At 32.6% G+C, this 576716-nt stretch overlaps 8 protein-coding genes and 3 long non-coding RNA genes across 26 annotated transcripts; 5 read left to right on the plus strand and 6 right to left on the minus strand.

Annotated features, from left to right (window-relative positions):
* Positions 1 to 555: 555 nt before the first annotated feature.
* LOC127715708 (von Willebrand factor A domain-containing protein 7-like) lies at positions 556 to 34875 on the minus strand. Of its 5 annotated transcripts, none has more exons than XM_052221865.1 (20): positions 33477 to 34283; positions 33022 to 33144; positions 30746 to 30907; positions 29958 to 30030; positions 29325 to 29407; positions 28502 to 28687; positions 27617 to 27835; positions 23884 to 24003; positions 23246 to 23410; positions 21661 to 21782; positions 20796 to 20955; positions 19293 to 19369; positions 18357 to 18510; positions 17857 to 18026; positions 10689 to 10800; positions 10062 to 10257; positions 6722 to 6791; positions 4044 to 4273; positions 2936 to 3086; positions 556 to 987 (listed from the first exon to the last, which is right to left on the minus strand). In XM_052221865.1, the coding sequence occupies exons 1-20, from the start codon at positions 33682 to 33684 to the stop codon at positions 751 to 753; spliced, it is 3018 nt and encodes a 1005-aa protein (XP_052077825.1). In that variant the 5' UTR covers positions 33685 to 34283; the 3' UTR covers positions 556 to 750. The 5 variants fall into 5 exon arrangements, with proteins under 5 accessions (XP_052077825.1, XP_052077826.1, XP_052077827.1 ...); XM_052221866.1 differs by having other exon boundaries at positions 30746 to 30882; positions 33477 to 34279; XM_052221867.1 differs by having other exon boundaries at positions 29958 to 30035; positions 30746 to 30882; positions 33477 to 34279.
* Positions 34876 to 35362: 487 nt separating this feature from the next.
* LOC127715711 (uncharacterized) lies at positions 35363 to 38531 on the minus strand. Of its 2 annotated transcripts, XM_052221872.1 has the most exons (2): positions 38202 to 38531; positions 35363 to 38165 (listed from the first exon to the last, which is right to left on the minus strand). In XM_052221872.1, the coding sequence occupies exons 1-2, from the start codon at positions 38491 to 38493 to the stop codon at positions 37072 to 37074; spliced, it is 1386 nt and encodes a 461-aa protein (XP_052077832.1). In that variant the 5' UTR covers positions 38494 to 38531; the 3' UTR covers positions 35363 to 37071. The 2 variants fall into 2 exon arrangements, with proteins under 2 accessions (XP_052077832.1, XP_052077831.1); XM_052221871.1 differs by having other exon boundaries at positions 35363 to 38531.
* A 22207-nt stretch (positions 38532 to 60738) lies between these two features.
* On the plus strand, positions 60739 to 100506 carry LOC127715712 (cingulin-like protein 1). 3 transcript variants are annotated; one of them, XM_052221874.1, is made up of 12 exons: positions 60739 to 60767; positions 75545 to 75646; positions 76614 to 76699; positions 78941 to 79156; positions 79496 to 79597; positions 80977 to 81081; positions 83666 to 83770; positions 85935 to 86039; positions 88129 to 88266; positions 89078 to 89173; positions 90886 to 90948; positions 98914 to 100506. In XM_052221874.1, the coding sequence occupies exons 3-12, from the start codon at positions 76692 to 76694 to the stop codon at positions 98957 to 98959; spliced, it is 984 nt and encodes a 327-aa protein (XP_052077834.1). In that variant the 5' UTR covers positions 60739 to 60767; positions 75545 to 75646; positions 76614 to 76691; the 3' UTR covers positions 98960 to 100506. The 3 variants fall into 3 exon arrangements, with proteins under 3 accessions (XP_052077834.1, XP_052077833.1, XP_052077835.1); XM_052221873.1 differs by lacking the exon at positions 60739 to 60767 and adding an exon at positions 62866 to 63003; XM_052221875.1 differs by lacking the exons at positions 60739 to 60767; positions 98914 to 100506 and adding exons at positions 62894 to 63003; positions 92417 to 92526.
* On the minus strand, positions 92585 to 94225 carry LOC127715716 (uncharacterized). The gene is made up of 2 exons (XR_007988566.1): positions 94084 to 94225; positions 92585 to 92912 (listed from the first exon to the last, which is right to left on the minus strand). It is a non-coding gene; the product is annotated as an uncharacterized LOC127715716 (long non-coding RNA).
* Positions 100507 to 161103: 60597 nt separating the features above from the next.
* On the minus strand, positions 161104 to 396346 carry LOC127715706 (uncharacterized). Of its 8 annotated transcripts, none has more exons than XM_052221862.1 (20): positions 395939 to 396345; positions 393790 to 393912; positions 388346 to 388507; positions 386226 to 386298; positions 380006 to 380088; positions 379209 to 379394; positions 376759 to 376977; positions 376090 to 376209; positions 374632 to 374796; positions 369343 to 369458; positions 368674 to 368833; positions 366398 to 366474; positions 360949 to 361108; positions 360417 to 360586; positions 359000 to 359111; positions 357456 to 357651; positions 165223 to 165292; positions 164006 to 164235; positions 162384 to 162534; positions 161104 to 161529 (listed from the first exon to the last, which is right to left on the minus strand). In XM_052221862.1, the coding sequence occupies exons 1-20, from the start codon at positions 396144 to 396146 to the stop codon at positions 161290 to 161292; spliced, it is 3021 nt and encodes a 1006-aa protein (XP_052077822.1). In that variant the 5' UTR covers positions 396147 to 396345; the 3' UTR covers positions 161104 to 161289. The 8 variants fall into 8 exon arrangements, with proteins under 8 accessions (XP_052077822.1, XP_052077823.1, XP_052077821.1 ...); XM_052221863.1 differs by lacking the exon at positions 165223 to 165292 and adding an exon at positions 280597 to 280666; XM_052221861.1 differs by lacking the exons at positions 164006 to 164235; positions 165223 to 165292 and adding exons at positions 279368 to 279597; positions 280597 to 280666.
* On the plus strand, positions 209437 to 212643 carry LOC127715715 (uncharacterized). The gene is made up of 2 exons (XR_007988565.1): positions 209437 to 209497; positions 212079 to 212643. It is a non-coding gene; the product is annotated as an uncharacterized LOC127715715 (long non-coding RNA).
* On the plus strand, positions 217904 to 218996 carry LOC127715713 (uncharacterized). Its single transcript, XM_052221876.1, has one exon. The coding sequence runs from the start codon at positions 218063 to 218065 to the stop codon at positions 218822 to 218824; it is 762 nt and encodes a 253-aa protein (XP_052077836.1). The 5' UTR covers positions 217904 to 218062; the 3' UTR covers positions 218825 to 218996.
* Positions 396347 to 406965: 10619 nt separating the features above from the next.
* LOC127715710 (uncharacterized) lies at positions 406966 to 411805 on the minus strand. The gene has a single exon (XM_052221870.1). It carries the CDS (start codon positions 411403 to 411405, stop codon positions 409828 to 409830), a length of 1578 nt encoding a protein of 525 aa, XP_052077830.1. The 5' UTR covers positions 411406 to 411805; the 3' UTR covers positions 406966 to 409827.
* Positions 411806 to 432280: 20475 nt separating this feature from the next.
* On the plus strand, positions 432281 to 453611 carry LOC127716277 (vesicle-associated membrane protein 7-like). The gene is made up of 9 exons (XM_052222436.1): positions 432281 to 432376; positions 439597 to 439966; positions 441258 to 441315; positions 442095 to 442144; positions 445256 to 445343; positions 445747 to 445837; positions 447494 to 447561; positions 448887 to 448979; positions 450097 to 453611. The coding sequence occupies exons 2-9, from the start codon at positions 439821 to 439823 to the stop codon at positions 450163 to 450165; spliced, it is 663 nt and encodes a 220-aa protein (XP_052078396.1). The 5' UTR covers positions 432281 to 432376; positions 439597 to 439820; the 3' UTR covers positions 450166 to 453611.
* A 20858-nt stretch (positions 453612 to 474469) lies between these two features.
* On the minus strand, positions 474470 to 547831 carry LOC127716276 (phe13-bombesin receptor-like). The gene is made up of 2 exons (XM_052222435.1): positions 547763 to 547831; positions 474470 to 476401 (listed from the first exon to the last, which is right to left on the minus strand). The coding sequence occupies exon 2, from the start codon at positions 476399 to 476401 to the stop codon at positions 475085 to 475087; it is 1317 nt and encodes a 438-aa protein (XP_052078395.1). The 5' UTR covers positions 547763 to 547831; the 3' UTR covers positions 474470 to 475084.
* Positions 514511 to 530905, plus strand: LOC127716278 (uncharacterized). 2 transcript variants are annotated; one of them, XR_007988841.1, is made up of 4 exons: positions 514511 to 514808; positions 524316 to 524404; positions 529317 to 529728; positions 530713 to 530905. It is a non-coding gene; the product is annotated as an uncharacterized LOC127716278 (long non-coding RNA). The 2 variants fall into 2 exon arrangements; XR_007988840.1 differs by having other exon boundaries at positions 524329 to 524404.
* Positions 547832 to 576716: the final 28885 nt, after the last annotated feature.

The following is a 576716-nucleotide window of genomic DNA, read 5'->3' on the forward strand; positions in this document are numbered from 1 at the left end:
TGCTATCCATCATTTGAAATTAAATTATTTTAAGATGCATGTAGGGTCCGGTCTTTTAGACTCGGATGTTCAGTATTCCTACAATTCGGCTTTCTCCAAGAATGATAAATGGATTCCATGATGTAGCAAAGGGCGATGAAAGTGGCGTTAAAACAACCATCAATTAATTATACTGCATGTGAATCTTAATCTCCTGATTTTAAGTTCATCAGTGTTTACTTTCAGGACCTTTATGAAATATATATCTTCAGTAGATGTTTGATACATTATGACGATTTACAGATCGCGTTTGTGTTTCGATAAACGATTCGTCGTTTTTTTTTTTTGGGGGGGGGAGGGGGAATCGCTGAATTTTCGCAATAAAGCTCCATGCAGGGAACAATTGTGTCATGCAGACACACCTAGTTTTTTTCATTCGTTAAGGCATATAAGGAAATGACAAAGATGTTTAATCATATCTTCAAAATCAGCAACACATGCAATATCATGTTAATGAGCAATTACTGCATGATAGCTGTAAGTGTGATAAAAATTAAATCAAGATCGCACACCAAAAACGTTCATGACTATTTATTCAGAAATTATACACATATGATGAAAAGTCAATATGCACACAGTCACCGCAGATCCATACATCTACATACAAAACAAAAATATGATTGTTGCAAAAGAAATACAAAGTAATAATAGAGTCTGATATTTTGAACTTTTCAAGAAGAAAACACTTAGATAATAGTTTTGCAATTTGTTTCAAAGGTTTTCCTTCTCGTCACTAACCTCTGTTAATTTGACTGGATGGTATTCTACACTACTTGTTGGTTGATTTTTGTCTATTCCTCCTCCAATGTTTTGGTTTACATTATAACTTACATTATATGATGCCTGTTTATATTTTCTGTAAGCAATGAAACCTAGAATCGACAAAACAACAACAACAATGATGGCACTCACTACTATCGGTATGACAATTTCTGTATGACTACCATCCTAAAAAATATGAAATACAGTTTCCGAAGTTCAATTAGAAATTAGTTTAATACTACAAATCATATGATGTAATATAAAAAAATGAGGAAAAGTGATTGCAGAGACATTACGCGCAGTGTTTGTACTTCCTAAATGTTTTTGAAATTAGTATTAATACTAAATTCAAATTCTGCATAGTTAATATACATAGAAGAGAGGCGAAAGATAGCAAAGGGACATTCAAACTCATAAGTCGAAAATAAACTGGCAAAGCCATTGATAAAAAAACACCAAAAGACAATCAACAGTACACAAAACACAACATAGAAAACTGAAGACTGAGCAATGTCTCCGATATTGACATTTCGTTAATTTCAATTAGTGTACAAGTTAACATTTTTTTCTCTAAAAGTTCCAACTGCTGCTTTAGTTTTTAGTAGTAATCATTGACAATATGCTGCCTAATCCCTCGCGCAAGTCTAACCTTTATTGACGCCATAATATATTGGTTTAGTTGTGAAGTCAGACAACATATTTCACCGTAATGAAAATAGTCAAAGTTTACATATATTGTCACATCTGGTTGATGGATTGATGTTTGGTTTACCTTCACGTGTATGTATTTCACGCATGTGCAGGTAAATGGGGAAATATGGTTTCAATCCGTAATGGTGAAAGCCATAATAGAACCAAGGGTGCAAAAGTGAATATCTTAGAAGTCACCGTATGGTCATCCCATATAGGAAAATATCAATAATTTAATGACAGTTAACTGTGATAACGACAAAACATACATTCATTATATGCACTGTAGTGCTATAGAAAAGAAAAAAACAACGACAATACGTGTATGATTTTTGTACTTTACGCTTGTGTAGCATTTGTTTCTCGATCATGATGGATGAATGAAATGTGTCAACGACATTAACATTTTTTCAAAGATATAAAGTTTGTTCATTTCTTTTTTTAATTAACTTCTGTTTAAAAGACATTGGATGTTGGATGTGTACGGATTGATAATTTAGTCTTAGATGCATGATTTTTTTTATTAGTTGTTGGTGGCTTTGAACTAGCTGTCAGTAACTGCGAGTACTCTCAGATCTGTACTTAGTGTCTTTTTGTTGTTTGGATGTACAAGTACCAGGCCACGTCCTCTTGTATTCGTAGTATTTGTATTTTTATCTATCTGATGAGTTAAGCCTCTTTCAACTGATTTTTAAAGTTCGTTCTTATGTTGTATTGTTACACCACTGTCCCAGGTTAGGGGGAGGATTGGGATCCCGCTAACACTTTTTAACCCCACCACATTCTGTATGTATGTGCCTGTCCCAAGTCAGGAGCCTGTAATTCAGTGGTTGTCGTTTGTTTATGTGTTGCATATTTGTTTTTCGTTCATTTTTTGTACATAAATTAGGCCGTTAGTTTTCTCATTTGAATTGTTTTACATTGTCATTTCGGGGTCTTTTATAGCTGACTGTGCGGTATGGGTTTTGCTCATTGTTTAAGGCCGTAATGTGACCTATAGTTGCTAATTTCTGTGTTATTTGGTCTCTTGTGGAGAGTTGTCTCATTGGCAATCATACCACATCTTCTTTTTTATATTGAACACTTATCAAATTGAATAGTAAACGCCTTTTCACCTATTCTTATATTACTAATCGTTGTTTTAAACATATGTAATAACGCGTAATATTTGTTGATTTTTGTTTGAATAATCCTTTAGCTTTTTGCCTGTGCTTTTTGAAATTATTTTGTTTTTGTTGTTGCACGTTTTGTAACTGATAGTATAGATGAGAGAATCTCCAATGTATGTCTTCATGGATTCAATGTTTCAAACAAATCCTACCTGATATAGTTATACTTCCATGATCTATTTGACTATCTTAATACAAATATATTTTTTTCCATTTCAGTTTGGAAGGATCAATACCCTAATACATTTACAAATATACCATAATTATTATGTTACCGATTTGTCTGTGTTCACTTGGGTATCATCGATGTCATAAAATTTCATTGGTGTTACAATCTGTCCTCCTGAAAATTCTATTTTACACTGCGCTATATAACCATCAGTGTCCACAGCAGCAAGAATAACTGAAGGTGTACAGCAACTCCCTCTGTGTTGAGATGAAGCAATATATTAATACTATATGAAATGCATATATCTATCAGTTATGGCTGTACGGAGACCAGTGTGTTTCTTGAAGCGCATAATATACATGCACGTAAATCTTTTATTTGATACAAATATAATATATATCGATTTCATATCTTTTAACTTAAATGCAAATAAACTCATCATAGATACCAGGATTAAAATTGTGTACGTTAGACGCGCGTTTCGTCTACATAAGACTCATCACTGATAAAAACCGACCGTGCAGGACTCTCGTGGGTAGTCAAGGTCGTTAAACCCCCCCCTCCTTCCCTCGTTGTCGACTGATAAATTTTACATATTAAAATGCCTTACGATGGTGCCAAGGGAAAGTCACCACATAAAAACGGATAATTGACAATAGAAAATTAGAACTCATCTTTTTTTTTTATCGTAAATGATAGTATTGAGCTTTCCGTTCGGGATATAGATATCAAGATCATGGAAAGGACCGTGTTCATTGTAAGTATAAGCTTTTGTAAAGTAATTTCAACAGGATACATCTCTTTTGTGTACATACTAAAATCGTCATTATTGAGAGCCAAAATATCATTTGAATATCTACAAGTGTTATTACATTTTTGTATCAGATGTTGTTTCTATGGGTCTTTGCTATGCACAGTTAGTACCCATTGGAATTCCGATAACTTGGCGACAAAGCTTACTTGATACTGATGTTCGCAAGAACGTGCCATTGACTAGATAAATACTCATATTCCAATTATATAATACATAGCTTACTTGATACTGATTTTATGTAATACAAAGATTACTTGATATACTGATATTCACAGGACCATGTCATGGACTAGGTAAAGACCATTAAGATAATACAAAGTTTACTCAACACTGATATTCACAGAACCATGCTCTTGGCTATATAGAAAATCGTATTCCACTTTAATACTACAATGCTTACTTGATACTGATATTCACAGGACCATGCCTCAGACCAGAAATATCATCATAAACCAATTCGGTTGCTGATCCAACGGATGAAGTAAAATTTTCCAACTCAGTTCCTTTGAATGTTATCTCAGCATTTACGAACCAGTGATATTTATGGCATTGTGCGGTATTCAAGGAAGAATTATTACAAGTTCCATTCAAAACTACAACTGTACAATCCGGTCTTTCAATATCAGTTACCTTCAAAGATCAATTTCAACATCAGCGTAAAAGTAATTCCATCGAAGCAGGATAACATTTAAGTTAATTATCTATTCCTATTCTACATTTGGGAATGGAAAAACAAGATAGATGAAAATAAATACGACTGTCATAGTAAATAGTTGGCACTTATATAAGAAAGACTTCCTTAACAAAATTAATTGATATTTTGGAAAGTAAAACTCAATATTTTCATTCAAATACAACGTAATTAATTTTGGTTAGAGACGTCCTTTGATGCTTAGTTGCTTTACAATAAGCATGTACAATTTTCAATATTGTCTTTAACAGCATTATGCAGCGTTAAAAAATATTTCTACTTGATTGAAATGTGTTAGCAATGTTGATAATTTGAGGGAGAATATCATAGCAACTCTGTGAATAAAACAAATACAGGGAAAATTGGTTCAACCTCTTTCCTTATTCAAATTCACGTTAATACTATTTTAGTCAAGAAAATAACTTATCAAACAGTTGTTTCTAGTTGTTCTCGTACATTTTTGTATGTGCAGCTAAAATCTAAATCGCCGGAAGTCTTATACATGAGTTTAAATTTAATTTAACTAAAACCAACTAACTCATGTCATCAACAAACGTGTTTACGGACACCACAACTAAGACATCACTAAAGATAAGTTAAATCAAATACCTTATTACTTTATAAGATGTGCAAACATATTTGTTTGAAAAACGCGCTGACGGACATTGCAATATAGCCTAACTCTCAGTATAGGTTAATATTTTCAATCTTTAAATTCGAGTTTAAGAGACAAAATCTGTAAGATATGAAAATTTATGTCTGTTAGTCATTCCTCATATCACACAGTTGCTGATGAACTTTCGCATTTAAGGCAAACCTGAAAATACTAAAAAAACAGCCTACTTTTGTGAAATTCATTAACATTTATTTAATTTGTGAGCAATAGTCTTGCACAAAAATATATTTTGTTACAAATGCCTTACACAAAAATGTTTATATGAATAAAACATCTCTTTTCTAAGGAAATTGGTTCATAATTAATGCGGCGTTCATACATTGCCGATTATGGCTCCCGTTTGAGATTAGACAGCGATAAGACACGAAAAGTGAAAAAGTCGGATTACTATCCTCAATGATCTGGAATGTCCTATCATTGTCTGAACGCAGTCGTATACGTTTGTAGCAGTTTCCTACGGATCGGGAATGGTCCGGAGAGGTCGGCCAAGCACCGCGACAGTTAGGTGCGTCCCGTAACTTTCGGGGGGACTCAGTCGATTTTGTCTAGTCGGATTACAATCGTGACTATATCGTGACAGATTCTGCTGTATCGGATCAAAATCGTAATAATGTTCTGTGTTTTCTAAACGTTGTCCTGTGGAACGGGCATGATCTGGAGAAATTTGTCATTGCTGTTTTTTTGCCAATTGAGTCCAGATTGCAACCAGATGATGCCGAATGCGAAACGTCTTTGCCGAAACCGTTCCGGAAAAGTCCCGTTATTAATATGAAATTCGACAATTATGCCCACGTCAGAGTCTCGACAATTACAGAACACAATACGACTGAGTCCAGACCAAGCCGTTTGCAATGCGATACATCAGACTGTGATAGGATTGAGTTCCAACAGTACCTGATCATCCCGAATATGGCGACAGTTTTCTAACAGATATCTTCCGTCGTCGTCGGTTCACTGTCTGGTCACTGTCTGATATCTGTCGGATCACTGACTTTTATGCATCCTAATCATTTCAAAAGAATAAACACAATTTGGAAAAGAATGAAGATTGTTTTGGGGGAAATTTTAGGGCTCAAGTACGGCTTGTATTATTCGTATCATATTCTTTTTAAGTAAACTGGTGTCTGATTTATTTCAACTTTGTTTTTATTTTTGCATATTGTTTAGCTGCATGTTCTTGTCTTAAGTCAATCTACCAATTTGCACTACTGTGCTCTACTGTGCAATCATTATTTTGTTGAACCCCTAATGATTGTAGAACTGAGAAAAAGTTATCACATTTGCAAATCTACAAATTTTGTTTTTTTCCAGAGAATTATTGAATAACTGAAAAAAAACACGTTGGCGCTTTCCAGGATTTACCTTCTCCGGAACGCTCAAACCCAAACATGAGGGAGCAAATGAAAGTAAGAATATATGAACACATGATTAGCTATGTGACCAAAAGGGATTTAAAACAACCAAAACCATCCAAGATCAAGTTTCTTAATAATTACCAAAATTGATTAACGTAGAATTTAAAGAAAGTATTCTACAAATAATGTCAGTACTTAAACAATGACTACACATTTAATGAAACCAACGGAGACTAACATTCCACTAGCACCGGTATCAACCAGTTGCTATGAAAATAAAAATAACACTCAAATACATTTGATGTGCCAAAAGGATGTACATATACTTGATAAGCAAAATCGGTATCTTTACTTACGAGAACCGTTTTTGTAATTCTTTGAGTTATTTCGGATGTGGATCCTAGATACACTGTTATGGCATATTTCCTACAAGTTATAAGTAGATTAGTTTACCGTTGATATTTCATATATATATATATATATATATAAACAAGTCTAAATTGAAAACAACGTTCAAACCTATGATTGCGTTGGATAAAAACCGCAATTTTTATACGTGTGCATGCAAAACAAATTTCTTGGAAGAAGGGTCTAAATACAGCACAAACAACATTTTCCAAAAGACCAAAAAAGTGAAAGATATATATATATAAAGATCCATTTCGTTACATCTTGTGATCCGTTTATTTGGCAATCGCCAATGGCAGTCAGCAGGATTTAAGAACATCTGTTGTTCGACCTGTTAGTCAAATGCGTTTTGTTTAAATATACTTTTTCACTTTTTTGGTCTTTTGGAAAATGTTGTTTGTGCTGTATTTAGACCTCTCTACCAAGAAATTTGTTTTGCATGCACACGTATAAAAATTGCGGTTTTTATCCAACGCAATCGCAGGTTTGAACGTTGTTTTCAATTTAGTCTTATTTATATATATATATAAATATATTCTTTAATATTTTTCCTAATGAACGCAAAAGTAGTTCAAAAGAATTAATCAATATCTATCTTTATAGAAATGAGCCAGATTCGACCGTAATGTTTTTTTTTTGTCTTAATGAAAACATTTTACACTTCAACTAATGCATATATATTGATAGTCTATATAGTGTAAGAATGAATTTCAAACATTGCAATGGTGAATTTCAGACATATTCTAACCCAGTTATCTAGCAAATATCCTGTACAGAGTTGAAATCTAATGGAGACAATATGTCGTAGAGTTGTAAAAAAAATAAATATATGACGAATGAAAAACTAAATTGTGTGTGCTTTAATGACAGCTGCAAATACATATTACTAGTATATATAAGATTTTTACATGACAGGTACTGTGCTAGTAGTATCATTATTAAATTAGAATAATTATTTATCATTTTGTTTATCATTATGATTGTAATTATAGTTAGTTATACATACAAATAACAGCTTTCAATATAAAATTCAAATCCTGATACTTTAGGCTATTCCGAATGAATTGCTGTGAAGTATATTTCAATTATTGTTCTCTTTTATTTGTTGTATCATAGTACTCATTTAACGATTAATAATCAGAGCTCTCTCCAAAAACCAATAACTAGAGGCACTCATGAGCCTGTGTCGCTCACCTTGGTCTATATGCATATTCAACAAAGGACACTCTCCAACATTGTAGACGAGAATAGAATTAATCACAATAATCTCTGGGCTTTTATTTGTATCTTATATTGCTGATCATTGAAGTCTGTTCAGTTTCTCTCTATCTTCATGATCTTATTTAGCTTTTGCTCCAAACACAAAAGAGGGTAAAAAAACTCCTATAAAGAGTAACAATCTACAAATTATATCAGCAAAATTTGACATGTTAGTAAGTCTTGTCTTGCTTATCATTTTTGATTATTCAAGTTTCTATCAATCTATTATAATTTTATCATAAAAGGCAAAATCCCCCAAAAAATGGTAAAAATCGTAACTAAAGGGCAATAACTCTCATAAGGCGTCGTCGGACAATTTCTGCCATTTGTTTTAATTGTAGATCTTGTCTTGTTGATCATTTTTGTATATTTAAGTTTCTTTCTATCTATTATAAGTTTTTTAAAGATATAAGACAAAAACGCAAAAACAATTGTACAAATCGGCATCAAAGGGCAATAACTCTAATAAGAAGTCAACTGATGATTTCAACATTAAAACTTCTTTGAAGAACTTGTCCTTCTGATCATTTTTGCAGTTTAATGTTTCTCTCTATCTTTTATAGTTTTCAAGATATTAGACAAAATCGAAAAAAGTGGTAAAATTTGTCATTTAAGGGCAATTACTCCTACAGGAAATCGTCTAACAGTTTTGACGTATATGGATAATTGGAAGAACTCAACATTTTGAACAATTTTACCCCTTTCAGATTTCATCTCTTTATAACGGTTATCAGAATAATAGACAAAACTTGCATTTGACCCCATATTTTCAATTTATGCCATGTCGACCATCTTTGTTGGCGGGCAGGGTCATCGGACACATTTTATAAACTAAATACCCTAATGATGATTTTGGCCAAGTTTGATTCTATTTGGCCTAGAAGTTTCAGAGGAGAAGATTTTTGTAAAAGATTACAAAAATTTACGAAAAATTGTTAAAAATTGACTATAAAGGGCGAAACTCCTTAAGGGGTCAATTGACAATTATGGTCATGTTAACTTATTTGTAGATCTTACTTTGCTAAACATTATTGCTGTTTACAGTTTATCTCTATCTATAATAATATTCAAGATAATTTCCAAAAAACTGCAAAATTTCCTTAAAATAACTAATTCAGGGTTAGCAACCCAACAACGGGTTGTCTGATTCGTCTGAAAATATCAGGGCAGATATAACTTTACTTGATGAACATTTTTATCAGTTTTCAGATTTGCTCTCAATGCTTTAGTTTCAGAGATATAAGACATAAACTGCATTTTACCCCTATGTTCTATTTTTAGCCTAGTCGGCCATTTTGATCGGCGGGCGGGATCATCGGACAAATTTTTTAAACTAAATACCCTAATGATGATTGTGGCAAAGTTTGATTCTATTTGGCCCAGTAGTTTCAGAGGAGAAGATTTTTGTGAAAGATTACAAAAATTATGAAAAATTGTTAAAAATTGACTATAAAGGGCAATAACTCCTTAAGAGATCAATTGACCATTTTGTTCATGTTGACTTATTTGTAGATCTTACTTTGTTGTACATTATTGCTGTTTACAGTTTATCTATATCTATAATAATATTGAAGATAAAAAGCAAAAACTGCAAAATTTTCTTGAAATTACCAATTCAGGGACAGCAACCCAACAACGGGTTGTCTAATTTGTCTGAAAATTTCAGAGCAGATAGATCTTGACCTGATGAACAATTTTATCAAATTTGCTCCAAATGCTTTAGTTTCAGAGATATAAGCCAAAATCTACATTTTACCCCTATGTTCTATTTTTAGCCATGGTGGCCATCTTGGTTAGCGGGCCGGGTCGTCGGACATAATTTTTAAACTAGATATCCCAATGATGATTGTGGCTAAGTTTGGTTACCTTTGGGCCAGTAGTTTTAGAGAAGAAGATTCTTGTAAAAGTTAACGGACGACGGACGACGACGGACGACGACGGACGACAGACGCAAAGTGATGAGAAAAGCTCACTTGGCCCTTTGGGCAAGGTGAGCTAAAAAGGTAACTAAAAAGTAAAGAAACGTACAAGATATTAGATACTGAGGTAGGCTTCAATGTAAACGATCCATTACTTGTTTCTCCCGCTAAAATTGTATGCTGTCTTCTAATTGGTAATACTGAAGCAGAATGGTCGTCTGATATCGCTACTTCAGAAGTTTCATTAATTGTTCCTGTATTTTCCACCTCATAATATACTAACACTTCTTTTCCAATAACTGCACCTAGGTTTATAAATGAATTAGATGATGTAAATTGAAGGTTTCTAAAGGTAAGATTAATCCGACAAATATTTTTATTCATTATAGTAACATGCTAGATTAAAACCGATTGCATTACTAGAAAGATCAGAATAGAATATTGCGATTAGAGAAAGGGAAACATTAGATATGATTTCATTCTTAAATTAATTGACCAAAAACTATTTGTAATATGATCAATCTCTGAAGAATCATACTTTCATAACCAGCGAATTAGGAAAACAACTGTTCAAAACTGAGTCTGAAAGATGCAGATGCTAAGGCTGATATATAGTTATAAAAAATGGTGAGTTAACACATTAAAATATGCAGAATTAGTTGGTATCAGCTTTGTTTACCGTTTTGATTTTAAAGTCATTTCTATGTTTCTTTAAATATTCGTTTTACATACTCACTATCAGGAGGAATTATTCTTAGCTTCATATTTGTAGGTTTAAAAACTAGTGAATTTTTCCTGGAAAATTCAAATCCGTTCGTGTCTGTTCCGTTTAATTTCAGTTGAAAAAACTACAACGACAATTTCATATGAACACGCACAGTTGAATATGAAATAAGCTACGAACAAGTAAACATTTTCATCTCTTTTTAAGGCAAATAAAAATGACTATGTCATTACGGTACTGAATTGTGACAACATGCTTCAAACGACATGATATACGATGAAAAAAATAAGTCTGCAAGAATCGACTTTAAATGATCAGTATATATCCAAAACTTAATCCTAATGTCCAATATAAGCTTGTAAAATCTGTACAGTCGACATATTAATGACAAATAAATAATGTCTTAATGACCGACTGGTACTAAATACATCACTTGCAGTAAGTACGCTATTGAAGCTTCGTCAAAATATTTTTACTAGTCTAACATTTTCACAAGCAAATTAGTTCAATTAAATAAATGAACTGATTTTTTTTATATAAAGGCTTATGCAAATCTATGTATACATTAAGAAAGGCTACCTCTGATAATATCTAACGATGTAGGCTAAAAAAAAAAATTCCAATTTTTTTATTCTTTTTTAAATTTTGAAAATTTCACCAAATAATTAAAATTTAAATTTATAAACTTCGTTTTAAAATTTAATAGTTTAGATATTTAAGCAAACTTTAAAAATACTAAACTGAACGAAATGAAATTTACCAAAACAAATCAAAACGAAAACAATATTTTCTGAAAAAAATAAATATAATGAAAATTATAAAACAAGAGGCTAACTTGTGACTTACCGAATTACATATTACCGGGTTTGTAATAAAATGAGCAAGACGAGTTTTTGGTGGGGTTCGTGTTGGTCAGTCTTTAGTTTTCTATGTTGTGTTTTGTGTACTATTGTTTGTCTATTCGCCCCTCTTTTATTTGATCCACAGGGTGCAAAGGAAAAATATGTTTCTTTAATTCTACAAAATAATTAGTAAGACGTGATTTTGACACACTTTGATTCTCTAACTAAAAGAACAATATGCAGAAATTACTTGTCGACTTTGTGATTACTGCTTTTTTTAAATAGCGAATAAAAGGAAACGGAATATTCGATTTTCGAAATAAGGGATAGTTCCGTATTTGTTATTTGCACTTTTGTAAGTTATCGTGCGACAATCAAATTTGAGCAAAATACAAGTACACAGCCACGTCTAGTCAGAATGGAGTGTGCCGAAAGAGTACCACTCTCTCTGCACGTTACGAACCGTAACAACAACTTTTTGAGTGGTTCGTTGATTGCAAAGTTTCTGTCCATATCAAATATACCTTCATTTTCCAGTGACGATCTAGATTTGTTGACCTTCATCCTGAACGGACTCTATTACAGGACCTACCTATTGTATTTATTGTTAATTTGTTATCGTCTTGGGTATGCATGCACTGGCAACAGACAATCAATCATTTAAAATAGGCCGTGTATATATAAATTAAAAAGAAACTCAGGTTTCAACTCCCTCGGAATAAGTTTCCCTTAGCTGGATTTTGCTACTTTTAATGTCCCTTTTGGCAATACACCTTTTCAATTGTTTTCTTATTCCTAGTTTTAAAACTCATGAGTTCGCCTCTGTAATATGTATCAATCATTTTATTATTGACTGTAAATACAAAGTTAGCATGAGATTGAATTGAAAAGACTATGAATCCCCTGTACTCGGTTCTAAGGACCGTTTTAAAAAGCACCCAGAGATTTCTTATATATCGTAATACTGTAAGGTTATTGTAAAATATTTTCAGTACAGAAAATTAACATTAAATCAAAAAGGTTAAATTTGATCAATATTGAAATATATTTTGTGACTTCATGGGAATATATATTATTATTCTTCGCTAAAGATAATAGTTGAAATCTAGAAAAAAAAGTTATTAATGCAAAGAATGCCTTCTTTCGTATTCACATGTTTTCTTTAAAAAAAACAGTGCATTTGTTAAAAAAACTAGGACGTTTTAAAATTTGCTCTCTAAAAACCAGGGCAATGTAAAACGCTGAATTTTAAGTGGAATTCAAGGACATAGTTTTTGCCTTAAATATGTATAGTATTTAGAATAAGATGGACAGTCATGAATTGATCCATTATACTTGCTAAATAGCAGGGGGAAAAAAGAATTTTTTTTGCCCGAAAACAAAAGCAAACGAAACGAAACAAAACGAAATGAATATGTTTAAATACCAATCAAGGTAAAAAAAAAAAAAATCAAGAGACAGACTGGCATCAAAGCGGAGAAAATTGAATAAAACAAATAAATATTTCTAAAGAGTGGAGACTTAATTTAAAAAAAGAAAGAAGAAACACTTTGATTATGGTAATTCTTATGTAGGAATAAAAAGAACAAAAAAAGTTGAATCATTTTTAATTGCAAAAACAATATTTAAGGTAGAGGCTTTATTTCTTTAAACAAATCGGACATCACATGATATATCAGTATCCTGAAATTTTTAAGGTAATATTAAAAAAAAACAATTCCCGAACCTATTTCAAACTCCATCAAACATGTTAACTTTACCTACAATAAAAAATCTCCAACAGAAGCTAAGCATTTCAGATAATTTATTTATAACTATTTGGTTATCACAATCAATCAAAAGATAACAGCGAATTTCGAATTTATTGGTCGTAATGGACAAAAGGAATTCTAGATTGGAAAGTCTACTCCAATTTAACAATTGTGTTTGTTCTACACTTTTACTCAAACGTCACTTGCTTGATAAAGCGCCCATCAATTCATGAGAACAGTGAAAACTGACCAACTCGCAGTTAGTCGAATAATGTGGTAAGATTGAGTATGTAAATATGTATGTTAAGCAATAATGATTCAACCAAAATGGTTTAATGAAGGTGAATTCCCTAAAATTTGAAGTCAGATTTTTTATTTTGCTTTTCGGCTTCTTACTATCTGCATCCATGTCGGCTGATAGAATCATTGAACGTACATTTTGAACGATCATCTTTAGTCTTTTATCCATTTCATGACGATCATATATTGCCTTTTATTATTGATTTCAAGTCCAAGTATTGGTACGGTAACTGAAATACCGAATCAGTGGTGTCGTAATGAACGTCGCCTCAAATGTGGGAGGTTGTGGATTGGATTTTATTTTGTATACAAGTATCTGCTTTACCCTGTTTATCCCCTATACATGCTGTCTAAACCAATCATTAGAAGCTTGTAGCCAGGATAATGGTAAGAGGTAGACCATTTATATCAACTCAGCGTGATACTTTCTGAAAGTTAAATGAATTCATACCACATAAACATATCACAGAAACATTTCAGTCTGAATATCCATGTAATAGTCGCCGCTGTACATAAAGCGTCATTCTATCCATATGAGCTGTTTGCATTTTGATTAATGTGTGCCCTCAGTTTTAATTACATGAGCAACACCATGCAATGTTAATGATAAGGAAATATTTGTTTGTGTTGTCATAAGTTTGTGTATATGATGTTTTATCTCTCTTGGAGAGGCTTGCAGATACTTAGCCTTTTGTCCAGTCCAATTTAATATATTTTGAAAAAGAAAAACACATTGTTAAACAAAACCGCAATTTAAATATTATGTTTTATAAGTTCACATCACCGATACACATTTTAGAAAGTTGAAGTGACCAATTTTAGTGGTAAATAATTTTGGTTGATTTTTGTCTTTATTGATTAAGCATTATTTTGGTCGTTGGTAGTCTTATTTTATTATGTCATGTAAAACTATAGGTAAAACATCCGGCTGAGATATTGTATTTTCGAGTGATATTAAATGCAATCAGATCGATTAACTGCTATTTCGCAAGTATTTATAGATTATCGTTGATCATCTCAACGAGATTGATTTTCTCGCTTGAGCCGGTACGGCGAAAGTGAGAAAAGCAATCGAATTGAGATGACCAATGATAATCTGTTTATCGCTATTTTACCTATGACGACGTTGTTAATTTCATTGACAATGGGCACGTGCGTCCTTAGTTTCTAGCGATAATTTTTCATATCATTCGACTCCGCTGAGAAAGAAAATTATCAGTCAGCAAGATCAAAGGTAAATTTCGTAAAATAGCGATAAAATAATTTATTCATGACTGTTCATCTTATTCTGAATGCTATAAATATTTAAGGCAAAAACTATTTCCTTGAATTTAACTTAATACTCAGCGTTTTAAATTGCCCTGGTTTTTCGAGGACAAATTTCAAAACGTCCTAGGTTTTTAAAAAATGGGCCGGGTTTTGTTTTAAAAGAAAAAATGTGAATACGAAAAAAGGGATTTTTTGCATTAAAAACTATTTTTTCTAGATTTCAACTGTTATCTATAGTTAATTTTCAGTACTGAAAATATTTTACAATAATCTTGCAGTATTACGATATATAAGAAATCTTTGGGTGCTTTTTAAAACTGCCTTTAGCACCGAGTACAGGGGATTCATAGTCTTTGCGTTTCAATCCCATGCTAACTTTGTATTTACAGTTAATAATAGAATGATTGATACATATTACAGAGGCGAACTCATGAGTTCTAGAAATAGGGATAAGAAAACTTAGGAATAGCAGTGAAATGTCAGAAAAAATTATATAAAACCAAATTTTCTACTAAAAGAGAACTCCCCGCAATAAATTAGATTACAGTAACAAAAACCTTAATCCGCCCATGTACTATTTGCCATTGACAATACCATTTGAAGTGAATGGAATATCCAATAAGAATTTAAACAAAACTTGACAGCATACGTTCGAAGCGCTTTTCTGTATTAACCTACATCCGGAACGCTCAAAGCTGAATATTTGGAAGCCAAGTAAATATAAGAACCGAAACAATTGAAAAGGTGAATGGCCAAAAGGGACATTAAAAATAGCAAAATCCACCTAAGGGAAACTTTGCCCGAGGGATTTGAAACCTGAGTTTCTTTATAATTTATATATAAACGACCTATTTTAAATGATTGATTGTTGGTGGCCAGTGGCAGATATTTCATGCATGTTCAGGACGATAACAAATTAACAATAGATAAAATAGGTAGGTCCTGTAATAGAGTCAGTTCAGGATGAAGGTCGGCAAATTTAGATAGCCACTGGAAAATGAGAGTATATTGGATAGGGACAGAAACTTTGCAATCAACGAACCACTCTAAGAACTGTTGCAACGGTTTGTAACATGCAGAGAGCGTGGCACTCTCTCTTCACGCCCCATTCTGACTGGACGTGGCTGCGTACTTGTATTTTACTCAAAGTTGATTTTCGCACGATAACTTACAAAAGTGCAAATAACAAATACGGATCTATCCCTTATTTAATAAATCGAATATCCCGTTTTCTTTTATTTGCTATTTAAAAATAGCAGTAATCACAAAGTCGACAAGTAATTTCTGCATATTGTTCATTTAGTTAGAGAATCAAAGTGTGTCAAAATCAGGTCTTACTAATTATTTTTAAGACTTAAAGAAACATATTTCTCTTTTTTCACCCTGTAGATCAAACAAAAGAGGGGCGAAAGATAACAGAGGGACATTCACTCATATGTCGAAAATAAACAGACAACGCCATGGCTAAAAAAGAAAAAGACCAATAGACACAGTACACAAAACGCAACATAGAAAACTAAAGACTGAGCGACACGAACCCCATAAAAAAATGGGGGTGATCTCAGGTGCTCCGGAAGAGTAAGCAGATACTGCTCCACATGTGGCACCTGTCGTGTTGCTCATGTTATTACAAACCCGGTAATAAGTAATTCGGTAGGTCACAAGTTAGCCTCTTGTTTTATCATTTTAATTATATTTAGTTTTTTTTTCAGAAAATATTGTTTTCGTTTTGATTTGTTTTGGTAAATTTCATTTCGTTTCCTTCCATTCTTATTCCGTTTCGCACTTGTAACAGGTATCCACTTTTTAGTCCTTTCCCCTTTTTCTATATTTTAATCAAAGATCTAAAAATTCAAACTTTCAAAAAGCGAAATGATCAAAACTGTACGTTCAGTTTAGTATTTTTAACGTTTGCTTAAATATCTAAACTATCAAATTTTAAAACGAAATTTTGAAATTTTAATCATTTGGTGAAATTTTCAAAATTTAAAAAAAAATAAAAAATTTGGAATTTTGATATTTTAAAACTTTGATCAAAAATCAAAAAAACTTAAATTTGAAAACTTTTTGAAATTTTGAATTGATAAGTGTTACACGGACCGTAATAGACAACAATAACCTAGGCACAATTAAAGTGAGAAAGGGGAAAATATAATATAATAGATAAGACGGCGTACTTCGGAGAGGAAAGCGGAATTTTAAGAAATTTTCAATAATCGAATTGATATAAATATAAAGTATACCAAACGCAGTGATTACAAAACAACTGTATAATAAAAATGTACTAGACTAATTACAAACGTCTGTGCTTGAATAATGATATAACCGTGAACAAATATATAAAATGCCAATTTCTATGAACCTTTTGCGATATAGTCATATAAATTAGTATGTACATTTTGTTGTAGAACTTTAGTCTATGACATTATAATAATATTCATAATAGAAAAGAGTTCCAATGTCCCCAGCGTTGCACATATTTGAACTGTCCAACGGCAATAACTAAAGAACAAAAAAAATATTTCAACTAATTTACACATATTTTACAAGAAACAAAGGAATGAGATAATGCACAAATAAAGCAATTGAAAATTCATGCTTTGGCAAGGGAAACCCAAAACTGATCGGACACAAAAACAAAAAAGGAGGTTCACAATAGCACCCCGAGAATGTTTCAATAAATTGTAATAACGGTTTAGGAGGAGTGTCAGGTACAAAATGGGTACCATATCAATAATCACTATGATATTCAGATGGTCCATGTCATCACAAAGTATATCCAAAATCTTTCAGATGAAGAAAAGAAATAGAATAGCAAAGGAGATTATGTAATTAAGATTCTATGAAAATGCCACATAATTCTGTTCATCAGGTCAGGAGCAGTTGTCGATACAAAAATGACACACAAGGACAAACAAACTCCCACTTAGAATGTTGGGGTATAATAATTCAATCCCTTTCATTTTAAGATTATTTCATTACAAAATGGTAACTATCTATTTACTAGGGTTATCATACCTGGTTTGGAGTAGTGAATATGGCGGCACATCTTACTGCCATAAGTGTTGTCGTCTGAATAATAGGAATATTAAACAATGCATTCCCCAATATATCAGTGAGGATAAGGTCATTACATGTCCCATTTTCTCCAAGGTTATAAATGTTTACATAAAATGTATAGTTCTTTCCTACAATTTAAAGAAAAATGTTAAGTATATTGAAAAGTACATTTTTATCATTTTTGTTACCATTACATGTATGAAAAACCATGAATCAATAACCATTTCCCAAACAAAGGCACATGTATTTTCAAAATTTATTACCAAATACGAAGTTACAGATTCACCAGTTCAATTAAAGGGAGGAAGAAAAGAATAAATGGTTTTAAAAAGAAAAACGTAATCAAAACCAAAAAAGTATGCATGCAGTTAGATTACGGATTTCAAACTATTTTTTATATAAGGCCTTTTTCAATTAGATAAACAGAATTGTGGTTGTAAAATGTTTTATTACTTTACCCGCAATAGGACTTCCTTTCAGGATAGGTAAGGCACCACTTTCAGTGTATTCAAGTATCTCTGTTTCTAGTTTAACTGGACTTTGTGCTGTTATATTAACTGACCATTTATAAGATGAACTCCTCTCTAAATTATATCTGCCTGAAGGTGGATGCTGAATTTTGAAGAAATTAAACGGCTATAATTGTATTCATGTAAACCTCTTACACAATACGATATGACATTATTTATCTCTATCATTATCTTTATATTTGAAGATGTTTAGCAATGAAAACGCTTTTTATTTAGATGTCATATATCAGAAGCATGCAGATATCTTTTCCTGCAAATAGAACAAACACAACCTCATTATTGCCATTTTTATCATGCATATATCTGACATCAGACTCGGACTTCTCTGAACTGAATTTTAATGTGCGTATTGTTATGCGTTTACTTTTCTACATTGGCTAGAGGTATAGGGGGAGGGTTGAGATCTCATAAACATGTTTAATCCCGCCGCATTTTTGCACCTGTCCCACGTCAGGAGCCTCTAGCCTTTGTTAGTCTTGTATTATTTTTAATTTTAGTTTCTTGTGTACAATTTGGAGTTTAGTATGGCGTTCATTATCACTGAACTAGTATATATATATTTGTTTAGGGGCCAGCTGAAGGACGCCTCCGGGTGCGGGAATTTCTCGCTGCATTGAAGACCTGTTGGTGACCTTCTGCTGTTGTCTGTTCTATGGTCGGGTTGTTGTCTCTTTGACACATTCCCCATTTCCATTCTCAATTTTATATATAGTTAGTTTTGAAATACACAGTCTTTATTTTAATCATTTGCATTATAAATAGGTAACACATGTAATAATATCAGTAGCTATCGCCATTAGAATCGTTTTCCTCGAGTTTAATGAATATTTTAATCATAAAAAATGAAATAGGAAAAATAAGAACCTGCAGGGATATTATTACTTCTTTCCTATTAGTGACCAGTTTTCGTGATAATCTACTTGCAAACGTTTCTTTTGTTCCTGGGAAAACATAAAATAAAAAAATGCAGAAGAGCAAATTTACCAATAATTTAAGAAAAAAAAATTGGGTAAATACCAATTAGATGGCAACTAAGCAGCTACTATGAAAACAAAAATGACGGCTCGAGTTACAAAAATGCTTTTATTCAGCAGAAATATACGGGAAAAATGACACAACTATCCACCAAAGGCCAAATGACTTAAAATGTTAGCAAGAATATGTCGCCGTACGGCCTTGAATGAACGAAACCCATGCCGCATAGTAAGCTATAAAAAACCCCGACATAACAAAATGTAAATCAATGCATTTGAGAAAAATCCTCAAAGGTCTGATTTATGTACAAAAATAAAACAAAAAACAGTTGTTTAGATATTAAAACATGTTCACACTTACATCGTCATCCAAGTTAAACTTTTTTACAATATATTAATGAAATGTATGCATGCTTTTGGCAAAATCTTTTCGAATTTTGTGTCCTCAATGTTCTTCAACTTTGTATTTTATTTGGCCTTTTGAACTTATTTGATTCGAGCATCACTGATGAGTCTTTGGTAGACGAAACCTGCGTCTAGCGTACAAAATTTTAATTTTGGAATCTATGATGAGTTTTAGTCTTAGATACATGATTTATTTATTAGTTGTTATTGGCATTGAATAAGCTGTCAGTAACTGCGAATACTCTCAGATCTGTACTTAGTGTCTTATTTGTTGTGGGGTATGTATAAATTCCCTGCCAAATCCAGTCTGTGTTATTGTTAGTTGTTTGTCTGCTTTGTATCGATATGAAGAGTTACAACCTTTTCAACTGATTTTTTTTAGTTTGTTCTTATGTTGTATTGTTACACTACTGTCCCAGGTTAAAGGGAGGGTTTGATGCCTGTAAACATTTTTATGTGCCTGACCCAAGTCAGGACCCTGTAGTTCAATGGTTGGCGTTGGTTCATGTCTGTCATATAAGTTTTTTGTAAATTGTTGTTATTAATCAAGCCGTTAGTTTTCTCAATTGAATTGTTTCACATTTTTCATGTCGGGGCCTTTTATAGCCGACTATACGGTATGGGTTTTTCTCATTTTTCTCATTGTTGAAGCCAAGTCATGACCCTGTAGTTCAGTGGTTGTCGTTAGTTCATGTCTGCCATATGAGTTTTTCGCAAATTGTTTTGTTATTAATTAGGCCGTTAGTTTTCTCAATTGAATTGTTTCACATTTTTCATGTCGGGGCCTTTTATAGCCGACTATACGGTATGGGTTTTTTCTCATTGTTGAAGCCATTATTGAAATAAAATAATACTTCTGTTCTAATTTTGAGTATAATTGTCTAAAAACCTTACATAAAACGACTGTTGGTACGAATAAGTAAGTACATATAATTCAGGATGAACATGTGTGCTATTAAAATCGCATTGTTTAATTCAATAAATTTACCATTTGGGTAAAACAGTTCTACTCCGCTGTCTTCTCCTGGACAGCACACAGCAACCTTAAGGACTGTAACTGTACTATCAACAACAAATATTGTGTTGTCATCGCATGTCAGTGACCATTCAAATGAATCCACTATTACTTCAGCAACAGGAAATGTTTTCTGGAAAGAAAGAAGATAATATTTATGTTAAAACTAGTCGAAATACATGGAGAGTCCATGGGACACAGATGACGCCCCCGCTTGCATATAAAGTTATCAAGGGGCATAATTCGAGAACGTTAAAAGTGACGCCATCCAAATTCGAACTTTATTTGTGTTTTGTGGTAATAAGCATTGTGTACAAGTTTTTAAACATTTGGTTGAGGTGAAATAAAGTTAAAGAACGGACGGATGGACGGATAAGGGTAACACTAAATGCCACCTTCGGTGACGGCAGGGCCATAATTAGAAAAGTAAAATGACAAGAGTGAAACTAACTATAGTTATTACACACTGAAAGAAAACCTAATTCAACATGCAAGGTCAGAATTCTAGAACACAGATAAAGGTTGCAGAATGAACTACATAAATTTTAACAAGAGACCAGAAAAAGACAAAAATATTAAGAAGGCTGCTGTTCCGGAAAGATTTGATGATGAATGTGGATACTTTATTAACGATAATTATATGAAAAAATAAAACATATGGCTGGTCATTCAATTGCATGATCTATGGTTAAGTATAGAGCGCCAAACTAGAAACAGTGCAAAATCTAATCTTAAACTGTACAACATATAATGCAATACACATACGATTAAAAAAACGAAACGATAAATGAAATATATAGCTGTCAAAACGTTTTCGTGTTTAATTTACTATTTTTACCTCAATAATAGCATCCAATACAACGTTTATTTCTTCTTTACTTGTATGATAAATCGTTCCTCCTGTTGCCTGAGCAAGACGCTGAAAGAATGATGTAGTATCCCTTCGCTTTACATGTATATCTGACAATAGCAAAAGAGAGTTACAAAAGTTAATGTACCATGGATCAAGACAGTTTAATAAAATATGACAGAAATGGAAATGAATATTCTGCCCCATACAATTCAGGAAACAGTTGTGTACAAAAGTGACAATAAGCTAGCAACAGGCGTAAATAAATATTATGTTTCCAAAACATCATACTCCCCCTCCCCTCCCCTCTCCTCCGTGAAAATTGATTTTTTTCACTAAATGTGTAAGGTATCCTTTAAACCCGTGCTTGCATTAATTACTTTCTAGAAATTCATAACGAAAACTTATTTTAGGTATGATAAATTAAGACATTTAACAATATTTACGTTCAAAACTAATATAACAAATGTAGGAGAACTGATCATATTGGGAAATATGAGGTTCTAAATTCTCTTAATTTATCTAAGACTGCATTGGCGAAAACATTTTTTGACTTAAACGAACACTTGCATCAATTATAAATTTTAATAGGATCCCGTGGAAAACCTAGCTAATGTGTATAGTTTTTACCTTTGAACTGGACATACCCCGCCCAAATTCTGATTTTTTTCTACATTGATAATTCGGTAATTTCAATGTATTTGTAATTATGAGAGAGAGAGAGAGAGAGAGAGAGAGAGAGAGAGAGAATATGCAAATGGAGCAATAAAAATCATATCAGCAAAACAGAAAACGCCATGCCCCAAAAAGCAAAACGTTAACTGTGTGGTAAACGATTGTGATTGTAAAAATTAGGTTTCATCTTTATCAAATGTTTTAAAAATGTAAGAATTCCACAAATATACGATACCGACTGATAAAGCCAGCAGTCACTGTGTATCAAAGACTCTCGTTTTTTCCAAGTCTACAAATGCCGTTCTAGCTAAACCAGCTGTTGCCTTAGTAACTGTCTCATTGAGTTATACCCAATATGTCTTCTTGTTCATATCGCAGTACATGTAATATAGGACGGGATGATATATTTTATAAACGCAAAAAAATAAGATATTTTCAGTAAGTCATATGACTCTCCAAAATATCTTAAAATTATAGATATCTTTTTTCTTACTTACTGTGGGACCTCTGTGGCCGAGTGGTCTAAGTAGTCGAACTAGTGTATCACAAGCCTGTCAACACTGAGGTTGTGAGTTGGAATCCCGCACCTGGCAGGTGAGCTCGACTCCAATCTTAGTGTGACGTCCATATTCACTGAACTAGTACACAATTTTATTTAGGGGTCAGCTGAGGACCACCTCCGGGTGCGGGATTTTCTCGCTGCGTTGAAGACCCATTGGTGGCCTTCTGCTGTTGTCTGCTCTTTAGTCGGGTTGTTGTCTCTTTGACATATTCCCCATTTCCATTCTCAATTTTAGGCTACCGAAGGCCGGTGGTTCTCTCCGGGCACACCAACTTCCTCCACCAAATAGGGCTGAAAGTGGCATTAAACACCAATCAATCAATCATGTGTACTTACTGTGCATTGATCTCCGTCTCCTAGAACAGGTGCCGGTCGTTACTGTGGTTATGGGAATAGTTTTAGCCCTTGCAGCATTTGCTGCCTCTTGCTGTCTATCTGCATCTTTAGCGTCAGCGTCAGTAAACACATATAATGTAGAACCGCTTCGAGATAAATTGATAGCTACAAATAATACTACTTTACAAATCATCATATACACATATCTTTTTTAAACTGCAGAAAAATTCCTTTAAGCAAATAGCACAACGGCAGAAATCGAATGATACAGTTTAAGTTAGTTTTAATTGATTCTCCAAAAAGTAGTTTTTTGGAATTAAAAAAAGACGACTTAAATGGTGTTTTTTTTTCTTAGTTTCTAATTTGATTGACCTATTAGTAAGCTGTGATTCCTTGACTTGGTTTGAATATATATTATTTATCATTATGGATTATACAAAATGTATCAGCCTGTTCAAATTTAGCGTTAGTCTTTGGAGTTTCTTATATTTTGGACCTCTATCATCACTGAAGAGACATTAATGGTAGAAATGCGTATCTGGTGCAGTAAAATGTTATTATTCGATTTTAATGGTAGATAGATACAATATATGGTGTTACGTATTATATAATGTAAAACTAATTCACTTGATGTTTACCTTTCAAAATACCATCGGCTGCAAATTCAGGGCAGTCACCACCTCCAGCTACTTTGATACCGTCGATTTTCTTAATCATTTCATACCCGTCCCTAAACACAAATGCTTCATTCATTGTGACTAAGAAAGTAAATAAACTGAATCAAAAATTGCCGTGAATAATATTAATTCAGTAATGTATAGATTTATTGCTCAGTCTTTAGCTTTTATATAACATATGTTATGTTTAATTTGTAGACTTGTTTTTTCTTTTTTTTTTGCCATAGACTTATAGGTTTGAAATATCCCTTTGTTAACTTTTACCGCTCTTTTACACATATTGAATAACACTATGACAATAAAGCAATATGGACACTTGACTTACACTTGTATCTGTGGCCTTCCCAGTTTATTTAAGGAATGACTGTAATATTTTTTCTGTCTATGAAGAAATAACATCAAAAATGTGGTGCTACTATTGTGACAGATATTTGACATACATTTTGGATATAGATGACGTTACAATTATTCCTTCGATTTTATGTTTATCACGTTTTATACCATTTGTTCTCCGGTCAAGTAAAGTTTATTTATCATCACCATTGTTAAAGTGACCTCTCTCTCTATTATATACGAGACATTAATTTTACTTAAACAACATGTCGATCCTATTTCGGACAATAACCACATTTGATAATTTCTAATTTTATGCTGACAAAGAAAGTGATGTTGGCATACCATCAAATAAATGATTGCTATATAAGTAAACATTCTGTTCGGAGACGTCAAAGGTTTGAATTTTGAAACTTATAGGTGTCAGTCGATCCCGGCCTGCCTCTACATCGACAACAACGCCCGGTCTGCCTCTACATCGGCAACAAAGGGCCTGCCTTTACATCGGCAGCAATGCCATGCATCATCCTAGGAATTGTCCACAGCTAGTTCCCCCATCATGTAAAAATTAAGTACCAACTCTCACAGAAACATTCTTCTGTTGAGAGTATGGGTCCAGAAGGAATAACCCATCAGCACACCAACCTTCTACATAACATCTACAATACGGATATCAACGTCGTCCATAATTTTCTTATTACAATATATGGCGGAGGACCTTTCAAAGCTGACACCAACATCATTTATTACAATAAATTGGTGGACGACATTTAAAAGCTGACACCAAACATCGACATCCAGACCTTACAGCATGTTAGAATAAGACAGTGTTTCGACAATTCGAACCGGAATATTTACATTTGAACATTATTTTTGTACCGTTCGGACTATTTAATTTTATATGTATTTCCAGTAAATGATTTATTTGTGAATTTATCAGAATACACCATTGAACAACGACACCAGCTGAATATCAAAGAACATATATATAATGCATTATTTTCAAAGAAGAACTTTTATCAACACCAGTGACATTAATAACTTTAAAGTTATATTGTTGTGTATTTTTATTGTAAACATATGTTTTCATGAAACTGTGAGTATATCAAATGCTTATTTAAAATCTATTTTACAATCTAAGTTTAAATCTAAAATTTTCAGCTATGAAACAAAATGTTCATACTCATTTCACAAATCGTATTGCGATTCATGCCTTAAAATTTAAAAAAAAGACTTTACTAAAATACTGTTAAAATAAGTTATAAAATTATTTTTTGATAAAATGTTGTAAAATTTATTCATTTAAATCATTGTTTTATTGAATAACTTTCAGAATGATATTAATTTGATCTTTGTTTGTATTTCAAATGCTTGTCAATATTATCATTTGCAATCAGTCATCTTTAAGATTAGGTTCAACTTTCATTTAGGGTTGCATAAAGTGAATTTCCTTGTTTGTAAGTTACCTATTAGGAACAAGTTTGACAAATCCTTGTTGCCGTTAACTGTTGGATAATCTTATACGAAAGTTAAAATAACTTAATATATATATATATATATATATAGGCACACATATTGCATAGGCTGCCTCAGGAACAGGGACGCCACAAGCATTAGCATAAATGCTAATGGGTTACCTCAGGAGCAGGAACGCCATAAAACATATACGCATGGGCTACCTCAGGAGCAGGAACGCCACAAAACGAATAAAACAGTAACTTAGAGACTGAAGTAAGCAAAATCAAATTCTGTTTAAGATTTATTCATGTGTATTCATCCTTCATGTATTTTTTCAACATTTTGTTTAAACACTTTGCATATATTTCTAATTAAATTTCATCAACTGTCAAGATAAACGTTCAATTGAAAGCATGCGGGTAACAAACTTTCAAGAACAACGATTTAAAATTAATACTTAATAGTATTTTAAAATCATTCACATCAATTAATTTATAAAGATTTAGAATAAAACCACCAACTAAATAGTATGATTAACATGAAGTCTCAAAAAATGAAAAAAAAAGAGAAAAATTTGAAAAAAAATAAGTTCAAGTTTTTTTTTATCGGTTAAAATCAAAAACAAAATACTATACTTAATTTTTTTTTTTGCATCGCAATCTTCTCAATTGCTTGTCTTCTATATTGTTTTGATGTTAAGATATGGATATTGATTATTTACTTACATTAATAATTAAAAGTTATAAATCCTTCAGATTGATATAGTAAACATAAAATTGTATGCAATTTCTTTAAAATGTTTAATTTATTAATTTTGGAGTCCAAAATTTCTAAGGAGAGTGATATATTGTGAAAAATATTTGACATAAATTTTGGATATAGATGACGTTACAATTATTCCTTCGATTTTATGTTTATCACGTTTTATACCATTTGTTCTCCGGTAAAGTAAAGTTTATTTATCATCACCATTGTTAAAGTGACCTCTCTCTCTATTATATACGGGACATTAATTTTACTTATAAAACATGTCGATCCTATTTCGGACAATAACCATATTTGATAATTTCTAATTTTATGCTGACAAAGAAAGTGATGTTGGCATACCATCAAATAAATGATTGCTATATAAGTAAACATTCTGTTTTGAGACATCAAAGGTTTGAATTTTGAAACTTATAGGTGTCAGTCGATCCCGGCTTACCTCTACATCGACAACAACGCCCGGCCTGCCTCTACATCGGCAGCAATTCCATAGATCATCCAAGGAATTGTCCACAGCTAGTTCCCCAATCATGTAAAAATCAAGTACCAACTCTCACAGAGACATTCTTCTGTTGAGAGTATGGGTCCAGAAGGAATAACCCATCAGCACATCAACCTACTACATAACATCTACAATACGGATATCAACGTCGTCCATAATTTTCTTATTACAATACTACGCAAGTTATTCAAAAGTGTGCACCACATTTTTTAGGTTATTTCGAATAGACAGAAAATTTTTACAGTCATTCCTTATGATTTAATTCTAAACAGGAGTAAATCATGATAAAAAAGTTGATGACGTCACGGTCACATGACAAAATAATGTCTATGAGCTTATAGACAAAACACGTTCAGCCAATCAGAAGACGTGTTACATCCAAAATTAAATTTTTCAGATATGTTTTTTCTTAATTGAGACTTACGTGTTTTAAGAAAATAAGATATTTAAAAATAAGAAGATGTGATATGAGTACCAATGAGACAACTCTCCATTTGCACGTTTAATTTTAGCAGATTTATGATAAATATACTGTTCTCTTGTTTCTAGTTTAAACGAATTTTAGGCTGCGAATCGGAATACTATGTTATTTTTCAAGATGTCTTATTTGAATCAATAACCTTTACATTTTCGAACCTGGATCATTAAACAGCGATAATACATAATCAGCTGGTTCATTGTCAGAACCGATTGTAGCAGTCACGTGTTGAATTGTTCTTTCTTTAACAGCAACAATTTCTTCCCCCATGGAACTTGAATAGTCTATGACAAACGCTAGTGACAAATCTTTTCTCGTTTTGATGTGGAATATTTCGTCGAACGTTTTACTTCCAAGCAAACTAAGAATACCAGTGTCTTAAATATAAAACGTTAAATATCAAAAAAAGGTTCGCTATATATATAGCTATGATATCAGAAATCGTTGGGTCCCTTAGCTACACTATTGTAATTTAAATTTCTAACTTTTTAGTGCTATTTTATTTCAGTTAACCTTTATCTAATCAGTTTGCACGATTTTAATATAATCATAGTAACACTTAAGACATGACTCCGCAGTTTCAAAAGCGCAAGACAATCCTTTAAGTTCCTTATTGTTGCAACATGTGTTGAGTAGATATGTTTCAACTTTGAACGTTTTAAATTTTGAAGGTGGTGCGTCAACAAGGTAAACACCTCTTTCTTCAAATGCTGACCATTCAATTTTCATGGGATTACAAATACGTTATAAGTTATTTAGAAAAATAATGTTGACACCAGTACGTATTTGTAACTATACCAGCAACATCACAATATGAAAATAATTGATCATTACGAGTAAAAAAGAGATAACACTTTGTTTATTATATGTGTTCGAAGCGCTTTTCTGGTCAAATCCATCTGAGGTCAAATTTGCCTGTAAAAGTCATCAAAATTTTGTCAATATATAATTCCTGTAATCTAAACTTTACGCAGTTGAATTTTAAGTATTGAGTCATTCACAAGACTAAATACATTGTAACTATCCAAATGAATCTCAAATACCTTCCATTATTAGAAAGTCTTTAGTTGCGGCTACAGCAGATAGATATGCCTGATAATGAAGATAATAATGTGGAGATAAATGTTCTTTAAATGTTTCCTTGTTTATTCCACATTTTGCTACCATTTTACGACTTTCGTCGTACGGCCCGCCATGACTACATTTTCCAGTGGTTGCACCTGGTGGTCCTATAAAATTAGTTTATTAAACATGCAATTGTTTTTATGTAGAGAATAAAAGCCGTGGAAATTAATAATTTTAAGTATAATGAATCATAACGTCTACCAAATTATTTCATCATTGAAAATAACTTATAATGTGATCTATATGGGTAAAAAGGTGGGACGGTTTCGTGCGCATCTAAAACGGGTTTAACCCTACTACATTTTGTATCTGTACCATGTTAATCATCTAGACCGTTTTTTTTTATCGTTGTTGGTTGTCTTTCTTTGTATGTCTATTATTTTTGTTGGTGGAGTCGGGTGCTTTCCAATATTCATTGTGATTTCTGTTACCCTTTTTTATATCATTATGTGACTTCATTGGTTGGTTGGCATACACATTTTAAAATGTGTATTCACTTTTTGATTTAATGAAGTGCAAAGACTTCTGAAACAGGAAAACAATGTCGAACGTGTTGCCTCTATTGCAAATTTATTGGCTGGTATTTTTATACAAATAATCTCATAATATATTAATTTACATTCTACGGTAGAAAATCATGATGTCGATCGCAACCATAGAAATTGTTTTTATTTTGCATCGCTACTTAATTCTCCTTTGATAACTTTTTGCGCTACAATGACATATATGAACTAATCGTACTTGTAGGTTTTGTGTTTCCCCTTCCATGATGGTAACCACTGGTTAACTTGTCTTTTACTATAATATTTTGTTCACAATTTAAACTACAAATACACATTGAAAATGTCAGTCCAAATTATTTGTACAGAATAATACCAAAACATGTTTACGAACAATATGAAAGAGTCTGGATAAATTACGACAATTCTAAAATTAAATCAAAACTCTCAAAAGACATCTATATCAAAGTCTTTAATAAAAATTAAGCAGAAAAGCTGATTTATATTACAATGATAGTAACCCAACTTTAGTTAAATATAAACGATTTTCAGTAAATTATGTTTTACAAAAGTAGTTCTTACGTTACTGATGTAATAAACAATTTATGTATTCATACGCAATGGACCTTTGTATAATAATTATCCTATATAGTTATTGGTCTTTAATCAAGTGCATCATTTATCATATATTTTGCTAGCAATGAATTAAATTATGTTATCGAAATGCGGCAATCAACTTATTTCTTTTGTCTTTTATGATTGAAGATTGTGGGATATTTGTACACGAGACAACGGGTTACTCCCTGTGAAAATGTGATGTTTTCTTTTTATAACATTTAATTGTCATATTATGTAAAGAGCATACACGACTTACTCTGTATTTTTGACATCTTTACATGTATCTTCCTCTGGTAGAGCTACTGCCATAAGTCTCTTCCCTTTAATACCTACACTTTCGTGAATTCATATTCAGAAATTAATGATTTTTATTTTTGTATGCAGCTTTCATACACAAAATATTCTAGATGATATTGAGTACAAAGGACAATATACGCATGACAGAGATCATATGTAGACAAGTATATGCAATGAACATAAATAGCAATTTCTCTAAATTACATTCTTAACATATTTAAAAATTTCCCAACGTATTGATCATTATTTTTTAAATCAACGTGTGGTTCGTTTGATCTCAACTTTGTTCATTGGTCAAAAGGTTATTATGACGTCATATTTTCTTGCTTTCTTCTGATATTGTGATTGTGACGTCAAGGCAAAAGGATAAAAGATAAAATTATCATTGTCTTACCTACATTTTCACAATTATGGAAATTTCTTGTTGAAGTTAAATTCTATGTCATCTGCAGAAATTCAATGTGTTGTGGTATTTTACATCATTTATCGGAATAAATGATATTTCGAAAGTATTTGTATGGTTAAAGTGGTCAGCATTTTTTGTTTTGCGCAAATTCCCACGCGTGAAAGTGTGTGTCTTCTTTCAAAGAACACACATTCAAAGTAAACCATTAATACATGTATTATTGATTTGTGTAGTTGAGTGTTATTTGAATAAGGTTCACCTTTATCTCAAGTTTTCACCTACTTTTAATTTTATTTTTATCGTGTGGATTTGTTTATCTTAAATGTTGTTTCCTCACTTACCAAAATCTTCATAAGGCACTGCACCGTACATTTCGACCCAGTTTGTGTTGCTGTAAAACGACTGCACAGTATAAAGACATTCTCCCAACTGCTTTCGCAGCTCCACTGCATCGTTTTTCAATTGGCTGAGTTTATCCCTACACGATATCACATGTCGATGAGCTGTAAAATTAGCTGAGTATGTATGATCTACTTATTGTATACATTACGTTTTCTAATTTTACTGATTTAAAGGGTGACTGTTTCATTGACGGTCTTTATTTATTCAAATGGTACGTAAGTTATGTATAATATCCTGTAATGAAAATGCCTGCACCAGGGCTGGAACATGACAGTTGTTTTCCATCGCTTGATATATTCGAGCTTTTGATTTTGCCATTTGATAAGGGACTTTCCGTTTGGAATTTTCCTTGGAGTTCGGTATTTTTGTTATTTTACTTTTTATCTAACGGTATTGCTGCTGAGATTCTAAAATTCCTTGGAAGAATGTATTATCATTGGCAACGATTTAACAAAAAAAGGCAAGCTGATATTTCTTTTTCATTTAAAAAAAATATATGTGTAGGAACTTACAAACCTGTCTCGTTTTAAGACAGACATTTTTGGTTTCGAGGTTAAAAACGTTTCATTACTCTATACAAATATAAAATGAGGTAAAGTATAAATGCTAATCTCTGGCAAAATAACAATAATAATGGAAGACGCTTAAGATTTCTTAAGAAAATATTGTTTCAATCTTATCAAATACGCTTACGTTTCCATCCAATATTTTTGTTTGTTACAAGGCCGAATAAGTTCTTTTATCTTACCGCCTATACACTTCTAGGTATATGGTTGGTTAAAAGCAACCGCGTGGAGACCGTGTTTATTCCATATCAGGTTAGTAGGCGGGGCTTATTTCAATATACGGTTAGTGGTGGTGTTACGTCCCTTTATAAAAACAACACGGTGTTGAGGAAAAATCTTAAAGGTTTCAACAGACGAAGAAATTGATGATGAACGACTGAAATAAATTCATAAAACACATTTAAAACTAAAAAGTTGTTATTGTTGGCATTTTTTTTTGTATGGACCAATGGAAGTAGGTTCTTAAAATTACGGTATTGAAGACTTAATCACTTTGATAGGCCACTAGTCTAAATACCACATGTTAAGATAGTCGGTAATATAAAATCGTTACGTAGTGTGCTAGTGACCGAATACGATATATATGGGGTCAATAAATTCCATGTGGGGCGAGAGCAAATTTACTGACCCCATACATATCGTGTTAGGTCAATAGCACACTATGTAACTAATACCGGTATTATGCGTAGTGATACCCGCTGTATTCCGGGTGGGAATTTAAATCATTCGACAGTTTGCATTCAACAAGTCGACAAGTTTAATTTACTTTGCTATTCAGGTCCGTTTTACTTTATTCTAAAAAAAATCAGCACTGTCTTTCACATGAACACATCATGTTTTGTTGAATTGTAAAAATATAATTGATGAACATCTACAACATACACAGCTCAGTATACAGTTTTAGTTGAAAATTTATGATAATATTTTTTTAATTCATTGTAAAGTTTTGTAAATTGTGTAGGCTGTTAGACGTACTTCTAGTTAATATAACGAGATAAGGACACTGTTTGGTAGATGTTTGATTTTAATTTACATAACATATGTGATGTTTGAATTTTTTACATATCAAAAACATATCAAAATATTTACTGATATGTATATTATATTGATCTATGACCAAATTTCAAACCACAGAAATGAATACAGAGTATTCTTGTATTTACGCCAATCAATGTCTCAGCTAACTGAGTTAGATGAACATACAGATTTGGTTGATCATGAACGCTTGCCTCCCCTTGATATATGTTTAATTAAGTGTTTGGCAGTGAAACGTTCAGCCACAGAATAATGTAAATATATATACTGCTTTATACTAGACTGATACGTTAAGTTTAACATGCTAGTTTACGAACTTAAGTCTCCAGGAAGACATATGTTAACCTATCCATTTAGACATTTTGACATTTAATTACATATGACATTATGACTACGAGTCGAGCAGTTTGTTTGTTCTTTCTGCTAAACTGTACGTGATTATTAGAGAAGCAACAAATGCCAGTTTAATACCTGTACAGCCATCGGTATAACCATGATTGCGATTAAACCACCCACAGCAAGTTAGGTATAGTATCAAGATCACATCCATATAACATAGCGCGAGACATCCACCGAGGAAGTATGTTTTGGATATACATTTAATATTTTGTTACCTAGTAATATTTGATCAGCATGACAATGCACGTAGGCGGTATCCTGCTTTTCCACTTGTGTATCAGCAATTGCCTGTACAATGGCATTTATTGATTTCCGCATTTCTATTTTACTGGTAGCATCTAAAATTTAAATGTCAAGAAAAAATTTGAAAACTTTTAAAGTTTTGTAGTTATTTTGACCCTTATATTTAACCAAGGTCCTATGTCAAAGGGTCAATAATGCGACAATTCAAATTAAAAAAAAGTAATTTGATTAAGGCGTACGTAAGTAGTACTGTTACGACAAAGCATTCTTTATCTCAATGATATCGTGTGCAACAATTTTTATGTCTTTTAAAATAATGCGCAAATGTCCTATCAAAAAGCGCAAACGTCTCTAACCGTTCCAGACTATCTTGTACATATACATAGACATATACATAGTTAATACTAGCTTTAAGAAGGCAACTGACCTTTTTCGTAAAAGACTTCTACAGCTGATATTTCAGAGCCAATCTGTTTCAATTTGTTTTTCCAAATATAACTTGACAGTGCCTGCAATGTTCCTATTTCAGTCATGGATTCATGAGTTTTAGTCCTTCTATCTGGCGACTGACGCGTGTAAAATGCGGAAGTAAGAATTGGTATTGTAATCAATATCGAAACAACAATTCCTTTCATTTTTATAACGCTATCATTGCTATGAATCACGTTAATGTCTTCGCTTATATAAGTTGGCAATATGTCACAAAAACTGTGACTTGTTGTTTAGTTAATTTAAAAACAGTCTTTTTAGAGATAAGATCTTTTGCGGAGTCAATAAAAATGTTATAAACCATCCAGTATTTATATCTTTAAATAGATAACAATATCCTTAAAATGTGAAGGTCTTCTGTAATTTTACCTGGTTTTAAACAAGTCGAAGATTTACCTTGATGATGACTACATTCAATACATGCATGTACAATGTGTATTTGTTATCATAGAATTATAAACGTGCATTTCAACTAAAATCGGACAGTTATTTGATATCAATTATTTACCAAAATGACATCCGGCTCTATTATACCATATACAGTGTGTTCGTTTTGAGTGTTTTTTTGAGAATTCTCGCTTTATTAAACCTTACGACATTTGTTCTTTCCGTGGGATAAAATTGTGTTTTGTGCAAAGAGTATAAGTTACCCTGCTCGTGTGAAAATTATTTTCATTCGATTCTTTATGCGTAAACATGATTTTCTTAATGAAAAGACTTAGTCGTTTTTTTTTTTAATTACTAAGCTCTTTCGTGCAGGCGCAAACATTTCACTCACATTGAAGACAAGGATTGCGATTGCACATCTCATGACTGACAAATGGCAGTTATGTTTTGTAATTAATTCAACGTATCATAGCGCACCTGAGATTGCACAACAAGCTCAATGTGAACAAACAGTAGTTTGCACTGGTAAATCTTGTTTTATAATGTGTGAAATCCTATCCCTTGATATCGTATCATTTTTCTTCTTTGTCTTTCTTTTTAAAAATATAATGTGGAAAAGAGTTTAGGTCAAGGAACAGTAAATGGGCTATGTCACAGATTTTGGAAAAATAATGCTTGTATGAAGAATATAATAGAATTATATTTTATTACAGAATTCATTCATGCATGTTTAAACCCGCGAATTCTGCATGTGCCTAATGTATATCATATTTGTTTTTCGTTTAATGTTTTTTATGTTAAATGGCAGTTAGCCTTTTCGTTTGAATTGTTTTACTTTTGTCATTTCGGGACCTTTAAAAGCTTGCTATATGGTATGGGTTTTGCTCATGGTCGAAGGCCGTACGGTGATCTATATTTGCTGACTTCTACGTTGTTGTTTTTTTTAATTTTTTTTTAGGGGGGGGGGGTGTTGTCTCATTGGCAATCATACCACATTTTCTCGTTTTATATTGTTGTGTATTTCATAAACAAGACACCTATACGATGTGTAAGGAATGGCCAATAGTTGAGAACACCAAACAGACATCCCAGGAATTACCTTTCAACATTATTAACAAAAATTGTGATCGCTTCTTAAGTGTCGAATGTTTACAATTAAACTAGTTTATGTAATAAAACAGTCTAGTGAAGAAAAAAATGAAAAAAAATAAAATAAAATGGGATACATAATGATATATCAAATTATTATTGCAGGTGTTTTATCTAAATCTTGGAAATTGTAAAGGTTTCTGTCTGATGAAACCTGAAGTTGAACATTATCTATCATAAATCTTTTGATTCACTAAGATAGTTGGTATTATACCGATTACATCTACTTATATTAAACTTTATTATGAATACTAGTGATAGGTCAGAGTGTTGTTTGAATTGAAAGAATAAAGAATGACATGTTTAATTCCATAAATGTAACAAATAAAATATATATGATCAACGATGTATTATGTGTAAAACTATAACAAAAGGTTAGAGAACTACACCATGCAGACTATATGACATTGCCACAACACACGTATTAGATGCACCTATTATTGTCAATTCAGAATGATAGTTTTCAATAATTAAGGAGGGGGTCTTTCGGCAATTTGACCATATGTTACTGAAAAGCATAATAAATGCAGGGTACCAAATTTCATTTAACGACGTCTTGGTGTAAATGAAAATAAAAGGGGATAGGAAAACTTTATTTTATAATTGAGTTGTTAAGTACAAATTTATATATATTAAAATCATATCTTAATAAACAGATACGGTTTAGAGATTTCTACTGAGAGTAGTGATCTAAACGATTAGCAAATGATCTATTAAACATAATACTGTGGATTCATTTATATTCGTGGGTACCAATTTTCGTGGATTGGGGAAAAATTGTATTTTTGTGGATATTTGATTTCGTGGTTTGCCAAAGTCTGCATACAATCCTATAGATAATTGGTACTTCGTTGAACATCTTAATTCGTGGTTTACCTTAACCCACGAAATCAACGAAAATTGGTATCCCACGAATATTAATGAGTCCACAGTAATGGAAAATAATTCTGATATTTAAAAAAGAATCGGTAAATATCACGACATAAAATATTATTTAAAAAGATAAAAATGAAAATGATAGAAACTATAGTTTAAAGAGAAACATATGTTAACTATTAATTACGTAAGATGAAGGTTAATTTATCTGGGGGACGATAGAAATCAATGTTTGATTGATCAATGAAATATATGTTTTCTAACAGTGTTCTAATCATAATAAAAACGCCTAGGCTTTCGATTGATTCCAAAACATCAAATTTCCGTTCGATATGACACAAAGCACATAATTTATCTAAAACATCCAGTTATTTACTATCATACAAATAATTAATTCAATTATTTTCATATGCTTTACTAAGTATTACAAAAGTTATTAACAAGTTCTTTTATTTTAGTTAAAAGTTATCCTACAAGATGCTGACATTTGACTGTTATATAACCGTTAAAAGAATGACTTTTACATTCAAAGCATGCCGTAAAATGTGGCAGTGACATGTTTGATTACTTTTTGACTCTCTATGGAGCGGACGGTCATGACTGTAAAAAAATCATAATGTCATTCTTTCGTGTTGTATTTATGTCATACCACTACATCATTATTGACTGCTTTGACGGCCAATACAAACTGTATGTCCGTTAAATTATTTTAGTTATATATATATATATATATATATATATCCATAGATTGGCGTATTTTTGATAGCATATATAACGTAACAATTTAGATGTGCAAAGATGAATTTCCAATCATAACAAAACTTCTAATTCAAGAACAAACAAACAGATATTCTAAAATTTGTACTTAGAGTAGTAGTCAGAGATGCATTAATGCAAGGTGATATATACAATAGACAATGATAAAAAAATATTGTATTTTGTTTATGTTGCCCAGATGATTTTTTTTTAATAAATCATCTTCGTCTCTTTCTGTCAAGCTTATAATAACCTATACAAATTGGTTTCTTATATTTTGGTTGACATGGGATTTTGATTCACATAGTTTACTCAATATTCTACCTTCTGTCTTTTATCTAGTTCCATTTATGTAAGTCATCTGATCATTCCTTCTTTAGTTTCAGTTTACACCACCGAGCAAAATGACTTGAGTCATTTGAAAAGAAAACAAACAGTTGTTCCCCTATTCTCTTGTGTGCTCTATTTACGACAACATCCGGGTCATATGTGTCGTATTTTGGAGGTCCGTATTCCAACATAGTAAATGTGCCATCAAAATGTATTTTCAGTTCTTCTTTAATAATTGTCCTATATGAAAAGAGTCCACAAAACGCATAATGAGCAATGTAGCATTTAAGATAGGATTTATTATCATCTTCTATGCTTAAGACAACAGCTTCGTGCCACAAGTGCCAATAACTGTACCTAATTATGTCCCCTTTCTGTACATCTTCAGCTTTCTTTATAGGTCGTAATTTTACGTCTAATAACGTTTTGTTAATATTGAAACATTGTTCGCAGATGATCCCATTTTCGAATTCTTTTTCATTTCGTTTCATTTCATTACTTATCCCTTGAAAGCCACTTTTAAAAAAAAGACGAGAGGTTAATCTTAATTTCGTTACCTGGATACTAAATTGTTTTCCTGTGACGCAGAATGTTGCAAAATGTTCGCAATTGTTATCGAGAAGGTTATACTTATATGTTGTTCCCTTTGCCGTTTCATCACAATAATTCCTAGCACATTCAGCTGTAGCTTTTTTGGAATGTTTCCTGAAATTGTAGACCACAACATGAAGATTGTCTGTTGCAAAATTAAAGGATTTGACTGATGACTTAATGAGAGCTTTTCTGCAAAGGAACACACCTGTAGCAACCCCAATACCTGTATTTGTAGCCTCTACTATTTCAAACGTTTCGTCCTGTAGCTTTTTAACAACTATCGCATGATGATCATATATCATGCCTGCAAAAACAATGTGATCACCTTCATCAATTTCCTCAGAGTTGAAAACAGGTATTGCTTTAACACATTCAATACAGCCAACGTAATAGCTGGCGGCACTAGTTTCACTTTTTCCTATTTTCTTGCCTTCGAAATAAGAATTTTGTTCAGAAATAAAAGAATCATTTAAACTTGCATCAACTACTGTATCGTTGCCTAATTTCTGTATAGTATCTAATTCCTGTATAGTATCTAATTCCTGTATAGTAACTAATTCCTGTATAGTACCTAATTCCTGTATAGTATCTAATTCCTTTATGGTACCTACCGACGTTTTGTTTATAATCAATCCGTCAATAACTATTGGTCGACGAATGTTTTGTTTGATAGAAAAGATAGAACGAGTTCGTTGCAAATTATCATTGTCTAGTTGTTTTTCTTCATCTCCCAGCGTTGATAGGTTTTCAGATTTACCAATACAAGTCGTGTGGTCATCTTTTATTTCAGATGACGGTTTATGATCCAATAGGACATCAACGGAAGAACGTTTTAGAACGACCTTATTACTTTGAGAAGTCATTTCAAAGATGATAACAGTTCTAGGAGTAAAAGAGACCAAAATACATTACAAGTTAGGTAATGGCTTTAAAAAATTTAACTTTACAAGCACATTCAAATATTTATATTTATCTTTGCATTTAAATATGAGACACGTCAAGTTTTCAAATGAAACAAGGCTAAAGATTTTTTAGATTTAGTTATGAGATAAAGGTTTTTAAAACATGTTTCATCTAAAATCCTCAGTTGTTTGTAAGATATGTTTCATAGGAATGTAATGATTTGAACAAAGCAATAAACGAAGTCTTATTGTCTTGAATCAAAGTTGTAGGTTTTTACTGAATTTACATTAATAACAGGATTTGCTATATTTTTATAATATTTTATTGCACTAGAGTAACATTGCGCGGAAATGCATCTGCCTTGTTCCTGTTTATAAAATAAGTAAAATTTGCAAATGTCCGTTATTTTGTTTTATATATTATTATTTATGGATATATCACACTTGTTACAGCGCTATGTAACAAATGTAAACCAAACTCTCGATACAGAAGGAACATATAACCTATCGATATCATGCCTAGACAACAAGCAACTCTATGGTCAAAAAAGAAAACTACGAAAAGACATATTACAATAGCAAAATGCTACATAGGAAAATAAGGATTAAGCAAATATGAATCATAGTGATGTATTCTAAACGCTTTGTGTATAAAGAGTAGAATGAAATTAAAGGAGACATTTAACTACTGAGCAGATGATAACCTCGTGGACAGTCCATCAACAACCGTATCAACCCACTGCTAGTAAATGAGATAAACACTGAAAAGATTGTGTGTGTCCGAATCGTTTGAATCGTTTTTCTCTTTTTAGCCCACCTGGCCCAAAGGGCCATTGCTATCTTTTGCTATCGCTGTCCATCGTCTGTCGTCGTCAATCGTCTTCGTTGTTTGTAGTCCGTAAACTTTTACAAAGATCATCTCCTCTGAAACTACTGAGCCAAATTTTACCACAATCATCATTAGGGTATTTAGTTTTGAAAATGTGTCCGATGACCCCACTTGCCAACCAACATGGCCGACATGGCTTTAAATAGAACATAGGGGTGAGATGCAAGTTTTGTCTATTATTTTGAAAACCACTATGGACAGAGAAAATCTGACTGGGGTAAAAATGTTAAGAACAATGGGATCTACTCTCTGTCTATTAAAGTCAAAACTGTCAGATGACTTCTTGTAGGTGTTATTGCCCTTACATGACGAATGGTGCCTAATTTCTGTTTTGTCTATTATCTTGAAAACTATGATAGATAAATAGAAACTATAAAAAACTAAAATAACCAGCAAGAAAAGATCTGTCAATAGGTCAGCTAACATGCAAATGAATTTTCCAGTTGTCTTTAGATAGGAGTGATCTAAAGACGATTTTAACTCTTGTTTGTGTTTTAGAAAAACAACTATAGAAGATAGAGAAACTTACAGAAAAATTGATCAGCAATACAGGTGCAACACAAAATGAATAATATTCACGTCTAAAATGTTGGCGAGTTTCCATGATGAAGATGCACATAGACTTAAGGGAGCAACACAGGTTCTTTCGATCTTTGAGTTTGGATATACCTGCAATAGGAACACTCAAACTTTACTATGAAAGCCAGGGATGCGTACAAGCGATGGAACGTTATGAGCTATATGACCTAAATGGACCTAAACAATATAGACAAATTTGACTTTTCCTGCAGGAATTTGAACATAAGTTACTTAATTTGAATTATTTAGAAACTAAGGTTTCATCTCACTGAAGCAAACTTAATCTAAAATGAATATAATTTCCCTTCTGGTCCCTTTTCTGCATATTACTTCTCACGTATTTCGGTACTTATACATTCTTGGCTTTCGCATATTTAGATTTGAGAAAAGCGCGTCGGACACATACATTTTAAAGTATCATTGTTATTTCTTTTATCTTACTTTATTGTGTCAGAGTTTATATAATATAAAAATGTGTAAAAACTTACCTTTTAGATCTATACTAATAAAGAATTATTTTAAATGCCAAGCTAAATTACATGTTTGACCTGACAAAATGGCGTAACATTAGCTTCTCATTCATGTGATAATTTTAGAACAAGTTGAAAAACACTCTATTGGAATTATATAGATGCCAATTTCGGGAGCTTTAAGAAATAATATTTTTATATGTTTGTTTTGGATAAATTTTCTACTGGCGATTTTAGATTTTGTTTCTTATAATTTTGAAATTCTTATTATATTAATTATTGCCACATGTTTCTTTGAACATGATTACACAAAAGCATTTACCTATTTTAAAGTGTATAATTGTTTACTTCTGTTGAAACAAAGGTAATTACTGAGGTATTTCATGACGATTTGCAATTCAGTGTAGTTATAGTTATATTGAGTTAAAGGAGTAAACTATTTAGATAAATGACTTAAAATTGAGAATGGAAATGAGGAATATGTCAAAGAGACAACAACCCGACCAAAGAGCAGACAACAGCCGAAGGCCACCAATGGGTCTTCAATGCAGCGAGAAAATTCCGCACTCGGAGGTGGTCTACAGCTGGCCCCTAACTAAAATTGTGTGCTAGTTCAGTGAAAATGGACGTCACACTAACTCCAAAACATATAAATGAACTAAAATTAAAAAAACATACTGACTAACAAAGGCCAGAGGCTCCTGACTTGGGACAGGCGCAAAAATGCGGCGGGGTTAAACATGTTTTGTGAGATCTCAACCCTTCCCCTATACCTCTAGCCAATGTAGAATAAAGAAACACATAGCAACACGCACAGTAAAACTCAGTTTAAACAGAAGTCCGAGTCCGATGTCAGAATAGGTAACATAAGAAACTAAGCAAAATGACAATGATACATAAATGAACAAAGCACTACTAGCAGTTACTAACATGCCAGCTCCAGACCTCAGTTAAACTGATTGAAAGACTATGTCTTCATCATATGAAAATCAAGTACAATCCCTCCAGTTAGGGGTTTAGTATCATACCATCATAAAATATATGAGAAGAACATAACCCGCATCATGCCAACAACTGGTTTTAGAATAAATGTGTTTATTTTCGATGCAAAGACCGTATGAGTGAATCAATATTAATACCAAAATATGCAATCCTTAATGACTTGACAACAGTATCGTAACTATATCCTTTCCGAATAAGTCTGTTTTAAGGTTTGGTTAGCTTTTGAGGTGAATGCCGACATTTTTGTGCTTTGTAAAGAATATTACCATAAAATATTGGATGTGAAATACCTGAACGTATAAGATGTTTGCATGTTGATTTATATTTACGAATGATGTCCTTGTACCGATTATAAAATTTAATAAATGTTTTGACTAGTTTGTGATATCGAAAACCCTGGTGTAATAATTTTTCAGTAATACAGAGATTTCTTTCGTTGAAATCAAATACGTTGTTACATACACGAGCGAATCGAACAAGTTGAGATATATAAACACCATATGATGGCGACAAGGGAACGTCACCATCTAAAAATGGATAATTAACAATAGGAAATGAAAAATCATCTCTTTTATCATAAATTTTGGTATTAAGCTTCCCGTCAAGTACTTTCAACGAATTTTTGACACTCCAAAAGTAATTAATTCCACTATTTTCAAAGGCCTTACTTGAACAATTTATTACTAGGTTTTTTATTGTACCAAGTGTACTAGTAAGTAGAATAGATAGTTTAGTAGTGGAACAATGGCTTGAAGACGAAATAAATCTATATTTGTATGGAGTTTTATGCAGCTTCGGAAGCCAGTTCATAGTTGGAACTTTCATTGTATTTGGTTCTGCTTGAAAAGAGGTAGCTAAAAGTTTATGTTTGTTACAGGTGTCATTTTCCGAAAATGGAGTCCGTTAGAATGTTGGTGAATTCGTGACTTCCTTTTGTAGAACATCAATGTAAAATTTACGTCAAACAATAATGATATTGTTAGCAGCCTTATCAGCCGGGACATAAATATATTCCTTGGCGAGTTCTTTTAGCTTGTGTTTGATACTAGAAATTGGGCTATTATGGTTGTTGTTAGGAGTAAAATGGTCTTTAAAATGTTGAATACGTATATCAACTATGTTTATTACCGAATTAAAAAAAGAATCTAATGATTTCTAGTCAGCTTTTACTCGTTTTATTCATTTAGAGCAGTAAGTACGGAGTGAGTCGTGAATGACTCATTCCAATTAAGAATTGACGGGGGACGATATCTAGGTCCTTTACTGAGAAATGATTTCAACTCTCGGTCACAAAGGTTGTTAAGGTCTCCTGTTATAACATGGGAACTGGGGCCATAAATGTATTCGGATTTACTGCAATTTCATGAGGTAGGTGTATTGTCACTGATATTAACATCTTTACACACTTTGCTGTAATTAAACACATATTTCCGGATAGATTTTTTGTAAACATAACAAATAAGAGGGAGTTCAGTATTATCAAAATAGCCAGGAATGTGTTCTTTAATAGCATGATCATTAAAAATACCGACAATATTTACAAAATCAAAACCTTTATTGACATATTTAATTTTAATAAAAAAATTTGGTGATCTTCAGGGCGATCAATTTTGGGAAACAATTTAGAATAACAATATGCAATTATAATTTGGACGGTTTCATGCTTAGGACTGCAATATGGAATTGTGTTGCATTCCTCCAAAATTTGATGTAATTTATTAACAGGCAAAGAACAGAGCTTGGTTAATAGATAGTGTCTACTTGTTTTTTGAAATAGAAATTAGGTCCGAAATATTTGTATTGTTATTACGAAATTTTCTTTGATTGCGATTTATTCTACGCACATGAGAACGGTTTTTACGTACTGTTTTAGAAACTATATCCAAAATGTTAACAGAATCTGTTCTAGATATATTACCAATTCCCATGATATTGTCGTTAAGACCAAGGATAGACTGTCTGTAATATTTTAATCCAATTTAATTCAATTATTTTTCGTGATCGTACAAATTTTGAATGATATTCCCCAGGCTGCTTATTAACTACTTCTAAAGTTGGACTGTTAAATGTTTAAAAGGATGATTGTGCTTCTTAAGGTATTGATAAATGATACTTTTGAATTTATTGGGTCTTTTAAAACGATAAATGTGTTCTTGCGTGCGTTTTGATAAATATCGTCCAGTTTCACCTACGTACTGAATACTGCATCCCGGTTTGTTTCATGTGAGTAAATATATAATACTGTTAGTTTTTCAAGTTTCAGTTTCAGTTTCAAAATTTAGGGAAAATGTGCGACCATTAAACGTGGACCTTACCGTATTGTTGGTGGAAAGACGGGGACATGTAAGTCATTTTTTGGCATGACACTTATAGATAGAAGGGTAACCACGATTTTTGTTATTAAAAATGTTAGCGATTGTAGTATTTTTAGATAATCGATTTTGAAGATTGAGACGTGTAGATACCCTTTGAACGAGTTTAGTATTAAGTATTTTTCCATTTCGAAGTTTCATGATTTGTTTTTATTATCTGTTTTACCAATTGAAAGGAGCAAAGAATGGCGTCCAGAATATGAACCAGCAAACGGGAATATAAAAAAGTAATACTTGAATGTTTTGGATTCTAGTTTAATCCAAAAACGTGTATGGTGTATTTCATATAGAGTGTACATATATAAATAAGAAAATGTGGTATGATTGCCAACGAGACAACTCTCCACCAGACACCAAATTAACACCTATAGGTCACCATTCGACCCTAAAAAATGAGCAAAACCCATACCACATAGTCAGCTATAAAAGGCCCCGAATGACAAATGTAAAACAAGAAAACAAGAAATCTAACGGCCTGATTGAAGTACAAAACAATGAACGAAAAACAACTATGATATACAGCAACAAACGACAACCACTGAATTACATCCTCCTGACTTGGGACAGGCACATACAGAATGTGGCTGAGTTAAACTAGTTTGCTGGCGCCAAACCCTCTCCCTAACCTGGGACAGTTGTGTAACGGTACAACATAAGAACAACCTATAAAAATCACTAAAAAACTCGTCGGATCGATATAAAGCAGAAACATCTAACAAAAATACAGACCGGACGTGGCAGTGTATACATACATCCCCACAACAGAACAAGACGCTAAGTACAGATCTGAGAGTATTCGTAATTACTGACATTACCAAATCTTTGATATTGTACAAAACTAGCAGGATGCCTAATCTCTCTGATCACTCCTTATTACAGTCATATGTTATGGTTCATTATCCCATGGAAGTATTATATTGACCATGTCAATATAATACTTCCATGATTGTCTATAGGATGTGAAAAATTACAATCCGACTTATCTTAAGATTAATAACTGTATGAAACATTTGTCCCTAGTTTTGACCACAGGAAACAATGAGTTGGAAAAGTTTCTAAACATGTGTATTTCAACTTTCTAAAGTGTTAAAATCATTTTGATGTGATTTCTTGGGATAGATGTCGGACTGTAAAAGGTGTGTACATTCTAAAATCATTGGTAAATAGGTAAAATTATTTCATGAAATTATTACAAAGATATCGAGTAAGAAAAAGAAGATTTAATGTTCCAATCTAGAGTCTTTGTGGGGCAACATGACATTCACACACACAAAACAAAACACTGGAATTTCGTAAAACATTTTCACATTAAAATGAAATATTGAATGTTCATATAGTTATCAACCTACATATGTATTTCTTTATCTCAAATAAAATATGTACATATTTATTCCAGGAAGGTCAAGAATAATAACATCAGTAATATTTGTAATGTGTTATTTTCAGTTGTACTTCCTAGCGTGGGATTGAAATAAAAAAATAACTATAAGATAAGAAAATTTAAATCCAAGAAACATTTATAAAACATCAAAATGTTAATAAAGGCATAACAAGAATTGGGACATGTTTCTTCTTCTTTTTCTATACATTTTTTTTTCATTCACAAATAATTCTGTGTCAGACAGTAAATTTTTTTCATAATATAGAGTAAAAATCATTATTGAAATATATATAAACAAATTTGGCTAATCGGCCTGTAAAAGCTTTACTTTTTAAGGATTAGCAGTTTCAAAATCAGGCACAATCTGTATAGGTATGACTTCACTCTGTACATGAAGGTTCAATTTAATTTGCAATATATATATTTTTTTCATTTAAATGCTTATTTTGTCACTTTTTCATCTTGCGGGTGTCAGATTTTCATATTCGAAAGAAAAAATCAAGAAGAGAAATTCTATGTTATACTCAGAGTTTTCTCAAAGAAAAATAAAACGTAAAAATGTTTACTAAAATAAGTTGCATCAGCTTCAAAGCAAAGAATATGGAAGGCCTTGATGAAACATCAAGGCAATATAATATTTACAAAATATCACTAACTAATGACTGTAAGCCAGACAAAATAAATTATCTTTATCAAATTAATTAGTTCAAGCTACTTATATAAAATAACGGAACTATAGTGTAGAGTGTCTTATAAAAAATCAGTTAAAAAATCGAAGTAAATGAGTACTGCAATCAAGGAAAATCTCTTTCTGTTGTACTCTGTTACAGATAGTGTCAATGTCCACATAATTCTCATAGCTATATTTCAAGTCAGTGCCTGCAACTATGTAGCTTGCAGTCATCATCTTCTCCATGCCGGGATAGGGATTTTTGTTGGAGGGGTCAAACTTTTGAGGGGGGCGGTCATTTTGTGGTTCATATGAATAACGAGGGGGGGGGGGGGGCAAAAATACTTTTTAATGTGTAACTTTTGATCCTACCCCCTCAGCTGATAAATAATGACCGTTCCCTTAAATTTCACTATTCAGATATATTGATGATGTTCTTTCCATTAACAATCCAAACTTTTCGAATTGGGTTCCATTAATATATCCTCCAGAACTAGAATTTAAAGAAACAATAGACATGGCTTCCTCCGCCTCATTTTTAAACTTATACCTCGAATTTGACATAAGCGGTCATCTTAGTACCAAAATCTATGACAAACGAGACGATTTTAATTTTGAAAATATAAATTTCTACCACCTAAGCAACAATATACCAAATTCACCTGCATATGGGATATACATTTCCCAACTCATTCGGTATTCAAGAGCTTGCAGCTGCTACTCAGACTTTATAAAACGTCACCAGTGTCTGAGCAGAAAGTTGATGAACCAGGGTTATATAAAGGAACTTCTCGTGCTTTTTCTAAAAAAAATTCATCGGAAGATACCAAGACCTTGTTGATAAATATTAATTGTCAACTTCATAAATAATACATGATGGTCTTGAAGTATAGATTCTAGGTATCATCTTAATTACGTGTTATAGTGTTCTTTTTATTTGTCGTTGTATATATTTAACCTTTACTGTTTAGTCCATGTTTGGTAATATCCTTTTGCTTGGCTCGGTATTTATACATCCCGCCATTGTGTTATTGTGCTATGGTAATTTTTTTTTAATTCTTGTCTTTCATTTTTGCTTATGTGCTTTGTCTATAGAGTGTCTACATGCCATTTTGTTTTTTCTTTGTTGACATAGTTGTTTGTTTTTATAGTGATTAAGATAATAACACAATGTTGACTGCTGTACCCCAATTGTAAACATTTTTACCTATTATGTCTGTTTGTTTTGCTCACACATTGTTGTCAATATAATGGAATTTTACGCGACTGTCATAAAAGTGAGAGGTTTAGTTATTTATAAAATCAGGTTTAATCCAACATTTTCTACATTAGGAATTCCTGTACCAAGTCAGGAATATGACAGTTGTTTTCTATGCGTTTGATGCGTTTTGAGCTTTTGATTTTGCCATTTGTTAAGGGACTTTCCGTTTTGAATTTTCCTTTGAGTTTTTTTATTTTACTTTTTTTCACATCAAAATTCGAATAATTCTCAAAAATTTGTTTCAATGTGTTTCAAAATTAATGTCGTTAATAAAATCACTGCAGTTAATTATAAATGAATAAACAAAATAAATTATACCTTCAAATCCAATTACAGTGCTTCAAAGTTGACTTCCTTCACCTTCCTTGGGTGCACAAAAGGCCAACATAAAGCCAAGAAAAGGTCATACTACTTTTTTCTCCTTTCTGCAACATCAAGACATAAAGAATTCTTATAATACTATCAATGCAATGCCGCGTCATTGTGAAACTATTTGCTGTAAGGAATACTGGTCTGTCCCCATGACTTATAGAAACATTGATCAATTTATATCCCTACCCCTACATGCTAGTTTACCTCTTTCTGTACTGCCTTAAGATAAGGCATGGTAAACTACCTGTATCCAATCACATCTCATCGTATTTTAAAAGGATAGTAAACAGTATCATTTAAACAGATAAAACCACTGTTCCATTCAATATGTATTCATTCTATCCCAAATTTACAACATTAGCACACAATCTAGATTTTTTATACTAATCTCAATTCCATATACATACTCTTTCTATGTTGTGATGTTACACTATTGTTTCTGATAAGGGTGAAGGTTTGGTACCATTATAACGTTTAAACACGCTGCAATTGTTTGCACCTGTCCTAAGTCAGGAATCTGATGTTCAGTAGTTGTCGTTTGTTGATGTGGTTCATAAGTGTTTCTCGTTTCTCGTTTTTTATATAGATTAGACTGTTGGTTTTCCCGTTTGAATGGTTTTACACTAGTAATTTTTGGGGCCCTTTATAGCTTGCTGTTTGGTGTGAGCCAAGGCTCCGTGTTGAAGACCGTACTTTGACCTATAATGGTTTACTTTTATAAATTTTGACTTGGATGGAGAGTCTCATTGGCACTCCTACCACATCTTCTTATATCTATTTAGTATATGCCATATTTTGGTTCAAATTTCAGAGCTAGTTATAAAATCAATTATACTGTGTTGAGATTAGGAAAACAAAAATGTTGGACACTTAAAACATTAAATAGCAAAAGCCACAGCTGTAAAGTTGCCTATGTTGCCTGTATTCATCTATAAAAAAGTTAAATTACGTCCCTTGGGAGTATTCATTTCTAAAAAGAAGTCCTATAAAAAAAATGAAATATTAGATACATTTAACATATTTAAAGATAGACACTATAAAATAAAGCACTATTGAAATATTTGCTGCATGAACTTGCCAGAATGTGAGCAATTCTTTCGAACTTTTTTTGATCTGAGCGTCACTGATGGGTCTTATGTAGACGAAACGCGCGTCTGGCGTATTAAATTATAGGCCTGTTACCTTTTGATAGCTATTATTTGTGTGTGTCTCTGTTCTTTATGTTCTCCCATTTATTTGTATTGTAGTCCTGTCATGTAATCTTGTCATTTTAATGTTATATCTAACATTGCCATAAAATCGGGAGGTTTGGCTAGCCACAAAACCAGGTTCAACCCACCGTTTTTTCTTAAAATGTCCTGTACCAAGTCAGGAAAATTGCCATTGTTATATTATAGTTCGTTTCTGTGTGTGTTGCATTTTAGTGTTGTGTTTCTGTTGTGTCGTTGTTCTCCTCTTATATTTGATGTGTTTCCCTCAGTTTTAGTCTGTAACCCGGATTTGTTTTTTTTCTCAATCGATTTATGAATTTCGAATAGCGGTATACTACTGTTGCCTTTACTTTACACAGGAGAGTATAAATTCTATCTCTTTTTTCCTTAATTGGACATCTTTAACACTGAAAATGCTTCTAGTTTGCCCAAATATTGACTTATTCCATAATCAGTACAAACTAAAACAGACAGTATCCAATTTTGATAGATTTTGTCTTAGGAAATACCCAAGTGATACATTTAGGGCATTATCCAGCCAAAAAGGGAAATATTTCAGAAAAAAATAGTTTTGCGACTTGAAATCTGGTGTTTCCAATTGAATCAATTATAACGAAAGGTTAAATCAAATTCAAAAGAACTAGAGTTTGGTGCTTTTTATACAATATAGCTAATATTAAATTTATTCCTAGAATAATTTTTTATATCTGTACCCATCATTTTGACTTATCGTGATGACTCAGCATTTTTTTCAACACAGTGTTGGTCTAGGTGAATAATTTGTATTTTGCTGATAAAAATCAAATGTAACAATTAAAACTTTAAAACAGTGCAATATAATTGAAATCTGATTTTGATATCCCTTGCTATCTATGGTATAGGGAAAACGGTAGTATTTTTTCCTCCATGGACGACATTTACTAACATTTTCTAAATTTACAACTTTTTATAATAAAAACCTGTCAAAAACAGTTATGTATGATATTAGTACTGTATTATACTGTTTTAGAAATCGATGACAAATGATAGCATGACCATCTTCGAACGGAGCTTGTTTAAAGTATCCATTGCCACCGTCATCATGCATCAATTTTCTGAAAATTTAGAAGCCTTTTCGAATAATTCTCAAGAAAATATTTCAAAGTGTTTCAAAACTTATATATTGTAAATATTAAAACTGCAGTTATTCATATAAAAATAAAAAAAATATATACCCTTATATTCAATCACAGCGCTTCAAAGTTTACTTCCGTTACCTGCCTTGGGTACACAAAAGGCCAACCTAAAGACCGGAAAAGGTAATACTACTTTTTAAGACAGACACCTAGATACCATAAACATACTACGTATACACAGGCCAGAGTCTGAGCTTGTTTTGCTATATGATATAAAAACTAAATTGACGAAAAAAGGTCATTTATTCAAAATCATAAAATGCAAAAAATTCATTTTGCAAATAAAACATTTGACATAAAAGTTCATATTTAGTATGAAATTATAATACATAATTAATACGAAATTACATCAACTAAAATCATATCAATTGAATAAATGACAAAGAATAGCAAAGGTGGGGAGAAAAATCTGCCCCACTAATAAACATATATACATATCTAATTATAAAGATAACATTAAGGGAGGTATGTGGGTGGGAATTTTCCACAAATTGTTTGATGAGAATTACAAGTGAACACGTCAAAGGCTGATGATAAAAGGAAGTGACCACAACGCACTTACACGTGAACTCGTGCTGACCCCGCAAGATCATTGACCAATAAGAAAGATGTAATCCAATCATGCACTGGTCATAAGTGAAATTTCTCTGCACGTGTAAACATGTTATCTAATTTCAACAATTTATCGTTTAATTAAGTAGGACAACTCTGACCCATTGACCAGACTAGAGACATCATAAATTTACAGTATAAATAGCTCACTCTTTATTTAAGTCTAAGTAATAAACAATTAATACAGACTTATCTTCTCTGCTGTCTTAAATGATTTTATTCAGCTTAATTTTCAATAAGCAAATAAAATTGGTTTTCCATGTAGTTGAAGAGTTATTGTCGTCGATTGGCGATTAAACGGTCGGAAATGAAGTTACGCCTCGCCAGTAAAACGGGAATTTCAAAAAGAAATAATACGTTAGAACTTAAATGGGTATAATTTGAAATAAAATAAAATTCTGCGTAACTTTATAAACGATTTTGCACATAAACGTCGTATTTATTGATTTTTTGTGTGATCATATGAACATTTTATAATTGATTCTGTTCGTACTCATTACCCTATATTGTTCTCAGTGTCTAATGACAAAAACCTACAATCATACACTATTTTGTTCACAATATACATCTCCTTTAATATCTTAACTGAACGTATACTTGTCAAAATATATATGAAATCTGAAAGCTCTGTTATGGACAGCAAAATTGATCACGGAAAATTGATGTACCAATATGATGCACACTAACATATTAATGATCAGGAAGTACCTAAACAATATTCAAAAGAGTACTGTGCTTTACTTTTTACAATTGGGAAACATCGTCAAAACTTACAGACCTTGCATCCGCTTTTATGCACTAATCCAACCTTTGTGTTAAGTACAGTAAAGTCACGTGTAGTCTTTCTCCATTCATTAGAACTTATGTCAACATTATTCGCAGATATTTGAAACAGGAATACTATACGTACGTTTTTATACTTTAAAATAAATGAATTTGATGTTTATTCAAACGTAGGATTCTAGAAATACAAAAACCATCAGACTTATCTTAACGATTATTTAAAAAAATTGGTTACCATAATTTACATAAAACATCCAACAGAACTTGTAATTTTACTTTTGGGGAATTTAAATTTTTTGGGTGATTTGATGAGACTGCGCAAGCCAGAGAATTCACACTCAACCAAAATGTCATATTCGGAAATCAGGAATAGGACACATTGGGTAAATTCACGGATCATATGACTATTCTCATATCTTTTATCTAAGTGGCTTGTCAGTTGAAACACAGGTACATCGTATCAGTCACCCAAATGGTGACGGAAAAGTAAATATTTTGTAGTATCGGTATAACTTGTTTGCCTGTTGGGGTCAGATGATATATTGAAGAGGGACGAAAGATACCAGAGGGAAAGTCAAACTCATAGATCGAAAACAAACTGACAACGCCATGGCCAAAAATAAAAAGACAAACAGACAAATAATAGTACAGATGACACAACATAGAAAACCAAAGACTAAGCAACACGAACCCCACCAAAAACTGGGGGTGATCTCAGGTGCTCCGGAAGGGTAAGCAGATCCTGCTCCACATGTGGCACCCGTCTTTGAAGATGACGTTGCCTAACGACAGACAGAGATTGGACGCACAGTAATACACAACAAGTCCTTGAAATCAGAAGCGCTTTTCTAAATATTTCATCATCAGGAACGCTCAATCCCAAACATTACCCGAGGGAGTTTGAGCCTTTGTTTTTTGGTAATTTTTCAATGGGGAATTTAGAATAATATATTTTAAATCATGTCAGTTTCGAAGCAGTGATTGCTGAGTTGAAGATACACTTGGGGTAAGACGGTTCCCCAGTAGTGGTATCACTCAAATGCCTTTAAATGAAAACAAGGTCTAATTAATTTCGTGCGTCTTAATCTTTACTTGATTTACTTTCATCAGGAAAGAATCGTTGTATAAAATTTTCAAATTGTAACAACATATATGAAAGAAGAGAGTACAATTTAGACATAATACACTCTAAAATCAAACTTTCGATAAAGACGCACCAACATTCATATAAAAAGACTCCACAGAGAAATAAACTATTCATTTCTTTTGACTACAAAGATGATTATAAAAAAATGTCCTGTGAAGACATTTACTTAATTGAAGCAATCGGAAAGGACAGTAGCTTACTTTTACACAAATCCCACTCATCTTATTTTGGAGAGGAGGGTCAATTTGATTTTTAAGGGGGAGAACCGTTTTTTCAACTTCAAATTAAAAGTAATGTATATACCATAATTTTCAATTCGCATGCTCAGAGTTAAACAAAATATATTCCTCGACTTCATCATTTGACTTTTTATGGTCTTTACAAAGTTGTAAAAATCAGGTTTTGTCTATTGTTATGCACTGTACCTGTGCATTCATTCACTTGGAATCAATAACGAAGTATCCAATAATAGTAAAACTTCATGAGCTCTTTAAACTAGTAAACTATTGTGTGGCAAAAGAAAGCAATTGTGAGTAAATTTTACGGATATTTGACAATGATAATTTTCCATACATTACGAGATAAATAAAATGTTCAAGGAGGATCTTGAATGCAAGTACAAATGCTCATTTTTTGGGGGCTTTTTGTGTCGTTTTATTGCTGTCTCGCGAACGAAGGACTGAACAATCTTTGTGTATTAAAACATAATATTAGTGGCTATGGTTCAAGTATTTCAAACACTTTTTTCTTAAGACTGAAACAATTGTTCGTTATTTTGAGCATAGAACTGACGCTTTATATCATGATCTGTAAATATTATCACAAAAGGAAAACATCTAAGATGAAATCTTTTTCCTGCAATCTGTGAAAAATTGCATTGTTTGTAATGTAAAAAAAAATGTTCTCGGCAAATTGTAAACACGTTGTAGTCCATCATGCATTGCAAGTCAATCAGCTGAATGGCCCCGGTAAAAACATCAGTATTGTTTAAACAAACAATTATATTGACGGGAACATTAGTTTGCTGAATTATTCATACCCGTATAAGGTATTGCAGCCGATCTGATCAATATATGATTGTTTTTCACCAAGATTGCAAACAAAATATAACAAATAAATAACATTATATATTTGGTAAATTCTTCTTTCAGGGTAAAGAAAATATCGTTGATCCTTTATTGCACATAATGATGTTATCAGAAAAAATTAAAGTCATTTTTTTTAAATGTCGTGCACTATGCTTGGATGAAACTACTAAAAACTTAACATTGTTGTTAGAATTTGTGAATGTAGACCCGCTTATGATTTTGAAAATTGCTTGATTTGTCATTCAAGAGTTATAGGACTTATAACGGTCATATTTGACACAATCTTTACACGACTAATGGTTTCTTATGCATATTTTTCAACAGATTCATTTTATTTGCTTCTGATTAAATGCTTTCTAAATGTCCAATTTTATTTTTGGTAAGTCACATATGAATAGCTGCGTTCAATGTCTAATTTCAAATTTAATTCCTGCAAACTGAGATCCCTCTCAGCTACAACATCATTCTACAATTATTGTTACCTTTTGAATTATCTGTCATATTGTCGACACCTTGAATATCTTAGATCTATGATTTAATAAACATTTGATAGGTGATAATGTATGACAAGGAATTGATCGTATCTAACGTCATGTATGGTAAAAAAAGTCTGAAACTTTACGTTTACTTTTTAAAATATTTTGAAGATACTCATTACTCCTGGTATGAAATGGAATGATAACAAAATCTCGAATTATTTAAAGTGAAAGTTATTTTTCAATTTTCACTCGGGTCAATTGTTCACCACATGTATAAGTGTACTGTCAAAATTTGGGATCAAACAAAATTGTAACTTAAAATAGATTTTTTTTCTTTAAACTGTTTTGAGAATCATAAAAGTACCGTACACATTGATTGATAAGATTGATTGGTGTTAACAGCCACTTTTGTGCTATTTAGTGGCGGTCAGTTTTTATTGGTTTTTATATACCGTACACAATTTTCATGTTAATTCTAATATCTTAAATAAAAAATAAGTTTCAAAATTGTCCCCTGTACCTTATTTACTCAGAGGATGCACGAGTAAAATTGGGAATATTAATGGAATTTGTATTCCGGTTATCCCATATTAAAGACGAATATATATATAAACATGTATAAAAAAATTAAGCTTTGCCAGGGTTATTTGTGCAAAAACAAAAGGTGTATTATAAATAAGACAGCAACCAAATTAACAAAGACTTTAAAAAATATGCAATCAACGCAAAATCCCTTAAATAGCCAATTCAAAATACACAAATTTAGGAGACTTTAAGGCAATGAACAGGAACAAACTCCGTTTGCTAACATCGTAGAAAACAATAATCACAGCTTCATGTACATGTTTGTATTATAATGTTTTGACAACAGATGGTATATAGTTAAACTTTGATCGATGTATTTGCCATGGTCCAGAAAATAAGACAGTCATATATGTATAACAAAAAAATAAGATGTGGTTTGATTACTAATGAGATAGATATCCACCAGAGACAAAATGTCGTAGATGTTATAAATATACGTCAGCCTACGACATTCAACAATGAGAAAAACTCATACTGCATTGCAACCTATACAAGGATCCGACATGACAAATGTAAAAAATGTCAAACAACAAAACCAACGGCATGTCAGTGATTTATGTACAAAACAATTAAAAAAAGCAAATATAATACACTACAACAAACGACAACCAATGAATGAAATCTATGCTTATGATTTTGCCACCGTCACACTTCCTACATTGCGGGGTTAAATAAAAATAAGAAGATGTGTAATGATTGCCAATGAGACAACTCTCCACAAGAGACCAAATGACACAGAAATTTAGAACTATAGGTCACTGTACCGCCTTCAACAATGCGCAAAGCCAATTTCGCATAGTCAGCTATAAAAGACCCCGAAATGACAAATGTGAAACAATTCAAACGAGAAAACTAATGGCCTAATTTATGAACAAAATAATGAACGGAAAACAAATATGTTACAGAGCAACAAACAACAACAACTGAATTACGTGCTCCTGACTTGGGACAGGCACTTACAGAATGTTGCACATACATAACCATGTTTGCGGGTGCCCAATCTGAGACTTTGGTGTTGAGGTGGAACACACATCGATATATAAAAGCGCTGCTCCTTTGTTGTTGTTTTTTTTATGTTTTTTATGACTGTGCATGAACTGACTTTGTGTCATGGATGGATATCCCTTATCCTTTCTTTTCTATTATATAAGAACTTATTGTAAAAATCAGTTGAAAAGGGGTTGATTCATCAGATTGATACAGAGCTAAAATAAATGAATAAGAAAACCTATATAACCGGCTTTAAACCGATTGATCATTCACTCTATAAACATCATTTGCAGGAACAATGTACCCTTAGAAACTAATGGAACATGCTCAAGTAGGATATAGGGACAATTAGTGCCGTTATAATACAGATTTAGTGGACTCTTAACCGTTTTTGGTTGATTTATCTCACGGGACAATTAATGAAAGATATTTATCACACTTTTCTTTATCAAACATGTCAACCACAAACAAATAAACAGAGAGTAAATAAATGACATGTCTTTTAAAAAAAATAGTAATAGAAAATTTACCGAAATCAGTACAGGCAAAAATGCAAGTGATGTAGAAATTAGGCTCTTTCCACGGGTAAAAATTGCCACGCACAAAAAGAAAATTGTAACTCTTAAAAAAACATATTGGTCTTTCCAATGTTCTACTTATTTTTACCCCAATACAATTTATATGCAGAGTAATATTTTGAATGGATGATACTACAAATTAGAAATCATTTTACAACATAATAAGCTAAAAAAAACGGCAAGCTTTTTTGAAAAGCTATTACTTGTAACTATAGCTTTCAACTTTTATCGTCAACTTTGTAGAATTTACCTATTCATCACCTAATTTTCGAAATGTTAGAACTATAAGTGCACATCCTTAGGGACTTTGGTAAATATAGATACAACCGAAAGGAAAAGATTCTACCCTACACAATAATATATTTGAATCAGAGTTAGGAGTAATTGTAAGCCAGTTCATCAGATATAAAGAATTAAACGTGAAAATAAGGAAGGTGTTTATATAATATTTTGGAGACCTGCTCTGTTCACATTTGGGATTATATTTGTCGACAACGAAAATTAAAATTCAACTATTGTGGTCCTTGACAATATTATTATCAACTGTTTCGTCCGTTTGTGTGTCCATTAAGTTTAAGTTTTGCTGTATGGTCGAAAACTAGACGACTAAAGTCAAAGGGAAATAATATTTCGTCAGTGGATACATTTTGAAAAGTGAAGAAATCATGTCACCTTGACCGTCATTTGATGAGTGAATAATTCTGGTTACAATGTAAGTTATGCATGAAATCTTGTTATACATGTACTTTGAAATAAATATAAAATTAATGTTCTAAACCATCCTGTACATGTTGTTGGCATAAACAAGCTTAATTGCCAAAGTTGGACTATATATTTTTCATATTTATTCTGTAACAGGTCAGCGTCGCTGGATCGACACATGCATATAAAAAACACGTCTTGCGTCATTATTGTCCATGTGAATCTTTAGTTATCTCCAACTACTTTAAACGACTTGAAAAAAATCAACCTGCATTTGTGTAACTTGCGTTACAGAACAGAACAGGACAATTTACATCCGATTATTTTGTTTGGAACTGAGTGATTTAGGAATTTTAAAAATATTTTAATACCTAATCATGCTAATCTATCAATTTTTGTCTAAATGAACATTCTGAAGTATGCTTTGAAAAAACACATTTCATCATGCCGACATTTCATGTTGAGATGCTATAGGGACATCTTGATAATAAGGATACATTCAAAAGTGTACAAGATGTTTAAAGATTCCATGTACACTTCTTGATTTCGTCGAGTTGCAAACCAACAGACGACATGACAAAACTATGTCAACAAATCGTTTTACAGTCATTACCTGTTAAAGAAGCCTAGCCGCACCTTATCTTACCATGTCAGATACAAATTACTCGACAACTGGATTACCTTATGCACTTCCATATAACCACATCTCCTTATACAATTTTTTGATAAATAAGATGATTTTAATGTTAGATATAACTTCGTTGCAGATCTTCTTGCTATTGGAGAAAATTCGTTAAACATGTGAAGTTTTGACACGATTTAATTATGATTCCATCACTGGTCTTAATTTATACACCAAATTACCAAATCAGTCAACTTTTCTGCGGTGAAACGGAATAGATGGCCCAATATTCACGAAATTGAAGTATGATAATTTATTTACCATGATATAGTTAACAGTTTAAGTCCGTTCAATTGACTAAATACAAGAAAAAATCAGGTAAACTGTCTAATCACCGAATTTTGTCCAACCAATGTTAAAATATTAAACTTTAAATACAGAAGTAATTACAAATTTAGTCCCAAACCATTTTCTTAGGACACCAATATTACTTAACTACATTACTTTTCAAGTCGCAAACTTCATCGCTTCATGACTTAAAATTAGGTTTCAATTCTAATAGGAAAGATTTATTAGTTAATGATATTTTACCTTTGGTTAACTCTTATTATAAATAGAAGTAGTAACACAATTTTAAAACGAAGTTTTAAGCATGAACTCTAGGCAAACACAATTTTGCTTACTAATTTGTTGCGATCGACAACGTCAAAACACGTCACGTTGCCCGTTATGGAAATCGTTTCGCAGAATCACTAGCCTGAAAACAAAGTAAAACAACAATTAACAAATTATCATCAAAGTTTTTATTTTAACATACAGTAAACAAATATTGTGTTCTTCAAAATAGTGTATTACGTTTGAATCATAAAAGGTCAGGGTATTAATATTTTTAAAACGAAAGTTCAAGCAGGAAATGTGAAGATGAAGATTAGCGGTCTTTTCTACAAGAATAGGAAATTCATTTACTAAACTAATTCGATCACTATAATAAAATTTTCAACCAAACACCACAGTTCTCTTCGTTTCTTTCGAGGTATTAATCAAATGGAAGTTGTAAATGAATAAATTAAGCCTGTATTCTCTATTAACTCGAACACTCAATGCAATTTTACAATAGGCTTACCTGAAGAAATCAAATTAAAACATCCCTAGGCATCAACAGCCCAGTATTCAGCACTCCTACCCTGACATGAAATATCATTAGTATGGTCATGTTTTGTAAATTAGTAGTTTATTAATGTTGAATTATTCTAGACTTTAGGGTTATCTACGCCCAAGGCATATATATGGCATAACTCGTATTTTGAACAACCTTTTGGAATTTTTGGTTTTTAATGCACTTGAAAATGAATGGAAAAAAAATCGCTTTTTAAATTTGGTGCGCCAGAAGCGTTTTTCTAGATTTACCTTCACCAGGAACACTCGAACCATAAAGGTTGAAATACATAATGTATTAATACCCAAATATCGTGAGGGGCTCTTTTGATCTTAATCTTTGAGAAGCTTTATTGAAATTTATATTTGAGAGCTATAAAACCAGGTTTAATTACCCATTTTCTACTTAAGGAAATGCCTGTACCAAGTCAGGAATATGACAGTTGTTTTCCCGTTGTTTTCCATTCTTTTGATGTGTATGAGCTTTTGATTTTGCCATTTGATAAAGGACTTTCCGTTTTGAATTTTCCTTAGAGTTCGGTATTTTTGTTATTTTACTTTATAATCGTATTTGAGTTGCTTCCTTATTTTTCATTCGAGTACCGTTGATGAGTCTTGTCTAGACGAAACACGCGACTGGCATAATAAATTAAAAGCCCTGTATCTTCGTCCCTATATCAGAGGATATCACCAATCCCAGTCGTCAGCACCCGTGTGCTGACACGAAATAACATTTAAAAGTCACTCAAGTGTTTTCAAACCAGGTCATATTTGGCTGTTTCAATTTTAGACTTTCATTGCTATACAGTTCGGTATTGATTTTGTTTCGAACTGTTTTAGTTTGAGCGCCATTGATGAATCTTGCGAAGACGAAACGAGCGACCATCGTGTTAAATTATAAGCCTGGTGTCTTTGATGAGTTATGATATGATTATTCTTTCAGACAATCTAATGTCACTCTCGTTTTTTATGGAAAATTTGCGTTGTTCTTACATGTATGGCTCCTTGACGTACAATTTTCCAGTTAGCACTAATTAGTTATGAGGTTCACCCCTAGTTTCTTGTGGTACGTGTTGCTTAGTCTTTAGTTGTCTATTTAGTGTATTGTGAACTTGTTTGTCTTTTCTTGTTCATTCGATATTTGCCATGGCGTTGTCGGTTTCTCTCTGCTTGAATGTCCCATGGTGTCTTTTTCTATGGAGTGGTTGTTCAGATGATGTCACTGGCTACTTTGAAATATCAGTTTGTTTTTAACTTGCTGTTTCAGGTACAGTTGCGTAAATGATTGATTGTTGTTGATTTACACCATGTTACAAACATTTCATGTATATTCAGGACGACTACATGTAGCTGAATACAGGTCATTCAGAAAGACATCAAAGAAGCAATAATAAAAAGCCCTGTTTCCGTGTGTGAAGTGACGATCTTTAGTTTGTTTTTGTTGTATCTAGTATATAAACCAGTGGCATTTATCCATTTTTAATAACTTCTTATAAATCAAACATTTAAAGGGATTATTGTTCTTTTAGTCCTTGATATAAGACATAACCACGTTTTTCTTCAAATGCTAACAGAAAAATCAGAAAATCTCAATTTTAAAGTCTTATCTTACTCTAAACTATCGTATGATGATAACAAAATGAATACCAAAAATAAATTGCCGTATTAAAGAAAGTTTGCAGTTAAGTTAGCAAGTTCAAAGTACTTAAATTTCTGATATGAAATCATGTTGCTCGTTCCGTAATCGAATCCACGTCCGTTTGCTCATAAGACTGTAAAATTGCAAGTTCATGCGATACTACTAAACAACTTTATATAATCTAAAGATGTTTTATACTATGCAAATAGACTTCTTCATTCCGTGTACAACATTAAAAGGCAATCTAAGTAAGCATTGTTCAGTTACCATAAACCGTAATGATATTAAGATTTGATTTATGTACTTTTATGTGTATATAACGTTTTGTTATTTTTTTGTAGGAATTTAAAGAATGGCATTGAGTAGGTTTTAACATTAGATCTATTTGTGTGACCTAATAAATGATTGTGTAATATAAATATCTATTTATAGTTTATTGACATAGTTTGGAATGCTTTAAATGGTAATAGAAGGTAAGACGTTCAGCTCTCAAGAAAGCCCTGCACTTTTAAATTTGTAATTGACATCATTATTCCTAATAAAATAAAATGTTATTAAGATCATTGCTAGCTTGAAAGTTTGTAAATGGACATACGATTTCTTTGAGTTAGAATAACGATTCAAACCTCGGAGTCCATCACTTCATTTCATACCCAAAAAGACAGTTCAGTTACCCCATACACTATTTTCTATATTTAATTTTGTAGTTTTCAATTCCTTTGTTTTTAAAATGATGTTTGTTCTTGACAGTTACCATTCTTTTATGATGAAAGATAAGTCTGAGGATCGGTTTGCGAAATGTGAAACACTCGAGGTATAAAATTAAGATTTAATATTGTTTATAGCAGCCTAAATCTAAATCCGTTAGATTTATACTGATTTGTACTGATTGGCATTTTTACATTGGACATATTCTCAGTTGGCATGGGCCTTGAACTAGCTGTCAGGAACTGCGAGTGCTCGTAGATTTATAATCTGTGCTATTTGACATGTGTTTTTTGTTCTTTGTGCCGGTTTGATGCGTCGAGCCTTTTCGAACTATTTTTTTACAGTTTGTTCTTATATTGTTTTGTAACAACTGTCCCAGTTAAGGGGGAATTGAGCTTAAAAAAAAAAATAACCCCGGCACGTACATTCTTTAGTTTTCTTGACTAAGTCAGAAACCTGTGATTCGGTGGTTGTCGTTTGTTGCTAATTGCCATATTTGTTTTTCATTTTTGGGTTTTAGCATACTTTGGTTGTCTCTTTTGAATTGTTTAACATGTTTTCTCAGGGCATTAAATGGCATAGTAAATGATATGAACAAGATCTTAGAATTGTATGAATGCACAAAACGCAAAGTGAATTGTGAAAACTAAGCTTTCCACTACAGATTTTCTATTCGGTAAATTTAAAATGTCCATATAAGCTTGAAAATCGTTTGATTTGGATTATAGGTCACATGAAACTTTTGATATGACCTATTTATGACGATTAAAAGAATATATGCGATCACAATAATTATATTAGTAGTCATCAACAAATGACAATAAATAAGGAACATTTATGGAAAGATAATTTAGATATCAACCCACATTCAAGAAAATTTCTGTGTTTCCTTTTATTTTTTTTATATAAATAAATATGAGTGGAAGATTTATAGTGCATTTTAAATAAGATGAACCATGTAATTACTTTCCATCAAGAAATCCTTTATTATCAGTGCAGTTGAAATGCAACTATTGTTTGCGATTTGCAAAACCTGATGATACATTGTTTATCATCTAGGTTATTTTCTTAGAAACATTATTGTATATATGATGAAGAGAATAGCAAAATAAATTTAAGTCTAAAAAATGTCATTTCACAACCCACTTCTCCTACTGGAATCATCTCACAATATTTCCTTTCCTTTTACTTGATTTATATGTCACAATTTTGTTGTCAATTGTCTGTTTCTGTTTAAGAGCATAAAATAGTTCCTGAATATGTAGGTCCAGGTTATCCATGAAGTTAATCTTGGGTTTCCGTCCCAATAATTAGGAACAAGATTTTCCAGTATTAGAACATTCCGTATATTATTATATGATTATTTCAATTGAAAGGAATATTAGAGTCAGGCATAATAGATATATTTTCAAATATGAAAATGTAATGTACACTTTCATTTGTATGTAGAATGAACTGTTATTTATTTGAATGAAAGCCAAAACAAAAACAAAAAAAAAACATAAAAAACAGGTGAAACGATATCTTTTTTTCATTTTACGCATTCACAACATTATAATACAAGAACAGCTTATACTTGTTAAAGGGCAGCTACCTTGAAAATGTTTTATCCGTGTCTATCAATATTGTAGTTTCACCATCAAATTTGTGCATGTACATTTGTAAAATAATATACATTACATAATACAGTTCCCCCTTTCAATATAATTTTTGAAATTTAATACAGGTATTGATATAATATGTGGTTTCAATTACTTCAAATAGACAATATTCAAAAGACCAAAGTGAATTGAAATTTTCCAGCCAATTGAACATACAAACAATTGTTGTTCTATATTCTGACATTTGAGTTAGAACCAAAACTTTAAAGGGTAAAAATAAAGTCAATTCAGTCAATACATGTAGACACGGAATGGACACACTTAGGGTAATTCCCTACCTTTACAGTGGTTCATAACATTCCTGGCTATATTTGTGGTGTGGAATGTATAACAAGACAAGGTAAATATTTTAAAAGCTATGAACAATGTAGATATGTGACCATTGTTGTCAATATAATGTAAATGGACTATGCAAAAGCTTGCCATATCAATAAGGATTTGTAATTGTTGTTTAAGCTTTTGTAAACTGTATATTTTGTTGTTGTTGTGGAGGGATATACTGCAGTTTAAAACTAAGTATTTTGCCAAATTTTGTAATTATGAATTTGAATAAATAACTAATGTTTCGCATGTTTTGATTAATTATTTTCGTTGTTGTTCAAATTGGAAAATCACTTATAAAATTGATTGAAGGAGAAGGAAACCAAATTATACTTGTATTATTCACAGAATCAATTATTTAACAAAATAGTTATTAAACATTTCATATGTATGTTATGGTAAAAAGAATATCAGAAGTCTGTTTATTTGGTATTTTTAAGTAAATTGTATATGAATTTCCCATCCCGCCTGAACTTGTGACGTCACTACTAAAATTCAGTTTCCTTTTGGCATCAGTATAAACACAACTCGAATCCCAAAATATTAACAAAAACACTTGGTCGAGTATTGAAAATGAGAGAATCAGATAAATTTATGATAAGTTCTAAATGCGAACCAAAATACTAGGCGGTGGAAGTTAAGACGCAGTTCCGTAGCCAAGTCAGTATTCGTCTGCTGATCAAGTCCTAATTTAACTTACAAAGGATGTTGCGATTATGGAAATTGGTAGGACATGCCAACTATCAAGGAGTGATTTCTTTACATGCAAATTCGTCCATCAAATTTATACGGGCATACATTCTCGTGTATATAACAACGTATTTGATTTTAACGAAAGAAATATCTATAGTACCAAGGATTTGTATAGTAAGAAGGATTGGAATATCGTGGTTTATCGTTTTATCTTACTCGGCGAGACTTCGCGCTACTCATCACTGCTACTTGCCACTTACGATAACGAAACAAATATTCGGTCATTTTTTGTATACATGTATCGAGTTATTTTCTTGTTTTTGTTACGTATAGACAGTGTTGTGATGGTAAGCGACATTATATTTGTTTTAAATTAAATAAAGTATTCAGTTTTCAATCAATCGCAAATGTAATTATTATTGATTCCCACTTACTTTTGATGAGAAAACGTAATTAAAGTGTTAACTTTTGATAAAAAAGCGTAATTAAAGTGTCTAACCAATTATCATGTGTAAGAACCGTGTTTTTGTAAGTTAACTTCTGTAAACTTTTAATTTCAATCAATTGTCAAAACATTAAAAAAAGATCCTTTTCTTGTAAATGATGACATTATTGCAATATGAAAATTTGCTTCTTCCGAAACTATCAGGTCAACTTCGGGAAGTAGGTGCAAAACCTTTTTTGTGACAAGCTCAACTTATCTTACCACAGCAAGTGATTGTGAGCTGCTATTTCGCCAATTACATAGTTTGAGAACTGACCACACGTTTCAAGAAGAAGTTACTGTATTGTGTCTAGCAATTACTCCAACTATTGTCAATTTGTTTATCCAACTATTTTTCTATTTTTCGAGGACATAATTGGTGAGCTTTTTGTGCTACAAATTAAGGTCGTCAAGCATGAATCTGACACACAACAGTCAAATCTATGTACAAATGACCAGTCCATCTTGTATTATATAGCCGGTTTCATTATAAAGGCATTGAAGAAACCTTACTCAGTGTTTTCAGTAATAAATTATCCACTGCAAGCAACTTTTTGAACTAATAACATTACATTTGTAAATGCATATGGGAAATGAGTTTAACATAAAGGACAGAAGGGGTCATCAGAACCTAAGTGATACATTTTTCGTTCTTGTCAGAGAACTTGAAACAATTGTGCGTAAATTAATAGGTCAACCTTAAAGTGCCAGCTCTCTGTCATAGCAGCCTCTCAAAGAGTCAATCATGAAATTATTCATGGTTACGTATTATACAGACATTATCTTGAAAAGAGAAACTTGTGATACCGTGTCATCTATCACAGAAGACATCGTTCATCTTTTTCTGACTGTACGTGGGTACGCTTTCACACGTATTGAAGGAAATAAGATAAGTAACAGCATGTAGTAAAGCTTCATCTGGTTTGCGTCAAGTATTAAGGGAAAAAGTTTCTAATTAGTCTGACTTTTTAGTGTGTTGTAACATTCATGTATGCTAGGTGTAACTATTATGAATATTGTCTTGGTAAACATGATAACTTTTGTGTTTATTATCTAACAGTATATACTTTTTGAACGTTTTTAGCTTGTATTGACCTTATAGCATACATGTACATGTAAAACACTATGACTTCTGTCTAACGTGATATGAAAAAATTATGTTTTTACTTAAGAGTTTGTCTAAAAACTGATTTTCGCACATTGATTTTTTATGTATTGGGCTGTTGGTTTTCTCGTTTGAATTGTTTTACATTTTGTCATGTGAGAGATTTTAATAACTTGCTATGATGTATGGGTTTGCTCATAGTTGATTACTGTACGATGACATACATGTAGACTACTAGTTGCTAAAATCTTAATTTGATATTAGGTGGATAGTTGTCTCATTTTCTATCATACCACGTCACCTTATTTTGCTACATGTACTCATAGACATTATTAATCACACTTATTAATATGAAAAACTGGACTAAGGCAATGGCGGGAGAGAGACATAATTAATATACACTCACCACCAAGGAGTTATAGCAGATTCACAAAATATTATATGAATCTGGCATGTTAAGGAATTTGATAAATGATGTTCAATAATATATTTTTACATTAAAATATAGACATCCGATTCAACTGGTATCACATCTATCAAGTCACTATCAAAGTTCACTAAACACATAGAGTCGCTCTCAAGTTCTGATAAAAGAGATTGAATGTAATTAATCCAATGTAATAAGAGCAAAGTTCTGTTCAATAGTCACATTCAGGTTTACCGATAGAGTGCCTGTAGATTGGTACAACTAGATTATTTGAAGGTAGTCACAGTTTTGCTTAAGTGTATATGTTTGTACACTAGTTGTTAAATCTTCAAAAGGCATTGATTGTCAAACTAACTAGGTTAGAATAAACGTTCTTTTAGAGTTGAACATCTTCTACATCTGGCTGTGTGCATATTGATTCAATTTCTACGATCACTGCAGAATTTTTTCAATTTCATATCTTTTTGAAGGCATGCTGTCAGTAAGTCCACATGATTGGTGTATGAATGGTCAACTGCTGTTGGCACACAACTGCTTAGGGTGTTTTGGGGACTTTCTTTGTGATGGACATTTCTTCTTTTCTTCAGTTTTGGCATTTTGGAAAATACTGAGGAAAAAAAATTGTGTAATATTTAGTTGGCAATAAAAAGACAATATCATATGGCTTTAAAGTTTTCAATATCACAACTGTATCAACAAGAGACACCAATATAACAACAAGAGCTCTGCTCGAATGCTTATATTGGATGTACACAATGCAGGATTTATGTAAGTGTTCTATAGGTTTACGATTAAGCTACTGCAAATTCAGGAATTTTAGCAATGTTTTTATTATTGTTAAAATTTCTACAGGATAAGTGTAGATGTCGCAAACATAAAAATTCACATTTTTGATTTAATGGTGCTTATATAATAATTACAAAACTACACTATACATACATTTACATATCATAATAGGGAATGCAGGACCTAAATATATTAACTTGTATATAATGTCTTATTAATGCACGTATTTTATTAATAGAATTCTGTCTAAGTCATGTGTAAGTGTGCAAGATTACCCAATATCAATTGTTAGTTTTTTTATTCAATTCACATTTGAACATCAGTCATATTTTGCTTTTTTTATAGCACGAAGGGAAGATGCGTATGATGAAGAAAATACATAGTGAAGCTAGACTATAAATTTGAAAGCTCTTTTTCTTACTCTAAATCTGAATCAATGTCAACAATTTACATACATACAATTATATACAAAACTGAAGAGATGGATAGCTTTTGATTTTTAAATATTTTTTTTAACTCTTTTGAAAGCAATTTTAATTCCAAAACAAGCATATATAAGTGTTTCTCGTTTCTCGTTTTTTAATATAGATTAGACCGTTGGCTTTCCCGTTTGAATGGTTTTACACTAGTAATTTTTGGGGCCCTTTATAGCTTACTGTTCGGTGTGAGCCAAGGCTTCGTGTTGAAGACCGTACTGTGACCTATAATGGTTTACTTTTATAAATTTTGACTTGGATGGAGAGTTGTCTCATTGGCACTCATACCACATCTTCTTGTATCTATATAATTTTCTTTGTCAGAAATTGTTCAGTTCCAAAATCAAGAATGTCACGTCATAACATGTGTGTCTTCAAACGACACTTTAAAAAAACAACAGAAAAAATGATATTTTCATATCTTCATGAGTAATCAAATCAAACAAAACAGGATTGAATAAATATGAAATAAATAACTTCTGAAATTGTTGTAGTGTAATGTATCTTTGTAACACACCTTTCATTGCATATACATGTATCTAAACATGCGGGGTAATTTTAACTGTTGGACTGGTACCAGTATAGGTATTCATATAGATAAAAAATTATTTTTCATAAACTATCATAACATGTATATACAAAGTACCCAAACGTCCAGTTATTTTGTCAGTTTAGTTTGTTCATTTTTTTAACATAAAGTTAAATGAAGAGACTTACCAGACCAACCAAATAACCGTCCAGCATATATAGCATATATGCATAGACCAATCTCAATTGTTTTTTTTAAGAAAGAGTTACGTCCGTCGACCCTAGGTCAATGATGTTAATGATGTTATTGAATAATCTTCTCTTACTGTTATGTTATAACATAAGCATTATGACGTACATGTACGAGATGTATGGGATATTGAGCACATGTGCATTTGAAATGTTTTTGCTTTGAATAGCACTTAACCAAAAATGTCTTATATGTTTTTGTCTGGGTCTATCTTGATGTGGACATACATTTCGCAAACTGGACTTGATTAAATTATTGGCTAGCAGGGTTGCGGGATTAGAGAAGAGAGTTATACATGTGATGTTGTATAAACAGATAGAGTAGCTATAGATGAGAGTTCATAAAGGGAGGCAAGGATTTATATAAGGAGGTAAAGCAAAAATAGCTGACCCTATTATTGAAGAATAACGAAATGTGTTAGGGTAGTAATATCAGTAAAAGAATATAGGGTTCACTTGTATTTTCACAATTAAAGTTCGGGTTAGCTGCGGAACCGTAGCACATGATCATGGTCAGAAAATTGTCAAAAAATATCATAAAGACCTATGAGCTACAGTTCCGCAGCTAAGTTCCGGTCAGCTGGTAAACATTTGGATGTACGTTGGAAAAGAGTACCAACCATGCTTTGTCCCCTTCCACGTCGACAAAGACAAATCTAGGGTTTCTTCTATGACCCATGCCTTGATAAAATTGATGTAAAACTCTTTCAAAGCACATAGTTTATTGTCAATATCGATTTCTGAAACAGGAAGGAAGTATCAGATTAAAATGAAATCCCTCCCTATTTGTGCTTGGTACGTTACGATTTATTTCAGGACCACATTGATTTTTTTTAAGCAAGGAAAGTATCACTATGCCCTAATATAGGGTTCTGAGCTTTCTTCAAAACATTTAATAGGCTATGTTTGACGTATGTAAACATTTGTTAACATTTTTCTCGGACGATTATAGAACTTTAATGACTTTTCCTAGGCCACCCCCATTTTTGTTACTACGCACCCCTTTTTGTGGTGATTAACTCGGGGAAACGGAAAAATAAAGAAAACTAATGCATTCAACAATGAAAATTATATTCAAAACATGAACTAATCATAAATCTATCAGAAAATATACCTTTTATTACTAATCTCCGTTTTTTAAGGGAGTTGGATGAAATCAAAAATGATGTGTGGACCGCCCATTAGGCGGGATAAGTTGAGGTCATTCGGGTAAAAATGCAAATTCATTCTAGGAACCGTGTTTTCGTACTGCAGTCGTAAAAGTTTATAATTTGTACCAGAACCATTTTAAACTTTTTATTTCATGCGTAACATTTGATAAATATGGACTGTAATACCTACATACATGCAACGTTTATCTAGATGTTTAGGCGATGGAAATATCCGCCATTAATCAAGTTGTGCTGAGCATCATCGACATGCACGATGGGTAATTACACAAAATCTCGCGCCGCACAACACATTATAATACAATCTATGCAAAAGTCCACGAGATTCCAATTCTTCTAACTATACAAATCCTTGGTACTACTGAAAAATTATTATACCAGGGTTTTCGATATGACACTCTTGTCAAAACTTTTACTAAATTTTATCATCGGTACAAGGACATCATTCGTAACTATAAATCAACGTGCAAACATCTTATACTTTCAGGTATTTCACATCTCATCTGTTATTGTAATATTCTATACAAAGCACAAACATGTTGTCAGTCACCTCAAAATTTAACCAAATCCTTTAAACAGACTTATTCATGAGAAGGGATATAGTTACGATACTGTTGTCAAATCATTAAAGATGGCATTTTTGACATTAATATTGATTCACTCATAAGGTCTTTGCATCGGAAATAAACACATTAATTATAAAGTCAGATTTATCGTAAGATTTATGATGGCATGCCTAACGGGAGGAATTGTGCTTGATTTTCATACGATGAATACATAATCTTTCAATCATTCTTATTGAGCTCTGGAGCTAGCATGTCAGTAACTGTTGGTAGTCCTTTGTTAATTTGTGTTGATCATTGTCATTTTGCTTAGTTTCTTCTAATACCTATTCTAACATCGGACTCGGACTTCTTTTAAATTGAGATTGTGCGTATTACTGTGTATTTGTTAATTCCAGCTAGAGGTAGAGAAGGGGGGGGGGGGGGGGGGGAGTTGAGATCTCACAAAATGTTTAACCCCGCCGCATTTATGCGCCTGTCAAAAGTAGGGAAATTTTAGCCTTTGTTAGTATAGTGTGTGTGTTTTTTTTTAATTTTGGTTCATTGTAATGTTTCGGAGTTTAGTGTGGCGTCCATTTCGCTGAATATACATTATTGTTTAGGGGCCAGCTGGACCTCAACTCCGGGTGCAGAGTTTTCGCGCTGCCTTGAGGACTCATTGGTGGCCATTTGCAGTTTTCTGTTCTTGGTCGGGTTATTGTCTCTTTGACACATTCCCCGTTTCCATTTTCAATTCTATACATGCATTGTATTGACAAAAATCTTAAAGTTATATCAAGTGGAATCTACATGAGTTCACCGAAATGAAAAAAGGATGGTGGCTGTGATACTTATACTGGTAACATTCCCAAGTTATGTTTCTATGAGATGAATCTTTGAGATCATATCTGGGAACCAGTACGTAAACAAAACAAAATATATATGAATATTATATATCTTCACAAAAGAGGCGTGGTTTGTGAAACAACTGTATTTACAAAGTGCAACCCATAGGTGTAAATTAAGTTTTGTCAATTTAATGTCGGTATTGAAAGAATGATATTGAGGTGGTTTAAACATTATATCAATTTGCTTGACTTTAGATATGTATATAGTTTATTGACACGGAAAGCTTTAAATGGCAATAGGAGGTACGATTTTCTGCTCTCTAGAAAGCCTTGAACTTTTAAAATGAAAACTATAGAAATTGACATCATTATTCCTAATAAGAAATATTTCATTAAGTTTGTTGCTAGCTTGTTAATTTGTAGATCATGTAAATGGTCATACAATTTCTTTGATTAAGAATTACCATTTAAACATCCATTACTTCATTTTAAACCTAAAAAGACACTAGAAAAAAAAATCATCTTAAATTGAAAAGGAATATGCAAATCAGACGTAATAAATAAATTTTCAAATAAGAAAATGTAAGAAACCATTTAATTTTTGTATGGAATTTACCGTAATTGATTTGAATAAATGCCATAAGCAGGTGTAACGATATCATTTTCAAACATTATCCATTTCATTTTACGAATTCAAAACATTAAAAAACAATGACAACTTTGTTAAATTAAAGAGCAGTTACCTTGAAATCGTTTTATTATGGTCTATCAATATTTGTTAGTTTCGCATACACCGTAAACATGACATAATGCAGTTCCCCATTTCAGTATAATTTTTGACAGTAATTGTGTTGATATATTTATGTGATTTAACTGACTTTAAATAAACAATGTTTAGACGGGCAAAGTGAATATAAATTTTCTAGTAAATTGAACATATATTAACACGAACATTTGTTTGTTCTATTTTCTGCTATCCTGAGACAGAAAAGTATAATATTACAAATCCAACGGTAACTAAACTTTACAATGAAAAATAAATTAAAACACGGGTATGGATATGCAAAGGGGAATTCCCCACCTTTACAATGGTTTATAACGTTCGTGCGCCTCTACGTGGTGTGGGTCTACGACAAGGTAAATGACTACAGTTATTGAATATCAGAGGCTCTGAACAATAGTGATATATGACCATTGTCAATATAATGCAGATGGGCAATGCAAAAGTTAAAAGCATACAATTTTGTATCTCGTGTCATGATGGGGGAGGGCTTCAACTGCAGTTTGAAATTTGATATATTTAGGTAATATTGTTTTTACATTTTGACGTCACTAATACCATTCAGTTTAATTTCTGCATCAGTATAAACACGATTTGAATATTCAAGAACAACATTTGGTCAAGTTTTGATAAAAAGAGAATCTGAAAAATAAGAGTTGTAACTTCGAACCAAATTAATTGGAGGTGGAAGTTAAGTTGCAGTTCCGTAGACAAGTCAGTATCCGTCTGCTGATAAAATCCTAACTTACAAAGGATGTTGCGATTATGGAAATTGTCAACACCTGCCGACCATCAATGAGTGATATTTTAACATACAAATTCGTCCACTGAATTTAGACGGAATTTAAATAGACAAAATTTTTAAAATCTTAGACTATATACGATGTTATGGATACCAAATAAATTGGAATGGTGGCTGTGACGTAGAAAAGTACACATTTTGTGCTTTGAAATGTAAAAGAGTACCACAAAATGTTGCAAACTACAAAAGTGCAAAAAGTCAAAATTGAATAATGCATTTCGTGTTTACGATTGACTTGTGCATTTAGCTTAAATCATGTATTTAAAACCAGTTATTTTATGAATTTTTGTTAATGGTTATTTATTCTTGATTCGACGGTTAAGGTTAATTGAGAGGAAATAAATATAATACAGTAACAATCTGTTACACAAAAACAACTTGATATTAAACTAGAGTGAATTATCTTGGCTCATCTTAAAATACAAACGGGAAGTTTAACTAGCTATTAAGCAGATTTAACCCATCATTTTCTTTAGAAAGTGTCTGTATCAGGTCAGGGACATGACAGTTGTTTTCAAATCGTTCCATTGATAGTTATAGTTGACCGTTTGGCCTTGTCAGCTTTTATGTTTTTTGTCACTTTTTACCTTCCAGTATAGTATTTTGCTAATACATTTTTTGATTGGCTACCTTGGCAGGTTATATAACAATATTCATTTCGCCTGACGCATGATGATATATAGAACAATGACAGAGTATATGAATTTATATTCCCGGCAAAGATCCCGAATAACATATAATTAACCAATTTTAAACCAGAAATAAAGAATCTCTAAATTCATATTATTTAAGTGCCGGAACCTATATTTTTATAAATAGAAATGTCAATCATTACTATCTAACTTATAGTAGCAAACTCAATCTGCCGGTATAACAAATTAATGGACGCCGAAGGAGGATAATATAAAACGCATATTTTGACTTAGGTAATTAAAATTGCAATATATATATATATTTGACCTTGTCTTAATGTATTAATGTATTAATGTAGAAACTTAAATTTCCCTTTAAAAATTTCAAGGGAATACGCTTTAATACCACTTGAGCTGAAAAAGCTCAATTGACCTATACAAGTCTGAAATGTTCTTTTACTAGTTCTGAACCTGATTTAAACACCTGGAATTACTGTACAATGTGTTATAATAATTGACACAAAGATCAATATAGCAGTGCACTTAAATGTCGAAATAACAACCAACGGAACGATTAAATTTATCTTAAATGTAACATCTTGAATGTAACATCTTAAATTATGAGATTTTTCATCTTTTTATTTGTTTTATTTTATGTAGCGTATATACCTTTTTTGTTAGTCTAAATTTTGTGTTCTCTAAAATCTCACAAAATAAGCATTTGGTTGACACATTCAACAATACCTACCGTTATCTTGAAGATATTTTTGCCTTACATAATCCAGAGTTCTCTAAATATACTACCGAAATTTACACAAAGGAACTTACTTAAATAAATCTAACATTAACAGCAGTAGTTGTCCTTTTCTAGATTTAGACATTTCATACTAAAATTTACGACAAAAGAGACGATTTGTATTCCTTATTGTTAATTTTCCTTTTTTAGACGGCGATGTTTCTTTGGCTCCATCATACGGTGTTTATATATCCCAACTCGTTCGTTATGTCCGTGTGTGTAGTGATTTCATAAATTTTAACGAACGTAATCAATGCATCACTGGTAAATTATTAAGTCAGGGATTTTGGTACCATAAATTACTTTAAACTTTTACTAAATTCTTTCATAGATACAAAGATTTGGTAAGTAAATTTGGCTGTTCCTGTAGAAAACGTATTAAAAACTGTATTTCACATCCTAAATTTTACGGTAATATTGTACTAAAAGCGCGGAAATCACTTTCTGTCACGTGTAAACTCATCGAACCATTTTACAAACTTATTAGTAAAGGTGATCTTATTAATGTTGTTATAAGATCTTTGAATATTGTTTACATTGGCACAAATATTGATTTTGTCATCAACAAATTAAAAACAAAACTAAATTTGTATTCTTTTCGAATGGTTTTTTGGGATGTACAAATACACATCCACGTTTATTTTCTATATAGAGATTGCTTTATCTATATAGAACATTCTACATATTTATGATAAAGTTAGATACTAAATATCCTTCTGCCTGTCGATAATTTTATTTTGGCATTGCACAAGTCATGTCTTCTTTGACTGTCCATGGTTTTTAAAACATTAAATTTCTGGGATGTGTTTTGATAGATTTTAGTCTCTGATGCATGATTTTTTATTATTAATTGTTTTTTGGCTTTTAACTAGCTTTCAGTAACTGCTAGTACTCTCAAATCGTACTTGCGTGTTGATTTGACCTGTTGACACAATTTGTAATTCATTTTTGTTATTCAATGTTTGCTTGTTTTTTGTGTTATATCTCGTCTCACTTTTTTTATATGTCCCACCTTTGATAAGTGTTTAGTATTACGATAAATTTTCACTTCTGTTTTCGTACTATGAACAACAAAATTATTTTGTAAAAATATTTTCGTACTGCTAACAACAAATTATTTTATTTAAAGTTACCTGTGTACGTTATTTTATTTAACTTCATTTTGTCCCAGGTTATAGTTGTCTTTTTGACATTGTTTTACATTGTATTTATATTGTGTCATGGATCAAATTTATTCGTTCAGTGTATGTTTACTTGTTTTGCTAATATTTCTTTTTGATCGAGTTAAGCCATTTCAATTGATATTTTATAATGTGTCTTTCTATGTTGTAATGTTGTTCTGCTGTTTCAGGTTAGGGTGAAGGTTGGCGCCTATTAAAACGTTTAAACCCGCTGCATTTGATTGCACCTGTCCTAAGTCAGGAACCTGTTGTTCAGTGGTTGTCGTTTTTTGATGTGGTTCATGAGTGTTTCTCGTTTCTCGTTTTTTTATATTGATTAGACCGTTGGTTTTCCTGTTTGAATGGTTTTACACTAGTCATTTTTGGGGTCCTTTATAACTTGCTGTTCGGTGTGAGCCAAGGCTCCGTGTTGAGGACCATACTTTAACCTATAATGGTTTACTTTTTACAAATTGTGACTTGGATAGAGAGTTGTCTCATTGCACTCATACCACATCTTCTTATATCTATGGTTAGACGAGTTCTAAATCCATAGTACATTCTTACAGTATAGTGTGTAAAAAATACATTATAATCTTATAACATAGTTTATGAGTAGACTTAATTTTATGACATAGTTAATGACTAAAAAATTATTTGTACACATTTACTTTTGGCAACTCACAAGATTACTATTAGTTTATATTTTCCTGTGTTTATAATACTTATTTTATAGAATTACATGCCTTTTCATATCTGATGAAAATTGTACGTTATGTACCTTGGTTATCGTTATTGTCGCAACTAAACGGGGGGGATTAGAGTCGTTAAAAGGTATTTAAGCCTTGTCACATGTTCAGTTGCCTTTGCCTGTTGTAATTGAATATTTTTGAGTTTTGTTATATGCTTTTCTTTTTGTGGATTGTGGTGTTATGGTGAATTTCAGGCAATCTTAAGTATAGACTTTAGACGATTTATGTCATGAAATGTTGCATGCATGCTAGTCTGTTGTTAAAGACAGTATGTTTATTTGGATATGTATTTTGTTTGGTTGTTTGTATGTTTGCGCTTTATGATTTCAGCTACCTTAAAAATAGAATGGCAGCCAGTTTTTATTGGTAGGCGATACTGAAGTACCTGATAAAATCACCAACCTTTGCAGGAAATCTGCAAATACTTGTCAAGTAAGATTATATTTCGAACTCACAGCCTCAGACTTGATAGGCTAGTGATAACTGTAGATGAACTACTGAGGCTATTCGACAACGTAGACCCCAAGATGTCTTGCGTTTGAGTTTTGGTGTGTTGCAGTCTCAGTTAAATTTATTGCTTTACTTATCATTATTAATTGCACGTTACGCTCGATCGTTTCAATATTTAAGGTTTATTAAAGAGTCTCAAACATTAACGTTCTCCGTACTCGTTGTTCAAATAAAACTGATATTTTACGATTTCGATTTCTTGTCCAGAATTGGCATTACTTTTGGTCCTTTTTCATCTTTGGTTTTAACAGCTCGTAAACGTTGCATTAGATTTTGCGTGTTCAAACATGTTGGCACTGAAGAGACATTAATTGTCGAAGTGCGCATCTGGTGTAATATTTATACCGTTAATTTTGTTTTTACAATGTAGCTGTTTTGTTGGTGCCCGTTTGTCGTTTTTTGTTCACACAAACTCTCTACGTGGAAGCCTAAAATGTACCTGATAAATACATTTCACGAACCCGTGTCGATAAAAATATGTATTCCTGGTTTTTTGTTCTTTGCAGGAATGTGGGCAGTTTTATGTTCTTCGTTTTTTCTTTCAGTTATGATGACAACACATTAATTATGATTTCAATTGCAACTTTTATGTATATGGTATATTCTGTATCATATATTATCAGACTAATATTGAGTTTCTAATATCAATATGTAAGCAATTTCTTAAATAGATAAAAATAAAACAAGAAATGTCTTTTCCAAACATTGAATCTGAAATCGGAAAATGTGTTCGTTTCATATTAACCATACATTTCTCATGTACAAGAGTGTTAACATATTATTACGCTAAAATTGTTATTTAGAGATTTATAATTTTTGTTCATGACAATCCTACACAAAACTATTAAATGAATAATATATGTTACAAAGTATCAAATTTTTCAAGTAGAAAATGGAGTAAAGGGATTTTACCACTGAACAATTGATAACTCGGGTTATAGCATTGGAAAAGCATAGCGATAGACAGATGGAGAGGTAATTGTTCGGAAGATTCTTTGGGTCTTGAAGGATCTTAAAGTAAATATAGTTGTTCGTTTCATAAAAGCTTTATGGTTAGAAAAATGTGTCTAATGTTTATGCAGTTTATCTGTATCACATTTTCTGTCTCAAAGGTAAAAAAGAAGCCGCAAAACACCATGGCATAAAATCTACTTAAAAATTAAACATAACGTAACATGAACCCAGTCATTGCTGGATCTAAAACAACGTGCTTTCTATCCACAAACAGCGCTTGCTTCAAAAGGGACGCTCGTTGTTAAACTCTTATTAAGACCCACTCATTATTCATAACTCGTGATCTTGGTGATACGACATTAATTAAGGCGACAGTAGTTTACCGATGTTCTAATCTCGTAAATTTGATATGCATTCAACCCTAGCCATGCGAATTCTATACTTGGTCAAAATGGCACACTTGGTTATAGGATAATATCGGTAAAATCACAGATCAGACGACTAAACTTGTACCTAAAGGTATAAGACTGTGAAAACATGTCGTTAGTCAGTTGAGACACCTACACATCGTATCGGTCAACCAAAATTGGTTATGGTGACTGTAAAACTTGTGTTGTGTCAATTTCAGTGGATCTTCTTCCTAACTCTGTTGGAGCCGTTTTTTTGTGTAAGGAGCCATTTCCTGTTAGTGAGGTCAGCATTGTTAGAACATCCACGGTCTTAACGTAATAATTAATTTAAACGCTATACGATTGAGCAAGAATATTTTTCTGCTGACAAATGGGAAGTCGATTATTGGAAAGTTGAAATCATCACGTTATTCATAAATAAGTTTGAAGTCGTCCATCTACGTATGTCAGTATCGAGGAAAAGATGAAGATATTAAACACACCTTCTACTTTCGGTACTATCCTTAATATAGAATCCACCAGGATATACGAGATGTACATATTTACTCATTGAAATGTGGGTTATTGAGTTACCTAACACCATCAATATATCTGAAATTGATATTAAAGAACTTTGCAAGATGCATATGTCTATCCTTCTTGTCTTTGAAAAGTTTCTATAATAAATCTGCTTCATTTAAGTACAAAAATAAAATGACTAGTAGTAGTTCAAAATCATATAAAAATTGAGAATGGAAATTGGGAATGTGTCAAAGAAACAACAACCCGACCAGAGAGCAGAAAACAGCCGAAGGCCACCAATGGGTCTTCAACACAGGAGAAAATCCGCACCCGGAGGTGCATTTTTACTAAGTACCCATTGGAATACTAAATGTTGCTGAAATATCATTCGACCAAACTTCACAAATATGTTGTCGATCAAACAGTCCAGTATTTTGATGATATCATCTTCGGTGTGTTTGTTGTTGGTACCAGACAAAGTGTCGTTTACACAAAGTAACATTTTTCGTGTAAAGCAAGGAATTTATATCTGCATTTCCCGTTTTTGTAGAAAGCGCCCTGAATAACACGATTATCTCTCAATTGAGCATGGTGAAAGAGTGTAAAGCGAAGAAAAATCAAAGATTTAAATACATGTATCACTGCAAAATTATAAAAATTGTGATTTCAATTTTGGATTAGAATTTTTAAGACTCCACATTTTACTTACCCTGCTGACTGAATATACCTCATCACAGTTTTTCTAAAGGCCACCTTATTCCGCAGAATGAAGTCTGGTAAGAGCATTAGAACGATGTTTAGTCGAACATATAGACGACCTAGCTATATATTTTATTTTTAAAGGGATATTTGTGAAGTTATGGTATTCAGTATAAAGCTGGAACATATTTATCGTTTTTTAAGTTAACTTCAAAGGAGAGAAAAACGGATTCGCGATTTCCTAAAACTTTGTCTTCCGTGAATAAAGAAGAAGTATAGATAGGATTCCCATTTTTTTCAAGTTTTTGAGTGAGACATTCCACATAGTTGTTTTTGCACATAAAATCAATATTTTTTTAAGGCTTTGGCAAATCGAAAAGCAACATATTTGTCGTGAATAGAGAATTAAGCATCAAAGCATCGAGAAATTTTGTATTAAAATATAAGCACAACCCCACACCTTAAATTCTACAAACTAGTTTATTGAAAACGTTTGTCGTATGAACCCGAATGAATCGATCATGCAAGCAAATTGAAAACATTGACTTTATAAAATATTTAGGAAATATTTTTTTGAGATCTAAAGTTTTAAATCATACTAAATGTAATGACATCTGTATTGTATAATGTTGATTTCATATATTTATTGCAGATATGTAAAAGAGATAACGGAATACAAAGGAACTGTGATTGAACTGCAAAGGGAAAAAGAACGTTCTGAAAAAAAAAATAACGAACTGAACGAACAAATCAAATATATTAAAAAGTCTTGGGAATCAATAAAAAATCTACATATTTTGGATAGAGAACGACATTACAAATCGTTCCGCGAATCTTCGTATTTATTAGATAATGAAAATCTTCACAGGTATTGGTATATTATGTTATCGTTCTATAGCAACTGTCTACCAATTTCCACATAGGAATATAATGTGTTGCGTATTGTGGTTCAATTAACTTTTATGATGTAACAGCTAAAATATCACATATTTTATACTACGAAAACCATAACTACTTTTAACATGTTTAAATTTAATTATAATCGGACGTGTGTATATAACGTTTAACACTATTCTGAAAAAAAAAAAAAAAATTAATGAAAAAAAAAATTTTGTTCTAAAATTGAATTGAATGTATTAAATAAATTAATTGGCAAAAGTTAATTGTTAAATAATGCCTAACTGAACATGTGCTGTGACGTTTACAGCTTGACAGTGCGTTACGACAATGCTGATGTTTATGCAAGTAAGGAATTTTTAAAGTCTCTCTTATTAAAGCAAACAGAGAATGAAGTGCAACAAGAAAAACAGTAAGTATCCTTGTCATCTTATTTTGATATTTATTTCAGTCAATGTATTGGCATAAAGAGTATTGTATTTCCGTAATCTGGATGAAATTAACTTGATTTTCTCTTGTTTTATTGTTTTCTGATCTTATAGCTTACAAAAATGTTGGCAATCACATCATCTTGTTTTAATGGAAGGCTACTAAAATTTACTCAAAATTATTCCTGCGTTCTGAAATATTCAAATTCATGGTAAACGGGAGGCAACTCATTATATTCATTTCATTATAGACCTATGAAAAAAAAATCTGTTTAAAAGAATAAAACTATCTCATGGGAACGCAATAAAGGAAACGTAAACGGAATTCACCTGTTTTCACAAAATTTTCGCTTAACATTTAACTTACGGTTGAACTTGTTACTGATTTAAATGCATGTCAAATTGAAAGAAGAATGTAAGAATACAAAGCTTAATTCTGTGATATGTATTAATACATTTTCATTGGCTTCATACATTACTCATTTTTATTCTATAAGTTCTTGTCACAAGTGTATGTCCGTACTCAAATACTTTGATAAATCAACAATTGCTGAGAAAGCATGACAATCCGAAATTTGTCAATCACTTTTAGCAAAAAAATCTAAAATATAATTATTGCCGCCAAGAAATAAATGTAAAGGCTATAATATATCAGTTTTTATGTTTCGTTAAATCAGGAGACTGCTTTCAATTACGAATCAACCGTATCTGAAATCATAAATGAGATAGCTAACATAAGGAAATAAAATAAAACTATATTAAATGGTGCGTTTGAAGGGTTATTTTGGATCGCTCGAACTAAAACGATTTTAAAAACAATGTTGGGGAGCTATATGAATAAAAATGACCGCGGGTTGTGAGTCAATGAGGCCGCAGCACAAGTCACAAAATAACAAAAAAAAATCTTGATGAAGATAAAATAAGAAAATTGAGCTGGAAAACTGAAAAAATATGTACAACTGTAATGAAAGAATTTATTGGACATGTCACGTACAAGGCAGCGACTGTGTTTCCTAACCTTTTGTTTCCTTTTTCATGAATCTGGTGTTGATAACTTTATAGTATTTGGATAATTCCATAATTTCGTTTAAAAAAGCCGCTGTAATGCTTCATAGATGAGTTCAAAAATCAAACATTTGTGGTATAGTTTTCCCCCTTGAAAATGAAAATAATATGCAAATTTTACATTTTTAGATTATTAATATTTTAATAATATAGCAGTTAAATTTAAAAATCACTACATATTGGTTCATTTCTCTGGAATCACGTCTTTAAAATATAATAACTGGATATGGCGGGTGACTTTCACCACTCTGTAACAGTAGTCATAGTTTTTAGATTTTTTTAAATGCCTCTTTTTCAGATTGAATGCGGCAAAAGCGAAAGAAAATGAAATGACTAAGGAAATAGAGTTGCTGTATATATCTTTGGAAAACGAACGGAAAGAATTCGACAAAACAAAAACACGGTATGGCAGCCTATATTCTACTAATGGACCTTATGAAACTTTTGTTTTTGGTTGTTCTGATACACCACTGTCACAGATTAGGGGAGGGTTGAGTGCTATTTACATGTTAACCCTGCAACATTCTTTTGTGTGCCTGTCGATAGCTAACGCCAGGGGTTTGTTATTCGGTTGTTTATATGAACCATATTTTGTCTCTCTTCCATTGTATTTAACATAAATCGTGCAATTAGTTTTTTCTTATAAGTTGTTCATATTCATCATGCCAGGGACTATAATCGCATATTATACGGTATGTACGTCACTGTAAGCATATAATTCAGTGGTTGTTGTCGGTTACTGGCTGTCATATTTTTGTTTTGTTCTTTATTTATTCTTAGTATAAATCAGATCGTTGATATTCTTTGTTCAATTGTTTTACTTTTTGTAATGTCGAGACCTTTTAAAGTTTTAAAATCGGCATGTGTTTCGCTTAAATGATGCATGAACAAATATGATTCATCAGTGATTCCTTAATAATCAATAGAATTCGTGGTCCTATTCCAAAAAGGAAATGTAAAGGTCACCGTATGCATGTAAGTATAAGACATACGACACCAAGCATTATGCATCAATTAGCAGACGAACGTTTCTTCGTAATATTAGCGCATACGAACTCTACGTAAACACAAAACTTAACCGGATAGACAAATGAAAATATGAACTCACGAATGAAAGACAAAACGTTATATCCCCTTATCAACTGTCTTTTACGATGAAATATTTCACATATCATACCAATATATAACTTATGACCACGTGAACACTAACTGAAGTACAATTAACTAATATCTATTTCGAGTTGAGATGAAATTATTTCAAGCATACCGATAGAATCAACAATTATTTTGCCCATTCCGTAATTGAGCCCTGTCATTAGAGATCCATTTGGTCAGTTTTTTTCCTTAAAAAATTAAGAGCTATTGGAATGAGCTAATTCATCTGTTCATGATTTGTGTAACCTTTAAGTTTTTAAAATCTTTTAATTACGTTTAATATTTTTTTAAGCTAAAGACATAAATACTTGTTTTTAATTGTAATTGGTTAACTTAATAAAACGAAGGATATATGGTATAACTGCCAATGAGACAACTATTCACCAACGTTCAAATGAAGTGGATGTACAGCAGTACTTACAGTAATTATAGACAACCGTACGGCATTTAACAATGAGAAAAACCCATATCGTATAGTCGGCTATAAAAGATCCCGACATGAAAAATATTAAACAATTCAATCGAGAACACTAACGGCCTAATTTTATAACCGCAAAAAAAAAAAAAAAATACGAAAACCAAATATGACAAATATAAACAAACAAAAACCACTGAACTACTGGCTCCTGGCTTGGGACAGACACACAAAGAATATGGTGGGGTAAAACATGTTTGAACGGGCCAACCCTCCCCTATCATAGAACATTGATGTAACGGCACAACATAAGAACATATGCAAAACAATTAACGAAACAGAAACATGAGAAACAGCAATAAACGGCAAACAGGTTACAGGTTCTGGACTTGAGACAGGCACATATAGAATGTGGCGGGGTTAAGCAAGTTTTAAGGCGCCAATCCTCTCCTAACATTGGACAATGGTGTAAAAATACAACATAAGATCAAACTATGAAAATCAGTTGAGAAGGGTTTAACTCATCATCTAACAAAAACACAGACCGGACGTGGCAGGGTATTTATTCATCCCTTACTACAAAAAAGGCTCAAAGTAAGATTTGAGAGTACTCGCAGTTACTGACAGCTAATTCAAAACAAACAACAACCAATTCAAAAAATCATGTATCTAAGACTTAAATATCAATCAGTACACATCTGTAAAACATGGATTTAGTTTAAAGACGTCATTAACAGTCAGAGAAAAACATGATCTTGTGCATTGTATCGACAGATTGTAGAACCGTGAATGTGCATATGTGTATAACAATAATATTAAGTATGTTTTAAATTTACTGATAACAAAATTAATATTTATACCAATAAAAAAATTTTCAAAGATCTAATTAAAGTGTTGAGTTTGTAATTTATTTAGAATAAGCATATTTTAAGTGTACCCGGATCTAGGTTGGTTCCCTCCGTAAAATATTCACTATGCCTGTGGAATATACAAGTATCAAACTTGTCAAAAACGGCTGGATACCAGTCTTACATGGATCGTATCTAAATTTTCGGACTCCCAAGTACAGCCAAACTTCCAAACAAATTATTTGCATCTACGAAAAAATGTAGTAAGGGTTTTGAGTGATTTGTGGTAACGAAATCCCTGTCTTAATTATTTACTAGTAATAAATAGATTACGCTCATTGAAATACAAAACGTCACTACAGACACGAATATAGCGAACAAGTTGGGAAATAAAAACCGTCAGACGGTGCCAAAGAAACATCACACTTTAAAAAAGAAAATTAACAATAGGGAAACAAATATCATCCCCTTTGTCGAAAATCTTTGTTTAAAGTATCACGCTTATATATCACCTTCAACTAATCATAGTTTAGACGTTTAAATTCTAGACTCGTATCCATTCGTTGCAGCTTAGAAGAAGCAGAAAAACTTGAATGTCAATTGATAACCAAAATACAACTGCTGCAGCAATCCTTTGAAGAAAACAGAAGGGTATTTGACGAAAAGGAAAAACAGTAAATATTTCACATGTTAACTTAATGTTTGTTACTTTAAATAGAAATCTCATGATCAGTTCACGAATAAATATTCAAAATTTATCAAGAACTAAATATAGATATAAAGTAATACACAAAAGAAAAATGAAACCCTAAAAATATTGTTCATATATAGTCCGGTTAGCTTTTTGTTTTTACTTTGATCGTTTGACTAAACTTTGAAATATTAATCCATATTCTCAAACTTGAGCGGGGTATTTTGCTGACTTACTTTATTTTCGGATAGACATTTATGCATTTATTAGCATTTAGTTAGAAAACCAAAAACATGTTGTTTCTTGTATGGTTAAAATGAAAATGTCTGCTTAAAATGTTTATTGTCCGACATGTTTCCTACGTATCAGTAGCTATCGAGATCCAGATATCAGTTTGTTTGTTTGGTTGTTTTTTTTTTGGGAGGGGGGAGGAGGGGGTTGGCGGTTGGAGAGTTTTGTATAATATCATGGAGGGGGGAGGGGGGTTGGCGGTTGGAGAGTTTTGTATAATATCATGTCCTCAAAACAAATTTCGTTAAAAAAACATTCAGCAGGTATGGTCGAGGCAAAAACTTAAAAACAAACGGCTTTTATGTGTTGTTTTTTTTGGGTAAACTTCTGATAAACGAACTTAATCTGCGTGGTTATCGACTAATGATAATTAAACAAGGAAAATTCTAATAACATAGAAACGATATAAGTGGTTTGCACAACCATGACTTTGTATGCCAAAGTGTTAAACTTTCTAGTCTAAAATGTTAATTGGAATTGATTATCGAATATTTATAGTATTAATAACTATGTAGTCCTTATTCTTCATTGCTTACATTAAAACATACCCTAGTTTCTTTAAACATAAACCACTATATGTTATATAAAAGGCCAATGTGTGTCTATTTCGTCATTTAATTTTTTTTTGTAAGTATAACAATTATATCTTATATGTAGATATCAGCTCAGTTCAGATACAAAATACAAATATATGGCCATTACAAACAGCAAGAGCCACACACGAAGTGATATTATTTGGTTCATCAACATATAAAAATAAGAAGATTTGGTATGACTGCCAATTAGACAACTCTCCACAAGAGACCAAATGACACAGAAATTAACAACTATACGTCACCGTACGGCCTTTTTTTTCAACAATGTGTAAAACCCATACCGCATTGTCAGTTATAAAAGGCCAGAAATGACAAATGTAAAACAATTTAAACGAGAAAACTGATCGGCCTGATTTATGTACAAAATAATAAATGAAAAAAAATATGATATGCAGCAACAAACGACAACAACTGAATTGCAGGCTCCTGGCTTGAAACAGACACATACAGAATGAGACGGGATTAAACATGTTAGCGGGTGTCCAACCCTCCCCCTAACCTGGGACAGTGGTGTGACATTAAAAAACGGAACAAACTATAAAAATCTGTTGAAAAGAGCTTGCCTCATCAGATCGATACAAAGCAATAACAAGTAACAAAAACAATAGAGGACGTGACAGGGTACATTCCCACAACAAAAAGACACTAAGTACAGATCTGAGAGTACAAAGTAGGTACTATCAAGAAAGTTCCGCTTTAAATGAATCACTGTTCATGCTATTCATAGCAAAATGCAACAAAAAGAACATCACAAGCCAGTATGAATGTCAGTTGAGCAAAGTTGATATGTTTACTGACTATAAACCTTTTTTTATTTATTGTAACCGTTAATATTTGAATGGTAATGTCAGTTGATCTCCTTAAAAAAAAGCTTATAGTTTACCTGATTTGCAACAACCAGTACTTATTCTGATATATCAAGTCCATCGAGCTACATAACGACATTGTAGAGTGTATGCACTACTCAAGAATTGGAAAATGACGTATTACTGGTCTATATGTCAACAACCTTTATGAAATTATGTGAGCTCTTGCAACGTGTACCAGATATAGCTATGCTAGGCATTTGAACACGATATACAAATTTATGATCTATAAAATAAAGTGTGAATATTGTTAGGCTATTTACCGAACATTATATTTTAATGTGAAAATGCTTTCTTACTCGTCTGCAGCGTCTCTTTTTTAGTTCCTTTATGATTTCAGATATGAGTAATATGATTTCAGATATGTATAACTATATAAAACTTGTCGTTGTAGAATGAAAGGTACAATACAGCAAAAAGATCAAGAAATAAGGAAAGTTCATAGGCTTTTGAAAGAACAACAACATACAATGGGTGAAATAAAGCGGATGTCAAAAATGTTTGTATAAATTACGCTTTTACAATATTGCCCCAGTACTAATACTATAGAGTATATGGCTGAATCTGAAATTATAATTGTGTCTCAATATTTTTGTGTTATTAGTAATTCAAATAAATGATAATAAAATATAAGGAAAAAAAGTTTTAAAGGTGGTACTAACAACATTAACGGTAACAATTGTACTGCACCATATGCTCATTCGACAATTAGTGCATTCTTGATGCTCGAGGTTAACATATTTGAAAATCAACAACCTTCATCAAACGCTTAAGAGCTTATTAAACAAAATTTGGCCTTGAATTTAAAAACAAATGTGACAAAATTAAAGTTATGAGTGTACTTATATCATGAGCACATTAATTGTTTGACAACATATTTGCTACATTTGAAGGAAGTGTTTTTCCACAAACAATCGGCATTCCCATGAAAACCAACTGTGTCCCTATTCTTGTCGACTTGTTTCTTTATGCAAACGAGGCTGACTTCGTACAGGAACCTCTTCGGGAGAGAGAAGAGAAGTTAGCAGTATCCTTTAACTTCATTTTCCGCTAGCGATATAGATGATGTTCTCTCACTAAATAATTCAAAATTTGGTGACTATGCTGAACGCATCTATCCCATCGAACTTGAGATAAAGGATACAACATATATTCAGTCTGCCTCATAACTTGAATTGACTTACATCTAGAAATTGACAATGAGGGTCGGTTGAAAACAAAACATTACAACAAAAGGGATGATTTCAACTTCTCAATTGTTAACTTTCTATTTTTTTGTCGCAACATTCCAGCAGCGTAGCCATAAGGGGTATATATATCTCCCAGTTGATACGATATTCCAGGGCTTGTAATTCCTATCATGTTTTCCTTGATAAAGGATTGCTGCTCACTAAAAAGCTATTAAAACAAGAGTTCCAAATGGGGAAGTTGAAATCATCCTTTCGTAAAATTTTACGGACACCATCCCGAGTTGGTTGACCGTTATGGAATATCACAGATGACGACGGATATGTTCCTATTGCCGTAACTACAATTCCGTCCCCTTTTTCCCAGATTGCGACCTTCCGAATTGGATTTATCATTGGGTTTGTACTTACATGAGCATCGCAATGGGTGCCACATGTGAAGCAGGATCTGCTCACCCTGCCGGAACACCTGAGATTCCCCCAAATTTTTGGTGGGGTTTGTGTTGCTCAGTCTTCAGTGTTTTATGTTGTGTTCTATCTACTGTTTTTTGTCTGTTGGTCATTCTTTATTAGCTATGGCGTTGTTAGATTATTTTCGACTTATGAGTTTGAATGTCCCTTTGGTATCTTTCGTCTTTCTTTTCTGACACTAAGATAATTGAATCTTATATATTACTTATAGTTGATTTTCAACCGACTGAAGCTGCACAATACTAAATGTGTTGTATGATTGAGTTCTTGCTACCATATTGTCTGTGGAATTCTGTAAGAAGGAATTATTTTTAATATATGTGACTATCTGATAATCCTACAAAAAGAAGAGTGTATAATACTATTCATCAATTTGATTTGAACATTCGTTTTATGTTTATATGACACTAATCGTTCAGAAATTTATTATATTCAATTTTTGCTTGGCATCACGATGCGATGCTACTAGCTTCATAGATTTTTGAATGCATTAACATAAAAATTGGGGGTAGTTTTGAAACAACATTCTAAAAACACACACACACACAAACAAACACTGAGGCAAATTTGAAACTGTGACGCATACCATACCTTTTTAGAAAGGTTGAACTTGTTTCGTTTTGATTTCTTTAAAGACTTTACTGAAACGTCTAAATCTATCAAAACCAATTCATTTACAAATCTTCAAATTTATATCAAACATCAACAGTCTTTCCTTAAAATGTTTATGTTAACAGATGATATTCCCGCAGTGTGATTTGTTAATTTGTTGTTGTTTTTTCAAATCAGATTACCAGTGGTAAATGTATCAGAAGCGCGTGAAACTTATGAAACATGTAAAATTACAGAGTGTGGTCCTAATGAAAATTGAATTATTAATATTATTATGGAATAATGAATGAATAATTTGGTAGTCAATTTTAATTTTAGATCATTTATGAAAGTTAATAAAAGTAATACAATCGATGATGTTGAAACTTTAAAGAAGGAATTAGCAGACGTACAAGCGATCCAACAAAGAGTTGAAGAACGCAGAAATTTTCGTCCAAAAAAAGAAATTATGGAAAGGTAAAGACTATAATTATCGGATATATGTTTACCTTATGAAAAAGGCAAAGTTAAACATGAATATAATCACAATTTAGATAATCAAAGACAGAAATTGGTTACAATTCAAGTTTCTATGTTTATGTTTATACTTTAGTAATATGACCAGTTTACGACTTCACATTTCTAATAATTGAAAGGATTACTTCATGATTTATCATTATCTTTACCTTTATATATTGGAGAATGTTAATTACACTTAATAAATTTGGTGCGTTTTGTATATACGTGCGTCTGACGTATAAGACTGGTATCGTTGATAAGTTTTTTCGAAAAGCTTTTTTGGATTATTTATCACCAAGAACGCTCAAACCGAAAAGTTTATAAACTTTTCTACAATTATTTGTATTTTTAAAGTATTTATATGACCGAATATTCATTCTAAAAAGAATAGCCAAATCCACCTCAATGTAAAGTTGGATTGAGGGAGTTGGAACCTTTGTTCCTAATAATAATTCCTAATCTATCAAAGGATTATTTACGAAATGTATGCTATAAATCATGTTAGTATCGAAGTAGTGACTACTGATCATATTAATTTTTCACAATAATCAATTTGATTTACTTTGTCGCCTATTGTATATATCATAGTGATCCTAGGCTTCTTTCATGGTGTAAAGATAATGTGTTTAAAGCTTTAATCGTTCATTTATGGTTAACCATATGTAATGTAGATGTAATTTACACATTTATTGAACAATTATGAAAGTGATTAAAAAGCTATAAAACTGTTCGTTTTACTACAATTAATGTCCCATTTGTGTTATTTAAGATATGGAATAAAAGTGGATGGAAAAATAACCGAAGCTGATAGTGAAGACTCCTCCTTAAGAGACACACCGCCGAGTACTCTGAACTATAATAACAGGTAATCTCGGATTCAGGTAGCAATATTTCGACAACACTCTATTTATTGAATTATGATGTTTTAGGTGAAAAGCATTAACAAAAATACTGAATTCTAGGGTAAATTGAAAATAGCGGGGAAGTCATAAAATCTGACAAAATAAAACGCTCGAATATATTAATCAACGGAAAGAATGCAAACGACTGTCATATTCCTGAATTGGTACAGACATTTGCCGAGAAATAATGGGCTAAACCTCAAAGTTGTATGACAGTTGTTTTTAGTTGACAGACATAATTGGTTAACATAACAATAATCGGGATCCATCGGCTAAAAATGTGTAAACATACATCACAGATATACAATGTATGTGACGTAAGAAATCCAAATAAAAATACAAATTTATCTGATAAAAACGGCAATACAAAAGAGTTTGATAGCGCATACGGTATAGTAAAACAAAATGACATGTACACTTTCCCGATAAAGTACAAATTACAATGTAAGTAAAATATAAGGTAACAGGTACGTACATTGGTAATCTATAGGATTTGTATGAAATATTGCAAGCAACTGGATGTACAGCATCAGGAGCTGCATTAGACTTGCTACAGATTTGATGCCCACCGCTTTAAAAAATTGTATTCTGCCAACTTCTCCGTTCTGTCGGAAATGTTCAATCACATACTCTGTTTTCTTTTTCTCACTTCTACTTTCAACAGTTCCTGCTTGTATATCAAGTCCACTTAGTTTAGAAACAGGATAAAATCCACTCAGCAATATACGCATTTAAATAACCGGCATACCTTTAGCGATTCCTCATAATCACTGAATATTTTTTCAAGGATTCAATATGAAAAAGATATAATCAAAAAATGATATTTTTTTTTTCAAAATTAACATTAACAATGGATTTGTAACACTACCATAAATAAACTATCGACATAATTATCATGAATTATCTCTGGTACTTGTAAAATTAATGTGCGCAAACGTAAAGATCATTAATCCCCAATGCGCGCAAATAGATTAATAAAGCCGTTGATAGTTACATAAATACATGTAATCAGTTATTGGTTTGACTAAAACTACAGAAATTTTATAAAACATATTATCAGATTTTTACCTTTTTGAATTTGCATAAGGACAGTCTATTTGAAGACCTACGGATGACTGCCTTGTTATCATTAATACTGATTTCTTATCACATGTCAATGTCTTCAAACAACAATACAAACGAATAGAGTAAACGATATGGGACAAATTAAATAGTTTAAAATGTATGCAACGGTTAGTAAATGGAAAGGTATATGCTATGAAATGAAGTGCACCGCGTTCTCCCCCAAAATGCATTCAAGAAGAAAACCAAAAAAAAAATAATTATTAAAGAATACCGACTTGCACATGCATATTTTGCAACTGCCGTAATCATATTTATAGATACTCTATTTTATATTTCCTAAATGCAACATTGATTTTAACATGTTTTAAAACTTCTTTTAGCTGTATAACACTATTTACTTTGCGAAAACGCATATAGTGTTTACATATTTTAACCGGAAGAATGAATATTACTGGACACTTTGTTCAGGAGATAACAAAAACGCCTGTTCATAGATTGAGTGATCAATTATTAGCGAAACCGATGAGGCCCCATCCAGTCAATCGAAAAAATCAAGTTATCATATGTCAAACTTGGTAGGAGTATTACTATGAACTGTATTTACATTTAGCGAAGAGAGTTTGTCAACGCATTGGGAAGAACACCGGAAAGAAAAACACCAGACAAGGAAAAAGTAAGTTTCAAGTAACATACTGTTTTTTTTTCTATTGAAGACAATCTTCAGTATTTGTGTATTGTTTTTCTAGTGACAATAACAAATAGTTTTCTACATGCCATATGCTATTTAACATGTAACAAAAAAATTCCGGCATTCCTCAGTTTTAATATTATTAAATCATTAACAAATAAAAACAACATTTCAGAGCGTTAATATTGATATTTTTTTGAAGGCGCTTGTGAAAAAAAACGAAGTTACACAATTTCACAATCGACTTAGAAGAAAAAAAGCCTTTTTGACCAAATTTGTTGGACGTAATCGGCAAACCGTACATTATACATTTTTACTTTTGGTGTGTTCCTAAGATAGAATTTAAATAGCCACTGCACTTTTTAACTGGCATTCGATAAAATTAAATACAAAACCAGAAAGCGTTGCTTCTGTTGCACATAGACTCTTTTCTCCATATGTCCATGATAGACTCTGCCGGGGATAATTTGAGCGGCGTCACTAGTCAAATTATTAAAGACGTCTACTTAGAGTTGCAAAACGTAGCAGCTAGTAAAAAATAATCTTTGTTTTACATTTTTTCTTGCAAACTACACATCTGTTGTTTTTATTTGAATAAAAGGAGGTGTAGGGGTTATACGTCCATGATACAATAACCCCGCTACAAAACAAAGCAAACGACATCGAAAAGGAACCATACAGTTTTTAACCCTTCACGGAACAAAATGTCAACATGAACAACAGTTAAAACTTTTTTTTTAATAAACTATAAGTGAAATTACTATGAAAATTACTTTCAAAGTTCCAAATTTAAATTCAAATTGTATAAATGTATTGCCTTCATACCAAAATTTATGATAAAAGAGATAATTTTTCATTTCCTATTGTTAATTATCCATTTTTAGATGGTGACGTTCCCTTGTCACCGTCTTATGGTGTTTACACTACTGGAACAATGCCCCGTAGATTGGCCGTGAAAATGTCCGTAAAAATGCTGGTGATTTTTACAGTGTTTGTCACGGTTAATTTATGGTGGGCCGTGAAACTTATCCGTGACAATGCCGTGGAATGACTGTCGTGAAAAGGCTGTGAAAAGTTTGTGAAAAGTCCGTGAAGAGGTGCCACCTGAAAACTTGGGTGAAAAGACCGTAGAAACCCTGTGAGAAAAAAAAATGTACACCGTGAAAAAGTCGTGATAATGCATTATGTGCCCATTGTGAAAAGACCGTGAAATGTAGATATAGTACAGTATATGCCTTTATTTGTCGTGAAAAGGCCGTGAAAAGGTGCCAACTGAAAACTAGGGTAAAGAGACCGTAGAAACCCTGTGAAAAACAAAAATCTACACCGTGAAACAGTCGTGATAAATTATGTACCCATTTTGAAAAGACCGTGAAATGTACATGTACTACTGTGATAAACAGCCATTCACTGATTGTGAAAACTCCAGTAAAATGTTAAATGTATTTTTCAGGCCATAATTTAACAAAAAATTTAAATGCTGTTTCAATCAAGTGAAGTGAAATGCCTGAAAACCTAGTGTAAACATCTACAGACAACTTATTTAAGTACAATGCAAGTGAGACTATGAAAATTCATATTAAAATGCTGTATTTTTTTTAGTAATAATTGTGACAAATAATAAAAATATTAATTTTAATAGAACTGTAGTAATTATGTAAAGAAAACATAAAAGCACACAAATGTCAATGTGATTAGGTAGCTAAAGTCAGCTGTAACATGTATTGTAGAAATTTTGTACATCTCTTGGGTCTGATTTTACCACTTCAGCAATATTTGTCTAATGTAATCCTTCACTTCACTGCCCTTTTGAATAACTATTCCAGAAAAACATTTATAGAAGTTCCTGTTAATTCCCAGGAAATACTTTTAACTGAAAAGCTTTTCTTTCCAACTGGATTCCTGAACTATTTTATATAAAGACTGCTATATCCTTTTGCTCTTCATTCCTAGAATAAATAAAGAAACATTACATATATTATACATGTATATAAAAAAAACTATTTATATATTCAAATTATTTTTTGGCATTTATGTATATACATGTACTTAAAACAGCTACAATATTATTCCATGCAATACAGGACTTCACGGTTAGTGACCCCTTATTGAATAGGGGGCAGATTTTCATACTGGAGGTGAAAATGGTATGAAAAATACTAAAAAACATCATTGAAACAGAACAGACACTTGGAAACATGCATAGGTTTTCTCATATTTTCATACCATTTTCCAGAAAATCTGCCCCCTATCCAATATATAGGGCATCATTAGTTAACGAAGTTCTGTATTGTCAACTTATATTATTTTTTTAGATTTTTTTAAAGACTAAAGATACTTTTAAGACAGACTATTAAATTTAAATGTTTCTTTGAAGTAATAATATGTATGGCTAAAGCCAAACTTGTCTAGACTAAGTGGCTGTAATGAGTCACAGCTATTTATTTTACAGGGGGCCAGGGGCGTAGCAACTTTTACCGCAGGCACATTCGCCATACCAATTATTTTTTAAACACCTCATTGCCATACCAATTATTCTTATGATATGGCACAAACCCTTCTAGAAAGGACATTTTGGCGTACAAATATTAAATACTTTCCCTGCTACGCCTCTGATTAATCCCTTTTAAATTCTGTGTCCCAACGGCCAGGTCAGAAAATACTTAAATTATATAATAAATAGCTCCCGACACATTCAAAGGGGGTTAGTCCGGTTACGCCTCTGATTATCAGAGTGAACTCCATTTCAGAGATACTTATTGCTATTATAATCATTTCCAATTATCTATGTCTATGTCTACGTAGTGTACTGTACATAAATGACATTTTTTTTATGTGGCCAGTGTGGGAAAAAAGGACCCCGCCTTTTTTCCCCAAATACATAAACAAAACAAAACCGTAATCGTATTTAAAGGATCCGGTGTGTCTTAGAAAACATTAACCGAAATGATTAAAGGAATCAAGTGCAAGAGACTCAAATATAAGTGAATATATCACATGCATGTTTGCGCGGTTTCTGCAAATTCAGTGAAAATCAGTTCAATGGAAATGCTCACAAACGTCATCAACATTTTGGTGATATGATGCATAAAAGAATAAAATATTAATAACTTAACTTACCTCAAACTTGCTGTCACTCGTCTTGCATCTATAAAGTAAATATTAATCGACCTTCGGCGTCTTTCAAGTTTTGCGGAAATGTTACAATTACTCTAAAAGAAACACGAATCCGGATACGGTCTGATATTCCGGGAAGTTCTCGTTTTTTACATGTTCCGGTTCCAATTAAAATTAATGTTTACATTGTTTATATTAATGTACAGACGAGAAGCAAAATACTTTTCTTTGAATACAAAATATTTATTGGCACAAAGTCATTAATTATAACAATAAATGGTTCCATTTAAAAGTCAGTCCTGTACAGTAGTATTGCATATAATAATATTTAAACAGACATATATTTATAATGAAAAGTTTATAGGATATATATTTAGAAAAATGTGAGTGGAAATAATTAGACCATATTACAATAATCACATGGGATGTTTTAAATCTGAATTAGGATAAGAAAAAATATCATGGCCTTTTCACTGGTTTCAACAACCAGTGAAAAGGCCGTGATATTTTTTATTAAGCATGAAAGGACAAATTATCACGGCCTTTTCACGGGATATTGAAATTTCACGGTCTTTTTCTAACATCAAATATTTTTCACGGCCTTTAGAAATATTTTTTTTACAAAAGTCACGGGGTATTTTCACGGGGTTTTTACGGCCCTGTGATATTTCACAGACATTTCACGGCCTTTTCATGGGCTGTTGTTACAGCAGTGTTATATATCTCAACTTGTTCGATTCGCTCGTGTATGTAACAACGTATTTGATTTTAACGAAAGAAATCTCTATATTACTGAAAAATAATTACACCAGTGTTTTCGATATCACAAACTAGTCAAAACATTTACTAAATTTTATCATCGGTACAAGGACATCATTCGTAAATATCAATCAACATACAGACATCTTATACGTTCAGGTATTTCATATCCAATCTTTTATGGTAATATTCTTTACAAAGCACAAAAATGTCGTCATTCACCTCAAAAGCTAACCAAACCTTTAAACAGACTTATTTAGACGGGATATAGTTACGATACTGTTGTCAGGTCATTAAAGATGGTATATTTTGGTATAAATATTGATTTACTCATAGGGTCTTTGCATCGGAAATAAACACATTTATTCTAAAACCAGTTGTTGGCATGATACGGGTTATGTTCTTTTTATATATTTTATGATGGTATGATACTAAACCCCTAAAGGGAGGTATTGTGCTTGATTTTCATATGATGAAGACATAATCTTTCAATCAGTTTAATTGAGGTCTGGAGCTGGCATGTCAGTAACTGCTAGTAGTCCTTTGTTAATTTATGTATCATTGTCATTTTGCTTAGTTACTTTTGTTACCTATTCTGACATGTTTTCTGCTTTGGACGGGTTGTTGGCTCTTTGACACATTCCCCATTTCCATTCTCATATATATAGTATCACTTAACACGTTTAAGCATTTTTTTTCTTTAATGCAATAAAGTTTCGATAATATCAGAAAAAACTCTGCCGGTCTAGTACTTAGTATGAGAAATTATTAAAAGAGAGGCTAAAGATACCAGAGGGACATTCAAACTCATAAGTCGAAAATAAACTGACGCCATGGCTAAAAAACGAAAAAAAAAAACAACAAACAAACAATAGTACACAAAATACAGAATAGAAAACCAAAGACTGAACAACACGAACCCCATCAAAAACTGGGGGTGATCTCAGGTGCTCCGGAAGGGTAAGTAGATCCTGCTCCACATGTGGCACCCGTCGTTGCTGAAGTTAGTGTAAACCCGGTAATAAGTCTAATTCGGTAGGTCACATTTGGGAAAGGGGGATGGGATTGTAGTTACGACATAGGAACATATCCATAATCATATGTGAAACGGATATTCCATAACGGTTAACCAACTCGTAATGGCGTCCGTAAAACGTACGAAGGGATAATTTCAACTTCGCCACTTGGAACACTTGGTTTAATAGCTTCCTTGTGAGCATTAACCCTTTATCAAGGAAATCATAATAGGAAAAACAAGCCCTGGAATATCGTATCAACTGGGAGATATATACTCCGTATGTAGGCGCTGCTGGAATGTTGCTACATAGAATTGGAAAGTTCACAATTGGGAGGCTGAAATCATCTCTTTTGTCGTAAAGTTTTGTTTTCAACCAACCCTCATTGCCTACATGTGATAGAAAAAATGATTTAAATTCCAAGATAAGCGTGTTATTTTGTTTAGTACAAGTACATTTAAACTGTGAACGACCTTATGTTTGACCCGACTAGACGAGAATTCATAGCAGAGAATAAGATGGATGAAAATGAATGTTCGCAGCAGAATTCCATTCTGATTTAAAAACAAAAGTAACGTTTTGTCTTGGATTCATGATATTTTTACTAGTTGTTATTGGCTTGGAACTTCCAGTATATGCGAGTTCTCACATATCGGTTCTTTGTATCTTTGGTGTTTATGTGACTTGATTATTTTGCTTTGTATCGATCTGATGAGCCAAGTCCTTTTCAACTGATTTTTATAGTTTGTTCGTCTTTGTTTTGCTGTTACACCACTGTCCAGATTAAGGTGTATAGAGGGTTGGGAGCCCCAATCATGTCAAACGCCGCCATATTCTGTATGCGCCTGTCCTAAGTCCAGAGTCTGTAATGCAGTGGCGGTCGTTTGTTCCTGTATGTCATATGTGTTTTTGGCTTATTGTTTTGAACATAAATCAGGCCGTTGGTTTTCTCATTTGAATTGCTTTACATTTAATTTTGTCGGAGCCTTTTATCGCTTGCTAGGAGGTATGGGTTTTGTTAATTATTGAAGGCCGCACGTCGACCTAACATGTACGTCATTTGGTCTCGGTTGGATAGTTGTCTCATTGGAAATCATACCGCATCTTCTTCACATTTATTACTATGTGCTTTCTTAGATCCTTTTGTATTCCAAATAAAACTACTTTAAAAGAAAATTGCTATTGAAATGCATTAATATATTATCCTCGTAATTTCTTTATACATGCGTGTTCTATAATGATAACTACAAATGTATAAAGATAATATCGTAAATTTACTGTAGACGACTTATTTTCTCGAGCGATGTATTTTCGCAAGTAGAAGATCAACGTTAATATGTGAACTTCAGATCTACTCGTATGGGAACAAAACAACAACATTAGGAAATGAAGACAATATATTGCCTCAAAATAGGATAGAATGGGTTAAACGCGAAAAAAAAGTATCGGCGAACAAATTTTTTATTAACAGTATTTCAATAGTTGTTTAATGTCTGTTTATTTTGATCGTTACTCTTCCATCATACACGACAGGAATCACATAACAGAACCATGTCGAACATGAACTAAACTTTGACACTGCTGAACCAAACCATGACACCGAATTTTCAGTAATTTTGAATTGTGTGCAAATGTACCTTTTTTTCGGAATAATTGACGGCAGGTTTATACCATTACGAAATATGTGATGTAACAGACAGTAAACAAATCACCCTTTTTGTGCATAAGAAACGAATAACAACTTTTAAAATTTGACATACGCACGCATTATTCTGTGTCAAATTATTAACTATATGATACAAATTTTAATGTACTAATATATTAGCCATAAACAAAGATACTTACAAGCTTGAATTTATGTTTAGAAGTTCCGTTCGCAAAAAAACCTAATGTTTATATTGTGTCATTGAATGTAATTAAAAACACTTAACACAATCATCTCCAACTTAACCAAACTATGACACAATCACTGTTCTGAACGCTCATCGATATGACGACGTTACTACCCGTGTTATACGTAATTACCGAGAAATACTTATCGAACCCTAAACAATGACTTTTTTACTCTAATTTCATGAGTGAAAAATGACTGAATATCAATCTAGATTATTGACTCAACTGTTCTATGTTTAAAAGGGCAACGTTTCAATACGTGTTTATGTCCACCATTTAACATAGAAGAAATCTTAACAATAGCAGTATCACGATAAAACAAATTTACTGACAACCCAGTTGTTTTAATTTTTCGGTATCCCATAGTGTTCTGTACTTCCATATGTTGCAAAAGGTAAAGTAACAAAAATATGGAACTCCAAGAAAAAGTTATCACGGAGAGTCCCTTAACAAATAGCAAATCAAAGCTCTAACACACCAAACGAGTTGAAAACAACTGTCATATTCCTGACTTGTTACAGGCATTTCCTTATGTAGAAAATGGTTGATTAAACCTGGTTTTATAGCTAGCTTAAGCTCTCACTTGTATGACAGTCGCATAAAATTCCATTATATTGACGACAATGTGTGAGCAAAACAATCAGACATAGAGTTGTCTCATTGGCACTCATACCACTTCCTATATCTTTAATAGGTAAAAATGTCATAAATGGGGGGACAGTAGTCAACATTGTGTTATAATCTTAATCACTATAAAACCAAACAACTATGTCAACAAGGAAACACAAAATTGCATGTAGACACTCTATAGACATAGCACATAAGCATAAATGAAAAACAAGAATACAAAAAATTACCATAGCACAATAACACAATGGCGGGATGTGTAAATACCGAGCCATGTCAAAAGGATATTACCAAAAATGGACTAAACAGATAAGGTTAAAAATATACAAAGACAAATAAAAAGAACAAGTAATTAAGAATCTATACTTCAAGACCATTGTGTATTATTTGTGAAGATGATACGTAATATTTATCAACAAGAGCTTGGTATCTTCCGATGAACCTTTTTAGACAAAGGACGAGACGTCAGTTTATACTTTAAAATCATATTATTTGCAAGCATTAATTGGTTATTTCTTATATATTTATTACGTTACAGTTTACACACAATTATTAATCCAAAGAGTGTTAACATTTATAATTGAGTCGTCATCTAAATGCTATGGAGCAGCACATTTGGAGAAACCAATCGTCATCATATTTTTTACCAAGCAATATCAGAACAATTGATGCAGCAGGTATGCAACATTGAAGAAAAAAGCGTACCATGACTGCGTTCGCACATGTATATATGGAATGGGTAGTGCAATGAACACGAACTATGACAATTTCAAACTTCATCAAACTAATTTATTGGGGTTTGTTTTCCATTCTCTTGGAAAATTTGAATTTTGTTTTGGTTTTGCATGGCTTTTACAATACTGCTTGTATATAACCCTGAATGAATATCTCTTATTTATACTCTATTTAGGTAATCGTAAAAATCACAAGAACTCTTGTAGTTACTAGAGTATATAATCGTCCATACGTTTGTCTGTTAACTTGTTGTACAAAAGCAAGGTAATGCTTTGATAAGGTTTTAGGAAATGTTCATGGTATATTTGAATCTATGGAAGCAAAATGCTTTCCATTTGGAAAAGGTTTATCGTTCAAAAGTTTATAGACTTACCGTCAAATTTAAGGCAATTTTTCACACATTGCTCACTTTCTGAAATATATTTCCATTGATGACTCGAATCTTTACACTGTTCAGGGAAATTGAAAATGTTTGTTACACTGTTGAGGGAATTTGAAAATGTATGCTAACTTTCGCTTAAAATTGGCCCTACTTGCTGTTCGAGAGTTAAGGATTTTAAGGAACTTTAAAAGTTATGATTTTTTTAATGTCATACATTCCGCCGAGTATGATCTGTATAGTTTACTTGAAACGGTACACTATCGTTTTGATTTTTATTTAAAAATAATCTGCATTTAGCGATAAAAAATTCTCCTAATTGTCCGGTTGCATACGAAAAAGGGTCGAAAAAAATATTTCCTTGAATTTGACTGTTGTGCGAAATTAATCCTACATTTCATTGCAGTAGAAAAATTCTGAGTCATAAACATATATCTTGGGTGTTTCAAAGCAACATCCTTTTTTTATTTGATGTTTCTATAGAATAATTTTGAAACTTGAGGTTACATTGTTACTTAAGCTTGTACAAAGGAAAATAAGGGTGAAAATTTGATTGGTTAACTTCCAGTGATGGTGTATTTCTTATATGCAATGAAATGTTATGTGATTTGTTTTTGTAATACTGAACAGGATATAACTTTACTCATGCCAAGTATTTCTTTATTTGAAACAAAGATAAATTCTGCACATTTTTTTGAAAAGTGCAAATTAAACAAAGACTAATAGGGAAAAACAATGGTGGTATAACACCTATTATGGGAAGCTGCACATGCACCATTGATCTTGTATGTACTCTCATTTGTTAAAATTTCATGCTTTTTCAGTGAAATATTGCGAACATGAAATATTCTGATTGGATTGAGTCTCAAAAAAACATTCTAAGAGAAAATTGCTTTGAAATAGGACTCTACCATGCATATTAGTAGACAGAGCAAGCCATACACAGTGTTTTGGGGAGCTTTTTCTGACTTTTTCTCCTTATTTCTTATATTTTGCTATGATAGAAAACTTTTTCCTAAGTAAATGAAATTATTTTGAAGCAGTAACAACAAATTATTCACTAAAATGAAAGCTTTTTATGTCCCTCTCTGAAGCGCGGTGTAAATTAAAACTTTACGTAAGGACTTATTGAAACCTCCATTAATTCAGTAAACTATTATATGGATCGTTCATGCAGCTTGAATACTTCAATTACTCATTTATTATTACATTTCTTGCATAAATGTGTGAAAATTACCTCCAAATTTTGATTTATTGGCCTAAAAAGTTGAAATTTTGAGGAAATGAGAGGTATAAATGGACCAAAAGGGACCTTATAATGAAAACAAAGAGGTCCATTAGTGGTATTTATCATCCTAGAGTCATCTTTTGTATCATATTCAACTGTTTGTATGTAGATGAGATGTTATGTGATTTTAGTTGTAGTACTGGACAGGATAAAACTTTACTCATGCTAGGTATTTCTTTATTTCAAACAAAGATAAATTCTGCACAATTTTTTGAAAAGTGCAAATTTACAAATTTAACAAAGACTAATAGGGAAAAACAGTGGTGGTATTACACCTACAACGAACAGAAGCTTGAAACCTTTAAGAAGAATTTGAAAATTATCTTTTAGACTTGCCTATCATGATTTTTTATTTAATCTCGGAATTCGCAAAATAACCAAGTTTTTTACATTGGTTTCATCTAAACATGCTATTTTTGTCCCTATTCGTTACAGTTTAAACGGCAATTCATTTATGTAATTAGGTCTTTCCACCTTTCCGTGGAAAGACCTATTGGTTTTCTTCTGATTATTTTTTTTTTCTTCCGCCTAATTTTTTTCTTGCGGTGTATTTTTGTTTCAAAAGATGTCGCTTAGTTTTTTGGTATATGATATCATACAGTCTATACGCTTTTGAAACTGACCCTGTTTAACCGAACACTTTTCTTTGTAAGAGTTATCTCCCCAAACACTGTTTTTCTTGTTATGAGATCTCCTCTGCAACCGTAAAAGAAAGCGACAAATTTATTTTTCCAAATTGCTCGTTATATCCTCAGGATGTTAGGTTTTATTTAGACCGAAGCTTTACGAAGACTCCATATGAGAGTTATTTCCCCTTTTGTATTTGATATATGTGAAATGTATTTGTAACTGGAAAACCATAAGTGATAGAGGCCTAGGGTCTTTTGATTTGAAGTACTTGGTCCATAAAAATGAAAATGAGGTCAAGGTCAAAGGTCAAGGTCATGTTAAAAATTTTGATTTTGGCTTGTTATCACTAATTTTCAGAAATCTTATAAGATATCGACAAATTTTTTTACAGAATTGTTAGTTGCGACATGTCGTAACACGTAAATTTGAGTTGAAAAGGTACGGAGACATTAAATGGGAGTTTTCCCCCCTTTTATATCTTATGTTAGTTGTATGGTAATATAACTCATTAACAATATAAAGTAGAGGCTAGAGTCTTTTGATTTGAGGTCCTTGGTTGATGACCTTGAAATTGAGCTCAAGGTCATAGGTTAATTTAACGTTCTAGATTTTGACCTTTACGTTTTCCTCATATGTGTACATGATAAAGCCATGGGACTTTTTGCAAAAGATTGCAAGCAATGTGACCTTGAAAAAGCCAACCGGAAGTGACCTTTTGTAAGCCTGAAGTAGCCTTTTTTTGTACTTAATTAATGTAAAAGTATATAGAACCATATAATTTTGGAATCAGTGTCAAGTAAACTATCAAATAATACCGGGAGTAACATCTTTTAAACCGGAAGTACAAAAATATCTCCCTTATTTATATCTTTTTGTATAGAAATCATTTATTTTTGGAATCAGCGTACAATAAGCTGTCATTTGACGCGGAAATTGACATTTAAAACAAAATTTTAATGATTTCATATCAAAATAGATCCTTACTGGTGGAAAGACCTTCAATTGTTCTCTGAACAATTGGTTTTTAATTCTTTATTGTTTTTGTGTCATATGTTAGTTTGTTAATTGACATGATTATTTTTTATTATGTAAAGCGCTTTCTGTTATTTCTCTTTAAATATTGTATGATAGAATTATAAATAAATAAGTGTATCGATGACGTTTTATAATTTTACAAATGCACGCGATTAAATTATACACTCTTCCTTACTCTCACTTGGTCAATGCCAAATCTGATCGACTGAATATCAGATTGATCATGTTGATAATGAATCGAATTACAATAATGAAATATGAAAAATAGTCTTTTGTTCAAAACTAGGTAGTCTACATGCATTCATTAGCTTAGTAAATGTGTCTTTTTGATGTTAATAATTATTTCTAGTTAAGGTTATTTCTTTACATTATCTGTTATTTATATCGAGCACCACAGACTAGAAATATACAAATATGTTCACGGTTTTATTAGTTTTATCTAGTTATTATTAGTTACTTTTTTATTTTAGCTATTGTTATAAATAGGATGCAGACCTTAACAATGTACAGTACAACCTGTGACTTCCTCTTAGTTATGTCCACCCTCTTGTATGGTCACTATTGAATGGTGGCCATTTATTGGGGTATTCAATCTTGAGATGTTGGCCATTTATTGGGGTCATAAAACATAGGTTGATGTTTTATCTAATTATGTCACCTGTTGAAATCAATCAGGGTTGAAGTTTTCAGCTAGTATGTTTCATTAAAATTTACCTGTACAGGTAACTCAGGTTTCTTCTCAAATTGACATTTCACCTTTTCTTGAAAATGTAGAATAGAATGTTTGTTTTAGTCTTTGTTAATTCATATCATTTGTTGATTTTTCTGTCTTTAAATTTACATATTTTCCTTTTTTTCTAATGTTTTTAATTTTTTAATTTATTATTATTTTTTATTTGTTTTTTTTTTGCTTCTTATTCTTTTAATTTCTTCTTGGAAAGAATCTTGAGTAGAAATGACAAAAATTCAAAGATAAGTTATTGACTAGCATTTGAAAACAAAAGAGAGAATCCTTTTAATAATTATTCTTTCAGTAAAAAAAAAAGTTATTGTACATGATGTACATGGTATTCTATTGTTCGTTTGCATTATTAAATGAATTATTATTAATTATAACTTATAATCATGCAAATGATATGTTCAAAGGAACCATGAAGCAAGTAATTTAACAAGCCAGTTTATTCACAAATTTAAATTATCAATATCATGAATATCAATCTTTTTACAATAAATTTTGTTAACAAAGTTGTAAAATCTATTATCATGATTATTATTCAGGAAAACTACAAATATCATTATATGGTATAGGAATAAACTATTTTTGTTTGTCTTTGATATTTTCAAATCTCAAAAGGAGTTTTGCATGAAGAATCACTAAAAAGACTTACAAAGAAATTATTTAAAGAAAAAATTGTCTTGCTTTTTGAAACAATTGTAAACTTATCAAATATATCTTCAGTTTGGCTAATTTTGTCAGTTAACAGGCAAAATTTGTCTCCAGAAAAATAAAGTACACTTCTATATAGATTGTGACATTTTTATACTAAAAGTAGTCTATTAATTAAATCACTTTTTGTTCTGTGTATTATATTATCTTAGTATACATTTGCAAAGAATATTTCACTCAACTCAGGCCTTTTAGATAAAGTTAATAATTGCAGGGACTTGAATGAATTAGATTCTTTAAAGCCCTTGATTAAAAATGAAATTTAGGAAAAAAAATAAGAATATTTTTGAAAAAAAAATAAAAACTTATGATGAAAACAGTAAACTCAAATGCTTCACTAAGTAAAGAATTAGTGGTCATAATTTAGAAATAGAAAATGGTGAATAAAAATTCCTATAAAGGATAGAATTGTTTGTAAAATTAACAAAACAATTTAGAGATAATCTATTTGAAAATTTTTTACCTTCTCATTCTCATAATAATGTCTCTGACCAGTTTATGAATAAAATCTTGAATCTCATGAATAAAATCTTAACCAATAACAAAAAGTAAAAGAAATGCTAAACCTCTATAACATGGAACATGTTTAAAATATTGGCCCCTTTATAAAAGAAAGTCATTAGAACTGAGGGCAGAAATCTGATAACTTTTTTCCATGTGTTTTGATTTCTTATAGAATTGTTATTTCTTTGCATTATAATGTTTGTTTTGGGTTTTTTTATGTCAGAAACTTGATCAAATTGTAATATGTTTATATGACAATAAAAAAATTATCAAATTTTTCTGTAATGAATATTTTGAATATACATGTATTTATTCAATAGAGTAATAATGAATTGCCTAAATTTTATTTAGAATAAGTCCTAAAGATAATCTTAAACATTTGTTAAACAATGTTAAATGCAGTAAGTAAAACAATTTTGATTTTAGAAAATTAATTTGAGAAACACCTTTTCAATGGAAAAAGGCAGGCGTTTTGAAAGTTTGCATTATATTAGAAGATGATATTCATTTATTATTCACTTGCCAAAAAATACATGTAAAAAATAACTTAAATTGATAGAATTATTTAAAAGTTATAGAATCAAAACAAACATTTGCAAACAGTCATGAGAAAATTTTTACAAAAAAAAAGTTAGGAAGCTATATGTTCAACTAGTTTTATTATTTCAATTATTTTAGAATTTTCTTGTCATTATCACAGTTATTAAATTTGACAAACCAAAAAGTGAAATATTTTTCCTGAGACACTTTACCTGTAAGTTATGTAATTTTAACACTTCAATGCAGTCATGATTTCTCTTTATCCTTGACTAGTTTTTGATTAATACCTTGTGTATTAATTAAGCAGCAGGGGGTATAATGATGGACATTTAGGGCCATCATGGTGACCATATTTTTTATGGCCACCATTAATAAGATAATGTCACAGGTAGTACTGTACCATCTTGACCGTTATACTGCATGACTTATTTGAAAATGTAAATTGTATGCATGTTTTTATTTATTATTTGTACTACAACGGACTATGCCATATTGTAAGGGCGTTTATGAAATAAATTTATCTAAATATTTAATAATTAATATTAAAAAAAGTGCCCAAATGTAAAAAGCACAATATCATGGTTGAGTTCTTTGTCATCAATTATACCTTTTCATGAATGCTGTTTACAATATACAGCTAAACCATCTTCGTTTCTTGTACAAATATTTTTATTTTTACAAAGAATAGAAATTTGTTCAAACCCTTCAATGTTTTTAAGATACATTCTTGTAACCAGGTTTTACAAACAAATAAAGTTCTATTTGCCTATAAGATTTAAAAAGTCATTATCTTCATAAACTGATGTTCGGCTTTTGATATTTCAACATAAACATTTTAATGTCTTAGATTGCTCCCTGGAGATGTCATTTGATTCATACTCTTTACCACTAACACATGTTAGGGTTTTAAAGAAACAGAACTATATCGAACTAGACTTATTACCGGGTTTGTACTAACATGAGAAACACGACGGGTGCCACATGTGGAGTAGGATCTACTTACCCTTCCGGAACACCTGAGATCCCCCTCCCCGATTTTTGGTGGGGTTCGTGTTGCTCAGTCTTTAGTTTTCTATGTTGTGTTTTGAGTACTGATGTTTGTCGGTTGGTCTTTTTCTTTTTTAGCCATGGCGTTGTCAGTTTGAATGTCCCTTTTGTATTTTTCGCCTCTATTCTATTGATAGATGTAAATGACATTGTAACAAACTTCAGTTATTTATTTATGTATATTTATTTCACATAGGATTATATTTTAAGTTAGGGCTTATTTTTGCTAACACCGGACTATATAGTCAAGCAGACCTTTCATGTGTATCACGTGATTAGGCACCCATTGAAATTTCACAGGTGAGTTTCAAATCGGTCGACACATGGCTATTGAGTAAAGCACACTTTTGTGCTGAGTTAAGAGTTGGTAAAAATAGCAGTTGGGTATTAGAATTGTCAGTTCAGGACAAGGATATCCTAAGGCTTATTATTACAACACTCCCGGTTTTTGTGTGCGTATAGCACGTATGAAATAACGTCGACTGGTCGGTGATAATGGTGATAGAGATACAAATGGTGTCATTGGTTATATAGTATCAACTTGATGGTTGCTAATAAAAATTACAATGTTTGGAGTCGGTGAATAATATCCGTTAGAAATATACAAAAAGTCCGTTAAAATATATGTCAAAGGAATCATGCAGTCGGGGAAATATTGTGCAGTTTCAAGTCGTCATGGCTCATTGAAGTTATCATTGCAGTAAAATTATATAATCTAGTGTTCTTTTCATCAATTTAAAATCAACCACAAATGTGTGCAAATAGCTATTTTCTGTCCGTTTAATATTAAAAGAAATCCAAGGGGAACAACCCAAAATTATACTACAGTACGTGCAACGTTCAACATTACTGGGAAGTGTGCAGAGTTGACGGAGGTGTGCAGACTGAAATCGTTTAATTTCATTTTGTTTATTTCATAACATTATATTTAGTTCTGTTTCGTGTGTTTTGTATTTTGTTACATTTGTGTTTATTCATTTCATTGCTTCATTTATGTTGATTTACTTTACTTTAGTTTTGTTTATTAAATCAGTTTTGTATAACATTGGCCACTTGACAATCCAAAGACCGTACATCGTTACAGACACACAGGAAATTACGCACTTGAAAACGTTTTCAGTTGTATTTCAAAAATTAAATACAATTTATTCGGACAAAATACAAATGTGATCATAAAATGAATATGTGAACAGTCCGTGGAGTGCCCATGTACATATAAAACAAATCAAAATAAAAATAAAAAAGTGTTGCAATAAAAAGACGACAAAGTAATTGCTGAATATTAAATATAAATGTTAAGCAACTTTTCAGGTGGAAAAAAAACCAACTTAAGATATTGAATAGGTTTCCAATTTATTTCACAGGTTGTTTTTCTCGTCACTGATCTCGACTGATTTGACTGAATGGTATTCTACATTACTCGTTGGTTGATTTCTGATTATTTTACCTGTTGTGTTTTGGCTTACATTATAATTTATATTACCACGTGAAGACTGTTTGAATTTTCTGTAATAAATGAATCCCAGAATCGACACCACAACAACAACAATGATTGCACTAACTACTACCGCTTTGACGATTCTTGTATAACTAACATCCTACAAACAAGTGTGCATATTTGAAAATACAAAAAAAAGTAAATTTAAATGCTACAAATTAACTTAGGTTATGTAAAAGGTGTTGCAATATAATTTACTATATGTTGGAGACACTAAGGGCAATGTAAAGCTTCGCAAAACGTTTACATATACAGCCCTGATATTCATGAATGTTTTGTTAAAATAGCAGCAGAAAAGTGAATTATATATAAAACACAATTGCATAGTTTTTAATACAAAAGCCTCAAATGTTGACCATTTCGATCAAGTTAGACTGCCACTGTTTTTTTTAAATGTTAAAAGTTCTAAATGCCGTAAGATTTATAACATTAGTTATTGGTGGATATAAATTTAGAACAGTGATGATGCTCTAAAAGTCAAACATACAACAACACAAATAAGTATGATTTTTTGCACTGGGCGTTTGTGTACATTTTTTCTCGACCAGTATGAATGTTGTGATGCGTTCAGGACATTCCCATTTTTACAAGTTTGTTTGTGTGATAATTTTTGAATCAATAAAAACTTAAGGTAAGACATTAAAACATTTATAATGGTTTACCTTTTCACATTTTCTGACAAATCATCGTCTTTCAACAATGTAAAAATCTGTATCAATGCGTAATGTTTGTAGACAATTTCGTCTTAAAACTTTTTGTCTTTCCTTTTTGTTCTTCTAATTTCTATTGTCCCTTTCATCCGTAGAACTATGGATAATAGAATAATTTTATTCACTCCCTTTGAATTCAAGGTTCAAACAAAACCTACCTTTTGTAAATATGGTTACTGTAGTTTTCGATATTTTTGGTCATCTTCTATCATATTTTAGGTTGAAAAGAACAAGATCATACTATTTTCTAGAAATTCAAATCATTATTTTACCGTTTTGTCTTTGTCCTTTATGGAAACATCAGTGTCATAAGATTCCATTGGTGTGACAATTTCTCCACCTGATAATTCTATTTTACACAATGCTATGTAGCCATCAGTGTCAACAGCAGCAAGAATGACTGAGGGTGTACAGCAATTTCCTCTGTATTAAAATGAAGAAATATGTTTAATCAATATGACACACAATAGCTACCAATCATTGCTAACGTCGACAATTTGGTTTCTTGAATTGGATCTTACATTCTAATGTTTAAATACGATTAGAGGTTTTATTTTCTATAATGCTCCCTATTCATGTATATCTACTTCATTGTTATCTGTAAATTGAATTTCATTTAAATTTATTGTAACAATTCGGCGATTATTGATTAATCTTATGCACTTTCATTTGTGACTCTCTTGCGGTTTGCAATACTTTATCTTATAGTTAAATGTATATTTATTTATTTGTTATGGTGTGCAAATAGTAAAATAACAAAAGTACCGAACTCCAAGAGAAATTCAAAACGCAAAGTCCCTTAACTAATGGCAAATTCAAAAACTGTAACACATCAAACGAATGGAAAACAACTAAGAGCAAATTCATCTCAGAATTTGTAAAATATAGTACAATGTTATCAATTATAATAACGCCTGTCGTACTTCTCCTCTATATAAGAGACTAAAATCAATACAATTTTGGACTTAATTATGCATTATACCAATATAATTTTCTTCCACACAAATAAACATAATATCTAACGCTAACAACTAACCCAAACGTTTTATTTAGTTTACTGTTTTTTTAATGTTTTAAACAATAAATCAAACACTTAAGGCATTCTCTGCTTAGATATTTAATGTATATATTATGTGACGCTGTGTGAGTCTTGGTCTAAGTTAAACAAAACATACCTGATACTAATATTCACAGGACCATGCCTCAGACAAGAAATATCATCAAATAACAATTCGGTTGCTGATCCAACAGATGAAGTAACATTTTCTAACTCAGTTCCTTTGAATGTAATATCGGCATCTACGAACCAGTCATATTTATGGCATTGTGCTGTATTCAACGAAGAACGATTACAAGTTCCATTCAATGATACAATTGTACACACTGGTCTTTCAATGTCAGTCATTTTCAAAGATAAATTTACACATATGCGTAAAATAAAGTTATCTCGTCAAAGCATGCTTAGATTTCAGTTAATTGTTTGTCCCCATTCTAACTGCGAAATCGGAATACATGATTAAAAAAATATAATACGACTTATGGTACGTATACACGTACTATACAGGAGAAAGTGTATAATAATAAGGTCTTTCCACTTTTCCGTGGAAAGACCTTCTGAGTTTATGATATTTTTTCCGACACTTTTGTTTTTGAAATGTCGCTTTTGTTTCGCAACATGTTGGTAAGATATTTCGTGTATGATATCAAACAGTTTTTGCGTTTCGGAACTCACCCTTTTTAACGAAAAAAAATTCCATATTGGAGTTATCTTCACGTAAACTGTTTTTATATAGCTTCTCAGAAAGCGTGAAAGTTATCGTTTGAATTTATCTGCAAAATGTTCGTCCCTTTTCTTGGGATGATCTGTTACATTTGAACAGAAGTGGACCGGTTAGATCTAATAAGTGTTATTTCCCTTTTTCGTGTTTGTCATGAGTGGTATTTCGTGTAGCACATAAACCTAGAGGCTTTTGATATGAGGTCCTTGTTCAAAAAGCAGGAAATTTATGTCAAGTTCAAATATCAAGGTCATCTTTTAAATTTTGAATTTTGTTTGTTTTTCGCAACTCCTTATAAACAGTAAAAATTATCTACAAATGTTTTTCGCAAAACTGTAAGTTGCGACATGACGCTACTCCAAATTGGGTCGAAGTGTTCTCGTGACTTTGTATGGTACTTTTCACCCCTTAAATATTCAAGATAAGCTGTTGTGTTGGATACTTTTAACCATATATATTATTTATATGAGGTCTTTTGAGATGAGATCTACCTCCCCAGCAGTGGGACAGGATCTAATGGTTGTAAATAAACTCATCAACAGGATTATAATTTAGTACGCCAGACGAGCATTTCGTCTACAAAAGACTCCTCAGTGAAATTTGTCAACGGCGAATTTCAGGAAAGTATGCTTAAACCTCATACACTGCGTTTTTTATACTTACGAGAACAGTTTTCGAAATGCTTCGAGTTATTTCTGATGTCTTACACAGGTACACTGTAATGCTTAATTTCCTACAATTATTGATAAATTAATTAGTAATTCCTTTATTTATATAATATATATGTATTTCATTCATCCATAAATATCTTTGTTGATTATATCTTCCTAATAAACGCATAAGTATTGTAATAGAAAGATACATTGTAGCAAATGTATTTAATTAACACTGAATTTCATTTCATTCATCAATGATACCTTTGTCGGTTGATTTCATTAATGTTTATCTTTGAAGAAGTGAGCCGGATTTGACCATATTGTATTTCCTCCATTCACACCTTACTAGTGAATCACATTAAATATGACTTTTATGGTTCAAGAATGTTTTTAAAATATTAAAATGGGGAATTAAATACTGAAAGATTCATGATTATAATTTTTTTTGCCAAACGTAGGTTTCGCCTGCATAAGACTCATTAGTGGCTCTAGATTAAAAACAAGTTGAAGTCAAATGCAATCCGAAAAATTTTGGTAAATGTAGGTGAAAGTAGTTTATCGCTGCTCAAACTTCATAAATCAATTATGAAATGACAAATAAAGGTAACAACCAAAAAATAAGAAAATTTTGTAAACTTTAACAAAGGGTTGCCCGGTAGCGTCGACAGGTTCAGCGTCTACTGCTATGAATGCATCACCGCCATACGAATCGACAATTAGCCATCATCAGAAACAGGACACATTCGGTAAAATTACAGATCAGATAACTTTACTGTTATCTAAAGTTCTAAGACCGCGAAAACATGTCGCTAGTGAATTGGGACACCGACATATCGTATCGATCAAACAATTCGTGATGGGGACCGAAAAACATATGAAATGTCGATTTCAGTCATTCTGTGATTCGAGCGCCACTGATAAGTTAAATGAGGACAAAACGGGCGTCTGGCGTACAAATTTATAAGACTGATATCTTTGATGAGGTTTTACATATTTCTCGTTGGAAATAATACCACATCTCCTTATTTTTATATTTGTTATAAATTATATTATTATTGTTATCCCTCTTTATATTATGCTTATTTGTTCAATGGAATTTTAAAATCTTAATCAGTATCTTATTTAACGTTTTTATTGATATTCATGAATACATGTGTAAAAGGAGGGGGAAAGGTTCGTGGGGTATAGGTATTCACATTTTATCTGAAATAAAAATTAAGGTTTAAATATAGTTTCTTCTAAATTCTTTGATTGTCAAACTTAATATCAAAAGTATAAATGCCCAGTTCAAATTCAAATTCGAAACAAATCTACTCCCTGACTGAAGCTATGGGAAAGTTTTTTTTTTCATCTAAAGGAAGGAACAGTTTTTTGTTGTTTATCCAAAACAAATTCATCTTGAAATTGTAAGAGGGAGTTAGTAAGGCATGTACCACGTATAGGGTGTTTAGCCAAACATTATTAACAATATTGCAAAATGAACTTGTCCGTTGATAAATACAGAAATTATTAAGAAGCGAAGGTTAAAACTCCTTCAGGCAAAGATGACCTTAGATAAATTTGGTTATTGTATTTATTCCCGTCAAATAGCTCCTAAACAAATTACCTATTTATAATCCGTAGCGTTCAAATGTTTTGGTCTGAGATCCTGATGAAGGAACATCCAGAAAAGCTGTTCGGGCGAACGAAATTTATAAAGTGTTGTTTTCAGTGACCTACCTCACATTTTATATTAAAACAAAACTCATTGAAATCAAACTTTCGGCAAGATGTTCACGTGTTTATGTTTTGCAAGATGCAAGATTTCTAGTTTGAAATTGTAGGAAATAGAAGGGGTGGCGGGGCAATACAATACAAATTTAGCAAAAACTATTGAAATACAGATAAACGTCTTTTTTTTTGGTCATCATTCAAAAAATCTTATTGCTTTCAATATGCATACTGTTAAGTAGAAATGTGGAATTAAAACTGCACTACCCTTCAGTCTGATTAATATTGAACAGTTCCTGTCTAGTCTAGGTAGTTCTTTTTTCATTTCTTTCCTCTTAGGTTTAATGCGCAGTTATTCCAAGATGTTTACCTAAATGATTGATTGATTGCTTGATTGGTGTTTTACGCCACTTTCAGCACTATTAATCACAAGGAGTATTCCACTCACCATATAAAATTTGAATAATATTCTATACTTTTCTACACAAAAACACATACACACTAAAACAGTTTAGAACTTACCACATGCACCTAAATACATTTTTCAACTACAAAGAGCCCCCAAGGGTGACTGGGGAATAGAAGTATGGTCACCATTGGTCTTCCTCCGACCGGCAGTAAAACCCTTGCTGAAGTGGGGCGTCCGTTTGGCTGTGCGGGATGTACAAATTTGCAGCCACGTCCGGTCAGAATGGGGACGTTAAATCCGATGCCTCGTGTAAAGAGTGTGCCACGCTCTTTGCACGTTAAGAACCCTTGCAACAACTCTTTGAGGGGTCCGTAGGTGACCTGTTGCAAGGCTAAATTTCTGTCCCTATCCAATATTCCCTCATTTCCCGTGACAGTCTAAATTTCGCCAACCTTAAACCCGGACGCCCCTATTACAGAACCTACCTATTGTATTTATTGTTAATTTGTTCTCGTCCTGAATATGCATGAAATATTTGCCACTGGACGTTAAGCAACCAACAATCAATCAATCAACTGCAAAGATAACATTTGGTCTCAACCTTTGCGTGAAAGAAGCTTTTCAATTGAATTTCTATGAAGTATTTTTCCTATTGTTGTACCTGTATTGGTTTTATCATAATATTCATTAAAGGCTAATAATGAGACAATAACTCTTAATAAACCAATGTAAAAAATTGTATATAAAACAGGAGTAAACATACAAGATAACAGATGATGAGGTAGGCTTCAAGGTAAACGATCCATTACTTATATCACCCGCGACAACTGTATGCTGTCTCCTTATTGGTAATACTGTAGCAGTAGAGTCGTCTGTAATCGCTACTTCATATGTTTCATTAATTGTTCCTGTATTTTCCACTTCATAATATACTAACATTTCTTTTCCTATAACTGCACCTATTTTGATATATGAATTAGATAATGTAATGTGAATGTTTCTAAACATTACTATAGTAAGATAATGTAAAATTAAATCCGATGACATGGTATGCATGTTACTGTGATTGGTTGATGTCCACAATGGCATCTATACATCATGATTAAAGGTTATATTTACGTAACGCTAAGTCAATACAATCTCTGATATTACCAATAATGCATACAAACACACAAGCTCCTTTACAATATACATTATATATTTCAATCGACATGATACTATGCAACACATTTAAACAAAATAAGGATATATCAAATAAGTAGGAAATGAAAACTGTCTTTCATCTTACAGACATTCAATTATTTAGTTTTAGGTATAGATAATTGCGTTAAAACAAATGCACTAGATAAGAACGTTTAAAAAAGTAACAGCGTTTCAATCTGTTCATTCTTATCGAGAAACTACTGCAATACGTATATATAGGAAAGGGAATGATGTTTTATACTGATAAATCAAATTTTTGTAACTTTTTATCGAAACTATCCATTGAACTTGGAATCAAGGGTTTCACAAATACGTCTATGTCTGTGTCATACCTTGCCTTTTAGTAAAAATCTACAGTGTAAAACAAAATTTAAGACAAAAAAATATTTTAACCTTCAATATTGATGTAAAAAAAACTCAACCTGCATCTTCGATGGGGTATATAACTTTTACATATTACAATGTTTGATTGATTGAAGATTTCTGGTAAAATTAATGTCACCATTCCCAAACGTTCAGCAGATACCGTAATAACTCGACTGAATTGAACAAAATAACTTCCTCGCCGATTCTTCAAAATACAATGTATATTAATTTTGCCCTTTTTCGAAGCTGAAGACTAATCACGAGTTCTTCAATGAATGTCATATGCATAACAACATATTTGGTTACCTTTCCGGAACACCTGAGTTCACCCACGTTTGTTTGATTTTTTATGTAATGTTTTGCGGAATTTCTTTTTGCGTGTTTGTCAAATTTCTATTTGGTTTCATGCCGTCTCTAATTTCTTTGACTAATAATTAAATATTACTCGGAATCATAAATTGTGCGCACTAAAATGATATCATATGTTTTTCGAGAACCTCCTAAATGGTCATGATGATAATCAACTGCGGCTTTAAGATAAATGATAAGAAACGTGATCATGAAAGAGAGGCGAACGATACCAAAGGGACATTCAAATTCATAAGTCGAAAATAAACTGACAACGCCATGGCAAAAAAAAATCAAAAGACAAACAGTACACAAATTACAATATAGAAAACTATAGATTGAGCAACACGAACCCAACCAGAAAACCGGTGAGGGGTCTCAGGTGCTCCGGAAGGGTAAGCAGATCCTGTTCCACATATGGCACCCGTCGTGTTGCCATGTTAGTACAAATATTACCAAGCCAGGAGTCTGTAATCCAGTGGTTTTCATTAGTTGCTGTCTTTCATAATTATTTCGTGTTTTGTGTTGGCATAATAACTTTCGTTTTGTATCAATCTATCTGCATCAGATGCGCGTTTCGACAATAAATGTAACTTCAGTGATGATCGAGGTCAAACTATTTGGAAATTCAGAAATGAAGAGCTGATAAAATCAAAAATGACAAAACGAGTAGCCAAAGCCGGACAAGAATTCAGAGCTTCTACGAGGGAGGTATATTCCTTAATTTAGAATAATTCCCAAAATGTTGTAACAGCAAAGTTCAATAACACAATATCCTATTTGCATGCCAGTATCGAAGTCCTGACTACTGGGATGGTGACACTTATGGGAACTTACAATCAACCAGCAGAAATATTGTCACAGTAGACGTAATAATATTAACGATACTAATTTTACTACACTTTAGGCGCATTTCGACAATAAATGTCTCTTTAGTGATGTTCGAAGTAAACAAATTTGAAAATCCACAACTAATTCAAAACAGATTACGTCTTTGGTTTTCTCTTTTGAATAGATTCTCTTTTCGCATCTCGGTGGCTTTTTGTATTTAGCTTACTTCACGACTTGTTCACTGGAGAAGATGAGCTTTAGGGATTTTAAGCAACGTTGAACTGATTAGAAAAATAATCATATCCAAGCAAATGATCAAGACTGATAAATCTTTTACACGTTCATGTACGTGAGTTCCTTCTAAATTGTATGGAACAAAAACTATATGATCAATCTAAGAAGAATCATACTAAATAAAACTAATTCTGAAAGGTGTAGTTGCTAGGACGCTAATATAATATACACTAGTTTGTAAACATATTAAAGCATACAGACTTTGCCAGTTTACATCGTTTGTCCGTTTTGCTTTTAAAATCATTTCTATATTTCTATAAAAATAAAAAGATCGTATTACTCACTTTCAAGAGAAACTATTCTAAACTTGACGTTGGTTGGTTTAAATACTACGGAATTTTTTCTGGTAAAGATCAATCCATTGTTATCTGTCCCGTTTAGCTTTAACTGGAAAAACTAAAACGAAAACTAAATACTAACACACGCATTTACTGAATGCCCATGTGAATATGAAATAAGCTTCACAAAAGGGGAAAATGATGTGTGTCATAACAGTCTAAAATTGTAGCAATATGCTACAATTGACATGTTTTCCGGTGAAATAAACATAAGATTTGATTGTGTCTGTCGATACATGCAAAGATCGATTTTCATTTAAAAGATGATTTTCTCATGTCATACTCTATGAAATATCTTTACACCGAGCGCCAGTAACTTATTGCCTGTTTCCAAATGTTATGCCTTTTCATGTCAAAATGAGCATAGCACATGACTTGGCAGAAATATTTCGATTTTGATAGAAGTCAATAGCGCTGAAAGTGGCGTCAAACACCTAAGATCAATCAAATCAATCATTTCACATCGTAGACTTTGAATGCGAATCTGAATGCATGACCAAACAGCTTTAATCAATTCAGATAAAGTGTTCATCTGGCTCTCGCTTTACCCATTTACTGCCATAGTTCTTTACTGCATCCATCAGTAGATTTGCTTTAAGTTTTTGTCTGATACATTCATATTTTTAAATTCTATATTGAAAAAAAAATGCAATCTTTTAATTCACTTCGTAAGGAATGTTCATTGCATATCAGCGGTAAAAAACATTCACGTAACCCTGTACATATAGCGTGAACTGTTCATGCTTACTGCAAGTGTGTGATCGATACTGCTTGTATAAATGTATAAATCAGTAGATATGTATGATTGTCAAGAGACAACTATCCACCAGTGTCTAAATGCATGGATTTAAGCATCAAAAAGTCGTACAATGAACAAAACCCTGCTGTTCAATCGGCTATAAAAGGCGCCCCAGATAACAAAATTCGAAACCATTCAAACCAAAAAACTAACGGCCTGATTTACAAGAAAACAATAAACGAAAAACAAATATGGCAGATAGGAACCAACTTTGAACGTTTATTGAAATCTACACATGACTAAATTAAATCATTTTTCAACCATTTTAAGATCAGTTCATTACAAAATTACAACTATCTATTTATTTGTTTATAACTGGTTTGGAGTAGTGAATATGGCGGCACATCTTACTGTCATAAAGTATGTTGTCTGAATAGTATGAACATTAAACAATGCATTGCCAAACATATCAGTAAGGATAAAATCATTACAAGTCCCGTTTTCTCCAAGGTTATAAATGTTAACATAAAATGTATAGTTCTTTCCTACAAATTGAAGAAAAAATGTTTAGCAAATCAAAAAATAAATTCTGATAATGTGTCTTTACATTATGGAAACAATAATATTATTACCATTTTCCAAACCTAATTGCTTTGAACTTTGTAATAACGATTTACGTATTATATAGATATTTACGAATTGTATAACTATCTTCCTAGTTTTACCTTTCTGCATATATTTTGCTGTTCACCAATGAATGACAGTGAATAGAAGATGTAAACGTTAGTGAAGAAATAGTTATAAAGAAGTTTGTAATCAAAACAAAAAATGTATGCATACATTTATATTACAGAAAAAACAATTATCAAAAAAAAATTAAAATCACAAAAATACTGAACTCCGAGGAAAATTCAATCGGAAAGTCCCTAATAACATGGCAAAATCAAATGACAAAACACATCAAACGAATGGACAACAACTGTCATATTCCTGACTTGGTACAGGCATTTTCAAATGTAGAAAATGGTGGATTGAATCTAGTTTTATAGCGCTAAACCTCTCACTTGTACGACAGTCTCATCAAATTCCGTTATATTTACAACGATGCGTGAACAAAACAGACATAATAAATAAAATAGTCAAAATATGGGTACAGCAGTCATCACTGTGTTACAATATCAAAACAAACAATCATTTACAAAAAAGCACAAACGCATCTATCAAATTAAAAACCACATTCATTGCTTCGCGTGTCTGACGTCAGAAATGTAAACGTCACATAAGAAGAAATTTTGTCGTTCAATGTTTATTCAAAACAATTTTATAATTTCACATGGGGAATGTTGGTATACAGGGTTAAAAAATCAAAAGTTATGTTAGAATTAATTTCAGAAATAGACCAAGATTTTAAATTGTCCAGAAGTTCTTTAGAATTTTTAAGAATCCACATATGGTTAATACCACTACGCGAGTAAAATAAATTTGTCGTTTGTCGTTCAAAGTATTTTCAAATTTATAATAGAACAATTACATAATGACATATAATAGAACAATAACATAATGACGGGATCTTTTAAAGTACAGACCTCTTTGTCCATATTAACAGACATAAAATGTATATTTAATATTGAATTGTGTAACATTTGTCATTTCGGGACCTTTTATAGCTAACTTTGCGGTATGGGCTTTGCTCACTGTTGAAGGCTATACAGTGACCTATAATTGTTAATTTCTGGGTCCTTTGGTCTCTTGTGGAGTGTTGTCTCATACCACATAATCTTTTTTATATATGTTAAGGACGAGAACAAGTTAAAGATAGATACAATAGGTAGGTCTTACAATAGAGGCCGTCCGGGATGAAGGTCGGGGAAATTTGGACTGCCACGGGAAATTGATGATAAATTGGATAGAGATTGAAATTTAGCCTTGTCACAGGCCACCTATTGAACAAAGGGTTGTTGCAAGGGTTCTTAACGTCCCCATTCTGACCGGAAATGGATGCGTACTTGATAAATCCCGCACGGCCCAATGGACGCCCCACTTTGCCTAGGGTTTTAGTGGAGGAAGACCAATGGAGACCAAATTTCTATTCCCCAGTCACCCTTGGGGGTCTTGAAATTTAGATTCTAGGTACTGACATTGTTTATCATCTTAATTACGTGTTATAGTGCTATTTTTAATTGTCTTTGTATATTGTTAACCTTTACTCAATGTTATTAGTTAATTATTTTTTAGTTATATACTTTTGGCGTGGCTACGTATTTATACATACCGCCATTGTGTTATCGTGCTATGGTCAATTTGTACTCTTTCCTTTAATTTTCTAGCTATAAAACCATGTTTAATCAACCATTTTCTACATAAGGAAATGCTTGTACCAAGTCAAGAATATGACAGTTCTTATCAATTCGTTTGATGTGTTTGAGATTTAGATTTTGCCATTTGCTAAAGGACTGTCCGTTTTCAATTTTACTCGGTATTTTTGTTATTTTCTTCTTTTTTTTCGTTATAGGAGCGATATGTATGTCTTGATTGCCACTCATATTTCATCTGAAATAAGCTAACTAAGTTCCTTCCTCTAGCTCACTATGCATGCTGCTGACTATATAATAATACAGAATTGATAGTCTGGTCAATATATTTTCACATAATATTTGTAAAGACTTCCAAGAACAATTTCGATAACTGGAGACGTTTATTTCATTTCAAACATGAATGACAATTGTTAAGAAATAAAATCAGTTACGGATTTCATTATTTCCAGTTACGTATATGATCGAAAATTTATTTACTTCAGTTACCCATATCATCGCGATATTTTCGACGGTTTTTTTCTCCATTCAGCGGTGGAACTATGAAAAAACACTTAGCATTTCAGTTTCAAATTTAGTATTACGTTCAAAAAGACACAAAATACCGAAAAATAATACACATTTATTATAAAATAAACAAAAGAAATATTGATCAGAAACATTGTCCGCCATCATTGGATATACGTAACTGCAGTTATGGATATCACATATACCCTAGTGGTATTGGCAGAACTGCAAATTCATTTTACATTTATAAACAAATTAGGACAAAGGTACGGGAATGCGCGATGTACAATTATTTCATAACTACAAGGAATATTATAAATCAAATATTTATTTTTCAAATCAACTCAAATGCACAGAGCTAGCATACACAGTAGATTGATTTTATAAACACGCTGAAGTCCTCCCTCGGAAATAGTTTAATAATCTTCTAAAATACTAATAAATGTAAATTATTATTCGGAAAGAGTAAGTCGGCTTCACCTTGTACATTTTGGTGTGATTTGGTTGCAGATTTGTCCTGATAACGTATGAAAACAAAAATAAATGATTTAGCATATCGGTAAAGAATCTAGCTATCATTTTCATATTTTCGACGGCCGGCTAAATATTGATTTAAGTGCTGTTATAACGTTAAAGCAAGTGCACGTTTTACTTGTATCTTGTATTGTATTATTGTCGCAATAGTCAATATCATTGTAATATATTCTTTATTCCAAAAGCAATACAGCTTATAGGTATCAAGTACAATTAATATTACATTAAATGTAGTAAGCATCACATAGTACAATATATAGTAATTCAATTCATACAATATAATAAACAAATCTAGGAGCATTATATCAATTAACATATTAATTTATCTTGAAGTATGATATACACATTCAACGACTATGGATTATTTTGGCAATACATAAATACTTCCCAAAATTAGTAAGTTCTTTTATATTACGAACTGCCAACAGATAAAAATTGTATAAGTTTAAATACTGATGGATTTCTCCAATAATAAGGTTTGATATACTTCATACGAATATCTTTATTTTCAATACATTCCAAAATAAAATTATATTTATCCTCAACAGAATTACAGTTGCACATATTACATATTCTAGCGTTTGTGTTTATATTTAAAAACCTTCCAGTTTCAATGTTCAAGTTATGTGCATGTGAACGGTACTTGCTTATTAATGGTTAATATCTCCAATTAACAGGTCTACAAAGATAAAACTGCAAACCATTACTGTCATATATGTATTTGTAAAACTAACATTTCGAAGACTTCTAAAAAAATGACATTGCTTCAGATATAAATCTATCAGTAATATTCACACTATATTGCCTCTTGTAATGATGATTAATCTCCTCGTTACATTGCAGTATAATTAAAGCCGCAGAAAACAATATTCTGCAATACGCCGTACACCGCCCTGCAATTCGCCGTACTAAACACAAAAATGTTGTATCCATATTCTTAAGAAAACATCTTCCTGGTAGAAGATTTCCGGGAATATGAAGTCACATGTCATTATCTTCAAAGTTGAACATCTGGTCAGCAGGGCGACAAAATACGATCGACTTCGAAATTTCAGGTACCAAGTGCATAATTGTAAAGCATAACACACAATCTTTTCTTTATTTTGGTACTTTTTGGCATAAGAAATTAAAAGCATTGTAATATAAGAAAGACATTTCATAAGAGTTAACCTCATCGAAACGATAGAAATGGTTGAAGATAAAAGAAATTCTTACCGTGTTTTTTTGTCACTTTCTTTCCGCTTCGGTGGTACCCAATTTCCGGTGGCGATGATACACAGTTTGTACATATTTACAATTTAATTATAGATATAGTGTTCCTGCTCGAGAGATTCTGTCGTACCTTACAGACTTTCCGTGGTGGACTGGGAATACAATTTTTGGTGTAAATACGTCGGCCACGTGTGCCAAAAGGTTACATAAAATTAGTATGATGACCAATGGTAGCTTGCCTAAAATAAAGTGCAAGCATAAGTCTTGTACCGCCGAACGAAGCGATGCGAAAAAATATTTGGACCTTTTATGCAGAAAATGATCATTTTTCGGTCATTTTTCAGGTATGTCATGCTTATGAAATTCATATTACTCCTTATTAACATGTTTATTTTCAAATATAAAATAAATTTTATAAAACGAGAAGATCAGTCGACAAGTCAACCGAAGCGTTTATCAATAGAAAGGCAATCAATGGACACATGACCAACCCGGGAACAGATAAGACACAAAAGAACAAACAAAAACATTCAATATTGAAAACTAAATACAGATAAAAAACACGAACTCTGAAAAAAAAAATATGGCGACCTCCAGTGCTCCAGAAGGGTAAGCAGGTCCTGCTTCTTGCAAGACACCCGACCGTAGCGTTTCTCACTAAGGTCATTTTCGAATCAAAGGAGAGATTTCTATGACAACAGTATTGAGCCTGTATTATCAAATATTAATACTGCATGTAAGGCTTAAAGTATAGTTAATATCCAAAGTCCATATATCTATTTTTTGCCAAGGCAAATGATCGCAAAACTCTCTCGGTGTCGATATCCATTTTTCTGTGAACATGTATGAGCGCCAACGAAGATAGCCAGTCCTGTACCATGGCTGAACGGAGATAAGTTTTCAGTCATAAGTTTTCAGTCGTCGTAATGCACTAAATGACCGTTCAGTAATTGATGTAGTTACTGGCATTGTAACTTGGATTGACGAGATTGCAAATATTGAAGGATATAGTTCCTTATTTGTCACTGCTACATCAGAGATTTGGGCTTCTCTATAACTTCTGGACCCGATCAGCGTCTCTGCCATCTCTTTACCTCAGAATTGAAGGTTCCTTGATTGTCCGTCAAGTCGTGTCTAAATGTTTCGTATAGTTTGTCTATACACTCTGCTGTCAAAGATTCCAAACGTGCAGGTATAAGATTCTGGCCTTGAAAACGGTCAGAGTTGTCCAGTAAACGTCCTAGGCCTGTGAGTTCTTCAATGAAATAGTCAAGAAAGGAGAAAAACAAGGCTCGCTTCCAATACTGACTTGGAGTATCAGCTGGATAGTTAGCCAAAAAGTTCTGAATTTCCAAATCCAAATTGTTAATGAAACATTAGAATACACTTTCGTTTAAGTACCGAAATACAATTACCACGGGCTTCCCCCAACACGAAACCCCCGCGAGCCGACCGTGTAATGTCAATGCCTGTATTTGCATACACGGTCGTTTATCATATCCCTAGTATAAAAGTATCTGAATAACTTTACTTTTTCTTGTGTTTTTTTTTTAAACAAACGAATATTTGGGCCCACAAATGTTACTTTAGATTTTCAAATCTCGTAAATTTTGTAGAGTTATGAAAAACGGAGTGAAGAGGAAGGTACAGAATGTATGGTTCAAGGAACACCAATGGCTGAGATATTCGGTATCTGAAGATTCTCTATATTGTGCTCCTTGTGTTTTATTTGGAAGGCATGATTCTAAGGAAAAAACTTTTATCAAACCTGTCACCGATTAGAGCAATATTTCAGGATATTTTAAACGTCATGAAAGTAGCGATTCTGGTAATTTTAGGTTTGTCGAAATGGCGCACAATTTCCTTAGGGTAATACGCAATGAAAAACCATTAATCAGTGATACCCTCACTTCCAGTAGAGATCTTCAGATAGGAAAAAATAGACATATTATGAGAAGAATAATTGAGAACCTTATCTTGTGTGGCAGGAAAAATATAGCTGTTAGAGGTCACACAGAGGAACGTAGTAAGTTTATGGCCATATTAAATTATGCTGCCTCAGAAGATGAGGTTCTGTCAAAACATCTTACCAATGCAAAGGCAAAATACACATCTCCTGATATCCAAAATGAAATACTCAAAGTCATTGGTAGACAAATAAGAGAAAATATCGTGCGCGATTGTAATAAAAGTGATTACTTCGCCATTCTTGCAGACAAAGCAACAAACACTTCCACAAAGGAACAAGTTTCTCTTTGCTTACGTTTCCTGGATCGTACAGACAATGGGTTGGAAGTCCGTGAACTCATCATTTGTCAGGTTAGACATATCAGGATAAGGGGGGTCAAACAATTTTATTTTATTTGCAGTTACGTCTTGTAAACTCGACGTACATAGCTCATTTACATCTATGCTGGGCGGACTAGATACGTTTTGGCTTTCGTCATCCGCTGCCCTCTTGTTAAAATAAAAATCTAGCTTCTTATCTTTATTTTGATTTTCAACCGGAGTTAAACTTTGTGACGTAATTGTAGTTGCAAGTACAAACACCGCCCGACACGATAATCCGTAAAGACTTATGACTATCCGGAGATCAATTTCAGAATATTTTTTTTTTTGTTAAAAAAAAAAAAATCTTTTTTCGTGAAAAAAATGTGCAAGCAAATGATTTTTTGCGTAAAGGCAGCTACGCGCCTGAACTGTCCATTAAACATGTTAAAGGATTTACCTCCGTCTGACTGTGTCGGTTCGGGTTCCATTTAATACGTAGACTATTTATTCATAAATCATAAATAATAAATTGAGTTACTTACCCTTGGTTTGCAATAAATATATATTTAACAAATTAAATCAATACGAATTAAAGATTCTTAATACAATTTGTCAAGAAAAATTATGTTTTCTTTTTGTAGAGTAAACTAGTAGTTTTTGAAAGGTTTATTGTTGTATAAATTGAAAATGTTTTATATAAACGATACCATATCTTACTTTAAAGATAATGCATTCATGAGCAGATTTGTTTTCTAAAGATATTTAGTAAATTAAAACAAACTAAATGATTTTTCTGTTACGAGTGTCATAATTTGACACTCATTCCTACAAATAATTATCACTTCTTACAAGTACAAGGCAGATATGAATAAAAATGAATGGTAGACATATTATGTATTTGTGAGAAGAGAAAGAAAACTAGTTCGTGAAGTTAATTAGGCTGGATGGACTCCCCATATCCTTTATTTTATACTGATATATCCAGTTAATCAATAGAGTTAAACAAAAGAACTGTAACTCTTTAATAAAGTCAAGTTGGTATTTTTTAATTGTTTCCATCTGTTTCTATGGCCTTTGAAAGTTTACCGTAGGTGCATAATTTAGGCATCTTAGCATCTAATATACTTGTCTTTACTCCAATTATAGTATAGGGCTTCGAGATTTTTGTAAGCTTTTAAATCAAAGACAAATGTTTACAATATACATGTAGTAGATTATGGTGGATGCAAATGCATCAGCATGAATTACATCGAAGGAAAGATAAATGATTTTTGTATAGCATTATTTCGCATCTCTGACCCCGGCGACAGTTTTTTGGGAAACATCCTAAAAATGGGCAATATTTTTATCGAAAAGGGAAAGTCCGGTACACCGTGTTACGTCCAGGCTTGTTTGAGTTGACTGTTTTATCTTAAAAACGTATAGAGCAAAACTATTTGATACATCAAATCGCTTCAGATGTAAGCTACATTATATATAACATGAAAAAATTAGAGGACAAAACAAGAAATATGTGGGTCAAGTGAAATACCTTTCTAATGATTCATAACAAAATATGACAGTAGTTAAATTGTGTTTGAATATCATTTTTTTACTAAACGCACTTGATGAAAGTTTTAACTTGTAGATCTTTCTGTGAATAAGTTCCAAAAAAATTGTATTCAGCCTCTGAAAATTCCTAGTCTGCCCTTCTACAAAATATGAGATTAGAAATCTTTTAATGATTTTTCAAATTTTAATAAAATCCCTTCTAAAAAATATTAAAGTAGAATTTTTTTAATGGTTTTTCAAATTTTAAATCCCCCCTGACAACAATCAGGCAATAGGCATAACAGTACATCAAATTAGGCTTTGTAGCTTGTAGATACATGTGTCCTTTTGAATTTCAAATGTTATATAGGATCGTCATAATCCGTTTCAATTTTGGGTAAATTTGTCGATTTTCAGGAGTTTAGAAAGCAACCATTTACCTTCTAGGGGGTTATATGGTTTTAGTCTGAGTCAGAACCTTTTTTTTTTTGTTTTTCGATGCTATCAATCAAAAAAATGTTTTCAAAATTCAACACTATAAAGTATGGGGAAATTATGGATTGAGAATAATAGGAGGTAATAATTTAGGAAATAACCATAATTTCCCTTCCCTTGAAGTTAAATGGTCGTTCCAAAAACAGACAGCGCGTCATCTCTAAAGGTTGCTCTAATTCTCAGGATGGAAAAAAATTAAGTGGCTTAATGGGGAGATAATTTTGAAGAAGTCGAATCCTGATGAGGTTATATAAATAAAATTGAGAATGGAAATGGGGAATGTGCCAAAGAGACAACAACCCGACCATAGAGCAGACAACAGCCGAAGGCCACTAATGGGTCTTCAATGCAGCGAGAAACTCCCGCACCCGGAGGCGTCCTTCAGCTGGCCCCTAAACAAATATGTATACTAGTTCAGTGATAATGGACGTCATACTAAACTCCAAATTATACACAAGAAACTAAAATTAAAAATGATACAAGACTAACAAAGGCCAGAGGCTCCTGACTTGGGACAGGCGCAAAAATGCGGCGGGGTTAAACATGTTTTTTGAGATCTCAACCCTCCCCCTATACCTCTAGCCAATGTAGAAAAAGCAAACGTACAACAGTACGCACAGTAAAACTCAGTTTAAGAGAAGTCCGAGTCCGATGTCAGAATAGGAAACAAAAGAAAAATAAACAAAATGACAATGATATATAAATAACAACAGACTACTAGCAGTTACTGGCATGCCAGCTCCAGACCTCAATTAAACTGATTGAAAGATTATGTCTTCATCATATGAGTATCAGGCACAATCACTCCTGTTAGGGGTTTAGTATTATACCATCATAAAATATATGAGAAGAACATAACCCGTGTCATGCTAACAACTGGTTTTAGAATAAATATGTTTAATTTCGATGCAAAGACCCTATAAGTGAATTAATATTAAAGCCAAAATATGCAATCTTTAATGACCTGACAACAGTATCGTAACTATATCCCTTCTTAATAAGTCTGTTTAAAGGTTTTGTTAGCTTTTGAGGTGAATACTGACATGTTTGTGCTTTGTAAAGAATATTACCATAAAAGATTGGATGTGAAATACCCGAACGTATAAGATGTCTGCATGTTGAGTTATATTTACGAATTATGTCCTTATACCGATGATAAAATTTAGTAAATGTTTTGACTAGTTTATGATATCGAAAACCCTGGTGTAATAATTTTTCAGTAATACATAAATTTCTCTCGCTAAAATCTAATACGTTGTTACATACACGAGCGAATCGTATAAATTGAGATATATAAACACCATAAGATGGTGACAAGGGAACGTTACCATCTAAAAATGGATAATTAACGATAGGAAATGAAAAATCATCTCTTTTATCATAAATTTTTGTATTAAGCTTCCCGTTAATGATATAGATATCAAGATCGAGGAAAGGACAGTGGTCATTGTTAGTATAGCTTTATTTAAAGTAAGTTCAACAGGATAAATTTCTTTAGTATACATACTGAAGTCGTCATTATTGAGAGCCAATATATCATCCAAATATCTAAAAGTATTGTTAAATTTTTGTATCAGATGTTGTTTCGATGGGTCTTTGCTGATTTTAGTCATAAATTGTAACTCATAACAATACAAAAACAGGTCCGCAATAAGTGGTGCACCGTTAGTCCCCATTGGAATTCCGATAACTTGACGATATAAGGAATCACCAAAGCGAAGTACAAATTCAAGGGCAGATATAGTATCAAAGCATGTCCAATTGACATAGTTCTTTTGTTTGTTGCTACTAAAAAATGACCTAAAAGAGTTTGAACATATGTATTCGCATTCCGACTTTTTAAATGCCCATTTAATTAGGTGTGTGAATTTTTTCTTAATAAGAATATGAGGCAAAGTGGTATATAGGGTAGAAAAATCAAAACTTTGAACAGATTCAAAAGCACATAAGTTGTTTCATAAATACTTCAGCTGTAAATATCAAACTGTACATATATTGTCCTACATCCTGTCGATACTGATTATGTTGACATTGCACAAAGATTTTTTACAAGACGGTTTGTGACGTTTTTAACTTAATCCATCGGATGTGTACCGATTGAACTAGCATTGCGTAACTTTTTTTTGTGTCGATCTGAAGACTCCAAGTCTTTTTCAACTGATTATGAATTGTTCTTTTTTTGTTGCTGTAACACTACTGATACGTGTTAGGAAGGTGGTTGAACGCTTGCAAAGATTTCAACCCCGGCAATATTCTGTATGTGCCAGTCCCAAGTTAAAAGGAGCCTGTTTTAAGTGGGTGTCTTTGTTCACTGACTACCAAATTCGTTTTTCGTTTAATAATTAGTTTTGTTTATAAATTGTTTTACACTTTGTAATTTTGGGACCATTTTTCAAGTTACTGGCTATGCGGTATGAATTTGTTCATTGTTGAAGGCCGTATGATGTTTTATACTTGTAAATAGTTAACAAAGGTACCAGGCTTATAATTTAATACGCCAGACTCGCGTTTCGTCTACATAAGACTCATCTGTGACGTACATGTAACATGTACTTCATTTGGTTTCCGGTAAATAGTTGTTTCGTTTGCAATTATAGCACATCTTCTTATTTTAATATTATCACTTGACCGATGACGGACGATATCACTGCTACAGTGAAATTCATTATACAAGATATAAAGAAATGTTTGAATGACGAAATCAGAAGCCTGTTTATTAAAGTTCAGACGAAGTTATAACGTTTCTAATCCAACTATACTAACTGTTCAAACTATGTAACGTAACAATGCCCCAGGTACACCCTTTAGCAAACAAAATGAATAGTCAGCATGGACTTTTGTCAAAATGTTCTAAATGTTTGTAGAAATAAAACAAAACAATAGTTTTTCGATTTTTAAGGATGTAGATTTATGAATGGATTGAATTTGGGCGTTCCACATTACTGTTTCATGGGTCGTTTGAAAGACAGTTCAAACGGCTCCATTTTCATATGATTCCTTATTAATTCAAAATTTAATCTGTTGAAACATAAAGTAAGGATACATCTACAAAATAAACACAGAATAGAAACTTTTGTCTGGATCCTTAATAAAAGTAGGTGGAAGGTAATGAAAGACGGTCAAAATAATTGTAATTTGAGTACCCTCATATTAGCGAGAGATAAGACAGTTATGTCCTCAGAGGAAAAAAAATATATTTAAAAATATTAAGAGTAACAAAACTTGGAAACTTTCCCTTGGTTTTCAATTTCCGTATGTTTAATAAACGGAACTTTATACAACTGTCATAAAAGTGAGAGGTATAGCTAGCTATTAAACCAGGTTTAAGCCACCATTTTTCTTTTAGAAAACATATGATCTGACCATATGTATATACCATTTACAACCTCGTTATCATATGCAACAACCATAAGCAGGATTGAAATGTTCGTGTTATTTCAACAGCATACTAAGTTTTACATTTTTTACTTTTTTTCTTAAAAAAAACTTTGAAATAAAAGTGAGCAGACTTTGAACCTTTAAGAAGTACTTAACAAAAGAAAATTGTGATAATGAGAATAATACTTTATAAATTTCGCGGTTTAAATTCATTCATCAGGAATATTCAAACCTAAACATTTGAAAGCTAGGGATGTATATATAGAAACGTTCTACGAGCTATATGACCAAAAGGAATTTAAAAAGAATAGCCAAATTATGTAGCTGAAGGTCAACTCTGACTATGGAGTTTGGAACTTTGGTTTTTTAGTGATTGGTCGTCCTGAAAAGGCATGAAATGTTTGCCACTGGGCGTTAAGCAACCAAAAATCAATCATTTAATCTTAACTAAATGATTGTTAGGAAACCGCGGCATCAATTCAACGCGAAATAGAAACCTTCTTTAAAGAAAATGTTACACTCTAAAATGTATCAGCATTTTAAAATTTATGTGTATTCCGACCTCACACAGCCTAATAGCACACTTCCGTGGATATATATTTTCCCTTCTGACGCTCTATTGTCAGCTGCGCAGCAAGTTTTGGCCGAGTTTCTATGGCCTTCCGTAATGGATTTCCCCAGCATATACTATTAAATCGTTGCTCTACATGTTTGCACTAAAGTTTGAATTCGTATGTAATAAGTACTAGATGGTTTTTAGAAACAAAAAAAAGCAATTCCTTTGATGGGTAGATATGAATATACATTATGACACTTGTCTAGCGATTTGTCAGTTATTCTATATATATATTTCTTATTATTTATACGGCAGAGGATATCGAACTAGACTCCAGGTCCAACGTCCGACTCACCAGATAACTGCTTGCATAATGATAATTCAACTGTTATGTTGGATTTTTATCGTTATAAAGATCTTTTGACTTTCTCATGCTTAAACATACAAAGTCTTCTCCCTAAAAAATCAATAGTTGAAGCTGAGCTGGGGACAGGGACTAATCTTACTTACCGAAACATGGCTTAAGTTCGATATTGCTGATAGCCAATTAAAATTAAAAAATGTAAAGACTCCATATCGAAAGGATCGGGATGGAGACAGAATCGGTGGTGGGGTCCTAGTATAAAATATTTACTTGTTTGTTGAAAAAGTCAAGTTTAGCTGTTATGATAAAATTTATGCATTGGTTCCTAACATATCGAAATTGCCGCCAAGAATCAGTAGTATTTTTCTTTTTTGCCATGTTATGAAGTCTTTTTCGGCGCCAAATTTATTTTTATATTATCAGTTAGCCATGGCGAGTCTTGAGATCTAACTTTGACAAATTTACAAGGTATATGTTTTTGTCTTCTTAAGTTAACTTGTAAAGCTGTAGGCTTCTGAAGTATGCTGCTCGAGAGTTAAGTAGGCCCCTGGATCAGCTTTGCAATAAATCTATACGTGAAGCTTTTCAGAAAACTGGAAATTAGCAAACGTTAAACCAGTTTTCAAACGTGGTGATAGAGAACTGGTGTCAAACTATAGGCCGATATCACTTTTGTCTATCATTGATAAGAGTTTGCAACGTTGTGTTTTTAAGCATTTCTTTAATTTTTGGACAAAACATAACAAAATAACAAGTGCCCAGTCAGATTTCATGCCTGAAGATTCTTCAATTAACCAACTTTTACACATAACAGATTTATATGGCAAAGCTCTTGCCTCAGGAAAAGAGTTTCGTGTTGTCTTTCTTGATATAAGTCGTGCTTTCGATCGAGTCTGGCATGAAGGTATAATTTATAAACTTAGGAAACCTATTAAAGTGGTTTATGAGCTATTTATCAAATTGGAAACAAGAAGTTGTTATTTCTGGACAATCCTCGGATACTTTTGGTGTAAATGCTGGCGTACCTCAAACATCAATATTAGGCCCCTTACTTTTCTTAGTATATATACATGACATTGTAAGCGACATAGACTGTTATACAAACTATTCGTTTAAATATCAGCCTAACAACGTTAGATCTGTTCCGCAATTTTTTTTTGTTCTTCCCTAGCCGGGTTTCAAAATCATGCTACTGAGTTTATCGTGGCACCAAATCGCCTTGCACTCTGCCCGACGCCCCAGACCACTCGACCACCTAGGCTCTACAATAATAAAGTTTTCGGTGGCCGTGTGTTACCTTTCCTCGTAAGTTTTATTTTAGCGTCGTAACACAGTACATGATATATAAGGAATGAAGATGGAATTTTTACAGATCAGCTGAATTATCTATCATAGAGGATTTTATAAATTAATGTAGGATGCAATCACAGAAATAATTATATTATAAGTACGTCTGAACCAGTGACAACTCTACGACAGATTTTAACCATCGGATCACTGTTGATGGTGGTACAAGACTGAAAACACATTCTGTATATATAATTCGTCTTAATATCAGCCCAACAATGTTTGATCTGTAAATTTGCGGAAGCAAATTGTTTGTTCTACCCTGGCCGGGATTCGAACTCATGCTACTGAGGTATCGTAGCACCTTGAACCAGTGACAACTCTACGACATCGGATCACTGGTGATGGTGATATATAAGGCTGAAAAATAAACTTAATCGGTATATATAGTTCATCTAAATATCAGCCTAACAATGATAGATCTTTAAATTTGCGGGAGCAAATATTTTGTTCTTCCATGGCCGGGATGCTACTGAGATATCGTGACACCAAATCGCCTTGCACTATACCCGACGCGCTATATATATATTTATTTATAGCCATCTATCACCTTCACTGGTTATCCAATGGATGGATCTGTCATAAGGTTGTTTCTAGTTTAGACGTAATTAAAGCCGGGGCGTTTCTATCTTCTGCCCAAAATACACAAAGTCAATAATCCAGGTAGACCAATTGTTTCCAATAACCACCCTAAAGAGCAAATATCAGAATTTATTGACTTTCACATGTAGAAAATTTACCATCCTATATACAAGACACAACACACTATCTTAAGAAAATGGAATGCTTGAACCCTCTCCCACCTGAAACGGTCCTTGTCTCGCATGATGCTACCTCTCTCCATACTAACATCCCCCATGACGATGGTATTGAAGCCTGTAGGGAAGTATGGAACTCTCGCAACACCTTAAATCCACCAACTGAATGTCTAATCCAGCTTCTAACTTTGGTATTGCAATGCAATAACTTCACATTCAATGGTATACACTTTCTCCAAGTTAATGGAACAGCAATGGGAACAAAAATGGTCCCGTCTTGTGCCAATATTTTTATGGGGAAATTAGAACAGCGAATTCTCAATTCTTCTCTTTATCAACCTCTCTCTTGGTTCCGATTCATCGACGATGTTGACATGAAGCGGGATAATACTGAACAAGAATTTGTCCATTCAACATGCCAACGATGCTCATCCCTTAATAAAATTCACTTATGAAATCTCTGACTCTAAGATCACATATCTTGACACTACAACGCAAGTAAGGGATGGAACCCTATTTACAGATCTGTATTACAAGCCCACAGATAAACATCAATATCTTTCTCCTTTGAGTTGACATCCTAAACATTGCACCAAGAGCATTCCCTACAGCCAGGCCATACGAATAAAACGGATTTGCTCCACCAACGATACTGCATAAGACTACAAGAACTACGCGGTCACCTAAAACATCCGGGCTACAAAAGAAAAGACATTGACAAAGGTTTCTCTCGTGCTAACAACATCGATCAGCCAAGATGAACTTTTACAATTTAAAGACAAAAAGGTCAACAAGAGGGTGCCTTTTGTGTTGACTTACCATCCCAAATTTGACAACTTATCACACCTAATTCGCGAAAATTGGAAAGAAATCGAAAAACATTCTAAACTATCCAAGATCTTTCCCGAGCCACCTGTACTGACTTTCCGTAGGCCCAAAAGCCTTAAAGACTTTCTGGTGAGAGCTGATTTATCCTCGAAAGCAGGCTCTTCGTCTGTGGGCTCTTGCAAGGGTTGCGGAAACAAACGATGTCTGACTTGCAAACAAATACTGAATACCCAGACTTTTAACAGTCACTCCACTGGTACAGAATACACCATATTTTGCAATGTTTTTTGCAAGACAACAAACGCTGTGTTTCTTATACAGTGTAAATGTTGTAAACAGTATGTTAGCGAGTCAGAAAAGCCATTTCACAAACGAATGAACGGCCATCGTAGCGACTACGAATGCAAACCATGACCTCCCTCTCAGTTGACATTTGAGATCCCCTTGCCACACTAAGGCAGATCTCAATCGACTGACCATTACAATCATTGACCACAACACTGCTTGGTCTAGGGAAGATAGACTCACTCGGGAAAGAATATGGATAAGAAAATTAAAAACTTTGGCACCAAATGGGATAAATGAAAAGATGTAGTTCGAATTCGCGCAGTGCTTTACATTTGGGTTATTTTACCTATTACTACACAGTCTCTGTTTCTATTTTTCTACCTTACTTAATTCTAAATGTTTTGTAATTATACTAGTTTAAATTGCTTGGTTCTATTCATTTTGGAGGGATGTAAAAGTACGCAGTCACATTTAACTATTTAACCTTGGTCAAATTTATTATTATATTTTTTAAACTGCTATTTATTTGGGATGTTTAAATACGCAGCCTCTGTTGTAATTATTCTACCGTTGTCAAATTTGATATATTTACAAGCTTAGATCGGTCATTGCTGTTTATTGGGAATGTATTTCCACTCAATCGTTGTTGTAACTACTAACTGTCGTCACCTTTTAAATTTTAGAATTGTGCCAGTTCATATCGTACATTACTATTTTATTTGAAGCATATCTTTGCAGTCTCTGTTGTAAATAGCTATGTAACCTATGTCATGTTTAAAATTTTTAGAATTGTACAAGCGTCTAAACTATGATGTTCGGTATTATTAAACTGTTCTATTGTATAAATTTCAAGATTGTTATAGTTTAATCAAAGTAGATTGATATGATTCATTTTACATCATAATCATACTGATGAAGGATATCTGTTATCCGAAATATTAATAAATAATTACATTTAATGTTTCCTGTTTTTTTTTTTGTTATTGGTGTTGTTTTGTACACTTTTTAGGCGTTTATATATGTATATAGTATATATAAATATTGTACACTTCAGAATTTTAACATAATTACAATTGCTTATTTTAGAATTAATTGAACTAAGGATTCTTAGTGAACAAATTATAGTCGTTCCTTTGAAAGTTTTATTGGTGCCATGCATTTGATGAAGATCAATGAAATATGTCGTTTCCTAAAAATAAAAGTTTTTTTTCAATTTAAACCCTCTTAAACCAGGAGCTATCCAGATCTTTTTGCAATACATATATATGTTTAGTTTGCTTGAATGACTTCGTTTAGGGTTTTTCTTACTATATTAATTTCAAAAGTTTTATGTCTGTCATACTATTTTGATGATAATTCATCATAAATTACCCTGCTACAGTGACAGCCTCTTACATACACACATCGCAGTATGCTGCATGATCATGTGACACATGTACTGTATAGTTTTCCCAAGGAGAACATCATTCAACCTCCTTGTAAAAATGAAGAGATGTGGTATGATTTCCAATGAGACAACCATCCACCAAAATCCAAATGAAATGGATGTAAGTAATTATTGGTAACCGCACGGCCTTCAACAATGAAAATGTCGGCTATAAAAGGCCCCGGGGCGACTCAGAAATTTGAGAAAACGAATGGTCTTATTAAAAACAAAAATAATTTACATAAAACAAATACGATAGACATGAACCAACCACAAACACTGAACTACAGACTCCTGACTTGGGACAGGCACAAACAGAATATTGCGGGGTAAAACTGTGTTTGTAAGCGTTCAACCCTCACTCTAACCTGGGACAGTTCTTCTTCTTCTTTCTATACTGTGCAGGTCTCCTCTGGAGCATTATCGCACAATCGGAATATGCACAGTTAGAATCGGAGTCGTGTGAGACGGATTAAAAGCAGGTTAAAAACAAGTTAGTCCTTAAAAGCTGTACGTGATGATTCTCTCCGTGAAGGAGTCAAGAAAATCAGCTGCGACCATGGTCTGTGACAAGGAGTTCCAAAGGACTATACCAGTAGGGAAGGATGAGTCCTGGTAGCTTCTGGTGATGCAAGCTACTTGCCGAAATTTCTGCGTGTGTCCACTGGTTGCTAGCTAGCTGAACCGGCTGTAGCGATTCTGATGGTATTTCAATCAGTTGGTTGAAGACTCGAAATATCATTATGCAGTGGGACTTGTATCTTCGTGACTGTAGCCTCTCTAGATGTTAGAGCATTGATGTTACACTGCTACCTCTCCCGAAATCACTCATGATGAATCTTGCTGCCCGTCTTTGTATAGATTCAATGGCTGTGATATGTTGTTTGGTTGAATGGTCTTAAACAGTAGACGCATATTCAATCTGTGGGCGGACTAGTGTCTTGTAGCCAAAGTATTTCGCCCGGTCTGTTAGTTGTAAAATATGGCCATGAATGGAATAGTCGGCGCCAGTTATTTTCCGCTTGTTGGTTATGCGGATGAATTCACATTTTTCCGGATTGAAACTCATCATCTAGCTATATATAGTCTTTCTCCCACTGTTGCAGTTGGTCAAGATCTTATTGTAATATCTTGGCATCTTCCGAGTTCTCAATAGCTCTATATAGATATAGGAAGATGTGGTATGAGTGCAATGAGACAACTCTCCATCCAAGTTACAATTTATAAAAGTAAATCATTATAGGTCAAGGTACGGTCTTTAACACGGAGCTTCAACTCACACCGAACAGCAAGCTATAAAGGGCCCAAAACAAATACTAGTGTGAAATCATTCAAACGGGAGAACCAACGGTCTAATCTATATAAAAAAACGAAAAACGAGAAACACTTATGAACCACATCAACAAACGACAACTACTGAACATCAGATTCCTGACTTAGGACAGGTGCAAACAATTGCAGCGGGATTAAACATTTTAATGGTACCAAACCTTCTCCCTCATCTGAAAAAATAGTGTAACCTCACATGCAACTATCTCTGTATGTGTGTTTAGTGGTATTTCTGATGCATCAATGTTTGCAGCTCCTCCATGTGATGTTTTGGGCGATCTTTTCTAGCTGCAAGTTTATAGCCTGGTGGTAGCATTTCTGACTCAGTTATGGATAGATCATGTTTCAGTGACAAGGACCACACCTGGTTCACATTGCTCTAATACAGTCCAGAATTCTTATCTGTTAGATTTTATACTCTGAAATTTGATATTAAGTACTTTTAATTCTGTGTTCATGATATTGGTAGTGAGTCCATGTTTTGTTCTTGTGAGTGGAAATGTTAAAACATGGTTACTGAAGGACATGACTGAGGTGTCTAGAGATTTTCTGACACACAGTTGCTTCGATCAATTCCCTAAGATTTTTTTCAAAGCATAAGAGCTAAATGGGTTAATTGAAGGGCAGTGTTCATGCAATATGAGGGATCTGGATGGGGGTTCAATTTCTAATTTAAAAAAATGGGATTTAACTAATGCATAAGGGACATCACAGTGCGTACACCTAATAGTTTTTCCCATTTTGATTTCTCTAAATGCTTCCAGCAAATAGTTAACAAAAGTAGTAAATAACATACGTAAAAGATAATGGGAAAATTTTATATGAAATGTAATTTTCGCTAACCGAGGTCTAGAATGAAGCGGCCAAACCTCTGGAGAAAACACACTGATCGGCTCCACTGCTTACTTTTTCCTTATGCCTGTTAAAAAAACCTCACCATAGATAACAGACATATGTGTTGCTTATGCCATACGTGCGTTTCGTCTACATCAAACTCCTCAGTGGTGCTTACATCACATCATATAGAAACGAAATAAATTCCGAAGATGTATTTCAGAGTTGACTTTGTCTGAAGCAGTTACAACATCACTTTAAGCTTACATTCACTTCAATTAATTGTTGACTGCAGTTGACTCCCTTTGACCGCACGCGTGCTAATGTAAGTCTTTTATTCTTTAGTTTGTAGCGATTTCGTTTGATAATAAACCTTGTGAATACTTAAAAATGTTTGATTGTTTTCTTTTTTTATAACTGTAAAACAAAGCAACAATTTGTCCCGAAGTGTTTTCATATTATCTACATCAGCATTATGAGGTGGAAAGGGAAAATGTATCGGGGATCCTTGTATTTAAAGATGAATAATATCAAGTAATATGAGTTTCACTTAAAGATATTTATAAATTATGGACTTTTGACGAGGTCAATACGTTATATATGGACCTGTTCGGATTAATTTGACCGAGGACGGAGGCCGTGTGTCAATATAATCTAACAGGTCCATATATAACGTATTGACTGAGTGAAAGTCCTTAATTTGTATATTACATATGTAAATAATTATGTATTAGGAAAATGACGTTCAATGTTTTTTCTGTGTATTTTTTAATTGTATTTTGCAAGAATTTTAACATGTTATTGAAAATATCATTTTTTTTTCAAACAACTTCATAGCTTGTTGCATTAGCTTTCTTGTATTCTTATCGTCTGCATTTAACATAAAATTCCTGAAATCTCCTGATAAACTTGCATATTTTTTTTTCTGATGCGGCGCTTCCTCCGTGGTTGTTATATGTGACGTTATGACGTCATAAATCTAAATTTAGCAAGTTTCTTTTTATATTGACCACCAATATACATATAAATAGAAACATAGCGTCAATATGTTGAGTGCATTGGGCCATAGTCATGACTTTTTCCTGACCATGATAAGGACTGAAAAGGAAAACAAATCATGTGCAGGTATAAAACAAAATACTTTGAGTCTTTTTTTTTCACTATTTTTAAAATTGAAAAGCACATAACTTATAAAAATTAAAAATGGGCAAAATGAAATATCCTGAGTTTGTAATTTGTCATAGAAACAAAGTAGGTGAGTTAGAATTACAAAGTATCAGATAAAGGCCGAGTTATATGCAAATTTATTATTTTTTTAATAAACGCCTCTACCCCTTGAGACGCAAAATCTGACACACCAAGCGACACATTATATTTTGATGAAAACATAGTTTTAAAACCAATAATTTTAACTAAAAATCTGGCATTTGGTTAAGTTCCTTGATAGGAATTCATTTCTATATAAATCATACTGGAAAAATCGTTAAAAGTAGTTTTTTATCCTGAAACTTGCAAATGATGCCTCAAAATCTGCAACACCGAAAACTAGGGAGAGGTGTTTGAGAAACCAGAGCACTGTAAACGTCTGCTTCTGCTTGCTGGAAATATAGTATGTTTCTGTTCATTCCGTGCAATGCATTATTTGGTAATAACAATTCTCAAAAAAGAAATTTTGATACTTGAACTTACCTTGATCGTTTTTCTTCGCTTCAAAACCGGAAACCGGATCCTTCCATTTTGACATGACCCATTTCTTATGACTAGTGTAAAACAATTTTAACCAAAAAACCAACGGTCTACTCGATACAAAAAAGAGAAACGAGAAACACTTATGAACCATATCAACAAACGAGAACGACTGAACAACAGGCACCTGGTTTTATAGATTATTAACCTCTCACTTGTTTGGCAGTTGTTTATGTTCTGTTAAATTGCCACAATTAGATGAGCAACCTACAAAGACATTACATGTTAATGAGACATTAGTTGGGATCCAGCAGCGTAACTGTGTACACATACATCATTCTGGACTAAAAAAGTTAAACAATCATACAAATAAATCCAACAAAGATGCCAGCACTTCAATACCACATTACAGTTAAGTTTACGTTACAATATATATGATTCTTTTATGTTTAAAAGTAATTTCACGGTGAAAGGAAGGACAAACAGCTCTCCAGTTCACCGGAGTCAAAACTGTATTATTTGGAAATAATCTAGACCAAAATTAAGAAGTAACTTTAAATAAGAGGTAAACACAAATTATGGCGTATAGATTAATTGCAAGATTTACAAGTCTGTCGGACTAGGTGGATCTAATATTGACCTCATTTTCATTGTCCAATGAACAGAAATGCGTTTCCTATAAATACGGTGTGTCTAGTATTGTTAATAATACGTCAAAGTTATTAAAGTATAAACTAATTGTATGGGATACATTTCCAAAATGGAAGCGTTCATTTGATTGCTCTTTTTTATTAGTTATTGATAAAAGTTAGTTTGAGGACCATCTGTAGTTGCAAATCGATCAAAAGGACTTTCAAAATGAAGGTCCCTTATAACTAGTATATCAGGTGAGATCTTTAAGCTTGGGTTTGTTAAATGGAATTTTAACTTCGAGTGAACCAAGAGGAGGGCCGTGAAATTGCAGACTTGTCTATATTATCAATCGGTCGCAGTGATACATGTAATGTGTCATTAATTTCAATCTATTCGTGGTGTGAACATGTAACCTGTACATTCAAAATCCGTTGAGTGAGATAACAAACATTTAATTTAGCACTTGTACATAGTAAACGACACCACTCTGTAAAATATTGGACAGATCTGAGGCCGCAGGCGGCTAAACATCGATTGATACATTGTTTTAAAATGTCTTTCTTGATATAAGCAATGAATATCATAAGTAATATAATATAACTAACTACAGTAAGCAAACCAATTTTGTTTGAAATATAGGTCACCGCAAGGCCTTCGTCAATGAGCAAAGCTCATACCGCATAGTCAGCTATGTCTGTTTGTTTTGTTCACACATCGTTGTCAATTTAATGAAAATGTATACGACTGTCATACAATTGAAGGGTTTTGCTAGCTATAAAACCAGGTTTAATCCACCATTTTCTACATAAGAAAATGTCTGTGCCAAGTCAGGAATATGACAATATGTAGTCCCCGGATCGATAGCCCAACACAGATGACAATCAAAGAACTGGGGCAAAGATGTAAACCTCTGCAACATGTCACCAACCAAACATAATGCCGATTGTTAAAATATATGGAAATAAATGTCCGGTACATTACAAAAGGATATATAAAATTGCGAATAGACTATTTAAATATTCATAATAAAAAACAGTTATATATCTAAAAAATTAATGTTTGTGATTACTTGTTATCGTTGTGGCGAGAATTCCATTGGCAAAGCAGGACTTAAAATTCGCAAAATAATGACTTTGTTTAAACAACATTTTATAAATGCATAAACACGCAATTTGTGAACATGTTGGATCATATACCAGAGTGCAATTTCCAGAATATGAATTATTTCCACTTTGTCATTTTTCAGATGGTAAAACGGTGAAAGAAAGAATAAACAAAGAAAGACATTTAATTTGTAAATTCAATCAAAGTCAGGTTTTTTTCTCTTCAGAGACTATTTATTGAGCCTAATTTTTTGTCAACACGATTCCAAAACATCGTCTTCGTCTATTATCGTCTTATGTAAGTACCTTTACACAACTTTGTTTTAGACTATATATTTAATTTGTATATAGTCACCAATACAATTAAAAAAATTACTTGGTATCTATATAGAAAATATGTATCAACCCATTTGACTGCAGCCGATTGAAATCCTAAAAATGAAATCCCCTGATCGCATCAAACACTGTGTACATAACCGAAAAGTACTTATTGGGTAAAGATGAACAAGTCATTTCAGGTAGGCGGTAATGAAAGCCTTTTCTTCGCTTCCTCTTTCCATATGGTAAAGTCGGATATGTATGATGTCTCATTTCGAAGCTGAGACATTTTTCACAGATGTGCTTAGATTTTCGGGATAGAGTTTTCACAAATGAACAACCCCGAAAGGCCTCATTTTCTGCCGCTGCAGCAATTGAAAAAGCCCTATTTTTACACAGTTATATTCTCTGAATATTCATTTCTTTACCAAATGTTTAATAACTCCAAATTGTTTTCATCTTTATTGTACAATAATTCTTATATGATTTGCATATCTACAAATACTTAAATCGGATTGGTCCGTTAGAATATTTTGCTTTGGTTTACACTTCGATCAACCATGTTGTCGAAACTACTGTGATCGTTTCACGCGCGATACTCATGCATGGGAACCAAGGGTTTTCTAAACAAATTGAAATAAAAAAAACATATACATAGATGTTTGTTTTTTTTTAAAGCATAACAAAAGGAAAGAAAAAATGTGTTTCAACCTGGAAATTGTATGAAATTAAAACAAAATAACATTCCGACAAATGTCATGGATGATCTTGGTGCGATAACGTCATGGCAAAATATGGCGTCATACGAATTAAAGCTCTCAAGTTAATGCTTATTCCGTTACTTTTACGATTCAAATTAGGATAATATCTCAGTAAAATGAAGTTTTTGAGGTTGTAAATTCAATAGCATTAATCGAGAGTTATGGATGTTACAATGTTAATATGGCGGTTAACTTCTCGGTTATGACATGTCAATTGTGCATTTGATGGTAGATAGTAGCCAATAAACAAAACATTGTTCATTAAAAATTCCGAATTTTTGGCATAAGATTTATAAGGATTAACTATCTTTTTTCCTGAGGTTATTGGTGTGTAAACTGGTTTGCTTACTCACACACTTTACGTAAAAGTCCTTCGTACTGTCTTTGAGTTTGTTAGTTAATCGCACAAGTTAACACACCAATAACCTCTTGAAAAAATGTGTCTAATCCTGCAGTCTTCTGCCCTTCAAAAAGGCACAAATGTTTAAGCTCAGTCGATTACTGAAAATAGCATGATAACAGTTTGAAGATTCCCGTAAACTTTGCTAACTTTCTTGGATTAAACGATTACAGACAGTGTATTCCCTAGGTCTATATGACAATATCATGGGCCATGGGGACATATCTAAAAAACTTCCTCTATTATTACTATGACTATTGCTGATAAAAGCTAAAGACAACGCAATCATAGGTTTCATTGCATAAACCGCAATCAACGAAATAAAAATCGTTCTAATTTTACACTTGATGATTGTTTGCCTATATTTAAAAACAATGGTAGAAATCAATTATTATGCAAACTAGGTCAAATACCAATTAGGGAATTACATAATATTTATAATGACTGTAATACAGTATCGTTTTAGTCCAAAATATAAGTGTACACGTATTATTACAGCCTTTTGTTACCATAGAGTTTTCCCTCAAATTGCAAACCAGGAGCTCATAAAAAGTATTTCATAAAAACTACATTAAAAGAGGTATTGATTTTATTAAAATGTCTAGTACTTTTCATGACTCTACCGTTCAAAACTGTATACCTCCATATTTTGATAACATAGAGACACCTTTACTTTCTTATTCGTATAAAAAAGAAGTAGAAGTTTTATTTTTAATTATACATCAGTTACATCAGACGTCAGTATAGAAAATAATTCTCCTTGACAACTCACTGTGAAACATCAAAGTTTTGATATGATCTCTATGACCATGTAATTACAGAATTCTTAAACGTCGTTCAAGATCGAGAGATTATAAACTTTCTGCAAAAAGGACCAAAATATCGGTCATCGTCGAATATAAATTGGGAATAGTCTAGTCAAAATAGCATTTGACCTAACAAAAATTGCAAAAGAAGTTTTCTTTTCGCCATCCTTTAGGGAAATGCCATAAATAAAATATACCAAAAGTCTACCAAAATCAACCCATGGGAAAGCTGTCATTTTTTGCTTCGCATCACGGTGCGGAGCTATAAGTTTCAGTCAATATACACGCCATCTTTAAATAATTACTTATAGATTCTGATTGGTTGCTTTATGATGCGGCTGAGATACAGCAACAGCTATTGGCTTAAATGAGATAAAAAATTACAGACTTTTCTCGTCTCATGATAAGACATCAAATGCCGGAAAATTAACTATGTGTATTTTAGTTCCGATCAACTGTCATTAATTCATGTTCGTTTTATGATGCATATATTGCACACTGAAATTCAATATTGAAATATCAATTATTATTAATACGTGTTTATTTGCTTTGTTAATCTGCAATATGCACGATTTGTTTTGCTAAACAATGTTCCTATACAATGTTTACAAAAATGCATTATCTGTATTTTATAACTTCTGCCAATCTAGGCACACTTCCAGAGATCTGAGGCACAACGCCATGCAGAGTCGTGTCTATTTGTTAATGTAAATATATATACAAAAATTGATATTCCAAGTCTAAGACATCCATTTTATATCAATCAATATCTAAAAATACCACATTTTCAATACTAAATCAACAACCACATGCACACATATTACCTTAAATTAGGATAGAGCGAAGCAGTCCACAGCTTTTTAGAAAGGTCAAACTTGTTATGATATAAGATCGTGCATTTTTCGTGGATTTTTACGTTACCGATGGGATGCCGTACACGGACGATTTTTCATAGGGAGACAATTTAAGTTCATTCCCGCTATGCATTCAAATATAAGAATAAACAGATAATGATTGATTGACTGTTGGTTGCTTAACGTCAAGTGGCAAATATTTCATGCATATTCAGGACGAAACAGATAATGTAATAATTATGAATTTGGTAAGTAGATATGAATAAAAACTATAATGTATATTTAATTTTTCTATCCTCTGAAGATATAGGAACAAAAAGATCTCTAGTAGTTGTTTCCGAAAAAGTTTTATTTTGTCGTCTGCTATGGGTGGAAAATTTGAGCATCGATTCTTATTTCATTGTTCCGTGATCTTAATAGATACATTTAGTTCACATTACAGTTGAAAAAAGAAACATTTTAGACTGTTACACACACACCATTAAAAATGATAAAAAAACTTTTTATAAATAAAAGGGAAAACTACGTCAGATTTTTTTTCTATGGAACGCCGGTTTAACAAAAGAAATATCAACATTGAGCGTTATTAATTTCAATATGCATATTAGAAGGGATAACAAGTGGTACACTATATTGCATACGAAAAGATTAGATGTAAAGAAATTTTTAAACAAATAAAAGAGGCCTTGGAGAAAAGATAATCATTTCTGAAATAAACGTAAAGCAAAATGTTGTTACATTTCGAAACACAGTTTGGTCAATTTTGCATGAGTTCTATGAACAAACAAACACAAATCATAGTATTGATGAAGAACAAAGGTCCAGTATCTAGGCAGCTGCTAAGATACTTAAATCTGAAATCTTTTTTTCAGCATGATCCGTCAAGGCACAATAGGGGCCTCGGTGGCCGAGAGATCTAAGTAGTTGCTACTGTAATCACTAGCCAGTCAACACTGAGCTTGTGAGTTCGAATCCTGTTTGTGCGGGTGCACTCGACTCCAATCTTAACTGACTAGGATTGTCAGTTTTCCTATCGAAGGTCGGTGGTTTTCTAAGGGCAATCCGGCTTCCTCCACCAATAAAAACTAGCCGCGACGAAATAGCCCAAAAGCGGTGCTTAAAAGTGGCGATTAAACATTAAAAATCAAATTAAGGCACTATATACTTCACCTGATAAACTGTCTGCACAAAATAACATGAAGTATGTGCCCGAGTCCTTACAGATTCTTCTTCAAATTATATTCAGTGGAAAAGATACATGTTTTAAAATCATGTCAATAGTTCAATCCATAGTCCAAGCCGCAGCACCAATAATGTTTATGTTACCTCTACAACTAGCACTAGGAATTCAGTTTCATCACAATTTTTCGTCCAGATTTCTGATTGATACTTTGAATAGCCTAGGATTTTGTTCTTCATATACTGAAATTCAAAAATTTGAAGGCTGTGCAGCTGCAGAAAAAGGAAATGACATTCCTAATTGTGTTGCCGAAAGCGTTTTTCAGTATGTAGCGGACAATGTAGATCACAACTCAGGAACTCTAGTTGGAAACAATACTTCTCATGGAATGGGAATTATGGCAGCAGTTACCCCAGGGTCTTTTGGTACAAAACCTATTACGAGAATAGACGTGACGTCAGAGCAAATAGCACTGCTAGCCTAAATCAACATTTCTAACTACAAACCATCAGAATTAAATCGAATGGCACCATGTGTGTATAGTAATCTAAGAAAAATGAACTATAAAGATGTTGACTGTTCATTTATGGTCAATTTATTGTGGAAGGTGTCATGGCCTTTGCGTTTTCCTATGCCGGGCTGGTCAGGATATATGCAAATGGTTCAGGAAGGAACATATCCTGGTAAATCATCATTCGTATTTCTGCCTATGATCGACTTAAATCCTAGTGATTTATCTTGCATTTATTCCACTTTGAAATTCATTTGCAAAGAGGCTCACAGACACCAAAAATACCTGTTGTCACGTTTGATCAGCCTCTGTTCTGTAAAGCTTTGTGTATAGTCACAAATGAAAAACCCGAGAGTGACCTTAAACAGATCGTCCTTCGTCTAGGTGGTTTCACACGGAAATGATCTTCCTTGGAAGCATTGGTCGTCTAATGGCTGGTTCTGGTCTTCATGAAGTATTAGAAACTTTATATGCATCAAACGCGGTAAATCATATGCTAAGTGGCAAAGCAGTATCTAGAGATGTTTGTGGGTTTATGATGGTGGAAAATGCACTTCATTTACTTACAAAAGGAATCATTTGGCGTCAGTCTGCCGTTTGTACATGAATCTGATATAACGGATGCCGATTCCAGTGAATGCGACAAAATTGATAACCCAGATGTATATAGACATTTTAAAGCAGGACACCATGTACTTAGGGGGACAGACCGTTGTTGGAGTGGTCTTTCTACGGATCTGACTATAGAACAGATATTGATGAGAAGTGTTAAATCTTCTAGAGGTCTAACCTGGGGCAAAGGAATGGGCGAATCCCAATAAGCACAATGGATATTATCTATGCCAGCTTCTGCAGACTACAACAATGCAATGCAAGATCTCACTGGTGTTGGAAACTGTACTAGTGATCAGCATATAGAAGCTACCATTGCAAGCTAGGAGAGAACGAGATAGGGTAGACACTCTTGTGATTCTTGAGTACCTTAGTGAAAGAAATCCTTTTACTAATGATGTTTCACTAAGAAATATTGAAACAGGTGTTGAGGCAGAGCCTGGTGTTAACGTTGATAAAGCGAAAAGTATTGGAAATAAAACGTTAGAATTGATGACAGGCCAAAAAGTTTTGAGTAATAGCTTCAAGAAGTCAAACCAATCAATAACATTGGCAGCAAAACCTAAGTCCAAGTCAGATTCTGACTTTCTAAATACGGACATAGATCCTCAATTGATGTTCCAACGCTTGACCACAGCAGCAAATGGTCTCTTTGAAAACACATCCGAGATAACCATGTAAAATATGGATAAATTCTGACAGTAATTGAAACTGAAATTATGACAATAACTAGCAATGATGACCACACATTACATACAGCCACTTCAATAGTTCCTACTTAAATGTAGTCATTAGAAACAACAAATGGGAATTACCCAACAACATCTGAAATAGCATACTATGTTTATGGTATTTACTTCTAAATTTCCTCACAACAAGATGTCTAAAGTGGTAGCAATAGCAGAATTTATAGGTACATTAACCAACTATTTTTATACCATTTCATCTAAAATTGGAATTACAACTACACAATGAGTTTTGAGAAAAATAAAACACTGACAAAATTTTCCCCAATTCGGACCAGCTTTTACAGAAGGCTATCATAATTCAAATTTGTATATACGTTTTTACTTTATTCTCCAGTCACATACACCAAACATTTTGTTTATAAATACCACTATGAAATAAAGTTTTGATATGTTCAGCAAAATGCTGTGCAAACGTTTGACTAGCAATTGCATGTTGATGCCCAATAAGAAATATGGTCTATGGCAGATGTTTATAGTCCCACATAATAAGACCATGAGAATGCCATGGGCCGTCTGTTTTTATAGCAACAGTTAGTAAGTTATTAACTTCAGCTGGGTTACATATTATATGTGTTGACTCTGGAGTGTATGCTCGCAATACAGTAAGAATTTTATTATTTGCGAACAGTTTAATCGGAGTGTCCCGAAATTAATACTGCCCTATGATGCTCTCATGGCTCCTTTATTTAAAGCATTTTTCAATTGCTAGAGAAACATAAATTGTATAAAAAACATTGAACCAAAAGTATGGACGCCGTTTCTTAACTGTCGAAGTTCATGTCTTGTGTTATCCAAAAGCACTAAAGGCATTACCGATGTCTTTACTGATTATGAAGATCACACATTTGCATGAAGAATTGAAAACACAAATCGGTTTTCTTCGAGAAATCTATGTCATTATATTTCCTTCAAGACCTTGTTTTTCTCATGCAAGGGTAAAGAGCTTGAAATAAAAGTTGTGTATGCAACATACAGAGTTCAGCTTGTCCAAGTATTTGATCGTATGAGGGACTGAGGCACGTAGGAATCATCTTGCTCACCAAGCAGTTTCTGACGATGATCAATACGATGTCTTAACAAATGATGTAAAGTCAGAAATATTGGAAAATTATTTCGTATACATATACTACAGAAGAACTCATGGATAGTGTTTACATCTTTGACTATGCTTAATGTTTAAACCCAGGGAAGAACATTGAGAAGCCCGGTTTTCTGAAAATGTTGTGCACTTTGCATTTAAAGGACCCTTGCAGCAACTCTTTCTGAGGGGTTCATAGTAGGCTGCTGATGTGCATGCACTGAAAAGTAAGTATATATGTAAACAGTAATAAAATAATTAAAAATTCCGTACAGAAACAGTACGGACTAAATCAGTATTATAATGAAACAGTATTGACAAAATCAGTGCTGCAACAGTACTGACAAAATCAGTACCGGTACTGAATTTATAGAAAAAGTAACTGTACAGTTATTGAATAATAATGAACAGTACTGAATTATTAGAAAATATAACATTATAAGTGTTAAGTTTTGCCGAACAGTACTGATATGTAAGAGGGTAGAAATGTACTAAAACGTGGGTAAATTCTTGGTACTCTGTGCAACTTGGGTACTCTGACGTAAATTTTTATTTTATTCGTTGCATCAGAAGATGAAAACAATAAACTAGATTGTTAACAAAACGATTGTAAAAGTCTGTGATCAAATTGTGTAGGTGTAGGTGTATTTGCGGCAACTATGTGCACAGGATTTGTTTGTTTTGCATTGTATGATTTTGGAAGAAGGGCCGACATAGTTAGTTGCACTATTACTAACGCAATTTCTTATTAATATTCTTGTAATTGTTATAAAATACATCAAATAACATAATTAGAAATATTGATTCACTTATAGGGTCTTTGCATCGGAATTAAACATATTTATTCTAAAACCAGTTGTTGGCATGACACGGGTTATGTTCTTCTCATATATTTTATGATGGTATAATACTAAACCCCTAACAGGAGGGATTGTGCCTGATATTCATATGATGAAGACATAATCTTTCAATCAGTTTAATTGAGGTCTGGAGCTGGCATGTCAGTTACTGCTAGTAGTCTGTTGTTATTTATGTATTATTGTCATTTTGTTAATTTTCTTTTGTTTCCTATTCTGACATCGGACTCGGATTTCTCTTAAACTGAGTTTTACTGTGCGTACTGTTGTACGTTTGTTTTTTCTACATTGGCTAGAGGTATAGGGGGAGGGTTGAGATCTAAAAAACATGTTTAACCCCGCCGCATTTTTGCGCCTGTCCCAAGTCAGGGGCCTCTGGCCTTTGTTAGTCTTGTATCATTTTTAATTTTAGTTTCTTGTGTATAATTTGGAGTTTAGTGTGACGTCCATTATCACTGAACTAGTATACATATTTGTTTAGGGGCCAGCTGAAGGACGCCTCCGGGTGCGGAAGTTTCTCGCTGCATTGAAGACCCATTGGTGGCTTTCGGCTGTTGTCTGCTCTATGGTCGGGTTGTTGTCTTTTTGACACATTCCCCATTTCCATTCTCAATTTTAATCTTGATTTATATCCAATTTTTAGAAACTTACCTGTGACGTTACTTTTTGTGGCGTTGATGCATTCGTGTGACAGACACAGAATTCGTAATTCTATTAAGCTGTTTTTGTGTACTGTCCTAAATTAATTTTAGTTATTCGTTGTTATTCTGTGGTTAACATGTCGAAATGTACATGTACTATTATATTATTTATTTATGTATTTCTCTGTCTTGGGTGTTCTTGCATTTATTTGTACCTCATTCCTGTCATGTAATGTTGTTATTTTAGCGGTATATTTAACATTGCCATAAAGCGCGGAGGTTTGGCTAGTCACAAAACCAGGTTCACCCACCATTTTTTCTGAAACTGTCCTGTACCAAGTCAGGAATATGGCAGTTGTTTCTATGCATGTTGCATTGTCGTTTGTTTTTTGTTGCACTTCAGTGTTCTGTTGTTTCGTTGTTTTCCTCTTATAGTTGATGTGTTTCCTTCGGTTTCTGTTTGTAACCCGAATTATGACTTTTGAACAGCGGTATACTACTGTTGTCCTTATTTACTGCAAGCTTCGGTTATATTTAGAAAACAACATTGACATAATTGGTTTTTATTCTGAAGGAGCTTATAATTGTGTAAAATTTATATACCGGTTTATAAGCAATGAAATAAATGATTGTTTACTTGTAGGAGTTAATTGCGTGATTTAACCACAGCAGTCAGTTATGTCAAATGATAATGGTCAACCTTAATGATGTTTGCAAGCTTCAAATGCAAGCACAAGCTAAACATCAGTATGAAGGGACTCGTTTTATGCATCCTTGTCTTCTGTTGAGATATACGAGAAAACAAAATGTACCCATCTTCTCATTACATGGACAACATGAAAAGCCATTATTTAATATATCCTTTTATCAAAATAATAAACTTGTTGTTTATTACCCAAATATCAAAATGTATACAAACAGATATCATTGATGATGTTTGTGTATATCACTACAACAAATAACAAACACTGATTTAGGTTGGCTTATGAATTGTCATGGCAACATTTAATCAAAATGCATTCAAACAACAACAACAACAACAACTGTTACAACAACAGTACACAACCAATTTATTTGTCAGTCAAAATAAAATCTTGATGACGATTGAACTAATAACTGTATAACAGCTGGGCGATCCAAGTCTGGTGTAATGAAGGGCGGTCCAGTCAGCAATATTTCAAAAGTAGCAGCTGGGATATCCATAGTCTTCATAAAATTTACCAAAAAATATCAAGCCATATCAAAGCTATGCGCAATTTAAACAACATATCACGCAATCAGAATAATTAAACATATTGTGTAATCATCATTTTTACAGCAACCAAATTTCACTACCGGCTATGTATTGATGTTTTGTTTTTGTAGTGTCAACATAAATCATGTTGTTTTTTTTTTATAATATAAAACAATGTGGATGCTTTATAAATGTTTCAATCGATGATTGTTTTTGATCAAAAGTAAATATCATTTTCCAATAAATGACAAATGTACTCCGTCGTCAAAATATGAGACTGTGACAGTTGTCAAAATGAGTATACTAACCACATATCCTACATGTGTTAGTATGCAAGCTTCAGACATCACCCCTCTTTCGTTATGCTCCCATGGTATGGTCATCATTGAGTAACGCCAGGAACGCCGAGTAATAATGCTTGACCGTATAAGTGAACATTTTATAAGCATACGAGATAATATGCTTTTAAAGTTCAAGTGATAAAGGAGAGCACCACACGCGGTACCTTTGCAAAATCATTCCCAGCACAATGCAATAAAGCTTGTTTAATTTGCTGCACAAATTGAATAGGTTGTAAATTGTACAAGCAACATTATCCATATCATACCAGACTTGCCTGCCCAGCACAAGAGCAATTGTAAATTGTAAGTGATCTAAATTATTACCTGATTAACTTTTCTTTGAGTGAACAAGAGCATGTCAAAGTATTGAAGAACTAACAATCATGATGAACAGCTGAAAATATAATTCATTTTGTTAGCTCAAATACTTTATATCGCTTTATAAAATATGTTATGCAGATTTCCAAAACGACCGAAGTCAATATGACCATTCATTGCACAATGTGTTGCCTCATCTATTCGAAACGAATGCTTGTTTTGATTACAACCAAATAAGTCTAAAATTAGATAACGTGTTGCATCAGATTCTAAAAATGCCCGTAAAAGGCTCAATTTCTCTCGTGTCTGATCGAAAGATATTTTAATAACATATTATTTGGTAAAATATTTCTTGATTAAACCTTTTACTGGTTATGATGTAAATCAATCTTTTAGATCTATTTTATTTTACGTCAACTGTTGATGTCTGGCTGTCTATTTATATTTTTAATTTCCCGGATTCTCAAAATGCACAAAATGCTAAACGACTGAGAAAACATGGATCTAAATGATGTATTTTCTTCAAGAATTATGTGTATGGATCATCCTGGTTTGTCGATGTTTAGTCGAAACTTTTAAAACCTAGGTACTCCGGGTATGCTACATTATACCAGATACAAAATTATATATTTTCCTTATACCCAACATCACGGTTCCTCATTCTATGTCGTCTCTCTGGTATTCGAATTTCAACTTCAAAGTGCATGAAGTTTTACGGCAAACTCTCGCATGCTCGAATCAGCATATCAATAGAACAAAGGACGACTCGATTTGCCAAGCCTGTCAGTACAATTATTTGCTAATTCAATAAACGAATCTAATTTTTATTTAATTAAATTCTATTATTTTGCTAGTTTCAATTTATTTATTTTTTTTTTTTTGCAATCATGTCTGAAATTGAACCTATTTGAATAAGAGAAATTGTGTTCCCATATCTAAAACAATCTGGAAAGCAACTTTGATCCAAACAATTGCGAGCAAAGAATTATCTGGAAGTTCCCAAACCTTCCAGAGGGGGAATAAAGACTATTTTTTTTATAATGCCCAATTTTAAAAGAAATCTATTCCAGTGCATGGTAAAAAAGGGATTATATATTTTGAAAGATTTTATTAACATTGTTTAATCAATGACCGTTGCATCAAGAACTAACCTGTTATGTCTTGACCAATAGCGATTCCTTCCAAATATTTTGATAAACTATATATATCACCTGACAAAACGGCGTTTTTAAAAGTTGTTTACACTATCTACTTTAACGTATTCTATTTTCAGTACAAATATAAGACCACGACATTTAGCTTACACAGAAGACAAATGATGACCTAACTGAAAAGAAAAAAGAAAACCTTTGTTACATAATAAAATGATGATTTTTTTTCTCAGAGTGTCAGATCTTAAAATTCTGTCACGGTAACAATTGACAAGAGGAGTATAGCTATTTCACTTTACTATACAATTTGATGTGTTTATAGTATTTACTATCTTTTGCACATTTATTCATACATATTCATTCAGTCATTCAGTCATTAATTAATTTATTTATATCTATTCATCCATTTATTGATAGACGGATGGCAAACAAAACTGAAGTCTTCTATTCTGCACCAATGAATAATGCATACAACCCTGCCATATATTTTGATACCATATAAATTGTATACTGTGTATTAATACTAATGCAAATTTTTACACTTCATCAAATACTTTAGATAGGATATATGCGACCTTCAACAATGAGAAAACCCAGCCCGTATAGTCGACTGTGCATGTTTTCTTATCGAATGCACAGTTAAAATTCCAAAAAAAATAATATTAGAATAACAATAAAAATGAATATGTATTGTGTATAACAATAATGTATTTTCAGTGTGAATGAAAGTTGGTTTCCTCCATGATATCGTCTCTGTATCTACGCCATATTTAGAACAACCAAGTGGTCAATTCACCTGTGACAATTCATTATGTCGCTCTTTTTATTAGCACTTATTGTCTCGATATATGAAAATAAGACTACTATCCACAAAAGATCGGAGGACTAGGATGTGAAAAAGTACATGCCATCGATTGGCCTTCAAAAACAGCATAAACTATACAGTATAAGGCATGACCAAAATATGTGATAATTTAACAAAGATTATTAATAATAACATCAATACTATGCAGACTGTTGAAAACTTTAATATGTGCTGAATTGTATACTGTAGTTGTATAGACTTACCCCCAGGCAACAGTTTAATGCAGGACCGAAGACGTATATACTCTTACAGAATGGATTCAATTTTTGCGGTCGTTGATAAAAATCAGAATTAAAAAATTAAATTGGTCCACGAATATCCATGCTACAGTATTATTTAAAAACGAAAATGTTGTAAATCATCTGAGTGTCCTATCTCAATGACAAATATGTTGTTGTCCCTACAGTTATAGCCCCAAACAACATCATGTATGTGAGTAAATCACATTACATAAACTGCTTCATAAATGAATTAGAAATCGACAATTCACTTAGAAACTCAACAATTACCCTTACGACACTGACAAGGGAGGAAATCCTTGATAATCATAGGTCTGTTCTGTGTTCCTTTAGAATTTCCACTAAGATGAGAAAATGGTTCTCCGTCACTATATTGGATACCTAAACTACATAAGTGTGCTTACAAACAACTTTACATTGCTGTGTGTCTTCATGGTGATCACCTCGTTATAAATTATTAACATCAATTTTATCAGCAATCAAAACCAGGCTTCAAGTTATTGTAAAACTAACTATTTTATAGGTAGCATAAATCAGATACGGGTACTAATTTCATCTTGCAATGATATTAAAACGTTTGACTTTTCTTCATTTTACGCAAGTATTCCCCATTCCAAACTAAAAGACAAATTGAAAGAGTTGGTCTTGCATGGTTTCATAAAACATGATGGTCAACGTAGAAACAAGTATCATGTCTTAGGGAGGGATAATTCGCACTTTGTTAAAAAAAAGAATTTTTATGAAACTGACATTATCAAGATGCTTGATTTCTTGATTGACAGCATATTTGTAACGTCTGGAGAACGAATTGTTCAACCAACTATCGGCATTCCCATGGGAACAAACTGTGCTCCTCTTCTTTTTCGTTTCTGTATTTATATGAGGCTGACAGCATACAGGAAATTCAGAGAAAGAAAGAAAAAAAATGTCAGCAGTATCCTTTCAACTTCACCCTCCTCTAAATAAATGCTGTTTTCTCACTAAATACTTCAAAGTTCGGTGACTATGTTGAACGCATATATCCCATCAAACTTTAGAAAAATGATAGAACAGATACAGTTATGTCTGCCTCATATCTTGACTTGCATCTAGAAAGTGACAATGAGGGTTGGTTAAACATAAAGCTTTTGCGACACAAGAGATGATCTCAATTTCCCAATTGTGAACTTTCCATTTCTATGTAGCAACATTCCAGCAGCACGTGCAAACATGGTACCTCTATCCCAGTCAATACAATATTCCAGGGCTTGTATTCTCTATCGTGACTTCATTAATGGTGGTTTGCTGCTCACAAGGCAGCTATTTAACAAAGAAATACAAATGGTGATGTTGAAATCATCACTTCGTAAATTTACGGACGCCATCACGAGTCTTATGATAATTTTGGAATATCTGTTTCACAGATGACAACGAATAGTGTTCCAATTGCGTAACGACAATCCCGTCTCCTTTTCCCCGAATGTGACCTACCGAACTAGGCTCATCACCGGATTTATACTATCATGAACAACACGACGTGTGTCACATTTGGATCTGCTTACCCTTTCGAAGCACCTGCCATCACCTCCGGTTTTTGGTTGGGTTTGTGTTGATCAGTATTTAGTTTTCTATGTTGTGTGTTGTTTTCTATTGTTTTTCTTTTGGTAGTTTATCTTTTTTTGCCATGCATGGTTTCATAAATTTGTCATCAATTTGTGATTTTGAATACCGGTATCCCCTTAATATCTCCCGCCTCTCTCACGCTTCACAAAATTTATGAAATTTGCAGGTTAAATTGTTGAATACATATCAAAAAAATTCCAGAGACATATTGAAATATATTCTTTCCACATGTTTTACTATTATGACTAAATACTCTTGACCATCTGGTTTACATATCCATAGAAATGAAATAGAACAACCCTCGACCTTACTGTTGTTTTCTTTGGTTATTAACCGAGCTTTTTTGGAGACTAAACTCTGACATATAGCAATCTCTAGATTTACTGGCGTCATTAAGAAACGGCTTATAACGCAACTATAATCAACTGTCATAAAAGTGGAAGGTTCGGCTACCTATAAAATAAGGTATAACCCACCATTTTCTTTGAAAACTACCTGTACACAGTCAGATTTATGGCAGTTGTTTTTTCACTTGTTCCGTTGATTAATGTCGTAATGTCGTTTGATTTTGTGAAATGTTAATGGACTTTCCCTTTTTTATTTGTCTTTGAGTACGGTATTTTTGTTATACATTTCTGTTTTTACATTTGGTGAACACGTTTCTCCATAAGTTAGAAGATATAAGTTGGAAAATCGTCATATATTTATTTATTTTCCTCGAATTTATATGGCAAAGTGTATGTTCCGTTTCCGATTTTAATCCTTTATATGATACAAGACGATTTCTACACATTGTTAAAAAAGGCTATATTTTCTTTCCGTTTTGAGTCGCAAAATAACATACTATATGGCTTAAATTAAAATATTGTTTCTTTGCAGTTTACCGACCGACCTTTGAAAATCCGCCCGACTGTGAACATTTTATTGCTTTTAATTTGAAGAAATTATTTTTAATACTTCAATTGACTCGATCCGGAATTTCGGGTCGTTTCCGGAATTGATTTCGAGTCTAGGTCAATTACATGTTTGAAGTTCGGTTTTTCTTCCCTTCCTGTCAAGCGTTCATCGGACCCTTTAATAGTAAAGCACGTGGAGATTGTTTACAGGTATCCACGAAGTCATGGAGGAGTACTTTATTCTGTCGTCTTCTGTCAATTTTAAGACAAATAATACACAGAAAAGTTTCATAGTAAACTGTTTATACTGATTCAGGCAGAATTGTACACGGAATGATGTCTTCGATGATATCATTGACGATGATGCAGCGGATATTCATAAAACCGACACGATAACCGTTTCTGTCTTAAACAAATCGGATACAGAATCTTTTGAGACTGACTTTATGGAACCAATATCAGTGGTTCAACAATTCGACACCAGCCTGAAGTATGCCATATTTTCTTTAAATCGTCGTGAAGACGACAAAGAGGAAATTAACAGACTCCTCCGTGACTTCATGGATAACTGTAAACACGCCTGTACGGTGGAAGGATGCATTTGAAATGTTAAATCAATAAGAAGCCACACAAACTACACAACTTGAGATGTAGAGAAAATGAATGGTTGGCTTGAGAAATAAATATATTCTTTCTGTATCAAATCTATCTTCGATTGCAATGAGTATGCTCCTTTAGGATAAGGGGGGCTGTCCCACTCATTGCAATTATTCTCTCTCTTACAATATTAAATATACCAAAACTGTGTGAATTGAATTGAAATATGTCCTTAGCTAGGAGCTATGCTGCAATTTTTTTATGCAGTCAAAACATTTCAGTACTGACCATTTACTTTTAATGGGGTGCTATGGATTTCACCCCAAAGCTAGACTTAAGATTTTTGTTTGTTTTAATTAAAGCCTGGCATCAACATATCTTTCCTTTATGTCAGATGTCTAATATATTTTTCTTTAAGTTGTCTTTTTTTTCAATTGAGGAAGATTCAATGGTTGATTTTTTTTTAACACACTCCTAAATTGTCTTTTGAATCTTTAATATCTACATTTTTCAGATGCAAATACTCTACTCATGAAAACATTCTAGTAAAGATGCATATATGTCAGTGAATATGTTTTTTTACAACAATTCTAGTCATTCCTTGTTTATAAGTGTTCCAGTATTTCATAATACCATAAATGTATGTCATAAATTGTATAATGACACTATGTTAAGTTTCAGTTTTGGTTAAAAAGGTGTTTACCTGAAAATGCCTGTTCATTTCATGTTGGTTTTCAGTGTTTGTTGTTTTAAAATGTTTTTTCTTCACAAGAAACTTGGTTTGTGTTAAACTACTTGTTTAAACTTTATTCTGGCTGATAAAATAAAATATTTTTGCTACCTACCGACCCTGCAGTCTGAAGGTACAGTCGGAAAACTGCAAACAAACATATTTTTAAGGTTGGCCTATGTTTATGTCGACGACTCTCAGCATAGCTTTTTACAAGCCATTCTTTGTGGTATAGCACGTTTAATTGACAAGCAGGCATAATTTGCCTGCATAACTGATGATAAAAAAATGGCGGATAATACCAAGAAGACATTCATCCATAGGTCAAAATGAAACCAACAACGCCAAGAAAAAACATGAAAGCCACCTGACATTTATTTCAAATGGAATAGCACATCATTTGATCCGTGCTAATTTATCAATGCTGTAGATGAAATTAATCTTAACGGTTATCAATTCAACACTGTAAGTATATCTTTGAATACTGTTTTTATTGGTATAAATATCGATTTTGTTATCATTACATTAAAACCATGCTAAATATTAAGGTTATATATGTCGTGTACATGTTGTTATTTTGTACACGTTATTACCTGTACAAACATTGTGTACAAGTAATTGCTTGTATGATGCCATCATACAAGTTATTACTTGTACAAATACAATTGTACAAGTAATTACTTGTCCAATTTTTATTGAGAAAAAGATAATAACTTGTACAAATCATTATTCTGTCTTGGCCTATTTGTTGTTCACAACAAAACTTTCCTTTTATTTAAACATTTTATTACTAAGTGCAAAAGTATAAATTCACTTCTAACATGTGAGTACCGTTTAATTGATAAATATGTTAACAAATCTGTTCAGTTGTAGTAGGCATAATTAAAGGGTAAAGATGGAAAAAAAATCGTAGAAAAGAAATTTCATGATGAAAGAAATAAATTGTGAGATGACAATAAAATCTTCTCACACGTGAAAGATACAGAGAGGTAATTTAAAAGAAGCCAATTAAAGTTCCAAAAAGAAAGCACTTCAAAAATAATTCTTTAGACGGTATGATGTTTTGAATGTAGCAGGAATTAAAAAAAAACTCATTTGCAAAGGAGACGAAATTATTTATTATTGTATAGTTGATGAATTTTATCATCTGATTAGAACAGCACATTCTGCAGTTGGTCAATTGAATCTTTCCCCCAATTGAGAATATAATAAATCAAAATAATTGGCAGACACTTTGCACCAGTAGTCCGTATCTTAGTGGCAACAAGTTGTTTAGCCCAATTAGCTCAAGGTTTCATGTTAGCTGAGTTATTGATTAAAGAGGCACTAGATGTCGAATTCATGTATACCGATTTGACTCAAATTCTCATATTTGATTTATAACCATGTAAAACATTTGTCCAAATTATAAAAAGTCTAAAATAAACAATTTACAGGGCATGGGCTCGATAATATGTAGCTTCGTTCCGTGTATATTTTAGTCTCTTGACGCCATCTAATTAACTATCGAGTTTACCTCCGAAGACCTCCGATGGTCATATAAGCGATATAAACATAAATATAGATATATATAGAAAGCAAACTCGTGCAATTTGATTTTTCTTTGTCATTCAAATAAATGAATTGCCTTTGTTTCACTTTCAATGTTGACATTTGTTCCTTTAAATAACCGAACACGCACTTTTCATGCGCTATTCATCTCTAGCTAAGAGATTGAATTGAAGTTCACATGAATATGGATTCAATGAGGTCGAATTATTCACTTGCAATTGAATAATTCGTCATCAATGTTTCTCAGCTTAATTTGACAAATTTGAACCATAATGGCTACTAAAAACGAATTATTATTTAACTATTTCACTTTCAATAATGATTGAACAAAAAAAATCATACTTTAGATTTTTTATATATCTCGTAGCTAGTGCCTCTTTAAAAACAGAAGGAAGGAAGAATCAAATATAACTCAAAGAAAGCGATTTGTACAGGTTATTATTTTTTCTCAACAAAAATTGTACAGGTAATTACTTGTACAATTATATTTGTACAAGTAATTACTTGTATGATGGCATCCTACAAGTAATTACTTGTACAAAGTTTTTGTACAGGTAACAACTTGTACAAAATAATAACATGTACACGACATATACATATGCACATTCACGGCTCTACAATCTGGAGATAATTATATTTTTGCATTGCATCAAGTGATGTTTTTCTCTGATAGTTAATGACGACATTACACTAAATCAATTTGATGTTGAATGTGTACTTGTTGATATTTAGTCTGAGATACATGTTTTTTCATCAGTTGATTTTTTGGCTTTGAAGTAGCTGTCAGTAACTGTGAGTACTCTCAATTCTGTACTTTGTGTCATTTTTGTTGTGTGGATGTTTAAATTCCCGGCCACGTCCGCTTTTTGTTGTTCTGTTTTTCTGCTTTGTTTTGGAATGATGAGCCCTTTTTCAATAGATTTTTATAGTTTCTTATGTTGTGCCGTTTCAATACTGCTCCAGCTTATAGGAGGGTTGACGCCTTCAAACATGTTTAACCCCGTTACATTCTTAATGTGCCTGCCCCGAGACAGGAGCTTATAGTAGATAGGTTGTCGTTGGTTCATGTCTGTCCTAATAATAATTTTTCGTAAAATGATTTGTTATAATTAGACCGTTAGTTTTCCGATTTGAATATTGTTCTGTTGCTCAATGTTTAGATTATCTAGTGTGTAGTATACTATTGTATTTGTAGCAGGTCAGTATTTCTTTTGTTCCGTTGTTTTCTTTTTATTGTTGATGTGTTTCCCAAGGTGACCCGGATTTGTTTTAGATAAGTCTATTTATGACTATTGAACAGCGGTTTACTATTGTTGCCTTTATATGATTGATCATTGTTTTATCTTTTGGCATGTGTGTTATATGTCTTCCTTCGAATAACTGGTTTGATTGTTTCCTTTGTATGTTCTCCTTTTTTATCAAATGCTTGCTATACATAATTCTAATGCTACATCGTTTGTAATGTTTATTTTGATAGAATAACGTCACCATTTTGCATAGCATCACTTTAGAATTGATGCCGTGAAAACGTACGCGCAAGCTCACACGACGTATGACAAAATTCAAATGTATGATTTGACATGGTGTTTTGTCACTTTTATAAGAATGGAGATAACAATATTGTACTTTAAGCTCCGACGGCATCAATTGGTGGTTTGATGCCATCGGAGCTTAAACTACAATACAGTCATCTCCTAACTCATACTAATTGAAAAAAAAGAACTTTAGTACACAATTCATGTTGTATAAAATAGGAATAGAGACAGTGTTAAACATAAGTCATTAAACTATAAATTTGATGAAAAGGTCAACTTGTTTAAGTCAGACACAATATCTTCAGATAAGGTATCACATATGAATATGGATTTTGTTTATCTATAGTACCTTCTGACAATTATCGAGATTTAAACTCATTGTTAATACCGTATTTTTTGACGCGAAATTAATGAACACATGCCTTGGGTTACTAATTATATCCTCAGTATCAGTAGCACATTCAACATTTTGTTTCAGATAATTTGATGGTGAAGTTGAAATTTCTTCGTAAATTTTACAGTCTCCATCACGTTTTGATTGACCTTTATGGATCATCTGTTTCAAAGATCATGACGGATAGATTCAAATTGTCTTCACTGCTGTCTCCTTTACCCCGAATGTGCGTACCAAAAAGTACCCATCACCCGGTTTGTATTTACATTATCAAAATGACAGATGCAATATGTGGAGCAGGATCTGCATATCCTTCATGGAGCTTTTGAGACCCCCAAACAACCCACCCACCCCGCCCCTAATGTTTGGTGGGGTTGGTGTTGCTCAGTATTTAGTTTTCTATGTTGTGAATTGTGTAATGTTTTGTATGTTTGTCTGTTGGTCTTTTTCTTTTGTTAGCCGTGGCGTTGTCAGTTTATTTTAGACTTATGAGTTTGAATGTCCCTTTGATATATTTTGCCTCGCCTTTATTGATAGGCGTAAGTGACACAGAAAGCCACTCACTTGCAAACATTTTCAGTTGTATTTTAAAAATTAAACACAATTTATGAAGACGAAATACAAATCTGATCATAAAATGAATATGTGAACAGTCAGCGGAGAGCCAATGTACATATAAAACAAATTCACATTCAAAGTTTCAATTAAAAGAAAGACATAGTAATTGCTGAATCTTAAAAATAAAATGTTAAGCAACTTTCCCATGTAAGTAAAACACACATAGCAACGTTACATATTGAATTGGTTTCCAATTTATTTCACATGTTGTCTTTCTCGTCACTGATCTCGACTGATTTGACTGAATGGTATTCTACATTGCTCGTTGGTTGATTTCTGTCTATTCCACCTGTGGTGTTTTGGCTTACATTATAATTTATATTACCACGTGAAGACTGTTTACATTTTCTGTAATTAATGAATCCCAGAATTGACACAACAACAACAACAATTATTGCACACACTACTACTGCTATGACGATTCTTGTATAACTAGCATCCTACAAAAAATGTTTATATTCAGTTTGAAATATTAAAAAAAAGTAAATGTATCTGCAACAAAGTATCTTGGGTTATGCTTCACTGCAGAACGTTTACACGATACAGCCCTGATATTCATGAATGTTTGGTTCAATTCTGTACTAATAGCAGCCGAATAGGGAATAATATATAAAATATAATTGCATAGTTTTTAATACAAAAGCCTTAAATATTGACTATTTCGATCAAGTAAGACTGCCAAAGGTAACACTGTTTTCTAAATGTAATAAGTTCTAAATGCCGTAATATTTATAGCATTAATTATTGGTGGATATACATTTAACACAGTAATGATGCTCTTTAAGTCAAACATAAATAAAAAAAAGTATAATTTTTGCACTCGGCGTTTGTCTAAATTTTGTTCTCGACCAGTATAAATGACTGTAATGCGTTCAGGACATTCTCATTTTTACAAGTTTGTTTGTGTGATATTCTTTGAATCAATAAAACTTAATGGTAAGACATCAAAACATTTATAATGGTTTACCTTTTCACCTTTTCTGACTTATCATAGTCTCTCAAAAATGTAGAGATCTGTAACAATGCGTAATGTTTTGTAGACAATATTGTGTATCGTCTTTTAACTTTTTGTCTTTCCTTTTTATATTTTTAATTTCTATTGTCCCTTTTATCCGTAGGACTATGGATAAAAGAATCATTTTATTCGCGTGTTTATGAAGTTAATGTTCAAGCAAAACCTACCTTTTGTAAATATAGTTTTTGATATTTTTGGTCATCCATGTTCAATTTTTATATTTTTGGTTGGAAAGAGCAAGATCCTACTATTTTCTAGAAATTAAAATCCCTATTTTACCGTCTTGTCTTTGTCCATTATGGAAACATCTATGTCAAAAGATTCCATTGGTGTGACAATTTCTCCACCTGACAATTCTATTCTGCACAATGCTATGTATCCATCAGTGTCGACAGCAGCAAGAATGACTGAGGGTGTACAGCAACTTCCTCTGTATTAAAATGAAGTAATATGTTTAATCAATCCGACCCACAATATCATCATCATTGCTTAACATCGACAATCGGGTTTTTTGCAGTGGAAGATCTACATGTATCTTACATTCTAAAATTTAAATACGATTATAGGTTTTATTTGCTATAATGTTCCCTATTAATATATGTCAACTTCATTGTTACCTGTAAATTGAATTTCATTTAAACTTATTTTAACAATTAGGCGATTATTGATCTTACACAGGTTTATGTGTGACTGTCTATATTTATTTATTTTTTATGGTGTGCAAATAGTAAAATAACAAAATACCGAACTCCATGGAAAATTCAAAACGAGAAGTCCCTTATCAAATGGCAAAAAAAAAAGTAAAACACATCAAACGAATGGAAAACAACTGTCATATTCCTGACTTGGTACAGGCATTTCCTTATGTAGAAAAACGGTGGATTAAATCTGGTTTTGTAGCTAGCTCAACCTCTTACTTGTATGACAGTCGCATAAAATTCCTTTACATTGACAACAAAGTGTGAACAAAACAAATAGACTTAATAGGTAAAAATGTCAAAAATTGAAATACATATTTTCAGTGTTTACCCTTTTTATATAAGTATTTATTTTTGTTTACTTGATTACAGAGCTATAACCATTTAAAAAAACCTATTTTTTCTATAAAAAGATTTTTAAAGTATATATATATATATATTATATTGTTTAAATTTTCTCGCAGTGTGACATGACATATATTTTCAGCAATCTATTCCTTTAATTTGCATGTTAGTTTGTATAGAGTCTTTGGTGGTAAAGGGTAGGTGCATTTTGAGAGTGAAGACTGTAAACGGTACAGATGTACCTGCAGTGGATAAGACAAACTTTAAACTTAAATATTGAACATGACTGAGTATAGGTTAATTTATATTAAATTGATTATGACTGAAATGGCCTTTCCAGATAAAAATCTCTTACATATGCTTTTCTCATACACGGTTTCTCTAATGTTAATAGTTATTCGACTTTTTCCAGGATATATACATTAACTAAGGCGGATGCAGGTTGTTCTTTTAATGCCTCATTTTTTATTTAAATAAAAATTAAAATGTTTTATCAATAAAAGCAAATTTTTATCATAATTTGTAAAATATAGTACAATGTTATCAATCATAATAACGCCTGCCGTACGTCTCCTCTATATACATGATATAAGAAAAATCATTACACCAAAATCAATACAATTTGGGTCTAAATTATGCATTGTACGAATATAATTTTCTTCTACGCTAATAAATATAATATCTAACGCTAACAATAAACCCAAACGTTTTATTTGGCAACAGGTTTGAAGTAAAACTGGTTTTTGATTACTTATACAGTACAGACAAACACTTAAGTCATTCCCTGCTTAGATATTAAATGTGTATATTATTTGACACACTGTGTGAGTCATTTCTCTAAAATAAAACAAAACATACCTGATACTGATATTCACAGGACCGAGCCTCAGACCTGAAATATCATCATATAACAATTCGGTTGCTGATCCAACAGATGAAGTAATATTTTCTAACTCAGTTCCTTCGAAAGTTATACCAGCATCTACGAACCAGTGATAATTATGGCATTGTGCTGTATTCAACGAAGAACGACTACAAGTTCCATTCAATGATACAATTGTGCACACTGGTCTTACAATGTCAGTCATCTTCAAAGATAAATTCCACATGTGAGAAATAGTTAATTGTTTGTTCCCATTCTAACTGCGAAATAGGAAAAACATGACTGAAAAAATAGAATACCTTTTATGGTACGTATACAAGTACTATACAGGACAAAGCGTATAATAATAAGGTCTTATCGCTTTTCCGTGGAAAGACATTCTGAGTTCTGATTATTATATTTTTTCCGACACTTTTGTTTCTGAAATGTCGCTTTTGTTTCGCAACATTTTGGTAAGATATTTCGTGTATGATATCAAACAGTTTTTGCGTTTCGAAACTCACACTTTTTAACGAAAAAAAAAACATATTGGAGTTAACTTCCCGTAAACTGTTTTTATATAGCTTCTCAGAAAGCGTGAAAGTCATCGTTTTACTTTATCTGCAAAATGTTCGTCCTTTTCTCAGGATGATCTGTTACATTTGGACAAAAGTGGACCGGCTAGATGTAATAAGTGTCATTTCCCTATTTTGTGTTTGTCATGAGTAATATTTAATGTAGCACATAAACCTAGATGCTTTTGATATGAGGCCCTTGTTCAAAAAGCTGGAAGTTCAAATGTCAATGTCATCTTTTAAATTTTGAATTTTGTTTGTTTTTCGCAACTCCTTGTTAACTAATAGAGTTATCTACATATGTTTTTTGGCAAACTGTAAGTTGCAGCATGATGCCACTCCAAATTGGGTAGAATTGTTCTGGTGACTTTGTATGGTACTTTTCATCCCTTAAATAATCAAAAAAGATAATTGTTGTGTTGGATAGTTTTTAATCATATATATAATTGATATGAGGTTTTTTGCTATTAAATCTACCTCCTCCAGCAGTGGCACGGACCCAGTGGTTGCAAATAAACTCATCATAGATACCAGGATTATAATTTAGTACGCCTACAAAAGACTCGTCAGAGACATTTGTCAATGGCAAATTTCAGGAACGTATGCTTAAACCTCATACACAGCGATTTTATACTTACGAGAACAGTTTTAGAAATGCTTTGAGTTATTTCTGATGTCTTACCCATGTACACAGTTATGCTAAATTTCCTACAATTATTGATAAATTAATTAGTAATTCCTTTTTTTGTATAATATATATGTATTTCATTCATCCATAAATATCTTTGTTGATTATATCTTACTAATGAACGCATAAGTATTGAGTAGAAAGATACATTGTAGCAAATGTATTAAACAAAACTTAATTTAATTTCATTCACCAATGATACCTGTGTTTATCTCTGAAGAAGTGAGCCAGATTCGACCATATTATATTTCCCCCATTCACACCGACTTAGTACATCACAAATTAAATATGACTATTATGGTTCAAGAATGTTTTTCAAACATTGAAATGGGGAATTAAAATCATGATTCATGCTTATAATTTGTTATGCCAATCGTGGGTTTCGTCTACATCAGACTCTTTTGTCGCTCTAGGTTAAAATAAGTTAAAGTAAAATCCAATCCGAAAAAAATGTGCTAAATTTAGGCGAAAGTAGTTTATCGCTGCTCAAATCTTATTAATCAATAATTGAATGATAAATCAAGGTTACAACCAAAAAATAAGAAAATTTTGTAAACTTCAACAGAGGATTGCCCGGTAGCGTCGACAGATTCAGCGTCTACTGCTATGAATGCATCACTGCAATATGAATCGACACTTAGCCATCATCGGAAACAGGACACATTCGGTAAAATTACAGATCAGATAACTTTACTGCTATCTAAAGTTCTAAGACCGCGAAAACATGTCGCTAGTGAATTGGGACACCGACACATCGTATCAATCAAACAATTCGTGATGGGGACCGAAAAACATATGAAGTGTCGATTTCAGTCATTCTGTGATTCGAGCGCCACTGATAAGTCAAATGAGGACAAAACGGGCGTCTGGCGTACAAATTTGTAAGACTGATATTGTTGATGAGGTTTTACAGATATCTCGTTGGAAATAATACCACATCTCCTTATTTTTATATTTGTTATAAATTATATTATTATTGTTATCCCTCTTTATATTATGCTTATTTGTTCAATGGAGGTTTAAAATCTTAATCAGTATCTTATTTAACGTTTTTATTGATATTCATGAATACATGTGTAAAAGGAGGGGGAAAGGTTCGTGGGATATAGGTATTCAAATTTTATCTGAAATAAGAATTAAGGTTTAAATATAATTTCTTCTAAATTATTTGATTGTCAAACTTAATATCAAAAATATAAATGCCCAGTTCAAATTCAAATTCGAAACAAATCTACTACCCGACTGAAACCATGGGAAAGTTTTTTTTTTCATCTAAAGGAAGGAACAGTTTTTTGTTGTTTATCCAAAATAAATTCATCTTGAGATTGTAAGAGGGAGTAAGTAAGGCATGTATCATGTATAGGATGTTTAGCCAAACATTATTAACAATATTGCAAAATGAACGTGTCCGTTGATAAATACAGGAATTATTCAGAAGCGAAGGTTAAAACTCCTTCAGGCAAAGATGACCTTAGATAAATTTGGTTATTGTATGTATGCCCGTCAAATAGCTCCTAAACAAACTACTTATTTATAATCCGTAGCATTCAAATGTTTTGGTCTGAGCGATCCTGATGAAGGAACATCCAGAAAAGCTGTTCGGGCGAACGAAATTTATGAAGTGTTGTTTTCGGTGACCTACCTCACATTTTATATAAAAACAAAACTCATTGAAATCAAACTTTCGGCAAGATGTTCATAAGTAGTTTGTGTGTTTATGTTCTGCAAGATGCAAGATTTCTAGTTTGAAATTGTAGGAAATAGAAGGGGTGGCGGGGCAATACAATGCAAATTTAGCAAAAACTATTGAATTACAGATAAACGTTTTTTTTTTTGTCATCATTCAGAAAATCTTATTGCTTTCAATATGCATACTGTAAATGTAGAAATGTGGCAATAAAACTGCACTACCCTGCAGTCTGATTAATATTGAACAGTTCCTGTCTAGTCTAGGTAGTTCATTTTTCATTTCTTTCCTCTAAGGTTTAATGCGCATTTTTTTACTCCAAGATTTAAGCCTAAATGATTGATTGATTGCTTGATTGGTGTTTTACGCCACTTTCAGCACTATTAATCACAAGGAGTATTCCACTCACCATATTGAATTTGAATAATATTCTATACTATTCTACACATAAACACATACACACTAAAACAGTTTAGAATTTACCACACGCACCTAAATACATTATTCAACTACAAAGATAACATTTTGTCTCAACCTTTGCGTGGAAGAAGCTTTCCATATGAATTTCTATGAAGTATTTTTCCTATTGTTGTACCTGTATTGGTTTTATCATAATATTCATTAAAGGCTAATAATGAGACAATAACTCTTAATAAACCAATATAAAAAATTGTATATAAAACAGGAGTAAACATACAAGATAACAGAAGATAAGGTAGGCTTCAAGGTAAACGATCCATTACTTATATCACCCGCGACAACTGTATGCTGTCTCCTTATTGGTAATACTGTAGCAGTAGAGTCGTCTGTAATCGCTACTTCATATGTTTCATTAATTGTTCCTGCATTTTCCACTTCATAATATACTAACATTTTTTTTCCTATAACTGCACCTATTTTGATATATGAATTAGATAATGTAATGTGAATGTTTCTTAACATTACTATAGTAAGATAATGTAAAATTAAATCCGATGACATGGTATGCATGTTACTGTGATTGGTTGATGTCCACAATGGCATCTATACATCATGATTAAAGGTTATATTTACGTAACGCTAAGTCAATACAATCTCTGATATTACCAATAATGCATACAAACACACAAGCTCCTTTACAATATACATTATATATTTCAATCGACATGATACTATGCAACACATTTAAACAAGTTAAGGATATATCAAATAAATAGGAAATGAAAACTGTCTTTCATCTTACAGACATTCAATTATTTGATTGCGTTAAAACAAATGCACTAGATAAGAACGTTTAGAAAAGTAACAGCGTTTCAATCTGTTCATTCTTATCGAGAAACTACTGCAATACGTATATATAGGAAAGGGAATGATGTTTTTATACTGATAAATCAAATTTTTGTAACTTTTTATCAAAACTATCCATTGAACTTTGAATCAAGGGTTTCACAAATACGTCTATGTCTGTGTCATACCTTGCCTTTTAGTAAAAATCTACAGTGTAAAACAAAATTTAAGACAAAAAATTATTTTAACCTTCAATATTGATGTAAAAAAAACTCGACCTGCATCTTCGATGGGGTATATAACTTTTACATATTACAATGTTTGATTGATTGAAGATTTCTGGTAAAATTAATTCCCAAACGTTCAGCAGATACCGTAATAACTCGACTGAATTGAACAAAATAACTTCCTCGCCGATTCTTCAAAATACAATGTATATTAATTTTGCCCTTTTTCGAAGCTGAAGACTAATCACGAGTTCTTCAATGAATGTCATATGCATAACAACATATTTGGTTACCTTTCCGGAACACCTGAGTTCACCCACGTTTGTTTGATTTTTTGTGTAATGTTTTGCGGAATTTCTTTTTGCGTGTTTGTCAAATTTCTATTTGGTTTCATGCCGTCTCTAATTTCTTTGACTAATAATTAAATATTACTCGGAATCATAAATTGTGCGCACTAAAATGATATATGTTTTTCCAGAACCTCCTAAATGGTCATGATGATAATCAACTGCGGCTTTAAGATAAATGATAAGAAACGTGATCATGAAAGAGAGTCGAAAGATACCAAAGGGACATTCAAATTCATAAGTCGAAAATAAACTGACAACGCCATGGCAAAAAAAAAATCAAAAGACAAACAGTACACAAATAACAATATAGAAAACTATAGATTGAGCAACACGAACCCAACCAGAAAACCGGTGAGGGGTCTCAGGTGCTCCGGAAGGGTAAGCAGATCCTGTTCCACATATGGCACCCGTCGTGTTGCCATGTTAGTACAAATATTACCAAGCCAGGAGTCTGTAATCCAGTGGTTTTCATTAGTTGCTGTCTTTCATAATTATTTCGTGCTTTGTGTTGGCATAATAACTTTCGTTTTGTATCAATCTATCTGCATCAGATGCGCGTTTCGACAATAAATGTAACTTCAGTGATGATCGAGGCCAAACTATTTGGAAATTCAGAAATGAAGAGCTGATAAAATCAAAAATGACAAAACGAGTAGCCAAAGCTGGACAAGAATTCAGAGCTTCTACGAGAGAGGTATATTCCTTAATTTAGAATAATTCCCAAAATGTTGTAACAGCAAAGTTCAATAACACAATATCCTATTTGCATGCCAGTATCGAAGTCCTGACTACTGGGATGGTGACATTTATGGGAACTTACAATCAACCAGCAGAAATATTGTCACAGTAGACGTAATAATATTAACGATACTAATTTTACTACACTTTAGGCGCATTTCGACAATAAATGTCTCTTTAGTGATGTTCGAAGTAAACAAATTTGAAAATCCACAACTAATTCAAAACAGATTACGTCTTTGGTTTTCTCTTTTGAATAGATTCTCTTTTCGCATCTCGGTGGCTTTTTGTATTTAGCTTACTTCACGACTTGTTCACTGGAGAAGATGAGCTTTAGGGATTTTAAGCAACGTTGAACTGATTAGAAAAATAATCATATCCAAGCAAATGATCAAGACTGATAAAACTTTTACACGTTCATGTACGTGAGTTCCTTCTAAATTGTATGGAACAAAAACTATATGATCAATCTAAGAGGAATCATACTAAATAAAACTAATTCTGAAAGGTGTAGTTGCTAGGACGCTAAAAAAATATACACTAGTTTGTAAACATATTAAAGCATACAGACTTTGTCAGTTTACATCGTTTGTCCGTTTTGCTTTTGAAATCATTTCTATATTTCTATAAAAAAAAGATCGTATTACTCACTTTCAAGAGAAACTATTCTAAACTTGACGTTGGTTGGTTTAAATACTACGGAATTTTTTCTGGTAAAGATCAATCCATTGTTATCTGTCCCGTTTAGCTTTAACTGGAAAAACAAAAACGAAAACTAAATACTAACACACGCATTTACTGAATGCCCACGTGAATATGAAATAAGCTTCACAAAAGGGGAAAATGATGTGTGTCATAACAGTCTAAAATTGTAGCAATATGCTACAATTGACATGTTTTCCGGTGAAATAAACATAAGATTTGATTGTGTCTGTCGATACATGCAAAGATCGATTTTCATTTAAAAGATAATTTTCTCATGTCATACTCTATGAAATATCTTTACACCGAGCGCCAGTAACTTATTGCCTGTTTCCAAATGTTATGCCTTTTCATGTCAAAATGAGCATCGCACATGACTTGGCAGAAATATTTCGATTTTGATAGAAGTCAATAGCGCTGAAAGTGGCGTCAAACACCTAAGATCAATCAAATCAATCATTTCACATCGTAGACTTTGAATGCGCCACTGAATGCATGACCAAACAGCTTTAATCTATTCAGATAAAATGTTCATCTGGCTCTCGCTTTACCCATTTACTGCCATAGTTCTTTACTGCATCCATCAGTAGATTTGCTTTAGGTTTTTGTCTGATACATTCATATTTTTAAATTCTATATTGAAAAAAAAATGCAATCTTTTAATTCACTTCGTAAGGAATGTTCAATTGCATATCAGCGGTAAAAAACATTCACGTAACCCTGTACATATAGCGTGAACTGTTCATGCTTACTGCAAGTGTGTGATCGATACTGCTTGTATAAATGTATAAATCAGTAGATATGTATGATTGTCAAGAGACAACTATCCACAAGTGTCTAAATGCATGGATTTAAGCATCAAAAAGTCGTACAATGAACAAAACCCTGCTGTTCAATCGGCTATAAAAGGCGCCCCAGATAACAAAATTCGAAACCATTCAAACCAAAAAACTAACGGCCTGATTTACAAGAAAACAATAAACGAAAAACAAATATGGCAGATAGGAACCAACTTTGAACGTTTATTGAAATCTACACATGACTAAATTAAATCATTTTTCAACCATTTTAAGATCAATTCATTACAAAATTACAACTATCTATTTATTTGTTTATAACTGGTTTGGAGTAGTGAATATGGCGGCACATCTTACTGTCATAAAGTTTGTTGTCTGAATAGTATGAACATTAAACAATTCATTGCCAAACATATCAGTAAGGATAAAATCATTACAAGTCCCGTTTTCTCCAAGGTTATAAATGTTAACATAAAATGTATAGTTCTTTCCTACAAATTGAAGAAAAAATGTTTAGCAAATCAAAAAATAAATTCTGATAATGTGTCTTTACATTATGGAAACAATAATATTATTACCATTTTCCAAACCTAATTGCTTTGAACTTTGTAATAACTATTTACGTATTATATAGATATTTACGAATTGTATAACTATCTTCCTAGTTTTACCTTTCTGCATATATTTTGCTGTTCACCAATGAATGACAGTGAATAGAAGATGTAAACGTTAGTGAAGAAATAGTTATAAAGAAGTTTGTAATCAAAACAAAAAATGTATGCATACATTTATATTACAGAAAAAACAATTATCAAAAAAAAATTAAAATCACAAAAATACTGAACTCCGAGGAAAATTCAATCGGAAAGTCCCTTATCACATGGCAAAATCAAATGACAAAACACATCAAACGAATGAACAACAACTGTCATATTCCTGACTTGGTACAGGCATTTTCAAATGTAGAAAATGGTGGATTGAATCTAGTTTTATAGCGCTAAACCTCTCACTTGTACGACAGTCTCATCAAATTCCGTTATATTTACAACGATGCGTGAACAAAACAGACATAATAAATAAAATAGTCAAAATATGGGTACAGCAGTCATCACTGTGTTACAATATCAAAACAAACAATCATTTACAAAATAGCACAAAAGCATCTATCAAATTAAAAACCACATTCATTGCTTCGCGTGTCTGACGTCAGAAATGTAAACGTCACATAAGAAGAAATTTTGTCGTTCAATGTTTATTCAAAACAATTTTATAATTTCACATGGGGAATGTTGGTATACAGGGTTAAAAAATCAAAAGTTATGTTAGAATTAATTTCAGAAATAGACCAAGATTTTAAATTGTCCAGAAGTTCTTTAGAATTTTTAAGAATCCACATATGGTTAATACCACTACGCGAGTGAAATAAATTTGTCGTTTGTCGTTCAAAGTATTTTCAAATTTATAATAGAACAATAACATAATGACATATAATAGAACAATAACATAATGACGGGATCTTTTAAAGTACAGACCTCTTTGTCCATTATAACAGACATAAAATGTATATTTAATATTGAATTGTGTAACATTTGTCATTTCGGGACCTTTTATAGCTAACTTTGCGGTATGGGCTTTGCTCACTGTTGAAGGCTATACAGTGACCTATAATTGTTAATTTCTGGGTCCTTTGGTCTCTTGTGGAGTGTTGTCTCATACCACATAATCTTTTTTATATATGTTCAGGACGAGAACAAGTTAAAGATAGATACAATAGGTAGGTCTTACAATAGAGGCCGTCCGGGATGAAGCTCGGGGAAATTTGGACTGCCACGGGAAATTGATGGTAAATTGGATAGAGACCGAAATTTAGCCTTGTCACAGGCCACCTATTGAACAAAGGGTTGTTGCAAGGGTTCTTAACGTCCCCATTCTGACCGGAAATGGATGCGTACTTGATAAATCCCGCACGGCCCAATGGACGCCCCACTTTGCCTAGGGTTTTAGTGGAGGAAGACCAATGGAGACCAAATTTCTATTCCCCAGTCACCCTTGGGGGTCTTGAAATTTAGATTCTAGGTACTGACATTGTTTATCATCTTAATTACGTGTTATAGTGCTATTTTTAATTGTCTTTGTATATTGTTAACCTTTACTCAATGTTATTAGTTAATTATGTTTTAGTTATATACTTTTGGCGTGGCTACGTATTTATACATACCGCCATTGTGTTATCGTGCTATGGTCAATTTGTACTCTTTCCTTTAATTTTCTAACTATAAAACCATGTTTAATCAACCATTTTCTACATAAGGAAATGCTTGTACCAAGTCAAGAATATGATAGTTCTTATCAATTCGTTTGATGTGTTTGAGATTTAGATTTTGCCATTTGCTAAAGGACTGTCCGTTTTCAATTTTACTCGGTATTTTTGTTATTTTCTTCTTTTTTTTCGTTATAGGAGCGATATGTATGTCTTGATTGCCACTCATATTTCATCTGAAATAAGCTAACTAAGTTCCTTCCTCTAGCTCACTATGCATGCTGCTGACTATATAATAATACAGAATTGATAGTCTGGTCAATATATTTTCACATAATATTTGTAAAGACTTCCAAGAACAATTTCGATAACTGGAGACGTTTATTTCATTTCAAACATGAATGACAATTGTTAAGAAATAAAATCAGTTACGGATTTCATTATTTCCAGTTACGTATATGATCGAAAATTTATTTACTTCAGTTACCCATATCATCGCGATATTTTCGACGGTTTTTTTCTCCATTCAGCGGTGGAACTATGAAAAAACACTTAGCATTTCAGTTTCAAATTTAGTATTACGTTCAAAAAGACACAAAATACCGAAAAATAATACACATTTATTATAAAATAAACAAAAGAAATATTGATCAGAAACATTGTCCGCCATCATTGGATATACGTAACTGCAGTTATGGATATCACATATACCCTAGTGGTATTGGCAGAACTGCAAATTCATTTTACATTTATAAACAAATTAGGACAAAGGTACGGGAATGCGCGATGTACAATTATTTCATAACTACAAGGAATATTATAAATCAAATATTTATTTTTCAAATCAACTCAAATGCACAGAGCTAGCATACACAGTAGATTGGTTTTATAAACACGCTGAAGTCCTCCCTCGGAAATAGTTTAATAATCTTCTAAAATACTAATAAATGTAAATTATTATTCGGAAAGAGTAAGTCGGCTTCACCTTGTACATTTTGGTGTGATTTGGTTGCAGATTTGTCCTGATAACGTATGAAAACAAAAATAAATGATTTAGCATATCGGTAAAGAATCTAGCTATCATTTTCATATTTTCGACGGCCGGCTAAATATTGATTTAAGTGCTGTTATAACGTTAAAGCAAGTGCACGTTTTACTTGTATCTTGTATTGTATTATTGTCGCAATAGTCAATATCATTGTAATATATTCTTTATTCCAAAAGCAATACAGTTTATAGGTATCAAGTACAATTAATATTACATTAAATGTAGTAAGCATCACATAGTACAATATATAGTAATTCAATTCATACAATATAATAAACAAATCTAGGAGCATTATATCAATTAACATATTAATTTATCTTGAAGTATGATATACACATTCAACGACTATGGATTATTTTGGCAATACATAAATACTTCCCAAAATTAGTAAGTTCTTTTATATTACGAACTGCCAACAGATAAAAATTGTATAAGTTTAAATACTGATGGATTTCTCCAATAATAAGGTTTGATATACTTCATACGAATATCTTTATTTCCAATACATTCCAAAATAAAATTATATTTATCCTCAACAGAATTACAGTTGCACATATTACATATTCTAGCGTTTGTGTTTATATTTAAAAACCTTCCAGTTTCAATGTTCAAGTTATGTGCATGTGAACGGTACTTGCTTATTAATGGTTAATATCTCCAATTAACAGGTCTACAAAGATAAAACTGCAAACCATTACTGTCATATATGTATTTGTAAAACTAACATTTCGAAGACTTCTAAAAAAATGACATTGCTTCAGATATAAATCTATCAGTAATATTCACACTATATTGCCTCTTGTAATGATGATTAATCTCCTCGTTACATTGCAGTATAATTAAAGCCGCAGAAAACAATATTCTGCAATACGCCGTACACCGCCCTGCAATTCGCCGTACTAAACACAAAAATGTTGTATCCATATTCTTAAGAAAACATCTTCCTGGTAGAAGATTTCCGGGAATATGAAGTCACATGTCATTATCTTCAAAGTTGAACATCTGGTCAGCAGGGCGACAAAGGACGATCGACTTCGAAATTTCAGGTACCAAGTGCATAATTGTAAAGCATAACACACAATCTTTTCTTTATTTTGGTACTTTTTGGCATAAGAAATTAAAAGCATTGTAATATAAGAAAGACATTTCATAAGAGTTAACCTCATCGAAACGATAGAAATGGTTGAAGATAAAAGAAATTCTTACCGTGTTTTTTTGTCACTTTCTTTCCGCTTCGGTGGTACCCAATTTCCGGTGGCGATGATACACAGTTTGTACATATTTACAATTTAATTATAGATATAGTGTTCCTGCTCGAGAGATTCTGTCGTACCTTACAGACTTTCCGTGGTGGACTGGGAATACAATTTTTGGTGTAAATACGTCGGCCACGTGTGCCAAAAGGTTACATAAAATTAGTATGATGACCAATGGTAGCTTGCCTAAAATAAAGTGCAAGCATAAGTCTTGTACCGCCGAACGAAGCGATGCGAAAAAATATTTGGACCTTTTATGCAGAAAATGATCATTTTTCGGTCATTTTTCAGGTATGTCATGCTTATGAAATTCATATTACTCCTTATTAACATGTTTATTTTCAAATATAAAATAAATTTTATAAAACGGAAAGATCAGTCGACAAGTCAACCGAAGCGTTTATCAATAGAAAGGCAATCAATGGACACATGACCAACCCGGGAACAGATAAGACACAAAAGAACAAACAAAAACATTCAATATTGAAAACTAAATACAGATAAAAAACACGAACTCTGAAAAAAAAATATGGCGACCTCCAGTGCTCCAGAAGGGTAAGCAGGTCCTGCTTCTTGCAAGACACCCGACCGTAGCGTTTCTCACTAAGGTCATTTTCGAATCAAAGGAGAGATTTCTATGACAACAGTATTGAGCCTGTATTATCAAATATTAATACTGCATGTAAGGCTTAAAGTATAGTTAATATCCAAAGTCCATATATCTATTTTTTGCCAAGGCAAATGATCGCAAAACTCTCTCGGTGTCGATATCCATTTTTCTGTGAACATGTATGAGCGCCAACGAAGATAGCCAGTCCTGTACCATGGCTGAACGGAGATAAGTTTTCAGTCATAAGTTTTCAGTCGTCGTAATGCACTAAATGACCGTTCAGTAATTGATGTAGTTACTGGCATTGTAACTTGGATTGACGAGATTGCAAATATTGAAGGATATAGTTCCTTATTTGTCACTGCTACATCAGAGATTTGGGCTTCTCTATAACTTCTGGACCCGATCAGCGTCTCTGCCATCTCTTTACCTCAGAATTGAAGGTTCCTTGATTGTCCGTCAAGTCGTGTCTAAATGTTTCGTATAGTTTGTCTATACACTCAAAGATTCCAAACGTGCAGGTATAAGATTCTGGCCTTGAAAACGGTCAGAGTTGTCCAGTAAACGTCCTAGGCCTGTGAGTTCTTCAATGAAATAGTCAAGAAAGGAGAAAAACAAGGCTCGCTTCCAATACTGACTTGGAGTATCAGCTGGATAGTTAGCCAAAAAGTTCTGAATTTCCAAATCCAAATTGTTAATGAAACATTAGAATACACTTTCGTTTAAGTACCGAAATACAATTACCACGGGCTTCCCCCAACACGAAACCCCCGCGAGCCGACCGTGTAATGTCAATGCCTGTATTTGCATACACGGTCGTTTATCATATCCCTAGTATAAAAGTATCTGAATAACTTTACTTTTTCTTGTGTTTTTTTTTTTAAACAAACGAATATTTGGGCCCACAAATGTTACTTTAGATTTTCAAATCTCGTAAATTTTGTAGAGTTATGAAAAACGGAGTGAAGAGGAAGGTACAGAATGTATGGTTCAAGGAACACCAATGGCTGAGATATTCGGTATCTGAAGATTCTCTATATTGTGCTCCTTGTGTTTTATTTGGAAGGCATGATTCTAAGGAAAAAACTTTTATCAAACCTGTCACCGATTAGAGCAATATTTCGGGATATTTTAAACGTCATGAAAGTAGCGATTCTGGTAATTTTAGGTTTGTCGAAATGGCGCACAATTTCCTTAGGGTAATACGCAATGAAAAACCATTAATCAGTGATACCCTCACTTCCAGTAGAGATCTTCAGATAGGAAAAAATAGACATATTATGAGAAGAATAATTGAGAACCTTATCTTGTGTGGCAGGAAAAATATAGCTGTTAGAGGTCACACAGAGGAACGTAGTAAGTTTATGGCCATATTAAATTATGCTGCCTCAGAAGATGAGGTTCTGTCAAAACATCTTACCAATGCAAAGGCAAAATACACATCTCCTGATATCCAAAATGAAATACTCAAAGTCATTGGTAGACAAATAAGAGAAAATATCGTGCGCGATTGTAATAAAAGTGATTACTTCGCCATTCTTGCAGACAAAGCAACAGACACTTCCACAAAGGAACAAGTTTCTCTTTGCTTACGTTTCCTGGATCGAACAGACAATGGGTTGGAAGTCCGTGAACTCATCATTTGTCAGGTTAGACATATCAGGATAAGGGGGGTCAAACAATTTTATTTTATTTGCAGTTACGTCTTGTAAACTCGACGTACATAGCTCATTTACATCTATGCTGGGCGGACTAGATACGTTTTGGCTTTCGTCATCCGCTGCCCTCTTGTTAAAATAAAAATCTAGCTTCTTATCTTTATTTTGATTTTCAACCGGAGTTAAACTTTGTGACGTAATTGTAGTTGCAAGTACAAACACCGCCCGACACGATAATCCGTAAAGACTTATGACTATCCGTAGATCAATTTCAGAATATTTTTTTTTTTGTTAAAAAAAATCATTTTTGTTAAAAAAAATCTTTTTTCGTGAAAAAAATGTGCAAGCAAATGATTTTTTGCGTAAAGGCAGCTACGCGCCTGAACTGTCCATTAAACATGTTAAAGGATTTACCTCCGTCTGACTGTGTCGGTTCGGGTTCCATTTAATACGTAGACTATTTATTCATAAATCATAAGTAATAAATTGAGTTACTTACCCTTGGTTTGCAATAAATATATATTTAACAAATTAAATCAATACGAATTAAAGATTCTTAATACAATTTGTCAAGAAAAATTATGTTTTCTTTTTGTAGAGTAAACTAGTAGTTTTTGAAAGGTTTATTGTTGTATAAATTGAAAATGTTTTATATAAACGATACCATATCTTACTTTAAAGATAATGCATTCATGAGCAGATTTGTTTTCTAAAGACATTTAGTAAATTAAAACAAACTAAATGATTTTTCTGTTACGAGTGTCATAATTTGACACTCATTCCTACAAATAATTATCACTTCTTACAAGTACAAGGCAGATATGAATAAAAATGAATGGTAGACATATTATGTATTTGTGAGAAGAGAAAGAAAACTAGTTCGTGAAGTTAATTAGGCTGGATGGACTCCCCATATCCTTTATTTTATACTGATATATCCAGTTAATCAATAGAGTTAAACAAAAGAACTGTAACTCTTTAATAAAGTCAAGTTGGTATTTTTTAATTGTTTCCATCTGTTTCTATGGCCTTTGAAAGTTTACCGTAGGTGCATAATTTAGGCATCTTAGCATCTAATATACTTGTCTTTACTCCAATTATAGTATAGGGCTTCGAGATTTTTGTAAGCTTTTAAATCAAAGACAAATGTTTACAATATACAAGTAGTAGATTATGGTGGATGCAAATGCATCAGCATGAATTACATCGAAGGAAAGATAAATGATTTTTGTATAGCATTATTTCGCATCTCTGACCCCGGCGACAGTTTTTTGGGAATCATCCTAAAAATGGGCAATATTTTTATCGAAAAGGGAAAGTCCGGTACACCGTGTTACGTCCAGGCTTGTTTGAGTTGACTGTTTTATCTTAAAAACGTATAGAGCAAAACTATAATTATGTGGGTCAAGTGAAATACCTTTCTAATGATTCATAACAAAATATGACAGTAGTTAAATTGTGTTTGAATATCATTTTTTTACTAAACGCACTTGATGAAAGTTTTAACTTGTAGATCTTTCTGTGAATAAGTTCCAAAAAAATTGTATTCAGCCTCTGAAAATTCCTAGTCTGCCCTTCTACAAAATATGAGATTAGAAATCTTTTAATGATTTTTCAAATTTTAATAAAATCCCTTCTAAGAAATATTAAAGTAGAATTTTTTTAATGGTTTTTCAAATTTTAAATCCCCCCTGACAACAATCAGGCAATAGCCATAACAGTACATCAAATTAGGCTTTGTAGCTTGTAGATACATGTGTCCTTTTGAATTTCAAATGTTATATAGGATCGTCATAATCCGTTTCAATTTTGGGTAAATTTGTCGATTTTCAGGAGTTTAGAAAGCAACCATTTACCTTCTAGGGGGTTATATGGTTTTAGTCTGAGTCAGAACCTTTTTTTTTTTGTTTTTCGATGCTATCAATCAAAAAATTTTTTTTCAAAATTCAACACTATAAAGTATGGGGAAATTATGGATTGAGAATAATAGGAGGTAATAATTTAGGAAATAACCATAATTTCCCTTCCCTTGAAGTTAAATGGTCGTTCCAAAAACAGACAGCGCGTCATCTCTAAAGGTTGCTCTAATTCTCAGGATGGAAAAAAATTAAGTGGCTTAATGGGGAGATAATTTTGAAGAAGTCGAATCCTGATGAGGTTATATAAATAAAATTGAGAATGGAAATGGGGAATGTGCCAAAGAGACAACAACCCGACCATAGAGCAGACAACAGCCGAAGGCCACTAATGGGTCTTCAATGCAGCGAGAAACTCCCGCACCCGGAGGCGTCCTTCAGCTGGCCCCTAAACAAATATGTATACTAGTTCAGTGATAATGGACGTCATACTAAACTCCAAATTATACACAAGAAACTAAAATTAAAAATGATACAAGACTAACAAAGGCCAGAGGCTCCTGACTTGGGACAGGCGCAAAAATGCGGCGGGGTTAAACATGTTTTTTGAGATCTCAACCCTCCCCCTATACCTCTAGCCAATGTAGAAAAAGCAAACGTACAACAGTACGCACAGTAAAACTCAGTTTAAGAGAAGTCCGAGTCCGATGTCAGAATAGGAAACAAAAGAAAATAAACAAAATGACAATGATATATAAATAACAACAGACTACTAGCAGTTACTGGCATGCCAGCTCCAGACCTCAATTAAACTGATTGAAAGATTATGTCTTCATCATATGAGTATCAGGCACAATCTCTCCTGTTAGGGGTTTAGTATTATACCATCATAAAATATATGAGAAGAACATAACCCGTGTCATGCTAACAACTGGATTTAGAATAAATATGTTTAATTCCGATGCAAAGACCCTATAAGTGAATTAATATTAAAGCCAAAATATGCAATCTTTAATGACCTGACAACAGTATCGTAACTATATCCCTTCTTAATAAGTCTGTTTAAAGGTTTTGTTAGCTTTTGAGGTGAATACTGACATGTTTGTGCTTTGTAAAGAATATTACCATAAAAGATTGGATGTGAAATACCCGAACGTATAAGATGTCTGCATGTTGAGTTATATTTACGAATGATGTCCTTATACCGATGATAAAATTTAGTAAATGTTTTGACTAGTTTATGATATCGAAAACCCTGGTGTAATAATTTTTCAGTAATACATAAATTTCTCTCGCTAAAATCTAATACGTTGTTACATACACGAGCGAATCGTATAAATTGAGATATATAAACACCATAAGATGGTGACAAGGGAACGTTACCATCTAAAAATGGATAATTAACGATAGGAAATGAAAAATCATCTCTTTTATCATAAATTTTTGTATTAAGCTTCCCGTTAATGATATAGATATCAAGATCGAGGAAAGGACAGTGGTCATTGTTAGTATAGCTTTATTTAAAGTAAGTTCAACAGGATAAATTTCTTTAGTATACATACTGAAGTCGTCATTATTGAGAGCCAATATATCATCCAAATATCTAAAAGTATTGTTAAATTTTTGTATCAGATGTTGTTTCGATGGGTCTTTGCTGATTTTAGTCATAAATTGTAACTCATAACAATACAAAAACAGGTCCGCAATAAGTGGTGCACCGTTAGTCCCCATTGGAATTCCGATAACTTGACGATATAAGGAATCACCAAAGCGAAGTACAAATTCAAGGGCAGATATAGTATCAAAGCATGTCCAATTGACATAGTTCTTTTGTTTGTTGCTACTAAAAAATGACCTAAAAGAGTTTGAACATATGTATTCGCATTCCGACTTTTTAAATGCCCATTTAATTAGGTGTGTGAATTTTTTCTTAATAAGAATATGAGGCAAAGTGGTATATAGGGTAGAAAAATCAAAACTTTGAACAGATTCAAAAGCACATAAGTTGTTTCATAAATACTTCAGCTGTAAATATCAAACTGTACATATATTGTCCTACATCCTGTCGATACTGATTATGTTGACATTGCACAAAGATTTTTTTACAAGACGGTTTGTGACGTTTTTAACTTAATCCATCGGATGTGTACCGATTGAACTAGCATTGCGTAACTTTTTTTTGTGTCGATCTGAAGACTCCAAGTCTTTTTCAACTGATTATGAATTGTTCTTTTTTTGTTGCTGTAACACTACTGATACGTGTTAGGAAGGTGGTTGAACGCTTGCAAAGATTTCAACCCCGGCAATATTCTGTATGTGCCAGTCCCAAGTTAAAAGGAGCCTGTTTTAAGTGGGTGTCTTTGTTCACTGACTACCAAATTCGTTTTTCGTTTAATAATTAGTTTTGTTTATAAATTGTTTTACACTTTGTAATTTTGGGACCATTTTTCAAGTTACTGGCTATGCGGTATGAATTTGTTCATTGTTGAAGGCCGTATGATGTTTTATACTTGTAAATAGTTATCAAAGGTACCAGGCTTATAATTTAATACGCCAGACTCGCGTTTCGTCTACATAAGACTCATCTGTGACGTACATGTAACATGTACTTCATTTGGTTTCCGGTAAATAGTTGTTTCGTTTGCAATTATAGCACATCTTCATATTTTAATATTATCACTTGACCGATGACGGACGATATCACTGCTACAGTGAAATTCATTATACAAGATATAAAGAAATGTTTGAATGACGAAATCAGAAGCCTGTTTATTAAAGTTCAGACGAAGTTATAACGTTTCTAATCCAACTATACTAACTGTTCAAACTATGTAACGTAACAATGCCCCAGGTACACCCTTTAGCAAACAAAATGAATAGTCAGCATGGACTTTTGTCAAAATGTTCTAAATGTTTGTAGAAATAAAACAAAACAATAGTTTTTCGATTTTTAAGGATGTAGATTTATGAATGGATTGAATTTGGGCGTTCCACATTACTGTTTCATGGGTCGTTTGAAAGACAGTTCAAACGGCTCCATTTTCATATGATTCCTTATTAATTCAAAATTTAATCTGTTGAAACATAAAGTAAGGGTACATCTACAAAATAAACACAGAATAGAAACTTTTGTCTGGATCCTTAATAAAAGTAGGTGGAAGGTAATGAAAGACGGTCAAAATAATTGTAATTTGAGTACCCTCATATTAGCGAGAGATAAGACAGTTATGTCCTCAGAGGAAAACAAATATATTTAAAAATTTAACAAATATTAAGAGTAACAAAACTTGGAAACTTTCCCTTGGTTTTCAATTTCCGTATGTTTAATAAACGGAACTTTATACAACTGTCATAAAAGTGAGAGGTATAGCTAGCTATTAAACCAGGTTTAAGCCACCATTTTTCTTTTAGAAAACATATGATCTGACCATATGTATATACCATTTACAACCTCGTTATCATATGCAACAACCATAAGCAGGATTGAAATGTTCGTGTTATTTCAACAGCATACTAAGTTTTACATTTTTTACTTTTTTTCTTAAAAAAAACTTTGAAATAAAAGTGAGCAGACTTTGAACCTTTAAGAAGTACTTAACAAAAGAAAATTGTGATAATGAGAATAATACTTTATAAATTTCGCGGTTTAAATTCATTCATCAGGAATATTCAAACCTAAACATTTGAAAGCTAGGGATGTATATATAGAAACGTTCTACGAGCTATATGACCAAAAGGAATTTTAAAAGAATAGCCAAATTATGTAGCTGAAGGTCAACTCTGACTATGGAGTTTGGAACCTTGGTTTTTTAGTGATTGGTCGTCCTGAAAAGGCATGAAATGTTTGCCACTGGGCGTTAAGCAACCAAAAATCAATCATTTAATCTTAACTAAATGATTGTTAGGAAACCGCGGCATCAATTCAACGCGAAATAAAAACCTTCTTTAAAGAAAATTTTACACTCTAAAATGTATCAGCATTTTAAAATTTATGTGTATTCCGACCTCACACAGCCTAATAGCACACTTCCGTGGATATATATTTTCCCTTCTGAAGCTCTATTGTCAGCTGCGCAGCAAGTTTTGGCCGAGTTTCTATGGCCTTCCGTAATGGATTTCCCCAGCATATACTATTAAATCGTTGCTCTACATGTTTGCACTAAAGTTTGAATTCGTATGTAATAAGTACTAGATGGTTTTTAGAAACAAAAAAAAGCAATTCCTTTGATGGGTAGATATGAATATACATTATGACACTTGTCTAGCGATTTGTCAGTTATTCTATATATATATTTCTTATTATTTATACGGCAGAGGATATCGAACTAGACTCCAGGTCCAACGTCCGACTCACCAGATAACTGCTTGCATAATGATAATTCAACTGTTATGTTGGATTTTTATCGTTATAAAGATCTTTTGACTTTCTCATGCTTAAACATACAAAGTCTTCTCCCTAAAAAATCAATAGTTGAAGCTGAGCTGGGGACAGGGACTAATCTTACTTACCGAAACATGGCTTAAGTTCGATATTGCTGATAGCCAATTAAAATTAAAAAATGTAAAGACTCCATATCGAAAGGATCGGGATGGAGACAGAATCGGTGGTGGGGTCCTAGTATAAAATATTTACTTGTTTGTTGAAAAAGTCAAGTTTAGCTGTTATGATAAAATTTATGCATTGGTTCCTAACATATCGAAATTGCCGCCAAGAATCAGTAGTATTTTTCTTTTTTGCCATGTTATGAAGTCTTTTTCGGCGCCAAATTTATTTTTATATTATCAGTTAGCCATGGCGAGTCTTGAGATCTAACTTTGACAAATTTACAAGGTATATGTTTTTGTCTTCTTAAGTTAACTTGTAAAGCTGTAGGCTTCTGAAGTATGCTGCTCGAGAGTTAAGTAGGCCCCTGGATCAGCTTTGCAATAAATCTATACGTGAAGCTTTTCAGAAAACTGGAAATTAGCAAACGTTAAACCAGTTTTCAAACGTGGTGATAGAGAACTGGTGTCAAACTATAGGCCGATATCACTTTTGTCTATCATTGATAAGAGTTTGGAACGTTGTGTTTTTAAGCATTTCTTTAATTTTTTGACCAAACATAACAAAATAACAAGTGCCCAGTCAGATTTCATGCCTAAAGATTCTTAAATTAACCAACTTTTACACATAACAGATTTATATGGCAAAGCTCTTGCCTCAGGAAAAGAGTTTCGTGTTGTCTTTCTTGATATAAGTCGTGCTTTCGATCGAGTCTGGCATGAAGGTATAATTTATAAACTTAGGAAACCTATTAAAGTGGTTTATGAGCTATTTATCAAATTGGAAACAAGAAGTTGTTATTTCTGGACAATCCTCGGATACTTTTGGTGTAAATGCTGGCGTACCTCAAACATCAATATTAGGCCCCTTACTTTTCTTAGTATATATACATGACATTGTAAGCGACATAGACTGTTATACAAACTATTCGTTTAAATATCAGCCTAACAACGTTAGATCTGTTCCGCAATTTTTTTTTGTTCTTCCCTAGCCGGGTTTCAAAATCATGCTACTGAGTTTATCGTGGCACCAAATCGCCTTGCACTCTGCCCGACGCCCCAGACCACTCGACCACCTAGGCTCTACAATAATAAAGTTTTCGGTGGCCGTGTGTTACCTTTCCTCGTAAGTTTTATTTTAGCGTCGTAACACAGTACATGATATATAAGGAATGAAGATGGAATTTTTACAGATCAGCTGAATTATCTATCATAGAGGATTTTATAAATTAATGTAGGATGCAATCACAGAAATAATTATATTATAAGTACGTCTGAACCAGTGACAACTCTACGACAGATTTTAACCATCGGATCACTGTTGATGGTGGTACAAGACTGAAAACACATTCTGTATATATAATTCGTCTTAATATCAGCCCAACAATGTTTGATCTGTAAATTTGCGGAAGCAAATTGTTTGTTCTACCCTGGCCGGGATTCGAACTCATGCTACTGAGGTATCGTAGCACCTTGAACCAGTGACAACTCTACGACATCGGATCACTGGTGATGGTGATATATAAGGCTGAAAAATAAACTTAATCGGTATATATAGTTCATCTAAATATCAGCCTAACAATGATAGATCTTTAAATTTGCGGGAGCAAATATTTTGTTCTTCCATGGCCGGGATGCTACTGAGATATCGTGACACCAAATCGCCTTGCACTATACCCGACGCGCTATATATATATTTATTTATAGCCATCTATCACCTTCACTGGTTATCCAATGGATGGATCTGTCATAAGGTTGTTTCTAGTTTAGACGTAATTAAAGCCGGGGCGTTTCTATCTTCTGCCCAAAATACACAAAGTCAATAATCCAGGTAGACCAATTGTTTCCAATAACCACCCTAAAGAGTAAATATCAGAATTTATTGACTTTCACCTGTAGAAAATTTACCATCCTATATACAAGACACAACACACTATCTTAAGAAAATGGAATGCTTGAACCCTCTCCCACCTGAAACGGTCCTTGTCTCGCATGATGCTACCTCTCTCCATACTAACATCCCCCATGACGATGGTATTGAAGCCTGTAGGGAAGTATGGAACTCTCGCAACACCTTAAATCCACCAACTGAATGTCTAATCCAGCTTCTAACTTTGGTATTGCAATGCAATAACTTCACATTCAATGGTATACACTTTCTCCAAGTTAATGGAACAGCAATGGGAACAAAAATGGTCCCGTCTTGTGCCAATATTTTTATGGGGAAATTAGAACAGCGAATTCTCAATTCTTCTCTTTATCAACCTCTCTCTTGGTTCCGATTCATCGACGATGTTGACATGAAGCGGGATAATACTGAACAAGAATTTGTCCATTCAACATGCCAACGATGCTCATCCCTTAATAAAATTCACTTATGAAATCTCTGACTCTAAGATCACATATCTTGACACTACAACGCAAGTAAGGGATGGAACCCTATTTACAGATCTGTATTACAAGCCCACAGATAAACATCAATATCTTTCTCCTTTGAGTTGACATCCTAAACATTGCACCAAGAGCATTCCCTACAGCCAGGCCATACGAATAAAACGGATTTGCTCCACCAACGATACTGCATAAGACTACAAGAACTACGCGGTCACCTAAAACATCCGGGCTACAAAAGAAAAGACATTGACAAAGGTTTCTCTCGTGCTAACAACATCGATCAGCCAAGATGAACTTTTACAATTTAAAGACAAAAAGGTCAACAAGAGGGTGCCTTTTGTGTTGACTTACCATCCCAAATTTGACAACTTATCACACCTAATTCGCGAAAATTGGAAAGAAATCGAAAAACATTCTAAACTATCCAAGATCTTTCCCGAGCCACCTGTACTGACTTTCCGTAGGCCCAAAAGCCTTAAAGACTTTCTGGTGAGAGCTGATTTATCCTCGAAAGCAGGCTCTTCGTCTGTGGGCTCTTGCAAGGGTTGCAGAAACAAACGATGTCTGACTTGCAAACAAATACTGAATACCCAGACTTTTAACAGTCACTCCACTGGTACAGAATACACCATATTTTGCAATGTTTTTTGCAAGACAACAAACGCTGTGTTTCTTATACAGTGTAAATGTTGTAAACAGTATGTTAGCGAGTCAGAAAAGCCATTTCACAAACGAATGAACGGCCATCGTAGCGACTACGAATGCAAACCATGACCTCCCTCTCAGTTGACATTTGAGATCCCTTTGCCACACTAAGGCAGATCTCAATCGACTGACCATTACAATCATTGACCACAACACTGCTTGGTCTAGGGAAGATAGACTCACTCGGGAAAGAATATGGATAAGAAAATTAAAAACTTTGGCACCAAATGGGATAAATGAAAAGATGTAGTTCGAATTCGCGCAGTGCTTTACATTTGGGTTATTTTACCTATTACTACACAGTCTCTGTTTCTATTTTTCTACCTTACTTAATTCTAAATGTTTTGTAATTATACTAGTTTAAATTGCTTGATTCTATTCATTTTGGAGGGATGTAAAAGTACGCAGTCACATTTAACTATTTAACCTTAGTCAAATTTATTATTATATTTTTTAAACTGCTATTTATTTGGGATGTTTAAATACGCAGCCTCTGTTGTAATTATTCTACCGTTGTCAAATTTGATATATTTACAAGCTTAGATCGGTCATTGCTGTTTATTGGGAATGTATTTCCACTCAATCGTTGTTGTAACTACTAACTGTCGTCACCTTTTAAATTTTAGAATTGTGCCAGTTCATATCGTACATTACTATTTCATTTGAAGCATATCTTTGCAGTCTCTGTTGTAAATAGCTATGTAACCTATGTCATGTTTAAAATTTTTAGAATTGTACAAGCGTCTAAACTATGATGTTCGGTATTATTAAACTGTTCTATTGTATAAATTTCAAGATTGTTATAGTTTAATCAAAGTAGATTGATATGATTCATTTTACATCATAATCATACTGATGAAGGATATCTGTTATCCGAAATATTAATAAATAATTACATTTAATGTTTCCTGTTTTTTTTTGTTATTGGTGTTGTTTTGTACACTTTTTAGGCGTTTATATATGTATATAGTATATATAAATATTGTACACTTCAGAATTTTAACATAATTACAATTGCTTATTTTAGAATTAATTGAACTAAGGATTCTTAGTGAACAAATTATAGTCGTTCCTTTGAAAGTTTTATTGGTGCCATGCATTTGATGAAGATCAATGAAATATGTCGTTTCCTAAAAATAAAAGTTTTTTTTCAATTTAAACCCTCTTAAACCAGGAGCTATCCAGATCTTTTTGCAATACATATATATGTTTAGTTTGCTTGAATGACTTCGTTTAGGGTTTTTCTTACTATATTAATTTCAAAAGTTTTATGTCTGTCATACCATTTTGATGATAATTCATCATAAATTACCCTGCTACAGTGACAGCCTCTTACATACACACATCGCAGTATGCTGCATGATCATGTGACACATGTACTGTATAGTTTTCCCAAGGAGAACATCATTCAACCTCCTTGTAAAAATGAAGAGATGTGGTATGATTTCCAATGAGACAACCATCCACCAAAATCCAAATGAAATGGATGTAAGTAATTATTGGTAACCGCACGGCCTTCAACAATGAAAATGTCGGCTATAAAAGGCCCCGGGGCGACTCAGAAATTTGAGAAAACGAATGGTCTTATTTAAAACAAAAATAATTTACAAAAAACAAATACGATAGACATGAACCAACCACAAACACTGAACTACAGACTCCTGACTTGGGACAGGCACAAAAAGAATATTGCGAGGTAAAACGTGTTTGTAGGCGTTCAACCCTCACTCTAACCTGGGACAGTTCTTCTTCTTCTTTCTATACTGTGCAGGGCTCCTGTAGAGCATTATCGCACAATCGGAATATGCACAGTTAGAATCGGAGTCGTGTGAGACGGATTAAAAGCAGGTTAAAAACAAGTTAGTCCTTAAAAGCTGTACGTGATGATTCTCTCCGTGAAGGAGTCAAGAAAATCAGCTGCGACCATGGTCTGTGACAAGGAGTTCCAAAGGACTATACCAGTGGGGAAGGATGAGTCCTGGTAGCTTCTGGTGATGCAAGCTACCTGCCGAAATTTCTGCGTGTGTCCACTGGTTGCTAGCTAGCTGAACCGGCTGTAGCGATAGTGATGGTATTTCAATCAGTTGGTTGAAGACTCGAAATATCATTATGCAGCGGGACTTCTATCTTCGTGACTGTAGCCTCTCTAGATGTTAGAGCATTGATGTTACACTGCTACCTCTCCCGAAATCACTCATGATGAATCTTGCTGCCCGTCTTTGTATAGATTCAATGGCTGTGATATGTTGTTTGGTTGAATGGTCTTAAACAGTAGACGCATATTCAATCTGTGGGCGGACTAGTGTCTTGTAGCCAAAGTATTTCGCCCGGTCTGTTAGTTGTAAAATATGGCCATGAATGGAATAGTCGGCGCCAGTTATTTTCCGTTTGTTGGTTATGCGGATGAATTCACATTTTTCCGGATTGAAACTCATCATCTAGCTATATATAATCTTTCTCCCACTGTTGCAGTTGGTCAAGATCTTATTGTAATATCTTGGCATCTTCCGAGTTCTCAATAGCTCTATATAGATATAGGAAGATGTGGTATGAGTGCAATGAGACAACTCTCCATCCAAGTTACAATTTATTAAAGTAAATCATTATAGGTCAAGGTACGGTCTTCAACACGGAGTTTTGGCTCACACCGAACAGCAAGCTATAAAGGGCCCAAAACAAATACTGGTGTGAAATCATTCAAACGGGAGAACCAACGGTCTAATCTATATAAAAAAACGAGAAACGAGAAACACTTATGAACCACATCAACAAACGACAACTACTGAACATCAGATTCCTGACTTAGGACAGGTGCAAACAATTGCAGCGGGATTAAACGTTTGAATGGTACCAAACCTTCTCCCTCATCTGAAAAAATAGTGTAACCTCACATGCAACTATCTCTGTATGTGTGTTTAGTGGTATTTCTGATGCATCAATGTTTGCAGCTCCTCCATGTGATGTTTTGGGCGATCTTTTCTAGCTGCAAGTTTATAGCCTGGTGGTAGAATTTCTGACTCAGTTATGGATGGATGATGTTTCAGTGACAAGGACCACACCTGGTTCACATTGCTCTAATACAGTCCAGAATTCTTATCTGTTAGATTTTATACTCTGAAATTTTATATTAAGTACTTTTAATTCTGTGTTCATGATATTGGTAGTGAGTCCATGTTTTGTTCTTGTGAGTGGAAATGTTAAAACATGGTTACTGAAGGACATGTCTGAGGTGTCTAGAGATTTTCTGACACACAGTTGCTTCGATCAATTCCCTAAGATTTTTTTCAAAGCATAAGAGCTAAATGGGTTAATTGAAGGGCAGTGTTCATGCAATATGAGGGATCTAGATGGGGGTTCAATTTCTAATTTTAAAAAAAGGGACTTAACTAATGCATAAGGGACATCACAGTGCGTACACCTAATAGTTTTTCCCATTTTGATTTCTCTAAATGCTTCCAGCAAATAGTTAACAAAAGTAGTAAATAACATACGTAAAAGATAATGGGAAAATTTTATATGAAATGTAATTTTCGCTAACCGAGGTCTAGAATGAAGCGGCCAAACCTCTGGAGAAAACACACTGATCGGCTCCACTGCTTACTTTTTCCTTATGCCTGTTAAAAAAACCTCACCATAGATAACAGACATATGTGTTGCTTATGCCATACGTGCGTTTCGTCTACATCAAACTCCTCAGTGGTGCTTACATCACATCATATAGAAACGAAATAAATTCCGAAGATGTATTTCAGAGTTGACTTTGTCTGAAGCAGTTACAACATTATTTTAAGCTTACATTCACTTCAATTAATTGTTGACTGCAGTTGACTCCCTTTGACCGTACGCGTGCTAATGTAAGTCTATATTCTTTAGTTTGTAGCGATTTCGTTTGATAATAAACCTTGTGAATACTTAAAAATGTTTGATTGTTTTCTTTTTTTATAACTGTAAAACAAAGCAACAATTTGTCCCGAAGTGTTTTCATATTATCTACATCAGCATTATGAGGTGGAAAGGGAAAATGTATCGGGGATCCTTGTATTTAAAGATGAATAATATCAAGTAATATGAGTTTCACTTAAAGATATTTATCAATTACTGACTTTTGACGAGGTCAATACGTTATATATGGACCTGTTCAGATTATATTGACCGAGGACGGAGGCCGTGTGTCAATATAATCTAACAGGTCCATATATAACGTATTGACTGAGTGAAAGTCCTTAATTTGTATATTACATATGTAAATAATTATGTATTAGGAAAATGACGTTCAATGTTTTTTCTGTGTATTTTTTTAATTGTATTTTGCAAGAATTTTAACATGTTATTGAAAATATCATTTTTTTTTCTAACAACTTCATAGCTTGTTGCATTAGCTTTCTTGTATTCTTATCGTCTGCATTTAACATAAAATTCCTGAAATCTCCTGATAAACTTGCATATTTTCTTTTCTGATGCGGCGCTTCCTCCGTGGTTGTTATATGTGACGTTATGACGTCATAAATCTAAATTTAGCAAGTTTTTTTTTTATATTGACCACCAATATACATATAAATAGAAACATAGCGTCAATATGTTGAGTGCATTGGGCCATAGTCATGACTTTTTCCTGACCATGATAAGGACTGAAAAGGAAAACAAATCATGTGCAGGTATAAAACAAAATACTTTGAGTCTTTTTTTTTCACTATTTTTAAAATTGAAAAGCACATAACTTATAAAAACTAAAAAACGGGCAAAATGAAATATCCTGAGTTTGTAATTTGTCAAAGAAACAAAGTAGGTGAGTTAGAATTACAAAGTATCAGATAAAGGCCGAGTTATATGCAAATTTATTATTTTTTTAATAAACGCCTCTACCCCTTGAGACGCAAAATCTGACACACCAAGCGACACATTATATTTTGATGAAAACATAGTTTTAAAACCAATAATTTTAACTAAAAATCGGGCATTTGGTTAAGTTCCTTGATAGGAATTTATTTCTATATAAATCATACGGGAAAAAAATCGTTGAAAGTAGTTTTTATCCTGAAACTTGCAAATGATGCCTCAAAATCTGCAACACCGAAAACTAGGGAGAGGTGTTTGAGAAACCAGAGCACTGTAAACGTCTGCAATTCTGCTTGCTGGAAATATATTATGTTTCTGTTCATTCCGTGCAATACATTATTTGGTAATAACAATTCTCAAAAAAGAAATTTTGATACTTGAACTTGCCTTGATCGTTTTTCTTCGCTTCAAAACCGGAAACCGGATCCTTCCAATTTGACATGACCCATTTCTTTCGTTCCATGCACAAAAATACTAGTCTTGCAATCTACGTGTTTATATCGTTCTTTCTGTACCTTTCGTTCCGTACAATGTGCACAATTTAAAGAGAAATTAAAAAAGTTCGAGGCAAGGTCCACTCAATTTACCTTTATGACGTGGCTTTTTACTTATTCCTCCACTAATCTAGAACGGTTGTAGAACATATTACATCTAACAATCGAACATAGTTTAAATGCGTTTATATATTCTTCAATATCATTTAAACAACAAATAAGTTAACAGAAATCCTACTTTTCCCTGTCTGTCTGATATTAAATTCTGTTGATTTCAAACAATCTTAGCCAAAGTAGTTTAGATACAATATCAAAAGACCTAGCAATATTATGTTGTTTGTAATTTAGATATCCCAAACAGTGAAGTAAACAGGTTTAAGGTTTGATTGAAATTCCAAGGAACACAGAACAGACCTATGATTATTTAGTGTTTTCTCTTTGGTAAGTTTCGAGGATGCACATTCTCTGTTTCCCTTATATAGCTAGTGAATTGCAAATAACTAATTCCTATATATAGCCAGTTATGTAATGTGACTTACACATATTAAAACAAATGTGTTTGGAGCTTTATAGAGATTTCCAATAAAACGACATACGTACGTAACTCGACGTACGGACCTAATGGGACGGGTTATTGCCAACCATCGAATTTGATTAAATATGACGCTTAAGTTCAAACAAAGTATTCCTAGACTTATAAGTTCACACACTGGAATTTTCGACCATATAAAAAAAGATTGTCATGAAGAAAAATTATAGAAATATTGCATTTTTATTTATCACGTGGTTTTCCAGATTCCCGCCTTTATTTTACTGACATAAGATCACGTATTAACACACGTATCCCATACCTATCATACGTACGATTCGAGTTATCTTTCATGGTTTTGATTATGACAATTATTTTTCAATATACTTTGCAGATGAACGCCTCATTATACTTTTTTTCTGTCTTTCTTTATAGTTTATCTATCTTTTTATTATATTTGTTGCGGGGAAAATATTAATAAGGATATGTTTCTGACAATTTCAGAAATATCGGATGCAGAATTTGTCAGAATCTGTCTCTTTATAAAGGTTAAAAATTCTAATAAAACTATCGCTTCCATTTAATTTATAACCAAAAGTATTTTTCATTTATTATAAAATGTATTGATAAAGAAATCCCTATATATATGTTGTTATTTTTAGAATTAAGGTGTGTTCGATTAGGGATAGTTCTGTATTAATTTGTTTAACGGGAATGCTATCGGAGTCCAAATACAAAAGATATTTCCAGGGAATATATTTGATATCCCTTGAAGTGAACTATATTAGAGTATTTTATCCATTTTATTGATAAACAACTAAAAGGGGGTCACCGAATTCATTTTAATGCATAAATCATTAACGGAAATGTGTAAGGTAAGTAACATTGAACAACATAATATAATACGATTTTGTTGCCTAATGCGGATCCTAGATGCAATTTAAAATGAACAAGGTAGATACAAATATCTTTTTTAAGTAACAGACAAAGTATAACTCGCAAAAAACTGATCCAAACAAGAGGTCATACCCGTGAAACTGATATGATGCTTGTTTTTTTTTTTTGACAACGAACTTGTTACTTTTGGTGGGCAAAGTTTTCAACAGACACTTGGCATTCCTACATTTTATGTAGTACTCTTCTACCTTGTTTAATATAAGCAAGACTTCATAGTTCACCCAGTTATTAGCATCCATACATGTTGACAAAAGCTAAACGTATAAGTTAAGAGACATAGTGGATCTTAAACTTAGTAACCCCAAATCTGTACAAAAGCATGTTAGAGGAGGTCATACATATAATTCTGTCATTTTTGTTTTTATCAGGAACCTATCTGAATTCTAATACCTAACCGAATACTGAGAATTAAGCCTTTAACCAGAAGTTTCATTGAAATATATTGATTAAATGCGCACTAGAAATATTATTTCATGATAGAATTCCACAAATCTGGATTTTTCACAGACAGTATCTGTTTACCATTGTGTGATCTATCAAGAGTATGATCACCTACACCTATTTTGCGATTCATTTTTTCAATTAACCGTCCACTCCTTACTGGCATTGACGTCTTTAAACCAAGGTGAGACTTTAACTGCCAAGATTCAAATCATTTGCCTCACAAGAAATAAAATTCAAGTTACGCTACTGTCGATTGATTAACAGTTGATTGCTTAACGTCCAGTTGCAAATATTTCATGCATAATTAACATGTAGAAAGCGTGACATTGTTACTAAAAGAGGCATCGGATTTTAAGTCCCTACTCTGAACGGACGGGACTGTGTACTTGTACATCCCTCTCATCTAAACGGACTCTCCACTTTGGCAATGGTTCAACTGAACAAGACCAATAGTGACCATATTTCTATTCCCTTGTTCACCTTTCAGAGGTTACTGTCGAGACGAGCGCGCGACCAAAGAGATAGTTATGGGTCTGCATGGAAGATATATATACATGAACGTTTATTTATCAGAACATTTGCAACAAGAAAGTGTGGCCTTAAGACACCGTGCCCCTTCACATGATAATATTTCCATGTTCAGTGCACCACTTAATCTGGGCCAAACTAGTAGTTGGTATATAATTTTAAAGGTTTTATATTTTGAACAGAACTGAAGAACGGAAGGATGCACAGACCAGTAAATATAATATTCCCATGCTATCATAAGTTGGTCATAAAACTAAAAAAGATCATTTTACTTAACAAAAATTCAATTAAATAGTCCGCACATATCCGTTTTTCATACGTATTTGTATAATAAAACGCCTAATATTTTAGAAAAATCAGTTTGAGAACATTGACGTTAAATTACACCTACGTTTGTACGGGCTCTTCCTAGAATCCTTGCACCATAATAATTAAAGACAAGATATAAACAAATTAACTGATTTAGTAAAGTGTAATCATATTTTTTCCTGCAGATGCGTCCTCATAAATTCCATTTGATAAAATACTACGGAAAGGTGACACAGTACTATCAGAAAGATGCATCAGTGATCTGAAATTCGACAAAAGTATCTTGAAATAAATTATAGAAGTATGCTAAAAAAAAGAAGGAGAGGCAAGTCGTGTACACCTTTTACATTCCGGCGTGTTTGAAACTCTTGTTTTAATCTTATTACTTAAAAATGAGAATATGATCACGCTTCAGATTCCATTATTTTTATTTGTTCAAACTTAATTTAGATTTATGAGCTTAAAGAATTCATCGTTTGAGAGTAAAATATATGGGTCAAGTGAAATGACGAAGTAATGATCGGTGTATTTGATTACCGGTAACTGAACTAATTATTCCCTTTAAGGTTGTTGTCAATGAAATCACCCCAAATTTAATAAGAAAATATGTAAAGAATTAAAATAGTAGTTTGTGCTAATTTTTAAATAACATTTGTTCCAACAAAGTATGTGTATTCAACGAGCCAACAATTCATGCAGACTATGCTCCCCTCCGTCGTCCTTCACTGCAATAGGCCGAGATACGGTGAGATAGGTCGGTCATGTCAAGTAATGTCATTTTATTGGAAATCTCTTATATGCGGTAAGAAAACATATTCATTATAGTGGTGGGATAAGTAACATTTTGGGTTTTAAAGATTTATGTAGCAAGTTAATCAGTTGAGGAAGTTTATATTTATTTTGTGGACTATGATTATGACATTAAAACGTAATAGGCATATTGGCTGTAATGATTTAAACCAAAACAGTTTGCAAAAACGTATAACAAATATATGTAACTCCAAGGTACATTTTAAAAAGGGAAGTTCGTAACAACTGACAGAATCAGATTTGATCAACCAACAGACCGAATGGAAAACAACAGTCAAATCTCTGAATTTAACATATATATTCCGATGGGTTAATAGAAATACGAAGTTGTGGTATGAGTGTGAATGAGACAACTCTTCATCCAAGTCACAATGTGTACAAAGTAAAACAATAGGTCAACGTACTGCCTCCAATAGTTATCAAAGGTTCCAGGCTTATAACTTAATACGCCAGACGCGCGTTTCGTCTACATAAGACTCATCAGTGACGCTCAGATCAAAATAGTTATAAGTACAAAGTTGAAGAGCATTGAGGACCTAAAATTCCAAAACGTTGTGCCTAATACGGCTAAGGTAATCTTTGCCTCACGTAGCCTTTGGCTTCCATCAAACATCAAGCTATACAGGGCCCCAATATGATTAGTGTAAAACAATTTTAACCGGAAAACCAACGGTCCACTCGATATAAAAAAAGAAAAACGAGAAACACTTATGAACCATATCAACAAACGAGAACGACTGAACAACAGGCACCTGTTTTTATAGATTATTAACCTCTCACTTGTTTGGCAGTTGTTTATGTACTGTTAAATTGCCACAATTAGATGAGCAACCTACAAAGACATTACGTGTAATTAATTAGGCATTAGTTGGGATCCAGCAGCGAAACTTTGTAAACATACATCATGCCGGACTAAAAAGGTTAAACAAGCATACAAATAAATCTAACAAAGATGCCAGCACTTCAATACCACGTTACAGTTAAGTTTACGTAACAATATATATGATTCTTTTATGTTTAAAAGTAATTTCATGGTGAAAGGAAGGACAAAAAGCTCTCCAGTTCACCGGAGACAAAACAGTATTATTTGGAAATAATCTAGACCAAAATTAAGTAGTAACTTTAAATAAGAGGTAACCGCAAATTATGGCGTATAGATTAATTGCAAGGTTTACAAGTCTGTCGGACTAGGTAGATCTAATATTGACATAATTGTCATTGTATAATGAACAGAAATAAGTTTCCTATAAATACGGTGTGTCTAGTATTGTTAATAATACGTCAACGTTATTAAAGTATAAACTAATTGTATGCGATACATTTCCAAAATGGCAGCTTTCATTTGATTGCTCTTTTTTATTAGTTATTGATAAAAGTTAGTTTGAGGACCATCTGTAGTTGCAAATTGATCCAAAGGACTTTCAAAATGAAGGTCCCTTATAACCAGTATATCAGGTGAGATCTTTAAGCTTGGGTTTGTTAAATGGAATTCTAACTTCGAGTGAACCAGGAGGAGGGCCGTGAAATTGCACACGGCAAGCAGAATTGTCTATATTATCAATCGGTCGCAGTGAAAATGTGTTATTAATTTCAATCTATTCGTGATGTGAACATACACGTAACCTGTACATTCAAAATCTGTTGAGTGAGATAATAAACACTAGCACTTGTACATAGTAAACGACACCACTCTGTAAAATATTGGACAGATCTGAGACCGCAGGCGGCTAAACATTGATTGATACATTGTTTTAAAATGTCTTTCTTGATATAAGCAATGAATATCATAAGTAATATAATATAAATAACTACAGTAAGCAAACCAATTTTGTTTGAAATAAAAAAAAAACTCCTTAATTTTCATTCAAAAAAATGAAAATGATAATTGTTCCTAATTTAAAAACAAATAGCTAACGTCGATTGTAAATTGCAACATATTAAATTTTTCAAGTAATTTATATCTTAAGCCACGTCAAACTAATACCTTGTTCGTCGGTTTTTTTCTGCATGTTGTGAAAGGTCGACCAGAAAAAAGTACTTTTTTAAAAACCCGCGTCCAGGACGGAGCCGCGCTCGTCCGTCTCTAAATTTATGAAACAAAAAATGTGATCAGTTGTACGTTCGAAAGTTATGCCATACCGACATAAACAAAATGGCATTACAAACGATATAGATCTAACATTCACAACGTTGTTGTTAGAATTTCATCTACGAAATGTAGTATGATAATCATTCTTAAGGTAAGACATGATTGTAATATTTTTAGTTACAGTGGTAACGCAGGCAAACACATCAGTAGAATATGATTCGGGCAATTCTTTTACCAATTTGTTGGAAATGCTACGTGTAAAACAAACATCAAACTACGAATTACTACGATCCAGGAAATGTGACAGCAATTTCATGACCAGCTGCAACTTCACTCCCTTAAAGATCGTCGAACCAAAAACAGATGTATCCTCTTCTGCAAAGGCATACCCGGTCATTCCAGTTTAGCATCTGCTAATGAGGATCTGATAAACTCAACCGAGAAAAAACTTTTAGGACAACCAAAAACATGCATATGTATGGCCAACATTTCCTTAGACTGCGACAAAACCAGACACATTAAAATTCTGCCTCATACAAATACAATTATAAATTGGAACCTACTACCACTGGATATTCAGCAGAAGAACCAGCTAAAAATGTGACTTACCGAATTAGACTATTTACCGGATTTGTAACAACATAAGCAACACGACGGGTGCCACATGTGGAGCAGGATCTGCCTACCCTTCCGGAGCACCTGAGATCACCCCGAGTTTTTGTTGGGGTTCGTGTTGCCTAGTCTTTAGTTTTCTATGTTGTGTCATCTGTACTATTATTTGTTTGTTTGTCTTATTTTTTTGGCCATGGCGTTGTCAGTTTGTTTTCGATCTATGAGTTTGACTGTCCCTCTGGTATCTTTCGTCCCTCTTTTCTAAAACAGTGATATTTCAAGGGGTGTCTCACTAGGTGAATTACTGACTCACGCTTGGTGTAGTAATATCCTTGAATTATTCACTGCATACAACAAAGCAATGATGTCACCGAATTGAAAGGTTTTAATTTTGACAATATAACATGCATAACATGCATAATATTAAAAGAGAACCCAAAAGCTGATGGTACAGTACATGAAATGAAATGGCACCTCAATGGAAACTATTATATTGATTATTATTTTGTTTCTAGAATAAAGGTTTTTCCTTAAAAATTTGAAATTTATTTATATTTGCTAGTATCATTACAAAGTTATATTTAAATAAAATTGAAAATGGAAAGGGGAATATGTCAAAGAGACAACAACCTGAACAAAGAGCAGAAAACAGCCCAATACCACCAATGGGTCTTTAACACAAACTGGAAAATCCAGCACTTATATGTTGGCTACAGCTGACCCCTAAACAATAATGAATACTAGTTAAAAGCATGGAATTTGATAAGAATGTTACTAGTATGTGGTATTGAATTTAACAGATGAATCTGTCTCTACAGTTAACAAAATCTTCTAAAATAAGAATTTGTATGATTATCAATGAGACAACATTCAATCAAAGACCACATTTGTTGAAATTTGCAACTAGTTCACGGTATTGCTTTCAACTCAGAGCAATGTCCACATGCATATAATCACGTATATATATCCGGTATATAAATTTCATTATCATTGAATTCTACAAGAAAGCAATGACTTAAGTGGAATGTATTGAAATAATCCTTTTGTTTATCAAGTATATATCATCTGATGGGTTCATTTAAATAATGAATCGGTGTGGTTTTGTAGGACATTCCTTTATGAACTCTCAGCTTGCTATATGCAGAAATATTTTTGGTTGAAATATGCAAGCGTTAAACATGCATTTATGCTCTGCATACGTTATTTAAAGCAACTTACAATGCATCAACTTTAATTTACATTAAACATGACTGTGTGCTTGTTCAAATCGGTTGCACTTTTTCATGTTCAGCAGGATCATATTTATTTGATTACACATAGTTGTAGGTTTTGCTACAAGTTTACCATTTTATACTTGGAAATGTTTTGAAAAGATTAAACTGGATAATAGAGAAATGAAAAAAAATAGAGAAGCAAATTAAAGTAAGTACTGTATTACTGTCATGTAATGTTGTCATTTTAGTGGTATAAATAACATTGCCATAAAAACGCGAGGTTTGGCTAACCACAAAACCAGGTTCAATCCACCATTTTCTACATAATAAAATGCCTGTACCAAGTCAGGAATATGACAGTTGTTATTCATTCGTTTGATGTCTTTGAGCTTTTGATTTCACCATTTGATTATGGAATTTCCGTTTTGAATTTTCCTCGGAGTTCAGTATTTTTATGATTTTACTTTTTGATGAACCAGGGGTATGTCAAAGAACGTCTCGTCCTTTTCTAAAAAGGTTCATTGGAAGGTACAAATACCTTGTTGATAAATGTTTCGTAGCAACTTCACAAATAATACACGATGGTCTTGAAGTATAGATTCTGGATACTGACGATGTTCACATCTTAATAACTTGTTATAGTATTCTTTTATTTATCTTTATGAATATGTCTTTTACTGTTTAGTCTGTTTTTGGTGATATCCATTTGACTTGGTTCTGTACTTATACATCCCGTCATTGTGTTAGTGTTCTATGGTAAAACATCTTGTATTCGTGTCTTTTATTTTTGCTTATGTGATGTGTCTATTTGCTTTTTTGTGTTTTGTTTGTTATATGACGTGGCTATATATGTACTTATACATCCCGTCATTGTGCTATGGTATATTTTTTTTGTATTCTTGTCTTTCATTCATGGTTATGTGCTTTGTCTATATGCCTTTTATGTTCTTTGTTACATATTTGTTTGTGTTTATAATGATCAAGATTATAACACAATTTTGATATAATTATAATCCTTGTACCTTTGATAACTATTTGACTGCTGTACCCCTATTTTTGACATGTTTACCTATTATGTCTGTTTGTTTTGTTCACACATCGTTGTCAATATAATGGAATTTTATGCAACTGTCATACAAGTGAGAGGTTTAGCTATCTATAAAACCAGGTTTAACCCACCATTTTTTTAAAATGTCCTGTACCAAGTCAGTAAAATGGCAGTTGTTATCTTATAGTTCGTGGCTGTGTGTGTTGCATTGTCGTTTTTTGTTGCACTTCAGTGTTTCTGTTGTTTCGGTGTTTTTGTCTTATAGTGGATGTTTTTCCCTCGGTTTTAGTTAAAAACCCGGAATTGTTTTCTCTCAATCGATTTATGACTTTTGAACAGCGGTATACTACTGTTGCCTTTATTTAGTATAAGAACTAGGACCTGAAAGACGGGCGAAAGATACTAAAGGGACATGCAAACTCATAGATAGAAAATAAACTGACAACGCCATGCTATGAGATATATAACAATTTTATTTTAAATATTTCAAAAAATAATATCGCTCGCTAGTAAAAATTGCATTCGCCTGCCAGAAATCAAATTTCAGGACAAAAAACAAATTGAAAATTTCACTCTCTCACTACCCTTTTTCACAGGAAAGTGTCCGAAGAACTTGAATTGAATTTGGTGTGGCTTTAAAGAAAGTGTTTAAGTTCTAGCCGTTTTAAAATTCAACAGACTTTGTACTTACTTATCAGATGGTAGCAGAAGCAGGGAACATATAGAGTGCCAGCATGTCCTCTTTTTACTCAAAATACAGAACCAAATTAATCAGTACTTTTCATATTTCAAGCTGGTTTGTGTAACAAAAATGTTTGATAGCTCCAACGAAAACTGACCACTTTATTATGAAAATTATATAGATGTATCCGAAATCAGTAAATTTGTTAATTCGGGATAGATTGTATAATACAAATGGCAGTAATATTTGAACACAATGACTACATTATTATGTCTGCATCATTTTAGAGAAACATAATTTTCTCTCGACATTCAAAATATTGAACCAACACCTAAAATCATCAGTTTTCATATTTCGACATGGTTTGTAAAATAAAACTACTTATTCGCACCATCCAACACTGAAAAGATGAATCTGCCAAAATTGACTATCATAAACAAATAGGTTTTTCCTATGCGTTGAAAACCCTTTAATATGCCTTCAAATAGAAAAAAAAACCTTTCCTTGCTTTGATGATACCAGCATGTATTTATGTCAATCCAAAACTGCGACATGTATGGCCATTTTTTTATCTATTATAATGGGATATAAAATAAAAAAAGAAATTTCAATGTGGTGTAGTAGTTTGCTGTACTGGAAAATATAGCAATACGATTATCATTTTCATAACGTAAGATTAGGTCTAATATGAAAAGTCTTAAGCGCGGTAATCTGTCAAAGTGAGCTGCCCTATTATCAGGAACAGTAAAACTTTTACCTTTTTACTTGTCTGTTATAGAGCAGACTACTCCTCATTACTAAAGGCAGACTTGTCCTCAGAACTTGTCAAAACCAGACTTGTTCATAGGTCTGGTCGTATGCACACCTTTCAATAGGTCTGGTCGTTTGCACACTTTTCAATAGGTCTGTAGCAGTACTTAAAATGAAGACATAAGTCTGGTCTACTTACGACGAGGTAATTTGGCTTGTCTTCTAAAGTTAACTTGTAAAGCAGTTAACAAGTTGCTTCAAGTTAACTTTTATACGGGTTAAGACTGCGCACATTTGTATTAACACGTAATTACTGTTGCCTAAAAACTGCCGACGAAAAAAACCAGGCCGTATAGACTACAGAGAAAACTAAAGATTTGGCAACACAAACTTGATGTTTTTCGAAAGATAGGCTTTTATTACATCACCAGCTCTGTGTAGGCCCGACAAAATTAAAAAATACATTTACATTCATCCGTGATACGTTTATTTACATTTTTCATTATAAAAGTTATTCCATTTTTTTTTAAATATGGTTATTGTATATGTCTTTGAAATGGTTATATATAGATAAATGGTAATAAAACATTAAAACCAAAATTGCAAACAAAAAAATGATGAACCCGGTTTTAAAGGTTATAACCTCATTTTTTCTGAAGGTAATAAAACATCATAGACAATTAAAAAAAGGTTATCTCAGACAAAGTCAAAAGTCTCTATGAGGAATATAACATCAAAACACCACTACATTTTCATATTCATAATCGTGGTTCTGAGAACGTCTGCATATTTAGGAGGAAATTTTTCCATTCTTTGTTCTCTTTGACCCCATTTAATTCTTGGATTTTCACCTCGTACCAAGTTGATTATAAGGAAATTTTCGCCACTACCAACAATAAATTTCAGATATTCCTGGCGATCTTGAACATATATATGTAGTTTAAGGTTTTTCAGTCTTTCTTCGCCAACTATATCTACTATTTCATTTCTTAACAATTGCAAAATTCTGTTTGCACCCTCTTCGTTTTTCATCACCATCAAAAATTTGTGAATGGCCTCATCAGGGGTTTTCCCTTCCACAACAATTGGCTTAATCTCTGTGGAATCGGATCCACCCTAAAAAGAAAAAAAAAAGTATAGCATTTAATATCAATACAATGATGAGTGTATCATATAAAAAAAATGTTCAGACAAATGTCCAATTCTTCTAATAACAGTTACATATTTAGAGTCTGTGCGATTGACAAATTTAATAGGACTGTCAAAGATAAATCTTTTTTAAATGTCCTTCAGTTTTCTCTAATCTTAATACTTTTTACTTTATATTGTTCCGCCTTTTACTTTGAAAAGGGTTTTAAGACTTTGACTTCGTCAAAATAAGAACATACATATACGGTAATTAAGAATATGTGGATAACTTTTAACCTTTTTCAATCGTGTGTAATTATATATCAGCTCGCTTTAAAATAGTAAAATGTTGCTTCACTCTTTCTAACCTTCATTTTCCAGTGAAGCTTTTAAAAATATTTCATGCCTGAAAAAACTGCGCATCAATTTATTTGAAACCTTGATATTTCTCATCAGTACATAAATCTCAATAGAACAAGATACACAAAATATGTCCAGATGGAACATGTTTTTGAACACTCAACTATCGCATAACCAGGGACAGTAGTGTTTCAGTACAAATTAAAAAACACTACAAAAATTAGTTTTAAATAGCCAAACTCAATAGATAAGTATACGTACGTACGAATCACAAACAAATAATCAACTGACCAAAAAACAAATCACATAAAATACCTGTTAAATTAAAAGCGATGCGCTTAAAAAAAGTATTTTACACATATTATTTTTAGTTATTTATTAATTTGGTATTTTGATTTTTGATTGTTTAGATTAACGATTTGTTATAAACAGAGTCAAAACAAAGAAATTTCAGGTATTCGGGAAATCTATGTCCGGTGCAATCGTTATCACCTTACACGGGTATTCACACTTTACATCATAGATTATGTAATATACCTGGCGATACTCAACTTTGAAAGTTCAGTAAGGGCCATACTGGACCCAGAATATTAAGTCCTTTGCTTTTAAAATGACAAATATTTAAATTTGACGAAAGGACACGTTAGAAAGTAAAACATTACCATTTGTTAACAACTTTTTTTATGAAGCGTTAAAATTTACAATCCAAAAGGCCTCAGGTAGAGATGTTAATATACATTTGCTTGTGTTTGCTCATGCATACATTTTCCACTATATTGTTATATCTTAAATACAGTTGTTAATATTTGATGTATACCTTGTACATGTAATATGGAGTTTTAATAGGCTGTGTCTGTTGCTTACTCTTTTTCCTATCTTTATAATTACATTACATGAATGTTTCATTACAATACGTTATTTTGATTGGCTGACAGCAATCTCGCGTCGTTCTGAAATTAACATTCATATCAAAATAAATTGTAACCATCATTATGACATGAGGTTCCACAATAAAGTGCACGGGTAAAGAAAAGAAAAACTTGATATAGAAATCATGTTTTCATGATCCGAGATAAACAAATGTAATTATAAGTATTAAATGTTTCTTTTAGTAATTTTATAGGGTTGTAATAGCGTTGACCGTGCGCACATTTATAGAATGAAGCGCTTCCGCGCTTCATACAAAATGTACTTCGGTCAACGATTTTACACCGCAATAAATTTACAAAAAGAAGCATTCAATTCTTAAAGGAATAAGATATGTTTAAAATCAAGTAAAGATTTTGTTGAAATTTGACAAAAACGTAAGGATTTAATTTTCAAGAGTCGGATATGTAAATTTTATAGCTAACAAAACGTTAAAAGATCTTTAATTTCTGTCGACGAATGCGCTCTTTGCGCTAGTGTCAAAGATTATTTAGGTCTCCAAATTCTTAAACATACAATCTTTTGTATCGACTTAAAGTTCCTTCGTTTTGCGTTTTGAGCTCTTACTCAGAAATTATTATCATATTATTATCATAACTATCAAAATATTCCAAATATGCCAAACTGCTTGCAAGCTCTTTTCTTGCCGTAATTGTCATTTTTTTAGAAGAACTTCGTATGAACCGAATGAAATAGACTTGACATTTAATTAGTTTGTACTTTTTATCTGTCCGAAATAATCATGCTATAAATTGAAATTGTATCGTGTTTCTTAGATTTGTAACATACTTGTCATGTTTTATTATACTTATCTATTCAAATTTTGTGAGTTTGTAAACTTAGAATTTATGTTCACCAAGTTTTAATGGTTAAACAGCAATATGTGCAATAAAAAATAAATTAGAGTGTTAAAAAAAAGAATTTATGCTTATATAATAAAATTGTGAAACGGGAATTTATAACTCAAAATTAGGGAGTATTTCTCAGTAACCAATAACAAATAATACAGAATCTAAATTCGCTACATCCTATAATAAAAACCAGGAAAAAAACAGTTATGCGTGAAATTAATACTTTACTACAATATATTTTAGAGTTGAAGCCAATAATGGCCTCGGCAACTTTCAAGGAAGCATGTTTATAATATCCAAAGCAACCGTCATTTTACAAATGTTTGAAAACACGGAAGTCTTTTCTCAAGAAATTATGTCATGTTTTCCAAATTTGAAAATATACACACCGGAGAAAACAATTAGTTATACTCAGTCATCATGTGCATACAATTCACCTGCATTGCGTAAATCAATGGCTATCCTAATGCAAGTTAAACAACACTACTTTTTTTTTATTCTGTGTCATTCATTTGCAAGGATGTTATGAAAAAAGTAAAACATCAAAAATACCGAACTGCATGAAAAATTCAAAACAGAAAGTACCTTAACAATGGCAAAATCAAAAGCTCAAACACATCAAAACGAATGTAAAACAACTGTCATATTCCTGACTTGGTATAGACATTTTCTTATGCAGAAATTGGTGGATTTAAAATGGTTTTATAGCTATCTAAACCTCTTAGCATGACAGTCGCATGTATAAAACCATCAATGCGATGCAATAGAACAATTCTATTGTTTTGCTATAAGGAATACATAAATCATCTTTCGTTCCGAACCCTGCAAGCTGGTTTTCTCCTCCTGTTTTGTAGTTTGATGAAACAGATAAACTACCTGTGTCCAATCATTTCCTATCTTATTTTAAAAAAGATAACGAAGAGTACCACATAAAAATCATTGTATCAATCAATTTGTATATTTTTTTGTCAAAATTTTTTAGCATAAGCACGAAATTTAGATTTTCCATACTAATCTTCATTCCATGTTTAGCATAGGCCAAATTTCAGTCCTCAATTTCAGGGCTTATTATGAAAGCACTGATGACGACAAGATATTAAACACTCTACATATTAAATATTCAAAATCCATCGCTGTAAAATTGCTTTTTTGTTTGCCTGTATTCATCTTTCAAAACGTTGAATGATGTTCCTTGGGGGATTCATTTCGAAAAAGTAGAAAATATATTATTAGATATATCTAGCATAATAGAAGATAGAAACTATAAAAATGATGCATTATTGAAAAGTTTACACCAAAAACACTTCTTTTTATCTACATATTGACCTTTTCCATAAAATGTGCAAACACGATCAGAGATTTCAAATTTTAGATAGGTATTTCAGAAAAGAATATTTATCGCGACATGCATTCTTGTGTTTATTTTAATCAATAATTGCAAAAAGTAAGAGCAAATATATACAAAAAACAAGAGTTCTTTTAAGTCAATATCGGTTATAAAGGATTTAAAAAATGATGTTTCGTAACATTACCTATGTTCTTATCGTTGTGACTCAGCTCGTTTCCCAAACAGAATGGGCCTCGGCGATTTATTGTTGTATTCTGGTTCCATTCTATATTTAAAATCAAATTTACTTATGAACTGCTTTAACATTGTTTTTGTATTACAGTATTTTTTTTTTTGCCATTCATTCCTGTGCAATTTGTACTGTTATAATATATGTCCATATTTTAAAAACGTGACTGATCTAAATAGACAATATAAACCAATAACCAATCACAAATGATCTGGATTTACCCAAGAAACCTCCTAGATGTGAAACAGCTAGAAATTACTTTTCTGTTTATGTAATATTCAAATCAAGTCTGAAAAAATAAGCATAAAAATGCCAAAACAAACCCCGAAAATAATTCAAATAAAAAAAAATGCAATTGTATCTTAAGTCAAATCATTAAACAGGGACGCAAAGAAAATAAAAATGATAAAAACAGATAAATTTTTAAATATAATTGGTAATGAGAGATTTAAGAAATAAACGTGATACCGTTCAAATAAGTTTGGTTCTATACATTTATATAATGATAACGCTTGATATGAATTACTATTTAAACAACAATATTTGAATGTTTCTGTTGTCGACTTGTGTTTATAGAATTCATTCTGTCGTTGATTGCCGAAAACCAACCCATTCGTTTGATATCCCTCCCTGTATTTATACTTTTAAAAGAGGGACGAAAGATACCAGAGGGAGAGTCAAACTCATAGATCGAAAACAAACTGACAACGCCATGGCCAAAAATAAAAAGACAAACAGACAAATAATAGTACAGATGACACAACATAGAAAACTAAAGACAAAGCAACACGAATCCCACCAAAAACTGGGGGTGATCTCAGGTGCTCCGGAAGGGTAAGCAGATCCCTCTCCACATGTGGCACCCGTCGTGTTGCTTATGTTATTACAATAAATAGTCTAATTCGGTAAGTCACATTCGTGAAAAGGGAAGGGTATTGTAGTTACTCGTGATGGCGTCCGTAAAATTTACGAAGGGATGATTTCAACTTCGCCATTTGGAACTCTTGGTTTAATAGCTTCCTTGTGAGCAGCAATTCACTATCAAGGAAATCATGATAGGAAACACAAGCCCGGGAAAATCGTATCAATTGGGAGATATATACTCCGTATGCAGGCGCTGCTGGAATGTTGCTACATAGAAATGGAAAGTTCACAATTGGGAAGCTGAAATCATCTCTTTTGTCGTAAAGTTTTGTTTTCAACCGACCCTCATTGTCAAATTCTAGATGTAAGTCAAGATATGAGGCAGACTTTACTGTATCTGTAGTATCCTTTATCTCTTGTTCGATGGGATCGATTCGTTCAACATAGTCACCAAATTTTGTATTATTTAGTGAGAGAACATCAAATTAGATTTAGTTTTATTTTCCGTTGAAGTATTATTTTTAGCCTTTCTTCTCTATTTTTTTTTTTGTTGCTGTTGTTAAACGTTGTTATCATAATGAAATGTGAAATACTTTATTTTATTCGTATTTGAAACCATCAATGCGCGAAAAATATTATTGCCGACTTTTTGAAATATTGAGTGTCTTGAATTTGAACAATTATGAGTTTTTTTTAAAGTAATAATAATATGATCAACATGAAATTATTAAATGTTAAACAATCACAAAAAACTCACCATATTCCTCTAAATTTCTTTAATCCAAAAGTACTAAACAGTTTCTTTTGCTGCAATAGAAATGAAACTTTCATTATCAAATATTTAAACATTAAAACTACACAGATATAAGAATTATTTAAGAAATATATTTCAAAAATATACTTACAAAGACGTGTTTATCACAGATTTTTTACTTTAACGTGTACATTTGCATGTAAAAGATTTCTATGGTTAGGATTGCGCATGACATAATCAATGTAATCCATGATAATTTTCCAATGATATTGGATAGCCAATAAGGAAGTTCTTTGTTTCTAATTTACGAAATCATTACTCATACATACTTAAGTCTTCATCGGACGTACGAATGCTGACAAAGAGGTAAGATTGATAATTATTCATATAAGTTTTAAAGCAGGAGAGAAATAATAAAACATACATTTTTCATGAAAAACTGCGTTTACAATTAAGACTTTCTTACGTTGACTAATAAGTATATTATATATATTTGTTTTTCATTGGTATTTCACTTATTTTATTTTATGTATTTTCAGTACTATGGAAATGTCATGTTCCCTAACGCAATGTTTGAAATATACGTATCAGAATTCATTATCAATATATTTAGTCATTTTTTTTTAAGTACCATTTTAAGAATTTTAACATAAAAGTTAAAAGTTTATAAAAAAATAGAATGAACATGAGAAACAAAATATTTGACAACGTGTATTTAACTTCAAAACGTATTAAAATTTATAATATTTGCATACAAACTTTTATCAAATATTGTTTTCAATCGACTATTATTACTATGCAAACATACTTACTGGTATGTGTTTGACTTTGAAAAAAACTTTGCAGGCTAATGTGTAAGTTGCCGAACGTTTTGCAACAAACCCATAATCCAATCCTTATTTCAATCATTTATAGTATATATCATTTTTATATGCTTGATACACACAAATAGATTCGAAGTGCAAAACATCTGAACATATATATGATACGAAGAAGCAGTTTAAAAATCGTATAAACAATTTTTATTTTCAGTATTGATATGATTATAATTATTCATACATGTATTGTTATAATCATTATTGTCATTGGTTTTTTATTATTATTATAATTATTATTATTATTGTTATTATTATTATTATTATTATTAATTCATTTTAATTATTAATATCATTATTTTATTTTCATTATTAATATTATCATTACTACTATTACTATTACTTATTTATTACTACTATTCTTACTATCATTATTATTATTATATTATTACTATTGTTATTATTATTATTATTATTATTATTATTATTATTATTATTATTACTATTTTTATTGATTTCGTTAAAGACGAATTGTTTGACTTTTAACTCTCAGATATATATTTACTGAACGAAAATGAACTCGTTTGACATTTAAATTGAGAGAATTGAAATTGATAGAGATACGTCAAAAGGTCAAACTGGCATTCCAATTGAAAATATCACGTTATGAATTTGATTCAGTGGTATTGCATTTTTGGATTCACTTTCAACAGAACCGACCAAACAAAAACAAAGAATGATAGCCGAGGATATTTTCAAATTTTGGATACTCGAAAAACAGAATTACTCTTTATCATCTATGTTGTGTTTTGTTTACTGTTATTTGTCTTTTGTATTTTGTATTTTTTTTTGTTTTTTTTTGTTTTTGCAATGGCGTAGTTTATTTGTTTTCGACTTCCGTGTTTGAATGCAATTCCTTTACTAATAGGAACCTTAAAATTTAGTCAAAATTATCGAGGGCTGAACTTTTTATGAAGAAGTAAAAACCAGAATTTCACAATAACTTCTTAATTTATCGACCGACAATTTAAAAAGGTTAGTTATTGTTAACAATCATGTTGGTACCGAAGTAATGCCAACTTAGTTGATGTTTCAATCGGTGGCAATCGTTCCTAATTTGTAAAACAAAAACATTCTCCTAGCATCAAATGTGAATGTATCATATTGATAGAAAATGAAGTATATTATTATTTATATAATCAATGTTTAATATAGATTCAGACGTTTTGTCTTCACTTTTTTATATTGAAATTGGCGAATCATATTAAACATGAGACAAGGAAGCGCTTCTTGCTTATTACTTGATTCGTCACTTTGTTTCATTTTTGAAAAAATAAAATAAATTATTACATTGGTCACGATGAATTACCGAGATTTCCCAGTGAAATGAAAACCGGGAATTGCATTCCTCAGTCAGAGGAATGTCAAAGATCAAATATATGCATTCAGTGTTTTATTCAATACTAGTTTCTGTTTTAATGTCTTTTTGATCGAGTTACAATGTTAGCTATTTCCATTTTAATGTGATAGTGTGTTTTTTTCTGTTGTAATGTTACACTGGTTTATATAATTAGCTATCTATAAAATCAGGTTTATCCACCATTTTCTACATAAGAAAATGCATATACCAAGTCAGGAATATGACATATATTATTCATTCATTTGATGTGTTTGAGCTTTTGATTGTGCCATTTCCTTATGGACTCTTCGTTAAGAATTTTCCACGAAATTCTGTATTTTTTTTATTTTACTTTCTACTGTCTCAGGTTAGGACGAAGGTTGGCGCCTGTTAAAATGTTTTAAACCGCTGAATTTTAATGCACCTGTTCAAAATCAGGAGCCTGTTGTTCAATGTTTGTCAATTGTTGATGTGGCTCATAAGTGTTTCTTGTGTCTCGTTTGTTATAGCTTGTTGTTCTGTGTGAGCGAAGACTCTGGGTTGGAGGCCGTACTTTGACCTATAGTTGTTAACTTTTTATACATTGTGACTTGAATGAAGAGTTGTCTCATTGGCACTCATACCACATTTTCTTAATTATAATTAAAATTTTAACACTTTCATCAATCATCAACTGCAAGAAAGAGACATGTGGTGCTATTCTGTTTCACATGTGTCTTCATTTCTTTTACAGAATGTGTTTGCAATGGTTAATAAAGAAATCACAAGCATGTTTTAACTGCTTGTGTTTTCTTTTCAGAAGTTGTTATAACTGGTTCTGTGGTAATTACAACTCAGTAAACGGCGATATGGATTTACAGAAACACTGCGAAAAGGTCAACGTAGCTATAATACGGGATTCAATGAAGAATATTCATAGGAGGTATATGTTGCAAGTCGTTGATGCAACCTGTGCTATCATCCATCAGATTGATTGTAACCATAGTTACCTACTTAGCAATCTTACACTCAACGTGTATTATAAAACGAAGTTCTACCAGTTCAGAAGTGGTACCGGAGAACACATCGTCATTGTTAATTATGCAAACAAAACAATTTCTTGCAACTGTATTAACTGTCCATCTGAAGTCAAAAGCATTGTAAAAAACACATATAGCATTTAAAAGGATTCTTATAATCTACGAGGAAACACTTTAATGTTTATGTACGTCAACAAAACAGTTTAGGTTTCTTTAAAAACAAATGCTGCTGAATGGGTAATACATAGTTTATATGAATAAATTTTCAATTGAATAAAAGTTTTTGTTTTTTAATAATGAGTAACTGATTGATAGCAGCAACTTTGGTTTCATCACTTGCAATGTATATATATGTGCTATAATAAATTATTCAACAGAAAAAATATTGAATATTATTACATTATTTCGTTCTACAAATCACAGTTCTTTATTCTTTTCCAAGGCCAAAATAATTTCTATCGATTATCGTGTAATGTTTTAATGTCGGCAAGAGAGGTAACAAAACATATTAAAGAACATTTTCCAGACATGAGAACGTTGTCAATATTCATCAAAACTACTTAAACAAACAGTAGTTTACTCTTCGTGATGTCTCTATTAAGGACAAGATGACATTTATACAAAATCCGTCAGGTATTCGTCACAGTCACATGACACTTTATTCATTTACCCTTTCAAAACTTCATGTTCCGTAGAACTTATGTTTAGAAACCACTGTTAAAAACCCCAATTCAAACCAATATAAACTTACAGGTATTATTTCGGACAATGCCAGTCACTTACTTTTCAAACCATTTTGCATTTAATCTTTGCCAAAGAAGATCCCGATGCCATCAACAGGGGCAATATCCTTCATCATAAATCATTTTACTCGAGAGAAAAAAAAGCCTCCCTATCATTTTTTACACATGCACGAAACCAATTGCAACTAACATTTTCAATTACAAAAAAAGGGATCTCTATATTGACGACTTCAAGTCAAAACCTCATAGTTGCATATGTGCTAGTTCCCCATTAATATGTAATCCGACTGGCAACGCTAGTACTTGTTACCTTTACATTGGCAGTAACTCTTCTCTGCGAAATGGGGCCACTACTGTAATCACTAGCCAGTCAACACTGAGTCGAACCCCGATCGTACAGGTGCACTCGACTCCAATTTTAATTGACTAGGATTGTCAGTTTTCCTATCGAGGGTCGTTGGTTTTTCCCGGCACTCCGGCTTTCTCCACCAATAAAAACTGGCCGCGACGAAATAGCCCGGAAGTGGCGCTGAAAGTGGCGTTAAAACACCAACAATCAATCAATCAATCTCTGCGAAATGTGTTATCCAAAATATCCAAATGTTCGAAATATTGTTAGCCTAAATCCATCAATTTGAAACACAACTTCATAATACCGATTGATTCAGTCGCTGATTATGCCAGGCAGTTCGTTAAACGCAATACAGAAGACATAGATACTCTTTCCGAATGGATTAAGGCCCTGATATTGTTGATCCAACACAGAATTAAACAACGGAATGGGTCTATGAATAATCATTCTACATCAATCTTTAAATAACCGATTGTTGCAAAATACCTGTCCTACCTCCATAAAAAATACTGTGTTGTTCTTTCAGAAAACAAAACGAAAAACCCAAAACAACACGAAATCCTGGATCATCATAGGTCTGTTCTAATAATTTTTGTGATTTAAAACAAAGATGAAAAACTGGCTATTTCCGTCACTGATACATAAACTACATAAGTGTCCTTACAAACAATGGTTTATTGCTGGGTCATCCAAGTGTTCTACGCCACCTCTTTCTAAAATATGACCACCAAATTGTATCAGCAATCAAAGCTAGGCTTCACAATTATTGTAAAACTACCTATTTTTAGAGGTGGCGTGAATCAGATATGGATACCCAAATTCAAGAGATCTTTCAGAGTCCATACAATCTAAGACTTCTTTACCTTGCAATAGTATTAAAACATTTAATTTTTCTGCATTTACATAAGAATCCCTTGTTCTAAACTAAAAAAAAAACAAATTGACAGAGTTGGTTCTGCTTTGTTTCATGGAAACGAATGGATAACGTAGATACAAGTGTCTTGTCTTTGGGAGGAATACATCGTACTTTGTAAAAAAAATCACCCTGATTCAAACATACAATTCTCTGAACTTACATTATCAAGATTGTTAATTTTTTGGTTGACAACTTATTTGCAGCGTTTGAAGGATGTTTTTTTTTTAAAAACAATTGGCATTTCCATTAGAACCAACGGTAATCCTACCTTTGCCGACTTTGTTGCTTTATTCATATGAGTTTGTTAGCAGTATCATTTAACTTTAATTTCCGCTGTAAAGATAATGATCTATCACTAAATAATTCAAAGTTTTGTGTCTATGTTGAACACATCTATCCAATCGTTCGTCAGAAAAATGATACAACAGATACCGATAAGTCTGCCTCAGACATTGACTTAAATCTAGAAATTCGTAATGAGGTTGGGTTTGCAAAAAAATAACCTATGCGGTATGGACTTTGCTCATTGTTGAAGGCCCTTTGTTGACCCGTAGTTGTAAATGTCTGTGTCATGTAGTCTCTTGTGAATAAGTGTCTCATTGGCAATCATACCACATCTTCCTTTTTATACTTTCGACCAAAAAGATGATTACAGAATCAAAATTGTAAACTTTCCATTTATATGTAGCAATATCCAGCAGAGCCTGCCTACGGACTATAATCTCGCAGTCGAAACGATATTCAAGGGCTTGTATTATGATGTCCTTGATAGAAGAATTCTGTTAATAAGGAATGAAGCTATTGAACCAAGAGTTCTAGGTGGTGAAATGAAATTATCCTTTCATACATTTAACGGAGTTAGTTGACCGTTTCACAGATGACGACATGTATGTTTCAATCGTCGTAACTACACGTGCCACATGTGGAGTAGGATCAGCCTACCCTTCCGGAGCACCAGAAATCGTCAGCAGTTTTTGTGGGTTTGTGTTGTCCAGTCGTTAGTTTTCTATGTTGTGTTTTGTGAACTGTTAGTTTCTACTACTAGTTTCTGTGAACTGGTACTGAAATAATTTGCAAAATACTTAGTAAAATCTCACCTTATGCGGTATACTCGTATAAAAAGGATAAATATTTTGATTGATTATTTGATAGATTGCTTGTTGGTTAATGTCACTTTCATCACTATTATGCGTAGAAAATAATCTGAAATCCACATATAGTGATAGGGCTTATCTTTTGTTTTTGATAATATCAAAGATTCCATTGAAATATGGAAAGGATTATAATCAAATTAACTTTTATTGAAAGACTTCTTACGTTTTCGTGCTTTTTAGCACTCATTACTCGAATTTTAAAACCTGATTTAATAGCTATCTGAACCTGCCACTTGTATTACAGTTGTATAAATGCAAGCCTTGGATATATATATATCATATAGGCTTTATTTGATATGTATTCAACCATTTAAGACAATTGATGATATTGTGTTTTAAGTATTTAAATTCTTACACTGGGTATTGTGTCAACGATGATAAACATTAACACATCTTCTTATATCTATAAACGTCCATACACATCCACGCGCTATTTTAATTTCTTCATGTTGTGGTTGTGTTGATGTTTTTTAATTTTTGTTTAGTGTTTTGTGAACCTGTTTACATTTGATGATTGTTACGTTAGGCACTTATATTTTCAACTAAAGGTCATTGATTGTCCGCCTATAAATAAGAGGCGAAAAATACCACAGGAATCGTCTTTATATTATCTTCTTGCTAATGATAATACATGATGAGAACCGTACTAACTGTTGTGAAAGTACTAAAAATGACGAATTGAATTGAAATTCGTTTGTACATGTTCCTAGATGCTGTGCGGGGGCAAAAATAGATCGAGCATACAAAATGTTTAATAAAAATAATGCAACGATTCCTGTTGGTATCTGTATGCCAGACATTCGAAAAGTCTACATAAAACTCAGTGGTGCCCGATCTAAACAGTTTGACATCATGATCATTCAGCTGCAGATCTATCAAATCTAAAAGTTTTTAAATGTGTGCCAGGCTGTAAAGTGATAAGCTAGACGAGCGTTTATGCTACATCGACTCACCTCAATCGCACTCGAATTAGTTGACAGCCAAATCAAATTGAAACGTTATAAAATTAAAATATTCCAAAAGCTGCATCAAGCAGTGTTCAGGCGGTCTATACCTTTAGGTATTTTAACATTTCATAAACAGTAATTTTATAAAAAATGAACTTATCAATGATATATCCTTGGACAGTGGTGTAACATTAAGTTTACTTGTTGAAAAGGATTTGGCGTAACAAGCAATAGTCGGTACATAATAAGTTTGTTCATATCATTTTAACAAAGTTAAAGTAACATACGGTGTTGTATAACATTATTTCTGCATTCTAGTCAGAGGTTATTTGGAAAGCCAACTGTACTTTTTATAAATGTATAACACGGGATATCTTGAAAGAAAAGAAAAAAAAAACCCAAGTTACTGTTTGGTTGTCAAATATCGATTTCTGTGGTAATTGAAGTACACAGTCTACCTTGTTATCAACCCAATATCCAAAAAGCATGGTTTACCCTATTTGTACAGTGTAATACCTAAGTTCTTAACTTCATTTTCCGAAAGTTGTACATGTTTTAATTAATACTTAAGTTGGAAATGCCATGTAGGTATCACATTTTTTTTTTCAAAATCACTGAACATAATAACAGTACAAAGATATTTTAAAATCAATGATATAGCCGATTTTTGTCATTCCATATTGATAAGGACTGTTAGTAGTTTGTACATTTTATAAGTATGTTTACCAAACCCCAAAGTATTGGTCATAAATCATCGGCCAAAGAACTTAGATTACTTTGTTTACATATATAAATATAGAAAAGTGTGTTGTGTTGAACAAAGGAGTATTGTCACATTGTCCTAGAATGGGTACTCAAATCACAATTTGTAATATCACATCTTGAATATGCATATGGCTTATACGAGGGTGTTAATTTAATCTATCACATAGCTGAGCGGGTGACAATTTTTTTGAATGTTACCCTCTCGTGCAGAGCCTCAACTGGTTTCTTCAATTGGTAACCAGATTTTATAACTGTCACATGTGCGCTTGAAAGTAACGAAGATAAGCAAATACCTGTAAGATCCTAAATGACACCGATTTTAAACAAAAACAACAGGCGACATGTTTGCTGAAGTTTCAGAGGATGATAAATCTGATTTACTGGAGTTAAAAGACTCAAAGTCAACAAAAAGATGCATAGCACACAGTTAAAAGAGTTTCCGTGGTTTCCTCGGCGAAGACAATGAATTTGAAACATTTGCTAAACCAAAATTGAGTGAAAAATTGAGACTGTTTTTTGCTTCGTTACGAAAAACTGACGGGAATCACTTGAAAAAGTCTACCCTCACTAATTATAGGTACGGATTGTCAAAATATTTGAAAGAACATTGTTCCATAGATATTACAAAGGATGTTCAATTCACCGGTTCACATGATGTGTTCAAGGCAGTCGTCGTTAACTTAAAGAAAAAAGGGTATGCCTCTCCTGACCACAAACCCCCTATTTCTAATGAGGACCTACAGAAGCTGTATAACACTAATAGTATTGCAATCAACACAATCACACCTTATGGTTTACAGAAAAAGGTATGGTTTGACATAATGTTCTATATATGCAGGAGAGGCCAAGAAAACTTGAGATCTATGACAAAAAAAACATTTGCTATTAAAACAGATTCTAGTGGAAGAGAGTATGTGTATCAACAAATAGATGAATATGATGAAAATCATCGTGATGAAGCTACCCCTGATGATACCATCGGTGAAGCAAGGATGTACGCAAGAGTAGGTGATCCTCTGTGTCCAGTATTATCATTTAAATTGTATCTCGAAAAATTTCACCCGACTCTCAATGATTTATGGCAGCGCACAAAGGATTCCTTTGATATAAGTGACACAACATGGTATTGTAAAGCTCCTATAGGGAAAAACAGTTTAGCAGTAATGATGCCTGAAATTTCCGAGAAGGCTAAACTTTCTAGAAGGTACACGAATCACTCTATACGTGCAACATCCATTACTGCAATGGATGAAGCAGGCATAGAAGCTAGACACATGATGAGAGCCAGTGGACATCGGAGTGAAGCCTCTATCCGTAGTTATTCTAAGAGACTAAGCAAAAACAAGCAACGTGAGATGTCTGACAGTTTAAATAATATGCTTCAAAGTGACAATATTAATCATGAACTTCAGTCTGAAGGTGATCACAATATAACTGAGACTACACCTGATGCACAGCCATTACTTGGGCTCAGTGCAGCTGAAATAGAAGCTTTATTTTCATACGAAAACACATTGGAAGAAATTCCTGTCATGCCTATGGATGGATATTACGGTTGCGCCGCAAAATGTTTGTGTTCCTGATAACCAAAACAAGGAAAAGTTACCTCATCCAGCTGTTTCTTCAAATTTTCAGCTGTCCATGAACAATGTCCAGCCATAGTGGAACACTCACACAATGAATTTATGTCCGAATATTACTAACAGTGTGGTCAATTTCAACATTCACAAATGATTTTCAAAATTGAATTGTTTCACCAACTAAACACTAACTGTTAAATTTTATTCTTTGTTGAATTTTATTCTGACAGACAGACAAATTTAATTCTATGTTGAATTGTTTCATATATAGTTATATACAAAATGTATGTGACCTTTGTTTTTTCTCTTGTTAAAGAATTGATGAAAAATATTTCTGTTTTCTTGTTGTATTTTCACCATTTCATATGAAATATGTATCAAATTTGAAAAAACATGTCGGGTAGATGTGAACATGAGACAATATCTTTATTTCCGTTATCTTATAATACAGAAATGCCAATGAAAGTTAGTAATTATCAAAGTATATCATGATATAATTCATATAAAGTTGCAATATTTTTCCAACTAAAAAAAACAGAACATTCAGTATAATAAATTAAATAACACATAGCTGAGAGGGTGATAGACAGATTGTTACCCCTTGAAAAACATTGTCAACCTCGGCTTCACCTCAGTTGACAATGTTTTCTCGGGGGAACAATCTGCTCTATCACCCTCTCAGCTATGTGTTATTTATATATTGTTGTCTGCAGTCCGTTTTCACGAGTTGACAGCTTCAAAAGTATGATATTTGATAGTCCTTAGCCAAATTGCCTGTTTGTTTTTTGCAAGGTGTATTTCCTTCTCACAAACATTGGTCACAACCTTCGACCAAAATACAATTGCTACAAAACGATACTGATCCTAACAAAAATGTATGGTGGTCTTTGTGTGCGGCCAATGTCCTATGTGAAGCAAAAAATACTAAAATCTAAAATAATTGGTCAAAATTAAGATTTGTTCTACCTAATATATCACAACTATGACGTTATAATGACATCGACATCGTTTAATGCGTCCTTATTAGTTGAATATTTATTTACCACATATTTGTAAAAAAATATTTCATCAAAGGTTTATTTTATCTTCTTTTGAAGTAAATATTTTTTCTTCTTTTAAAGTAAAATTTCGTTGAATTTTAAAGTTGTAATATTGCAGTTTGAAAAAAATCCTGAGCAATATATTGAAAATAGGGATCTATAAAAGTTTTTAATCCAAACCAATGTATCAAATGGTTGATATTATTTAGGTCTTGACAATATGGTCAATATGTTGCCTTGTCATTTCATTACTTTTTGCCTTCTGTTTTAGCGTTTGTGTCAGATTATATTTGGTTTGTCTTGAATTTCTTAAAATGACAAAAAAAGAGCTTATCAAATAAACAGACAATGAACTTCTCCATATTAGATGTATTCAGCATGTCTAATAACTGCAACCCCGTTTGTAAAATGTGAACGCATAGTTTTTGATTGAGGTATCATTCCATAATATAATCCTACATTTCAATTTTTAAAGTCCAATGTTTTTAAGATACTCTTTCTTTTAACAGATTTTAACTTGCCTTCTCCAACTGGTAAAACATATCGTGTATTTCTGCAGACGATGGAAAAACGTAATGTCCTATCCCCAGTCTTCTAACTGCTCCATTCTGTTTCGTGTGTGTATTTTATTTTCGAAGACCAAGTGATATATACCTAGCCTTGTGGTTTTGTCTATGCAATTTGAATATTGTTGACTGTAAGATTCATCATGCATATATACATGTTCTGTAGGTATGTTCCAAGCTAACTCTGCAAGAGGTTTTGTTTGAGTTGAGGGGTATTTTATGATCACATTTAACTAATTTTATAAAAGAAAATGATGATGTTAAAATATACAGTTTTAGGAAATTATCTATGTTGACAGCAGCATGGTACGATAATAGGTTGTATGTTATATTTGTATAAACCTTCTCTCTCTTATTCAAAAGAGTTTCTTAAATAAGACATTACTAACTAGAATTAATTTAGGGTTTTGAAGGAAATAAGTTGAATTACTGTGTTTGAATTATTTCTTGCATATATCTTTATTTATATAAACTTTTCTTGATGAATAATATTTCAATACTTTTTCTTGATGAATAATATTTCAATACTTTTTCAAAACCTATTTATTATTACATATTTTTTTCTAGAGATTATTGATGTGTAACCTGGGCCAATTAACTCATAAATTGACTAAAGTCCTTCTGATTAAGTGACCCATTTTACATGTCATTGATCCGTCAAGAAACGTGTTTATTTTTCATAATTCTTAATCCAAACATTTACAATTATATATAAACAATCTGCCATTTACAATTAAATGCATACCTGACGTGTCATAACTCAGGAGTCAGTCACAAAATTAATGGTAGAATCAAAACTCTGATTATTGTAAGCAAGGGCGTTTGATAACTAAATCGTTTATGAATTGGTTAGACTTTTTTTGTAGCAACTCTGTAGATAGTCAAGGCTTACAAAGCTGATTGAAAGTTATTTTATTCAGATCTGTCCCAAAACTTTTAAAAAGAGCGGGTCCGAATTGTTACAATAGAATTGAAAACATTTTACAGTCACCACTGTTTACCTGCTCATGATGGACGGTATATGGTCCCAGTAATGGGAACGTTGAGCATTACTATAATTAATGTCTTTTGTATTGTACGTTCATAAATGTTTCATTGCTATTGCTACATATTTCTATAAATAATTAAACGAATCTTAGTTCAACCAATATAAAAATGTATCACAGTTGATATGCCAATTTCTGATGTAAATCGATGATTTATGTAAATATTAAAAATCAGGGATGATATTTTATTGTCTGTTTTGGTGTATTCATTACATTCCAGTATAGTTGTGCATTTTTAATGAACAAACATTTCTACGGTCTGTAAGTAGATATTTAAAACCATAACAGATATAAGTTCTTTCTTTTTCCTTGTGTTCTTGGTTTCTATCAGCAATCATAGTAACACTTCTTTAACAAGTTTCTACTTCATCCCTCTTTGTCAGTATTCATTACGTTATATTTGTTTGGATTATTATATCTTTAATAGCTTACTGAAATTAAGAGGAACACAAACATCCATCGACTTTTGACAATACTAATCCTTTATATGATACATTGAAATTTATTTTGATATGTTTATGATATGATTTTCAGTCGCTATAAAGTGTTGAACTACATATTTAGGCTTAAAGTGGATATGCTTTAAGTGCATTGCATACATAGTGGTGACGCTAATCTGTCGGAACAATCGGTGTTTTTTCTTTTGGAATTAATTCGATTGCTTTTGGGATTTTGATGTACGCTAACATGTATCTTTTTAATGTATTATGAAGTAAAATAACAAAAATTCAAAACGGAAAGTCAATGACAAAATGAAAGCAAAACTCAAACACATCAAACGAAGGGAAAACAACTATCATATTCCTGACTTGGTACAGGCATTTCCTGGCGAAAAGGAGACTTTAGCATCATCAAGTACAATAAAAGTATGAAAACATGGACTTTCCGTACGATAAGTTTGGGCAGCGGTACATCTTTCAAACCTTGTGGTTTTTTTTCCTTTTGCACTAATTAAAAATATTAAGTCGATAATATAAGTTAATAAAATATTCTCTGTCATATAAAAAAAAGGATCACTACAAAGTATGTATGACTAACAAATCAATGTTTTCATACATTGAAACACCATATTAAAGGAAGTTGAAGGTAAATCATGAAAAGCGTGTTGGATACATGAAATTTATAACGTGTTGTTTTCAGTTTAACAGCAGTGGGTCGAATACCTCTGTTAATCGAAACTATTATCAACTCTGTACTTAGTATTTTGGTCATGAAATGTCTTGTGAGAAACCGTTCTAAAATTGTCCGTTCATAAATTTTGAAATTATTATGAAACTAAGGTTTCAAAACCCTCAGGGAAAGTTGACCTTAAATTGATTTGATTATTTTCTTACCCTTTGTGTTCATTTAACTACTCAACTTGTTCGGTTCTAATACGTCATTGGCTTTCTATTATTCAATTTGAGGGTCACAGATGATAGCAAATCAAGAAAAGCTCTTCGGACGCATGAAATTTATAACTCGTTGTTTGCCATTTTTTGTCCTGACTTAATGTGATAACTAAATTCATATCACATCCTATATTTATATATGAAAGACTAGAATCATATTAGACTCGGATGTAACGTGTCCACATAAATGTAGGAATTATGTTAAGGCTAGGGCAACTTAATCTAATACAATAATCAACATGATAGCTAATAAATTATTATGAAATTGCATTTCTGATTTTTGCACCGTCTAATGGTGTTTATATATCCCAACTCGTTCGCTATGCTCGTGTCCGTAGTGACGTTTTGGATTTCAGTGAGCTAAATCTATGAATTACCCATTGAAACAACATTTGATACAAAAAACTAATAACCCTTTTAGATATTTGGATGGTATATTGGCTCTTAATAATGACTTCTTCAGTATGTACACTTACAAACCTGCTCGTGCATTTTTCATTGTTATTCAACGCAACAAAATTATCTAAGATACCTGGGACGATCTCATTTCACAAAGGATTTCAATTGTCTACTTATTGTACCTCGAACTTATTTACCCGGTGTAGGTCGTTAAGTTGAGGTTCAATTTACTAAAAGTTAATCGGGCATGACTAATTAGATACGCCCCCTTAAAATCAGGGGGTCCGAAATAGGATCGGGAAAACACCCAGCAAAATACCATTATTTACAATTTTAGAATTTTTTTGATTCAACGTGCTTTTGGTTGTTTTAATATCTCCGGTCAATAATCAAACGGTGTTTTAGTGGAAATACTAACCTGTCTCGAACCGGGAGATGTTGGCTGCAATAGGAATTAATTTACAAAAAAAGTTCATATATCTCATTTACTTATAGTGGCCGTTATTGATTGTAAATTCATGACGTTTTGCTTTTGACATTCGTCTACCGTGGAAGAAAAAGGGAAGGAGAGCTAATAGCTTAACTTACGACTTCGACCATGGTTCAACTGTATTATACTACGGCATACCTTTAACCTCAATCGAACGCTCTGCCTTATTGTAAAAAATGCCACTCTAAAATTGTAATCATTTGCTTCAGGTTGATCCACTCGTCGTGGATATGCATGACATATTTGCCACTGGACATTAATGGAGCAATTATTTTATCAGCTTCATTTAGTAATGTATACTCATTTGTCTTCAGTTGATAATTGTCTCTAACAGATTTCCTAATTTTATATATTTCAATTTTATTTACATTTGCATTTTTAAGCGAAAATCTTAGCATTTCTTCCATCATTTTTCTCTTTGCATTTAATCTTTTTTTTTAACATTAAAAAACGTTGTCGTAGTACACATCAGGGGTTACATTGTATCCTTTCCAGCAAAACTAATAGGAGAGGGGATTAGAACAGAAAAACAATCTTCATTGAGTGGCAATAACTCTTATATTGAAGCGTACAATGACGACTGTCTCATCTAGGTGACAACATTTGCTGTTTAAAGTTTATTTATATCTCAGACTGGTATAATAGTTGACATAAAGCAAAAATGGATAAAAAAATGTTGACATTAATTTATATAAGGATTCAACTTATTTTGAGCGTTTCATTTATTTATTTTTATTAAATATTGTCTTGCTAATCGGTTTTGTTAAATATTTTTCACCTACAATTGTCCTGGCAAAAGTGGCAAACAAATGTGTTAAAATCAAGTAATGCGAAATATTTGAAAAGATTTAGCCAATCTTTCTTGTTGTTTACACATTTCAATCATTCAACTCGTGCGTAGATCGTATTTCCCTCTAATGTTTTCAGATCGTATTTCCCTATAATGTTTTCAACGTATAAATAGAATGAAGTTCCCACTTCACCGGTCATCGGAAATACATTCCTATTTCGATCAGACAAAGCTGCGCATTTATATATCCGATAAGCCAAACGAACACACCCAAGGGTTTACTGTGGGACGGGAGAGGTCCAGAGATGTCAATATCTCTATACCCAAGTGAATCATTTTGTTTTGAATAAAAAGATATAAAGGAATACATTAATGCGACAGCAACCCAAAAGACACAAACAAATTAAAACATTAAGATTCAACATTCAGTTTTTATAGAAAGATGCGTATACAGAATAAAAAGCTCAAAACTAAATAATAGTTATTCGGAGTTAATTTAATAATATTTACCGTCAAATATTATATATCCCAATAGGCACATTTGATTTAATATTATTTACCGTCAAAGGTATCCCAACAATCACAAGAAGTGTTTGGTTGAAAAATTTCACCTGCCCAATTTTAATTTTGATCGGTGAAAATTTAAGAAGTTGTACTATAAACCAGTAGAAGAAAAACACTTCACTGTCTAATATAACGGTAAATTAATTATGATAATGGATGACGACTAACGGTAAATACAATGAATATTCAGGACGATAACATGTAAATATGATATGAGTATTAACCCCTCTTTTTACTAGACTGACACGCTGAGTCGTTTTTTTAAACGTGTAATTTTACAAGATATTAGTTCGCAGTAAGAAAAGTCACCCGACAAGGACACATTTCCGACTCTGAGCCGACCAGTCTGTGCTCTTACTCTATGATGCCATGTGTTTAACGTTGAAATAGCAAATACCAATTTTAACGTCTTTGCTTGGCCCGGTCGGGATTCGAACAAACGACCTCCCGCTCTCGAGGCGAACACCCTCACACGAGACCAACCAGGAGATCGGTAGTACAGAATATCATACCCAAAGAAATCAAGTACAATAAACAAAACAGTTTCACAGAATTCTCACAGTTACTAAAGCGAGCTAAAAGTATCTAACTTAAATTGGATGCGTGAAATGATATTTCAAACTACACGTAAACATCGATGATCGACTTCAGAGAAGATTTCATGGATCAACGCTCTCGGCACCAATTATTTGAGTGGTCCGAATGTGGCCAGCTGTTGCAAGTCTAAATGTTTGTCCTTATTCAATATACCTTCATTTTCCAGTGGCATTTTAAAGTTTCACGTCCAACCTCACTGTTGACCTATTGCACGACCTACCCATTGTATTTAAATCTATTTGTTATAGTGATGAACATGCATGAAATATTTGCCACTGGACGTAAAGCAAACACAAATCAATCAACTTCATGAATTGTTCCATGTACTTAGCACACAAAGACAAGATCTTGTAAAATGCTATAATGTACAATTTCCATTTAAATTTTTATGTTTTTGGGGTTTTTTTTTTTTCTTCTTCAATTTATTATATTACTGACTGCTTATAAAAAAGTTTTAAATACTTTTTTACTATATATATATATATATATATGCTTCTTATCTAATGTTTTAATACAAATAACATATGATTTTTTGTCAGGCAAGGATAAAACTAAAAAAGGTAAAAGTCTTTTTAGGTGTTTTTGCTTCATTTAGACAAGAAAAGGGAATAACGGACGACTAGAATAAGAGTTTGTTTTCATATAATACATTGAACTTGCGAAAATATCTCAACTCAACACGTTTTGATCTGACCAGTGAAACCTAGTTGATGCTAGATATGTGACAATTATGTTTTTTGATACACTTTTATTCATTGAAGTTTGCATGCATAGTTTTTATTTAAAAAAAGAAAGCAAGATCTATTAATTAATTGGACTGAACAGACAACACTAATTATTTTGCATTCGCATGTAACGTAGTGTTGGAAAATTAAAGAATCAAAAACAAAATGAAGATTTACCGGATGAATATTGTGAAGGGCCTTATACATATAGGTCTGTTCGATTAGAAGTTCTGAAATAAGCAGTTTAAAAAGTTAATTGTCGGAAAAATTTACTAACTGTTTTCTAAGATCTGGTCTTTACGAATCTATTTCATGATTACTGACAGATTAAAAACATCAAATATGTACAACAAGACGTTACTGTGCAGAATATTCATTGGTCAGTTATAAATGAGGTCTGTATAGGGTTTTGATTGCCTCATTTATTGAATAAGAAATCGTTATTTCGAAAAGTTGGATTCAAAAATATGAATTTACCCCTAAGTTTGTAAAACTATCATTTGGTGTTATTCTAATGCTAACAAATTTATAATAAATAAATAATTAAATGATGTACTGCCATTTAATCGGTCCATTTCCATTGCAATTTGGTAACTGTTAATTGTACATATCAGTCTGAGTACTGTTAACTATCAATTAAGTTGAACATCTTTAGACTCGTCCAATTCAGGGGAATTAGGTTTCTGCAAGTGCTTTTTGTGTACTTTTCTTATGTTTTTGACGATTTGTCAGTCAGTAAAAGTTCAATGATTAATGTAATATTGACATTAAAAGACCTCCTCACAAAAAGGGTTGATCAAATCCCCTCGCCCTATGGGCTAGGGGATCTGAACATCCCTTTTTGTTTGGAGGTCTTTTAATATCAATATTAACTTATCATTGAACTTTTACTATAACTAAAGAGTTGTATCCTTCTGACTTGACTTTAAATAAAGCTAATACTAACAATGAACACTGCCCTCTCCTGGATCTTGATATCTATAACTTTAACGGGAAGCTTAATACCAAACTTTATGAAAAAAGGGATGATTTTTTATTTCCTATTGTTAATTCAGGTGGTGACGTTCCCTTGTCACCATATTAAAGTGTTTATATATTTCAACTTGTTCCAAGCGTGTGTGTGACAACGTATTTTAACGAAAGAAATATATGTTTTACTGAAAACTTATGACATCAGGCTTTTCTATATCACAAACTAGTCAAAACATTTACTAAATTTTATCATCGGTACAAGAACTTCATTCGTAAATATAAATCAACATGCAGACATCTTATACGTTTAGGTATTTCACATCCAATCTTTTATGGTAATATTCTCTGCAAAGCACAAACATGTCGGCGTTCACCATATGTTATTAAAATTTTGTATCATATGTTGTTTCAATTGATTTTTGCTGATTTGTGGTATACACATATGTACTTTCACGGAACAACAATCTGTGGATACCTAAATTTTGCACAAGGTAATGTTTTGTCTGCATGTTAATGACATCTTTACACTAAATCCATTGGATGTTTGATTTGTACTGGTTGATATTTTAGGCTTAGATACATGCTTTTTTATTTGTTATTATTGGCTTTGAACTAGCTGTCAGTAACTGCAAGTACTTTAAGATCAATACTTAGTTGGGGTGTTTTGTTGTTGTTAGTCAGAGCTGATCGCTCACAAACACGTTTTACCTCGCCACATCCTTTATGTGCCTGTCGGACAGACGCCTCTAGATTAGTTTGTGTCATTTATTCATTTATTCCTGTCTGTCATATTTGTTTTTCGTAAATTAATTTCTTATAAATTAGGTCGTTAGTTTTCTCAATTGAACTGTTTCATATTTTCTATGTCCGTGCTTTTTTAAGCCCACTATACAGTATAGGTTTTTCTCATTGTCGAACGCCGTACGGTTGCCTTTAACTGCTTACATTCACTTCATTTGACCTTTGGTTAATAGTTGTCTTATTTAGCAGTATCACCACATCTCCTCACTTTTATAATGGTTTTATTTTAAAGAAGCATAAGCTGATTTATGAAAAAACTTAGATTAGGTTTATCGCAGAAGGAACGTGTCACATAAAATTTGTTTGAGGCTTCTTTTAAAAGTGCACTAAACAAAATGAATAGCCAATTGTTCATCATGATAAAAAAAAAAAAGGAATAATTCTTTATCAAGACAAATTACTACTGCTTGGTCACTTCCGAATTAATATATGTGTAACTTTACATCATTCATTTTTTTTTCATATATAGAAAGAACTCAATAGTAATTTGTGTTTTTGTTCCGAATGCTGATTAAATGGAACTGAAAATGACTACATTATACATCGAATTTACTAGGTAAAGACAATAATCAACTAACACACAGAACTGATTGATTATGCAGCTTTATATAAACATGATCTATATCTTAATGAATAAAAACGAAAATATTCTTTATCAAGACAATTACTACTGTAATGTAATTTAAAACTCTATATGTGTGTGTACCTTTACATCATAAATGTCTTGTAGAAAGCATTCAGAAATTTGTATTGTTAAGTTCTGAATTAAATAACATTTATTAATATTATTAATTCGTATTTTTTAACTAAATTGATTCGTTCAGAGATAGTCACATGTTATACTATTTTTTCGACGGCGGATAGCAAAAAGCATATTGCACGGTTATTATTAGAATATCTAAAAACCGATATAATGTGTGACGTCATGTAATTAATTTCATGATATTGTTTAAAGTTTTATAAAAAAATATCTATGATCGATTATTTCAAGAAAAAAAGTCTTCATATACGGTACATAAGATGCAAACAAAAAATAAATGAAATAACAACTTATATGTTGTTATTGTCTAGGAGACAATATGATATCTATAAAATTCCAACAAAATCAAAAAATTAAATCAGGATTTTGATACAGATATGGTCGGAAATTAATAATATAACAATTATATCCTATTGATGAGGTCAATACAGGATATATCAACCCAAAGAAGTATATCGACCTTGGACTTCGTCCTCAGTCAATATACTTCTTTCAGTTCAATATATCCTTGTATCGACCTCATACAAAGGCTATAATTGTATATTATTGCATTATGAATAGGTCTTAACAATCTGGTTTCACTAGGTTATGGATGAAAATAATCAGCTACAGCACAGAATTGTTCATACTCAAATTCCAAAGATGGAGATATCCCTTTCAACATGTAGGAAATTTGTAAATTAAGTTCTTCTTAAGTTTTAAATGAAATTCTAAATTATGTCAAGAATTACTTCAATATAGCGCAGTAATCAACAAAAATAGCCAATTGTTCACCATGACACAATAATTTTGAAGATAATTGCATAGCCAGATTGATTAAATTACTATATATTAACATCATACATCTTTAAATATTACATTATCAAACGGTTTAAAAATTCTGGTTTTAGTAGGTGACGAAAATAATCAACTGAAATCAGATTTGTTCACACACTAACATGAAAAAAGTCCCACTAAACGTATACTTATGTTAATCGAAACCAAATCCAAGTCACTCCTAAGAAGGAATATTACACAAATCTAATTCTAAACGTAATAAAATTTAATATCATACACGTTATCTATGTTTTTCGAAAGTTAAATCTATATTATGTCAAAATGTTTTGTTTAAGCATAACATTAAAATTTGTCTACGAGTTAAACGCCCCCTTGTATCATTGGGTCAAAACTAAATTTAAATTTTATCGTGTCTGATATAAGGTAAATAAAGTTTTTCTCGGAAAAAACGAGTTACATTAAATGCCTAATTATGTGAAAAGCTACTTTATTAAGATGAATTTATCAACAAGAATACTCAATATTTCATCATGAAAAAGATATCCGTTTTCTGACAGTTGTATAGCCAGATTGATTGAATTACTAGATATTAACATTCTTCATATGTAAATACAAAAATGAAAAACATCTTCATCAATACAAATTAATACTGCTGCGACACTTTAGAATTCATATATGTGTAATTTTACATCATTCATTTCTTGCATGTGGTTTATGGGAAAAGAAATCAATGGCAATGTTAGATCTTTTCCCAAATATTGACACAGATGGACGACTTCACACGAAAATCTACGATAAACGGGACGATTTCAACTTCCCAATTATCAATTTCCCATTTCTCAGCAGTAACATACCCGCTGCCCCTTCGTATGGTGTTTACATATTTCAGTTGATACGTTAATTATGCTCGTGCATGTTCACACTATACGGACTTCATATACAGGAGTGTGATCCGAACGCAGAAACTGCTCCAACAAAGTTATGAGGAGGACAGATTAAAAATGACACTCCGTAAATTTTATGGACACCATCACGTCTTGGTTGATTTATACGATGTGTCTTTGTCCAAACTAACAAAGGACATTTTTACCACGTGTTAGATTGTGGTTTGCCATTACATCGTCTGATCTTTTAAGTACCGAACGTGACTTATTTCCGATTGTGACTTTTCTGCTGAGTGTGAATTTGCTATAAGACGTGTCACGGTATTTTTCTATCCAAAATCCATGTATTTAGTTTTGATGTTATATTTGTTATTCTCATCGGATTTTGTCAAATGTCTTATCGTTTGTAGTTGTAAATTTTTTTTTTTTTCTGTTCTATTCGTGTGTTACGGTAAAGATAATTAATGACCCAGTTTATTTCTAAGATTTTAGTTTAGGTCAATAAATTTATACGTTGTATTTGGTTTACAGTTTGATTTAGGAGACATACCGACATAGCTTGATAATACAATTAATTTATCTTATTACTACCACAATTCTATATCAATAAGTATTGTAATTTTCATTGTTATTAATACATGTTATATCAGTATTACAAACCTAATCTTGAACTCTATGCTATTTTTGAAAATTTATAGAAATTTAAATGTGACGTAACATTGTGCGTTGATTTCTTCGGCTAACATATAATACGTTGTTCGGCTGTGCCTTTTTTATGTGCTGATTTAGGTTGTTTTACGTATTCGTTTTTATTCTGTAGTTAGTCACCACATCGGTGTTAACATGTATATCTATTATATTATACACAGAAATTAACAACTATAGTTCACCGTACGGCCTTCAACAATGAGCAAAGCCCTTACCGCACAGTCAGCTATAAAAGGCCCCGAAATGACAATGTAAAACAATTCAAACGAGAAAACTAACGGCCTAATTTATGTACAAAAAATGAACGAAAAACAAATATGTAACACATAAACAAACGACAACCACTGAAATACAGGCCCCTGACTTGGGACAGGCACATACATACAGAATGTGGCGGGGTTAAACATGTTAACGGGATCCCAACCCTCCCCTATCCTGGGACAGTGGTGTAACAGTACAACATAAGAACGAAATATAAAAATCAGTTGAAAGAGGCTTAACTCATCAGATGGATAAAAATACAAATACTACAAATATAGTCGTTTTTATAAATTTACTGTTTGCAAAAGTATGAATTATTCTGAATACTAAGTTATTCTTATCCTAGGCATATAACCATAGCCGTATTTGGCACAACATTTTGGAACTTTCGGTCCTCAATGCTCTTCAACTTTGAACTTGGCTTTCGAACCTTTTTGATCTGAGTGTCACTGATGGGTCTTATGTAGACGAAACGCGCGTCTGGCGTATTAAATGATAAGCCTGGTACCTTTTGATAGCTACTATTTGTGTGTGTCTCTGTCCTGTATATTCTCCCATTTATTTATATTGTAGTCCTGTCATGTAATCTTGTCATTTTAATGTTATATTTAACATTGCCATAAAAGCGGGAGGTTTGGCTAGCCACAAAACCAGGTTCAATCCAACATTTTTTTCTAAAAATGTCCTGTACGAAGTCAGGAAAATGGCCATTTATTTATTATATTATATTTCTGTGTATGTTGCATTTTAGTGTTGAGTTTCTGTTGTGTCGTTGTTCTCATCTTATATTTGATGTGTTTCCCTCAGTTTAAGTTTGTACCCGGATTTGTTTTTTTTTCTCAATCGATTTATGAATTTCGAATAGCGGTATACTACTGTTGCCTTTATTTAGATTTATTCCAAATGTTTTAGGAATGGAATATATCATAATTGCATAATCAATAACGAAAATAATCAACTAAATTACAGAATTGTTCACACTGTAAGATATAAATAATTCCAACCCATCGTGTTTTTATGTTAATCAAGGCCAAATCAAGGTCACTCCAAAAAAATATTACAAAATACTATTTTCAAACGTTATGTTTTTCAAAAACCATATCGTGTTTTTATGAAAAATGTTTTGTTAATGCATGATATTATATTGCTGCCATAAAATTAAACGCTAAAAAAGAGGTCGGAACTAAATTTAGATAACATCGTGTCTAATATATGGAATTTCCAAATAATAAAAAACGAAGATATTCTCGGAAGGAACGTGTTGCATGAAATTATAAATCATGTTAACAGTCACTTTATATCAGCACCGTTATTGACATGAATAGCCAATGTTTATAATGAAAAAAAAAATCCTTTTTATGATAATTGTATCGCCAGATTGATTAAATTAATATATGTTTGAAAGATTATACATGTCTGAATGAAAAACGAACAGATTCTTTCTCAAGACAAAATAATATTGCTTTGTCGTTTATTTTATGCATAAACAAAGTAAAAAAACAAAAAACAAAAACGAATTCCTAGGCATAATATGCAAATCGGTTAGTCCTAAAGTATCTTTGGGTCATACATTTCTTGTATTTTGTTTTTCATAGAAATTATTTAGTAAAAGTTTTAGTTTTATTAAATGTTACATTCAATGAGTATGTAAGATGTGCATCTTTTATAAAGAGGTCGGAACAATATTTATTTCAAATGGTGTCTGATATATGGAATTGTCTAAATAACGTTATTTTTTCGGAGAAAAAAACGAGTTCATGAAATTCTTAAGACCTTGTCGAATTAGTTGTTCTATATCATACACTTATTTTGAACATAATGAAAGCTGTTATCATACAGGTGTGTCTATCGAAAAATAATTGCATAGCCCCATTCCATTCTATTTTAAATTCTGAAACTTGAAGTATGCATATTGTATCTGAAGTGCAAATAAAGTGAAAAGAATTACATGTCAAACAATCATACCTTGTCCTGACTGGTACTGAATAAAAAATCAACATTCCTTTATTGCATATTAGAGTGCATTGGTATTCGCAAGTTGGGTTGTACAAAAACAGCCATTTATGATATGGAAAACATGGCATGTCCATCCTATCTTATTGTTTTTTTATTTCGATCCATCATTTTAAAACGTTTAACAAGGATTTTACAGAGATCACAAGTCCTGAAGCTTCCATTTGATACCGACAATACCACAGTGTGTTCCTCAGAAACAAAATAACTGCTATGTGAACGAACTATTTTGTTTGAAATATAGTTGACCTTCTTGTATATACAAAAGATAAAAAGATGTAGTTTAATTGTCTATGAGCTAACTCTCCATCAAAGATCTAATGACATGGAAGTAGACAACTATAGGTCACCGTTCGGCCTTAAACAATAAGCAAAACCCAAACCACACAGTCAGATATAAAAGGCCCCAAAATTACCAATGTAAAACAATACAAACGAGAAAACTAAAGGCCTGATTTATTAAAAAGCAATCAACACAATACAAATATAAATGTATGTTTTTCCCTGACCAGACTGTATAATAAAGTCAAAACTTAATTTTGATCAGATCATGTCTGATTTAAGGGACTTCCTTAATTAAGTTTATCTCGGAAGAAACAAGTTACATGATATTCTGAATTAATGTCAATGGCTACTTTATTAAGGTGAAGTGATCAACAATATTAAACAAATGTTCATTAATAAAAAAGAAATCATTTTTATGATAATCTCATAGCAGATTGGTTAAATTACTATATATTAACCATCACTACAAAAGTCCAAAAGTCTTAAAAAACAGTTTTTGTCTTATTTTGCATGAACAATTACTCAACATTCTTCAAAAGAATGGCATGTGTCTTAATATGTCTTCACAAAATCTGATTTTTATTAATTTTGTATGAAATTTACTCGACACATTTTCGACATTCTGAATATGGTCTTAAAATTTCTTGTCAAATTCTTGACATTTGAATACTGTCTCCAAATTCTCGACAGATTCTCGACATTCTTATTTTGTCTTAGTATGGCTTGACATATTCTGAACATTTTGAATTGCGTCTTAAATTTGTAGGACTCTAAAGTGCGATGGTACTCTAAAGTGCGATGGTCACGCTAAAGTGCGATGGTCTACGCTAAAGTACGATGGTGTTTCACGCTAAAGTGCGATGGTTGTTTGTATGATAACGTAGGATGGTATATCACACTAAAGTGCAATGGACCAATAGTATAAGGTTCTAGGGCTTAAAACGTTAAAGTACATGGATGTTAAAAAAAAGTCTTTTTTGCTCTAAGATATAACATATGTGTTAGGCTTCATAAAGGTTTCATAATTTACCGGTAGCCTTAAGTGATTGTTTCCAAATTTAGAAGACCGACCACGTAATAATTGCTAAAAAGATAATTCAGGTGTGACAAAATAATATATTTCCTGTAAAATGAATTTTTAACAATTCGGGCGTATTAATTTTTTGGATAATTGGTGTAATTGCCGTTCACACAGTCAATCACTAATGTGAACACCTCCCTTACAGTCGTCATTGTAAATTACAAATACAAAATTCGTTCATTGTCGGAACGGTTAACATTTATTTGTATATTTAAATGCAAGAGAAAGGCGATGTTCGCCGAGCTTTCTTCTTTTTCGTAGCGAGTACAAATACATGTTATATTTTCCTACAATGTACAAACTGAATATTTTAGCCGATAATTTATGATTTACGCTTGAAAACATGTATCTTTATTTTACCGACGTTACTTTTCAATATAATCGACAATATTTTAACAGGGACAGCAAAGTAAAGTGCAACGCAAACATTGATTTTAAAAAAAAATGTATCCGTTCGCTTTCAATAGAAGCAGGATACAGGATACTTAAGCGTATACTATTTTGTAACTATAGATAGTAAAATGGTCGACTACAGGATACAATTCCTTCTTGCAGCACAAAAAAAATAATAACTAACACATTTACTTAAAACTGACACAATGGTTAGGTTTAAATTAGATAAGTCTTGGACATTTGGTTTCAAACTTGTTATTAAAATATTCTTAATTTATCTTCCGGCATGTACATTTTTGGTTTGTATAAACGACTGTTAACGTCATAATCCAACTACGTTTCTTTCGTCTATACTTTCGCGGACCATCGGACTTTAGCGTATGGAGGCATCGCACTTTAGCGCATACCATCGCAGTTTAGCGTGACCATCCTACTTTAGCGTCCCCATCGCACTTTAGAGTCCTACAAATTTACTTGACAATTCTGAGTTTTATAAATCATGACAAATATACACGATATAACTTTATCTCTATTTCTCTTTATATAATATACTGTTGCTTTAAAAAGAGAAATAAAGATAAAGTTATATAATGTACATTGGTCATGATTTCAAGTTACACTTATCACAACGAAAACAAAAGTTGGGCATGTAAATATTTTTATTAATACAAATGCGGGTATGTTGATATAAACCAATTTAAATGTGGGTTTGTAAATAATAACAAATGTTAATTCATCAATCTTATAAATAATTGCGAAATGGTTAAAACCAATCATACTATAGAAATATTTCATTCTTCATGCATAATATTCAATGTTAATATGGTAAATAAACAATTATTGTACCAAAATTTGGCTTTTTATAATTAGAAAAGTATCATTGTATCCTTATTCTTCTAAGTTTAGTTTAGCAATAATAAAAATGTGTATATAACAGCAAAAGAAAGTGTTTAAACAATGTGGAATATGTCTTTAAACAATTCAGGCGAAATTTATACTGTTCAGATAGTGTCAAGACATCTTTAAGACTGTCAAGAATGTGTCGAGATACATTTAGACAGCTTTAAAACTGTCAAGAATATGTAAAGACTTATCGAGACAATTTTAAGACAGTCAAGAATTGGTCGAGACTAATCAAGACTCTTATCAGTTGATACAGAAAGTGTGGAGGACTTTTTCAACATTATTATTATGATATTAATACTGTCAAGACATTTGTCAAGAAACATCAAGAACTTTATTAGACAAATTCATAAAAGAGGGACGAAAGATACCAGAGGGACAGTCAAACTCATAGATCGAAAACAAACTGACAACGCCATGGCCAAAAATAAAAAGACAAACAGACAAATAATAGTACAGATGACACAACATAGAAAACTAAAGACTAAGCAATACGAACCCCACCAAAAACTGGGGGTGATCTCAGATGCTCCGGAAGGGTAAGCAGATCCTGCTCCATATGTGGCACCCGTCTTGTTGCTTATGTTATTACAAATCCGGTAAGTAGTCTAATTCGGTAGGTCAGATTCGTGAAAAGGAAAGAGTATTGTAGTTACGACATAAGGAACATACCCGATATCATCTGTGAAACGGTTATTCCATAACGGTCAACCAACTCGTGATGGCGTCCGTAAAATTTACGAAGGGATGACTTCAACTTAACCATTTGGAACTCTTGGTTTAATAGCTTCCTTGTGAGCAACAATCCTCTATCAAGGAAATCATGATAGGAAATACAAGCCTGGGAATATCGTATCAATTGGGAGATATATACTCCGTATGCAGGCGCTGCTGGAATATTGCTACATCGAAATGGAAAGTTCACAATTGGGAAGCTGAAATCATCTCTTTTGTCGTAAAGTTTTGTTTTCAACCGACCCTCATTGTCAATTTCTAGATGTAAGTCAAGATATGAGGCAGACTTAACTGTATCTGTAGTATCCTTTATCTCTAGTTCGATGGGATAGATTCGTTCAACATAGTCACCAAATTTTGTATTATTTAGTGAGAGAACATCATCTATATAGCGGAACGTAAAGTTAAAGGAAATTGCTAACGTCTTATCTTTCTTCCTAAGAAGTTCCTGTATGAAGTCAGCCTCATAATAATAAAGAAACAAGTCGGCAAGAAGAGGGGCACAATTGGTTTCCATTGGAATTCCGACAGTCTGTTGAAAAACACGTCCACCAAACGTAACAAATATGTTGTCAATCAAGAAATCAAGCATCTTGATAATGTCAGTTTCAGAGAATTTTTTGTTTGAATCAGAGTGATTCTTTACAAAGAAGGATTTATCCCTCCCCAAGACAAGATACTTGTATCTACGTTCGCCATTCTTTTTGATGAAACTAAGTAATACCAACTCTTTCAATTTGTCTTTTAGTTTGGAATGGGGAATACTTGTGTAGAGTGTAGAAAAGTCAAATGTTTTAATACTATTGCAAGATGAGAGTCTTAGATTGTATGTACTATCAAAGATCTTTGGAATATTTTAGTATCCACATCTGATTCACGCCACCTCTAGAATAGGCAGTTTCACAATAACGTTGGAGCCCGGCTTTGATTGCTGATAAAATAGATGTTAATAATTTAGAAAGAGGTTTCAAGTAGCACTTGGAAGACCCAGCAATATACCGTTATTTGTAAGGACACTTTTGTAGTTTAGGTATATAATAAAGTGATGGAAGATCCAGTTCTTCATCTTTGGTTGAACTTCCAAAGGAACATAGAACAGACCTATGATTATCCAAGATTTCCTCTTTGGTAAGTGTCGTAAGGGTATATGTTGAGTTTCCAAATGAACTGTCAATACCTAATTCATTTATAAAGCAGTTTATGTAATGATATTTACACACAAAAACGATGTTGTTTGGGGCTTTATCTGCTTTTTCATGTTATTACCTTATAACTTTTTAGAATTTTTAAAAATAATTCAGACAAAGAAAGAATGTCAAGTAAAAATTCAGGCAAATTCAGGCAAAAATTGGTCTTTTCATACTTTTTGACTTTTTTAGTGCATGTTATTATCGTATACATCTGAATTTAAATAAGGACAAATTCCTCATCAAGACAAAATACTTTTTCTTGGTCACTACCAAACTTATATAATTATGAGTATTTTTACATCATATATTTTTTGTACTTGTTTTATATAGAAAGAATTCAGAAGAAATTTAAATTTTATTCCATTTTTTATGTTATTACCTTATTTATGATTGTGTTATCAATCGGTTTTATAAGGTTTACAAAGATACGAAGATGAACAACTACAACATAGAATTATTCACACACCAAGATGTGAAGAAATCCCATGCATCGTGTTCGCATGTTAGTCGAAACCAATTCAAGGTAATTTCAGATAAAGAATATTACAACAACTGATTTTAGACAAAATAAAATTTGTTATCTTACTTGTAGATTGTTTTGAAAACCAATTATATCAAATATCAAAGTTTTTCTCGGATGAAACGAGTTACATGAAATTCTAAATTAATGTCAATGGCTACCATATAAAGGTGAAGTGATGAACAAGAATAACCAAATGTTCATTAATGAAAAGAAACCATTTTAGTGATAATCGCATATAGCAGATTGATTAAATTACTATTTATTAACCATGTTAACATCGTATATATCTATATATAAAAAAGGACAAATTCCTTATCAAGACAAAATACTATTTCTGGGTCACTACCGAACCTATATAAGTATGAGTATCTTTACATCATACAATTCTTGTATTAGTTTTATATAGAAAGAATTCAGAAGAAATTTTAAAATATTCCAATTTTCATTTTATGACCTTAATTATGATTGTGTTAACAACCAATTTTATATGGTTTACAAAGATACGAAGATAAACAACTGCAACACAGAATTATTCACACATCAAGATGTGAAGAAATCCCATGCATCGTGTTCGTTTGTTAGTCGAAACCAAATCAAGGTCACTAGAGATACAGAATATTACAACAACTTGTTTTAAGCAAAATAAAACTTGTTATCTTACAGGTAGGTTTTTCGAAAACCAATCATTTCCAATATCAAAATGTTTGCTTAAAGCATAGCATTATCCTGTTGCCATGGAGTTACCTTGTATAAAGAGGTCGGAACTAAATCAAGATCACGTACACCGTGTCTGATATTTGGAAATTCCAAAATTAAGTTTTTCTTGGAACAAACGAGTTACATGAAATTCTAAATTGTGTCAATGGCTTCTTCATTGAAGGACATTTATCCATATGAATAGTCAATTGTTAATCATGATTAAAACCGAATAGCGTCATTGATCTGATTAAATTCATTAACATCAAATATTTATACATAATTGAAGAAGGACAATTCCTATCATCACTAAACACAACTGTTGGATCATTTCAGAATTTTTCATATGTTTAGCTTTACACCATACATCTATTGTATCTGGCTTTTTTTTAAAGAAATTGGACAAAATTTTAATTTGTTCCAATGTTTAATTCAATGATATTAATTATGACTTTATTATCAATCAGTTTTAACAGCCTGGTTTAACAAAAATAAGCAACTAAAATACTTAGCTTAAACACAGAGTTCTTCACACTCCAAAATGCTAGTATTTCTATTCATTGTGTACGTACGTTATTTGGAACGAAATATAGGTCAATAGCATAAAAGAATATAACAAAATACTATTTTTTTACAGAATAAAAAAATGTTATCATTCAGGTTTGTTTTTCGAAAACCAATTATATATATAAAGGTTTTTCTCAGAAGGAACCCTTTACATGTTATTCCAAATGTGTTTATCAACATGAGTAACCGTTTGCTTATTAAGATAACAAAAATCATTTGAAGAACAGAACATTGCATTATTTCTTTCTTTAACGGTAAAAAAAGTGTTATTAGCAGGAATGTTTGTCGAAACAAATTCTGTGACATTTTAGTGTTGAAAAAGTACAAAACGATTTTTCAAAGATAACAAACACTGTTGGCTTGCAGTTACACCAATGTTGTATAAGTATAGTGGTGATTAAAGATAAAATAAAATTAGTAGGGTCCTCAGTTTTATCAAAAACAAAATAACAAAAATTTCTTATGTCAAGGGCTACTTTATAAAAGTGCAGTGATCAACATTGATATCAATTATTCATAAACACAAGTCTCTCGGTCTGATAAAAAAATATTTTGGTTAAGTTGCTTATGACAATGATAAAAAGATAGTGACATTATATGTTATCAAAGCATTGAAAAATGGCATTTGATATTACTTTATCAAGAATAATTTTTATTCATGTTGATCGCTATTTTTTTTATGAAATAACAGACGCGATGTGATTTACAATCTAATTCTAAAATACAATTTTGACAGCGCAATCTTTATCATTGTTCTATTATTATAAAATTAAGAATTGACTGTTGAATACTAAATGTATACAACTTTTTCTCATGACATCACAACACAGTTAAACCTAATAAGTGCATTTATAATAATAATAACACACGTATAAACATTCATGAATGCGCCTGTCCCAAGTCAGGAGCCTTTAGCCTTTGTTAGTCTTGTATTATTTTTAATTTTAGTTTCTTGTGTACAATTTGGAGTTTAGTATGGCGTTCATTATCACTGAACTAGTATATATATTTGTTTAGGGGCCAGCTGAAGGACGCTTCCGGGTGCGGGAATTTCTCGCTGCATTGAAGACCTGTTGGTGGCCTTCTGCTGTTGTCTGTTCTGTGGTCGGGTTGTTGTCTCTTTGACACATTCCCCATTTCCATTCTCAATTTTACCCTCACGATTTTTACAAAATAGTGATTTAATATTTCTTTAAAGTAGCTTTTTATCCAACTCGTTTGAGAATGCTTCCTGGGTAATTTTTCATACCAAAATAGGGTACCAATACTTGCTTGAAACCATCAGCAAATTTAGCCATGAAATATAAGCCTCAATATTACAATCTCTGATCAAAAAGTACAACTAATTTAAAGTATACTCAGGTAAAATATAGTTTTAAAGAATGTCCAAATATTATACTGAAAATGTTTTAATCTAACTGCATTCTGTTAGTACTATTATATAACAGTTAATGCTAACCTGAAAACGTAATGTCTGTACGGTTACTAAGTTTAACAGTTCAAAAAGGACTGACTCCCATTTTGCATACTCTAAAACGCTAATCCCTAAATGAATGTGCAAAATAGTTTACATCACGTATGAGTGCAAAAGAGGGACGAAAGATACGAGAGGGACAGTCAAACTCATAGATCGAAAACAAACTGACAACGCCATGGCAAAAAAAAAATAAAAAAACAAACAGACAAATAATAGTACAGATGACACAACATAGAAAACCAAAGACTAAGCAACACGAACTCCACCAAAAACTGGGGGTGATCTTAGGTGCTCCGCATGTGGCACCCGTCGTGTTGCTTATGTTATTACAAATCTGTAAATGGGTATATCTTGAGTTTCCAAGTGAATTGTCAATACCTAATTCATTTATCAAGCAGTCTATGCAATGATATTTACACACAAAAACGATGTTGTTTGGGGCTTTATCTGCGGGGACAACAACATATTTGTCATGGAGGTAGGAATCCCTAAATGAATCTGCAAAATAGTTTACGTATGAGTGCAAATGTCTTAAAAAATATAAATCTCTTTATTTAAAGAAGAATTGTAGTATTGGTCGTTGCCACTGCTGGTGTGGTTTTTATTCCTCGAGGGTATCACCAGCCCAGTAGCAGCACTTCTGTGTTGACATGAATTATCATTGATATGGTCATAATTATAAGTTAACTGTTTACAAAACTTTAACCTTTTTAACCCTTTTTTTATTCGAACGTCACTGATGAGTCTTTTGTAGACGAAACGCACGTCTGGCGCAAATATAAAATTTCAATCCTCGTATCTATGATGAGTTTATTTACAACCACTGGGTCGATGTCACTGCTGGTGGAGTTTTTATTCCCCGAGGGTATCACCAGTAGTCAGCATTTCTGTGTTGACATGCATTATCATTGATATAAATTAACTGTTTACAAAACTTAAAATTTTTGAAATACTAAGGCTTTTCTACCTCAGTAGTAGATTACCTTAGCTGTATTTGGCAAAACTTTTAGGCATTTTTGGTCTTCAATGCATCTAAACTTCGTGCTTTATTTGGCTTTTTTTACCCTTTTTTTCATTCGAGTGTCACTGGTGAGTCTTTTGTAGACGAAACGTGCGTCTTGCGCAAATACAAAATTCAATCCTTGTATGTATGATGAGTTTATTTATCTCCAGTCAGTTAATATAAATCGATAATCATGAAGATATGTGATATACTAAAAAGAGTTCAAATCTTAAAAATATCTAGAAAAGATCAGAAACAATATAATCCGTTTATCATAGAAGTCCAAAATTGTAGTAAGATATTCTAGCATGACATGTTCAACACGTTATTTACATCATAAGCATGATATTCGTAAAAATGATATACAAATAGATATTTAAAAACCAAACATTTACAATTTTAAGACTGTTTTATGTAAATCCCTTTATTCCCGCTTAATTTAATTGAATGGTGTTAAAATGTAGTATTCAGTATTAAGAAAATATGATCACAGCTTAAGGGTTCTTCTGAACATTTGAAGGTCCCTACTATGTATTGATTACCTAAACTACACACAAAAACAGTAAACGATCGTTTCATCTCGGCCTTCAGTAATCGTTCTACAACTAATCTTTCAGTGTTTTTAACAAGTTCCTCAACTACTAGCAAAGAACTTATCATAAACTATTGTAATGAAATATATGAAAATAGTTGAATTAACTATTTTTGGATTGTTAAAAATTCTTTGAATGTTTTAGATAAATTACGTGCTTTTGATGGTCCTTTTGATTCTGTTGACAATTTTGACTTTTCTACTCTTTACACTACACTTCCACACAATCTTATCAAACACAATTTTCCTATTTAATTAAATGGTCTTTTGATAAATCTGAATGCAAATATATTTGCTGCAACTCATTTAAAGCCTTCTTCTCTAATGAGAAAGGTAAATATGCTAGATATACTCACTGGAGGTGTGATGGGATGATTGCAGCTGTTAATTTTCTCCTTGATAATATTTATGTACGTTTTGGCAACACAGTTTATCGACAGGTTGTAGGTATTCCAATGGGCACTAATTGTGCCCCTTTGATAGCAGACTTGTTTTTGTACTGTAATGAATCTAAGTTTATGACCAAACTCAGTAAAGACCCGTCCAAATTGCATTTAATTGATAAATTCAACAACACTTACCGTTATCTTGATGATATTTCAAATAAATCAAATTTAAACGGTAATAACTGTCCTTTCCTAGATTAGATATTTCGGTTTTACACGGGAAACTCCACACTAAAATTTACGACAAAAGGGAAGATTTTTCGTTCCCTATTGTTAATTTTCCATTTTTGAATGGTGATGTTCCTTTGGCACCATCTTACGGTGTTTATATTTCACAAATCGTTCGCTATGCCCGTGTCTGTTGTGACGTTTTTGATTTTAACGAACGTAATCTATGTTTAACTGGTAAATTATTAAGCCAGGGATTTCGTTACCACAAATTACTTAAAACCTTTACTAAACTCTTCCATAGATATAAAGATTTGGTTTTGAAGTTTGGTTGTACCTGTAGAAAACTTATTTCAAACGGGATAGCACATCCTCATGTTTACGGAAATATTGTTTACCGTGCACGGAAATTTAGAAACGAACATTGTAAACAAATCGATCCTTTAAATAAACTTATTCTTCAAGGTTACAAATTCAACACTATCATTAGATCATTGAATATTGTGTTTATTGGTATTTATATTGATTTTGTTTTCAGTAAATTAAAAGTTAACTAAATATTAATGTTATGTACATATACACAAACACATTCATGGATCTACAATCTGTCGATACCTGTATTTTGGCATTGCACAAGGTCATGTTTTTCTCTGACTGTTTATGACGTCTTTACACTGAAGTCATTGAATATTGGATGTGTACTGATTGATAATTAAGACTTAGATGCATTAATTTTTATATTAGTTGTTAGTGGCTTTGAACTAGCTGTCAGTAACTGCGAGTACTCTCAGATCTGTACTTAGTGTCTATTTGTTGTTGGGATATACAAGTACCCTGCCACGTCCACTCTGTGTAGTATATCTATTTGTATCCATCTGATGAGTTAAGCCTTTTCAATTGATTTTCATAGTTCGTTCTTATGTTGTACTATTACACCACTGTCCAAGATTATGGGAGGGTTGGGATCCCTCTAACATGTTTAACCCCACCACATTCTGTATGTATGTGCCTGTCCTAAGTCAGGAACCTTACATTCAGTGGTTGTCGTTTGTTTATGTGTTACATATTTGTTTTTCGTTCATTGTTTGTACATAAATTAGGCCGTTAGTTTTCTCGTTTGAATTGTTTTACATTGTCATTTTGGGGCCTTTTATAGCTGACAATGTGGTATGGGCTTTGCTCATTGTTGAAGGCCGTACAGTGACCTATAGTTGTTAATTTCTGTGTCATTTGGTCCCTTTTGGAGAGTTGTCTCCTTGGCAATCATACCACATCTTCTTTTTTATATGATATTTTACTTTAGGTTTTTTACTAGCAAGTACAATTAAAGTCATTTAGAAACTGTTAAGGAAAAGTTTGATTAACAAATTGGAAAGCAAAGAAAATTAAAAACAAAATACTAATGCTCTGTCAAATCATTCAATTCTGACGTGCTGCACGTGCTTTGTTATGATAGTCACGATGAATCGGTAAACTTTGGCAAAACACTCCAAAGTTAAGTATTTTGCAAAAACAATCACTTAATAAAATTATTATCACTGAATGAAACAAAAGTTGTCGATAATACGTTATATATTCATAATAACTATAAAAACAAACGTAAATTCATGACTAAGATTGGAATATAACCATGCTTTGGTTCAATAATTTAGATAACATAGTAATTACTAGAAACTAGTTTCATATGACTTTAATGCTGAAAAATATTTATGAGCAGAGGAAAATAGTTTACATTGCATACATGGATAGTTGTGTTAAAATAAATCATAATTATCTGCTCTATAGAGTCTTTAAAGGTAGAATAATTGAAATTGCATAATCATAACTATGTAAAATCAAATGCATGTGTATGGTCGTACAGCATTAAACAGTCTTTTTAAAAAAAGAAAAACAATCTACAAGCTTCCATTGACTCAAATTTTTAATAATTTCAAAAGCATCTTTAAATTACATAGGCTCAATGTAAATTTGAAATTTGTGTGCAAACAGACTGTTAGAACTAACTCATCGTAAATTTACTTTGAAGAAATATGCGTTCGCAAATAAAAAAATAAAACTTGCTAATGAACAAAACAAATCGCTAATGAATATACCTCATTCCTCCTACAAAAATACACACTATACACTGTTATAAATCATAATAATTTTTGAAAAGATTTTTTTTTTCAGTAACTACTGAATAATTATGCACCTATGCCGCTTTAGTATATGTACTTGCATTATGCCTGGAGATCTCGTGGCAAGTGACCTATATTGGTGTCGGGTCCACGATAGCCTTACATGCATATTTTGCGCTGTATTGAATATATATAATTTGGGTTTTTTGAACAATTGTGTATTTAATATGAAACTTATGCCCGTAATTCCAACGAAGACCGCTATATCAGTCAGTTAAAATTTCTATGGTTTTTCTTTCTTTTTTTTTTTTTTTGAAGTATATTTGGTTTTTAGGTCCTTCGTAACATTCCATCAAAGTTTTGTGCGCCTTTCGCAAGTGCTTATTTATATTTATTTTTTTTAAATTACTATAAAAATATATCCAGACGTTAGCATTTTTTATTTTGCGAAAAGTTTTATAGGTCGAGTAAACTAACTTATACGTGCATGCATAATTGGCACATTACGTTACCGTAAAAATAATTGTTTGGTTATATGATATGTACATAAGGATTTTATCTACCTAGGCCAGGGTCATTAACCTATTTAGCGAATGATTTGCAATGCATCATGGAGTACGTGCTACGTCTTTACGATTTACCGAGAACATGTTCTTGATAAAGTATTAATAATTCATTTCAAACACAAGTGGAGTTCAATGGAAATTTCCATAGACTATCTAAAACCCTAAAAATAAAATACTGAAGCAAGGTCAATATTGTTAGAATTATTATTAAAACAAATTGAGACATTCGTTCACGAGACAGCAGCCAAACAACGAACTAATTCAAAGATTATTAGTGTTCTTGCATTCAAATTATGAAACCTGTAGGGTCCTAAATCTCTTGAAAAAAAAGCGGGCTTGAACTATCCTTAAAACACTCTCACAAATACTTTCTTTTTTGACGCAGAATACTTTTACAACCCGTCATTGTGTTATTGTTCTATGATAAGTTCTGTATTGTCTTTCGTTTTTGCCAATGTGCTCTGATAAGTAAAATTGAGAATGGAAATGGGGAATGTGTCAAAGAGACAAAAACCCGACCATAGAGCAGACAACAGCCAAAGGCCACCAATGGGTCTTCAATGCATCGAAAAACTCCCGCACCCGGAGGCGTCCTTCAGCTGGGCCCTAAACAAATATGTATACTATTACAGTGATAATGGACGTCAAAATAAACTCCAAATCATACACAAGAAACTAAAATTAAAAATGATACAAGACTAACAAAGGCCAGAGGCTCCTGACTTGGGACAGGCGCAAAAATGCGGCGGGGTTAAACATGTTTTTTGAGATCTCAACTCTCCCCCTATACCTCTAGCCAATGTAGAAAAAACAAACGTACATCAGTACGCAGAGTAAAACTCAGTTGAAGAGAAGTCCGAGTCCGATGTCAGAATTGGAAACAAAAGAAAATAAACAAAATGACAATAATTCACAAATAACAACAGACTACTAGCAGTTACTGACATGCCAGCTCCAGACCTCAATTAAACTGATTGAAATATTATGTCTTCATCATATGAATATCAGGCACAATCCCTCCTGTTAGGGGTTTAGTATTATACCATCATAAAATATATGAGAAGAACATAACCCGTGTCATGCCAACAACTGGTTTTAGAATAAATATGTTTAATTCCGATGCAAAGACCCTATAAGTGAATCAATATTAAAGCCAAAATATGCAATCTTTAATGACCGGACAACAGTATCGTAACTATATCCCTTCTTAATAAGTCTGTTTAAAGGTTTTGTTAGCTTTTGAGGTGAATACTGACATTTTTGTGCTTTGTAAAAAATATTTCCATAAAAGATTGGATGTGAAATACCCGAACGTATAAGATGTCTGCATGTTGAGTTATATTTACGAACGATGACCATATGAACCATGAACAAATCAATTACTTTTTTAGGTAAAAAAATATCTCCGTTCTCCATTCATACTGTATACCTTACAAAAAAAATATTTTCATTTACATGTGTTTATTATTCCATTTGGCGGAATTTTGTGCAATTTTGTTTTTCGGAAAATAGTTTAACATATAACCCCTTATTTTATTGATTTTGTATTTAAATTGTGTCATAGATCAAATTTATCCGTCCAGTGCATGTTCACTTGTATTAATATGTTTTTTGAAAAAAAAGTAAAATCACAAAAATACTGAATACCGAGGAAAATTCAAAAAGGAAAGTCCCTAATCAAATGGCAAAAGCAAAAGCTCAAACACATCAAATGAATGGAAAACAACTGTCGTATTCCTGACTTGGTACAGGCATTTTCTTATGTAGAAATTCATTGAGTTAAGCCATTTCAATTGATATTTTATAGTGTGTCTTTTTTATGTTGTTATGGTACACTGTTGTTGCAAATAGGGGCAAAGGTTAGTACTTATTAAAACGTTTAAACCCGTTGCATTTTTTTGCACCTGTCCTAAGTCAGGAATCTGATGCTCAGTAGTTGTCGTTTGTTGATATGGTTCATAAGTGTTTTTCGTTTCTCGTTTCTTATATAGATTAGACCGTTGGTTTTCCCATTTGAATGGTTTTACACATGTCATTTGTGGTGCTCTTTATAGCTTGCTGTTCGATGTGAGCCAATGCTCCTTGTTGAAGACCGTACTTTAACCTATAATGGTTTACTTTTACAAATTGTGACTTGGATGAGATAGTTGTCTCATTAGCACTCATACTACTTCTTTTTATATCTATTTGTCTGTGCCTTTTTGTATTTTTTTCTTGCATGTGACGTGGCGTTGTACTTAAACATCCCGTCACTGTGTCATGGTAAATGTTTGTTTTATAGTGATTAAGATTATAACACAACGTTGACTGCTGTACCCCTATTTTTGACATTTTAACATATTATATATAAAAAAAAAAGATGTGGTATGATTACCAATGAGACAACTCTCCACAAGAGACCAAATGACACAGAAATTATTAACTATAGGTCACCGCACGGCCTTCAACAATGAGCAAAGCCCATACCGCATAGTCAGCTATGTCTGTTTGTTTTGTTCACACATCGTTATCAATTTAATGGAAATTTATACGACTGTCATACAATTAAAGGGTTTTGCTAGCTATAAAACCAGGTTTAATCCACCATTTTCTAAATAAGAAAATGTCTGTGCCAAGTCATGAATATGACAGTTGTTGTTCATTCGTTTGATGTGTTTGAGATTTAGATTTTTCCTTTGAATAGGGACTTTCCGTTTTGAATTTTCCTTGGAGTTCAGTATTGATGTGAGTTTACCCTTTCTGTATACGCATACATATATCTATATCTTAATTCCTAATTTTTGGTCCCACAGAGGTCATTTCAATCATTAGCTTAATACAATAGAAAATTAGAATAATGAAAAAAAATAAAACCTCATACAAATTGATCAGTTAAGATGTTAAAAAACCCAAAATGCATATTATACATAAACATGCAACTTATATAGGTGTAAGATATTTCAGTTGTATAAAGAAGAATAACTGTGGTTTGATTTTTCTTAACAATAATTACATAAGGAAAAGATGAAAATCCACGACAATTCTATTCATATTAATCAATACACAACAAACAAAGTATCGAGTTCAGCAGCAAGTCATATAAGACTTTATGAATTAAAAAAAAAACAATTCTTTTCCAGAAACAGTTCCCTATTGAATTATTTGAGAATTGAATTAAAAAGGTAAACGGAATAGATATTTAGAAATTCAGAAAGTGAAAAGTAAAACATCGCATCGTTTATTTCAATATGTAATCCCCGGAACGATAGCCCAACACAGATGACAATCAAAGAACTGGGGCAAAGATGTAAATCTCTGCAACATGTCACCAACCAAACATAATGCCGATTGTTAATAGTTATCAAAGGTACCAGGCTTATAATTTTGATACACCAGACGCGCGTTTCGTCTATATAAGACTCATCAGTGACGCTCCGTTCAAAATAGTTGAAAATCCAAACAAGTATACAGTTGAAGAGCATTGAGGACCCGTTAAAATATATGGAAATCAATTTCCGGTACATTACAAAAGGATATATAAAATTGAGAATGTGTTCACATTAAAATACGGACTATTTAAATATTCATAATAAAAAACAGTTATATATCTAAAAAAATAATGTTTGTGATTACTTGTTATCGTTGTGGCGAGAATTCCATTGGCAAAGCAGGACTTAAAATTCGCAAAATAATGACTTTGTTTAACCAACATTTTATAAATGCATAAACACACAATTTGTGAACATGTTGGACCATATACCAGAGTGAAATTTCCAGAATATGAATTATTTCCGCTTTGTCATTTTTCAGATGGTAAAACGGTGAAAGAAAGAATAAACAAAGAAAGACATTTAATGTGTAAATTCAATCAAAGTCAGGTTTTTTTCTCTTCAGAGACTATTTATTGAGCCTAATTTTTTGTCAACACGATTCCAAAACATCGTTTTCGTCTATAATCGTCTTATATAAGTACCTTTACACAACTTTGTTTTAAATAGTGATAAGAAGATGTGGTATGAGTGCCAATGAGACAACTCTCCATCCAAGTCAAAATTTATAAAAGTAAACCATTATAGGTCACAGTACGGTCTTCAACACGGAGCCTTGGCTCACACCGAACAGTAAGCTATAAAGGGCCCCAAAAAATTACTAGTGTAAAACCATTCAAACGGGAAAACCAACGGTCTAATCTATATAAAAAACGAGAAACGAGAAACACTTATGAACCACATCAACAAACGACAACTACTGAACATCAGATTCCTGACTTAGGACATTAACTATATATTTAATTTGCCTATAGTCACCAATACAATTAAAAAATTACTTGGTATCTATATATAAAATACGTATCAACCCATTTGACTGCAGCCGATTGAAATCCTAAAAATGAAATCCCCTGATCGCATCAAACACTGTGTAGATAACCGAAAAGAACTAATTGGGTAAAGATGAACAATTCATTTCAGGTAGGCGGTAATGAAAGCCTTTTCTTCGCTTCCTCTATCCATATGGTAAACTCGGATATGTATGATATCTCATTTTGAAGCTGAGACATTTTTCACAGATGTGCTTAGATTTTCGGGGTAGATTTTTCACAAATGAACAACCCCGAAAGGCCCCATTTTCTGCCGCTGCAGCAATTGAAAAAGTCCTATTTTTACACGGCTCTATTCTCTGAATATTCAGTTCTTATCCAAATGTTTAATAACTCCAAATGTTTTACATCTTTATTGTTCAATAATTCTTATATGATTTGCATTTCTACAAATATTTAAATCGGATATTTTGCTTTGGTTTACACTTCGATCAACCATTTTGTCGAAACTACTGTGATCGTTTCATGCGCGATACTCATGCATGGGAACCAAGGGTTTTCTAAACAAATTGAAATAAAAAAACATGTACATAAATGCTTGGTTTTTTTTAAAGCATAACAAAAAAAAATGTGTTTCAACTTGGAAATTGTATAAAATTAAAACAAAATAACATTCCAACAAATGTCATGGGTGATCTTGGCGCGATAACGTCATGGCAAAATATGGCGTCATACGAATTAAAACTCTCAAGTTAAGGCTTATTCCGTTACTTTTACGTTTCAAATTCGGATAATATCTCAGTTAAATGAAGTTTTTGAGGTTGTAAATTCAATAGCATTAATCATGTTAATCGAGAGTTATGGATGTCACAATGTTAATATGGCGGTTAACTCCTCGGTTACGACATGTCAATTGTGCATTTGATGGTAGATAGTAGCCAATAAACAAAACATTGTTCATTAAAAATTCCGAATTTTGGGAATAAGATTTATAAGGATTAACTATATTTTTTCTTGAGGTTATTGGTGTGTAAACTGGTTCGCTTACTCACAAACTTTACATAAAAGTCCTTCGTACTTTCTTTGAGTTTGTGAGTTAATCGCACAAGTTAACACACCAATAACCCCTAGAAAAAATGTGTGTAATCCTGCAGTCTTCTGCCCTTCAAAAAGGCACAAATGTTTAAGCTCAGTCGATTACTGAAAATAGCATGATATCAAATAGCATTGAATACATATTTATTCATTTCTTTTTATAATTGAATGTCTCACTTTAAGGTGCAGTAAGGATATTGACCTTATTAGACAGTTTTCGTGACAAGCAGGACAATCCCATAAACAGTTTGAAGATTCCCGTAAACTTAGCTAACTTTCTTGGATTAAACGATTACAAACAGCGTATTCCCTAGGTCTAAATGACAATATCATGGGCCATGGGGACATATCTAAAACTTCCTCTATTATTACAATGACTATTGCTGATAAAAGCTAAAGACAACGCAATCATAGGTTTCATGGCAATCGCATAAACCGCAATCAACGAAATAAACATCGTTCTAATTTTACACTTGATGATTGTTTGCCTATATTTAAAAACAATGGTAGAAATCAATTATTATGCAAACTAGGTCAAATACCAATTAGTGAATTACATAATATTTATAACGACTGTAATACAGTATCTTTTTAGTCCAAAATATGAGTGTACACGTATTATTACAGCCTTTTGTTACCATAGAGTTTTCCCTCAAATTACAAACCAGGAGCTCATAAAAAGTATTTCATAAAAATATACATTAAAAGAGGTATAGATTTTATTAATATGTCTAGTATTTTTCATGACTCTACCGTTCAAAACTGTATACCTCCATATTTTGATAACATAGAGACACCTATAACTTCTTATTCATATAAAAAAGAAGTAGAAGTTTAATTTTTAATTATACATCAGTTACATCAGACGTCAGTATAGAAAATAATCCTCCTTGACAACTCACTGTGAAACATCAAAGTTTTGATATGATCTCTATGACCATGTAATTACAGAAGACTCAAACGTCGTTCAAGATCGAGAGATTATAAACTTTCTGCAAAAAGGACCAAAATATCGGCCATCGTCGAATAGAAATTGGGAATAGTCTAGTCAAAATAGCATTTGACCTAAAAAAAGAAATGCAATAGAAGTTTTCTTTTCGCCAACATTTAGGGAAATGCCATATATAAAACATACCAAAAGTCTACCAAAATCAACCCATGGGAAAGCTGACATTTTAAATGATATAAGATCGCGTATTTTTCGTCGATTTTTTACGTTACCGTTGGGATGCCGTACACGGACGATTTATTATAGGGAGACAATTTAAGTCCATTCCCGCTATGCATTCAAATATAAGAATAAACAGATAATGTAATAATTATGAATTTGGTAAGTAGATATGAATAAAAACTATAATATATATTTAATTTTTCTATCCTCTGAAGATTTAGGTACAAAAAGATCTCTAGTAGTTGTTTCTGAAAAAGTTTTATTTTGTCGTCTGCTATGGCTGGAAAATTTGAGCATCGATTCTCATTTCATTGTTCCGTGATCTTAATAGATATATTTAGTTCACATTACATTTGAAAAAGAAACATTTTAAACTGTTACTCACACACCATTAAAAATGATAAAAAAAACTTTTTTATAAATACGAGGGAAAAATACGTCAGATTTTTTTTTCTATGGAACGCCGGTTTAACAAAAGAAATATCAATATTGAGCGTTATTAATTTCAATATGCACATTAGAAGGGATAACAAGTGGTACCCTATATTGCATACGAAAAGATTAGATGTAAAGAAACTTTTCAATAAATAAAAGAGGTCTTGGAGATAAGATTATCATTTTGAAATAAACGGAAAGCAAAATGCTGTTACATTCCGAAACACAGTTTGGTCAATTTTGCCTGAGTTCTATGAACAAACAAACACAAATCATAGCATTGATGAAGAAAAAAGGTCCATTATCCAGGCAGCTGCTAAGATACTTTAATCTGAAATCCTTTTTTCAGCAACATCCGTCAAGGCACTATAGGGGCCTCGGTGGCCGAGTGGTCTAAGTAGTTGCTACTGTAATCACTAGCAAGTCAACACTGAGCTTGTGAGTTCGAACCCTGCTCGTGCGGGTGCTCTCGACGCCAATCTTAATTGACTTGGATTGTCAGTTTTCCTATCAAAGGTCGGTGGTTTTCTCAGGGCACTCCGGCTTCCTCCACCAATAAAAACTAGCAGCCACGAAATAGCCCAAAAGCGGTGCTTAAAAGTGGCGTTAAAACACCAAAAATCAAATCAAGGCACTATATACTTCACCTGATAAACTATCTGCACAAAATAACATGAAGTATGTTCCCGAATCCTTACAGATTCTTCCTCAAACTATATTCAGTGGAAAGGATACATGTTTTAAAATCATGTCAATAGTTCAATCCATAGTCCAAGCCGCAGCACCAAGAATGTTTATGTTACCTCTACAACTAGCACTAGGAATTCAGTTTCATCACAATTTTTCGTCCAGATTTCTGATTGATACTTTGAATAGCTTACATATACTGAAATTCAAAAATCTGAATGTTGTGCAGCTACAGAAAAAGGAAATGACATTCCTAATTGTGTTGCCGAGAGAGCGTTTTACAGTATGTAGCGGACAATGTAGATCACAACTCAGAAACTCTAGGTGGAAACAATACTTTTCATGGAATGGGAATTATGGCAGCAGTTACCCCAGGGTCTTTTGGTACAAACCTATTCCAAGAATAGACGTGACGTCAGGGCAAATAGCACTGCTAGCCTAAATCAACATTTCTAACTACAAACCATCAGAATCAAATTGAATGGCATCATGTGTGTATAGCAATCTAAGAAAAATGAACTATAAAGATGTGGACTGTTCATTTATGGTCATTTATTTCATTTATTGCGTTTTCCTATGCCGGGCTGGTCAGGATATATGCAAATGGTTCAGGAAGGAACATATCCTGGTAAATCATCATTCGTATTTCTGCCTATGATCGACTTAAATCCTAGTAATTTATCTTGCATTTATTCCACTTTGAAATTCATTTGCAAAGAGGCTCACAGACACCAAAAATACCTGTTGTCACGTTTGATCAGCCTCTGTTCCGGAAAGCTTTGTGTATAGTCACAAAAGAAAAAACTGAGAGTGACCTTAAACAGATCGTCCTTCGTCTAGGTGGATTTCACACTGAATTGATCTTCCTTGGAAGCATTGGTCGTCTTATGGCTGGTTCTGGTCTTCATGAAGTATTTGAAACTTTATATTCATCAAACGCAGTAAATCATATGCTAAGTGGCAAAGTAGTATCTAGAGCTCACGAAGGATTCATTTGGCGTCAGTTTGCCGTTTGTACATGAATCTGATATAACGGATGCCGACTCCAGTGAATGCGACAAAATTGTTGAAAATGCATGCTCGCTATACGACCGATTTGTTGCTGGTGAAGAAACTACTGAATCTGTCGAACAAAGTTCAATTCTTTTTTGAGATAAATACAAAACTTGTAGCACAAAAGAAAAATTGAGTAAATCAAGAACATCGTCCTTGTGGTTTAACTTTTGTCGCATGACAAACATTCTTAGTAAATTTCTTACAGCTGAACGAACAGGAAACTGGGATCTTCACTTAAATAGCATACAAGAAATGTTCCCGTTTTTTGTAGCAACTGGTCACAATCTATATGCCAAATTGGCCTATGTTTATTTGTCAATGATGCAAAGACTTGAAATTGATAACCCAGATGTATATAGACATTTTAAAGCAGGGCACCATGTACTTAGGAGGACAGACCGTTGTTGGAGTGGTCTTTCTACAGATCTGACTATAGAACAGATATTGACGAGAAGTGTCAAATCTTCTAGAGGTCTAACCTGGGGCAGAGGAATGGGCGAATCCCAACAAGCGCAATGGATATTATCTATGCCAGCTTGTGCAGACTACAACAGTGCCATGCAAGATCTCACTGGTGTTGGAAAGTGTACTAGTGATCAGCACATAGAAGCTCCCCGTGCAAGCTAGGAGAAAACGAGATAGGGTAGACACTCTTGTGATTCTTGAGTACCTTAGTGAAAGAAATCCTTTTACTAATGATGTTTCACTCAGAAATATTGAAACAGGTGTTGAGGCAGAGCCTGATGTTAACGTTGATAAAGCGGAAAGTATTGGAAATAAAACGTTAGAATTGATGACAGGCCAAAAAGTTTTGAGTTATAGCTCAAAGAAGTCAAACCAATCAATAACATTGGCAGCAAAACCTAAGTCCAAGTCAGATTCAGACTTTCTAAATACGGATATAGATCCTCAATTGATGTTCCAACGCTTGACCACAGCAGCAAATAGTCTCTTTGAAAACACATCCGAGATAACCATGTAATGGGAATTACCCAACAACATCTGAAATAGCATACTATGTTTAGGGTATTTACTTCTAAATTTCCTGACGACAAGATGTCTAAAGTGGTAGCAAAAGCAGAATGTATAGGTATATAAAGCAACAATTTTTATACCATTTCATCTAAAATTGGAATTAGAACTACACAATGAGTTTGATAAAAATAATGTAAATGACAATCCATGTAAATTCCCTTGGCTTTTGTACATGATACTCGGAAGTACGAAAATATTTCACTAGCTTACAGAATTAGGAAATAGGAAAGATCCAAACATGTCATGTTTACCTTATGGTATTGCTGCATTTGAAGAAGGAGTTCATATAATATAAGCGGGAGCTTATTATATTGACTTCATTGTTGAGTCAATTGATGGCAAAATACTTTTCACTCCAAACTTATGGCTGTCTTTCAGTAGAAAACAGACACTTCAAACACTATCCTTTAAAATTTAACTTGAACTAGACAGATCTTTGACGTGAGATGATTCTTATAACAAACTTATGATATGCTTACCAATCGACAAGCTAAAATAACTTATTGACTTTGTTTTTTATATGTTTATGGGAAAATTCAATTTTGTTTTAAGGAAAAGATAGATTCTTCGGACAAGTCTTTGATATTTATCCAAATTAATTCAATCAAACCTAAGATCCAATACTTATTTCTGCATAAAACAATAACAAAATTTTCCCCAATTCGGACCATCTTTTACAGAAGGCTATCATAATTCAAATTTGTATATACGTTTTTACTTTATTCTCCAGTCACATACACCAAACATTTTGTTTATAAATACCACTATGAAATAAAGTTTGGATATGTTCAGCAAAATGCTGTGCAAACGTTTGACTAGCATTTGCATGCTGATGCCCAATAAGAAATATGGTCTATGGCAGATGTTTATAGTCCCACATAACAAGACCATGAGAATGCCATGGGCCGTCTTTTTTTATAGTAACAGTTAGTAAGTTATTAACTTCAGCTGGGTTAGATATTATATGTGTTGACTCTGGAGTGTATGCTCGCAATACAGTAAGAATTTTATTATTTGCGAACAGTTTAAACGGAGTGTCCCAAAATTAATACTGCCCTATGATGCTCTCATGGCTCCTTTATTTAAAACATTTTTCAATTGCTAGAGAAACATAAATGGTATAAAAAGCATTGAACCAAAAGTATGGACGCCGTTTCTTAACTATCGAAGTTCATCTTTTGTGTTATCCAAAAGCACTAAAGGCATTACCGATTTCTTTAATGATTATAAAGATCACACATTTGCATGAAGAATTGAAAACACATATCGGTTTTCTTCGAGAAATCTATGTCATTATATTTCCTTCAAGACCTTGTTTTTCTCATGCAAGGGTAAAGAGCTTGAAATAAAAGTTGTGTATGCAGCATACAGAGTTCAGCTTGTCCAAGTTTTTGATCGTGTGGAGGGACTGAGGCACGTAGGAATCATCTTGAACACCAAGCAGTTTCTGACGATGATGAATACGATGTCTTAACAAATTGTGTAAAGTCAGAAATATTGGAAAATTATTTCGTATACATATACTACAGTAGAACTCATGGATAGTGTTTATATCTTTGACTATGCTTAATGTTTAAACCCAGGACAGAACATTGAGAAGCCCGGTTTTCTGAAAATGTTGTGCACTTAGCATTTAAAGGACCCTTGCAGCAACACTTTCTGAGGGGTTCATAGTAGGCTGCAGATGTGCATGCACTGAAAAGTAAGTATATACTTAAACAGTAATAAAATAATTAAAAATTTCGAACAGGAACAGCACTGGCTAAATCAGTATTATAATGAAACAGTTCTAACAAAATCAGTACTGAAACAGTACTGACAAAATCAGTACTGAATTTATAGAATAAGTAACTGTACAGTTATTGAATAATAATGAACAGTACTGAATTAAAAGAAAATATAACATTATAAGTTTTTAGTCTTGCCGAACAGTACTGATATGTAAGACGGTAGAAATGTACTCAAAAAAACGTTCAACTTGGGTACTCTGACGTAAATTTTTATTTTATTCGTTGCATCAAAAGATGAAAACAATAAATTAGATTGTTAACAAAACGATCATGCTAAAAGTCTGTGATCAAATTGTGTAGGTGTATTTGCGGCAACTATGTGCACAGGATTTGTTTGTTTTGCATAGTTTGATTTTGGAAGAAAGGCCGACATAGTTAATTCCACTATTACTAACGCAATTCTCTATTAATATTCTTGTAATTGTGATAAAATACATCAAATAACATAATTAGAAACCTAATCTTGATTTATATCCAATTTTTTTGAAATTTACCTGTGACGTTACTTTTTGTGGCGTTGATGCATTCGTGTGACAGACACACAATTCGTAATTCTATTAAGCTGTTTTTGTGTACTGTCCTAAATCAATACTAGTTATTCGTTGTTATTCTGTGGTTAACATGTCGAAATGTTGCACTTCAGTGTACTGTTGTTTCGTTGTTTTCCTCTTATAGTTGATGTGTTTCCCTCGGTTTTAGTTTGTAACCCGGATTTGTTTTCTCTCAATCGAATTATGACTTTTGAACAGCGGTATACTACTGTTGCCTTTTTGTACTGTAAGCTTCGGTTATATTTAGAAAACAACATTGACATAATTGGTTTTTATTCTGAAGGAGCTTATAATTGTGGTAAAAATTATATAGATATAAGAAGATGTGGTATGAGTGCCAATGAGACAACTCTCCATCAAAGTCAAAATTTATAAAAGTAAACCATTATAGGTCAAAGTACGGTCTTCAACACGGAGCATTGGCTCACACCGAACAGCAAGCTATAAAGGGCCCCAAAAAATAATAGTGTAAAACTATTCAAACGGGAAAACCAACGGTCTAATCTATATACGAAACTAGAAACGAGAAACACTTATCAACAAACGACAACTACTGAACATCAGATTCCTGACTTAGGACAGGTGCAAACAATTGCAGCGGGTTTAAACGTTTTAATGGTAACAAACCTTAAATAACTGTTTATTAGCAATGAAATAAATGATTGTTTACTTGTAGGAGTTAATTGCGTGATTTAACCACAGCAGTCAGTTATGTCAAATGATAATGGTCAACCTTAATGATGTTTGCAAGCTTCAAATGCAAGCACAAGCTAAACATCAGTATGAAGGGACTCGTTTTATGCATCCTTGTCTTCTGTTGAGATATACGAGAAAACAAAATGTACCCATTTTTCATTACATGGACAACATGAAAAGCCATTATTTAATATATCCTTTAATCAAAATAATAAACTTGTTGTTTATTGCCCAAATATCAAAATGTATACAAACAGATATCATTGATGATGTTTGTGTATATCACTACAACAAATAAAAAATACTGATTTAGGTTGGCTTATGAATTGTCATGGCAACATTTAATCAAAATTCATTCAAACAACAACAACAACAACTGTTACACAACCAAATTATTTGACAGTCAAAATAAAATCTTGATGACGATTGAACTAATCATTGTATAACAGCTGGGCGATCCAAAGCTGGTGTACTGAAGGGCGGTCCAGTCAGCAATATTTCAAAAGTAGCAGCTTGGATATCCATAGTCTGCATAAAATCCAGTAAGTTACGCCCCTGTTGTGTATATAAGTATTCCATGATCTTACCATGACGGATAGATGTATGAAGACTAGAGCATCTGTAAAATAAATAATAACAGCAGCAAACAAAGCTCAATTTACATGGGTCGAGGATGGTGGGTCTAAATTTCTCAACGTCTTTTCAGCTTGGTTTTAAATGTAAATGTGAACTATCAAAGTGCACGAAGTTTTACGGCAATCTCTCGCATGCCCGAATTAGCATACCAATAGCAATAAAGGACGACTCGATTTGCCAAGCCTATCAGTACCATTATTTGCTAATTCAATAAACGAATTTAATTTTTATTTAATTAAATTCTATTATTGAATATATCCTTTTATCAAAATTGTAAACTTGTTGTTTATTAACCAAATATCAAAATGTATACAAACAGATATCATTGATGATGTATGGAAAAAGTATTGAAGAACCAACAATCAATATTTCATCAAGATGAACAGCTGAAATCATAATTTATTTTGTTAGCTCAAATATTTTATATTGCTTTATATAATATGTTATGCAGATTTCCAAAACGACCTAAGTCAATATGAACATTCATTGCACAATGTGTTGCCTCATCTATTCGAAACGAATGCTTGTTTTGATTACAACCAAATAAGTCTTAAATTAGATTACGTGTTGCATCAGATTCTAAAAATGCCCGAAAAAGGCTCAATTTCTCTCGTGTCTGATTGAAAGATATCTTAATAACATATTAATTGGTAAAATATTTCTAGATTAAACCTTTTTACTGGTAATGTTGTAAATCAAACTTTTAGATCTAAGTTATTTTACGTTAAACTGTTGATGCCTGGCTGTATATTTATATTTTTGATTTCCCGGATTCTCAAAATGCACAAAATGCTAAATGAACGAAAACATGGATCTAAATGATGTATTTTCATCAAGAATTTTGTGTATGGCTCATCCTGGTTGGTCGATGTTTAGTCGAAACTTTTTAAAACTAGGTACTCCGGGTATGCTGCATTATACCAGATACAAAATTATATATTTTCCTTATACCCAAAAGAACTATAATGCAAACGTTCTTGCCTACGCTGTGACGAGACACTTAATATGAAATGATGAATTGATACTATAAGTCTAAAATGTTCAAAATTCCTTCAGAATGGTGGCTGAATGTGCATCTGCTGAATAATGTCAAACTTTAAATCTCTCATATGTGTTACGAAAATACAATCTGCCTCTATATTTGTAAAACCAAGATGGAAATGCTTTTATATGAATCTTTCCAAATAATGACCAACATACAATAAGCCTGACGAACTAACGAAATTCATCATGCGCAAGTATTTGGTGTCTTCTTAATAAACATGTATTTAAAATGTTTACCATCACTTTATTATCATGATTTTTTTATTCTGAAATAAATTACCCCATAATTAAACAAGACAGACCAATATGTATCAGTTCTAAATGTGATATATATCTAACACTATTCAACCTGAAACCTTCAGAAAATCCCTTATATAAAATCATTGCATCTTGTTTGTTTGGATGATTAAAAAAGAGCTTATTTTACTTTGTATCATTGATGAAGCCTTTGAATACACCAAACGTCCAACGGATAAATAAAAAATTCTGAAAAAGATAAAATTAAATGATTGTTAAATATTTGTTTTGCATCCATTTTTAAACGTGAAATCTAATTGCTTCCTCTGGTTCTAAATCCTCGAGTCGAGTTATTTGTTCTTTGAAAATGTGTATAGTCCTCGGTGTAAAATATCAAACAGGTCGCCGTTGTAATTTGATGTGTTTCCATGCATGTTTTCATTTGGGAAGCAACGATAACTTTTACTTGATATTAACTTGTAGAAAACAGAAATCAAAAGGGTGTGTTAATCGCATTTTAAACTGTGTATATACGAATAAACAGATAAAACAATTCTGTCAATAACACACACCCTTAAAGTTCAATTCCAAGCATGTTCGAATACCTATACGAATAAGATGTCGTATGGTTGCAAATAAGACATGTCAACACCAGAGTGCAATCGACATAAGAGTTTTCAACAGTAGGTCATTGTATAGACTTCAACAATGAACAAAACCAATATTGAATAGTCATCTATAACAGGTCCCGAAACTACAAATTTAAAATAATTCAAACAAGAAAACCTACAGCCTAATATATGTACAAAATAATGAACGTAAAACAAATATGATATACAACAACAAAAGACAGCAATTTGATTAAAGGCTCCTGACTTTGGATATATAGACACATACAGAATGTGTCAGGGTTAGTACACTTGTCTTTTAAATTATATTACTTTTTGATTCCCCATTTGCTATAACAGTGTATCATGCAATGCCACCAATAAAAGACTAACATCTTGTAAGATTGTTTGCAATTTTTAACCTAAACTGCTGATAATAACATAGATCTCTCAAAACAAACCCGTATATCTCTAATGATTGACACATAAGTAATCAATTCACTAGCTAAATTTGGAAATCGTTGCAAAATCATTTTATATAATTAATAAGTGCATTAGTCCAAGATTTAATATTTTGATTTGGATTTAACTTTGTTGTTTTGTTAGACGAACTGACAATTAAACAGGTGGAGTTATCATAATATATTACATTGATAAGCGATAAGTCAATGAATTCCCTATTCCCTATCTTTTCTTTAAAATATTTTTTTTTCTTTTATCACTTTCTATCTCACCAATTTTTATTATGCACTGGTATCTCTACTTGCGTAAATGGCGCTTTAATTCACGTTCAATACTGGTTCTGTAGGCCCTTACATGTGATGTTATCCTTCAAATGGCATGAGAGCCAGAACTTGTATATGAAAAATTGTTTGGACTTCACCTGCAGCTACTATTTCAATATCTTGATTTTGCCGGTGCAGCGACACCACGGTTCCTCATTCTATGTCGTCTCTCTGGTATTCGAATTTCAACTGCAGGCACTCGTGCGTCCCCATTTCTACCTTCTTCCGACGACTTTAAAATTCTAGGCATTTGTATAAACAAAACATGTTAAAAAAATAAGTTCATAAAATTTGAGTTTGTTTTAAATAAATGGTTCAATATCAAGAATTGTAAACATATGGAAATTTATAGAAAAATTCACATTATTTTTCCTCGTCCTCTTATATTTAATAATTATATACTTAAACAATAAGAGGTTATTGTGTGCAGTGCCAAATGTAGTGAGGAATTCCATAAAACAGGTTTTTAAATATGATATTAGTTAAAATAAGTTCTAGTATGGACATATTTAAGTATACCTTTTTGGGTGCTCTCGACTTCAGTGATCAGCATGATGTTTTTTGGAAAATAAAAGTTCCTCGTGACTTTCAAACCATAAATGCTAGCACAACATGGACAATCAAGCGTAAAAAGATGATAAACATGTTATAATGAAAAATTGTGTGTAATAAATAAACTCATCATAGATACCAGGATTGAAATTTTATATTTGGGCCAGACACGCGTTTCGTCTACAAAAAAGTGACGCTCGAATAAAACAAATGTTAAAAAGGCCAAATAAAGTACGAAGTTGAAGAGCATTGAGGACCAAAAAATCATAAAAGTTTTGCCAAATACAGCTAAGGTAATCTATTCCTGAGGTAGAAAAGCCTTAGTATTTCAAAAGTTCAGAGTTTTGTAAACAGTTAATTCATAATTATGAACATATCAATGATAACTCGTCAACACAGAAGTGCTAAAATGTTCGTGGACCCTCCGCAAAAGATTTGAACTGATTTGCTACACAATCTTCTTTTTCCATAAAGTATAACGGAATAATAAAATTTTTGCTGTACAACACACATAGCTCCTTCGAATATATGTACAAATTAGCACGTTACTAAGTATAATTGCGGTTGTAAAACTGTATACCAATATTAGAACTCCGTCATACATAGACGAACAGAAGGTTCATAAACTCAACTAACTTCTATCAAATTAATAAATTATAATGATACCAAATTATCGATACTTGTGTATAGAATTTAGTATGGACAAATTTGCATCCCATATTCTTTTATGTGGCATATAAAAATATGATATTAAATAGGTAAGCCTATACATGCACACACATCTTTTACCTACAAGTCTGGCGTTTATACCTGTACTCGCGTGTTATTGTGTGCCTTGTAATGCTACACAAAAGACAAAATAAAACATACTGTTAAACATATTAAAGTAACTCCGAATAAACTCGTGCATAACATTAATTCATTTTAATTTTTCTTTGCGTTTTCATTACCACGTGGCTGCAAGTTGAATTCAGTGAAATTAAGTAAATTTAAATATTTATCAAAAACATAACAAACAAATAATGCAATTCGAATTCAAGCTAAAATATTTGATTCCTTAAACTAAATATACATAATACTTATCTTTTTCATTCTTTTTTTCTAAATTTCTCAACGTCTTTTCAGCTTGGTTTTAAATGTAAATGTGAACTACCAAAGTGCACGAAGTTTTACGGCAATCTCTCGCATGCTCGAATTAGCATACCAATAGCAATAAATGACGACTCGATTTGCCAAGCCTGTCAGAATAATTATTTGCTAATTCAATAAACGAATTTAATTTTTGCTTTATTAAATTCTATTATTTTGCTAGTTTTCAATTTATTTATTATTTTTTTTTTGCAATCATGTCTGAAATTGAACCTATTAGATTAATAGAAATTGTGTCCCCATATCTAAATCAAATCTTGAAAGCAACTTTATATCCAAAGAATTGCGAGCAAAGAATTGTCTGGAAGTTCCTACACCTTCCAGAGGGGGGATAAAGTCTATTTGTTTATAATGGCCAATTTTAAAAGAAATCTATTCCAGTGCATGGTAAAAAGGGATTATATATTTTAAAGATTTTATTAAAATTGTTTAATTAATGACCGTTGCATCAAAAACTAACCTGCCATGTCTTGACCAATAACGATTCCTTCCAGATATTTTGATAAACTATATGTATCACCTGACAAAACGGCGTTTTTAAAAGTTGTTTACACTATCTACTTTAGCGTATTCTATATATTTTCAGTACAAATATAAGACCACGACATTTGGCTTACACAGAAGACAAATGATGACCTAACTGAAAAGAAAAAAGAAAACCTTTGTTTCATAATAAAATGATGATTTTTTTTCTCAGAGTGTCAGATCTTAAAGTTCTGTCACGGTAACAATTGACAAGAAGAGTACAGCTATTTCACTTTACTATACAATTTGTTGTGTTTACAGTATTTACTATCTTTTGCACATTTATTCATACATATTCATTCAGTCATTAATTAATTTATTTATATCTATTCATCCATTTATTGATAGACGGACAGCAAACTCAACTGAAGTCTTCTATTCTGCACCAATGAATAATGCATACAACCCTGCCATATGTTTTGATACTATATAAATTGTATACTGTTTATTCGTACTAATGCAAATTTGTACACTTCATCAAATACTTTAGATAGGATATATGCGACCTTCAACAATGAGAAAACCCAGCCCGTATAGTCGACTTTGCATGTTTTCCTATCGAATGCACAGTTCAAATTCCAAAAAAAATAACATTAGAAAAACAATAAAAATAAATATATATTGTGTATTACAATAATGTATTTTCAGTGTGAATGAAAGTTGGTTTCCTCCATGATATCGTCTCTGTATCTACGCCATATTTAGAACAACCAAGAGGTCATTCCACCTGTGACAATTCATTAAGCCGCTCTTTTAATTGGCACTTATTGTCTCGATATATGAAAATAAGACTACTATCCACAAAAGATCGGAGGCTAAGGATGTGAAAAAGTATATGCCATCGATTGGCCTTCAAAAACAGCTATACAGTATATGGTTTTTGATATTTCAAAACGAAAAACGAATGGACGCAAATATACACGGACCTATATGGCATGACCAAAATATGTGATAATTTAACAAAGATAATTAATAACAACATCAATACTAAGCAGACTGTTGAAAACTTTAATATGAGCTGAATTGTATACTGTAGTTGTATTGAATTACCCCCAGGCAACAGTTTAATGCAGGACCGAAGACGTATATACTCTTACCGAATGGATTCAATTTTTGCGGTCGTTGATAAAAATCAGAATTAAAAAATTAAATTGGTCCACGAATATCTATGCTACAGCATTATTTAAAGACGAAAATGTTGCGAATCATCTGTCCTATCTCAATGACAAATATGTTGTTGTCCCCACAGTTAAACTCAACAATTACCCTTACGACACTGACAAGGGAGGAAATACTGGATAATCATAGGCCTGTTCTATGTTGCTTTAGAATTTCCACTAAGATGAGAAAATAGTTCTACGTCACTATATTGGATACCTAAACTACATAAGTGTGCTTACAAACAACTTTACATTGCTGGGTCTTTATGGTGCTCACCGAAACCTCGCTATAAATTATTAACACCAATTTTATCAGCAATCAAAGCCAGGCTTCAAGTTATTGTAAGACTAACTATTTTATAGGTAGTATAAATCAGATGCAGGTACTAATGTTATCTTGCAATGATATTAAAACGTTTGACTTTTCTTCATTTTACGCAAGTAATCCCCTATTCCAAACTAAAAGACAAATAGAAAGAGTTGGTCATGCATGGTTTCATAAAACAGGATGGTAAACGTAGAAACAAGTATCATGTCTTAGGGAGGGATAAATCGCACTTTGTTAAAAATCACTCTGATTCAAACAATTTTTTTTTATGAAACTGACATTATCAAGATGCTTGATTTCTTGATTGACAGCATTATTTGTAACGTCTGGAGAATGAATTGTTCAACCAACTATCGGCATTCCCATGGGAACAAACTGTGCTCCTTTTCTTTTCGTTTCTTTATTTATATGAGGCTGACTGCATTCAGGAAATTCAGAGAAAGAAAGAAAAAAATGTCAGCAGTATCCTTTCAACTTCACTTTCCGCTAAATAAATGCTGTTTTCTCACTAAATACTTCAAAATTCGGTGACTGTTGAACGCATATATCCCATCGAACTTTAGAAAAATGATAGAACAGATACAGTTATGTCTGCCACATATCTTGACTTGCGTCTAGAAATTGACAATGAGGGTCGGTTGAACACAAAGCTTTGCGACACAAGAGATGATCTCAATTTCCCAATTGTGAACTTTCCATTTCTATGTAGCAACATTCCAGCAGCACGGGCAAACATAGTATCTATATCCCAGTCAATACGATATTCCAGGGCTTGTATTCTCTATCGTGATTACATTAATGGTGGTTTGCTACTCACAAGGCAGCTATTAAACAAAGAAATCCAAATGGTGATGTTGAAATCATCACTTCGTAAATTTACGAACGCCATCACGAGTCTTATGACAATTTCGGAATATCTGTTTCACAGATGACAACGAATAGTGTTCCAATTGCGTAACGACAATCCCGTCTCCTTTTCCCCGAATGTGACCTACCGAACTAGCACATCACCGGATTTATACTATCATGAACAACACGACGTGTGCCACATTTGGATCTGCTTACCCTTTCGAAGCACCTGCCATCACCACCGGTTTTTGGTTTGGTTTGTGTTAAACAGTATTTAGTTTTCTATGTCGTGTGTTGTTTTCTATTGTTTTTCTTTTGGTAGTTTATCTTTTTTTGCCATGCATGGTTTCATTAGTTTGTCATCAATTTGTGATTTTGAATACCGGTATCCATTTAAAATCTCCCGCATCTCTTTCACGCGTCACAAAATTTATGAAATTTGCAGGTTAAATTGTTGAATACATATTAAAAACAATTCCAGAGACAAATTGAAATATATTCTTTCCACAGCTTTTATTATTATGACTAAATAATCTTGACCATCTTGTTTACATATCCATAGAAATGAAATAGAACAACCCTCGACCTTACTATTGTGTTCTTTGGTTATTTACCGAGCTTTTTTGGAGACTAAACTCTGGCATATAGCAATCTCTAGATTTACTGGCGTCCTTAAGAAACGGCTTATAACGGAACTATAATCAACCATTATCAAAGTGGAAGGTTCGGCTACCTATAAAACAAGGTATAACCCACCATTTTCTTTGGAAACTACCTGTACACAGTCAGGATTAGGGCAGTTGTTTTTTTCACTTGTTCGTAATAGTAAAAGTTCAATGATAAGTTAATATTGATATTAAAAGACCTCCAAACAAAAAGGGATGTTCAGATCGCCCGAGCCCGAAGGGCGAGGGGATTTGAACAGCCCTTTTTGTGAGGAGGTCTTTTAATGTCAATATTAACTTAATCATTGAACTTTTACTGACTTACAAACCGTCAAAAACATAAGAAAAGTACACAAAAAGCACTCGCAGAAACCTAATTCCCCTGAAGTAAACGAGTCTAAATATGTTCACCTTAAATGATAGTTAAACAGTACTCAGACTGATATATACAATTAACAGTTACCAAATTGCAACGGAAACGGACCGATTAAATGGCAGTACATCATTCAATTATTCATTTATTATATTTGGTTTAGCATTAAAATAACACCAAATGATAGTTTTACAAAATTAAGGGGTAAATGTATATTTATGAATCCAACTTTTCAAAATAAGGATTTCTTATTTAATAAATGAGGCATTCAAAACCCTGTACATACCTGATTTATAACTGACCAATGAATATTCTGCACAACAACTTCTTGTTATATATATATAGTTGATGCTTTTAATCGGTTAGTAATCATGAAACAGACCAGACCTAAGAAAACAGTAAGTAAATTCTTCCATCAATTAGCTTTTTAAACAGCTTGTTTCAGAACTTTTAATCGAACAGACCTAGATGCATAAGGTCCTTCACAATATTCATCCGGTAAGTGTTCATTCCTTTTTGATTCTGTAATTTTCCTACACTACATTGCATGTGAATGCAAAATAATTAGTGTTGTCTGTTCAGTCCAATTAATTAATAGATCTTGCTTTGTTTTTTTTTTAAACTTCAATGAATAAAATCGTTTTAAAAAGCATAAATGTGACATCTATATAGCATCAACTAGGTTTCACTGACCCGATCAAAACGTGTTTAGATAACATATATTCGTAGGTTCGATGTATTATATGAAAACAAACTCTTTTATTTTAGTCGTCCGATCCGTTATTCCCATTTTATGTCCAACTGAAGCAAAACAGCTGAAAAAACTTTTACCTTTCTTAGTTTTATCCTTGCCTGACAAAACATCATGTTATAACTCGTATTAAAAAAGTAGATAAGAACCATAGTAAAAAAATATTTAAAACTTTTTTATAAGCAGTCAGTTATGTAATAAATTGAAGGAAAAAAAACACAAAAAAAAACATAAAAATTTAAATTGAAATAGTACATTATAGCAATTTACAAGATCTTGTCTATGAGTGCTAAGTACATGGAACAATATATGAAGTTAATTGATTGTTGTTTGCTTTACGTCCAGTGTCAAATATTTCATGCAAGTTTATGACTATAACACATAAAGTCTTTAAATACAATACTCAATAGGTAGGTCGTACAATAGGAGGTCGACAGTGAGGTTGGACGTGAAACTTTAAAATATCACTGGAAAATGAGGGTATATTGAATTAGGACAGAAATTTAGACTTGCTACAGCTGGCCACGTTCGGACCACTCAAATAATTTGTGCAAGAGTTTTTAATTTGCCGAGAGCGTTGATCCATGAAATCTACACTGAAGTCGATCATCGATGTTTACGTGTAGTTTACAAGATCATTTCACGCATTTAATTTAGGTTGGATACTTTTAGCTCGCTTAAGTAGCTGTGAGAAGTCAGTGAAACTGTATTGTTTATTGTACTTGAGGTTTTGGTATATTATGTACTACCGCTCTACTGGTTGGTCTCATGTGAAGGTGTTCCCCTCGAGAGCGGGAGGTTGTTTGTTCGAATCCCGACCGGGCCAAACAAAGACGTTAAATTAGTATTGGCTATTTCAACGCTTAACACGTGACATCATAGAGTAGGAGCACAGACTGGTCGGCTCAGAGTCGGAAATGTGTCCGGGTCGGGTGACTTTTCTTCCTGCGAACTAATATCTTGGGAACTTACGTGTAAAAATACCGACTCAGCGTGTCAGCCTAGTAAAAAGCGGGGTTAATACTCGTATTGTATTTACATGTTATCGTCCTGAATATTCTTTTTATTTGCCGCTGGTCTTCATCCATTATCATCATTTATTTTACCGTTATATTATACAGTGAAGTGTTTTTCTTCTACTGGTTTGTATTACAACTTCTTAAATTTTCACCGATCAAAATTAAAATAGGGCAGGTGAAATTTTTCAACCAGAGACTAGTGATTGTTGGGATATCTTTGACGGTAAATAGTATTAAATCAAATGTGACTTTTGGGATATATAATATTTGACGGTAATTATTATTGAGTTAACTCCGTATAACTATTATTAAGTCATTAGGCGGTTTTCACTGATTATTTTTCTGTATACGGATCTTTCTATAAAAAAAAACGACTGAAAGTTGGCTATAAATGTTTTGATATGTCTGTGTATTTGTGTTACTCTTGCATTAATGTACAGTATATCTTTATCACCTGTTATTCAAAATCAAATGATTCACTTGGGTATAGAAATATTGAAATCTCGAGACCTCTCCCGTCCCACAGTATACCCTTGCTAAATGGGTGCGTTCGTTAGGCTTATCGGATATATAAATACGCAATTTTGTCCCATCGAAATAGGAATGTATATCCGATTCCTGGTGTAGTGAGAATTTCACGCTATCTATACGTTAAAAAACATCAGGGGGGGAAACGATCTATGCACGAGTTGAAGGATCGAAATGTGTAATCAACAAGAAAGGTCAGCTAAATCTTTTCATATAAGTCGCATAGCTGATTTTAACACATTTTTTGTGACTTTTGCTAGGACAATTGTAGATGAAAAAAAAATTATAACGAAACCGATTAGCAAAACAATATCTAAAAAATAAATAAATGAAACGTCCAAAATAAGTTGAATCCTTTAATAAATTGTTGTTAACATTTTTTTGTCCATTTTTGCTTTTATGGCAACTATTATACCAGTCTGAGATATAAATAAACTTCATTAATTATATGAGTTATTAGCACTCAGTAAAGATCGTTTTTCTGTTCTTATCCCCTCTCCTATTAGTTTTGCTAAAGGATACAATGAAACCCCTGATGTGTACCACGACAACGTTTTTGTAATGTTTAAAAAAAGATTAAATGCAAAGAGAAAAATGATGGAAGAAACATTTACTCTTAAAAAATCATACTTAAATAAAAAATAAATATAAAAATTGGAAAACTTTTTGAGACGATTACTTATTGATTTATTGATTGTTGGTTGCTTAACGTCCAGTGGCAAATATTTCATGAATGTTCAGGACGAAAACAAGTTAACAATAAATACAATAGGTAGGTTTTGTAATAATAAGGCCATCTGGGATGATGCTCGGGGAAATTTGGATTGCCACTGGACAATGAGGATATATTGGATAGGGACAGAAATTCTGCCTTGCAACAAGCCACCTACGGATCCCTCAAAGAGTTGTTGCAAGGGTTCTTAACGTGCAAAGAGCGTGGCACTTTCTGTACACGAGGCATCGGATTTAACGTCCTTAATCTAACCGGACGTGGCTGCAAACTTGATACATCCCGCACAGCCAAACGGACGCCCTACTTTGGCAAGCGTTTTACTGCCGGTCGGAAAAAGACCAAGTGACCATATTTCTATTCCCCAGTCACCCCATGGGTGACGAGTATTTACTGAAACCAAATGATTATACGTCACTAAATGAAGCTGATTAATTAATTGCTCCTTTTATGTCCAGTGGCAAATATGTCATGCATATTTACGACGAGATGCAAAGTGGATCAACCTGAGGCAAATGATTATAATTTTAAAGTGGCACTTTTTACAATAAGGCAGAGCGTTCGCTAGAAGTAAAACGTATGCCGTAATAGAATACAGTTGAATTATGATCGAAGTCGTAAGCTAAGCTATTAGCCCTCCTTCCCTCATTTTTCTCCACGGTAGACGAATGCCAAAAAACAAAACGTCATGAATTTACAAGCAATAACGGCCACTTTAAGTAAATGAGATATGGACTTTTTTATTTAAAGAAATTCCTATTGCAGCCAACATCTCTCGGTTCGGGACAGGTTAGTATTTCCACCGATTGATTACTGAATGGAGATAATAAAGAAACCAAATGCACTCTGAATCAAAAGTTTTCTAAAATTGTAAATTATGGTATTTTGCTGGGTGTTATTTCCCGATCCTATTTCGGACCACCTGATTTTAAGAGGCCGTATCTACTTAGTCATGCCCGATTAACTTTTAGTAAATTGAACCTCAACTTAAAGACCTACACCGGGTATTTAAGTTCGAGGTACAATAAGTAGACAATAGAAATCCTTTGTGAAATGAGATCGTCCCAGGTATCTTAGATAATTAATGTCGTAATGTCGTTTGATTTTGTAAAATGTTAATGGACTTTCCCTTTTTTATTTGCCTTTGAGTACGGTATTTTTGTTATACATTTCTGTTTTTACATTTGGTGAACACCTTTCTCCATAAGTTGGAAGATATAAGTCGAATTTATATGGCAAAGTTTATGTTCCGTTTCCGATTTTAATCCTTTATATGATACAAGACGATTTCTACATATTGTTAAAAAAGGCTATATTTTCATTCCGTTTTGAGTCGCAAAATAACTTACTATTTGTTTATGTCGACGACTCTCAGCATAGCTTTTTACAAGCCATTCGTTGTGGTATAGCACGTATAATTGACAAGCAGGCATAATTTTCCTGCATAACTGATGATAAAAAAGTGGCGGATAATACCAAGGAGACATTCATCCATAGGTCAAAATGAAACCAACAACGCCATGAAAAAACACGAAAGCCACCTGACATTTATTTCAAACGGAATAGCACATCATTAATTTGATCCGTGCTAATTTATCAATGCTGTAGATGAAATTACTCTTAACGGTTATCAGTTCACACTCTAAGTATATCTTTGAATATTGTTTTTATTGGTATAAATATCGATTTTGTTATCATTACATTAAAACCATGCTAAATGTTAAGGTTATATATGTCGTGTACATGTTGTTATTTTGTACACATTATTACCTGTACAAACATTTTGTACAAGTAATTACTTGTATGATGCAATCATACAAGTTATTATTTGTACAAATACAATTGTACAAGTAATTACTTGTCCAATTTTTATTGAGAGAAAGATAATAACTTGTACAAATCATTATTCTGCCTTTTCCTATTTGTTGTTCACAACAAAACTTTCCCTTTAAACAATTTATTACCAAGTGCAAAAGTATAAAATCACTTCTAACATGTGAGTACTTTTTATTTGATAAATATGATAGCAAATCTGTTCAGTTGTAGTAGTCCTAATTAAAGTGTAAAGATGGAAAAAATCGTAGAAAAAAGAAATTTCATGATGAAAGAAATTAATTGTGAGATGACAATAAAATCTTCTAATAATTCAGTATTCACACGTGAAAGATACAGAGAAACTATAGGTAATTTAAAAGAAGCCGATTAAATTTCCAAAAACAGCACTTCAAAAATAATTCTTAAGACGGTATGATGTTTTGAATGTAGCAGGAATTAAAAAACTCATTTGAAAAGGAGACGAAATTATTTATTATTGTATAGTTGATGAATTTTATCCTCTGATTAGAACAGCACATTCTGCAGTTGGTCATGGAGGCATACACAAAACTTATAAGGAGTTTTAAAAAAAAACAATTTGCCAATAACAGCAGAGAAACTATCAGAATGTTCACTCAGATGTGTGAACATTTGAATAAAAGTTGCTCGTCCTATCACTACTACAGTCTTTAATCCTCGTTGTCAGGTCAAAGTCAAAGATTTCATTGTTAGGTAGACCTTGTTTACTATCAATTATGTTAAGACGGAAAATATAAGTGGATCATGTACTACCAGGATCATTGCACCAAATTCAATGTACTGCGCCTTTTAAAGACAATAAAAGCAGCCTAAGTGGCTTACCAACTCATTTACAAGTACAATAATAATCATAAAAATAATTAAAACCTAACTGTCAGAGATCAATTGAATCTTTCCGCCAATTGAAAATATAATAAATCAAAATAATTGGTAGACACTTTGCACCAGTAGTCCGTATCTTATAGGCAACAAGTTGTTTAGCCCAATTAGCTCAAGGTTTCATGTTAGCTAAGTTATTACTTAAAGGGGCACTAGCTGTCAAATTCATGTTCACCGATTTGACTCCAATTCTCATATTCGATTTATAACCATGTAAAACATTTATCCAAATTATAAAAAGTCTAAAATAAATAATTTACAGGGCATGGGCTCGATAATATGTAGCTCGTTCCGTGTATATTTTAGTCTTGACGCCATCTAATTTTAAACTATCGAGTCATGGTCATATAAGCGATATAAACATAAATATAGATATCGATAGAAAGCAGACTCGTGCAATTTGATTTTTTTAGGTCATTCAATCAAATGAATTACCTTTGTTTCACTTCCAATGTTGACATTTGTTCCTTGAAATAACCGAACACGCACTTTTAATGCGTTATCCATCTCTAGCTAAGGGATTGAATTGAAGTTCACATGAATATGGATTCAATGAGGTCGAATTATTCACTTGCAAATGAATAATGATCATCAATGTTTCTAAGCTTAATTTGACAAAATTGAACCATACTGGCTGCTAAAAGCGAATTATTATTTCACTATTTCACTTTCATTAATGATTGAACAAAAAAAAATCATTCTTTAGATTTTTTATATATCTCGTAGCTAGTGCCCCTTTAAAAAACAGAAGGAAGGAAGAATCAAATATAACTCAAAGAAAGCGATTTGTACAGGCTATTATTTTTTCTCTATTTAGTCTTAGATACATGTTTTTTTTATTAGTTGATTTTTGGGCTTTGAAGTAACTGTCAGTAACTGTGAGTACTCTCAATTCTGTACTTTGTGTCATTTTTGTTGTGTGGATGTTTAAATTCCCGGCCACGTCCACTTTTTGTTGTTCTGTTTTTCTGCTTTGTTTCGAATTGATGAGCCCTTTTTCAACAGATTTTTATAGCTTCTTATGTTGTGCCGTTACAATACTATCCAGCTTATGGGAGGATTGACGCCTTTAAACATGTTTAACACCGTTACATTCTTAATGTGCCTGCCCGAGACAGGAGCTTATAGTAGATAGGCTGTCGTTGGTTCATGTCTGTCATAATAATAATTTTTCGTAAAATGATTTGTTATAATTAGACCGTTCGTTTTCCGATTTGAATATTGTTCTGTTGCTCAATGTCTAGAGTATCTAGTGTGTAGTATACTATTGTATTTGTAGCAGGTCAGTGTTTCTTTTGTTCCGTTGTTTTCTTTTTATTGTTGATGTGTTTCCCAAGGTGACCCGAATTTGTTTTAGATAAGTCGATGTATGACTATTGAACAGTGGTTTACTACTGTTGCCTTTATTTGATTGATCTAGTTTTGTCTTTTGGCATTTGTGTTATATGTCTTCCTTCGAATAACTGGTTTGATTGTTTCCTTTGTATGTTCTTCTTTTTTTATCAAATGCTTGCTATACATTATTCTAATGCTACATCGTTTGTAACGTTTATTTTGATAGAATAACGTCACCAATTTGCATAGCATCACTTCAGAATTGATGCCGTGAAAACGTACGCGCAAGCTCACACGACGTATGACAAAATTCAAATGTATGATTTGTCATTGTGTTTTGTCACTTTTTTAAGAATGGAGATAACAATATTGTACTGTAAGCTCCGACGGCATCAATTGGTGGTTTGATTCAATCGGAGCTTAAACTACAATACAGTCATCTCCTAACTCATACTAATTGAAAAAAAAGAACTTCAGTACACAATTCATGTTGTATAAAATAGGAATAGAGACAGTGTTAAACATAAGTCGTTAAACTATAAATTTGATGAAAAGGTCAACTTGTTTATGTCAGACACAATATCTGCAGATAAGGTATCACATATGAATATGGATTTTTTTTATCTATAGTACCTTCTGACAATTATCGAGATTTATACTCATTGTTAATACCGTATTTTTTGAAGCGAAATTAATGAACACATGCCTTGGGTTACTAATTATATCCTCAGTATCAGTAGCACATTCAACATTTTGTTTTAGATAATTTGATGGTGAAGTTGAAATGTCTTCGTAAATTTTACGGTCTCCATCACGTTTTGATTGACCTTTATGGATCATCTGTTTCAAAGATCATGACGGATAGATTCAAATTTTCTTCACTGAAATGCTGTCTCCTTTACCCCGAATGTGCGTACCAAAAAGAACCCATCACCCGGTTTGTATTTACATTATCAAAATGACAGATGCAATATGTGGAGCAGGATCTGCATATCCTTCATGGAGCTTTTGAGACCCCCAAACAACCCACCCACCCCGCCCCTAATGTTTGGTGGGGTTGGTGTTGCTCAGTATTTAGTTTTCTATGTTGTGAATTGTGTAATGTTTTGTATGTTTGTCTGTTGGTCTTTTTCTTTTGTTAGCCGTGGCGTTGTCAGTTTATTTTAGACTTATGAGTTTGAATGTCCCTTTGATATATTTTGCCTCGCCTTTATTGATAGGCATAAGTGACACAGAAAGCCACTCACTTGCAAACATTTTCAGTTGTATTTTAAAAATTAAACACAATTTATGAAGACGAAATACAAATCTGATCATAAAATGAATATGTGAACAGTCAGCGGAGAGCCAATGTACATATAAAACAAATTCACATTCAAAGTTTCAATTAAAAGAAAGACATAGTAATTGCTGAATCTTAAAAATAAAATGTTAAGCAACTTTCCCATGTAAGTAAAACACACATAGCAACGTTACATATTGAATAGGTTTCCAATTTATTTCACATGTTGTCTTTCTCGTCACTGATCTCGACTGATTTGACTGAATGGTATTCTGCATTGCTCGTTGGTTGATTTCTGTCTATTCCACCTGTGGTGTTTTGGCTTACATTATAATTTATATTACCACGTGAAGACTGTTTTTAATGAATCCCAGAATTGACACAACAACAACAACAATTATTGCACACACTACTACTGCTATGACGATTCTTGTATAACTAGCATCCTACAAAAACTGTTTATATTCAGTTTGAAATATTAAAAAAAGTAAATGTATCTGCAACAAAGTATCTTGGGTTATGCTTCACTGCAGAACGTTTACACGATACAGCCCTGATATTCATGAATGTTTTGTTCAATTCTGTACTAATAGCAGCCGAATAGGGAATAATATATAAAACATAATTGCATAGTTTTTAATACAAAAGCCTTAAATATTGACTATTTCGATCAAGTAAGACTGCCAAAGGTAACACTGTTTTCTAAATGTAATAAGTTTTAAATGCCGTAATATTTATAGCATTAATTATTGGTGGATATACATTTAACACAGTGATGATGCTCTTAAAGTCAAACATAAATAAAAAAAAAGTATGATTTTTGCACTCGGCGTTTGTCTAAATTTTGTTCTCGACCAGAATGACTGTAATGCGTTCAGGACATTCTCATTTTTACAAGTTTGTTTGTGTGATATTTTTTGAATCAATAAAACTTTATGGTAAGACATCAAAACATTTATAATGGTTTACCTTTTCACCTTTTCTGACTTATCATAGTCTCTCAAAAATGTAGAGATCTGTAACAATGCGTAATGTTTTGTAGACAATATTGTGTATCGTCTTTTAACTTTTTGTCTTTCCTTTTTATATTTTTAATTTCTATTGTCCCTTTTATCCGTAGGACTATCGATAAAAGAATCATTTTATTCGAGTCTTTATGAAGTTAATGTTCAAGCAAAACCTACCTTTTGTAAATATAGTTTTTGATATTTTTGGTCATCCATGTTCAATTTTTATATTTTTGGTTGGAAAGAGCAAGATCCTACTATTTTCTAGAAATTAAAATCACTATTTTACCGTCTTGTCTTTGTCCATTATGGAAACATCTATGTCAAAAGATTCCATTGGTGTGACAATTTCTCCACCTGACAATTCTATTCTGCTCAATGCTATGTATCCATCAGTGTCGACAGCAGCAAGAATGACTGAGGGTGTACAGCAACTTCTTCTGTATTAAAATGAAGTAATATGTTTAATCAATCCGACCCACAATATCATCATCATTGCTTAACATCGACAATCGGGTTTTTTGCAGTTGAAGATCTACATGTATCTTACATTCTAAAGTTTAAATACGATTATAGGTTTTATTTGCTATAATGTTCCCTATTAATATATGTCAACTTCATTGTTACCTGTAAATTGAATTTCATTTAAACTTATTTTAACAATTAGGCGATTATTGATCTTACACAGGTTTATGTGTGACTGTCTATATTTATTTATTTTTTATGGTGTGCAAATAGTAAAATAACAAAATACCGAACTCCATGGAAAATTCAAAACGAGAAGTCCCTTATCAAATGGCAAAAAAAAAAGTAAAACACATCAAACGAATGGAAAACAACTGTCATATTCCTGACTTGGTACAGGCATTTCCTTATGTAGAAAAACGGTGGATTAAATCTGGTTTTGTAGCTAGCTCAACCTCTTACTTGTATGACAGTCGCATAAAATTCCTTTACATTGACAACAAAGTGTGAACAAAACAAATAGACTTAATAGGTAAAAATGTCAAAAATTTAAATACATATTTTCCGTGTTTACCCTTTTTATATAAGTATTTATTTTTGTTTACTTGATTACAGAGCTATAACCATTTAAAAAAACCTATTTTTTCTATAAAAAGATTTTTAAAGTATATATATATATATGTTATATTGTTTAAATTTTCTCGCAGTGTGACATGACATATATTTTCAGCAATCTATTCCTTTAATTTGCATATTAGTTTGTATGGAGTCTTTGGTGGTAAAGGGTAGGTGCATTTTGAGAGTGAAGACTGTAAACGGTACAGATGTAACTGCAGTGGATAAGACAAACTTTAAACTTAAATATTGAACATGACTGAGTATAGGTTAATTTATATTAAATTGATTATGACTGAAATGGCCTTTCCAGATACAAATCTCTCACATATGCTTTTCTCATACACGGTTTCTCTAATGTTAATAGTTATTCGACTTTTTCCAGGATATATACATTAACTAAGGCGGATGCAGGTTGTTCTTTTAATGCCTCATTTTTTATTTAAATGAAAATTAAAATGTTTTATCAATAAAAGCAAATTTTTATCATAATTTGTAAAATATAGTACAATGTTATCAATCATAATAACGCCTGCCGTACGTCTCCTCTATATACATGATATAAGAAAAATCATTACAACAAAATCAATACAATTTGGGTCTAAATTATGCATTATACGAATATAATTTTCTTCTACGCTAATAAATATAATATCTAACGCTAACAATAAACCCAAACGTTTTATTTGGCAACAGGTTTGAAGTAAAACTGGTTTTTGATTACTTATACAGTACAGACAAACACTTAAGTCATTCCCTGCTTAGATATTAAATGTGTATATTATTTGACACACTGTGTGAGTCATTTCTCTAAAATAAAACAAAACATACCTGATACTGATATTCACAGGACCGTGCCTCAGACCTGAAATATCATCATATAACAATTCGGTTGCTGATCCAACAGATGAAGTAATATTTTCTAACTCAGTTCCTTCGAAAGTTATACTAGCATCTACGAACCAGTGATAATTATGGCATTGTGCTGTATTCAACGAAGAACGACTACAAGTTCCATTCAATGATACAATTGTGCACACTGGTCTTACAATGTCAGTCATCTTCAAAGATAAATTCCACATGTGAGAAATAGTTAATTGTTTGTTCCCATTCTAACTGCGAAATAGGAAAAACATGACTGAAAAAATAGAATACCTTTTATGGTACGTATACAAGTACTATACAGGACAAAGCGTATAATAATAAGGTCTTATCGCTTATCCGTGGAAAGACATTCTGAGTTCTGATTATTATATTTTTTCCGACACTTTTGTTTCTGAAATGTCGCTTTTGTTTCGCAACATGTTGGTAAGATATTTCGTGTATGATATCAAACAGTTTTTGCGTTTCGAAACTCATACTTTTTAACGAAAAAAAAAAACATATTGGAGTTAACTTCCCGTAAACTGTTTTTATATAGCTTCTCAGAAAGCGTGAAAGTCATCGTTTTACTTTATCTGCAAAATGTTCGTCCTTTTCTCAGGATGATCTGTTACATTTGGACAAAAGTGGACCGGCTAGATGTAATAAGTGTCATTTCCCTATTTTGTGTTTGTCATGAGTAATATTTAATGTAGCACATAAACCTAGATGCTTTTGATATGAAGCCCTTGTTCAAAAAGCTGGAAATTTATGTCAAGTTCAAATGTCAATGTCATCTTTTAAATTTTGAATTTTGCTTGTTTTTCGCAACTCCTTGTTAACTGATAGAGTTATCTACATATGTTTTTTGGCAAACTGTAAGTTGCAGCATGATGCCACTCCAAATTGGGTAGAATTGTTCTGGTGACTTTGTATGGTACTTTTCATCCCTTAAATAATCAAAAAAGATAATTGTTGTGTTGGATAGTTTTTAATCATATATATAATTGATATGAGGTTTTTTGCTATTAAATCTACCTCCTCCAGCAGTGGCACGGACCCAGTGGTTGCAAATAAACTCATCATAGATACAAGGATTATAATTTAGTACGCCTACAAAAGACTCGTCAGAGACATTTGTAAATGGCAAATTTCAGGAACGTATGCTTAAACCTCATACACAGCGATTTTATACTTACGAGAACAGTTTTAGAAATGCTTTGAGTTATTTCTGATGTCTTACCCAGGTATACTGTTATGCTAAATTTCCTACAATTATTGATAAAGTAATTAGTAATTCCTTTATTTATAAAATATATATGTATTTCATTCATCCATAAATATCTTTGTTGATTATATCTTCCTAATGAACGCATAAGTATTGTAATAGAAAGATACATTGTAGCAAATGTATTTAAACAAAACTTAATTTCATTTCATTCACCAATGATACCTGTGTTTATCTCTGAAGAAGTGAGCCAGATTCGATCATATTATATTTCCCCCATTCACACCGACTTAGTACATCACAAATTAAATATGACTATTATGGTTCAAGAATGTTTTTCAAACATTGAAATGGGGAATTAAAATCATGATTCATGCTTATAATTTGTTATGCCAATCGTGGGTTTCGTCTACATCAGACTCTTTTGTCGCTCTAGGTTAAAATAAGTTAAAGTAAAATCCAATCCGAAAAAATGTGCGCAATTTAGGCGAAAGTAGTTTATCGCTGCTCAAATCTTATTAATCAATAATGAAATGATAAATCAAGGTTACAACCAAAAAATAAAAAAATTTTGTAAACTTCAACAGAGGATTGCCCGGTAGCGTCGACAGGTTCAGCGTCTACTGCTATGAACGCATCACTGCAATACGAATCGACACTTAGCCATCATCGGAAACAGGACACATTCGGTAAAATTACAGATCAGATAACTTTACTGCTATCTAAAGTTCTAAGACCGCGAAAACATGTCGCTAGTAAATTGGGACACCGACACATCGTATCAATCAAACAATTCGTGATGGGGACCGAAAAACATATGAAGTGTCGATTTCAGTCATTCTGTGATTCGAGCGCCACTGATAAGTCAAATGAGGACAAAACGGGCGTCTGGCGTACAAATTTGTAAGACTGATATCGTTGATGAGGTTTTACAGATATCTCGTTGGAAATAATACCACATCTCCTTATTTTTATATTTGTTATAAATTATATTATTATTGTTATCCCTCTTTATATTATGCTTATTTGTTCAATGGAGGTTTAAAATCTTAATCAGTATCTTATTTAACGTTTTTTGATATTCATGAATACATGTGTAAAAGGAGGGGGAAAGGTTCGTGGGATATAGGTATTCAAATTTTATCTGAAATAAGAATTAAGGTTTAAATATAATTTCTTCTAAATTATTTGATTGTCAAACTTAATATCAAAAATATAAATGCCCAGTTCAAATTCAAATTCGAAACAAATCTACTACCCGACTGAAACCATGGGAAAGTTTTTTTTTTCATCTAAAGGAAGTAACAGTTTTTTGTTGTTTATCCAAAATAAATTCATCTTGAGATTGTAAGAGGGAGTAAGTAAGGCATGTATCATGTATAGGATGTTTAGCCAAACATTATTAACAATATTGCAAAATGAACTTGTCCGTTGATAAATACAGGAATTATTAAGAAGCGAAGGTTAAAACTCCTTCAGGCAAAGATGACCTTAGATAAATTTGGTTATTGTATTTATGCCCGTCAAATAGCTCCTAAACAAATTACTTATTTATAATCCGTAGCATTCAAATGTTTTGGTCTGAGCGATCCTGATGAAGGAACATCCAGAAAAGCTGTTCGGGCGAACGAAATTTATAAAGTGTTGTTTTCGGTGACCTACCTCACATTTTATATAAAAATAAAACTCATTGAAATCAAACTTTCGGCAAGATGTTCATAAGTAGTTTGTGTGTTTATGTTCTGCAATATGCAAGATTTCTAGTTTGAAATTGTAGGAAATAGAAGGGGTGGCGGGGCAATACAATGCAAATTTAGCAAAAACTATTGAATTACAGATAAACGTTTTTTTTTTGTCATCATTCAGAAAATCTTATTGCTTTCAATAAGCATACTGTTAAGTAGAAATGTGGCAATAAAACTGCACTACCCTGCAGTCTGATTAATATTGAACAGTTCCTGTCTAGTCTAGGTAGTTCATTTTTCATTTCTTTCCTCTAAGGTTTAATGCGCATTTTTTTACTCCAAGATTTAAGCCTAAATGATTGATTGATTGCTTGATTGGTGTTTTACGCCACTTTCATCACTATTAATCACAAGGAGTATTCCACTCACCATATTGAATTTGAATAATATTCTATACTATTCTACACAAAAACACATACACACTAAAACAGTTTAGAATTTACCACATGCACGTAAATACATTATTCAACTACAAAGATAACATTTGGTCTCAACCTTTGCGTGAAAGAAGCTTTCCAATTGAATTTATATGAAGTATTTTTCCTATTGTTTTATTTGTATTGGTTTTATCATAATATTCATTAAAGGCTAATAATGAGACAATAACAGCAGTAGAGTCGTCTGTAATCGCTACTTCATATGTTTCATTAATTGTTCCTGTATTTTCCACTTCATAATATACTAACATTTCTTTTCCAATAACTGCACCTATGTTGATATATGAATTAGATAATGTTATGTGAATGTTTCTTAACATTACTATAGTAAGATAATGTAAAATTAAATCCGATGACATGGTATGCATTTACTGTGATTGGTTGATGTCCACAATGGCATCTATACATCATGATTAAAGGTTATATTTACGTAACGCTAAGTCAATACAATCTCTGATATTACCAATAATGCATACAAACACACAAGCTCCCTTACAATATACATTATATATATTTCAATTGACATGATACTATGCAACACATTTAAACAAAATAAGGATATATCATATAAGTAGGAAATGAGAATTGTCTTTCATCTTACAGACATTCAATTATTTAGTTTTAGGTATAGATAATTGCGTTATAACAAATGCACTAGATAAGAACGTTTAGAAAAGTAACAGCGTTTCAATCTGTTTATTCTTATCGAGAAACTACTGCATTACGTATAAATAGGAAAGGGAATAATGTTTTTATACTGATTGATCAAATGTTTGTAACTTTTTATCGAAATATCCATTGAACTTGAAATAAAGAATTTCACAAATACGTCTATGTCTGTGTCATACCTTGCTTTTTAGTAAGAATCTACAGTGTAAAACAAAATTTAAGACAAAAAAATATTTTAACTTTCAATATTGATGTAAAAAAAACTCGACCTGCATCTTTCATGGGGTAAATTACTTTTACATATTAAAATGATTGCTTGATTGAAGATTTCTGGTAAAATTAATGTCACCTTTCCCAAACGTTTAGCAGATACCGTAATAACTCTACTTTGAAAAAATAACTTTCTCGCTGATTTTTCAAGATACAATATATATTAATTTTGACCTTTTTTCGTAGCTGAAGACTCATCACTTGTGTTTATTTTAGCATGAGTTCTTCAATGGATGTCATATGCATAACAACATATTTGGTTACCTTTCCGGAACACCTGAGTTCACCCACGTTTGTTTGATTTTCTGTGTAATGTTTTGCGGAATTTCGTTTTGCGTGATTGTCACATTTTTATTTGGTTTCATGCCGTCTCTAATTTCTTTGACTAATAATCAATATTACTCGGAATCACATATTGTGCTCACTAAAATAATATCATATGTTTTTCCAGAACCTTCTAAATGGTCATGATGATAATCAACTGCGGCTTTAAGATAAACATGATCATGATAGAGATGCGAAAGATACCAAAGGGACATTCAAACTCATAAGTCGAAAATAAACTGACAACGCCATGGCAAAAAAAAATCAAAAGACAAACAACAGTACACAAAATACAACATAGAAAACTATAGATTGAGCAGCACGAACCCAACCAGAAAACCGGAGGGGAGATCTCAGGTGCTCCGGAAGGGTAAGCAGATCCTGTTCCACATATGGCACCCGTCGTGTTGCCATGTTAGTACAAATATTACCAAGCCAGGAGTCTGTAATCCAGTGGTTTTCATTAGTTGCTGTCTTCATATTTATTTTCGTGTTTTGTGTTAGCATAATAACTTTTGTTTTGTATCAATCTATCTGCAACAGATGTGCATTTCGACAATAAATGTAACTTCAGTGAGGCCAAACTATTTGGAAATCCAAAAATGAAGAGCTGATAAAATCAAAAATGACAAAACGAGTAGCCAAAGCCGGACAAGAATTCAGAGTTTTTACGAGGGAGATATATTCCTTAATTTAGAATAACTCCCAAAATGTTGTAACAGCAAAGTTCAATAACACAATATCCTATTTGCATGCCAGTATCGAAGTCCTGACTACTGGGATGGTGACACTTATGGGAACTTACAATCAACCAGCAGAAATATTGACACAGTAGACGTAATACTATTAACGATACTAATTTTACTGCACTATAGGCGCATATCGACAATAAATGTCTCTTTAGTGATGTTCGAAGTAAACAAATTTGAAAATCCACAACTAATTCAAAATAGATTACGTCTTTGGTTTTCTCTTTTTGAATACTAGTATATAGATTCTCTTTGGGCATTTCGGTGGCTTTTTATATTTAGCTTACTTCACGACTTGTTCACTGGAGAAGATGACCTTTAGGGATTTTAAGCCTTCGTCTTTCGTCTTTGGTAGATAGTTGTATCATTTGGCAATCATACCAGATCTCCTTATTTCAATACCATGTTATAATCCTGTGTGATAGTAGAGGGTCGAACGAAGTAAATGGAAGAGACAGCTCATTTTTTTATCACGTTGTTGATAAAATATGATACGTTACTTTAAAATTATATACAAGTAATCGTATTGAAGCCTTCTACTACAGTAAAACAGTGTACGGAAGCCATTTGCCTTGATTTGGTATATTTTTTCAACAATTGTAACGTTGAACTGATTAGAAAAATAATCATATCCAGACAAATGATCAAGACTGATAAAGCTTTTACACGTCCATGTACGTGAATTCCTTCTAAATTGTATGGAACAAAAACTATATGATCAATCTAAGAAGAATCATACTAAATAACTTATTCTGAAAGGTGTAGTTGCTAGGACGCTAAAATAAAATACACTAGTTTGTAAACATATTAAAGCATACAGACTTTGTCAGTTTTCATCGTTTGTCCGTTTTGCTTTTAAAATCATTTCTATATATCTATAAAAAAAAAGATCGTATTACTCACTTTCAGGAGAAACTATTCTAAACTTGACGTTGGTTGGTGTAAATACTACGGAATTTTTTCTGGAAAAGATCAATCCATTGTTGTCTGTCCCGTTTAGCTTTCACTGGAAAAACTAAAACGAAAACTAAATACTAACACACGCATTTACTGAATGCACACGTGAATATGAAATAAGCTTCACAAAAGGGGAAAATGATGTGTGTCATAACAGTCTAAAATTGACATGTTTTCCGGTGAAATAAACAAAAGATTTGATTGTGTCTGCCGATACATGCAAAGATCGATTTTCATTTAAAAGATAATTTTCTCATGTCATACTCTATGAAATATCTTTACACAGAACGTCAGTAACTTATTGCCTGTTTCCAAATGTTATGCCTTTTCATGTCAAAATGAGCATAGCACATGACTTGGCAGAAACATTTCGATTTTGATAGAGGTCAATAGCGCTGAAAGTGGCGTCAAACACCTAAGATCAATCAGATCAATCATTTCACATCGTAGACTTTGAATGCGCCACTGAATGCATGACCAAACAGCTTTAATCTATTCAGATAAAATGTTCATCTGGCTCTCGCTTTACCCATTTACTGCCATAGTTCTTTACTGCATCCATCAGTAGATTTGCTTTAGGTTTTTGTCAGATACATTCATATTTTTAAATTCTATATTGGAAAAAAAATGCAATCTTTTAATTCACTTCGTAAGGGATGTTCAATTGCATATCAGCGGTAAAAAAAAACATTCACGTAACCCTGAACATATAGCGTGAACTGTTCATGCTTACTGCAAGTCTGTGATCGGTACTGCTTGTATAAATGTATAAATCAGTAGATATGTATGATTGTCAAGAGACAACTATCCACCAGTGTCTAAATGCATGGATTTAAGCATCAAAAAGTCGTACAATGAACAAAACCCTACTGTTCAATCGGCTATAAAAGGCGCCGAGATAACAAAATGTGAAACTATTCAAACCAAAAACACCGACAGCCTGATTTACAAAAAAACAATAAACGAAAAACAAATATGGCAGATAGGAACCAACCTTGAACGTTTATTGAAATCAACACATGACTAAATTAATTCATTTTTCAACTATTTTAAGATCAGTTCATTACAAAATTACAACTATCTATTTATTTGTTTATACCTGGTTTGGAGTAGTGAATATTGCGGCACATCTTACTGTCATAAAGTTTGTTGTCTGAATAGTATGAACATTAAACAATTCATTGCCAAACATATCAGTAAGGATAAGGTCATTACAAGTCCCGTTTTCTCCAAGGTTATAAATGTTAACATAAAATGTATAGTTCTTTCCTAAAAATTGAAGAAAAAAGGTTAAGCAAATAAAAAAATAAATTCTGATAATGTGTCATTACATTATGGAAACAATAATATTATTACCATTTTCCAAGCCTAATTGCTTTGAACTTTTTAATAACGATTTACTAGTACGTATTATATAGATATTTACGAATGGTATAACTATCTTCCTAGTTTTAACTTTCTGCATATATATTGCTATTCACCAATAAATAACAGTGAATAGAAGATGAATACGTTAGTGAAGAAATAGTTATAAAGAAGTTTGTAATCAAAACAAAAAAATGTATGCATACAGTTATATTACAGAAAAAAACAATTATAAAACTCTTTGTCCATTATAAAGATAGAAAATGTATATTTAATATTGAATTGTGTTACATTTGTCATTTCGGGACCTTTTATAGCTAACTATGCGGTATGGGCTTTGCTCACTGTTGAAGGCTGTACAGTGACCTATAATTGTTAATTTCTGGGTCATTTGGTCTCTTGTGGAGTGTTGTCTCATACCACATAATCTTTTTTATATATGTTCAGGACGAAAACAAGTTTAAAATAGATACAATAGGTAGGTCTTACAATAGAGGCCATCCGGGATGAAGGTCTGCCACGGGAAATTGATGGTAAATTGGATAGAGACCGAAATTTGGCCTTGTTACAGGCCACCTATGAAACAAAAAGTTGTTGCAAGGGTTCTTAACGTGCATAAACGTCCCCATTCTGACCGGACGGGATGCGTACTTGATAAATCCCGCACAGCCCAATGGACGCCCCATTTGCCTAGAGTTTTAGTGGAGGAAGACCAATGGAGACCAAATTTCTATTCTCCAGTCACCCTTGGAGTTCTTGAAATTTAGATTCTAGGTACTGACATTGTTTATCATCTTAATAGCGTGTTATAGTGCTATTTTTAATTGTCTTTGTATATTGTTAACCTTTACTCAATGTTATTAGTTTTTTTTTTTTAGTTATATACTTTTGGCGTGGCTACGTATTTATACATACCGCCATTGTGTTATCGTGCTATGGTCAATTTGTACTCTTGCCTTTAATTTTTTAGCTATAAAACCATGTTTAATTAACCATTTTCTACATACGGAAATGCTTGTACCAAGTCAAGAATATGACAGTTGTTATCAATTCGTTTGATGTGTTTGAGATTTGGAATTTGCCATTTGCTAAAGGACTGTCCGTTTTCAATTTTACTCGGTATATTTGTTATTTTCTTTTTTTTTTTTTTTTTCGTTAAATGAAGCGATATGTATGTCTTGATTGCCACTCATATTTCATCTGAAATAAGCTAACCAAGTTCCTTCCTCTAGCTCACTATGCATGCTGCTGACTATATAATAATTCAGAATTGATAGTCTGGTCAATATATTTTCACATAATATTTGTAAAGACTTCCAAGAACAATTTCGATAACCGGAGACGTTTATTTCATTTCAAACATGAATGACAATTGTTGAGAAATAAAATCAGTTACGGATATCATTATTTCCAGTTATGTATATCATCGAAAATTTATTTACTTCAGTTACCCATATCATCGCGATATTCTCGACGGCTTTTTTCTCCATTCAGCGGTGGAACTATGAAAAAACACTTAGCATTTCAGTTTCAAATTTAGTATTACGTTCAAAAAGACACAAAATACCGAAAAATAATACACATTTATTATAAAATAAACAAAAGAAATATTGACCAGAAACATTGTCCGCCATCATTGGATATACGTAACTGCAGTTACGGATATCACTTATACTCCAGTGGTATTGGCAGAACTGCAAATTCATTTTACATTTATCAAAAAATTAGGACAAAGGTACTGGAATGCTCGATGTACAATTATTTCATAACTACAAGGAATATTATAAATCAAATATTTATTTTTCAAATCAACTCAAATACACAGAGCTAGCATACACAGTAGATTGATTTTAAAAACACGTTGAAGTCCTCCCTCGGAAATAGTTTAATAATCTTAAATACTAATAAATGTAAATTATTATTTGGAAAGAGTAAGTCGGCATCACCTTTTACATTTTGGTGTGATTTGGTTGCAGATTTGTCCTGATAACGTATGAAAACAAAAATAAACGATATAGCATATCGGTAAAGAATCTAGCTATCATTTTCATATTTTCGACGGCTAAATATTGATTTAATAATATTATAGGTTCACACTTCTATAAAACCAAATACATGTATTTATATGTTTCAAAACAGAGAAGGTGTGCATGTTTGAAAAACCAAATAACAAGGTGCTGTTATAACGTTAAAGCAAGTGCACGTTTTACTTGTATCTTGTATTGTATTATTGTCGCAATAGTCAATATCGTTGTAATATATTCTTTATTCCAAAAGCAATACAGCTTATAGGTATCAAGTACAATTAATATTACATTAAATGTAGTAAGCATTACATAGTACAATATAATTATATAGTAATTCAATTCATACAATATAATAAACAAATCTAGGAGCATTATATCAATTAACATGTTAATTTATCTTGAAGTATGATATACACATTCAACGACTATGGATTTTTTTGGCAATACATAAATACTTCCCAAAACTAGTAAGTTCTTTTATATTACGAAATGCCAACATATAACAGTTGTATAAGTTTAAATACTGATGGATTTCTCCAATAATAAGGTTTGATATACTTCATACGAATATCTTTATATCCAATACATTCCAAAATAAAATTATATTTATCCACAACAGAATTACAGTTGCACATATTACATATTCTAGCGTTTGTGTTTATATTTAAAAACCTTCCAGTTTCAATGTTCAAGTTATGTGCATGTGAACAGTACTTGCTTATTAATGGTTAATATCTCAAATTAACAGGTCTACAAAGATAAAACTGCAAACCATGACTGTCATATATGTATTTGTAAAACTAACATTTCGAAGACTCCTCAAAAAATGACATTGCTTCAGATATAAATCTATCAGTAATATTCACCCTGTATTGCCTCTTGTATTGATGTTTAATCTCCTCGTTACATTGCAGTATAATTAAAGCCGCCGTACAGAAAAAAATATTCTGCAATACGCCGTACACCGCCCTGCAATTCGCCGTACTAAACACAAACATGTTGTATCCATATTCTTTAGAAAACATCTTCCTGGTAGAAGATTTCCGGGAATATGAAGTCACATGTCATTATCTTCAAAGTTGAATATCTGGTCAGCAAGGCGACAAAGGACGATCGACTTCGAAATTTCAGGTACCAAGTGCATAATTGTAAAGCATAACACACATTCTTTTCTTTATTTTGGTACTTTTTGGCATAAGAAATTAAAAGCATTGTAATATAAGAAAGACATTTCATAAGAGTTAACCTCATCGAAAAGATAGAAATGGTTGAAGATAAAAGAAATCCTGACTGTGTTTTTTTTGTCACTTTCTTTCAGCTTCGGTGGTACCCAATTTCCGGTGGCGATGATACAAAGTTTGTATATATTTATAATTTAATTATAGATATATTGTTCCTGCTCGAGAGATTCTGTCGTACCTTACAGACTTGCCGTGGTGGACTGGGAATACAATTTTTGGTGTAAATACGTCGGCCACGTGTGCCAAAAGGTTACATAAAATTAGTATGATAACCAATGGTAGCTGGCCTAAAATAAAGTAATAAGCATAAGTCTTGTACCGCCGAGCGGAGCGATGCGAAAATTTGTTTGGACCTTTTATGCAGAAAATAATCATTTTTCGGTCATTTTCCAGGTATGTCATGCTTATGAAATTCATATTACTCCTTATTAACATGGTTATTTTCAAATATAAAATAAATTTTATAAAACGGGAAGATCAGTCGACAAGTCAACCGAAACGTTTATCAATAGAAAGGCCATCAATGGACACATGACCAACCCGGGAACAGATAAGACACAAAAGAACAAACAAAAACATTCAATATTGAAAACTAAATACAGATAAAAAACACGAACCCCGAAAAAAAATGTGGTGACCTCCAGTGCTCCAGAAGGGTAAGCAGGTCCTGCTTCTTACAAGACACCCGACCGTAGCGTTTCTCACTAAGGTCATTTTCGAATCAAAGGAGAGATTTCTATGACAACAGTAGAAGGTCATTTGGGACACATATACCCGAGGTGAATTAATAGTCTTTTGGACGAACGGACATTGGCAATACGAAATCAAACGGCGACTTTTAAGTATTGACTTATAAGTGAGGGATATAAATCTAAGACTTAAAGTTGGTTTCAAGGTTATTGTATTGAGCCTGTATTATTAAATGTTAATACTGCATGTAAGACTTAAAGTATAGTTAATATCCAAAGTCCATATATCTATTTTTTGCCAAGGCAAATGATCGCAGAACTCTCTCGGTGTCGATATCCATTTTTCTGTGAAAATGTATGAGCGCGAACGAAGATAGCCTGTCCTGTACCATGGCTGAACTGAGATAAGTTTTCAGTCATAAGTTTACAGTCGTCGTAATGCACTAAATGACCGTTCAGTAGTTGATGTAGTTACTGGCATTGTAACTAGAATTGACACAATTACAAATATTGAAGGATATATATCCTTATTTGTCACTGCTACATCAGAGAAGTTGGCTTCTCTATAACATCTGGACCCGACCAGCGTCTCTGTCATCTCTTTACCTCAGAGTTGAAGGTTCCTTGATTGTCCGTCAAGTCGTGTCTAAATGTTTCGTATAGTTTGTCTATACACTCTGCTGTCAAAGATTCCAAACGTGCAGGTATAATATTCTGGCCTTGAAAACGGTCAGAGTTGTCCAGTAAACGCCATGTGGGTTCTTCTATGAAATAGTCAAGAAAGGAGAAATACAAGGCTCGCTTCCAATACTGACTTGGAGTATCAGCTGGATAGTTAGCCAAAAAATCTGAATTTCCAAATCCAAATTGTTAATGAAACATTAGAATACACTTTCGTATAAGTACCGAAATGCAATTACCACGGGCTTCCCCCAACACGAAACCCCCGCGAGCCGACCGTGTAATTGTCCATTAAACATGTTAAAGGATTTACCTCCGTTTGACTGTGTGGGTTCGGGTTCCATTTAATACGTAGACTATTTATTTATAAATAATAAATTGAGTTACTTACCCTTGGTTTGCAATAAATATATATTTAACAAATTAAATCAATACGAATTAAAAAATTCTTAATACAATTTGTCAAGAAAAATTATGTTTTCTTTTTATAGAGTAAACTAGTAGTTTTTTAAGGTTTATTGTTGTATAAATTGAAAATAATTTATATAAAAGATACCATATCTTACTTTAAAGATAATGCATTCATGAGCAGATTTGTTTTCTATATATATTTAGTAAATTAAAACAAACTAAATGATTTTTCTGTTAAGAGTGTCATAATTGGACGCTCATTCCTACAAATATTGATCACTTCCTACAAGTATAATTCAGATATGAATAAAAATGAATGGTCGATATATTATGTATTTGTGAGAAGAGAAAGATAACTAGTTCGTGAAGTTAATTAGGCTGGATGGACTCCCCATATCCTTTATTTTATACTGATATATCCAGTAAATCAATAGAGCTAAACAAAAGAACTGTAACTCTTTAATAGAGAAGGTAAAATAGTCAAGTTGGTATTTTTTAATTGTTTCCATCTGTTTCTATGGCATTTGAAAGTTTACCGTAGGTGCATAATTTAGGCGTCTTTGCATCTAATATACTTGTCTTTACTCCAATTATAGTATAGGGCTTCGAGATTTTTGTAAGCTTTTAAATCAAAGAAAATTTTTCACAATATACATGTTGTAGATTATGGTGGATGCAAATGCATAAGCATGAATTCCATCGAAGGAAAGATAAATGATTTTTGTATAGCATTATTTCACATCTCTGACCCTGGCGACAGTTTTTTGGGAAACATCCTAAAAATGGGCAATATTCTTATCGAAAAGGGAAAGTCCTGTACACCGTGTTACGTCCAGGATTGTTTGAGTTGACTGTTTTATCTTCAAAACGTATAGAGCAAAACTATTTGATACATCAAATCGCTTCAGATGTAAGCTACATTTATATATAACATGAAAAAATTAGAGGACAAAACAAGAAATATGTGGGTCAAGTGAAATACCTTTCTAATGATTCATAACATAATATGATAGTAGTTAAATTGTGTTTGAATATCATTTTTTTACTAAACGCACTTGATGAAAGATTTAAATTGTAGATCTTTCTGTGAATAAGTTCAAAAAAAATTGTATTCAGCCTCTGAAAATTCCTAGTCTGCCCTTCTACAAAATATGATATTAGAAATCTTTTAATGATTTTTCAAATTTTAATAAAATCCATTCCACGAAATATTAAAGTAGATTTTTTTTAATGGTTTTTCAAATTTTAAATCCCCCCTGACAACAATCAGACAATAGGCATAAAAGTAAATCAAATTATGCTTTGTAGCTAGTAGATACATGTGTCCTTTTGAATTACAAATATTATATAGGATCGTCATAATTCGTTTACATTTTGGATAAATTTGTCGATTTTCAGGAGTTTAGAAAGCAACCATTTACCTTCAAGGGGGTTATATGGTTTTTAGTCTGAGTCAGAACTTTTTTTTTAGTTTTCGATGCTATCAATCAAATATTTTTTTTTTCAAAATTCAACACTATAAAGTATGGGGAAATTCTGGATTGAGAATAATAGGAGATAATAATTTAGGAAATAACCATAATTTCCCTTCACTTGAAGTTAAATGGTCGTTCCCAAAACAGACAGCGCGTCATCTCTAAAGGTTGCTCTAATTCTCAGGATGGAAAAAAATTAAAGGCTTAATGGGGAGATAATTTTGAAGAAGTCGAATCCTGATGAGGTTATATAAAGCACATTTGAGGTTAAGTTGTTTCATAAATACTTCAGCTGTAAATATCAAACTGTACATATATTGTCCTACATCCCGTCGATACTGATTATGTTGACATTGCACAAAGATTTTTTTATAAGACGGTTTGTGACGTCTTTAACTTAATCCATCGGATGTGTACCGATTGAACTAGCATTCCGTAACTTTTTTTTGTGTCGATCTGAAGACTCCAAGTCTTTTTCAACTGATTATAGTTTGTTCTTTTTTTGTTGCTGTTATACTACTGATACGTGTTAGGAAGGTGGTTGAGCGCTTCCAAAGATTTCAACCCCGGCACCATTCTGTATGTGCCAGTCCCAAGTTAAAAGGAGGCTGTTTTAAGTGGGCGTCTTTGTTCACTGACTACCAAATTCGTTTTTCGTTTGATAATTAGTTTTGTTTATAAGTTGTTTTACACTTTGTAATTTTGGGACCATTTTTCAAGTTACTGGCTTTGCGGTAGGAATTTGTTCATTGTTGAAGGCCGTATGATGTTTTATACTTGTAAATAGTTATCAAAGGTACCAGGCTTATAATTTAATACGCCAGACGCGCGTTTCGTCTACATAAGACTCATCAGTGACGTACATGTAACATGTATTTCATTTGGTCTCCGGTAAATAGTTATTTCGTTTGCAATTATAGCACATCTTCTTATTTTAATATTATCACTTGACCGATGACGGACGATATCACTGCTACAGTGAAATTCATTATACAAGATATAAAGAAATGTTTGAATGGCGAAAACTACGGAGCCCTGTTGGTCTCACACAGATTATAAAGTGTCTTTTAAAGTCCTGCGCTGAAGATGTGTAAAGTCTAGCGCTGGAGATGTAAAGTCTAGCGCTAGAGATGTAAAGTCTAGCGCTGGAGATGTAAAGTCCAGCGCTGAAGATGTAAAGTTTAGCGTTGGAGATGTAAAGTCCAGCGCTGGAGATCTAAAGTCTAGCGCTGGGGATGTAAAGTCTAGCGCTGGAGATGTGTAAAATCTAGCGCTGGAGATATGCAAAGTCTAGCGCTTGAGATGTAAAGTCAAGCGCTGGAGATGTAAAATCAAGCGCTGGAGATGTAAAGTCTAGCGCTGAAGATGTAAAATCAAGCGCTGGAGATGTAAAGTCAAGCGCTGGAGATGTAAAATCAAGCGCTGGAGATGTAAAGTCCAGCGCTGAAAATGTAAAGTCAAGCGCTGGAGATATAAAGTCTAGCGCTGGAGATGTAAAGTCAAGCGCTGGAAATGTAAAGTCCAGCGCTTGAGATGTAAAGTCAAGCGCTGGAGATGTAAAGTCTAGCGCTAGAGATGTAAAATCAAGCGCTAGAGATGTAAAGTCAAGCGCTGGAGATGTAAAATCAAGCGCTGGAGATGTAAAGTCAAGCGCTGCAGATATAAAGTCTAGCGCTGGAGATGTAAAGTCAAGCGCTGGAAATGTAAAGTCCAGCGCTGGAGATGTAAAGTCCAGCGCTGAAGATGTAAAGTCTAGCGCTGAAGATATAAAGTGTAGCACTGAAGATGTAAAGTCAAGCGCTGGAGATGTAAAGTCTATCGCTAGAAATGTAAAATCGTGTTTTATAGCGTGTTGCAAATAAGGATGCAAGAAAGGGATCAACTTATTTTTGTGTATTTTCACCTTGGACTTAATTACAAGGAAATATTACAAATCCTTAATGAAAAACACAGGATTGGCATTTCTTTGTGTCACCTAAAAAGGCTGTTGGCTAGCTTTGGATTATACAGAAGGAAAAAATACTCTGATCTACTAGAGGTAGCCATGTTTATTCATGAACAAGTACAAGAGTCCGGACAGCTGAATGGATACCGCTGGATGCACCTAAAATGTTTGCAAAGTGGACTGACCGTAAGAAAAGAAACAGTGCGACTTTTAATGCGTGCTTTAAATCCTGGTGGTGTTAATAACAGATTGAAGCGAAAACTTAAGAGACGGGAATATAATGGTCAAGGGCCAAACTTTATATGGCATCTAGATTCTTACGATAAACTGAAGCCTTTCAAATTTTGCATTAATGGATGCATTGACGGTTACTCCAGATTTATTGTATGGCTACATGTTAACAGAACAAGCAGCGACCCTCGGGTAATTGCCGGATATTATATAAAAGCTGTTATAAGAAATAATGGCGTACCGTTGAGAATGCGCGGTGACCTAGGGACAGAAAACACACACACAGCTCAGATGCAAACCTTTTTCCATCGAAATGATCATAGGAATACATTCATATATGGTACTAGCCAACACAACCAGCGTATAGAAAGTTGGTGGAGTGTACTTAGAAGAGAAAATACAGATTTCTGGATCTCACTGTTTCAAACTTTCAAGAAGGATGGATTTTATACCGGGGATTTCATCGACAAAAATCTTCTCCAGTTTTGTTTCATGAAACTTTTGAAGGTATGATAAACATATACTATGTACCATTACTATCTTTAATGTTCTATTTGCTGTTCAATGGACAACCAACCATTACATATCCTACTGAGTACATGTATTATTACACAAAATGGAAAATGTATCTATGAATGTAATTTTTCAATCCGTTTACATAACCAAAATTGATTGTCTCTAAAATTTAAAAATGTTATAATTAGATTGTACAATTTTTTATTTTATAGATGGAATTCCAGAATGTCGTAGATACTTGGAACCATCACAAAATCCGACCGTGTAAGTACGAAGGGAATGTACATGGCCGTCCAGTAATACTCTACAACTGTCCGAGAAATGAAGACACCCTTAATTTCCTATGTCCTGTTCGACCAGAGGATGTTGAGGCTTGTCTGGAGGAATGTTTATTTCCTGAAGATATTTGTGACAAAAATGTTTTTGATCTCGCTTGTATTGTTATGAGAGAAAATCATTTGGATAAACCAGAAGATCCATATGCTGCTACCAACTTGTATATTGAGCTGCGAAACATATTCCGCATCATAATGGAGCCATGATTACTTCAATACACTGAACAATAATTAAAAACTTTTGATTTGTTTTCTCCAAATTATTTCGAGATGAATTAGGCGGGTTTATTTGTTATTGTCATATAAGGATAAGTATCATAAAACAACGAGTTTCCTATTTCTTGCCCTTCAAATTGAAAAGGTATATGACGTAGATAAGCTGGTTATCGGCTGACAACCACACTTCCATCGTCATAGAATACAAGCTAACACCAGTTTATGACGTAGACTGCTCCTTGTAATCTGGATAACACATACTTACCGCGCCCGGGGCATAACAATTTGTTATCGCCGTTATCCCATGATTAATGGTGTCCCATCGTTGAAAGCTAAATTCTGATCTTTTTTATGGTAGTGATATTTAAACTAATTGAAGGAATTTGATACACAATTTTAGAGTGTCATACTAGTGTTCCATTATCAATTTTTTACTTTGATGGGGTTCAACATAACTTTCCATAATTATTTTGGTTATTTCATGACGGTTAGTTTTATTGGTCAGAAACCCCGAGTACCCGGAGGAAACCGCCGACCTGCGGTAAGCAACTGACATAAATCATCACATAACCACATGAAAACCTAATCTACAATTTTGAGCCTGCCAAAACTCCGACTGGAACACCTAGAAATGATAGGTTAGTGCTCATATACACTCTTTCTACTTAGACGTGACAGTTAGAGCCGGAACCCGTTCTAGCTATTCTGACCCAAAAGAATTTCTAAGCTTATGCCATCACTTTGTGTCCGTCCGTTAAACTTTTTAAATTTTAATTTCTCCTCTGAAACTACTCACCATTAATCTCTACAAAGTTCCCTCATTTTTCAAACATGACTCCATGACCAATACTTGTTTCTGATTGGTCGGAATTCTTTCCGCAAGGAATGTTTACAGACTTATCATTGCGAAATCTGTGGACTGGTTGTTCCTGTAATTGCAGGGTGGTTTCATTCCGAGATTCCATTATGTGGATTTTTTGCCTTTCCCCACCAGGTAAGCAACCGTTGTATCTGGGTCGACTCGACTTGATATATCGTTGTCCCAGTCAGTTTCCCCCGTTTTCTGTCCTGATGGATGTCCGGCATGCCACTGACGCATTTACCCTGTACGTGGGTTTGTATTTTCCCCTTGGGTTTATCCTCATATTGCCAGAATGACACACATATACATACCACATATTTTTTTACAAACACTTATCCAAAAACTTAACATGACAACTTGACCATGAAAATGAGGTCAAGGCTATGGGAAAAGCAACTTGCTGACAAGCCATTTCATACCCAATATGGTTGTCCCAGGTGTCTGAGATAATCAAGTTAATAAAACGTTTACATTGTAACCACCGCCTTAACACTTGACATTGCTACATAGTAGCTAAATGTGTCCCCCGCCAGTGGGTATATGTATCTATTATCGGGATTTTGACAGCTAGATATAGCTAAATATCATCCCGTGAGCCAGAATGTGAAGTTTGGAGGCTAGTGAGCGTAGCAAACGAGCCACAAAGCTTTATATTCTGTCGAGCGGGTTGATATTTTACAATATCTCAGTGTCAAAAATTCAGATAATATGTTTATCACCCTTCATAGGCGATATTTCTGGGTAAAATCTAACAACGATCAAATTCTCCCAACTTTTTTGCGCGGGAAGCGGCACGATGTTATTTTGCATATCAATACTGGTTTCACCAACTGTATCATCATCCATATTATGACTTTACATTTTAATAAAAATGACCAATGATCTTTCTTTTTCATTTTCCACAGGTATTTTACATACTTGTATAGGGAAACGGTAGCGTTCGTTTTTGCAACGTTGAGCAGAACTGATAAGAACGACGTCCAGCTAGTGTTTAGAACGTTTCATTCGGGAATTCTAAATAGTTTCGTTTTAATTGAAATCAAAATATGTAAATGAACATTTTTTAAATAACATATATATGTTATCAAAATTTTGACGTAGTAATTACTGTTTAAAAGTTCTGCTCTCGCTTGATAAGTTCTGCTCTCTGCACGTGCCATTTCGAGACAACTTTTACGGTTGCTCTCAGCAAGTAGATATAGCCGTAGGGAAGGGTGATAATTATCATTAGGGGGTTAAAAATGTTGGTTTAATTAATCCAACAACAGTAGGAAAATTGATATAACCTACATAAATGCATCTATTATACAATTACTCTGAAAATGTTCTATTCATGAGCACAAACTTGCATATCAAATATCAGACCTATTGGTCAAAAGATACGGAAAAGGTTTTTGAAATGGACAATGTCTGATAAGTCTGAATAAAGTCCGATGATCACAAAAAAAATTGCAGCAGTTTCTTTTCTGTTCATCAGGGCAAACTTGCATACCAAATATCAGACCAATCCATCAAAGGACTACAAAGAAGAATCATGCACGGAAACGGTTTGTTTGGCAAAAAAAAAAGACAAAGTTTGATATTTGGCAAGAAAAAACAAGAATAACGACGCAAATGCAATATATTCTTCTGTTCATTGAGAAATCTTCCATACCAAATTTACCAATCGCCAAAGGACTTCAGAGGAGAAACACAGAAAGGGATGGCGGACAGACGCGTGTTATTGCCTATAAGATCAATAAAATACTGGGACAATAAAAAACAATCCCTTTGTCTCGCCTGGATCAAAGAATTGGGGATTTGACTTTTACAGACTCACGAAGATGTCTCGCCTTAATATGGACGTGGACACAGATGTAAGCTTATCAGAAATCCAAAACTGGATCCTTAAATGCATCAAAATAAGAAAACTTGACCAAAGTAAATGGATTGTGAGAATGAGGTCATTATCAGTTGACACCTGTCAAACTGCGACATGTACACCTTACAAGGAATTAACACACCAAATATTATTGACCTACCATACCTAATTACTGAGAAACTGACTTATTCACGGACACTTGATCCTGGTCACTGGATGATGACAATGACCTTAAGGTCAGTACCTTACAACACATTCGCAAACCACATATTATGGACCTATCATATCTAGTTACTAAGAGTCTAACCTTACTACGAAAACTTGACCCTGGTCACCGACAATGAGGTCAAACTGACCTAGTCGACACATGTTAGACAGACATGTACACCTTCTGACAAATTCATACAGCAAATATTGACCTACCATACCTAGTTACTGCCGATGAAACTGACATAATCACAAAAACTTGATTGTGAGGTCAAGGTCAGTTGACATATGTAAGACTGACATGTACACCTAACAATGAATTTCACACTCCAAATATTATTGGCCTACCATACCTTGTTACTGAGAAACTGACCTAATCATGATAACTTGACCCTGGTCACTGGACCATGACAATGAGGTCAAGGTCAGCCGATATGTGACCGACTGACAAGCTTAAGCCTCAAGTTACATTGGCACCAAATTTGGTGGTCCCAGGTCAAAAATTTCGTGAGATATATGCATTTAAACCAGAGGCTCTATCGAGCCTGGTTAAAGAAGTAGTTAGTATGTTTTTCTTATAGGGTTCAATGTTAAACTATATTTGGCCATGGAACCCATGTTGGATTTGCAGTTGCCATAAAAATCATAAAATTGTCAAATTCAGGACCATCATTTGACCATTCCTGCATAAAGTAGATTCATTGTACCATACGGATGCTCAAAGAGAGCAGTTCACATGTTTTCCCTTATGGTTCTTTGTTAAACTGTCTCGGCCTGTGGCGACCATCTTGGTTCTCCAATCAGCACCGAATTCATTAAAATTATTAAGGACTATTATGTGATCATTTATCCATAAACTGGAATCGATATGTCAAAGTTTCTTTGTAAAAGTTGTTTGTACATTTTTTTTCCTATATGGTTCTATGTTAAATTGTATTTGACCATGGAAGCCCTCTTGGATTTACAGTCGACACCAAAATCATAAAATTTATCAAGAACCTTTATTTGATCATTCATGCATATATTGGATTCATTTTGTAATATGGTTTCTAAACCAGAGGCTCTAGAGAGCATGTAATCGTTCGCTTGGTTTAAAAGAAAACGGTTTCTCAGTAGAAATAGTTTGCATGCTTTTCCCATAGGGTTCTATGTTAATCTATGTTCGACTGTGGCACTCATCTTGGATTTCCGATCGGCACTTAAATCATAAAATTTATGAAGGACAATTATTCGATCAGTCCTGACATATATTGGATTCAATATGTCAAAAGGTATCTGAAAAAGAGCAGTTTTCATGTTTTCCCATTGGGTTCTATGCTAAACTAATTCCTGCGGTGGCGGCCATCTTGGATTACGGATCGGCACCAAATGAACAATCTTTGATGAGGTCTACCTAAGGAACATTCCTGCCAAGTTTGGTTTAAATTGGCCCAGTGGTTTCAGAGAAGATTTTTACGTACGACGACGACAGACGACGGACGCAAAGTGATGACAAAAGTTCACCTGGTCCTTCGGACCAGGTGAACTAAAAAGAGCAGTTTACATGTACTACCATATGGTTCAATATTAAATGTCCATCTGTGGCAGCCATCTTGGATTTCTGATCGGCACCAAAATCATAAAATTTATTAAGGACTAATATCTGATCATTTATGCATAAACTTGAATCAATATGACAAACGGTTTCTCCGTAAAAGTTGTTTGCATTTTTCTCCATAGGGTTCTATATTAAACCATGTCCGGCTGTGGCAGCCATCTTGGTTTTCCGATCGGCACTAAAGTCATAAAACTTTTGAAGGACCATTATTTGATCATTCATGCACAAGGCCAAGACAAAATATATGTTTCCTATTACACACTCAGAAAAATAGTGTAGGTAGGCAGGTAGGCAAACTATTTTATTTTTCTGAAACATTTTACTTATTTATACATGAATTAAGAAAGATATTCCTTTTAACAGTGCTTCTTGAAAAACTGCAATAAAATGTTTAGGGTAAGGGATAACAATTAGGGTAGGTAGGAAATAGGAAACATTGGTATATTTTGTCTTGCCATGGCCTAAACTGGAATCAATATGTCAAACGATTTTCCGTTGCATGCTTTTTCCATAGGGTTATATGTTAAACTATGTTCGGCTGTGGTGGCCATCTTTGATTTCCGATCGGCACCAAAATTATAAAATCAATGAAGGGCCATCATTTAATCATTCATGCATAAATTTGATTCAATATGTCATAAGGTCTCTCAAAAAGAGCAGTTTTCATGTTTTCCAATAGGGTTCTATGTTACATTAAATCCTGTGATGGCGGCAATCTTGGATTTCGGATCGGCACGAAATGAACAGTATTTCATGAGATCCACCCAAGGAAAATTCCTGCCAAGTTTGGTTTTATTTGGCCCCGTGGTTTCAGAGAAGATGTTGACATACGACACCGACGGACGCAAAGTGATGACAATAGTTCACATGGTCCTTTGGACCAGGTGAACTAATAAAAGTTTACGCCGTCTCGACTTTAGAGACTCGGACAGTCACAGGCGAGTCAGAAACTAAAGGTATTGTTATCACAGGATTTCCACTTTTAAACATGATTAAAATATGTGAACTGTCCGCTATGTGGGACTAACACACCTGACATAATCAAGTCCAATTATCTCCCTTTTAAGATGTTGGACCAGATTTGTTTTGCTTCATGCACATCTTCATATGGTGTACTAAGTTTCTTTGAAATCCATCCAACAGTTTAGGAGTTGTCAATACCATATGAATCAAATAAATGTCGAAGTCTAATTATCTCTCCTTCAAGATGTTGGACTGTCAATTATTTTGCTTTAGGCACATATTCATATGTTATACTACTCTGTTGTGTGAGGTTTCATTAAAATCCATCAAACGGTTTAAGAGGAGGTGCCCTTACAAGTATGATGGATAAAATAAATGCCCAAATTCAATTATCTCCCCTTCAAGTCATTGGACCAGAATTTATTTTTTCATATGGTGTGCTACCTTTGTAGGAGGTTTCATTGAAATCTATCAGACAGTTTAGGAGGAGTTGTGCTTATAAGGTCAATACCATATGTTGAATTAAATAAATAAAATAAGATAAAAGTCCAAATATCTCCAGTTGAAGATGTCCGACCACATTTATTTGGCACATTCATGCACATCTTCATATGGTATATTACCTTTGTGTAAAGTTTCATTGAAATCCATCCAACAGTTTAGGAGGAGTTGTCAATACCATATGATGAAACAGCTAATCCCCTCGCCCATTGCCCATACAATAGGGTGGTTTGGTGTTGATATGACTAAGACAGAACTATGATTTGTCATGTTGATAATGTTTAATTAAAATCAAAAACAACAACGATGACCTTATCACACCATAATACAACCATAAAAATTTGTGGCCGTACAAAAATAGGAATTTCCATTCCAACAGAATACAAAAGAATAGTACTAATGCTACAAAATTCAATTTCCTGCCATACAATCTTGCATGTATATATATCAGCTTTACTGAGAAAAGACAAACTAAAGACTCAAATGAGGTTGTATTGCTCACTTGTCATCAGCTATCCTATAGTTTCAGAAGAGACATTTTGGAAAAATTTGGCATTTAACAAGTGCGAACAAATAAAAATGTCTCGCCCGAATATGGATGTGGACTTAGAATAAAGGTTATCCTATATCCCACATTGTCAATCAATGCGACACAATTCACTCAAGTGTGAAATTGATTTCAAGGTCAGGTACATGTAGCATGTGTCAAACTGGCATGTACCCAACAATAAGTATTTGTAGACCCAATATGATGCAGGTTTTTACTGATTGTTTTTTCTCTTTGTTACCTTTGATAGTAGGATATGGGGTGGGTAGGATTCCAAAACTCGAGTTAACCCACCACACTTCCATGTGCCTTTCCCAAGTCAGGAATCAGAAGTTTCAACAGGTGTCTTTGTTTTTTATGTTAGTGCATGAAATTGAAGTCAAGGTCAGGTGATATGTGGCAGAATGGCATGTAGCCTCCAAGAAGTGTCTGTAGACAAAATATGGTGGGTCTAGTTATTTCAGTTGACGAGAAATAGACTTAATCAAGAAAATGTGACACAAGTCACTCATACGTGAAATTGAGGTCAAGGTCAGATGACATGTTGCAGGTTTGAATGTACCCACCAAAAAGTATCTTGATTTTATATCTCCAGCGCTCGATTTTACATCTTCAGCGCTAGACTTTACATCTCCAGCGCTTGATTTTACATCTCCAGCGCTTGACTTTACATCTCCAGCGCTAGACTTTAGATCTCCAGCGCTGGACTTTACATCTCCAGCGCTAGACTTTACATCTCCAGCGCTACACTTTACATCTCTAACGCTAGACTTTACATCTCCAGCGCTTGACTTTACATCTCCAGCGCTAGACTTAATATCTCCAGCGCTTGACTTTACACATCTTCAGCGCAGGACTTTAAAAGACACTTTATAATCTGTGTGAGACCAACAGGGCTCCGTAGAAAACAGAAGCCTGTTTATTAAAGGTCAGACGAAGTTATAACGTTTCTAATCCAACTATACTAACTGTTCAAACTATGTAACGTAACAATGCCCTAGGTACACCTTTTAGCAAACAAAATGAATAGTCAGTATGGACTTTTGTCAAAATGTTCTAAATGTTTGTAGAAATAAAACAAAACAATAGTTTTTCGATTTTTAAGGATGTAGGTTTATGAATGGATTGAATTTGGGCGTTCCACATTACTGATTCATGGGTCGTTTGAAAGACAGTTCAAACGGCCCCATTTTCATATGATTCCTTATGGATTCAAAATTTAATCTGTTGAAACATAAAGTAAGGGTATATCTACAAAATAAACACACAATAGAAACTTTTGTCTGATCCTTAATAAAAGTATGTGGAAGGTGATGAAAGACGGTCAACATAATTGTAATTTGAGTACCCTCATTTTAGCGAGAGATAAGACAGTTATGTCCTCAGAGGAAAAAAAAAATATTTTCAAATTTAACAAATATTAAGAGTAACAAAACTTGAAAACTTTCCCTTGGTTTTCAATTTCAGTATGTTGAATAAACGGAACTATAAACAACTGTCATAAAAGTGAGAGGTTAAGCTAGCTATTAAAACAGGTTTAAGCCACTATTTTTCTTTTAGAAAACATATGATCTGACCATATGTATATACCATTTACAACTTCCTTATCATATGCAACAACCATAAGCAGGACTGAAATGTTCGTGTTATTTCAACAGCATACTAAGTTTTACATTTTTTACTTTTTTTCTTAAAAAAAACTTTGAAATAAAAGTGAGCAGACTTTGAGCCTTAAAGAAGTACTTAACAAAAGAAAATTGAGATAATGAGAATAATACTTTATAAATTTCGGACTATGGAGTTTGGAACCTTGGTTTTTTTAGTGATTGGTCGTCCTGAAAAGGCATGAAATATTTGCCACTGGGCGTTAAGCAACCAAAAATCAATCAATTAATCTTAACTTGATGATTGTTAGGAAACCGCGGCATCAATTCAACGCGAAATAGAAACCTTCTTTAAAGAAAATTTTACACTCTAAAATGTATCAGCATTTGAAAATTTATGTTTATTCCGACCTCACACAGCCTAAGAGCACACTTCCGTGTATATATATTTTCCCTTCTGAAGCTCTATTGTCAGCTTCGCAGCAAGTTTTGGCCGAGTTTCTATGGCCTTCCGTAATGGATTTTCCCTGCATATACTATTAAATCGTTGCTCTACATGTTTGCTCTCAAGTTTGAATTCGTATGTAATAAGTACTACATGGTTTTTAGAAATAAAAAAAGCAATTCCTTTGATGGGTAGATATGAATATACATATGACACTTGTCTCGCGATTTGTCAGTTATTTTATATATATATTTCTTATTATTTATACGGCAGAGGATATCGAACTAGATCCAGGTCCAACGTCCGACCCACCAGATAACTGCTGCATAATGATAATTCAACTGATACATGTATGTTGGATTTTTATCGTTATAAAGATCTTTTGACTTTCTCATGCTTAAACATACAAAGTCTTCTCCCTAAAAAGTCAATAGTTGAAGCTGAGCTGGGGGACAGGGACCTTATCTTACTTACCGAAACATGGCTTAAGTTCGATATTGCTGATAGCCAATTAGAATTAAAAAATTTAAAGACTCCATATCGAAAGGATCGGGATGGAGACAGAATCGGTGGTGGGGTCCTAGTTTATGTAAAAGAAAATAAACCTAGTAAACGACGTCATGATCTTAACGCGTTGAAATACAAAGTCTTGAGTGTCTTTGGATAGAAATTAACACACAAAAATGTAAATGTATGTTTGGAGTATTTTACAGACCCCCTCATTCTAATGCGCAATACTGGGATATTATAAATGTCCATAGAAAATGCTTTCAATTCGGGTATTGATAAAATAGTAGAAACGGGCGATTTCAACGAAACTTTGTTGAATTTTCTGAATCAAGCAATTGAACAGCCGACATTTTTTTGCGAAACAAGTTCATCTTTACTGGATTTAATTTTAGTAAACGACCCTGACATACTCTTATAAACTGAAGTCGGTGATAACATTTTGGAAGCTAACGTACGATATCACTGTCCCATGAGTGGTATTATAAACATTCAAAAAACACCAAATAAAGTTTTTAGTAGGAAGATTTGGGACTATGATCACGCAGACTTGACTAATTATAAATTTGATCTAAGTGAAGTCAATTGTGATAATATTTAAATAATAATGACGTAAATGTTGCTGTGACAAGTATTACAGACACTATATTAAAAATAGCTGCAAAATATTGCCTTGTAAATTTGTCAAAGTTAGATCTCAAGACTCGTCATGGCTAACTGATAATATAGAAAAACTAATTCGGCACCGAAAAAGACTTCATAACATGGCAAAAAAGAAAAATACTACTGATTCTTGGCGGCAATTTCGATATGTTAGGAACCAGACCATAAATTTTATCAAACCAGCTAAACTTGACTTTTTCAACAAACAGGTAAATATATTAGAGAATCAAGAAACAAATGTAAAGAATTGGTTGAAGCTTTTGAGAAATCTATCTGGGCAGCCTTCAAAAGCGTCAAAATATCCCCCTTTGTTAGTAAATAATGAATATATAGAAGACGATAATAAAAAACCAAACGCATTTAATCTCTTCTTTTGTAAACAAGCGACCGTGGATGATTCTAAAGCGTCTTTTCCTAATACCCACTGTCCGATGATATAGCAATCTTAAACAATATTATAATAACTGAAGAGGAAGTTTTTGATCACTTGTCTACGTTAGATGTCACTAAAGCGACGGGCCCTGATGAAATAAGCGGTAGGCTTCTGAAGTATGCTGCTCGAGAGTTAAGTAGGCCCCTGGATCAGCTTTTCAATAAATCTGTACGTGAAGCTTTTTCCCCCATAAAAATGGAAATTAGCAAGCGTTATACCAGTTTTCAAAATTGGTGATAGAGAACTGGTGTCAAACTATAGGCCGATATCACTTTTGTCTATCATTGATAAGAGTATGGAACGTTGTGTTTTAAGCATTTCTTTAATTTTTTGACAAAACATAATATAATAACAAGTGCCCAGTCAGATTTCATGCCTGGAGATTCTTCAATTAACCAACTTTTACACATAACAGATTTATTTGGCAAAGCTCTTGCCTCAGGAAAAGAGTTTCGTGTTGTCTTTCTTGATATAAGTCGTGCTTTCGATCGAGTCTGGCATGAAGGTCTAATTTATAAACTTAGGAAACCTATTAAAGTGGTTTATGAGCTATTTATCAAATAGGAAACAAGAAGTTGTTATTTCTGGTCAATCCTCGGATACTTTTGTTGTAAATGCTGGCGTACCTCATGCATCAATATTAGGCCCCTTACTTTTCTTAGTATATATACATGACATTGTAAGCGACATAGACTGTAATACAAACTATTCGTTTAAATATCAGCCTAACAACGTTAGATCTGTTCCGCAATATTTTTTGTTCTTCCCTAGCCGGGTTTCAAAATCATGCTACTGAGATATCGTGGCACCAAATCGACTTGCCTTATGCCCGACACCCCAGACCACTCGACCACCTAGGCTCTACAATAATAAAGCTTTCGGTGGCCGTGTGTTACCTTTCCTCGTTAGTTTTATTTTAGCGTCGTAACACAGTACAAGATATATAAGGAATGAAGATGGAATTTTTACAGATCAGCTGAATTATCTATCATAAAAAAGATTTTATAAATTAATGTAGGATGCAGTCACAGAAATAATTATATTATAAGTACGTCTGAACCAGTGACAACTCTACGACAGATTTTAACCATCGGATCACCGTTGATGGTGTTACAAGACTGAAAACACATTCTGTATATATAATTCGTCTTAATATCAGCCTAGCAATGTTTGATCTGTAAATTTGCGGAAGCAAATTGTTTGTTCTACCCTGGCCGGGATTCGAACTCATGCTACTGAGGTATCGTAGCACCTTGAACCAGTGACAACTCTACGACATCGGTTCACCGATGATGGTGATATAAAAGGCTGAAAACTTAATCGGTATATATAGTTCATCTAAATATCAGCCTAACAATGATAGATCTTTAAATTTGCGGGAGCAAATTTTTTGTTCTTTCATGGCCGGGATACTACTGAGATATCGTGACACCAAATCGCCATGCACTATACCCGACGCGCTATATACATATTTATTTATAGCCAACTATCACCTTTACTGGTTATCCAATGGATGGATCTGTCATAAGGTTGTTTCTAGTTTAGACTCCTTAAATCCACCAACTGAATGTCTAATCCAGCTTCTAACTTTGGTATTGCAATGCAATAACTTCACATTCAATGGTGAACACTTTCTCCAAGTTAATGGAACAGCAATGGGAACAAAGATGGTCCCGTCTTATGCCAATATTTTTATGGGGAAATTAGAACAGCGAATTCTCAATTCTTCTCTTTATCAACCTCTCTCTTGGTTCCGATTCATCGACGATGTTGACATGAAGCGGGATAATACTGAACAAGAATTTGTTCATTCAACATGCCAACGATGCTCATCCCTTAATAAAATTCACTTATGAAATCTCTGACTCTAAGATCACATATCTTGACACTACAACGCAAGTAAGGGATGGAACCCTATTTACAGATCTGTATTGCAAGCCCACAGATAAACATCAATATCTTTCTCCTTTGAGTTGTCATCCTAAACATTGCACCAAGAGCATTCCCTACAGCCAGGCCATACAAATAAAACGGATGTGCTCCACCAACGATACTGCAAAAAGACGACTACAAGAACTACGCGGTCACCTAAAACATCGGGGCTACAAAAGAAAAGACATTGACAAAGGTTTCTTTCGTGCTAACAACATCGATTAGCCGGGATGAACTTTTACAATTTAAAGACAAAAAGGTTAACAAGAGGGTGCCTTTTGTGTTGACTTACCATCCCAAATTTGACAACTTATCACACCTTATTCGCGAAAATTGGAAAGAAATCGAGAAACATTCTAAACTATCCAAGATCTTTCCCAAGCCACCTGTACTGACTTTCCGTAGGCCCAAAAGCCTTAAAGACTTGCTGGTGAGAGCTGATTTTTTTCTCGAAAGCAGGCTCTTTGTCTGTGGGCTCTTGCAAGGGTTGCGGAAACAAACGATGTCTGACTTGCAAACAAATACTGAATATCCAGACTTTTAACAGTCACTCCACTGGTACAGAATACACCATATTTTGCAATGTTATTTGCGAGACAACAAATGCTGTGTTTCTTATACAGTGTAAATATTGTAAACAGTATGTTAGCGAGTCAGAACAGCCATTTCACAAACGAATGAACGGCCATCGTAGCGACTACGAATGCAAGCCAGATCTCCCTCTCAGTCGACATTTGAGATCCCCTGGCCACACTAAAGCAGATCTCAATCGACTGACCATTACAATAATTGACCACAACACTGCTTGGTCTAGGGAGGATAGACTCACTCGGGAAAGAATATGGATAAGAAACTTTAAAACTTTGGCACCAAATGGGATAAATGAAAAGATGTAGTTCGAATTCGCGCAGTGCTTTACATTTGGGTTATATTACTTATTACTACACAGTCTCTGTTTCTATTTTTTTACCTTACTTAATTCTAAATGTTTTGTAATTATACTAGTTTAAATTGCTTGGTTCTATTCATTTTGGAGGGATGTAAAAGTACGCAGTCACGTTTAACTATTTAACCTTAGTCAAAATTTATTATTATATTTTTTAAACTGCTATTTATTTGGGATGTTTAAATACGCAGTCTCTGTTGTAATTATTCTACCGTTGTCAATTTTGATATATTTACAAGCTTAGATCGGTCATTGCTGTTTATTGGGAATGTATTTCCACTCAATCGTTGTTGTAACTACTAACTGTCGTCACCTTTTAAATTTTAGAATTGTGCCAGTTCATATCGTACATTACTATTTTATTTGAAGCATATCTTTGCAGTCTCTGTTGTAAATAGCTATGTAACCTATGTCATGTTTAAAATTTTTAGAATTGTACAAGCGTCTAAACTATGATGTTCTGTATTATTAAACTGTTCTATTGTATAAATTTCAAGATTGTTATAGTTTAATTAAAGTAGATTGATATGATTCATTTTACATCATAATCATACTGATGAAGGATATCTGTTATCCGAAATATTTATAAATAATTACATTTTTTTGTTATTGGTGTTGTTTTGTACACTTTTTAGGCGTTTATATATGTATATAGTATATATAAATATTGTACACTTCACAATTTTAACATAATTACAATTGCTTATTTTAGAATTAATTGAACTAAGGATTCTTAGTGATTAAATTATAGTCGTCCCTTTGAAAGTTTTATTGGTGCCATGCATTTGATGAAGATCAATGAAATATGTCGTTTCCTAATAATATTTTTTTTTTTCAATTTAAACCCTCTTGAACCAGGAGCTATCCAGATCTTTTTGCAATAAATATATATGTTTAGTTTGCTTGAATGACTTCGTTTAGGGTTTTTCTTACTATATTAATTTCAAAAGTTTTATTTCTGTCATACTATTTTGATGATAATTCATCATAAATTACCCTGCTACAGTGACAGCCTCTTACATACACACATCGCAGTATGCTGCATGATCATGTGACACATGTACTGTATAGTTTTCCCAAGGAGAACATCATTCAACCTCCTTGTAAAAATGAAGAGATGTGGTATGATTTCCAATGAGACAACCATCCAAATGAAATGGATGTAAGTAATTATTGGTAACCGCACGGCCTTCAACAATGAAAATGTCGGCTATAAAAGGCCCCGGGGCGACTCAGAAATTTGAGAAAACGAATGGTCTTATTTTAAACAAAAATAATTTACAAAAAACAAATACGATAGACATGAACCAACCACAAACACTGAACTACAGACTCCTGACTTGGGACAGGCACAAAAAGAATATTGCGGGGTAAAACGTGTTTGTAAGCGTTCAACCCTCACTCTAACCTGGGACAGTTCTTCTTCCTCTTTCTATACTGTGCAGGGCTCCTGTGGAGCATTATCGCACAATCGGAATATGCACAGTTAGAATCGGAGTCGTGTGAGACGGATTAAAAGCAGGTTAAAAACAAGTTAGTCCTTAAAAGCTGTACGTGATGATTCTCTCCGTGAAGGAGTCAAGAAAATCAGCTGCGACCATGGTCTGTGACAAGGAGTTCCAAAGGACTATACCAGTGGGGAAGGATGAGTCCTGGTAGCTTCTGGTGATGCAAGCTACTTGCCGAAATTTCTGCGTGTGTCCACTGGTTGCTAGCTAGCTGAACCGGCTGTAGCGATAGTGATGGTATTTCAATCAGTTGGTTGAAGACTCGAAATATCATTATGCAGCGGGACTTGTATCTTCGTGACTGTAGCCTCTCTAGATGTTAGAGCATTGATGTTACACTGCTACCTCTCCCGAAATCACTCATGATGAATCTTGCTGCCCGTCTTTGTATAGATTCAATGGCTGTGATATGTTGTTTGGTTGAATGGTCTTAAACAGTAGACGCATATTCAATCTGTGGGCGGACTAGTGTCTTGTAGCCAAAGTATTTCGCCCGGTCTGTTAGTTGTAAAATATGGCCATGAATGGAATAGTCGGCGCCAGTTATTTTCTGCTTGTTGGTTATGCGGATGAATTCACATTTTTCCGGATTGAAACTCATCATCTAGCTATATATAGTCTTTCTCCCACTGTTGCAGTTGGTCAAGATCTTATTGTAATATCTTGGCATCTTCCGAGTTCTCAATAGCTCTATATAGATATAGGAAGATGTGGTATGAGTGCAATGAGACAACTCTCCATCCAAGTTACAATTTATAAAAGTAAATCATTATAGGTCAAGGTACGGTCTTCAACACGGAGCTTCGGCTCACACCGAACAGCAAGCTATAAAGGGCCCAAAACAAATACTGGTGTGAAATCATTCAAACGGGAGAACCAACGGTCTAATCTATATAAAAAAACGAGAAACGAGAAACACTTATGAACCACATCAACAAACGACAACTACTGAACATCAGATTCCTGACTTAGGACAGGTGCAAACAATTGCAGCGGGATTAAACGTTTTAATGGTACCAAACCTTCTCCCTCATCTGAAAAAATAGTGTAACCTCACATGCAACTATCTCTGTATGTGTGTTTAGTGGTATTTCTGATGCATCAATGTTTGCAGCTCCTCCATGTGATGTTTTGGGCGATCTTTTCTAGCTGCAAGTTTATAGCCTGGTGGTAGAATTTCTGACTCAGTTATGGATGGATCATGTTTCAGTGACAAGGACCACACCTGGTCCACATTGCTCTAATACAGTCCAGAATTCTTATCTGTTAGATTTTATACTCTGAAATTTGATATTAAGTACTTTTAATTCTGTGTTCATGATATTGGTAGTGAGTCCATGTTTTGTTCTTGTGAGTGGAAATGTTAAAACATGGTTACTGAAGGACATGTCTGAGGTGTCTAGAGATTTTCTGACACACAGTTGCTTCGATCAATTCCCTAAGATTTTTTTCAAAGCATAAGAGCTAAATGGGTTAATTGAAGGGCAGTGTTCATGCAATATGAGGGATCTGGATGGGGGTTCAATTTCTAATTTAAAAAAATGGGACTTAACTAATGCATAAGGGACATCACAGTGCGTACACCTAATAGTTTTTCCCATTTTGATTTCTCTAAATGCTTCCAGTAAATAGTTAACAAAAGTAGTAAATAACATACGTAAAAGATAATGGGAAAATTTTATATGAAATGTAATTTTCGCTAACCGAGGTCTAGAATGAAGCGGCCAAACCTCTGGAGAAAACACACTGATCGGCTCCACTGCTTACTTTTTCCTTATGCCTGTTAAAAAAACCTCACCATAGATAACAGACATATGTGTTGTTTATGCCATACGTGCGTTTCGTCTACATCAAACTCCTCAGTGGTGCTTACATCACATCATATAGAAACGAAATAAATTCCGAAGACGTATTTCAGAGTTGACTTTGTCTGAAGCAGTTACAACATTATTTTAAGCTTACATTCACTTCAATTAATTGTTGACTGCAGTTGACTCCCTTTGACCGTACGCGTGCTAATGTAAGTCTTTTATTCTTTAGTTTGTAGCGATTTCGATTGATAATAAACCTTGTGAATACTTAAAAATGTTTGATTGTTTTCTTTTTTTATAACTGTAAAACAAAGCAACAATTTGTCCCGAAGTGTTTTCATATTATCTACATCAGCATTATGAGGTGGAAAGGGAAAATGTATCGGGGATCCTTGTATTTAAAGATGAATAATATCAAGTAATATGAGTTTCACTTAAAGATATTTATCAATTATGGACTTTTGACGAGGTCAATACGTTATATATGGACCTGTTCAGATTATATTGACCGAGGACGGGGGCCGTGTGTCAATATAATCTAACAGGTCCATATATAACGTATTGACTGAGTGAAAGTCCTTAATTTGTATATTACATATGTAAATAATTATGTATTAGGAAAATGACGTTCAATGTTTTTTCTGTGTATTTTTTTAATTGTATTTTGCAAGAATTTTAACATGTTATTGAAAATATCATTTTTTTTTCTAACAACTTCATAGCTTGTTGCATTAGCTTTCTTGTATTCTTATCGTCTGCATTTAACATAAAATTCCTGAAATCTCCTAATAAACTTGCATATTTTCTTTTCTGATGCGGCGCTTCCTCCGTGGTTGTTATATGTGACGTTATGACGTCATAAATCTAAATTTAGCAAGTTTTTTTTTATATTGACCACCAATATACATATAAATAGAAACATAGCGTCAATATGTTGAGTGCATTGGGCCATAGTCATGACTTTTTCCTGACCATGATAAGGACTGAAAAGGAAAACAAATCATGTGCAGGTTTAAAACAAAATACTTTGAGTCTTTTTTTTTTCACTATTTTTAAAATTGAAAAGCACATAACTTATAAAAACTAAAAAACGGGCAAAATGAAATATCCTGAGTTTGTAATTTGTCATAGAAACAAAGTAGGTGAGTTAGAATTACAAAGTATCAGATAAAGGCCGAGTTATATGCAAATTTATTATTTTTTTAATAAACGCCTCTACCCCTTGAGACGCAAAATCTGACACACCAAGCGACACATTATATTTTGATGAAAACATAGTTTTAAAACCAATAATTTTAACTAAAAATCTGGCATTTGGTTAAGTTCCTTGATAGGAATTAATTTCTATATAAATCATACTGGAAAAATCGTTAAAAGTAGTTTTTTATCCTGAAACTTGCAAATGATGCCTCAAAATCTGCAACACCGAAAACTAGGGAAAGGTGTTTGAGAAACCAGAGCACTGTTAACGTCTGCTTCTGCTTGCTGGAAATATAGTATGTTTCTGTTCATTCCGTGCAATACATTATTTGGTAATAACAATTCTCAAAAAAGAAATTTTGATACTTGAACTGACCTTGATCGTTTTTCTTCGCTTCAAAACCGGAAACCGGATCCTTCCATTTTGACATGACCCATTTCTTATGACTAGTGTTAAACAATTTTAACCAAAAAACTAACGGTCTACTCGATACAAAAAAGAGAAACGAGAAACACTTATGAACCATATCAACAAACGAGAACGACTGAACAACAGGCACCTGGTTTTATAGATTATTAACCTCTCACTTGTTTGGCAGTTGTTTATGTTCTGTTAAATTGCCACAATTAGATGAGCAACCTACAAAGACATTACATGTTAATGAGACATTAGTTGGGATCCAGCAGCGTAACTGTGTACACATACATCATTCTGGACTAAAAAAGTTAAACAATCATACAAATAAATCCAACAAAGATGCCAGCACTTCAATACCACATTACAGTTAAGTTTACGTAACAATATATATGATTCTTTTATGTTTAAAAGTAATTTCACGGTGAAAGGAAGGACAAAAAGCTCTCCAGTTCACCGGAGGCAAAACTGTATTATTTGGAAATAATCTAGACCAAAATTAAGAAGTAACTTTAAATAAGAGGTAAACACAAATTATGGCGTATAGATTAATTGCAAGATTTACATGTCTGTCGGACTAGGTGGATCTAATATTGACCTCATTTTCATTGTCCAATGAACAGAAATGCGTTTCCTATAAATACGGTGTGTCTAGTATTGTTAATAATACGTCAAAGTTATTAAAGTATAAACTAATTGTATGGGATACATTTCCAAAATGGAAGCGTTCATTTGATTGCTCTTTTTTATTAGTTATTGATAAAAGTTAGTTTGAGGACCATCTGTAGTTGCAAATCGATCAAAAGGACTTTCAAAATGAAGGTCCCTTATAACTAGTATATCAGGTGAGATCTTTAAGCTTGGGTTTGTTAAATGGAATTTTAACTTCGAGTGAACCAAGAGGAGGGCCGTGAAATTGCACACGACAAGCAGACTTGTCTATATTATCAATCGGTCGCAGTGATACATGTAATGTGTCATTAATTTCAATCTATTCGTGGTGTGAACATGTAACCTGTACATTCAAAATCCGTTGAGTGAGATAACAAACATTTAATTTAGCACTTGTACATAGTAAACGACACCACTCTGTAAAATATTGGACAGATCTGAGGCCGCAGGCGGCTAAACATCGATTGATACATTGTTTTAAAATGTCTTTCTTGATATAAGCAATGATTATCATAAGTAATATAATATAACTAACTACAGTAAGCAAACCAATTTTGTTTGAAATATAGGTCACCGCAAGGCCTTCGTCAATGAGCAAAGCTCATACCGCATAGTCAGCTATGTCTGTTTGTTTTGTTCACACATCGTTGTCAATTTAATGAAAATGTATACGACTGTCATACAATTGAAGGGTTTTGCTAGCTATAAAACCAGGTTTAATCCACCATTTTCTACATAAGAAAATGTCTGTGCCAAGTCAGGAATATGACAATATGTAATCCCCGGATCGATAGCCCAACACAGATGACAATCAAAGAACTGGGGCAAAGATGTAAACCTCTGCAACATGTCACCAACCAAACATAATGCCGATTGTTAAAATATATGGAAATCAATGTCCGGTACATTACAAAAGGATATATAAAATTGCGAATAGACTATTTAAATATTCATAATAAAAAACAGTCATATATCTAAAAAATTAATGTTTGTGATTACTTGTTATCGTTGTGGCGAGAATTCCATTGGCAAAGCAGGACTTAAAATTCGCAAAATAATGACTTTGTTTAAACAACATTTTATAAATGCATAAACACGCAATTTGTGAACATGTTGGATCATATACCAGAGTGCAATTTCCAGAATATGAATTATTTCCACTTTGTCATTTTTCAGATGGTAAAACGGTGAAAGAAAGAATAAACAAAGAAAGACATTTAATTTGTAAATTCAATCAAAGTCAGGTTTTTTTTCTCTTCAGAGACTATTTATTGAGCCTAATTTTTTGTCAACACGATTCCAAAACATCGTCTTCGTCTATTATCGTCTTATGTAACTACCTTTACACAACTTTGTTTTAGACTATATATTTAATTTGTATATAGTCACCAATACAATTAAAAAAATTACTTGGTATCTATATAGAAAATATGTATCAACCCATTTGACTGCAGCCGATTGAAATCCTAAAAATGAAATCCCCTGATCGCATCAAACACTGTGTACATAACCGAAAAGTACTTATTGGGTAAAGATGAACAAGTCATTTCAGGTAGGCGGTAATGAAAGCCTTTTCTTCGCTTCCTCTTTCCATATGGTAAAGTCGGATATGTATGATGTCTCATTTCGAAGCTGAGACATTTTTCACAGATGTGCTTAGATTTTCTGGATAGAGTTTTCACAAATGAACAACCCCGAAAGGCCTCATTTTCTGCCGCTGCAGCAATTGAAAAAGCCCTATTTTTACACAGTTATATTCTCTGAATATTCATTTCTTTACCAAATGTTTAATAACTCCAAATTGTTTTCATCTTTATTGTACAATAATTCTTATATGATTTGCATATCTACAAATACTTAAATCGGATTGGTCCGTTGGAATATTTTGCTTTGGTTTACACTTCGATCAACCATGTTGTCGAAACTACTGTGGTCGTTTCACGCGCGATACTCATGCATGGGAACCAAGGGTTTTCTAAACAAATTGAAATAAAAAAAACATATACATAGATGTTTGTTTTTTTTTAAAGCATAACAAAAGGAAAGAAAAAATGTGTTTCAACCTGGAAATTGTATGAAATTAAAACAAAATAACATTCCGACAAATGTCATGGATGATCTTGGTGCGATAACGTCATGGCAAAATATGGCGTCATACGAATTAAAGCTCTCAAGTTAATGCTTATTCCGTTACTTTTACGATTCAAATTAGGATAATATCTCAGTAAAATGAAGTTTTTGAGGTTGTAAATTCAATAGCATTAATCGAGAGTTATGGATGTCACAATGTTAATATGGCGGTTAACTGCTCGGTTATGACATGTCAATTGTGCATTTGATGGTAGATAGTAGCCAATAAACAAAACATTGTTCATTAAAAATTCCGAATTTTTGGCATAAGATTTATAAGGATTAACTATCTTTTTTCCTGAGGTTATTGGTGTGTAAACTGGTTTGCTTACTCACACACTTTACGTAAAAGTCCTTCGTACTGTCTTTGAGTTTGTGAGTTAATCGCACAAGTTAACACACCAATAACCTCTTGAAAAAATGTGTCTAATCCTGCAGTCTTCTGCCCTTCAAAAAAGGCACAAATGTTTAAGCTCAGTCGATTACTGAAAATAGCATGATAACAGTTTGAAGATTCCCGTAAACTTTGCTAACTTTCTTGGATTAAACGATTACAGACAGCGTATTCCCTAGGTCTATATGACAATATCATGGGCCATGGGGACATATCTAAAAAACTTCCTCTATTATTACTATGACTATTGCTGATAAAAGCTAAAGACAACGCAATCATAGGTTTCATTGCATAAACCGCAATCAACGAAATAAAAATCGTTCTAATTTTACACTTGATGATTGTTTGCCTATATTTAAAAACAATGGTAGAAATCAATTATTATGCAAACTAGGTCAAATACCAATTAGGGAATTACATAATATTTATAATGACTGTAATACAGTATCGTTTTAGTCCAAAATATAAGTGTACACGTATTATTACAGCCTTTTGTTACCATAGAGTTTTCCCTCAAATTGCAAACCAGGAGCTCATAAAAAGTATTTCATAAAAACTACATTAAAAGAGGTATTGATTTTATTAAAATGTCTAGTACTTTTCATGACTCTACCGTTCAAAACTGTATACCTCCATATTTTGATAACATAGAGACACCTTTAATTTCTTATTCGTATAAAAAATTAAAGAAGTAGAAGTTTTATTTTTAATTATACATCAGTAACATCAGACGTCAGTATAGAAAATAATTCTCCTTGACAACTCACTGTGAAACATCAAAGTTTTGATATGATCTCTATGACCATGTAATTACAGAATTCTTAAACGTCGTTCAAGATCGAGAGATTATAAACTTTCTGCAAAAAGGACCAAAATATCGGCCATCGTCGAATATAAATTGGGAATAGTCTAGTCAAAATAGCATTTGACCTAACAAAAATTGCAAAAGAAGTTTTCTTTTCGCCATCCTTTAGGGAAATGCCATAAATAAAATATACCAAAAGTCTACCAAAATCAACCCATGGGAAAGCTGTCATTTTTTGCTTCGCATCACGGTGCTGAGCTATAAGTTTCAGTCAATATACACGCCATCTTTAAATAATTACTTATAGATTCTGATTGGTTGCTTTATGATGCAGCTGAGATACAGCAACAGCTATTGGCTTAAATGAGATAAAAAATTACAGACTTTTCTCGTCTCATGATAAGACATCAAATGCCGGAAAATTAACTATGTGTATTTTAGTTCCGATCAACTGTCATTAATTCATGTTAGTTTTATGATGCATATATTGCACACTGAAATTCAATATTGAAATATCAATTATTATTAATACGTGTTTATTTGCTTTGTTAATCTGCAATATGCACGATTTGTTTTGCTAAACAATGTTCCTATACAATGTTTACAAAAATGCATTATCTGTATTTTATAACTTCTGCCAATCTAGGCACACTTCCAGAGATCTGAGGCACAACGCCATGCAGAGTCGTGTCTATTTGTTAATGTAAATATATATACAAAAATTGATATTCCAAGTCTAAGACATCCATTTTATATCAATCAATATCTAAAAATACCACATTTTCAATACTAAATCAACAACCACATGCACACATATTACCTTAAATTAGGATAGAGCGAAGCAGTCCACAGCTTTTTAGAAAGGTCAAACTTGTTATGATATAAGATCGTGCATTTTTCGTGGATTTTTACGTTACCGATGGGATGCCGTACACGGACGATTTTTTATAGGGAGACAATTTAAGTTCATTCCCGCTATGCATTCAAATATAAGAATAAACAGATAATGATTGATTGACTGTTGGTTGCTTAACGTCCAGTGGCAAATATTTCATGCATATTAAGGACGAAACAGATAATGTAATAATTATGAATTTGGTAAGTAGATATGAATAAAAACTATAATGTATATTTAATTTTTCTATCCTCTGAAGATATAGGAACAAAAAGATCTCTAGTAGTTGTTTCCGAAAAAGTTTTATTTTGTCGTCTGCTATGGGTGGAAAATTTGAGCATCGATTCTTATTTCATTGTTCCGTGATCTTAATAGATACATTTAGTTCACATTACAGTTGAAAAAAGAAACATTTTAGACTGTTACACACACACCATTAAAAATGATAAAAAACTTTTTATAAATACAAGGGAAAACTACGTCAGATTTTTTTTCTATGGAACGCCGGTTTAACAAAAGAAATATCAACATTGAGCGTTATTAATTTCAATATGCATATTAGAAGGGATAACAAGCGGTACACTATATTGCATACGAAAAGATTAGATGTAAAGAAATTTTTAAACAAATAAAAGAGGCCTTGGAGAAAAGATAATCATTTCTGAAATAAACGTAAAGCAAAATGTTGTTACATTTCGAAACACAGTTTGGTCAATTTTGCATGAGTTCTATGAACAAACAAACACAAATCATAGTATTGATGAAGAACAAAGGTCCAGTATCTAGGCAACTGCTAAGATACTTAAATCTGAAATCTTTTTTTCAGCATGATCCGTCAAGGCACAATAGGGGCCTCGGTGGCCGAGAGATCTAAGTAGTTGCTACTGTAATCACTAGCCAGTCAACACTGAGCTTGTGAGTTCGAATCCTGTTTGTGCGGGTGCACTCGACTCCAATCTTAACTGACTAGGATTGTCAGTTTTCCTATCGAAGGTCGGTGGTTTTCTAAGGGCAATCCGGCTTCCTCCACCAATAAAAACTAGCCGCGACGAAATAGCCCAAAAGCGGTGCTTAAAAGTGGCGATTAAACATCAAAAATCAAATTAAGGCACTATATACTTCACCTGATAAACTGTCTGCACAAAATAACATGAAGTATGTGCCCGAATCCTTACAGATTCTTCTTCAAATTATATTCAGTGGAAAAGATACATGTTTTAAAATCATGTCAATAGTTCAATCCATAGTCCAAGCCGCAGCACCAATAATGTTTATGTTACCTCTACAACTAGCACTAGGAATTCAGTTTCATCACAATTTTTCGTCCAGATTTCTGATTGATACTTTGAATAGCCTAGGATTTTGTTCTTCATATACTGAAATTCAAAAATTTGAATGCTGTGCAGCTGCAGAAAAAGGAAATGAAATTCCTAATTGTGTTGCCGAAAGCGTTTTTCAGTATGTAGCGGACAATGTAGATCACAACTCAGGAACTCTAGTTGGAAACAATACTTCTCATGGAATGGGAATTATGGCAGCAGTTACCCCAGGGTCTTTTGGTACAAAACCTATTACGAGAATAGACGTGACGTCAGAGCAAATAGCACTGCTAGCCTAAATCAACATTTCTAACTACAAACCATCAGAATTAAATCGAATGGCACCATGTGTGTATAGTAATCTAAGAAAAATGAACTATAAAGATGTTGACTGTTCATTTATGGTCAATTTATTGTGGAAGGTGTCATGGCCTTTGCGTTTTCCTATGCCGGGCTGGTCAGGATATATGCAAATGGTTCAGGAAGGAACATATCCTGGTAAATCATCATTCGTATTTCTGCCTATGATCGACTTAAATCCTAGTGATTTATCTTGCATTTATTCCACTTTGAAATTCATTTGCAAAGAGGCTCACAGACACCAAAAATACCTGTTGTCACGTTTGATCAGCCTCTGTTCTGTAAAGCTTTGTGTATAGTCACAAATGAAAAACCCGAGAGTGACCTTAAACAGATCGTCCTTCGTCTAGGTGGTTTCACACGGAAATGATCTTCCTTGGAAGCATTGGTCGTCTAATGGCTGGTTCTGGTCTTCATGAAGTATTAGAAACTTTATATGCATCAAACGCGGTAAATCATATGCTAAGTGGCAAAGCAGTATCTAGAGATGTTTGTGGGTTTATGATGGTGGAAAATGCACTTCATTTACTTACAAAAGGAATCATTTGGCGTCAGTCTGCCGTTTGTACATGAATCTGATATAACGGATGCCGATTCCAGTGAATGCGACAAAATTGATAACCCAGATGTATATAGACATTTTAAAGCAGGGCACCATGTACTTAGGGGGACAGACCGTTGTTGGGGTGGTCTTTCTACGGATCTGACTATAGAACAGATATTGATGAGAAGTGTTAAATCTTCTAGAGGTCTAACCTGGGGCAGAGGAATGGGCGAATCCCAATAAGCACAATGGATATTATCTATGCCAGCTTCTGCAGACTACAACAATGCAATGCAAGATCTCACTGGTGTTGGAAACTGTACTAGTGATCAGCACATAGAAGCTACCATTGCAAGCTAGGAGAGAACGAGATAGGGTAGACACTCTTGTGATTCTTGAGTACCTTAGTGAAAGAAATCCTTTTACTAATGATGTTTCACTAAGAAATATTGAAACAGGTGTTGAGACAGAGCCTGGTGTTAACGTTGATAAAGCGAAAAGTATTGGAAATAAAACGTTAGAATTGATGACAGGCCAAAAAGTTTTGAGTAATAGCTTCAAGAAGTCAAACCAATCAATAACATTGGCAGCAAAACCTAAGTCCAAGTCAGATTCTGACTTTCTAAATACGGACATAGATCCTCAATTGATGTTCCAACGCTTGACCACAGCAGCAAATGGTCTCTTTGAAAACACATCCGAGATAACCATGTAAAATATGGATAAATTCTGACAGTAATTGAAACTGAAATTATGACAATAACTAGCAATGATGACCACACATTACATACAGCCACTTCAATAGTTCCTACTTAAATGTAGTCATTAGAAACAACAAATGGGAATTACCCAACAACATCTGAAATAGCATACTATGTTTATGGTATTTACTTCTAAATTTCCTCACAACAAGATGTCTAAAGTGGTAGCAATAGCAGAATTTATAGGTACATTAACCAACTATTTTTATACCATTTCATCTAAAATTGGAATTACAACTACACAATGAGTTTTGAGAAAAATAAAACACTGACAAAATTTTCCCCAATTCGGACCAGCTTTTACAGAAGGCTATCATAATTCAAATTTGTATATACGTTTTTACTTTATTCTCCAGTCACATACACCAAACATTTTGTTTATAAATACCACTATGAAATAAAGTTTTGATATGTTCAGCAAAATGCTGTGCAAACGTTTGACTAGCAATTGCATGTTGATGCCCAATAAGAAATATGGTCTATGGCAGATGTCTATAGTCCCACATAATAAGACCATGAGAATGCCATGGGCCGTCTGTTTTTATAGCAACAGTTAGTAAGTTATTAACTTCAGCTGGGTTAGATATTATATGTGTTGACTCTGGAGTGTATGCTCGCAATACAGTAAGAATTTTATTATTTGCGAACAGTTTAATCGGAGTGTCCCGAAATTAATACTGCCCTATGATGCTCTCATGGCTCCTTTATTTAAAGCATTTTTCAATTGCTAGAGAAACATAAATTGTATAAAAAACATTGAACCAAAAGTATGGACGCCGTTTCTTAACTGTCGAAGTTCATGTCTTGTGTTATCCAAAAGCACTAAAGGCATTACCGATTTCTTTACTGATTATGAAGATCACACATTTGCATGAAGAATTGAAAACACAAATCGGTTTTCTTCGAGAAATCTATGTCATTATATTTCCTTCAAGACCTTGTTTTTCTCATGCAAGGGTAAAGAGCTTGAAATAAAAGTTGTGTATGCAACATACAGAGTTCAGCTTGTCCAAGTATTTGATCGTATGAGGGACTGAGGCACGTAAGAATCATCTTGCTCACCAAGCAGTTTCTGACGATGATCAATACGATGTCTTAACAAATGATGTAAAGTCAGAAATATTGGAAAATTATTTCGTATACATATACTACAGAAGAACTCATGGATAGTGTTTACATCTTTGACTATGCTTAATGTTTAAACCCAGGGAAGAACATTGAGAAGCCCGGTTTTCTGAAAATGTTGTGCACTTTGCATTTAAAGGACCCTTGCAGCAACTCTTTCTGAGGGGTTCATAGTAGGCTGCTGATGTGCATGCACTGAAAAGTAAGTATATACGTAAACAGTAATAAAATAATTAAAAATTCCGTACAGAAACAGTACGGACTAAATCAGTATTATAATGAAACAGTATTGACAAAATCAGTGCTGCAACAGTACTGACAAAATCAGTACCGGTACTGAATTTATAGAAAAAGTAACTGTACAGTTATTGAATAATAATGAACAGTACTGAATTATTAGAAAATATAACATTATAAGTGTTAAGTTTTGCCGAACAGTACTGATATGTAAGAGGGTAGAAATGTACTAAAAAAAACGTGGGTAAATTCTTGGTACTCTGTGCAACTTGGGTACTCTGGCGTAGATTTTTATTTTATTCGTTGCATTAGAAGATGAAAACAATAAACTAGATTGTTAACAAAACGATTGTAAAAGTCTGTGATCAAATTGTGTAGGTGTATTTGCGGCAACTATGTGCACAGGATTTGTTTGTTTTGCATTGTTTGATTTTGGAGGAAGGGCCGACATAGTTATTTGCACTATTACTAACGCAATTTCTTATTAATATTCTTGTAATTGTTATAAAATACATCAAATAACATAATTAGAAATATTGATTCACTTATAGGGTCTTTGCATCGGAATTAAACATATTTATTCTAAAACCAGTTGTTGGCATGACACGGGTTATGTTCTTCTCATATATTTTATGATGGTATAATACTAAACCCCTAACAGGAGGGATTGTGCCTGATATTCATATGATGAAGACATAATCTTTCAATCAGTTTAATTGAGGTCTGGAGCTAGCATGTCAGTAACTGCTAGTAGTCTGTTGTTATTTATGTATTATTGTCATTTTGTTTATTTTCTTTTGTTTCCTATTCTGACATCGGACTCGGACTTCTCTTAAACTGAGTTTTACTGTGCGTACTGTTGTACGTTTGTTTTTTCTACATTGGCTAGAGGTATAGGGGGAGGGTTGAGATCTCAAAAAACATGTTTAACCCCGCCGCATTTTTGCGTCCGTCCCAAGTCAGGGGCCTCTGGCCTTTGTTAGTCTTGTATCATTTTTAATTTTAGTTTCTTGTGTATAATTTGGAGTTTAGTGTGACGTCCATTATCACTGAACTAGTATACATATTTGTTTAGGGCCAGCTGAAGGACGCCTCCGGGTGCGGGAGTTTCTCGCTGCATTGAAGACCCATTGGTGGCTTTCGGCTGTTGTCTGCTCTATGGTCAGGTTGTTGTCTTTTTGACACATTCCCCATTTCCATTCTCAATTTTAATCTTGATTTATATCCAATTTTTAGAAAACTTACCTGTGACGTTACTTTTTGTGGCGTTGATGCATTCGTGTGACAGACACAGAATTCGTAATTCTATTAAGCTGTTTTTGTGTACTGTCCTAAATTAATTTTAGTTATTCGTTGTTATTCTGTGGTTAACATGTCGAAATGTACATGTACTATTATATTATTTATTTATGTATTTCTCTGTCTTGGGTGTTCTTGCATTTATTTGTACCTCATTCCCGTCATGTAATGTTGTTATTTTAGCGGTATATTTAACATTGCCATAAAGCGCGGAGGTTTGGCTAGCCACAAAACCAGGTTCACCCACCATTTTTTCTGAAACTGTCCTGTACCAAGTCAGGAATATGGCAGTTGTTTCTATGCATGTTGCATTGTCGTTTGTTTTTTGTTGCACTTCAGTGTTCTGTTGTTTCGTTGTTTTCCTCTTATAGTTGATGTGTTTCCTTCGGTTTCAGTTTGTAACCCGAATTATGACTTTTGAACAGCGGTATACTACTGTTGTCCTTATTTACTGCAAGCTTCGGTTATATTTAGAAAACAACATTGACATAATTGGTTTTTATTCTGAAGGAGCTTATAATTGTGTAAAAATTATATACCGGTTTATAAGCAATGAAATAAATGATTGTTTACTTGTAGGAGTTAATTGCGTGATTTAACCACAGCAGTCAGTTATGTCAAATGATAATGGTCAACCTTAATGATGTTTGCAAGCTTCAAATGCAAGCACAAGCTAAACATCAGTATGAAGGGACTCGTTTTATGCATCCTTGTCTTCTGTTGAGATATACGAGAAAACAAAATGTACCCATCTTCTCATTACATGGACAACATGAAAAGCCATTATTTAATATATCCTTTTATCAAAATAATAAACTTGTTGTTTATTACCCAAATATCAAAATGTATACAAACAGATATCATTGATGATGTTTGTGTATATCACTACAACAAATAACAAACACTGATTTAGGTTGGCTTATGAATTGTCATGGCAACATTTAATCAAAATGCATTCAAACAACAACAACAACAACAACTGTTACAACAACAGTACACAACCAATTTATTTGTCAGTCAAAATAAAATCTTGATGACGATTGAACTAATAATTGTTTAACAGCTGGGCGATCCAAGTCTGGTGTACTGAAGGGCGGTCCAGTCAGCAATATTTCAAAAGTAGCAGCTGGGATATCCATAGTCTTCATAAAATTCATTAGATTACGCCAAAATTATCATTTGAACTATAAGTAAAGAATGATAATCGGCCACAAAATTTACCAAAAAAATCAAGCCATATCAAAGCTATGCGCAATTTAAACAACATATCACGCAATCAGAATAATTAAACATATTGTGTAATCATCATTTTTACAGCAACCAAATTTCACTACCGGCTATGTATTGATGTTTTGTTTTTGTAGTGTCAACATAAATCATGTTGTTTTTTTTTTATAATATAAAACAATGTGGATGCTTTATAAATGTTTCAATCGATGATTGTTTTTGATCAAAAGTAAATATCATTTTCCAATAAATGACAAATGTACTCCGTCGTCTAAATATGAGACTGTGACAGTTGTCAAAATGAGTATACATAACCACATATCCTACATGTGTTAGTATGCAAGCTTCAGACATCACCCCTCTTTCGTTATGCTCCCATGGTATGGTCATCATTGAGTAACGCCAGGAACGCCGAGTAATAATGCTTGACCGTATAAGTGAACATTTTATAAGCATACGAGATAATATGCTTTTAAAGTTCAAGTGATAACGGAGAGCACCACACGCGGTACCTTTGCAAAATCATTCCCAGCACAATGCAATAAAGCTTGTTTAATTTTGCTGCACAAATTGAATAGGTTGTAAATTGTACAAGCAACATTATCCATATCATACCAGACTTGCCTGCCCAGCACAAGAGCAATTGTAAATTGTAAGTGATCTAAATTATTACCTGATTAACTTTTCTTTGAGTGAACAAGAGCATGTCAAAGTATTGAAGAACTAACAATCATGATGAACAGCTGAAAACATAATTTATTTTGTTAGCTCAAATATTTTATATCGCTTTATATAATATGTTATGCAGATTTCCAAAACGACCGAAGTCAATATGACCATTCATTGCACAATGTGTTGCCTCATCTATTCGAAACGAATGCTTGTTTTGATTACAACCAAATAAGTCTAAAATTAGATAACGTGTTGCATCAGATTCTAAAAATGCCCGTAAAAGGCTCAATTTCTCTCGTGTCTGATCGAAAGATATTTTAATAACATATTATTTGGTAAAATATTTCTTGATTAAACCTTTTACTGGTAATGATGTAAATCAATCTTTTAGATCTATTTTATTTTACGTCAACTGTTGATGTCTGGCTGTGTATTTATATTTTTAATTTCCCGGATTCTCAAAATGCACAAGATGCTAAACGACCGAGAAAACATGGATCTAAATGATGTATTTTCTTCAAGAATTATGTGTATGGCTCATCCTGGTTTGTCGATGTTTAGTCGAAACTTTTAAAACCTAGGTACTCCGGGTATGCTACATTATACCAGATACAAAATTATATATTTTCCTTATACCCAACATCACGGTTCCTCATTCTATGTCGTCTCTCTGGTATTCGAATTTCAACTTCAAAGTGCATGAAGTTTTACGGCAAACTCTCGCATGCTCGAATCAGCATATCAATAGCAACAAAGGACGACTCGATTTGCCAAGCCTGTCAGTACAATTATTTGCTAATTCAATAAACGAATTTAACTTTTATTTAATTAAATTCTATTATTTTGCTAGTTTCAATTTATTTATTTTTTTTTTTTGCAATCATGTCTGAAATTGAACCTATTTGAATAAGAGAAATTGTGTCCCCATATCTAAAACAATCTGGAAAGCAACTTTGATCCAAACAATTGCAAGCAAAGAATTATCTGGAAGTTCCCAAACCTTCCAGAGGGGGAATAAAGACTATTTTTTTTATAATGCCCAATTTTAAAAGAAATCTATTCCAGTGCATTGTAAAAAGGGATTATATATTTTGAAAGATTTTATTAACATTGTTTAATCAATGACCGTTGCATCAAGAACTAACCTGTTATGTCTTGACCAATAGCGATTCCTTCCAGATATTTTGATAAACTATATATATCACCTGACAAAACGGCGTTTTTTAAAGTTGGTTACACTATCTACTTTAACGTATTCTATTTTCAGTACAAATATAAGACCACGACATTTAGCTTACACAGAAGACAAATGATTACCTAACTGAAAAGAAAAAAGAAAACCTTTGTTACATAATAAAATGATGATTTTTTTTCTCAGAGTGTCAGATCTTAAAATTCTGTCACGGTAACAATTGACAAGAGGAGTATAGCTATTTCACTTTACTATACAATTTGATGTGTTTATAGTATTTACTATCTTTTGCACATTTATTCATACATATTCATTCAGTCATTCAGTCATGAATTAATTTATTTATATCTATTCATCCATTTATTGATAGACGGATGGCAAACAAAACTGAAGTCTTCTATTCTGCACCAATGAATAATGCATACAACCCTGCCATATGTTTTGATACCATATAAATTGTATACTGTGTATTAATACTAATGCAAATTTTTACACTTCATCAAATACTTTAGATAGGATATATGCGACCTTAAACAATGAGAAAAACCCAGCCCGTATAGTCGACTATGCATGTTTTCTTATCGAATGCACAGTTAAAATTCCAAAAAAAATAATATTAGAATAACAATAAAAATAAATATGTATTGTGTATAACAATAATGTATTTTCAGTGTGAATGAAAGTTGGTTTCCTCCATGATATCGTCTCTGTATCTACGCCATATTTAGAACAACCAAGTGGTCAATTCGCCTGTGACAATTCATTATGTCGCTCTTTTTATTAGCACTTATTGTCTCGATATATGAAAATAAGACTACTATCCACAAAAGATCGGAGGACTAGGATGTGAAAAAGTACATGCCATCGATTGGCCTTCAAAAACAGCATAAACTATACAGTATAAGGCATGACCAAAATATGTGATAATTTAACAAAGATTATTAATAATAACATCAATACTATGCAGACTGTTGAAAACTTTAATATGTGCTGAATTGTATACTGTAGTTGTATAGACTTACCCCCAAGCAACAGTTTAATGCAGGACCGAAGACGTATATACTCTTACCGAATGGATTCAATTTTTGCGGTCGTTGATAAAAATCAGAATTAAAAAATTAAATTGGTCCACGAATATCCATGCTACAGTATTATTTAAAAACGAAAATGTTGCAAATCATCTGAGTGTCCTATCTCAATGACAAATATGTTGTTGTCCCTACAGTTATAGCCCCAAACAACATCATTTATGTGAGTAAATCACATTACATAAACTGCTTCATAAATGAATTAGAAATCGACAATTCACTTAGAAACTCAACAATTACCCTTACGACACTGACAAGGGAGGAAATCCTTGATAATCATAGGTCTGTTCTGTGTTCCTTTAGAATTTCCACTAAGATGAGAAAATGGTTCTCCGTCACTATATTGGATACCTAAACTACATAAGTGTGCTTACAAACAACTTTACATTGCTGTGTCTTATGGTGATCACCGAAACCTCGTTATAAATTATTAACATCAATTTTATCAGCAATCAAAACCAGGCTTCAAGTTATTGTAAAACTAACTATTTTATAGGTAGCATAAATCAGATACGGGTACTAATTTCATCCTGCAATGATATTAAAACGTTTGACTTTTCTTCATTTTACGCAAGTATTCCCCATTCCAAACTAAAAGACAAATTGAAAGAGTTGGTCTTGCATGGTTTCATAAAACATGATGGTCAACGTAGAAACAAGTATCATGTCTTAGGGAGGGATAATTTGCACTTTGTTAAAAAAAAGAATTTTTATGAAACTGACATTATCAAGATGCTTGATTTCTTGATTGACAGCATATTTGTAACGTCTGGAGAACGAATTGTTCAACCAACTATCGGCATTTCCATGGGAACAAACTGTGCTCCTCTTCTTTATCGTTTCTGTATTTATATGAGGCTGACAGCATACAGGAAATTCAGAGAAAGAAAGAAAAAAAAATGTCAGCAGTATCCTTTTAACTTCACCTTCCTCTAAATAAATGCTGTTTTCTCACTAAATACTTCAAAGTTCGGTGACTATGTTGAACGCATATAACCCATCAAACTTTAGAAAAATGATAGAACACATACAGTTATGTCTGCCTCATATCTTGACTTGCATCTAGAAAGTGACAATGAGGGTTGGTTGAACACAAAGCTTTGCGACACAAGAGATGATCTCAATTTCCCAATTGTGAACTTTCCATTTCTATGTAGCAACATTCCAGCAGCACGTGCAAACATGGTACCTATATCCCAGTCAATACAATATTCCAGGGCTTGTATTCTCTATCGTGACTTCATTAATGGTGGTTTGCTGCTCACAAGGCAGCTATTTAACAAAGAAATACAAATGGTGATGTTGAAATCATCACTTCGTAAATTTACGGACGCCATCACGAGTCTTATGATAATTTTGGAATATCTGTTTCACAGATGACAACGAATAGTGTTCCAATTGCGTAACGACAATCCCGTCTCCTTTTCCCCGAATGTGACCTACCGAACTAGGCTCATCACCGGATTTATACTATCATGAACAACACGACGTGTGTCACATTTGGATCTGCTTACCCTTTCGAAGCACCTGCCATCACCTCCGGTTTTTGGTTGGGTTTGTGTTGATCAGTATTTAGTTTTCTATGTTGTGTGTTGTTTTCTATTGTTTTTCTTTTGGTCGTTTATCTTTTTTTGCCATGCATGGTTTCATAAATTTGTCATCAATTTGTGATTTTGAATACCTGTATCCCCTTAATATCTCCCGCCTCTCTCACGCTTCACAAAATTTATGAAATTTGCAGGTTAAATTATTGAATACATATCAAAAAAAATTCCAGAGACATATTGAAATATATTCTTTCCACATGTTTTACTATTATGACTAAATAATCTTGACCATCTGGTTTACATATCCATAGAAATGAAATAGAACAACCCTCGACCTTACTGTTGTTGTCTTTGGTTATTAACCGAGCTTTTTTGGAGACTAAACTCTAACATATATAAATATCTCTAGATTTACTGGCGTCATTAAGAAACGGCTTATAACGCAACTATAATCAACTGTCATAAAAGTGGAAGGTTCGGCTACCTATAAAATAAGGTATAACCCACCATTTTCTTTGAAAACTACCTGTACACAGTCAGATTTATGGCAGTTGTTTTTTCACTTGTTCCGTTGATTAATGTCGTAATGTCGTTTGATTTTGTGAAATGTTAATGGACTTTCCCTTTTTTATTTGTCTTTGAGTACGGTATTTTTGTTATACATTTCTGTTTTTACATTTGGTGAATACGTTTCTCCATAAGTTGGAAGATATAAGTTGGAAAATCGTCATATATTTATTTATTTTCCTCGAATTTATATGGCAAAGTGTATGTTCCGTTTCCGATTTTAATCCTTTATATGATACAAGACGATTTCTACACATTGTTAAAAAAAGGCTATATTTTCTTTCCGTTTTGATTCGCAAAATAACATACTATATGTTTATGTCGACGACTCTCAGCATAGCTTTTTACAAGCCATTCTTTGTGGTATAGCACGTTTAATTGACAAGCAGGCATAATTTGCCTGCATAACTGATGATAAAAAAATGGCGGATAATACCAAGGAGACATTCATCCATAGGTCAAAATGAAACCAACAACGCCAAGAAAAAACATGAAAGCCACCTGACATTTATTTCGAATGGAATAGCACATCATTTGATCCGTGCTAATTTATCAATGCTGTAGATGAAATTAATCTTAACGGTTATCAATTCAACACTGTAAGTATATCTTTGAATACTGTTTTTATTGGTATAAATATCGATTTTGTTATCATTACATTAAAACCATGCTAAATATTAAGGTTATATATGTCGTGTACATGTTGTTATTTTGTACACGTTATTACCTGTACAAACATTGTGTACAAGTAATTGCTTGTATGATGCCATCATACAAGTTATTACTTGTACAAATACAATTGTACAAGTAATTACTTGTCCAATTTTTATTGAGAAAAAGATAATAACTTGTACAAATCATTATTCTGTCTTGGCCTATTTGTTGTTCACAACAAAACTTTCCTTTTATTTAAACATTTTATTACTAAGTGCAAAAGTATAAATTCACTTCTAACATGTGAGTACCTTTTAATTGATAAATATGTTAACAAATCTGTTCAGTTGTAGTAGGCATAATCAAAGGGTAAAGATGGAAAAAAATCGTAGAAAAGAAATTTCATGATGAAAGAAATAAATTGTGAGATGACAATAAAATCTTCTCACACGTGAAAGATACAGAGAAGTAATTTAAAAGAAGCCAATTAAAGTTCCAAAAAGAAAGCACTTCAAAAATAATTCTTAAGACGGTATGATGTTTTGAATGTAGCAGGAATTAAAAAAAAATCATTTGCAAAGGAGACGAAACTATTTATTATTGTATAGTTGATGAATTTTATCCTCTGATTAGAACAGCACATTCTGCAGTTGGTCATGGAGGCATACACAAAAGTTATAAGGAGTAAAAAAAAAAACAATTTGCCAATATCAGCAGAGAAATTATCAGAATGTTCACTCAGATGTGTGAACATTTTGAAAAAAAGTTGCTCGTCCTATCACTACTACAGTCTTTAATCCTCGTTGTCAAGTCAAAGTCAAATATTTCATTGTCAGGTAGACCTTGTTGACTATCAATTATGTCCAGATGGAAAATATAAGTGGATCATGTACTACCAGGATCATTGTACCAAATTCAGTGTACTGCGCCTTTTAAAGACAAAAAGAGCAGCCGAAGTGGCTTACCAACTCACCGACATTTACAAGTACAACAATAATCATAATAATAATTAAAACCATACTGTCAGATATCAATTGAATCTTTCCCCCAATTGAGAATATAATAAATCAAAATAATTGGTAGACACTTTGCACCAGTAGTCCGTATCTTAGTGGCAACAAGTTGTTTAGCCCAATAAGCTCAAGGTTTCATGTAAGCTAAGTTATTAATTAAAGAGGCACTAGATGTCAAATTCATGTATACCGATTTGACTCAAATTCTCATATTTGATTTATAACCATGTAAAACATTTGTCCAAATTATAAAAAGTCTAAAATAAACAATTTACAGGGCATGGGCTCGATAATATGTAGCTTCGTTCCGTGTATATTCTAGTCTCTTGACGCCATCTAATTAACTATCGAGTTTACCTCCGAAGACCTCCGATGGTCATATAAGCGATATAAACATAAATATAGATATATATAGAAAGCAAACTCGTGCAATTTGATTTTTCTTTGTCATTCAATTAAATGAATTGCCTTTGTTTCACTTTCAATGTTGACATTTGTTCCTTTAAATAACCGAACACGCACTTTTCATGCGCTATCCATCTCTGCCTAAGAGATTGAATTGAAGTTCACATGAATATGGATTCAATGAGGTCGAATTATTCACTTGCAAGTGAATAATTCATCATCAATGTTTCTCAGCTTAATTTGACAAATTTGAACCATAATGGCTACTAAACACGAATTATTATTTCACTATTTCACTTTCAATAATGATTGAACAAAAAAAAATCATACTTAAGATTTTTTATATATCTCGTAGCTAATGCCTCTTTAAAAACAGAAGGAAGGAAGAATCAAATATAACTCAAAGAAAGCGATTTGTACAGGTTATTATTTTTTATCAACAAAAATTGTACAGGTAATTACTTGTACAATTATATTTGTACAAGTAATTACTTGTATGATGGCATCCTACAAGTAATTACTTGTACAAAGTTTTTGTACAGGTAACAACTTGTACAAAATAATAACATGTACACGACATATACATATGCACATTCACGGCTCTACAATCTGGAGATAATTATATTTTTGCATTGCATCAAGTGATGTTTTTCTCTGACAGTTAATGACGACATTACACTGAATCAATTGGATGTTGAATGTGTACTGGTTGATATTTAGTCTGAGATACATGTTTTTTCATCAGTTGATTTTTTGGCTTTGAAGTAGCTGTCAGTAACTGTGAGTACTCTCAATTCTGTACTTTGTGTCATTTTTGTTGTGTGGATGTTTAAATTCCCGGCCACGTCCGCTTTTTGTTGTTCTGTTTTTCTGCTTTGTTTTGGAATGATGAGCCCTTTTTCAATAGATTTTTATAGTTTCTTATGTTGTGCCGTTTCAATGCTGCTCCAGCTTATAGGAGGGTTGACGCCTTCAAACATGTTTAACCCCGTTACATTCTTAATGTGCCTGCCCCGAGACAGGAGCTTATAGTAGATAGGTTGTCGTTGGTTCATGTCTGTCCTAATAATAATTTTTCGTAAAATGATTTGTTATAATTAGACCGTTAGTTTTCCGATTTGAATATTGTTCTGTTGCTCAATGTCTAGATTATCTAGTGTGTAGTATACTATTGTATTTGTAGCAGGTCAGTATTTCTTTTGTTCCGTTGTTTTCTTTTTAATGTTGATGTGTTTCCCAAGGTGACCCGGATTTGTTTTAGATAAGTCGATTTATGACTATTGAACAGTGGTTTACTAGTGTTGCCTTTATATGATTGATCATTGTTTTGTCTTTTGGGATGTGTGTTATATGTCGTCCTTCGAATAACTGGTTTGATTGTTTCCTTTGTATGTTCTCCTTTTTTATCAAATGCTTGCTACACATAGTTCTAATGCTACGTCGTTTGTAATGTTTATTTTGATAGAATAACGTCACCATTTTGCATAGCATAACTTCAGAATTGATGCCGTGAAAACGTACGCGCAAGCTCACACGACGTATGACAAAATTCAAATGTATGATTTGACATTGTGTTTTGTCACTTTTATAAGAATATTGTACTTTAAGCTCCGACGGCATCAATTGGTGGTTTGATGCCATCGGAGCTTAAACTACAATACAGTCATCTCCTAGCTCATACTAATTGAAAAAAAGAAATTCGGTACACAATTCATGTTGTATAAAGTAGGAATAGAGACAGTGTTAAACATAAGTCATTGAACTATAAATTTGATGACAAGGTCAAATATTTATGTCAGACAAAATATCTTTAGATAAGGTATCACATATGCAATATGGATTTTGTATCTATAGTACCATCTAAAAATTTTTGAGCTTTATACTCATTGTTAATACCGTCTCTTTTGACGCAAAAGTAATGAACACATGCCTCGGATTAGACAAAATACAAATGTGATCATAAAATGAATATGTGAAAAGTCAGCTAAGAACCCATGTACATATTAAAAAAATACACAAGTGTTGCAATAAAAAGAAAGACATAGTTATTGCTGAATCTTAAATATAAAATGTTAAGCAACTTTCGCATGTAAGTAAAAAAAAACACATAGCAACGTTACATATTGAATAGGTTTCCAATTTATTTCACATGTTGTCTTTCTCGTCACTGATCTCGACTGATTTGACTGAATGGTATTCTACATTGCTCGTTGGTTGATTTCTGATTATTCCATCTGTGGTGTTTTGGCTTACATTATAATTTATATTACCACGTGAAGACTGTTTAAATTTTCTGTAATTAATGAATCCCAGAATCGACACAACAACAACAACAATGATTGCACCCACTACTACCGCTATGACGATTCTTGTATAACTAACATCCTACAAACAAATGTGCATATTTGAAAATATCAAAAAATTAAATTTAAATGCTACAAATTATCTTAAGTTATGTAAAAGGTGTTGAAATATAATTTACTATATGTTGGACTAAGGGCAATGTTGAGCTTCGCAAAACGTTTACATATGCAGCCCTGATATGCATGAATGTTTTGTTTTAATAGAAGCAGAATAGTGAATAATATATAAAACACAATTGCAAAGGTTTTAATACAAAAGCCTCAAATATTGACGATTTCGACCAATTTAGACTGCCGAAAGTAACACTGTTTTTCAAAAATAAAAGATTTATAGCATTTGTTATTAATGGATATACATTAAGTATAGCTCCACCTAAGAATCATGCAATATGAAGAAAAAGTGATTTACCTTTTATCAATTTTTTTTATTTGTAGCCTTGCACCTATCTCAAGTTATTTTCATTTTAAATTAACCGCTTTTTCTTACTATTCCAAGAAAGACAACCCATGTTGAACTTCATTACAAGTAAAAAAAAATATTTCATATTGTATGCTGCATCTTTTGAAAAACAACAAATAACAGTTTGAGAAATTGTTAATTTAGTAAAGATTCATTTGTTTATGGTGTTACATTGGATAGATTAATCATTTTTACTAATCATTTTTGTCCAGTGCATCTTGTATATTGTTTACAATTCATCACTTCCGGTTCTGCTTCACTACATGTGGAGGCAAATTTACGATGTTGTTTATGCAGCTTTTTGCAAAGTCATTCTAGTTGTGGTCTTCACTAACGTTACTCAAAAGACACAACTGTTATCAAGCTAAGTTTGTGTCACACAGAGATGTAAAATATCACTTGAATTAGCTGTTGGACTGAATGTAGAAGTATCGCTGCGTACAACTACAAATTACTACAATCATGAACTAACAACTAAAGAAAGTAGACCTGTTTATCACAGGCACTTGTTTCTATCCATGGGAAGCCCCACTATCAACGTATATTTACGAGAAGGTACCCAACTACTTTTTTCAACTCTCCGCTGAAAATCATTATTTCTCTGTCAATTCATTCTCAAATTTCTTGTTTCATACATCATTCTATTCGTGAAAAGTTTTTCTTTCAGATGGTATGCATTGTATTTACCCTTACAGTACCCCTTACCTCCAATACACAATCTTTGTCAATAAATTTGCATGAGTTCATTTTTAGTCCTCCTACAAAATACAACAAGTTCCGGTTTAAAGCATCAAATTTCAATATTGCTAGTGATTGGTCGGTTCATAGGTCATAGGGTCATTCAAAAATAGAAGGTTATTAGAAAGGGAAAGTGAAAGTAATATTGTATGATAACAACATGGTTTTGACAAAAACTCAAAAAGAAGTCCTTAACAAGGCAAATGAGGGACATTCTATGGTTTTACTAGGCCAAAGTGGGACAGGGAAAAGCTTTTTAATTAAAGAAATTTCAAAACAGTTAAAAAAAGAAGGGAAAAATGTATCAGTGACAGCGTCAACAGGAATAGCTTCTTTGAACGTAAATGGCCAGACTATACACTCGTGGTCCGGAATAAAGGACGGTAGATTTTCAAATCAGGAACTAGAAGATAAACTTAATAAAAATGAACACTATATACAGTACAAGCAAAATATTTTATCCACTGATTGCCTAATAATTGATGAGATTTCCATGATATCAAAGAAAATATTTGAGCAAATAGAAAGTATATGTAGAAAAATATTAAAAAATGATAAGTTATTTGGAGGCATACAGGTCATTGTAGTGGGGGACTTTTTTCAACTGCCGCCTGTCCCCGATCATTTAAAAAATGATGCTGGGGAATACTGCTTTAAGTCATCAACTTTTCAACAATTATTTAAACATAAATTTATACTGACTGAAGTTATACGCCAAACTCAGCCTGATTTTATCCAAGCCATTAATGATATTGCCAGAGGAGAGCTCCAAACTGAAACCGAGCATTTGTTAAATAGACTACGCCGCCCTTTACCTCCTGGTCCAGAACCTATCAGATTGTGCGCCAGAAATTTTGACTGTTACATATTTAATGCCACAAAATTAATGGATCTACCAGGGGATTATACTGTATATAATTCAATTGATGAAGGGCAAATTTCCAAACTGGACAAAAGTCCAGTAACGAAACAGCTGCACTTAAAAATTGGATGTCCTGTAATGCTTTTAAAGAATTTGAATGAAAAGCTAGTGAATGGTTTACGGGGTATTGTGTCATCATTGTCTAGTAAGTGTGTTACTATAAATTTCACAGGGCTGAATGGGGAAATCTTGACAGCTAATTTGAAAGCTGAAACATTTTTGGTATTCAGTTGTAATGAAAATAGGGTCATTGCTTCGAGACAACAAATACCTATCTGTCTGGCCTACAGCATTACCATTCACAAAGCACAGGGCCTAACATTACAAAGGGTTGAGGTTGATGCTTCAAACATTTTTGCGCCTGGCCAGCTGGGGGTTGCTATAGGGAGGGCTACAGAGAAGAAAGGACTGAGAGTCATTGGATTTAATAGGTCATCAGTCCTTAAGCATGAAGCCAGCTTGCATCAGTTTTATGATGCAAGTAACAATAATGAATTTGATAATTCTGGGAAACTTACTTGTTGTAAAATTGTATTCAATAATACAGAAGGGAATTCTGTGGACACTATTGAAAATTCAAATTCGGATGACGAATTATCAGATTTTAGTGATGGGGAAATTGAGGAAATAGATTTTTTATTGTCTAAAGATACTGATATAACTGAGCCATGTGAACCAGATCAGATTCAAGAACTCTTTATAGACTTGACAGAAATATCAGCACTTTTCTCAGACTTGAATACAGCACCAATTGATAAGTTAGTAAATGAACATTATAAAAATAATTTTGAAAACGTCTCAAGTACATTGAAGACATTTGTTAACAATTTATATTCGAAAATAAGCACAATTTTTGATGAGACTTGTGGTAATATTTCAGAGAAATCAGTCGAGCCTAAAGTATGGACAAAATATTATACTGAAGTCTATCAGCATTCAGTTTCATCTGAGTATGCTGGTCTTGCTAAGTCACTTTTTCAAAATGAACCATCTTCACTAGATTTTCAGCTGTGTAGCAAAATTTTTGATAAAGTAACATCAGCTGTTTTAAAAAAGCATGCGGATACCATAACATCGCAGGAAAAATGCATTTCCTCTTCAAACGAAATGTCAGATTCTGGGAAAGGAAAATTAAGGTACATTTTTGGAAGATGCATCGCTAAATGTCGTTATCACATTATGAAACAGGCCTTGAACAACATCTACAAAAAAAGTAACCGACATAATTCGTCAAAATTATTCTTAAAAGTTAAAATGCTAGACTCTCTAACTGCAAGATATTCAGAATTAGAAGTTTCATCAAAGTACAAGGACACCCTATACCAAACACAAAGGAAGCAAAATCTTTCTCAGGGTTTAACAAACATTGGTGATAAAACATTTCAATTTGCCATAGAACTGGAAAAAAAAAGGTTTTCAATCCAAACTGATCAGTCGTTCAATTTATATGGGGCTGGAATACTTAATTATACTCATGGGGAACTCTTGAAAAACAAGCCATTATTTGAACTGTGGAAGAACCTATTCTGTGATTTTGAAATAGTTGATAGTATTTTTATGGTCTGTAGTCAGGATTCAGAACAGTGTTTGATTGAGCTATATACTGATGTTGTTCTTAGATTCTGCAGAATCTCAGACAATGAATTTCGAAAAGGAATCCTACGCCAATTTGGGAAAACTAAAACTGAACGATTGCGAAAAAAAGTTGATAGCAAAGTGAGCACATCAGGAACACTTACTATGAAAAACATTTATGGTGATAATTCTCAAGGTAAAGTAAGCTCACATTTAAAACTAAAATCATTGGTTTTTGATTCTTCAAAGTCTGCTTTTAGTAATTTTGTAAAGAATGATCTCTTGAAACTGTGCCATGCCTATGCCATTCAAATAGCTTCAAATTCAACAAATGACAAAATAAAAGACAAATTATGTTCCGTGTTAAGTTCTGCATTAGAAATTCCTTTTCCTGAATATTTAAATGAATCTGGGCCTACAAAATCACCACCAACTGATCAAACACTTGATTCAACACAAACAATTGTACAGTCAGTACCTGATGTCAGTGATGTGCAAGTGCCTTCTACATCTGGACAATCAGAAGTGACAATAAAAGCTAAACCAAAGCTAAAGAGAAAACGAAAAAAATCAAAACTTGTTACAAAAACTAAAAAAAGGAAAAACAATAATGAAAATTCAGGGGAGAAAGACACCATATGTCCTTTATGTCAACGAGTATATGTTGACGGCGATGAATGGATTGCCTGTGACATTTGTGATGTATGGTATGACAGACAGTGTCTTGATTTAAGTGATAGTCAGTGGAGTGAAATTGAAGGGGATGACTGGTATTGTCCAAAATGCAAAAAATAATTTTGTTATAAAATTCATTTCTTGCAGAATTTGTTATATTACTTTCTGATGGTTGACCTTACACCCTTTAGATCTGATTACAAATAGCAAAGAACATTTGGAATGTCAAATTTATATATATATATATAATAAAGGAAGATGTGGTATGATTGCCAATGAGACCACTCCTCACAACAGATCAAATGACACAGAAATTAACAGCTAAAAGTCACTATACGGCCTTCAACAATGAGCAAAGCCCATAAAGTTGTAATCAGCTATAAAAGGCCCTGAAATCACAAATTTAAAAGAATTCAAATTAGAAACCAGACACTGCTGAAACAGTACAACATAAGGAAAGGAACTATTAAAAACAATTAACAAAGGCTTAACTCATCAGATGGATATAAATAGAAATACATCTAACAAAAACACAGTGGAGGTGGCCGGGTTAATCTTTTTAGAATATTTTCAATCGGGAATATAAAGTGTACTAAAAAAACAAAGAAATAATGCTGTAATTCACTGATTGCTGTTCTTTATTTCAAAGACACTTTGAGGTCATTGAGATAAAACACAAAAAAGTTTCAGATCACTGAAAGTTAAAGGTGACCATTCACAGTAATTAAGTGTAGAAGTCTTATAATAATGTATACATCCACTGCTCAAAATACTGAAATCTTATTTGAACTGGTAATTTTGGGGTGCTGAATAGCTTACTTGAACTACATTGTGTCTTGGATGGAAGGTTGTCTCATTGGCACTCAAACCACATCTTCTTATTTTTATATTGAAATGTGTCATTGACACTCAAACCACATCTTCTTATTTGTATATTCATGTATAGCTGACTAATGATATTGTTTGTTTCATTCATTTTTGAAGGCAGTTTTGTACCAAGACATGGTCTACATAATTTATCTTTGTTGGATATTTTCAGTTGTCTCATTGACAAATACATCCCCCTCCCTAATTTATGTAGATTTATAAGAAATGAAATAATGGCTTTATTGGATAGAGTTTACAAAACTACAATTACAATATCTTCCTCCCCCTTAATTAAATGGGTACACATACATCAGATGCCATATCAATCACATAACATACCATGTACATTTGTACCATTTGATAAGTAAGAGTCTTTAATAACTTATATAAAAATACATAATAATTAAATTTTTGCATTTTAATTGTCTAGTTTTTGTCTCTTTGGTGGTAGTGAAAGGGCTAATGGTTTTGCAGAAGTGCCACCAACATTAGACTTTTTTGAAGTGGTTGTTTGACCAAGAATGATACTGTTTATTCCAGTTCTGTATTCGTTATAGTTTGGGTTAGAGTTTGCCCCATGATATAGTGCACGTTGCTGGCAGAATATGTTTTCTATAATGTCACTATTTATACGGCTTGGTACAATATCTGTTTTAAATTCTAAAATTGATACTTTTACTAAAGACATGAATCCATGATAAGTGAAGTCAATATCTTCTCTTGTCTCCATCGTTATTAAACTTTTATTGCGTTTTTTTTCATCCCCTTGCAAATGCTCACTCTCCCATGCCTTAAAAAAGTTATATATTTCAGACAACAGTTTAAGCCTTGGATCACACATTTCTTTAATAGGCCTTGAATCTGTGAAAAAAGACACCAAAGCACTTGTGTATTTCAAAAACTCAAGAACACTGACCATTTCAGCCTTTGCATATGAATTTAGTGTATCACTATAGCATGTCATCAAGTTGTACATATCAGAATCAAGTGTTTGAAAGGCGAGTTTATTGCGCATTTTTTGGGCGTTTGACGGGAAAATATGTTCATCAGTCAATTTATGATGTATTCTGAAGCTATTTGTGCAATCCCACTGATACGCATCGACCCACATTTTCCAAATAATCACATGCTCATTTACAGTCAGAATTCTCTGGTGACTGTCTAAAAAACCACTACTTAAAACACTGTTTCTAATTTTTTTTATCAGATGACAAGGATCCATCATGAAAATCATTGAACGAGTTGGGTTTTTATAACTTTTAGCCACCATTTTACTATTTACAGGATTGCTTGAAGGAAAATGCATTTTTATGAATGCCCTATTATTTGCAGATCCATCTAAACTGGTATATATTGGTTTAAACCCCCAATTATAGAGTGCATCAACACATGTCCAAAAAGTAATAAAAATGTTAGCAGGAGGTGCTTGTGTGTTAGGAAAATTAGCAAATGGCCATCTAAATCCAGTAAGACCACTAAAAACATACTGCAGTACATGATCAGCCAATTCAGATTCAGACTTCCCATTTTTTAGCACTTGCATATGTTGGACCTCACTTCCACTATTACTTAGTCCAACCAAATTTGTTTCAGATTTATAATGAACAATTTGCAAGTCCTCCTGAATGGACATTTCGTCCAAAATAATTCCTCCATAAAAACCCTCCCTTGATAATTGTTGGGATTTAGCCTCACTATTCATCCACAGCATCATATCATGTATTATACCTAGTTTTTGTTGAACAGCATTCTTATATCTTTGCAATAAGGATTCTGATGGCAAATGTAGCCAATTATTAGTTGTTATATCTCTATATGCTGCTGGATTTCTATTATATAAAGTCAGAGACATACAAATAATGTCTTTGTCCCATCTTACACCTTTTTTGCTTGTATTTGAATTCAATATTTGGGTTTCAATTAGATTTAATTGATTTGATTGCAGGTTTGGGGCTAATTGTCTTAATTTATCTTTAATCTCTTCTCGACTTAAACAATATGTATTTTCTTTATCATCATCCTTCTCAGCATTATAATGCCTGTACTTTATGTGTTTTTCACAAATTTTTTACATCTTTTGTTTTTTGACCTGAGTGGACTTATAAATGAACAGTCTTTGTGTCTTAAAATATTAGTAATAAAGGTTCTGTCTTGAAAAGTCTCAATAGTACATTGTGGAGAAGTTCCATATTGTTTTTCCTCTTCAGATTTGATTATATAACCTTGGCACGGATTAATAAGTTTCATACAGCGAAAAAGGGATGCTATTGAGCTAGATGTCAGTTCTACTGCACTTGGTATTAATAATGATGAACAGTCAATTTCTTTATTGTCTATTTTGGCTAAAATGTTTTTGTTTTTATTTATAACTAACTGTAGAAAAGGCTTTCTTCCATTAAATTGTAATTCAAAAAAATATCCAAATATAACTTCATCTGTGTTCACCTTGAAAACAAACCAATGTTTAGGTACCATTTTGTGTAATTCTTTAAATATAACTTCCTCGTCTTTACATGAATTAATTAATAGATTCTTGAAACTTGTTATTGGCTTTCCGGTTGTGTGACTCCTTATTGTAGATTTTTTTGAATTTGGAAACATTTTAGTAAGCATCCCACTAACACATCTACATGTTATCTGTTCTTCATCATTGTTGATTTCTTCACGTAAAGACTTAAAAATTGTTTCAAGGCTTGTATTGCCACCTTCAGGACATTCAATTAAATTTTTACCTAACCTGCAAGAAAAAAGATTTTTTTGATTTTAGTATTAATCTAATTTTATTTCAGGAATTATTTATTCTATAATTTCAGAAAAAAATATTTTCATCCAAAGTTTGGTATAATTAGATGCATATATCTAAACTCCTGTGTGGTCTCTGGCTTTGGGAATCTACTCCCATATCAATGATATCATGATATAATGCTGTGAATATATATAGTGAGGCTAAATCCTGGGCTAAATTTTCTTGTGTTGGGTAAAAATGAATTACAGAAAAGTTGGTCAAATCAGAAAGCATTTAATATAAAGCAATAATAAACAACTCAAAGATTTTAATTTCAAAACATAGTTTTATTTTGGAATTCTTGAAGTTGACCAATTTGATAACTGGACCCAAATCTAAAATCACTATACATGGTTGGATGCAAAAAAAAAATCTTATAATTAGTTGAAATCAAACAAAGTTTAATTTCGGACTCTGATTTAGAGCAACTTGTTTAGTGTTTCTAAAGGAGAATCTTTAATACACAGTTTAATATTGCCCATAAGCGGATTCTGGGGGCCTGACCCCCCCCCCCCCCCCCTTTTTGGTGGGGAAAATTTTGGTTGATTATATAGGAAATCACTGAAGCATGACAGGAGTTGCCCCCCTTTTTTGGTGGGGAAAATTTGGTTGATTATATAAGGAATACTGAAGCATGAGCCCCCCCCCCCCTTTTATGAAAAGTTCTGGATCCACCACTGTTGCCTATCAAATACTGACATATTCTATTATACATAAATAATGCTTACCAGAAAGCCACATGGAATATATTTTGTTCTTTTTCTGTTTCTTTTTCCATTTTTCAGTTAATAACTAAAAACTTTTCTTTTTCTGTATTTATAATTTCCCTCCAAATTACATCTGTACACTCTCTAGACTTTACTTATTCATTTGTGACTCTCTAGATTTATCATGGTTACCGTTTATGCAAATTATCTAGGACTAAAACTTTAAAGACAAGATGAATAAATGCATCCAATATATTTTCTGTTTTCTAAAATTTTACTTAAAAAAAATCCCAGTGAGATGATATTTCTAGCATCGTTTAATTCTTTTTAAAAAGTATTCAGTCCGTGAAATTCTCAAACCGGAACTTGTTGTATTTTGTAGGCGGACTAAAAATGAACTCATGCAAATTTATTGACAAAGATTGTGTATTGGAGGTAAGGGGTACTGTAAGGGTAAATACAATGCATACCATCTGAAAGAAAAACTTTTCACGAATAGAATGATGTATGAAACAAGAAATTTAAGAATGAATTGACAGAGAAATAATGATTTTCAGCGGAGAGTTGAAAAAAGTAGTTGGGTACCTTCTCGTAAATATACGTTGATAGTGGGGCTTCCCATGGATAGAAACAAGTGCCTGTGCTGTTTATAGTGTTATCCCACAGAGAGTGGATTTTTACTACTAATATTTCACTCAGAATTTATCCATCACTCTGTAACAAACTTGGTATAGAGTATCGACAGGGTAAAGGTTACTTAAACTTGTTTAAACTAAACTTAAACTTGTTCACATCCTGACCATGAAGGCAAAAGACAGACATTAAGAGGCCTTTCAAGTTTCCATAAACAGAGGATCCTGGAGGAATACAAATATTTGGAAGTGGTAGGTTTAACATGATTACTTTTTTATTATTAAATGTGAAGTACAAGTACATTAATAATAGAAATATTATTTTAATTCTATTTTTCTTTTTTTTTCTTTTTTTTTTTTTTTGGGGGGGGGGGGGGGGGGTCTCTATCTACACATGTAGTATTTGTTCAAGTGTTCACTGTGATTCATGTATGTGACCAGTAGCTTTCATGTTGGTCTGGGACCAGTGGGATATGACCCTAAGGCCAAATAAAAAAATATGTGTGTTTCCTATTTCCTTACCTACATGTACCCTTTTTTTAAGCTTAGGAATAGCATACATGATGTGCATGATATACGGTACCTTAAAGTTTTTTTGGTCAATTTTCAAAAAGCACTGTTCAAGTCAGAATTTCTCTCACATAGACTCAATATTAGAAAAAATTGTAATATAAAAAAAAAATCCTACCTACATGTACCTACCCTATTTCTTTCAAAGATGTAATCATGGTGCATGTAATAGGAAAAACACATACATACATATTATTTTATTTAGCCTAACCCATTCATCCCTAAAACTAAAATCTACCAGACCCCATACATATTATAATTATAGTGTTGCAATTGAAATGGAATGGAATGCTACCCATGTAGTCATGACAGTTGACCATTTAGTTAAATTATTTATTATTACTAAAATAAACCTAAATATTTGAAATATCAAAATAGGAAGATATGGAATGTTTGCCAATGAAAAATTCTTTACTAGCATGACTAGACAATTGACAGTCACATAGAAGTTAAAAACTTTCTAGGTTACTGTCATTAACACTGTACAGCCTTCAACAATGAGTAAATCCATTTATAATATTGTATAGTAAGCTATAAATAGCCCAGAAATGACAAATGTAAAGCATTTCAAACAGAAAACTAACAGTCTGATTTATATACAATTTAATTTTTTAATAAAAAACAAATATGATATACATGTATACAAAGTACATATACAGAAACAAAGGACATCTGAATTACATGCATTTCAGGCTTTTAAGGCTTCTTTTTCTGGATTTACCATTGTGTGCTTCCTTGTTATCTTTTATGTAATTTTTTTTTGCCATTTACTTGAATATTGGGGATTTTTGGATGCAATATATCTCCAATATGCAACTCCAGATGTACAAAGACCAGTCCTTGGATTGCATGAAACCTCAGAAATCTTCATCATCATGATTACATGATGCCTATGTGAAACTATTATTCTTAATATGAGTGAGGAACTGAAATACATACATGTACATTGTATTTACTGTATAATTGTTTGTTATATATCACGGTGGACATCACTGACTTCATATCACTCTTTACTGTTGCCAGACTCACTTTAAGCAACCTTGGAATTGCATTTGTATTTCACTTTTCTTCCTATTCCTAATCATGCTAATTAAGCCATACAAACAAAAATAATTTTTTGAGAAAAAGTATGAATATAAAAAAGAAGACGTGGTATGATTGCCAATGAGACAACTATCCACAAGAGACCAAATGACACAGAAATTAACAACTATAGGTCAACGTACGGCCTTCAACAATGAGCAAAGCTCATACCGCATAGTCAGATATAAAAGGCCCCGAATGACAAATGACAAGTTACTCAATGTGTACTACAAGTACAACAGTGAGTAGTTTATTTCTCCATGATGGAAAACAAAACCTGATCATTCCTTAATCATCTTTTAAAATCAGTTGGCAGTCTGGCAAAAATGAATTCTTGAAAATACAATTTTTCATGAACATGATAAATGTAGTTGAGCATGTTAAGATAGAACTACACTTTGTATGCATTAACTTCAGTTGGACTTGATTTTATCTTTTATGACATTTGATTTCTATGATTTTCATGCTTACAATTTATATTTTTAAACATGATCATAAATGTACCATTAATTTGCACTAATACATTTGTATTTCAATATTTTCATTTCTGTTTTGCAGATTTTCCAGAAAAACTACATAATCATTAATGAGCTACATAACAGACATAGAGCTATCAGAGTCACATATAAAGCCTTGGCGGCAGCATGTTATAAGATGTTTGAACCAAGACTGTTGACATACTACCCTTTTGGATGAATTAAAGCCTGAAGAAGTTTTGATCATTATGGACTGGGCCATGAATTTTTTGCCCTAATCTTTCAAGGAAAAGGAATCAAAATTTAAAGTGGTTTGGTTAGGAGGGACTGAATTGGCTTGTGTGTGTCTGCATCTTCAAAGATAATGACTTGATTGATTATTTGTGAAATTTTTTTTCATAGAATTATAAAGAAAATAATGCTTTTAATTGGTTTTTGTCTTGCCTGTGAAAAAAATAGCACTATGCGAGGCTAAGGGATTACTATCTGACTGCATCAGTGTGAACTATTTGTGTAAATCTTTATATTTTAGAAGGGAGAAGACCTGGATGTTTCACACCTTGTAAGCAGATACCTTATGCTAAGAAGTTTCCTTCTGTCATGTGTCCCTTTTCCTTGACCTTATTTTCATGGTTTAGCAAAACCATAAAATATATATCAAGCAGGTGGTTAGTGTTGAAAAACTTTAAAAACAAATCAGTTTTTTTGTCATGTGAATTTCTCACTTATTAGTCCCCTACCGACGAAGTCGAAGAGGACTTTAGGTTTGCACTCCGTCCGTCTGTCCGTCTGTCCATCCGTCAGTCCGGCAAATCAGTTTTCCACACTTTTTTTCTTCGTTCTTGAAGATATTGATTTGATGTTTGGTATATAGTTTTATAATGACAAGTTATAAATCAAGTTAGAATTTTTTCCAGGTCTGATGATTTAGTCCAGAGTTATGGACCATAACTCTGGACCATATCTGATGAAAGAGTACTATGTAAACCATATTTCTGTACAAAGGGAGATAACTCATTTTTTAAAAGACATTCTTTGATAAATTGTTTGAAGAATTTTTTTGCAGGTTTGTTTATTATTTTGTATAAACTAATTTTCTGAATGCTATATACATGATATATATACAAAAAAAATATGAAGTGAAATTCTTTAATTAGATAATAGTCTATTTTTATTAATGTATATATTTCATTACATTACATTGTGTAGATAAAAATTGTTGACATTTTATAGATAAGTTACAAATCTATAGTAGTTTGTGACAATTGAAAGAAAAAATGTTTGGAACTATTAATTATATTTGATTATAATTTGAAAATAGATATAAACTGTATTACACCATATCTGATTTTAGATAACTATTAATCATATCTAATTTTAGAGTGTTTTCCACACTTTTTTTCATCATGCTTGACGATATTGATTGATAATTGGTATATAGTTGTATCATGACAAGTTACAGATCAAGTTCGAATTTTTGTTTCCATCTGATAATTTTGTGCAGAGTTATGGTCCTTGGACTTCCAAAATTCACTCATATAATCAGTTTTCCACACTGTTTTTAGTCATGCTTGTAGATATTGATTTGATATTTTCTTTTTGTTTTCTCCATGACACGTTATAGAACAAGTTAGCATTTTATTCCAATACAATGAATTTTTACCCGGTAGGGAACTATGTATTGCCATGCAATACTCTCAGAATGCTTGTTATGAATAATAAGATTTGTTATGCCCTTCTTAGGGCATTATGTTTTTTGGTCTGTACGTGTTAGTTTGTTCGTCTGTCTATTAGTTCATCCATAGCCCACTTCAGGTTAAATTTATTTGTCAAGGTAGTTTATGAGGAAGTTGAAGTCCAATTAAATTGAAACTTATTACACATTTTCCCTATGATATGATCTTTCTAATTTTAATGCCAAATTAGAGTTTTGACCTCTAATTTCAGAGTCCTCAGAACACAGTATTAGAAAATGATAGTGTGAGTGGGACATCTGTGTACTTTGGACACATTCTTGTTGTATATATGGGTTCCTTGTAATGCCTACATGTCTGTCAGAGAGGGTTCACATGACCTTGACCTCATTTCATGGATCAGTGATCAAGGTTTAAGTAAGGTGATTAGGTTCTTTTCTCAGATACTATAAACAGTAGGTCATCTGTATGTGTGTATGGTATGATTGTAAAGGGACACAATAACTACTAAATTGAAAGGGGTTCATACCCCCCCCCCCCCCCCCCCCCCCCGGGTCATTTGTCTCCATGGCAACCAAATTTACTTTTGAAACTAATTTCTTTATTTTCAATAATTTGATGATACTTGATGGAAAAAATTATAGAAATAAAATGTGTGATTAAATATTTTATCATTATTAAGCATACATTTATTAAAAATGTGTATTTCTCAAAATCGTTGTGTTCTGTTTCCATGGAAACTGGTAGTTGATTTGAGGATATCTATAATCAAATAACTGTTTTCTTTACTTTGTTATAATGTTTAGGTATAATAGAAGTTAAAAAGACATAATCAAATGAATTGTGCTATGAATACATGAAAAAAATTTAGCTTACTGTAAAAAAAAAAATATCAGCAAATAAAAAATGAGACAAAAAAAACTTTTTTTTCCGAAAAATCTAAAGGATCTTAAGGACAATTATTTTTAATATGTTATAGACAAAGGTCCAATAAACAAATGCTAACACAGAGGTTATTCATAGAACCCTGTTCATGGAAGAAAATAGAATTTGAAAAACGTTATTTTCACTCCTTTTAAGAAAATGAAAAACTGCAACGATTGGTTGCCATGGAAACAAGAGTTGCCATAGTTGCAACTTCTGTTTATCAACTTTTATTTTTAGAACAAATGTAAAACTATGATAATATGTATTTGTTTTATCGAAATTAATTAGCTGTTTATAAAAAAAATCTGTGATGAAAAACAGTAATTTTTGAGGTTTTAGGACTGAAATTAAAGAGTTGTTATGGTGCCATTGTAACCATAGCAACCAAATGTACAACAAATGTTTTACTGTTTTTTTTTTAGTTTTCTATCAAAATAGAACATATGAAGCTCCAAAAAGTCAATTTAACAACCATCACTGAATCACCCTCTGCATGATTCTTAGGTGGAGCTATACTTAAGAACAGTGATGATGCTCTAAAAGTCAAACAAACAACAACAAAATTAAGTATAGTTTTTGCACTGGGCGATTGTGTACATTTTTTCTCGACCAGTATGAATGACTGTAAAGCGTTCAGTACATTCCCATTTATACAAATTTGTTTGTGTGATAATTTTTGAATCAATAACATCTTATGGTAAGACATTAAAACATTTATAATGGTTTATCTTTTCACCTTGTCTGACTAATCATCGTATTTCAACAATGTACAAATCTGTAACCATGCGTGATGTTTTGTAGACAATTTCGTCTTTTAACTTTTTGTCTTTCCTTTTTGTTTTTCTAATTTCTATTGTCCCTTTCATCCGTAGGACTATGGATAATAGAATAATTTTATTCACGTCTCTATGAAAAAAGTAAAAATAACAAAAATACCGAACTTGTATGACAGTCGCATAAAATTCCATTATATTGACAACGATTTGTGAACAAAACAAACAGACATAATAGGTAAAAATGTCAAAAATTGGGATACAGCAGTCAAAATTGTGTTATAATCTTAATCACTATAAAAACAAACAAATATGCCAACAAAGAAAAACGAAAAGGCATATAGACAAAGCACATTTGATTCAAGGTTGAAGCCAAACCTACCTTTTGTAAATATGGTTCCTGTAGTTGTTTATATTTTTGGTCATCTATGTTCAATTTGCATATATTAGGTTGGAAAGAGCAAGATCATACTATTTTCTAGAAATTCAAATCATTATTTTACCGTTTTGTCTTTTTCCATTATGGAAACATCTATGTCATAAGATTCCATTGGTGTGACAATTTCTCCACCTGACAATTCTATTCTACACAATGCTATGTATCCATCAGTGTCGACAGCAGCAAGAATGACTGAGGGTGTACAGCAACTTCCTCTTTATTAAAAAATTAATACAATATGACACACAATAGCTATCAATCATTGCTGAACAACGACATTTGGGTTTCTTGCGGTGGAATATATACATGTATCTTACATTTTAATATTTAAATACGATTAGAGGTTTTATTTGCTATAATGCTCCCTATTAATATCTTTTAACTTCATTGTTACCTGTGAATTGAATTTCATTTAAACTTATTTTAAAATTCGGCGATTATTGATCTTATTCATTTTTATTTGTGGCTGTCTTGAGGTATATAATTCTTTAAGTTATAGGAAAGTGTATATTTATTTATTTTTTATGGTGTGCAAATAGTAAAATAAAAAATATTCTGAACTCCGAGGAAAATTCAAAACGGAAAATTCCTTATCAAATGCCAAAATCAAAAGCTCAAACACACCAAACGAATGGAAAACAACTGTCATATTTCTGACTTGGTACAGACAATAATCTTATGTAGAAATGGATTATGGACAGTCGCATAAAATTCTATTGACAACAAAGTGTGAACAAAACAAATAGACATAATAGGTAAAAACTTCCAAAGTTGGAATATAAATATTCCGTGTTTACCCTTTTATTTAAAATTTATTTTTATTTTGCTTACTTGACTACAGAGCTAAAACAATTTAAGAAATCCTATTTTTCTGTTAGAGGTTTTTTAAAGTACATGTTATCATGTTTAAATGTTCCCGCGGTGTGACATGACATATATTTTCAGCAATCTATTCTCATAACGTTCATTTGCATGACAGTTCGTATTGAGTCCCATATAGAAATTCAAAATTCAGTCTTAGGCGGTAAAGGGTAGCTGCATTTTGATAGTGAAGACTCTGAACGTTACTGAGGTAAACGAAGCGGATAAGACCATCTTTTGACTGAAATACTAAACATGAAGGAATGACTGAGTAATGTTTAGTTATACTAAATCGATTAAGATTGAAATGGCCTTTCCAGGTACAAATCTCTTACCTGTGCTGCTCTCATACATTGTTTCCATAACGTTAATAGTTATTTGAATTTTTTCAGGATATATGCACTAAATTAGGCTGATGAAGGTTGTTCTTTTAAGGCCTCATTTTATTTAAATGAAAATTAAAATGTCTTATTCCTAAAAGCAAAATCATCTCAGAATTTGTAAAATATAGTAAAATGTTTCCAATCATAGTAACGCCTGCCATACGTCTCCTCTATATAAGACACATCATTACTATGATTACACTACAACCAATACTATTTGGACTAAATTATGCATTATGCGAATATAATTTTCTTCCACACTAATAAGCATAATATCTAACGCTTACAATAAACCCAAACGTTTAATTCGGCAACAGGTTTGAAGTAAAAAGTAAAATAACAAAAATACCGAACTCCGAGGAAAGTTCTAAACGGAAAGTCCCTAGCAAATGGCAAATTTAAAAGCTCAAACACATCAAACGAATGGATAACAACTGTCATATTCTTGACTTGGCACAGGCATTTTCTAATGTTGAAAATGGTGGATTCAACCTGGTTTTATAGCTAGCTAAACCTCTCACTTGTATGACAGTCGCATAAAATTCCATTATATTGACAACGATGTGTGAACAAAACAAACAGACATAATAGGTAAAAATGTCAAAAATAGGGGTACAGCAGTCAACCTTGTGTTATAATCTAAATCACTATAAAAACAAAGTAATGTAAAATCTGGTTTTTGGTGACTTTAACAATAAAGACAAACACTTAAGGCATTCCCTGCTTAGGTATTTAATGTGTATATCATTTAACGTGTGTGAGTCATTTCTCTTTAAAAAAAACATACCTGATACTGATATTCAAAGGACCATGTCTCAGACCTGAAATATCTTCATATAACAATTCGGTTGCTGATCCAACAGATGAAGTAACGTTTCCTAACTCAGTTCCTTCGAATGTAATATCTGCATCTACGAACCAGTGATATTTATGGCATTGTGCTGTATTCAACGAAGAACGACTACAAGTTCCATTCAATGATACAATTGTGCACACTGGTCTTACAATGTCAGTCATCTTCAAAGATAAAATGTGCGTCAAATAAAGTTATCACGTCAAAGCATGCTAAGAAATAGTTAATTGTTTGTTCCCATTCTAACCGTGAAATAGGAAAACATGACTGAAAAAAATAGAATACCTCTTATGGTTCGTATACACGTACTATACAGGAGAAAGTGTATAAAAATAAGGTCTTTCCGCGTTTCCGTGGAAAGACATTCTGAGTTCTGATTATTATATTTTTTACGACACTTTTGTTTCTGATATGTCGCTTTTGTTTCGCAATATATTGGTAAGATATTCCGTGTATGATATCAAATAGTTTTTTTTGCGTTTCGAAACTCACCCTTTTTGACGAAAAAAAAAACATGTTGGAATTATCTTCCTGTAAACTGTTTTTATATAGCTTCTCAGAAAGCGTGAAAGTCATCGTTTTAATTTATCTGCAAAATGTTCGTCCTTTTCACAGGATGATCTGTTACATTTGGACAGAGTGGACCGGTTAGATAAAATTGAGATTGGAAACAGGGAATGTGTCAAAGAGACAACAACCCGACCAAAGAGCAGAAAACAGCCAAAGGCCACCACTGGGTCTTCAATAAAGCGAGAAAATCCCGCACCCGGAGGCGTGCTTCAGCTGGCCCCTAAACAAAAATATGTACTAGTTCTGTGATAATGGACGTCATTCTAAACTCCGAAATATATAAAAGAAACTAAAATTAAAAATCATACAAGACTAACAAAGGCCAGAGGCTACTGACTTGGGACAGGCGCAAAAATGCGGCGGAGTTAAACATGTTTTTTGAGATCTCAACCCTCCCCCTATACCTCTAGCCAATGTAGAAAAAACAAACACACAGCAATACGCACAGTAAAACTCAGTTTAAAAGAAGTCCGAGTTCGATGTAAGAATAGGTAACAAAAGAAACTAAACAAAATGACAATGATACATAAATTTACAAAGGACTACTAGCAGTTACTGACATGCCAGCTCCAGACCTCAATTAAACTGATTAAAAGATTATGTCTTCATTAAATGAATATCAAGCACAATCCCTTCCGTTAGGGGCTTAGTATTATTCCATCATAAAATATATGAGAAGAACATAACCCGTATCATGCCAACAACTGGTTTTAGAATAAATGTGTTTATTTCCGATGCAAAGACCCTATAAGGGAATCAATATTAAAGCCAAAATATGCCATCTCTAATGACCTGACAACAGTATTGTAACTATATCCCTTCCTAATAAGTCTCTTTTAAGGTTTTGTTAGCCTTTGAGGTGAATGCCGACATTTTTGTGCTTTGTAAAGAATATTACCATAAAAGATTGGATGTGAAATACCTGAACGTATAAGATGTCTGCATGTTGATTTATATCTACGAATGATTTCCTTGTACCGATGATAAAATTTAGTAAATGTTTTGACTAGTTTGTGATATCGAAAACCCTGGTGTAATTATTTTTCAGTAATACATAGATTTCTTTCGTTAAAATCTAATACGTTGTTACATGCACGAGCGAATCGTACACTTTGAGATATATAAATACCATAAGATGGCGACAAGGGAACGTCACCATCTAAAAATGGATAATTAACAATGGGAAATGAAAAATCATCTCTTTGATCATAAACTTTGGTATTAAGCTTCCCGTTAATGATATAGATATCAAGATCCAGGAAAGGGCAGTGTTCATTGTTAGTATTAGCTTTATTTAAAGTTAGTTCAACAGGATAAATCTCTTTATGTATATATTATTGATATTAGTTCTTTTGATCTACCTCCCCCAGCAATGGCACGGACCCAGTGGTTGTAAATAAACTCATCACAGATACCAGGATTATAATTTAGTACGCAAGACAAGCATTTCGTCTACAAAAGACTCGTAAGAGAAATTTGTCAACGGCGAATTTCAGGAACGTATGCTTAAACCTCATACACTGCGATTTTATACTTACGAGAACAGTTTTCAAAATGCTTTGGGTTATTTCTGATGTCTTACCCAGGTACACTGTTATGCTAAATTTCCTACAATTATTGATAAATTAATTGGTAACTCCTTTATTTATATATTTCATATGTATTTCATTCATCCATAAATATTTTGTTGATTATATCTTCCTAATGAACGCATTATTATTGTAATAGAAAGATACCTTGAAGCAAATGTACATCTTTATTGATATTCATGAATACATGAGTTAAAGGAGGAGAGAATGTTCGTGGTATATAGGTATTCACATTTTATCTGAAATAAGAATTAAGGTTTAAATATAATTGAAATTAAATTCCTTCTCAATTCTTTGATTTTCAAACTTAATATTAAAAATATAAATGCCCGGTTCAAATTCAAATTTGAAAAAAATCTTGTTATCTTTAGGATGGAAATGTTTTTGTTGTTTATCCAAAACAAATTCATCTTGAAATTGTAAGAGGGGAGTAAGTAAGGCATGTACCATGTATATGATGTTTGGCTAAACATTATTAACAACATTGCAAAATGAACTTGTCCGTTGATAAATTAAATAATTAACAAGAAGCGAAGGTTAAAATCTCTCAGGCAAAATTAACCTTAGATAAATTTGGTTATTGTATTTAGGCCCGTTTTGGTCAAGTAGCTCCTTAACAAATTACGTATCTATAATCTTGAGCGTTAAAATGTTTTGGTCTGAGCGATCCTGATGAAAGAATCACCAGAAAAGCTGTTCGGGCGAACGAAATTTATAAAGTGTTGTTTTCATTGAACTACCTCACATTTTATATAAAAAACAAAACTCATTGTAATCAGCCTTTCGGCAACATGTTCATAAGTATCATGTGTGTTTACATTTTGCAATATGCAAGATGTCTAGTTTGAAATTGTAGGAAATAGTAGAGCGCACTACAATGAAAATTTAGCAAAAAATATTGAAATACAAATAGTTTTTTTGTAATAATTAAAAAAAATCGTATTGCTGTCAATATACATACTGTGAAGTCTTAATGTGGCATAAAAACTGCACTGCTCTGCAGTCTGATACATATTGAACAGTTACTGTCCAGTCTAGGTTTGTCATTTTTTCATTTTTTCTTCTATGGTTTAATGTGCATTTTTTTATTCCGAGATTGCATCCTAAATGATTGATTGATTGCTTGTTTGTTGTTGTATGCCACGGAGAAGCCGTATTGCCCAGAGAGAACCACGGACCTTCTCTAAACTGACTATCCTAGTCAATCAAGATTGAAATTGAACGCACCTGCCACGTGCGGGATTCGAACTCACAACCTCAGTGTTGACATGCTAGTGATTCATAGTTGAATTACTCAGACCCGTGTCCCACGAGGCCCTAGCCTAAATAATAAATCTAATTCGATGTAATGAGAAAACAAAAACATAAGTTTAAGAATAAAAGAATCTAGTATAGTATCAAAACACTCCTATCAGTCACAAGGAGTATTCTCCTCACCATATTAGCTTTGAATAATATTCTATACTATTGTACACAAAAACACATACACACTAAAACATCGTATGAAACAGTTTAGAACTTACCACCTTCACGTAAATACATCATTTAACTACATGCTAGATAATATTTTGTCAACTTTTGTGTAAAAGAAGCTTTCCAAATGAATTTTTAAAAAGAATTTTTAAAGGCTAATAATGAAACAATAACTCTTCATAAACCAATATAAAAAATAGTATATAAACCAGGAGTAAACTTACAAGATAACAGATGATGAGGTAGGCTTCAAGGTAAATGATCCATTACTTATATCACCCGCGAAAACTGTATGCTGTCTTCTTTTTGGTAATACTGCAGCAGTATAGTCGTTTGTAATCGCAACTACATATGTTTCATTAATTGTTCCTGTATTTTCCACTTCATAATATACAAACATGTCTTTTCCGATAACTGCGCCTGTAGATATATGAATAAAATAACAACAAACACAACATAGAATACTTAATAAAGACTGAACAACACGAACCGAACTAAAAAACGGGGGGAGGGGGTGATTACAGGTGCTTCGGAAGGGTAAGCAGATCCTGCTTCACCTGTGGCAGCCGGCATGTTGCTATGTAAGTACGAACATAACCAAACCATGAACCTGTAATCCAGTGGTTTTCATTAGTTTCTGTAATTACTTTCGTGTTTGTGTTAGCATAATGACTTTTGTACTATACCAGTTTAACTGCAACAAATGCGCATTTCAACAATAAATGTCTCTTCAGTGATGCTCGAGGCCTGAATATTTGAAAATACAAAATTAAATAGAAAATGAAGAGCTAACAAAACAAAAAAAGAAAAAAACTAGTACCAAAGCCGGATATGAAATCAGAGCTTTGCATTAGGGAGATATATTCCTTGATTTAAAATAATTCCCATAATTTTGTAACAGCAAAGTTCAATATCACAAAATTCGTATGTTAATGTCAGTATCGAAGTCCTGGCTACAAGGCTTGTGATACTTCTTGGTACTTACAGTCCACCAGCAGTAGTATTGCCACTATAGTCGTAATAATATTAACGGTACCAAGTAATCGTATTGATGCCTTCTACTACAGTAATACAGTGTACTGAAGCTCTTTGTCTTCATTTGGTATATTTTATTAACAAATGCAACATTGAACGGATTAACTAAACAATTACATCCAAGCTTTGACACGTGTGTAAAAGATTTCTTGTATTCTTTGCCAAACTCAATAAGAGACTAAAAATTTGACCGTAGGGATTCTTTACTGATGTCAAGTTTTGTTATTTGTTTCTATGACCTCTGTACTGAGGTCAAAAAGTGAGAACCTTGCTAATTCCTTTACCAGTCAGTACTAAAACAAATACAATCACACACACATTTTTTTTCAGGTGTTGACGCTGTTGACATCGATTGTACAGAAGGGTCTCTAGAAATGTTATTTTCGAAATGTTTGATAATCAGAAATAATCACAGTGTTTTTTAAAGGAATCCAGGATTTTTCAATCAACGTTCCCTCTTCTGCAGTTATATCAGAATCTTAGAAAGAAAAAGTGAATGTACGTGAATTCCTTCTAAAATGAATGGAACAAAAACTCTATGATCAATCTAAGAAGAATCATACTAAATAAAACTAAGTCTGGAAGGTGTAGTTGCTAGGACGTTTTTTAAAATAATATACACTAGTTTGTAAACATATTAAAGCATACAGACTTTGTCAGTTTACATCATTTGTCCGCTTTACTTTTAAAATCATTTCTTCTATATATCTATAAAAACAAGCGTATTACTTACTTTCAGGAGAAACTATTGTAAACTTGACGTTGGTTGGTTTAAATACTACGGAATTTTTTCTGGAAAATAGCAATCCATTAGTGTCTGTCCCGTTTAACTTCAACTGGAAAAACTACAACGACAACGAAAACTAAATACTAACACACGCATTTACTGAATGCACACGTGAATATGAAATAAGCTACAAAAAAAGGAGAAATGTTCTATGTCTGCTTAGGCAAAATGATTTGCGTCTTAACAGTCTTAAATTGTGACAATATACTACAATTGACATTTTGTCCGGTGAATAAAACATAAGATTTGATCGTATCTAACGATACATGCAAAGATCGATTTTATTTAAAAGATAATTTTCTCATGTCATGCTCTATGAAAATTTTAACATGTGTAGGAATTATATTTGTTAATATCTTTACACCGAGCGTCAGCAAGTTATTGCCTGTTTCCAAATGTTATGCCTATTTATGTCAAAATGAGCATAGAACATGACTTGGCAGAAATATTTCAATTTTGATAGAAACACCTAAGTTTAATCAAATCAATCATTTCACATCGTAGATTTTGAATGCGCCACTGAATGCATGACCAGACAGCTTTAATTCATTCAGATTAAATGTCCAGTTTTGGTTCATCTGGCTCTCGCTTTACCCATTAACTGCCATAGTTCTTTACTGCATCCATCAGTAGATTTGCTTTAGGTTTTTGTCAGAAACATTCATCTTTTTACATTCTATATTGAAAAAAAATGCAATCTTTAAATTCACTTCGTAAGGGATGATTAATTGCATATTAGCGGTAAAAAACATTCCGGTAACCCTGTACATATAGCGTGAATTGTTCATGCTTGCTGCAAGTCTGTGATCGGTACTGCTTGAAAGGTTTAAAATCAGTAGATATGTATGATTGTCAAGAGACGAGACAACTATCAACCAATGTCCAAATGCATGGATTTAAGCATCAAAAGGTCGAACAATGAACAAAAACCTACTGTTCAATCGGCTATAAAAGGCGCCGAGATAACAAAATGTGAAACTATTCAAACCAAAACACCGGCAGCCTGTGATCGGTACTGCTTGAAATGTATAACATCAGTAGATATGATATGATTGTCAAATGACAACTATCCATCAGTGTCCAAAGGAATTGGATTTAATCATCAAAATTTCGTACAATGAACAAAATCCTGCTGTGTAATCGGCTATAAAAGGCACCCGAGATAACAAAATGTGAAACCATTCAAACCAAAAAAACCAACGGCCTGATTTACAACAAAACAATAAACGAAAAACAAATATGGCAGACAGCAACTCACTTTGAAAGTTTATTGCAATCTACACATGACTAAATTAATTTATTTTTTAGCCATTTTAAAATCAGTTCATAACAAAATTACAACTATCTATTTTTTTGTATATACCTGGTTTGGAGTAGTTAATATGGCGGCACATCTTACTGTCATAACATTTGTTGTCTGAATAGTATGAACATTAAACAATTCATTGCCTAACATATCAGTTAGGGTAATGTCATTACAAGTACCGTTTTCTCCAAGGTTATAAATGTTAACATAAAATATGTAGTTCTTTCCTACAAATTAAAGAAAAAATGTTTAGCAAATAAAAAAAAAAATTCTGATAATATGTCTTTACATTATGGAAACAATAATATTATTACCATTTTCCAAGCTTAATTGCTTTGAATTTTTTAATAACGATTTACGTATTATATAGATATTTACGAATTGTATTACTATCTTCCTAGTTTTAACATTCTGCATATGTTTTGATATTCACCAATGAATAACAGTAAATAGAAGATGTATACGTCAATGAAGAAATGGTTATAAAGAATGTATGCTTACAGTTATATAACAGAAAAAACAATTATAAAAGACCTCTTTGTCCATTATAACAAACATACAATGTATATTTAATATTGAATAAATCTACCTGCAATAGGACTTCCTTTAAGGGTAGGTAAGGCACCAGTTTCGGTGTATTCAAGTATTTCTGTTTCTTGTTTAACTGGACTTTGTGCTGTTATATTTACTGACCCTGACCAGTTACTAGATAAATGTCTCTGTAGACTATATCCGCCGGGGGGTGGTCGCTGAAAATAACTTCATTTAACAGATACCATATGTTCATTTGAACTTCATATGATATGCATAACATGATAAAACTCAAATTATCTCTACCATTATACGAACACTCTATTTTCGTCAACAACTTTCACCCCTTCATACACCCTTCAATAATTATAATCGTTTTAAGCAATGTAAAAGTTATTTTTTTCAGTTGTTAAATATTATTACCAACCAGTTATCTTTGTGTTGTATACAACGAAGAATATGTTTACCCGTCCGGTTCACCTGATACCCCGCCTAGAGGTTTTGACTAATTTCTATTTTTAGTGCTGTATTTGTAGTTCAGTATTATAATCTCCGTGTTAACATGTCACATGTAACTTTGCAGTCATATTAAAACTTTATCTTATCAAATGTCTTTCCAAATTAAGTGACAATTACCTTGTAAGTAAGATTAATGAGGGTTACCTAAAACATTATTAAAAAAAATAATGGGGCAACTGTAAATTGCACAAGACGAACAATACAAAAAAATCAGGGGATTAACTCGAGTGTTGTGTTACACATACACAAAATACAACACAGATTACTAAATTGAAAATGTGTAGATCATTTTCAAGATTGGTCGATACTGTTGTATTTACTACGTGTTTGGCAATGAAAAAATGTTAGATATTGGTTTAGAAGTAAAGTCTTCAGCTTTATGAACTTAACATGTCAGCGTATGTGTACAAAGTTTGTATACCAGGAAAATTCAAATGTCTTTAACCTCTTTTTACGAACAAAACAAATGCTTCTTTTTGTACTTTCAAAAGTCCTTATAAGAATTGTAACAGTATATGACAAACAAAATAATATTCTTTCCTTTAACACTTGAAGTTATGTTGGCTCCTTTTTATGAAGCGTCCATGTGTCAGATTGTTCAATGGAACTGTTTTATAAGCGTTTAAGATTTTAATGGACAAAAGAAAAAATTTGAGTATAGCAAAATAGACACAGATAACTAATATCACACAATTGGCTACATTTTATCATCACAAAGATTTATTTTCATACTATTATTTTTCTGCAGGAATTGAATTAAAATTGATATTTCCCCCCTGACTGTTTATGGTTATTTAGTTATAAAGCAAACAAATATTCATACAATCTTAAAATCTCCACTTTTGTCTAAATACAGTTAAAGTTTATAAATATAGTCATAATGTGTAATAGTTTTTCTTTCAGTATTAAAATACTGTTCAAAATTGTTCTTAAAAAAAATTATGTTGCAATGTGTAGCAGTATGATAAAATTGAGAATGGAAATTGGGAATATGTCAAAGAGACAACAACCCGACCAAAGAGCATACAACAGACGAAAGCCACCAATGGGTCTTCAATGCAGTGAGAAAATCCCGCATCCGGAGGTGGTCCTCAGCTGGCCCCTAAATATAATTGTGTACTAGTTCAGAGAAAATGGACGTCACACTAAACTCCAAAACATATAAATGAACTAAAATTAAAAATCATACAAGACTAACAAAGGCCAGAGGCTCCTGACTTGAGATCTGCGCACAAAATGCGGCAAAAAAAGGCGCAAAAAAGTGTATACACTAATAAGTATGAAGTATGAATCTGTTTGGATATGCTTGCTGATATTGGATAGTAGAAATGCATCTACCTATAGGAAATATGTATTTGTAACAGACCTTCGACCGCCACTTAAATGTTTAAACATGTCTTCTATCGGGAACAATGCAATTATATAAAAAAAAGGTAGTCGTATGCTGCAATTGTGGTTATTATGGGGGACGGGGAGTGTCTTGAAGTTATCGGCCCAATAAGGAATATCACATACTTTGTTTACTCACACTTTAATCAATTGCTTGTCTTACAATCAATAGAAATTTCTTTGGGAAGTTATTGAGTGAATTGTAATATATTAAAAAGAGACGGAAGATACCAGTCTACAGAACACTATATAGAAAGCTGAAATTAGTAGTAAAGACTGACCAATAAGCTCTGCATTATGCATCATACTTCATTGAACTGTGGGGTTCAAGTCCTCCCATTTTTTTTTGCAAATATATGTTGATTTGCTTGTGATATTTGAATTTACATAAGAAAACTACCTTACCAGTTCAACTGTGTGTACGTGTACTGTATCACTGAGTGTTTAACTTTTTTTCAAGATATGTAATTACATACTTATGCTTATTATCTACATTAAACATGAACATTAATATCCACAATCGAAAAGATATATCAATATTAATGAAAGATTGGAGATTTTCAACTAAACGACCAAATTTTTACAAAGTCATATTAATAGACAGTAGCGTCTTTATCTAGTTATTAGTTCAGTATATTCATTAGGCCATAGCAGTTATATATCGCTATCATAGAATCTACAATTACGTGCTTAGGTGGAATGTTATGGGCAGCCATTCGGGCAAAAATAATAAAAATATTTCAAAACAGACTTTAAAGTAAAAAAAAAGACATCAAAAACGAAAACAGACATTAAATTAAAAACAGAGGTCAAAAACGAAAACAGACATCGAGAACAAAAACAGACATCAAATTAAAAACAAACATCAAAAACGAAAACAGACATAACATTTAAAAACAGACGTTAAAATATTAAAAACAGAGGTCAAAATTGAAAACAGATATAAAATTAAAAAACAGACGTTAAAATCATATTTGCTCATTTGAAAAGAACTGAGGCAATCGTTCTAGAAAAGAACTTAACCAAACCACGATCAACTTAACCAAACTATGACAATATCACTGTACTAAACGCTCCTCGATATGACGACCTTGCCACCCGTGTATACATGCAAAGCAGATATAAAATTAAAAAAACAGACGTTAAAAAATAAAAAAAAAGAAGTCAAAAGCAAAAACAGACATACAATTAAAAAACAGACGTTAAAATCAAAAACAGACATAAAATTAAAAATCAGACAAATGATGTAAAAAATAAAATAGAATCTTTTTGGAGACGGAAAATAATGATTATTGCAGAAGGATAACTTATTCTTTGTTTTTTACATCCAATGTCAATGAAATCTGGCACTGTTCATAATATATGGGCCAATACAGGACTTGGTTCTACTTCTATTATCAAAGCTAATGTTAAAGCTTGATTACTGGCAGGAGTGTATATACTAATAAGTATGAAGTATGTGCGATATATTCGTTGTGTATGGCTGACATTGAAGATACTGAACATTTCCCGCTACAGTGCAGCAGTACAGATACTGTGAGGAGACCGTTTATTACAAAGCTGAGAACTCTGCTATGTGACATTGTTCATGCAAAAGAAAATCTAGTCATTTCGAACAATTCAGTGCTATTTAAAATTGTGATTTTGGATGTGTCAAGTCCACAAATTCCAATATTAATACAGACTAACTTGTTGATACAGGCCATCTCAAGTGGAATGGTATATGCCTTACAGCATAGAAAATGTGCCATACTGGGTTAAGCTAGCAGCTAGGGTGGCAATGTCATTTAAAACTGTTTAATATAATACCGGTATAATATATATTAAAGGTAAATTTATTAAATTAAGACTTAATTTAACAGTTAAGACTTTATTCAATAGTCAGTTGCGATGGACATAAATATGATACAGTACACTACAAAATATAATATATAACCAGTCTAAAAGGGTACAACATCACCAAAAAATGACAATAAACGAACAAATGTAACTATAAATATTTCGGAAAACAGAAATCCTTCATCAGTATGAGCACGATGTAAAATGAATCAGATCAATCTATTCTGATTAATAAACTATAGCAATCTTGAATTCTATACAATAAAAAAAGTGATGTCAGGAAAATGAGTGATGGTAGGGAAAATGAGTGACTCATTCTATGTTTTTTTCATTTATGCCCTCTAGGGAAACTGTCCTTAGCTTTCTTATCCAAAACCTTTCACGAGCAAGTCTTTCGGCCCTTGACCAACCCTCGTTGTGGTCTATGATTGTGATTGTAAGGTTTTTGAGATCAGCTTGGGCGTGCCCAGGTGATCTCAAATGACGACTTACGGGGAGGTCGGGCTTACAGGTGTAGTCACTTCGATGACCATTCATGCGTTTGTTGAATGGTTGTTCTGTCTCGCCAATACACTGCATGCCACATCGACACTGAAGAAGGTATACAACATTCTGTGTTTTGCAAGTTACATTACAAAATATAGTGTACAGACCCAGTGGAGTGGCAAGTAAATGTTTGAGTATTCATTATTTGTTGGCAAGTCAGACATCGTCTGTTACCACACGACTTGCACCATCCTGCAGTTGAACAGCTTTTATTAGAGGAGACGTCAGTTCTCACAAATAAGTCTTTCAGACTTGCTGGTCTCCGAAAAGCTAAGACAGGAGAATTGGGAAAGATCTTGGATAAGTACCTTGCTGGGAAAGAATCCCTAGCTTATGATTAAATGTGACAATCTGCCATTGCGATTTTAACTTGGTGGTGGGTACACCGGGCAGTGTTGATAACCTTTATACCAGTATCTGGACCAAATTGATTTATAGGCGCAATTAAACTGGTTTCTGCACAGGAAATTGTTTCATGCACGTGCACACAGATGCTTACTGTAAAGCTGCGTACTCTTTCACACTACAAAAGTAGTGGTACTTTAGATAGTGGAGGGAAGAATAAAGAAGAAGAATTGGCGACACCTGTTAGTTCTTGTATTTTGTCTGTTGTGGGTTTTGACCTCTGTTTTTAATTTTTAACGTCTGTTCTTTAATTTTAAGCCTGTTTTCGTATAAGACCTGTTTTGTATGATTGTTTTATAATAATTGTATGTCTGTTTTTGTTTTTTGACCTCCGTTTTTTAATTTTTCAACGTCAGTTTTTTTTGTTTTTTTTTTATGTCTGTTTTCGTTTTTGATGTCTGTTTTCTTTTTTAAATCCTGTCTTTTTAATTTAATGCTTATTTTCGTTGTTGCCCTCTGTTTTTAATTTTATTTCTATTTGGGTTTTTGATGTCTGTATTTTTTTTTTTTATTTTAACGTCTGTTTTTCAACTTTGTTTAATTTTGCCCGAATGGCTGCCCATAGAATTTGCTTCCGTGTTTATTTAACAATGTCAAAATTTATGGAAGTACCTATTAGACATGTTAGATACCTATTAGCACAGTCTTTTTTATCAAACATTTAGATAACAAAAATGACATTACTCTTATAATATTAGAACAAGCTGTCGGCAATCAGGGTCATCGTTATCATCGTCATCATTGGTTGTAGCTGCAGAGAGTTTTATGAATATTTTGAATTTAAAAAATGAAAATGAGAAAGTACATACTTGCAGAGAAATTATTACTTCGTTCCTATTAGTAACCAGCTTTTGTGAAAATTTACTTGCAAATGTGTCTCTTGTTCCTGTAAAAGTAAAAAATATTTAAGATCATAATTAGGAATATTTACTAATTCTGAAAGATGGTGTAAATATTAATGAGACTGCAACTCAACAACACAATTTGACCAAACAAAAAGGACTGCTATGTTTGTTTTGTTTTGTAATTTACTTTTTGTTTGCTATCATATCAGTACCAGTACCGCGGCTAATTTGGATATAAAATATACTACATTTTCATAGGGTCATCTGAATATTTGACTAAACATAACATTGGAGTTATTTATTCAACATTCAAGTGTACAAAGTCAATCCTTATTTCATATCAATCAGTTAGATAAAAAGGTAGGGCAAATTTCTCCTCCATACGTTTCAATCATTGAGTTAAATCTTAATAGCAGTCAAATCCTACTGGAGATTGAATATCAAACATGTTGAAGACTTAAATTTAGGAATCAGTAGTTTACCGATATTCAAATCTCTTTAAGAGGATACCAAACACATGTTGAGAGCATCGCATGAACTCAAAAAGGAGAGATGTCTGTCGACAGGGTAAGCGTCTCCTGCCATGCATACATGTTCCGCCATGCGAATCTACTTTCAGTCAATCACAATTTGGATAAGGACGACAAATCTGGTATCTTAATATCCAAGCCAAAGAAAATAGGTCGCTAGTGTGTTGAGAACATAAACATCGTATCAGTCATTCATTTCTTGATGGTAACCGAAAAACTTATGTAGTGTCGATTTTTCCTACAAAATCTGGTAAAGAAGTGTGAGGACCGCACCTTTGTTATTTTATCCAATTTAATGTGAACATGCACGAGCGTGGCGTTCTTATTGCGATATGTAAACGTCATACGTCCATTTGTGTCATTATCGAGGAAAAGATAAAGATATGAAGGAGACCTTCTACTTGAGGTACTATCTTTAACCTCAAGTTCATTGGGATATATGAGATGCAAGCACTCGCTGACATGTGATCTATTGAGTTACAGTACATCATCAATACATCTGAAAACGAAATTAAAGAACTTTGCAAGATGCATTTTCTTTTTGTCTTTGGGAAGAACCTGTATGAAGTCTGCTTCAAATGAGTACAATATCAAGTCGGCCAATAGGTGTGCACAGTTAGTACTCATTAGATTACTGACTGTTTGTTGAAATATCAATCCATCAAACTCAACAAATTTATTTTCGAAAAAAAAGTCCTATTTCCAAAAAAAACAATTTAGAATCAAATTTGGTCGTAAGTGATTGATCTGGCTTCTATTAAACGGTTTATATATATATAAACATCAAATTTAGGGGCAAAAGTTTTTATATTATTTATTTTTGTTTTCTATTTTACAATCTGGAAAGCTTGAAACAATATAAGTAAACTGAGGTTGCCCATTCGGTTAATTTCCAGCTTTGCTATTGTTTAATTTTCGGAGTAAATAAAAGTGAAAGCATGCATATATAGTTAAGTCCGATAATTTTGTTCGACCGGCCTTTTTTTGAGCTATTAAATGTACACACAATAACATTTTTAACCTTTTTCTGAACCTAAAAAATATCAAATACTTTTTCACCGTATTGAGTAACAAATAAACAGTTAATTTGTGTTACATAAAAACCTTTAAAAAAATCATCGACTTACCGTTTCTTATCACCGAAATATGTGATACGTACCAAACTCAAAGATAACATTTCTACATTTTACATACTAGTAATTGCTATAAGCTGTTCACATAAGTGTTATTATTTGACAATGTACTCTTTTCCTCGATTGTGACTGAACAAGACTTATCATCATAGATATAAGAATATTTGGTATGAGTGCCAATGAGACAACTCTTCATACTTACCATGAGAAATATGACGGTTGCCACTTGTTGATTAATATCTGTTTACCCTTCCGGAGCACCTGATCGTGTTACTCAGTCTTTAGTTATCTATGTAGTGTTTTGTGAACTTGTTTGTCTTTTTGTCGTCTTAAGTTTTTTTGCCATGACGTTATCAGTTTCTCTTCGCCTTATGAGTTTTAAATATCTCCTTGGTACCTTCCGCCTCTTTTATACTGGTTTCTTAAAAAAAAAACTCTTAATGGTTTTAGTACAGATGTCTTCATAACTTCAATATATTGATGGTACCACCTATAAAGTAATTCCATGACATCCTAGATCAACATTTGTACAAAATAAATTTCGTAGATACTTTCATTATTCAATCTTATAAATTACCATTTGGGTAAAACAATTCTACTCCGCTGTCTGCACCTGGACAGCACACAGCAACCTTGAGGACTGTTATTGAACTATCAACAACAAACATGATCTTGTTACTTGATGTCCGTGACCAGGTTAATGAATCCACTATAACTCCACCTACAGGGAATGTTTTCTGGTAGAGAGAAGATTTCTTTGCCATGTTATACTCAAACATATCGAGATTATTTAAGTAAAGAGATCACATTGAAGAGTATCATTTGTTGTTATTAATTACGAATGAAGAATAAATTCAACATGAAAGGTGATAGTGGTTGACATCAGTTGAAAATATAAAATTCACAAAATTAAAATGAATAACATCTCCAAGATATTTCAACACAGAATTACAAGACAACGAAAATATTGTACCTTAAAGATTTGACGATGAATGTGTGTACTTTATTAGTGATAAATTTTAAACGAAGAAAACACACGGTTGATAAACTCAATTGAAGTATCTAGAAAATCAACAAAAACCGTTTCAATCACTTGTGAAATATAGATCACCACAACATGAATGGTAAAATTTGATAGCTAGGCCAAATATTTCATAATATAAAGTAAAATACACAAACGATACCCCCAAAATATCGTCAAATTTAATATATTATGTTCAAACTTCTGACTTATTTTAAATTTTACCTCAAAAATATTATTCAAGACAACACTTATTTCTTCTTTCGTTGTACGATAAACCTTTCCCCCTGTTGCCTGAGCTAGATGCTGAAAGAATGACGCCGTATCTTTTCGCTTTATATCTGTCAATAACAAAGAAGATCATTAATTGTTGAGTAATATATAATAACATAGCGCATGTCACCCTGGTCCGCCAATTGCCACTAAACGGCAGCCATTTTGAATTGTTTTAACATTGAATGCACAAATATGCATCGCAATACATCTTTCTATGGTTTTTTTCAAATTTTCAGAAAGTTGAAAGCATTTTGAAAATTTTCTCATTTGTACTGTTTTCATGTCAACGGCGGCCATTTTGAAAATTCCAAAGATGGATAGCATATCTTCACATGCCAAGGAACATTTTCACAAAGTTGAAATCAATTTGGAAGACGTTCCGATTTTCCACATTTTCTGTTTCCATGGCAACTGCGGCCATCTTGGAAATGCACATCTGCACATGGGGGTTAACATTATTGATAAGTTCCATTATATTTGGTCCATACATTTCCGAGAAATAGTCTGGACAAAAAAGTGTGGAATAATAATAAACTTGATTTGTAATTGTGAGCAATAACGGATGGCACCCTCCCACCCCCACCCCCCATTGCCAGGGTAACGGCAGCCATTTTGAAAATTCCAAAGTTGTTAAGCGCATGTACACATGCCAATTAACATTGTTGTAAAGTTTCCTTAAGTTTGGAGCATTTTGAAATTTTGGACATTTTTGCTGTTTCCATGGTAACGGTGGCCATCTTGAAAATGCCAAAGTCAAGACCGCATTTACACATGCCAATTAACATTGTTGTAAAGATTCATTAAGTTTGGAGCATTTTGAAATTTTTGACATTTTTGCTGTTTCCATGGTAACGGCGGCCATCTTGAAAATGCCATACCCCGATTGCAAATCTGCACATGCTGGTTAACATTATGGTATAGTTCCATGACCATTGGTTCATAAAATTCCGAGATATAAGCTGGACGAAAAAAGTGGAAGAAAAAAAATAATAACTAGATTTGTAATTGCTAGCAATAACGGATGGCACCCTTCCCCCATTGCCAGGGTAACGGCAGCCATTTTGAAAATTCCAAAGTCGTAAAGCGCAAGTACACATGCCAATTAACATTTTTGTAAAGTTTCTTGAAGTTTGGAGCATTTTAATTTTTTGAAAATTTTGATGTTTCCATGGGTACGGTGGCCATTTCCAAAATTCCAAAGACAGATGCCAAATTGGTACATGCCATGTCACATATATATAAAGTTTCATTGGGATTGATGTTACATTCTTCAAGAAAAAGCAGCTTTTATGTATTTTCCCATAGGGTCAATGTTAAACTTTCGCCCTGTTTCTATGACAATGGCGGCCATTTTGGAATTTCTAAATACTGTCTGCATATCTAGGCATGCTAAGTAACATTTCCATAAAGTTTCATCTAGTTAAGTCTTATAATGAAAGATTTAGAATTTGCATTTTTTTTTTCACATTTTGGCAGTTTGCATGGCAACGGCAGCCATCTTGTTGATGCCATACCCCGATTGCAAATCTACACATGCTGGTTAACATTATAGTATAGTTCCATAACAATTGGTTCATACAATTCCAAGATATAAGCTGGACACAAAAAGTGGAAGAAAAAAAATAATAATAACTAGATTTGTAATTGCTAGCAATAACGGATGGCACCCTTCCCCCATTGCCAGGGCAACGGCAGCCATTTTGAAATTCCCAAGTCAAAGAGCGCATCTACACATGGAAATAATCATTTTTGTAAAGTTTCTTTAGGTTTGGAGCATTTTGATATTTCGGACATTTTTGCTGTTTCCTTGGTAACGGCGGCCATTTTGAAAATTCCAAAGTCAAATATCATTTCTGCATATGCCAGTCAATATTTGTGTGAAGTTTCAATGATTTTTGAGCATTTTGGTTTATTGGACATTTTTGCTGTTTCCATTGTTACGGCGGCCATCTTGAAAGTGCCAACCCCCAATTGCAAATCTTCACATGGTGGTTAACATTATTGTATAGTTCCATCACCTTTGGTCCATTCAATTCCGAGTTCCAGAGTGGACAAAAAAGTGTGGAAGAAAAATAATAATAAAAATAATAATAAAAAAAATAAAAATAAACGTAGAATAACAATATGTCACCCAAATTCCGTTGAGGGCGCCACAACTAGATTTGCCATTGCAAGCGATAGCGGATGGCACCCTTCCCCTATTGCCAGGCAAGCGGCAGCCATTTAGAAAATTCCAAAGTCAAAGAGTACATCTACACATGCAAATAATCATTTTTGTAAAGTTTCATTAAGTTGGAGCATTTTGAAATTTTGGACATTTTCGCTGTTTCCATGGTTACGGCAGCCATTTTGAAAGTTCCAACTTCAAAATGCAAATCTGCCCATGTCAGTTACCATTTCTGTGACGTGTCATCCAGTTTGCAGCATTTTAATTATTTTTGAAACTTTGGACATTTTTTGCTGTATCCATAGTTACAGTGGATAATTCCAAAATTCTAAAAGCAGACATCTCATTGCCACATGTTGTGTTATATATCAATACAGTTTCATTGACTTTGGTGAAATCCTCTTTAAGAAAATGCTGATTTTATGCATTTTCCCATAGGGTCAATGTTAAACTTGCCCCCAGTTTCCATGACAACGGCGGCCATTTTGGAGTATCCAAATATCGTCTTGGCATCTTGGTATACTGGGTAACATTTTCATTAAGTTTCATCCAGTTGGGTCTTATAACGAAAGAGTTAGAAATTGTGATATTTTAGCTGTTTCCATGGTAACGGCAGCCATTTTGAAAATTCCGAAGTCAAACTGCAAATCAGTACATGCCAGTCACCATTCCTATGGAGTTTCTTCTAGTTTGGAACACTTTAATTTTTTTCGCATTTTTGCTGTTTCCATGGAAACGGCGGCCATGTTTTACCATTCTATAGCTAGGTGCACAACTTTACATGGGGGTCCTCATTATAGTGGAGTTCCATCAACATTGGTCCATTGGATTCCAAGAACTTGCGCTGACAAAATTTGTGCAAGAGAAATAATGAGAAAAAAAAGTAACGTAGATTAACATTATGTCACCCCAACTCCGTTGAGGGTGCCATAATAACTAGATTTGCCATTGCAAGTAATAGCGGATGTCACCCTTCCCCACATTGCCACTAAGCGGCAGCAATTTCAAAAATTTCAAACAGTGAATGCACATATATGCATTGCTACACATCTTTCTGTAAATTTTCAGTACATTTAGAGCATTTTGGAACTTTTCACATTTCAGTCGTTTCCATGGCAACGGCCGCCGTTTTGGAAATTCTAAAGTCAAAAGTCTCATCTATAATTGCCAGTTAACAACCATATTTAGTTTCATTAAGTTTGGAGCATTTTGAAATTTTTGACATTTTTGCAGTTTCCATGGCAACGGCGGGCATTTTGAAAATTCTGAATTCAAAAGTCTTATCTATACTTGCCAGTTAACAATCATAATAAGTTTCGTCAAGTTTGGAGCATTTTGAAATTTTTGACATTTTTGCTGGTTTCCATGGTAACAAGACACCATTCCAAAATTTTTAATTACAGATGCCACATTGGTACATGGGAGGGAACATACCAACAAAGTTTCAATGGATTTGACCTACCATTTTAAGAGAGGAAATGCTACTTTTAGGTTTTTGGAGCATTTTGACCATTTTTGCATAGTTTCCATGAAATTTTGGAAATTCCAACGCCAAATGCCACATCTACAATTGTTGCTCATCATTACTGTGAAGTTTCATCAACTTTGGAGCATTTTGAATTTTTTGAAATTTTTGCTGTCGTTTCCATGGCAACATAGTTGTTCCGATGATTGTCAAAATCATCCCAAACCTGTATATAGTGAACATGTACCTTGTATTAAAATTTAATGATTTTAATTTCAGACATATTCAAATAATTCATTAAACAATAAAATTTTATTTGTTTACAATTTTTCTGTTTCCATGGTAACGGCAGCCATTTTTTAGTTCCAAAGTTCCACTGCAACGCAAAAGTTGGTGTTCCTTGTTATACTGACCAATCATTTAGATTGGTTCCATTGGCTCTGAGAAAACTTCTGGACAAAATTAGGTGGAAGTATAATAATAATGATAATAATACGGAAAAAGAAACAGAGGAAAAGCAATATGTCACCCGACATTGTCGATCGTGTGACATAATAAGAAAAAAAGAAACGTAGAATAACAATACGTCACCCCAACTCCATCAGGGTGACATAAAAATAAAAAGTATAAATAAAAAAAAGAATGGAACAATAACAATATGTCACCCGACCTGCGTCAGGGTGACATAAAAAAAGAAACGTAGAATAACAATACGTCACCCCAACTCCGTTGAGGGTACCATAATAATAAGAAAAAAAGAAATGTAGAATAACAATATGTCACCCCAACTCCGTTGAGGGTGCCACAATTGTCAACAAATATTTCGGATAACAAATATCCTTCATCAGTGTAATGTTAAAAATAGTCTTATTAATCTATGCTGATTTTTATTGCAAATATTTTGACCGATATACAAAAAGTTAAAAACCAAACAACGCTTGTATAATCTCAATTCTTGAACTTAACACAAACTAAGTATTTACGAAAAACGAAGCTGCATGTGTATACATCACAAATGATACGAACACATCCATCTGATGTGGTTATCACTGCACGATTTGAAACGCACCTTTTCGTTGATCCCATTTTTGTGCCAACGTTTTAATTTTCTTATCCAAAATCTTTCCCGAGTGATTCTCTCCTCCCTAAACCAACCAGTGTAGTGGTCAATGATGGTAATGGTCAGTCTAATGAAATTTGCACACCCTTATATACGTAAACACTTATGATGGTTTTAATAGATACAATTAACAACTGCCGTGCTACTAAAATTAAGGCAACAGCAGTTTACCGATATTCACATCTCATAAAAGGTTATGAAGACAAATCAAGGTAATAACAAAAATTGAGGGAATCGTACCGAATGCGTCGACAGAGTAAGCGTCTCCTGCTTTAAGTGAATCACCCACCGTGTACCTTAATCAGTTGTGCTGTTGAATTACCGTCCTACCGAGGTTTATCTTATTTTATGCATACGGCAAATATGTAATAGAGGACTGGTATTTCGTGTTTTATAATTGCAGTATTCATTGGATTAAATATTTACGATAATTTCAAAGGTCGTAGGACTCGTATGCAATAACCAATGCATCTTTTACTAACTTACACTTAATCGACCGTCGTCTCCTTGAACAAGTTCCCGTAATAAATGGGGTTATTGTAATACGTTTAGTATTTGCAGCATATGCTACCTCTTGTCTTCTATGTGCATCTTTTGCGTCAGCGTCAGTAAACACAAGTAATGTAGAACCGTTTCTAGATAATTTGATGGCTACAAAGAAAAAAACTGTGAAAATAATCATATGCACATATTTTATTGCAAATAACTTCTTATTACAATAATTATTATCATTTTTTTCTCGATTGAGAACTCATACTCGGTAGTTCTTAGAAACGGCAAGTAAGATATAATCAAAGTGCTGTCATTTTTTTGGCTTACACGTTAAACTTGTCTTCGAATTATGAGTTTGAATATTCCTTTGGTATCTTCTGCCTCTCTTGAATTGTCTACATATGAATTTATTTGTACCTTTGAGATTCTTTGGAGGTCCTTTAAATGGTAGGTTGTCGTATAAAATCCTACTGAAATCAGTGTTGTAATATTTTAATACTAGTAGCATATTAATATAACGGTGCTCAAGACAAGTATTACAATATAGAGGCTAAACACAGTATAAATAACACTATACTAAAAAAAGGTTTATATTTTCAGATTGAAATTATATTTAGTCTTAAAATTGAAATGGTATCAAAATGTGTACGGTTAAATCGCATATTCGTTGTCCAAGTGTATGTTTAGATTCATTTTTAATAAAAAAAAAAACTAGTGTTATATGGAAATGTGGACGAAGATGCTAATTAATTAAAGTTCAGTATGTATTTTTGTATTCTGGAGTTATAACATATTTTTGAAATTTATATATAACAATAAAGTATAATGGCATTACAAGAACAACTCATTTAAAAAATAAGCAGTCATGCACTCAGGTGGAAATACCCTACGTCAGTGGCATGATGGTAGAACATAATTAACCCGGTTTACAAAAAATAAATACATACATCTGTCGCATAATTTCTATCGAAAACATCAACTTAAGTAAAGTGACGTTCTTGTTGTTGGTTTCACTATTATGCAATTAACAAAGTAAACAGAGGAAATGTTATTTTTCGGGTGAGAGGTACAAAGTAGGTATAATAAGGTTTTTTTAAATTAGGAAATAAGAAAAATTATAAGTTCTCCAAATTTCCACTTTTATATCTTTAATAGTCTAGATATGTCATACAAAAGTATTGATGATTTGAATTTTATCTTAAATATTTGATTTGATGGCCAACATATTGTTTTTAAGGAATAACTGCAATATCAACCAAATAATCAGACCATTCAGTTAATAAACAAGTAAGCGCAACGCACCAGCCTTTCCCAAAACTGTATTTTCCAAAACGATATCAAAATGACAGCTTTCGTTTTTCATAATGTTTGTCTCCTTTTGATTTGTTAACCCCCTCATCTTCATTAGTTCTAAAGGGAGATAAGTATTATGTATCTTATTACTTTATTTACCTTTCAATATACCGTCGGATGCAAACTCGGGGCAATCATAACCTCCAGCTACTGTGACATTTTCGATTTTCTTAATCATTTCATATCCATCTCTTTCGACAAATGCCTTATTCAGTGTAACTGAAAAAGCAAATAAACTGAATCACTATTTGTGACTAATATTACATACACACATATATATACAAGTAAAAAAAAAGTTAATTCACATGCACAGAATTATATATTTATGAAAAAACAGTAGTAGGTGAGCTAAAATGTCTTTTATATATAATTAAACATTGCATAACAAATGAGCTAAATAAGAGTGACATAAACAAAAGAAGCTATTGAAAATTCTAAAATCTGTTAATCTATAAATAGAGTTTCTCCAACGTTCATCTCTTGTCATCAGCATTAATATATGCTCAATCTTTTTACATCAGTCATCTCGGTTCAAGATCTAGATATTTGCATGTTTGTTTATATAAAAATGAGGAGATGTGGTATGATTGACAGTGAGACAACTTTCCACAAGAGTATACATGAAGTGTGATAAGCAATTATAGGTCACCGTACGGCCTTTAACAATAACTAAAATTAGAAATCATTGTTGGTTGAACTCAACTTTCATCGGAACTAGTTTGAGTAAATTTGAATCACATTTTTGCCTTTCGAAATTCAATTACAAACCTGGATCACTAAACAGTGATAAAACATAATCCGCCGGTTCATTGTCTGAACCGATTGTAGAAGTCACATATTGAAATATTTGTTCTCTAACAGCAGCAATTTCTTCCTTCATGGAACCTGAGAAGTCTACAACAAACGCTAGTGATACAGCCTTTCCCGTTTTGATGTTGAATATTTCGTCGAACGTTTTACTTCCAAGCAATTTTAGAATACCTGTATCTGTAATATATAAAACATAATATAGTATACAATTGTCGATAGAGAATTAACATAACCAAAATAGTATATAAAAACAATGGGTCAATTAGCCATATTCTTGCAGTATGTATGTGAAAACGTTCAACTTTTTAAAAAATGTTTATTTCATTTCAATGCTGAATTTGGTTGTAGCTAGTACGAACATGTGTCTTTATGCACGATTTTCTAGTTACAACAGCTTGCTATGAAAACCGTTAGGTTTCTTGTTATTGCCATCTTTTGTTAACAGACGTCTTGCATCTGGATACCTAATCAGATTTCGATTTGTCTAAGATGATCTGGAGTTTATTACTTTGATATAAACTTTTTTTAAACTTTCTTTTTTTTTCTGTCTGAGGAATTTATTTCATTTTCTGAAGTTTATTATGATTTATTTGCTTTTGACTGTATCAAATACAGATTTATTCAAAAATAACTCTTATATCACTGATATTTGTAATCGATTGACTGATTGTTCTTAGCTTATTGTGACCAATCTGAAATCTGCTTCTCGTATTACCTTGGACATTTTATCTAAAATTCACAATTTTGACATTTTGGACTTGAATTCTTTGTGCTTTAATAATTCAATTTATATTTTGGTTTCTAGCTACACATATTATCCATAACTTTTAATCAACATGTTTTGATGTGTTACTTTGAAATTCTCAGTTTTGGACATTGAGTTAAATATTTTAATCGGTTACCTAAAAGTGACAATTTACCTTATTCATAACTGACAAAAAAGGATATGGGGTATCCATCCATGACACAGAATCAGTACATGCACAGTAACACACAAAAAGAAAAGGAACATCGCTTTTACTGCTGTTCTTCATGTTCTTAATTATCAAAATCAGATTAGCAGTTCATATTCATTCTTCCAAAAGTTCCAAATAGTTTAATCTTTGACAGTGAACATTATCACTCAGATTACTTGTTATGTGTTACGTTTGTTCATGTCAATTTAATTTTATATAAATACATATACTTGTTTATAATTTTGGTTAATCAAATTGGGCTCAGGTGTTTTACACTGAACCCAGGTCATCCGTAATGAATGTATTCCATGCTTAATTATTGAATTTTTCATCGCGTGTTCCAAAGTCTCTACTGTTAGGCTGCACCAGAGCTTCATATTCAAAGTTCTATTTGTGCACCCGACTCAGTCAGTCACACAGCCAGGCATTGTCATTCAGAGTATTCGTTCATTGTGTTTTATCAAGAGCACCAGGCAGTTTCAGAAACAAGCAGCCACTCAGTCAGGGTCTTGTTACACAATCATTTAGGTCACCATTTTCCTTGGTGACATTATCCTCCAGTGACAAAATCTTATTTGCATATTTTCGATAAGAAGCTATCAAACTATATATTAATCAAGTGTATTCTACATGGGTTCCCAAAATGAAAAACGGTATATTTTGAATTTTTTGGAGAAAGGGGGAAATGCTTTCCAAATATGATAGATCGCTCAAGTACGAGTTATTATAAGATTTATCTATCTGAATACAGAGTGACTCTAATCATAATTATGCATTTAATATATTTGATGTATTTCTCCATTCCAACTGGACATGGCTGCGTATTAAAAAATCCCGCAGACCAAATTCACACTTCTTTATACATGTATTTCTGTTGGAAGGGAGAATTACAAATGACCATATTTCGATATCCCATCAGTCAACCGTTTGGTCTGATATTTATAATCCATTTGTAATCTGTATTTCGGTACACTGGATATAAAAAAAATTATGTTCTTCTTATGAGTTTTGGACATGGAAATAAAATATCATACAACAATTTGTTCATTGTAAAATGTTAACAACTCTTGAATAGACTCAGTTATTAATCAAATATAAAAACAAGTATACCGACGAAAATAAAAATCAGATGCTTGCAGGAATTAACATTTGGCATTCGCTTACTTCAACGGAGTAAGACAAGGTGCGCCAACGAGTCATGCGATATCTTACCTTACGTACTTCCCCATTATACCGTTACAAAATAACTATCAATGTGTAAGAAAAGTTGAGAAAACTACGTACTTGTAATCATACCATTAGTATTCGAATGATATAATGAATTGCTCGTTGAAGAGTTAAAGTTGTAAAAATATTTATCCATGTATGATTTCTGAAATCTACACTTTGCGGAGTTGAAAATGCCATTCCGACGCTAGCTACGTTGTAAGTATCTTAATGAATTTCAAATACCTTTCATTATCATAAAGTCTTTTGTTGCGGCAATAGCAGCTAAATATGCCTTTTGATGAAGATAAAAATGTGGAGATAAACGTTCTGTTGTTGTTTCCTTGTTTATTCCACATTTTGCTACCATTTTACGACTCTCATCGTCCGGTCCACCATGACTACATTTTCCAACGGTTGCGCCTTGTGGTTCTATGAAATAAAAATATAGTAGCGGTTAAACTTTATTAATAATCGTATGATTAATTTAACGCACGCATTGATTTATGTTTACCTTTTCCTTTGCTGAGGCAAAAAAGTATAACAAAAATACAGAACTCCAAGGTAAATTCGAAAAGGAGTAGTCCAGAATAACTGACAAAATCAAACGTTATCAACCAAAAAAACGACTGAAAAACAACTGTCATATTCCTGAATTGGTACAGGCATTTTCCGACGAAAATGGTGGGTTAAACCAGATTTTATAGATAGCTAAACCTCCCACTTGTATGACAGTTGATTATAGTTCCGTTATACTGACAAAGTTGGATGAGAAACCCAAACAGGAATGATAGGTTATGTGACAATAATTGGGATCAAGCAGCCAAAAGTGTGTAAATATGCATTACAAGCATACAAGTGTTTCAGAAACAGGAAAAATATCGAAGGTGTTGCCTTTATTGCAATTTTATTTGCTGATGTTACACCAAACAATCAAATGAAATCTCGACTGACAAATTTCCATTTCGATCGTCTGCTTATTTTTAATTCTACGGTGGGAAAATGGTGAATAGATTACTATCTACCATGATTTCTTTTCTTACTTGTAGGTTTAGTGTTTCCTCTTCCGTGATGGTAACCACTAGTTAACTTGTTTTGTACTATAATATTCTGTCCACAGTCAAACCTAAAAACAAATATTGACTGCATCAGTGCTATGTATTTTTATTTGATAATAAAAACATGGTTTTACTAAAGATATGAAAGTTTCTGGATAAATACGATGTTTGTTGCTAGAAAAAAAATAATACATCTACGTATAACTGAGATTCCAGTTTTACTGAAGCAAGCAACTGATTCACACTACAGTTCTATGGGAAATCACATCCTACAGTTTACTGTGATGTTGTTTATCCAGTTCGTAATTTAAGATACGAACCATATAAACTAATATGTCCTTTGAATAACTTAATCTTCAAGATTATAAATTTAACCTTATTAGCAAGAATAAAAAGAAAAGAAGCAAGCATCAACCTCCCGTTCCGCTATATAGATGATATCCTCTAACTAAATAATTCAGACTTGTAATTAAGGATACCACATATACAGTTAGTTTGAAACTTAATTTCTAATTGTCGGTCGGAAACTTAATTTTACGACAAAAGACATGACTTCAGTTATCCAATTGTGACATTTTCATTTGTATGTAGTAACATTCCAGCAGCGTCAGCACATGGAGTATATATCTCCCAGTTAAAACAAAATTCCATTCCTTATGTTTCCAATCGTTATTTCCTTAATAGAGGGTTGTTGCTTACAATGAAGCTATTGAACAGGGGTTCATAATGGTAGAGTTGAAGTCATCCCTCATGGACGCCAGCATAGTTTGGTTAAGCATTATGATATATATGATTCACAGATGACAATGGATATTTTCTAATTGTCGTTACCACAGTCTTGTCTCTTCATCGATTATGACATGACCGAAAACGCCTTATCACCGAATGCTTGCTTGCCATGAACAACACGAAGGGTGTTGGGTAAAGTAGATAAATGCGTTGTGCATAGATCGTGTTTATTCAACTAATTCAAATAATTTCACTTATCAACGACTTTCACTTTTAACGAAGTCTATTCAAATACACATATAGTTGTCTGCTAGTTGTTCAGTTTTTGGTAGTTTATTTTTTAATATTTTCTCAAGCTCGTACACATGCATCTCGTTTTGGTTGAATTCTTGTAGATCTCTCTGTTGAAGTGTCATCATCTTTGTCCTTTTCTAATTTTTAAATGTTGGTTCGGATTTTGAGTGGGTAAAGTTCTACTATAGGACGTGATGTATGCCCTGCGCGAGTTCTTGTTATAGCTGCATGTGTGAAACCATCGTTTCCAGTGATCAATTCATCAACAACAGCAATGTTCCATCGGTTTTTCGGTGATTTATCATCTTGGACTTGCACTACATCCCCAAATTGAATAGTTTGTATATTGTTTCCTGTTTGGCGATGACATTCTATGTGTCGTTATATATTCGGATTTCCACCGGTTCACAAAATGTTCCATTAAACTCAACTGTTAATTCAAGTGTTTGTACAGTTCTTGTTGTCCACTATTCACGGCCATGTATTCAATTTTCTGTTTTGGGTATGGTGTTAAAGTTATCTTTCTTCCGTAGGTGTGACGGATTTAAGGGCTCCTCGTCCTCATTATCCGGTGAAACGTAGGTCAATTGTCTATCATTAGTGATGGCTTCTATTTCTTTAACAATTGTTTGAAGTGTATATATGAAAATGGAAGTTCTACCTAATGCTTTCCTAAAACAAGTTTTTGTTATTCCGATAAAGCGTTCTCACCATCCTCCATACCATGGCGCTCGTTTCGGTATAAATCTCCAACTTGTTCCATATGTTGACAATGTATCTTTTAGCGATGGTGACTGAGTTAATATCTTAACCAATAAGGACATTTCGTATTTTCACATACAGGTGCGTTATGAATTCTCCCACCACAGCAAATTGCGTCCTTGATATTCAGAAACAATCTAAGTTGTCTCACTAAACAGTGGGTCTAGTGTCCTTTAATTTCAAGTTTTACATTTCGTCCTTAACTGAAGATCGATGGCAATTCATTATCCAACACTATGTTGCATCCTGCAATTCCTCTTTTGAAACGTATTCACCTTATTTCCCTGTAATATCGTCGAACGGCAATTTCGTATATAGAAATACATTGGCTGTTATTCGTAGTAATTTTAGTAATGTACTATATCTAGTAATTTGCATCACCTAATGTACTCCTGCTTGATAATCTATTTCATTTTCCGTTGTACTTGATTCCTCAAAGTCTGTGCTGGTAAGTAACACTGTTGAGTCATTTGACTTCCACGACGGCCATTTTGATTAATTGGAGATCGATTCGGGTCCATTGAACCAGAAGGTAATTTTTTTTTCAAACTGTGACACGCTGAGTCATCTAGTAAAATTCAGTCGAATTATTTATCGTTGGACAATATCTCCATTCTTGTGTATTGGTCAATATACGTATTTCCGGAACTCTATTTCTTATGGACCGTTTTCAGTTGCTTTGAAGTTGATAACCACTGTAGCACTGTCCGACTGTCTGACCAAAACGTTATGTCTTCTATCTCTAAAGCTGATTTAATGTGATCGGTGAGTTGTGCTCCAATCAATTCGGCCATTAATTCCAGCTGTGGAAATGTAAGTTCTTTGAGTGGTGCTACTCTATTTTTTGAAATAACTAAAGATGACTCATGTTGGTTACATATGTATACAGTTGCTCCGTATGCAATTGTACTAGCGTCTACAAAAACGTGTTGTTGGGTTTTCTGAATTGTCAAATTGGTCAATTACTGCCTATTCAATTCTGTTTAAGTCGATTTCTCCAAATTCTTCACTAAATGTCGCCATGTTGTCTGTATTTCTAGTGTTAGTGGCTCATCCCATTCGTATTTCTGTTCCCACAATTTCTGCATCAAAATGTTTGCTCGTACGGATACAGGGCTATGTAATCATAGCTGATCGTAAATACGTGACGACTGTTTAAGATTTTCACGTTTCGTTATTTTGGTAGTTCAATATCATATAAGTTGACTTTTTTGAAAGGTGATCGTATCTTTATCTGTATCCCATTTCAGGCCAAGTACTTTTACTGAAACCTCTTTTTCAAGAACTGTATGTTGTTTGGTGTAATCCATTAGTGTTGGGCAAATTCCAACTCCAAGAACATGAAGAACGAAAGTTAAATCCAGCCTCCGACATCAAGGATTTGGCTTGTATACAAAATAATTCACGGCGTCATATTCATTTTTCACACTTAACAAAATGTTGTCCACGTTAAGGTCATTCTTCATTATAGCTGTAGTGTTGCGTTTAACGGTGAAGTTGTTGCACCAAACAAAATGGATTTAAATAGTTATGTTGTAAGAGTACTACTGGGATTATCTGTGTTAGTCAACCAAAAAAAGCTTGTAAAATCTCGACCTTTTTCATCTAATCCAATATGTAAAAACCCCTTTTCAATGTCAGTGCTTATAGCGTACTTGGTTCTAAACCTCATCAATATTTTTGTTAAGTCGTTTAAATCGGATGGAGTTTACATTAAGCAGTCATTCGAATTTGCGTGATCTGGTGACATTTTACAGCTACTGTCGTACACTATATGAATAGGTGTTGTCGCTGAATCATTTTTTTTTATTGCATGATGTGGTATATAGTGAGTGCTACTACCATTGTCGTTTTTCTCGTCTATCTTCTCTATGAACCTCTCTTCATTTGGTCTTCAATATTTTCTGAATATTTTCATAACATTATTGTTTAAGGGCCAACTGAAGCCCGCCTCCAGGTGCGGGATTTTCTCGCTGCGCTGAAGACCCATTGGTGGCCTGGTGCTGTTTTGTGCTCTTTAGTCGTGGTGTTGTCTCTTTGATTTTTTAATTGTGCTTTCATTCCTTGCTTTAGTGATCATTATGTTTGAAGGTAAGTCCGGATGATCCAGTTTACATGGAAACTTGGCGGAAAAACGTTCGTTTTCAAATTAGATACAATCCTGTTGGTAAAACTCTCCTCATCATCTTGTGATATCTTGTCTTGCTGTTTACTTTTGCTGTTTAAAGTTTCTATTTATCTATTGTAGTTTTTACGATTTGAGGCAAAACGGCAAAACAAGGTCTTGTTTGAATAGACGGTAACAAATGAGTTTTCCATTTCATTGTTCCAATTTTGTTCATATTGATCTTTCATACTTTAAACAACCGTTCGTACCAACTATCTCTTGTTAATAAAAGTTTGTGTGTTCCGTACATATCACAATCCACAATTATTGAGTATACTCGTTATACTCAATACCCATGGAGACCCTACATTATTGACAATGTTCAATTGATAAATCAGTTTGTATGTTAAAGAGGACAGTTTCGAATTTTTATCCTCAATTAAATTTATCTAAAATGATACAATTCTTGTTTTTATTTGTATTTCGAGTTTCCAAGTTTGCCATATACCATAAAAGACGGTGTTGACAATTTGAGTTGTAAAAGCATCTTACAAAACTTTAAGTGAATCCTTTCAATGATATTGTTGTTACCTGTTCCCCATATTTCGTAACCGTACAAAAGAGCGGGCACGACCATTTTATCAAATAGGTGTAACTGTATTCTAATAGAAAAATTGTGAAATCATCCTAGCTTTAAAACCTCATACATGGTTTTTAGGCCTTTTCCGAGAGGCTTCTTCCTTTGCTTTTTTTTAAGTTTCCATTACGGTTTAGTAAAACTACCAGATAGTTAAAATCTTAGTTTTCTGTGTCTTTATCGGTTGAAAAAATAGTTTTCGTTTTAATAGTTAAGACATAACTAAACCTGTATTGCTATCTTACTATCAAAACTTATCATCCTAGATTCTGTTGATATTTAAATTTTGGCATTGCACAAGGAAATACTTTTCTTGGACCACTGATGAAGTATTGACACTAAATCAGTTGGAGGAGAACTGATTGTTATTTTAGTCTTGGAAAAAATTACTTTTTATTAATTGAAAGTGACTTTGAACTAGCGTTTAGTAACAATTTGCACTTTAGGATCAATACTTTGTATTTTTTTGTATTTCTTTGTTGGTTTTTTTTTTTGTTGTTGTTGAGCTTAGTCATTCTCAATCACGTGGATCAAGCCCTTCCAAACTGATTTTTACATTTTATTTTTTTCTGTTGTTACGTAACTGTTCAAGGTTAGAGAAGGGTTGAGCGCTCACACACTATTTAACCCTGCCACATTCTTTAATTGCAAGTCTTAAATTTGAAGTCTGTAATTCAGTGGATTTCGTTGTTCCTCTATGCCATAAACAGTTTGTCGTTCCTATAAAACCAGTTTTAATCCACCATTTTCTACATAAGGAAATGCCTGTTCCAAGTCAGGAATATGACAGTTGCTTTCAATTCGTTTGATGTGTTTGAGCTTTTGATTTTGCCATTTGATAAGGGACTTTCCGTTTTGATTTTTCCTTGGAGTTCGGTATTTTTGTTATTTTACTTTTTCGTTCATTGTTGTAGTATAAATTAAGACGTTGGTTTTTTCTATTTCGAATTATTTCACATTTGGTAATGTTAGGGCCTACAATACGTTATGGGTTTTTCAGAAAACCATATGGTGACCTGTTACTGTTTTCATCTTTGTAATTTAGACACTTGTAGTTGGTTGTCTTGATGGCAACCCACACCATTTCCTTATTTTCCTATCTAGAAACCTAATACCAACTGCGTGTGGCTAGTTAAATCAATATACATACTGATCTATTGTTACACTGGTATGACAAAAGTTGTTCGTACATAACTGGTGTATATAGATAATGTAATTGTTCGTATGCAATGACCAGGTGTATCCTATCTATTCTATTCTAAATTTATTAAAGTGTATCATACACAATGACTTTTACTAGCATAAATAATATTTTTCATCGTTAAGCTGTCATCAGCGCTTATTTGTTTAACATGACAGTATATCTTATTTTACTCATACCTACAATTCATTTTATTTTCGTAGTAACCATGATAGTACATTACATTGTCCGTCAACTGTGGTAATTTACTTTCACAATACAACAATTGTTGTTTTGTTTGTATATTTCGATGACTGAATGGGATATTACAATTTATTTGTTTTTGATACGTACTAAAGTAATTTCTGAATGACCAAACGGTAAGCTACTGTATTTTCATTTTATAGAATGAAAACAAAAGAAAATGAGCAATCATTATGAATTATTTTGATCCTTGATATATGTAACTATAGGTTAATTGACATATATGACTTACTCTATACTTGTAACATCATTACATGTATCTTCATTTGGTGAAGCTACTGCCATAAGTATCTTCCCTTTGATACCTGCACAAGAAAACATGCTTATAAATCAAACCTTTGGTACATGCGTTATCTAACATAAATAAATTATTTTGCAACCAATTATTCAAGACAATAGGAAAACGGATCATGTGTAGAAAAGTAATTGCTAGGGACAAAAATGAATAATGGAAGCAATGTAGAGCACGTAAAAAGACTGAAGGCTATAATACGAACTTTTATTATATAGTGAACGTTCCTCTTTTTATACCTTAACATAAAAATTTGTCATGGTAGATTTCATACCAAAATTGGTGACAAACAGATAGATAATCAATTGCTTGTAATGTTACAGTGGTGAATATAACTCATGAAATGAGAACGAGTTAGCAGGATTCTTTTGAATCTATTTAAATAGCCCATCATTCAAATAGTTCATCAGCTACTCCTCAGTCAGTTAAAGAAATATTTAAATCACTTACAAACGAAAACAGAGATATATTTTACATGGTGACACAAGAAAATGCTAAAAATCTATCAATGATAGAAAATAAATTTCACGGTCAATTTATGCAGATAAAATAATATATGGAGATCCAATTATCACATTTAAGAGAAAAAGTCATTGGAGAGATTAATAAGCTTGAGACTATATCAGATCAAATACAATCTGCAGAACAAGCAATAAATTGTGTTGTCGCTGGAATGCCTGTTGAATCAAATATGAAATGATTTCGCTGTAGTGATAAAGGTCATGTAAAAAAGCTTGTCCGAATAGAAGATTTTATTAATATTAGTTTTGTATTATTTGTTCACACTTTTGTGTTTTCAAATGTTTTGGAATATTTAGTTCTGAATATCATGCAGAAATGATATGTTGAAATGTAGAAATAAAAGCTTGCTGCATCGTCCAATTTGATTGGTGTGGTCTTCCTGTTCTTGAGGTAATGCTGTCAAAGTAAAATTTACACTGAATAATTGTGGTATAAACCCACCACTACACTACACACAATAAATGTACGCTGGAGTAAGTTGCCTAATAAATAAAACATTATCTACAACCATGTTTTTCTGAATTCACAGAAAGACTGACAATACGATTGCCAACTAAAAAACACGAAAGGACAGAAAACTGTCAACAAAACATTATACAGAAAACTGAAGATTGAGCAACATTAACTCGCGAAATCTTGAGGTTAACTCATATGCACTAGATATCTTGCAAATTCACAACGTGTTAAGACTTAAGGCGATTCAAGCAATGAAATGCATGCTTCTGGCAGGGACAATATATTAATAGCAAAGTCGAAATATATATTTTATTACTTGCGCTTTTTAGTTCTGTGTGATTGACATGCATTCTTTTTATAAACTCATGTCTCGAACTTTTATGGAGGATTACGTGTTATCATAGTTCTATGATTTCAATCTTAAGGGCATACGATACAGTAGGAAGGGCAGATAATAACGTTTTCAAAACTTTTTGTGTTGTTTTCGCGATGTTGTTAATCAGATCGTTGTAAAACTTATTTCAACATAATTTAGCGCCTTATTGGCACTTAAAAATCAAGGTTTATTGCTTTTATTGAAAGAACAAGCACATGGACCCCTATTTTTTTTCTTTTGCAATCAATCAAGGAATTTTTCAGGAACGCTCCGCCAAAATTCTAAGAAAAAATCAACGATCTAATTTGCACTTCTGAATAGACGCAAAAATGTTTATTTCACTAATAATATTATAATTTAAAAAAACAAAAATTCAGTTAAACCTTACACTTTTTACAGCATTTTCATGCCGTGGTTCAAAGGAACATTTTACAAAAAATCCGGTTAAATTATGACTGTTCGTTCAAAAGTATTGTTACTTTTCTTAAAAGTCCTTATTTATGCAATTTCAGTGTTTTTCCTTCAAATATGCAAATTTCGAACCAAATTATCTCAAAAAGTAAGTCATGAAGGTATATATTTCTTTGCACATTTCAAAAGTACACATTAAAATTGACCTTCTGCAAAATTTTAAGGAAAAATCAACGAGGGATCTCTACTGTATCGTATGCCCTTAATTATTCATGTGTTTTCTTCGAACACTTACCAAAATCTTTATAAGGTACTGCACCTTTCATTTCGACCCAGTTGGTGTTGCTGTAAAACGACTGCACAGTGTAAAGACATTCTCCCAACTGTTTTCGCAACTCATCTACATCGTTTTTCAATTGGCTGAGTTTATTCCTGCACGATATCACATGTTGATGAGCTACAAAAAAAGACTGATCTATCAATTACCAATTTATATCTTTTCTGGTTTAATTACTAAAAGGTTCTACTCTTCTTGAGTCAGCAGGTCAGAAGAACTCGTGGGGGGTAATGCTTTGACGAAATTAGTGTGAACATTAATTTTGAAAGTCTCACATAAAAAATTAAGTTTTTAACCTAGCTGTTCCTCTCAAGGTTATTTGTACAATTTGATGTGTAGAACGAGCTTCTTGTTGAAACTATCGACCTAAAGCCCCTGGCAGACAGACACGTTCACCTTACAATCATTCCATACACCAACTATAGTTAAACTTTTGTTCAAAAATTCAATGAAAGACATCAAACTGTGAAAACTTTACATTGACCAATGAACCATAAAATGAGGTCAAGGTCAGATGGTATATGACGGACAGACATGTACACTTAGCAATCATTCCTTGCACCAAATATAGTTAACCTACTGCTTATAGTATATAAGAAACAGACTTAACCAGAAAAACTTACGATTGAACAATGAACCATCAAAATGAGATCAAGGTCATATGAACCCTGCAAAACAAACAAGTTCACCTTTTAATCATTCCATACACCAAATAATGTTGACCTAAACTATCTGAGAAATAGATCAAACAACAAAGACTAAACATTGTCCGATGAACCATGAAAAAGAACTGAGTTCCAATGTCTCCCGCGTTGCACATATTTATTCTATCTAAAGTACAATGGAAAAAACTAAAAAAAAAAGCATTTTTTTTAAACTTAATCTTATACTTAATATCTTAGAGGAATGAAGGCTTTAGAGCAAATGCAATGTGATTTCCTTTATAATTGATATTTCCAAGGACATAACTCGTTAAAAATATTTGATCAGCACTTATTTTCGAAAGTGTTAAAGCCATTGCTGATATAAACATATGATATAAGTTTCATAAAATTCTGGCAGTAATTGTACACTTGAGAACACTGAAACTGCAATTTTCCATATAATCAATATTTCAAAGGGATATAGATATAAGAAGATGTGGTATGAGTGCCAATGAGACAACTCTCCATCCAAGTCAAAATTTATAAAAGTAAACCATTATAGGTCAAAGTAGTACACTCTTTTAAAAATAACTGACCGGCACTGATTTTTGAACTCGTCAAAGACATTGATGATATAAACCTATAATATAAATTTCATAAAAATTTGGCAAAAAATTGTAGACATTAGAGCGTTTATAAGGCTATTTTCCATATGATCAATATTTCCAAGGGCCATAACTGTTTTATAAATTATTGATCGTTACTGATTTTCGAACTTGTCAAAGACATCGCAAATATAAACCTATAATTTAAGTTTTATATAATTCTGGCAAGAATTGTACACATGAGAGCGCTAACAATGCAACTTTCCATATAATTTATGTTTCCAAGGGGCATTACTCTTTTAAAATAATTGATCGGCACTGATTTTCGGACTTGTCCAAGACATTGGTAATATAAACTTATGATATAAGTTCCATAATAATCTGGCAAGAATTGTTCAAATGAGAGCGCTAACGATGCAATTTTCCATATAATTAATTTTTCTAAGGGGCATAACTCTTTTAAAATAATTGATCGGCACTGATTATCAAACTTGTTCAAGACAATGCTGATATAAACCTATGATACAAGTATTATAAAAATATGGCAAGAATTGTACACGTGAGAGCACTCACAAGACCGGACGGACGGACGCCCGGTGTTTCTATGTCCCCCGCAACGCGTTGCTCGGGGGACGAAAAAAGTCAAGGTTAGATGAAACATGTTGACAGTTGGACATGTACACATAACAATCACACAATACACCAAATAAAGTTGACCTAAAATTGCTTTTAGTATCTAAGATACGGGCTTGACCATGGAAACTTAGCCTTGGTCACTGATCCATGAAATGAGGTCGAGGTCAGGTGAATCCTGCCAAGGAAAACATAGTCCAAATACAGTTATCCTATAACTCAAAATAAGTGAGAAATTCACATGACAAAAAATTACATTTTATTCAATCAGTCGCTGAACCACGAAAATTAAATCATGGACGAGGGGCATATGACAGACGCAAACTTCGTACCATAAGGTATCTGCATACAAGGTACGAAGCATCCAGGTCTACCAGGTACCCACTAAACTATAAAACTTTATACAAAAAGTTAACGCCGTCCACATTGTACACTTGTTTTTAAAAAGAATCAATTTGTTCAGAATAGAACATTTTAACTAAGTTAGATTATGACAAACTAAGTATAAGTATAAGTACATAGGTATCATAACTATAAAAGTTAATCGACAAACTAACGTGAACGGTAGTTTTATTATTTCTTACCTTCACAACTTCACAGTTGCCATCCCTGTCTTTATAAACAATTAGGATTAATATGGCTTTAATATTGATTCACTTATATGGTCTTTGCATCGGAATTAAACACATTTATTCTAAAACCAGTTGTTGGCATGACACGAGTTATGTTCTTCTCATATATTTTATGACGGTATAATACTAAACCCCTAACAGGAGGGATTGTGCCTGATATTCATATGATGAAGACATAATCTTTCAATCAGTTTAATTGAGGTCTGGAGCTGGCATGTCAGTAACTGCTAGTAGTCTGTTGTTATTTATGTATTATTGTCATTTTGTTTATTTTCTTTTGTTTCCTATTCTGACATCGGACTCTGACTTCTCTCATACTGAGTTTTACTGTGCGTACTGTTGTGCGTTTGTTTTTTCTACATTGGCTAGAGGTATCGGGGGAGGGTTGAGATCTCAAAAAACATGTTTAACCCCGCCGCATTTTTGCGCCTGTCCCAAGTCAGGAGCCTCTGGTCTTTGTTAGTCTTGTATCATTTTTAATTTTAGTTTCCTGTGTATAATTTGGAGTTTAGTATGACGTCCATTATCACTGAACTAGTATACATATTTGTTTAGGGGCCAGCTGAAGGACGCCTCCGGGTGCGGGAGTTTCTCGCTGCATTGAAGACCCATTGGTGGCCTTCGGCTGTTGTCTGCTCTATGGTTGGGTTGTTGTCTCTTTGACACATTCCCCATTTCCATTCTCAATTTTATTACATAATAGAATTGCACGTTCTTACATAATAAAATAATAATAAAAAAGTCATCCAATCGAATTGTGTAGGATTAGAGAACAATGACCTGTCGATATTGAAATCAGTGTTAGTGGTAAATTGGGTAGGAAGAAAAATTACAAATTTTTATTTGAATTTATTTTAATTAAGACCAGACAATAATCAAACAATATTTTTGCTAGAAATATAAAAAAAAACGTATGCGTCTGTGTTGGCATTGTTTTCTGATCTGTTAACGTATCGAAATCAATAGAAATTAAAATAACATAAAACTAATTGTAGGCAGGTTTTCAGTACGAGACATTTGGTGTGAACGCGGCCAATAGTTATGTCACTTATAATGTTGGCCATAGACATTAGGTCTTTCCATCTTTCCGTGAAAGGACCTTTTGATTTTATTTTGATTATTTTTTTCTTCCGCAACTTTAGTGTTTTGAAATGATACTTTTATTTCGCAACATGTCGATAAGATAGTAAGTATATGATATCGAACAGTTGATATCACTTTTGAAACTGATCATCTAACTGACCAATTTTCCATATGGAAGTTATGTCCCCGTTTACTGTTTTTTCTTTTTGTCGCTTCTTCTCCCACACCATAATTATCTTATATCTTAATGTGTATCTCTTAAATGTTTATACGTCCTCAGGATGACCTCTTCAATTTGGACCGAAGCGATCCGGTTTAACTGTAATGATCAAAACGAGAATGGAAGCGGGGAATTCTTTAAAGAGACAACAACCCGACCAAAGAGCAGAAAACAGCCTAAGGCCATCAAGGGGTATTTAACACAGCGAGAAAATTCCACACCCGCAGGTGGTCTTCAGCTGCCCCTGAACAAAAATGTGTACTAGTTTAGCGAAAATGGACGTATATTATTTCCCTCATTTTGTATGACATCAATAGCATGTCGATGTAATTCATAAACCATAAATCATAGAGTTTTAGAGTCTTTTAATATGAGGGATTTGTCCATAGCCTGGAAATTAAGGTCAATGTCATGTTCTAAATTTTGAACATTGCTTATTATCGCAATTCGCAGGAAAAGCTGTCGACATAAAATGTTTGTAAAATTGTAATTTACGACTTGATTCAAAGCCAACACAATTGGGTCGAAGTACTATAGAAGTTTTCTCCTTTTACATATTCAAAATAAGCTGTTCGGAAGGATAGTCTTTGGATTTTTCATCTTTGACCTCAAAATTGGGTCAGGTCAAGGGTCAATGAGATGTTCTATATTTTGACCTTTGCTTGTTATAGTTTTTTCACTGAAACCGTAAGAGATAGACAAATTATGAAATGGAGCACAGTGTTTGGACCATTATGGTATTGATTTGATATATTAATTAAGTTTCAACCAATCCGATGACATTTAGTTACTTAAATATATGATGTTTTGGTTAAAGCTTCATATTGGTATATGGATTGCATTGGGTTTATGAACATATGACCTTGAAAAGGTCAACCGGAAGTGACTTTGCGTTATCCGAAATTAAACATTATTTTGCAGTCACATCATTCAACAGTATATAGAAACCATATATTTTTGAAATCGCACAAGGTAACCGATCATAAGACATAGAAATGACATTGTGTAAACCGGAAGTAGCAAATTATCTTCCCCTTTTCAAGCAAATGTATCTAGAAACCCTTTTTAAATCAGTAAAATGAAAGCTATCATATAACACCAAGTACCTACTAAAATATAGTTTTTTTTCTCTACAATTTTATTAAAAAGTCTATTTTTTCAGATCTGTTTCAAGTTTGTTTCAATTTTACTGATCAACAAGTATGAATTTGTCTGTGGAAAGATATTTAATTGGGTTTCTCTAAAAAAAAATAGTTTCTTGTTATTATTACAAGTGTCAGATATATGAATTGGTACATTTAATGTTATTGCAGTGATTAAACATAATTAGATCATCTTCGTCGACTTTTGAGAAATATGCTTGAAAGAGAAATTTGATCAAGGTAATTTAAGTATTTTGATTGGATGACGTCTGCAATCAATTCCACAGTTGACGGTCGGAGTCAATGGAAACAATGTTACGCAATCGCAGTCGATGTTTACGGGATGATTGAAATGATTAATTCCGAACATCATAAATGTATTGCATAAAAATAGGAATAACAGTACTGTTAAACCTTCATCATTAATTATTAATTTTTGTTACCTAATAATATTTGATCAGCATGGCAATGTACGAAAGCTTTATCCTTCTTTTCCACTTGTGTATTTGCAATTGCCTGAACAATGGCATTTATTGATTTCTCCATTTCTATTTTACTGGTGGCATCTACAATTTTAATGTCGATAGCTTATGAAAAATGTTGAGAAGTTTTACGATGTTGTAGTTACTTTGAGTTTAACCTTTAACCTTAAGGCAATATCATGTGTCAGGAAGTTAATAATAGTAGTAAGAAATATAGTGTCGCTTTTAATTACCTATTACATAATGGCTATATCAAAAATAATGCTTGTAAAAACATCAGTTTTTTGTATATATTTGTTTTTAATCAGGCTCTCATAACGAGTGGCTCATGTATACGTTGTTGATTAATGTACCTATTATATATGCATATCTATGTTTTATATAAAATATGTACATGAGGTGAGACTTTAATCAAATATTTGTTTTCTCTTGTCTTGTCTTAAAAAATATAATCAAACATTAAGTGATTAAGATGTATTGTTTTTGCACAGTGTCCGTGTCTCCGTGATGTTAATCTTGTGGAATGGTTTTTGAGCATCCTTTGATTTTTATATAAATAGAACTTACTACCAAAAAAACAAATAGAAATAGAATGTAAATAACTTATTTCTAAAGTCGTTTTTAAACTTTATAGAAAACTGTCCGGCATCGGTGTCTGCAAAAGATATTTGATTTGTCATCACTTAATTGTGCGTCTAACGTTATCATCCTACACACGAGGATGTAACTTGAAGACTCGGCAGTTGACGTCTAACGTTACCAACCTACACACGAGGATGTAACATGAAGACTCGGCAATCGACGTCTAACGTTACCATCCTACACACGATGATGTAACTTGAAGACTCGGCAATCGACGTCTAACGGTATCATCCTACACATGAGGATGTAACTTGAATACTCGGCAATTGACGTCTAAGGTTACCATCCTACACACGAGTATGTAACTTGAAGACTCGGCAATCGACGTCTAACGTAACCATCCTACACACGATAATGTAACTTGAAGACTCGGCAATCGACGTCTAACGTTATCATCCTACACACGAGGCTGTAACTTGAAGACTCGGCAATCGACGTTTAACGTTACCATCCTACAAACGAGGATGAAACTTGAAGACTCGGCAATTGACGTTTAACGTTACCATCCTACACACGAGGCTGTAACCTGAAGACTCAGCAATCGACGTAGAACTAAGAAGATCAAATAACATTTTATAAATTTTGGAAAGCCGAAGTACTTATTCACGACGTTGTTACATTATATGTCCTTCTGGTCGTCAGCTGATTACAAATGATACTTGCTGATTCGTTCTTTTTTGGACATAAACCATGGTTGTCGTTGGTTCATTTCAGTGATATTTGTTTTTCGTAAATTGTTTTGTTATGAATAAGGCCGTTAGTTTTCTCATTGAATTATTCATTATTTTTCATGTCAGGGTCTTTCATAGCCGACTATACGGTATGCGTTTTTCTCATTGTTGGAGGCCGTACGGTTGCCTATAATTGCTAACATCCACTTCATTTGAACTTTGCTGGATAGTTGTTTTATTGGCAAACATACCACATCTCCTTATTTTAATACTGATAGGGAGAAAGATTTCGATGTTCAGATTTCCTAAAGTTGTTCCGAAATTAAAGAATGGATCAAACATTTGATAGGACGCGGTAATGAAGTTCCCTGCACAGACACAGGAAATGCACAATTCTTATCTATATAACTATATTTGGTATTATGTAATGTCTTGAATGTATGGCGCGATATCGTGATGATGCTGCAAATTCAATTCATGCAAGAATAAGCACAGTGGTTAGCTGATCTAAACAGGGGAAGTTTCGCTTTTTTCATGAAGAAATCTCATGCCGACGATTTTAGCGGGTACATTATCAATTTTGATTCATTATACTTCTCTCACAATTTTCTCTACATGTACAAAATTAATTTTCGTTTACAACTTGATCTGTTTTCAACTACTTTACAAAGTGCTAACATATACAATGCATGCTGAAAAGCTGCATCTTATGACCTGTATACTTGACGTAAACAACATGTCTTCAGGAATGTACTGACATACGCATTAAGGTGAATAGCTTAAAGAATTGCACTTACCATTCTTAAAGAAGTCATCCACAGCTGATTTTTCTGATCCAGTCCGTTTTAGTTTAGTTTCCCAAATATAACTTGACAGTGCCTGCATTGTTCCCTCTTGAGTTATGGTTTCGTGAGTGTTTTTACTTCCATCTGGCGTCTGACGCGTATAAAATGCGGTTGTACTATCTAATATTGATATTAATATCAACACAACAATTACTTTCATTTTTACAACGCTTTGAAACCTGTTACTTACTTCGTAAGATGTCACAACCTATATTCCTTTTTATTTTGTTGAGTTTAGCGCTGTGTTTCAATTGAGAACTTTTGTAAACCATAATCAGTATCCCAATTATAAATTAACAACTGCGTCTTTAACTGTGAAGGTATTACGATACTTCACGAATATGACCTAGATACAGTTATAATTTGATAGTATAGAATTACAAACATGCATTTCACCAAAAGTTAAACTGTAGTTTGATACATTAATTTGCAAAAATGACATCCGACTCAAATTAATAAGATATATGATGGGTCTATCCTTAAAAACACTTAATGCCCTAAATCTTATTAATTCTAATTGCACATACTTTTCTCAGAATAAGGTGCAGAAAGTCTTAAGATTATGAACGATAAGTATTCTGTAAATGCAAATATTTTTTCTGGGTAAACAATTGTTTTTGACACCATCTAACTCACACGATGCTGCATTGATATTTGAAGAAGACAGTTTGATAAGGCCACGTTTTATAAATCGTGAAGACTGTCACATATCAGTATTAATATTGTTTTTATCTGCTTTATAGTCTTCAAAATTTTGGATTTCAATATAAACTGGAAAAAAACAGCAAAAAAACTTTAAGCCTCATTTTAAAACTTTTTAATCTAAAATATTTAAATATATGTATGTGTCAAGGTCTCAAACAAAAATATATTTTCTATAAAATGTCTCATTATAGGTGATAACATGTAAATGTGTGTAAAATATTTTTGCGTCTTGTTTCTTGGCCAATATTTTCAAAGTTTCTAGATCAGAACAATATACCATTTACCTGAAATTAAAAGGTTTAGGAATTTTTCTATTTTTGCAATTTCAGCCTAATGATTATTTTATAATGCATTTTTTTTTTAGCACAGAAAATAATTGATCATACATCATATGCATATTTAAACATATTTATAGCATAAGATAGAGTACAAAGGAAAATAAGATATATAACGAACACTTAACTAAAATGAACTCATTTAATAACAGCTATAGAACTCTTTTTAAACAAAGCAGAAAGGGGTGTATCATATAAAATATAAATTCATATTGTAGTTTTTTTTTAAATATAAATATAAAAGGAGTCAGTAGGTTCCGGTAGTTTTCTGCCCTATTGAATCATTTATTTTCAAATAAAGTATATAATTTTCTATAATCATGTTTTTCCAATGTTTCGTTAATTTTGAGATTCTAGATGAATAAAGTCGTTAGACAAATCAGTAGGTTTCTCGTACAGTTTTATCATATTTGTCAAGAATACAAAATAAAACTAAATCATTGTTCGAAGCGTTAGTTTTATTTCTATTAGTTATTCAATATCAACGAGAAAAGGTCTTCCCATAGTCTTAAAATAAATAGACAAGACATTAGCCAGTAACTGGGCGTATTGTTCAGTTGTTTGCTTATTCTTATCTTGTGGTGCTACCACCAATTTTCTTTGCATGAAATTAGCAAAACAATGGGTCGGTGGTATATCAGGAACTATTTATTCACCCGAAGTAGCTGTGTGTAACCCTAGTTTTAGTGGGGTTCGTGTTGCTCAATAATCAGTTTTTTGTGTAATTTTTACTTTTTGTCATATTTTATTTGTCAATTATGTTGCCTGTTTTTTTTACTTCGAATTATGGTATTCAATTGCCCCTAGAGCTTACTTTAAATTACTGCGAGCGTTCTTCGATACTGTATTGTTTTACATTTGCTGTAAAATAGTTATGTTTTTTCTTGTACTGATTTTTTTTTTTTTTTTTTATTCTATATTATTTCGTTTACATTTTTAAGTTAACCTGTTGCATTTAAAAGCGGTAATTTGAGATAAAAGCTAAAATTCATTCACCCAAACACAACACAAGTAATGAAACTTCATCAGTGGTTATCCTAGTCATTTCTAATTTTGTTTGTTTTTTGGAGAGATAGATTTTTGTATTTGATAGTCTTTGTTGAAATGTATTCACAACTGTTTTAGACAATTTTTAAAAACTTGGTTTATTGTTAATGTACATGTTAATTGATGAAGACCGTCAGATGGCTTTTGGCGTTTAGGGTAGTTGGGTTGTATTGCCGTCTTACCGACATTCATCTCATTTAACTCATATTCAAATGCTTTTTGGAGAACACAATAGGTTAGTAATCCGGAAGATATAAATTCACCTCGGACAAATGCATTTTTCCAATACTCAAACACTGCGCCGCGATATAATTTTATTGTTACATTCTGATCTTCTCTGGCATTACATGTTGAAATTGGCATATAAGGATAGAACAGATACAGCTAAATCTGCCTCTAATATTAACTCACATCTAAAAATTGACAATCAGGGTTGGTTGAAACTTTACCACAAAGGAATTGATTTTAGCTTCCCAACTGTGAACTTTTCATTTTTATGTAGCAACATTCCAGCAGCGCCTGTATATAGAGTATATATCTCTCAGTTAATACGATATTCCAGGGCTTGCATTCCCTATCATGGTTTCCTTGATAGAGGGTTGCTGCTTACAAGGAAGCTATTAAAACAAGAGTTCTAAGCGGAGTTGGTTGACCGTTATGGAATATTTGTATCACGGATGACGACGGATATGTTCCAATTGCCGTAATCAAAATCTCGTCCTCTTTTACTCGAATGTGACCTACTGAATGAGACATATCACCGGGCTTGTACTTACATAAGCAACACGATGGTTGCCACATGTGGAACATGATCTGCTTTCCCTTCCCAAGAACCTGAGATCCCCCTTTAACATTAGTAAATAACATATAAGATATGTATATTAGATTTGGAAATGTGCTAGTAAACAGTAATTGACATATTGTAAATATCAAATATAAAATAACAGAAATCACAATTTGGATATTCATGGAATGGTGAATTACCAAACATAGTTATACTTTTGGCTCAAAAACATAATTACAAGTATTCTAAAATATGTGGGTGCTTTTTACCTATAATGAAGAAGTAGAAACAGATTCAGAACTACAAGGTGCATTTTACGTTGTAGAAAAAAAAACGAAATTTGTTATTTATAAATGTCGCCTTTATGGATTTTTTTTTACCATATGATCATATTTATTTCAAGTTTATATCTAACAAATTGACATCTAATTTGTTGATGGACATCAGAAATTGTCTCACGTAATTTACCAAATAATTTACCTTCTGGCTATTATTCATTTTCATGTTTGTTAGTCATTTGAATATTGACTTTTCAAGTTTCGATTCACACCACCGAATCAAAATGACTCGAATCATTTGAAAAGAACACAAACAGTTGTTCCCCTAATTTTACTTTCGTTCTTCGATGAATATTCTGTGTGAAAATACTAATGTATTGTAAAAGATATAAACAACTTGATTGATTGAGAGATAATCGATTACAAATAAATATGAATGCTACACACTAAGATACACATAATTCGGAGATCTTTCAATAATCGTTTAAATTATGTACATTACGGCATACTAGATTAAAGGTTTCGATCATGTCTGTGATGGTATAACAGGGCATTTATAAAGCATATTTGTGAAAATATCACAGTAAATATGATTGGTATTAATTACTCTTAGGCTTTAGACAACAATTTCGTGCCATAAGTTCCAGTAAAATACCTAATAATACCCCCGTCGGTAAATCTTTAGCTTTTATCATAGGTCGTAATTTCACGTTTATAGTATTTTTGTTAATATCGAAACATTGCTAGCAGATGATCTCATTTTCGTATTTGTTTTCATTTCGTTTCGTTTCATCAGTTACAAACCCTTTAAACAAACAAGTCATAAACAGACCAGTGGTCATTCTTAGTTTCTTTGCTTGACTACTACGTGTTCTTCCTGTGACGCAGTATGTTGCAAAATGGTCACAACTTTTGTCGAAAAGGTCATATTCATATTTTTGAACTATTCACTTCCCAGCGCAAAAAAAAAAATCTAGCCTATTCATTTGCGCCTTCTTTACAATATTGCCTGATACTGAAGGCCACATAACATATATTCTGTGTTCAAAAAAATAAACGATTTGACTGATGACTGAATAGAAGCTTTTGCACCAAAAATATATACCGTAGAGACGCCTGAAATTGTATTTGTAGCCTCTATTATTTCAAATTTCTGGTCCGAAAGCTTTTTCAAAACTAAGAAAGATGATCATGTATCGCGCCAGCAAAAACGATATGAGCAGTTCGAGAAAACTGTAACTGCTTTTACACATTCACTGATTTCAGAAGTATCTAGAGCTCTTCTCTATTTTTAACTGGCGACATTATTTTCGCCATCTTCTTGTTGATTTTCCTCGGTAAAATAATGGTCAGAAACTTAAGAATCTCTTACATTCAATCAAGAAAAGTTTATCAGTGCTAAATTCCTTGAAAATATCAACCAGTCTGTTGTTTATACTTGATCATCAGGCGTTCAAATGTTTTCAGATTTAGTAATAAAGACAAAGACCTGTTTCAAATCAAAATCTCGATTATTTTAGGATATGCGATAAAGAAATGAACAGATTTCTGACCTATATCTACGTATCATCTGGCTTTCGCGACGTCTTAGTGCTGACTTGTTATATTTATGCTTGAAAATGTTTTTTTCATTCCTTTTATGAATGGGATTTTGCATAAAATTATTTATAATAGGCAATGTAGACTACATATGTTTTGTTTTTATATTATATCATCTACGACTTTTACAAAAGATATTTAGACGCACATGCAATAATTACAAATATTTAGAGTGTGCAAAGGTATTTTCAATATCGTGATCATTCCAAAACTGCGAGATTCTTTGATTTATCATTTCGCTTTGATTTTGCTTTCTGTAAAATCATATAATTGATTTTTCTGGTATTTTGTGTATTTCTTCTTTTTAAGCAGGTATTGTGCGTTAACTACCGTTTGTCCATACACTAAATAAGACAATAATTCCTTTGTTAAAGCTTCAAGGAGCGATCAGATTTCAGTTTTTACATTAACTATGCTTCTTTTTCTTCTTTCTTTTGGGTTTTCGGAGGCGACTTTCCTGGTGTGGACGTTGTGCTCTTTAAAATGTGCTTGCTAATTTTCATGTTGTTCAAGCTTTATCAAATTTCTAAATTAGCAGCATATAGAACCGGATGAAAACAGACAACATACTAGAACATCATTAAACATTTTATTAAAACACTTAACTATAACAAGGAGTGCAAACATATTTTGATTTGGTAATAAAATTGTTAGTAAATCACAATATAATAAATGAGTATTTAAAATATCATTCCACTTGTAAGAAGAAGATACGGTACACACGGAAGTAATATATTGCAAACGCCAAACTGGTTACTGTGTAATGATGATGATAACAAGAAAAACACAAGTACGGTACATATGTATCAAATATTAATGGCCCTGTTTCGCACAGGCTAACCCCCGTTAGCCATCGAGACCAGCAGATACACCAGGCCGCCAATAGCTGTTGAAGGTCGATTGTCTATTTATTGTTCTGTAAATTGTGTTGAAACTGAGAAACATTTTTTTATTGAACTGTTCTTTATAAAATGTTTTAAGATTTTACTTCTTCTCAGAATGTTCACAACATATTAGTAGTTTCGAAAATTTGAATGATTTAATATTTATACAAATGATGAACTGTTCTGAGATTAAACCATTTTTATGTAAAAGTATTTATAAGTTTTTTATGCGACGTAAATTGTTTACATAACTTTTTAACCGTGAATAAATTGTTTTAATTAATTTTGCTTATTTACATTATGCATGAAAGTTTATCGTGATATCTTAACAATAATATTTTAATATATGTCGAAAGTTTTAAATAAATGTAAAGAAAATAATTTTTTACACAATATTTTTATTTATCTATTTTTTCTTTTGTTTTTTTTTCGTGTTGAAAATACTCTTAAATCATAGTCATTTGTTTTAAAAAAAAAAGAATTTCAAAGTATCGACTGAATTTATAAGAACATGTATATATTTTGTGCCATGTGTCTCATTAGCCAAATTGATATGGCTGGGTATTGATTGTTCCATGTATGTTTTAATGTTATTGTATAATATGTATGTCAATCAATATGTGACACCATAATAAAATAGTTTATTATTTCTTTTTTTATTTCATAACACAAGCTGGGAGCACAAATACATACATGGGAAAATGAATGTTAAATGACAAAACAAATAGGAGAGTTTTTATTTAGTGCCAAGTTACCGTTACTAAAATGTATTGTAACAAAATGTCAATAAAAGTGATAACCTAATTATTAACACTTTTTAATGCCAACAAACATTAACACGACAGTGCACCGAAACCATACTCTACTGTTTTAATATAACATGAGATAAGATTAATGTCGAGCTTCTAAATCCCTACTGTACATTGTGGGATTATGTGCTCATGTTATCATCCTGAATTCTTGGACTTTAATTTTCTGACTTCATTATTTTCTGTATTGAAGATTTCTTCTAGATTCACAATCAATTATCTTTTTCCCTAAAACTATTAGTACTAGTATCAAAATGATAATGCACTTCATAAATTAATGATCTTCGATCCTCTGTTTCAAAATAACAAGCTTTGTAAAAAACTGTTATGAATTGATAGTATATAAATGAAGGATTTCAAAAAACATAAAATAATGAAGGGTCCATGTGCTTGTTTTCGAGATATAAGCCATTGAAAATTTGGCGGGAAATGATTCTCTCTTGATTTTTCATAAATTTAACATTGGCACCTTTTTCTTTCAAAAACAATGAAAAAAATAACAAGGATTTTATAAGAATGATAATGCACTTCATAAATTAATGATGTTCGCTCCTGTTTCAAAATAACAAGCTTTGTAAAAAACTGTTATGAATTGATAGTATATGTATATAAATGAAGGATTTAAAAAAAACATAAAAAATGAAGGGTCCATGTGCTTGTTTTCGAGATATAAGCCATTGAAAATTTGGCGGGAAATGATTCTCTCTTGATTTTTCATACATTTAACATTGGCAACTTTTTCTTTCAAAAACAATGAAAAAAATAACAAGGATTTTATACGAATGATAATGCACTTCATAAATTAATGATGTTCGCTCCTGTTTCAAAATAACAAGCTTTGTAAAAAACTGTTATGAATTGATAGTATATGTATATAAATGAAGGATTTAAAAAAACATAAAAAATGAAGGGTCCATGTGCTTGTTTTCGAGATATAAGCCATTGAAAATTTGGCGGGAAATGATTCTCTCTTGATTTTTCATACATTTAACATTGGCACCTTTTTCTTTCAAAAACAATGAAAAAATAACAAGGATTTTATAAGATTTGCTTTTTTAAACTATATGTAATGAAATTATGAAATGAAAAGTAGGGGTTAGCGGCAAAACTTTAATAAATCAAAAACAAGAGGAGCGAGCATACTCAGCAAACCACTTTCAAATTGATAAAAATCAGATTGCTTATAAAAACATTTTGTTAACTTCTTACATATTGCAGGAACATACTGTTCCCAGCATATTGTGACTAGCAATGTATTGAAACACATGTACTATCATGTAAAAACTAATATCATAATATATATAATTAACACTTTATATAGTTAAACAAAATCAGATATAATAATACAAAAGTATAATAAACAGCACCTATAAAATATAATCTAAATAAGGGGTATCAGTACAAACTATTATGCAATACTCAGATGAGGATTAAAACTAAAAAAAAACGTTAAATTGAATCCTTACATAATATAAAAAGATAAATAATATCAACTGTAATCTTAATAAAATATGATCATATATACTGTGTCAATGTTATTTAGTTAAGAAATATAAGTTAATATTTACATGAATTGCATTAATTCGGAAAGAGGGGGAAGAAACCAAGTTGGAGAAAAAAATACAAATAATTATACAATATTCAGAAAAGCATTGAAGATAAATTGCTCGGCTAGGCGCAAGCTTCATACGACCGCAGAGGTTTGGATTGTGATTGAATATTTGACACAGCATAGGTTTGTGACACAAAATGAATATGGTTAAAGAACTGAAAAATTTGAACTGAAGAACCCCAAGAATTCAATTTTTGATGAAATCAAACAAAAGTTTAATTTAGGACCCTTAGGACCTCAATGTGGACCAATTTGATAAAGAAGCCCCAAATCAAAAATCTCTAAATACATGGTTAGATTCAGCATTTCAAAGAACCCCATAAATTCATTTTTTGTTGAAATCAAACAAACTTTAATTTTGGACCCTCATTTGGACCAACTTGAAAACTGGGCCCAAAATCAAAAATCTAAATACATGTTTATTAATAGGCATATAACATTAAATCTATGTTTATTAATAGACAATATAAGCTTAGTTTTAAAGGAGTTCGCTTCATCAAAAATATATATATATATATAGCATTCAGAAAATTAGTTTATACAGAATAACAAACAAACCTACCACAAAATTCTTCAAACAATTTACCAACGAAAAGAAAAAAAATTCCAAAATATTATTTATCATTAATACAATAAAATTGAGAATGGAATTGGGGAATGTGTCAAAGAGACAACAACCCGACCATAGAACAGACAACAGTAGAAGGTCACCAACAGGTCTTCAATGCAGCGAGAAATTCCCGCACCCGGAGGCGTCCTTCAGCTGGCCCCTAAACAAATTTATATATACAAAAAATTTCTTTAAAAAATCTATAAAACTTATCTGTAATTATCTTCAAAATATCTAATAATGAACAGTAAATTTTAAACTATAATTATACCGTCCTACAGAGCTTATCATCAACAACACTTAAGAAACACAAAATTTTCAAATTAATCTGTCACTCCAATTATAATTGTGTGATTGATAATTGCCACATGCTTTGTTATCTTGATAATAGGTGAAAAATATTTAAAAACACTTAGTGTAATCAAACTTTATATATATAATTAATAGTTCCAAATATGTTTTCTTTCATTTGTCACAAACTAATATCTGAAACTTATCTATCAATGTCAACAACTTTATCTACACAATGTTATGTAATGAAATATATCCTTTAATAAAAATAGATTATTATCTAAAAATAACATTTTTTTTTATTAAGATGTAACATAACATAATGTATGGCACAATTGTATTTAAAAACTTCACTTACCTACACTTCGAATTCAACAGATAAACAAAGGTCTATTTTAATTTCCAAGGGAATTTTCAACCATAAGAAAATATTCAAACATGTTAACAATCTTTAAATAGAACACGATACATACACAATTATCACCACAATTAATATATCTGAATCAGCATATCTATTTTAAACTATGACTCAATTTAAAATTTCTATTAGTTTAAAATAAAATCTATAAATGTAGAACTTGATTAACTATTTAATATCCCAACCCTCCTATTGTGGTATGGAACCTTGTGCTTAAATTTCTTACAAATCCATACACTTATACTAAAGTTATTGTCTGAGAACCAATTTATTTTCCATGAACCCGTGATGTTAACCACAACAATAGTTCTCTAAAACTAGATATCATGTTATATCTTATCTATTTTTAACTATGATCCTACTTAAAATTTCTGTTAATTGTCCAATGACATCTCTGAATTTAGATTCTGAGCAAATATGTAATTATAGCATAGTTTCTGACACAGAATGAATGTGGTATAAGTTCTTGAATAATTTTAAAATTGGACATTTACCAATTATGGGCCAATATTCAAATTCCAAAATTCATGGTTGGATTCAGCATATCAAATAACCACATTGTTTAATTTTTTGTTAAAATCAAACTAAGTTTTATTTTTGATACTTTGGACCTTTATGGGGTCCAGTTTGAAAAACTGGCCCAAAATCAAAATTTAAAACACTGTTAGATTGCACACATTAAAGAACACCAATGATTTAGTTTTTGAAACATGAAAAATGCTTGTTTTTGACCCCTTTTTGGTCCTTCATTACTAAACATCTACAACAAACAAGAGTGCACACGCTGAAATGTCTCGCCTTCTTTACTAATCATTGAAATTATGTTGATAGTCCTAAATATAAAGCTTTATTACAACTGTTTCATAAACTTAACATTAACCAAGAAAACTAAACATTGACCAATGAACCATGAAAATGAGGTCAAGGTCAGATGAACCATGCCAGGCAGACATGTACAGTTTAACAATTCTTCCATATAACAAATATAGTTGACCTATTGCTTATAGTTTAAGAAAAACAGACCAAAACACAAAAACTTAACACTGAGCAATGAACCGTGAAAATGAGGTCAAGGTCATATAAAACCTGCACGACTGACATATAGATCATAAAATATTTCCATACACCAAATATAGTTGACCTATTGCATATAGTATAAGAAAAAAAGGCCGAAACTCAAAAACTTAACTTTGACCACTGAACCATGAAAACGAGGTCAAGGTCAGATGACACCTGCCAGCTAGACATGTACACCTTACAATCATTCCATACACCAAATATAGTAGACCTATTGCATACAGTATAAGAAAAACAGACCAAAACAAAAACTTAACTATAACCACTGAACCATGAAAATGAGGTCAAGGTCAAATGACACCTGTCAGTTTGACATGTACACCTTACAGTCCTTCCACACACCGAATATACTAGACCTATTGCTTATAGTATCTGAGATATGGACTTGACCACCAAAACTTAACCTTGTTCACTGATCCATGAAATGAGGTCGAGGTCAAGTGAAAACTGTCTGACGAGCATGAGGACCTTGCAAGGTACGCACATACCAAATATAGTTATCCTGCTACTTAAAATAAGAGAGAATTTAACATTACAAAAAATGTTAACTTTTTTTTCAAGTAGTCACTGAACCATGAAAATGAGGTCAAGGACATTGGACATGTGACTGACGGAAACTTCGTAACATGAGGCATCCATATACAAAGTATGAAGCATCCAGGTCTTCCACCTTCTAAAATATAAAGCTTTTAAGAAGTTAGCTAACGCCGCCGCCGCCGCCGCCGGATCACTATCCCTATGTCGAGCTTTCTGCGACAAAAGTCGCAGGCTCGACAAAAACCCAAAATAAATCCCAACCATCCTTTAGTGGTATGGAACCTTGTGCTAAAATTTTATAGAGATCCATGAACTTATACTCAAGTTATTGTCTGCGAACCAAAATGTCTTCAGACGCAGGCACAGACAACACCATAACATAATACTACCGCAAATAAAAACCAATTAAATTAAATCCTAACATAATATAGAAAGTACTGTGTGTACACATATAAATAAACAATTATAGGTAATATTAAAAAAATGCACGTTTCGGTATATATTAATTCTTATATGTTCTATTTGATATTCAACTTATACAATATATCTGATTCTCAATATTTATTTTTCTACAAGAATAATAAAAGAGAGATTTTTATTCAATGCCCTCTGCTATCGCAATATTTTAAAGTATTACTATTTTGATTTACGATTACTGTCTGACTATTTCACCATCTATGGAGTAAATTAAGGGAGCAATGATAGTCTTTCTATATAATTCCCCAATAAAAAAACACAAAATATTATCCGTATAGAATATGTATTTTTTTCCCTAGCCTTCAGCTTGTAAAAAAGCATGGTAACCTATACCTTTTATCATATATTTGAAAAAGCATGATCTAAACTACAACAGCTGTACAATGTGATAAAGTTTGAATAATATTCACCTTTTTTTTCAATTCTATACTACGCTGATATACTAAAGCTTATATATTGTGTTTTATCGGTAATTTCAAAAATATGACAACTGTTTATTGTTTGCATAGTCTTTCCATGGCCCTTTCCACGACGGTCATAGGATGAAAAGCATATGAAGTTTATGAAAAATGTCAATAAAATGCAGTTGCCATCAAACATCTAAGTTAATATATATAAAACAAAACATTTCAAAATATTGAAGAAATATTGAAGAAATAAATATAATGCCTCAATATAGTCTCTAAACCAACAAGTTTTCGCGAGCAATTTAGTAAGCAACTTTCGCGATAAGAGAAATAATCAACTGTTAACATTAAGAATATTTCCAAATAGATTGAATGAATAGCCCGAACACGAAGAAATGTTTCTCAAAATTCTCTTGAGTTGCTTGCAGTAATTAATGCCTCTTAGGTTTATGAATTTTTGTCAGATGTTCGGACTCTTTTCTTTCGATTGAGACCCAAATAATACCAATGCAAATAAAAGTCCGAGTCAACCTTTTCCCACCATTTTGTAAAAAAAAAATATTTCGAAAAGGAGCTCCATAAACTATCAATATTTTTAGCCATATTTTGTTCCCAAACTAATGCTCTTCTGACTTATAGTATCAATTTCAAATTCTAGATTTTTTTAATTTCACCTAATTACATCCTTAAGTTTTTCCAAATTGTTTTAAGGATGTTCGCTACTCTTGTTTTTGACTTTTTGCCAGATATTCGGAATCCTCTAGTTTTATCCATATTGTGCCAATACAAATTTTGCCCGCTTATCCCTACTTTTCTTCATAATTTTATTGCATATAGTTTCAAAAGTAATTTTTGAAAATCTTATAAAATCCTTGTTATTTTTTCATAGTTTTTGAGAGAAAATAGGAGCCAATGTTAAATGTATGAAAAATCTAGAGAGAATCATTTCCCGCCACATTTTCAATTGCTTGTCTCTAAAACATGAACACGGACCTTTCATTTTTTTCTGCTTTCTAAGCTCCATTATTTGTATACTATCAATTTATAACAGTCTTTGAAAAGGCTTGTTATTTTTAAACAGAGGAGCGAACATCCTTAAAATCCTACTTTTCTATCGCTGTTAGGAATGATACACTTCCATTCCCCGTAAATTGTTAAAATGTACCAGGGAAAAAGATGTTAAAATGGACCAGGAAAAAAGAAATTAAACTTCATGTTCAGCAGAGAATTGATTTCTTTAAAGTTTACATTTAAGAATGGCTAAGTTTAAACAACTCTATTTTGAACCAACCAGTTGAAAATTTTGTTTGAAATATTAAAATTAGAAGATTTGGAATAATTCCTTTTATCTAAACAACAGAGACAAACAGACAATATTGTTCACAACAGCGTAATAACAATGAATATTTATGATTACATAGATGGAAATATCAACAAAAATTAGTTTCCATGTCTTAGGGATAAACAGAACCACTTAAACGGTAAATAGTTACTCCACTAGATACACATTTAGATAATAATGGTCTCTTCAGTGATGCTTGAGGCCATAATGTATCAAAATCAAACACTTATTTGACTATTGAATAGCTGATGTACTAAATAACGACCAAAATAAAGCCAAACCCGAATATTGATTAATGTTAAAAACTGGAGTGAGTCAGAAAAATAATTCAACCCAAAACATTATACTGCAAGTTAAGTACTATTCGTGGATTACCAATTTTCGCGGATCTCATTAGAAAAACGAAACCACGAATGTGTGTGTTCAACGAAGTAAAAATTTCCGGAAAGCTTGCATGCACACTTTTGATAAACCGAGAAAACACATTTTTTCATCTCAATCCACGTACGTTAATTGGTACCCTCGAAAATAAACGAATCCACAGTATAAATATCTCTGAAAAATAACTATTCTGCGTACATATGTCGTTCAAACAATGAATAAGTGTATTTAAATGAAATTTCACAACATTAATATCGAATGGTTTTAAATGTTACAACCTGTCCTCGACTGTTGCTTTTTTCCCGTTTTAGTTTACACCAACGCGAGAAATGACTGGAATCATTAGAAAAGAATATAAACTGTTGTTCACCTAGTCGTCCCGATGCCCTTTCAATGACAGTCTCCACGTCGTAAACATTATAGTCTGGTGGACCATATTCCAATATCTTAAAGCTGCCATCAAAATAGACTCTCAATTCCTCTCGTTTAATTGTCCTATGCCGAAATATGCCACAGAACGCATAATGTGCAATGTAGCATGTAACATGAGAATTGTCGGCATCTTTTATGTCCAAGATGACAGCATCATGCCACAAGTTCCAGTAACTGTACCTTATGATGTTTCCCTTTTGAACATCTTCTGCCTTTTCTATTGGCCTAATATTTACATTTAATAATTGTTCGTTGATTTCAAAACACTGTTTACATATTATTCCGTGTTCATATTGCTTTTCATTCCTGATCGATTCATCACTTATCCCAATGAAACCACTTTTCCAAAACAAACTACTGGTTAATCTGAATTTTGTTACTTGAATACTGAATTTTCTTCCTGTAACGCAATATGTTGCAAAATGTTCGCAATTATTATCGAAAAGGTCATAATCGTAATTCTCACTCGTCCCATCACATTCAACAAAATTTCTTGCTCGTTCGGCAGTTTCTTTCCGCGTGAACGGCCTTACTCTGTAAGCTATGACACGAAGATTTTGTGTTGCAAAGTTAAACAATTTGGTTGATTTTCCAATGAGAGCTTTTTTGCCAAGAAAGACACCTGTTGCTACTCCAAATATTGTATTTGTTGCTTCTATTATTTCAAACCGTTTGCCAGGAAGTTTAGAGTGTACAATTGCATGGTGATCGTACACTGTACCAGCAAATACGATATGATCTCCTTCTTGAATTTCGTATGCAGAGAAAACAGGAATTGCTTTGACACATTCAATACAACCACTCATTTCTGATAATTCCTCACAACTTATATGTAATGCAATGTTGTTATCCTCTGTGCTTTGATTTGTTGTGGTAAACGACGCATTGTTTTCTAAATTTGTAAATCCGAAGTCATCATGTGATTCAGTGTTATCAGGTGTTGGATCTACAGATGATCCATCAATTGCATTTTGAACCAATGTGGGTTGCATCTTTTCTCGCATCGATAAGAACGACGGATTTCTTTGTGCACAATGTTGTGGCCGATGTGAACAATTGTCTTTAGTGTCTTTGACAATGCGTGATGAACGTACCTCAAGCGTGTTTTGAAGATCATTGTCTATCAATATTGTTGGAACATCTACTAAATATGACGTCTTCTTGTCTTGGTCGAATGATGCTGAATCAATATTATTGGAAAGTCTTTTGTTCGGATGAAGCTGTTTGTCTTGGACAGTGTCAGCATCAATCAACCTGTCTATACCACATTTATCCGTTAACTTCTCTTTATCTGCAGATACAATTGTTACATGTCTGGATATTTTAAATTCTCCATTCTTTCGTTCCTCATGTTCGACTGATAGGACAGTATCATTATTAGTTTGCCCCGACATAACTTGCTAAACCTATAATTGAATGTGCTAAAGTTCACAGAACTTGAACTTTATTATCCATCCATTGGCTAGGCCTTGACCTATTGTCGTTGATTAATACGATAAGCCATAATCTATTTCTTTTAATAACCCTTACTGTTCTAATATCACATTATAGAATATTGAATTGGCCTGATATGTCATTTAACTCATAACAGTCGATATTAAATGTTACAAAAATCCTTCGGCCATATTGGACAAATACATGTATAACTAAGGTTTCACTTCAGGACTTACGCAAAAGATTCTTTTATAGAATATCACATTATTTAATTTACACAATGGTCACTGAATTTTTTTTTATTAGTGCATTCCCACAATACAATAGCATCGAGTTCTACACATCTTTATGTACCATATGCATTCTAGAAGAAAAGAATAAATAGATAGGTATAATAAATATACAGGAGTAACAATAAACTGTTGACACAAAGATATTTCTCGCCTGTCGGCATAAAATTCTTATGAACAGCAACATTGCTTATTAATTCAAAGCTATAATCTAGTAGGCAGGGCCTGAAAATGGTTTACAAACTGGGATGAACAGACAGTAATGTAACTTTATAAAAAAAAATATCGTTTATTGTAAGTAGTAACTTAACATTGAAAATTGCTAATTAATTCAAAGTCACTGATCCATGACCTAGGGGACAGGGCCTCAAAACAGTCGTCAAACTGATATGTACTGATAGTAATGCAACTTTATATCAAATATTAATGATCTATCACAAGTAGTTCCGTCACCGTCGCCGTCGCCGAAAAAGCAATGCGTATGTCTCGCTTTCCGCGACTTTTGTCGCATGCGAGACAAAAACCATACCTCGAAAATAAACTGAAAGAATTTTGCAGCAACATTTTATGAATTGATATTAAGATCTCTTTTTGGTTTTAAAATATTGTTTAGGCTCAACCTTTTTCCAAAGTTTGTCATCTCCATATGCTGTATAACCATGATAACTGAAAAGAAGATTAACGTACGAAAACATTTTACCCTGTATCAATCATCTGTATATGCTGTATAAATGATCAGAAAAATAACGGACGAGAACATTTTACCCTGTATCTATCATCTGTATATGCTGTATAAATGATCAGAAAAATAACGGACGAGAACATTTTACCCTGTATCAATTATCTGTATATGCTGTATAAATGATCAGAAAAATAACGGACGAGAACATTTTACCCTGTATCTATCATCTGTATATGCTGTATAAATGATCAGAAAAATAATGGACGAGAAAATTTTACCCTGTATCAATCATCTGTATATGCTGTATAAATGATCAGAAAAATAACGGACGAGAACATTTTACCCTGTATCTATCATCTGTATATGCTGTATAAATGAAAATAAAATAAACGGGCGAGAACATTTTAGCAGGATCTGCTTATCCTTCCGGAGTACCTGAGATTCCCAGTTTTTGGTGGGCTTCGTGTTGCTCAGTCTTTAGTTTTCTATGATTTGTTTTGTGTACTGTTGTTTGTCTGTTGGTCTCTTTCTTTTTCAGCCATTAGTTTAGTTTATTTTCGACTTATGAGTTTGAATGTCCCTTTGATATCTTTCGCCTCTCTTTTACCATGTATCTTTTCATCTGCACATGGTGTATGAATGATAAGAAATTAACGGACGAAACCATTATAACCTGTATCTATCATCTGCATATGCTGTATAAATGATGAGAAAATTAACGGACGAGAACGTTTTACCCTGTATCTTCCATCTGCATATGAACAGAAAATAAATGAAGAATGTTTTACCCTGTATCTTCCATCTGCACATGATAAGAAAATAAATGGAGAACGTTTTACCCTGTATCTTCCATCTGCACATGAAAAGAAAATAAATGGAGAACGTTTTACCCTGTATCTTCCATCTGCACATGATAAGAAAATAAATGGAGAACGTTTTACCCTGTATCTTCCATCTGCACATGATAAGAAAATAAATGGAGAACGTTTTACCCTGTATCTTCCATCTGCACATGATAAGAAAATAAATGGAGAACGTTTTACCCTGTATCTTCCATCTGCACATGATAAGAAAATAAATGGAGAACGTTTTACCCTGTATCTTCCATCTGCACATGATAAGAAAATAAATGGAGAACGTTTTACCCTGTATCTTCCATCTGCACATGATAAGAAAATAAATGGAGAACGTTTTACCCTGTATCTTCCATCTGCACATGATAAGAAAATAAATGGAGAACGTTTTACCCTGTATCTTCCATCTGCACATGATAAGAAAATAAATGGAGAACGTTTTACCCTGTATCTTCCATCTGCACATGATAAGAAAATAAATGGAGAATGTTTTACCCTGTATCTTTTAACTATGCATTACTGTATATGTATTATGTTTGTTCACGTCCTGATATGCATGTAACATTGTCCACTACACGTTATTATGTTTGTTCACGTCCTGATATACATGTAACATTGTCCACTACACGTTATTATGTTTGTTCACGTCCTGATATACATGTAACATTGTCCACTACACGTTATTATGTTTGTTCACGTCCTGATATACATGTAACATTGTCCACTACACGTTATTATGTTTGTTCACGTCCTGATATACATGTAACATTGTCCACTACACGTTATTATGTTTGTTCACGTCCTGATATGCATGTAACATTGTCCACTACACGTTATTCGTCGATTCACAAAATCACCACTACATCTTTAAATATGCATCCTATTCACGGAAAAAGAGAAAGCTTTCCTTGCGTGTCCATTTGCATACTATACTAGAGATAAAGTTAATAAAGGACGAGAACGTTTTACCTTATATTTTTTATTAAGGCATGCTATATCATGGGAAAAGAGAATTGTTTCCTTGAAACTTTTATCTGTACAAACTGAGTCATGGGAGAAGAAAACATTTACCCTACTTAATCTTTTATTTATGTATTCTGCATCGTGGAAGATGAGAAAGTTTTCTATATCTTTTATTTATTATAAATAAGAAGATGTGATATGAGTGCCAATGAGACAACTATCCATCCAAGTCACAATGTGTAAAAAGTAAACGATTATAGGTCAAAGTACGGCCTTCAACACGGAGCCTTGGCTCACACCGAACAGCAAGCTATAAAGGGTCCAAAAAGACTAGTGTAAAACAATTCAAAAAGGAAAACCAACGGTGCATACTGTATCACGAGGGAAGTAAACGGTTTACTCTGTAACTTTTATTTACGCATACTGTATCATGGGAGATTCAGAAGATAATGTTGGTTTTTTTTCGTGCATCTTTTATTAACGTAAACTGTAACATGGAAGAAGAGAACATTTTTTCCTGCATCTTTTATTTGTCTATGCATACTGTATCATTAAAGAAGGAAAAGATTTACCCTGTAACTTTAATCAATGCATGCTGTATCATGGGAGAAAAGAATGATTTTTCCTGTATCTTTTATCTATGCATACTGTATTTTGGGAGAAGAGAATGTTTTTCCGTGTATTTTTTTATCAATGTATACTGTATCATGAGAGAAGAAAACGATTTTCTCTGTATCTTTTATTTATGCATACTGTATCATGGGAGAAAAGGAAGTTTTTCCCTGCATCATTTATTTATGTATACTGTTTCATGGGAGAAGAGAACTTCTTTCCCTGTATCTTTTATTTATGCATACTATATCATTAAAGAAGGAAACGATTTACTGTGTAACTTTAGTCAATGCATGATGTATCAAGGGATAAAAGAATGTTTTTCGTGTATTTTTTATTTATATATACTGTATCAATTCATGAGAGAAGAAAACGATTTTCCCTGTATCTTTTATTTATGCATACTGTATCATGGGAGAAAAGAACGTTTTTCCCTACATCTTTTATATATGAATACTGTATCATGAGAAGAGAACGTTTTACACTGTATCTTTTATTCATGCATGCTGTATCATGGGAGAGGAGAACGTTTTAACATGCAACTTTTATTTAGGCATTTTGTATCATGGGAGAAGATAACGTTCTCCCTTGTATACTTTATTTATGCATGCTATTTTTAAAATGGGAGAAGAGAACGTTTTGCATGTTTTAACATGTAACTTTTATTTGGGTATATTGTATCATGGGAGAAAAGAGTTTTTTCCTCAGGCTGTATCTTTTATTTATACATGGTGTATCATAGGAGAAGAAAATGTTTTCCCTGTATTTTTTATATATGCATACTGTATCATAGAAGAGAACGTTTCACCTTTTAACCATTATTTATGCATGCTGTATCATGGAAGAGAAATTCAATGTTTTATTTTGGTTTTTTTTATTCATGCATGGTGTATCATGAGAAATAGAATGTTTTCCTTTATCTTTTATTTATGCACACTGTATTTTCGGAGAAGAGAATGTTTTTCGTGTATTTTTTATTTATATATACTGTATCAAAATGAATTCATGAGAGAAGAAAACGACTTTCCCTGTATCTTTTATTTATGCATACTGTATCATGGGAGAAAAGAACGTTTTTCCCTACATCTTTTATATATGAATACTGTATCATGAGAAGAGAACGTTTTACACTGTATCTTTTATTCATGCATGCTGTATCATGGGAGAGGAGAACGTTTTAACATGCAACTTATTATTAGGCATTTTGTATCATGGGAGAAAAGAACGTTCTCCCTTGTATACTTTATTTATGCATGCTATTTTTAAAATGGGAGAAGAGAACGTTTTGCATGTTTTAACATGTAACTTTTATTTGGGTATATTGTATCATGGGAGAAAAGAGTTTTTTCCTCAGGCTGTATCTTTTATTTATACATGCTGTATCATAGAAGAAAATGTTTTCCCTGTATCTTTTATCTATGAATACTGTATCATAGAAGAGAACGTTACACCTTTTAGCTATTATCTATGCATGCTATATCATTGAAGAGAATGTTTTATTTTGGTATTTTTTTATTCGTGCATGGTGTATCATGAGAAAGAGAAAGTTTTATTTTTATTTTTTATTCCCCCACATATATGTCCAAAGGGTGTCTGTAACATGCTTGTGGCATGTAAGGGACTAATCAGATGATTTCCTAAAGACCCGGTGGTTGTTCAACAGTGGAAAAATAGTGGACCTGTGAACGGTTTGGAGGGATGATGCGCAGCGCTCTGCGAAAGACAAAGAAAAAGAATGTTGTATAATTGGAGGTATAATAGGCCTCTTACTTGGTTGAGTTAGGACAAATCTTCCATTTCTTGGTTGGTTAGAATATTGCTTTTCGATCCCGAGATTGCGGTTGGTGGGACCATCCAGTGTGTATTAACATGGTTAACAACTATAAGTTCAAAGTTCTTTATTTCCAATTAAGGGCCCCTGACGGGACATAATGACAACAATGCACAATACACAATACATTGTCATTCATAACACATGTGACGGGATTACTTCCCTTCATTAGTAGATACTTAGTCAGCCGTAAGCGGTTGAGCTAAGGAAGTACTTCTTTAGCTCAGTCGGTATACGCGCTGCCTTGTAACACAGAGGTCCCGGGTTCGAGTCCCGGTGGAGACATACGATTTTGCAAGTAGAATCATGCACTCCGGTTACACACATAAACATATAAATGAAGATAAACTATATGTGCAATATAAACATGCTACTTGGTTGACCCTGGCTATGAATGTTTAATTCTTTACTATGTTAGCAACTCTCCTGAATGGGTAGCTGACAACAGAAAAATTTAAATTATTGCGTTCTTTAAGGTTCATCATAACAAATGGACAAAAATGGCTGTATTTACACCTCAAAAACTACTCTGTTAAAGACTTACCTGTCCAGTTTGGAAATTTTTAAGGCCTGGAATCCACTATAGATATATAAAAGTTAAATGCATTTTGTGTTTCAGAAAGATGAAATCTTTTTTGGATTTTGATGGCCATTTTTTTTCCTTTCTGCAGAAGGTGTAAAAATGAACTAAGTTGGGATAAAACTTTGAGATGCTCCCTCTCAGGTAAAAACTGTATTGTATTGTATTGATTGTCCTTGATTGACACGGACAATAGACAGACAATAGGTATCTACACAACTATAGGTGAGTTAAAGGGTTTAACTGAGTGGACAGTATCAAAGCAATTCAGGTGTTTGTTTATTTTTATACCTTCTGCAGAAAGGATAAAAAAATGCCCATCAAAATCCAAAAGTGATTTATATCTTTCTGAAACAAAAAATGCATTTAACTTTTATATATCTAGTGGATGCCAGGCCTTAAAACTTTCCAAACTGGACAGGTAAGTCTGTACACAGAGTAGTTTTTAAGGTGTAAATACAGCCATTTTTGTCCATTTGTTATGATGAACCTTAAACACCTAGGCAAGACTGAAATCTAAGGAGCAATTGAATGACGGATTCAGAGGGAGTCATCCCTGCTTTTTCAAGAAGAAAATAAGCATTCAACGTCAATCATGGGAAGCCCCACTATCAACGTATATTTACGTTGATAGTGGGGCTTCTCATGGATAGAAACAAGTGCCTGTGTAATATATAATATATACCTGGTCAAAATGTCTGATCAGCATAAGAAGTTTTGTTTACTTCCGATACGTCACAGTTGTCATATTATTAGATTTTGGAAAATATGCAGTCTAATATTAGAAAATGAACTATTGGCATTCAAATTGGGCATTTGTTTAAAGTATTATAAATCAAATATGTATTACTCAAATCAATCATGTACAATTATAAATACATACATACCATGACAATATAAGCAACAAACATGATACATACATAAATATAAAATAATTACATGGCATGTATGATTTATTAGAATCCGTTATTTTGATTGGCTGACAACAATCGCAAGGCACTCCAATGTCATGTTTCCCCCCGAATAAAATACAACAGCTATGACTGCACGTGCTATCCGTGTCAATGTTAGAATAATTCACTGAAAAACAAACAAAAAGTGTGATATTACTTAGGAGATAACTGATTTGTATTTTAAGCTCCAATTAACGGTATCAATTGGTGAGTTGATGATCGCAAATTAAGTTTACAGGCGACGCGTTAGCAGAGCCATATATCAAACGGGTTTTTGCGACCATCAAATCACCAATTGATGCCGTCGGAGCTTAAAATACAATATTGTTATCTCCATTCTAATGAAACTGACAGAAAACAACGTTAAATCATACATTTAAAATATGTCATATATGTCGTGTGCGCTTGCGCGTACGTTTTCATAGCATGAAAATTGGTCACGTTATCCAATCAAAATGAACGTTTCAAACGATGTTGCATTAGAATCTTAATTTTATGGTTGTAGGATAGAAATGTTATTTTATAAATTGAATGATTGATCTTTATATAATTTTAGGGTTGTAAAAGCCTTCATCGTGCGCACATTTTTCGCTTCCGCGCTTCATACAGAATTTGTCTCGGTCAACGCTTTTACACATCAATAAAATTATAAAAAGAAGCATTCCATTCTTAAGTGCCAGTCTTTGTAAGAATCAGGCAATTTAGAAAAATTTCAAAACATGGCCGAAAAAACGCACCAACCTAACCACCCGATTTTGAAGGTACCTTCATCCTGAGATATAAATGGTAGGTCTTTCGTTTCTGTGTGTCTGATAATTCGTGAAATATTTAGATACATTTTGGTTATAATGATAGCAAATTAAAGAGTTATCTCCCCGTAATTGTTAATTTCTAGTGCATTTCAACCAAATTATGTCTTGAATTACCAGAACAGAGAAAGGATACGAATGTTATATGAATGCACCATTATACATTGTGAACATGAATTAATGTAAAGCTGAGCGGGTTTTTGTTTGTCATGATTTCACCACTGCCTGATTCTTAGGCAGATTGGTACTTAAGTGCAATAACTTCGTACATTAAAACTAGATATTTGCTTCTCTATAACATGTATATATTTGCGTATTGCTGTGTGTTTGTTTTTTTCTACATTGGCTAGAGGTATAGGGGAGGGTTGAGATCTCAAAAAACATGTTTAACCCCGCCGCATTTTTGCGCCTGTCCCAAGGCAGGAGCCTCTGGTCTTTGTTAGTCTTGTATGATTTTTAATTTTAGTTTTTTTTATATATATTTCGGAGTTTAGTATGACGTCCATTATTACTGAGCTAGTACTTCTTTAGGGGCCAGCTGAAGCACGCCTCCGGGTGCGGGATTTTCTCGCTGTATTGAAGACCCATTGTTGGCCTTCGGCTATTTTCTGCTCTTTGGTCGGGTTGTTGTCTCTTTGACACATTTCCCATTTCCATTCTTAATTTTATATATTATATATCTCTGCCTATGTGTAGTGACAACTGCAAATTATACTTTGTCCATCGGATGTCTTATGATTAAGAAATACCCTCTACCAAGAAATTTGTTTTGCATACACACGTATAAAAATTGCGGTTTTTATCCAACGCAATCAATGACTGCCATTGGCAATTGCCAAATAAATGGATCACAAGATGTAACAAAATAGATCTTATTATTAATTTATTACCAAACAGAAAACAATAAACTTGCGGAAAAGATGGTATACCGCAAACATGAGGTGCAAACATTTGTACACCATATCCGGATTTCGACAATTAATGTCTCTTCAGTGATGTTAGGAATCGAAACGGTATTTGGAAGACCATATAATTTACCTCAAATTAGGATAGACTCTTGAATTTTGAAAGTCAAAACAGGATGAACGGATATGTAAACCCGAAGGCAAATATAATACAAGCCCAAACGAAAAAATATAAACAAGTCTAAATTAAAAACAACGTTCAATAGATATATGAAGATGTGGTATGAGTGCCAATGAGACAACTCTCCATCCAAGTCAAAATTTATATAAGTAAACCATTATAGGTCACAGTACGGTCTTCAACACGGAGCCTTGGCTCACACCGAACAGTAAGCTATAAAGGGCCCCAAAAATTACTAGTGTAAAACCATTCAAACGGAAAAACCAACGGTCTAATCTATATAAAAAACGAGAAACGAGAAACACTTATGAACCACATCAATAAACGACAACTACTGAACATCAGATTCCTGACTTAGGACAGGTGCAAACAAATGCAGTGGGTTTAAACGTTTTAATGGTACCAAACCTTCACCCTTTTTCTGAAACAATAGTGTAACATCACAAAATAGAAAGACACACTATAAAATATCAACTGAAATAGCTTAACTCAATCAAAGGACATATTAACACCATTGAACATACACTGAACAAATAAATTTGACCTATGATACAATGTAAATACAAAATAAATAAACTAAGGGATGAATAATAAACCTATGATTGCGTTGGATAAAAACCGTAATTTTTATACGTGTGCATGCAAAACAAATTTCTTGGTAGAGGGGTCTAAATACAGCATATATATATAAACTATCAATGTTAAAGTTCTAATTTTAGTCATAGTGCATTTAACTTTGATAACTTAAAAGTGGTTTAGAGAGTGTTACATTCTATTTAAATTAGTCAGAATAAAGTTGTATTTACGTGTGCAGAGTGTATTTTTCTATCTTGATTTTTATATTAGAAATAAAGATATCTTTTAGGGGTTTCTAATTATTTGATCTTTCATAAAATATCATTCTAAAATGTTCAAAAGTGGATGAAAATTAAGGTCGAATAAGCAAACTTAATTTTGAATATAATTACACCTTATATAAAAATGCCGGATTTTGATTGGTTGTTAGCCAGTATATTTTTTCGCATATTCTAACATTTTTACCTCATTTCAAATGAATTTGCCTGGTTTTTTTTTCACCTCTGCCGATGAATTTGCCATTTTTGAGATTCCTTTTTTACCATCGCGAGCCTGTTCCCGCCAAAATTATTCATAACCTTTCTCACTTTATCCCGACAACATGGCCAAGTTAAGCACTATTGATTGAGTTAAACCGAAAACTGTCAGAAAAATACATATAAAGAGGGGGAAAAAATGTCTATACAAATGAACGATTTAATGATGGAATAACAAGGACGTTTACACATATAGATACCATGACGTTACAAAAAGACAACATGTACAGACAGTTTCAATCAAAATCTATTTGGTGTAATTTAACAGATATATCATGTTATGGAGGGGTATTTGCGAAAAATACCAGTCTTGGGACCAAATTTTTCTCGCCTAGCGGCTTGGGAAATTTCACCGTCCCTTGACTGGTACTTTTCGCAAATACCCCTCCATAACATGATATATCTGTTCAGAAACCAATTTAGAGATATTGCACACTATCATTTATACATTAATAATCAATTGAGTTACTTCCCCTGGGTCTGCAAATGAATATATTTGATAAATATAATCAATTAGAATAAGAAAATTCTGAATAATTTGTTAAGAAAAAAAATGTTTTCTTTTTATAAAGTTAACAAATAGCTTTAACAGGTTTATTGTTGTCAAAATTGAAATGTTTAATGTAAAAGATACCATATTCTATTTTAACGACAATGGATTCATAAACAGATTTGTTTTCTCCACTTTTTTAATTAAAATCTAACTAAGTAATTTCTTCAGTATAAAGTGCCAGTTCTTGACACTTCTGTACACAACTATAAAAACTACCACTGAACTAGAAGAAAATAACGACTGGTAGGACAAATATGAATGATGTAGGAAGTATTATAGAACTAATTTGTGATTTGTGTCATTCGATATATATGTCCAGAAAAAAGATCACGAAAGAATAACTAACGGTTGTCAAGCATTGCATTCGGATCATGAATGCAATTAGTATGATTCTATTTCTAATTCTGTGAAAAATCTTCTGTATTTTCAAAAGGTGGAACAAATCAGAAAAATAGAATTACGTCAGTCAAAATGATTCAACTTCCTTAAGAATAATGTGAACTACGTGAAAGAAAAAAGAATAATGTGTCTGAGGACACAAATGCCCCTGCTCAAGCTTCAAACAAACAAAAATGTGACGGACGGATAGATAGACGAAAGGAAGGACGGTCAATGGTATACGTAACACTTAATGCCCCCGTCGTCTACGGGGGCATAAAAATGCAGTACTTTTTGAGAATACATAAAAGGCGACAAACAATCCTATGATATTTTGTATCTATAATTGTCAAGTAGCAAGCAGTCTTTTGAATCTCAATGAAGAATTTTATATCCCATTAACGATGGATAGGACAGGGTGAAGGGGGAAAGGAGAAAGGGGAGAGGGTAGAAAATTGCGAGGAATTTTATAAGCATGCTTTTTTTATTCTTTATTTTGATAATCAATAGCAAAACATTCAGTTTCGGCCTTCCGCGGCCGCTGTCTACTTTCGGTTGTATATTTTGTCTCTTTTTTGCTACTATGTTCAAACTTTTCTCATCTCGTATTTCACTTCAGAGACTTAAAATGTGACCAGTCATTTTAGAAAAAAACATCATTTGCACCTGTACAATCAATTGAATGTGTTGTTGGGTTTTTGTTTTACTAAATCAACAACACATTGGAATTCTTTATCCGTTTGCCCAATGCTCAAATTTTGTGTCCCCAGTTCATAAAATATTGCTTCCTGACCATGACATGACATGAGTCGGAAAGGTGATGCACCGTTACAGTGCCCAAGTTCGAGCCAAGTTATATATAGCCTATAATATTATCTCATCGATCGGGGTATCGTGGAAACTTTGTCGCCTCGAGTGCGGGGCCGTGAGTTCGGAACCAACGACTTGATTGATACTTGACGCTTCTCTACTTATCGTGCGGCATTTAGGAGTAAGAGTAGAAAGCTGGTCTCCTCGGACAACTAGAACAACATTATAATGATTAATTTGTTCTCGTCATGAATATGCATGCAATATTTGCCACTGGACGTTAAGCAACCAACAATCAATCAATTAAACCGACCAATTCATTAACTTGCAGGGGCGGATTCAGGCGGGGCGTGGCGGGCGTGCGCCCCCCTAAAATTTGCAAAGCATGGGTTGTCCTCAGCTTAATAAAGAACATTTCGATAATTTTACATCAAAAACATTTAAGTTTGCGACCCCTTAACCTAAAATCCTGGATCCGCCCCTGACTTGTACTTATATGTTTACTGAGAAAAATGTCTGTATGTATCCAGAATGATTTAGTTCAAGTACATGACAGACTACCACATATGTACCTGTATGACCTTTATTAGATATGTACCTGTATGACCTTTATTAAATATGTACCTGTATCACTGTGTATCATCGCCACCGGAAATTGGGTACTAACGAAGCGGAGAGAAATGGAAAAAAAAATAAACAAGGTAAGAATTCATTTAATTTAAAGCATTTCTACTGATTTGACGTGGGTACCGCTTAAGATATGATTTTCTGATATATAATTCTTTAAATTATTAGGCCGATAAGTACAAAATTAAGACAATATTTTGTGTTATACTCAAGAACTTGCCACTTAGTACCTGAAAATTTCGAGGTCGATCGTCCTCTGTCGCCCCATTGGCAAGATATTCAACTGTTTTTCATTATTTTTCCAGACACTTTTTTAGATTATTATAGTGTGGCATCATATTTGCTGAAATTTGTTGTCAAAATGAACGTTTTTAAAGAATATAGACCATAAAAAATAAAGTCTAGGGTACGGCAACTTGCTCATGTTGACAAATTTACTGTATGGCAACTTGTTTTCAACTGTATGGCAACTTGCTAATTTCAAAATATTTATTTGCCGTCTTTTTAAAGAAAATAAAGTATTAGGTTCAAATATCTAATTTTGCATTTGATAAAAATACAATTCGCTTGACACCGTTTAAGATGTATACACAATATAAGGCTTGAACACAGTCCTATTACATCTTTTACATACCTGATGTACACAATATGAATACGGCATATACAAAAGCTGGCAAATATTGTAACTTTCGGAAAGGCATGTCACTGTTTTACTGACCTGTTGTTCTGTCCTGATGTAGCGTTAAATGTTACCCATGTCCGTCCGACCCGTCTCTCCCGTCCGTCCAGAAAGTCCCAATAATTGGTTTCCGTTCTCTAACTTTAGTATGCCTTAACCAAATGTTTTAAAACTTACACGAAATGCTTATCACCACAAAACACAGATCAAGTTATAAATTGGGTAGCGTCACTGTTACCGTTCTTGAGTTATGCCCTTTTATAAATGAAAAAAAGCTAAAGCTGTCGTTTCTGTTCTCAAACTTTAGATTGCCTCAACCAAATGTTTTAACCATACAACATTAGTCAGCTTATGCATATAAGTGATGCACATTTCGGGGATGGGTTGTGGGTGGAGGGAAGGAAGGAGGTAATGGCAGGAGAATTTTTCCGCATTGAATATTTAGAACCATTAAGTGAATGAATTCTCTTTCAACTTTCAGATAATTTAAATATGAAATATAAATGAATTATCATTCTCTGCAAAAAAAAAGTTGTATTGCTACACCACGGCACCATGTTAAGGGAGGTTTGAGTGCTCACAAACATGTTTAAGCCCGCCTCAATATATATGTGTCTGTCCCTGGTCAGGAACATGTAATATAGCGGCTGTCGTAAGTTGCTGCCTGACATATTTGTTTATGATTTTGTCATAAATCAGGCAATTTTGATACGATATGGGTTTTGTTCATTGTGAAGTGTATAGTAACCAATAGTTGGTCAAGTCTATTTCATTTGGACTTTGTTTGAAAGTCCTCTCAGTGAAAACCATTCCACGTCTCCTTTTTCAATTAATGTTATTGTCTTATTTGTAAAAGGCAGATACAGCCAATATATTAGAATAAAGAACATTAATTTTCAAAAAAAAAAACTTCATCTCTATTTAGTAAGAAATGAACAAGCTCGGTGGCTTACACTGTTTAAATTTAAAAAAAATATTAACCTTAGATTATTCATTTTTGGAAAGAATGAAAGAAGAATCCGATACAAGGGATACAAATCCGGCTGTGGCTACGGCATAAACTATTTATATAAATTTTCTTCTTGAGAAAAATGATTTTAATATAAGCATCTATCTAAAGATTAGATTATTTACACACACACAAAAATAGGGCTTACTGTTGATTTTGAAACTCTATGAATTCACATTTATATTCAAACAAACAGATAGGCCGACATCCATACCTTTATAAGTTTCAAAATAGAGAAGGTGTGTTTGAAAACAAATAATCACGTACTGCTATATCTTTTAAGGCAAATGCAAGTCTTACTTGTATTAATTATATAATTTTAATTGGCACAATATCACATTAAAATTTACTGAGAAATATTATACATAGTAATCATGAAAATGTACTAAGGTAACACGATACCGAATGACGTTACGCCACGAGTTATCGTTCCTGACGTTATCGAATAACGTTCACACATACAAACCAATTCAGCAGGTTCTGCAATCACAAAGTGATTATTCAAAATAATAAAAAAAATATTTTTGGTAATTCATTATGTGACATTTTTAACGGTAACTTTCCCTAGATGTAGAGTGCTGAGAGTTTTGATGCAATACGTAACGGTTAACTTATTTGACATAGATTGCTTTATCGTTTTCCGGCAATTCTTCTGCTCATTGTTAACCTTTAAAAATGTATTACTTTACTTTTAAATATTGTGTTTCTTTAATATTTAAGCAGCTGCACGATTTATCTTATATATGTTTTTATGCATAACAGACTGAGTTTTAACACTTTATTTTATTCTTGGTTTATTTTTGCAATAAATACTTATTCATGATGCGCGCCGTATCGCCATGAAATTTTGTTTTGAAAGTCGAAATCTAATCTATAGACACTTGGGATGATGTGTGAAAAAACAACTATTAATTCGTGTTAAAATGGTCGTCAAAAACACCGCTCGACAAAATTGAACAAGGAAATTTATCGGAATGAGAATACGGATAGAATTAGGCGAAAAAGCACAATATAAGCAGACTTTGATACTCATACAGAAAATAGTTTGTTAGTATGGAATGTAAAAAACGTGGTTTAACTTGGTTATTTTGCCGAATAACTTTCCCTATGTTCCAAGTGTAAACAGTCTCTGAAAATCATTGGTTTGTACAGAGTAAATCCGATATAGTTTCGGAAACATTTTAAAAATAAAGTGCTAGCTTTGTAACCCTATAGACCAAGTCTACACAGGGCAGACAGCAACATCGGAATGAGGCCTGAGAAAGTTAACGTAGGCTGAGAAATACATGGGAACTTGAATCGGCAAAAATAAAATAAAAAAAATTCAGGTCCCGTTACAATCTGATTAAAACCAGCTCCAAGTATCCACTTGCGTCTATAAACGCAAGTTGATAGTTCGGACTGGCTCTAGTCAGACTGGTTCAGTTACAATTTTTTTCTCTCGAAATTTACAAGCAAACGACTGACTAATTATTTTTCAAACGGCAGAAAGAGACTGAAATAGCTTGATCTTGAAATCATTTAGATTTTATATTCGTGTTAATTTACGCTTGCATGGGTATTCGGTGGTAGTGTGGTTTTTTTGGTGTGATTTGAGTTGGAAATAATTTACATTTATAAGTTCGGAGACAAAACGACTGAAAGAGAATAAACATAGTTGCCTTTTGAGGCCCTGAGGGACATATTGCTCACATACTAGGCGTCAGGAAAAGCCCGAGGAGTTTCACAGTCTTAAAAGGAGTTTTTAGAACAAGTATAAAAGTATATCTATATACATGTAAAAAAGAAGTGTTTTTATTTCTTTGTGTGGATAAATATACTATATAAATATATGTACATTGTAATATAAAATGTATGTGTACGAGCTTTAGAAACACGATGAAAAACGAGACTCGCCGACCTTTCCACTTGTTTCGTAGTGAGTACAAATACATTGAATTTTATATTTCTGACAATGTACATAATTTTTATATTTTGTTTTTATTCTACAATTTACACCCCAAGGATGACTAGGAAATAGAAATATGGTCACTTGGTCTTCTTCCGACCTGCAGTCAGAAAATGCTTCCAAAGTGGGGCGTCCATTTGGCTGTGCGGGATGTATCAAGTTTGCACCCACGTCCGGTCAGAATGGGGACGTTAAATCCGATGCCTCGTGTAAAGTGAGTTCTACGCTCTTTGAACATTAAGAACCCTTAAAACAACTCTTTGAGAGGTCCGTAGGTGGCCTGTTGCGAAACAAAATGTCTGTCCCTATCCAATATACCCTCATTTTCCAGTGTCAGTCCAAATTTTCTCGACCATCATCCCAGATGGCCTCTATTACAAAACCTAGCTATTGTATTTATTGTTAACTTGTTCTCGTCCTAAACATGCATGAACTATTTGCCACTGGACGTTAAGCAACCTACAATCAATCCTACAATTTACACCCGTCACTTATAACTTTAATTGTTAAAATTTAAATCATTGCCTCTAATTTTTTCAAAGCAATCGACCGCTTGCTCATTATGGAAGTGGGGTAACATGAGACTTTATTTGTAAAAGGACAAGTACAAATAAAACAAAAAAATATATGGTACATGTTTTTTGTACAAAAGTTGGCTGTTATAATGATAAATGGAGATATGGGATATGCAATTTATAAGATAGCAACATCTGGACATTTAACGACATCAAAACTAAAGACCTCAAGAAAATTGTGACTAATGCTAATTGGACGAGTATCTTTTTATTTCTAATTTGTAGCTTTAGTAAACGCTGGTCCCCTAAATTGGAAAGTATGTGTAGTATAATTATCACAGTAACATTTCAGTCTCTTAGTACATATTTGTTAAGTCTTAAAACTTTTGTTCTTCTTGAGAAAATTCAAACCATAATGAAATAAGGAGATGCGGTAAGATTGCCAATTAATCAACTTTCCACCAAAGACAAAATGACGGAAATGGTAGCTTGCTTACATTGCTACTTCATTTTAGATCTCCAAATTACCATTCCATTATATGAACTGCATATTCAAAAATATGTTTTGTCACCAAAATTCCAATAGAGCACTTATCATCATATTGTTTCACCCGTGTCCGTTCGACCGTCAATCCCGCACTTGACATATATACATAGGGTTTATACATACGGCTAATTATTTAGGACTACAGTCTTTTTGCTTCAGGTTTAAATTATTTACCTGGTGTTACTACTCATATTAAAGGTACGCATGTCGTCTGGATTTTCTTTATTTTTTGTTCATGACAGGTTGCTGGATTAGGCATTTTGATAACATATAAAAGGAACGCAGTGTACAGACTCCGGCTTACATCTCCTACATGTGGAATTTCAAGCTGGAACTTTTATATTTCGCGGTTTGCTTTACTTATAAAGAATGAATATATGATCTCAAGATTTGTTTTGTAAATTATTTTCCACAAATGACAGACTGTTGAACTTTGTGAAATTTTGCATACAGTTTGCAAGGTTTGTCCGACTTGCTCAACCAACCAACTCACACATTTACACCACGTAGAGTACACTATACTAATGTATGTACCAAGTCAAGAATATGACGGCTGTTTATCATTCTTTCGATGTATTTGAGCTTATGATTTCGTCATTTGATAAGGGACTTTTAAGTTTTGAATTTTTCTTTGAGTTTTGTTATTTTATTTTTTAGAATGTGTATTTTATCAGGATCATTATTTTCCCTCATAATTTTCACAACTAACAGAATGTTTAACCTTTTTTGACTGGTGCATCAAATTTGTCTTTTATAAACAACTGTTTTCCAAATTGTATTGTATCGTCCCGAACATGCATGAACTATTCGTGCCACTGAACGTTAAACAACCATCAAAAACCAAGCAATTATAAAACTGTTAACTGAATCAAATTTTTAAAGTACTCTATTTCTGCATGGATGCAGCGATGACACCACCATTGTCTTAAATGATGGAGTTAAAAACTCAGTAATTCAAATGAACCACACGTGAAATTTTTCATGTTATTTTCACGTGAACTTTACAAAAATTTGGAGGTATTTTTCATGATTTTAATTAAATTTAGAATAAAGATATTATTTGAATAATCTTATTATAAAAATTTACGTGAATTCAACGTGTACCAAATTCCGTTGATTTATGCATGAACTATTATCATAAGATTCACGTGGAACCAACCAGTTCAAGCAAGTTTCAAGTATATGCTCGTTTGGTGTGAAATTCAGACGAGATTAATGTTAATTCATGTGAGTGAAATTTCCATGTGCAGGACGAAATAAATTTATATCAGTAGAATTTCATATTGCATAACTAGGAAATTTACGAAACCCGACTGGGGAAATGAAAATAAACAACATTCAGATCCTGACACATATTTTGTTTTCCATATCTCTGAGTAGGAATAACGTTATATTCTGTATTCAATAACGTCATACGTTTTCGGTCAAATTCTAGGCATATCGATCAACTTTGAAGCCATTTATCTCAAAAACAAGGATTGGTGACATATGAGTTTTTTTTACGTGTATGGATTCAGTATGCAATCCTGGATATTATGTTAGTTTTTTGTTTTTCTCCGTATATAAGAACATATCCATCCATTGGAAAATCTAAAAAGGAAAGCCGAAAAAAAGCCATTTCTCCTATATACCTATGTAAATTTGTCGCCAAAATTGACGTATTCCTATCAAAATACCAAGAAAACAAAAATGGTGACCCCCATTTTTTATTACATATTCCGATGTAATTCGATTCAAAGAGCACGTGTGTCAAAAAGTTTGGAAATCGGGAGATATGCCATTCGGTATCGTGTTACCCCTGTAAATAAAAAGATTGATTGCATTTACTTAAACTAAAAAAAAAGTACAATCTTATTTTCAATAAGAAACAAGAAAATTAATTCGAAACACAATTCCTGATTTATTTCTCCTAATTTTCAATGAAAACAAAGTATTTTCTTCACTCTTCTTTTAACAAATTATTCATTTCGGAAATTTAAAAAATAAACAATAAACAATGTTGAAGACCGCACCTTGACCTATACTGGTTTACTTTTATAAATTGTGACTTGGATGGAGAGTTGTCTCATTGGCACTCATACCACATCTTCCTATATCTATTTAACAGAGCACATTCTTTATGTGTCTGTCCGAAGCCACGAGCCTGTAGTTTGGTGGTTGTCGTTGGTTCATCTCTATCATATTTGTTATTTTTCGTAAATTGTTTTGTTATGAGTTAGGCCGTTAGTTTTCTTGTTGAATCCTCCCACAATTTTTCATGTCGGGGCTTTTTATAGCCGACTGTAAGGTACGATTTTTCGTTGTTGAAGGCCAAACGATAGCATATAATTGCTTACATACACTTTATTTGACCCTGGTGGATAGTTATCTTATTTGCAATCATACAACATCTCCACTGTTTATATTTAAAATAAAAAAAAAAAAAAACAGCACCAACAAAAGATGAATGGTCGGGTTTTTTTTTATTGAACTTACAAAATTTCACCCTGACAACAAATAAGACAATAGTCGTTAGTATTATAACGATATATGAATGTATTTAGGATAATATGGTTGAAAAAACCTTTTTGTCTTTAAAAACACAAAGTCAAATAGAGGTACGCAACGACGACTTCTGAACGAAATTAACGGCATATATTTTATAATATTTGATAAGTAGTTTATTTTGCATATTTGTAAGCCGGTAAAGCTTTGATACAGCCAAAATTTCGTCACTTGATATTATCTAAAAAGTGATTAATTTCATCTTTAAATTACAATATATTGCAAGACGCCGTACAGACAAAAGTTGTTATTTTGCAATTCGCCGTACAACGTCCTGCAATTCGCCGTACAATAAACAAACAATGTTTTGGTCCATATTCTTTAAAAACATCTTTATGACAACAGATTTCAGTCAATATGATGTCACACTATCATAATCTAAAAACGTGTCTGGAAAAATAATGAAAAACAGTTGAATATCTTGCCAATGGGGCGACAGAGGACAATCGACCTCGAAATTTTCAGGTACTAAGTGGCAAGCTTTGGAGTATAACACAAAATATTGTCTTAATTTTGTACTTATCGGCCTAATAATTTAAAGAATTATATATCAGAAAATCATTTCTTAAGTGGTACCCTCGTCAAATCAGTAGAAATGCTCTAAATTGAATGAATACTTACCTTGTTTACTTTTTTTTCTATTTCTCTCCGCTTCGTTAGTACCCAATTTCCGGTGGCGATGATACACAGTGTGTATGACCTTTATTAAATATGTACCTGTATGACCTTTATTAAAGATAACAGTGGAAGACCATCTTGATTTGTTACATAAATATATCATGTCTTATATTTAAATAGAACATGTCTCAATATTCAATAATTTGATGACGAAATGTTGTGGTGTAAAACCCAATAAATTTTGGAGCATGGTGGTAAAAAATCAATCTACTTCAATATCTGTCTAACGCCGGGGGTGAACTGGAATTGACCGGCGGAATGCAAATGAAAAAAAAATATTTCTCTCAATAACATAAAAAATGGATACAACCCCAAATTCATAAATGCTTACCTGAAGCAATACAAGGATTTGACTTTGTATTTTACAAATCCTTGGGCCTGTTCGGGTAGATTTGTGGTCGTTTGTATGTTACTATAATGTATTATCTATGATATACACACACTGAGAATCAAACGGTAGCCGGATCCGTCGCCAAACATGACTTCTGTAAGTATATGTTACAAAATGAACTCTTAATCAAAATTTGCAGTGTAAAGGTAGAAAACACAAACTCGCAGGAATGTTTCAAAATATGTGCTGGGACTTTTATACTAACGTTAGTACAATAGTCCCAGATATGAGTTAATTGGTTTAGTCTGAGACTACTATAATCTCTGTGTTACAGTAGTCTCAGGTTAAGTTAACGTTAAAACAGATACATAATTATGTATGTCTCTGTTTTCAAAATAAGAGCTCCAAAATCCGGAAATATAAACGGAAGTTGACCTCGTGATTTAAAAATTTGAATAAACCGGAAGTGGGTTAAAACAAAACAAGCCACTGGATTTTCTATCAGATTTCTGTCTAAATTTACTTTTTAACACACATAAGGTAATACAATATATTAAAATGGTATAGATATTTTCAAAATGTGATAGATTTCTAATTTAAGAAATTCTGTCTCCGTAAACGAAAGAAACTGAATGGAAATTGGAATGATATGGAATGAGTAATGATCACATGACAGTTTGGGGAAGATCCTCATAATAGGGTACTTTCCCCATTTAAAAGTATTATATCAAAAATAGAGTATCAATTTACAATGATAAAAAAACGAATTTTGTATTTCATCCTTATGACTGTCATGGCGCAAATATTCATATAATGGCAACATTTCCATATAGCCTCCGGCTGTTGTCTGCTCTTTGGTCTGGTTGTTGTCTCTTTGACATATTCCCCATTTCCATTCTCAATTTTATTATTATAGGATACAGTTCAAATGAGAACTTATATGAAGCAGGCGTTACCTGTGAAAGGGGATGAAGTCCGAATCAAATTACTTTTTTTTAATTCTAACATGTTTTAATGTTCAAAAAGAAACGGATATGCCGTTACGTTACCGATGTTGGTTCTGTTGTTAGGGATTTTAGATGTGGCGTCATTTTCAATGTTGGTTCTGTTGTTAGGTATTTTAGATGTGGCGTCATTTTAGTCATTACGTCATTTTCAATGTTGGTTCTGTTGTTATGGATTTTAGATGTGGCGTCATTTTAGTCATTACGTCGTTTTCAATGTAAACAAACAGATGCTATCATCAGGTAATTTTTTTTCATATCCATGAATAATTAAAATGAAATTGTTATTATGCTCATTCCTATATATTTGACTGAAAAATACATTATACCCAAAGTCTCACAACAAATGAGACCGGAAGAAAGATAGAGATTTCTGCGCAAATGCGGGAAAATAAAAAAGTTAGAAAAAATAAGATAACGATTTTGAGTTCATTAGTACATTCATGACATTGGAAATTTTTTTTTTTTTTTGATTTTTCTACTGTTTTAGGGGACTTCATCCCCTTAATAAAAAAATCTGGGTCTGTTTTTATTGTTTGAAAATAGAGGGACGCTCTAAAAATGTCAGCAGGTTTCTGTAGTGTTTTGCAAATAATATTTTTTTACAAAATGAATAATGAATATTGTCATGATAAGATCAGATAAGATAAGATATCTTTTCAGTTTAAAATGCAAACAATCGGATTGCTACTAAATACAGTACTACCTGTGACATTATCTGATTAATGGTGGCCATAAAAAATATGGTCACCATGATGGCCCTAAATGTCCATCATTATACCTCCTGTTGCTTAATTAATACACAAGGTATTAATCAAAAACTAGTCAAGGATAAAGGGAAATCATGACTGCATTGAAGTGTTAAAATTATAAAACTTACAGGTAAAGTGTCTCAGGTAAAATATATGTGTTTGTCAAATTTAATAACTGTGATTATGACAAGAAAATTCTAAAATAAAATGAAATAATAAAACAAGTTGAACATATCGCTTCCTAACTTTTTTTCTATAAATTTTCTCATGACTGTTTGTTTTGATGTTATATAACTTTCAAATAATTCTATCAATTTAAGTTATTTTTTACATGTATTTTTTGGCAAGTGAATAATAAATGAATATCATCTTCTAATATAATGCAAACTTTCACAACGACTGCCTTTTTCCATTAAAAAGGTGTTTCTCAAATTAATTTTCTAAAATCAAAATTGTTTATACTTACTGCATTTAACATTGTTTAACAAATGTTTAAGATTATCTTTAAGACTTCCATTAAAAAGGTGTTTCTCAAATTAATTTTCCAAAATCAAAATTGTTTATACTTACTGCATTTAACATTGTTTAACAAATGTTTAAGATTATCTTTAGGACTTATTCTAAATAAAATTTAGGCAATTCATTATTTCTCTATTAAATTAATACATGTATATTCAAAATATTCATTACAGAAAAATTTGATAATATTTTTCTTGTCATATAAACATATTACAATTTCATCAAGTTACTGACAAAAAAACAACAAAAACAAACATTATAATGCAAAGAAATAACAATTCTAAAAGAAATCAAAACACATGGAAAAAAATTATTAGGTTTCTGCCCTCAGTTCTAATGACTTTTTTTTTTATAAAGGAGCCAATATTTTAAACATGTTCCATGTTATAGAGGTTAAGCATTTCTTTTACTTTTTTTTCCTGGTTAAGATTTTATTTATAAGATTCAAGATTTTATTCATAAACTGGTCAGAGACATTATTATGAGAAGGTAAACAATTTTCAAATAGATTATCTCTAAGTTGTTATGTTAATTTTACAAACAATTCTATCCTTTATAGGAATTTTTATCCACCATTTTCTTTTTCAAAATTATGACCACTAATTCTTTACTTAGTGAAGCATTTGAGTTTACTGTTTTCATCATTAGTTTTTATTTTATTTTCAAAATATTCTTATTTTTTTCCTTAAAATTCATTTTTAATCAAGGGCTTTAAACATTGTTAAAGAATCTTAATTCATTCAAGTCCCTGCAATTATTAACTTTATCTAAAAGGCCTGAGTTAACGTGGAGTGAAATATTCTTTGCAAATGTATACCCAAGAATATGTATCATGGAATGCCAGTCCTGCAGTTTCACAATATAATACACAGAACAAAAAGTGATTTAATTAATAGACCATAAAAGTGTCACAATCTATATAGAAGTGTACTTTATTTTTTTCTGGAGACAAATTTTGCCTGTTAACTGACAAAATTAGTCAAACTGAGGATAACATATTTGATAAGTTTACAATTGTTTCAAAAAGCAAAACAATTTTTTTCTTTAAATAGTTTCTTTTCATAAGATTTACTTTATTCAGAGATAAGAACATTTTTTATTTTGATTAGCATCATGATTAGCATTTATCAAAATTTGATGATAACTAGGTAGACATTTGAAAAATTTAAGTCTCTTTAGTGATTCTTCATGCACAACTCCAGTTTTGAGATTTGAAAAATATAAAAAATAAACAAAATAGTTTATTCCTATACCATATTATGATATTTGTAGTTTTCCTGAATAATAATCATGATAATAGATTGTACAACTTTGTTAACAAAATTTATTGTAAAAGGATTGATATTCATGACATTGATAATTCTAATTTGTTAAGAAACAGGCTTGTTAAATTACTTGCTTCATGCATGGTAAACGGACAGAAAGTCACAGGACAAAAAGTCACAGGACATAAAGTCACAAATTGGGTAGGACAAAAAGTCACTGGACAAAAAGTCACAAATAATTTGTTGACAATTCTTTGAATATATAAGAGAAAGATCTTCAAATAATTTCTTTTCTTACATTTATTCATTTTCAAGTTTAGGAAATTGTTCATAAGCCTTGATAAATGAAAAATTATTAAATTTCAATCATGCAAATGATATATTTCTTAGCACCATGAAGCCATTTAAGTGTTAAACCACTTTGACATTTTGTTATCATAACAATTATTTGATCATCATTGATATTTATTGAATAAATTTTAATTACAAAGTTGCTTCATATATTATAGTTCAAGAAAAAATCAAAAATTTATTTTTTAAATTAGTGTTTTCTTGTTAAGAGAAAAATAATCTCAAAACTGAATTGTGACTTTTTGTCCTGTGACTTTTCGTCCGTGACTTTTTGTCTGTGACTTTTTGTCCTGTGACTTTCTGTCCTACATTCTTCATGCATATGGTTCCTTTAAACATATCATTTGCATGATTATAAGTTATAATTAATGAAAAATTCATTTAGTAATGCAAACGAACAATTGAATACCATGTACATCATGTGCAATAACTATTTTTACTGAAAAAATAATTATTTAAAGGATTCTATTTTGTTTTCAAATGCTAGTCAATAAATTATCTTTGAATTTTTGTCATTTCCACTCAAAATTCTTTCAAAGAAGAAATTAAAAAAATAAGAAGCAAAAAAACAAATAAAAATAACATATAAAATTAAAACATTAGGAAAAAGAGAAAATAGACAGAAAAATCAACAAATGATATGAATTAACAAAGATTAAAACAACATTCTATTCTACATTTTCAAGAAAAGGTGTAATGTCAATTTGAGAAGAAACCTGAGTTACCTGTACAGGTAAATTTTAATGAAACATACAAGCTGAAAACTTCAACCCTGATTGATTTCAACAGGTAACATAATTAGATAAGACATCAACCTATGTTTTATGACCCCAATAAATGGCCAACATCTCAAGATTGAATACCCCAATAAATGGCCACCATTCGATGGTGACCATACAAGAGGGTGGACATAACTAAGAGGAAGTCACAGGTTGTACTGTACAAACACAAATAAACAATACAAATATGTAACATTTACAAGAAAATAAAAATGTTAGACGACATGCCTCCTGTTTAAAAATTTAAATAGCATGAAATTATTTTATTTAGAAGAAATGCTGCTTAACTCTATTTTATTCATTCATTTATTAGAAAATAGTAAAGAAAATAGGTATACATATAAAATCAACAGTTCATACAAAACTGCTAACATTGTTTCTGTAATTATACATCTCACTTATGCCATTAACAATAATCATCAAAATGTCATATTCTTTACAAGAGAAAATAAAATAAAATTTTTCCCCCAAATTTGGTATCAGTTGTTTAAGCATTGGCACATCTAATTTCCTTAGATATTAATTAGCTCTGGCCTGCCCCCTTATCATGTTTATTCACGGTCTATTGACTTTGAAACTTTTTGATTAGTTTACATGTTAAAAGTTTATGAATAGATCAGTTTAAGGGGAAACACTTCTAATGATATTTGGTATGCAGTTGTATAAGCATTTGTATGGCACATCTCATTTCCATGGAGATTATTAGGCCTTGTACCTGACTTTCAATATTTGGCATAATTTACATGTCACAGTATTGCCATTTTAATTTCAACATTTGCATTTTATCTCTGTTAGTAGTTTATTTTTACAGAAGATTTTGAATTAGGTGACCATTATGATTGTTTTTTTACTGATTACATAGATCTTGTGCACCTGCAGTGGTGATAAATTAATGCTTACATTCTAAACAAAACAGTTCTCAGATAAAAATAAATATGATCTTAGTTTTATACTTAAAACCTTAACGGATCATGTATTTGAAACCTGCATGTATATCAGTTGAACACCTGGTCATTGTTGAGATTCTAGTTGAACCAGTATGAATTATAGATTGTTTGACCATGTTGACACATTATTTATTATTGATGAATATGATATTTACGTTCGTCCTAATAAAGCATAGGTTTTTAGTGAATAATTGTCTCATTATGCTCATTAGCAATCATACTGCATTTTTTTTTTATATATACCTGTAACAACATGAACAAATAAATACTGTAAATTCAGAAATTATTGCAATGTTTTTATTATTGCAAAAAAAGCAACAGGGTTATAATCGCAATAATTTAAACTTGCATTTTGAAATTTTTTATATGAATTAAACAGGATTTTTCTCAATATCACAAAAATTAAAATCGCATTTTAGTCTAAAATTACAAAATTGCAGTAAATCTTTTTGCTAAGGTAACAGCTTGATAATTAAAACATGTAAAACTACACTGCTTTCAAGTCTTCTTGCTAAGGTAACAGCTTGATAATTAAAACATGTAAAACTACTCTGCTTTCAAGTCTTTTTGTTAAGGTAACAGCTTGATATTTTTTTTGAACAATTGTTGAAAAATGAAACAGAAAAGACTACCTGAGAGAGGTTAAAACAACAAACATGTTAATTATTTTGATAGATATAATTTGTTATTAAGTATTCAAAAAGAAAACAGATCAAAATATATAGTATAAATAGAATATCGAAAAAAATTTGTTTACCTGCTTGATCATTGTTGATTATACATGTATATATGATATATGTGATGATTTTTAACCGCATTTTTGAAAGAAAAATCGGTTATTGATTTGGGGATGTACGGCAGGAGGGCGGGCGGCTGCCAAACAGTGTCCGTTCATTTATATGAAAATGCTTTGACGAAATATTTTCAAATTTAGATATGTTGTTTCCTATGACTAAATGAAGGTCAAGAAAAATTATTTAATGAATAAGTATTTCAGCAAAAATTGAATTCTTGGGGTTCTTTGATATGCCGATTCTAACAATGTTCTTAGATTTTGGATATTGGACCATAATAGGTAAATGTCCAATTTCAAATTTTTCAGTTCTTTAACCACATTCATTTTGTGTCACAAACCTATGCTGTGTCAAATATTCAATTACAATCCAAATTCAGAGCTGTTTTAAGCTTATATGTTGTGTCCATACTTGCTCAACTGTGCAGGAAAATCACTCTGACAGCCTCTTAATAATGATTTTAACTCCCAAAAGGAATTATAGAAATTGAAAACAGAAAACAGGTAAAATATTGTTAGGTGCCCAATTGACTAACCAATTGGCAAAATTACTTTAAATACATGTACTGTAGGTACTGAATTAAACCAGGTGACGATTTGTCTAGATGCCAATTTGACCTTTTTTATCATGTTAATAGGTGCCAGAAAGTAAAATAACAAAAATACCGAACTCCAAGGGAAATTCAAAACAGAAAGTCCTTTAAAAAATGGCAAAATCAAAAGCTCAAACACATCTAATGAATGGAAAACAACGGTCTTATTTCTGACTTGTTACAGGCATTTCCTTATGTAATGGTGGATTAAACCTGGTTATATAGCTAGCTGAACCTCTCACTTGTATGACAGTGGCATATAATTCCATTATATTGACAACAATGTGTGAGCAAAACAAACAGACATGATAAGTAAAAACGTCAACAATCGGGGTACAGCAGTCATCATGTACATTGTAATATAATCTTAATCACTATAAAAACAAATAACTGTTTCAACAAAGAAACACAAAATGGCATATAGACAAAGTACATACCCGGTAAGCAAAAATTTACCAGGTGGTTTATCATCCTCGTTTTATTGTGAACTTTCACAAAAAATATAACATTACATTCACAATGTTCCAAATATTTTGAAAGTTAAGTAAGAAAGTACAAAAATGTGTATGTACCAGAAACATGAAAATTTCATAGAAAAGTGGCACATTTACATGTATACAACCCAGAGAAACTTCCTCTGACATAAATATTAAATTACATTCAGAATTTTACAGTAAATATATTCCCATAAAAATGCAAAATTAAATATAATTTTGTGTTCAAAGCAATGTAATTAAATTGTACAATTATTTTGTAGTTATACACAAAAAGAAGATGTATTTATACTATTCCTTCCTCTGAATAGAAGAACAGGAAGTCCATTCCTTCCTCTGAATAGAAGAAAGGAAGACTATTCCTTCCTCTGAATAGAAGAACAGAAAGTCCATTCCTTCCTCTGAATAGAAGAACAGGAAGACTATTCCTTCCTCTGTATTGAAGAACAGGAAGACTAATTTTTTTGTATAAAACATAAGTGACAAGATGCCCATTTTGTTTTGTGTTGTGTCTAGAGGAACAACTGTTTTAGCAAAGTATGCCAGTTGTGCTGGAAATTTTACTGAAGTTACAGAGCAGATTCTTGCAAAAATATCACCTGGTGATTCTAAACTAACATACTCTCATGGAAGGTAAGTAGTACAAGTAACAATATCTCTGACAGTCCAAACTAACCAATATCTTAAAAACTGGTCGTATGTTTTTGCATCTTCAGCATGTTCAGTAAATCTTATTATCTCACTAGAAACATTATACACTTTATAGATCTGAAGAAAATAAGGAGATGTGCTATGATTGCCAATCAGTCAACTATCCATAAAAGACAAAAGGACAAAGATGTGATTGAAACAGGTCAATACATGACATTCAACAATGAATAAAAAACCTATACTGTATAGAAACATAAGCATGATAAGGTACCAGGTATACAATACCCCAGGATGACAACATGTGAAACAATTGAATAGAGAAAACTAAATGCCTGATTTATACTAAAAATAATAACCAAAGACAACCACTTGATCCTGGCTCAGGATAGGCACATGAAGAAGATGTGGCGGAGTTATACATTGTTTTTAACATTGAACCTCCCATTAAGTTTTACCTGAGGCAGTAGAGTAACACCACAACATCAGTAAAATTCTGTAAGAAATGGCTTGACTCATCAGATTCATATGAAGGACACAAAAATCCATTACAAAAACAAACAAAAAAGACACCTGAAGTACCAATCTTAAGAGTTCTGGCAGTTACAGAAAGTCTATTTTTAACTAATAAATAAACAAACATTGGTCTCCTAGAATAGAATGTCTGATACATGTATATAAAACATAAATCTAGACTGAAAATTTATAGATACATCTTGATAGAAAACATTTAGGTTTTTGGTTTTTGAAGTAGAGTTTGTCTGTTGCATTGTTTGTTCATTCAGATTTCTTTTACTTTACTTATAAGTTAAACAATCATATTTTCTTCTATGCGTGAATTGCTCTAATAGAGTTTTAAGTTTTTACTTCACATAACATTAGGACATTTCAATTGTCTGTTACAGTACACATAAAATATTGCCTGTTTACAAGCCTTTAATGAGCAATTTTGTAAGGCCTTGAGTAGTAGTATAAAATCTGTAAGAAATTGATTAGTTCTTGAGGATGTTGAGATAAAAGCTTAAGGTTGAGCTTTAATTAAAAATGGTAAGCAAACCCCCCAAAAACATTGAGGATTTCAGGGGTTGTTAAAGTATGTTCTTGAAACCTATTAAAGGGAGATTTTTCAAACCTTTCAAAAAATAAAATCGTAAAAATTTATTTTGATATACTGACTTACCTCTTCAAGTATATAAATATGACTTGTTAGTCAGAATTTATATATGTCTTTTCAAATTACTTCCTTTCATCATATAAAAGTGCAATATATTTTCAGCTACTTGTTTCATTATATCAATGAAGACAGAATAGTTTATCTCTGTATAACAGATGATGTAAGTATATAACAGACTACAAACAAATGCATTGTGGGTAGAACATACATGTATATATACTTGAGCAGATAGGAATAAGGAAAGGGCAGGTCTTACCTATTTAAGATAGTTTCCACATTTCATTTTTAAGGCAAAATTAACTCATTAAAGCAATGCATGTCAAAGCTCTGGTGTGTTTCAAATTCTTTTAAACATACCTGTCGTTAGTCATAAACCTACAGTGGTACATTTATTGTACAGTTTGTATATGTTGCAGATAATTGCAGGTATTCTGTGTTGTGGAAAACATATATTCCAGTAATTTATCTTGTATTTGTTTTTCATGTTTTTATTAAGCTGATGTTAGCTGTATGAACAAATTTTACAAACTTTTAATAGTGTATTTCAGTGACAAATTTCTAGCATTCTTATTCAGAATTTGTTTCCTTGACATGTTTAATGTCTTGCTCTTGCAAGATTCTTGCATATGAACGTCTGAACTTTACTAATGATTTGTATTTTAATAATACAAGCATTATTATTTTCTAAACTAAATGTAATAAGAATTTAACATAAATAAATTGTTGTAAAAGCATAACAAAAACAGTTCTTTTTTAATTTATTTTAATATTTCCAAATTTGCAATTCAAATGTTACATCACTTCACAACACAAAAAGTGAATCAATCAAATATTGCGTGCATACCACAGTGCTATTAAAAATTCTTAGGAAGAACACTTTAAATGTTTGTATTACTTTGTTTAACTATCGGTAGTAAAATAATTTTTTCTCCATTTTAGGATTTTGAGAGATCTAAAGCTTTCCTGTTTTTAAATGATGTGAAGAGAAGGTTTGTTAGATTGGAGAAATCAATTTTAATTTAAATTTTGTTATGACTAGTATCAGAATACAACAGAGAGGGTTTGAATATAAAATATGCCACAAATAAAACATATCATCAAAGGCAAACAAAAGAATGTTAAGCCTATGATTCAGCACCACCAAAATGAAAAATGATTTCCTGTATTTTATATCATAATTTACAAATGTTCTACGTCTAGATTTTTAGGCACATATTAAGTCAACAGTAATTTTCAAAACGTTTGCTTTTTGTACATTATTCAATTCAATGTAAATAGTAAGAACTCTCTGAACACCCATGAGTCATGTGATAAACTGTAAAAAATTACACCCATGAGTCATGTGATAAACTGTAAAAAATTATACCCATGAGTCATGTGATAAACTGTAAAAAAATTACACCCATGAGTCATGTGATAAACTGTAAAAAATTACACCCATGAGTCATGTGATAAACTGTAAAAAAATTACACCCATGAGTCATGTGATAAACTGTAAAAAAAATTACACCCATGAGTCATGTGATAAACTGTAAAAAATAACACCCATGAGTCATGTGATAAACTGTAAAAAAATTACACCAATGAGTCATGTGATAAACTGTAAAAAATAACACCCATGAGTCATGTGATAAACTGTAAAAAAATTACACCCATGAGTCATGTGATAAACTGTAAAAAATTACACCCATGAGTCATGTGATAAACTGTAAAAAAATTACACCCATGAGTCATGTGATAAACTGTAAAAAAATTACACCCATGAGTCATGTGATAAACTGTAAAAAAATTACACCCATGAGTCATGTGATAAACAGTAAAAAATTACACCCATGAGTCATGTGATAAACTGTAAAAAAATTACACCCATGAGTCATGTGATAAACTAAAAAATTACACCCATGAGTCATGTCATAAACTGTAAAAAATGACACCCATGAGTCATGTCATAAACTGTAAAAAATGACACCCATGAGTCATGTAATAAACTGTAAAAAATGACACCCATGAGTCATGTGATAAACTGTAAAAAATTACACACATGAGTCATGTGATAAACTGTAAAACAAATAAAGGAGAAGGTATGATTCTTTTGCCCCTAGAAAAATCAAAAAGTATAATAAATCTACCAAACAGATCCTAAAGATGTTCACAAGCCCTTTCTTAGTCAGATATAAGTATTTACATTTCTGAATTGTGTCCTACCTGTTTGTTTGAAGGCTTGGAAGTTCTAAACATTTCTTGCACAACGGCAAAACCTGCGAAAATAGTCTCTTTTTGACATCTTGTCATTTATATTCAAATATAACCATGGCTTTATCCAAAGAAGATATTTTGCTGCAAAATGACTTCTTCAAAGATGTTTCTGTAGGTAAAAAATCTTCTTTTGGGTCAGGCCTTGGCTCAAAACTAACTTTACCAAAAACTATGTGTATTATCACCCTTTTGGACCATAAAGGTCATACTGTAAACCGGGAAATTTTTGCACCATCTTTTTTTTTTCGCAATTCCTCAACCAAATTTAAATTCGTGCAGTTTTGAATTCACGATATCTCAGTGTCCTACATAAGTATTTTATAATAAATGATGATTGGAAAAAAACAATTTTACATGTGTCGTAAATCAAGTGATAAAATCAATCAGAAATCCTTATTGTCCGTTAATTAATGTAAAAGTAGTTCAAAGTTATTAGTCATGTTTGCTTTTAAAAACACATACACAATAAACAAAGAAGAATAACTTATTAGACTCATATTACATGTATTAAGAATGAATTAATTGTTGCCAAGATTACTGCTAATTAATTAATCAATCTTTTGATTAGTCTGTGTAGCAAATATAATGAGGTAATAATTGTAAAACTGATTGACAGCTGTTATTTACATATTTGAAACAATTGTTTATACAACAATATCCGCAATATCCACTTGCTTGAGATGTCTTCCATGTTAATTAGACTAATATGAGTTAAATTGTGATTTCTAACATTGCCTTACATTTAGAAATACATTTAAAGTTATGATTTTTGGTAAAGATCTGTGGTTTGTGAAGCTGTTGTTCTGCTGTGGTCCTGTACATATCTTATTCATATACATTCATGTATGGTCTTCATCTTATGAATCAACTTTCCTTGAAATATTTGAGGCCGGTTTATTTTTGCATTTCAACTCTTACCGCGAAAATAGTGAAAATAAAACTGCAGCTAAAATTTTCCTGTTTACAGTAGTAACATCAAAACTGACTTATCTGTACTGAAATGTCCATATTATATATAAACCTTATTTATTTACCAGTATAATTAACATTACTATGAATGGAAAAAAGAATTGAACTATTTTTGCAATTTAAGGTGCCAAATAACGGTTTACAATGCCTTCTCCTTTGTAAAAAAAAAGATGTCATGTGATTGCACATGAGACAACCATCCAATGGAGACCAATATTGCGGATATAAGCAACTAGGGAAAAAATGACAAGTATTCCATAGATAAATGAATTATAAAATGAACATCATCATCCAGTGATATAAAAGGTTCTTGACTGATGTAAGGTATATAACACTGATTGAATTTATAGGAATTTATCCCCTTTTTTCAATGACCAATATAAATATTAGAAGATGTGGTATGATTGCCGATGAGACAACTCTCCACCAGACCAAATGACATAGAATTTTACTACTATAGGTCACTGTACACCCTTCAAGTTTCAACAATGAGCAAAACTTATACTGCATAGTAAGCTATAAAAAGTCCTGAAATGACAAATGTAAAATGATTCAAATGAGAAAACTAACAGCCTGATTTATGTACTAAACAATAAACGAAAAACAAATGTGATGTACTGCAACATACATGTATGAAATCCACAGAATTACAGGCTCCTGGCTTGGGACAGGCACAAGCAGAATATGGCGGGGGTTAAATATGTTTGCTGGCACCAAAACTTGAGTCAATCTGTACTAAAAAAAAACATCCTGTGTGTCACACATCCACTAAAACACTCAGATAATGAAGACTTTTGGTTTTATTCTATAGATGAGGTAAAATACACCGTTCAGTAGTATAAATTGAACGTAAATTAATTTACCTTTTATTATAGATTTCAGACTCAGTATGGAGTAAGGGCACAAACAGCTTTACCATATTCCATGAACAGTGAATTCTCCAGGGTGATAGCATCGCAAATGGTAGGTAGTTAGTCAAATATCATAGCTTTAGTATATATGTTTACAGCATGTTTGAACATCATTTTGACAGTTCTTTTTTTTCCAGCACTAGGGTGACAGCATGTTGACTCAGTCTTTTTTTTTTTATTTCAAAATTGAAATTTTGACTATGACATATTTCTCATTTTGTACTGTGATGGATTGAAAATTACAATTTCAAGTTTTCCATTTACTGGGCAAATCATTTAAAATTCAGAAATATGGTTTGAGATTTAAGTAAGTTTGATTCCAAATGACCCATCAAACACAGGTGATATTCCCCTTTGACATATTCTTTATTGAGATTCTCATCTACTTTACCTTTAGATATAAATTTGTATAAGATAAAACATAAAAAAATAAAATTATTTGTTTTACTTTTCAGAGATCACTGACAGAACACAAAGAAAAAGATAATATAGAGAAAGTTGAAGCTCAGGTGGATGAATTGAAAGGAATCATGGTTAGAAATATAGGTAAATTTGATATTTTAATACAATATCTAGAAAATCTAAAATGTTTCATATTTTAGTAGTATTACATTTGAAAAGGTATAACAGTACTGCCAATTAAGGGTTTTATATAGTGGCAACTATTCAAATATAATACTGTTAGTTCTAATTATAAAAATCATGGTCAGAAGAAAAGCTTAAAGTGAAATTTATGGTCAGAAATTAAAGATAGGTCAATGTAAATTTTATGATAACTGAAAGATATACAAAGGAAGTTATTTTTGAGTACAGTTGTAATTATAAGTATGTACTTCAATAGACCACTTTCGAGTTATGTCCTTCACTGGAAAAGTTTGTCAATTATGCGTGCCTTTATGACGTCATTTACCAGATAGAGGGGATCGCCTGTATCAATGCACTATTAAAGTTTTTTCAATCGTCTTCATGGTCATCATTATTCAGGATAAACTAGAAATAATGTTTGTTCCGTAGGTACTTAATCACAATTCCCTAATGACAGCAGTGCTGATTATCAATTATAAGAATTTAATTTGCTGAATAATTTGTGCAATATAGCATCATATTTTTTCAACCGCTCAATCAACATTGGAAGGAAGTGACGATGCCCCTAAAGACACGAATGGTGTTCCCTAAAACAAAGATTTGACGGAAATGCAACGAACTCGAAAGTGGTCTATCACATTATGAATATTTTTAATTTTTTTTGGTAAGGATCCAACACATGGAACAAATAAGGGGCCTTGTTGGCAGAGTGGTCTAAGTAGTTCATCTTAAGTTAGCACTAGCTTGGCAACTCTCAAGATTGTGAGTTCCTTCTAGACTTGTGGCAAGTTGCTTTCTACTCCTATCTTAATTGACTGGGATGAAATTTTGCTGCCAAACTTGTAGTTCTCTCCAGGTACCCCAGCTTCCTCCAACAACAAAAAGTGGTCTCCACAATATAGCCAAGTGTGCTTTAAACACCAACAATCAATCAATTAGTTTACAAATTTCATTCACTTTCCTGATCTTACTTATTTGCCTAATTAGTCCATTTTCATGTTACTTAATGCATTCTAAATTTTATATTGTGTATTAAATATCATATTGTGTTTATACTTGTATGTATGTGGTGAGACCATAATAAACTAATGAACTGAACTGAACTGTAACAAGAATGAAGTCTACCAGATTATATTTGGATCTTCACACTTCCTCTGTAATCCTTATTTTTTTAGAAAATTTAATTAACTGTTGATTAAAAGTATTTATTACATTAATTGCAATGATTTATATTTATTTCCCAGTTAAATAAAAACCGATAATTTCACATGTGAAATAAACGTGGTTATTTCACTCTCTGACGTCATACAACAATAAGCGTTGTCAAGACGTCGATAACGTCGGATCAAAACAAATTGTGAATGCGTAGGGAAAAAATATAGTTCCTTACATTTTCTAAATTAATTTCATAAAAAAAAGCCATTTGCCAATGTAATAAAAAGAATAACTAATTAAAGAATTCAAATATCGAACAATATTCAACTCGTGACCGAACAACACTGATAATTAACTCATGCTCTACGTGCATTCGTGAATTAATGTGTTGTTCGGTCACTCGTTGAATATTTTTCTCTGTTTGAATTCGTCGATTAGTTATTCTATAATTCATATTTTCAGATCAAATAGCTGACAGAGGTGAAAGATTAGAACTGTTAGTAGATAAAACAGAAGACCTTCAAGCCAATGTGAGTTGACTACAGAACATAATAGAAAATTATAGTGCAGCATACTACAAAAAAAAATTATATTTTGGTTTCCAATTCATTAAAAAAAATATTTATTAAATTTGTAATGAATTAAATTAATGTTGATTTGATACAAATGCAAATTTTGAAGCAAATTGGTGAAGATATGATAATCTGAATTGAAATAATTGGAATACAATTATAGGTTATTTAATTGAGTGTTTTTCTTTAATGACATTTTGTATTACCCCACCACATGTTGTACCTGTACCAGGTCAGGCTATCTTGATCATGTGATGTTTGTTGTTTTTTTTGTTGTTTGTTGTTTTCTTTTCAGGAAGAGTCCAGTGCTAGTTTTTGATGTGATCTGTTGTACTATCCAATATTCAAATAACTTCCTATAAACCTTTTTTTGTATTGAATCCTTATGTATTTTTGGTATATGTAAATGACTGTTTGTATAGATCTCCAATGCCAGCTATCAACCTATTTAACCAGTTTGTTAATTTTGTGATAAGCCTCCTTCTAAAAACCTATAATATTTTTTTTTAAAGTTTTCTTTGCATTCATTAATGTTTGTAGGGGTTTTAAGAACGGCTGAATCACATTAACCCTTAACTTCATGACTGAATTATTTCAAACAAAGAACAGTTGGGTAATGTGACCTACATTCCTTTTTTTATTTTAGTTTAAACAGTATTTATTATTGAAAATTATAACAAAATATTTATGTGTTTCGAATATCTCCTTGAACATTTTTGGATGGGTCTTTTTATGGCACGTATGATTCAGTAAGATTATTTTATTTTGTTTTGCAAAGAGTCTGTTTATTAAAAAAAAAACAGTATGCTATATCAGTTTTATTTATTTTCACCTCTAGAATTCTCTTATATAGTCCAACTGAAGTTAGAAATTTTGTAAGACCAACATGAGATACATGATATATATAAGTGTCTTGAGTTAAGTCTTGTATTTAGAAACATTTAGTGATATATTCACTATAAAATACAAATTTATTGTGCAATATTTTGACCAGAATGGCCTAGGTTCCATGATTGAGCTATTAAAATTTTGTTTCATATTTAGGTCCAAATTATGGTGTCCATTACTCTGTAGCAGATATAGATATCAGATACCTATAGAAATAAATTCCCAGAAAATCCAAAACCTAGGTTTGGATCATTTGATTTACAAAACTTTCTATAGGTTTTTGTAGGTAAGTTTGTTTAATTGCATTGATTATAGGTCATACATCTCGTACAGAGTCCAATTTTTTTGGTTTACATCAACTTTCAAATATCTTATTACTTTACTTGTATTTGTAGTCAGTGACATTTAAGAAGAGTAGTCGTACCTTAGCTAGGTCCATGTGGTGGAAGAATGTCAAGATCACCATTATAGTTGTAGTTGTTGTTATCGTAAGTTATATGTAATTTGAATATTTTTGTAGTTATTTCATTTCTCTGGATCTTTATAAGAAATAAAGGAAAACCATTTGTCATTTGGCAAACTAAAATGTTCATTTGTTTAAATGCCTGTAATCAGTACATAGAGATTTTAGGTTGCCTCTTATTAATGAAAAAAATCAAATAATGTTGTATGGATCTTACTTATACCAGTATACAAATTGTATTTTTTTCCCACTCTAGGAGTAGGGGCTATATTACAATCACCTAGTCTGTTCATCAGATTGTCTAACAAATATTTTCATCACACTTTTCTCACAAACTACTGAACCTACTGACTATATTTGGTCAGCAGCTTTACAGTGATGAGTTGTAATGTGTGAGCACTTTTTCAGGTCTTTGTCATTTACCGACTTCATGTTTGCAGATACTTTAAATTTTTCAATATGTTGAATGAATTTTAAATAATTATACCCCCACTTTAAAAAAGGGGGGGTATACTGTTTTACCTCTGTCTGTCTTTCCGTCAGTCCATCCGTCCGTCCCATGAATATTTTTGTCGCATTTTTCTCAGGAACTACTTGACAAGGATTTCTGAAATTTGGTTTCAGGGTTTATATAAGTAAGTTACACTGTATGATGCATTTTCAGATTCATCACTCAACAACTTCCTGTTTACCGAACACTTGTATTATTTTACACATGATAGCCAAGTTGAAAATTTTCGTCACATTTTTCTCAGGAACTACTTGACAAGGATTTCTGAAATTTGGTTTCAGGGTTTATATAAGTCAGCTTTACCGTGTGATGCGTTTTCAGATTCATCACTCAACAACTTCCTGTTTACCGAAATATTACGGCGGGGGTATCATCAGTGAGCAGTAGCTCACAGTTTTACTTGTTTTTCATATGTTCCTCCGATATACTGAAGAGAATGATTTCATCCTTGGATAGCAGGTCAACAGAGATGAGTTGTAATGTGTGTGGGCTTTTTAGATATATCGGACATTTTCCTGCGAAGCACTTCAACACATGCATTCTTGTTTTGTATAAGATATGTCTCAAACATTTACATGTCTGATTCACTATGGAACATAGTATTAAAAATTAAATTCCTTTCTTTTTTCAGGTTATCTTGTATTTCATAATATCAGCTGCTTGTGGTGGCTTAGACTGGCATGGATGTACCAAGAAATGAAGTTCATGAATATTCATATCACATGTTTTTCATCATTTGTCATTATCGCCATGAACAAATATATTATTGTATGTGGTAATTGGTGCATTTTTAAATATTCCAATGAATATCAAATAAATACCTGTAACAATCACTTTACACACAACTTTAATTGATATCTGTCAATAAAGTGTGTATGCATGAAAGCAGTAGTATTTCAGGAGTTTCTGATTTGCTTTATATGATATACATGATAATGGTCAGTAAAGATTATGAAATAATGCAACTCTTTCTTGAAGTAATGTGTATGCATTTTTTTTAAGCATTGCTAAATAGTTTCAATATTTAGGCATATGCATGATTTCAATGTGTCTTTGTATGGCACTTATGATTCAGTAAAATACTTTTTTGTTATTTATTTATATATTTCAATAAAATCTTTATTATTATTTATTTATTGGTTAAATTAAATTCATATCAATACATGTAATTTGAGTAACAGAAGGTTCAGAGTATTAAAAATATATATTAAAATCATATGTTATGCAAATTTTTATTTATGCTCACATAATTATTTTTTTTTATCTTTTTATAAGTTACACTCACATAAACAAAGAATTAGTGTTGCTTTGACAGAAATAAAATAACACGAGTTGATATACCACATGCAAATATACCAACCTCTGTAATACCACGTGCCAAAATACCATCCTCTGGGCATTATGTGAACCATACTGGCTTTAGTGGAAGGTGTAACATTATATTACTGTACCTTTCTCAGCTTAAAACAGTATGTTAACAACTTACTTTTATTAAAATCATTGCTTTTTGTATATTTCTTGTGGTATTTGTTTGTGTAGTTTATTCATATATTATATGTTTATGGCATTTTTTAGTTCACCTAATTGAAGTTTGTTTCACCTCTTTGAGTTTAATATGGCTTTGAATACTGTCAACTACCATATGCTCATCCTCCTCAACAGTTACTGGTCAGCTACCTTTAATAGATTCATACCATCTGCCACGAAACAGAGGTCAAATACTAGACCCTATTTCATTGTTTTTCTCTGAATTTGTACAAGTTTCAAATCTAGGTATCCAATACTAAATGACCTATAGTCATGTAATTGGAATAGGAAAGAATCTAGTTCAGTACGAAATTACTACAGGAAGGGTTTAATAGATATAAGAAGATGTGGTATGAGTGCCAATGAGACAACTCTCCATCCAAGTCAAAATTTATAAAAGTAAACCATTATAGGTCACAGTACAGTCTTAAACACAGAGCCTTGGCTCACACCGAACAGTTGGCTATAAAGGGCCCCAAAAAATTACTAGTGTAAAACCATTTAAGCATACATTATATGATTGAATTAGATCTTACTTCATAAATTTAAGTTTTAAGTGTCATCTTCCCCTGTACCATCGTTACTTTTAATTTGCAGTTTCAGAATCTACATGTCTGGGTTATATCATTGTTCGTACCAAAATTAAGATATAAGCCAACCATTGGTGGAATTTTTTTTGTGTATGACAATGTTAATCAATCACAATATTTCTGTGAAAACCTTAAAAATGTTACCCAGAATGCTCCAAATACTGAAATGGTAAATTGTTTGTTGTCTTCAGTTAGACTTTATCTCCAGGTTAATATAAAAATAAGAAGATGTGGTATAATTGCCAATAAGGCTATTTATATTGTATAAATTAGGGTAATGTTATTTGATTGTAGAATGAATCTATGAAAGAACAGCTAGGTCTTTTCCCAATCTACAAATGGATAACTGTGTTTTTGTTTGCCTGATATGTGATTATTCTTTAATCCCTTTTAGCATAATCATTATTACATAATAAGCAGTGCATTATATATTTAAATTAAAATTTAATTACATTTTTTGTTCTGTATTAGGTTTATATAGATTGTTTGGGAATGAGGCAAAAGTTGTAATACATGTAATACATTTTCTATTACTAGTAGATTGCTACATGCTTAAATGTTGAAAATTTGTCTTATAAATTTTGGAAGGTGAAAATATAGGAATAAAAGTAATTTTCTTTTTATGGGATGTAGAAAATTTTTCATAAAACTTTATTATTGATATGTTACTGAATATAGAAATATAGAAAGCAATTTTCTCTTAGTAAACACATTTATTTTTATTAATCCATACATATTTGGAATCATTAATTGTCCTTTTATATTTATTGGTAAATGCCTTATTTATGATTTAGACAATAACCTTTACTAATGAATACTTAGAAATAAATAATAATGTACTTAAGGAAGAAACTTCTTTGATAGTAATTTAAAAACAATTGTTATTACAATTGCTGTTTTAAATGGCATTATTTTTCTTAGATTTTGAAAGGACAGTTGAAAGTGGAAACCAAGCCATCAAACAGTTAAACTATCTCTAAGATAATTTTCTATGCTATAATTCAAGAAATTTTACTCTTTTCTAATAATGAAAATTTTCAAATAAGAACTTGGTATGGGTTTTTACTCATTGTTGAAGGCTGTATGGTGACCTATAGTTATTAATATCTTTGTCATTTGGTCTCTTGTGGAGAGTTGTCTCATTGGCAATCATACCACATCTTCTTATTTTTATATTGTTCAATATATGTCAAATATGTGCTGAGTTGTGCTTCTTGTAATGTTTCATATTTATGTCATGTTATGAATTAATTTTTATATTAAAGTTAATATGGGACTTGATAGCTATCTTCTACTTCAAATGCTTGCAAAGGCTTTCATAATTTATTTTTTTTTGAATGCAAAATTCAATTTTAAAGTTTATGGACTTAATAAATTTAAGAAATGGTAGGATTTTAATATTTGATATGGCTATAACTATGAATTAAAAGATAAATGTTTTTTATGATATGCTGTATACAAACAAGTTAACTCAGATATTTAAGTTAAGATTTAAAAAAAGAATTTAGAATTAATTAATCCTTTATCATTTCGTTTTCTCTCTAGTCACACAATAGTGCTTTTCTGTGTTTAATTTATATAACCCGCATAAAATATTATTTTGACATAGTTGAATTTGGAGCAAGCTTATATAGTGGCCTTTACTTTTTTATTTGATAAAAAGGCATCTAAAACATCCTTTGTGCTTGTATGAAAAATCATTTTTGATTTAAAGATAATTAATTTTATTTCAACTTGAAGTTATTAAATCCATTGGTAAATAGCAATATGAATGTCCTATTTTCTTTACCCTTATGATTAGAATAAGATTTATAATTCAGAAAATGTTATTTACTTCAAAACTAATTGAAAATTTAAGCTACTTTATGTTGCAATCCAAATTAGCATAAAGCTAGGAAAAATTCGTATTTAATGGAACCATATTGACATGCTTTGGTGTCTTTGTTTAAGCATAAGATATATACATATGTCATTTTCATATTTGTTATAAATATATATAAACTGTTGGAAATAAATTACTTAAACATAACATTTTATTGGTCTATAAAAATAAGGAGCTGCAGTATGAATGCCAATAAGACAGCTATTCACACCAAAGTTGAAATTAAATGAATGTAAGCATTATAGGAAACCATATAGTCAGCTGTAAAAGGCCCAGACATAAAATGTGAAAAAAAGTCAAGTGAGAAGACTAATGGCCTAATCTATAACAAAACAATATATAAAAAACAAATATGACAGACATGAACCAACAACAACCACTGAACTACAGACATCTGACTTGGGACAGGCACATAAAGAATGTGGTGGGGTTAAACATGTTTGTGAGCTGGGACAGAGATATAACAGCACAACATCAGAAAAAACTGCAAAAATCATTTGCAATTGGCTTAACTCGAAAGATCAGAAAGAGGCACAAAAACAACTAACATAAAAACAATAGACACAACAAAGCACTGAAATAAGAATTTTAGCAGTTACTGCAAGCCAGTTCAAAGCCAATTACAACTAATGTATAATTCATGTTCTCCCGAACTAAAGTATCAATCATTACACATTCAACAGTCTGAGAAATGCAATGCCAAAATATAAGTAAACAGTATACTGAATGTAGGATCATACATAGACATATATTTAGTAATTTTTTAATTTTTCAAAAACAAAGTCAATGTTGATACCAATAAAAACAATTATTTTTAAAGATTTTACTACTGTGTTAAATTGATAACCTTTGAAATGTGTTTATTTAAAAGATCAAAAAGTTTACATAGATGTATAATTTATTTTACAAGGTGACACAAAAATAACACATATGGAAGTATACTACAAATGACTGAACAATGCAAGGAGTGGAAGGTCTAACAATGGTCGTCCTAAACTTGCATGAAATATTTGCCACGTGACATTACTCAACCAACATTTTATCAATCAATTTAACAATGGTCAGACCTTATCCGATAAATTACTCTCAGTAATAAAATAATAAAGTCGCTAAAGCATAATGCTGCTTCGGATCAAACCCAGTAATATCTTTGGTCTGTTCATGTATTGCTGGTTTACTAATCTAAACATGAATAAAAGGATCTATTTGCCTGAGCATTTTACCATTTTGACATAAGTTTAAACATACCAACTTAAATTGGAATTTAAGACCAAAAAATGGCTAAGATGCCAAAGGGCAATCAAAAGTCAAAGATGAAGAAACAATAGTCTACAATACCCTTCACTGAAAAGAAGAAACAATAGTCCACGATACCCTACACAGAAAAGAAACAATACTCCACTTTACCCTACACAGAAAAAAAGAAACATTACTCTACGATATCCTACACAGAAAAGAAGAAACAATAGTCCACGATACCCTACACAAAAAAGGAAAAACAATAGTCCACGATGCCAAACACAGAAAAGAAGAAACAATAGTTCACGATACCTTACACAGAAAAGAAGAAACAATAGTCCACAATACTCTTCACAGAAAAGAAGAAACAATAGTCCACGATACCCTACACAGAAAAGGAAAAACAATAGTCCACAATAGCCTACACAGAAAAGAAGAAACAATGACCCACAATACCCTTCACAGAAAAGGTAAGATTAGGTGACACGAACCCAACCCAAAAGCCTGAGTTGAAATCGGCTGCTCTTGAATGATAAACTGTTTCTTCTTCACAAATTGCACTCGTTGTGATACCTATGACAATTACACATTCGGTGATAAGTTGCATTTGGTTATTTCACAATTAAGGAAAAGATGATGGATTTTTTGCCACGACATATCCATGATCATCGGTGACACATATTTCTATAACTGTCACCCAAGTCATGATGACGTTCGTGAATCGTTCGAATGTATGTCTTCAACTTAAGAACTTGAAACCCTTGTTGCATTACTTCCCTTTTTTACAGGAACCCTAAATGTGTTATAATGCAGATGAAAATCAGAGTTCTTTATTTAACCGAAATATTGTTATTTTCCACAATACGTTCTATTTTACGCTTGATTTGTAGCTAATTATTTTGTTAAACAGCTGAATAATGTATTTTGTTTTTCTGTGACCAATTGCTGTAAAACGATAATGCTTTTATTATGTCTTTTCCAATCATCATTGTTTCTCTTTGTTAGTGGACCGTTGTAAAAGCTTATTTGTAATTTGTAGCCAGCCATTGTCATTTCTCTGGATTTTAAGATGGGTTAGAATTATCAAATAAATGCATATAATAAAACCATAGATGTATGACGATTAAATCCTATCTATATAAGCTACCGACATCTTTTCTTTTTATGTCCCGACTAGGGGCATTATGTTTTTCGGTCTGTGCGTCCGTCCGTCTGTCTCACCTATGATATGATCTTTTCAATTGTAATGCCAAATTAGAGTTTTGATCCCAATATCACGGTCCACTGAACATAGAAAATGATAGTGCGAGTGGACAGGTTAAAGTTTTTGGTCAAGGTAATTTTTGATGAAGTTGAAGTCCAATCAACTTGAAACTTAGTACACGTGTTCCTTTTGACCCCAATTTCACGGTCCACTGAACATAGAAAATGATAGTGCTAGTGGGGCATCCGTTTACTATGGACATTCTTGTTTTTCCCTATTATGAAAAAAAGAGATTTTGATCTTCTCATTTAGATGAAAACACATGTACAGGGATCAGGACAGAAAAAAAATCAAAGAAGGAGGTTAACGAATCATTATTTTATTTCTTTAACAGTTGAAAAATATTTATAATGTTAAACATTATTCCTTTTGCAATACTCTTTAAAAAGTATGTATATGTATATGTTATGACAAAAACTTAGTTATAGTATTTTAATATTATACTGAATAAGAATTATTTTCCAAGCTTTTCTCATATAATCTCAAACTCAAATTTAGATGTTAGAAAATCAAGAGTGGTGCTGGGCAGTCTGATTAAAACCAGCCCCCACTATCCACTTGCGTTTGTACAAACGCAAGTGGATAGTGGGGGCTGGTTTTAATCAGACTTGGTGCTGGGAATCCAAGAGGAGATCCCTGCTTGCATATATAATTCCTATATAAATGAAACGATACTAATCTTTAAGTAATATTTGTAAGATAAAGTTTTAACAGTCAATAAGAAATGATTATTGAATTTTATAAATTTCAGTATCTTTCTATTTTAAAAGTAATTAAAAATGACATTCTGTACAAAATGTGCGGTTGCCTATAATTGCTAACATCAACTTCGTTTGAACTTTGGTGAATAGCTGTCTCATTGGTAATCATACCTCATCTCCTTATTTTTATATTGATATCAAAGTTTTTTAATACAAAATTCACCACAAGACTTCTAAAACGGCAGTTTTTTACGTAATAGCATAATTGATACTAAATGAAAATGAAAAGAAAAAAAACCCAATAAGTAAGCCGAACATAAATCGTTTTTCGAATGACTGTGTAAATTAAGCAGGCACACTTTCAGAGATCAGAGTTCTTCAGGGTTCTTTACCCAAAGTATATAACATAGAACATTTAACTTTATCTTTCACACATGTATTTCTGATTTTAGCTTTAAAAAACATATTAAAGAATTAGTCTAACTTTCATTTAAAAAAATACAGCCAACACAGGTATAAATATTTTTTTTAGGAAGAGACATACCAAGATGATGGTTATTTTAAAGAAAACATATTTATTACGTTTGGAGGACAATCTGAATTTGTGACCGTCTTCTTGCCAGCTGTCTGAGCTGATTCCTTCATTCTTATAAGACAGACTTAATGTATGAGCTATTCAAGAAAAATATAAAGAAGCTGCAATTGACCTTTAACTTCACGTACTACTATATAGATGTCGTCCTCCAACTGAACAATTCAAAGTTTAATGACCATGTTGATCACATCTACCCCATTACTCTAACCCTAATCCTAACCCTAACTCTAAAATAAAGTATACTTTAGATAGAGTTATGTCTGTTTCATATCTTGACTAACATTTAGAAATTATCAATGAAAGTCGGTTAGAATTAAAGTTTGAGTTTGAGCTTTTGATTATGCCATTTGATAAGGGACTTTCCAATTTCAATTTTCCTTGGAGTTCGGTATTTTTGTTATTTTACTTTTCAGTTGGGCGGCTTAGTACCGAATTTTGACAAAATCATGCAAATGGTGATACAAGCATAGGATTTGGCACATACGTTCTTTATGGTGTACTTAAGCATATTAGAGGGGTAGCCAACATATTTTGAATTTTTTCACGGAGGCCGTCTTGAATTTAAATTGACATCATTTTGCTAAATATTTGAAATTTGAAAACAGATTCACACCTTTTTATTGTGATATAGATCATGACAACTATTTTAAATACAACAAAATGACATGAAAATATGTCGAAAAAGACAGTAATTGAAAAAATAAATCACCACTTCCAGTTAGGGTTGTAACAGTTTATACAATCTAGTTAAATAATAATGGTACAGATATGCTATAAAAATGTCGGTTAGGTATATAGTTAATTATTTAAGACATGCAGGAAGGTCGATTAATGTATTATTCTATCATATTTTCCGATGTATTTCGTTCTAACAGCTACAGGAACACAATGTTGTACATGTCAAACTAGGTTTCACAGAAAACGTAAGATTAGGTGATACGAACCCAACTCAAAAGCCTGGGTTGAAATCGGCTGCTCTTGAATGATAAACTGTTTCTTCTTCACAAATTGCGTTGTGATACTCATGACAATTACACATTCGGTGATAAGTTGCATTTGGTTATTTCACAATTAAGGAAAAGATGATGGATTTTTTTTGCCACGACATATCCATGATCATCTGTGACACATATTTCTATGACTGTCACCCAAATCATGATGACGTTCGTGAATCGTTCAAATGTATGTCTTCATCTTAAGAACTTGAATTCCTTGTTGCATTACTTTCCTTTTTTACAGGAACCCTAAATGTGTTATAATGCAGATGAAATTCAGAGTTTTTCATAATGCAGATGCCTTAATATGAAAAGATAGCATAGTCATGGTTTTACCATTGAAGTACTATTTAGTTCTTTATTTAACCAAAATATTGTTATTTTCCACAATACGTTCTATTTTACACTTGATTTTAGCTAATTATTTTGTTAAACAGCTGAATAATGTATTTTGTTTTTCTGTGACCAATTGCTGTACAACGATAATGCTTTTATTTTGTCTTTTCCAATCATCATTGTTTCTCTTTGTTAGTGGACCGTTGTAAAAGCTTATTTATAATTTGTAGCCAGCCATTGTCATTTCTCTGGATTTTAAGATGGGTTAGAATTATCAAATAAATGCATATAATAAAACCATAGATGTATGACGATTAAATCCTATCTATATAAGCTAATGACATCTTTTCTTTTTATGTCCCGACTAGGGGCATTATGTTTTTCGGTCTGTGCGTCCGTCCGTCTGTCTCACCTATGATATGATCTTTTCAATTGTAATGCCAAATTAGAGTTTTGACCCCAATATCACGGTCTACTGAACATAGAAAATGATAGTGCGAGTGGGCAGGTTAAAGTTTTTGGTCAAGGTAATTTTTGATGAAGTTGAAGTCCAATCAACTTGAAACTTAGTACATGTGTTTTTTATGATATGATCTTTCCAATTTTAATGCCAAATTAGAGTTTTGACACCAATATCACGGTCCACTGAACATAGAAAATGATAGTGCGAGTTGGCAAGTTAAAGTTTTTGGTCAAGGCAGTTTTTGATGAAGTTGAAGTCCAATCAACTTGAAACTTAGTACACGTGTTCCTTTTGACCCCAATTTCACGGTCCACTGAACATAGAAAATGATAGTGCTAGTGGGGCATCCGTTTACTATGGACATTCTTGTTCTTCCCTATTATGACAAAAAGAGATTTTGATCTACTCATTTAGATGAAAACACATGCACAGGGATCAGGACAGAAAAAAAATCAAAGAAGGAGGTTAACGAATCATTATTTTATTTCTTTAACAGTTGAAACATATTTATAATGTTATACATTATTCCTTTTGCAATACTCTTTAAAAAGTATGTATATGTATATGTTATGACAAAACTTAGTTATAGTATTTTAATATTATACTGAATAAGAATTATTTTCCAAGCTTTTCTCATATAATCTCAAACTCAAATTTGGATGTTAGAAAATCAAGAGTGGTGCTGGGCAGTCTGATTAAAACCAGCCCCCACTATCCACTTGCGTTTGTACAAACGCAAGTGGATAGTGGGGGCTGGTTTTAATCAGACTTGGTGCTGGGAATCCAAGAGGAGATCCCTGCTTGCATATATAATTCCTATATAAATGAAACGATACTAATCTTTAAGTAATATTTGTAAGATAAAGTTTTAACAGTCAATAAGAAATGATTATTGAATTTTATAAATTTCAGTATCTTTCTATTTTAAAAGTAATTAAAAATGACATTCTGTACAAAATGTGCGGTTGCCTATAATTGCTAACATCAACTTCGTTTGAACTTTGGTGAATAGCTGTCTCATTGGTAATCATACCTCATCTCCTTATTTTTATATTGATATCAAAGTTTTTTAATACAAAATTCACCACAAGCCTTCTAAAACGGCACTTTTTTTAGGTAATAGCATAATTGATACTAAATGAAAATGAAAAGAAAAAAAACCCAATAAGTTAGCCGAACATAAATCGTTTTTCGAATGACTGTGTAAATTATGCAGGCACACTTTCAGATTTCAGAGTTCTTCATGGTTCTTTACCCAAAGTATATAACATAGAACATTTAACTTTATCTTTCACACATGTATTTCTGATTTTAGCTTTAAAAAACATATTAAAGAATTAGTCTAACTTTCATTTAAAAAAATACAGCCAACACAGGTATAAATATTTTTTTTAGGAAGAGACATACCAAGATGATGGTTATTTTAAAGAAAACATATTTATTACGTTTGGGGGACAATCTGAATTTGTGACCGTCTTCTTGCCAGCTGTCTGAGCTGATTCCTTCATTCTTATAAGACAGACTTAATGTATGAGCTATTCAAGAAAATTATAAAGAAACTGCGATTGACCTTTAACTTCACATACTACTATATAGATGTCGTCCTCCAACTGAACAATTCAAAGTTTAATGACCACGTTGATCACATCTACCCCATTACTCTAACCATAATCCTAACTCTAACTTTAAAATAAAGTATACCTTAGATAGAGTAATGTCTGTTTCATATCTTGACTAACATTTAGAAATTATCAATGAAAGTCGGTTAGAATTAAAGTTTGAGTTTGAGCTTTTGATTTTGCCATTTGATAAGGGACTTTCCGATTTGAATTTTCCTTGGAGTTCGGTATTTTTGTTATTTTACTTTTCAGTTGGGCGGCTTAGTACCGAATTTTGACAAAATCATGCAAATGGTGATACAGTAATTGTAAAAATAAATCACCACTTCCAGTAAGGGTTGTAAAAGTTTATACAATCTGGTTAAATAATAATGGTAAGGATATGCTATAAAAATGTCGGTTAGGTATATAGCTAATTATTTAAGACATGCAGGAAGGTCGATTAATGTATTATTCTACCATATTTTCCAATGTATTTCGTTCTAACAGCTACAGGAACACAATGTTGTACATGTCAAACTAGGTTTGTAGGACTTGCATCTACCAGAACAAGTTTTGTTGCATCCACATTTGTGTAGCTCCTGGCAAGATGCTGCAATGGCTGCTAATTGTGTCCAATTTGGAATTCACAACCCATCTGCGGTCTCATTAATCCATCCCCAATCGCTGCTCGGACTAGGTAGACGTTGTTCATGTGTGACTGCCTGTCCCCATACATAGATATAAGAAGATGTGGTATGAGTGCCAAAGAGACAACTCTCCATCCAAGTCACAATTTTTAAAAGTAAACCATTATAGGTCAAAGTACGGTCTTCAACACGGAGCCTTGGCTCACACCGAACAGCAAGCTATAAATGGCACCAAAAATGACTAGTGTAAAACCATTCAAACGGGAAAACCAACGGTCTAATCTATATAAAAAACGAGAAACGAGAAACACTTATGAACCACATCAACAAACGACAACTATGTCCACCTTGATATGCAGCTCGTTTGGTGTGCTCAAGCAGTGCAGCTCTGGTTGACGGAAATTGTGCCATACTGTCTTTGCTTGCGTACAAACAATTCAAGCCTGGATTCATTGATGTCAAATTTTGTTGGGGGTCTGTCGTACATAACTACAACAAATGCCTCTATCAACTCCATATCAGCTTCACTGACCAATGCAGGTTTCTAACTCAATCGCCCAATCACCTCGGTTACATCATCAAATATTTCCCACGTCTGCCATGCCGACTTCTTTCCCTTTCCAAGAAAAGTGGAGACAGTGTCACATCCAGTTAAAGCGTGGGAAAATGGCAAAACCTCTGATTTAGGACCAAGAGCATGATCAATTTTGTGAATCGGAAGCCATCTCGCAGGTCTATTCCTTTTTCAAATGCAACCCAAAGTTTTTCTACTGGTAGTCTCTTGAAAACAGCTAAGCTGAGCTGATTATCATTGTCGACTTACACCCCCTTTGAGTTGAACTTTTGATATGAACAAATATCCTTGTGTCTGCTTCCTCGTGATTACAAGGACCACTCATACTCATTTTGTAAACTCATGAATAGACGTAGTTAAAAATGACAGTAACATCCTTGGGCAGAATAAGTGGTTCTGGTTTTGTTTTAAGATATGCAGGTTTCATATTCATGTAAGCATCAGGGAGTTCAGGTACCTTTTTGGATTTTGGTTTACTTGTAGGTAATATTATCTGATCCCTTCTAACGCCAACATTTTCTTTCATTAGATGTTGAAAAATAAAGATTCCAGTCCCATGCAAAGATGATTTTGATGTTGTTGAGATGCGGTTGTGGTCTATGTTGTCGACCGCAGCTGTGGTAAACACTTTGCAATTAAATAAAGGCGGAAAAACCACACTCTCATCCAAAAAACGTTCATCTACAGCTTCACCTAGTTGAGTTGATATTTCCAGTACCTGATCATAAGAGATGCATAACCCATGTTGAAATAATGTATCTATCAACTGTCTCGTCCTGGTTTTTGCAAAGAGTAATAGTCCAAGATACACACAAAATGGTGCTACACGATCAGCTTAATGTCTGCGGTGTACTGGGGACTTCTGGGTGTTTGCATGGTAATAAAACGTTAATAGTTAGGCCAGAGCTGAGTCGAACATTGTAGAAATGTAATCTAACCGCGATTTATTATCAGGTCCATGCTCTATTATTTTCACCAACTGTAACAAAGGAGGTATGCTTTCATCGATATTTTCAGAGACCAAGAATCCAGAAAATGTTGTTTTCTTGGTAGCTAACGGCAGCGAATCATTTCGGCCGTTTTTGCCATATGCATGGTGTCATTGTAATCACAGGCAAACGCGATAGCTGGTCCTATATCTTTTTCAAACATCAAAAGTTCATCTCTGCCTTTTGTGTGTGCTTCTAGTTCTGGCAGCTTCTGCAAATACTTGTCCTTCATATTAAGCGCATGAGTGTACATGTGCAGAAGAAGGAACCAATTTGTGTCAATCTTTCTCGTATAGGTTTGCCAGGTCTGCTAATCGAAACACCACTGACTCTTCAAAATTTCGTTTAGTTTCAAAGATCTATGTAACCAGCTAAGCTAATGCAGTGTCTTTCGTCATATTTTCCTCCTGAGTACAACTGTTTTCGGCCTCTGTTTGTCTCTACTTTGCTCTCTCTCTCTCTCTCTCTCTCTCTCTCTGTTGTATACAGCTACGAGACAAGACGGATGATACTTCATTTCTTGTGCTATTACATCACCACTACTTAGTTTTATCCTGTAGAACTGTTGCACAATCCACTAATATATGTAATAGTTGGTTCAGTTTTATTGTCATTGTCTCTCTTAAGCGGACAAAGGCAACTCTTTATCACAAATGAAACATTGATGCAAATTTTCAACGGGATCTGGTTGTTGGTCTTTCGAACGAAGAGTACTTCTAAAAACTGTAGGGGACTTGCATTCACTCGAACGTCCAGATGGCATTGGTGACATATGACGTTTCTGGGCTCTCTCAAGTTTTGTATTGTAAACCCTTATTCTGCACAAATTATGATACTTATCATTTTTCTTCTTCACTGTACTTTCAATTCCCTCTCCGTAGTTTAATTGCCGAATATCTTGAGGGATAGGGAGTGCATTTACTTCATGAAAAAGAGGGATATTTTTGCCCATTATTGTATATCCTTCAGCTGACGATTTCAGTAGGTCAATTGTGTCTTCCTGACATAAACAACATTTTGTCCAATCGGTTTCCCAACTATCTGTGGAGGAAGCTGACAAGCGAATTCTTTTCGCCATTTCAAAAAATCAACTATTATATAAATAAACTAAAGAGATCAACAATTTAACGATAGAACAATAACGCAAATATTGTCTGAATAAAATATCTTATCACGAGGGATTATCCTTTTACCACCTGTATAGCACTTTGTTGTATTGAATTTAACTGAATTCGGTTAATCCAATTAAAAGTTTGCCTACATTCAGCCCGATCCTTCATCCAGTATCATTTATAACTCCCGTGCGATCTGTACACTATCCAGAGGAATAATCCCTTCCTCCTTGGCTCGGCTCTCCCCCGTTAGAACATCCTGTCGATTCAGGTACGACTTCATGACTTAATAATTGGGACATTCATGGAGTATTTGGGAGCACTTTAATCTTATAAAACTGGCACTGGACCCCATGCCGAGATTATCGGCAGTGATGTATACCAGTGTGCTCTGGAAGTGCAAATAAATCACTCTCTGAAAGACTTCTAGTGATAAGTGATTAACATTAAGTAATGACTGGTAATGAATAACATTTGATAAAGTCCAGCAACTTCACAATGGACTGATGCCAAGCAATATGGTTAAGGACGGACGCCAAGTAAACTTAAGACTAAACATTAAGAATTGGTTATAAATAAGGTCCAAAGACCAACCTCAAACGACGATTCAAATCAATAACTATCAAAGTACTACGATTTAAACATTGGCGTGTGGTAGTATGAATCAAATGTAAGATATTTATAAAACCGGAAGTGATTTATCGACCAATATTTGACCGGAAGTGATGTTTTATTACTACAATAAGACAAATAAACCTTCATTCACTCTATCTAGTAACATTTTGAATAAAATACAAGTAATATGTATACAGAAGGGAACATACATTTGATGTACTTTACCTGGATAGACGTCATTTTGAAAATCGAAGATGGCCGCCATGATGGGATGGATTTTTTTTCGTGGCTACCTCTTAATATGATTAAATACACGTAAAGGCATATTCTTACAAAGTTTCATGCTTGTATCACCATTCGCATGATTTGTGTGGTAAGCTGCTCAACTATTTTAGAACTAAAATAATCGACAAAAGACATCCTTTCAATTTTTTATTTACATGAAGCAGTATTACAGCAGCACCTTGACTATGGAGTATATATCTAGTTGATACCATATTTCAGGACCTTAGTTTCATTTCATGATTTCCCTGATAGAGTGTTGATGCTTAAACAGAAGCTATTGAACCAATGTTGCAAATGGTAAAGTTACTCATAAGAAGTATTACAGACGCAAACACGATTTCGTTAACCGTTATAAAAATCTCTGTCACAGACTATTTATATATTCCAATAGTCTTTGCTAGACTGTTTCGTTATTTTCTCGAATGTGACATCCCCAAATGCGACTGATCACTGAATTTTCACTTTCAATGAGTAACATATTTCTAACGTGGACTAGCAAACCAAAATAAATATAAGGCAAGTTATAATTTAAGATAACCGAGAAGATGAGAAGAAAATTGATCGCAAATCCCTTCAAGAGTGTTCGAAACTAACTAACCTAGTTACGATGACGTTCTGCATAAGATTCTGTAGTTTAGGGCCACAATATCTTAAATCAAGGGTTGTCCGAAAACGTTTAATTATTTTTCTACAAAAATATATTTGGAGATTCGCTGCAACAAAAACTGAAGACCACACAATAGAACAAAACAAAGCATCATAGGACATTTGAGCGCCGGAATATTAACCTTACCTGTATTTTCAAATAGGACGTTTGAGCGAAATATTCTGTGATACTTGTATATGAATTCAGAAAATATTTTTAAAAATTCGGAAGGGGTTCCGCAAAACCATGTGTCTCGCCTACGATTGCCGCTGTCAGTGTAAAAGTTTAATGTTGACTTAAAAAGTGAGTCTATTTATCAGTAAAATACAGAATTTAAAAAAAAATTAAAACTTTTTCTTTAGATGCTATTTCTTGGTCTTGGAGATTAGCTTCTGTCCAAGTTCCATAACAATCCATGAAGGTTTACAAACTTATCATGTCAAAAACATTTAATCTCAGACTGTCTGTAAATGTTAACTGTGTGGCCGTGGAGCCTTGTTTTAAAACGTAAATTGTGCAATGTCATGGGACTTTCAACCTGGTAAATTTAAAAATATAGTATTTACACTTGGGAAACGTTCTTTGAACTTTAAATATTGATGTTACCTTATAAATTTGTCATTAAGTAACTTTTAAATCCCAAACTGTTATATTTTCCTTGAATTTAGCCATGCTTTTTATTAGAGGAGTTCCGAAAATTATTATCTCTCTAGATTTTTCAATTGGGTGCGTTCGGAGATCTTTCTCTGTGCGTGTTTCTAAATCGAGGCATAACAAGTTTTTAATAGTAAATTTCATTGGTTTAACTTATGTGTTGATATTTCTTATTGGGTTTATAAATTTAGATATAGTTTCTATAATTAGAACTTAATTAGTATATAAGGCCCACATATTCTTAATATCATTGCTTTTTATGCAAGAGCCACTTGTCTGTAACAGACTCTTAAGGTAGGTGCCTATTAAATTATGACTGTTTTCTACTAGCCAGCGTTAGTCTTTGACTATTAGCAACTTGGCTGATGCGTTAGTTACGACTTACAATTTTGGCTTGTTGTAGGACAAAACTTTGGCAAAACTTTTCAAACTGTTAAGCTTCCACGTCTGATTTTTCCCTTCCCAAATTTAATTAAGTAGCCTGTTTGTTTTATAAAAAAAGTTTAGGTAACTAGTGTTAAGTAAGTAGGAAATTAAGGTTTTTCAATATTATTTTAGAAAAGGGGAGATAACTTTGCCCAATTTTCATCACACTGTGCTTTATAGGTGAAGTGTTGATTTGATGTATATTTATATTAAATTCTGACATGTAGATTTGTCGTTATAACATCATTAAACTATGTGAACTTGATTGTCTTTATTTAAATAAGCTACCAAGAGGAGTCAAAGACTCAGGATCGAACTACAACAGAACCTAGAGCTTAGATATACCCTGTTTTAAAGGTTTAGTTATTAACATGACACCGTTCATATTATTTTGGTTGTTTTAGTCATTGTCAATAATTCTGGTTGTTCCTTTTTGGTTTTTGGTGGTTTGAATCTTCCAATATATTATTTAGGTTGATCTCCTTGAACAATCATACCGTACTAAAACAAGACATCAACATTTACAAATAAACAATTCAGAAATTACATGAAAAACAAGACAGGATAACTAGCTCCGGTTACAACTGTAAAAAACTAATTAGTCCATAATCATAAAGAAAGCTTCTGTTAAAGTTTCATAAAATTCTACGAAGGTTTGGCAAAGTATTTGATGTGTAACAAACTTTAACCCCAGACTGTATCTTCTTGTTAACTGAAATAAACTAAGTTCATTTATCATTAAAATATGGAAAAATGAAAATAAATATTTTCTAAATTTTGCTCTTAATACTGTATTTTGGTCCTAAACAAGGTTCTGTCCAAATTTCATAAAATTCCATGATTGTTTGACAAAGTTATTTATTTCTAAAAAAAACTTTAACCACAGACGGCGACAACGGTAACTAGGATCGTTATGTCTCGCTTGTGCATAATAAATTTCACAGGCTCGACAAAACGTAAGAAAAAAAGTTAAGTTTTTAGAATGAATATATTTTGATTACCATAGAAATTCGACCGGTTCTGGCAAGTTCTACTTATCTTCTACTTACCAATCTATTCTATTGTCTGTACTATGGTCGGGTTGTTGTCTCTTTGACACATTCCCCATTTCCATTCTCAATTTTATACTATAATTCATTGTCTATTCAAATTTTCTTTGTTCTAATTTCTTACATTTATAAAGTGAAATGTCCCTTGGCACTTGAGATCTTAATATTAATACATGTACATGTTAAAATTGATAAAATTTTGACAGAGACTAATAAAGGAAAAAAGCAACCTTGTTTATGACAGTTCCCGATATAGAGTGGTACAAAACACTAAAAGGAGAATTCAAAACGTACAAACAATGGACCAGAATCTCATGGACGACTTGCATTCCGGTACTACCAGCAGGAAATAACGAGGGATTTTTATGTCAGAATGCTAGGATATAAACTTCTAGCCCGTACTGACTTAAATAATGCCATTACCGAGTTTCAAGTTTTATGACAGTGCTTTCATTTTTGTTTGCACTTAAAAGATGTTTTAAACTTTGTGCGTTTTAAACTCTACATTTTATTAACTATATCCTGCTCGAAATCTAATTTCATCTTCCTCGTGGTGAGCAGGGGTAACAGATTATATCTCGCGAACGGAAGAGGTTCTCCTGCATCATTCTTATTTTTTTTTTTCTCAAATGTCCAATACTTATTTTTATTTTCGCTCAATTGTCCTAAAATTTTGGCGCTCAAATGTCCTATACTTTGGCGCTCAAACGTCCTTTTTTGTCGCTCAAATGTCCTGCCATTTCGATCAAATTTCCATTGCGGCATTTTAGTATACTCATGTATATGTGAATAAAAGGATATTAGGGGTATATGTCTATGTGACAGCCCATAACTTTTATTTTTGTCCATGTCCTGCATATTATTATATTACTATAATAGAGATATTTCTTTAATTGAGGGTTGATGCTTACAAAATGTTACTTGTGATTTTATCTATTATCTGTTCTTTTTATGTTTTACATTATTTTATTGCAAAAGAGGTAAAACCTGCATATTCGCGAAGTTTTGTACCCTTTTTAGTTTTCAAACATCCATTTTACCACTTACATCGCTGAGAAAAAAAAATCTCAATGTTTAGAATATTTTTAAATGGCAGAGAAAAAGTTCTCATTCTTAGTTGTGTAATATAATTAGACAAATGAAAACCGGAAATTACCTTCATGGAAGTCTCATGTTAAACGTGTTGTAAAACCACTCTTTATCGGTCTGCAGCATAAGAAAAATTGCAGTGAATTACCAATTTTTTCCAATTAGGATCTTTGAAGTGATTTACCCAAAAGTAACAATATGCATATGGATATGATATCACTTTGAAGTTTGAAATATTTGATACTTTTTGTTTAATGAGATAACAATAAACCAATATCATAACCTATTTAATTCAATTTGATAATGGAATATGGATTTTCAATAAGAGATTCACGAAATGATTTAACTTCCTCAAATTACAACACCAGATTGAATAATTTTGCATTGATTTACAGAAAAAAAGTCCCCAATTTCCTACGCTTTTTTCTGTATCATTGACAAAATTATTAAATACTCAAGGCATTGAATGCTTAATGTGTCAGACTTCCGTATGTTCAAGGCCTACATTAATTCCATAATTTATAATCTACTTTAAGTGTGATATTATCAAAGGTTCTTTAGTATACAATATTGTTTGTATAATTATGATTCATTTTTTTCTCCACAGTAGTTTTTTAGGTAATTTTTAGAAGTTGCAACCAGTTTTCATGACATTGGTTTCAAATTACAAGATTATGAAAGGCAAAAAATCCAAGAGCCAGCTACTGGTCTTTAAGTTATACAAGTACATATATAAATGAAGAGTTGAATATTCAAAAGAGACAACCTATAGCCTCGTATAAGTAAACACATCTAATGAAAGTGCTAAAATCAAAAGAAGCAACTAGGTCTTGTATAAGGTAATACATACAACATGTAGTAATAATGAAAAGTTCAAAGAGGCAACCAATGGTCTTGTATAAGTCAAAATATAAGATGACAGGAGAAAATCTTAAAAGAGGTTCATATCTATCTATCAGAAGTCCACAGAGGTCTATATTTCATTGTTATGTTTTAATAATAAATATTTCAGCCGTTTGATAAAGTTATTCAACCAGGGGCGTTTACGGGATATTTGAAAGAGGGGGCGTATAATACAATGTTTCGCCGAGCGGAGCGAAGCGAAAATTTTTTTGGGCTAAAAATCATAAAATAATTGATTATTGATAATAATGGTATATTAAAATGATTGGATGGATCTTAACAGCAGAAGACCAATAACGAGAAATTCCAAATTCTAGGGTATAGGGCGTTACTTTACATTTCAATAGTCCTAGGCCAGGATTTTATGAACGGGAGGCGTAATTCCGGTTGCCCTGGTATAGGGTCCATGGGGAAGGTCAGAAGCTCCTGGATTTCAACAATTTAGCATCAAATTATGAAGTATTATAACAGACTCCAAGATAGACAGATTGGTGAAAATAGTCTGCCTTCGGATCATTCAAATTATGTATTGATTAACATGTGGATATCAAATCTTTGGAAGAAGTTGTAAATTCAGTTAAAAGGTTATATGAAATGGGCATGAAAAATGAAAAATTAATCTTCACCGACGAAGGCTATTTGTTAAGCCGAAATATTTGTCAACACGATTTAATAACAACATCTTCGTATAATACCATCTTATATAAGTATTGTTGTGCAAATTTTTAGACTTGTATAATTTTTTCCTTATCTTCACAGTATCGTCTATTCTAGACGATCCGGTACATAGTAAATTTGCTGGTTGGTCCTTTTTATAGACTTCTATACATATATATATATATATATATATATATATATATATAAGACCAAAAAGTGAAAAAGTATATTTTAACAAAACGCATTTGACTAGCAGGTCGAACAACGGATGTTCTTAAACCCTGCTGACTGCCATGGCGATTGCCAAATAAACGGATCACAGATGTAACAAAATGGATCTTAATTTTAATCTAATACCAAATAGAAAACAAAAAACTTGCGGAAAAGATGGTATACCGCAAACATGAGGTGCAAAAATTTGTACACCATATCCGGATTTCTACAATTAATGTCTCTTCAGTGATGTTAGGAATCGAAACGGTATTTGGAAGGCCATATAATTTACCTCAATTTGGGATTGGCTCTTGAATTTTGAAGAGTCGAAATAGGATGAACGGATCATATAAACCCGAAGGCAAATATAATACAAGCCCAAACGAAAAAATATAAACAAGTCTAAATTGAAAACAACGTTCAAACCTATGATTGCGTTGGATAAAAACCGCAATTTTTATACGTGTGCATGCAAAACAAATTTCTTGTTAGAGGGGTCTAAATACAGCACAAACAACATTTTCCAAAAGACCAAAAAGTGAAAAAGTAAATTTTAACAAAACGCATTTGACTAGCAGGTCGAACAACGGATGTTCTTAAACCCTGCTGACTGTCATGGCGATTGCCAAATAAACGGATCACAGATGTAACAAAATGGATCTTAATTTTAATCTAATACCAAATAGAAAACAAAAAACTTGCGGAAAAGATGGTATACCGCAAACATGAGGTGCAAAAATTTGTACACCATATCCGGATTTCGACAATTAATGTCTCTTCAGTGATGTTAGGAATCGAAACGGTATTTGGAAGGCCTCTCCATCCAAGTCACAATTTATAAAAGTAAACCATTATAGGTCAAAGTACGGTCTTCAACACGGAGCCTTGGCTCACACCGAACAGCAAGCTATAAAGGGCCTCAAAAATTACTAGTGTAAAACCATTCAAACGGGAAAACCAACGGTCTAATCTATATAAGAAACGAGAAACACTTATGAACCACATCAACAAACGACAACTTCTGAACATCAGCTTCCTGACTTAGGACAGGTGCAAACAGTTGCAGCGGGTTTAAACGTTTTAATGGTACCAAACATTCACCCTTATCTGAAACAATAGTGTAATATTGTATTTATAATACCCCGTTCTAGATAGTCAAATCTGACCCCTTCCAATGCAAGGCGAAAAAACATAACCCCATTTCAGACAATTTAGCTGAAAATGCAACCCCATTTGTCGGAACATACCCGGTATCATATATATAGCGAGTATCCCCCGGGTAGATGTAGAATGGCCATTGGGGAAGTGTCACTCAAAACAACCATTTCATGTATAGATTTACTTACCGCTTTGGTTGTTTAAAAAAAGGTGTCCAAGTCACCCATCGGATGGGGGAATCAGTATAAAAAGAAATCAGAGTATGTGTTTAATTAATGAATATGATAAATTGCCATATTCAATACAATATAAGCAGATAACGATATTTTTTTTTTTTTTTTTTTTTTGAAAAGGGGGGGCGTACGCCCATTACGCCCTTACCTGGACACGCCCCTATCAACTACGTCCAATCCTGTTCGACATTTACACTAAGTCTACGTTTAGATGCACATAACGATCTACTTAAATTTTACAATAACTATGTATACTATAACCCTAGCAAATTGTAACAAAAAAGTTCCTTAATAATCCATTATAAACACCTTGATAGGAAACGTAGAAGATTTTTAAATGAGGTATTTAAAATAGTTGATTTGCTTTTATGTAATAGAATGTCTAAAAAAGTTCTTGAATACCAGTATTTGTATCATTATATCCAACATTTAATGCTTAAACATGAAAATCTTTAATGAAATAATTTTAAGAATAATAGTGTGCCTGTCTGTCTTCTTCTTGTGGCCTATAGATTTTCTATGTAACAAGGATGTTCCTTTCTTCTTCTTGGAGTTAAACCTTCTTGTAATACAGATGTTTCTACATTCTTCTTCGCATTACTTGGTCAGAAATATTGAATAAAAAGTCATTAACTAGGAATAAAGTCAGTTAAAATCTTGATATCAAATAAAAATCTTAAATCTGTACCGATATTGTAATATGTAATTTACAATTAAAAACAGTATTTTGTATAATACGACTTTGGAGAATGCAAGAAAGACACATATTCTAATATTTGTATAACTAAATTCAGCAGCTTTTATGTATATTCAACATATACGGGAAATGGCGACCCAACATGTTGACCATAAAGTTGTTGCAAATCATTAAACGTCCATTTCACACAAGGACGGAGTCATAATCCACTAAGTCATTTGTTTTTGCAAACACGCGGTTCTGGTGTACTTAATTATGAACGAGGTCTCTTTGATGTTTTTTTTTTTTTTTTTTTGGGGGGGGGGGTTGTTGTTGTTGTGATTTTACCATTTATATTTAGTAGTGACTGTACATTTGCAATGTGTTATATGTTTTGTTTTTGTAACCACTACAAAGCATTTATCTTTGTAATGTCAAATAGAAAATTTAAGACAGCAACAACATATCTTTTTACATCTTTATTCTCAAAACGTCAATGCATTACACCGGTTTAAAGAAACAAATAAACACAATTTAGTAAATACAACATACATAATTACAACCAACAAACAGAGTATACTGGGAAGGAAAAATGAAATATAAGCCAGGAAAACAACACAAGAATTAAGAAAGCGATATATATACATATTTTCTGTAAGATATCTCTGCGTTTACTAATCATAATTTATTGTAAAAGATACGGCTAGTTTCCAAAGGATTATTTCATATAAGGGCCGTTTAAAAAAATCAAATTCTTACTAGAATTCATAGTATGTCAGCTCCATATTTGGACTTTGACGTTCTAACAACATTATAAACATAGTATTTTTAACATTAACCACGATTTATATGTTAACAGATGACTCAAAACTGTAATTTCGATAGATTTTGGCAATATCTAGTAATTCTCGAAAACAAATGATATGTAGGAGAGTCTTAACTAAAACCAAAATTCTGTAGGAAGTAATGGTATGTTCTGTCTTTTGAATATGAATCAATTTATGTTGGTTAAGGATGTCCATAAAATTGCAATATTGTTTCAAAACTGTCTCCCATAACAAAGCCTAGAACTGGATAAGGTCATGATGTTATAGATACGTATGAAATTATTGATAAACGTTTAACGTGTTTTATCTAGACTCTCTAATATTCAAATTTCAGAAGTTCTAAACACTTTTGGAATTTCGTGTGAAAAAAACCCATTGAATTTCACATAATTAATTGAATGATATCATGTGTGTGAGTAAAGTACTCACTAATAACAATCTTATATGCTGATAAAAGATGAAGTCATATTATAAACTGAGAAGGGTCCGTAAAAGGCTTTGCGACTTTCGTGTACTTATCGGACATACGTATAATACCTTTTTATATTAGGATTGTCCCTCTTTGACACAAAATGCAAATATTTTCATTAATTTTTTTTGTTGTTCTTTTCTTAATTTCAATTTACAAAGCGCTTTTCTTTGCTTACCTTCATCAGGAACGCCCAAAGCCGAATATTTTAAAGCCAAAGATGTTAAGAACTGAAACTGTTGAAGAGCTATATGACCAAGTCAGTATAAGGTCAACTTTACCTGAGGTTGTTGAAACCTTAATTTCTTAATAATTGATAAAGTTACAAACGGACAATTCAAAAACTTTTTTTAAGGTATATTATAAATCATGTCAGTATCGAAGTACTGACTACTGGGATGATAAACAATTTATATATGAATGCATTTGTACTATTTAACAAAACAAGTGATGGACTTATCTTTTCAATTCGCCAGCTTAGTCGAATAAGAAACATTTTACAATATATATTTAGACGGACATTAATATATATTTTTACAATAAAAAAACACATTTGAAATGAGAAAAAAATCACACATTTTAGCTTAACTAGACATTAAAGTATCCATTACATCACTACACTATGACATGATTGAGTTTTAAAATATCTCAGAAACACGACTGTAGTAGGAAGCTTAAGGATATAAAGAATATATTAGGATAAATGGTCATAAATGAGATGATATGCTGCTATACCTATCTAATTTTGTGACAAATAAACAGATGTCACATAAAACATGCATTTCACCTATTTTCTTCAAACATCTTTTTGTTTATTTACTCGGTAGTATAAGATAGTTCAAGGATTTTTTTTAATTTGGAGTATAAAACAAGGAAAAAAAGACTAAGTACTGTATGTTATCAATAATAGTAATATTGAGAGTAACCCTAGCTTCAGCACGAACTTCTTATTTTTGATACTTCCCTGGTTTTATCCAAAACCGCAGGTCATGCGTACATTTGAAATCTATTTCGATAAGATGCGTCTTATTGTATTCATAAAGTCCGAGTCATTACAAAATGGTTGAACATGTGTAACGTAAACGACAGTGTGCCTGTTGGGCATAAGCATTCAACATTTAAAACAATTCGTGAAGCATGCCGTTTTAATTTTAAGACAAGCAAGATTAGATGAATACTGGCTCTTATTGCCGCTGATTCAAATTCAATATTTCTTTATGAACGATTTACCATTAACAGAAACGTCTGTTCTTCCAATTGTTGTACTTAAAGTTCTAGACATATTTTCTTTTTCTTCATACATGCTCGATGATTTCAGACACATTACTCTTCTCTTGACGTCCCGGCGAATTTCAATTGACATAGCCAGCATTATAATGAAATCACTAGCACTGTTCAAGACCCTCAATAAATTACCGCCATGGAGCAGAAGCTGTGTGGAGTACGATCTTACACTCATTCCTAATTCAGGGAACATTTTTGCAATGATAGTTGTAACTGAGTTAGGCAGAAAGGCAAGGATATTAGTGAAGCATAGTGCCAGAAATATTTTACATAGCCTGACCTGTAGGTTCTTAATAGACTTAAGATGATCGATGTTGTTCATATTCATTGCAAGAAGGCTTTTCCTGTTCTGGTAAATGCCATGAACTATAAGTACGTTCATGACACAGAAAAAGATAATCTGGACTGGCCCTGCAAAGAAATGAAGAAAGAGGACGATGCTATCATGTTTCGGCTTATCTTCAAGATAAAGACTGGTATACACTCGTTTATACGACGTTTCATTGTTTTCACTGTCTGTCACACCAGCTATTTCTGTGAACAGCGGGATTTGGATGTTTGTACAGACGCTTATTACAAAAGATAGGAACAAAAATATATAAGGTTTCGTGACTGTCAGCGATGATTTCAGTTTAAGAGGATATTTTATTGCAATTAGACGTTCTGCAGACAATACACAGAGAGTGTTAAAAGCAGTTCCTTTCAATATGTATGTAATGAAATTTTTATTCCAGAAGTATATGTTTGCTGCTGTTTTCATGATTGAATCGATATTCGTCATGGAAAGCAATGTTGCAAATGGTAGAAACAAATCTGATACAAGACTAAGCGTATCCGACAAAAGCAAGGCAAACATGTAGATGAACGAGGAATTGGTACCGCGCCGTTTGTACAAATAAGTAGCAACTAACGTGTTTCCAATAATACCTACAGTGCATACTACGGGTAAAACATACATATCTTGTGCAAATTCTAGGGTCTCATAGATTCCTTTCAGAAAATCGACCTCAGTCTCTTCGTATTCTGAATGAGATGTCGTTATTGTCTGGTTGCCAGACATCATATTGTTGTCTGTACTAGAACTGTTCTCTCCTGTGAATACTGTTGTTTGTCCAAGATCATGCATGTTTTGTGTATTTTCAAATTCTGATCCTGCTTGTGTGGTGCCTTCAATGGGATGCCAAATGAATACGAAATACACGGATCGTAATATGAGACGTTGACCTAGTCGATACATCTGAAATCATAAATTTTAGTATTTGATGAAAAGTTCATCTCGAGTTATTTTAAACGGTTTTCTTTAATATTGCTTTCATTAAATTTTTTTCAACTGTTTAAAATGTTGCTTTTTGATAAATAGTAGATAAACATGAACTTTATTTGATGTTATATCTCGTCTCACTAATACATGTATGTACCACCCTTGATAAGTATTTAGTATGACGATAAATTTGCATTTCTGTACTCGTACTGTGAACAACAAATTTATTTATTTTGAAAAAATATTTCAGAACTAACAACAAAATTATTTTATTTAAATTTACCTGTGTACGTTATTTTATTTAACGCCATTTTGTCCCAGGTTAGAGTTGTCTTTCTGACATTGTTCTACTACTTTTTTTATCAATATAGTATTTATATTGTGTCATAGATCAAACTTATTCGTTCAGTGTATGTTTACCTGTTTTTGTTTATATATCTTTTTGATCGAGTTAAGCCATTTCAATTGATATTTTATAGTGTGTCTTTTTATGTTGTAATGTTATACTACTGTTTCAGGTTAGGGTGAAGGTTGGTGCCTGTTAAAACGTTTTAACCCGCTGCATTTGAATGCACTTGTCCTAAGTCAGGAGTCTGTTGTTCAGTGGTTGTCGTTTGTTGATGTGGTTCATAAGTGTTTCCAAGGCTCCGTGTTGAAGGCCGTACTTTGGCCTGTAATTGTTTACTTTTTACACATTGTGACTTGGATGGAGAGTTGTCTCATTGGCACTCATACCACATCTTATTTATATGAACTAGGCATTGATAAAAACCTAGTCCTTCAATTGTGTGCATGTTCACACCAAAAGGAAAACTATATATTTAGACAACACTAACTTAAGAAAGGCTCAATTATGTGAGAAGTCATTATATAGATTTAAAATAATTGCTTTGTCTTCACATATATGTAGGACTCGGAACCGCAATGGTCACGCTAAAGTGCGATGGTCCACGCTGAAGTGCGTTGGTTAACACGCTGAAGTGCGATGGTGACATTGTGACGCTAACTTGTTGATAACTACGCTGAAGTGCGATGGTGGTTACGCTAAAGTTCGATGGTCTGCCTGTGACATTGAGTAAAAAGCAAAATGTACATTAGCTGCATGAAATAACATTATTATGATTTGACCAAAGTAGCTGCTAGCCTCGCATTTGGAAGATCGTTAAATTTCTGTTCAGGTCAAACCAAAGATTTTTTAAATCTAATTTTACAGTTGCCAATTCTCCGATTAGCACGTAGCAGTATGGAGTCAGAAAATAGATTGGATGGTTAAGATAAGCATAATGGGTTTGAGTGAAAGGAAATGTCTTTTTATGGGGTGTTCATGGGCGATCAAAAAAGGTCCAGCGTATGTGTCTATATATAGTACTGAGCAGGGTCCATCTCATTTAATAAAATATAATTTGTTCACGTCATGACAAACTTAGAAATTACTCCCAACAATCATTCATCCATTTATCTGATGTCGGAACAGTGTCAAAGAAGTAAAAAAAATAGCCAATTATATTTATGCTTGACTTATAGCGTGACGTGTCACGTATTCCACCAAAAACTTTAAAATTAGCTGCATCTCGCTGAGGTGGAGAAATTTGGAAGTACACGTAGGGACCAGTCAGGTTTATTTCGGCCAAACTTGTTGTAGAAGATTAACACTGTAACCACAATAAAATTATGCTAGAGTGCCGGTGTTCTACAAAGCAGGATTTATCTCGGGAATAAAAAAACATTATATCAACTTGATATAGCAAAAACATAAGTAATAATTAAAAACCAATTGTTCAGAGAACAATTGAAGGTCTTTCCACTTCTAAAGATTTATTTTGATATGAAAATATTAAAACTCGGTTTAAAATGTCATTACCAGTGTCAAATGATAGCTTATTGTTTGCTGATTCCAAAAATATATGGTTTCTATACAATTTTGTTTGAAATAACGGAGGTAATTTGATACTTCCGGTCTGAAAAATCCGGTATTATTTGATAGTTTATTTGAAAATGCTTTCAAAAATATATTGTTCTATATACTTTTACATGAAATAAGTACAAAAAATAGCCACTTCCGGTTTACACAAGGTCACTAATGTTTGCATTTTCAAAGTCATATGGCTTGTAACCTAATGCACAAAGATCCTATGGCTTTATGATGCATGAATATGAATTTAAAGCAAAGGTCAAAATCTAGAACGTCAAATTTACATATGACCTTGACCTCAATTTCAAGGTCATAAACCAAGGATCTCAAATCAAAAGACATTAGGTCTTTATTATACATGGTTAATGAGTTATATCATCATACGCGTAATTTTTAATATAATAGGTGAGAAAACTCCCATTTAATGTCAGCGTACCCTTTCAACCAAAATGTATGTGTTACGACATGTCGCAACTAACTATTAAGTAAAAATATGTTGTCGATATCTTATAAGGTTTTTGAAAAGAAGTGAAAATAAACCAAAATCAAAATTTAGAATACGACATTGACCTTTGACCTTGACCTAATTTTGTTTTTTTGGACCAAGGACCTCAAATCAAAAGACCCTAGGTCTCTATCACTTATGGTTTACCAGTTAGAAATGCATATCACTTATATCAAATGCATAAGGGGAAATAACTCTCATATGGAGTCTCCGGATAGCTTCGGTCCAAATGGTCGTCCTAATCCTGAAGATGTAACGAGCAATTTTGTAAAATAAATTTGTCGCTTTCTTTTACGGTTACCGAGGAGATCTCGGAACAATGAAAAATCAAAATTTAGAACATGACCTTAACCTTTGACCTTGACCTCAAATTTATTTTTATGAACCCAGGACCTCAATTACACGTACTTTAGGTCTGTATTACTTACCATTCATGTTATACATTAACATATCACTTATGTAAAATTCAAAAGGGGAAATAACTGTCATATAGAGTCTACGAATTGATTTGGTTAAATTTGACAAATCATCATTAGGATAAAACGAGCAATTTAGTACAATAAATTTGTCGCTTTCTTTTACGGTTACGTAGGATATATCGGAACAATGAAAAGTTAAAATTTAGAACATGACCTTATCTTTGACCTTGACCTCAAATTTATTTTTATGAACCCAGGACCTCAAATACACGTACATTAGGTCTGTATTACTTACCATTCATGTGATACATTGACATATCACTTATGTAAAATTCAAAAGGGGAAATAACTGTCATATGGAGTCTACGAATTGATTCGGTTAAAATTTGACAAATCATCCTGAGGATATAACGAGCAATTTAGTAAAATAAATTTGTCGCTTTCTTTTACGGTTACGGAGGAGATCTCACCACAAAGAAAACAGTGTTTGGAAGATAACTCTTACAATAAAAAGTCTTCGACTAAACAGGGTCAGTCTCAAAAGCGCAATAACTGTTCGATATCATATGCCAAAAATTTAAGCAACATCTTGCGAAACCACAAAACAAGTTTTGAAATTTGGCGGAAGAAGAAAAAAAATAATCAGAACAAATACAATAGGTCTTTCCACGAAATAGTGGAAAGACCTAATTAATTTTATCATTAAATTGTCTACACAAAATCACGTGACGCATACTTGAAGAGAAGTCAAAATTTATATCTAAATCAATATATTTTATGTATTGTGCTAAAAGTTTATGGCATACTTTCGAACACTGGTGAGCACATTTGCTGACCAAGTTCATCTTTCAGCTGCTTTGCTCTCCACGATTTGCTGCCTGAAATGGTTTAACATAGTTTTGTAACCTCCACCTGTACTGCTCAAAACTGTTCGGGAGTTGAATCGTTCGTTACATTTTATTTTTTCATTCCTTTCTTTCCTTGCCTGCGAATCCATGTTGTATTTTTAAAAGTAACATTGTATTTGAAAACGTCAAAATATTCAAGCGGCATGCCAAACCATCGCACTTTAGCGAAAGGACCATCGCACTTCGGCGTGGACCATCGCACTTCAGCGTGACCATCGCACTTCAGCGTCGAGCCCATCGCACCTCCGAGTCCTACAATAAATATTTTTATACCTATGTTGCAAGAGTAGCGAAACAAGTCTTGTTCACTGGTATCACTAAGAAACATAATTTAGTTTACCATAAAGTATATGTGAAAGTATATATGGCAAATATCTGCATGGTATTCAACTTAAATTTTCTTAATAATACTTCTAACATAAATTTTTTATACTTTTTCATTATTTCAGGATATTTCCTAAACAGAATTATTACAAATAATATGCTAAAGTACCTCCAAAACTGGATGTTTTGTTTTGGTTTATTTTGTCGTTAGGTTGATGTGTCATTGATGTATATCTTTTTCAAATTTTAAAAAGCAACATTTAAACAGTAAGTCGTCATGCGCATTCACGAAAAAATGCTCCACGCGCAGAAACCAAAACAATTAACGGCAAAGAGGAAGGCACAATTTCTCCTGGTTTTTTTTCAATCACATGGTCAACTTAGAAAATTTTTAAAACCCAGTGGAATTTGGAAATTAAGGAGTGTACATAGTATAAATGAGATACACAATATTTCCAGACAACCAAACTGTAATTTAGCGTAAAATATTGCTGTTGAAGACAATATTTCTGATGTTTCATGTTTGTATCAAATTTCGTTTCGAAAGATATCTTCAATAAAAATCTATATAACAGCTTTCATTATTATGTAGATGTTGGTTAAGAACGCCCTTCATATGCTAGTACTGTTTTTGGATAATTACTTCAATTTTCCAAACAAAAAAAATATGTCAAAATTGCATTTTTAACAATCTTTATGTATTTATAATTTAATCACAAGTTCGAAAAACCCCCAAAATGATGTTAAAACTGTAAAGCACATATAAATCTATGTGAAACTGTGAATTTCGGGGGGAAATGAATGACATGGTCCTGATGTTAAATAACTTAGAGCAAATAGGTCCTATTGTAAATTTGTTACAACATTTGAACTAAAAACAAACATTTTCGTTCAGATAAAGGCATAAACCTGTATTTAATGTGTTTATATATCCCTCTTATACAAACAAATTTATACAGCTAAATTGAAATTCAAGCTCAGATTTTATGCTTATCATTGACATACGAATGAACGTCAAGTGTTCTGATTCTTGCAATTTATGTTATCAACCTTTTCCTCAAAACACATTGACAATTCATGTTATCAACCTTTTCCTCAAAACACACAGACAATTCATGTTATCAACCTTTTCCTCAAAACACACAGACAATTCATGTTATCAACCTTTTCCTCAAAACACATTGACAATTTATGTTATCAACCTTTTCCTCAAAACACACAGACAATTCATGTTATCAACCTTCTCCCCAAAACACACAGACAATTCATGTTATCAACCTTTTCCTCAAAACACATTGACAATTCATGTCATCAACCTTCTCCTCAAAACACATAAACAATTCATGTAATCAACCTTTTCCTCAAAACACACAGACAATTCCTGTTATCAACCTTTTCCTTAAAACACATTGACAATTTATGTTATCAACCTTCTCCTCAAAACACACACAGACAATTCATGTTATCAACCTTTTTCTCAAAACACACAGACAATTCATGTTATCAACCTTTCCCTTAAAACACATTGACAATTCATGTTATCAACCTTTTCCTCAAAACACATTGACAATTCATGTTATCAACCTTTTCCTCAAAACACATTGACAATTCATGTTATCAACCTTCTCCTCAAAACACATTGACAATTCATGTTATCAACCTTTAAATTTCCTCAAAACACATTGACAATTCATGTTATCAACCTTCTCCTCAAAACACACAGACAATTCATGTTATCACTTTTCCTCAAAACACACAGACAATTCATGTTATCAACCTTTTCCTCAAAACACATTGACAATTTATGTTATCAACCTTTTCCTCAAAACACACAGACAATTCATGTTATCAACCTTCTCCCCAAAACACACAGACAATTCATGTTATCAACCTTTTCCTCAAAACACATTGACAATTCATGTCATCAACCTTCTCCTCAAAACACATAAACAATTCATGTAATCAACCTTTTCCTCAAAACACACAGACAATTCATGTTATCAACCTTTTCCTTAAAACACATTGACAATTTATGTTATCAACCTTCTCCTCAAAACACACACAGACAATTCATGTTATCAACCTTTTTCTCAAAACACACAGACAATTCATGTTATCAACCTTTCCCTTAAAACACATTGACAATTCATGTTATCAACCTTTTCCTCAAAACACATTGACAATTCATGTTATCAACCTTTTCCTCAAAACACATTGACAATTCATGTTATCAACCTTCTCCTCAAAACACATTGACAATTCATGTTATCAACCTTTAAATTTCCTCAAAACACATTGACAATTCATGTTATCAACCTTCTCCTCAAAACACACAGACAATTCATGTTATCACTTTTCCTCAAAACACACAGACAATTCATGTTATCAACCTTTTCCTCAAAACACACAGACAATTCATGTCATCAACCTCTTCCTCAAAACACATTGACAATTCATGTTATCAACCTTCTCCTCAAAACACATTGACAATTCAATTATATAATCCTATCTACGTTAATAATTACACTTTATTGCTGTAAGAGGCATAATATGTAATGGAAACTATGCTTTTTTATGGTTTTGCTCATTGTTGAAGGCCGTACGGTGACCTATAGTTGTTAACTTTTGTTTCATTTGGTCTTTGGTGTAGAGTTGTCTCATTGGCAATCATACAACGTCTTCTCATTTTTGTTATTTTAGTGTTTGCGTTTAACCATTTTCAATTGAGATTATATAGTTTCTTTCCAAATATACTCTCTCTGGTAATGAACAAGTTATTCATATTGATTCATTGTGGTTTCTTTTTTTATATTTATTTAAAAAGTTTCAATCTACTCTTGATATGTTCACCTTCAAGAGTCGGACTATTGTTTCCTTTTGTGTTTTAACCCCACCCCCCATAATTTTCTATTTCTTCGACTTCTAAACGTATTCTACTCAACTGTACCTATGAAGATTGATAAATAAAAAAACTATTTGTATGCCGTAAAAAGAAACATCTGTTACTTATGATTAACACATTACTTTACATTATCAGTAAATACTGAAGTGACAAAAGTTTGTATTTTTCAATTTAAGATAAATACTTTGATCTCATTTTAAACACCAAAAACTAACCTGAACGAAATCCCAAGATAGTGTAGTGTCATGATTACATCATACTACCGCAAAGTTATCAATGTTTAAATAGAACGAAATTTCCCAAATGGTTGAGAACGTATGTCTAACATAAAATGAACAAATTAGAGTCTTTTGTTCTTTCTGTATAATTAGAAAATATCTTGCATAAATGCAAACCAGATCACTTTTCCTGGATTTTCCCCCCCAATCTAGTATAAATTCCACGTAATATGAAAACGTATATACATTTTATGTTTCGCAGAACTAACTCACAATTTGTTTTATACGCTCTATTGATCACTCTTCCATATTTATATATATATGTGTGTTTTCAAAACCAACTGTAGTGATAATCAATGCGATATCAAAGAATCTAACTCCACGAATTATCCCAACCTTGCTGTAAGGTTTGAATACCTCCATGTATCAATGAGTACTGCAAAGTTAATCCTAAAGTTTAAACATATTTTTTTGCATAAATACAAATTTGATGAGACACAAGTCAAACAGACTTATGAAGTCTTCTCCATTTAACATATATAACAATACAATATATAAGAGCATGCATACATTACATATTATTTCAACATTTGTATAAATTGGACAGAAAAATTAAGTGGCACAAAAGCAGTAGAGAGAGAAAAAAATAAAATAATAGAATACCATAAAAAAAAAAAAAAAAAAAAAAAAAAAAAAAAAAAAAACCAGCTGAACTTAGATGATGATGTGTGTGTGGTCATGTTTTACTATCTAAACAATTAGGAATCTTTTCGACCCTCTAATAAACTCAAACACATGTTTACAGATATTTTCATTTTGCTCCTGAGTAAGTAGACTACTACCCGAGGTTAATAGTTCTATATTTAATGGACAGTTATTTGGGAGCCAGCTAAGATTTTCTAAAAGCTTACTTCGTATTTCTGAATATAATATACATTTAAAAAAGAAATGAAGCGAATCTTCGCGATACACACCGCAGCGGCAAGAAGGATCAGAAACAATATTAACTCTAGACAGATCATAATTTAGGAATGAAGCAGAACATCGAAGTTGAGTAAGTACAATGTTGATTTTACGAATTCCAAACTCATATTGATTCGGCATGTATTTATTACTATTGGGATTTAAGTTTTTTAGTTTCTTTTTAAATTTTCCTATTGTATCTGCTTCACGGGTTGAAGTATCAAGGTTATTCCATAGACGTATAGTTGATGGTATAAATGATTCATTAGTTAATGCAAGTCTGCAGAACGGAAGTATTATATCGTTACCATTGCGTAGTGCATAAACAGTCATACTTTGGATTGTTGGTGGAATTAAATTACTCAAATATTCTGGTACATTATTTTGTGTAATACTATAAAACATTTGAATTTTTCTTCTTTCTCTTCTTTCTGCCAACGTTTCCCACCCATGTTCCTTGTAAATTACCATTGAGCTTGTAAAAATAGGTAAACCCGTTACTATTCGAGCAGCTTGAAGCTGTAATTGCTCCAGCTTATTAGTATTACCCAATCCCATATTATCCCAAACTTCACTGGCATATTCAAATAAAGGTCTTATAAAAACTAGATATAGCTTTTCTAATTTTTTTCTACTAAGTCTATATTTCAGTTTCCTAAGCATATTTATATGTTTAGATACACTTAAAATAATATTGTCAATATGAACATTCCATTTAGCATCATTGCTAAATGTAACCCCTAAGTGTTTATGAATACTAGTTACTGGTATGAATTTTTCATTAAATGTAAAATTCATTTCTGGGATGTCAACATTCGAAGATAACATAATTTCTGTTTTATCAGGATTAAAAGACATTAACCACTTTTTAGACCATTCGGTCAGCTCATCCAGGTCGTGATTTATAACAGATTCTATCTGTAATGCATCGTGATCTGCATAGTTGAACGACGTGTCATCTGCAAAGAGTCTGCAGAGAGAATAAAGTGTTTCCGCAATGTCATTTATGTAAATTATAAAAAGCAATGGTCCGAGGACAGACCCTTGTGGAACCCCAGCAGAAATATTGCAAAGTTTTGAAGAAGACTGTTTAATAACCACTCTTTGTTTTCTATCATTCAGATAGCTTTTAAACTATTTTAATAGATTACCATTTGTACCATAAGCCTTCATTTTATGCCAAACTTTATCAAAGGCTTTTGAAAAATCGCAAAATACAAAACAACTAATCTCCTTCTTTTCAAGCGAGTTCAAAATGCAATTATATATTTCTAATAGTTGATGAACAGTTGAACATTTAGGGAGAAAACCAGATTGATATGCATATATTAATTTATTTCTTTGTAAGTGGTTGAAGACATGTTTATATATAACACGTTCCATGATTTTACCTATACAACTAATGAGTGATATCGGTCGGTAATTGGAAGGTAATGAATTGTCGCCCTTTTTAAATAAAGCTATAACATTTGCAATTTTCCAGCTAGATGGATTCTTACACTGCTGTAATGATTTATTAAAAATCATACTTAGTGGAATTGCAATTTTATCTTTTGACTTATGATGTCTGGACCTGATGCTTTGTTGGGATTTAAAAGTTTGATGATATCAACAATTTCATTAGTATTAATCATTATATCGTTCAATAGATTGTTAGTTTTTTCTTCAAAATCGGGTAATTGAGCATCAGTTCCTTCCAACGATGAAATAAAACAGAAATACTTATTTAAGAGATCGCATTTCTCGTCGTCGCCATAGGCAAAGTCATCAAAACTGTCATCGTTTAAAATATTTTGGAGTGGGAGTATATTACAAGAACCTTTTTTGGGTTTAATCAGCATCTTCATAATTTTCCAGTAAGTTTTAGAATTGCAAGCATTATCTAATATTATATTTTCCAAATTTTTTCAAAATTTTCTTTCGCTTCTTTTTTCATATTATTCACTTTGTTTCTCTGTTTTTTATATTTATTAGTATCGGTTACTCTTTTAGATTTGATTGCCTTTTTTCGAAGTCTGTCTCTTTTGCGAATTGATTTTCTAATTTCATTATTGAACCAGGGTTTATCGTTGCCACGTTTTGTTACAATTCGAGTTGGAATGCTCTCTCTTGCAATGTGAAGAATTGTTTTGGTGAATATACTGACCATTTCATCAACTTCCTCAACATCAGAAAAGAGTTCATTCCAATCAATTGAATTTAACATGTTATTAAAAATATCTACGTTTGCTTTTTCATACAGCCATATTTCCCTTTTGAACGACTTTGTTACAAATTTTGGACATTGCAAAAAAATAATTGGAGCATAATGATCACTAATGTCTGTAGGTACGCTAAGTACATCCGAAAAAGAAAATTGCATTGCATCACTTAGTATGATCGGATCGAGCTATGTGCTACTGTGATCAGTTACCCTTGTTGGTTTATTAATTGCGTTTTTTAGATTAAAAAAAATTGATTGTATCATATAAATTATTGTTGTTATAAGAGAATAAATCCGAATTTAAATCTCCAGAAATCACAATGTTTTCGGAAAACTGATAACCCAGTTCAATAGCATGATTAAGTCGTGTCCAATATTCGACACCTGACCATTCGGGTCGGTAAGTACAGCATAATAAAAATTGTTGACCTTTACCTCTGATCTCCACCCATAAAGTCTCGTCGGTGTGGTTTTCGAGTACACCTTTTCTGGTAACTGATATATCATCTTTAGTATAGATGAGTATACCACCACCGGAATTATTTCGATCTTTACGGATTATATTTTCTGAGAAGGAATCCATTATTAATTCATCATTATTTATATTTGAATCTAAGTGTGTTTCAGTGACTGTTACAATATCGAACTCTTCAGTGAAATTTTGAAGGAACGCAATTTTATTTCTTAGACTTCGAATGTTAATGTTCAGTGGCGGATCCAGGGGGAAGGTTCTGGGGGTTGGAACCCCCCCCCCCCCCTTTTTTTTGGACGATCAATGCATTTGAAAGGGAACACATATAGTTGGAACCCCCCTTTCTCCTGGGTTGGGAACCCCCTTTTAAAAATGGCTGGATCCGCCCCTGATGTTACATATTGAAATTGAGTTATCAGAATTACCGAAATGGTCAGTGTCATAGTCACTTCTTGGACCGGGATTATGTTCAACACTGCCAATAATAAGAATAAAATGCAAAACAAAAAGTAGAAATATAACATTTATATTCGGATCAAGGCTCTGTAACAAGGACAAGGAGACGACGAGAAATGTACAACGAAAATTTGTAAGTGGTATTCCCTTAAACGATTCTTCGTTGAGGTCAATATTAGCTGATTGGGAAGAACAATATTTGCATGTATTGAATAACCCTATGGCTACCCTGTATTGTTCAATACAATTACCCATTAGGAAAAAGTACAACAATCATATATCTATCATAAGACAGGTAGCCATTCAGGTTAAACAAAGGTAAACAAAGACCACACACACCATCATCTAAAATCATACATAAATAAATCTGATCATATACACGCTAAAAAGCAAAAAAACATTACAAAGAAAAAATAGGAAGTCATTTTCAAGTCTGAGAACGGGAAAATTTAGTTATAATTTTACTCGCAAAACTGACATGTACTTTTATACTGGGAACAGTCAGTAGTAAAGTCCCTGTTTTATATCTTATCTGTCAGTGACAGTTTAATTCTTACAATTTTCCAATTTTTTAATTCATTTCAGCTGAATAATTTAATTGCATTTTTGTATACACTAATGTTTCTTGGTCGATTTTTGAAAGTAATACTCTTCATCATCGCGACTTGACGCTAACTTCTAACACATTCACAAAATTATTGTATTGGGCGTAGGATATCAATTTTTGTAAAGACGATAACATTTTTCGATTCTACAATTTAACCTTCACCGTATTATAAGGAGAAATCGTTTGTTGAATTTTTTGGTGAGTGATTAGACGATGTTATTATTTTTTTTCTCACCAAAATCGCTTTACGGATCATCGTATGGTTGTGGAAAATCAATAAGTATTACGCATGCATTGACTAGAAAAACGTGTACCTGTATCAAAATCTGGAGAGGTTCGTTAAAGGTGACCCCGTAACCGAGTAAAAGGATCTATACATGTATATACTCATTAAGAAAAAAAAATTTTAAACAAGATTGTCAGTTGAAAAAGTACCGAATCAAGTGATATAATAGAAATATATACATTTAAAATTTAAAATGTAGATTAGTTTATTATTTGTAATATAATAAAGTGTGGGATCATTTAACGGGATTTTGTGTTAATTTGTTTACATTACCCATGTATAGGTCGGATTTAATAATGAGGATACGATCTTCAATTAATCCATTACTAAGCTTTTGTTTTATAGGGACGGCCCTAAGAGTATTTTAGATATTTTCGAAATATGGTCGGAAATCGACAATTTTGATATGTTGATATTTTTTGTTAGCATACTTTAATACAAGGATACCAAATGAATAGTCTAGAAGTTTTAAGCATACTTTCAAGGAAAGTTGTTATATACATTAGAGACATTTAAAAAAGAAAAAGAAAAAATTAACAACCGTTGAAGACATATAAAGTCAAGTTTTTAATTGTCATTGGTTACTTTACAATATTGTCTTGGTCTTCAGCATGGCTGCGGCTCTTGTCATTGTTTGAACAATCTGGAATTTGTTCTTGATTCTGACGATCTGTGCTTCTTTCAAGAGCTTTGATATCATCATAGTTTGTGATAAGCTTTTTGCTGCTGTTCTCATTTTTTTTGGCAAAGATACGACCGTCGGATGTCCAATACGTATAAATTGTGCGGTCATACTTGAGATTTGCAAGATGTTGTGTGAGACCAATCCTATATTGAGTTAAGTTTTCGGTGATAAAAATACCATCTGCACCACCTTTCAAAGCTTTCTTGTTGAAGTATACATTGCTTCTATTGCGATAAGACAAACATCTCACTATAACCTGTGATTTGCCCTTTTTTGCCTTCCCAATAACATGACTTCTACCAATGTCGTCCAGAGTTAGATGCAAGCCTAATTTGGTATTGCAGATATCTAAAATAATGTCGTCAGTGTTGACTGGATGGATGATTTTTCCTTTTTCGACGGGCACGCGGATGTTATGGAAACGCAAACTTGTACGACTTGAATATTGTTCTTGGTTTTCCAGTCTGGTTTCCAAGTCTGCTATTTTTTTGTAGAGAGCGTCAATATCTGAATCAAGTTCTTTCATTGTGTTTGCGTGTTGTTTAACTTGACCATCTACTTTGTCGATCCATATAAACTGTTTGCATACTTTTTGTTTAGTTATATCCATTATTTGACTATGATTTTCAATTGTCTCAGCTATTGGTTTTACTTCTTTATCGACACATTTGTTCACTTCATCTTCAATCATGGAGGAAAAAGTTTCACCTATTTTTTCAGCAAGAATAGGAACTATTTTATTTATAACATCTGGACTAGATAAGTCCTCTAAATTTTGTCTGCCATCGTTTTTCTTGATGCAGGTATTTTTTTGTCAAGGTCCTGGAAATCACCAATTGAGTTTCGATGTCTTATTTGTCGTGTTGTCTGTTTTTGTGTTCCGGGAAGGAATTCAGGACTTAGAAGTTCTTTTCTTTTATTTGAAGTTTTTGTGTTTGTAGTTCTCAGAGAAATGGCAGGTTGCGAACTTGTAATCATAAATTCTGAACTGAGTTCAATGTTTTGATCCATGGGGGCAGCCATATTGTTGTGATTTATTTGTTTGTTGACAATGGAACTGTCTCAATTAATGTCTACACATACTATTTTTTGTCACTTAACTTATCTGAAGTCATGCAATAGTCTTTCTATAGTTAGTGCATACAATTTTTTCAATTTTAGTTTTAGTTATCCATTGTATTTTTCCCATTCGACAAGAGATACCTTTTACACGTCCTAAAGTACTATTATCTTGCTGTAGTGTGCGAGTTTTTCCCCTTATTACAGAACACCGCATTGCTCATATCTTGTAATGGAGCAAGTAATTTCACATATACAAACGTACCACATTAGTCACCCATAAAGGCTGCCCTTATCTTGCTTTAAGTTGTGATCACTTCAATTAACATAAAAGTACCAAACCCTATCTTGTAAGGAACGAGCATTTAAACTTATATAAGAGTCCTACACAAATTAACCCTTTCGGCTCCTTGTATCTTACTGTTAGTTGCGACTACTTTCATTTATTAAAAAGTACCAAATAAGTGATCCCTAAAGGCTGTGAAAGCTACCTTACAACAACCACAATATACTAGATGGTAAACGATCTAAGCGCTGATTCTTTGCTTTTTTTATGTCCGTGTAGTGATTATGCGTCCTGAATTAATTCACTATTTTCTTTTTCGTTAATCAAAACCGTTAAAGACCAGTTTTCTTTAGGGATTTGACACTTTCTTTATGCTCTTCTTGTACATTTGAATAAAAACCGCTCCTTTATTCGAATAAAATTGATTAAATGTAGAAACTATTTTCTTCTTTTCTTAGATGACTAAACGTTAATATCTCATAGGATGTAAATTAAAGACAGTCAAAAGTCGGTGATATGAAAATAGTCTATTTATGCCTTGTCAAAAAATAAATAGATTATCTTCTAGACATCTACATAGTCTGCTCAGGTTTGAGGCGGTTTGCGTTTGATGACAGTTTATCAAATATTTAACATGGAACACAAATATTGTTCTAACCAATATTACATTTACAAAGACCTGCTACTATTTTGATACAAGAAATGCGGATTTCTCCATTATTCCTTTAAGAAATTGTCCAGTCAATGTGACGTATCTATGAGCTCCTTCCAAACTAAATGTTATTCATAAATAAAGTGCTTAAAGAAAACTGAAAGTAAGCTTTTGTTCATTAAATAATGGGCTTAAAGAAAACTGAAAGTAAGCTTTTGTTCATTAAACAAATGCACAGGATGTATAAAATATTTTTTTTTCACAAAATATTTGATTTATTGAATTTTGAACATTGCTTCATCAGAATGGAGAATATCTTTCAAAATAAAACTTAAAATCATTTTACATCATATATATATAAATGAGTGTGTAGAAAAAACGATGAAATTAAGTTTGTTATTTGCTAGGTGCATCATACAATCAATACTTCTTTATTTACTACCTACTGGAAGATTATCACTAATTATTACTAATTAATCCAACCATTGAACGGGTGACAAAAGAATAACTGAAAAACTTGATAGACAAGTTTGTTTTCTATATCTAAAATAGCTAGTAAAGAATTGATGTTTTACCTAACAAAGTTGCAAATATAACTTCTATGAACGAAGTACAATTCACAAGTCACCAATTTCATAATTATCTAACACTGTTAAAATGTTCTCATAAATATTCCTGTTCAGGGCTTAAAACTGCGGAGGACGTTATTGTTCATTATTGCATAATGGCATGTCTTCACAAAGAGTAAAGTGTAAAAGTAAATCCGCAATGCATAAATCATACGGTTTTATGCATATTTATTTCATTTATGTTTCATTGCCTTCAACAGTAGATGACTGAGTTTTGCCCATATATTGCTATAAGGAACACTATTCTAAACTCTTGAGTAAGATGGTTACACAAGGTCACTCATGTTTGCATTTTCAAAGTCATATGGCTTGTAACCTAATGCACAAAGATCCTATGGCTTTATGATGCATGAATATGAATTTAAAGCAAAGATCAAAATCTAGAAGGTCAAATTTACATATGACCTTGACCTCAATTTCAAGGTCATAAACCAAGGATCTCAAATCAAAAGACATTAGGTCTTTATTATAGATGGTTAATGAGTTATATCATCATACGCGTAATTTTTAATATAATAGGTGAGAAAACTCCCATTTAATGTCAGCGTACCCTTTCAACCAAAATGTATGTGTTACGACATGTCGCAACTAACAATTAAGTAAAAATATGTTGTCGATATCTTATAAGGTTTTTGAAAAGAAGTGAAAATAAGCCAAAATTAAAATTTAGAATACGACATTGACCTTTGACCATGACCTAATTTTGTTTTTTTGGACCAAGGACCTCAAATAAAAAGACCCTAGGTCTCTATCACTTATGGTTTACCAGTTAGAAATGCATATCACTTATATCAAATGCATAAGGGGAAATAACTCTCATATGGAGTCTCCGGATAGCTTCGGTCCAAATGGTCATCCTAATCCTGAAGATGTAACGAGCAATTTTGTAAAATAAATTTGTCGCTTTCTTTTACGGTTACCGAGGAGATCTCGGAACAATGAAAAGTCAAAATTTAGAACATGACCTTGACCTTTGACCTTGACCTCAAATTTATTTTTATGAACCCAGGACCTCAATTACACGTACTTTAGGTCTGTATTACTTACCATTCATGTTATACATTAACATATCACTTATGTAAAATTCAAAAGGGGAAATAACTGTCATATAGAGTCTACGAATTGATTTGGTTAAATTTGACAAATCATCATTAGGATATAACGAGCAATTTAGTACAATAAATTTGTCGCTTTCTTTAACGGTTACGGAGGATATATCGGAACAATGAAAAGTTAAAATTTAGAACATGACCTTATCTTTGACCTTGACCTCAAATTTATTTTTATGAACCCAGGACCTCAAATACACGTACCTTAGGTCTGTATTACTTACCATTCATGTGATACATTGACATATCACTTATGTAAAATTCAAAAGGGGAAATAACTGTCATATGGAGTCTACGAATTGATTCGGTTAAAATTTGACAAATCATCCTGAGGATATAACGAGCAATTTAGTAAAATAAATTTGTCGCTTTCTTTTACGGTTACGGAGGAGATCGCACCACAAAGAAAACAGTGTTTGGAAGATAACTCTTACAATAAAAAGTCTTCGACTAAACAGGGTCAGTCTCAAAAGCGCAATAACTGTTCGATATCATATGCAAAAAATCTAAGCAACATCTTGCGAAACCACAAAACAAGTTTTGAAATTTGGCGGAAGAAGAAAAAAAATAATCAGAACAAATACAATAGGTCTTTCCACGAAATAGTGGAAAGACCTAATTAATTTTATCATTAAATTGTCTACACAAAATCACGTGACGCATACTTGAAGAGAAGTCAAAATTTATATCTAAATCAATATATTTTATGTATTGTGCTAAAAGTTTGTGGCATACTTCCGAACAATGGTGAGCACATTTGCTGACCAAGTTCATCTTTCAGCTGCTTTGCTCTCCACGATTTGCTGCCTGAAATGGTTTAACGTAGTTTTGTAACCTCCACCTGCACTGCTCAAAACTGTTCGGGAGTTGAATCGTTCGTTACATTTTATTTTTTCATTCCTTTCTTTCCTTGCCTGCGAATCCATGTTGTATTTTTAAAAGTAACATTGTATTTGAAAACGTCAAAATATTCAAGCGGCATGCCAAACCATCGCACTTTAGCGAAAGGACCATCGCACTTCGGCGTGGACCATCGCACTTTAACGTGACCATCGCACTTCAGCGTCGAGCCCATCGCACCTCCGAGTCCTACAATAAATATGTTTATACCTATGTTGCAAGAGTAGCGAAACAAGTCTTGTTCACTGGTATCACTAAGAAACATAATTTAGTTTACCATAAAGTATATGTGAAAGTATATATGGCAAATATCTGCATGGTATTCAACTTAAATTTTCTTAATAATACTTCTAACATAAATCTTTTATACTTTTTCATTATTTCAGGATATTTCCTACACAGAATTATTACAAATAATATGCTAAAGTACCTCCAAAACTGGATGTTTTTGTTTTGGTTTATTTTGTCGTTAGGTTGATGTGTCATTGACGTATATCTTTTTCAAATTTTAAAAAGCAACATTTAAACAGTAAGTCGTCATGCGCATTCACGAAAAAAATGCTCCACGCGCAGAAACCAAAACAATTAACGGCAAAGAGGAAGGCACAATTTCTCCTGTTTTTTTTTCAATCACATGGTCAACTTAGAAAATTTTTAAAACCCAGTGGAATTCGGAAATTAAGGAGTGTACATAGTATAAATGAAATACACAATATTTCCAGACAACCAAACTGTAATTTAGCGTAAAATATTGCTGTTGAAGACAATATTTCTGATGTTTCATGTTTGTATCAAATTTCGTTTCGAAAGATATCTTCAATAAAAATCTATATAACAGCTTTCATTATTATGTAGATGTTGGTTAATAACGCCCTTCATATGCTAGTACTGTTTTTGGATAATTACTTCAATTTTCCAAACAAAAAAAATATGTCAAAATTGCATTTTTAACAATCTTTATGCATTTATAATTTAATCACAAGTTCGAAAAACCCCCAAAATGATGTTAAAACTGTAAAGCACATATAAATCTATGTGAAACTGTGAATTTCGGGGGGAAATGAATGACATGGTCCTGATGTTAAATAATTTAGAGCAAGTAGGTCCTATTGTAAATTTGTTACAACATTTGAACTAAAAAAACATTTTCGTTCAGATAAAGGCATAAACCTGTATTTAATGTGTTTATATATCCCTCTTATACAAACAAATTTATACAGCTAAATTGAAATTCAAGCTCAGATTTTATGCTTATCATTGACATACTAATGAACGTCAAGTGTTCTAATTCTTGCAATTTATGTTATCAACCTTTTCCTCAAAACACATCGACAATTCATGTTATTAACCTTTTCCTTTAAACACACAGACAATTCATGTTATCAACCTTTTCCTCAAAACACATTGACAATTTATGTTATCAACCTTTTCCTCAAAACACACACAGACAATTCATGTTATCAACCTTCTCCCCAAAACACACAGACAATTCATGTTATCAACCTTTTCCTCAAAACACATTGACAATTCATGTTATCAACCTTCTCCTCAAAACACATAAACAATTCATGTAATCAACCTTTTCCTCAAAACACACAGACAATTCATGTTATCAACCTTTTCCTTAAAACACATTGACAATTTATGTTATCAACCTTCTCCTCAAAACACACACAGACAATTCATGTTATCAACCTTTTCCTCAAAACACACAGACAATTCATGTTATCAACCTTTTCCTTAAAACACATTGACAATTCATGTTATCAACCTTTTCCTCAAAACACATTGACAATTCATGTTATCAACCTTTTCCCCAAAACACAGACAATTCATGTTATCAACCTTTTCCTCAAAACACATTGACAATTCATGTTATCAACCTTCTCCTCAAAACACACAGACAATTCATGTTATCAACCTTTTCCTCAAAACACATTGACAATTCATGTTATCAACCTTTTCCTCAAAACACACAGACAATTCATTTTATCAACCTTCTCCTCAAAACACATTTACAATTCATGTTATCAACCTTCTCCTCAAAACACACAGACAATTCATGTTATCAACCCTTTCCTCAAAACACACAGACAATTCATGTTATCAACCTTTTCCTCAAAACACACAGACAATTCATGTTATCAACCTTTTCCTCAAAACACACAGACAATTCATGTTATCAACCTCTTCCTCAAAACACATTGACAATTCATGTTATCAACCTTCTCCTCAAAACACATTGACAATTCAATTATATAATCCTATCTACGTTAATAATTACACTTTATTGCTGTAAGAGGCATAATATGTAATGGAAACTATGCTTTTATGGTTTTGCTCATTGTTGAAGGCCGTACGGTGACCTATAGTTGTTAACTTTTGTTTCATTTGGTCTTTGGTGTAGAGTTGTCTCATTGGCAATCATACAACGTCTTCTCATTTTTGTTATTTTAGTGTTTGCGTTTAACCATTTTCAATTGAGATTATATAGTTTCTTTCCAAATATACTCTCTCTGGTAATGAACAAGTTATTCATATTGATTCATTGTGGTTTCTTTTTTTATATTTATTTAAAAAGTTTCAATCTACTCTTGATATGTTCACCTTCAAGAGTCGGACTATTGTTTCCTTTTGTGTTTTAACCCCACCCCCCCATAATTTTCTATTTCTTCGACTTCTAAACGTATTCTACTCAACTGTACCTATGAAGATTGATAAATAAAAAAACTATTTGTATGCCGTAAAAAGAAACATCTGTTACTTATGATTAACACATTACTTTGCATAACCTGTAAATACTGAAGTGACAAAAGTTTGTATTTTTCAATTTAAGATAAATACTTTGATCTCATTATAAACACTAAAAACGAACCTGAACGAAATCCCAAGATAGTGTAGTGTCATAATTACATCATACTACCGCAAAGTTATCAATGTTTAAATAGAACGAAATTTCCCAAATGGTTGAGAACGTATGTCTAACATAAAATGAAAAAATTAGAGTCTTTTGTTCGTTCTGTATAATTAGAAAATCTCTTGCATAAATGCAAACCAGATCACTTTTCCTGGATTTTTCCCCCCAATCTAGTATAAATTACACGTAATATGAAAACGTATATACATTTTATGTTTCGCAGAACTAACTCACAATTTGTTTTATACGCTCTATTAATCACTCTTCCATATTTATATATATGTGTTTTCAAAACCAACTGTAGTGATAATCAATGCGATATCAAAGAATCTAACTCCACGAATTATCCCAACCTTGCTGTAAGGTTTGAATACCTCCATGTATCAATGAGTACTGCATAAGTTAATCCTAAAGTTTAAACATATTTTTTTGCATAAATACAAATTTGATGAGACACAAGTCAAACAGACTTATGAAGTCTTCTCCATTTAACATATATAACAATACAATATATAAGAGCATGCATACATTACATATTTTTTCAACATTTGTATAAATTGGACAGAAAAATTAAGTGGCACAAAAGCAGTAGAGAGAGAAAAAAATTAAAAAATAGAACACCAAAAAAAAACAAAAAAACAAGGAAATAAATTAATAATAAACAAAAACAAAAAAACAAATAAGCAAAAAAAAATAAAAAAAAAAAAAAAAAAAAAAAAGCTGAACTTAGATGATGATGTGTGTGTGGTCATGTTTTACTATCTAAACAATTAGGAATCTTTTCGACCCTCTAATAAACTCAAACACATGTTTACAGATATTTTCATTTTGCTCCTGAGTAAGTAGACTACTACCCGAGGTTAATAGTTCTATATTTAATGGACAGTTCTTAGGGAGCCAGCTAAGATTTTCTAAAAGCTTACTTCGTATTTCTGAATATAATATACATTTAAAAAAGAAATGAAGCGAATCTTCGCGATACACATCGCAGCGGCAAGAAGGATCAGAAACAATATTAACTCTAGACAGATCATAATTTAGGAATGAAGCAGAACATCGAAGTTGAGTAAGTACAATGTTGATTTTACGAATTCCAAACTCATATTGATTCGGCATGTATATATTACTATTGGGATTTAAGTTTTTTAGTTTCGTTTTAAATTTTCCTATTGTATCTGCTTCACGGGTTGAAGTATCAAGGTTATTCCATAGACGTATAGTTGATGGTATAAATGATTCATTAGTTAATGCAAGTCTGCAGAACGGAAGTATTATATCGTTACCATTGCGTAGTGCATAAAACAGTCATACTTTGGATTGTTGGTGGAATTAAATTACTCAAATATTCTGGTACATTATTTTGTGTAATATTATAAAACATTTGAATTTTTCTTCTTTCTCTTCTTTCTGCCAACGTTTCCCACCCATGTTCCTTGTAAATTACCCTTGAGCTTGTAAAAATAGGTAAACCCGTTACTATTCGAGCAGCTTGAAGCTGTAATTGCTCCAGCTTATTAATATTACCCAATCCCATATTATCCCAAACTTCACTGGCATATTCAAATAAAGGTCTTATAAAAACTAGATATAGCTTTTCTATTTTTTTTCTACTAAGTCTATATTTCAGTTTCCTAAACATATTTATATGTTTAGATACATTTAAAATAATATTGTCAATATGAACATTCCATTTAGCATCATTGCTAAATGTAACCCCTAAGTGTTTATGAATACTAGTTACTGGTATGAATTTTTCATTAAATGTAAAATTCATTTCTGGGATGTCAACATTCGAAGATAACATAATTTCTGTTTTATCAGGATTAAAAGACATTAACCACTTTTTAGACCATTCGGTCAGCTCATCCAGGTCGTGATTTATAACAGATTCTATCTGTAATGCATCGTGATCTGCATAGCTGAACGACGTGTCATCTGCAAAGAGTCTGCAGAGAGAATAAAGTGTTTCCGCAATGTCATTTATGTAAATTATAAAAAGCAATGGTCCGAGGACAGACCCTTGTGGAACCCCAGCAGAAATATTGCAAAGTTTTGAAGAAGACTGTTTAATAACCACTCTTTGTTTTCTATCATTCAGATAGCTTTTAAACCATTTTAATAGATTACCATTTATACCATAAGCCTTCAGTTTATGCCAAACTTTTTCAAAGGCTTTTGAAAAATCGCAAAATACAAAACAACTAATCTCCTTCTTTTCAAGCGAGTTCAAAATGCAATTATATATTTCTAATAGTTGATGAACAGTTGAACATTTAGGGAGAAAACCAGATTGATATTCATATATTAATTTATTTATTTGTAAGTGGTTGAAGACATGTTTATATATAACACGTTCCATGATTTTACCTATATACAACTAATGAGTGATATCGGTCGGTAATTGGAAGGTAATGAATTGTCGCCCTTTTTAAATAAAGCTATAACATTTTCAATTTTCCAGCTAGATGGATACTTACACTGCTGTAATGATTTATTAAATATCATACTTAGTGGAATTGCAATTTTATCGGGACAAATTTTTAGTATCTTATATGACTTATGATGTCGGGACCTGATGCTTTGTTGGGATTTAAAAGTTTGATGATATCAACAATTTCATTAGTATTAATCATTATATCGTTCAATAGATTGTTAGTTTTTTCTTCAAAATCGGGTAATTGAGCATCAGTTCCTTCCAACGATGAAATAAAACAGAAATACTTATTTAAGAGATCGCATTTCTCGTCGTCGCCATAGGCAAAGTCATCAAAACTGTCATCGTTTAAAATATTTTGGAGTGGGAGTATATTACAAGAACCTTTTTTGGGTTTAGTCAGCATCTTCATAATTTTCCAGTAAGTTTTAGAATTGCAAGCATTATCTAATATTATATTTTCAAAATTTTTTCAAAATTTTCTTTCGCTTCTTTTTTCATATTATTCACTTTGTTTCTCTGTTTTTTATATTTATTAGTATCGGTTACTCTTTTAGATTTGATTGCCTTTTTTCGAAGTCTATCTCTTTTGCGAATTGATTTTCTAATTTCATTATTGAACCAGGGTTTATCGTTGCCACGTATTGTTACAATTCGAGTTGGAATGCTCTCTCTTGCAATGTGAAGAATTGTTTTGAACTGACTCTATTTTAAAAGAGTAAAATCCATTTTATTCCTTTTTATAATCTTTTTCAATGTTTACTATAAATGAATGCAGATTTCATAAAGAAACACACAATTTTTACAATATTCCATGTTTTTATTCTTAAAATTGATAAAACTTAAATTTAATGTTCGGGAAATTTCCCAAAATATATGAAAGTTTTAAAATATTAGTGGTAAATATGTATGTGACACTTGTTGTTATTCGGGAAATGTCCCGAAATCATTTTCAACATTATTATTTATAACATATAAAAAATTGTTGGAAAAGCGTTTTGACAAACAGATCTGAAACACATTTCGGGAAAAATCCCGACAAAAATAAACTAAGTACAAAATGTATAACACAGATGTCTTCAAATATTTGGGGATTTATCCCGAAAATCTATGTATATGCTAGAACTCATGACTAATAATTTCTTTCACATTTCGGGAAAAATCCCGAAAATATAAATCTATTATCAGGCACACACTTGGTGCATAGTTTTTTTTTTACCCATTTCGGGAAAAATCCCGAAATAAAATCTACAAGCAAAAATTATGCTACAGATTTCTTAAACATATTGGGAAAAATCCTGAAAAACAAAATCTTTCAGATTTTACAACACAGAATTTTGATACATTTAGAAGGTTTTTATGTAATCATGAAATATAATGTTTGCTCTCTATTGCATCTCTTTTGCAACATGCTATATTTGACTAAGTGCATATTACAGGTTAAACATAGAAAATAAAATTCCATTAAAAAAACTTGTTTTAAAAATTATTTCTTAATTAAAAAGACTAAGATTGATGATAGGTATGGTATTTAATAATGCATATATATGCAATTACTACGCGGCAAGCGCTAGTTAACTAATAAACTCACATATAGAAATACAATCAGGACAATGTTTTATAAATAGTGGTTGCATTAAAAGGAGCTAAAAGGTACCAACAAGATTTGCAGGATGTATACATGCCTATACAAATAAGATGATATTGCATTATTACATTTATACCAAAAAGACACAATAATTTGAAAGATATCAGGAAGTATGCAGTCCTTTAAACTATGTTTGGCATTCTTTTCCTCTTGTTTATCTTCATATCTGTGTCTTTTAAGACTCAAGTCAATTTGTCCTCCAAGATTTCTATGTATCCTACAAAGAAAAGTCAATTCAAGTTCAATATTTTAAAGTCCTTCAGGCATATTATTCATGATTTTTTTTTTTCCGGCATATTTTGTTCTTTCTTATAATCATGATAATGGATGAATTTGTTATCACAGGTCGACATCCTTTCATAGCTTACTCATGTTACTGTATGTCATTTGTTTTGTTCAATATATAATTGAAGCCTTTCCACACTGATGATATATAAATTTTGTTCAGATTAGGGCAGTTGTCTCCTTAGCTATCATACTGCATCATTTTTTCTAATCTGGTGTTTTCCTTTTTTGATATATATATATATATATATATATATATATGTGTTACTTTACCGATTATTACCTACAAACAAATGGGGCAAACTGGAAAAGTTTTAAAAAATAAAACATTTTTTTTTTTACTTTTAGAGTTATCATTAGGATTAGCAATCATACTATAGATATCTTCTTCTTTTAAAGGGGGCAAAGTTCTAATCCTATTAATTTAATTATTTTACTTTACCAATAATTGTCTGGAAACAAACAAGGCAAATTTAAATGGTTTTAAGAAAAATTTGTAAGGGTTCCAAAGAACACAGTGTAACGCCTGTGATTGCTGCTGTCACTGTAAAAATGACTTTCAAAGTAAGCACAATTTTACTTGAAAAGACTCAACATAATCTAGACTGTACTTAACTGTACTTGACTTTGGTCTACAATTTAACCTAAAGAGTCTAAGAGTACTTGATAATCTTGGTAAAGTCAGAATATGGTCTTGTCAAATGCTCAACCAGTCCCGACCAGTCTCTACTTAGTCTTGACCCAGTCTCCACCTGTCTTGACCTTTAAATTTAGTCTTGACTGGTCTTAAATCAGTCCAACTATATCAATTATGTATTGAACAGGTTATTTTATAATATATGGTTTATTGCTTTCAAACTTAAGGATTTAATTTTAATAGGTATAAAAGCTACAATTTTTAGTTTGAACTAAATTTCAGGCAGTCAACTTTAAAAATTTCTATAACTATTTCAAATCAACTTGGTATTAAAAAAAATATCTAATTTAAAAGCTCACAATCATCATTTTTGCTTTTTAAAGTTTCTATTTTCCATAAAAAAAACCAAACAAACCCATCACTGACAGGCAATAACTCAACTGATGATTTTGGCCATGTGACTTATGTGTAGGTCTTATGGTGTTAATCATTTTTACTATTCAAAGTTTCCATCTCTTTACTTTAGTTTTCAATAAGGATAACAACAAAAAAGATGTGTTTTGATTGCCCTTCCAACCCTAATTTATCGGCTCCGACACCAAAAAAGTCAAAAATCGATGTTTAACAAAAAATTAAATGGGGAATGTGTCCATGGACCACAGATGATGCCCCCGCTTGCATATCATATAAAGTTATAAAGGGACATAACTGAAGAACAGTAAAAGTGACTTTATCAAAAACACTTGATCTGAGTTTAGTGGTAACAGGTATTGTGTATAAGTTCCATAAAATTTGGTTGATGCAAACTTAATTTAGAGAACGGAAACAAAAAAAATCAGCAATTTTTCCATTTGCAAAGGGGCATAACTCTAGAAAATTAAGTGACAACTCCAAAATTCAAACTTGATCTGTATTTTGTGGTAATAAGTATTGTGTACAAGTTTCATAGCATTTGGTTGAGGCAAACTAAAGTTAGTGAATGGAAATGAAAAATTCAGCACTGTTTCAATTTGTGAAGGGGCATAATTCTAGAACAGTTAAAGTGACCCCCTAAAATTCAAACTTGATCTATATTTTGTGATTTATAAAAAGCATTGTGTATAAGTGTCATTGCATTTTGTTGAGGCAAACTAAAGTTAGAGAACGGAAACTATAAATATAAGCATCTTTTTCATTTGTAAAGGGGCATACCTGCAGAACAATTAAAGTGATGCCCCCTTAATTCATACTTGATCTGTATTTTGTGGTAATACGCGTTGTGTATAAGTTTCATAGCATTTGGTTGAGGCAAACTAAAGTTAAAGAACGGAAACGAAAAATTCAGCAATTTTTTTGTTTGTAAAGGGGCATAACTCTAGAATGGTTAAACTAAATGACGCCACCAAAATTCAAACTTGATCTTTGTTTTGTGGTAATAATTAAGCATTGTGTATCAGTTTCATAATATTTGGGTGAGGCAAACTGAAGTTAGAGAACGGAAACCAACTTTGGGAAGTATGGAAAGACTTACGTACAGACAGACAAGGGTAAAACTACTGCGGGGGCATAACAAAGGTCTTCCTTATCATGTCCCTAATTTGCACTATTTGTGAACATTAATGCTAATAAACAACTGGCCAGCTAATGTGTGCTGGCAGTATGCTTGATTATACAAATGCAACATTCAAAAAAGAAGATGTGGTATAATTGCCAACTGTCCACAAGAGCCCAAATGACACAGAAATTAACAACTATGCCTGCTTTACTTATGATTGAAAATATGACGCTTTTACTACAATTATCACTTAAACTTGATCCATAAATGATCCATGAAAATAAAGGCATGGTCAGTTTAACCCGTCAGGCAAAAACAGCTTATAATCATTTCATACACAAATATAGTGGCCTTATTGCTACATAAGTGTCTGAGAGACAGAGTATTTTATTTGTGAAACAGCACATTTTGTTAGACATAACATATTTTTGTACACTTACAAATTTTCAAACTTACCTTTCAAATCTTCCCATATTTAGACTAAGAAAGACCTTGAACTTCACAGAGAATTAAATCAGAGACCTTTCTCTTCCTATTTGTCTAGGCTAACTGCATGTCCTATGGATATGTCAATCTGAAATAAGAACAGAATGACATAAGACTTCATGCTGAAAATGTTTATCATCCTTAGCTTTTTTTTTACACATGAACTGCTTGAAGGCACATTAATTAAAAATGGTGATTTGCACTAATGCAGGTGGATATTAGATTAATTTCTATGAAATTTTGTCTATGAAATCAGACCAGAGATATGATTTTCACCTAAATAGGTGGATATTGGATCAATTTCTATGAAATTATGTCTTTACTAAGAAAAAGAACAAAGTTGAAAATAGATATATATAATATACCATTCATTACAAATTATCATTCGAATTCTTAACATGCTTAAGCAGAAAACTTCAAAAAGTATTCAGGAAATACTGGCATCTTATTAAAACAGATTCTACAAAAGGTGACAAATTCCATAAAAACCTATTAGTGAAACAGCTATAAAATAATTTATATGAACCTAATAGTTCCTTCTAATGTTTAACTGTGCAGAACTAATTAATGACATTAATGTAAACAACACATGTAAACTGGTATTCTTATGAAGACACTTCCTTACTATGAAAAACTTAATTCAACCATGAAAGTAAATGAAATATAATACTTCCATGATTCAAACAATTTAAAAACCAAAAAACCAAACAAAAATTTTGGTAAAATATTCTTTCAAGGGCAATAACTGCTTTAAAGGATCAATTGTCAATTAAAATAAGGAAATAATGCAAGTCCTATTCCCAGATCGTGCTGATGTTCTAAGTTTTGTATTTTATGTATGAATTCTGTCTTTCTCTTGATTATCCAAGTTTTTAATTTTGTACATTATTTGGCCTTTTAAACTTTTGTTATTCGGAAGTCACTTATGAGTCTTTTGCAGACGAACTCTTGTCTGACCTAAAAACAAATTATTAGGGTATTTGTCATTTATGTGTTTATGGCTTAAATTTATTAAGGTCTAGATAGGGGTTCTGTATATCTTTATCCTTTAATACATGTATATTGGATTGTTTTTCTTTAATCTTTTGTTAATTTTTTTTAATCTCTATTCTTCATATTTCATCACACTATTATTCTCTAATATTTATTTTGGTTTCCTACTTTTCCCTGTTTATTATTTTTTTTTACCTTTATTCTGCACATTTTGCCCGTTATTCTCTATTTTGTAAACCCCATCTAAAATCTCATCCATGTCAATTTTTTTTTTCAAGTGGCATACTCATTATACTTGTATGCAAAATTGTAGGCAATTATCAACTCGTGAAATTCAGAAACTAATTCTTAATACTTTTTTTTGCTTTTAAATCAACAACAATAATGTGTCCATAGCACACAGATGACCCACTGGTACTATCATTTTTATATGTTCAGTGAACCATGAAATTGGGGTCAAAACTCTAATTTGGCATTAAAATAAGAAAGATCATATCATAGGGAACATGTACTAAGTTTCAAGTTGATTGGACTTCAACTTCATCAAAAACTTAAACTTGAAGCCGGAAAGACGGATGGAGGAACAGATGCATACTCATGACTCATCAGAAAGCATATAATGCCCAAAGGTGGGACATAAAACATCTATAGGCAAATATCCTTAGGTGACAGATTATTAAATTTATCACTAATGCATATATATATCAATATAAAAAGTTTTAATTGATATATTAGAATTTTTTTAAATTATAAAACATCCTTAGTTTCTGTATGTCTGTGGTATGCAGTGGTAGTACCAGAATTTTCAAAAGGGGCCCACTCAAACTTGCTTCAGTGTTTCGATCCCTCAAAAAATTAATCAACCAAATTTTTTTCAAAAAGGGGTGCCCGGGCCGTATGTTGCGTGTTGCATGTAGATAAAGTTAATTTTTTTGTACATTAGGGAAGTCTTTTCTTTCTTTTTTGTTTTTTGATTGCTATTTCTATGACGTAATTCACAATTATATAACAATACCTTCATTACATGATAGATGAATGGTGGTTTGATTTTTTTTCTGTCATGAGAACAAATTTATGTATTTTATATATGTTTTTACCAGTGTCTGTAAATTTAACTTTTTTTTATGTTAAAGTAACAGAATCTGAAAAATGAAGGCTAAAAATTTTTAATATTCATTTGTTAAATTTACATGAGGTTTAATGTTATAACTGAATGTACATGAGTCATATTTATTCTGTTCTATATTATGCTTGGTAATAAATGGACCAAACATGAAACTATATGATGACATACATATGTATATATATATAGTGTATCCTTCAATTCATTTGACATTTTTAATTAACCTATCAACAAAAGTCATCAAAACTTGGATTCTAGAGACTGATCTATAGTAGTATTAATTAGATGATATGGGATAATTTGATAGAATTTTATGACCTGTTAACATGGTTAATTATTTTCAATAACAGAGATTTTCTCTCAACATAGAGATTTTTATATTTGGCTAAAATAAATAAAAAATTTATCAAGCTAAAGGTGAAATGATCTCTTATAATTGAATTGATTCAAATTTCATATATACATATTTGTTATCTACAAATTCCATCATATATATACAAATACATATAGTTAAAGAGAGACACATTCATTAGCATAGGCGTAATGAATGGAAGTAGCTAATCAGAGGCGGATCCATTTTTTCCGAAAGTAGGACAGGCCTGCTTCATTTTTCTAATCTGTAAGTGTGGGGGTCTTTATCTTGGAAATCTGTATGAAATCAGGATTTTGGGGTCAAATTTGGTTCTGCCCTCTCCAACTTACAGTTAAAAAATGTAGCGGGCATGTCCCAGTCCCCCTCCCTTTTCGGAAAGTCATCACTATACATACTCAACTTTTTCACATTTTAACATTTAAAACAATATTGTTAATATTGACCAGGGCTTGGATACTTTCTAATATGAATCAATTTAAAAGTAGAATGTAGTTCAAGATCACACAACTTGAGGAACAGGATATAAAAACAACGAAATCATATAATATAGGGCTAGTAATGAGAGATGATTAGAGTTGATTCACAACCATGACAGCTGCACAATACATTAAATTTAACAGTCAATGGGTCAGTCTGCTAAAGTACATAAAAACAATTAATTAGTAATATCAACACTCCTGAAAATAGCAAATTATTGTCAGCAATTAAAAACTGATAAGAGATCAAATATAGTTTACAAACTTAAGCTCAATATTTTAAACTTTAATTAAAGAACCTTAGTGAGCGACCTCACATACCCCACGTCCCCACATTGTCACTGGAGAAATAAAATAACTGTAAGAAAAAAAAATTGTATAAAAAAAAAAATTGAATCCTAATCTCCTGTCGATATGCACATCTACCTAGTATGTCCTTATTATCTGAAAAGGTTTCATGAAATTCTGTTGTGTGGTTTGGAAGAGTTGCCATGACAAAAGGTTGCAGTAGTATATTGGGCAAATAAGTTCAAAGGGGCGTAACTCCTGGAAAAAAATTGAATCGTAATTTCCTGTCGATATGCACATCTACGTAATATGTCCTTATTATCTGAAAAGGTTTCATAAAATTCTGTTGTGTGGTTTGAGAGGAGTTGCCATGACAAAAGGTTGCAGTAGTATATTAGGCAAATAAGTTCAAAGGGGCGTAACTCCTGGAAAAAAATTGAATCGTAATTTCCTGTCGATATGCACATCTACGTAGTATTTTCTTTTTTATCTGGAAAGGTTTCATGAAATTCTGTTGTGTGGTTTGAGAGGAGTTGCGATGACAAACTGTTGCAGTAGTACATTAAAGTCAATAAGTTCAAAGGGGTGTAACTCCTAGAAAAAAAAATTAAATCGTAATTTCCTGTCGATATGCACAACTACATACTATGTCCTTATTATCTAAAAAGGTTTCGTGAAATTCTGTTGTATGGTTTGAGAGGAATTGCGATGACAAGAAATAGGACTGACGGACTGACGGACGGACAGACGGACGGACGGACAGACAGATGGACAGACGGACGGACAGACGGGTCAAAAACAGACTCCATGATGTAAGTCAAAGACATTTTAAAGGGTGAATTTAAACGATGACTGATGAGAAATTTTACCAAAAATATTTGTATATATCCAAATTATAATTCTTCCAATTTTACAAACAGTTTTTGTATATCCAAATTAAAAATTCTTCCAATTTTACAAAAATTGTAAAAGAAATAATCGAAGATCAATGTAACACGCAACATGCAACATGCAACATGAATACTAGTCAATTTCGCCCGGGCCCACTAGCCCCATCCCCTTAATCCTCCTCAAAATAAAACTTTAAGCAGACCATACACAAAACAGAAAATATAAACATATTATTGGCATTAAGTATGAAATTATTACTTACAATATTTTTTTTCAAAATTCTCTCCCTGTATGTCATTATGAACATATAATACTGTGTATTCTAATCCTTCTAATGATTTCACTTTTATTTACACTAATAGACCTACTACCATTATACTTAATTATGTCCATTGAATCAATGTGGTGAGTATATATATATATGTATAATATTTACTTGTGTTTTTATGTTTTTTAAGCATAATACACACAACATGTACAAGTAAATGTGACCTGTTTTTATCCAAAGATCTAGGAAGACATAAAATGAATTTCTCTTTTATCTCATTGGTTACTATATGGATTCATATTGATGTCATGACCTCATTACTTGGACATCATAAAATGTGTAGAGGAATATAAAATGTTGAAATTCATCAAGAATACACTACTCTTATTACTATCTTTATTACTATTGTTTTTGTGGTGATTTTGTGAAGAACCATGCAGTGGAGGAAAACAGTTCAAAGAAGAAAATGGCAAGTTAATTCACTTTGAAGTTTAGATACAGTAATATAAATTATATAAAAAGATAATTACAATGATTCTCTATCAAAAATTTCTTTAAAAGTTCAACAACAGTGTGTTTGAAATTTACACATCATTCCCTAATTAATGCATAATGACTCTATACAAATGTAATTCTGTCTTGAAATAAGTGGTTCAGGATAGTTTGAAGGGAATATTTTGTCACATATATATATATACATGTGTATACCTTCACTAGATGATTTAAATTATCTTGTGTATGTTTTTTTAATAGTTCTTTACTAAATTTTTTTTTGTATCTTATATTGCTGATCAATAAAGTCTGTTTAGTTTCTCTCTATCTTCATGATCTTATTTAGCTCTTGCTCCAAACACAAAAGAGTATTTTTTCTGATCATTTTTGCATTTTAAAGTTTCTCTCTATCTATTATAGTTTTCAAGATAATAGGCAAAATTGAAAAAAAAAAGTGAGAAAATTTGATTCTATTTCATGTATTTGGCCCAGTAGTTTCAGATTACAAAAATTTACGAAAAATCCTTAAAATAGACTATAACTCCTTAAGGGGTCAATTGACCATTTTGGTCATCTTGACCTAATTGTAGATCTTACTTTGCTGAACCTTATTGCTGTTTATAATGTATCTCTATCCATAATAATATTCAAGATAATAACCAAAAACTGCAAAATTTTCTTAAATTATTAATTCAGGAGTGCAACCCAACAATTGGTTGTCTGATTTGTCTGTAAAAACTATTTTCCCCAATGATGTTTGTGGCCAAGTTTGGTTAACTTTGGCCCAGTAGTTTCAGAGGAGAAGATTTTTGTAAAAGTTAACTGACGACAACGGACGATGACGACGGACCTCAGGTGACATGAAAAGCTCAGTTGGCCCTTTGGTCCAGGTGAGCTAATAAAAAAACTAACAAAAGTTTGTAACATTAGAGTTCTCACGTCAAAATGTGCTTCAATGGTGACTTTCGATTTAATTGATTTTTACACAACTTTTGGTATGCATCCCTAAACTACAAAGTGACAAGGATGGTGAATATACAGCTTTGATTATATCCAAGGTTAGACTAACTTGGCTAGAATAGTGGCATCATTTCAGTTAGTTTACATTTTAAAGTCCAGCAGTTCTTGTTATGTTATTATCATGATTATGTACCAAATGTATTTTAACTTTGAATAAATGCCTTTTTATTTACTTGCATTTAAAGCCTGGACATATTTTTTCAGGATTTAAGAATACATTTTTTATAATGACTGTTAACATCATTTCTAGATGATAGACTTAGTCTACCTGGGCATTACCTTATTGACAAGGATTTAAGCTTAATGCCTAATTTCACTTATTGCCACTTACATATGAATAATATAAATACTTACATATATATCATAAAGGTTTCTACTTCATACTAATAATTGGCATTGGCCTTTTAAACTTTTTTTATTTCAGCACTTTTAGGCATTAACAAAAACATATTTAAAATGTTGAAAATAAAAAATGAAAATGAAAGAGGATGCTGATTTTGTATAAACTGTTGACTACATGTATAAAGCATTGTAAAGACTATAGACTTGTTTTGTTTGCTAGTTAAGTATTTCAAAAGTTTGTCCTCCACTCAGTGTACCCTTGAGCCACTATACTGTGCTAAATCTCTAGAAATATCTTGTACCCAATTAACCTACTAGAATTTAATAGAACCATTAGATAAAATTTCATTTTCTGAAGAGGGTGTATAGAAATACATGTATGAATTCTGATAATAATATATATGATCTTAGTATTATGCCATATATCAAAATAGTTTCTCTATTACTTTCAATTCCCAGTAGACATGGTAGATGTCTTAATGTTACATTTTTTTGTATGTCCTATGGATTGAGGGATATCAATTTTAAATAAATTCAAGAGTACAATGGACTAAGTAAGTTGATTGTTTGACCACATAAATAACAAAGGCAGAAAATAGTAGATTTAACTTTTTGACCATAGTAAATAATTGATAAAGAAATCTAAAGAATAAAAGAAAAAGAGGAATCTAAGGCACTTACTCATGTTATTTTAGTAAATCAGCTGATTATGTTCTTACCAGCTGCACAAATGGTCAATCAATTAAAAGCAATAAATTTCTTCAGTTTAAGTGACCACAAATAATTGCTCCCAATCAAGCATTAAATTTCTCTGACCCTAAAATGTTGTGGAACAGTATCATTATAAATCACAGCTTTATTCTGTTAAGCTCCTGTATATTTAGCATGTCAGTTAATACATGAGATTTAATTATGCTCACTGAAATTAAAGTTATTGGAATAAACATAATGTTGGAAGAAAATATTTTAGTATATTTAGGAACTTTTCTACAAAAACCGTCACAGATACTGGACAAAAACTATAAAAAAAATCCCTTGAAAAAACAATGAGAAAATATAATAAAAACGCGTCGAAAACTAGTGCAAAGAATGAATAAGGTAGCTTTGTTACTCTAATAATACCAGTTGTTTCCAGATTATTAGGGTTGATGATATGATGATATATTTCACTTTATTCATCTAATTGTAATTATAATAATTTGTATGTATATATGTAACACTCCCAAACGTGTCCATCCCCCCAAACGTGTCCGATTCCCCCAAACGTGTCTATTTCCCCCAAACGTGTCCTTAAAAGTTGATATCGCCCAAACGTGTCCGATTTCAAAACCCCCAAACGTGTCCGATAATTGTTATTCGCTAAAACGTGTCCACTTTAAAACGCCGGAACGTCTGAAAACTTTAAGCGCTATTATATTCTCAGTTACGTCTATAACATTTACGGCAATTCCATAATAGGGGACATGTCGGGTTTTTGTTGGATCCTAAATAAGATAAAAGCCGCATTCAAAAGACATTACTCCTGGAGTATATATTTTGGGCACAATTACCAGAAATTAAAAAGGAACAGAGTTGAAAGAAGAACATTCAAAATGTATTAGCATTAGTTTGTTCAACACCAGTTGTTTATATGTATGCAATATTGATTATCAACATATACATAATTCTTGACTGTTGCTTGCTTAATGTCTAGTGGCAAGTATTTGATGCATATTTAGAGCGAACATCAACATTACTTTAGTACAGTTAAATTAATCGTTTACTCAATAAATTATTTTGTTCTAATAAACTGCAGTGATGTCTTACTATATTAATCATGTATGAGGATAATGTACGACTGGCTTCCTGCAGCGGTGTTTTCCAATTTTTTTCAACAGTTCTGATTTTTTAAAAGCTCTTGAAATCATAAACTTGTTTTCAGGTTTAATATTATAAATTTGGGGTTTCGAACATCACTTAAAGACACACAAACAAGAGACATTACTTCCAGTTGCAAATATTTCATGCATTTTTAGGACGACAACATATTAACAATAAATATTATTGGTAAGTTCTTTAATGAGAGACGGAGGACTATTTCCCGGGACTTTAGGATAGTAACATTTTTATGACGGGAATTTGGGATTGGGCCTAAATTTGTACGGTTATTAGGAATTTACACTAATCGGGACTCAGAATTAGATAATAATTTTTGGGAGCAGAGAAAGACCACTTTATGTTTACGGGGCTTCAGTATAACAATCTTTTATTCCCCTTTATATAATAGAGGCCGTTTAAAATTAAAGTTGGGGAAATTCCAACTGCCACTAGATAATATGTATAGGCACAAAAATGGTTGCCTTGATGCATACTATCGACGGCACCCTGAAAGAGTTGTTACAAGGATTTTAATGTACAGATAGCGGGTATTCTCCCTATACAGGAGGTATCTGATTCAATATCCACATTGTTACCTGTAGACATTGCTGCGTACTTTTACACCCCGCCCAACGGCCCCATTTTGGCACGGGTTATTCTGTTTGTTTGATAAAGACCTAAAGGACTATATTTCAATTTGCAATGAAATAGTAAAAGGAGTATATGAAAGAGCAATAACCATGCAAATAACGGGGACATGTTTGGACATTTTTATGATATGGACACGATTGAGCTTTTAGAGAAAGAAGGAAAAAGTTAGGCTTCATATGGACACGTTTGTGAGATGGACACGTTTGGGTGTTATTATATAAATGGACATGATTGGGCGTTAATAAAAATGACACGCTTTAATTGGCGCCCTTTTACATTTAGATATGTTTTGCAGTTCAGTGACGTCATGTGGACACGTTTGGGGGAATCAGACACGTTTGGGGGGAAGGACACGTTTCTGAGTGGACACGTTTGGGGGAATCGGACACGTTTGGGGGGAAGGAATAAGGTAGCTTTGTTACTCTATAATAATACCAGTTGTTTCCAGATTATTAGGGTTGATGATATGATGATATATTTCACTTTATTCATCTAATTGTAATTATAATAATTTGTATGTATATATTCAATAAAAATTTTGATAAATGTTTGTCTAAAATTAACCCCTATATGGTACAAATACATATAGGGGCTAGTTAGTCCTAGACTGTATGAGTATACTCAAATGGTCTGACCGTACACATATGGTCCGACTGCACGAGTATATGTGTACGGTCCAAATACTCATATGGTCTGGAACATATATACAATATGAAGATTTGGATAAAGAGGTTTTATTACATTATATTCTTTGATGTATAGCCTGTACATGTAAGAATATTTAATCGCATTAACAAAATCCCTCTGCCCTGATTACATGTTTCCCCTAGGTCTGTTAACCCAGAGTTCATTCACCCACAGAGTCTGTTCGCCCTAGGTCCGTTCTCCCTAGTACTTTTATTAAAACATATTGTTTAATGGGTATTAAATTTTAATAAACTTATTCATATGGTATAAATTCTGGAAATTTATGAAAACACATGGAAATATTTAAAAGTTGTTGGCTTAAAATTTGTTTTAGAGCATTAATTGTTAAAAATGATAATTCTCACTGATTGTTGTAATGGATTTATAATAAAAATAACATTTTTTTTTGATAAACTAGCTTAGATATAGTCAGCTTGGAATGAGTAACAAAAAATGATGTACCAATTTTAAAACTTGAAAAAGATATAAATTCATATTGTTATCAAATTGACTGATTAGAATTAATAAAATTGTTAACAAATATCAATAAGATAAGTCATGTAAGTACAATGTATTCCAGTATTCTACTATGCAAATAAAAAATAATTTATATTTGTTTGCAGCAAATACATTTTACAAATATTGGGCGAATTTTTCAATAAACTTAAACATACTCTGTTCGAACAATAAATATTATTGATTATGCAACTAGACTATAATATAAAAAAATCAGGATGAAATTCGAAAAAAAAACAGGACAGGAGTTTTGAGTAATCAAAAGGTGGGATGAGACACTTTGCCGAAAAAAGACAGGATGACTATTTACATGTATGTAAAAAAAAGTCAGGATAAACTAATGAACTAGCTACACATTATTGTTTTGGGGCTAGCTGAAGCAAGCCTCCTGGTGCGGGATTTTCTCGCTATGTTGAAGACCCATTGGTGGCCTTCTGCTGGTTTCTGCTCTTTGGTAGGGTTGCTGTCTTTTTGACACATTCTCCATTTCCATTCTCAATTTCAAAACAAAAAAGGCAGGACCGAATAGAGTGAAAAATACATAACAACTAATAGAATGAAGGACAAAATTGTTCATCCTAGCCCCCCATGAAAACCAAATGGTAGGTCCCTTAGTTATCTATACCTTTCACCTCCCCCCTCCCCCCCCCCCCCCCCCCCCCCCCCAAAAAAAAAAAAAAGAAAAGAAACAAAGATTCAAAACAAAAAATCCAGTCCCCCTTTAAACGTAAATTGCTCTCACACTTGTTTTAACTAAATGTTTACCATATATATAAATTGAAATCATTTCAACAACAGGCTACTGTCGTACTGACAAGTTTTCATTCAGCATCTCTGCATCTTCAAGTTCAAGGTCACAACAAGTTTGTCTTACATGAACTGGTTCCCTGATTGCATTTGGATAACAGACGTTCTTCTATCGCACTGCAACTCAGGACTCTTGTAGAAGTTGAACTTTACCAGTTTGAAGGTGAGGATGTTTGTTCCATCCACAGAACTGTTACCCGTCACCTATTCTGTATTAAAATTCCACCTTTTTTAGACGAACCACTTCGGTTTGGAAATCCTCTGGTTACCTGACAAGTATGGGGAAAATCTGGATTCCGAATATTTTTTGGTATCTGCTTGACCACAATAATGTCAACTGGTCAATGCTTATTAGATAGAGCAATAATTTCTCTTACACAGTTTAATAATACCAATTTAAAATTCAGAAATAAAGTTATTCATTAAATCAAGACTACCAAATATAGACCTATTCAAGTACACCTTTGCCTTTGGCTTTGGGTGTGTTTGACTTTGGATTGTATTTGATTTAAGGTTGTGTAGGACTCTTTGTAAACAATAAATGCTGGCATGGACATAATACTTGTAAGTGAGTTAAATTTTACAATGAAAATCTGTAATAGATCAAACTATAACAGATAAAAGTCTTTGTTTTTTTTTTTTTTTTACAAAAATCTAGGCTTTACTTGCATACAATCCCTATTTTCTATTCACCTACATCTGACACAGGTATTTGGGGATTTGGGGCCCACTGTAAAAAAGTCTTTATTATTCTCCATAATTACAATTTTCTAAAATGTATTGACATATAACAAGTCTCAACAATCCATTACTAGTCATTTACATGTGTAAGTAACAATACCTTTTTTTACTATCAACCACCTTGACACTTTTTCACAGAAAATGTAAATATTTTAATTTGTCCGATGCTTTGAAAAAGTGTCCTTCAATTCATTATTTCATGATAAAGTACTATTAAATTCTGTCCTGCAAGGTTGATTTTCAATAAGAGGACCTTTTCACAGTAAAAGGTGTCCTTTAAAGGGAGATCATAAAAAAGTCACTCACGTATTTTGGCTATATTAAATGTTCTATTACTAAAACAAACCAATCAAGAACCTGTTATAATTTGATAAAAACACCAAATGGAAGGTGTTAAATTCCAAAGCATATTCAATTATCTTAGCTATAAAGATGTCAACAAAAAGTATCCACCAGCATCAACTGTCACAACCCCTATATAAAGTACAAGAATACCAAATGAAGAAAGAACAGTATTTATGAGAAAATTCTTGAAAATTACATGATTTTTAGCTCGCCTTGACAGAGTAAAAAAGCGAGACATTATAGGTTTGCCGACGGCGGCAGCGGCGTCAACAATGTATTAGTTTGAGATTAGGTCTAGTTTATGGTGAAACACAAGTGGTAGGTCAATGATATTTGGTATGCAGTTGTATAAGCATTGGCATATCTCATTTCCATAGAGATTATTTGGCCCTGCCTCCTGAGTCATGGTCTATTGACCTTGAAAATTTTGCTTAGTTTTATACATGTATTAGTTTGTGATTAGGTCTGAGTCAGTTTATGGGGAACCACTAGTGGTACATTTGTAGGTCAATGATATTTGGTATGCAGTTGTATTAGCATAATGGCATATCTCATTTCCATGGAGATTATTTGGCCCCTTCCCCTCAGTCATGGTCTATTGACTTTGAAACATTTGCTTAGTTTAAATGTATTAGTTTGTGATACTGATTAGATCAGTTTAAGATGAACTGCTAATGTTAAGTCAATGATATTCGGTATGCAAATTTATTGGCATAAATTTGCAAGTCTTGTTTCCATGGAGATTATAAAGCCCCACCCCCTCATCATGGTTCATTGACTTTGAAACTTTTACATAGTTTACCGTTAATGTTTGTGTTTAGGTTTTTTTTAAGGGAATGACTTAGGTAAGTCAATTATATTTGGTATGCATAAAAAGAAGCTTTTGTATAATTTAACATTAGCACATCTCATTTCCATGGAGATTGTTCAGCCATGTACCTTCAGTCATGGTTCATTGACTTTGAATATTTTACATAACTTAGATGTTAAAGTATTGCTATTTTAATTTCAACAATATTGCTTTATCAAAATTACAAAAAGGCAAGACATATCTCTGTGATAACAGTTTATGTAAATTGAAATAAAATACATGTATTTTTATTAACATTGTTCATATTTTTAAGTACTATTTAATATATTTCTGTTTTTGTGTGTATTAGTACATGTTTTATTGTATAATTCATGTTTAACTACACATGGTGATGGTCACATTTAGTATGAATTCACTACTCCAGTTTACATGCCATGTTTTAATAGAGACAAAACCTATATTCTAATTTTTAAACTTTAATTTAGATAAAGAATTGAAGCTATGTAAACATAGTAGGTATTGATAGTGGGCACTTTTTCTCTTGACATACTGTCCTTTCTATGAAGGACACTTTTTTCATATGAAATATTGTCCCTTCATTGAAGGACAATTTTTTTCACATCTGGACACAATTGTATACTATAGGCAAACATTGTTTGGACAATATTTCATAATAACATTAGGGGAAATTCGCCTAATTGCGGACACTTTTTCAAATCCGGAAGTTTGGATACCGTCGAGGCCAATTGCGGACATACTGGTGTTTGCATTTGACAGGAGAGGATAGAGGGGTATCAAATGGACCATTTCCCGCGTTTTCAGGTCTCCTCTCTTGATTTGTAGATTGCAAACTCTTAAAACCCGCGGAAATACAGAGTAGCGTAAATGCGGACAGGGGGAGTTAAAATACGGACACCATTTGTCAAATTGCGGACACTTATTTTTAAACATTTCTTGCTATTCAAAACGCAGATATTATGCATATATAACATTAGCTCGCATGAATACCCCTCAGGAATACCCTTTCAGTGCATCTTAAAGCATGTTTGAGAATGGTTTTCTCGCATTAACTGGTAATACATGTGGAAAGGTGAGAAAAAATAAGATTAAAAAAGTTCATTAAATATCCTATACCACACCAATTATTAAATGATATAAGATGGTACTGACAACTTCCATCGGGATATTGTCTTCCAAGATGCATGCGTGCATATATACGAGATATAGTTGTGATAACTTTCAATTTAAAATCGTATGGCATTCATTGTAATGTGTTTTAATGTCCTAATCACTTAAAAATCCGTAGCCCTCACTCAAGAGCATAAGATGCCTTGAGGCGAGATTTTTTTATTTGCATTTTCCGATACTTATAAGATAATTTTATTAAGGCCCCGCCGAATGGCGGACGCCCTATAGTGATCAGTCTGTCCGTCCGTCCATCCGTAATAAATTGTGTCCGCTCTATATCTAGAGAACCGTTATGATTTCAAAGTTTATATTGACATGTATATTAACCAACACCAGAGGGTGTGTCATAATTTATGTACAACTTCCTAGGTCAAAGGTCAAGGTCAAAAACTTTGGTTTTAGTTGACAACCCCATGTCCTATGGCAGATTCCATATAAGAAATTGAAATGTCTGTCAAAATGAATAAATAAATAAAAATAATAATTACTGTTATTTTAAAGATAATCTGTGAATGTTTTGAGGAATAATGATGTTAGAAGAAATTATAAAAATAATTTTTGGATATGATTGTTTCCGTTTAAAGTAGAAATGATTAAAACAAGTTGAAAAAATGCAAAAATTTTGACAGAATTAACTCCCATTTTTTTACACAATGTTTATGTATTGCAATGCTTTATGTTGACACTTGTATACTGGTATTTACTAGTGTAGTCTGGTTATTCAAACATAACTGTTCCCAAATTTGTTACTTTTTTTAGTCAAAAACATCTGTGATATATATTTTTTTTCATTTTCAAATATCTTGCTTTATAGCTCAGTGTCTGTCAATAAATCTTATGTCAGGAACATCGCTGTAAAAACTTTCAAAATCATTGTAGGTTCCAATATATGCCAGTTAAAACTGTAAGTCATGCTGTGCATAAGAAAAAACACATGTTGATTCTTTCATTTAACTTTATTCAAGCAATAGTTTTAACTTATATGTTTCCTACATAAGATCTGTCAAACTTGTTTTCTTATGTCTGAAACATTTGAATGTGCTAACAGTTAAAGTTCTTTGACCTGTAGTGAAATCTTGTTAGATGTTAGGCTGCAGTATTTTCCAGGAGTTTTAAAAATGACTTTCAACTAGGATTTGATTTCCAATGTCAGTCAAAAAAGACAAATATATATTGTCTGTCAAAATATCTTATGTATGAAAAATCTTATGTCAGAATCAAGTCTGTCAAAATCTTATGTCAGAAACTCAATTTGTCTGTCAAATCTTATGTCAGAAATAATAAAGTCTGTCAAATCTTATGTCAGAAAAAATAAAGTCTGTCAAATCTTATGTGAGAAATAATAAAGTCTGTCAAATCTTATGTCAGAAAAAATAAAGTCTGTCAAATCTTATGTCAGAAACAATAAAGTCTGTCAAATCTTATGTCAGAAACAATAAAGTCTGTCAAATCTTATGTCAGAAACATAATATTTAAGGCTTCGTTTATTTAAAAAGGATGATGCTCATAATTTTTTTTTTTGTCAAATTGTCTTTATCTTTATTAGTAAAGCATGTATTCAAAAACAGAAGTTCATTGATTTTGATTTTTGCCTAACGTGCTTATGGGAGTTGTTTCACTTTCTTATATGGAATCTGCCACATGGTAAAAATCGTTTCCGCTCTATATCTTGAGAACCGTTATGCTTTCAAAGTTTATACTTGACATGTATATAAACCAACACCAGAGGGTGTGTCATAATTTATGTACAACTTCCTAGGTCAAAGGTCAAGGTCAAAAACTTTGGTTTCAGCTGACAACCCCATGTCCAATGATAAAGATACACATTTTTTACCACACATTATTCACAGCGTTGCCCACAGAGATGGCTCCCATCTCAATGATATCTAGTTTATCCTCGGGTTTCTATGTACTCTTTGACAAACATGATTTTTTGCGGCCCATCCAACACCATGAACATCTGAAAACAGTTTATGGAATGGGTAAAAAGGGTTAATTTTTAAGAATTGTTAAATCAACAATGGGAAAACGCAAGGTGTGAGGGAACATGCAAATTTTGTAAATTGGAATGTTAAAAAAAAAATAAGAATATGGAAAAATAGACACCAAAAATTTTAGGGAGTTATGGAAAAGTCAGTATTATGTTTAGTTTTATATGTATTGTCTATCATTTGTTGTTTCTAATGTATTGGTCTTTTGTTGGGCAATGTATGACAAATATATGTTGAAGAACCTAGCCCGTAATTATAAATTATGTAATTCATTGACCGCTCCCGACATGTGTAACTTCAAAGCATAGTTTAGCGGCGATCGATGTCTTTCAAAATTACTGCACTTTTCTTGTATCCCTGGTGCTTTCGACTTGAGAACCGTCGTACACAAGCATCGCACAAGTTGGCACTCCGAGGCGGGTAGGGAGCAAAGATGTGAACTTTGGTTTATTTTTATCAATAGTACCGCTTAAGTCGACGCTAGGGGCCGTCTTGACCTTGTAGGATATGAATTATTCGTTCATTGTTGAAGACCCTACTTCAACTGTCAAGATGAAGAACAGGAATAAAAGCCCTGTTCATTGATAACTTTTTATTTTTTTCTATGTATTGTGTGCGATTTTGTCCCATGTACATTTACTCCATATCCTTTATTTTCTCTTATGAATACTGACCCATGTCACTCCTCAATGAAGGGTCTTGCTGGCTTAAGTCCAATATCTCGAAAATAAAAAGTAAAAAAAAATGAAAGGGAGCTTCCCCTAATGTTACTAAGTGTTGTGCTAAAATTTCTTTTAAAATCTGTCGGAGTAAATTAGAGTTATCCTACGACATAGAAAGTGTAGACGGACGGATGAAAAGACGGGCAGAGTGATTACTATAATAGGGCACCCGCCAAAAGTCGACAGGCCATAATAAAGACGTAGTGGTGGAGATTGTGGTCACGCATGATGATACGCTATTGGCGTTCGTTGCATTTCGTTACATATATACTTTTTTCTATATAATGCCTGTTCTCTGACCAATAATGGCATCGGATTTGATCCGACTGGCGAAAGGATACCAGCGTGTGTAGAACATGCATACCTAGTTCTGTGCCTTAGATGAAATGTCTAAAACACAACAGGTTAACGATAGGTGCAAAGGATGATTAATAACTAACATTAATTCGTCCATGCAGGTAAAAAAAAAAACATGAGGCATACGTCGTTCACATGAGAAAATTACCGAACCAAATATGGAAGATGCAGGTGATACAGTTTCACCCGAGGAGGAGGATGAGGACGAGGAAGAGCTTATCAAAACTTTTTAGATATTAAATAGGTTACATTTGAATTGTTATATGAATACAAAGCTTTTAGTTTATGATTATTTCATAACTAAAGAAAATAAGTTTTTGATTACCAAAGCAAATATTTAATGATTATGTGATTATGCTGGCAAAAATTTGGTGATTATGCGATTACTGGTATCTCCCCATGAGGGGCCTCGTTTGTTTTTCGATTTGCCACAGACGGATGGACAAACAGACAGACAGACGACTGGATGCACAAAGTCGTTACTGTTGGACGCTCACAAAAGTCTAAAGAGGTCTTTAAAACCAATGTATTAGTTACATTATTTCTATCATGTTTTGAAAAAAAAGTTTTATGAAAACATTTCTTTCAAAAGAATATTCGTGATATCAATAATTTTATCTGTCTCTTCCGCAGTACGAATGTCCCACTCTTTACCTCTTATATTTGATTTTCTAGCAATAAACACAATGCTGCTGAATTCATTCCCCTTATCACTTTTAGCATAGTAGTGTTGATACATATTCATGTTTTGATAAACGTATTAATTTCATAAATAAATAGCCAATAACATCATTATCAAATAGCCACTCGTCTACGAGACATTGTTGCAATTTCATTCGGGTGATTGTTTTCTGTACATTTTATTTCATTCCATTTGCTTTCGCAAAATGTCCTAAACATGTAGACATTCTGTAAAGAAAGAGAAATAAATTGGCTTGCCATCCCGGGGATGACGTTTACAGTTTTTGACCTATTGAAGATGTGTGCAAGTTGCCAACTGGAGTGGAAATCAGACTTGTAAACGCATTATGTTCGTAATATGCAAAATGAAAGCAAATCAAATAAACCCAAATCAAAACTTTATTGATATAAATGTATCGGATTGAAACTAATAATGCTAGATTATAAGAGAGTTTTGTTTATTTCCGTCATCATGGAATTGATATATGCCCCACTGCACGTGTTAGTTGTTCAAAATATCTTGTGTCCGCATTTCGGCTATCATATTATTTTCGGTGGCGAAAATGCGGACACTTGCTTATTCCTGTTTTGTAATCAAAATTTAGACAAATCAGTAAAAATAATTAAAAGAAATGTTTCCTTGCATAAAATACGCAATGCCTATCGCTTTTCAACACATAAATTGCCATTCTTACATGAGCAACTGTGTATTGAATGTGACACGCTGACTTTGGACCTTTTTCAAAATTTTCCGGTTTTCAAACTTGTTGACATAAGCTATTTATAGCATGCAATTTCAATCACATGACATAAAAGTAAATCGTAAGCAATAGACATAATAACTTTATCGCAACAAAATAGAGATTCAATAGTAAACAAAACACCTTATTTCTTATATCTATTTTATTTCAATTTTTCATAATTTTATTGAAAAGTGAGATATTCGTTTTCCGTCCGCATATCGGCGCTGTCCGCAATTAGGCGATTTTCCCCTAAGTCCGTGGACACAATTTACTGTGAAATAGTGTCTGGTGGACATAATTTCATGGCAGACAATATTAAATCCGATATATATGTTCTTTGAAAATTTCTTAATACATTGTTGGTCATCTAAAATGTGAGTCATTAATATTTACATGTACTTGGGATCTTTTAAATGTTCAAAACTGTTCTATTTGCTTAAAAGTAATCTGAAGCAATTTCTAGACACGCTTCGATCATTAGGGTAAAAGCCTTGTGACATAAGGGTGTATCTCCTACTCGAGCCCCAGTTTATGAATGCATGTACATATCTTACCTTGGAGAGGAGGTTGATCTTACATTAGAGTCAGTCAGGGTAATTCCGTACACTTTTGGTCCTAAATGAAAGTCATTTGGTTCCCTGTTTAATAAACAAGCAAAATGTACAGTAATTACCTGGTCTGGACACACAGTTATCGTCCTTTGATTTTCATTGTCCACGAATATAGTCCCTAACTAGTGTGGACAGGGTGTTACTTGCCAATTTTTTTTTATCCCCCTTCCAAATTTATTTCTTCATGTTTTATGTCTCAAATAGCAAGTTGGGGGATAAAATTACACTGTTAAAAAATTTGAATTATGAATTTTAAAGTAAAATAGTGATTTGTTCCAGCTGAAAAAGGTTAAAAATTAGCATTAATTTTGGAAGCTGTCAAGATTTCAAGACCCCCTTAACATAAAATTGTCCATATTTTGAGTTAGAGCTGATGAAGTTTTTCTATAATTTCTATATAATTTGTCCCAAAAGTTAAGTAGTACAACACACTGTAAAAATATTATTGAGAAAGCTCAGTTTGGATTTTTTTTATTTCCACTTATTGTCTAAAAGAAATGCACTACAAAAAAACTGTGTTCTCGGACCAACTGCCTGTACGAAATTACCTGGATCGACTATAATCTTTATAGATTAATCAGTTAAGCTAATTCTTTTTTTTTCATTAATAAAAAAATTCTACAGATGATTAAGTATACAACGTATATCTATTTCAAACAAACTAAGAATGTTTAAAATTAAAAAAATTCACAGAATCTAAATAACAAAAATTTTTAACTTTGCATTATTTGTTAAAGGGACAGTATATATAGACTCAGTTCATCATTATGATAGGAGCACATGTCCTGTGCATGCTGTGTATATAGTATAATAGATTTATTATGTCTTGTCTGTATCTTAATTTTGGTTAAACTGCCTACTGGGAAAAAAATTATTACATGTTTACATTCCCAATTACTACTATTAGTCAATTATGTGTGAAAAGTTTCAATTTCATGGGTTTATATCCCCCAGGATGTGAAACATCATTAGAATTTGTAGATATAAATGAAGAGATATGAAAATGTTATCCTCAGTACTGTGTCAGTCACTTAATTAAAGACAATAAAAACATTAAATTAGGGTAATAAATATTCCCCCAAAAAATGAACATTGAGAAGTTCTGACTCTGATACACATTTCAATGATCAATTAATTCATCTTTTAATAATTAGATGTGAGGACATGATGGATAATTTTTAAACTCTTTCCTTACTTAGAAAAAGCACCTGGTTCCCTTCAGAGCACAAAATTTCAGGGGGAGGGTGCAGAGCCTCTATATATTTACTGCTCTCCCGAATACTGATTTGTGAACATGTAAAAATAAGGCAGCTAATGCACTCATGTAACCTCAACAACGAAAGCGACAAATGAATAATTTTATTTACTTTTTGCAATTTCTCATTGATGTGATGTAAATTTTCTGTTAGAAAGTCACACGATTCTGTATCTAAACTAGTATATGACAGTTACACAAGACTGTTTTATCTTATTTTTGCAGATTTTTTTTCTAGGTGTACAACTGTGCAAGTATTGAACATCAGCTTCAAATGCAATGTGATCTAAAAGACAACATAATAATGGACAGATGTAAGTAATGATCAAATAGTTAAAGATATGGGAATGTATGAAATTGTTTGAAAATGTCCACATGAAAGTAGATAATTATCATTTTTACTGTTCTGCTAAATGAGGGTTTGGATGAGGGGGTCCTTATTGTCTTTATTCTTTAAATATTAGACCATTTTTCTCTCTATTCATTATTTATTTTGCCCATTTATATTATCTCTATCATGTCTTAATAATTTACTGTATTTTTGTGCCCTATTATTCAATATTCTGTATTATTTTTCCAATATTCTCTATTCTTTATTTGTTTGCCCCTTTATTCTGCACATGTTTGTCCAATAATCTCTATTCTTTATTTGTTTGCCCCTTTATTCTGCACATGTTTGTCCAATATTCTCTATTCTTTAAACCCTATCCATTCTTTCTCTCCATTACAGAGTTCTTGAAATCTTTTTTCTCCTGGTGGTCCTTGAGGGAAATACTGAAATTGTTCTTTGCAAATTTTGGTGGTCAAAAACTTAGACTTATATGTGATACAGAAACAAAACAACACAACACAATACAAATATAAACATTAACAAAAGACTTCTGTAAACATGAATAATTTAAATTATGAACTTTTCAATAGTATTTTAAACAAAGTGTATAACTCTGTATGTCCCCGCAACTAAAAGTTGGCGGGCATATTGTTTTACCCCTGTCCCTCCGTCTGTCAGTCAGCTATAGGTCACAGTACAGCCTTCAACAATGAGCAAAGCTCATACTGCATAGTCATATAAAAAAGGCCCCAAAATTACAAATGTAAAACAATTCAATACTAAAGGCCTTATAAAAATACAAAAAAATTAACGAAAAACAAATATGTAACACAGCAACAAACGACAACCACTGATTGTCCAGGTTCCTAACTTGGGACAGGCACAGAATGTGGCAGGGTTAAACATGTTAGCGGGGTTCCAAGCCCTCATAAATTCATATATTTTAGATATTCTCCTCAAGAAAATTGGATATATCAGAAATGTTATTAACATCAACACTTTTAAATGTTGTACTTAACTTTACTTGATGTATGCTTATAAATGATGTGGTATGATTACCAATGAGACAACTCTCCACAAGAGACCAAATGACACAGAAATTAACAACTATAGGTCACCGTACGGCCTTCAAGAATGAGCAAAGCCCATACCACATAGCTATAAAAAGCCCCGAAATGACAAATGTAAAACAAGAAAACAAGAAAAAATTACGGCCTAATTTATGTACATGTACAAAAAATGAACGTAAAACAAATATGTAACACATCAACAAACGACAACCACTGAATTACAGGCTCATGACTTGGAACAGGCACATACATTACATTGTACATTAATATTTAATTTCCATATTGCTATAAAATCTATCATATGTTTTTTCTCATGGCAGCTCTAATATAAATAAAAAAATTTCTTTGGAGTGCATTATCTTCTTTATTTCTAAACACCTGTTGAACATCTTTTTTAGCTCACCGCGGCCCAAAGGGCCCCATGTGAGCTTATGCCATCACTTGGCGTCCGTCGTCTGTCGTCGTCTATCGTCGTAAACTATTTCAAAAATCTTCTCCTCTGAAACTACTGGGCCAAATACCTTCAAACTTTAAATAAATGTTCCTTAGGGTATTTAGTTTATAAATTGTTGTACATCTTTTTTAGCTCACCTGGGCCCGAAGGTCCCCATGTGAGCTTATGCCATCACTTGGCGTCCGTCGTCTGTCGTCGTCGTCTGTCGTTGTAAACTATTTCAAAAATCTTCTCCTCTGAAACTACTGGGCTAAATGCCTTCAAACTTTAACTAAATGTTCCTTAGGGTATCTTGTTTATAAATTGTATCCGAAGTTTGTATCCATTGACAAACATGGCCGCCATGGCTAAAAATAGAACATAAGGGTCAAATGCAGTTTTTGGCTTATATCTCAAAAACTAAATCTTTTAGAGCAAATGTGACATGGGGTAAAATTGTTTAATTGGTCAAGATCTATCGGCCCTGAAATTATCAGACGAATCGAACAACCCATTGTTGGGTTGCTGCCACTGAATTTGTAGTTTTAACAAAATTTTGCAGTTTTTTTGTTATTATTTTGAATATTATTATAGATATATATAAACTGTAAGCAGCAATAATGTTCAGCAAAGTAAGATCTACAAAAAAGTTAATATGACCATAATTGTCAATTGACCCCTTAAGGAGTTATTGCCCTTTAAAGACAATTTTACACAATTTGTTCATCAAGTTTGCTAACATTTAAAAATCTTCTCCTCTGAAACTACTGGGCCAATTACCTTCAAACTTTACCTAAATGTTCCTTAGGGTATCTTGTTTATAAATTATATCCGAAGCTTGTATCCATTGACAAACATGGCCGCCATGGCTAAAAATAGAACATAAGGGTCAAATGCAGTTTTTGGCTTATATCTCAAAAACTTAATCTTTTAGAGCAAATGTGACATGGGGTAAAATTGTTTAATTGGTCAAGATCTATCGGCCCTGAAATTATCAGACAAATCGAACAACCCATTGTTGGGTTGCTGCCACCGAATTGGTAGTTTTAACAAAATTTTGCAGTTGTTTTGTTATTATTTTGAATATTATTATAGATATATATATAAACTGTAAGCAGCAATAATGTTCAGCAAAGTATAAGATCTACAAAAAAGTTAATATGACCAAAATTGTCAATTGACCCCTTAAGGAGTTATTGCCCTTTAAAGACAATTTTACACAATTTGTTCATCAAGTTTGCTAACATTTGAAAATCTTTTCCTCTGAAATACAAGTGAGCGATTCAGGCTCTTGAGAGCCTCTTGTTTTATTTATGCCTATTATCAGGAAAACTATGAAATTTAGAAACATTTTTTATGCCTCGCCGTAGCGGAGGGGGCATTAAGTTTTACCCTTGTCCGTCTGTCCCGTAGGTCCGATAATTGGTTTCCGTTCTCTAACTTTAGTTTGCCTATACCAAATGTTATGAAACTTATACACAATGCTTATTACCTTAAAACACAGACCAAGTATAAATTTGGGTAGTGTCACTTTTACCGTTCTAGAGTTATCCCCCTCTACAAATGGAAATATTGCTGAATTTTTCATTTCCTTTCTCACTTTAGTTTGCCTCAACCAAATGTTATGAAACCTATACACAATGCTTATTACCACAAAACTCAGATCAAGTTTGAATTTGGGTAGCGTCACTTTTACCGTTCTAGAGTTATCCCCCTCTACAAATGGAAATATTGCTGAATTTTTCATTTCCTTTCTCACTTTAGTTTGCCTCAACCAAATGTTATGAAACCTATACACAATGCTTATTACCACAAAACTCAGATCAAGTGTGAATTTGGGTAGCGTCACTTTTACCGTTCTAGAGTTATCCCCCTCTACAAATGGAAATATTGCTGAATTTTTCATTTCCTTTCTCACTTTAGTTTGCCTCAACCAAATGTTATGAAACCTATACACAATGCTTATTACCACAAAACTCAGATCAAGTGTGAATTTGGGTAGCGTCACTTTTACCGTTCTAGAGTTATCCCCCTCTACAAATGGAAATATTGCTGAATTTTTCATTTTCTTTCTCACTTTAGTTTGCCTCAACCAAATGTTATGAAACTTATGCACAATGCATATTACCACAAAACGCAGATCAAGTACAAATTTGGATAGCGTCACTTTAACAGATCTTGAGTAATGTAAGAAAAGGCATGGCAAGATCTATTAAAAGTTAAATTCTGCCGATATAGTTAGTAGACTGTCACTCTTAACATGCTTAATAGGAGTGATTGCCCTTCAGTGAGGATTTTTGTTTACCCTCTTTTGTGTTTTGAGCAAGAACTAAAGAAGAAAGAGAGAAACTAAACAGACTAATTATAAAAGACCTGTAATAAAAGATCAACAAAATAGAGATTTTTGTCATGAAGTATATTCTCGTCTACAATGTTAGAGAGTGTCCTTTGTTTGATATGCACATAAACCAAGGTGAGCGACACAGGCTCTTTAGAGCCTCTTGTTTAGCTCACCTGGCCCAAAGGGCCGTCGTCGACCATTAACTTTTACAAAAATCTTCTCCTCTGAAACTACTGGGCCAAATTTAACCAAACTTGGCCACAGTCAATCATCATTGGGGTATCTAGTTAAGAAAATGTGTCTGATGAATATTAAGAAAGAACAAAATGAAAATGATATTTTGATAAACATGTTGTTGTCGTGGTATTGTGCTCTCTTAAACCATCAGATTATTACTGTACGTACTGCAATAAAAAAAAACATGAATCAATATCAGGGAACTTGAAGTAATTGAAAACTAGTTCAAATCCCTAATTGCACTTTAGCTTTTCATTGCCTCAACCAAGTGTTATGAAACTTATACACAAAACAAGGAATTATCTGAATCTGGAATAATTTTGAATTCTGGAAAATTGATAAGAAATGTACATGATGAAAACATACCCAACTAAATAGGGATAGCCATGCAAGGGTAATTTTACTTTCACTGTTCTTTCAGTATGAACTAACTAACCCCCCTTAGCCATGCGCGCATGGCTAACCCTATTTAGTTTGGTTAGTTTTCATCATAAATTTCGTTTCAATTTTCCAGAATTCAAAATAATTCCAGATTCAAATAATTCCTTGTTCCAATGCTTATTAATGATCAAGTCACTTTCATCATTCTCATATTATGTTACTTTATTAATAGAAAAAAAGGATAAATTAGAGATATATTTACAAGCAGGGACATCCGTGTCCCATGGACACATTCTTGTTTTATTTATTACATATTTTAGTGTATTAAAGTAATTATACTGCTTCCACCTTTCAAAATTCTAACAAAGCTCTATCTCTTTAATGGATAAATAAATGATACTAGTCGAGAACTCAACAGATAATTTTTTTTCAGGTTCTCTGGTCGTTAGTACTGGTTTGCCACACACATGAATATATTGATCCTGCTTTCAGCTAAATATCAGAAAAATTAAGAACAAAGGAAAGGATGCTGAAACTGTACAGTCACCGGTCAGGATTGTTTCAGAAGTGAAATTACAATACAATATATGTTACTGGTTAATTCCTATGATTTGTAATTTTAAACAACACACATAGACTTTGCATTATTGTTTTACAAGAGAGACACCAAAAGATGCAGTCAACATTTATTATTTTTATCAAAATACACCGAGGACAAATCATGGGTACACTTAGCTTGAAATATGGTGCTTTCATACCAAAATTGCCTGGACGTAAAAGAAATAAAGAACCAAAATTCATGTCAGGAATCATGCAGGGGATAAGATGAAAGAATAAAGAATAAGGTACTGTCATATTCAGTCTTAATAAGAGTCCTGCTGCTTTATATGTATATGCATTTTGTTATGCCCCGTCGTAGCGGAGGAGGGCATTAAGTTTTATCCTTGTATGTTTGTACATAGATATAAGAAGATGTGGTATGAGTTCCAATGAGACTACTCTCCATCCAAGTCACAATTTGTAAAAGAAAAACCATTATAGGTCAAAGTACAGTCTTCAACACAGAGCCTTGGATCACACCGAACAGTAAGCTATTATTAATTTAAGGACCCCAAAAATGATTAGTGTGAAAATAGCTGTCAAATAGGAAAACAAACGGTCTAATCTATATAAAAAAAGAGAAACAAGAAACACTTATAGTGCGTGATTTTCTCGCTGTGTTGAAGACCTTATTCTTTGAAAAAGCGACGGAGGTATCATGTGCTCATGGCACAGCTGTTTATTCATTTTAGTTCACTATAAACTTAAGTTTGCTTAACCAAATGTTCTGAAACTTATACACAATGCTTATAACCACAAAACTTAAGATACAACTTTAGGTAACAGGAACGGTCTTGACTTTGGAAAGCCACATGAAAACTCAATTCTGCTCCCCTTTTAAATCTTGATCAGTATTTGTTAAATGAAAAAAAGTAACATAAAAGAATGCAGGTTGCCAGGAACATTCAATTGGAGAAAGGGAAAAGAACTCAACTCTACACTAAATAATTTTGAAAACTATTATTGGCTATACTATCTTTATTGATAAAAAATGTCAGAAAAGTTATGTACATTATGATCATGTTGATTGTGTGAAAAGTCACACAAGGTAATCAAAATGGTCAGAGGGGGAAAAGAAGTTTTGTTATAAATGTCAAATGTGATAGTCTCAACCTATCAACATGATCAAAATTGTTGATTTCACCATTAATATTTACATTTAGCATGTTCAGCGGAATAGCACGTTTTTGTTATATTTTACTAAATGTTATTTTACTTTTCTCTTATAGGCAGGAGTGAAAGGAAGAGAAAAAGTCATCAGTAAAGAAACAGATCAATTTAAATTAACATGTAATAATTCCATCTGAATATAACAAGCATTGCACATGTTATGAAGATTTATTCACATGTTACTATGATTTGTAGTTATATTTTATTGTATGTATTTGTAATATTATATAGAACATGTATTTTATTTTAGAACAGTATTTTTCTTTTTCGTCGAGCCTGCGATTTTGTCGCAGAAAGCTCGACATAGGGATAGTGATCCGGCGGTGGCGGTGGCATCGTTAGCTAACTTCTTAAAAGCTTTATATTTTAGAAGGTGGAAGACCTGGATGCTTCATACTTTGTATACAGATGCCTCATGTTACGATGTTTCCGTGTGTCACATTTCCATTGACCTTGACCTCATTTTCATGGTTCAGTGACTACTTGAAAAAAAAGTTAAGATTTTTTGTAATGTTAATTTCTCTCTTATTAAGAGTAATAGGTTAAATATATTTGGTATGTGCGTACCTTGCAAGGTCCTCATGACTGTCAGACAGTTTTCACTTGACCTCGACCTCATTTCTTGGATCAGTGAACAAGGTTAAGGTTTGGTGGTCAAGTCCATATCACAGATACTATAAGCAATAGGTCTTGTATATTTGGTGTACAGAAGGACTGTAAGGTGTACATGACCAACTGGCAGGTGTCATCTGGCCTTGACCTCATTTTCATGGTTCAGTGGTAAGTTAAGTTTTTGTTTTGGTCTATTTTCCTTATACTGTTTGCAATAAGTCTACTATATTTGGTGTATGGAATGATTGTAAGGTGTACATGTCTAGCTGGCAGGTGTCATCTGACCTTGACTTCATTTTCATGGTTCTGGGGTCAAAGTTAAGTTTTTGAGTTGTGGTCTTTTTTTCTAATACTATATGCAATAAAGGTCAACTATATTTGGTGTATGGAAATATTTTATGATGTACATGTCAGTCTCGCAAGTTTTATTTGACCTTGACCTCATTTTCACAGTTCATTGCTCAGTGTTAGGTTTTTGTGTTTTGGTCTGTTTTTCTTAAACTATAAGCAATAGGTCAACTATATTTGTTGTATGGAAGAATTGTAAGCTGTATATGTCTGCCTGGCATGGTGCATCTGACCTTGACCTCGTTTTCATGGTTCATTGGTCAATGTTTAGTTTTCTTGGTTAAGTCTATTTCTTAGAAACAAAAGCAATAGGTCAACTATATTTAGTGTATTGAATGATTGTAAGGTGTACATGTATTTCTTGTTTGGTTTATATGACCTTGACCTCATTTTCTTGGTTAATGTTAAGTTTATGTGATAGTGGTAGTAAAGCTTTATATTTAGGACTATCAACATAACATCAATAATTAGTAAAGAAGGCAAGACATTTCAGCGTGTGCACTCTTGTTATATTTTGTTGTGGAGAACATCAAAGAAATTTAGAAAAATATAATTAAAGATAAAGTTTCTTCCATGTTTTCTGTGACAAAAACAAAATTGTGCAAATTAGGAAAATGAAATGAGGCTACATTATTGAATATTTTTGAGTTTGAGTTTTTTCTTTTTATTCCTATTTTAAAATTTCATTGGCATTTGAAGTAATGAGTTAAAACTAGTTTTTATCAATCATTTTGTTTTCAAGATGTACAAACAGTACAGTAGGTTAAGGTTTTGTGTACAATAGTTTACTATGATGTTATGGTCAAATAAACTTGAAACTTTGTACATTCAAGTGTTCATTATGAAGTCATCGATTTTTTAAGTAATTACAAATAAGTTACTGAATATGGAAATCTGATTGTGGAAGCAGGGCATAATGTGTTATGGAAACACATCTCAATCCCATAGAGCACCGCCCTCCTCACCAGCCTCTCAGTAATGGAATATTGACTTTGAAAATTTCCTTAGTTTACACTGTAAGATTTGTAAGAAGTTCAGTTTAAGGAGAACCACTAAAAGTAGGTCAGGGATATTTTATATGCAGTTGAATAAGCTTTTGGACAATACATGTGCTTGGGGATTTTTTTATCCTGAACCCTAAATCATGGTTTTATAACTTAGAATCTTTTGCAGTTTATATGGAAAGTTTATGCTTAGGCCAGTTTAAAATCGACCACTTATAAGAGGAGGATTTAGAGGAGGCCTAAGCCCCCTTTTTGTGGGACAAATTTGGTTGATATTATATTTGGGAAATTACTAAAGCATGACAAAAGAGATGCAGTAGAGAGCAACCTTAATATTTCTTAGAAAATACTTTTTTCGGACCTGTAATGAAAAGTATGGTTATAAACAAAATACATATTTTTTTCAGTTAGAAACATATTTTTTATGAATCAAAATTTTAACAAATGTTGGAAACAAATTTACATAAAAACTTTCTAAATGTATCAAAATTCTGTGTTGTAATATCTTATAGATTTTGTTTTTTCAGGATTTTTCCCAATATGTTTAAGAAATCTGTAGCATATAATTTTAAAAATTTGCTTGCAGATTTTATTTCGGGATTTTTCCCGAAATGGGTAAAAAAAATCTATGTAACAAGTGTGTGCCTGATAATAGATTTATATTTTCGGGATTTTTCCCGAAATGTGAAAAGAAATTATTAGTCATGAGTTCTAGCATATACGTTCTGTTTTCGGGATAAATCCCAAAATATCCGAAGACATCTGTGTTATACATTTTTCACTTAGTTTATTTTTGTCGGGATTTTTCCCGAAATGTGTTTCAGATCTGTTTGTCAACATTCTTTGCCAACATATATGTTATAAATAATAATGTTGATAATGATTTTGGGACATTTCCCGAAAAGTTGTCACATACATCTTTACCACAAATTTTTAAAAACTTTCATATATTTTGGGAAATTTCCCGAACATTAAATGTAAATTTTATCAATTATAAGAATAAAAACATGGAATATTGTAAAATATGTGTGTTTCTTTATGAAATCTGCATTCAATTTATGGTAAACATTGAAAAAGATTATAGAAAGGAATAAAATGGATTTTACTCTTTTAAAATAGATTCAGTTTTTGGTGAATATACTGACCATTTCATCAACTTCCTCAACATCAGAAAAGAGTTCATTCCAATCAATTGAATTTAACATGTTATTAAAAATATCTACGTTTGCTTTTTCATACAGCCATATTTCCCTTTTGAACGACTTTGTTACAAATTTTGGACATTGCAAAACAATAATTGGAGCATAATGATCACTAATGTCTGTAGGTACGCTAAGTACATCCGAAAAAGAAAATTGCATTGCATCACTTAGTATGATCGGATCGAGCTATGTGCTACTGTGATCAGTTACCCTTGTTGGTTTATTAATTGCGTTTTTTAGATTAAAAAAAAATTGATTGTATCATATAACTTATTGTTGTTATAAGAGAATAAATCCGAATTTAAATCTCCAGAAATCACAATGTTTTCGGAAAACTGATAACCCAGTTCAATAGCATGATTAAGTCGTGTCCAATATTCGACACCTGACCATTCGGGTCGGTAAGTACAGCATAATAAAAATTGTTGACCTTTACCTCTGATCTCCACCCATAAAGTCTCGTCGGTGTGGTTTTCGAGTACACCTTTTCTGGTAACTGATATATCATCTTTAGTATAGATGAGTATACCACCACCGGAATTATTTCGATCTTTACGGATTATATTTTCTGAGAAGGAATCCATTATTAATTCATCATTATTTATATTTGAATCTAAGTGTGTTTCAGTGACTGTTACAATATCGAACTCTTCAGTAAAATTTTGAAGGAACGCAATTTTATTTCTTAGACTTCGAATGTTAATGTTCAGTGGCGGATCCAGGGGAGGGTTCCGGGGGTTGGAACCCCCCCCCCCCCCCTTTTTTTTGGACGATCAATGCATTTGAAAGGGAACACATATAGTTGGAACCCCCCTTTCTCCTGGGTTGGGAACCCCCCTTTTAAAAATGGCTGGATCCGCCCCTGATGTTGCATATTGAAATTGGTTATCAGAATTACCGAAATGGTCAGTGTCATAGTCACTTCTTGGACCGGGATTTTGTTCAACACTGCCAATAATAAGAATAAAATGCAAAACAAAAAATAGAAATATAACATTTATATTCGGATCAAGGCTCTGTAACAAGGACAAGGAGACGACGAGAAATGTACAACGAAAATTTGTAAGTGGTATTCCCTTAAACGATTCTTCGTTGAGGTCAATACTAGCCGATTGGGAAGAACAATATTTGCATGTATTGAATAACCCTATGGTTACCCTGTATTGTTCAATACAATTACCCATTAGGAAAAAGTACAACAATCATATATCTATCATAAGACAGGTAGCCATTCAGGTTAAACAAAGGTAAACAAAGACCACACACACCATTATCTAAAATCATACATAAATAAATCTGATCATATACACGCAAAAAAGCAAAAAACATTACAAAGAAAAAATAGGAAGTCATTTTCAAGTCTGAGAACGGAAAAATTTAGTTATAATTTTACTCGCAAAACTGACATGTACTTTTATACTGGGAACAGTAGTAAAGTCCCTGTTTTATATCTTATCTGTCAGTGACAATTTAATTTCTTACAATTTTCCAATTTTTTAATTCATTTCAGCTGAATAATTTAATTGCATTTTTGTATACACTAATGTTTCTTGGTCGATTTTTGAAAGTAATGCTCTTCATCATCGCGACTTAAAGCTAACTTCTAACACATTCACAAAATTATTGTATTGGGCGTAGGATATCAATTTTTGTAAAGACTATAACATTTTTTGATTCTACAATTTAACCTTCACCGTATTATAAGGAGAAATCGTTTGTTGAATTTTTTGGTGAGTGATTAGACGATGTTATTTTTTTTTTCTCACCAAAATCGCTTTACGGATCATCGTATGGTTGTAGAAAATCAATAAAGTATTACGCATACATTGACTAGAAAAATGTGTACCTGTATCAAAATCTGGAGAGGTTCGTTAAAGGTGATCCCGTAACCGTGTAAAAGGATTTATACATGTACTCATTCAGAAAAAAACAAAGTTTAAACAAGATTGTCAGTTGAAAAAGTACCGAATCAAGTGATATAATAGAAATATATACATTTAAAATTTAAAATGTAGATTAGTTTATTATTTGTAATATAATAAAGTGTGGGATCAATTAACGGGATTTTGTGTTAATTTGTTTACATTACCCATGTATAGGTCGGATTTAATAATGAGGAGACGATCTTCAATTAATCCGTTACTAAGCTTTTGTTTTATAGGGACGGCCCTAAGAGTATTTTAGATATTTTTGAAATATGGTCGGAAATCGACAATTTTGATATGTTAATATTTTTTGTTAGCATACTTTAATACAAGGATACCAAATGAATAGTCTAGAAGTTTTAAGCATACTTTCAAGGAAAGTTGTTATATACATAAGAGACATTTAAAAAAGAAAAAGAAAAAATTAACAACCGTTGAAGACATATAAAGTCAAGTTTTTAATTGTCATTGGTTACTTTACAATATTGTCTTGGTCTTCAGCATGGCTGCGGCTTTTGTCATTGTTTGAAAAATCTGGACTTTGTTCTTGATTCTGACGATCTGTGCTTCTTTCAAGAGCTTTGATATCATCATAGTTTGTGATAAGCTTTTTGCTGCTGTTCTCATTTTTTTGGCAAAGATACGACCGTCGGATGTCCAATACGTATAAATTGTGCGGTCATACTTGAGATTTGCAAGATGTTGTGTGAGACCAATCCTATATTGAGTTAAGTTTTCGGTGATAAAAATACCATCTGCACCACCTTTCAAAGCTTTCTTGTTGAAGTATACACTGCTTCTATTGCGATAAGACAAAAATCTCACTATAACCTGTGATTTGCCCTTTTTTGCCTTCCCAATAACATGACTTCTACCAATGTCGTCCAGAGTTAGATGCAAGCCTAATTTGGTATTGCAGATATCTAAAATAATGTCGTCAGTGTTGACTGGATGGATGATTTTTCCTTCATCATCGACGGGCACGCGGATGTTATGGAAACGCAAACTTGTACGACGTGAATATTGTTCTTGGTTTTCCAGTCTGGTTTCCAAGTCTGCTATTTTTTTGTAGAGAGCGTCAATATCTGAATCAAGTTCTTTCATTGTGTTTGCGTGTTGTTTAACTTGACCATCTACTTTGTCGATCCATATAAACTGTTTGCATACTTTTTGTTTAGTTATATCCATTATTTGACTATGATTTTCAATTGTCTCAGCTATTGGTTTTACTTCTTTATCGACACATTTTTTCACAACATCTTCAATCATGGAGGAAAAAGTTTCACCTATTTTTTCAGCAAGAATAGGAACTATTTTATTTATAACATCTGGACTAGATAAGTCCTCTAAATTTTGTCTGCCATCGTTTTTCTTGATGCAGGTATTTTTTTGTCTAGGTCCTGGAAATCACCAATTGAGTTTCGATGTCTTATTTGTCGTGTTGTGTGTTTTTGTGTTCCGGGAAGGAATTCAGGACTTAGAAGTTCTTTTCTTTTATTTGAAGTTTTTGTGTTTGTAGTTCTCAGAGAAATGGCAGGTTGCGAACTTGTAATCATAAATTCTGAACTGAGTTCAATGTTTTGATCCATGGGGGCAGCCATATTGTTGTGATTTATTTGTTTGTTGACAATGGAACTGTCTCAATTAATGTCTACAAATACTATTTTTTGTCACTTAACTTATCTGAAGTCATGCAATAGTCTTTCTATAGTTAGTGCATACAATTTTTTCAGTTTTAGTTTTAGTTATCCATTGTATTTTTCCCATTCGACAAGAGATACCTTTTACACGTCCTAAAGTACTATTATCCTGTTGTAGTGTGCGAGCTTTTCCCCTTATTACAGAACACCGCATTGCTCATATCTTGTAATGGAGCAAGTAATTTCACATATACAAACGTACCACATTAGTCACCCATAAAGGCTGCCCTTATCTTGCTTTAAGTTGTGATCACTTCAATTAACATAAAAGTACCAAACCCTATCTTGTAAGGAACGAGCACTTCAACTTATATAAGAGTCCAACACAAATTAACCCTTTCGGCTCCTTGTATCTTACTGTTAGTTGCAACTACTTTCATTTATTAAAAAGTACCAAATAAGTGATCCCTAAAGGCTGTGAAAGCTACCTTACAACAACCACAATATACTAGATGGTAAACGATCTAAACGCTGATTCTTTGCTTTTTTTTTATGTCCGTGTAGTGATTATGCGTCCTGAATTAATTCACTATTTTCTTTTTCGTTAAACAAAACCGTTAAAGACCAGTTTTCTTTAGGGATTTGACACTTTCTTTATGCTCTTCTTGTACATTTTTATAAAAACCGCTTCCTTATTGGAATAAAATTGATTAAATGTAGAAACTATTTTCTTCTTTTCTTAGATGACTAAACGTTAAAATCTCATAGGATGTAAATTAAAGACAGTCAAAAGTCGGTGATATGAAAATAGTCTATTTATGCCTTGTCAAAAAATAAATAGATTATCTTCTAGACATCTACATAGTCTGCTCAGGTTTGAGGCGAATTGCGTTTGATGACAGTTTATCAAATATTTAACATGGAACACAAATATTGTTCTAACCAATATTACATTTACAAAGACCTGCTACTATTTTGATACAAGAAATGCGGATTTCTCCATTATTCCTTTAAGTAAATTGTCCAGTCAATGTGACGTATCTATGAGCTGCTTCCAAACTAAATGTTATTCATAAATAAAGTGCTTAAAGAAAACTGAAAGTAAGCTTTTGTTCATTAAATAATGGGCTTAAAGAAAACTGAAAGTAAGCTTTTGTTCATTAAACAAATGCACAGGATGTATAAAATATTTTTTTTCACAAAATATTTGATTTATTGAATTTTGAACATTGCTTCATCAGAATGGAGAATATCTTTCAAAATAAAACTTAAAATCATTTTACATCATATATATATAAATGAGTGTAGAAAAAACGATGAAATTAAGTTTGTTATTTGCTAGGTGCATCATACAATCAATACTTCTTTATTTACTACCTACTGGAAGATTATCACTAATTATTACTAATTAATCCAACCATTGAACGGGTGACAAAAGAATAACTGAAAAACTTGATAGACAAGTTTGTTTTCTATATCTAAAATAGCTAGTAAAGAATTGATGTTTTACCTAACAAAGTTGCAAATATAACTTCTATGAACGAAGTACAATTCACAAGTCACCAATTTCATAATTATCTAACACTGTTAAAATGTTCTCATAAATATTCCTGTTCAGGGCTTAAAACTGCGGAGGACGTTATTGTTCATTATTGCATAATGGCATGTCTTCACAAAGAGTAAAGTGTAAAAGTAAATCCGCAATGCATAAATCATACGGTTTTATGCATATTTATTTCATTTATGTTTCATTGCCTTCAACAGTAGATGACTGAGTTTTGCCCATATATTGCTATAAGGAACACTATTCTAAACTCTTGAGTAAGATGGTTACTTATGGTAGATCTGCTTGTTCATCGTGTGATCATTTTAGTATAACAAATGCTATTTTTTCAATTATTTCTTTTAGACCTTCAAACTATATGTGCCTGTCTCAAGTCAGGAGCCTGTAATTCAGTGGTTGTCGTTCGTTGCTGTGTAACATATTTGTTTTTCGTTCATTATTTTGTACATAAATCAGGCCATTAGTTTTCTCGTTTGAATTATTTTAAATTTGACATTGTGGAATGGGTTTTGCTCATTGTTGAAGGTCGTACGTTGACCTATAGTTGTTAACTTCTATGTCATTTCGTCTCTGGTGGAGAGTTGTCTCATTGGCAATTATACCACATCTTATTATTTTTATATTTCATGTTTTTTTCTTGGTTTGTTTAAAATGTTACAATGATGTCTCGTTGCTGCGTACTTTATGTCAGATTTTAGCCATATTGACTATGTAACAATTTACTTTCCCCATAGTATCAGTTGCATCTAAGAGATAATTCAATTTAGGGTTTGTACATTACGAAAAAAAAGTTTATGAGAAATGTCAAAGTTATGCCATACATTTTAAAGGATGCATTCGAAGCATGAACATAATGAATCTCAAATTTCATGTAAGGGGGCACTGCAAAACCGAGATTGACTGAGATGTTTGTGCGTATATGTATCTTAATTTGTGTTGTCAACGGTCAACCGTCGGATGGACCGAATATCGAATACCAAAATCACTAACCGGTTAATCGGACCCTTTTTTCACTTTCAATAGTTTTGATTTAAATGTATATTGAAATCATAAAAAAAACAATATTTATATTTTAACATGATCATCGTGGTACTAAATGAGATCAATTATTCAGTACATTTGTGACTTAATTAACAATAAATACATTCCAATTTGACATGAATTAATTAATTAGAAGAAAAATTGTCTATCAGCTTGGGACTCTTAAGTAAAAATATATAATTTGTATAGATGTATAAAAACATAAATTGAACAGTTGTTAGCTGATCAAATTTTACGATTTAGTTGTTCATTTCATTTAAACTTAATATTGAGACGTAAATGTAAAAATGCAAATCATCCACATCCAAGGCTTGATCATTTTTCAAACAAAATGCTGATTTAAAGATTGCGAAAAGCAAACATAGTGTATACTTGTCGTTCCAGTTCTATACAGACATGAACTATACAGAAAGTTTTCAGAAAAGATGTAACGATAAACCTTAATACATCATATTATATAACCATACACCGTGATAAAGTACTTCAGACATTTCTTTGATTGCTTGGGTGATTGATTGTTCTTTGCGTAACGCCCGGTGGAGAATATTTCATGCATGTTAAGGATGATAATACCTTATTATTTCAATAGGCAGGACTGCAATAGGGGTCGACAGCATGGAGGGTCGAGACATTTTGAATGCTACTGGAAAATGGGGATACATGTATATTTAATAGGGGCAAAAAATAATCCTTGCAACAAGCCACCTACGGACCCTGCAAAGAGTTGCTGCAAGGCTTATTAACTTGCAAATAGCGCGACACTTTCTCTACAAGATTTGTAGTTATGTCCCCCTGGACTGTATGGACAGTCTTACTTATATTCCCCTGCATACATGTTTGGCCTCTCAAAAAAAAAGTGATTTGAGACGCATTTTGTGTTTATGGTCAATTTTTTATGGTCTGTATGCAATATATGTATTTGAACGAGCTCATGGAACATACAAGAAGGGTAACAAAGCCGCAACCAAAAAGAAAACGTGTTCTTTGTAAAACTGAGAGTGGTGCGTTTGATTTCTCCGCCATTTTTGATATGTCACAAACAATAACAAAATCATCTGGTACCAGTATGATGCCAACGGTCAATTTCCCATCATCACAGGACACAAATCCAATTAGGTTTTTATCTCAGCTAGCACTAGTCTTTACAAAGAGCATCGCAAACAGGAATGACTTTGTACCCCCCTCCTCCTATATCGCTTAACAACGCTCCACCATGGATGTCCGACTTGATAAATAAAATTGATAATCTTACATTGAAAATGAAATCGGTTGACGAAATATAGTCATCAGTTATAAGCATTGACAAAAATGGGAGCCTTTCAAGTGGGTGGCCTTGTGAAACGAGTGACGTTGAAAATAGTCAGCAGTGTATATCTGTAGGGTTCGAACAAAAATAAATCTGACATTGCTGTCATTGCCGAACTACATTACGAGTTGTCAATAAGAGTATGGCTGATCAGCTTGAACAGCTATAATGTGAAAACTTGAGGGACAATTTGATGTATTTGTTGTCGAGGAGGAGTAGGACAAATCCGGTATTGACCAGATTAAAATCATATGGGCTACATCTTTGGAAATTCGAGAACCAATCGAAATATCGATTAAGGATGGGAAGTAAAATTCATCAGCACGTCAAGTCGAAATATGAGTAAGCCGCGCAAAATTTCTACATGTAAGCGTCAAAACTCGCCAAAATTAAAATAGTCTACAATTTCTATTTGTGAACACTTTCCAAAATCAATCCACGAAAAACGCAAACTGTTATTACCTGTGTATAAAAAAGCAAAAGAGGCAGGTAAAAGGGTGTCGCTTATTAAAGATAAACTTTTTATTGATGGTGAGCAAGCTGTGGTTAACTCAAATGAACTATTCAAAATCGCACGTCGTGATCAGTCAGTTGATAGAATGTCTGGTACATTGTCGGGCCCAGGGGCCGAAAAAACACCGAGCAATTCAAGTTCAATTATAAAACCTAGTAGATCGTCAGTGAGTGATGGTTCGTCTAATGGGTCCCGCTTTGAAGTGTTGACAAATATACATACTGACACAGATTGAGACAAATCAAGAAGAATCTCCTTTATCAACTTTTTGTATAGGAACATTAATGATGGCTTTCATGATAAACTCAATGAGCCAATTTTTTTATCTTACATTAAAACATGATGTTGTTATTTTGTCTGAGTAAAGGATTGATAAATTATTTGATGATATTATTGATGGGTATATTTGTAAGCCAGTCCCATTGCTAAAAACAAGGAGGCGGGCTGTACTTGTTAATAAAAACACTGTTTCGCAAAATAGGATGAAATAGTTGACATTCAGAACGAAACAATTATTTGGCTTTTGCCTTAAGGATTCAAAGGATATAACAACTTGTGGGGTTGATTATTATATTGGATATTATATTATTATATATTGTTTATTCCAATTATTACAAAAAGTATAATTGTTATTTATTTTATGATTTGTTAGCCTCTGTTGAAAAATATTCATCAGTTACTGCAAAGGTATTTTTATTATGTGACATGAATGCAAGAACTCCTATAGTTAATGATTTTATTGTAAATGACAATGTATGTGGTCCAATTTTGTGAAGGTGATTGAAAAATCACAAGATGGTATTGACAGTTATGTTGAATCTTTTACTTCAAATTTAATTTTAATTAATTCTTTTGCAACTCACAGAATTTCATATAATACATGTGATCGTACCCGTAGTAAGACGACCCGATATAAAGAAGACAAACCATGGTTTAACTACGAGTGAAAAAGACTTCGATCTATTTATATAAGTGCTTTGTATATATTCAATAGAGACAAAAATGTAGAAAATTATCAAAGATTAATTACGTCTTAAAGGCAGTACAAACATTTAGAGAAGAAGTGAATACGGAAATATAAACGTCAAGGGGATGTTATGATAGACGCATTGCGTAAAAATGATCAAAAGAAGAAATATTATAAACTGTTTCAAAAGAAGCGAGCCAAAACTTGTGATGTGTCACTTTCAGAATTTTTCGAGCATTTTAGAAACTTAGGTGTTGTTGATGAGACATATGATAACATTGATCGTATTATTACACGCAATGAAATTCTGAAGTGTATTTCTAACCTTACACGTGGTAAAAGTCATGGTACTGATGATACATTTAACGAGTTACTCATTGAATAAAAGGATATTCTGCTACTGTTTCTACACGAAATATTTAATAGGATATTAGCGTGATGACATTTTCCGAAATCTTGGAGGCTCGAAGTAATTAGTCATGTTTTTGAAGAAGGTGATTCATCAGATCCAGCGAACTATCGTGGAATCAGTTTGGTTAGTAATTTGGCGAAAGTCTTTACATCTATAATAAATTCAAGGCTATCAGTATAGTTTGAGAATAATGACGTTATCACCGATGTGCAGTTTGGATTTCGTTCTGGTAGCAGCACTGTTGATGCAATTTATTGTTTGTAGACACTTGTCCAGAAGGCACTTTTTGATAAAAACAAAACAAAGTTTATATTTACAAGCAGGCATTTGACTCCGTATCCAGACTTAACTTATGGTTGAAATTGTCAAGAAATGGCACAACAGGCAAAATGCTGTCTGTTTTAAAATCAACGTATTGCACAGTTAGAGACTGTGTGAAAATTTATGTTTTTCTTTTTATTCAGAGCAGTTTACAAGTTCAGTTAGTCTTATGCAAGAAGAAGAAATCTGGTATTATGATCAAAATACTATTGACATATTTGAAAATTTAGTTACCTTAGTGTACTGTTAAGTTTTACCAGTAAATTTAATGCCTGTACCAAGTCAGGAATATGACAGTCGTTTTCCATTTGTTTGAGGTGTTTGAGCTTTTGATTTTGCCATTTGATAAGGGACTTTTCGTTTTGAATTTTCCTTGAAGTTCGCGGTATGTTTGTTATTCTACGTATTACTAAAGCTCAGAGACATTTAGCTGAGCAAGGTAGAAAAGCTGTATTTGGTTAAAAGTCAAAGGTTTCATCATTGTTTTTTAATGCTTTTACATATTTGAATTTGTTTGATACTTATATAAGTAGTATATTATGTTATTGTTGTGAAATATGGGCTTCCATACAGCTCCAAATATTGAAAAAAATACAACCAGATTTAAAATATATTAGGTGTTCAACAAATGTTATGGTCTATTATGAATTGGATCGATATCCTCTGATATATTAGATTAGATAATTTTTTTTATTAACCAATCATTGTGCCTAAAATTTGAGCTATACAATAAAATGAATTGTTACAAAATAAAGCAAAGTAAATGATTAGAATAATTAAAGTATATTTAAACAAAACATTATACACATTTAAACAAAGTAACATATAAACAATGTCATTGACAAACATTAAGATATATGGTAGAATGTATAAAATAGTGAAGTACGGGTTTAAATTGTTATATACAAGCAACTATATTCTTAAAAACTGCTATAGGGAACAACTGTATAATTTTTGTAATAATAGGAGCAGTTGGATTTATCAACTTCAACAATTATTATTTAACTTAGGTTTAAATAAGATTTGGTACAACCAAGACAATTTAATTATTGATTGTAAAACAAGAATATATGATCAAGGACTCATCTTAGTGTTATTTATATAAATATATTGTCAATAATGTAAGTTTACAGAATTATCTCACTAAACATGAATTTCAGAGTGTATTTAATTCGTCTGAGATTGTCTTCACATAATTTGTTCGTTGAAGTAGGACGTTATCATGGAGGAATAAGGTTAGGCAGAAAATGAGCTCATTTTACTTTGAATACCATCGAAGATGAATTCCATTTTGTATTACAATGTGAATGCTGTTTAAGGAGGCTGTTCATTAAACCTTATAATTATAGGCGTACATTGTCGTTGAAATAAGTTCAACTTCTAAGCACTGAAAATGTCAAAGATTTGAGTAGTTTGTGTAAATTCTTATTTAATGCACTTAATCATAGGACTGATCTGTTAGTGAACAATAGTTGATGTTTATATGCTTGTCTGATGTATTATGTCATTTTATGGTGTAAATATGTTTTGTATATATTCTTGTACTGATAAGCATAATGTGCTTAAAGTAATGAAGAAATGAATTGAATTGAAGAGGCATCGGATTTAATGTCCCCATTTTGACCAGACGTGGCTTCGAATTCATACATCCCACACAACCAAAAGGACGCCCCACTTTGGGAAGTGTTTTACTGCAGGTCGGAAGAAGACCAAAGGCAACCATATTATTTTAGCCCAGTCAACCTTAAGGTTCATTTTTTTTAATATCAAATTTCATACCGGTTAACCGGTTAATCAATCGAAAGATTATCCGAGTAACCGGTAAGGTAATACTGTTCAATTTGACGATACTAATCTTAATATAAAGAACAATAAAGCTACATCGGATGGTAATTAAAGGGTAAAATAATGTAGACATAGTACTTTTTTTCGTTTAAACAACGAAATATGTAATATATTGCTATCATTTATTAAAGTTGCCAAAGCTTATGCATCTGGACCAAATACAGCTGAATTTAAATTATGACCTGCGAAGATCATAAATGTCCTATTGCAGTTCAACTCGTGCATACAAAATAACACCGTCTACTATACTAACATTGCATGGAATTTCATAAAAAAAAAACGATGAGATTAGGCCACACCAATTTGGTTAATAGTTCTTTGGATTTGCCCGCTCCTGGTTTTGAGAAATTGACTTTTTTAAAAAGAAAATAATTACCGCTTCCGCCAATTTTTGGGCCGCATGCCGCTCCAAAATTAGTTTATCCTTGAAATTTTTTTCTCTAAGAAGTTTTTCTTGTGCACATATTGCTCCGATCGATCCAAACGCACGTGTGATAAATCGATTTGTAAATATAAAGGTCAAAATCGGGATGCCAACATGAAGTTGTGTCAGATCATTGCCGAGGACAAGAAGTTACTAAACACACAGTTATTCGAAATGCATTTCGTTTTACATATGAAGACCTGTTCTAGGAGACAAAAATAAAAAAAATCGTTAGATGACAACGATCACATCAGTTCTTGTTAGAACCATTCTCATCCCCGATCATTGACATTGTTTCAACAGACATAGAATGTCATAGTCCGAGATTACTCTGACGTCCAACGGCTATTTTGCCAGACATAAGGGGGCGCTGTTGTCCCACGGCCCCAGCTTACCTGGCAAAACAGCCGTTGGACGTCAGAGTAATCTCGGACTACAACAGACATAGATAGAGCTATCTGTCTTAGATGAAATTAATATTAAATTCACATGAATTCAAAAAAAAAATGACAGATGAAAACCCCATATCCCCTTGTTAGTCTATTGACATGCAATCAGAACTCTTTTGTAAGGGAAATTTTAAGAGTTCCAACGTTCGAGACCAAAGTGGTGGTATTGTGATTGCCATGCTAATATATATATAATAATTAGGGATGTGTTATTGGTGCAACTACTTTCAGTTTGAAATACATTGCAGGTTTCAGGGGCAAAAGGAAAAAGTATTTTGCTCAGTCAGAATAATGCATGTGAATGTGGTTAAAGGTATTATAAGGGAATGTTTTAATACATTGAGATCTACATGCATAGCAATATAACTATCTTACTCAGGTTGTTGTTGAAATATTCAGCTCACTCATTATGTTGATCCTATTATGGATAAAAAGTTCCAACTGGATGTCAAGCAGCCAATAAACAATCATTACCATATAATGAAAACAACTATATCAAAAGCTATTTAATATTTTTCAAGGGCATTTTTTGGAATACATACACATATTTTAATTGTATTCAACACATTTCATTTACCTAACTAACATAATTCCTCTTGTTAAACTGCATCTGCTATGCTTCCTTAATATATACACATGTATGAATTTAAATGAAAACTCACACAGTCAAAGGTTATTTGACGAAAATAATCAAAATTATACTTAACCAAAGCGAACCAGAAAGTTGGGTATGGTACAGACTGTACTACAGGCACAAATACATCATATTATATTCATCTGAGCATGTTTCTCCTCCTTTTTCTTTGAAGTAATTTAGTCGTAATATGTACATAAAATTCTAAATCGCACAATTAAAAAAAAATTATACCGCTCGCTCCACTTGTAGAGCACCCGCATCAACAAAACTCATTTTCAAGAAATAAATACAATAAAAAAAATTTGCTCGCTCGCCCCATATTTTTTGGAGCTTTTCTCCGAAGAACTAAAAATCAAATTGGTGTGGCCTTAGTTGAACAATGGTTTGTGAAATATATATTATTCTAAGTAACAAAATTATAATTCCAAACTATGTTAAAAAGTTGTAAACAAAGTCTTAATCCAAAGTATAATTCACAAAGGAGACATTGAAGATGAAATGAAAAGATGTACGTTCTAGAAAAACGGACATGAGCAATCAGTACCCTTAAAAACTAAAACATTCGGAACTGCCAATTTACATTAAAAATGGGAGGTATATCAGGCGTTCTGGAAGTTTAATGATAACGTAAAGACCTACTATAATTGACGGAAAATACCAAAACGAGATCATTCTAGATACATAATGTCACAATATAAAAACTAGGAAGCAAATAAATGCCCCTAAAAAGCAATAAAGAACAGCATTTTTCAAGTATAAATAAGATGGAGTTTTGTGGTAATAAAAAAATAATAAAATATCAATACAATAATATTATTTTTTTAAAGCACATCTTTGTGTAAGCAATCTTTTACACACATGTTGTGCCAGTGTTTAAATATAAAGAAAGAAAGCTTACCTTAGCTATGTCTGGTGTTATTAAAACGCAATGCCTGATTATTTCCCTCAACAGTCTTTAAAGATTCAAATATTGACGCTAACACGCAGAGGGAGAATTTTTTTTCTCTAGAAATGTTTGTATAATTAGTGCAATTTCTAATGCATCTAATTGATAACGTCATTAGATGAAACCGTCGCAATTAATAACTTTTAAAAATGCATGTTGAATGCTATTTACCTCTAATACTTGTTATGCACGTTATTTGCATTTAACTTTTTCCGTTTGAAGGCTATGTATGGTATGCTATAAATTGATATAAATTGCGGAACTTGGAACATATCAAATAGAAGCGTTTTAAATCTTTTAACATTTTTCGGAAATCACTCGATATTATACACTGGAATGAAAGGCCATTAACTCCTTGTGTTATTTCGAACACTAACGATGTATTTACAAATTAAAAATGATTGACAGTTTGCTTCAGCAAATGGTTTCATTTTATTTTCTATATGGTATATTTCAAAATGTTCCTTTCATATCAAAATCAAACAGAAACGCAGCTTTAGTGAAAGAGCAAAATCAAACAGAAACGCAGCTTTAAGTGAAAGAGAAGAAAAAAGTAAAATCACAAAAATACTGAACTCCGAGGAAAATTCTAAAAAGGAAAGTCCCAAATCAAATGGCAAAATAAAAAGTTCAAACACATCAAACTAATGATTAACAACTGTCATATTACTGACTTGGTACAGGCATTTTCTAATATAGAAAATGGTGGATTGAACCTGGTTTTATAGCTAGCTTAACCTCTCATTTGTATGACAGTCGCATCAAATTCCATTATATTGACAACGATGCGTGAACAAAACAAACAGACACAGAAACTTTTCATTGATCCGGATGAACGCCATGTAAAGCCGGGAAAGACTCGGGAGCCTCAGCTTTGTAAATATCTCTTCACCACTTATGGCTCCTATCTCTTTGCCCAAATTCCTAAATGTTTGCGTCGTTCTAATACTTTTCCTTTGTTTACTGAACAACCCAAACCGTTTAATATTAAAGAAATATGATACAGGAGTTGTGAAAAATTCACAAGAGAAATAAAAGGATACAAATTTACAAATGAAAAAAATATAAACAGAGAATGGGTCACGTTTTAACATTTTATCTATAGTCATTTGGTGTGACACGATTCCGCTACTGCATGTGACACGATTCCGCTACTGCATGTGACACGATTCCATATTTACCGCGGGATACACGTCAAATGATCAATTATAACAATAATAATTTTCTTCAATAATCAATCTTTTTTTCAAAACAAGAAGTATAACAAAGAAAATGTATGAGCTTATATTTACTGAACATTATTCTATATACCTATTGTTAATCTTATTATGTCCTTTGTCTGTTTGCTTCTTTGTCAGAAAGAATGAATGTAGAAACATCAATGTGATGATATCATTAAAGGTTGGTTTAATTGTTTAAAAACTATAATGAAATAGAAATGGACAATAGCTTTAAATATTGTTGTGTCTCTAGTTATCTGATTATGATAAATTGTCTTGCTTTCAACCTTCTTGATTTGAATGTATGACTTTTTTCAATAATCAAACAGGAGTGTCTGCGATATTTACTAGAAAAGTATAGCGTAAAGGAAATAATACGTTTTTTTTTTGTCTTAAACTCTCTTTAAAAAAACTTGTTACGCCGGATTATCTTAATACGCAATATTACACTTTAGAAATGAATCCATTCATCAAACGTTCTATACATTTTGTTATGTAGAGTGTATGATTCTCATAGGGGAAAGATGAGAATGTACATCTTTCAAATTATAAAAGATGTTTTACTGGACAATCTATGACTACCCACTAACGGAAGTAACATTATATCTGCAAACATTGTTTTAATTTAAAGCTTGTTATTAACTTAAATACTAGGCTGTTTGGAGGTATCCTTTTTCATTACTGAAAATAGTTTTGTTTATAAAAATTGAAACTATCTTATGGACTATTTCAAGATTATGTTTTTGAAATAACGGTGAGTGTTAATTTTTGTTGTTATCTGTAGTAAGGGAAACATGAAACAACAACAATATTGGTCCTAACTTCACTTATATAAAACTACATTCTTATCCAAAATGGAAAAATACGACAAGTAGAAACAATAACATAGTATATGTGATTGATAGTGATTCTAGTTACATGCATACAATATTGCATGTAACATATACAGTTGTCAACTTGGTTGTACATATAGGAAATTACTTTAAATCAAAGTTTATAAATTTTGTTAATTTTGAACATTTTATTCCACTGAAATAGTTAACCGTTCATCGTTAATTTATCTCAGCACGTTTACAAGTTGTGTACATTCTGGATCTCTATCCAACGTTGATGAACATTTGTGAATGAATACCAAAGAGACTATCAAAGATCTACGATCGATACTAAATTCTCCAAATCAAAATGACAACAAATATTAAGACTAACAATGACTGAAGAGAATCCTGACTTTTGACAGGTTCATAAATCTGTGGCGTGTTAAACTAGTTTCAAAGATGTTAACATTCCTCATTTTCCATCGCAATCAGCGGAATAATACAATAAAAATCAGTACAGGCAAAAGTACTTAACTCTATAATAATTCAACACATTTCATTTACCTAACTAACATAATTCCTCTTGCTAAACTGCATCTGATATGCTTCCTTGATATATACACATGTATGAATTTAAATGAAAATTCACGCAGTCAAAGCTTATTTGACGAAAATAATCAAAATTATACTAAACCAAAGCGACCCAAAAAGTTGGGTATGGTACAGACTGTACTACAGGCACAAATACATCAACTTAAATTATATGCATAAGAGCATGTTTATCCTCCTTTTTCTTTAAGTAAGCCAGTTTTAACATGTACAAAAATTCTAAATCGCACAATTTAAAAAAAAAATTATACCGCTCGCTCCGCTTGTAGAGCATCCGCCTCAACAAAACTCATTTTCAAGAAATAAATACAATCAAAAAAATTTCGCTCGCTCGCCCCATATTTTTTGGAGCTTCTGTCCGAAGAACTAAAAATCAAATTGGTGTGGCCTTAAGTGAAAGAGAAGAAAAAAGTAAAATCACAAAAATACTGAACTCCGAGGAAAATTCAAAAAGGAAAGTCCCAAATCAAATGGCAAAATCAAAAGTTCAAACACATCAAACGAATGGATAACAACTGTCATATTACTGACTGGGTACAGGCATTTTCTAATATAGAAAATGGTGGATTGAACCTGGTTTTATAGCTAGCTAAACCTCTAACTTGTATGACAGTCGCATCAAATTCCATTATATTGACAACGATGCGTGAACAAAACAAACAGACACAGAAACTTATCATTGATCCGGATGAACGCCATGTAAAGCCTGGAAAGACTCGGGAGCCTCGGCTTTGTAAATATCTCTTCACCACTTATGGCTCCTATCTCTTTGCCCAAATTCCTACATGTTTGAGTCGTTCTATTACTTTTCCTTTGTTTACTGAACAACCCAAACCGTTTAATATTAAAGAAATATGATACAGGAGTTGTGAAAAATTATTAAGACTAACAATGACTGAAGAGAATCCTGACTTTTGACAGGTTCATAAATCTGTGGCGTGTTAAACTAGTTTCAAAGATGTTAACATTCCTCATTTTCCATCGCAATCAGCGGAATAATACAATAAAAATCAGTACAGGCAAAAGTACTTAACTCTATAATATAATAACGACATGAGAGATAATAAAACATACCATACTCACAAGTACAAGCAAAACAATAGTAAACTATTACGTCTCAAATAATGATCAAAGTTACTGAAAACAGCTCTAACCTAAGACCTGTTGATACGAATTCATGCTGATCTATTGCACAGTTTCATCTTGTTATTTCCATAACCATATTCTTATCCTTTTCCCTCTAAGAATGTTTAGCATGTTATGCAATCAAGATGTATTTATTGATCTTTAATCATTAACTATTTGAAAAATAAATACAAGAAAATGAACATATTAGATGATGAAATTAATTTCGGGTTTCTGTTGTTGTTAAGGTATAATTTTTATTTTTATTTGTATTTGCAATTTTTATGGCAGATCGTTATGTCTACCCAATTTCTGGATTAGTTTATGTGATGTTGAATTTTTATATTCCTCCATAAAACGTACAGCTGTAGTTTTTCTCAGTTCTTGGTTAATCATCACATTCATGATTTTCCATAAAACTGGTTTCAAAGATTTAATAATTACTTTTTTTATGCCATAAACTGTACATAATCAATATAGTGCAAACTTCAATGAAAACATAGAACTAGGATGAAGTCTATCATATGATTTCGATACTTTTTGAATGGATCACTTCTAAAGTAGCCATTGTTTTGTCATAGATAATATTATTTGTTCTTTCAAAAGCCTTTGACTGTGCTAGCACCTCATCAGAGAATACACTTCTCGAAGATGCCAGAACTTATTATTGAAATACAATTACAATATACCGATATTTCAATTCGAGTCAATTCCCTAGCGACATGTTTTCACGAACTTAGATCTTTCCATGTTATCAAAGTATTGTGAAGAGCTTTATTTTGCGAGAGTAGAGGGACATTAGCTTTCAAATTTACGATCACCGATTGGACTTAAATTCTCATATTTTATTTATTACATACTAAACCGTATAACCAAATCACATAAAACAGCCCAAAAGAAAAAAAATAACAATTTGTTTAAATGTAATGTTTTCATGTGCGTATTTTAGAAAAACACCATCCAACTAACCAAAGTATGACCTCCGAAGACTTTCAATGGTTAATGACCCGATCTAAACACGATTATTAATATAAACAGACAGACAAACGTGCAATTGTATAATGACGATCTTTCTTGGTCTGTTTGATTTCATGTTATAGATTAAAAGAAAATTTATGCAAATCGTCTTTTCACCTGTGTAAGAATGATTTTTGTAGATCGAATCATTCAACGGTAAGGTTCTTCCTAGATTTGATTTTCTTATTGTTGGCATTATTTTTTTTTTTATAACTGAACACGATTAGCACATGCGTAATCGATCTCCAGCTTAAGATAAAATTACAAGTTGCATGAATATGGATTCAAATGAGGTCGAATTATGACTGAAATCCAATAATATTAGCGATGGTTTTAAGCTTCCGTTTCCAAAATTAAAGCAAATTGACTACTCAAGGCGAAATGTAATTTCAACATTTCGCTTTTAAAAATGTTTGAAACTTGATTTTTTTTTATCAATCGTAGCTAAAGTCCTTTTATAATATAATGGAATTTATGGAATCTTATGCGACTGTCATACACGTGAGATGTTTAGCTATCTATAAAACCAGGTTTAAACCACCATTTTCTACATAAGGAAATTCCTGTACCAATTTAGGAATATGACAGTTGTTTTCCATTCGTTTGAGCTGTTTGAGTTTTTGATTTTGCCATTTGTTAAGGTACTTTCCCTTTTGAATTTTCCTTGGCGTTCGGTATTTTTGTTATTTTATTTTTTAAAGTTTTACGATGTCATATTACAAACTGGTCGCGAGATATTTCTTTCCTTTCATGAATATTCAAATTAACGCGAGGGGAAATTTTTACGTTTTTATTTGTCTAAAGTGTCAAATGTGTGTCCAATTCCCTAAAATGATGTAATGACTGAATGTGGATTGGCATGGCGGTTGAACCATGAAATGCAGAAAATGCTTACAATGTCGACGCAACCGGTCTCTCTCCATTTACAGTTTTTTGCAATTCGTTCAGGTTTTTTTTTTTTTATCTTGTTTTGTATATGCTTAAAGAATTTATATGTTTCGAAGATTGGTAAACTACCGTTGCCTCTACTTTAGTACTCCAGACGACACGCATTTAGTCTACCTAAGACTAATCAGTGGCGGGGGGATTCAAATTCAAGGACCAATAAAAAAGTTGAAAAGCTGTGAGAACCAAAAACTACAAAAAGTTGTCCATCTGGCGAAGACCATCTATGTTTTGGGTAACAAAAAAAATGTATTTAGAAAGAATTAGAATTTTAAATTTATATAAACAGCAAATTTGCAGAACATTACTTAATAATTAATATATCCTGTCATCACAGGAATGCTGACAAACAGACTGGTGTGACCCTCGGGAACAAAACATCTACCATCAGTTACATCGACTCAGCGAATGTAAAAGCTCATCAATGGTACATAGGTTATAATATAGCAACCCAAAACATTGCTGCACAGCATATTTATCAATCGTTGTTTCTGTTTCTTTAATCAACACTTTATAATCAGCCTTAATGATAAAATAATTAAATGATGTTGAACTGTTTACTTTGCTCGCTTCATCTGATTATTCTACAGTCGGCTTGATTGACTGATTTTTTTTTCCAAATGGGTTAATCTAAATATCTAATATTTGACTTTTACAATTATAGTTTGCTGTCACTTGAGATCTTACTTACTCGTGGAAGTTTTAAATGTGTGAATGTAATTAAACATATCAACAAAACCTCTATGATAGAAATACGCTGATATCAAAAACATTATTATAATTAATACAGACAGGCATAATTAACACTTGATACCGACAAAGAAAAATATGTTTCGGTTTTAATTTAGTTTAACTTTTCATTTACGATTTATTTATTTCGTTGTCAATGGTATCTTCTTTAATATTTTCATTGAATAACGCAATCGACATTTGTAAGCATCTTATTTATCAATCGATCTTTCCGAAGGAAATCCAGATATTGATTTGGGTATGTATGTCGGGTGGGCGGGGGTACTGGTATGATCTAGCTCTGTTGTGCTCTAACTTATGAACCGTTCAACCATAAGCTTTCAAATTATGTATTAGCTGATGACAAAATGGGATTCAACTTTGATTATCTTTTTTTACTTTTGCAGTCCAGGAATTATGGTCCTTGATTGATTGGCCAATGGCATTTTCAGTCGATTATGTGCAATGATTTGAGAAATGTTTAACTAATGCTTTTCAAATTTTTTATGCAGTAACTGATGAAAAAATTACAGTAAAATTTGTTATTGACAAATTTCATTTTTGCTGTCCAGGAGGTATTAATTGTTTGAACAATGACATATATTAGAAATCAGGTTTACTTTCATTTTGACAGCCTAATAATTTAGGATTTTTGTGGTTTTATATGTTCAAGTCGAGGTTAAGGGAGTTTATGTTTGCTGGTTTCGATTTGAACATTATGATGGAAGAACTCCACCATTATCGTTTATCGTTTTTTCATGGGTTGGTATCTGAATCAGCATTATTTTTGTTCTACTTATGCACTAGTAAATGATTTTTGTCGCAAACGGTCAGTTTGATCTTAACGATATCTGAAAAGTCTGAAAATGAATTATGAAGTCATATTCAGTCTTTCGGTCGATTGTCAGACTTAATGATTGCACTAAATTCAAAACTGTTCAAAACAATTCGATTGTAGTCGATTCAGTACTGTTCAGTAGTTTACTTAACAGTCTGTGTGGGCGGCTAGCACACTCTTATTCACAATTAAGTTTAATTAGATGTTAGAAATCGAATGTATTTTATTTTTAATACATTAGATATCCTACGGCTCTCAACTGTTCTTATACAATACATGTGTTTTGTACCTGCTTTGGTCGTTACATTTGTAATACAATTTCGACTCGCTTTAACTTACTTTGACTGACCAGTTGCTTTGTAAGGGTATTACAATGATTTTGAGAATTTAATTAGTTTTCATGAAGTGTGTGGTTATTCATGATAATGTGATTTGATACACAAGTGAATAAGTCGAAGATGTATGTAATGGCGGTATGAGTGGAAGCCTTAACTATTTGTCGTTTTTTCATTTTCAAAAGTCAATACGACAGCCAAAAAATGACTACTTCTTGTAATGGTATGTCCTGGAATAGGGCGGGGTAGTTTTGGCTTAATGTTTACTCTCTGTGTAATGTTCAGTGCACTGTTGTTGTTTTTGTTCTCGAACTTTGAATTTTGAACTTTTTGGAATTTTGGATCCTCAATGCTCTTCAACTTTGTACTTGTTTGGCTTTATGACTATTTTGATCTGAGCGTCACTGATGAGTCTTATGTAGACGAAACGCGCGTCTGGCGTATTAAATTATAATCCTGGTACCTTTGATAACTATTGAACAATTTTTATCTCTCTTTCCCTTCAATTTATGGTGTTTTGTCACCACTTGGTTTCTTCTAACCTTCTAGCAAACTATACCGAACATTAAAAGTAGTCAGAAATTGCGATTTTTTATCAGACCTCGATTTCGAATAGCCATCAATTCTGGTTTGGTTGCCTGAAACTTTATTATATCTTTAATTCTTTGTCAGACACAAAAAACAAATAGGCGGAAGATGCCGTAGGCACAATAAAAAAATATAAGTAGAATAGGAACCGGTAACACCATGGGGAAAAAAAAGAAACACGATGAAAAGATAAACAACTATCCACAAACCTCGACATAGAAGACTAGATACTAAGCAATACTAATCGTCGGAACGGCGAGCATATTCTGATCCAACCTTGACACCCGTCGTGTTGCCATGGCAAGTACAAATTCGGTAGTAAGTCTCATTAGGTGATGCTACAATTGAGGTAAATAGGACGGGAGAACATTTCCGTCAAATGGAACACATCCGCGGGCAATTATGACACAGATATTACACAAATGTCAAACAAATCATGGTTGCGTCTGTAAAACTTTCGAAGAGATTGCTTCAACTTCCCTTGGTTCAACAGTTTTCTAGTAAGTAACAACCCTTTATCAAGGAAATCATGATAGGAAAATTAAACTCTTGAATAACGTATCAACTGGAATATATGATCTCTTAATCCAGTCCCTGCTGGAATATTGTTACATAGAAATAGGAATGAAAATTTCTAAATAGGAAAGGTGAAATCATCTCTTCTGTCGGGAAGTTTTGTGAAGTTGAAATTCTATCGGTCAAATCGTTCAAAATACTGTGGATTCATTTATGTTCGTGGATAACAATTTTCGTAAATAATGATGCAGGAAAATGATACGTGTATTTTCAGGGATACATGATTGAGTGGTTGTGTCAAATTCTCCATACAGATCTATCTACCTGTATTCTTTAGCATTGAAATTCGTGGTAAACCTTTACTCATGATATCCGAGAAAATTTGTATCCCATACAGCATATCATGAGGTTAAAGTGTAATTCTTGCTTCTTTTCATTCTTCTTAATACGCTCCTGAATTATATCTACCTCATATGAATAAAGTCTGCTGAGGACTTCTGGTCACAAGAATAATAGTACTTCATACAAACAAGTATCATATGCTGGGAAATCGTTTTCACACCAAATTAGTTTCATAAACTTCTCAAAAGACTTTCATTTCCAGCAAGACTGATAAAAATCTCTCTAGACGTGGGGATATTGTCAATCAGATTCAGTAGTGTGCATTCGTGTGCTTGAATTGTAGATATCATTGAGGATGTTGTTCCAAGCATTACATTTATTGCTTTTAAAAAATCAAGACAAGTCACATTTATGAGAACAAGATGTATTAATAAAAATGTTCATAATTCTTTTTATTATCTACAAATGTATTAACTGAAATGTTCTGTGTAATAAATTGTGTCTGTGGCGAAGTGTGACAGTTTTATATTTATTTGAATAGTATGTACATATATTCCTAGAAATACTTAGTTCGAACTTTGTCTTGAAATTTTCATCTTACGTATTTTCGGTTTTCCTTTAATTCCAACTTTTAATTAAAAAGCCCCATTGTATTTACATTTTCGCTAATCCAAAAGTATTGTCTGCAATCCTGATTACCCCATAACAGAGTGGAGAAAATCCGGCATGTTTGACAGTTATTTAATTTCCTGTACACCTCTCATCTAAGATAAGCTTTACAGATATCACTTTTGTAAAGTAACAAATAATTGAGCTTTGATGTACTGATTTAAGCTTCTAATTTAGCGAAACATCCAAGGTTTCAGTTGAAATAGTATTGCATTAGATGAATATATTGTATTATTCCTTTTTTTTATGAATTTAGAAATAGGATTATTTTTGTATCAAAGACTTAAAACTAAAAACAAAAACGAATAACAAGATCAAATTATTTTAAATATTCATTATTGACATTGTCGACTTTACCACTTTTATTACACAAAAAATCATCTAATTCACTGCTTAAAGCTAATGCTGCTGGATAAGTAGATTTAGACGCTTTAGTTTTACTGTTGTACGTTTGTTTTTTCTACATTGGCTAGAGGTATAGGGGAGGGTTGAGATCTCAAAAAACATGTTTAAACCCGCCGCATTTTTGCGCCTGTCCCAAGTCAGGAGCCTCTGGCCTTTGTTAGTCTTGTATCATTTTTAATTTAAGTTTCTTGTGTATAATTTGGAGTTTAGTATGACGTCCATTATCACTGAACTAGTATACATATTTGTTTAGGGGCCAGCTGAAGGACTTCTCCGGGTGCGGGAGTTTCTCGCTGCATTGAAGACCCATTGGTGGCCTTCGGCTGTTGTCTACTCTATGGTCGGGTCTCTTTAACACATTCCCCATTTCCATTCTCAATTTTAGGTTAAAATTAAAGGATAACAAAAAGGAAAATTAGAGACATATTCCTGCTTAACATTTGTGTACTAATCCAACTTCTTATTCATGTATTCCCCTTTAGAATAATGTTGACCAACCTTTCACGTTTTCCGAGGAATTTCATTGATAATTTTAGCGCAAATCATGACGTCATTCAAAGGAGAACTGACAAACTGAAGATTATTGCATTACTTCTAAGATTCAAGTTTAAATAAAATCATATCAAACGGCATTTTTAAGTTGGTGTTGGTTTATTTTCAATAATATTGTAGGAATCAAAGATGTGTTGATCCAAGCAATTTGAAAAGCTCTAATTCTTTGTCCGTTATGTTTTGGATTTTCGAATATTTTGGCCTGGAGCATCACTAAAGAGACACAATTGAGAAATGCGCCTCTTGTGCATAGTCCTTGGCACTATATATGTTATTAGTTACGACATGTCAAATGAGATTTGATAGTAGCTTTTAGCAAATGAAAAAAGATGTTACATAAAAATTGTATCAGAATTATTGGTATGCAGCAGCTAGTATCATTGACTAGAAAGTAGAAATCTATATTGAAATTTGTTATACTATAGATCATATGATAAATATGCACTGTTTATAAGGTTTCTTACGTAATTGTACTGAATAATATCTATCTTATAACAATAGGTTATTGAGTTTTACCCCCCATAAACTATGCAAATTGGAACAAAAGACAAAGTCACGTAGCCAAAACAAATGAAAAAAAACCAAATAAAACAAAAAAAATTGTAGTTGCAATCAAGTTCACTTGAATCAGAAGTCCAGTCTTAAAGACCCAAAAAGATTGAAACAAGAATTTAATAAAGAAAAATTGTCTCAATCAATAAGCTAAAGAAATGATTGCCGCTTTGCAAAGTAGAAATGAAATACGAAATCCTCAATCGCTGGAATTCAGATGTAATATCTTCTTAATATGTTAATTGAATTGATATTTCTTATAGAGATCATCTTACTTTGAATAAAGTCTATTTATTGTTAGGGAAATTTTGTATGATTTTCAATAAGAGGCCAAGGATAACAAAGGGACATTCATACTCATAAGTCGAAAATAAGCTGACAACGCCATGGCTAAAAAAAGAAAAAGACAAACAGACAAATAATAGTACACAAAGCAACAAAGAAAACCAAAGACTAAGCAACACGAACCCCACCAAAAAGTGGGTGTGATCTCAGGTGAAGGGTAAGCAGATTTAGCATCTTTCAAACAAAACGCTAAACTAGCTAACAAGTAAAAATCTTTATGAATAAAGGCAACAGTAGTATACCGCTGTTCGAAACTCATAAATCGATAGATATAAAAACAAATCCGGGTTACAAACTAAAACTGAGGGAAACGCATCAAATATAAGAGGAGAACAACGACACAACAAAAACACAACATGCATTTAAATAATGAAACCAGTTTTGATAAATAATGCACGTGATCATTACTAAAATCTAAAAATAAAGAATTTTGCTTTGAATTTACTTTTTTATATTGATACCAGAAACAATTGAAGCTAATTCTTTCCCATTGATTTATATATTGTAAATAGGCCTATCCGAAATTTTTGTAAAATAATTCATTTTTGGAATGGTTGGTTTATGATTTAAACGGAACCAATTAATTTGATTTATTGCACATTGTATTATCGAATAAATGCTCACCATAATGGAGCTCAATTCAACTGCTGCATCGCCCCGTTAAGAAATACTGTACATTATTATGTAGCAGACTCAATCAACGAAAACATATTGTTCCTCTGACAATTACAATTAATATTGCACTTCAACTGTGTTCATAACGCGGTAAATCGTTTTTGAATTTTAAATGCGGAAACCATTGTTTTTGTCATAGATCGATCCAAGTAAAATGCGTTGTTTTAATATTAAAATAAACACTAATCAAAGAATTCATTCTGAACACGTATGCATGAATCTTGTGCTTAACAGGATAGAGAACGACGCTTACCAAAGAGGAAATCCTGGATAATCATAGGTCTGTTCTATGTGACTTTGGAATTTCAACCAAAGATGAAGAACTGGATCTTCCATCACTGTATTGGATACCTAAACTACATAAGTGTCCTTACAAACAACGATATATTGCTGGGTCTTCCAAGTGCTCCACGACACCTCTCTCTAAATTATTAACATCTATTTTATCAGCAATTAAAGCTGGGCTCCAAAGTTATTGTGAAACTGTCTATTCTAGAGGTGGCGTGAATCAGATGTGGATACTAAAAAATTCCAAAGATCTTTTAGAGTACATACAATCTAAGACTTTCTCATCTTGCAATAGTATTAAAACATTTGACTTTTCTACACTTTACACAAGTATTGCCCATTCCAAACTAAAAGACAAATTGAAAGAGTTGGCATTACTTTTTTTCATTAAAAAGAATGGCGAACGTAGATACAAGTATCTTGTCTTAGGGAGGGATAAATCCTACTTTGTAAAGAATCACTCTGATTCCAACAAACAATTCCCTGAAACTGACATTATCAAGATGCTTGATTTCTTGATTGACAACATATTTGTTACGTTTGGAGGACGTGTTTTTCAACAAACTGTTGGAATTCCAATGGGAACCAATTGTGCCCCTCTTCTTGCCGACTTGTTCCTTCATTATTATGAGGCTGACTTCATACAGGAACTTCTTAGGAAGAAAGATAAGAAGTTAGCAATATCCTTTAACTTTACGTTCCGCTATAAAGATGATGTTCTCTCACTAAATAATACAAAATTTGGTGACTATGTTGAACGAATCTATCCCATCGAACTAGAGATAAAGGATACTACAGATACAGTTAAGTCTGCCTCATATCTTGACTTACATCTAGAAATTGACAGTGAAGGTCGGTTGAATACAAAACAAAACAAAAGAGATGATTTCAGCTTCCCAATTGTGAACTTTCCATTTCTATGTAGCAACATTCCAGCAGCGCCTGCATACGGAGTATATATCTCCCAATTGATACGATATTCCCGGGCTTGTATTTCCTATCATGATTTCCTTGATATAGGATTGCTACTCACAAGGAAGCTATTAGACCAAGAGTTCCAAATGGTGAGGTTGAAATCATCCCTTCGTAAATTTTACGGACGCCATCACGAGTTGGTTGACCGTTATGGAATAACCGTTTCACAGATGATATCGGATATGTTCCTTATGTCGTAACTACAATACCCTTCCCTTTTCACGAATGTGACCTACCGAATTAGACTATTTACCGGATTTGTAATAACATAAGCAACACGACGGGTGCAACATGTGGAGCAGGATCTGCTTACCCTTCCGGAGCACCTGAGATCACCCCCAGTTTTGATTGGGTTTGTGTTGCCTAGTCTTTAGTTTTCTATGTTGTGTCATCTGTACTATTATTTGTCTGTTTGTCTTTTTATTTTTGGCCATGGCGTTGTCAGTTTGTTTTCGATCTATGAGTTTGACTGTCCCTCTGGTATCTTTCGTCCCTCTTTTATGCAAACGTATATTAATCAGCAAGGACAGTTTTCAAAATTGGCAGTAGTTTTTTCTTATATATTTGAATATATCTTTGCTCTTTTTCTCTTTTCTTGTTAACTCGATCATAATAGTTTTTAATCTCCACTTCAAAAATTATATGTAAAAGGGTATAAAATGCGTTCCCAAAAAACGGGTTTAATCGTACTGTCCATACATAATGATATTTCAAATGTTAAGTAAAACCAACCAATATATTAGATATGATAATATCAGTTAAGGCGAAAAGGAGTTAAACTGCTTAATTACCACTTAGGCAATGTATAAAAGGCCACAAAGGTTAATTTGAATGGTAAAACATTAACAAAATTGAAAAAATGAAAACCTCAGGTATCCGAACAGAGCTTTACTTGTTTTATCATCAAAATATTGCTTGAAAAAGCTTTACGATGTTTAAAACGCAGACCAAAATAGATATTATTTCGGTCCTACAGAAACAAGGAACAAATGTTTAAATCCCCGATGGATGAAATCTAAGAGTTTACAATTTGTCTCTGCAGCTTCTCAGCTAAGCAAACGGCATTTAGGAGTAAGTACAAAGGCTGGCCTGCTCGGAGTCCGAATAATGTGTCCAGTAGAGTGACATATCTTATTGTGGATTGTTACTCTGTGACTTACCACATTAAATATTCAGCTTGTTAATCAGGTACAAATCAAGGTTCATATGCATACCCCATCAATATGTAATCGTCATGATATGCATGTAATATTTTCCACTGGTCTATCAATTAAGATGTCAAGCTTCTTAGACTTTATTCCCAAAAATTGTTCCCGGATGGATTTATTGAAATCTGCATCACATAAATTCTAGTGTCCCCACAAAAATTATTTGATCGATACGACATATCTATGTCTCAACTTTCTTGTTTCCGCTGTCTTGGATTTTTAAATATCAGAGAAGTCGTCTAATCTAAATTTGTTCATATATTATGTCGTATTCCTTATTGTGACATTTCGACTTGATTTGTGGATTTGCATGGCAGGATATGCATGCATAAGAGTACACGCTTACACTCTCGACTCACCCTGTTTCGCTCCTTTGGATTACATGCAATATTTTTGGGACCATGAATTGTCTTATTAATCGAATAATTGATTTGAACATCGGCAAGCTACTGTTGTCAACTAATTACTTATTGTTATCGTTAAACTTTTGAACTGTCGATTTAAGTTTTTTGTATAAGAAACACACCCCTGTAAATAAAGTTGTTATGGTTGACAATTGGAAAGTTGATTCATCATGTTTTTATAATTTCTAGTTTGAAGTCGTCCATCTTTGTCAAGAACGACGAAAAAAACAAGTTATGAAGTAGATTTTCTTTTTTCGGTAGTATCCTTAATCATACGTTCACTAAGATGTATCATATGTAAGCACTTATTGAAATGCAGGTTATTGAGTGACAGACCATCATCAAGATATCTGAAAGTGAAATCAAAGCACATTGCATGATGATTATTGTTTGCCTTTTGGGAAGGTTCTGTAGGAAATTCTGATTAATATGAGTACAAACACAAGTCGACCAGTAGTGCTGGGAGAACATGAATCAGTTTTATTTGGTTTTGAACTATCTACTATTATCAACTGTGGGTACTCTAATATCGGTGCTTTGTTTATTGTTTTTAATTTTGTATTTGTGCGTCGATCCGATCTTTTGAGTTGATCAAATTGCTACTGAATTTTACAGTTCGTTCTTATGTTCTACTGTTACACCACTGTCCCAGGTTAGGGGAGGGTTGAGCGCTCACAAACACGTTTAACCCAGTCACATTGTGTATTTGCTGTCATAAGTCAGGAGCCTATAGGTCAGTGGTTGTTGTTGGTTCATGCCAGTCATATTTGCTTTTCGTATATTGTTTTGTTATAAATTAAGCCGCTAGTTTTCTCGTCTGAATTGTTTGAGATCTTTTCATGTCAGGACCTTTCATAGCCGACTACTAGTATACAGTATGTATTTTTTCTCTTTGTTGAAGACCGTACAATGATCTATAATTGCCTGTATCTACTTATTTGAAATCTGGTAGGTAGTTGTCTGAATTCCAATGTCACCTTATTTTAAATGGTGTGTCTCCCGATAAATTACCTTTAAGATTACGCAGTATCTTTAAGGTACACAGTTCACTTTTTATTTTAAAATGACCAACGTTACCTATTCTAGTATTTTTCGATAAATTATTAATTCTGTTTACTTTCGATTCATCGGTGTTATCAGTTTTTTAAGTTCTTTCGATGTTAACTTATTATCAGTGTTGACAGTCTAGTGATACAATAGTTCGACTAATTAGACCACTCGGCCACCGAAGTCCCTATATCTGAAAATCTTGTGCCACACAATATTGCCTTGTTTTATTGGTTATCTCTCTCAATTAGTTGTTTAAAGATCATTTTGTCGACTTAATTTTTGGTCCACATTATAAAGTATTATATATACATACGAGAGAGATCACCTCATCTTAAATTCTGTATTCAGCAATTTGTATAAGGTTTTATCTCTTAATATTCTTAAGAAGTAAATTACGATATGATATTACTTATAGAAAGAATCTAACTAAGAATTCAGTAAATCATAAAAGGATAGGGAGATGTTGCATGATTATCAATAACAAATTTTAAACAAATAAACAAAGGAACCAAAAAGTTAACATTTAAAAGAAATCAATTTAAATGCAAAATGATCATTATCAAAAAATTGTAATCCTGCTTTCAACTCAAACTTTAAAGGTAAGGAGATTTTGTTCGTCCTTTTCAATCGGTGATTGAAGCAAATTATTTCATTTTGAATCAAAAAGCCCTTGAAAAAATGGTATAGTGAAAATCCTTTCGATGTCGTCTGAATTGATGAATATTCTGGCGAAAATCAATCTTAACAGTTTGATATTGTTATCTGATTTTTGTGTTTAACGGAACCACTTGTTTAAATTTTCCTCATTTATAATCCTATATATAATCGGATTTATGCTTACCATAAATACAATACATTTCAACAGCTACATCTCTGCGTTAAGATTATAAATAATTATATAGATAGCTGAAATAACGCAACCATAGTGCTGCTGTTACTCTATTTAAATAGTGGTTTCCTTTGAGACTATGAGTACGGAAACAATTTATTTTATCAAACAATCAATCAAAGTAAAATGCGTTGAATTAGATTTTAAAGAATTACTTGAGAAAGGATAAGATCCAGAAAAGTGTTTATAACGCCCCAAATTTAAAAATACGCACGTATGTTTAAAAGGTTAGAAAACGACAATACATTTAGTCAAACTTGTATTACCCTCGAGCAGTTTTATAAGCTGTATTTGCTACATTAAATATATTTATATATCATGAGTTGAATTGAAGTGATCCTGTTTTTGGTTAACACGGAACTAGAATAGCAAAGTATCCAAACAGTAACACTTTATTCTTATTAACGCTTATGGTTTATTTTCGTGAAAAATATTATGAAGTATATAGGGATAATATTCATTCTCAATAAAAAGGTTTGCACGATACTGTAAATTAAGGCAACGATAGTTTACCGATGCTTTAACCACGTTAATCGACTAAGATGATAAATCAAGGTTACAGACACAAGCTGACGCAATCGCGTGAATTCCAGTTGCGTCGACAGGGAAGCGTCTTTTGCCATGAATGCACCATCCGCCATGCAAATCCACAGTCGAAATGTCATGATCGGTAAAATTACACCTTAGACGACTATTCTTGTTTCGGAAGATCTTAGACTGCATAAATGTAGCTAGCTAGTATATTGTGACACATAAGTATCATATCTGTCAACCAATGCGTGATGGTAACCGTAGTGTCGAATTCAAACATTCTTCTTTATAAATCGGTCATTACTTTCAGAAATCATTTGAAAAAAATCCTGGTCAAATCCAAAATCGGGAAAAATATTTGTGCTAAAAAGATAACAATTACACAATAATGATTTGGGCAATGCAAACAATGCATTATTTCGGTAATTAACGCAAAAAACAAAATATAAAAATAACTATAGACATACACTTTACTTAAACTAAAATAGCTTTAATTGACCTAGGGCTACTACATTTGATTGATACTGTAAAATGATTCTACATTCTGTTTGAAAAAACAATAACCTGTATTTAGATTGAAATCAAACATTCAGTCTAACATATGATTTTCTGCATTTTAAGCGCATATTGTCCGGAGAAGAATGTCAGCTACATCTTTAAATAACATAACAGATATACTTATAAGACAAATACAAACAAAAGCACGACCAAAGGTAATGTAAAGATCTACATTCCCCTTTATAATATGAAATGTTCTAAATCCCTTAAAAGTCTGACTAGAAAATCACAGAAATGCAAAAAAAAACAATTAATATTAAATAAGGAGATGTGATATGACAACTAACAACCCGAGACAAAATTACGTAGATGTTCGCAACTATGATCGCTGTACGGCCTTAAAATAAAATGCATAGCAATTCAAATGAGAAAACTAACGTCCTGAATTATGTACTAAACAACAAACGAAAAAAACAAATATGATATACAGAAACAGACAACAATGGCTTAATTACAGGCTCATGATTTGGGACAGGCACAGACAGAATGTGGCGGGACTAAAAATGTTTGGAGGGCAACCCTCTCCTAAGTCATTTTTTGTATTCTTGTTTTACATTTTTGCTTATGTGTTTTTTCTATGCCATTTTGTTTTCTTTGTGTCATATTTGTTTGTTTTTATAGTGATTAAGATTAAACACAATGTTGACTGCTGTACCCCTACTTTTGATATTTTTACCTATTATGTGTTTGCTTTGTTCACACATTGTTGTCCATATAATGGAATTTTATGCAACTGTCATACAAGTGAGAGGTTTAGCTAGCTATAAAATAAGGTTTAATCCACCATTTTCTACATAAGGAAATGCCTGTACCAAGTAAGGAATATGACAGTTGTTTTCCATTCGTTTGATGTGTTTGAGCTTTTGGTTTTTGATAAGGGACTTTCCGTTTTGAATTTTTATGGAGTTCGGTATTTTTGTTATTTTACTTTTTTTTCTAAGCAGGGACAGTGGTGCATCAATTTATATCATAATATATGACTAAAAGATAACCTCTGACAATGATCGTGACATGAGACATATACAAAAGGAGGTATTAAAAGTGAAAAAATGCAAGTTGGCATCGGTTTGAACGTACATTCTGTACATTTATAGATATAAGAAGATGTGGTATGAGTGCCAATGAGACAACTCTCCATCTAAGTCAAAATTTATAAAAGTAAACCATTATAGGTCACAGTACGGTCTTCAACACGGAGCCTTGGCTCACACCGAACAGTAAGCTATAAAGGGCTCCAAAAAATTACTAGTGTAAAACCATTCAAACGGGAAAACCAACGGTCTAATCTATATAAAAACGAGAAACGAGAAACACTTATGAACCACATCAACAAACGACAACTACGGAACATCAGATTCCTGACTTAGGACAGGTGCAAACAAATGCAGCGGGTTTAAACGTTTTTATGGTACCAAACCTTCATCCTTTTTCTGAAACAATAGTGTAACATCACAACATAGAAAGACACACTATAAAATATCAACTGAAATAGCTTAACTCAATCAAAGGACATATTAACACCATTGAACATACACTGAACAAATAAATTTGACCTATGACACAATGTAAATACAAAATAAATAAACTAAGGGAAGAATAATAAAAGTAGCATGTTATATCGGTAAGAAATGTTAAACAATTAAAGAAAAACAATATAGATCTACTTAAAATATTTTAATTGATTGCATGTCTAGAAATATGAATACAACAAAATTTGAAAAAGAAATTAAGGAAACCACCCAATTACATATACGTTGTCTTGAATTAATCTTAAGCATTCACATTTCTGCTCTTTGGCTAGATGTATAGGAGCGGGTCGAGATCTCACAAAACATGTTTAACCCCGCCGCATTTTTACGCCTGTCCGAAGTCAGGAACCTCTGGCCTTTGTTAGTCTTGTATGTTTTTTTTTTAATATTAGTTCTATTATCTGTTTCGGAGTATACTGTGACGTCTATTTTCACTGAACAGGTACACATTTTTGTTTAGGGGCCAGCTGAAGCCCGCCTCCGGGTCTCTTTGACACATACCCCATTTCCATTCTCAATTTTTTTTTATGATGATATTTTATATTACTGACTACTGGGTTGGTGATACATTCGGGGATGAAACGCATCGAAAAACTTTTCAACATTTTATTAACAGTACATTTTCTGAAAATGAACCTGTAGATAATTTTTCATAACAGCGCAAAAGTGCTAAATACTTTGATAATGATCCTCATCAAAGATACTAGGCTAATAGTTTGATACGCTAGACGCATGTATCGTCTAAAATAAGGCTTATTATTGGTAAATAAGATGTTAGTTTTAAATGGAAGACTTAGTGAAATATATTCATATATCCATAAATCGAAATGTATCTGAATCTATATTCAGGGATTTTGTTCAACATTTTTTTAATTTTTTTTAATGTGGTTTTGCAATTTTGGCATAAATTATTCTAATTATAAATACAGAAAAAGTAGTAGTTGGGTGGAATCACACCAAACTTAGCTTTTATATTTCCCGTCAAACCGTTCAGCTTTTTAATATTCTGTATTCTGCATATTTATTTTTTAAATCAGTCTCCAATAAATTAGAATGTTTCTTAAAAAGAATAATGTTTATTAGACAGGAAACTGCTATATACATAATGATGTAACATTATTGAGAGTCAAATTCTACTATTCGGTTTTGAGCGTTCCTGATAAAGGTAAATCTAGAAAAGCGCTTCGAACACATGAAATTTATAAAGTGTTGTTATCTTCTTTTTTTTTTAAATTACCTAATTCCATGAGTCTGTTCTGAAATGTTGATTTTTAAGCTTTTTCTCATGACAAAAAAAAGAATTTAAAATAAATCTTGAGATGATAATTTTTAAGTCTTCGATGACTACTTGCTTCAGCACAACTTGTTTTTACTGTTTCTGCAAATTCTCAGGAAAATATACGATTGCATGCAAGTTCTGGCAGAACTATATATATATTCACATGCATCTTTGTTGCAATCAAATGTTTAAATTAAATTTTTAGATAAATAAATGAAAAATTAGATTAATGCTAAAAACTATTAATCCACCTTGAAAACCATAGTTCTGTCCCTTAACGTTTTTGAATAACAACGAAAATATGTTTCTATATTCATATCATAACAATAGTTATTCTACATGAATGACGTTTTTTTTAATAAAAGAAATGGTAGGGCCAACATATCTCGATCCAAAAATGTTCAGCACAATATGTATCTAGTTACATTGAAAATCGAGAGCACATACTTTAGTTTGCCTTTGGATGAGAACTAAAAAACCACAGAGTACAAGGTTCGTTTTATATGATATAATATAAATGATGCATAACATTTTTCCTTTTCGTTAAGGGTAAACAATTAATCTAAATCGCACCCTTTTTTTCTCCACAGAATACATGTTTTAAATCATTACGAAGTATATCATTAACATTTGATCATATGTATGCTATGAAAATTAAAAAGAATATCTTACCTTTTAACTAACTTTTTCTTATGACTAGCAGTCTTCAAATGAATATGCTGCAGTGAACATATGACATATGAACCTAAGTTATAAAAACTGATTATCAACAGTGATTTGTTGGAAGTTGTTTAATTGAAATAGATTATACCGTAAATATTAAGCAGCATATACAAATGGTAATTAACATGATTAGCTACATCATTTCTAAAATTAAAACAGGAAACAAAGTACATTCACAACCCTGTAACTCCAATCAAAGATGGAACAGCTATTTACATCAAAGATTTAATCTGATTATCCATAATTGAAACTTTTTTTACAAGACATATAATTGATGATTAATGAAAAGATTTATCAAATAACTGATCATTAGAATTAACAGACGTCTTTGCCTTACGTAGCACAGACGTCAGTTGGATATCATTCACCGATACATTTTCATACTACGGACACTGAAAATGTTGTCATTTCAACCAATGTTATAATATCGTGGTTTTTTTTCTTGAGTGTTCATTGCAAACGTTATTTTGGCACACATCTGTTCATTTTGGGGAAACTGAATCTAACATACAAAAGAAATAGATAAAGTGTAGTGTTCGATTAGCAGGTTATTCTATTTACCTTTAGTGATCATATAAACAAGATTTGATTTTTATTTCAAAGATTGTACTTTTAGTACACAGATCACAAAAAAACGAATATCTTATTCCTAGTATATTAATCTTTAAACAGTAGTGTTATACACCAATGCATAATTAATATCTTTGTAGTTATTCGGGGTTTGTCGTGGGAAAGTGTTGATATACACTAGTTTTCCGTGTAGATTGTTGTAGATCATTGTTTGTCTATTCGTGTCATTTACTTTTGTTCATATGGTTTTGTGTCATTTTTCGACTAATAGTTTATATTGCCTCTTTCGTATCTTCTTCCTTTTCCATACTGAAAGCTATTGATATCATTTTCGTATATTGAAAGCTTACTCATCTGGTACAGACCCACTTATTCGGGCCCGGCCAGAAATAACATACAAGAAAGTAGTACCTATTTTACTTATATTTTTACATTTTAAGAATGGTGAACGTAGATACAAGTATCTTGTCTTGGGGAGGGATAAATCCTACTTTGTAAAGAATCACTCTGGTTCAAACAAAATGTTCTCTGAAACTGACATTATCAAGATGCTTGATTTCTTGATTGACAACATATTTGTTACGTTTGGAGGACGTGTTTTTCAACATACTGTCGGCATTCTAATGGGAACCAATTGTGCCCCTCTTCTTGCCGACTTGTTTCTTTATCATTATGAGACTGACTTCTTACAGGAACTTCTTAGGAAGAAAGATAAGAAGTTAGCAATATAGATGATGTTCTCTCACTAAATAATTCAAAATTTGGTGACTATGTTGAACGCATCTATCCCATCGACCTAGAGATAAAGGATACAACAGTTAAGTCTGCCTCACATCTTGACTTACATCTAGAAACTGACAATGAGGGTCGATTGAAAACAAAACTTGACGACAAAAGAGATGATTTCAGCTTCCCAATTTTGAACTTTCCATTTCTATGTAGCAACATTCCAGCATCGCCTGCATACGGAGTATATATCTCCCAATTGATACGATATTCCCGGGCATTTATTTCCTATCAGGATTTTTTAGATAGAGAGTTGCTGCTCACAAGGAAGCTATTAAACCAAGAGTTCCAAATGGTGAAGTTGAAATTATCCCTTTGTAAATTTTACGGACGCCATCACGAGTTGGTTGACCGTTATGGAATAACCGTTTCACAGATGATATCGGATATGTTCCTTATTTCGTAATTACAATTCGCTTCCTTTTTCACCACGAATGTGACCTACCGAATTAGACTACTTTCCGGATTTGTAATAAAAGACGGACAAAAGATACGAGAGGGACAGTCAAACTCATAGATCGAAAACAAAACTGACAACGCCATGGCCAAAAATAAAAAGACAAATAGACAAATAATAGTACAGATGACACAATATAGAAAACTAAAGACTAAGCAACACGAACCCCACCAAAAACTGGGGATGATCTCAGGTGATCCGGAAGGGTAAGCAGATTCTGCTCCACATGTGGCACCCGTCGTGTTGCTTATGTTATTACAAATCCGGTAAATAGTGTAATTCGGTAGGTCACATTTGTGAAACGGGAAGGGTATTGTAGTTACGACATAAGGAACATTTCTGATATCATCTGTGAAACGGTTATTCCATAACGATCAACGGATTGGCGTCCGTAAAATTTACGAAGGGATGATTTCAACTTCACCATTTGGAACTCTTGGTTTAATAGCTTCCTTGTGAGCAGAAATCCTCTATCAAGGAAATCATTATAGGAAATACAAGCCCAGGAATATCGTATCAATTGGGAGATATATACTCCGGATGCAGGCGCTGCTGGAATGTTGCTACATAGAAATGGAAAGTTCACAATTGGGAAGCTGAAATCATCTCTTTTGTCGTAAAGGTTTGTTTTCAACCGACCCTAATTGTCAATTTCTAGATGTAAGTCAAGATATAAGGCAGACTTAACTGTATCTGTAGTATCCTTTATCTCTAGTTCGATGGGATAGATTCGTTAAACATAATCACCAAATTTTGTATTATTTAGTAAGAGAACATCATCTCTATAGTGGAACGTAAAGTTAAAGGATATTGCTTACTTCTTATCTTTATTCCTAAGAATTTCCTGTATGAAGTCAGCCTCATAATAATAAAGAAACAAGTCGGCAAGAAGAGGGGCACATTTGGTTCCCACTGGAATGCCGACAGTCTGTTGAAAAACTCGTCCTCCAAACATTACAAATATGTTGTCAATCAAGAAATCAAGCATCTTGATAATGTCAGTTTCAGAGAATTTTTTGTTTGAATCAGAGTGATTCTTTACAAAGTAGGATTTATCCCTCCCCAAGACAAGATACTTGTATCTACGTTCGCCATTCATTTTAATGAAACAAAGTAATACCAACGCTTTCAATTTGTCTTTTAGTTTGGAATGGGGAATACTCGTGTAAAGTGTAGAAAAGTCAAATGTTTTAATACTATTGCAAGATGAGAGAGTCTTAGATTGTATGTACTCTAAAAGATCTTTAATAACATGAGCAACTCGACGGGTGCCACATGTGGAGCAGGATCTGCTTACCCTTCCGGAGCACCTGAGATCACCCCCAGTTTTTGATGGGGTTCGTGTTGCTTAGTCTTTAGTTTTCTATGTTGTGTCTTGTGTACTATTATTTGTCTGTTGGTCTTTTTATTTTTTGGCCATGGCGTTGTCGGTTTGTTTTCGATCTGTGAGTTTGACTGTCCCTCTGGTATCTTTCGTCCCTCTTTTTAAACACAATAGTTCTTACGCATAGCTGTAACTTTGTCAATATGTAAAATATTTGGGTAAGTTTTGTATCAAATGGAAGCTTAAGGGTGTTTTTTTTTTTAATAAACAAAAATATATATGAAATATTAATAGTATACATTTGCCCTATTGTTCATATCAGAAGTTCCTGTTTTTGTACTACCAAATGTCCTATAACCAGTGCGCTCTAATATGCAGTCAAAGGTAAGTTGAATTTTTTAGCACAAGTCAGGATAAGGTATAGTTTTGACATAACATGACTGCTACTTTATTTGAACTTAAGACAAAGTAGCCATTAACGCTTGATGAAAATGGGTTATGAATTAGTGGTTTTATCTCTTCTGGAGCACCTGCGTTTATGTTCGTGGTGGTCAATGTTAAGGTTTTGTGTAGTTGTTTGTTTCTCTTTCTTTTTTTGTTTGTATGATTTTGATTGACCATTTGAATCTTGGTATTTTTTAAATTAGTAAATATTTATAATATGGAAGGCTTATCCTTCATGATAACCTACTCACCTCATTTTGGTTAGGTTCGTGCAGGTCAATATAAAGTGTTTTGTGTATCTTTAATTTTTTGTATGATTTTGATTGTCCCATTGGTATCTGGGTACTTTTTTAATTACTAGTTTTTTTAATTTTTACTTGTATTGAAAAACATAAAACCGGAACTATTATGGTCATGGCGTATTCTTAAAATTGAATAGGGCCTCTGAGGTTGTAAGTTCGAATCTCGTACGCTGCAATCTTAATTGACTAGGATTGTTAGTTTTCATACCGAAAGGCACTCCAGCTTTCTCCACCAATAATAACTGACCGCCTCGAAATAGCACAATTGTGCTGAATATGGCGATAAACAGCAACTAATCAATCAATGCATACAAATGAACAAATGAAAGAAACCTAGCTCATCAAGTGAATTTGTAAAAGTGACGGATACTGTTTTATATGTGACTTTCATTAGTTCTTGTTCCTGTTTACACAAAAGGCAATAGTCCTTGATAACGCATTTCCCTGTCTGGTTTGTTTATTAAATTTATGGGGTATCCTTGGACGTGTTTTAAGTTCTTTATTTTCCTTCCAATATTCTATTCGGTAGCGATTATAATTACAAAGCTTAAAACAATACAAGATGGAAGTAGTTTTTGTTTTGGAAGTTCCAGACCTCTGAACAGTTTGTGTCATATAAAAGGGAAAGCACACCCCTCCATATTGGCATTTTTCTATGATTTTAAAAAAACCACGAATTCATGTTCCGTTGCTTTTTAAAGTAATTTATAGCATTCATAGCTATTTTTGTCTTAAATTGAAATAAAGTGACAGTCATTTAATTTCTTACCAATACCTTATTTTCGTATGTGCTGCAAAATTCAACAAACCATTAATAGCATATAAGAACGCACTGGTTTCCAGAAGTTTGGTTGTTTAAAAAAAGGTACTCTTGATCTGAGAAACAGGTCAAGTTTGCTTTCCTATTTCAATTTCATAAACATTAATATTATTCGAAATAAATGTTTAACAAGGGTTTTACAGTGATCCAAATTTCTAAATCTTTCATGTGATCCCAACATTACCCATACGTTTTATTTGTTTACAAAAAAGAAGTAAAATAACAAATAAACAGAGCTCACAAAGTTACACCTATAGTCATGAAAATAAAATATGTACTTATTTCTTGTGTGTTCTTTCTTTTTGATCTGGTCTGAATGAGCTGTTCTATGTTATTCCAATTTTTAACGTTCGATTTGAGGCTCAAACAGAACCTTTATATAAAATAAGAAGATGTGGTATAATTGCCAATGAGACTACCATCCAACTAAGCCCAAATGAAGTGGATTTAAGCAACTATGGGTCACCGTACGCCCTTCAACAATGAGAACCCATGCTGAATGGTAATCTATAATAGGCCCCGATATGACAAATGTCAAACTATCAAAACGGAAAACCCAAAGGCCTGATTTACTTAGTGTTGCAGAACAATAAACAAAAAAACAAGTATGACAAACAGCAACCAACGACAACCACCAATAGTTCCTGACTTGAATCTTGCACATATAGAACATAATGAACATAACAATAAAGTGTTTTGGTTTTAGGAGACATATATGAATTTTGAAAAAAGTATCATAAAATGTATAAACATAAATACAGCAACCCAAGGTAAATTAAAGACTGCTCAGCTCAGTATGGCACCAACAATCAATTAATCAATTCAAAAGTATGGAGAGTCATTTCTGTTGTTGTATTTTAGTTAGTACACTATTTCAATATGGATTTTGTTTGTTTATCACATGTAAATACAAATATAAATATACAATTTATTTATTTGTTTATTTATTCATTTAGTTAGTTCTTCTCGTTTCCATGAACAGCATTTATCAATTAAATATTAGCTGAAAATAGCTAAAAGTGAATCCAATTTCCAGAAAGATCAGCGATAACATCAAATAGATATATGATTTAGCTGAAACTAATTCCATCGGGAAATATGAAAGTAGTTGATATTTTTATTCATTAAGTAATAGGTTATCAACCATAATCCTCAGAGTAGAAAAGGAAACCCAACAGAAAGTGAACTTGCTTCGGGTTATTTTGTCAGTTATTAGAACAGTGTTTATTGGATCAAAATTTTCCACACACAGAATGATATTTTTTTTTAATTATCATAGGTTTTTTAGTTAATTTTAAAACATGTAAAATATAGAATATAACAATAACTAAATTTGCATAATGAAGCATGGAGTAATAATGAATGACGAAAACAAACAAAAATAATTCTTCACATAGAGGCTAGTCAATAGATATATGTTTTTTTATATACTTGATTAACTTGTTTGGCATAAACATGATAAAGAGTTGACGCGATCATTTCCGTAATAATTCATTTACAGAAAATTTCTGTAGTAAATTAGAAAAAAAATAATTAGTTTTTCAACATGATGTATAGCTATGTTTTTTCCTTTGCTACTTGTTTATGTTTTTTGGTTAGCAGTATGACGTCATTCCTTCGTTTTTGTTTTTAATTATCAACAATTTGAGATGAAAATATGTACGAAGACACTATAAGGAAATGAAATGTTTAAAACAAGGTATAGTCAGGGGTTATTTGACAATGCTAATAAACTCATTTTATCATTTTGGTTTATCTATATGTTACGGAGTTAAGTGTGGCGTCCACTTCGCAAAAACAAGTATACATTATTGTTAAGGGGACAGCTGCAGCCCGCCTCCTGGTGCGAGATATTTTCGCTCTGTTAAAGGCCTATTGGTTGCCTTTTATGGGGGGACTGTTTCTGCTCTTTGGTCGGGTTGTAGTCTCATTGACACATTCCCCCCGTTTCAATTCTCAATTCTATCATCATAGAAACCAGGATTAAAATTTTGAACGCCAGACGCGCGTTTCGTCTACAAATCGTTCGAATTAAACATGTTAAAACGGCCAAAAAAAGAAAGAGTTGAAGAGCATTGATGACCCAAAATTTCGAAATGTTTTGCCAAATACATTTAAGGTTATCTATTCCTGGGGTAGAAAATCCTTAGTATATCGAAATATTCTAAGTTTTGTAAACAGTTCATTTATAATTATGACAACATCAATCATAATTCATGTCAACACAGAAGTGCTGACTACTGGGCTGGTGATGCCCTGAGGAGAAAACCTCCAACAGCAGTGGCATCAACCCTGTGGTTGTAAATAATTATCATAGATACCATGTAAGTTTATAAAAAATGAAAATTAAATGATTCTAATTATTTTTTTAAACTCATGAATAAGAACTTTGGGAAATGTAAAAAACAAAAGCTCACATTGAAAAAAAAATAATAAAAAATGAAAACAACACGGTTATAGATTTCATGCGTCCGAGGCGCTTTTCTGGATTT

This window comes from Mytilus californianus, unplaced genomic scaffold (genome assembly GCF_021869535.1).
Source record: "Mytilus californianus isolate M0D057914Y unplaced genomic scaffold, xbMytCali1.0.p SCAF_9, whole genome shotgun sequence".
In the NCBI taxonomy this organism is placed as follows: domain Eukaryota; kingdom Metazoa; phylum Mollusca; class Bivalvia; order Mytilida; family Mytilidae; genus Mytilus; species Mytilus californianus.

What these genes read in the sequence shown, in the direction of transcription:
- LOC127715708 (XM_052221865.1), bottom strand. Translation starts at nt 33,684, where the DNA reads ATGAAAGGAATTGTTGTTTCGATATTGATTACAATACCAATTCTTACT. An exon ending in AGCCGATGGTATTTTGAAAG is followed by an intron (nt 23,411 to 23,883) that starts GTAAACATCAAG and finishes TATTATTTGTAG; the next exon opens with CTATCAATTTATCTCGAAGC. An exon ending in GAAAGGAAGTCCTATTGCGG is followed by an intron (nt 18,027 to 18,356) that starts GTAAAGTAATAA and finishes TTTAAATTGTAG; the next exon opens with GAAAGAACTATACATTTTAT.
- LOC127715711 (XM_052221871.1), bottom strand. Translation starts at nt 38,493, where the DNA reads ATGACTTCTCAAAGTAATAAGGTCGTTCTAAAACGTTCTTCCGTTGAT.
- LOC127715712 (XM_052221874.1), top strand. An exon ending in ATAAAGCGGATGTCAAAAAT is followed by an intron (nt 86,040 to 88,128) that starts GTTTGTATAAAT and finishes TTTTAATTTTAG; the next exon opens with ATCATTTATGAAAGTTAATA. An exon ending in AAAAAAGAAATTATGGAAAG is followed by an intron (nt 88,267 to 89,077) that starts GTAAAGACTATA and finishes GTGTTATTTAAG; the next exon opens with ATATGGAATAAAAGTGGATG.
- LOC127715713 (XM_052221876.1), top strand. Translation starts at nt 218,063, where the DNA reads ATGTTCTATATATGCAGGAGAGGCCAAGAAAACTTGAGATCTATGACA.
- LOC127715706 (XM_052221862.1), bottom strand. Translation starts at nt 396,146, where the DNA reads ATGAAAGTAATTGTTGTGTTGATATTAATATCAATATTAGATAGTACA. An exon ending in TAAAGGAAGTCCTATTGCAG is followed by an intron (nt 360,587 to 360,948) that starts GTAGATTTATTC and finishes TTTAATTTGTAG; the next exon opens with GAAAGAACTACATATTTTAT. An exon ending in TACAATAGTTTCTCCTGAAA is followed by an intron (nt 357,652 to 358,999) that starts GTAAGTAATACG and finishes ATATATCTACAG; the next exon opens with GCGCAGTTATCGGAAAAGAC.
- LOC127715710 (XM_052221870.1), bottom strand. Translation starts at nt 411,405, where the DNA reads ATGTCGGGGCAAACTAATAATGATACTGTCCTATCAGTCGAACATGAG.
- LOC127716277 (XM_052222436.1), top strand. Translation starts at nt 439,821, where the DNA reads ATGCCCATTTTGTTTTGTGTTGTGTCTAGAGGAACAACTGTTTTAGCA. An exon ending in CTAACATACTCTCATGGAAG is followed by an intron (nt 439,967 to 441,257) that starts GTAAGTAGTACA and finishes ATATATTTTCAG; the next exon opens with CTACTTGTTTCATTATATCA. An exon ending in TTAAATGATGTGAAGAGAAG is followed by an intron (nt 442,145 to 445,255) that starts GTTTGTTAGATT and finishes CTTTTATTATAG; the next exon opens with ATTTCAGACTCAGTATGGAG.
- LOC127716276 (XM_052222435.1), bottom strand. Translation starts at nt 476,401, where the DNA reads ATGTATCGACTAGGTCAACGTCTCATATTACGATCCGTGTATTTCGTA.